Source organism: Tinamus guttatus, unplaced genomic scaffold (assembly GCF_059628265.1).
Source record: "Tinamus guttatus ecotype Peru unplaced genomic scaffold, ASM5962826v1 Tinamus_guttatus_pri_ptg000990l, whole genome shotgun sequence".
NCBI lineage: Eukaryota > Metazoa > Chordata > Aves > Tinamiformes > Tinamidae > Tinamus > Tinamus guttatus.
The window spans coordinates 3,672-577,617 of record NW_028289524.1 but is presented as its reverse complement, the minus strand read 5'-3'; the positions used below and the strand labels follow the sequence as shown (position 1 = coordinate 577,617).

At 51.5% G+C, this 573,946-nt stretch overlaps 7 protein-coding genes and 2 pseudogenes across 7 annotated transcripts; 5 read left to right on the top strand and 4 right to left on the bottom strand.

The window, feature by feature from the left end:
• The first annotated feature begins 154,393 nt into the window (after positions 1 to 154,393).
• On the top strand, positions 154,394 to 530,627 carry LOC148590930 (ATPase family AAA domain-containing protein 2-like; annotated as a pseudogene).
• Positions 162,305 to 166,281, top strand: LOC148590936 (uncharacterized; annotated as a pseudogene).
• LOC148590935 (olfactory receptor 14A16-like) lies at positions 233,851 to 234,603 on the bottom strand. Its single transcript, XM_088538297.1, has one exon. It carries the CDS (start codon positions 234,601 to 234,603, stop codon positions 233,851 to 233,853), a length of 753 nt encoding a protein of 250 aa, XP_088394423.1.
• On the bottom strand, positions 251,790 to 252,686 carry LOC148590934 (olfactory receptor 14C36-like). Its single transcript, XM_088538296.1, has one exon. The coding sequence runs from the start codon at positions 252,579 to 252,581 to the stop codon at positions 251,790 to 251,792; it is 792 nt and encodes a 263-aa protein (XP_088394422.1). The 5' UTR covers positions 252,582 to 252,686.
• On the bottom strand, positions 356,181 to 357,140 carry LOC148590933 (olfactory receptor 14C36-like). The gene has a single exon (XM_088538294.1). The coding sequence runs from the start codon at positions 357,138 to 357,140 to the stop codon at positions 356,181 to 356,183; it is 960 nt and encodes a 319-aa protein (XP_088394420.1).
• LOC148590932 (olfactory receptor 14A16-like) lies at positions 432,457 to 433,248 on the top strand. The gene has a single exon (XM_088538293.1). The coding sequence runs from the start codon at positions 432,457 to 432,459 to the stop codon at positions 433,246 to 433,248; it is 792 nt and encodes a 263-aa protein (XP_088394419.1).
• On the top strand, positions 445,156 to 445,746 carry LOC148590931 (olfactory receptor 14C36-like). Its single transcript, XM_088538300.1, has one exon. The coding sequence runs from the start codon at positions 445,156 to 445,158 to the stop codon at positions 445,744 to 445,746; it is 591 nt and encodes a 196-aa protein (XP_088394426.1).
• A 4,727-nt stretch (positions 530,628 to 535,354) lies between the features above and the next one.
• Positions 535,355 to 537,427, bottom strand: LOC148590929 (ATPase family AAA domain-containing protein 2-like). Its single transcript, XM_088538299.1, has 5 exons — positions 537,410 to 537,427; positions 537,182 to 537,297; positions 536,540 to 536,714; positions 535,972 to 536,060; positions 535,355 to 535,358 (listed from the first exon to the last, which is right to left on the bottom strand). Exons 1-5 carry the CDS (start codon positions 537,425 to 537,427, stop codon positions 535,355 to 535,357), a joined length of 402 nt encoding a protein of 133 aa, XP_088394425.1.
• Positions 537,428 to 567,351: 29,924 nt separating this feature from the next.
• LOC148590928 (olfactory receptor 14A16-like) lies at positions 567,352 to 568,311 on the top strand. The gene has a single exon (XM_088538298.1). The coding sequence runs from the start codon at positions 567,352 to 567,354 to the stop codon at positions 568,309 to 568,311; it is 960 nt and encodes a 319-aa protein (XP_088394424.1).
• The last annotated feature ends 5,635 nt before the right edge of the window (positions 568,312 to 573,946 follow it).

Sequence of the window (573,946 nt, the reverse complement as noted above, 5' to 3'; positions counted from 1 at the left end):
CAAAACACTTCCTTTGGCATGCCCTTTGCAGCCTCACTCCAAACGGGGCTCTCCGCTTCATCCATCCCCTGACTCCATACTAGCACCAACGGGCTGCTAAAGCGTTTCGCAGAAAACACCAAGGAACCTGTTTCTCACTCCAAGCACAAAGCGTGCGCAGCACGAGTCTTGGCACAGCAAAACACTTCCTTTGGCATGCCCTTTGCAGCCTCACTCCAAACGGGGCTCTCCGCTTCATCCATCCCCTGACTCCATACTAGCACCAACGGGCTGCTAAAGCGTTTCGCAGAAAACACCAAGGAACCTGTTTCTCACTCCAAGCACAAAGCGTGCGCAGCACGAGTCTTGGCACAGCAAAACACTTCCTTTGGCATGCCCTTTGCAGCCTCACTCCAAACGGGGCTCTCCGCTTCATCCATCCCCTGACTCCATACTAGCACCAACGGGCTGCTAAAGCGTTTCGCAGAAAACACCAAGGAACCTGTTTCTCACTCCAAGCACAAAGCGTGCGCAGCACGAGTCTTGGCACAGCAAAACACTTCCTTTGGCATGCCCTTTGCAGCCTCACTCCAAACGGGGCTCTCCGCTTCATCCATCCCCTGACTCCATACTAGCACCAACGGGCTGCTAAAGCGTTTCGCAGAAAACACCAAGGAACCTGTTTCTCACTCCAAGCACAAAGCGTGCGCAGCACGAGTCTTGGCACAGCAAAACACTTCCTTTGGCATGCCCTTTGCAGCCTCACTCCAAACGGGGCTCTCCGCTTCATCCATCCCCTGACTCCATACTAGCACCAACGGGCTGCTAAAGCGTTTCGCAGAAAACACCAAGGAACCTGTTTCTCACTCCAAGCACAAAGCGTGCGCAGCACGAGTCTTGGCACAGCAAAACACTTCCTTTGGCATGCCCTTTGCAGCCTCACTCCAAACGGGGCTCTCCGCTTCATCCATCCCCTGACTCCATACTAGCACCAACGGGCTGCTAAAGCGTTTCGCAGAAAACACCAAGGAACCTGTTTCTCACTCCAAGCACAAAGCGTGCGCAGCACGAGTCTTGGCACAGCAAAACACTTCCTTTGGCATGCCCTTTGCAGCCTCACTCCAAACGGGGCTCTCCGCTTCATCCATCCCCTGACTCCATACTAGCACCAACGGGCTGCTAAAGCGTTTCGCAGAAAACACCAAGGAACCTGTTTCTCACTCCAAGCACAAAGCGTGCGCAGCACGAGTCTTGGCACAGCAAAACACTTCCTTTGGCATGCCCTTTGCAGCCTCACTCCAAACGGGGCTCTCCGCTTCATCCATCCCCTGACTCCATACTAGCACCAACGGGCTGCTAAAGCGTTTCGCAGAAAACACCAAGGAACCTGTTTCTCACTCCAAGCACAAAGCGTGCGCAGCACGAGTCTTGGCACAGCAAAACACTTCCTTTGGCATGCCCTTTGCAGCCTCACTCCAAACGGGGCTCTCCGCTTCATCCATCCCCTGACTCCATACTAGCACCAACGGGCTGCTAAAGCGTTTCGCAGAAAACACCAAGGAACCTGTTTCTCACTCCAAGCACAAAGCGTGCGCAGCACGAGTCTTGGCACAGCAAAACACTTCCTTTGGCATGCCCTTTGCAGCCTCACTCCAAACGGGGCTCTCCGCTTCATCCATCCCCTGACTCCATACTAGCACCAACGGGCTGCTAAAGCGTTTCGCAGAAAACACCAAGGAACCTGTTTCTCACTCCAAGCACAAAGCGTGCGCAGCACGAGTCTTGGCACAGCAAAACACTTCCTTTGGCATGCCCTTTGCAGCCTCACTCCAAACGGGGCTCTCCGCTTCATCCATCCCCTGACTCCATACTAGCACCAACGGGCTGCTAAAGCGTTTCGCAGAAAAAACCAAGGAACCTGTTTCTCACTCCAACCACAAAGCGTGCGCAGCACGAGTCTTGGCACAGCAAAACACTTCCTTTGGCATGCCCTTTGCAGCCTCACTCCAAACGGGGCTCTCCGCTTCATCCATCCCCTGACTCCATACTAGCACCAACGGGCTGCTAAAGCGTTTCGCAGAAAACACCAAGGAACCTGTTTCTCACTCCAAGCACAAAGCGTGCGCAGCACGAGTCTTGGCACAGCAAAACACTTCCTTTGGCATGCCCTTTGCAGCCTCACTCCAAACGGGGCTCTCCGCTTCATCCATCCCCTGACTCCATACTAGCACCAACGGGCTGCTAAAGCGTTTCGCAGAAAACACCAAGGAACCTGTTTCTCACTCCAAGCACAAAGCTGTGCGCAGCACGAGTCTTGGCACAGCAAAACACTTCCTTTGGCATGCCCTTTGCAGCCTCACTCCAAACGGGGCTCTCCGCTTCATCCATCCCCTGACTCCACACTAGCACCAACGGCTGCTAAAGCGTTTCGCAGAAAACACCAAGGAACCTGTTTCTCACTCCAATCCACAAAGCAGTGCGCAGCACGAGTCTTGGCACAGCAAAACACTTCTCTTGGCATGCCTTTGCAGCCTCACTCCAAACGGGGCTCTCCGCTTCATCCATCCCCTGACTCCATACTAGCACCAACGGGCTGCTAAAGCATTTCGCAGAAACACCAAGGAACCTGTTTCTCACTCCAAGCACAAAGCGTGCGCAGCACGAGTCTTGGCACAGCAAAACACTTCTCTTGGCATGCCCTTTGCAGCCTCACTCCAAACGGGGCTCTCCGCTTCATCCATCCCCTGACTCCATACTAGCACCAACGGGCTGCTAAAGCGTTTCGCAGAAAACACCAAGGAACCTGTTTTCTCACTCCAAGCACAAAGCGTGCGCAGCACGAGTCTTGGCACAGCAAAACACTTCTCTTGGCATGCCCTTTGCAGCCTCACTCCAAACGGGGCTCTCCGCTTCATCCATCCCCTGACTCCATACTAGCACCAACGGGCTGCTAAAGCGTTTCGCAGAAAACACCAAGGAACCTGTTTCTCACTCCAACCACAAAGCGTGCGCAGCACGAGTCTTGGCACAGCAAAACACTTCTCATGGCATGCCCTTTGCAGCCTCACTCCAAACGGGGCTCTCTCGCTTCATCCATCCCCTGACTCCATACTAGCACCCAACGGGCTGCTAAAGCGTTTCGCAGAAACACCAAGAACCTGTTTCTCACTCCAAGCACAAAGCGTGCGCAGCACGAGTCTTGGCACAGCAAAACACTTCCTTTGGCATGCCCTTTGCAGCCTCACTCCAAACGGGGCTCTCCGCTTCATCCATCCCCTGACTCATACTAGCACCAACGGGCTGCTAAAGCGTTTCGCAGAAAACACCAAGGAACCTGTTTCTCACTCCAAGCACAAAGCGTGCGCAGCACGAGTCTTGGCACAGCAAAACACTTCCTTTGGCATGCCCTTTGCAGCCTCACTCCAAACGGGGCTCTCCGCTTCATCCATCCCCTGACTCCATACTAGCACCAACGGGCTGCTAAAGCGTTTCGCAGAAAACACCAAGGAACCTGTTTCTCACTCCAAGCACAAAGCGTGCGCAGCACGAGTCTTGGCACAGCAAAACACTTCTCTTGGCATGCCCTTTGCAGCCTCACTCCAAACGGGGCTCTCCGCTTCATCCATCCCCTGACTCCATACTAGCACCAACTGGGCTGCTAAAGCGTTTCGCAGAAACACCAAGGAACCTGTTTCTCACTCCAAGCACAAAGCGTGCGCAGCACGAGTCTTGGCACAGCAAAACACTTCCTTTGGCATGCCCTTTGCAGCCTCACTCCAAACGGGGCTCTCCGCTTCATCCATCCCCTGACTCCATACTAGCACCAACGGGCTGCTAAAGCGTTTCGCAGAAAACACCAAGGAACCTGTTTCTCACTCCAAGCACAAAGCGTGCGCAGCACGAGTCTTGGCACAGCAAAACACTTCCTTTGGCATGCCCTTTGCAGCCTCACTCCAAACGGGGCTCTCCGCTTCATCCATCCCCTGACTCCATACTAGCACCAACGGGCTGCTAAAGCGTTTCGCAGAAAACACCAAGGAACCTGTTTCTCACTCCAAGCACAAAGCGTGCGCAGCACGAGTCTTGGCACAGCAAAACACTTCCTTTGGCATGCCCTTTGCAGCCTCACTCCAAACGGGGCTCTCCGCTTCATCCATCCCCTGACTCCATACTAGCACCAACGGGCTGCTAAAGCGTTTCGCAGAAAACACCAAGGAACCTGTTTCTCACTCCAAGCACAAAGCGTGCGCAGCACGAGTCTTGGCACAGCAAAACACTTCCTTTGGCATGCCCTTTGCAGCCTCACTCCAAACGGGGCTCTCCGCTTCATCCATCCCCTGACTCCATACTAGCACCAACGGGCTGCTAAAGCGTTTCGCAGAAAACACCAAGGAACCTGTTTCTCACTCCAAGCACAAAGCGTGCGCAGCACGAGTCTTGGCACAGCAAAACACTTCCTTTGGCATGCCCTTTGCAGCCTCACTCCAAACGGGGCTCTCCGCTTCATCCATCCCCTGACTCCATACTAGCACCAACGGGCTGCTAAAGCGTTTCGCAGAAAACACCAAGGAACCTGTTTCTCACTCCAAGCACAAAGCGTGCGCAGCACGAGTCTTGGCACAGCAAAACACTTCCTTTGGCATGCCCTTTGCAGCCTCACTCCAAACGGGGCTCTCCGCTTCATCCATCCCCTGACTCCATACTAGCACCAACGGGCTGCTAAAGCGTTTCGCAGAAAACACCAAGGAACCTGTTTCTCACTCCAAGCACAAAGCGTGCGCAGCACGAGTCTTGGCACAGCAAAACACTTCTCTTGGCATGCCCTTTGCAGCCTCACTCCAAACGGGGCTCTCCGCTTCATCCATCCCCTGACTCCATACTAGCACCAACGGGCTGCTAAAGCGTTTCGCAGAAAACACCAAGGAACCTGTTTCTCACTCCAAGCACAAAGCGTGCGCAGCACGAGTCTTGGCACAGCAAAACACTTCTCTTGGCATGCCCTTTGCAGCCTCACTCCAAACGGGGCTCTCCGCTTCATCCATCCCCTGACTCCATACTAGCACCAACGGGCTGCTAAAGCGTTTCGCAGAAAACACCAAGGAACCTGTTTCTCACTCCAAGCACAAAGCGTGCGCAGCACGAGTCTTGGCACAGCAAAACACTTCCTTTGGCATGCCCTTTGCAGCCTCACTCCAAACGGGGCTCTCCGCTTCATCCATCCCCTGACTCCATACTAGCACCAACGGGCTGCTAAAGCGTTTCGCAGAAAACACCAAGGAACCTGTTTCTCACTCCAAGCACAAAGCGTGCGCAGCACGAGTCTTGGCACAGCAAAACACTTCCTTTGGCATGCCCTTTGCAGCCTCACTCCAAACGGGGCTCTCCGCTTCATCCATCCCCTGACTCCACACTAGCACCAACGGGCTGCTAAAGCGTTTCGCAGAAAACACCAAGGAACCTGTTTCTCACTCCAACCACAAAGCGTGCGCAGCACGAGTCTTGGCACAGCAAAACACTTCTCTTGGCATGCCCTTTGCAGCCTCACTCCAAACGGGGCTCTCCGCTTCATCCATCCCCTGACTCCATACTAGCACCAACGGGCTGCTAAAGCGTTTCGCAGAAAACACCAAGGAACCTGTTTCTCACTCCAAGCACAAAGCGTGCGCAGCACGAGTCTTGGCACAGCAAAACACTTCCTTTGGCATGCCCTTTGCAGCCTCACTCCAAACGGGGCTCTCCGCTTCATCCATCCCCTGACTCCATACTAGCACCAACGGGCTGCTAAAGCGTTTCGCAGAAAACACCAAGGAACCTGTTTCTCACTCCAAGCACAAAGCGTGCGCAGCACGAGTCTTGGCACAGCAAAACACTTCCTTTGGCATGCCCTTTGCAGCCTCACTCCAAACGGGGCTCTCCGCTTCATCCATCCCCTGACTCCATACTAGCACCAACGGGCTGCTAAAGCGTTTCGCAGAAAACACCAAGGAACCTGTTTCTCACTCCAAGCACAAAGCGTGCGCAGCACGAGTCTTGGCACAGCAAAACACTTCCTTTGGCATGCCCTTTGCAGCCTCACTCCAAACGGGGCTCTCCGCTTCATCCATCCCCTGACTCCATACTAGCACCAACGGGCTGCTAAAGCGTTTCGCAGAAAACACCAAGGAACCTGTTTCTCACTCCAAGCACAAAGCGTGCGCAGCACGAGTCTTGGCACAGCAAAACACTTCCTTTGGCATGCCCTTTGCAGCCTCACTCCAAACGGGGCTCTCCGCTTCATCCATCCCCTGACTCCATACTAGCACCAACGGGCTGCTAAAGCGTTTCGCAGAAAACACCAAGGAACCTGTTTCTCACTCCAAGCACAAAGCGTGCGCAGCACGAGTCTTGGCACAGCAAAACACTTCCTTTGGCATGCCCTTTGCAGCCTCACTCCAAACGGGGCTCTCCGCTTCATCCATCCCCTGACTCCATACTAGCACCAACGGGCTGCTAAAGCGTTTCGCAGAAAACACCAAGGAACCTGTTTCTCACTCCAAGCACAAAGCGTGCGCAGCACGAGTCTTGGCACAGCAAAACACTTCCTTTGGCATGCCCTTTGCAGCCTCACTCCAAACGGGGCTCTCCGCTTCATCCATCCCCTGACTCCATACTAGCACCAACGGGCTGCTAAAGCGTTTCGCAGAAAACACCAAGGAACCTGTTTCTCACTCCAAGCACAAAGCGTGCGCAGCACGAGTCTTGGCACAGCAAAACACTTCCTTTGGCATGCCCTTTGCAGCCTCACTCCAAACGGGGCTCTCCGCTTCATCCATCCCCTGACTCCATACTAGCACCAACGGGCTGCTAAAGCGTTTCGCAGAAAACACCAAGGAACCTGTTTCTCACTCCAAGCACAAAGCGTGCGCAGCACGAGTCTTGGCACAGCAAAACACTTCCTTTGGCATGCCCTTTGCAGCCTCACTCCAAACGGGGCTCTCCGCTTCATCCATCCCCTGACTCCATACTAGCACCAACGGGCTGCTAAAGCGTTTCGCAGAAAACACCAAGGAACCTGTTTCTCACTCCAAGCACAAAGCGTGCGCAGCACGAGTCTTGGCACAGCAAAACACTTCCTTTGGCATGCCCTTTGCAGCCTCACTCCAAACGGGGCTCTCCGCTTCATCCATCCCCTGACTCCATACTAGCACCAACGGGCTGCTAAAGCGTTTCGCAGAAAACACCAAGGAACCTGTTTCTCACTCCAAGCACAAAGCGTGCGCAGCACGAGTCTTGGCACAGCAAAACACTTCCTTTGGCATGCCCTTTGCAGCCTCACTCCAAACGGGGCTCTCCGCTTCATCCATCCCCTGACTCCATACTAGCACCAACGGGCTGCTAAAGCGTTTCGCAGAAAACACCAAGGAACCTGTTTCTCACTCCAAGCACAAAGCGTGCGCAGCACGAGTCTTGGCACAGCAAAACACTTCCTTTGGCATGCCCTTTGCAGCCTCACTCCAAACGGGGCTCTCCGCTTCATCCATCCCCTGACTCCATACTAGCACCAACGGGCTGCTAAAGCGTTTCGCAGAAAACACCAAGGAACCTGTTTCTCACTCCAAGCACAAAGCGTGCGCAGCACGAGTCTTGGCACAGCAAAACACTTCCTTTGGCATGCCCTTTGCAGCCTCACTCCAAACGGGGCTCTCCGCTTCATCCATCCCCTGACTCCATACTAGCACCAACGGGCTGCTAAAGCGTTTCGCAGAAAACACCAAGGAACCTGTTTCTCACTCCAAGCACAAAGCGTGCGCAGCACGAGTCTTGGCACAGCAAAACACTTCCTTTGGCATGCCCTTTGCAGCCTCACTCCAAACGGGGCTCTCCGCTTCATCCATCCCCTGACTCCATACTAGCACCAACGGGCTGCTAAAGCGTTTCGCAGAAAACACCAAGGAACCTGTTTCTCACTCCAAGCACAAAGCGTGCGCAGCACGAGTCTTGGCACAGCAAAACACTTCCTTTGGCATGCCCTTTGCAGCCTCACTCCAAACGGGGCTCTCCGCTTCATCCATCCCCTGACTCCATACTAGCACCAACGGGCTGCTAAAGCGTTTCGCAGAAAACACCAAGGAACCTGTTTCTCACTCCAAGCACAAAGCGTGCGCAGCACGAGTCTTGGCACAGCAAAACACTTCCTTTGGCATGCCCTTTGCAGCCTCACTCCAAACGGGGCTCTCCGCTTCATCCATCCCCTGACTCCATACTAGCACCAACGGGCTGCTAAAGCGTTTCGCAGAAAACACCAAGGAACCTGTTTCTCACTCCAAGCACAAAGCGTGCGCAGTACGAGTCTTGGCACAGCAAAACACTTCCTTTGGCATGCCCTTTGCAGCCTCACTCCAAACGGGGCTCTCCGCTTCATCCATCCCCTGACTCCATACTAGCACCAACGGGCTGCTAAAGCGTTTCGCAGAAAACACCAAGGAACCTGTTTCTCACTCCAAGCACAAAGCGTGCGCAGCACGAGTCTTGGCACAGCAAAACACTTCCTTTGGCATGCCCTTTGCAGCCTCACTCCAAACGGGGCTCTCCGCTTCATCCATCCCCTGACTCCATACTAGCACCAACGGGCTGCTAAAGCGTTTCGCAGAAAACACCAAGGAACCTGTTTCTCACTCCAAGCACAAAGCGTGCGCAGCACGAGTCTTGGCACAGCAAAACACTTCCTTTGGCATGCCCTTTGCAGCCTCACTCCAAACGGGGCTCTCCGCTTCATCCATCCCCTGACTCCATACTAGCACCAACGGGCTGCTAAAGCGTTTCGCAGAAAACACCAAGGAACCTGTTTCTCACTCCAAGCACAAAGCGTGCGCAGCACGAGTCTTGGCACAGCAAAACACTTCCTTTGGCATGCCCTTTGCAGCCTCACTCCAAACGGGGCTCTCCGCTTCATCCATCCCCTGACTCCATACTAGCACCAACGGGCTGCTAAAGCGTTTCGCAGAAAACACCAAGGAACCTGTTTCTCACTCCAAGCACAAAGCGTGCGCAGCACGAGTCTTGGCACAGCAAAACACTTCCTTTGGCATGCCCTTTGCAGCCTCACTCCAAACGGGGCTCTCCGCTTCATCCATCCCCTGACTCCATACTAGCACCAACGGGCTGCTAAAGCGTTTCGCAGAAAACACCAAGGAACCTGTTTCTCACTCCAAGCACAAAGCGTGCGCAGCACGAGTCTTGGCACAGCAAAACACTTCCTTTGGCATGCCCTTTGCAGCCTCACTCCAAACGGGGCTCTCCGCTTCATCCATCCCCTGACTCCATACTAGCACCAACGGGCTGCTAAAGCGTTTCGCAGAAAACACCAAGGAACCTGTTTCTCACTCCAAGCACAAAGCGTGCGCAGCACGAGTCTTGGCACAGCAAAACACTTCCTTTGGCATGCCCTTTGCAGCCTCACTCCAAACGGGGCTCTCCGCTTCATCCATCCCCTGACTCCATACTAGCACCAACGGGCTGCTAAAGCGTTTCGCAGAAAACACCAAGGAACCTGTTTCTCACTCCAAGCACAAAGCGTGCGCAGCACGAGTCTTGGCACAGCAAAACACTTCCTTTGGCATGCCCTTTGCAGCCTCACTCCAAACGGGGCTCTCCGCTTCATCCATCCCCTGACTCCATACTAGCACCAACGGGCTGCTAAAGCGTTTCGCAGAAAACACCAAGGAACCTGTTTCTCACTCCAAGCACAAAGCGTGCGCAGCACGAGTCTTGGCACAGCAAAACACTTCCTTTGGCATGCCCTTTGCAGCCTCACTCCAAACGGGGCTCTCCGCTTCATCCATCCCCTGACTCCATACTAGCACCAACGGGCTGCTAAAGCGTTTCGCAGAAAACACCAAGGAACCTGTTTCTCACTCCAAGCACAAAGCGTGCGCAGCACGAGTCTTGGCACAGCAAAACACTTCCTTTGGCATGCCCTTTGCAGCCTCACTCCAAACGGGGCTCTCCGCTTCATCCATCCCCTGACTCCATACTAGCACCAACGGGCTGCTAAAGCGTTTCGCAGAAAACACCAAGGAACCTGTTTCTCACTCCAAGCACAAAGCGTGCGCAGCACGAGTCTTGGCACAGCAAAACACTTCCTTTGGCATGCCCTTTGCAGCCTCACTCCAAACGGGGCTCTCCGCTTCATCCATCCCCTGACTCCATACTAGCACCAACGGGCTGCTAAAGCGTTTCGCAGAAAACACCAAGGAACCTGTTTCTCACTCCAAGCACAAAGCGTGCGCAGCACGAGTCTTGGCACAGCAAAACACTTCCTTTGGCATGCCCTTTGCAGCCTCACTCCAAACGGGGCTCTCCGCTTCATCCATCCCCTGACTCCATACTAGCACCAACGGGCTGCTAAAGCGTTTCGCAGAAAACACCAAGGAACCTGTTTCTCACTCCAAGCACAAAGCGTGCGCAGCACGAGTCTTGGCACAGCAAAACACTTCCTTTGGCATGCCCTTTGCAGCCTCACTCCAAACGGGGCTCTCCGCTTCATCCATCCCCTGACTCCATACTAGCACCAACGGGCTGCTAAAGCGTTTCGCAGAAAACACCAAGGAACCTGTTTCTCACTCCAAGCACAAAGCGTGCGCAGCACGAGTCTTGGCACAGCAAAACACTTCCTTTGGCATGCCCTTTGCAGCCTCACTCCAAACGGGGCTCTCCGCTTCATCCATCCCCTGACTCCATACTAGCACCAACGGGCTGCTAAAGCGTTTCGCAGAAAACACCAAGGAACCTGTTTCTCACTCCAAGCACAAAGCGTGCGCAGCACGAGTCTTGGCACAGCAAAACACTTCCTTTGGCATGCCCTTTGCAGCCTCACTCCAAACGGGGCTCTCCGCTTCATCCATCCCCTGACTCCATACTAGCACCAACGGGCTGCTAAAGCGTTTCGCAGAAAACACCAAGGAACCTGTTTCTCACTCCAAGCACAAAGCGTGCGCAGCACGAGTCTTGGCACAGCAAAACACTTCCTTTGGCATGCCCTTTGCAGCCTCACTCCAAACGGGGCTCTCCGCTTCATCCATCCCCTGACTCCATACTAGCACCAACGGGCTGCTAAAGCGTTTCGCAGAAAACACCAAGGAACCTGTTTCTCACTCCAAGCACAAAGCGTGCGCAGCACGAGTCTTGGCACAGCAAAACACTTCCTTTGGCATGCCCTTTGCAGCCTCACTCCAAACGGGGCTCTCCGCTTCATCCATCCCCTGACTCCATACTAGCACCAACGGGCTGCTAAAGCGTTTCGCAGAAAACACCAAGGAACCTGTTTCTCACTCCAAGCACAAAGCGTGCGCAGCACGAGTCTTGGCACAGCAAAACACTTCCTTTGGCATGCCCTTTGCAGCCTCACTCCAAACGGGGCTCTCCGCTTCATCCATCCCCTGACTCCATACTAGCACCAACGGGCTGCTAAAGCGTTTCGCAGAAAACACCAAGGAACCTGTTTCTCACTCCAAGCACAAAGCGTGCGCAGCACGAGTCTTGGCACAGCAAAACACTTCCTTTGGCATGCCCTTTGCAGCCTCACTCCAAACGGGGCTCTCCGCTTCATCCATCCCCTGACTCCATACTAGCACCAACGGGCTGCTAAAGCGTTTCGCAGAAAACACCAAGGAACCTGTTTCTCACTCCAAGCACAAAGCGTGCGCAGCACGAGTCTTGGCACAGCAAAACACTTCCTTTGGCATGCCCTTTGCAGCCTCACTCCAAACGGGGCTCTCCGCTTCATCCATCCCCTGACTCCATACTAGCACCAACGGGCTGCTAAAGCGTTTCGCAGAAAACACCAAGGAACCTGTTTCTCACTCCAAGCACAAAGCGTGCGCAGCACGAGTCTTGGCACAGCAAAACACTTCCTTTGGCATGCCCTTTGCAGCCTCACTCCAAACGGGGCTCTCCGCTTCATCCATCCCCTGACTCCATACTAGCACCAACGGGCTGCTAAAGCGTTTCGCAGAAAACACCAAGGAACCTGTTTCTCACTCCAAGCACAAAGCGTGCGCAGCACGAGTCTTGGCACAGCAAAACACTTCCTTTGGCATGCCCTTTGCAGCCTCACTCCAAACGGGGCTCTCCGCTTCATCCATCCCCTGACTCCATACTAGCACCAACGGGCTGCTAAAGCGTTTCGCAGAAAACACCAAGGAACCTGTTTCTCACTCCAAGCACAAAGCGTGCGCAGCACGAGTCTTGGCACAGCAAAACACTTCCTTTGGCATGCCCTTTGCAGCCTCACTCCAAACGGGGCTCTCCGCTTCATCCATCCCCTGACTCCATACTAGCACCAACGGGCTGCTAAAGCGTTTCGCAGAAAACACCAAGGAACCTGTTTCTCACTCCAAGCACAAAGCGTGCGCAGCACGAGTCTTGGCACAGCAAAACACTTCCTTTGGCATGCCCTTTGCAGCCTCACTCCAAACGGGGCTCTCCGCTTCATCCATCCCCTGACTCCATACTAGCACCAACGGGCTGCTAAAGCGTTTCGCAGAAAACACCAAGGAACCTGTTTCTCACTCCAAGCACAAAGCGTGCGCAGCACGAGTCTTGGCACAGCAAAACACTTCCTTTGGCATGCCCTTTGCAGCCTCACTCCAAACGGGGCTCTCCGCTTCATCCATCCCCTGACTCCATACTAGCACCAACGGGCTGCTAAAGCGTTTCGCAGAAAACACCAAGGAACCTGTTTCTCACTCCAAGCACAAAGCGTGCGCAGCACGAGTCTTGGCACAGCAAAACACTTCCTTTGGCATGCCCTTTGCAGCCTCACTCCAAACGGGGCTCTCCGCTTCATCCATCCCCTGACTCCATACTAGCACCAACGGGCTGCTAAAGCGTTTCGCAGAAAACACCAAGGAACCTGTTTCTCACTCCAAGCACAAAGCGTGCGCAGCACGAGTCTTGGCACAGCAAAACACTTCCTTTGGCATGCCCTTTGCAGCCTCACTCCAAACGGGGCTCTCCGCTTCATCCATCCCCTGACTCCATACTAGCACCAACGGGCTGCTAAAGCGTTTCGCAGAAAACACCAAGGAACCTGTTTCTCACTCCAAGCACAAAGCGTGCGCAGCACGAGTCTTGGCACAGCAAAACACTTCCTTTGGCATGCCCTTTGCAGCCTCACTCCAAACGGGGCTCTCCGCTTCATCCATCCCCTGACTCCATACTAGCACCAACGGGCTGCTAAAGCGTTTCGCAGAAAACACCAAGGAACCTGTTTCTCACTCCAAGCACAAAGCGTGCGCAGCACGAGTCTTGGCACAGCAAAACACTTCCTTTGGCATGCCCTTTGCAGCCTCACTCCAAACGGGGCTCTCCGCTTCATCCATCCCCTGACTCCATACTAGCACCAACGGGCTGCTAAAGCGTTTCGCAGAAAACACCAAGGAACCTGTTTCTCACTCCAAGCACAAAGCGTGCGCAGCACGAGTCTTGGCACAGCAAAACACTTCCTTTGGCATGCCCTTTGCAGCCTCACTCCAAACGGGGCTCTCCGCTTCATCCATCCCCTGACTCCATACTAGCACCAACGGGCTGCTAAAGCGTTTCGCAGAAAACACCAAGGAACCTGTTTCTCACTCCAAGCACAAAGCGTGCGCAGCACGAGTCTTGGCACAGCAAAACACTTCCTTTGGCATGCCCTTTGCAGCCTCACTCCAAACGGGGCTCTCCGCTTCATCCATCCCCTGACTCCATACTAGCACCAACGGGCTGCTAAAGCGTTTCGCAGAAAACACCAAGGAACCTGTTTCTCACTCCAAGCACAAAGCGTGCGCAGCACGAGTCTTGGCACAGCAAAACACTTCCTTTGGCATGCCCTTTGCAGCCTCACTCCAAACGGGGCTCTCCGCTTCATCCATCCCCTGACTCCATACTAGCACCAACGGGCTGCTAAAGCGTTTCGCAGAAAACACCAAGGAACCTGTTTCTCACTCCAAGCACAAAGCGTGCGCAGCACGAGTCTTGGCACAGCAAAACACTTCCTTTGGCATGCCCTTTGCAGCCTCACTCCAAACGGGGCTCTCCGCTTCATCCATCCCCTGACTCCATACTAGCACCAACGGGCTGCTAAAGCGTTTCGCAGAAAACACCAAGGAACCTGTTTCTCACTCCAAGCACAAAGCGTGCGCAGCACGAGTCTTGGCACAGCAAAACACTTCCTTTGGCATGCCCTTTGCAGCCTCACTCCAAACGGGGCTCTCCGCTTCATCCATCCCCTGACTCCATACTAGCACCAACGGGCTGCTAAAGCGTTTCGCAGAAAACACCAAGGAACCTGTTTCTCACTCCAAGCACAAAGCGTGCGCAGCACGAGTCTTGGCACAGCAAAACACTTCCTTTGGCATGCCCTTTGCAGCCTCACTCCAAACGGGGCTCTCCGCTTCATCCATCCCCTGACTCCATACTAGCACCAACGGGCTGCTAAAGCGTTTCGCAGAAAACACCAAGGAACCTGTTTCTCACTCCAAGCACAAAGCGTGCGCAGCACGAGTCTTGGCACAGCAAAACACTTCCTTTGGCATGCCCTTTGCAGCCTCACTCCAAACGGGGCTCTCCGCTTCATCCATCCCCTGACTCCATACTAGCACCAACGGGCTGCTAAAGCGTTTCGCAGAAAACACCAAGGAACCTGTTTCTCACTCCAAGCACAAAGCGTGCGCAGCACGAGTCTTGGCACAGCAAAACACTTCCTTTGGCATGCCCTTTGCAGCCTCACTCCAAACGGGGCTCTCCGCTTCATCCATCCCCTGACTCCATACTAGCACCAACGGGCTGCTAAAGCGTTTCGCAGAAAACACCAAGGAACCTGTTTCTCACTCCAAGCACAAAGCGTGCGCAGCACGAGTCTTGGCACAGCAAAACACTTCCTTTGGCATGCCCTTTGCAGCCTCACTCCAAACGGGGCTCTCCGCTTCATCCATCCCCTGACTCCATACTAGCACCAACGGGCTGCTAAAGCGTTTCGCAGAAAACACCAAGGAACCTGTTTCTCACTCCAAGCACAAAGCGTGCGCAGCACGAGTCTTGGCACAGCAAAACACTTCCTTTGGCATGCCCTTTGCAGCCTCACTCCAAACGGGGCTCTCCGCTTCATCCATCCCCTGACTCCATACTAGCACCAACGGGCTGCTAAAGCGTTTCGCAGAAAACACCAAGGAACCTGTTTCTCACTCCAAGCACAAAGCGTGCGCAGCACGAGTCTTGGCACAGCAAAACACTTCCTTTGGCATGCCCTTTGCAGCCTCACTCCAAACGGGGCTCTCCGCTTCATCCATCCCCTGACTCCATACTAGCACCAACGGGCTGCTAAAGCGTTTCGCAGAAAACACCAAGGAACCTGTTTCTCACTCCAAGCACAAAGCGTGCGCAGCACGAGTCTTGGCACAGCAAAACACTTCCTTTGGCATGCCCTTTGCAGCCTCACTCCAAACGGGGCTCTCCGCTTCATCCATCCCCTGACTCCATACTAGCACCAACGGGCTGCTAAAGCGTTTCGCAGAAAACACCAAGGAACCTGTTTCTCACTCCAAGCACAAAGCGTGCGCAGCACGAGTCTTGGCACAGCAAAACACTTCCTTTGGCATGCCCTTTGCAGCCTCACTCCAAACGGGGCTCTCCGCTTCATCCATCCCCTGACTCCATACTAGCACCAACGGGCTGCTAAAGCGTTTCGCAGAAAACACCAAGGAACCTGTTTCTCACTCCAAGCACAAAGCGTGCGCAGCACGAGTCTTGGCACAGCAAAACACTTCCTTTGGCATGCCCTTTGCAGCCTCACTCCAAACGGGGCTCTCCGCTTCATCCATCCCCTGACTCCATACTAGCACCAACGGGCTGCTAAAGCGTTTCGCAGAAAACACCAAGGAACCTGTTTCTCACTCCAAGCACAAAGCGTGCGCAGCACGAGTCTTGGCACAGCAAAACACTTCCTTTGGCATGCCCTTTGCAGCCTCACTCCAAACGGGGCTCTCCGCTTCATCCATCCCCTGACTCCATACTAGCACCAACGGGCTGCTAAAGCGTTTCGCAGAAAACACCAAGGAACCTGTTTCTCACTCCAAGCACAAAGCGTGCGCAGCACGAGTCTTGGCACAGCAAAACACTTCCTTTGGCATGCCCTTTGCAGCCTCACTCCAAACGGGGCTCTCCGCTTCATCCATCCCCTGACTCCATACTAGCACCAACGGGCTGCTAAAGCGTTTCGCAGAAAACACCAAGGAACCTGTTTCTCACTCCAAGCACAAAGCGTGCGCAGCACGAGTCTTGGCACAGCAAAACACTTCCTTTGGCATGCCCTTTGCAGCCTCACTCCAAACGGGGCTCTCCGCTTCATCCATCCCCTGACTCCATACTAGCACCAACGGGCTGCTAAAGCGTTTCGCAGAAAACACCAAGGAACCTGTTTCTCACTCCAAGCACAAAGCGTGCGCAGCACGAGTCTTGGCACAGCAAAACACTTCCTTTGGCATGCCCTTTGCAGCCTCACTCCAAACGGGGCTCTCCGCTTCATCCATCCCCTGACTCCATACTAGCACCAACGGGCTGCTAAAGCGTTTCGCAGAAAACACCAAGGAACCTGTTTCTCACTCCAAGCACAAAGCGTGCGCAGCACGAGTCTTGGCACAGCAAAACACTTCCTTTGGCATGCCCTTTGCAGCCTCACTCCAAACGGGGCTCTCCGCTTCATCCATCCCCTGACTCCATACTAGCACCAACGGGCTGCTAAAGCGTTTCGCAGAAAACACCAAGGAACCTGTTTCTCACTCCAAGCACAAAGCGTGCGCAGCACGAGTCTTGGCACAGCAAAACACTTCCTTTGGCATGCCCTTTGCAGCCTCACTCCAAACGGGGCTCTCCGCTTCATCCATCCCCTGACTCCATACTAGCACCAACGGGCTGCTAAAGCGTTTCGCAGAAAACACCAAGGAACCTGTTTCTCACTCCAAGCACAAAGCGTGCGCAGCACGAGTCTTGGCACAGCAAAACACTTCCTTTGGCATGCCCTTTGCAGCCTCACTCCAAACGGGGCTCTCCGCTTCATCCATCCCCTGACTCCATACTAGCACCAACGGGCTGCTAAAGCGTTTCGCAGAAAACACCAAGGAACCTGTTTCTCACTCCAAGCACAAAGCGTGCGCAGCACGAGTCTTGGCACAGCAAAACACTTCCTTTGGCATGCCCTTTGCAGCCTCACTCCAAACGGGGCTCTCCGCTTCATCCATCCCCTGACTCCATACTAGCACCAACGGGCTGCTAAAGCGTTTCGCAGAAAACACCAAGGAACCTGTTTCTCACTCCAAGCACAAAGCGTGCGCAGCACGAGTCTTGGCACAGCAAAACACTTCCTTTGGCATGCCCTTTGCAGCCTCACTCCAAACGGGGCTCTCCGCTTCATCCATCCCCTGACTCCATACTAGCACCAACGGGCTGCTAAAGCGTTTCGCAGAAAACACCAAGGAACCTGTTTCTCACTCCAAGCACAAAGCGTGCGCAGCACGAGTCTTGGCACAGCAAAACACTTCCTTTGGCATGCCCTTTGCAGCCTCACTCCAAACGGGGCTCTCCGCTTCATCCATCCCCTGACTCCATACTAGCACCAACGGGCTGCTAAAGCGTTTCGCAGAAAACACCAAGGAACCTGTTTCTCACTCCAAGCACAAAGCGTGCGCAGCACGAGTCTTGGCACAGCAAAACACTTCCTTTGGCATGCCCTTTGCAGCCTCACTCCAAACGGGGCTCTCCGCTTCATCCATCCCCTGACTCCATACTAGCACCAACGGGCTGCTAAAGCGTTTCGCAGAAAACACCAAGGAACCTGTTTCTCACTCCAAGCACAAAGCGTGCGCAGCACGAGTCTTGGCACAGCAAAACACTTCCTTTGGCATGCCCTTTGCAGCCTCACTCCAAACGGGGCTCTCCGCTTCATCCATCCCCTGACTCCATACTAGCACCAACGGGCTGCTAAAGCGTTTCGCAGAAAACACCAAGGAACCTGTTTCTCACTCCAAGCACAAAGCGTGCGCAGCACGAGTCTTGGCACAGCAAAACACTTCCTTTGGCATGCCCTTTGCAGCCTCACTCCAAACGGGGCTCTCCGCTTCATCCATCCCCTGACTCCATACTAGCACCAACGGGCTGCTAAAGCGTTTCGCAGAAAACACCAAGGAACCTGTTTCTCACTCCAAGCACAAAGCGTGCGCAGCACGAGTCTTGGCACAGCAAAACACTTCCTTTGGCATGCCCTTTGCAGCCTCACTCCAAACGGGGCTCTCCGCTTCATCCATCCCCTGACTCCATACTAGCACCAACGGGCTGCTAAAGCGTTTCGCAGAAAACACCAAGGAACCTGTTTCTCACTCCAAGCACAAAGCGTGCGCAGCACGAGTCTTGGCACAGCAAAACACTTCCTTTGGCATGCCCTTTGCAGCCTCACTCCAAACGGGGCTCTCCGCTTCATCCATCCCCTGACTCCATACTAGCACCAACGGGCTGCTAAAGCGTTTCGCAGAAAACACCAAGGAACCTGTTTCTCACTCCAAGCACAAAGCGTGCGCAGCACGAGTCTTGGCACAGCAAAACACTTCCTTTGGCATGCCCTTTGCAGCCTCACTCCAATCGGGGCTCTCCGCTTCATCCATCCCCTGACTCCATACTAGCACCAACGGGCTGCTAAAGCGTTTCGCAGAAAACACCAAGGAACCTGTTTCTCACTCCAAGCACAAAGCGTGCGCAGCACGAGTCTTGGCACAGCAAAACACTTCCTTTGGCATGCCCTTTGCAGCCTCACTCCAAACGGGGCTCTCCGCTTCATCCATCCCCTGACTCCATACTAGCACCAACGGGCTGCTAAAGCGTTTCGCAGAAAACACCAAGGAACCTGTTTCTCACTCCAAGCACAAAGCGTGCGCAGCACGAGTCTTGGCACAGCAAAACACTTCCTTTGGCATGCCCTTTGCAGCCTCACTCCAAACGGGGCTCTCCGCTTCATCCATCCCCTGACTCCATACTAGCACCAACGGGCTGCTAAAGCGTTTCGCAGAAAACACCAAGGAACCTGTTTCTCACTCCAAGCACAAAGCGTGCGCAGCACGAGTCTTGGCACAGCAAAACACTTCCTTTGGCATGCCCTTTGCAGCCTCACTCCAAACGGGGCTCTCCGCTTCATCCATCCCCTGACTCCATACTAGCACCAACGGGCTGCTAAAGCGTTTCGCAGAAAACACCAAGGAACCTGTTTCTCACTCCAAGCACAAAGCGTGCGCAGCACGAGTCTTGGCACAGCAAAACACTTCCTTTGGCATGCCCTTTGCAGCCTCACTCCAAACGGGGCTCTCCGCTTCATCCATCCCCTGACTCCATACTAGCACCAACGGGCTGCTAAAGCGTTTCGCAGAAAACACCAAGGAACCTGTTTCTCACTCCAAGCACAAAGCGTGCGCAGCACGAGTCTTGGCACAGCAAAACACTTCCTTTGGCATGCCCTTTGCAGCCTCACTCCAAACGGGGCTCTCCGCTTCATCCATCCCCTGACTCCATACTAGCACCAACGGGCTGCTAAAGCGTTTCGCAGAAAACACCAAGGAACCTGTTTCTCACTCCAAGCACAAAGCGTGCGCAGCACGAGTCTTGGCACAGCAAAACACTTCCTTTGGCATGCCCTTTGCAGCCTCACTCCAAACGGGGCTCTCCGCTTCATCCATCCCCTGACTCCATACTAGCACCAACGGGCTGCTAAAGCGTTTCGCAGAAAACACCAAGGAACCTGTTTCTCACTCCAAGCACAAAGCGTGCGCAGCACGAGTCTTGGCACAGCAAAACACTTCCTTTGGCATGCCCTTTGCAGCCTCACTCCAAACGGGGCTCTCCGCTTCATCCATCCCCTGACTCCATACTAGCACCAACGGGCTGCTAAAGCGTTTCGCAGAAAACACCAAGGAACCTGTTTCTCACTCCAAGCACAAAGCGTGCGCAGCACGAGTCTTGGCACAGCAAAACACTTCCTTTGGCATGCCCTTTGCAGCCTCACTCCAAACGGGGCTCTCCGCTTCATCCATCCCCTGACTCCATACTAGCACCAACGGGCTGCTAAAGCGTTTCGCAGAAAACACCAAGGAACCTGTTTCTCACTCCAAGCACAAAGCGTGCGCAGCACGAGTCTTGGCACAGCAAAACACTTCCTTTGGCATGCCCTTTGCAGCCTCACTCCAAACGGGGCTCTCCGCTTCATCCATCCCCTGACTCCATACTAGCACCAACGGGCTGCTAAAGCGTTTCGCAGAAAACACCAAGGAACCTGTTTCTCACTCCAAGCACAAAGCGTGCGCAGCACGAGTCTTGGCACAGCAAAACACTTCCTTTGGCATGCCCTTTGCAGCCTCACTCCAAACGGGGCTCTCCGCTTCATCCATCCCCTGACTCCATACTAGCACCAACGGGCTGCTAAAGCGTTTCGCAGAAAACACCAAGGAACCTGTTTCTCACTCCAAGCACAAAGCGTGCGCAGCACGAGTCTTGGCACAGCAAAACACTTCCTTTGGCATGCCCTTTGCAGCCTCACTCCAAACGGGGCTCTCCGCTTCATCCATCCCCTGACTCCATACTAGCACCAACGGGCTGCTAAAGCGTTTCGCAGAAAACACCAAGGAACCTGTTTCTCACTCCAAGCACAAAGCGTGCGCAGCACGAGTCTTGGCACAGCAAAACACTTCCTTTGGCATGCCCTTTGCAGCCTCACTCCAAACGGGGCTCTCCGCTTCATCCATCCCCTGACTCCATACTAGCACCAACGGGCTGCTAAAGCGTTTCGCAGAAAACACCAAGGAACCTGTTTCTCACTCCAAGCACAAAGCGTGCGCAGCACGAGTCTTGGCACAGCAAAACACTTCCTTTGGCATGCCCTTTGCAGCCTCACTCCAAACGGGGCTCTCCGCTTCATCCATCCCCTGACTCCATACTAGCACCAACGGGCTGCTAAAGCGTTTCGCAGAAAACACCAAGGAACCTGTTTCTCACTCCAAGCACAAAGCGTGCGCAGCACGAGTCTTGGCACAGCAAAACACTTCCTTTGGCATGCCCTTTGCAGCCTCACTCCAAACGGGGCTCTCCGCTTCATCCATCCCCTGACTCCATACTAGCACCAACGGGCTGCTAAAGCGTTTCGCAGAAAACACCAAGGAACCTGTTTCTCACTCCAAGCACAAAGCGTGCGCAGCACGAGTCTTGGCACAGCAAAACACTTCCTTTGGCATGCCCTTTGCAGCCTCACTCCAAACGGGGCTCTCCGCTTCATCCATCCCCTGACTCCATACTAGCACCAACGGGCTGCTAAAGCGTTTCGCAGAAAACACCAAGGAACCTGTTTCTCACTCCAAGCACAAAGCGTGCGCAGCACGAGTCTTGGCACAGCAAAACACTTCCTTTGGCATGCCCTTTGCAGCCTCACTCCAAACGGGGCTCTCCGCTTCATCCATCCCCTGACTCCATACTAGCACCAACGGGCTGCTAAAGCGTTTCGCAGAAAACACCAAGGAACCTGTTTCTCACTCCAAGCACAAAGCGTGCGCAGCACGAGTCTTGGCACAGCAAAACACTTCCTTTGGCATGCCCTTTGCAGCCTCACTCCAAACGGGGCTCTCCGCTTCATCCATCCCCTGACTCCATACTAGCACCAACGGGCTGCTAAAGCGTTTCGCAGAAAACACCAAGGAACCTGTTTCTCACTCCAAGCACAAAGCGTGCGCAGCACGAGTCTTGGCACAGCAAAACACTTCCTTTGGCATGCCCTTTGCAGCCTCACTCCAAACGGGGCTCTCCGCTTCATCCATCCCCTGACTCCATACTAGCACCAACGGGCTGCTAAAGCGTTTCGCAGAAAACACCAAGGAACCTGTTTCTCACTCCAAGCACAAAGCGTGCGCAGCACGAGTCTTGGCACAGCAAAACACTTCCTTTGGCATGCCCTTTGCAGCCTCACTCCAAACGGGGCTCTCCGCTTCATCCATCCCCTGACTCCATACTAGCACCAACGGGCTGCTAAAGCGTTTCGCAGAAAACACCAAGGAACCTGTTTCTCACTCCAAGCACAAAGCGTGCGCAGCACGAGTCTTGGCACAGCAAAACACTTCCTTTGGCATGCCCTTTGCAGCCTCACTCCAAACGGGGCTCTCCGCTTCATCCATCCCCTGACTCCATACTAGCACCAACGGGCTGCTAAAGCGTTTCGCAGAAAACACCAAGGAACCTGTTTCTCACTCCAAGCACAAAGCGTGCGCAGCACGAGTCTTGGCACAGCAAAACACTTCCTTTGGCATGCCCTTTGCAGCCTCACTCCAAACGGGGCTCTCCGCTTCATCCATCCCCTGACTCCATACTAGCACCAACGGGCTGCTAAAGCGTTTCGCAGAAAACACCAAGGAACCTGTTTCTCACTCCAAGCACAAAGCGTGCGCAGCACGAGTCTTGGCACAGCAAAACACTTCCTTTGGCATGCCCTTTGCAGCCTCACTCCAAACGGGGCTCTCCGCTTCATCCATCCCCTGACTCCATACTAGCACCAACGGGCTGCTAAAGCGTTTCGCAGAAAACACCAAGGAACCTGTTTCTCACTCCAAGCACAAAGCGTGCGCAGCACGAGTCTTGGCACAGCAAAACACTTCCTTTGGCATGCCCTTTGCAGCCTCACTCCAAACGGGGCTCTCCGCTTCATCCATCCCCTGACTCCATACTAGCACCAACGGGCTGCTAAAGCGTTTCGCAGAAAACACCAAGGAACCTGTTTCTCACTCCAAGCACAAAGCGTGCGCAGCACGAGTCTTGGCACAGCAAAACACTTCCTTTGGCATGCCCTTTGCAGCCTCACTCCAAACGGGGCTCTCCGCTTCATCCATCCCCTGACTCCATACTAGCACCAACGGGCTGCTAAAGCGTTTCGCAGAAAACACCAAGGAACCTGTTTCTCACTCCAAGCACAAAGCGTGCGCAGCACGAGTCTTGGCACAGCAAAACACTTCCTTTGGCATGCCCTTTGCAGCCTCACTCCAAACGGGGCTCTCCGCTTCATCCATCCCCTGACTCCATACTAGCACCAACGGGCTGCTAAAGCGTTTCGCAGAAAACACCAAGGAACCTGTTTCTCACTCCAAGCACAAAGCGTGCGCAGCACGAGTCTTGGCACAGCAAAACACTTCCTTTGGCATGCCCTTTGCAGCCTCACTCCAAACGGGGCTCTCCGCTTCATCCATCCCCTGACTCCATACTAGCACCAACGGGCTGCTAAAGCGTTTCGCAGAAAACACCAAGGAACCTGTTTCTCACTCCAAGCACAAAGCGTGCGCAGCACGAGTCTTGGCACAGCAAAACACTTCCTTTGGCATGCCCTTTGCAGCCTCACTCCAAACGGGGCTCTCCGCTTCATCCATCCCCTGACTCCATACTAGCACCAACGGGCTGCTAAAGCGTTTCGCAGAAAACACCAAGGAACCTGTTTCTCACTCCAAGCACAAAGCGTGCGCAGCACGAGTCTTGGCACAGCAAAACACTTCCTTTGGCATGCCCTTTGCAGCCTCACTCCAAACGGGGCTCTCCGCTTCATCCATCCCCTGACTCCATACTAGCACCAACGGGCTGCTAAAGCGTTTCGCAGAAAACACCAAGGAACCTGTTTCTCACTCCAAGCACAAAGCGTGCGCAGCACGAGTCTTGGCACAGCAAAACACTTCCTTTGGCATGCCCTTTGCAGCCTCACTCCAAACGGGGCTCTCCGCTTCATCCATCCCCTGACTCCATACTAGCACCAACGGGCTGCTAAAGCGTTTCGCAGAAAACACCAAGGAACCTGTTTCTCACTCCAAGCACAAAGCGTGCGCAGCACGAGTCTTGGCACAGCAAAACACTTCCTTTGGCATGCCCTTTGCAGCCTCACTCCAAACGGGGCTCTCCGCTTCATCCATCCCCTGACTCCATACTAGCACCAACGGGCTGCTAAAGCGTTTCGCAGAAAACACCAAGGAACCTGTTTCTCACTCCAAGCACAAAGCGTGCGCAGCACGAGTCTTGGCACAGCAAAACACTTCCTTTGGCATGCCCTTTGCAGCCTCACTCCAAACGGGGCTCTCCGCTTCATCCATCCCCTGACTCCATACTAGCACCAACGGGCTGCTAAAGCGTTTCGCAGAAAACACCAAGGAACCTGTTTCTCACTCCAAGCACAAAGCGTGCGCAGCACGAGTCTTGGCACAGCAAAACACTTCCTTTGGCATGCCCTTTGCAGCCTCACTCCAAACGGGGCTCTCCGCTTCATCCATCCCCTGACTCCATACTAGCACCAACGGGCTGCTAAAGCGTTTCGCAGAAAACACCAAGGAACCTGTTTCTCACTCCAAGCACAAAGCGTGCGCAGCACGAGTCTTGGCACAGCAAAACACTTCCTTTGGCATGCCCTTTGCAGCCTCACTCCAAACGGGGCTCTCCGCTTCATCCATCCCCTGACTCCATACTAGCACCAACGGGCTGCTAAAGCGTTTCGCAGAAAACACCAAGGAACCTGTTTCTCACTCCAAGCACAAAGCGTGCGCAGCACGAGTCTTGGCACAGCAAAACACTTCCTTTGGCATGCCCTTTGCAGCCTCACTCCAAACGGGGCTCTCCGCTTCATCCATCCCCTGACTCCATACTAGCACCAACGGGCTGCTAAAGCGTTTCGCAGAAAACACCAAGGAACCTGTTTCTCACTCCAAGCACAAAGCGTGCGCAGCACGAGTCTTGGCACAGCAAAACACTTCCTTTGGCATGCCCTTTGCAGCCTCACTCCAAACGGGGCTCTCCGCTTCATCCATCCCCTGACTCCATACTAGCACCAACGGGCTGCTAAAGCGTTTCGCAGAAAACACCAAGGAACCTGTTTCTCACTCCAAGCACAAAGCGTGCGCAGCACGAGTCTTGGCACAGCAAAACACTTCCTTTGGCATGCCCTTTGCAGCCTCACTCCAAACGGGGCTCTCCGCTTCATCCATCCCCTGACTCCATACTAGCACCAACGGGCTGCTAAAGCGTTTCGCAGAAAACACCAAGGAACCTGTTTCTCACTCCAAGCACAAAGCGTGCGCAGCACGAGTCTTGGCACAGCAAAACACTTCCTTTGGCATGCCCTTTGCAGCCTCACTCCAAACGGGGCTCTCCGCTTCATCCATCCCCTGACTCCATACTAGCACCAACGGGCTGCTAAAGCGTTTCGCAGAAAACACCAAGGAACCTGTTTCTCACTCCAAGCACAAAGCGTGCGCAGCACGAGTCTTGGCACAGCAAAACACTTCCTTTGGCATGCCCTTTGCAGCCTCACTCCAAACGGGGCTCTCCGCTTCATCCATCCCCTGACTCCATACTAGCACCAACGGGCTGCTAAGAGCGTTTCGCAGAAAACACCAAGGAACCTGTTTCTCACTCCAAGCACAAAGCGTGCGCAGCACGAGTCTTGGCACAGCAAAACACTTCCTTTGGCATGCCCTTTGCAGCCTCACTCCAAACGGGGCTCTCCGCTTCATCCATCCCCTGACTCCATACTAGCACCAACGGGCTGCTAAAGCGTTTCGCAGAAAACACCAAGGAACCTGTTTCTCACTCCAAGCACAAAGCGTGCGCAGCACGAGTCTTGGCACAGCAAAACACTTCCTTTGGCATGCCCTTTGCAGCCTCACTCCAAACGGGGCTCTCCGCTTCATCCATCCCCTGACTCCATACTAGCACCAACGGGCTGCTAAAGCGTTTCGCAGAAAACACCAAGGAACCTGTTTCTCACTCCAAGCACAAAGCGTGCGCAGCACGAGTCTTGGCACAGCAAAACACTTCCTTTGGCATGCCCTTTGCAGCCTCACTCCAAACGGGGCTCTCCGCTTCATCCATCCCCTGACTCCATACTAGCACCAACGGGCTGCTAAAGCGTTTCGCAGAAAACACCAAGGAACCTGTTTCTCACTCCAAGCACAAAGCGTGCGCAGCACGAGTCTTGGCACAGCAAAACACTTCCTTTGGCATGCCCTTTGCAGCCTCACTCCAAACGGGGCTCTCCGCTTCATCCATCCCCTGACTCCATACTAGCACCAACGGGCTGCTAAAGCGTTTCGCAGAAAACACCAAGGAACCTGTTTCTCACTCCAAGCACAAAGCGTGCGCAGCACGAGTCTTGGCACAGCAAAACACTTCCTTTGGCATGCCCTTTGCAGCCTCACTCCAAACGGGGCTCTCCGCTTCATCCATCCCCTGACTCCATACTAGCACCAACGGGCTGCTAAAGCGTTTCGCAGAAAACACCAAGGAACCTGTTTCTCACTCCAAGCACAAAGCGTGCGCAGCACGAGTCTTGGCACAGCAAAACACTTCCTTTGGCATGCCCTTTGCAGCCTCACTCCAAACGGGGCTCTCCGCTTCATCCATCCCCTGACTCCATACTAGCACCAACGGGCTGCTAAAGCGTTTCGCAGAAAACACCAAGGAACCTGTTTCTCACTCCAAGCACAAAGCGTGCGCAGCACGAGTCTTGGCACAGCAAAACACTTCCTTTGGCATGCCCTTTGCAGCCTCACTCCAAACGGGGCTCTCCGCTTCATCCATCCCCTGACTCCATACTAGCACCAACGGGCTGCTAAAGCGTTTCGCAGAAAACACCAAGGAACCTGTTTCTCACTCCAAGCACAAAGCGTGCGCAGCACGAGTCTTGGCACAGCAAAACACTTCCTTTGGCATGCCCTTTGCAGCCTCACTCCAAACGGGGCTCTCCGCTTCATCCATCCCCTGACTCCATACTAGCACCAACGGGCTGCTAAAGCGTTTCGCAGAAAACACCAAGGAACCTGTTTCTCACTCCAAGCACAAAGCGTGCGCAGCACGAGTCTTGGCACAGCAAAACACTTCCTTTGGCATGCCCTTTGCAGCCTCACTCCAAACGGGGCTCTCCGCTTCATCCATCCCCTGACTCCATACTAGCACCAACGGGCTGCTAAAGCGTTTCGCAGAAAACACCAAGGAACCTGTTTCTCACTCCAAGCACAAAGCGTGCGCAGCACGAGTCTTGGCACAGCAAAACACTTCCTTTGGCATGCCCTTTGCAGCCTCACTCCAAACGGGGCTCTCCGCTTCATCCATCCCCTGACTCCATACTAGCACCAACGGGCTGCTAAAGCGTTTCGCAGAAAACACCAAGGAACCTGTTTCTCACTCCAAGCACAAAGCGTGCGCAGCACGAGTCTTGGCACAGCAAAACACTTCCTTTGGCATGCCCTTTGCAGCCTCACTCCAAACGGGGCTCTCCGCTTCATCCATCCCCTGACTCCATACTAGCACCAACGGGCTGCTAAAGCGTTTCGCAGAAAACACCAAGGAACCTGTTTCTCACTCCAAGCACAAAGCGTGCGCAGCACGAGTCTTGGCACAGCAAAACACTTCCTTTGGCATGCCCTTTGCAGCCTCACTCCAAACGGGGCTCTCCGCTTCATCCATCCCCTGACTCCATACTAGCACCAACGGGCTGCTAAAGCGTTTCGCAGAAAACACCAAGGAACCTGTTTCTCACTCCAAGCACAAAGCGTGCGCAGCACGAGTCTTGGCACAGCAAAACACTTCCTTTGGCATGCCCTTTGCAGCCTCACTCCAAACGGGGCTCTCCGCTTCATCCATCCCCTGACTCCATACTAGCACCAACGGGCTGCTAAAGCGTTTCGCAGAAAACACCAAGGAACCTGTTTCTCACTCCAAGCACAAAGCGTGCGCAGCACGAGTCTTGGCACAGCAAAACACTTCCTTTGGCATGCCCTTTGCAGCCTCACTCCAAACGGGGCTCTCCGCTTCATCCATCCCCTGACTCCATACTAGCACCAACGGGCTGCTAAAGCGTTTCGCAGAAAACACCAAGGAACCTGTTTCTCACTCCAAGCACAAAGCGTGCGCAGCACGAGTCTTGGCACAGCAAAACACTTCCTTTGGCATGCCCTTTGCAGCCTCACTCCAAACGGGGCTCTCCGCTTCATCCATCCCCTGACTCCATACTAGCACCAACGGGCTGCTAAAGCGTTTCGCAGAAAACACCAAGGAACCTGTTTCTCACTCCAAGCACAAAGCGTGCGCAGCACGAGTCTTGGCACAGCAAAACACTTCCTTTGGCATGCCCTTTGCAGCCTCACTCCAAACGGGGCTCTCCGCTTCATCCATCCCCTGACTCCATACTAGCACCAACGGGCTGCTAAAGCGTTTCGCAGAAAACACCAAGGAACCTGTTTCTCACTCCAAGCACAAAGCGTGCGCAGCACGAGTCTTGGCACAGCAAAACACTTCCTTTGGCATGCCCTTTGCAGCCTCACTCCAAACGGGGCTCTCCGCTTCATCCATCCCCTGACTCCATACTAGCACCAACGGGCTGCTAAAGCGTTTCGCAGAAAACACCAAGGAACCTGTTTCTCACTCCAAGCACAAAGCGTGCGCAGCACGAGTCTTGGCACAGCAAAACACTTCCTTTGGCATGCCCTTTGCAGCCTCACTCCAAACGGGGCTCTCCGCTTCATCCATCCCCTGACTCCATACTAGCACCAACGGGCTGCTAAAGCGTTTCGCAGAAAACACCAAGGAACCTGTTTCTCACTCCAAGCACAAAGCGTGCGCAGCACGAGTCTTGGCACAGCAAAACACTTCCTTTGGCATGCCCTTTGCAGCCTCACTCCAAACGGGGCTCTCCGCTTCATCCATCCCCTGACTCCATACTAGCACCAACGGGCTGCTAAAGCGTTTCGCAGAAAACACCAAGGAACCTGTTTCTCACTCCAAGCACAAAGCGTGCGCAGCACGAGTCTTGGCACAGCAAAACACTTCCTTTGGCATGCCCTTTGCAGCCTCACTCCAAACGGGGCTCTCCGCTTCATCCATCCCCTGACTCCATACTAGCACCAACGGGCTGCTAAAGCGTTTCGCAGAAAACACCAAGGAACCTGTTTCTCACTCCAAGCACAAAGCGTGCGCAGCACGAGTCTTGGCACAGCAAAACACTTCCTTTGGCATGCCCTTTGCAGCCTCACTCCAAACGGGGCTCTCCGCTTCATCCATCCCCTGACTCCATACTAGCACCAACGGGCTGCTAAAGCGTTTCGCAGAAAACACCAAGGAACCTGTTTCTCACTCCAAGCACAAAGCGTGCGCAGCACGAGTCTTGGCACAGCAAAACACTTCCTTTGGCATGCCCTTTGCAGCCTCACTCCAAACTGGGGCTCTCCGCTTCATCCATCCCCTGACTCCATACTAGCACCAACGGGCTGCTAAAGCGTTTCGCAGAAAACACCAAGGAACCTGTTTCTCACTCCAAGCACAAAGCGTGCGCAGCACGAGTCTTGGCACAGCAAAACACTTCCTTTGGCATGCCCTTTGCAGCCTCACTCCAAACGGGGCTCTCCGCTTCATCCATCCCCTGACTCCATACTAGCACCAACGGGCTGCTAAAGCGTTTCGCAGAAAACACCAAGGAACCTGTTTCTCACTCCAAGCACAAAGCGTGCGCAGCACGAGTCTTGGCACAGCAAAACACTTCCTTTGGCATGCCCTTTGCAGCCTCACTCCAAACGGGGCTCTCCGCTTCATCCATCCCCTGACTCCATACTAGCACCAACGGGCTGCTAAAGCGTTTCGCAGAAAACACCAAGGAACCTGTTTCTCACTCCAAGCACAAAGCGTGCGCAGCACGAGTCTTGGCACAGCAAAACACTTCCTTTGGCATGCCCTTTGCAGCCTCACTCCAAACGGGGCTCTCCGCTTCATCCATCCCCTGACTCCATACTAGCACCAACGGGCTGCTAAAGCGTTTCGCAGAAAACACCAAGGAACCTGTTTCTCACTCCAAGCACAAAGCGTGCGCAGCACGAGTCTTGGCACAGCAAAACACTTCCTTTGGCATGCCCTTTGCAGCCTCACTCCAAACGGGGCTCTCCGCTTCATCCATCCCCTGACTCCATACTAGCACCAACGGGCTGCTAAAGCGTTTCGCAGAAAACACCAAGGAACCTGTTTCTCACTCCAAGCACAAAGCGTGCGCAGCACGAGTCTTGGCACAGCAAAACACTTCCTTTGGCATGCCCTTTGCAGCCTCACTCCAAACGGGGCTCTCCGCTTCATCCATCCCCTGACTCCATACTAGCACCAACGGGCTGCTAAAGCGTTTCGCAGAAAACACCAAGGAACCTGTTTCTCACTCCAAGCACAAAGCGTGCGCAGCACGAGTCTTGGCACAGCAAAACACTTCCTTTGGCATGCCCTTTGCAGCCTCACTCCAAACGGGGCTCTCCGCTTCATCCATCCCCTGACTCCATACTAGCACCAACGGGCTGCTAAAGCGTTTCGCAGAAAACACCAAGGAACCTGTTTCTCACTCCAAGCACAAAGCGTGCGCAGCACGAGTCTTGGCACAGCAAAACACTTCCTTTGGCATGCCCTTTGCAGCCTCACTCCAAACGGGGCTCTCCGCTTCATCCATCCCCTGACTCCATACTAGCACCAACGGGCTGCTAAAGCGTTTCGCAGAAAACACCAAGGAACCTGTTTCTCACTCCAAGCACAAAGCGTGCGCAGCACGAGTCTTGGCACAGCAAAACACTTCCTTTGGCATGCCCTTTGCAGCCTCACTCCAAACGGGGCTCTCCGCTTCATCCATCCCCTGACTCCATACTAGCACCAACGGGCTGCTAAAGCGTTTCGCAGAAAACACCAAGGAACCTGTTTCTCACTCCAAGCACAAAGCGTGCGCAGCACGAGTCTTGGCACAGCAAAACACTTCCTTTGGCATGCCCTTTGCAGCCTCACTCCAAACGGGGCTCTCCGCTTCATCCATCCCCTGACTCCATACTAGCACCAACGGGCTGCTAAAGCGTTTCGCAGAAAACACCAAGGAACCTGTTTCTCACTCCAAGCACAAAGCGTGCGCAGCACGAGTCTTGGCACAGCAAAACACTTCCTTTGGCATGCCCTTTGCAGCCTCACTCCAAACGGGGCTCTCCGCTTCATCCATCCCCTGACTCCATACTAGCACCAACGGGCTGCTAAAGCGTTTCGCAGAAAACACCAAGGAACCTGTTTCTCACTCCAAGCACAAAGCGTGCGCAGCACGAGTCTTGGCACAGCAAAACACTTCCTTTGGCATGCCCTTTGCAGCCTCACTCCAAACGGGGCTCTCCGCTTCATCCATCCCCTGACTCCATACTAGCACCAACGGGCTGCTAAAGCGTTTCGCAGAAAACACCAAGGAACCTGTTTCTCACTCCAAGCACAAAGCGTGCGCAGCACGAGTCTTGGCACAGCAAAACACTTCCTTTGGCATGCCCTTTGCAGCCTCACTCCAAACGGGGCTCTCCGCTTCATCCATCCCCTGACTCCATACTAGCACCAACGGGCTGCTAAAGCGTTTCGCAGAAAACACCAAGGAACCTGTTTCTCACTCCAAGCACAAAGCGTGCGCAGCACGAGTCTTGGCACAGCAAAACACTTCCTTTGGCATGCCCTTTGCAGCCTCACTCCAAACGGGGCTCTCCGCTTCATCCATCCCCTGACTCCATACTAGCACCAACGGGCTGCTAAAGCGTTTCGCAGAAAACACCAAGGAACCTGTTTCTCACTCCAAGCACAAAGCGTGCGCAGCACGAGTCTTGGCACAGCAAAACACTTCCTTTGGCATGCCCTTTGCAGCCTCACTCCAAACGGGGCTCTCCGCTTCATCCATCCCCTGACTCCATACTAGCACCAACGGGCTGCTAAAGCGTTTCGCAGAAAACACCAAGGAACCTGTTTCTCACTCCAAGCACAAAGCGTGCGCAGCACGAGTCTTGGCACAGCAAAACACTTCCTTTGGCATGCCCTTTGCAGCCTCACTCCAAACGGGGCTCTCCGCTTCATCCATCCCCTGACTCCATACTAGCACCAACGGGCTGCTAAAGCGTTTCGCAGAAAACACCAAGGAACCTGTTTCTCACTCCAAGCACAAAGCGTGCGCAGCACGAGTCTTGGCACAGCAAAACACTTCCTTTGGCATGCCCTTTGCAGCCTCACTCCAAACGGGGCTCTCCGCTTCATCCATCCCCTGACTCCATACTAGCACCAACGGGCTGCTAAAGCGTTTCGCAGAAAACACCAAGGAACCTGTTTCTCACTCCAAGCACAAAGCGTGCGCAGCACGAGTCTTGGCACAGCAAAACACTTCCTTTGGCATGCCCTTTGCAGCCTCACTCCAAACGGGGCTCTCCGCTTCATCCATCCCCTGACTCCATACTAGCACCAACGGGCTGCTAAAGCGTTTCGCAGAAAACACCAAGGAACCTGTTTCTCACTCCAAGCACAAAGCGTGCGCAGCACGAGTCTTGGCACAGCAAAACACTTCCTTTGGCATGCCCTTTGCAGCCTCACTCCAAACGGGGCTCTCCGCTTCATCCATCCCCTGACTCCATACTAGCACCAACGGGCTGCTAAAGCGTTTCGCAGAAAACACCAAGGAACCTGTTTCTCACTCCAAGCACAAAGCGTGCGCAGCACGAGTCTTGGCACAGCAAAACACTTCCTTTGGCATGCCCTTTGCAGCCTCACTCCAAACGGGGCTCTCCGCTTCATCCATCCCCTGACTCCATACTAGCACCAACGGGCTGCTAAAGCGTTTCGCAGAAAACACCAAGGAACCTGTTTCTCACTCCAAGCACAAAGCGTGCGCAGCACGAGTCTTGGCACAGCAAAACACTTCCTTTGGCATGCCCTTTGCAGCCTCACTCCAAACGGGGCTCTCCGCTTCATCCATCCCCTGACTCCATACTAGCACCAACGGGCTGCTAAAGCGTTTCGCAGAAAACACCAAGGAACCTGTTTCTCACTCCAAGCACAAAGCGTGCGCAGCACGAGTCTTGGCACAGCAAAACACTTCCTTTGGCATGCCCTTTGCAGCCTCACTCCAAACGGGGCTCTCCGCTTCATCCATCCCCTGACTCCATACTAGCACCAACGGGCTGCTAAAGCGTTTCGCAGAAAACACCAAGGAACCTGTTTCTCACTCCAAGCACAAAGCGTGCGCAGCACGAGTCTTGGCACAGCAAAACACTTCCTTTGGCATGCCCTTTGCAGCCTCACTCCAAACGGGGCTCTCCGCTTCATCCATCCCCTGACTCCATACTAGCACCAACGGGCTGCTAAAGCGTTTCGCAGAAAACACCAAGGAACCTGTTTCTCACTCCAAGCACAAAGCGTGCGCAGCACGAGTCTTGGCACAGCAAAACACTTCCTTTGGCATGCCCTTTGCAGCCTCACTCCAAACGGGGCTCTCCGCTTCATCCATCCCCTGACTCCATACTAGCACCAACGGGCTGCTAAAGCGTTTCGCAGAAAACACCAAGGAACCTGTTTCTCACTCCAAGCACAAAGCGTGCGCAGCACGAGTCTTGGCACAGCAAAACACTTCCTTTGGCATGCCCTTTGCAGCCTCACTCCAAACGGGGCTCTCCGCTTCATCCATCCCCTGACTCCATACTAGCACCAACGGGCTGCTAAAGCGTTTCGCAGAAAACACCAAGGAACCTGTTTCTCACTCCAAGCACAAAGCGTGCGCAGCACGAGTCTTGGCACAGCAAAACACTTCCTTTGGCATGCCCTTTGCAGCCTCACTCCAAACGGGGCTCTCCGCTTCATCCATCCCCTGACTCCATACTAGCACCAACGGGCTGCTAAAGCGTTTCGCAGAAAACACCAAGGAACCTGTTTCTCACTCCAAGCACAAAGCGTGCGCAGCACGAGTCTTGGCACAGCAAAACACTTCCTTTGGCATGCCCTTTGCAGCCTCACTCCAAACGGGGCTCTCCGCTTCATCCATCCCCTGACTCCATACTAGCACCAACGGGCTGCTAAAGCGTTTCGCAGAAAACACCAAGGAACCTGTTTCTCACTCCAAGCACAAAGCGTGCGCAGCACGAGTCTTGGCACAGCAAAACACTTCCTTTGGCATGCCCTTTGCAGCCTCACTCCAAACGGGGCTCTCCGCTTCATCCATCCCCTGACTCCATACTAGCACCAACGGGCTGCTAAAGCGTTTCGCAGAAAACACCAAGGAACCTGTTTCTCACTCCAAGCACAAAGCGTGCGCAGCACGAGTCTTGGCACAGCAAAACACTTCCTTTGGCATGCCCTTTGCAGCCTCACTCCAAACGGGGCTCTCCGCTTCATCCATCCCCTGACTCCATACTAGCACCAACGGGCTGCTAAAGCGTTTCGCAGAAAACACCAAGGAACCTGTTTCTCACTCCAAGCACAAAGCGTGCGCAGCACGAGTCTTGGCACAGCAAAACACTTCCTTTGGCATGCCCTTTGCAGCCTCACTCCAAACGGGGCTCTCCGCTTCATCCATCCCCTGACTCCATACTAGCACCAACGGGCTGCTAAAGCGTTTCGCAGAAAACACCAAGGAACCTGTTTCTCACTCCAAGCACAAAGCGTGCGCAGCACGAGTCTTGGCACAGCAAAACACTTCCTTTGGCATGCCCTTTGCAGCCTCACTCCAAACGGGGCTCTCCGCTTCATCCATCCCCTGACTCCATACTAGCACCAACGGGCTGCTAAAGCGTTTCGCAGAAAACACCAAGGAACCTGTTTCTCACTCCAAGCACAAAGCGTGCGCAGCACGAGTCTTGGCACAGCAAAACACTTCCTTTGGCATGCCCTTTGCAGCCTCACTCCAAACGGGGCTCTCCGCTTCATCCATCCCCTGACTCCATACTAGCACCAACGGGCTGCTAAAGCGTTTCGCAGAAAACACCAAGGAACCTGTTTCTCACTCCAAGCACAAAGCGTGCGCAGCACGAGTCTTGGCACAGCAAAACACTTCCTTTGGCATGCCCTTTGCAGCCTCACTCCAAACGGGGCTCTCCGCTTCATCCATCCCCTGACTCCATACTAGCACCAACGGGCTGCTAAAGCGTTTCGCAGAAAACACCAAGGAACCTGTTTCTCACTCCAAGCACAAAGCGTGCGCAGCACGAGTCTTGGCACAGCAAAACACTTCCTTTGGCATGCCCTTTGCAGCCTCACTCCAAACGGGGCTCTCCGCTTCATCCATCCCCTGACTCCATACTAGCACCAACGGGCTGCTAAAGCGTTTCGCAGAAAACACCAAGGAACCTGTTTCTCACTCCAAGCACAAAGCGTGCGCAGCACGAGTCTTGGCACAGCAAAACACTTCCTTTGGCATGCCCTTTGCAGCCTCACTCCAAACGGGGCTCTCCGCTTCATCCATCCCCTGACTCCATACTAGCACCAACGGGCTGCTAAAGCGTTTCGCAGAAAACACCAAGGAACCTGTTTCTCACTCCAAGCACAAAGCGTGCGCAGCACGAGTCTTGGCACAGCAAAACACTTCCTTTGGCATGCCCTTTGCAGCCTCACTCCAAACGGGGCTCTCCGCTTCATCCATCCCCTGACTCCATACTAGCACCAACGGGCTGCTAAAGCGTTTCGCAGAAAACACCAAGGAACCTGTTTCTCACTCCAAGCACAAAGCGTGCGCAGCACGAGTCTTGGCACAGCAAAACACTTCCTTTGGCATGCCCTTTGCAGCCTCACTCCAAACGGGGCTCTCCGCTTCATCCATCCCCTGACTCCATACTAGCACCAACGGGCTGCTTAAGCGTTTCGCAGAAAACACCAAGGAACCTGTTTCTCACTCCAAGCACAAAGCGTGCGCAGCACGAGTCTTGGCACAGCAAAACACTTCCTTTGGCATGCCCTTTGCAGCCTCACTCCAAACGGGGCTCTCCGCTTCATCCATCCCCTGACTCCATACTAGCACCAACGGGCTGCTAAAGCGTTTCGCAGAAAACACCAAGGAACCTGTTTCTCACTCCAAGCACAAAGCGTGCGCAGCACGAGTCTTGGCACAGCAAAACACTTCCTTTGGCATGCCCTTTGCAGCCTCACTCCAAACGGGGCTCTCCGCTTCATCCATCCCCTGACTCCATACTAGCACCAACGGGCTGCTTCTGCGTTTCGCAGAAAACACCAAGGAACCTGTTTCTCACTCCAAGCACAAAGCGTGCGCAGCACGAGTCTTGGCACAGCAAAACACTTCCTTTGGCATGCCCTTTGCAGCCTCACTCCAAACGGGGCTCTCCGCTTCATCCATCCCCTGACTCCATACTAGCACCAACGGGCTGCTAAAGCGTTTCGCAGAAAACACCAAGGAACCTGTTTCTCACTCCAAGCACAAAGCGTGCGCAGCACGAGTCTTGGCACAGCAAAACACTTCCTTTGGCATGCCCTTTGCAGCCTCACTCCAAACGGGGCTCTCCGCTTCATCCATCCCCTGACTCCATACTAGCACCAACGGGCTGCTAAAGCGTTTCGCAGAAAACACCAAGGAACCTGTTTCTCACTCCAAGCACAAAGCGTGCGCAGCACGAGTCTTGGCACAGCAAAACACTTCCTTTGGCATGCCCTTTGCAGCCTCACTCCAAACGGGGCTCTCCGCTTCATCCATCCCCTGACTCCATACTAGCACCAACGGGCTGCTAAAGCGTTTCGCAGAAAACACCAAGGAACCTGTTTCTCACTCCAAGCACAAAGCGTGCGCAGCACGAGTCTTGGCACAGCAAAACACTTCCTTTGGCATGCCCTTTGCAGCCTCACTCCAAACGGGGCTCTCCGCTTCATCCATCCCCTGACTCCATACTAGCACCAACGGGCTGCTAAAGCGTTTCGCAGAAAACACCAAGGAACCTGTTTCTCACTCCAAGCACAAAGCGTGCGCAGCACGAGTCTTGGCACAGCAAAACACTTCCTTTGGCATGCCCTTTGCAGCCTCACTCCAAACGGGGCTCTCCGCTTCATCCATCCCCTGACTCCATACTAGCACCAACGGGCTGCTAAAGCGTTTCGCAGAAAACACCAAGGAACCTGTTTCTCACTCCAAGCACAAAGCGTGCGCAGCACGAGTCTTGGCACAGCAAAACACTTCCTTTGGCATGCCCTTTGCAGCCTCACTCCAAACGGGGCTCTCCGCTTCATCCATCCCCTGACTCCATACTAGCACCAACGGGCTGCGTAAAGCGTTTCGCAGAAAACACCAAGGAACCTGTTTCTCACTCCAAGCACAAAGCGTGCGCAGCACGAGTCTTGGCACAGCAAAACACTTCCTTTGGCATGCCCTTTGCAGCCTCACTCCAAACGGGGCTCTCCGCTTCATCCATCCCCTGACTCCATACTAGCACCAACGGGCTGCTAAAGCGTTTCGCAGAAAACACCAAGGAACCTGTTTCTCACTCCAAGCACAAAGCGTGCGCAGCACGAGTCTTGGCACAGCAAAACACTTCCTTTGGCATGCCCTTTGCAGCCTCACTCCAAACGGGGCTCTCCGCTTCATCCATCCCCTGACTCCATACTAGCACCAACGGGCTGCTAAAGCGTTTCGCAGAAAACACCAAGGAACCTGTTTCTCACTCCAAGCACAAAGCGTGCGCAGCACGAGTCTTGGCACAGCAAAACACTTCCTTTGGCATGCCCTTTGCAGCCTCACTCCAAACGGGGCTCTCCGCTTCATCCATCCCCTGACTCCATACTAGCACCAACGGGCTGCTAAAGCGTTTCGCAGAAAACACCAAGGAACCTGTTTCTCACTCCAAGCACAAAGCGTGCGCAGCACGAGTCTTGGCACAGCAAAACACTTCCTTTGGCATGCCCTTTGCAGCCTCACTCCAAACGGGGCTCTCCGCTTCATCCATCCCCTGACTCCATACTAGCACCAACGGGCTGCTAAAGCGTTTCGCAGAAAACACCAAGGAACCTGTTTCTCACTCCAAGCACAAAGCGTGCGCAGCACGAGTCTTGGCACAGCAAAACACTTCCTTTGGCATGCCCTTTGCAGCCTCACTCCAAACGGGGCTCTCCGCTTCATCCATCCCCTGACTCCATACTAGCACCAACGGGCTGCTAAAGCGTTTCGCAGAAAACACCAAGGAACCTGTTTCTCACTCCAAGCACAAAGCGTGCGCAGCACGAGTCTTGGCACAGCAAAACACTTCCTTTGGCATGCCCTTTGCAGCCTCACTCCAAACGGGGCTCTCCGCTTCATCCATCCCCTGACTCCATACTAGCACCAACGGGCTGCTTAAGCGTTTCGCAGAAAACACCAAGGAACCTGTTTCTCACTCCAAGCACAAAGCGTGCGCAGCACGAGTCTTGGCACAGCAAAACACTTCCTTTGGCATGCCCTTTGCAGCCTCACTCCAAACGGGGCTCTCCGCTTCATCCATCCCCTGACTCCATACTAGCACCAACGGGCTGCTAAAGCGTTTCGCAGAAAACACCAAGGAACCTGTTTCTCACTCCAAGCACAAAGCGTGCGCAGCACGAGTCTTGGCACAGCAAAACACTTCCTTTGGCATGCCCTTTGCAGCCTCACTCCAAACGGGGCTCTCCGCTTCATCCATCCCCTGACTCCATACTAGCACCAACGGGCTGCTTCTGCGTTTCGCAGAAAACACCAAGGAACCTGTTTCTCACTCCAAGCACAAAGCGTGCGCAGCACGAGTCTTGGCACAGCAAAACACTTCCTTTGGCATGCCCTTTGCAGCCTCACTCCAAACGGGGCTCTCCGCTTCATCCATCCCCTGACTCCATACTAGCACCAACGGGCTGCTAAAGCGTTTCGCAGAAAACACCAAGGAACCTGTTTCTCACTCCAAGCACAAAGCGTGCGCAGCACGAGTCTTGGCACAGCAAAACACTTCCTTTGGCATGCCCTTTGCAGCCTCACTCCAAACGGGGCTCTCCGCTTCATCCATCCCCTGACTCCATACTAGCACCAACGGGCTGCTAAAGCGTTTCGCAGAAAACACCAAGGAACCTGTTTCTCACTCCAAGCACAAAGCGTGCGCAGCACGAGTCTTGGCACAGCAAAACACTTCCTTTGGCATGCCCTTTGCAGCCTCACTCCAAACGGGGCTCTCCGCTTCATCCATCCCCTGACTCCATACTAGCACCAACGGGCTGCTAAAGCGTTTCGCAGAAAACACCAAGGAACCTGTTTCTCACTCCAAGCACAAAGCGTGCGCAGCACGAGTCTTGGCACAGCAAAACACTTCCTTTGGCATGCCCTTTGCAGCCTCACTCCAAACGGGGCTCTCCGCTTCATCCATCCCCTGACTCCATACTAGCACCAACGGGCTGCTGTTCTGCGTTTCGCAGAAAACACCAAGGAACCTGTTTCTCACTCCAAGCACAAAGCGTGCGCAGCACGAGTCTTGGCACAGCAAAACACTTCCTTTGGCATGCCCTTTGCAGCCTCACTCCAAACGGGGCTCTCCGCTTCATCCATCCCCTGACTCCATACTAGCACCAACGGGCTGCGTTTCTGCGTTTCGCAGAAAACACCAAGGAACCTGTTTCTCACTCCAAGCACAAAGCGTGCGCAGCACGAGTCTTGGCACAGCAAAACACTTCCTTTGGCATGCCCTTTGCAGCCTCACTCCAAACGGGGCTCTCCGCTTCATCCATCCCCTGACTCCATACTAGCACCAACGGGCTGCGTTAATGCGTTTCGCAGAAAACACCAAGGAACCTGTTTCTCACTCCAAGCACAAAGCGTGCGCAGCACGAGTCTTGGCACAGCAAAACACTTCCTTTGGCATGCCCTTTGCAGCCTCACTCCAAACGGGGCTCTCCGCTTCATCCATCCCCTGACTCCATACTAGCACCAACGGGCTGCGTACTGCGTTTCGCAGAAAACACCAAGGAACCTGTTTCTCACTCCAAGCACAAAGCGTGCGCAGCACGAGTCTTGGCACAGCAAAACACTTCCTTTGGCATGCCCTTTGCAGCCTCACTCCAAACGGGGCTCTCCGCTTCATCCATCCCCTGACTCCATACTAGCACCAACGGGCTGCGTAAAGCGTTTCGCAGAAAACACCAAGGAACCTGTTTCTCACTCCAAGCACAAAGCGTGCGCAGCACGAGTCTTGGCACAGCAAAACACTTCCTTTGGCATGCCCTTTGCAGCCTCACTCCAAACGGGGCTCTCCGCTTCATCCATCCCCTGACTCCATACTAGCACCAACGGGCTGCGTTTCTGCGTTTCGCAGAAAACACCAAGGAACCTGTTTCTCACTCCAAGCACAAAGCGTGCGCAGCACGAGTCTTGGCACAGCAAAACACTTCCTTTGGCATGCCCTTTGCAGCCTCACTCCAAACGGGGCTCTCCGCTTCATCCATCCCCTGACTCCATACTAGCACCAACGGGCTGCGTACAGCGTTTCGCAGAAAACACCAAGGAACCTGTTTCTCACTCCAAGCACACACGAGTCTTGGCACAGCAAAACACTTCCTTTGGCATGCCCTTTGCAGCCTCACTCCAAACGGGGCTCTCCGCTTCATCCATCCCCTGACTCCATACTAGCACCAACGGGCTGCTAAAGCGTTTCGCAGAAAACACCAAGGAACCTGTTTCTCACTCCAAGCACAAAGCGTGCGCAGCACGAGTCTTGGCACAGCAAAACACTTCCTTTGGCATGCCCTTTGCAGCCTCACTCCAAACGGGGCTCTCCGCTTCATCCATCCCCTGACTCCATACTAGCACCAACGGGCTGCTAAAGCGTTTCGCAGAAAACACCAAGGAACCTGTTTCTCACTCCAAGCACAAAGCGTGCGCAGCACGAGTCTTGGCACAGCAAAACACTTCCTTTGGCATGCCCTTTGCAGCCTCACTCCAAACGGGGCTCTCCGCTTCATCCATCCCCTGACTCCATACTAGCACCAACGGGCTGCTAAAGCGTTTCGCAGAAAACACCAAGGAACCTGTTTCTCACTCCAAGCACAAAGCGTGCGCAGCACGAGTCTTGGCACAGCAAAACACTTCCTTTGGCATGCCCTTTGCAGCCTCACTCCAAACGGGGCTCTCCGCTTCATCCATCCCCTGACTCCATACTAGCACCAACGGGCTGCTAAAGCGTTTCGCAGAAAACACCAAGGAACCTGTTTCTCACTCCAAGCACAAAGCGTGCGCAGCACGAGTCTTGGCACAGCAAAACACTTCCTTTGGCATGCCCTTTGCAGCCTCACTCCAAACGGGGCTCTCCGCTTCATCCATCCCCTGACTCCATACTAGCACCAACGGGCTGCTAAAGCGTTTCGCAGAAAACACCAAGGAACCTGTTTCTCACTCCAAGCACAAAGCGTGCGCAGCACGAGTCTTGGCACAGCAAAACACTTCCTTTGGCATGCCCTTTGCAGCCTCACTCCAAACGGGGCTCTCCGCTTCATCCATCCCCTGACTCCATACTAGCACCAACGGGCTGCTAAAGCGTTTCGCAGAAAACACCAAGGAACCTGTTTCTCACTCCAAGCACAAAGCGTGCGCAGCACGAGTCTTGGCACAGCAAAACACTTCCTTTGGCATGCCCTTTGCAGCCTCACTCCAAACGGGGCTCTCCGCTTCATCCATCCCCTGACTCCATACTAGCACCAACGGGCTGCTAAAGCGTTTCGCAGAAAACACCAAGGAACCTGTTTCTCACTCCAAGCACAAAGCGTGCGCAGCACGAGTCTTGGCACAGCAAAACACTTCCTTTGGCATGCCCTTTGCAGCCTCACTCCAAACGGGGCTCTCCGCTTCATCCATCCCCTGACTCCATACTAGCACCAACGGGCTGCTAAAGCGTTTCGCAGAAAACACCAAGGAACCTGTTTCTCACTCCAAGCACAAAGCGCGCGCAGCACGAGTCTTGGCACAGCAAAACACTTCCTTTGGCATGCCCTTTGCAGCCTCACTCCAAACGGGGCTCTCCGCTTCATCCATCCCCTGACTCCATACTAGCACCAACGGGCTGCTAAAGCGTTTCGCAGAAAACACCAAGGAACCTGTTTCTCACTCCAAGCACAAAGCGTGCGCAGCACGAGTCTTGGCACAGCAAAACACTTCCTTTGGCATGCCCTTTGCAGCCTCACTCCAAACGGGGCTCTCCGCTTCATCCATCCCCTGACTCCATACTAGCACCAACGGGCTGCTAAAGCGTTTCGCAGAAAACACCAAGGAACCTGTTTCTCACTCCAAGCACAAAGCGTGCGCAGCACGAGTCTTGGCACAGCAAAACACTTCCTTTGGCATGCCCTTTGCAGCCTCACTCCAAACGGGGCTCTCCGCTTCATCCATCCCCTGACTCCATACTAGCACCAACGGGCTGCTAAAGCGTTTCGCAGAAAACACCAAGGAACCTGTTTCTCACTCCAAGCACAAAGCGTGCGCAGCACGAGTCTTGGCACAGCAAAACACTTCCTTTGGCATGCCCTTTGCAGCCTCACTCCAAACGGGGCTCTCCGCTTCATCCATCCCCTGACTCCATACTAGCACCAACGGGCTGCTAAAGCGTTTCGCAGAAAACACCAAGGAACCTGTTTCTCACTCCAAGCACAAAGCGTGCGCAGCACGAGTCTTGGCACAGCAAAACACTTCCTTTGGCATGCCCTTTGCAGCCTCACTCCAAACGGGGCTCTCCGCTTCATCCATCCCCTGACTCCATACTAGCACCAACGGGCTGCTAAAGCGTTTCGCAGAAAACACCAAGGAACCTGTTTCTCACTCCAAGCACAAAGCGTGCGCAGCACGAGTCTTGGCACAGCAAAACACTTCCTTTGGCATGCCCTTTGCAGCCTCACTCCAAACGGGGCTCTCCGCTTCATCCATCCCCTGACTCCATACTAGCACCAACGGGCTGCTAAAGCGTTTCGCAGAAAACACCAAGGAACCTGTTTCTCACTCCAAGCACAAAGCGTGCGCAGCACGAGTCTTGGCACAGCAAAACACTTCCTTTGGCATGCCCTTTGCAGCCTCACTCCAAACGGGGCTCTCCGCTTCATCCATCCCCTGACTCCATACTAGCACCAACGGGCTGCTAAAGCGTTTCGCAGAAAACACCAAGGAACCTGTTTCTCACTCCAAGCACAAAGCGTGCGCAGCACGAGTCTTGGCACAGCAAAACACTTCCTTTGGCATGCCCTTTGCAGCCTCACTCCAAACGGGGCTCTCCGCTTCATCCATCCCCTGACTCCATACTAGCACCAACGGGCTGCTAAAGCGTTTCGCAGAAAACACCAAGGAACCTGTTTCTCACTCCAAGCACAAAGCGTGCGCAGCACGAGTCTTGGCACAGCAAAACACTTCCTTTGGCATGCCCTTTGCAGCCTCACTCCAAACGGGGCTCTCCGCTTCATCCATCCCCTGACTCCATACTAGCACCAACGGGCTGCTAAAGCGTTTCGCAGAAAACACCAAGGAACCTGTTTCTCACTCCAAGCACAAAGCGTGCGCAGCACGAGTCTTGGCACAGCAAAACACTTCCTTTGGCATGCCCTTTGCAGCCTCACTCCAAACGGGGCTCTCCGCTTCATCCATCCCCTGACTCCATACTAGCACCAACGGGCTGCTAAAGCGTTTCGCAGAAAACACCAAGGAACCTGTTTCTCACTCCAAGCACAAAGCGTGCGCAGCACGAGTCTTGGCACAGCAAAACACTTCCTTTGGCATGCCCTTTGCAGCCTCACTCCAAACGGGGCTCTCCGCTTCATCCATCCCCTGACTCCATACTAGCACCAACGGGCTGCTAAAGCGTTTCGCAGAAAACACCAAGGAACCTGTTTCTCACTCCAAGCACAAAGCGTGCGCAGCACGAGTCTTGGCACAGCAAAACACTTCCTTTGGCATGCCCTTTGCAGCCTCACTCCAAACGGGGCTCTCCGCTTCATCCATCCCCTGACTCCATACTAGCACCAACGGGCTGCTAAAGCGTTTCGCAGAAAACACCAAGGAACCTGTTTCTCACTCCAAGCACAAAGCGTGCGCAGCACGAGTCTTGGCACAGCAAAACACTTCCTTTGGCATGCCCTTTGCAGCCTCACTCCAAACGGGGCTCTCCGCTTCATCCATCCCCTGACTCCATACTAGCACCAACGGGCTGCTAAAGCGTTTCGCAGAAAACACCAAGGAACCTGTTTCTCACTCCAAGCACAAAGCGTGCGCAGCACGAGTCTTGGCACAGCAAAACACTTCCTTTGGCATGCCCTTTGCAGCCTCACTCCAAACGGGGCTCTCCGCTTCATCCATCCCCTGACTCCATACTAGCACCAACGGGCTGCTAAAGCGTTTCGCAGAAAACACCAAGGAACCTGTTTCTCACTCCAAGCACAAAGCGTGCGCAGCACGAGTCTTGGCACAGCAAAACACTTCCTTTGGCATGCCCTTTGCAGCCTCACTCCAAACGGGGCTCTCCGCTTCATCCATCCCCTGACTCCATACTAGCACCAACGGGCTGCTAAAGCGTTTCGCAGAAAACACCAAGGAACCTGTTTCTCACTCCAAGCACAAAGCGTGCGCAGCACGAGTCTTGGCACAGCAAAACACTTCCTTTGGCATGCCCTTTGCAGCCTCACTCCAAACGGGGCTCTCCGCTTCATCCATCCCCTGACTCCATACTAGCACCAACGGGCTGCTAAAGCGTTTCGCAGAAAACACCAAGGAACCTGTTTCTCACTCCAAGCACAAAGCGTGCGCAGCACGAGTCTTGGCACAGCAAAACACTTCCTTTGGCATGCCCTTTGCAGCCTCACTCCAAACGGGGCTCTCCGCTTCATCCATCCCCTGACTCCATACTAGCACCAACGGGCTGCTAAAGCGTTTCGCAGAAAACACCAAGGAACCTGTTTCTCACTCCAAGCACAAAGCGTGCGCAGCACGAGTCTTGGCACAGCAAAACACTTCCTTTGGCATGCCCTTTGCAGCCTCACTCCAAACGGGGCTCTCCGCTTCATCCATCCCCTGACTCCATACTAGCACCAACGGGCTGCTAAAGCGTTTCGCAGAAAACACCAAGGAACCTGTTTCTCACTCCAAGCACAAAGCGTGCGCAGCACGAGTCTTGGCACAGCAAAACACTTCCTTTGGCATGCCCTTTGCAGCCTCACTCCAAACGGGGCTCTCCGCTTCATCCATCCCCTGACTCCATACTAGCACCAACGGGCTGCTAAAGCGTTTCGCAGAAAACACCAAGGAACCTGTTTCTCACTCCAAGCACAAAGCGTGCGCAGCACGAGTCTTGGCACAGCAAAACACTTCCTTTGGCATGCCCTTTGCAGCCTCACTCCAAACGGGGCTCTCCGCTTCATCCATCCCCTGACTCCATACTAGCACCAACGGGCTGCTAAAGCGTTTCGCAGAAAACACCAAGGAACCTGTTTCTCACTCCAAGCACAAAGCGTGCGCAGCACGAGTCTTGGCACAGCAAAACACTTCCTTTGGCATGCCCTTTGCAGCCTCACTCCAAACGGGGCTCTCCGCTTCATCCATCCCCTGACTCCATACTAGCACCAACGGGCTGCTAAAGCGTTTCGCAGAAAACACCAAGGAACCTGTTTCTCACTCCAAGCACAAAGCGTGCGCAGCACGAGTCTTGGCACAGCAAAACACTTCCTTTGGCATGCCCTTTGCAGCCTCACTCCAAACGGGGCTCTCCGCTTCATCCATCCCCTGACTCCATACTAGCACCAACGGGCTGCTAAAGCGTTTCGCAGAAAACACCAAGGAACCTGTTTCTCACTCCAAGCACAAAGCGTGCGCAGCACGAGTCTTGGCACAGCAAAACACTTCCTTTGGCATGCCCTTTGCAGCCTCACTCCAAACGGGGCTCTCCGCTTCATCCATCCCCTGACTCCATACTAGCACCAACGGGCTGCTAAAGCGTTTCGCAGAAAACACCAAGGAACCTGTTTCTCACTCCAAGCACAAAGCGTGCGCAGCACGAGTCTTGGCACAGCAAAACACTTCCTTTGGCATGCCCTTTGCAGCCTCACTCCAAACGGGGCTCTCCGCTTCATCCATCCCCTGACTCCATACTAGCACCAACGGGCTGCTAAAGCGTTTCGCAGAAAACACCAAGGAACCTGTTTCTCACTCCAAGCACAAAGCGTGCGCAGCACGAGTCTTGGCACAGCAAAACACTTCCTTTGGCATGCCCTTTGCAGCCTCACTCCAAACGGGGCTCTCCGCTTCATCCATCCCCTGACTCCATACTAGCACCAACGGGCTGCTAAAGCGTTTCGCAGAAAACACCAAGGAACCTGTTTCTCACTCCAAGCACAAAGCGTGCGCAGCACGAGTCTTGGCACAGCAAAACACTTCCTTTGGCATGCCCTTTGCAGCCTCACTCCAAACGGGGCTCTCCGCTTCATCCATCCCCTGACTCCATACTAGCACCAACGGGCTGCTAAAGCGTTTCGCAGAAAACACCAAGGAACCTGTTTCTCACTCCAAGCACAAAGCGTGCGCAGCACGAGTCTTGGCACAGCAAAACACTTCCTTTGGCATGCCCTTTGCAGCCTCACTCCAAACGGGGCTCTCCGCTTCATCCATCCCCTGACTCCATACTAGCACCAACGGGCTGCTAAAGCGTTTCGCAGAAAACACCAAGGAACCTGTTTCTCACTCCAAGCACAAAGCGTGCGCAGCACGAGTCTTGGCACAGCAAAACACTTCCTTTGGCATGCCCTTTGCAGCCTCACTCCAAACGGGGCTCTCCGCTTCATCCATCCCCTGACTCCATACTAGCACCAACGGGCTGCTAAAGCGTTTCGCAGAAAACACCAAGGAACCTGTTTCTCACTCCAAGCACAAAGCGTGCGCAGCACGAGTCTTGGCACAGCAAAACACTTCCTTTGGCATGCCCTTTGCAGCCTCACTCCAAACGGGGCTCTCCGCTTCATCCATCCCCTGACTCCATACTAGCACCAACGGGCTGCTAAAGCGTTTCGCAGAAAACACCAAGGAACCTGTTTCTCACTCCAAGCACAAAGCGTGCGCAGCACGAGTCTTGGCACAGCAAAACACTTCCTTTGGCATGCCCTTTGCAGCCTCACTCCAAACGGGGCTCTCCGCTTCATCCATCCCCTGACTCCATACTAGCACCAACGGGCTGCTAAAGCGTTTCGCAGAAAACACCAAGGAACCTGTTTCTCACTCCAAGCACAAAGCGTGCGCAGCACGAGTCTTGGCACAGCAAAACACTTCCTTTGGCATGCCCTTTGCAGCCTCACTCCAAACGGGGCTCTCCGCTTCATCCATCCCCTGACTCCATACTAGCACCAACGGGCTGCTAAAGCGTTTCGCAGAAAACACCAAGGAACCTGTTTCTCACTCCAAGCACAAAGCGTGCGCAGCACGAGTCTTGGCACAGCAAAACACTTCCTTTGGCATGCCCTTTGCAGCCTCACTCCAAACGGGGCTCTCCGCTTCATCCATCCCCTGACTCCATACTAGCACCAACGGGCTGCTAAAGCGTTTCGCAGAAAACACCAAGGAACCTGTTTCTCACTCCAAGCACAAAGCGTGCGCAGCACGAGTCTTGGCACAGCAAAACACTTCCTTTGGCATGCCCTTTGCAGCCTCACTCCAAACGGGGCTCTCCGCTTCATCCATCCCCTGACTCCATACTAGCACCAACGGGCTGCTAAAGCGTTTCGCAGAAAACACCAAGGAACCTGTTTCTCACTCCAAGCACAAAGCGTGCGCAGCACGAGTCTTGGCACAGCAAAACACTTCCTTTGGCATGCCCTTTGCAGCCTCACTCCAAACGGGGCTCTCCGCTTCATCCATCCCCTGACTCCATACTAGCACCAACGGGCTGCTAAAGCGTTTCGCAGAAAACACCAAGGAACCTGTTTCTCACTCCAAGCACAAAGCGTGCGCAGCACGAGTCTTGGCACAGCAAAACACTTCCTTTGGCATGCCCTTTGCAGCCTCACTCCAAACGGGGCTCTCCGCTTCATCCATCCCCTGACTCCATACTAGCACCAACGGGCTGCTAAAGCGTTTCGCAGAAAACACCAAGGAACCTGTTTCTCACTCCAAGCACAAAGCGTGCGCAGCACGAGTCTTGGCACAGCAAAACACTTCCTTTGGCATGCCCTTTGCAGCCTCACTCCAAACGGGGCTCTCCGCTTCATCCATCCCCTGACTCCATACTAGCACCAACGGGCTGCTAAAGCGTTTCGCAGAAAACACCAAGGAACCTGTTTCTCACTCCAAGCACAAAGCGTGCGCAGCACGAGTCTTGGCACAGCAAAACACTTCCTTTGGCATGCCCTTTGCAGCCTCACTCCAAACGGGGCTCTCCGCTTCATCCATCCCCTGACTCCATACTAGCACCAACGGGCTGCTAAAGCGTTTCGCAGAAAACACCAAGGAACCTGTTTCTCACTCCAAGCACAAAGCGTGCGCAGCACGAGTCTTGGCACAGCAAAACACTTCCTTTGGCATGCCCTTTGCAGCCTCACTCCAAACGGGGCTCTCCGCTTCATCCATCCCCTGACTCCATACTAGCACCAACGGGCTGCTAAAGCGTTTCGCAGAAAACACCAAGGAACCTGTTTCTCACTCCAAGCACAAAGCGTGCGCAGCACGAGTCTTGGCACAGCAAAACACTTCCTTTGGCATGCCCTTTGCAGCCTCACTCCAAACGGGGCTCTCCGCTTCATCCATCCCCTGACTCCATACTAGCACCAACGGGCTGCTAAAGCGTTTCGCAGAAAACACCAAGGAACCTGTTTCTCACTCCAAGCACAAAGCGTGCGCAGCACGAGTCTTGGCACAGCAAAACACTTCCTTTGGCATGCCCTTTGCAGCCTCACTCCAAACGGGGCTCTCCGCTTCATCCATCCCCTGACTCCATACTAGCACCAACGGGCTGCTAAAGCGTTTCGCAGAAAACACCAAGGAACCTGTTTCTCACTCCAAGCACAAAGCGTGCGCAGCACGAGTCTTGGCACAGCAAAACACTTCCTTTGGCATGCCCTTTGCAGCCTCACTCCAAACGGGGCTCTCCGCTTCATCCATCCCCTGACTCCATACTAGCACCAACGGGCTGCTAAAGCGTTTCGCAGAAAACACCAAGGAACCTGTTTCTCACTCCAAGCACAAAGCGTGCGCAGCACGAGTCTTGGCACAGCAAAACACTTCCTTTGGCATGCCCTTTGCAGCCTCACTCCAAACGGGGCTCTCCGCTTCATCCATCCCCTGACTCCATACTAGCACCAACGGGCTGCTAAAGCGTTTCGCAGAAAACACCAAGGAACCTGTTTCTCACTCCAAGCACAAAGCGTGCGCAGCACGAGTCTTGGCACAGCAAAACACTTCCTTTGGCATGCCCTTTGCAGCCTCACTCCAAACGGGGCTCTCCGCTTCATCCATCCCCTGACTCCATACTAGCACCAACGGGCTGCTAAAGCGTTTCGCAGAAAACACCAAGGAACCTGTTTCTCACTCCAAGCACAAAGCGTGCGCAGCACGAGTCTTGGCACAGCAAAACACTTCCTTTGGCATGCCCTTTGCAGCCTCACTCCAAACGGGGCTCTCCGCTTCATCCATCCCCTGACTCCATACTAGCACCAACGGGCTGCTAAAGCGTTTCGCAGAAAACACCAAGGAACCTGTTTCTCACTCCAAGCACAAAGCGTGCGCAGCACGAGTCTTGGCACAGCAAAACACTTCCTTTGGCATGCCCTTTGCAGCCTCACTCCAAACGGGGCTCTCCGCTTCATCCATCCCCTGACTCCATACTAGCACCAACGGGCTGCTAAAGCGTTTCGCAGAAAACACCAAGGAACCTGTTTCTCACTCCAAGCACAAAGCGTGCGCAGCACGAGTCTTGGCACAGCAAAACACTTCCTTTGGCATGCCCTTTGCAGCCTCACTCCAAACGGGGCTCTCCGCTTCATCCATCCCCTGACTCCATACTAGCACCAACGGGCTGCTAAAGCGTTTCGCAGAAAACACCAAGGAACCTGTTTCTCACTCCAAGCACAAAGCGTGCGCAGCACGAGTCTTGGCACAGCAAAACACTTCCTTTGGCATGCCCTTTGCAGCCTCACTCCAAACGGGGCTCTCCGCTTCATCCATCCCCTGACTCCATACTAGCACCAACGGGCTGCTAAAGCGTTTCGCAGAAAACACCAAGGAACCTGTTTCTCACTCCAAGCACAAAGCGTGCGCAGCACGAGTCTTGGCACAGCAAAACACTTCCTTTGGCATGCCCTTTGCAGCCTCACTCCAAACGGGGCTCTCCGCTTCATCCATCCCCTGACTCCATACTAGCACCAACGGGCTGCTAAAGCGTTTCGCAGAAAACACCAAGGAACCTGTTTCTCACTCCAAGCACAAAGCGTGCGCAGCACGAGTCTTGGCACAGCAAAACACTTCCTTTGGCATGCCCTTTGCAGCCTCACTCCAAACGGGGCTCTCCGCTTCATCCATCCCCTGACTCCATACTAGCACCAACGGGCTGCTAAAGCGTTTCGCAGAAAACACCAAGGAACCTGTTTCTCACTCCAAGCACAAAGCGTGCGCAGCACGAGTCTTGGCACAGCAAAACACTTCCTTTGGCATGCCCTTTGCAGCCTCACTCCAAACGGGGCTCTCCGCTTCATCCATCCCCTGACTCCATACTAGCACCAACGGGCTGCTAAAGCGTTTCGCAGAAAACACCAAGGAACCTGTTTCTCACTCCAAGCACAAAGCGTGCGCAGCACGAGTCTTGGCACAGCAAAACACTTCCTTTGGCATGCCCTTTGCAGCCTCACTCCAAACGGGGCTCTCCGCTTCATCCATCCCCTGACTCCATACTAGCACCAACGGGCTGCTAAAGCGTTTCGCAGAAAACACCAAGGAACCTGTTTCTCACTCCAAGCACAAAGCGTGCGCAGCACGAGTCTTGGCACAGCAAAACACTTCCTTTGGCATGCCCTTTGCAGCCTCACTCCAAACGGGGCTCTCCGCTTCATCCATCCCCTGACTCCATACTAGCACCAACGGGCTGCTAAAGCGTTTCGCAGAAAACACCAAGGAACCTGTTTCTCACTCCAAGCACAAAGCGTGCGCAGCACGAGTCTTGGCACAGCAAAACACTTCCTTTGGCATGCCCTTTGCAGCCTCACTCCAAACGGGGCTCTCCGCTTCATCCATCCCCTGACTCCATACTAGCACCAACGGGCTGCTAAAGCGTTTCGCAGAAAACACCAAGGAACCTGTTTCTCACTCCAAGCACAAAGCGTGCGCAGCACGAGTCTTGGCACAGCAAAACACTTCCTTTGGCATGCCCTTTGCAGCCTCACTCCAAACGGGGCTCTCCGCTTCATCCATCCCCTGACTCCATACTAGCACCAACGGGCTGCTAAAGCGTTTCGCAGAAAACACCAAGGAACCTGTTTCTCACTCCAAGCACAAAGCGTGCGCAGCACGAGTCTTGGCACAGCAAAACACTTCCTTTGGCATGCCCTTTGCAGCCTCACTCCAAACGGGGCTCTCCGCTTCATCCATCCCCTGACTCCATACTAGCACCAACGGGCTGCTAAAGCGTTTCGCAGAAAACACCAAGGAACCTGTTTCTCACTCCAAGCACAAAGCGTGCGCAGCACGAGTCTTGGCACAGCAAAACACTTCCTTTGGCATGCCCTTTGCAGCCTCACTCCAAACGGGGCTCTCCGCTTCATCCATCCCCTGACTCCATACTAGCACCAACGGGCTGCTAAAGCGTTTCGCAGAAAACACCAAGGAACCTGTTTCTCACTCCAAGCACAAAGCGTGCGCAGCACGAGTCTTGGCACAGCAAAACACTTCCTTTGGCATGCCCTTTGCAGCCTCACTCCAAACGGGGCTCTCCGCTTCATCCATCCCCTGACTCCATACTAGCACCAACGGGCTGCTAAAGCGTTTCGCAGAAAACACCAAGGAACCTGTTTCTCACTCCAAGCACAAAGCGTGCGCAGCACGAGTCTTGGCACAGCAAAACACTTCCTTTGGCATGCCCTTTGCAGCCTCACTCCAAACGGGGCTCTCCGCTTCATCCATCCCCTGACTCCATACTAGCACCAACGGGCTGCTAAAGCGTTTCGCAGAAAACACCAAGGAACCTGTTTCTCACTCCAAGCACAAAGCGTGCGCAGCACGAGTCTTGGCACAGCAAAACACTTCCTTTGGCATGCCCTTTGCAGCCTCACTCCAAACGGGGCTCTCCGCTTCATCCATCCCCTGACTCCATACTAGCACCAACGGGCTGCTAAAGCGTTTCGCAGAAAACACCAAGGAACCTGTTTCTCACTCCAAGCACAAAGCGTGCGCAGCACGAGTCTTGGCACAGCAAAACACTTCCTTTGGCATGCCCTTTGCAGCCTCACTCCAAACGGGGCTCTCCGCTTCATCCATCCCCTGACTCCATACTAGCACCAACGGGCTGCTAAAGCGTTTCGCAGAAAACACCAAGGAACCTGTTTCTCACTCCAAGCACAAAGCGTGCGCAGCACGAGTCTTGGCACAGCAAAACACTTCCTTTGGCATGCCCTTTGCAGCCTCACTCCAAACGGGGCTCTCCGCTTCATCCATCCCCTGACTCCATACTAGCACCAACGGGCTGCTAAAGCGTTTCGCAGAAAACACCAAGGAACCTGTTTCTCACTCCAAGCACAAAGCGTGCGCAGCACGAGTCTTGGCACAGCAAAACACTTCCTTTGGCATGCCCTTTGCAGCCTCACTCCAAACGGGGCTCTCCGCTTCATCCATCCCCTGACTCCATACTAGCACCAACGGGCTGCTAAAGCGTTTCGCAGAAAACACCAAGGAACCTGTTTCTCACTCCAAGCACAAAGCGTGCGCAGCACGAGTCTTGGCACAGCAAAACACTTCCTTTGGCATGCCCTTTGCAGCCTCACTCCAAACGGGGCTCTCCGCTTCATCCATCCCCTGACTCCATACTAGCACCAACGGGCTGCTAAAGCGTTTCGCAGAAAACACCAAGGAACCTGTTTCTCACTCCAAGCACAAAGCGTGCGCAGCACGAGTCTTGGCACAGCAAAACACTTCCTTTGGCATGCCCTTTGCAGCCTCACTCCAAACGGGGCTCTCCGCTTCATCCATCCCCTGACTCCATACTAGCACCAACGGGCTGCTAAAGCGTTTCGCAGAAAACACCAAGGAACCTGTTTCTCACTCCAAGCACAAAGCGTGCGCAGCACGAGTCTTGGCACAGCAAAACACTTCCTTTGGCATGCCCTTTGCAGCCTCACTCCAAACGGGGCTCTCCGCTTCATCCATCCCCTGACTCCATACTAGCACCAACGGGCTGCTAAAGCGTTTCGCAGAAAACACCAAGGAACCTGTTTCTCACTCCAAGCACAAAGCGTGCGCAGCACGAGTCTTGGCACAGCAAAACACTTCCTTTGGCATGCCCTTTGCAGCCTCACTCCAAACGGGGCTCTCCGCTTCATCCATCCCCTGACTCCATACTAGCACCAACGGGCTGCTAAAGCGTTTCGCAGAAAACACCAAGGAACCTGTTTCTCACTCCAAGCACAAAGCGTGCGCAGCACGAGTCTTGGCACAGCAAAACACTTCCTTTGGCATGCCCTTTGCAGCCTCACTCCAAACGGGGCTCTCCGCTTCATCCATCCCCTGACTCCATACTAGCACCAACGGGCTGCTAAAGCGTTTCGCAGAAAACACCAAGGAACCTGTTTCTCACTCCAAGCACAAAGCGTGCGCAGCACGAGTCTTGGCACAGCAAAACACTTCCTTTGGCATGCCCTTTGCAGCCTCACTCCAAACGGGGCTCTCCGCTTCATCCATCCCCTGACTCCATACTAGCACCAACGGGCTGCTAAAGCGTTTCGCAGAAAACACCAAGGAACCTGTTTCTCACTCCAAGCACAAAGCGTGCGCAGCACGAGTCTTGGCACAGCAAAACACTTCCTTTGGCATGCCCTTTGCAGCCTCACTCCAAACGGGGCTCTCCGCTTCATCCATCCCCTGACTCCATACTAGCACCAACGGGCTGCTAAAGCGTTTCGCAGAAAACACCAAGGAACCTGTTTCTCACTCCAAGCACAAAGCGTGCGCAGCACGAGTCTTGGCACAGCAAAACACTTCCTTTGGCATGCCCTTTGCAGCCTCACTCCAAACGGGGCTCTCCGCTTCATCCATCCCCTGACTCCATACTAGCACCAACGGGCTGCTAAAGCGTTTCGCAGAAAACACCAAGGAATCTGTTTCTCACTCCAAGCACAAAGCGTGCGCAGCACGAGTCTTGGCACAGCAAAACACTTCCTTTGGCATGCCCTTTGCAGCCTCACTCCAAACGGGGCTCTCCGCTTCATCCATCCCCTGACTCCATACTAGCACCAACGGGCTGCTAAAGCGTTTCGCAGAAAACACCAAGGAACCTGTTTCTCACTCCAAGCACAAAGCGTGCGCAGCACGAGTCTTGGCACAGCAAAACACTTCCTTTGGCATGCCCTTTGCAGCCTCACTCCAAACGGGGCTCTCCGCTTCATCCATCCCCTGACTCCATACTAGCACCAACGGGCTGCTAAAGCGTTTCGCAGAAAACACCAAGGAACCTGTTTCTCACTCCAAGCACAAAGCGTGCGCAGCACGAGTCTTGGCACAGCAAAACACTTCCTTTGGCATGCCCTTTGCAGCCTCACTCCAAACGGGGCTCTCCGCTTCATCCATCCCCTGACTCCATACTAGCACCAACGGGCTGCTAAAGCGTTTCGCAGAAAACACCAAGGAACCTGTTTCTCACTCCAAGCACAAAGCGTGCGCAGCACGAGTCTTGGCACAGCAAAACACTTCCTTTGGCATGCCCTTTGCAGCCTCACTCCAAACGGGGCTCTCCGCTTCATCCATCCCCTGACTCCATACTAGCACCAACGGGCTGCTAAAGCGTTTCGCAGAAAACACCAAGGAACCTGTTTCTCACTCCAAGCACAAAGCGTGCGCAGCACGAGTCTTGGCACAGCAAAACACTTCCTTTGGCATGCCCTTTGCAGCCTCACTCCAAACGGGGCTCTCCGCTTCATCCATCCCCTGACTCCATACTAGCACCAACGGGCTGCTAAAGCGTTTCGCAGAAAACACCAAGGAACCTGTTTCTCACTCCAAGCACAAAGCGTGCGCAGCACGAGTCTTGGCACAGCAAAACACTTCCTTTGGCATGCCCTTTGCAGCCTCACTCCAAACGGGGCTCTCCGCTTCATCCATCCCCTGACTCCATACTAGCACCAACGGGCTGCTAAAGCGTTTCGCAGAAAACACCAAGGAACCTGTTTCTCACTCCAAGCACAAAGCGTGCGCAGCACGAGTCTTGGCACAGCAAAACACTTCCTTTGGCATGCCCTTTGCAGCCTCACTCCAAACGGGGCTCTCCGCTTCATCCATCCCCTGACTCCATACTAGCACCAACGGGCTGCTAAAGCGTTTCGCAGAAAACACCAAGGAACCTGTTTCTCACTCCAAGCACAAAGCGTGCGCAGCACGAGTCTTGGCACAGCAAAACACTTCCTTTGGCATGCCCTTTGCAGCCTCACTCCAAACGGGGCTCTCCGCTTCATCCATCCCCTGACTCCATACTAGCACCAACGGGCTGCTAAAGCGTTTCGCAGAAAACACCAAGGAACCTGTTTCTCACTCCAAGCACAAAGCGTGCGCAGCACGAGTCTTGGCACAGCAAAACACTTCCTTTGGCATGCCCTTTGCAGCCTCACTCCAAACGGGGCTCTCCGCTTCATCCATCCCCTGACTCCATACTAGCACCAACGGGCTGCTAAAGCGTTTCGCAGAAAACACCAAGGAACCTGTTTCTCACTCCAAGCACAAAGCGTGCGCAGCACGAGTCTTGGCACAGCAAAACACTTCCTTTGGCATGCCCTTTGCAGCCTCACTCCAAACGGGGCTCTCCGCTTCATCCATCCCCTGACTCCATACTAGCACCAACGGGCTGCTAAAGCGTTTCGCAGAAAACACCAAGGAACCTGTTTCTCACTCCAAGCACAAAGCGTGCGCAGCACGAGTCTTGGCACAGCAAAACACTTCCTTTGGCATGCCCTTTGCAGCCTCACTCCAAACGGGGCTCTCCGCTTCATCCATCCCCTGACTCCATACTAGCACCAACGGGCTGCTAAAGCGTTTCGCAGAAAACACCAAGGAACCTGTTTCTCACTCCAAGCACAAAGCGTGCGCAGCACGAGTCTTGGCACAGCAAAACACTTCCTTTGGCATGCCCTTTGCAGCCTCACTCCAAACGGGGCTCTCCGCTTCATCCATCCCCTGACTCCATACTAGCACCAACGGGCTGCTAAAGCGTTTCGCAGAAAACACCAAGGAACCTGTTTCTCACTCCAAGCACAAAGCGTGCGCAGCACGAGTCTTGGCACAGCAAAACACTTCCTTTGGCATGCCCTTTGCAGCCTCACTCCAAACGGGGCTCTCCGCTTCATCCATCCCCTGACTCCATACTAGCACCAACGGGCTGCTAAAGCGTTTCGCAGAAAACACCAAGGAACCTGTTTCTCACTCCAAGCACAAAGCGTGCGCAGCACGAGTCTTGGCACAGCAAAACACTTCCTTTGGCATGCCCTTTGCAGCCTCACTCCAAACGGGGCTCTCCGCTTCATCCATCCCCTGACTCCATACTAGCACCAACGGGCTGCTAAAGCGTTTCGCAGAAAACACCAAGGAACCTGTTTCTCACTCCAAGCACAAAGCGTGCGCAGCACGAGTCTTGGCACAGCAAAACACTTCCTTTGGCATGCCCTTTGCAGCCTCACTCCAAACGGGGCTCTCCGCTTCATCCATCCCCTGACTCCATACTAGCACCAACGGGCTGCTAAAGCGTTTCGCAGAAAACACCAAGGAACCTGTTTCTCACTCCAAGCACAAAGCGTGCGCAGCACGAGTCTTGGCACAGCAAAACACTTCCTTTGGCATGCCCTTTGCAGCCTCACTCCAAACGGGGCTCTCCGCTTCATCCATCCCCTGACTCCATACTAGCACCAACGGCCTGCTAAAGCGTTTCGCAGAAAACACCAAGGAACCTGTTTCTCACTCCAACCACAAAGCGTGCGCAGCACGAGTCTTGGCACATCAAAACACTTCCTTTGGCATGCCCTTTGCAGCCTCACTCCAAACGGGGCTCTCCGCTTCATCCATCCCTTGACTCCATACTAGCACCAACGGGCTGCTAAAGCGTTTCGCAGAAAACACCAAGGAACCTGTTTCTCACTCCAAGCACAAAGCGTGCGCAGCACGAGTCTTGGCACAGCAAAACACTTCCTTTGGCATGCCCTTTGCAGCCTCACTCCAAACGGGGCTCTCCGCTTCATCCATCCCCTGACTCCATACTAGCACCAACGGGCTGCTAAAGCGTTTCACAGAAAACACCAAGGAACCTGTTTCTCACTCCAAGCACAAAGCGTGCGCAGCACGAGTCTTGGCACAGCAAAACACTTCCTTTGGCATGCCCTTTGCAGCCTCACTCCAAACGGGGCTCTCCGCTTCATCCATCCCCTGACTCCATACTAGCACCAACGGGCTGCTAAAGCGTTTCGCAGAAAACACCAAGGAACCTGTTTCTCACTCCAAGCACAAAGCGTGCGCAGCACGAGTCTTGGCACAGCAAAACACTTCCTTTGGCATGCCCTTTGCAGCCTCACTCCAAACGGGGCTCTCCGCTTCATCCATCCCTGACTCCATACTAGCACCAACGGGCTGCTAAAGCGTTTCGCAGAAAACACCAAGGAACCTGTTTCTCACTCCAAGCACAAAGCGTGCGCAGCACGAGTCTTGGCACAGCAAAACACTTCCTTTGGCATGCCCTTTGCAGCCTCACTCCAAACGGGGCTCTCCGCTTCATCCATCCCCTGACTCCATACTAGCACCAACGGCTGCTAAAGCGTTTCGCAGAAAACACCAAGGAACCTGTTTCTCACTCCAAGCACAAAGCGTGCGCAGCACGAGTCTTGGCACAGCAAAACACTTCCTTTGGCATGCCCTTTGCAGCCTCACTCCAAACGGGGCTCTCCGCTTCATCCATCCCCTGACTCCATACTAGCACCAACGGGCTGCTAAAGCGTTTCGCAGAAAACACCAAGGAACCTGTTTCTCACTCCAAGCACAAAGCGTGCGCAGCACGAGTCTTGGCACAGCAAAACACTTCCTTTGGCATGCCCTTTGCAGCCTCACTCCAAACGGGGCTCTCCGCTTCATCCATCCCCTGACTCCATACTAGCACCAACGGGCTGCTAAAGCGTTTCGCAGAAAACACCAAGGAACCTGTTTCTCACTCCAAGCACAAAGCGTGCGCAGCACGAGTCTTGGCACAGCAAAACACTTCCTTTGGCATGCCCTTTGCAGCCTCACTCCAAACGGGGCTCTCCGCTTCATCCATCCCCTGACTCCATACTAGCACCAACGGGCTGCTAAAGCGTTTCGCAGAAAACACCAAGGAACCTGTTTCTCACTCCAAGCACAAAGCGTGCGCAGCACGAGTCTTGGCACAGCAAAACACTTCCTTTGGCATGCCCTTTGCAGCCTCACTCCAAACGGGGCTCTCCGCTTCATCCATCCCCTGACTCCATACTAGCACCAACGGGCTGCTAAAGCGTTTCGCAGAAAACACCAAGGAACCTGTTTCTCACTCCAAGCACAAAGCGTGCGCAGCACGAGTCTTGGCACAGCAAAACACTTCCTTTGGCATGCCCTTTGCAGCCTCACTCCAAACGGGGCTCTCCGCTTCATCCATCCCCTGACTCCATACTAGCACCAACGGGCTGCTAAAGCGTTTCGCAGAAAACACCAAGGAACCTGTTTCTCACTCCAAGCACAAAGCGTGCGCAGCACGAGTCTTGGCACAGCAAAACACTTCCTTTGGCATGCCCTTTGCAGCCTCACTCCAAACGGGGCTCTCCGCTTCATCCATCCCCTGACTCCATACTAGCACCAACGGGCTGCTAAAGCGTTTCGCAGAAAACACCAAGGAACCTGTTTCTCACTCCAAGCACAAAGCGTGCGCAGCACGAGTCTTGGCACAGCAAAACACTTCCTTTGGCATGCCCTTTGCAGCCTCACTCCAAACGGGGCTCTCCGCTTCATCCATCCCCTGACTCCATACTAGCACCAACGGGCTGCTAAAGCGTTTCGCAGAAAACACCAAGGAACCTGTTTCTCACTCCAAGCACAAAGCGTGCGCAGCACGAGTCTTGGCACAGCAAAACACTTCCTTTGGCATGCCCTTTGCAGCCTCACTCCAAACGGGGCTCTCCGCTTCATCCATCCCCTGACTCCATACTAGCACCAACGGGCTGCTAAAGCGTTTCGCAGAAAACACCAAGGAACCTGTTTCTCACTCCAAGCACAAAGCGTGCGCAGCACGAGTCTTGGCACAGCAAAACACTTCCTTTGGCATGCCCTTTGCAGCCTCACTCCAAACGGGGCTCTCCGCTTCATCCATCCCCTGACTCCATACTAGCACCAACGGGCTGCTAAAGCGTTTCGCAGAAAACACCAAGGAACCTGTTTCTCACTCCAAGCACAAAGCGTGCGCAGCACGAGTCTTGGCACAGCAAAACACTTCCTTTGGCATGCCCTTTGCAGCCTCACTCCAAACGGGGCTCTCCGCTTCATCCATCCCCTGACTCCATACTAGCACCAACGGGCTGCTAAAGCGTTTCGCAGAAAACACCAAGGAACCTGTTTCTCACTCCAAGCACAAAGCGTGCGCAGCACGAGTCTTGGCACAGCAAAACACTTCCTTTGGCATGCCCTTTGCAGCCTCACTCCAAACGGGGCTCTCCGCTTCATCCATCCCCTGACTCCATACTAGCACCAACGGGCTGCTAAAGCGTTTCGCAGAAAACACCAAGGAACCTGTTTCTCACTCCAAGCACAAAGCGTGCGCAGCACGAGTCTTGGCACAGCAAAACACTTCCTTTGGCATGCCCTTTGCAGCCTCACTCCAAACGGGGCTCTCCGCTTCATCCATCCCCTGACTCCATACTAGCACCAACGGGCTGCTAAAGCGTTTCGCAGAAAACACCAAGGAACCTGTTTCTCACTCCAAGCACAAAGCGTGCGCAGCACGAGTCTTGGCACAGCAAAACACTTCCTTTGGCATGCCCTTTGCAGCCTCACTCCAAACGGGGCTCTCCGCTTCATCCATCCCCTGACTCCATACTAGCACCAACGGGCTGCTAAAGCGTTCGCAGAAAACACCAAGGAACCTGTTTCTCACTCCAAGCACAAAGCGTGCGCAGCACGAGTCTTGGCACAGCAAAACACTTCCTTTGGCATGCCCTTTGCAGCCTCACTCCAAACGGGGCTCTCCGCTTCATCCATCCCCTGACTCCATACTAGCACCAACGGGCTGCTAAAGCGTTTCGCAGAAAACACCAAGGAACCTGTTTCTCACTCCAAGCACAAAGCGTGCGCAGCACGAGTCTTGGCACAGCAAAACACTTCCTTTGGCATGCCCTTTGCAGCCTCACTCCAAACGGGGCTCTCCGCTTCATCCATCCCCTGACTCCATACTAGCACCAACGGGCTGCTAAAGCGTTTCGCAGAAAACACCAAGGAACCTGTTTCTCACTCCAAGCACAAAGCGTGCGCAGCACGAGTCTTGGCACAGCAAAACACTTCCTTTGGCATGCCCTTTGCAGCCTCACTCCAAACGGGGCTCTCCGCTTCATCCATCCCCTGACTCCATACTAGCACCAACGGGCTGCTAAAGCGTTTCGCAGAAAACACCAAGGAACCTGTTTCTCACTCCAAGCACAAAGCGTGCGCAGCACGAGTCTTGGCACAGCAAAACACTTCCTTTGGCATGCCCTTTGCAGCCTCACTCCAAACGGGGCTCTCCGCTTCATCCATCCCCTGACTCCATACTAGCACCAACGGGCTGCTAAAGCGTTTCGCCGCAGAAAACACCAAGGAACCTGTTTCTCACTCCAAGCACAAAGCGTGCGCAGCACGAGTCTTGGCACAGCAAAACACTTCCTTTGGCATGCCCTTTGCAGCCTCACTCCAAACGGGGCTCTCCGCTTCATCCATCCCCTGACTCCATACTAGCACCAACGGGCTGCTAAAGCGTTTCGCAGAAAACACCAAGGAACCTGTTTCTCACTCCAAGCACAAAGCGTGCGCAGCACGAGTCTTGGCACAGCAAAACACTTCCTTTGGCATGCCCTTTGCAGCCTCACTCCAAACGGGGCTCTCCGCTTCATCCATCCCCTGACTCCATACTAGCACCAACGGGCTGCTAAAGCGTTTCGCAGAAAACACCAAGGAACCTGTTTCTCACTCCAAGCACAAAGCGTGCGCAGCACGAGTCTTGGCACAGCAAAACACTTCCTTTGGCATGCCCTTTGCAGCCTCACTCCAAACGGGGCTCTCCGCTTCATCCATCCCCTGACTCCATACTAGCACCAACGGGCTGCTAAAGCGTTTCGCAGAAAACACCAAGGAACCTGTTTCTCACTCCAAGCACAAAGCGTGCGCAGCACGAGTCTTGGCACAGCAAAACACTTCCTTTGGCATGCCCTTTGCAGCCTCACTCCAAACGGGGCTCTCCGCTTCATCCATCCCCTGACTCCATACTAGCACCAACGGGCTGCTAAAGCGTTTCGCAGAAAACACCAAGGAACCTGTTTCTCACTCCAAGCACAAAGCGTGCGCAGCACGAGTCTTGGCACAGCAAAACACTTCCTTTGGCATGCCCTTTGCAGCCTCACTCCAAACGGGGCTCTCCGCTTCATCCATCCCCTGACTCCATACTAGCACCAACGGGCTGCTAAAGCGTTTCGCAGAAAACACCAAGGAACCTGTTTCTCACTCCAAGCACAAAGCGTGCGCAGCACGAGTCTTGGCACAGCAAAACACTTCCTTTGGCATGCCCTTTGCAGCCTCACTCCAAACGGGGCTCTCCGCTTCATCCATCCCCTGACTCCATACTAGCACCAACGGGCTGCTAAAGCGTTTCGCAGAAAACACCAAGGAACCTGTTTCTCACTCCAAGCACAAAGCGTGCGCAGCACGAGTCTTGGCACAGCAAAACACTTCCTTTGGCATGCCCTTTGCAGCCTCACTCCAAACGGGGCTCTCCGCTTCATCCATCCCCTGACTCCATACTAGCACCAACGGGCTGCTAAAGCGTTTCGCAGAAAACACCAAGGAACCTGTTTCTCACTCCAAGCACAAAGCGTGCGCAGCACGAGTCTTGGCACAGCAAAACACTTCCTTTGGCATGCCCTTTGCAGCCTCACTCCAAACGGGGCTCTCCGCTTCATCCATCCCCTGACTCCATACTAGCACCAACGGGCTGCTAAAGCGTTTCGCAGAAAACACCAAGGAACCTGTTTCTCACTCCAAGCACAAAGCGTGCGCAGCACGAGTCTTGGCACAGCAAAACACTTCCTTTGGCATGCCCTTTGCAGCCTCACTCCAAACGGGGCTCTCCGCTTCATCCATCCCCTGACTCCATACTAGCACCAACGGGCTGCTAAAGCGTTTCGCAGAAAACACCAAGGAACCTGTTTCTCACTCCAAGCACAAAGCGTGCGCAGCACGAGTCTTGGCACAGCAAAACACTTCCTTTGGCATGCCCTTTGCAGCCTCACTCCAAACGGGGCTCTCCGCTTCATCCATCCCCTGACTCCATACTAGCACCAACGGCCTGCTAAAGCGTTTCGCAGAAAACACCAAGGAACCTGTTTCTCACTCCAACACAAAGCGTGCGCAGCACGAGTCTTGGCACAGCAAAACACTTCCTTTGGCATGCCCTTTGCAGCCTCACTCCAAACGGGGCTCTCCGCTTCATCCATCCCCTGACTCCATACTAGCACCAACGGGCTGCTAAAGCGTTTCGCAGAAAACACCAAGGAACCTGTTTCTCACTCCAAGCACAAAGCGTGCGCAGCACGAGTCTTGGCACAGCAAAACACTTCCTTTGGCATGCCCTTTGCAGCCTCACTCCAAACGGGGCTCTCCGCTTCATCCATCCCCTGACTCCATACTAGCACCAACGGGCTGCTAAAGCGTTTCACAGAAAACACCAAGGAACCTGTTTCTCACTCCAAGCACAAAGCGTGCGCAGCACGAGTCTTGGCACAGCAAAACACTTCCTTTGGCATGCCCTTTGCAGCCTCACTCCAAACGGGGCTCTCCGCTTCATCCATCCCCTGACTCCATACTAGCACCAACGGGCTGCTAAAGCGTTTCGCAGAAAACACCAAGGAACCTGTTTCTCACTCCAAGCACAAAGCGTGCGCAGCACGAGTCTTGGCACAGCAAAACACTTCCTTTGGCATGCCCTTTGCAGCCTCACTCCAAACGGGGCTCTCCGCTTCATCCATCCCCTGACTCCATACTAGCACCAACGGGCTGCTAAAGCGTTTCACAGAAAACACCAAGGAACCTGTTTCTCACTCCAAGCACAAAGCGTGCGCAGCACGAGTCTTGGCACAGCAAAACACTTCCTTTGGCATGCCCTTTGCAGCCTCACTCCAAACGGGGCTCTCCGCTTCATCCATCCCCTGACTCCATACTTAGCACCAACGGGCTGCTAAAGCGTTTCGCAGAAAACACCAAGGAACCTGTTTCTCACTCCAAGCACAAAGCGTGCGCAGCACGAGTCTTGGCACAGCAAAACACTTCCTTTGGCATGCCCTTTGCAGCCTCACTCCAAACGGGGCTCTCCGCTTCATCCATCCCCTGACTCCATACTAGCACCAACGGGCTGCTAAAGCGTTTCGCAGAAAACACCAAGGAACCTGTTTCTCACTCCAAGCACAAAGCGTGCGCAGCACGAGTCTTGGCACAGCAAAACACTTCCTTTGGCATGCCCTTTGCAGCCTCACTCCAAACGGGGCTCTCCGCTTCATCCATCCCCTGACTCCATACTAGCACCAACGGGCTGCTAAAGCGTTTCGCAGAAAACACCAAGGAACCTGTTTCTCACTCCAAGCACAAAGCGTGCGCAGCACGAGTCTTGGCACAGCAAAACACTTCCTTTGGCATGCCCTTTGCAGCCTCACTCCAAACGGGGCTCTCCGCTTCATCCATCCCCTGACTCCATACTAGCACCAACGGGCTGCTAAAGCGTTTCGCAGAAAACACCAAGGAACCTGTTTCTCACTCCAAGCACAAAGCGTGCGCAGCACGAGTCTTGGCACAGCAAAACACTTCCTTTGGCATGCCCTTTGCAGCCTCACTCCAAACGGGGCTCTCCGCTTCATCCATCCCCTGACTCCATACTAGCACCAACGGGCTGCTAAAGCGTTTCGCAGAAAACACCAAGGAACCTGTTTCTCACTCCAAGCACAAAGCGTGCGCAGCACGAGTCTTGGCACAGCAAAACACTTCCTTTGGCATGCCCTTTGCAGCCTCACTCCAAACGGGGCTCTCCGCTTCATCCATCCCCTGACTCCATACTAGCACCAACGGGCTGCTAAAGCGTTTCGCAGAAAACACCAAGGAACCTGTTTCTCACTCCAAGCACAAAGCGTGCGCAGCACGAGTCTTGGCACAGCAAAACACTTCCTTTGGCATGCCCTTTGCAGCCTCACTCCAAACGGGGCTCTCCGCTTCATCCATCCCCTGACTCCATACTAGCACCAACGGGCTGCTAAAGCGTTTCGCAGAAAACACCAAGGAACCTGTTTCTCACTCCAAGCACAAAGCGTGCGCAGCACGAGTCTTGGCACAGCAAAACACTTCCTTTGGCATGCCCTTTGCAGCCTCACTCCAAACGGGGCTCTCCGCTTCATCCATCCCCTGACTCCATACTAGCACCAACGGGCTGCTAAAGCGTTTCGCAGAAAACACCAAGGAACCTGTTTCTCACTCCAAGCACAAAGCGTGCGCAGCACGAGTCTTGGCACAGCAAAACACTTCCTTTGGCATGCCCTTTGCAGCCTCACTCCAAACGGGGCTCTCCGCTTCATCCATCCCCTGACTCCATACTAGCACCAACGGGCTGCTAAAGCGTTTCGCAGAAAACACCAAGGAACCTGTTTCTCACTCCAAGCACAAAGCGTGCGCAGCACGAGTCTTGGCACAGCAAAACACTTCCTTTGGCATGCCCTTTGCAGCCTCACTCCAAACGGGGCTCTCCGCTTCATCCATCCCCTGACTCCATACTAGCACCAACGGGCTGCTAAAGCGTTTCGCAGAAAACACCAAGGAACCTGTTTCTCACTCCAAGCACAAAGCGTGCGCAGCACGAGTCTTGGCACAGCAAAACACTTCCTTTGGCATGCCCTTTGCAGCCTCACTCCAAACGGGGCTCTCCGCTTCATCCATCCCCTGACTCCATACTAGCACCAACGGGCTGCTAAAGCGTTTCGCAGAAAACACCAAGGAACCTGTTTCTCACTCCAAGCACAAAGCGTGCGCAGCACGAGTCTTGGCACAGCAAAACACTTCCTTTGGCATGCCCTTTGCAGCCTCACTCCAAACGGGGCTCTCCGCTTCATCCATCCCCTGACTCCATACTAGCACCAACGGGCTGCTAAAGCGTTTCGCAGAAAACACCAAGGAACCTGTTTCTCACTCCAAGCACAAAGCGTGCGCAGCACGAGTCTTGGCACAGCAAAACACTTCCTTTGGCATGCCCTTTGCAGCCTCACTCCAAACGGGGCTCTCCGCTTCATCCATCCCCTGACTCCATACTAGCACCAACGGGCTGCTAAAGCGTTTCGCAGAAAACACCAAGGAACCTGTTTCTCACTCCAAGCACAAAGCGTGCGCAGCACGAGTCTTGGCACAGCAAAACACTTCCTTTGGCATGCCCTTTGCAGCCTCACTCCAAACGGGGCTCTCCGCTTCATCCATCCCCTGACTCCATACTAGCACCAACGGGCTGCTAAAGCGTTTCGCAGAAAACACCAAGGAACCTGTTTCTCACTCCAAGCACAAAGCGTGCGCAGCACGAGTCTTGGCACAGCAAAACACTTCCTTTGGCATGCCCTTTGCAGCCTCACTCCAAACGGGGCTCTCCGCTTCATCCATCCCCTGACTCCATACTAGCACCAACGGGCTGCTAAAGCGTTTCGCAGAAAACACCAAGGAACCTGTTTCTCACTCCAAGCACAAAGCGTGCGCAGCACGAGTCTTGGCACAGCAAAACACTTCCTTTGGCATGCCCTTTGCAGCCTCACTCCAAACGGGGCTCTCCGCTTCATCCATCCCCTGACTCCATACTAGCACCAACGGGCTGCTAAAGCGTTTCGCAGAAAACACCAAGGAACCTGTTTCTCACTCCAAGCACAAAGCGTGCGCAGCACGAGTCTTGGCACAGCAAAACACTTCCTTTGGCATGCCCTTTGCAGCCTCACTCCAAACGGGGCTCTCCGCTTCATCCATCCCCTGACTCCATACTAGCACCAACGGGCTGCTAAAGCGTTTCGCAGAAAACACCAAGGAACCTGTTTCTCACTCCAAGCACAAAGCGTGCGCAGCACGAGTCTTGGCACAGCAAAACACTTCCTTTGGCATGCCCTTTGCAGCCTCACTCCAAACGGGGCTCTCCGCTTCATCCATCCCCTGACTCCATACTAGCACCAACGGGCTGCTAAAGCGTTTCGCAGAAAACACCAAGGAACCTGTTTCTCACTCCAAGCACAAAGCGTGCGCAGCACGAGTCTTGGCACAGCAAAACACTTCCTTTGGCATGCCCTTTGCAGCCTCACTCCAAACGGGGCTCTCCGCTTCATCCATCCCCTGACTCCATACTAGCACCAACGGGCTGCTAAAGCGTTTCGCAGAAAACACCAAGGAACCTGTTTCTCACTCCAAGCACAAAGCGTGCGCAGCACGAGTCTTGGCACAGCAAAACACTTCCTTTGGCATGCCCTTTGCAGCCTCACTCCAAACGGGGCTCTCCGCTTCATCCATCCCCTGACTCCATACTAGCACCAACGGGCTGCTAAAGCGTTTCGCAGAAAACACCAAGGAACCTGTTTCTCACTCCAAGCACAAAGCGTGCGCAGCACGAGTCTTGGCACAGCAAAACACTTCCTTTGGCATGCCCTTTGCAGCCTCACTCCAAACGGGGCTCTCCGCTTCATCCATCCCCTGACTCCATACTAGCACCAACGGGCTGCTAAAGCGTTTCGCAGAAAACACCAAGGAACCTGTTTCTCACTCCAAGCACAAAGCGTGCGCAGCACGAGTCTTGGCACAGCAAAACACTTCCTTTGGCATGCCCTTTGCAGCCTCACTCCAAACGGGGCTCTCCGCTTCATCCATCCCCTGACTCCATACTAGCACCAACGGGCTGCTAAAGCGTTTCGCAGAAAACACCAAGGAACCTGTTTCTCACTCCAAGCACAAAGCGTGCGCAGCACGAGTCTTGGCACAGCAAAACACTTCCTTTGGCATGCCCTTTGCAGCCTCACTCCAAACGGGGCTCTCCGCTTCATCCATCCCCTGACTCCATACTAGCACCAACGGGCTGCTAAAGCGTTTCGCAGAAAACACCAAGGAACCTGTTTCTCACTCCAAGCACAAAGCGTGCGCAGCACGAGTCTTGGCACAGCAAAACACTTCCTTTGGCATGCCCTTTGCAGCCTCACTCCAAACGGGGCTCTCCGCTTCATCCATCCCCTGACTCCATACTAGCACCAACGGGCTGCTAAAGCGTTTCGCAGAAAACACCAAGGAACCTGTTTCTCACTCCAAGCACAAAGCGTGCGCAGCACGAGTCTTGGCACAGCAAAACACTTCCTTTGGCATGCCCTTTGCAGCCTCACTCCAAACGGGGCTCTCCGCTTCATCCATCCCCTGACTCCATACTAGCACCAACGGGCTGCTAAAGCGTTTCGCAGAAAACACCAAGGAACCTGTTTCTCACTCCAAGCACAAAGCGTGCGCAGCACGAGTCTTGGCACAGCAAAACACTTCCTTTGGCATGCCCTTTGCAGCCTCACTCCAAACGGGGCTCTCCGCTTCATCCATCCCCTGACTCCATACTAGCACCAACGGGCTGCTAAAGCGTTTCGCAGAAAACACCAAGGAACCTGTTTCTCACTCCAAGCACAAAGCGTGCGCAGCACGAGTCTTGGCACAGCAAAACACTTCCTTTGGCATGCCCTTTGCAGCCTCACTCCAAACGGGGCTCTCCGCTTCATCCATCCCCTGACTCCATACTAGCACCAACGGGCTGCTAAAGCGTTTCGCAGAAAACACCAAGGAACCTGTTTCTCACTCCAAGCACAAAGCGTGCGCAGCACGAGTCTTGGCACAGCAAAACACTTCCTTTGGCATGCCCTTTGCAGCCTCACTCCAAACGGGGCTCTCCGCTTCATCCATCCCCTGACTCCATACTAGCACCAACGGGCTGCTAAAGCGTTTCGCAGAAAACACCAAGGAACCTGTTTCTCACTCCAAGCACAAAGCGTGCGCAGCACGAGTCTTGGCACAGCAAAACACTTCCTTTGGCATGCCCTTTGCAGCCTCACTCCAAACGGGGCTCTCCGCTTCATCCATCCCCTGACTCCATACTAGCACCAACGGGCTGCTAAAGCGTTTCGCAGAAAACACCAAGGAACCTGTTTCTCACTCCAAGCACAAAGCGTGCGCAGCACGAGTCTTGGCACAGCAAAACACTTCCTTTGGCATGCCCTTTGCAGCCTCACTCCAAACGGGGCTCTCCGCTTCATCCATCCCCTGACTCCATACTAGCACCAACGGGCTGCTAAAGCGTTTCGCAGAAAACACCAAGGAACCTGTTTCTCACTCCAAGCACAAAGCGTGCGCAGCACGAGTCTTGGCACAGCAAAACACTTCCTTTGGCATGCCCTTTGCAGCCTCACTCCAAACGGGGCTCTCCGCTTCATCCATCCCCTGACTCCATACTAGCACCAACGGGCTGCTAAAGCGTTTCGCAGAAAACACCAAGGAACCTGTTTCTCACTCCAAGCACAAAGCGTGCTGCAGCACGAGTCTTGGCACAGCAAAACACTTCCTTTGGCATGCCCTTTGCAGCCTCACTCCAAACGGGGCTCTCCGCTTCATCCATCCCCTGACTCCATACTAGCACCAACGGGCTGCTAAAGCGTTTCGCAGAAAACACCAAGGAACCTGTTTCTCACTCCAAGCACAAAGCGTGCGCAGCACGAGTCTTGGCACAGCAAAACACTTCCTTTGGCATGCCCTTTGCAGCCTCACTCCAAACGGGGCTCTCCGCTTCATCCATCCCCTGACTCCATACTAGCACCAACGGGCTGCTAAAGCGTTTCGCAGAAAACACCAAGGAACCTGTTTCTCACTCCAAGCACAAAGCGTGCGCAGCACGAGTCTTGGCACAGCAAAACACTTCCTTTGGCATGCCCTTTGCAGCCTCACTCCAAACGGGGCTCTCCGCTTCATCCATCCCCTGACTCCATACTAGCACCAACGGGCTGCTAAAGCGTTTCGCAGAAAACACCAAGGAACCTGTTTCTCACTCCAAGCACAAAGCGTGCGCAGCACGAGTCTTGGCACAGCAAAACACTTCCTTTGGCATGCCCTTTGCAGCCTCACTCCAAACGGGGCTCTCCGCTTCATCCATCCCCTGACTCCATACTAGCACCAACGGGCTGCTAAAGCGTTTCGCAGAAAACACCAAGGAACCTGTTTCTCACTCCAAGCACAAAGCGTGCGCAGCACGAGTCTTGGCACAGCAAAACACTTCCTTTGGCATGCCCTTTGCAGCCTCACTCCAAACGGGGCTCTCCGCTTCATCCATCCCCTGACTCCATACTAGCACCAACGGGCTGCTAAAGCGTTTCGCAGAAAACACCAAGGAACCTGTTTCTCACTCCAAGCACAAAGCGTGCGCAGCACGAGTCTTGGCACAGCAAAACACTTCCTTTGGCATGCCCTTTGCAGCCTCACTCCAAACGGGGCTCTCCGCTTCATCCATCCCCTGACTCCATACTAGCACCAACGGGCTGCTAAAGCGTTTCGCAGAAAACACCAAGGAACCTGTTTCTCACTCCAAGCACAAAGCGTGCGCAGCACGAGTCTTGGCACAGCAAAACACTTCCTTTGGCATGCCCTTTGCAGCCTCACTCCAAACGGGGCTCTCCGCTTCATCCATCCCCTGACTCCATACTAGCACCAACGGGCTGCTAAAGCGTTTCGCAGAAAACACCAAGGAACCTGTTTCTCACTCCAAGCACAAAGCGTGCGCAGCACGAGTCTTGGCACAGCAAAACACTTCCTTTGGCATGCCCTTTGCAGCCTCACTCCAAACGGGGCTCTCCGCTTCATCCATCCCCTGACTCCATACTAGCACCAACGGGCTGCTAAAGCGTTTCGCAGAAAACACCAAGGAACCTGTTTCTCACTCCAAGCACAAAGCGTGCGCAGCACGAGTCTTGGCACAGCAAAACACTTCCTTTGGCATGCCCTTTGCAGCCTCACTCCAAACGGGGCTCTCCGCTTCATCCATCCCCTGACTCCATACTAGCACCAACGGGCTGCTAAAGCGTTTCGCAGAAAACACCAAGGAACCTGTTTCTCACTCCAAGCACAAAGCGTGCGCAGCACGAGTCTTGGCACAGCAAAACACTTCCTTTGGCATGCCCTTTGCAGCCTCACTCCAAACGGGGCTCTCCGCTTCATCCATCCCCTGACTCCATACTAGCACCAACGGGCTGCTAAAGCGTTTCGCAGAAAACACCAAGGAACCTGTTTCTCACTCCAAGCACAAAGCGTGCGCAGCACGAGTCTTGGCACAGCAAAACACTTCCTTTGGCATGCCCTTTGCAGCCTCACTCCAAACGGGGCTCTCCGCTTCATCCATCCCCTGACTCCATACTAGCACCAACGGGCTGCTTAAGCGTTTCGCAGAAAACACCAAGGAACCTGTTTCTCACTCCAAGCACAAAGCGTGCGCAGCACGAGTCTTGGCACAGCAAAACACTTCCTTTGGCATGCCCTTTGCAGCCTCACTCCAAACGGGGCTCTCCGCTTCATCCAGCCCCTGACTCCATACTAGCACCAACGGGCTGCTAAAGCGTTTCGCAGAAAACACCAAGGAACCTGTTTCTCACTCCAAGCACAAAGCGTGCGCAGCACGAGTCTTGGCACAGCAAAACACTTCCTTTGGCATGCCCTTTGCAGCCTCACTCCAAACGGGGCTCTCCGCTTCATCCATCCCCTGACTCCATACTAGCACCAACGGGCTGCTAAAGCGTTTCGCAGAAAACACCAAGGAACCTGTTTCTCACTCCAACCACAAAGCGTGCGCAGCACGAGTCTTGGCACAGCAAAACACTTCCTTTGGCATGCCCTTTGCAGCCTCACTCCAAACGGGGCTCTCCGCTTCATCCATCCCCTGACTCCATACTAGCACCAACGGGCTGCTAAAGCGTTTCGCAGAAAACACCAAGGAACCTGTTTCTCACTCCAAGCACAAAGCGTGCGCAGCACGAGTCCTGGCACAGCAAAACACTTCCTTTGGCATGCCCTTTGCAGCCTCACTCCAAACGGGGCTCTCCGCTTCATCCATCCCCTGACTCCATACTAGCACCAACGGCCTGCTAAAGCGTTTCGCAGAAAACACCAAGGAACCTGTTTCTCACTCCAAGCACAAAGCTGTGCGCAGCACGAGTCCTGGCACAGCAAAACACTTCCTTTGGCATGCCCTTTGCAGCCTCACTCCAAACGGGGCTCTCCGCTTCATCCATCCCCTGACTCCATACTAGCACCAACGGGCTGCTAAAGCGTTTCGCAGAAAACACCAAGGAACCTGTTTCTCACTCCAAGCACAAAGCGTGCGCAGCACGAGTCTTGGCACAGCAAAACACTTCCTTTGGCATGCCCTTTGCAGCCTCACTCCAAACGGGGCTCTCCGCTTCATCCATCCCCTGACTCCATACTAGCACCAACGGGCTGCTAAAGCGTTTCGCAGAAAACACCAAGGAACCTGTTTCTCACTCCAAGCACAAAGCGTGCGCAGCACGAGTCTTGGCACAGCAAAACACTTCCTTTGGCATGCCCTTTGCAGCCTCACTCCAAATGGGGCTCTCCGCTTCATCCATCCCCTGACTCCATAAGAGCACCAAAGGGCTGCTAAAGCGTTTCGCAGAAAACACCAAGGAACCTGTTTCTCACTCCAAGCACAAAGCGTGCGCAGCACCAGTCTTGGCACAGCAAAACACTTCCTTTGGCATGCCCTTTGCAGCCTCACTCCAAATGGGGCTCTCCGCTTCATCCATCCCCTGACTCCATACTAGCACCAACGGGCTGCTAAAGCGTTTCGCAGAAAACACCAAGGAACCTGTTTCTCACTCCAACCGCAAAGCGTGCGCAGCACGAGTCTTGGCACAGCAAAACACTTCCTTTGGCATGCCCTTTGCAGCCTCACTCCAAACGGGGCTCTCCGCTTCATCCATCCCCTGACTCCATACTAGCACCAACGGCCTGCTAAAGCGTTTCGCAGAAAACACCAAGGAACCTGTTTCTCACTCCAACCGCAAAGCGTGCGCAGCACGAGTCTTGGCACAGCAAAACACTTCCTTTGGCATGCCCTTTGCAGCCTCACTCCAAACGGGGCTCTCCGCTTCATCCATCCCCTGACTCCATACTAGCACCAACGGGCTGCTAAAGCGTTTCGCAGAAAACACCAAGGAACCTGTTTCTCACTCCAAGCACAAAGTGTGCGCAGCACGAGTCTTGGCACAGCAGAACACTTCCTTTGGCATGCCCTTTGCAGCCTCACTCCAAACGGGGCTCTCCGCTTCATCCATCCCCTGACTCCATACTAGCACCAACGGGCTGCTAAAGCGTTTCGCAGAAAACACCAAGGAACCTGTTTCTCACTCCAAGCACAAAGCGTGCGCAGCACGAGTCTTGGCACAGCAAAACACTTCCTTTGGCATGCCCTTTGCAGCCTCACTCCAAACGGGGCTCTCCGCTTCATCCATCCCCTGACTCCATACTAGCACCAACGGCCTGCTAAAGCGTTTCGCAGAAAACACCAAGGAACCTGTTTCTCACTCCAAGCACAAAGCGTGCGCAGCACGAGTCTTGGCACAGCAAAACACTTCCTTTGGCATGCCCTTTGCAGCCTCACTCCAAACGGGGCTCTCCGCTTCATCCATCCCCTAACTCCATACTAGCACCAACGGGCTGCTAAAGCGTTTCGCAGAAAACACCAAGGAACCTGTTTCTCACTCCAAGCACAAAGCGTGCGCAGCACGAGTCTTGGCACAGCAAAACATTTCCTTTGGCATGCCCTTTGCAGCCTCACTCCAAACGGGGCTCTCCGCTTCATCCATCCCCTGACTCCATACTAGCACCAACGGGCTGCTAAAGCGTTTCGCAGAAAACACCAAGGAACCTGTTTCTCACTCCAAGCACAAAGCGTGCGCAGCACGAGTCTTGGCACAGCAAAACACTTCCTTTGGCATGCCCTTTGCAGCCTCACTCCAAACGGGCTCTCCGCTTCATCCATCCCCTGACTCCATACTAGCACCAACGGGCTGCTAAAGCGTTTCGCAGAAAACACCAAGGAACCTGTTTCTCACTCCAAGCACAAAGCGTGCGCAGCACGAGTCTTGGCACAGCAAAACACTTCCTTTGGCATGCCCTTTGCAGCCTCACTCCAAATGGGGCTCTCCGCTTCATCCATCCCCTGACTCCATAAGAGCACCAACGGGCTGCTAAAGCGTTTCGCAGAAAACACCAAGGAACCTGTTTCTCACTCCAAGCACAAAGCGTGCGCAGCACCAGTCTTGGCACAGCAAAACACTTCCTTTGGCATGCCCTTTGCAGCCTCACTCCAAATGGGGCTCTCCGCTTCATCCATCCCCTGACTCCATACTAGCACCAACGGGCTGCTAAAGCGTTTCGCAGAAAACACCAACGAACCTGTTTCTCACTCCAACCACAAAGCGTGCGCAGCACGAGTCTTGGCACAGCAAAACACTTCCTTTGGCATGCCCTTTGCAGCCTCACTCCAAACGGGGCTCTCCGCTTCATCCATCCCCTGACTCCATACTAGCACCAACGGGCTGCTAAAGCGTTTCGCAGAAAACACCAAGGAACCTGTTTCTCACTCCAAGCACAAAGCGTGCGCAGCACGAGTCTTGGCACAGCAAAACACTTCCTTTGGCATGCCCTTTGCAGCCTCACTCCAAACGGGGCTCTCCGCTTCATCCATCCCCTGACTCCATACTAGCACCAACGGGCTGCTAAAGCGTTTCGCAGAAAACACCAAGGAACCTGTTTCTCACTCCAAGCACAAAGCGTGCGCAGCACGAGTCTTGGCACAGCAAAACACTTCCTTTGGCATGCCCTTTGCAGCCTCACTCCAAACGGGGCTCTCCGCTTCATCCATCCCCTGACTCCATACTAGCACCAACGGCCTGCTAAAGCGTTTCGCAGAAAACACCAAGGAACCTGTTTCTCACTCCAAGCACAAAGCGTGCGCAGCACGAGTCTTGGCACAGCAAAACACTTCCTTTGGCATGCCCTTTGCAGCCTCACTCCAAACGGGGCTCTCCGCTTCATCCATCCCCTGACTCCATACTAGCACCAACGGGCTGCTAAAGCGTTTCGCAGAAAACACCAAGGAACCTGTTTCTCACTCCAAGCACAAAGCGTGCGCAGCACGAGTCTTGGCACAGCAAAACACTTCCTTTGGCATGCCCTTTGCAGCCTCACTCCAAATGGGGCTCTCCGCTTCATCCATCCCCTGACTCCATACTAGCACCAACGGCCTGCTAAAGCGTTTCGCAGAAAACACCAAGGAACCTGTTTCTCACTCCAAGCACAAAGCGTGCGCAGCACGAGTCTTGGCACAGCAAAACACTTCCTTTGGTATGCCCTTTGCAGCCTCACTCCAAATGGGGTTCTCCGCTTCATCCATCCCCTGACTCCATACTAGCACCAACGGGCTGCTAAAGCGTTTCGCAGAAAACACCAAGGAACCTGTTTCTCACTCCAACCACAAAGCGTGCGCAGCACGAGTCTTGGCACAGCAAAACACTTCTCTTGGCATGCCCTTTGCAGCCTCACTCCAAACGGGGCTCTCCGCTTCATCCATCCCCTGACTCCATACTAGCACCAACGGGCTGCTAAAGCGTTTCGCAGAAAACACCAAGGAACCTGTTTCTCACTCCAAGCACAAAGCGTGCGCAGCACGAGTCTTGGCACAGCAAAACACTTCCTTTGGCATGCCCTTTGCAGCCTCACTCCAAACGGGGCTCTCCGCTTCATCCATCCCCTGACTCCATACTAGCACCAACGGGCTGCTAAAGCGTTTCGCAGAAAACACCAAGGAACCTGTTTCTCACTCCAACCACAAAGCGTGCGCAGCACGAGTCTTGGCACAGAAAAACACTTCCTTTGGCATGCCCTTTGCAGCCTCACTCCAAACGGGGCTCTCCGCTTCATCCATCCCCTGACTCCATACTAGCACCAACGGGCTGCTAAAGCGTTTCGCAGAAAACACCAAGGAACCTGTTTCTCACTCCAACCACAAAGCGTGCGCAGCACGAGTCTTGGCACAGCAGAACACTTCTCTTGGCATACCCTTTGCAGCCTCACTCCAAACGGGGCTCTCCGCTTCATCCATCCCCTGACTCCATACTAGCACCAACGGGCTGCTAAAGCGTTTCGCAGAAAACACCAAGGAAGCTGTTTCTCACTCCAACCACAAAGCGTGCGCAGCACGAGTCTTGGCACAGCAAAACACTTCCTTTGGCATGCCCTTTGCAGCCTCACTCCAAACGGGGCTCTCCGCTTCATCCATCCCCTGACTCCATACTAGCACCAACGGGCTGCTAAAGCGTTTCGCAGAAAGCACCAAGGAACCTGTTTCTCACTCCAACCACAAAGCGTGCGCAGCACGAGTCTTGGCACAGCAAAACACTTCCTTTGGCATGCCCTTTGCAGCCTCACTCCAAACGGGGCTCTCCGCTTCATCCATCCCCTGACTCCATACTAGCACCAACGGGCTGCTAAAGCGTTTCGCAGAAAGCACCAAGGAACCTGTTTCTCACTCCAACCACAAAGCGTGCGCAGCACGAGTCTTGGCACAGCAAAACACTTCCTTTGGCATGCCCTTTGCAGCCTCACTCCAAACGGGGCTCTCCGCTTCATCCATCCCCTGACTCCATACTAGCACCAACGGGCTGCTAAAGCGTTTCGCAGAAAACACCAAGGAACCTGTTTCTCACTCCAAGCACAAAGCGTGCGCAGCACCAGTCTTGGCACAGCAAAACACTTCCTTTGGCATGCCCTTTGCAGCCTCACTCCAAATGGGGCTCTCCGCTTCATCCATCCCCTGACTCCATACTAGCACCAACGGGCTGCTAAAGCGTTTCGCAGAAAACACCAAGGAACCTGTTTCTCACTCCAAGCACAAAGCGTGCGCAGCACCAGTCTTGGCACAGCAAAACACTTCCTTTGGCATGCCCTTTGCAGCCTCACTCCAAACGGGTCTCTCCGCTTCATCCATCCCCTGACTCCATACTAGCACCAACGGGCTGCTAAAGCGTTTCGCAGAAAACACCAAGGAACCTGTTTCTCACTCCAAGCACAAAGCGTGCGCAGCACGAGTCTTGGCACAGCAAAACACTTCCTTTGGCATGCCCTTTGCAGCCTCACTCCAAACGGGCTCTCCGCTTCATCCATCCCCTGACTCCATACTAGCACCAACGGGCTGCTAAAGCGTTTCGCAGAAAACACCAAGGAACCTGTTTCTCACTCCAAGCACAAAGCGTGCGCAGCACGAGTCTTGGCACAGCAAAACACTTCCTTTGGCATGCCCTTTGCAGCCTCACTCCAAATGGGGCTCTCCGCTTCATCCATCCCCTGACTCCATACTAGCACCAACGGGCTGCTAAAGCGTTTCGCAGAAAACACCAAGGAACCTGTTTCTCACTCCAAGCACAAAGCTTGCGCAGCACCAGTCTTGGCACAGCAAAACACTTCCTTTGGCATGCCCTTTGCAGCCTCACTCCAAACGGGGCTCTCCGCTTCATCCATCCCCTGACTCCATACTAGCACCAACGGGCTGCTAAAGCGTTTCGCAGAAAACACCAAGGAACCTGTTTCTCACTCCAACCACAAAGCGTGCGCAGCACGAGTCTTGGCACAGCAAAACACTTCCTTTGGCATGCCCTTTGCAGCCTCACTCCAAACGGGGCTCTCCGCTTCATCCATCCCCTGACTCCATACTAGCACCAACGGCCTGCTAAAGCGTTTCGCAGAAAACACCAAGGAACCTGTTTCTCACTCCAACCACAAAGCGTGCGCAGCACGAGTCTTGGCACAGCAAAACACTTCTCTTGGCATGCCCTTTGCAGCCTCACTCCAAACGGGGCTCTCCGCTTCATCCATCCCCTGACTCCATACTAGCACCAACGGGCTGCTAAAGCGTTTCGCAGAAAACACCAAGGAACCTGTTTCTCACTCCAACCACAAAGCGTGCGCAGCACGAGTCTTGGCACAGCAAAACACTTCCTTTGGCATGCCCTTTGCAGCCTCACTCCAAACGGGGCTCTCCGCTTCATCCATCCCCTGACTCCATACTAGCACCAACGGGCTGCTAAAGCGTTTCGCAGAAAACACCAAGGAACCTGTTTCTCACTCCAACCACAAAGCGTGCGCAGCACGAGTCTTGGCACAGCAGAACACTTCTCTTGGCATACCCTTTGCAGCCTCACTCCAAACGGGGCTCTCCGCTTCATCCATCCCCTGACTCCATACTAGCACCAACGGGCTGCTAAAGCGTTTCGCAGAAAACACCAAGGAACCTGTTTCTCACTCCAACCACAAAGCGTGCGCAGCACCAGTCTTGGCACAGCAAAACACTTCCTTTGGTATGCCCTTTGCAGCCTCACTCCAAACGGTGCTCTCCGCTTCATCCATCCCCTGACTCCATACTAGCACCAACGGCCTGCTAAAGCGTTTCGCAGAAAACACCAAGGAACCTGTTTCTCACTCCAACCACAAAGCGTGCGCAGCACGAGTCTTGGCACAGCAAAACACTTCCTTTGGCATGCCCTTGCAGCCTCACTCCAAACGGGGCTCTCCGCTTCATCCATCCCCTGACTCCATACTAGCACCAACGGGCTGCTAAAGCGTTTCGCAGAAAACACCAAGGAACCTGTTTCTCACTCCAACCACAAAGCGTGCGCAGCACGAGTCTTGGCACAGCAAAACACTTCCCTTGGCATGCCCTTTGCAGCCTCACTCCAAACGGGGCTCTCCGCTTCATCCATCCCCTGACTCCATACTAGCACCAACGGGCTGCTAAAGCGTTTCGCAGAAAACACCAAGGAACCTGTTTCTCACTCCAAGCACAAAGCGTGCGCAGCACGAGTCTTGGCACAGCAGAACACTTCCCTTGGCATGCTCTTTGCAGCCTCACTCCAAACGGGGCTCTCCGCTTCATCCATCCCCTGACTCCATACTAGCACCAACGGGCTGCTAAAGCGTTTCGCAGAAAACACCAAGGAACCTGTTTCTCACTCCAACCACAAAGCGTGCGCAGCACGAGTCTTGGCACAGCAAAACACTTCCCTTGGCATGCCCTTTGCAGCCTCACTCCAAACGGGGCTCTCCGCTTCATCCATCCCCTGACTCCATACTAGCACCAACGGGCTGCTAAAGCGTTTCGCAGAAAACACCAAGGAACCTGTTTCTCACTCCAAGCACAAAGCGTGCGCAGCACGAGTCTTGGCACAGCAGAACACTTCCCTTGGCATGCTCTTTGCAGCCTCACTCCAAACGGGGCTCTCCGCTTCATCCATCCCCTGACTCCATACTAGCACCAACGGGCTGCTAAAGCATTTCGCAGAAAACACCAAGGAAGCTGTTTCTCACTCCAACCACAAAGCGTGCGCAGCACGAGTCTTGGCACAGCAAAACACTTCCTTTGGCATGCCCTTTGCAGCCTCACTCCAAACGGGGCTCTCCGCTTCATCCATCCCCTGACTCCATACTAGCACCAACGGGCTGCTAAAGCGTTTCGCAGAAAACACCAAGGAAGCTGTTTCTCACTCCAACCACAAAGCGTGCGCAGCACGAGTCTTGGCACAGCAAAACACTTCTCTTGGCATGCCCTTTGCAGCCTCACTCCAAACGGGGCTCTCCGCTTCATCCATCCCCTGACTCCATACTAGCACCAACGGGCTGCTAAAGCGTTTCGCAGAAAACACCAAGGAACCTGTTTCTCACTCCAACCACAAAGCGTGCGCAGCACGAGTCTTGGCACAGCAAAACACTTCTCTTGGCATGCCCTTTGCAGCGTCACTCCAAACGGGGCTCTCCGCTTCATCCATCCCCTGACTCCATACTAGCACCAACGGGCTGCTAAAGCGTTTCGCAGAAAACACCAAGGAACCTGTTTCTCACTCCAACCACAAAGCGTGCGCAGCACGAGTCTTGGCACAGAAAAACACTTCCTTTGGCATGCCCTTTGCAGCCTCACTCCAAACGGGGCTCTCCGCTTCATCCATCCCCTGACTCCATACTAGCACCAACGGGCTGCTAAAGCGTTTCGCAGAAAACACCAAGGAACCTGTTTCTCACTCCAACCACAAAGCGTGCGCAGCACGAGTCTTGGCACAGCAGAACACTTCTCTTGGCATACCCTTTGCAGCCTCACTCCAAAGGGGGCTCTCCGCTTCATCCATCCCCTGACTCCATACTAGCACCAACGGGCTGCTAAAGCGTTTCGCAGAAAACACCAAGGAACCTGTTTCTCACTCCAACCACAAAGCGTGCGCAGCACGAGTCTTGGCACAGCAAAACACTTCTCTTGGCATGCCCTTTGCAGCCTCACTCCAAACGGGGCTCTCCGCTTCATCCATCCCCTGACTCCATACTAGCACCAACGGGCTGCTAAAGCGTTTCGCAGAAAACACCAAGGAACCTGTTTCTCACTCCAACCACAAAGCGTGCGCAGCACGAGTCTTGGCACAGCAGAACACTTCCCTTGGCATGCTCTTTGCAGCCTCACTCCAAACGGGGCTCTCCGCTTCATCCATCCCCTGACTCCATACTAGCACCAACGGGCTGCTAAAGCATTTCGCAGAAAACACCAAGGAAGCTGTTTCTCACTCCAACCACAAAGCGTGCGCAGCACGAGTCTTGGCACAGCAAAACACTTCCTTTGGCATGCCCTTTGCAGCCTCACTCCAAACGGGGCTCTCCGCTTCATCCATCCCCTGACTCCATACTAGCACCAACGGGCTGCTAAAGCGTTTCGCAGAAAACACCAAGGAAGCTGTTTCTCACTCCAACCACAAAGCGTGCGCAGCACGAGTCTTGGCACAGCAAAACACTTCTCTTGGCATGCCCTTTGCAGCCTCACTCCAAACGGGGCTCTCCGCTTCATCCATCCCCTGACTCCATACTAGCACCAACGGGCTGCTAAAGCGTTTCGCAGAAAACACCAAGGAACCTGTTTCTCACTCCAAGCACAAAGCGTGCGCAGCACGAGTCTTGGCACAGCAAAACACTTCCTTTGGCATGCCCTTTGCAGCCTCACTCCAAACGGGGCTCTCCGCTTCATCCATCCCCTGGCTCCATACTAGCACCAACGGGCTGCTAAAGCGTTTCGCAGAAAACACCAAGGAACCTGTTTCTCACTCCAACCACAAAGCGTGCGCAGCATGAGTCTTGGCACAGCAAAACACTTCCTTTGGCATGCCCTTTGCAGCCTCACTCCAAACGGGGCTCTCCGCTTCATCCATCCCCTGACTCCATACTAGCACCAACGGGCTGCTAAAGCGTTTCGCAGAAAGCACCAACGAACCTGTTTCTCACTCCAACCACAATGCGTGCGCAGCACGAGTCTTGGCACAGCAAAACACTTCCTTTGGCATGCCCTTTGCAGCCTCACTCCAAACGGGGCTCTCCGCTTCATCCATCCCCTGGCTCCATACTAGCACCAACGGGCTGCTAAAGCGTTTCGCAGAAAACACCAAGGAACCTGTTTCTCACTCCAAGCACAAAGCGTGCGCAGCACGAGTCTTGGCACAGCAAAACACTTCTCTTGGCATGCCCTTTGCAGCCTCACTCCAAAGGGGGCTCTCCGCTTCATCCATCCCCTGACTCCATACTAGCACCAACGGGCTGCTAAAGCGTTTCGCAGAAAACACCAAGGAACCTGTTTCTCACTCCAACCACAAAGCGTGCGCAGCACGAGTCTTGGCACAGCAAAACACTTCCTTTGGCATGCCCTTTGCAACCTCACTCCAAACGGGGCTCTCCGCTTCATCCATCCCCTGACTCCATACTAGCACCAACGGGCTGCTAAAGCGTTTCGCAGAAAACACCAACGAACCTGTTTCTCACTCCAAGCACAAAGCGTGCGCAGCACGAGTCTTGGCACAGCAGAACACTTCCCTTGGCATGCCCTTTGCAGCCTCACTCCAAACGGGGCTCTCCGCTTCATCCATCCCCTGACTCCATACTAGCACCAACGGGCTGCTAAAGCGTTTCGCAGAAAACACCAAGGAACCTGTTTCTCACTCCAACCACAAAGCGTGCGCAGCACGAGTCTTGGCACAGCAAAACACTTCCTTTGGCATGCCCTTTGCAGCCTCACTCCAAACGGGGCTCTCCGCTTCATCCATCCCCTGACTCCATACTAGCACCAACGGGCTGCTAAAGCGTTTCGCAGAAAACACCAAGGAAGCTGTTTCTCACTCCAACCACAAAGCGTGCGCAGCACGAGTCTTGGCACAGCAAAACACTTCCTTTGGCATGCCCTTTGCAGCCTCACTCCAAACGGGGCTCTCCGCTTCATCCATCCCCTGGCTCCATACTAGCACCAACGGGCTGCTAAAGCGTTTCGCAGAAAACACCAAGGAACCTGTTTCTCACTCCAACCACAAAGCGTGCGCAGCACGAGTCTTGGCACAGCAAAACACTTCTCTTGGCATGCCCTTTGCAGCCTCACTCCAAATGGGGCTCTCCGCTTCATCCATCCCCTGACTCCATACTAGCACCAACGGGCTGCTAAAGCGTTTCGCAGAAAACACCAAGGAACCTGTTTCTCACTCCAACCACAAAGCGTGCGCAGCACGAGTCTTGGCACAGCAAAACACTTCCTTTGGCATGCCCTTTGCAGCCTCACTCCAAACGGGGCTCTCCGCTTCATCCATCCCCTGGCTCCATACTAGCACCAACGGGCTGCTAAAGCGTTTCGCAGAAAACACCAAGGAACCTGTTTCTCACTCCAACCACAAAGCGTGCGCAGCACGAGTCTTGGCACAGCAAAACACTTCTCTTGGCATGCCCTTTGCAGCCTCACTCCAAATGGGGCTCTCTGCTTCATCCATCCCCTGACTCCATACTAGCACCAACGGGCTGCTAAAGCGTTTCGCAGAAAACACCAAGGAACCTGTTTCTCACTCCAACCACAAAGCGTGCGCAGCACGAGTCTTGGCACAGCAAAACACTTCCTTTGGCATGCCCTTTGCAGCCTCACTCCAAACGGGGCTCTCCGCTTCATCCATCCCCTGACTCCATACTAGCACCAACGGGCTGCTAAAGCGTTTCGCAGAAAACACCAAGGAAGCTGTTTCTCACTCCAACCACAAAGCGTGCGCAGCACGAGTCTTGGCACAGCAAAACACTTCCTTTGGCATGCCCTTTGCAGCCTCACTCCAAACGGGGCTCTCCGCTTCATCCATCCCCTGGCTCCATACTAGCACCAACGGGCTGCTAAAGCGTTTCGCAGAAAACACCAAGGAACCTGTTTCTCACTCCAACCACAAAGCGTGCGCAGCACGAGTCTTGGCACAGCAAAACACTTCTCTTGGCATGCCCTTTGCAGCCTCACTCCAAATGGGGCTCTCCGCTTCATCCATCCCCTGACTCCATACTAGCACCAACGGGCTGCTAAAGCGTTTCGCAGAAAACACCAAGGAACCTGTTTCTCACTCCAACCACAAAGCGTGCGCAGCACGAGTCTTGGCACAGCAAAACACTTCCTTTGGCATGCCCTTTGCAGCCTCACTCCAAACGGGGCTCTCCGCTTCATCCATCCCCTGGCTCCATACTAGCACCAACGGGCTGCTAAAGCGTTTCGCAGAAAACACCAAGGAACCTGTTTCTCACTCCAACCACAAAGCGTGCGCAGCACGAGTCTTGGCACAGCAAAACACTTCTCTTGGCATGCCCTTTGCAGCCTCACTCCAAATGGGGCTCTCTGCTTCATCCATCCCCTGACTCCATACTAGCACCAACGGGCTGCTAAAGCGTTTCGCAGAAAACACGAAGGAACCTGTTTCTCACTCCAACCACAAAGCGTGCGCAGCACGAGTCCTGGCACAGCAAAACACTTCCTTTGGCATGCCCTTTGCAGCCTCACTCCAAACGGGGCTCTCCGCTTCATCCATCCCCTGACTCCATACTAGCACCAACGGGCTGCTAAAGCGTTTCGCAGAAAACACCAAGGAACCTGTTTCTCACTCCAACCACAAAGCGTGCGCAGCACGAGTCTTGGCACAGCAAAACACTTCCTTTGGCATGCCCTTTGCAGCCTCACTCCAAACGGGGCTCTCCGCTTCATCCATCCCCTGACTCCATACTAGCACCAAAGGGCTGCTAAAGCGTTTCGCAGAAAACACCAAGGAACCTGTTTCTCACTCCAACCACAAAGCGTGCGCAGCACGAGTCTTGGCACAGCAAAACACTTCTCTTGGCATGCCCTTTGCAGCCTCACTCCAAATGGGGCTCTCCGCTTCATCCATCCCCTGACTCCATACTAGCACCAACGGCCTGCTAAAGCGTTTCGCAGAAAACACCAAGGAACCTGTTTCTCACTCCAAGCACAAAGCGTGCGCAGCACGAGTCTTGGCACAGCAAAACACTTCTCTTGGCATACCCTTTGCAGCCTCACTCCAAATGGGGCTCTCCGCTTCATCCATCCCCTGACTCCATACTAGCACCAACGGGCTGCTAAAGCGTTTCGCAGAAAACACCAAGGAACCTGTTTCTCACTCCAAGCACAAAGCGTGCGCAGCACGAGTCCTGGCACAGCAAAACACTTCCTTTGGCATGCCCTTTGCAGCCTCACTCCAAACGGGGCTCTCCGCTTCATCCATCCCCTGACTCCATACTAGCTGCTAAAGCGTTTCGCAGAAAACACCAAGGAACCTGTTTCTCACTCCAAGCACAAAGCGTGCGCAGCACGAGTCCTGGCACAGCAAAACACTTCCTTTGGCATGCCCTTTGCAGCCTCACTCCAAACGGGGCTCTCCGCTTCATCCATCCCCTGACTCCATACTAGCACCAACGGGCTGCTAAAGCGTTTCGCAGAAAACACCAACGAACCTGTTTCTCACTCCAACCACAAAGCGTGCGCAGCACCAGTCTTGGCACAGCAAAACACTTCCTTTGGCATGCCCTTTGCAGCCTCACTCCAAACGGGGCTCTCCGCTTCATCCATCCCCTGACTCCATACTAGCACCAACGGGCTGCTAAAGCGTTTCGCAGAAAACACCAAGGAACCTGTTTCTCACTCCAACCACAAAGCGTGCGCAGCACGAGTCTTGGCACAGCAAAACACTTCCTTTGGCATGCCCTTTGCAGCCTCAATCCAAACGGGGCTCTCCGCTTCATCCATCCCCTGACTCCATACTAGCACCAACGGGCTGCTAAAGCGTTTCGCAGAAAACACCAACGAACCTGTTTCTCACTCCAAGCACAAAGCGTGCGCAGCACGAGTCTTGGCACAGCAAAACACTTCTCTTGGCATGCCCTTTGCAGCCTCACTCCAAATGGGGCTCTCCGCTTCATCCATCCCCTGACTCCATACTAGCACCAACGGGCTGCTAAAGCGTTTCGCAGAAAACACCAAGGAACCTGTTTCTCACTCCAACCACAAAGCGTGCGCAGCACGAGTCTTGGCACAGCAAAACACTTCCTTTGGCATGCCCTTTGCAGCCTCACTCCAAACGGGGCTCTCCGCTTCATCCATCCCCTGACTCCATACTAGCACCAACGGGCTGCTAAAGCGTTTCGCAGAAAACACCAAGGAACCTGTTTCTCACTCCAAGCACAAAGCGTGCGCAGCACGAGTCTTGGCACAGCAAAACACTTCCTTTGGCATGCCCTTTGCAGCCTCACTCCAAACGGGGCTCTCCGCTTCATCCATCCCCTGACTCCATACTAGCACCAACGGCCTGCTAAAGCGTTTCGCAGAAAACACCAACGAACCTGTTTCTCACTCCAACCACAAAGCGTGCGCAGCACGAGTCTTGGCACAGAAAAACACTTCCATTGGCATGCCCTTTGCAGCCTCACTCCAAACGGAGCTCTCCGCTTCATCCATCCCCTGACTCCATACTAGCACCAACGGGCTGCTAAAGCGTTTCGCAGAAAACACCAAGGAACCTGTTTCTCACTCCAAGCACAGAGCGTGCGCAGCACGAGTCTTGGCACAGCAGGACACTTCCCTGGGCATGCCCTTTGCAGCCTCACTCCAAACGGGTCTCTCCGCTTCATCCATCCCCTAACTCCATACTAGCACCAACGGGCTGCTAAAGCGTTTCGCAGAAAACACCAAGGAACCTGTTCCTCACTCCAAGCACAAAGTGTGCGCAGCACGAGTCTTGGAACAGCAAAACACTTCCCTTGGCATGCCCTTTGCAGCCTCACTCCAAACGGGGCTCTCCGCTTCATCCATCCCCTGACTCCATACTAGCACCAACGGGCTGCTAAAGCGTTTCGCAGAAAACACCAACGAACCTGTTTCTCACTCCAACCACAAAGCGTGCGCAGCACGAGTCTTGGCACAGCAAAACACTTCCTTTGGCATGCCCTTTGCAGCCACACTCCAAACGGGGCTCTCCGCTTCATCCATCCCCTGACTCCATACTAGCACCAACGGGCTGCTAAAGCGTTTCGCAGAAAACACCAAGGAACCTGTTTCTCACTCCAACCACAAAGCGTGCGCAGCACGAGTCTTGGCACAGAAAAACACTTCCATTGGCATGCCCTTTGCAGCCTCACTCCAAACGGAGCTCTCCGCTTCATCCATCCCCTGACTCCATACTAGCACCAACGGGCTGCTAAAGCGTTTCGCAGAAAACACCAAGGAACCTGTTTCTCACTCCAACCGCAAAGCGTGCGCAGCACGAGTCTTGGCACAGCAGAACATTTCCTTTGGCATGCCCTTTGCAGCCTCACTCCAAACGGGGCTCTCCGCTTCATCCATCCCCTAACTCAATACTAGCACCAACGGGCTGCTAAAGCGTTTCGCAGAAAACACCAAGGAACCTGTTTCTCACTCCAAGCACAAAGTGTGCGCAGCACGAGTCTTGGCACAGCAGAACACTTCCCTTGGCATGCCCTTTGCAGCCTCACTCCAAACGGGGCTCTCCGCTTCATCCATCTCCTGACTCCATACTAGCACCAACGGCCTGCTAAAGCGTTTCGCAGAAAACACCAACGAACCTGTTTCTCACTCCAAGCACAAAGTGTGCGCAGCACGAGTCTTGGCACAGCAGAACACTTCCCTTGGCATGCCCTTTGCAGCCTCACTCCAAACGGGGCTCTCCGCTTCATCCATCCCCTAACTCCATACTAGCACCAACGGCCTGCTAAAGCGTTTCGCAGAAAACACCAACGAACCTGTTTCTCACTCCAAGCACAAAGTGTGCGCAGCACGAGTCTTGGCACAGCAGAACACTTCCCTTGGCATGCCCTTTGCAGCCTCACTCCAAACGGGGCTCTCCGCTTCATCCATCCCCTGACTCCATACTAGCACCAACGGGCTGCTAAAGTGTTTCGCAGAAAACACCAAGGAACCTGTTTCTCACTCCAAGCACAACGTGTGCGCAGCACGAGTCTTGGCACAGCAAAACACTTCCTTTGGCATGCCCTTTGCAGCCTCGCTCCAAACGGGGCTCTCCGCTTCATCCATCCCCTGACTCCACACTAGCACCAACGGGCTGCTAAAGCGTTTCGCAGAAAACACCAAGGAACCTGTTTCTCACTCCAAGCACAAAGCGTGCGCAGCACGAGTCTTGGCACAGCAAAACACTTCCTTTGGCATGCCCTTTGCAGCCTCACTCCAAACGGGGCTCTCCGCTTCATCCATCCCCTGACTCCATACTAGCACCAACGGGCTGCTAAAGCGTTTCGCAGAAAACACCAAGGAACCTGTTTCTCACTCCAACCGCAAAGTGTGCGCAGCACGAGTCTTGGCACAGCAGAACACTTCCCTTGGCATGCCCTTTGCAGCCTCACTCCAAACGGGGCTCTCCGCTTCATCCATCCCCTAACTCCATACTAGCACCATCGGCCTGCTAAAGCGTTTCGCAGAAAACACCAACGAACCTGTTTCTCACTCCAAGCACAAAGCGTGCGCAGCACGAGTCTTGGCACAGCAGAAAACTTCCCTTGGCATGCCCTTTGCAGCCTCACTCCAAACGGGGCTCTCCGCTTCATCCATCCCCTAACTCCATACTAGCACCAACGGCCTGCTAAAGCGTTTCGCAGAAAACACCAAGGAACCTGTTTCTCACTCCAAGCACAAAGTGTGCGCAGCACGAGTCTTGGCACAGCAGAACACTTCCCTTGGCATGCCCTTTGCAGCCTCACTCCAAACGGGGCTCTCCGCTTCATCCATCCCCTGACTCCATACTAGCACCAACGGGCTGCTAAAGCGTTTCGCAGAAAACACCAAGGAACCTGTTTCTCACTCCAAGCACAAAGTGTGCGCAGCACGAGTCTTGGCACAGCAGAACACTTCCCTTGGCATGCCCTTTGCAGCCTCACTCCAAACGGGGCTCTCCGCTTCATCCATCCCCTGACTCCATACTAGCACCAACGCCTGTTAAAGCGTTTCGCAGAAAACACCAACAAACCTGTTTCTCACTCCAAGCACAAAGTGTGCGCAGCAGGAGTCTTGGCACAGCAAAACACTTCCCTTGGCATGCCCTTTGCAGCCTCGCTCCAAACGGGGCTCTCCGCTTCATCCATCCCCTGACTCCATACTAGCACCAACGGGCTGCTAAAGCGTTTCGCAGAAAACACCAAGGAACCTGTTTCTCACTCCAACCACAAAGCGTGCGCAGCACGAGTCTTGGCACAGCAAAACACTTCTCCTGGCATGCCCTTTGCAGCCTCACTCCAAACGGGGCTCTCCGCTTCATCCATCCCCTGACTCCATACTAGCACCATCGGCCTGCTAAAGCGTTTCGCAGAAAACACCAACAAACCTGTTTCTCACTCCAAGCACAAAGTGTGCGCAGCACGAGTCTTGGCACAGCAGAACACTTCCTTTGGCATGCCCTTTGCAGCCTCACTCCAAACGGGGCTCTCCGCTTCGTCCATCCCCTGACTCCATACTAGCACCAACGGGCTGCTAAAGCGTTTCGCAGAAAACACCAAGGAACCTGTTTCTCACTCCAAGCACAAAGCGTGCGCACCACGAGTCTTGGCACAGCAGAACACTTCCATTGGCATGCCCTTTGCAGCCTCACTCCAAACGGGGCTCTCCGCTTCATCCATCCCCTGACTCCATACTAGCACCAACGGGCTGCTAAAGCGTTTCGCAGAAAACACCAAGGAACCTGTTTCTCACTCCAACCACAAAGCGTGCGCAGCACGAGTCTTGGCACAGCAAAACACTTCTCCTGGCATGCCCTTTGCAGCCTCACTCCAAACGGGGCTCTCCGCTTCATCCATCCCCTGACTCCATACTAGCACCAACGGGCTGCTAAAGCGTTTCGCAGAAAACACCAAGGAACCTGTTTCTCACTCCAAGCACAAAGCGTGCGCAGCACGAGTCTTGGCACAGCAAAACACTTCCTTTGGCATGCCCTTTGCAGCCTCACTCCAAACGGGGCTCTCCGCTTCATCCATCCCCTGACTCCATACTAGCACCAACGGGCTGCTAAAGCGTTTCGCAGAAAACACCAACGAACCTGTTTCTCACTCCAACCACAAAGCGTGCGCAGCACGAGTCTTGGCACAGCAAAACACTTCCTTTGGCATGCCCTTTGCAGCCTCACTCCAAACGGGGCTCTCCGCTTCATCCATCCCCTGACTCCATACTAGCACCAACGGGCTGCTAAAGCGTTTCGCAGAAAACACCAAGGAACCTGTTTCTCACTCCAAGCACAAAGCGTGTGCAGCACGAGTCTTGGCACAGCAAAACACTTCCTTTGGCATGCCCTTTGCAGCCTCACTCCAAACGGGGCTCTCCGCTTCATCCATCCCCTGACTCCATACTAGCACCAACGGGCTGCTAAAGCGTTTCGCAGAAAACACCAAGGAACCTGTTTCTCACTCCAAGCACAAAGCGTGCGCAGCACGAGTCTTGGCACAGCAAAACACTTCTCTTGGCATGCCCTTTGCAGCCTCACTCCAAACGGGGCTCTCCGCTTCATCCATCCCCTGACTCCATACTAGCACCAACGGCCTGCTAAAGCGTTTCGCAGAAAACACCAACGAACCTGTTTCTCACTCCAAGCACAAAGCGTGCGCAGCACGAGTCTTGGCACAGCAAAACACTTCTCTTGGCATGCCCTTTGCAGCCTCACTCCAAACGGGGCTCTCCGCTTCATCCATCCCCTGACTCCATACTAGCACCAACGGGCTGCTAAAGCGTTTCGCAGAAAACACCAAGGAACCTGTTTCTCACTCCAAGCACAAAGCGTGCGCAGCATGAGTCTTGGCACAGCAGATCACTTCCCTTGGCATGCCCTTTGCAGCCTCACTCCAAACGGGGCTCTCCGCTTCATCCATCCCCTAACTCCATACTAGCACCAAAGGCCTGCTAAAGCGTTTCGCAGAAAACACCAAGGAACCTGTTTCTCACTCCAAGCACAAAGCGTGCGCACCACGAGTCTTGGCACAGCAGAACACTTCCATTGGCATGCCCTTTGCAGCCTCACTCCAAACGGGGCTCTCCGCTTCATCCATCCCCTGACTCCATACTAGCACCAACGGGCTGCTAAAGCGTTTCGCAGAAAACACCAAGGAACCTGTTTCTAACTCCAACCACAAAGCGTGCGCAGCACGAGTCTTGGCACAGCAAAACACTTCTCTTGGCATGCCCTTTGCAGCCTCACTCCAAACGGGGCTCTCCGCTTCATCCATCCCCTGACTCCATACTAGCACCAACGGGCTGCTAAAGCGTTTCGCAGAAAACACCAACGAACCTGTTTCTCACTCCAACCACAAAGCGTGCGCAGCACGAGTCTTGGCACAGCAAAACACTTCCTTTGGCATGCCCTTTGCAGCCTCACTCCAAACGGGGCTCTCCGCTTCATCCATCCCCTGACTCCATACTAGCACCAACGGGCTGCTAAAGCGTTTCGCAGAAAACACCAAGGAACCTGTTTCTCACTCCAAGCACAAAGCGTGTGCAGCACGAGTCTTGGCACAGCAAAACACTTCCTTTGGCATGCCCTTTGCAGCCTCACTCCAAACGGGGCTCTCCGCTTCATCCATCCCCTGACTCCATACTAGCACCAACGGGCTGCTAAAGCGTTTCGCAGAAAACACCAAGGAACCTGTTTCTAACTCCAACCACAAAGCGTGCGCAGCACGAGTCTTGGCACAGCAAAACACTTCTCTTGGCATGCCCTTTGCAGCCTCACTCCAAACGGGGCTCTCCGCTTCATCCATCCCCTGACTCCATACTAGCACCAACGGGCTGCTAAAGCGTTTCGCAGAAAACACCAACGAACCTGTTTCTCACTCCAACCACAAAGCGTGCGCAGCACGAGTCTTGGCACAGCAAAACACTTCCTTTGGCATGCCCTTTGCAGCCTCACTCCAAACGGGGCTCTCCGCTTCATCCATCCCCTGACTCCATACTAGCACCAACGGGCTGCTAAAGCGTTTCGCAGAAAACACCAAGGAACCTGTTTCTCACTCCAAGCACAAAGCGTGTGCAGCACGAGTCTTGGCACAGCAAAACACTTCCTTTGGCATGCCCTTTGCAGCCTCACTCCAAACGGGGCTCTCCGCTTCATCCATCCCCTGACTCCATACTAGCACCAACGGGCTGCTAAAGCGTTTCGCAGAAAACACCAAGGAACCTGTTTCTCACTCCAAGCACAAAGCGTGCGCAGCACGAGTCTTGGCACAGCAAAACACTTCTCTTGGCATGCCCTTTGCAGCCTCACTCCAAACGGGGCTCTCCGCTTCATCCATCCCCTGACTCCATACTAGCACCAACGGCCTGCTAAAGCGTTTCGCAGAAAACACCAACGAACCTGTTTCTCACTCCAAGCACAAAGCGTGCGCAGCACGAGTCTTGGCACAGCAAAACACTTCTCTTGGCATGCCCTTTGCAGCCTCACTCCAAACGGGGCTCTCCGCTTCATCCATCCCCTGACTCCATACTAGCACCAACGGGCTGCTAAAGCGTTTCGCAGAAAACACCAAGGAACCTGTTTCTCACTCCAAGCACAAAGCGTGCGCAGCATGAGTCTTGGCACAGCAGATCACTTCCCTTGGCATGCCCTTTGCAGCCTCACTCCAAACGGGGCTCTCCGCTTCATCCATCCCCTAACTCCATACTAGCACCAAAGGCCTGCTAAAGCGTTTCGCAGAAAACACCAAGGAACCTGTTTCTCACTCCAACCACAAAGCGTGCGCAGCTCGAGTCTTGGCACAGCAGAACACTTCCCTTGGCATGCCCTTTGCAGTCTCACTCCAAACGGGGCTCTCCGCTTCATCCATCCCCTAACTCCATACTAGCACCAACGGGCTGCTAAAGCGTTTCGCAGAAAACACCAAGGAACCTGTTCCTCACTCCAAGCACAAAGTGTGCGCAGCACGAGTCTTGGAACAGCAAAACACTTCCCTTGGCATGCCCTTTGCAGCCTCACTCCAAACGCGGCTCTCCGCTTCATCCATCCCCTGACTTCATACTAGCACCAACGGGCTGCTAGAGCGTTTCGCAGAAAACACCAAGGAACCTGTTTCTCACTCCAACCACAAAGCGTGCGCAGCACGAGTCTTGGCACAGCAAAACACTTCCTTTGGCATGCCCTTTGCAGCCTCACTCCAAACGGGGCTCTCCGCTTCATCCATCCCCTGACTCCATACTAGCACCAACGGGCTGCTAAAGCGTTTCGCAGAAAACACCAAGGAACCTGTTTCTCATTCCAACCACAAAGCGTGCGCAGCACGAGTCTTGGCACAGCAAAACACTTCCTTTGGCATGCCCTTTGCAGCCTCACTCCAAACGGGGCTCTCCGCTTCATCCATCCCCTGACTCCATACTAGCAGCAACGGGCTGCTAAAGCGTTTCGCAGAAAACACCAAGGAACCTGTTTCTCACTCCAAGCACAAAGCGTGCGCAGCACGAGTCTTAGCACAGCAAAACACTTCCTTTGGCATGCCCTTTGCAGCCTCACTCCAAACGGGGCTCTCCGCCTCATCCATCCCCTAACTCCATACTAGCACCAACGGCCTGCTAAAGCGTTTCGCAGAAAACACCAAGGAACCTGTTTCTCACTCCAAGCACAAGGCGTGCGCAGCACGAGTCTTGGCACAGCAGAACACTTCCCTTGGCATGCCCTTTGCAGCCTCACTCCAAACGGGGCTCTCCGCTTCATCCATCCCCTAACTCCATACTAGCACCAACGGGCTGCTAAAGCGTTTCGCAGAAAACACCAAGGAACCTGTTCCTCATTCCAAGCACAAAGCGTGCGCAGCACGAGTCTTGGCACAGCAAAACACTTCCTTTGGCATGCCCTTTGCAGCCTCACTCCAAACGGGGCTCTCCGCTTCATCCATCCCCTGACTCCATACTAGCACCAACGGGCTGCTAAAGCGTTTCGCAGAAAACACCAAGGAACCTGTTTCTCACTCCAAGCACAAAGTGTGCGCAGCACGAGTCTTGGCACAGCAGAACACTTCCCTTGGCATGCCCTTTGCAGCCTCACTCCAAACGGGGCTCTCCGCTTCATCCATCCCCTGACTCCATACTAGCACCAACGGCCTGCTAAAGCGTTTCGCAGAAAACACCAACGAACCTGTTTCTCACTCCAAGCACAAAGTGTGCGCAGCACGAGTCTTGGCACAGCAGAACACTTCCCTTGGCATGCCCTTTGCAGCCTCACTCCAAACGGGGCTTTCCGCTTCATCCATCCCCTAACTCCATACTAGCACCAACGGCCTGCTAAAGCGTTTCGCAGAAAACACCAAGGAACCTGTTTCTCACTCCAAGCACAAAGTGTGCGCAGCACGAGTCTTGGCACAGCAGAACACTTCCCTTGGCATGCCCTTTGCAGCCTCACTCCAAACGGGGCTCTCCGCTTCATCCATCCCCTAACTGCATACTAGCACCAACGGCCTGCTAAAGCGTTTCGCAGAAAACACCAACGAACCTGTTTCTCACTCCAAGCACAAAGTGTGCGCAGCACGAGTCTTGGCACAGCAGAACACTTCCCTTGGCATGCCCTTTGCAGCCTCACTCCAAACGGGGCTCTCCGCTTCATCCATCCCCTGACTCCATACTAGCACCAACGGGCTGCTAAAGCGTTTCGCAGAAAACACCAAGGAACCTGTTTCTCACTCCAAGCACAAAGCGTGCGCAGCACGAGTCTTGGCACAGCAGAACACTTCCCTTGGCATGCCCTTTGCAGCCTCACTCCAAACGGGGCTCTCCGCTTCATCCATCCCCTGACTCCATACTAGCACCAACGGGCTGCTAAAGCGTTTCGCAGAAAACACCAAGGAACCTGTTTCTCACTCCAACCACAAAGCATGCGCAGCACGAGTCTTGGCACAGCAGAACACTTCCCTTGGCATGCCCTTTGCAGCCTCACTCCAAACGGGGCTCTCCGCTTCGTCCATCCCCTGACTCCATACTAGCACCAACGGGCTGCTAAAGCGTTTCGCAGAAAACACCAAGGAACCTGTTTCTCACTCCAAGCACAAAGCGTGCGCACCACGAGTCTTGGCACAGCAGAACACTTCCCTTGGCATGCCCTTTGCAGCCTCACTCCAAACGGGTCTCTCCGCTTCATCCATCCCCTAACTCCATACTAGCACCAACGGGCTGCTAAAGCGTTTCGCAGAAAACACCAAGGAACCTGTTTCTCACTCCAAGCACAAAGTGTGCGCAGCACGAGTCTTGGCACAGCAGAACACTTCCCTTGGCATGCCCTTTGCAGCCTCACTCCAAACGGGGCTCTCCGCTTCATCCATCCCCTGACTCCATACTAGCACCAACGGGCTGCTAAAGCGTTTCGCAGAAAACACCAAGGAACCTGTTTCTCACTCCAAGCACAAAGCGTGCGCAGCACGAGTCTTGGCACAGCAAAACACTTCCTTTGGCATGCCCTTTGCAGCCTCACTCCAAACGGGGCTCTCCGCTTCATCCATCCCCTGACTCCATACTAGCACCAACGGGCTGCTAAAGCGTTTCGCAGAAAACACCAAGGAACCTGTTTCTCACTCCAAGCACAAAGCGTGCGCAGCACGAGTCTTGGCACAGCAAAACACTTCCTTTGGCATGCCCTTTGCAGCCTCACTCCAAACGGGGCTCTCCGCTTCATCCATCCCCTGACTCCATACTAGCACCAACGGGCTGCTAAAGCGTTTCGCAGAAAACACCAAGGAACCTGTTTCTCACTCCAACCACAAAGCGTGCGCAGCACGAGTCTTGGCACAGCAAAACACTTCCTTTGGCATGCCCTTTGCAGCCTCACTCCAAACGGGGCTCTCCGCTTCATCCATCCCCTGACTCCATACTAGCACCAACGGGCTGCTAAAGCGTTTCGCAGAAAACACCAAGGAACCTGTTTCTCACTCCAAGCACAAAGCGTGCGCAGCATGAGTCTTGGCACAGCAGATCACTTCCCTTGGCATGCCCTTTGCAGCCTCACTCCAAACGGGGCTCTCCGCTTCATCCATCCCCTAACTCCATACTAGCACCAAAGGCCTGCTAAAGCATTTCGCAGAAAACACCAAGGAACCTGTTTCTCACTCCAACCACAAAGCGTGCGCAGCACGAGTCTTGGCACAGCAGAACACTTCCCTTGGCATGCCCTTTGCAGTCTCACTCCAAACGGGGCTCTCCGCTTCATCCATCCCCTAACTCCATACTAGCACCAACGGGCTGCTAAAGCGTTTCGCAGAAAACACCAAGGAACCTGTTCCTCACTCCAAGCACAAAGTGTGCGCAGCACGAGTCTTGGAACAGCAAAACACTTCCCTTGGCATGCCCTTTGCAGCCTCACTCCAAACGCGGCTCTCCGCTTCATCCATCCCCTGACTTCATACTAGCACCAACGGGCTGCTAGAGCGTTTCGCAGAAAACACCAAGGAACCTGTTTCTCACTCCAAGCACAAAGCGTGCGCAGCACGAGTCTTGGCACAGCAAAACACTTCCTTTGGCATGCCCTTTGCAGCCTCACTCCAAACGGGGCTCTCCGCTTCATCCATCCCCTGACTCCATACTAGCACCAACGGGCTGCTAAAGCGTTTCGCAGAAAACACCAAGGAACCTGTTTCTCACTCCAAGCACAAAGCGTGCGCAGCACGAGTCTTGGCACAGCAAAACACTTCCTTTGGCATGCCCTTTGCAGCCTCACTCCAAACGGGGCTCTCCGCTTCATCCATCCCCTGACTCCATACTAGCAGCAACGGGCTGCTAAAGCGTTTCGCAGAAAACACCAAGGAACCTGTTTCTCACTCCAAGCACAGAGCGTGCGCAGCACGAGTCTTGGCACAGCAGAACACTTCCCTTGGCATGCCCTTTGCAGCCTCACTCCAAACGGGGCTCTCCGCTTCATCCATCCCCTAACTCCATACTAGCACCAACGGCCTGCTAAAGCGTTTCGCAGAAAACACCAAGGAACCTGTTTCTCACTCCAAGCACAAGGCGTGCGCAGCACGAGTCTTGGCACAGCAGAACACTTCCCTTGGCATGCCCTTTGCAGCCTCACTCCAAACGGGGCTCTCCGCTTCATCCATCCCCTAACTCCATACTAGCACCAACGGGCTGCTAAAGCGTTTCGCAGAAAACACCAAGGAACCTGTTCCTCATTCCAAGCACAAAGCGTGCGCAGCACGAGTCTTGGCACAGCAAAACACTTCCTTTGGCATGCCCTTTGCAGCCTCACTCCAAACGGGGCTCTCCGCTTCATCCATCCCCTGACTCCATACTAGCACCAACGGGCTGCTAAAGCGTTTCGCAGAAAACACCAAGGAACCTGTTTCTCACTCCAAGCACAAAGCGTGCGCAGCACGAGTCTTGGCACAGCAGAACAGTTCTCTTGGCATGCCCTTTGCAGCCTCACTCCAAACGGGGCTCTCCGCTTCATCCATCCCCTAACTCCATACTAGCACCAACGGCCTGCTAAAGCGTTTCGCAGAAAACACCAAGGAACCTGTTTCTCACTCCAAGCACAAAGTGTGCGCAGCACGAGTCTTGGCACAGCAGAACACTTCCCTTGGCATGCCCTTTGCAGCCTCACTCCAAACGGGGCTCTCCGCTTCATCCATCCCCTGACTCCATACTAGCACCAACGGCCTGCTAAAGCGTTTCGCAGAAAACACCAACGAACCTGTTTCTCACTCCAACCACAAAGTGTGCGCAGCACGAGTCTTGGCACAGCAGAACACTTCCCTTGGCATGCCCTTTGCAGCCTCACTCCAAACGGGGCTTTCCGCTTCATCCATCCCCTAACTCCATACTAGCACCAACGGGCTGCTAAAGCGTTTCGCAGAAAACACCAAGGAACCTGTTTCTCACTCCAAGCACAAAGTGTGCGCAGCACGAGTCTTGGCACAGCAGAACACTTCCCTTGGCATGCCCTTTGCAGCCTCACTCCAAACGGGGCTCTCCGCTTCATCCATCCCCTAACTCCATACTAGCACCAACGGGCTGCTAAAGCGTTTCGCAGAAAACACCAAGGAACCTGTTTCTCACTCCAACCACAAAGTGTGCGCAGCACGAGTCTTGGCACAGCAGAACACTTCCCTTGGCATGCCCTTTGCAGCCTCACTCCAAACGGGGCTCTCCGCTTCATCCATCCCCTGACTCCATACTAGCACCAACGGGCTGCTAAAGCGTTTCGCAGAAAACACCAAGGAACCTGTTTCTCACTCCAAGCACAAAGCGTGCGCAGCACGAGTCTTGGCACAGCAGAACACTTCCCTTGGCATGCCCTTTGCAGCCTCACTCCAAACGGGGCTCTCCGCTTCATCCATCCCCTGACTCCATACTAGCACCAACGGGCTGCTAAAGCGTTTCGCAGAAAACACCAAGGAACCTGTTTCTCACTCCAACCACAAAGCGTGCGCAGCACGAGTCTTGGCACAGCAAAACACTTCCTTTGGCATGCCCTTTGCAGCCTCACTCCAAACGGGGCTCTCCGCTTCATCCATCCCCTGACTCCATACTAGCACCAACGGGCTGCTAAAGCGTTTCGCAGAAAACACCAAGGAACCTGTTTCTCACTCCAACCACAAAGCGTGCGCAGCACGAGTCTTGGCACAGCAAAACACTTCCTTTGGCATGCCCTTTGCAGCCTCACTCCAAACGGGGCTCTCCGCTTCATCCATCCCCTGACTCCATACTAGCACCAACGGCCTGCTAAAGCGTTTCGCAGAAAACACCAAGGAACCTGTTTCTCACTCCAACCACAAAGCGTGCGCAGCACGAGTCTTGGCACAGCAGAACACTTCCATTGGCATGCCCTTTGCAGCCTCACTCCAAACGGGGCTCTCCGCTTCATCCATCCCCTAACTCCATACTAGCACCAACGGGCTGCTAAAGCGTTTCGCAGAAAACACCAAGGAACCTGTTTCTCACTCCAAGCACAGAGCGTGCGCAGCACGAGTCTTGGCACAGCAGAACACTTCCCTTGGCATGCCCTTTGCAGCCTCACTCCAAACGGGGCTCTCTGCTTCATCCATCCCCTAACTCCATACTAGCACCAACGGCCTGCTAAAGCGTTTCGCAGAAAACACCAACGAACCTGTTTCTCACTCCAAGCACAAGGCGTGCGCAGCACGAGTCTTGGCACAGCAAAACACTTCCCTTGGCATGCCCTTTGCAGCCTCACTCCAAACGGGGCTCTCCGCTTCATCCATCCCCTAACTCCATACTAGCACCAACGGGCTGCTAAAGCGTTTCGCAGAAAACACCAAGGAACCTGTTTCTCACTCCAACCACAAAGCGTGCGCAGCACGAGTCTTGGCACAGCAAAACACTTCTCTTGGCATGCCCTTTGCAGCCTCACTCCAAACGGGGGTCTCCGCTTCATCCATCCCCTAACTCCATACTAGCACCAACGGGCTGCTAAAGCGTTTCGCAGAAAACACCAAGGAACCTGTTTCTCACTCCAAGCACAAAGCGTGCGCAGCACGAGTCTTGGCACAGCAGAACACTTCCCTTGGCATGCCCTTTGCAGCCTCACTCCAAACGGGGCTCTCCGCTTCATCCATCCCCTGACTCCATACTAGCACCAACGGGCTGCTAAAGCGTTTCGCAGAAAACACCAAGGAACCTGTTTCTCACTCCAACCACAAAGTGTGCGCAGCACGAGTCTTGGCACAGCAGAACACTTCCCTTGGCATGCCCTTTGCAGCCTCACTCCAAACGGGGCTCTCCGCTTCATCCATCCCCTGACTCCATACTAGCACCAACGGGCTGCTAAAGCGTTTCGCAGAAAACACCAAGGAACCTGTTCCTCATTCCAAGCACAAAGTGTGCGCAGCACGAGTCTTGGCACAGCAAAACACTTCCTTTGGCATGCCCTTTGCAGCCTCACTCCAAACGGGGCTCTCCGCTTCATCCATCCCCTGACTCCACACTAGCACCAACGGGCTGCTAAAGCGTTTCGCAGAAAACACCAAGGAACCTGTTTCTCACTCCAAGCACAAAGCGTGCGCAGCACGAGTCTTGGCACAGCAAAACACTTCCTTTGGCATGCCCTTTGCAGCCTCACTCCAAACGGGGCTCTCCGCTTCATCCATCCCCTGACTCCATACTAGCACCAACGGGCTGCTAAAGCGTTTCGCAGAAAACACCAAGGAACCTGTTTCTCACTCCAACCGCAAAGTGTGCGCAGCACGAGTCTTGGCACAGCAGAACACTTCCCTTGGCATGCCCTTTGCAGCCTCACTCCAAACGGGGCTCTCCGCTTCATCCATCCCCTAACTCCATACTAGCACCATCGGCCTGCTAAAGCGTTTCGCAGAAAACACCAACGAACCTGTTTCTCACTCCAAGCACAAAGCGTGCGCAGCACGAGTCTTGGCACAGCAGAAAACTTCCCTTGGCATGCCCTTTGCAGCCTCACTCCAAACGGGGCTCTCCGCTTCATCCATCCCCTAACTCCATACTAGCACCAACGGCCTGCTAAAGCGTTTCGCAGAAAACACCAACGAACCTGTTTCTCACTCCAAGCACAAAGTGTGCGCAGCACGAGTCTTGGCACAGCAGAACACTTCCCTTGGCATGCCCTTTGCAGCCTCACTCCAAACGGGGCTCTCCGCTTCATCCATCCCCTGACTCCATACTAGCACCAACGGCCTGTTAAAGCGTTTCGCAGAAAACACCAACAAACCTGTTTCTCACTCCAAGCACAAAGTGTGCGCAGCAGGAGTCTTGGCACAGCAGAACACTTCCCTTGGCATGCCCTTTGCAGCCTCGCTCCAAACGGGGCTCTCCGCTTCATCCATCCCCTGACTCCATACTAGCACCAACGGGCTGCTAAAGCGTTTCGCAGAAAACACCAAGGAACCTGTTTCTCACTCCAACCACAAAGCGTGCGCAGCACGAGTCTTGGCACAGCAAAACACTTCCTTTGGCATGCCCTTTGCAGCCTCACTCCAAACGGGGCTCTCCGCTTCATCCATCCCCTGACTCCATACTAGCACCAACGGGCTGCTAAAGCGTTTCGCAGAAAACAACAACGAACCTGTTTCTCACTCCAACCGCAAAGCCTGCGCAGCACGAGTCTTGGCACAGCAGAACACTTCCCTTGGCATGCCCTTTGCAGCCTCACTCCAAACGGGGCTCTCCGCTTCATCCATCCCCTGACTCCATACTAGCACCATCGGCCTGCTAAAGCGTTTCGCAGAAAACACCAACGAACCTGTTTCTCACTCCAAGCACAAAGCGTGCGCAGCACGAGTCTTGGCACAGCAGAACACTTCCCTTGGCATGCCCTTTGCAGCCTCACTCCAAACGGGGCTCTCCGCTTCATCCATCCCCTAACTCCATACTAGCACCAACGGGCTGCTAAAGCGTTTCGCAGAAAACACCAAGGAACCTGTTTCTCACTCCAAGCACAAAGCGTGCGCAGCACGAGTCTTGGCACAGCAAAACACTTCCTTTGGCATGCCCTTTGCAGCCTCACTCCAAACGGGGCTCTCCGCTTCATCCATCCCCTAACTCCATACTAGCACCAACGGCCTGCTAAAGCGTTTCGCAGAAAACACCAACGAACCTGTTTCTCACTCCAAGCACAAAGCGTGCGCAGCACGAGTCTTGGCACAGCAGAACACTTCCCTTGGCATGCCCTTTGCAGCCTCACTCCAAACGGGGCTCTCCGCTTCATCCATCCCCTAACTCCATACTAGCACCATCGGCCTGCTAAAGCGTTTCGCAGAAAACACCAAGGAACCTGTTTCTCACTCCAAGCACAAAGCGTGCGCAGCACGAGTCTTGGCACAGCAAAACACTTCCTTTGGCATGCCCTTTGCAACCTCACTCCAAACGGGGCTCTCCGCTTCATCCATCCCCTGACTCCATACTAGCACCAACGGGCTGCTAAAGCGTTTCGCAGAAAACACCAAGGAACCTGTTTCTCACTCCAAGCACAAAGTGTGCGCAGCACGAGTCTTGGCACAGCAGAACACTTCCCTTGGCATGCCCTTTGCAGCCTCACTCCAAACGGGGCTCTCCGCTTCATCCATCCCCTAACTCCATACTAGCACCAACGGCCTGCTAAAGCGTTTCGCAGAAAACACCAACGAACCTGTTTCTCACTCCAAGCACAAAGTGTGCGCAGCACGAGTCTTGGCACAGCAGAACACTTCCCTTGGCATGCCCTTTGCAGCCTCGCTCCAAACGGGGCTCTCCGCTTCATCCATCCCCTGACTCCATACTAGCACCAACGGGCTGCTAAAGCGTTTCGCAGAAAACACCAAGGAACCTGTTTCTCACTCCAACCACAAAGCGTGCGCAGCACGAGTCTTGGCACAGCAAAACACTTCTCCTGGCATGCCCTTTGCAGCCTCACTCCAAACGGGGCTCTCCGCTTCATCCATCCCCTGACTCCATACTAGCACCATCGGCCTGCTAAAGCGTTTCGCAGAAAACACCAAGGAACCTGTTTCTCACTCCAACCACAAAGCGTGCGCAGCACGAGTCTTGGCACAGCAGAACACTTCCCTTGGCATGCCCTTTGCAGCCTCACTCCAAACGGGGCTCTCCGCTTCATCCATCCCCTAACTCCATACTAGCAGCAACGGCCTGCTAAAGCGTTTCGCAGAAAACACCAACGAACCTGTTTCTCACTCCAAGCACAAAGTGTGCGCAGCACGAGTCTTGGCACAGCAGAACACTTCCCTTGGCATGCCCTTTGCAGCCTCACTCCAAACGGGGCTCTCCGCTTCATCCATCCCCTAACTCCATACTAGCACCATCGGCCTGCTAAAGTGTTTCGCAGAAAACACCAAGGAACCTGTTTCTCACTCCAAGCACAAAGCGTGCGCAGCACGAGTCTTGGCACAGCAAAACACTTCCTTTGGCATGCCCTTTGCAGCCTCACTCCAAACGGGGCTCTCCGCTTCATCCATCCCCTGACTCCATACTAGCACCAAGGGGCTGCTAAAGCGTTTCGCAGAAAACACCAAGGAACCTGTTTCTCACTCCAACCACAAAGCGTGCGCAGCACGAGTCTTGGCACAGCAAAACACTTCCTTTGGCATGCCCTTTGCAGCCTCACTCCAAACGGGGCTCTCCGCTTCATCCATCCCCTGACTCCATACTAGCACCAAGGGGCTGCTAAAGCGTTTCGCAGAAAACACCAAGGAACCTGTTTCTCACTCCAACCACAAAGCGTGCGCAGCACGAGTCTTGGCACAGCAAAACACTTCCATTGGCATGCCCTTTGCAGCCTCACTCCAAACGGGGCTCTCCGCTTCATCCATCCCCTGACTCCATACTAGCACCAACGGGCTGCTAAAGCGTTTCGCAGAAAACACCAAGGAACCTGTTTCTCACTCCAAGCACAGAGCGTGCGCAGCACGAGTCTTGGCACAGCAGAACACTTCCCTTGGCATGCCCTTTGCAGCCTCACTCCAAACGGGGCTCTCCGCTTCATCCATCCCCTAACTCCATACTAGCACCAACGGGCTGCTAAAGCGTTTCGCAGAAAACACCAACGAACCTGTTTCTCACTCCAAGCACAAGGCGTGCGCAGCACGAGTCTTGGCACAGCAGAACACTTCCCTTGGCATGCCCTTTGCAGCCTCACTCCAAACGGGGCTCTCCGCTTCATCCATCCCCTAACTCCATACTAGCACCAACGGGCTGCTAAAGCGTTTCGCAGAAAACACCAAGGAACCTGTTCCTCATTCCAAGCACAAAGTGTGCGCAGCACGAGTCTTGGAACAGCAAAACACTTCCCTTGGCATGCCCTTTGCAGCCTCACTCCAAACGGGGCTCTCCGCTTCATCCATCCCCTGACTCCATACTAGCACCAACGGGCTGCTAAAGCGTTTCGCAGAAAACACCAAGGAACCTGTTTCTCACTCCAACCACAAAGCGTGCGCAGCACGAGTCTTGGCACAGCAAAACACTTCCTTTGGCATGCCCTTTGCAGCCTCACTCCAAACGGGGCTCTCCGCTTCATCCATCCCCTGACTCCATACTAGCACCAACGGGCTGCTAAAGCGTTTCGCAGAAAACACCAAGGAACCTGTTTCTCACTCCAACCACAAAGCGTGCGCAGCACGAGTCTTGGCACAGCAAAACACTTCCTTTGGCATGCCCTTTGCAGCCTCACTCCAAATGGGGCTCTCCGCTTCATCCATCCCCTGACTCCATACTAGCACCATCGGACTGCTAAAGCGTTTCGCAGAAAACACCAAGGAAGCTGTTTCTCACTCCAAGCACAAAGCGTGCGCAGCACGAGTCTTGGCACAGCAAAACACTTCCTTTGGCATGCCCTTTGCAGCCTCACTCCAAACGGGGCTCTCCGCTTCATCCATCCCCTGACTCCATACTAGCACCAACGGGCTGCTAAAGCGTTTCGCAGAAAACACCAAGGAACCTGTTTCTCACTCCAAGCACAAAGTGTGCGCAGCACGAGTCTTGGCACAGCAGAACACTTCCCTTGGCATGCCCTTTGCAGCCTCACTCCAAACGGGGCTCTCCGCTTCATCCATCCCCTAACTCTATACTAGCACCAACGGGCTGCTAAAGCGTTTCGCAGAAAACACCAAGGAAGCTGTTTCTCACTCCAACCACAAAGCGTGCGCAGCACGAGTCTTGGCACAGCAAAACACTTCTCTTGGCATGCCCTTTGCAGCCTCACTCCAAACGGGGCTCTCCGCTTCATCCATCCCCTAACTCCATACTAGCACCAACGGGCTGCTAAAGCGTTTCGCAGAAAACACCAAGGAACCTGTTTCTCACTCCAAGCACAAAGTGTGCGCAGCACGAGTCTTGGCACAGCAGAACACTTCCCTTGGCATGCCCTTTGCAGCCTCACTCCAAACGGGGCTCTCCGCTTCATCCATCCCCTGACTCCATACTAGCACCAACGGGCTGCTAAAGCGTTTCGCAGAAAACACCAAGGAACCTGTTTCTCACTCCAAGCACAAAGCGTGCGCAGCACGAGTCTTGGCACAGCAAAACACTTCCTTTGGCATGCCCTTTGCAGCCTCACTCCAAACGGGGCTCTCCGCTTCATCCATCCCCTGACTCCATACTAGCACCAACGGGCTGCTAAAGCGTTTCGCAGAAAACACCAAGGAACCTGTTTCTCACTCCAAGCACAAAGCGTGCGCAGCACGAGTCTTGGCACAGCAGAACATTTCCTTTGGCATGCCCTTTGCAGCCTCATTCCAAACGGGGCTCTCCACTTCATCCATCCCCTGACTCCATACTAGCACCATCGGACTGCTAAAGCGTTTCGCAGAAAACACCAAGGAAGCTGTTTCTCACTCCAAGCACAAAGCGTGCGCAGCACGAGTCTTGGCACAGCAAAACACTTCCTTTGGCATGCCCTTTGCAGCCTCACTCCAAACGGGGCTCTCCGCTTCATCCATCCCCTGACTCCATACTAGCACCAACGGGCTGCTAAAGCGTTTCGCAGAAAACACCAAGGAACCTGTTTCTCACTCCAACCGCAAAGTGTGCGCAGCACGAGTCTTGGCACAGCAGAACACTTCCCTTGGCATGCCCTTTGCAGCCTCACTCCAAACGGGGCTCTCCGCTTCATCCATCCCCTGACTCCATACTAGCACCATCGGCCTGCTAAAGCGTTTCGCAGAAAACACCAACGAACCTGTTTCTCACTCCAAGCACAAAGTGTGCGCAGCACGAGTCTTGGCACAGCAGAACACTTCCCTTGGCATGCCCTTTGCAGCCTCACTCCAAACGGGGCTCTCCGCTTCATCCATCCCCTGACTCCATACTAGCACCAACGGCCTGTTAAAGCGTTTCGCAGAAAACACCAACAAACCTGTTTCTCACTCCAAGCACAAAGTGTGCGCAGCACGAGTCTTGGCACAGCAGAACACTTCCCTTGGCATGCCCTTTGCAGCCTCGCTCCAAACGGGGCTCTCCGCTTCATCCATCCCCTGACTCCATACTAGCACCAACGGGCTGCTAAAGCGTTTCGCAGAAAACACCAAGGAACCTGTTTCTCACTCCAAGCACAAAGTGTGCGCAGCACGAGTCTTGGCACAGCAAAACACTTCTCCTGGCATGCCCTTTGCAGCCTCACTCCAAACGGGGCTCTCCGCTTCATCCATCCCCTGACTCCATACTAGCACCAACGGGCTGCTAAAGCGTTTCGCAGAAAACACCAAGGAACCTGTTTCTCACTCCAACCGCAAAGCCTGCGCAGCACGAGTCTTGGCACAGCAGAACACTTCCCTTGGCATGCCCTTTGCAGCCTCACTCCAAACGGGGCTCTCCGCTTCATCCATCCCCTGACTCCATACTAGCACCAACGGGCTGCTAAAGCGTTTCGCAGAAAACACCAAGGAACCTGTTTCTCACTCCAACCACAAAGCGTGCGCAGCACGAGTCTTGGCACAGCAAAACACTTCCTTTGGCATGCCCTTTGCAGCCTCACTCCAAACGGGGCTCTCCGCTTCATCCATCCCCTGACTCCATACTAGCACCAACGGGCTGCTAAAGCGTTTCGCAGAAAACACCAAGGAACCTGTTTCTCACTCCAAGCACAAAGCGTGCGCAGCACGAGTCTTGGCACAGCAAAACACTTCCTTTGGCATGCCCTTTGCAGCCTCACTCCAAACGGGGCTCTCCGCTTCATCCATCCCCTGACTCCATACTAGCACCAACGGGCTGCTAAAGCGTTTCGCAGAAAACACGAAGGAACCTGTTTCTCACTCCAACCACAAAGCGTGCGCAGCACGAGTCTTGGCACAGCAAAACACTTCCTTTGGCATGCCCTTTGCAGCCTCACTCCAAACGGGGCTCTCCGCTTCATCCATCCCCTGACTCCATACTAGCACCAACGGGCTGCTAAAGCGTTTCGCAGAAAACACCAAGGAACCTGTTTCTCACTCCAACCACAAAGCGTGCGCAGCACGAGTCTTGGCACAGCAAAACACTTCCCTTGGCATGCCCTTTGCAGCCTCACTCCAAACGGGGCTCTCCGCTTCATCCATCCCCTGGCTCCATACTAGCACCAACGGGCTGCTAAAGCGTTTCGCAGAAAACACCAAGGAACCTGTTTCTCACTCCAAGCACAAAGTGTGCGCAACACGAGTCTTGGCACAGCAGAACACTTCCCTTGGCATGCCCTTTGCAGCCTCACTCCAAACGGGGCTCTCCGCTTCATCCATCCCCTGACTCCATACTAGCACCAACGGGCTGCTAAAGCGTTTCGCAGAAAACACCAAGGAACCTGTTTCTCACTCCAACCACAAAGCGTGCGCAGCACGAGTCTTGGCACAGCAAAACACTTCTCTTGGCATGCCCTTTGCAGCCTCACTCCAAACGGGGCTCTCCACTTCATCCATCCCCTAACTCCATACTAGCATCAATGGGCTGCTAAAGCGTTTCGCAGAAAACACCAAGGAACCTGTTTCTCACTCCAAGCACAAAGTGTGCGCAGCACGAGTCTTGGCACAGCAGAACACTTCCCTTGGCATGCCCTTTGCAGCCTCACTCCAAACGGGGCTCTCCGCTTCATCCATCCCCTAACTCCATACTAGCACCAACGGGCTGCTAAAGCGTTTCGCAGAAAACACCAAGGAACCTGTTTCTCACTCCAAGCACAAAGTGTGCGCAACACGAGTCTTGGCACAGCAGAACACTTCCCTTGGCATGCCCTTTGCAGCCTCACTCCAAACGGGGCTCTCCGCTTCATCCATCCCCTGACTCCATACTAGCACCAACGGGCTGCTAAAGCGTTTCGCAGAAAACACCAAGGAACCTGTTTCTCACTCCAAGCACAAAGCGTGCGCAGCACGAGTCTTGGCACAGCAAAACACTTCCTTTGGCATGCCCTTTGCAGCCTCACTCCAAACGGGGCTCTCCGCTTCATCCATCCCCTGACTCCATACTAGCACCAACGGGCTGCTAAAGCGTTTCGCAGAAAACACCAAGGAACCTGTTTCTCACTCCAAGCACAAAGCGTGCGCAGCACGAGTCTTGGCACAGCAGAACACTTCCCTTGGCATGCCCTTTGCAGCCTCACTCCAAACGGGGCTCTCCGCTTCATCCATCCCCTAACTCCATACTAGCACCAACGGGCTGCTAAAGTGTTTCGCAGAAAACACCAAGGAACCTGTTTCTCACTCCAAGCACAAAGCGTGCGCAGCACGAGTCTTGGCACAGCAGAACACTTCCTTTGGCATGCCCTTTGCAGCCTCACTCCAAACGGGGCTCTCCGCTTCATCCATCCCCTGACTCCATACTAGCACCAACGGGCTGCTAAAGCGTTTCGCAGAAAACACCAAGGAACCTGTTTCTCACTCCAAGCACAAAGCGTGCGCAGCACGAGTCTTGGCACAGCAGAACACTTCCCTTGGCATGCCCTTTGCAGCCTCACTCCAAACGGGGCTCTCCGCTTCATCCATCCCCTAACTCCATACTAGCACCAACGGGCTGCTAAAGCGTTTCGCAGAAAACACCAACGAACCTGTTTCTCACTCCAAGCACAAAGTGTGCGCAGCACGAGTCTTGGCACAGCAGAACACTTCCCTTGGCATGCCCTTTGCAGCCTCACTCCAAACGGGGCTCTCCGCTTCATCCATCCCCTGACTCCATACTAGCACCAACGGCCTGTTAAAGCGTTTCGCAGAAAACACCAACAAACCTGTTTCTCACTCCAAGCACAAAGTGTGCGCAGCACGAGTCTTGGCACAGCAGAACACTTCCCTTGGCATGCCCTTTGCAGCCTCGCTCCAAACGGGGCTCTCCGCTTCATCCATCCCCTGACTCCATACTAGCACCAACGGGCTGCTAAAGCGTTTCGCAGAAAACACCAAGGAACCTGTTTCTCACTCCAACCACAAAGCGTGCGCAGCACGAGTCTTGGCACAGCAGAACACTTCCCTTGGCATGCCCTTTGCAGCCTCACTCCAAACGGGGCTCTCCGCTTCATCCATCCCCTGACTCCATACTAGCACCATCGGCCTGCTAAAGCGTTTCGCAGAAAACACCAAGGAACCTGTTTCTCACTCCAAGCACAGAGCGTGCGCAGCACGAGTCTTGGCACAGCAGAACACTTCCCTTGGCATGCCCTTTGCAGCCTCACTCCAAACGGGGCTCTCCGCTTCATCCATCCCCTAACTCCATACTAGCACCAACGGCCTGCTAAAGCGTTTCGCAGAAAACACCAACGAACCTGTTTCTCACTCCAAGCACAAGGCGTGCGCAGCACGAGTCTTGGCACAGCAGAACACTTCCCTTGGCATGCCCTTTGCAGCCTCACTCCAAACGGGGCTCTCCGCTTCATCCATCCCCTAACTCCATACTAGCACCAACGGGCTGCTAAAGCGTTTCGCAGAAAACACCAAGGAACCTGTTCCTCATTCCAAGCACAAAGTGTGCGCAGCACGAGTCTTGGAACAGCAAAACACTTCCCTTGGCATGCCCTTTGCAGCCTCACTCCAAACGGGGCTCTCCGCTTCATCCATCCCCTGACTCCATACTAGCACCAACGGGCTGCTAAAGCGTTTCGCAGAAAACACCAAGGAACCTGTTTCTCACTCCAACCACAAAGCGTGCGCAGCACGAGTCTTGGCACAGCAAAACACTTCCTTTGGCATGCCCTTTGCAGCCTCACTCCAAACGGGGCTCTCCGCTTCATCCATCCCCTGACTCCATACTAGCACCAACGGGCTGCTAAAGCGTTTCGCAGAAAACACCAAGGAACCTGTTTCTCACTCCAACCACAAAGCGTGCGCAGCACGAGTCTTGGCACAGCAAAACACTTCCTTTGGCATGCCCTTTGCAGCCTCACTCCAAATGGGGCTCTCCGCTTCATCCATCCCCTGACTCCATACTAGCACCATCGGACTGCTAAAGCGTTTCGCAGAAAACACCAAGGAAGCTGTTTCTCACTCCAAGCACAAAGCGTGCGCAGCACGAGTCTTGGCACAGCAAAACACTTCCTTTGGCATGCCCTTTGCAGCCTCACTCCAAACGGGGCTCTCCGCTTCATCCATCCCCTGACTCCATACTAGCACCAACGGGCTGCTAAAGCGTTTCGCAGAAAACACCAAGGAACCTGTTTCTCACTCCAAGCACAAAGTGTGCGCAGCACGAGTCTTGGCACAGCAGAACACTTCCCTTGGCATGCCCTTTGCAGCCTCACTCCAAACGGGGCTCTCCGCTTCATCCATCCCCTGACTCCATACTAGCACCAACGGGCTGCTAAAGCGTTTCGCAGAAAACACCAAGGAACCTGTTTCTCACTCCAACCACAAAGCGTGCGCAGCACGAGTCTTGGCACAGCAAAACACTTCCATTGGCATGCCCTTTGCAGCCTCACTCCAAACGGGGCTCTCCGCTTCATCCATCCCCTGACTCCATACTAGCACCAACGGGCTGCTAAAGCGTTTCGCAGAAAACACCAAGGAACCTGTTTCTCACTCCAAGCACAGAGCGTGCGCAGCACGAGTCTTGGCACAGCAGAACACTTCCCTTGGCATGCCCTTTGCAGCCTCACTCCAAACGGGGCTCTCCGCTTCATCCATCCCCTAACTCCATACTAGCACCAACGGGCTGCTAAAGCGTTTCGCAGAAAACACCAACGAACCTGTTTCTCACTCCAAGCACAAGGCGTGCGCAGCACGAGTCTTGGCACAGCAGAACACTTCCCTTGGCATGCCCTTTGCAGCCTCACTCCAAACGGGGCTCTCCGCTTCATCCATCCCCTAACTCCATACTAGCACCAACGGGCTGCTAAAGCGTTTCGCAGAAAACACCAAGGAACCTGTTCCTCATTCCAAGCACAAAGTGTGCGCAGCACGAGTCTTGGAACAGCAAAACACTTCCCTTGACATGCCCTTTGCAGCCTCACTCCAAACGGGGCTCTCCGCTTCATCCATCCCCTGACTCCATACTAGCACCAACGGGCTGCTAAAGCGTTTCGCAGAAAACACCAAGGAACCTGTTTCTCACTCCAACCACAAAGCGTGCGCAGCACGAGTCTTGGCACAGCAAAACACTTCCTTTGGCATGCCCTTTGCAGCCTCACTCCAAACGGGGCTCTCCGCTTCATCCATCCCCTGACTCCATACTAGCACCAACGGGCTGCTAAAGCGTTTCGCAGAAAACACCAAGGAACCTGTTTCTCACTCCAACCACAAAGCGTGCGCAGCACGAGTCTTGGCACAGCAAAACACTTCCTTTGGCATGCCCTTTGCAGCCTCACTCCAAATGGGGCTCTCCGCTTCATCCATCCCCTGACTCCATACTAGCACCATCGGACTGCTAAAGCGTTTCGCAGAAAACACCAAGGAAGCTGTTTCTCACTCCAAGCACAAAGCGTGCGCAGCACGAGTCTTGGCACAGCAAAACACTTCCTTTGGCATGCCCTTTGCAGCCTCACTCCAAACGGGGCTCTCCGCTTCATCCATCCCCTGACTCCATACTAGCACCAACGGGCTGCTAAAGCGTTTCGCAGAAAACACCAAGGAACCTGTTTCTCACTCCAAGCACAAAGTGTGCGCAGCACGAGTCTTGGCACAGCAGAACACTTCCCTTGGCATGCCCTTTGCAGCCTCACTCCAAACGGGGCTCTCCGCTTCATCCATCCCTTAACTCTATACTAGCACCAACGGGCTGCTAAAGCGTTTCGCAGAAAACACCAAGGAAGCTGTTTCTCACTCCAACCACAAAGCGTGCGCAGCACGAGTCTTGGCACAGCAAAACACTTCTCTTGGCATGCCCTTTGCAGCCTCACTCCAAACGGGGCTCTCCGCTTCATCCATCCCCTGACTCCATACTAGCACCAACGGGCTGCTAAAGCGTTTCGCAGAAAACACCAAGGAACCTGTTTCTCACTCCAAGCACAAAGTGTGCGCAGCACGACTCTTGGCACAGCAGAACACTTCCCTTGGCATGCCCTTTGCAGCCTCACTCCAAACGGGGCTCTCCGCTTCATCCATCCCCTGACTCCATACTAGCACCAACGGGCTGCTAAAGCGTTTCGCAGAAAACACCAAGGAACCTGTTTCTCACTCCAAGCACAAAGCGTGCGCAGCACGAGTCTTGGCACAGCAAAACACTTCCTTTGGCATGCCCTTTGCAGCCTCACTCCAAACGGGGCTCTCCGCTTCATCCATCCCCTGACTCCATACTAGCACCAACGGGCTGCTAAAGCGTTTCGCAGAAAACACCAAGGAACCTGTTTCTCACTCCAAGCACAAAGCGTGCGCAGCACGAGTCTTGGCACAGCAGAACATTTCCTTTGGCATGCCCTTTGCAGCCTCATTCCAAACGGGGCTCTCCGCTTCATCCATCCCCTGACTCCATACTAGCACCATCGGACTGCTAAAGCGTTTCGCAGAAAACACCAAGGAACCTGTTTCTCACTCCAAGCACAAAGCGTGCGCAGCACGAGTCTTGGCACAGCAAAACACTTCCTTTGGCATGCCCTTTGCAGCCTCACTCCAAACGGGGCTCTCCGCTTCATCCATCCCCTGACTCCATACTAGCACCAACGGGCTGCTAAAGCGTTTCGCAGAAAACACCAAGGAACCTGTTTCTCACTCCAACCGCAAAGTGTGCGCAGCACGAGTCTTGGCACAGCAGAACACTTCCCTTGGCATGCCCTTTGCAGCCTCACTCCAAACGGGGCTCTCCGCTTCATCCATCCCCTGACTCCATACTAGCACCATCGGCCTGCTAAAGCGTTTCGCAGAAAACACCAACGAACCTGTTTCTCACTCCAAGCACAAAGCGTGCGCAGCACGAGTCTTGGCACAGCAGAAAACTTCCCTTGGCATGCCCTTTGCAGCCTCACTCCAAACGGGGCTCTCCGCTTCATCCATCCCCTAACTCCATACTAGCACCAACGGCCTGCTAAAGCGTTTCGCAGAAAACACCAACGAACCTGTTTCTCACTCCAAGCACAAAGTGTGCGCAGCACGAGTCTTGGCACAGCAGAACACTTCCCTTGGCATGCCCTTTGCAGCCTCACTCCAAACGGGGCTCTCCGCTTCATCCATCCCCTGACTCCATACTAGCACCAACGGCCTGTTAAAGCGTTTCGCAGAAAACACCAACAAACCTGTTTCTCACTCCAAGCACAAAGTGTGCGCAGCACGAGTCTTGGCACAGCAGAACACTTCCCTTGGCATGCCCTTTGCAGCCTCGCTCCAAACGGGGCTCTCCGCTTCATCCATCCCCTGACTCCATACTAGCACCAACGGGCTGCTAAAGCGTTTCGCAGAAAACACCAAGGAACCTGTTTCTCACTCCAACCACAAAGCGTGCGCAGCACGAGTCTTGGCACAGCAAAACACTTCTCCTGGCATGCCCTTTGCAGCCTCACTCCAAACGGGGCTCTCCGCTTCATCCATCCCCTGACTCCATACTAGCACCATCGGCCTGCTAAAGCGTTTCGCAGAAAACACCAAGGAACCTGTTTCTCACTCCAAGCACAAAGCGTGCGCAGCACGAGTCTTGGCACAGCAGAACACTTCCCTTGGCATGCCCTTTGCAGCCTCACTCCAAACGGGGCTCTCCGCTTCGTCCATCCCCTGACTCCATACTAGCACCAACGGGCTGCTAAAGCGTTTCGCAGAAAACACCAAGGAACCTGTTTCTCACTCCAAGCACAAAGCGTGCGCAGCACGAGTCTTGGCACAGCAAAACACTTCTCCTGGCATGCCCTTTGCAGCCTCACTCCAAACGGGGCTCTCCGCTTCATCCATCCCCTGACTCCATACTAGCACCAACGGGCTGCTAAAGCGTTTCGCAGAAAACACCAAGGAACCTGTTTCTCACTCCAACCGCAAAGCCTGCGCAGCACGAGTCTTGGCACAGCAGAACACTTCCCTTGGCATGCCCTTTGCAGCCTCACTCCAAACGGGGCTCTCCGCTTCATCCATCCCCTAACTCCATACTAGCACCAACGGGCTGCTAAAGCGTTTCGCAGAAAACACCAAGGAACCTGTTTCTCACTCCAACCACAAAGCGTGCGCAGCACGAGTCTTGGCACAGCAGAACACTTCCCTTGGCATGCCCTTTGCAGCCTCACTCCAAACGGGGCTCTCCGCTTCATCCATCCCCTAACTCCATACTAGCACCATCGGCCTGCTAAAGCGTTTCGCAGAAAACACCAAGGAACCTGTTTCTCACTCCAAGCACAAAGCGTGCGCAGCACGAGTCTTGGCACAGCAAAACACTTCCTTTGGCATGCCCTTTGCAGCCTCACTCCAAACGGGGCTCTCCGCTTCATCCATCCCCTGACTCCATACTAGCACCAAGGGGCTGCTAAAGCGTTTCGCAGAAAACACCAAGGAACCTGTTTCTCACTCCAAGCACAAAGCGTGCGCAGCACGAGTCTTGGCACAGCAGAACACTTCCCTTGGCATGCCCTTTGCAGCCTCACTCCAAACGGGGCTCTCCGCTTCATCCATCCCCTAACTCCATACTAGCACCAACGGGCTGCTAAAGCGTTTCGCAGAAAACACCAACGAACCTGTTCCTCATTCCAAGCACAAAGTGTGCGCAGCACGAGTCTTGGAACAGCAAAACACTTCCCTTGGCATGCCCTTTGCAGCCTCACTCCAAACGGGGCTCTCCGCTTCATCCATCCCCTGACTCCATACTAGCACCAACGGGCTGCTAAAGCGTTTCGCAGAAAACACCAAGGAACCTGTTTCTCACTCCAACCACAAAGCGTGCGCAGCACGAGTCTTGGCACAGCAAAACACTTCCTTTGGCATGCCCTTTGCAGCCTCACTCCAAACGGGGCTCTCCGCTTCATCCATCCCCTGACTCCATACTAGCACCAACGGGCTGCTAAAGCGTTTCGCAGAAAACACCAAGGAACCTGTTTCTCACTCCAACCACAAAGCGTGCGCAGCACGAGTCTTGGCACAGCAAAACACTTCCTTTGGCATGCCCTTTGCAGCCTCACTCCAAACGGGGCTCTCCGCTTCATCCATCCCCTGACTCCATACTAGCACCAACGGGCTGCTAAAGCGTTTCGCAGAAAACACCAAGGAACCTGTTTCTCACTCCAAGCACAAAGTGTGCGCAGCACGAGTCTTGGCACAGCAGAACACTTCCCTTGGCATGCCCTTTGCAGCCTCACTCCAAACGGGGCTCTCCGCTTCATCCATCCCCTAACTCCATACTAGCACCAACGTGCTGCTAAAGCGTTTCGCAGAAAACACCAAGGAACCTGTTTCTCACTCCAAGCACAAAGTGTGCGCAACACGAGTCTTGGCACAGCAGAACACTTCCCTTGGCATGCCCTTTGCAGCCTCACTCCAAACGGGGCTCTCCGCTTCATCCATCCCCTGACTCCATACTAGCACCAACGGGCTGCTAAAGCGTTTCGCAGAAAACACCAAGGAACCTGTTTCTCACTCCAAGCACAAAGTGTGCGCAACACGAGTCTTGGCACAGCAGAACACTTCCCTTGGCATGCCCTTTGCAGCCTCACTCCAAACGGGGCTCTCCGCTTCATCCATCCCCTAACTCCATACTAGCACCAACGGCCTGCTAAAGCGTTTCGCAGAAAACACCAACGAACCTGTTTCTCACTCCAAGCACAAAGTGTGCGCAGCACGAGTCTTGGCACAGCAGAACACTTCCCTTGGCATGCCCTTTGCAGCCTCACTCCAAACGGGGCTCTCCGCTTCATCCATCCCCTAACTCCATACTAGCACCAAAGGGCTGCTAAAGCGTTTCGCAGAAAACACCAAGGAACCTGTTTCTCACTCCAACCGCAAAGCGTGCGCAGCACGAGTCTTGGCACAGCAGAACATTTCCTTTCGCATGCCCTTTGCAGCCTCACTCCAAACGGGGCTCTCCGCTTCATCCATCCCCTAACTCCATACTAGCACCAACGGCCTGCTAAAGCGTTTCGCAGAAAACACCAAGGAACCTGTTTCTCACTCCAAGCACAAAGTGTGCGCAGCACGAGTCTTGGCACAGCAGAACACTTCCCTTGGCATGCCCTTTGCAGCCTCACTCCAAACGGGGCTCTCCGCTTCATCCATCCCCTGACTCCATACTAGCACCAACGGCCTGCTAAAGCGTTTCGCAGAAAACACCAAGGAACCTGTTTCTCACTCCAAGCACAAAGTGTGCGCAGCACGAGTCTTGGCACAGCAGAACACTTCCCTTGGCATGCCCTTTGCAGCCTCACTCCAAACGGGGCTCTCCGCTTCATCCATCCCCTAACTCCATACTAGCACCAACGGCCTGCTAAAGCGTTTCGCAGAAAACACCAAGGAACCTGTTTCTCACTCCAAGCACAAAGTGTGCGCAGCACGAGTCTTGGCACAGCAGAACACTTCCCTTGGCATGCCCTTTGCAGCCTCACTCCAAACGGGGCTCTCCGCTTCATCCATCCCCTAACTCCATACTAGCACCAACGGGCTGCTAAAGCGTTTCGCAGAAAACACCAAGGAACCTGTTTCTCACTCCAAGCACAAAGTGTGCGCAACACGAGTCTTGGCACAGCAGAACACTTCCCTTGGCATGCCCTTTGCAGCCTCACTCCAAACGGGGCTCTCCGCTTCATCCATCCCCTAACTCCATACTAGCACCAACGGCCTGCTAAAGCGTTTCGCAGAAAACACCAACGAACCTGTTTCTCACTCCAAGCACAAAGTGTGCGCAGCACGAGTCTTGGCACAGCAGAACACTTCCCTTGGCATGCCCTTTGCAGCCTCACTCCAAACGGGGCTCTCCGCTTCATCCATCCCCTGACTCCATACTAGCACCAACGGGCTGCTAAAGCGTTTCGCAGAAAACACCAAGGAACCTGTTTCTCACTCCAAGCACAAAGCGTGCGCAGCACGAGTCTTGGCACAGCAGAACACTTCCCTTGGCATGCCCTTTGCAGCCTCACTCCAAACGGGGCTCTCTGCTTCATCCATCCCCTGACTCCATACTAGCACCAACGGGCTGCTAAAGCGTTTCGCAGAAAACACCAAGGAACCTGTTTCTCACTCCAAGCACAAAGCGTGCGCAGCACGAGTCTTGGCACAGCAAAACACTTCCTTTGGCATGCCCTTTGCAGCCTCACTCCAAACGGGGCTCTCCGCTTCATCCATCCCCTGACTCCATACTAGCACCAACGGGCTGCTAAAGCGTTTCGCAGAAAACACCAAGGAACCTGTTTCTCACTCCAAGCACAAAGCGTGCGCAGCACGAGTCTTGGCACAGCAGAACATTTCCTTTGGCATGCCCTTTGCAGCCTCACTCCAAACGGGGCTCTCCGCTTCATCCATCTGCCGATGCCGACTCCACGAGACGGAATGAACGACACTTCAATGTGAAGCAGGTTCAATTCGCTTTACTATTGTCTACTATGTAGCTTTATACAATTCTATCACCCGTAAGCGTACACACGTGCTAAGCAACAGCATTCCCATTGGTTAGGCTATAGTGTCCATGCATAGCTAGCTTGCAGCTGACTGGTGTTCTTCCCGATGCTCCGTTGCTGGGCCTCCCGGACGCTTATCTGGCTATGGCTGGCCTAATTCATTAAAAAGTTGCTAACAGGCGTTATCTTCTCCGGGTGGCCTTGGTTCCCATCGCTTCAGCTCCTCGGTTCTCACCGCCTCAGCTCCTTGGTTCTCATTACTTCAGCTCCTCATATTCTTGCAAAAGCACTAAGGCCCCAACATTTCCCCCTCTTTTTTCAAAAACAGAATTAGCGATATTATGCATCAAGTGTTGCAAGCATTGGCAAAAGCAAGGTAACATAATCAGAAGCACAAGTATAACCATCCCGATCACGCACAAGTGGTACAACATTTCTGTAACCCATGGTCCTAAGCCTAACTATCTGAGCCAATCTTCCAATCCCCAACTTTCTTCCTTTAACTTGTGCAGCCCTTCCCTCAAGAGCACAATCTTTTTATGGATGGACTCTGAATGATCGGATAAGTTTAAACAACACATACCTTCAAAATCCTCACACCCATGCCCATGTGCTAATAGCAGAAAATCTACTGCGGCTCTATTCTGCAGTACTGCATGATTTACGCTAGCTACATCTTGCGATAGCTGGTCTAAAATGTCCTTGATCGGTAAGAGCACATAGTAGTATTTAATAAGGTATCATTAAGCACAGCAAAATTAGCTACGTACCCATTGAATTCTTGAGGTTGCCAAACAGGGACTCCTATCAAACAAGTGCGGAAAGGGTCTCCTGGACGTTGCAAGCTAAGACAGAAGGCATTTTGGCCTGTCTGATTAGCTATGGTGACCCAAATGTTCTTCCTCTGCTGAATTTCATTTCGACGGTTAAGCCAATTTAAGATATAGCATGCTTTGCTGATTAATTCGTAGGGACCCTTCTCCCCCTCTTTTTTTCAAAGCAAACAATAATTGTTTTAAATTTCGATGGTGACACTCGATCATGGCCTGACCACCGGAATTATAAGGGATACCCGTCTGATGGATTATATCTGCTGTCCCACAAAGGCAAAAACTCTTAATTTGGGTATAATTAACAATATGCCTAAGAAGCATGACATATCCATTAAAAGCAGTATCAGCTCCTATAATAGCATTAAAAGCAACACTACCTCCTAAAAGCCACAATATACAACTAATAATAACAGTAACATTTCTTCCTCCCATGTTGTTCTGCAGGCTCACACTTGCACCAGCTGCTTGCCTGCTTCATCTGATGTATGCGAGTTTGCTTCCAGCCAAGGTCTCACCCATTTCGCTGGCACCCATCTGGTTCCAGCATCTGCAACAACACAAGCATACCCTTTCCCCCAGGTTATCAAGTCCAAAGGTCCCATCCAGTTTCTGCTTTCAAACAATTCTTCCACAAACACTTCTTCCACATTATCCACCCTGTGACCATAGTCACTCAAGCTTCACATGGAATTGTTTAGGTGTTAATATTACATGCCCTAAACATGATGCAGGTAGGCGAGTGATTGCACATTGGTACATTAGACGGAGGAAGTTACAGAAAAGGAAGGGAGTCTAGTTCTACAAGAATATATATACAGAAAATATTGCAGTTACAATAGTAAGTAATTGAGTATAACAAACTTTGTATCCACCCTGTGACTCCAGTTACCATTGTATATTGAAATTTAGTCTCAAATTAGAGTCGTAGTACCTGGGACATCAATTGGGTCATCCACCTGTAAAGGGGTATAAGTGGTGAACTGAATCATCTTTACATTAATAGCTTTCATTATAGTAGATTTTATACAGGATATTGTTATACTTAGGATAATTATCATCACAATGAACATCACCACATATTCTATCAAACTGAATCCAACCAGTGACACCAAATCCAAACCAACTAAACACCTTCGCCAGCCAGCTAGTGTTCATTGATTCTCAGAGTTCATGGGTGTCTTTTGCCACCTGTCGTATCTTCTCTAATTGGATATCCAGGTCCTGTGTAACATTAGGGATATAAATGCAGCAGTCGGTACTGGAGAGGTTTAGGTAGCCACAAAGTCCATTTTAGCATAACAGCATCAAGTCCAGTGCCATCCAGTTCTGAAGAGTCATTGTTGATGTGGCTTGTAATTGTCAATCGAGCAACTGTATACTAGTATCGGTGGCATTAGCTAATTTTTCTACTTGATAGGCTAGCTTACTTAACCATAATCACGTTTGCACAGTAGCACAACCAAATCCAAAAAAAAAAAAAATAAATCCTTCCATCTAAGACAGATCCTGGGAAGAGTCTCAAAACTAAGCTGTGGTTTCTTCTTTCTTATGTTCCACAGAGCCCCCCCCTTTTTTTTTTTTCAAACTCAAACCTTGTTCTTTTCTCTTTAATCCCAATACCTCTCCCCCCAAACATCTTTTAACATGCGCATACCTTCTCCAACATTCTGTAACACATCTAACCATACCTGTGCTAAATATTTAGCCCTCTCTGCTGATATATATTACACAATAAAGATCTAAAAATCGCAGATACAAACAGCACAAACACAGTTTCTGTCCAGTGGCACGACCTCACGTAGCTGTGCACTCCGCTAGTGAGTTCCACTGGTTGTCGGCAGGACACTGAGACTGAACATTCTCTCGAGTTGGCAGATTAGAGGGTTGCCGACAGGCTCCTAACTCGGCGGGCGTCCCCGCAGAGACAACGTGGGTCTCAGTGTTAGGAGTTTCACCCCTCCTCTCTCTGCACCATCTTGTTTACGCCCGGTGCATCCTGCCACGTAGGGCCAGTACGTGCCAGCAGGCAGACCAGGGGGCGGACAAACTCCACCTTCAGTCACATAACCTTCCCTTCTGGTCACGCAGGTGCGCATACCAGTAAGTGGTCCCAGATGTCAGTCTGAGGGTCCTGCCTTTCTCAACTCCCTCCCTCTTGGGTGTTTGACCTTCAAATTAGTTTAGAGGATGTTTGCAGTTAAGTTGGCTACAAGCCCGGTCGAGCAGCCGCCTTCAACTGCTTTCGGAGGAGGTCGGCTCTGAGCCTGGCTGGGCAGCCGCCTCCACACTCCTTATCGCTCAGCCTGGGCAGGCAAACATCTTTCTCAGGGTCTTGGATTCTATTTTGCACAATAGTTTTATGACTCTACGGATCATACAAATTTCCACCTTTCAACCATACCTCGTGTCGGCATCAATATACAAAGGATACAACACATAATAGAGATGAACATAGCAAATAGAAATAATAGCCCTAATAACGGTTTCCGTCCTCACTTAAAGCATTACAGTTCTTCAACCCCACTTTTAAAGACAGATCAAATTCCTCTGCACCTCCCCCTTGGCTGTTGTCAAGCCCTCAGCAACATAAGTTTCCTTGATCTCATTCGCCTTCTCTTCCCCGGCCCCCCTTCTCCTTTTTTCAAGGCGATCTAACAAGCGGAAGCGGGGGCACAGACAGTGTAGGCGCCGCAGGTGCAGGCACAGAGGCAGGCACGGGCGGGGGGGTTAGCGATGGATCTCCAAACACCAGCGGTTTTCAGTGGCGTGGCGGTCCCGGTCCTGAAGTGCTTGCAAAGGCTGCCGTGGCTCCGATGGCCACTTTGCTTTTGGCTTTCACATCGGATTTGAATACTAGGTGGGGCTCAGCTTTGAACCCATTCTCTCTGCACCAGATCGAAAGCTTGCAGAGGGTCTGTTCATCAGTAGCTTGCTCCAGGGATTGCACGAGCCTATTCACCAAATTTCCGTAGGACTCCCGCAATCCCTGCTTCACCATCGTAAATGATGGGGTCTTTCGTTCTGACGGCACTAAAAACAGCGCCTGCTTCACAGCATCCACGGCTGCGTTACGCTCACTGCCTCTCTTCTCCAACTTCCCTGAACTTTCTGCCGACTTTCTCGCCACTCTGGCCCTTTCCTCAGCCCCCGTCGGTGGTCCTGTCTCCTCCCCTTTCCCTCCGCGGATTGCTTTCCGCAGAGCGGCAGCGACTTGGGCCTCCCCGTGCAATTGTTCAAGCATTAGCTGCACGGGACGATATATTTTCGCAAGTCGACAAGCTTCCTTTGAGCCTACTTGCACACCATCCCACAGTTCCTTTCCTGCTCGCTCCCAGGGCTCGAGTTTATATACCTGAGAGGCTTCCTCCATGAGCCTTTTCTGCTTACAAAACAGCAGTAAGTCAATTAAATTGTCTTTTGAGATCACAGTCTCAGTCTTTTGAGCGAGCTTTAACAAACTTTCCACAGTAGCACGCTCCGTTGCTGATGCAGCAATTTCCATACTAGTTGCTGATGCAGCAATTCCCATCCTGCTCCCTGACTCACCAGGTCAGTCCTGACTCACTAGGTCAGCCGTGGCCACGATCCGCCTTTCTTCGGGCGCCCAGCTACTTCTCCGCTGGCTGCAGGATCCCTCGCGTTCTCGGCTCCACTCTACCCACGATCACATCACGTCAGGGTCACCAGATGCCGATGCCGACTCCACGAGACGGAATGAACGACACTTCAATGTGAAGCAGGTTCAATTCGCTTTACTATTGTCTACTATGTAGCTTTATACAATTCTATCACCCGTAAGCGTACACACGTGCTAAGCAACAGCATTCCCATTGGTTAGGCTATAGTGTCCATGCATAGCTAGCTTGCAGCTGACTGGTGTTCTTCCCGATGCTCCGTTGCTGGGCCTCCCGGACGCTTATCTGGCTATGGCTGGCCTAATTCATTAAAAAGTTGCTAACAGGCGTTATCTTCTCCGGGTGGCCTTGGTTCCCATCGCTTCAGCTCCTCGGTTCTCACCGCCTCAGCTCCTTGGTTCTCATTACTTCAGCTCCTCATATTCTTGCAAAAGCACTAAGGCCCCAACATCCATCCCCTAACTCCATACTAGCACCAACGGCCTGCTAAAGCGTTTCGCAGAAAACACCAAGGAACCTGTTTCTCACTCCAAGCACAAAGTGTGCGCAGCACGAGTCTTGGCACAGCAGAACACTTCCCTTGGCATGCCCTTTGCAGCCTCACTCCAAACGGGGCTCTCCGCTTCATCCATCCCCTAACTCCATACTAGCACCAACGGCCTGCTAAAGCGTTTCGCAGAAAACACCAACGAACCTGTTTCTCACTCCAAGCACAAAGTGTGCGCAGCACGAGTCTTGGCACAGCAGAACACTTCCCTTGGCATGCCCTTTGCAGCCTCACTCCAAACGGGGCTCTCCGCTTCATCCATCCCCTGACTCCATACTAGCACCAACGGGCTGCTAAAGCGTTTCGCAGAAAACACCAAGGAACCTGTTTCTCACTCCCACCACAAAGCGTGCGCAGCACGAGTCTTGGCACAGCAAAACACTTCTCCTGGCATGCCCTTTGCAGCCTCACTCCAAACGGGGCTCTCCGCTTCATCCATCCCCTGACTCCATACTAGCACCAACGGGCTGCTAAAGCGTTTCGCAGAAAACACCAAGGAACCTGTTTCTCACTCCAACCACAAAGCGTGCGCAGCACGAGTCTTGGCACAGCAAAACACTTCTCTTGGCATGCCCTTTGCAGCCTCACTCCAAACGGGGCTCTCCGCTTCATCCATCCCCTGACTCCATACTAGCACCAACGGCCTGCTAAAGCGTTTCGCAGAAAACACCAAGGAACCTGTTTCTCACTCCAACCACAAAGCGTGCGCAGCACGAGTCTTGGCACAGCAAAACACTTCCTTTGGCATGCCCTTTGCAGCCTCACTCCAAACGGGGCTCTCCGCTTCATCCATCCCCTGACTCCATACTAGCACCAACGGGCTGCTAAAGCGTTTCGCAGAAAACACCAAGGAACCTGTTTCTCACTCCAAGCACAAAGCGTGCGCAGCACGAGTCTTGGCACAGCAAAACACTTCTCCTGGCATGCCCTTTGCAGCCTCACTCCAAACGGGGCTCTCCGCTTCATCCATCCCCTGACTCCATACTAGCACCAACGGGCTGCTAAAGCGTTTCGCAGAAAACACCAAGGAACCTGTTTCTCACTCCAACCACAAAGCGTGCGCAGCACGAGTCTTGGCACAGCAAAACACTTCTCCTGGCATGCCCTTTGCAGCCTCACTCCAAACGGGGCTCTCCGCTTCATCCATCCCCTGACTCCATACTAGCACCAACGGGCTGCTAAAGCGTTTCGCAGAAAACACCAAGGAACCTGTTTCTCACTCCAACCACAAAGCGTGCGCAGCACGAGTCTTGGCACAGCAAAACACTTCTCTTGGCATGCCCTTTGCAGCCTCACTCCAAACGGGGCTCTCCGCTTCATCCATCCCCTGACTCCATACTAGCACCAACGGGCTGCTAAAGCGTTTCGCAGAAAACACCAAGGAACCTGTTTCTCACTCCAACCACAAAGCGTGCGCAGCACGAGTCTTGGCACAGCAAAACACTTCCCTTGGCATGCCCTTTGCAGCCTCACTCCAAACGGGGCTCTCCGCTTCATCCATCCCCTGACTCCATACTAGCACCAACGGGCTGCTAAAGCGTTTCGCAGAAAACACCAAGGAACCTGTTTCTCACTCCAAGCACAAAGCGTGCGCAGCACGAGTCTTGGCACAGCAAAACACTTCTCCTGGCATGCCCTTTGCAGCCTCACTCCAAACGGGGCTCTCCGCTTCATCCATCCCCTGACTCCATACTAGCACCAACGGGCTGCTAAAGCGTTTCGCAGAAAACACCAAGGAACCTGTTTCTCACTCCAACCACAAAGCGTGCGCAGCACGAGTCTTGGCACAGCAAAACACTTCCTTTGGCATGCCCTTTGCAGCCTCACTCCAAACGGGGCTCTCCGCTTCATCCATCCCCTGACTCCATACTAGCACCAACGGGCTGCTAAAGCGTTTCGCAGAAAACACCAAGGAACCTGTTTCTCACTCCAAGCACAAAGCGTGCGCAGCACGAGTCTTGGCACAGCAAAACACTTCCTTTGGCATGCCCTTTGCAGCCTCACTCCAAACGGGGCTCTCCGCTTCATCCATCCCCTGACTCCATGCTAGCACCAACGGCCTGCTAAAGCGTTTCGCAGAAAACACCAGGAACCTGTTTCTCACTCCAAGCACAAAGTGTGCGCAGCACGAGTCTTGGCACAGCAGAACACTTCCCTTGGCATGCCCTTTGCAGCCTCACTCCAAACGGGGCTCTCCGCTTCATCCATCCCCTGACTCCATACTAGCACCAACGGCCTGCTAAAGCGTTTCGCAGAAAACACCAAGGAACCTGTTTCTCACTCCAAGCACAAAGTGTGCGCAGCACGAGTCTTGGCACAGCAGAGCACTTCCCTTTGCAGCCTCACTCCAAACGGGGCTCTCCGCTTCATCCATCCCCTGACTCCATGCTAGCACCAACGGGCTGCTAAAGCGTTTCGCAGAAAACACCAAGGAACCTGTTTCTCACTCCAAGCACAAAGCGTGCGCAGCACGAGTCTTGGCACAGCAAAACACTTCCTTTGGCATGCCCTTTGCAGCCTCACTCCAAACGGGGCTCTCCGCTTCATCCATCCCCTGACTCCATACTAGCACCAACGGGCTGCTAAAGCGTTTCGCAGAAAACACCAAGGAACCTGTTTCTCACTCCCACCACAAAGCGTGCGCAGCACGAGTCTTGGCACAGCAAAACACTTCTCCTGGCATGCCCTTTGCAGCCTCACTCCAAACGGGGCTCTCCGCTTCATCCATCCCCTGACTCCATACTAGCACCAACGGGCTGCTAAAGCGTTTCGCAGAAAACACCAAGGAACCTGTTTCTCACTCCAACCACAAAGCGTGCGCAGCACGAGTCTTGGCACAGCAAAACACTTCTCTTGGCATGCCCTTTGCAGCCTCACTCCAAACGGGGCTCTCCGCTTCATCCATCCCCTGACTCCATACTAGCACCAACGGCCTGCTAAAGCGTTTCGCAGAAAACACCAAGGAACCTGTTTCTCACTCCAACCACAAAGCGTGCGCAGCACGAGTCTTGGCACAGCAAAACACTTCCTTTGGCATGCCCTTTGCAGCCTCACTCCAAACGGGGCTCTCCGCTTCATCCATCCCCTGACTCCATACTAGCACCAACGGGCTGCTAAAGCGTTTCGCAGAAAACACCAAGGAACCTGTTTCTCACTCCAAGCACAAAGCGTGCGCAGCACGAGTCTTGGCACAGCAAAACACTTCTCCTGGCATGCCCTTTGCAGCCTCACTCCAAACGGGGCTCTCCGCTTCATCCATCCCCTGACTCCATACTAGCACCAACGGGCTGCTAAAGCGTTTCGCAGAAAACACCAAGGAACCTGTTTCTCACTCCAACCACAAAGCGTGCGCAGCACGAGTCTTGGCACAGCAAAACACTTCTCCTGGCATGCCCTTTGCAGCCTCACTCCAAACGGGGCTCTCCGCTTCATCCATCCCCTGACTCCATACTAGCACCAACGGGCTGCTAAAGCGTTTCGCAGAAAACACCAAGGAACCTGTTTCTCACTCCAACCACAAAGCGTGCGCAGCACGAGTCTTGGCACAGCAAAACACTTCTCTTGGCATGCCCTTTGCAGCCTCACTCCAAACGGGGCTCTCCGCTTCATCCATCCCCTGACTCCATACTAGCACCAACGGGCTGCTAAAGCGTTTCGCAGAAAACACCAAGGAACCTGTTTCTCACTCCAACCACAAAGCGTGCGCAGCACGAGTCTTGGCACAGCAAAACACTTCCCTTGGCATGCCCTTTGCAGCCTCACTCCAAACGGGGCTCTCCGCTTCATCCATCCCCTGACTCCATACTAGCACCAACGGGCTGCTAAAGCGTTTCGCAGAAAACACCAAGGAACCTGTTTCTCACTCCAACCACAAAGCGTGCGCAGCACGAGTCTTGGCACAGCAAAACACTTCTCCTGGCATGCCCTTTGCAGCCTCACTCCAAACGGGGCTCTCCGCTTCATCCATCCCCTGACTCCATACTAGCACCAACGGGCTGCTAAAGCGTTTCGCAGAAAACACCAAGGAACCTGTTTCTCACTCCAAGCACAAAGCGTGCGCAGCACGAGTCTTGGCACAGCAAAACACTTCCTTTGGCATGCCCTTTGCAGCCTCACTCCAAACGGGGCTCTCCGCTTCATCCATCCCCTGACTCCATACTAGCACCAACGGGCTGCTAAAGCGTTTCGCAGAAAACACCAAGGAACCTGTTTCTCACTCCAAGCACAAAGCGTGCGCAGCACGAGTCTTGGCACAGCAAAACACTTCCTTTGGCATGCCCTTTGCAGCCTCACTCCAAACGGGGCTCTCCGCTTCATCCATCCCCTGACTCCATGCTAGCACCAACGGCCTGCTAAAGCGTTTCGCAGAAAACACCAGGAACCTGTTTCTCACTCCAAGCACAAAGTGTGCGCAGCACGAGTCTTGGCACAGCAGAACACTTCCCTTGGCATGCCCTTTGCAGCCTCACTCCAAACGGGGCTCTCCGCTTCATCCATCCCCTGACTCCATACTAGCACCAACGGCCTGCTAAAGCGTTTCGCAGAAAACACCAAGGAACCTGTTTCTCACTCCAAGCACAAAGTGTGCGCAGCACGAGTCTTGGCACAGCAGAGCACTTCCCTTTGCAGCCTCACTCCAAACGGGGCTCTCCGCTTCATCCATCCCCTGACTCCATGCTAGCACCAACGGGCTGCTAAAGCGTTTCGCAGAAAACACCAAGGAACCTGTTTCTCACTCCAAGCACAAAGCGTGCGCAGCACGAGTCTTGGCACAGCAAAACACTTCCTTTGGCATGCCCTTTGCAGCCTCACTCCAAACGGGGCTCTCCGCTTCATCCATCCCCTGACTCCATACTAGCACCAACGGGCTGCTAAAGCGTTTCGCAGAAAACACCAAGGAACCTGTTTCTCACTCCAACCACAAAGCGTGCGCAGCACGAATCTTGGCACAGCAAAACACTTCCTTTGGCATGCCCTTTGCAGCCTCACTCCAAACGGGGCTCTCCGCTTCATCCATCCCCTAACTCCATACTAGCACCAACGGGCTGCTAAAGCGTTTCGCAGAAAACACCAACAAACCTGTTTCTCACTCCAAGCACAAAGTGTGCTGTTGAAAATGTTGCAGTTTGAAAGCTGTAGTGGTAGTGGTGGGGGGCAGGGGAAGGAGATATCAAGAAAAAGTATCGGATTCACAAACAGTCTGTGGACTGTAGGTCCGATCACCCAAATAGTGTGATCCACTATAAGCTCGACTCTGGCAGTATCGAATTCACCAACAGCCCGTGGACCGTTTGTGAATCCGATACTTTTTTTTGATACCTCCTTCTATCCTATCTCCCAAGCAGTCTACACAGTAAATAACAGATGGGGAACTTATGGAAGCCCCAAAATACAAGCTTTCTGTCCCACAGGACCACCTGCTCCCACCTTATCAGAGCCCTCAGAGTCACAAAAGCATACACCTATTCAAATGCAGGTGGGACAGCCTGTGATGGCAAAATTGCCCTCTATTTGTGGTGTTCCTTTAATTGTGGCTAAACCTCGAGGACTATGTGCCTGGGAAGCCACTGATGCTAGTGGGAAGATACACCGCATAAGCAGTCGGTGGATCATTCCCGACTTCTGACCAAATATAATTGCTTGTTTATGCTTGCAAAATCAATAACAAGCCAATTTGTGCCGGTCAAGGCAGAGACCGAGCATTCTTTCTTTTGTTTTCCAGGATGTCGAAAACCCGGAATGCTGGACAATTGTTCCTGGAACCTGGAACCATAATCACAGCATAAAATATAAATCAGTAAGTGAAGACTTTGCGCCTCGTAATGACTGCCGTATAGCTTCTGGTGACGCTCTGGCTGGTTTGATCTGGGCCTGCAGTGATGGCAATATGTATACCTCCTTATGGGCTGGATTACCTGAGCGCCAGTGTACCTTGGGCCTTCCAACATTGTGCCCCATGTGGAGGAGAACTCCTCTCCGACCCCACTGGATGGCTCGAGCAAAACGGGCAAAAATAGAACTGTCAGGACATGTAGAAGGGTGGCAGGACCCAGGAGCAGCCATCCGCATAGCCTGGGGAATGGAAGGATTTTTTGGATTTGGTCGTGCTACTGTGCAAACGCGATTATGGTTAAGTAAGATACCCTATCAAGTAGAAAAATTAGCTAATGCCACCGATACTGATACTAGTATACAGTTTCTCAGTCAACAATTACAAGCCACATCAAAAATGACTCTTCACAACCGGATGGCACTGGACTTGATGCTGTTACACCAAAATGGACTTTGTGGTTACCTAAACCTCTCCAGTACCGACCGCTGCATTTATATCCCTAATGTTACACAGGACCTCGATATCCAATTAGAGAAGATATGACAGGTGGTGAAAGACACCCATGAACTCCGGGAATCAATGAACACTACCTGGCTGGCGAAGGTGTTCATTTTGTTTGGATTTGGTGTCACTGGTTGGATCCAAAGTTTGATAGAATATGTGGTGATGTTCATTGTGATGATAATAATCCTAAGTATAGCAATATCCTGTGTAATATCTACTATAATGAAAGCTATTAACGTAAAGATGATTCAGTTCACGGCTTATACCCCTTTACAGGTGCATGACCCTATTGATGTCCCAAGTACTAAGACTCTAATTTGAGACTAAATTTCAATATACAATGGTAACTGGAGTCACGGGGTGGATACAAAGTTTGTTATAAGCATTACTTACTATTGTAACTGCAATATTTTCTGTACATATATATATTCTTGTAAAACTAGACTCCCTGCCTTTCCTGTAACTTCCCCCGTCTAATGTACCAATGCGCAATCACTCGCTTAAGTGCATCATCTTTAGGGCATGTAATATTAACACCTAAACAACTTCATGTGAAGCTTGAGTGACTATAGTCACGGGGTGGATAGTGTGGAAGAAGTGTTTGTGGAAGAATTGCTTGAAAGCAGGAACTGAGAAGAAAACTAGGGCCTAACACAGCTCTGGCATTACAGAGGCCTGCTTGGGGTGCTACACAGTTGCCACTTCCAGGATGGTTAGTATGCACGGACCCTGCTCCTCCACGGTTCCCTGGGCAACGCAATCTGCCCTCCTCGCAGCTGCAAAGGGGAGTAACGGAGGATGGAGCGGAGTGAAGGCACCGCGGCCAAACTCTGTTGCACTCCCTGTGCTGGGCTGCTGATAAGCTGCACAGTGGCTGTCTAATGAGAGATATACGATAACAAGTCCGGTGCTGAGCCAGCAAAGGTGGCAAATGATGAACTTTGCTTGAACTTTGCTCATTATAATGTGAAAACCATACCTCCATCCCAAAAGTTACCCGCCTCCGAGGTACGACCACCCCTCACCAAGCATGCGCTCTAGATTTTTGATTGACTGTACCTTTAAATGAAAGCGAGAAACTTTTTCACCAATCAATAACAATATTCAGTATGGCTCTAGTCACTCAAGCTCCACCTGAATGTAAAGAAAAGTATAAAAGGTGAACTAAGGATGAAAAGTCTGGAGGGAAGAAACCATCGTAACTCCTGGGTCAGTCGACACGCTGATCCCCCTTCCCTCCCCTCGCGTCAGGATGCCGCCTGAGGAGACTCGAGACTGAGAGCCCTCTCCCATCTTCCGGAATGAGTGATGATTGCACATTTGTACATCAGAGCTAGCTAAAAACCCCACGCTCTAGCAGAGAATTTCCTGTACTGTCACCCGAAACCTGCTTTGTAAATGTTGCATTTGAAAAAATCATACTGTTTGTGAACTCGACTACTTGTTTGGGGGGAGGCGATCGGACCTACAGTTGACAGACTGTTCGTGAATCCGATACTGCCAGGGTCGAGCTTATAGTTGATCACACTATTTGGGAACTCGATTCGCGCCTAGGAAGGTGATCGGACCTACGGTCCACAGACTGTTTGTGAATCCGATACTGCCGGGGTCGAGCTTATAGTTGATCACACTATTTGGGAACTCGATTCGTGCCTAGGAAGGTGATCGGACCTACGGTCCACGGACTGTTCGTGAATCCGATAATGCCAGAGTCGAGCTTATAGTGGATCACGCTATTTGGGAACTCGATTCGCGCCTAGGAAGGTGATCGGACCTACGGTCCACGAACTGTTCGTGAATCCGATACTGCCAGGGTCGAGCTTATAGTGGATCACGCTATTTGGGAACTCGATTCGCTCCTAGGAAGGCGATCGGACCTATGGTCCGCAGACTGTTTGTGAATCCGATACTTTTTTTGATATCTCCTTCCCCCCCCACCACCACTACCACTACAGCTTTCAAACTGCAACATTTTCAATACATGTGCGCAGCACGAGTCTTGGCACAGCAGAACACTTCCCTTGGCATGCCCTTTGCAGCCTCACTCCAAACAGGGCTCTCCGCTTCATCCATCCCCTAACGCCGTACTGGCAGTAGGAGGCACTCCAGCATTTCGGCAGAAAAACACTAGGGACCATGTTTCTCACTCCAACCACAAAGTGTGGTGCTGAAAATTATGGCTGTCTGTGCCATAATCACAGCATAAAGTATAAATCAGTAAGTGAAGACTTTGTGCCTCGTAATGATTGCCGTATAGCTTCTGGTGACGCTCCGGCTGGTTTGATCTGGGCCTGCAGTGATGGCAATATGTATACCTCCTTATGGGCTGGATTACCTGAACGCCAGTGTACCTTGGGCCTTCCAACATTGTGCCCCATGTGGAGGAGGACTCCTCTCTGATCTCACTGGATGGCTTAAGCAAAACCAGTAAAAATAGAACTGTCAGGACATGTAGAGGGATGGCAGGACTGAGAAGAAACCAGGGTCTTCCCATCATGACTAGGGTCCTGGGAGCTCCAGTTTGCACACAGTAAATAATAAATGAGGGTTAAATATTTAGCACAAGTATGGTTAGATGTGTTACAGAATGTTGGAGAAGGTATGTGCATGTTAAAAGATGTTTGGGGGGAGATGTATTGCGATCAAAGAGAAAAGAACAAGGTTTGGGTTTGAGAAAAAAAAAAAAAAGGGCTCTGTGGAACATAAGAAAGAAGAAAATACAGTTTAGTCTTGAGGCTCTTCCCAGGATCTGTCTTAGATAGAAGGACTTTCTTTTTTTTTGGATTTGGTCTTACAAATGCGATTATGGTTAAGAAAGCTAGCCTATCAAGTAGAAAAATTAGCTAATGACACTGATACTAGTATACAGTTTCTCAATCATCAATTACAAGCCACATCAAAAATGACTCTTTAGAACTGGATGGCACTAGACTTGATGCTGTTACACCAAAATGGACTTTGTGGCTACCTAAACCTCTCCAGTTCCGACTGCTGCATTTACATCCCTAACGTTACACAGGACCTCGATATCCAATTAAAGAAGATACGACAGGTGGTGAAAGACACCCATGAACTCCGGGAATCAATGAACACTAGCTGGCTGGCGAACGTGTTTAGTTGGTTTAGGTTTGGTGTCACTGGTTGGATCCAAAGTTTAATAGAATATGTGGTGATGTTCACTGAGAAAGATGATTCAGTTCACCGCTTATCCCCCTTTTCAGGTGGATGACCCAATTGATGTCCCAAGTACTAAGACTCTAATTTGAGACTAAATTTCAATATACTATGGTAACTGGAGTCACGGGGTGGATACAAAGTTTGTTATAAGCATTACTTACTATTGTAACTGCAATATTTTCTGTATATATATATATTCTTGTAGAACTAGACCCCCTGCCTTTCCTGTAACTTCCCCCGTCTAATGTACCAATGCGCAATCACTCGCTTAACTGCATCATCTTTAGGGCATGTAATATTAACACCTAAACAACTTCATGTGAAGCTTGAGTGACTATAGTCACGGGGTGGATAGTGTGGAAGAAGTGTTTGTCGAAGAATTTTTTGAAAGCAGGAACTGAGAAGAAAACTAGGGCCTAACACAGCTCTGGCATTACAGAGGCCTGCTTGGGGTGCTACACAGTTGCCACTTCCAGGATGGTTAGTATGCACGGACCCTGCTCCTCCACGGTTCCCTGGGCAACGCAATCTGCCCTCCTCGCAGCTGCAAAGGGGAGTAACGGAGGATGGAGCGGAGTGAAGGCACCGCGGCCAAACTCTGTTGCACTCCCTGTGCTGGGCTGCTGATAAGCCGCACAGTGGCTGTCTAATGAGAGATATACGATAACAAGTCCGGTGCTGAGCCAGCAAAGGTGGCAAATGATGAACTTTGCTTGAACTTTGCTCATTATAATGTGAAAACCATACCTCCATCCCAAAAGTTACCCGCCTCCGAGGTACGACCACCCCTCACTGAGCATGCGCTCTAGATTTTCGGTTGACTGTACCTTTAAATGAAAGCGAGAAACTTTTTCACCAATCAATAACAATATTCAGTATGGCTCTAGTCACTCAAGCTCCACCTGAATGTAAAGAAAAGTATAAAAGGTGAACTAAGGATGAAAAGTCCGGAGGGAAGAAACCATCGTAACTCCTGGGTCAGTCGACACGCTGATCCCCCTTCCCTCCCCTCGCGTCAGGATGCCACCTGAGGAGACTCGAGACTGAGAGCCCTCTCCCATCTTCTGGGGTGAGTGATGATTGCACATTTGTACATCAGAGCTAGCTAAAAACCCCACGCTCTAGTAGAGAATTTCCTGTACTGACACCCGAAACCTGCTTTGTAAATGTTGCATTTGAATAAATCATACTGTTTGTGAACTCGACTACTTGTTTGGGGGGAGGCGATCGGACCTACAGTTGACAGACTGTTCGTGAATCCGATACTGCCAGGGTCGAGCTTATAGTTGATCACACTATTTGGGAACTCGATTCGCGCCTAGGAAGGTGATCGGACCTACGGTCCACAGACTGTTTGTGAATCCGTTACTTTTTTTGATATCTCCTTCCCCCCCGCCCCCACCACCACTACCACTATGGCTTTCAAACTGCAACATTTTCAATACATGTGCGCAGCACAAGTCTTGGCACAGCAGAACACTTCCCTTGGCATGCCCTTTGCAGCCTCACTCCAAACGGGGCTCTCCATCCACCCCCTAACGCCATACTAGCACTAATGGGCCACTCCAGCATTTCGGCAGAAAAACACCACCCACCCTGTTTCCTGCTCTGTGCCATCTAGAAACATCAAACGCCCTCTCCCTTTTTGAATAACCATTGCAATCATATCAATAGTGGTGGTGACAGTTTTGCCAAAATTATGAGGCAGAAACACCCACTCTAAGATTATTAATGGACATGCGTCCTGTGGTATCCATTGTGCTAATAGGCCATAAGGTTGGAAGCTAGAATAAAAAAAAAACAAAAAGACTCACAGGATAATTCCGCTTTTGTCTGTGAACAGTCTGAGTGGTTAATTTGTCCACAACTTTGCCAAGCGCAGCTTGCGTGGGAGGAGTAAGCTTTCTTGAGGACGTCAAGCTCGTGCCTCCTTCTAAAAGCTTAGAGCATGTAATTCTTTTGTGGAAATCCCTAAGGAGGGACGGATCCAATTAATAGTTCCCAAAAGTTTCTGAAGATCATTCAAAGTCCTTATGTCTGTCTTTAGGGTCAATGATTGTGGTCGAACTTGATGATCAGAAATTCTCCATTCTAAATATCGCCAAGGCGGAGTTTCCTGTACTTTATCTTCTGCATTTTTTAATCCTGCAGCTGATGCTGCTCGCATAATCTGATGCAGAGCCTCTTCCGCTGTTTAAATTCCTTGTACATTAAACTTTATCAGTCCTGCTTGTAACGTACAGGATATCTGCAGGTGATTCATAGTTATCTCTTGAGTCCAGAAAATCTCATGCCCTGTGGACCCAAAAGAGCCTGTGCCAGGTTTAGTATTTGCAGTGTCTGGTGTCTGTGGTAAAAAGTATACTAATTGTGCTATTCGGCTTCCCATTGGCACAGTACAGGGTGGTATCGGAGTCCATACCATTATCTTAATTTCTCCTTTGAAATCTGCATTGACAACTCCAGGTAACACACAAACAGCCCTTGTCTCGTGGTTGAAGATCACCCAATTAACAGTGCTGCCATTCCTCGCCCCAGGGGGCCGTGGACACCAGTTAGCACAACTAGATGTATCAGTAATTAGCACTTCTATTGTGGTGGCCAGGTCCACCCCCGCGCTGCCGCTTGTGCTGGCGCACAGGCTGCGGCTGCTTCCCGGTGGGGGCCACTCGAGGGGTGATTTGTTGTCATGGCGCGAACCCTCGCCGCGCTGCGCTTGAAGTTTCCCAAAGGGGCTAGCAGTCGACCTTCCTTATCAAATTTTGATCGACACTGATTAGCATAGTGTTGTCCTTTGTGGCAGCACGGACATATTCCAGGCGCTCCTCCTTTGTTTGCTTGCGTTTTTGGACAGTATTTACGAATATGCCCAAATTGGCCACAAGCAAAACACGGCTTTTTCATAGACATTGTTGCAAATGTTTTGGCCATCAGTGAATATTCATACTGTTTGGTACCGACATTAATACATGCTTTTAGCATGTCATCAATAGTAGGATCCTTTAGTGGCCGCAAAACTCTCTGGCAATCGGGGTTAGCATTCTCAACTGCTAGTTGCTTAAAAATGCAGCTTCGTGCTTGTTCATTATCAATTTGTTTCGCCTTAACGGCGCGGAGAGCAAGTGCCTTAACCTGTTGCAGGCCCTCAGGGGGGATTTCTGCTTGTGCTGTTGTAGCACTGTGATCGCCCTCCCCCATTAGCACGTCCACAGTAACAGCCCTTAAAGGACCTTTTTTCGACAGCCGCTGGTTTTCCTCCCCTGAGCTCGAGCAAGCTCTCTCATTTTCGATTCCCACATCGTATATTGCATATCAGTCATAATGAGGCGAAACAAAGTTTTAAAATCATGGGGAGTAAAAACCGAAGAATCACAAAGAGATTGTATAAGGTGGGTGGTATATGGGCACCAAGGCTATGATCTGTTACCGTGCGTCGCACGTCCTTAATAAGATTATACGACAAACCTTCCCAACGCGGATTCTGGTCTGATGCACAGATAATGGGGAAGGCTTTCAGCATGCCCACATCCCCCGCCTGTTTTGCTCCTCGTTTTACTGAGGCTCATTTATCGTGAGGATCCGGGGGGGTATAGGTCTGGCTCCTTTCCAGGGTCAATAGGACCCGGACCAAAAGGATCATCGTCCTGGTCATCAGGTGGCAGTAACGCAAAGGCTTTTGCAGCACATTTTCTTTTCTGATTCTCATCAGGACACGATTGAGGTAAAGGAGGCGCGGAGGGGATGGCAGGGGCCCCGATCCCGTCATTTATGTTCGACTGCAACCCACTATGAGATTTCAATATTTCAAATACAACTCGCCATTGTGGCAACAGGTTAGCAGCAGCCTTATCACCGCGTGTGGCACTATCCCACAGTCGGACCCAAATTTGGTCCCATCTTTCCAGATTAAAAGCATTCTTACTACTCACCGAAGGATCGTCTTTAGAAGCCCACGCAAGAACCTTTTGCAGCTCTTCTTCACCTAAGTTTTTTCTTTGCGGTTTCAAGTTTTTAGGAGAAGCTTCTAAATCATCCTTCTGTTCCTTCATTAGGTAGGAACCCATAGTTTCCAGCCGCTTACCTCTTTCCTTTCAAGAGGCTTTTAGTGTGCACACAAAGTAAGCTTCCTTTCAGCTTGATCCTTATGCTTCCTTTCAGCGTGATTCCCGGGAGTTCAGCTGGGCGGTGCAACCGGAGAGACACCTAGTCTTCGAGCCCCACGTTGGGCACCATTTGTTGCACCTTGTGAAGAAACGGACTCAGTCTGGAGTGCAGGGTGAGACAACTTTATTTCCAAACCAACTTCTTTTCATACTTTCTTAACACAGGTGTTGAAAAGCTCACAACCAATCAGCATCTGGCTACCTGCGCGATTGTCTGGCTTTGTTTCTTTTCTTCTGACAAGACATGTCTCACACGGAGCAGGGGGAGGTGTTCCTCAGTCCTCCTCTTTCTCGGCTCTGTCCCCCATCTGCTGCAAAGACTGACATCCTTGTGGTTAACTATCTGCTAACAAGGTACTATTGTCTTTGAACAAGCCTCCACATCACTCCAAACGGGGCTCTCCGCTTCATCCATCCCCTAACTCCATACTAGCACTAAAGGGCCGCTCCAGCATTTCGGAAGAAAAATGACAGCAACCCTGTTTCTCACCCGAACCACAAAGAGTGCGCAGCATCAGTCTTGGCACAGCATAACACTTCCCTTTGCATGTACTTTCCAGCCTGACTGCAAATGGGGCTCTGCGCTTCATCCATCCCCAACTCCATACTGTCACTAATGGGCAACTCCAGCATTTCGGCAGAAAAACACCACCGACCCTGTTTCTCATCCGAACCACAAAGTGTGCGCAGCACGAGTCTTGGCACAGCATAACACTTCCCTTTTTCACTCCAACCACAAAAGTTGCCAGGCATGACTACTGGCGCTGCTTCACACTTCCCTTAGGCATGCCCTTTGCATGGGGCTCTTGCTTCTGCATGCCAAGGGAAGTTTGAAACTGTGCCAAGACTTTTGCCTCGCAAAATTTGTGGTTGGGACGAGAACCAGGGTTGTTGGTGTTTTCCTGCCGAAAGAAATGCTGGAAGTGTGCTTTAGTGATAGCATGGAGTTCGGAGATCTCTGGAAGAAGCTTCGGAAGAAGCGCAGGGCCCCATTTGGAGTGAGGCTGCAAAGAGCATGCCAAGGGAAGTGTGAAGCAGTGCCAAGACTCTTGCTGGGCACAGTTTGTGGTTAGGGTGACCAATAGGGTTTTTCGTGTTTTGCTGAAGGAGATCAACCCGGATTACAAGATACAGACTCAATGTGAGTTTTCCATCTTGCTCTGTTTATTAACCGAGGTATGCAAACATTTATACCCTACAGGTATCCAGAGGCTCTCCCAAGCTCACAGGATTGGATGCTGGCCGTTGCTTAGCAGATTGCTAGACTGCATTTGCATGGTCCAGTCACAAGCTCCTTTCCTCAACTGGTACGGGCAAGTTTCCGTAAGTTGCTTGCTTAGAAACAGCAGCTTCCTTATTCCATCTTGGTCAAGGACAGGTCATTGCCACCTCCCTGTACATTACTTGACAAGCTGCGGGTTGTGCATCCCAAGATGTCCCCGATCAGCCAGCCACTCTTCCACAATTCCCCTTTTTTTTTCTTTTGCAGCAACCAAGCCTTGTTAGTGAGCGAAAACATCAGGCATTTGATACAAGAAAACGCGCAGCTAAGGATTCATAACACAAATAGCAATACAAGCAAGAATGTTAAACCCGTCTTTAGTAATGAGCGTGGCCAGCCTCCAAGCCCAAGCCAGTCTGATAGCCCATTGAGACCAAAGAGGCTGATGTCCTTCTGGGTCTTCTGGGTGTGCTCCGTCAACTGTTGGATCTGCTGGTGGATTACCTTAGAATGGTCTTGTGGATCCATGCAGCACATCCCGTCGAAGTCTTCACATCCGTGCCCGTGGGCCAGTAGCAGGAAATCTATGGCTGCTCTATTCATCCAGTATCATTTTTGCAACACTGCCTAGCTACATGCGTAGTTACATTGTTATTGGTTACACACAGCTGTCCTCGTGCAATGTGACACATGGGATTGGTTGTTGCTAGCCGATCACGCATTTATTTGATTAGCCCGTACATAAGCCGCACCTCCATCCTGCTCCGCATGGCCAAACTTGCTTTCAGTTTCATTCCTTCCTACTTCACCTTTTCTGCAGCTCATGACCTACAGTACCCCTGTCCCCTTTTTGTTCTTCAGCCAGCCAACCCTTCCCTAAGGCCTTTCAATCATATTAGACATACATTTCAACAAGCAAGGTACAATTAACACAACATCAACAAAACACAATATCAACACCACCATCCCTGCACTTCGGATTAAGAATTGTAACCATCCCGAAATTCCCCATCCACTTAACAAGTTGTCACATTGGTCTGCTGTTCCACAAAGCCAACAACTCTTAACTTGGGTATAACTAACAATCTGCTTTAAGAGCATGACATATCCATTACATCAATAAAGCCTCCCTTGCCTCAGGTGTCATGGAGGCACACACCAAGGCTTCCTTTAAGCGATCAGGGAATGACATGTATGACTCCCCACTCACTTGTTTCTCCTACGTCAAGGCAAGTTTCCTTTACCATATCCGCTCCTCCTCTGCCCTGAGTCCCCTTTTCAAGCTTCTCAAGATGATCCAGTAAGCCTTTGGCCCAGCCAGGCCATTCTTCATTCTCGGGTGGAAGGTTCGGCAATGGAGGCGCAGATGGAGCAGGCGCAAGTTGCTTCTCAAACACCAGCGTCTTCCGACGCCACGGTGGCCCTGTTCCTGAAGTGCTCGATAGGGTAGACAAGACTGACTTCCACGTAGTCGCCAGGTCTCTCACATTTTTATCCTCGCTGGCGATGCGATCCCAAAGCAGCCACCCCATGTCTTCCCATGTCGAATACTAATCGTGGCTCAGCTTTGAACCCATTCACTCTGCACCAGATCGAAAGCTTGCAGAGGGTCTGTTCATTGTGCTTGATTCCTCTCACAGAATATGTTGGAGGAGCTTGGCATTTTGCAAGTGTCCCTTGCCTCGTGCCCATTTGCACAGCTCATAGAGCTTCTTCATACTCATAGCCGCCTCTCGCTTGGCGAGAATTTGCAATAGCAGCTGCGTTGCCGCCTCCCTATCCATGGTTAAGGCGGTCTTCGCGGAGGGGCCCTGTGACTTCTACCCCTGGACCTGTGCCCTTGCACCCAGTCCCAGTGTGCCAATGCACTCACCGCCACATGTCGATCCCCCGGTCTCCGCTCACCACTCAGCGTGATGTTCCAAGACCGACCATTCCCGTACCGTTGTGCCAGCTCCAACGAATACCCGCACCATTGTGCCAGGTCCCTGTTCGCCAGATGAAGGAGATCGACCCGGATTACAAGATACAGACTCAATGTGAGTTTTCCATCTTGCTCTGTTTATTAACCGAGGTATGCAAACGTTTATATCCTGCAGGTATCCAGGAGCTCTCCCAAGCTCACAGGATTGGCTCTTGGCCATTGCTTAGCAGATTGCTAGACTGCATTTGCATGGCCCAATCACAAGCCCCCTTCCTTAAGCGGTATGGGCAAGATTCCGCAAGTTGCTTGCTTAGAAACAGCAGCTTCCTTATTCCATCTTGGTCAAGGACAGGTCATTGCCACCCCCCTGTACATTACTTGACAAGGCGCGGGTTGTGCATCCCAAGATGTCCCCGATCAGCCAGCCACTCTTCCACATTTTGCTGCCGAAAGGAATGCTGGAAGTGTGCTTTAGTGATAGCATGGAGTTAGGAGATGGAAGAAGCACAGAGCCCCATTTGGAGTGAGGCTGCAAAGAGCATGCCAAGGGAAGTGTGAAGCAGTGCCAAGACCCATACCTGGCACAATTTGTGGTTGGGATGAGAACCGGGGTTGTTGGTGTTTTCCTGCCGAAAGAAATGCTGGTAGTGTGCTTTAGTGATAGCATGGATTTAGGAGATGGAAGAAGCACAGAGTCCCATTCGGATTTAGGCTGTAAAGAAGATGCCAAGGGAAGTGTGAAGCAGTGCCAAGACTCTTGCTGGGAACAGTTTGTGGTTGGGGTGAAAACCAGGGTTTTTGGTGTTCTCCTGACGAAGTAAACGCTGGAAGGGTGCTTTAGTGATAGCATGGAGTTCGGAGATGGAAGAATCGCAGAGCGCCTTTTGGAGTGAGGCTGTAAAGAGCATGCCAAGGGAACACTGAGCCGTGTCCAGCTTTCACCTGCTCTCTCCTGCTCTTTGCAAGACCGTCCCTACCAAATTGGCAGCACTCCACCCACACGACTTCTTTTTGCATCATCGTGAGAAGTGACTCCAATTGGGACATGCGAAAATGAAAGCGCTGCTAGTGAAGGACCCAGCTGCTTTCTGGCACTTAGCGGGCCACAACGGCGCATTCCTCCCATTCCTAAAGTAGTCTTCCCTGATCCTTTCTGTAGGAAATCTCCTGGATGGATCCTACCAGCAGAATCGACCGGTGGCTCTAGGAGTTCTGCAAAGGCCAAACAAAGTGACTCGAGGCACTACAAGGACTAACACCCTGAACATTGCTATTTAAATGCTGCAGTTGTGCCAGCTTTGCAAGAGGAAGCATTGGTATATTTTCGACTTTCTCTTTCAAATAGTATCTGGACTATCTCCTAAAGGAAACACTGAAAGTACGCTGAACGATATCCAAACTTAAAAGGTCTTAGTGACCTTTTTCTTAATGAGAATTTCTGAGACATGGGATTTAGCAATTCAAGGACAAGGATAGGGAACTTTTTCCAGCAACTTTTCAGTCTTTCAAGTTTTAGTCAAGCACCACATCATTGCTTTAATGGTAGGCCAACTGAAATGAAAGCTGTAGCGTGAACCATCTCATTGCTCTCTGAAGAATTTTGAAAATACGTATAATCCTTTTCCATGAACTTCCGAAATGAGATAGCTTCTTCAGCAAAGTGATGAATGCCTTTGGTTTCATTTTCTTCCCAGCCTAATTGCCAGCATTTACCCTTGCCTAATCCTTTTCTGGAGACTTCTTCTCCCGCTGTTCTTCTGAAATGAATTCAACCACACCTAAGGTTTGCTGTCCAGTGATGTGCAACCAAGTTGTTCCTTGCCTGTCTCACCCTCTTCTTTCTAATCTGCCACCGTTGTTTGAAATTTGCAGTTTTCCACTGGATTTAGATAAGGAACAACAGTATACAGGGGTCATTTGCAGCACGTGGAGAGTTGTAGTAGTTGGTGAAAGATTCTGGGGTTGATCCCTGGCTGTCCGAGAAGGGCACGTTGCCTCGTTTTCAAGATCGAGCATTTGCGATGCATAAAATACACCAAATCCATCAGGCAGAAACTTAGGGTTAATCGTCTTAATCTTCAACTTAAGAATTCTCATTTGTTATGGGTGATGCTGTAGATCCGGGCTCCTCAAACTACGGCCCGCGGGCTGGATACGGCCCCCCTGAGGTCCTCAATCCGGCCTGCCGGTATTTACAGAACCCCCCCGACCCCCACCAGGGGTTGGGGGGAAACCAAGCAGCCGCAGATGACTTCCTGCTGCTTAATCTGCGCGCCCGCCTCCGCAGCCCACAAGCACCTGCCGGGCCTGGGCTGAAACCGGCGCCTCGTCCTCGACCTGCCCCCCCAGGAGCGCCTGTCGGCTACAAACCGCGTCGCCACCGCCCCGTCCTCCTCCTCCTCCTCCTCCACGATGCACGGCAGGCGAGAGACGCGGGCATCTCCTCTGCCGGGCAAGCTCCCTCGGCAGCCTCTGGACTGTGAGGTCCAGCCAACTCGGGCGGATCGCCAGAGCCCCAGCGTGCCAAAGTTCCTTCGGTCCCTTCTGGCCACCTTGGGCTGAGGAGGGGGGCGACAGCATCAGCGAGGGGGGCGACTGCCCCGTCTCTCCCTCCCTCCCTCCAGCTTCCAGGCAGGACAAGCAGCCAGCACCGGTGGGAAGCACGTGCACCATCGTGTCAAAAAAAAGAAAAATGGACTCCGAGCGCAGGGTATTCCCAGAAAAGTGGACTTCTGATTATTAGTTTTTCACAGAGGACCGAGTAAGATCTGTTTGTCTGATAGGCCAGAATTCAGCGTCTGCGTTCAAGGAATACAATTCATGTCGACACTACGAAACTCAACATAAAGATAAACAGGATTCTTTGGTTGGACAAGTGAAGTCCAAGTTCAAATGAGAACAAGTTCTTGTCCGGACAAGGTCGGACAAGAATGAACTACAACCGCACTAAACCCCAACTGAGAACATTGACCCTGAACCCTTAACCCTAACCCTAAAACCCCTACCCTTAACCCCTACCCTTAACCCTACCCCTAACCCCTAACCCTAACCCCTAACCCCTAACCCTAACCCCAAACCCCAACCCCTAACCCCAACCCCTAACCGTAACCCAAACCCTAAACCCAAACCCTAACCCAAACCCCAATCCAAACCCTAATCCTAACCCTAACCCTAAAACCCTAACCCTAAACCCTAACCCTCTAACCCTAACGTCTAACCCTAAACCCTAACCTCTAACCCTAAACCCTAACCCCTAACCCTAACCCCTAACCCTAACCCCTAAGCCCTCTAAACCCTAAACTCTCTAAACCCTAAACCCTCTAAACCCTAACCCCTAACCCTAACCCCTAACCCTAACCCCTAACCCTAACCCTAACCCCTATCCCTTCGGAGGAGGAGGAGGAGGATAAGGAGGAAGAGGAGGAGGATTTGGAGGAGGATTTGGAGGAGGATTTGGAGGATTCGGAGGATTCGGATTTGGAGGATTCGGAGAAGGAGGATTCAGAGGAGGAGGAGGAGGAGGAGGAGGAGGAGGACATACAACTCCACTAAATCCAAGTTGAGCTCTTAACCGTAAGTACAACAAAATTAAACCCGAACATCTATCACAAACCCAGATCCTACCCCTAACCTTAACTGTTAACTCTATCCCTTATCCCTATCCCCAACCCCTAACCTTAACTGTTAACTCTATCCCTTATCCTTAACCCTTATCCATTATCTGTAACCCCTAACCCAAACCCCTAACCCTAACCCCTAAGCCCGAACCCCTAACCCCAACCCCTAACCCTACCCCTAACCCTACCCCCTAACACTACCCCCTAACCCTACGCACTACCCCCCACCCCCTACCCCCTACCCCCAAACCCTAACTCCTATCCCCAAACCCTAACCCCAAACCCCGAACCCCTAACCCCGAACCCTAACCCATAACCCTAACCCGTAACCCCAACCCCTAACCCCAAACCCTAACCCCGAACCCAAATAACCCCAACCCTAACCCCAAACCCAAATAACCCCAACCCCAACACCGAACCCTAAATAACCCCAACGCCAACCCCAAGCCTGATCCCTAAATAACCCCAAGCCCAAACCCTAAATAACCCCAGCCCCAACCCCAAGCCCGAACTCTAAATACCCACAACCCTGAACCCTGAATAACCCCAAACCCAACTCCGAACCCTAAGTAACCCCAACCCCGAACCCTAAATAATCCCAACCCCAACCCCAACCCCAAACCCTAAATAACCCCAACCCCAACCCCTAAAACTAACCCTAACCCCAACCCCTAAACCTAACCCTAACCCCTAACCCCAACCCTAACCCCAAACCCAAACCCCAAACCCAACCCCACCCCTAACCCCTAACCCTGAATAACCCTAACCACTAACCCTAACCCCCTAATACCACCCCCAACCCCCCTCAGCCCCTCTACCCCTACCCCCTCACCCCCACTCCTCACCCCTAACCCCTACCCCTAAATAACCCTAACCCTAACCCCTAAACGTAAATAACCCTGTTCCTAACCCTCTAACCCTAACCCTCTAACCCTAACCCCGGACCCTAACCCCGAACCCGAACCCTAACCCCAACCTTAACCCCTACCCCAACCCCTAACCCTAAACCTAAACCCTCATCCTAATCCTAACACCCTAACCCAACCCTAACCCATGTGCATGTGGGATGGTGCACATATTTGGCAAACCGTGCGAAGAGAGACATGTGTTAACCCTGGCCTGTGCGCCCATTCCAATTGGAATTGTCCAACACCTGACAACAGACAGGTTCAGCACAAAGCCATGAAGAAGAGACGACCTGAAGCAACATTCGGTTTTAATAAACAGGAAAGCCAAGGAAATGCAGATTTTGAAAACAATTGTGAAATATAATGCCAGGAATAGTTGGAATTGTCCCACAGTTGAGAACGGCAAGCTTCAGCACAAAGCCCCGAAGAAACTCAACGCACTGAAGACGAGATTAACTGAGGCAACATACAGATTTACTAGAGAAGAAATGCGTAGAAATAGAGAATTTGAAAACGATTGTGATATACAATGTCAGGAAGGGTTGGAATTGTCCAACACCTGACAACAGACAGGTTCAGCACAAAGCCACGAAGAAAGTGAACGGAATGAAGAAGAGATTAGCTGATGAAACATTCAGATTTACTGAAGAAGAAAGCAGAAGAAATAGAGAATGTGAAAACAATTGTGATATACAATACCAGGAAGGGTTGGAATTGTCCAACACCTAAAAATGGGGAGGTTCAGCACAAAGCCACGTAGAAGAAATGAACTGAAACAACATTCTGATTTACTAAAAAAGGAAGCAGAAGAAATGGAAAATATTAAAGCTATTGGGAAATACAATACCAGTAATAGTTGGAATTGTCCAACACCTGACAACAGGGAGGTTCCGCACAAAACCACGAAGAAACTCATTGGAGTGAAGAAGCGATTAACTGAGGCAACATTCCGATTTACTAGAGAAGAAAACAGAAGAAATGCAGAATTTGAAAACAATGTCAAATACAATAGTAGTAAAGGTTGGAATTGTCCAACACCTAACAACAGACAGGTTCAGCAAAAAACCACGAAGAAAGTGAACGGAATGAAGAAGAGATTAGCCGATGAAACAGTCAGATTTACTGAAGAAGAAAACAGAAGAAATAGTGACTTTGAAAACAATTGTGATATACAATACCAGGAAGGGTTGGAATTGTCCAACACCTGACAACAGAGAGGTTCAGCACAAAGGCACGAAGAAGAGACGACCTGAAGCAACATTCAGTTTAAATAAACAGGAAAGCCAAGGAAATGCAGATTTTGAAAACAATTTTGAAATACAATGCCAGGAATAGTTGGAATTGTCCAACAATTGAGAATGGGGAGGTTCAGCACAAAGCCACGAAGAAACTCATTGGGGTGAAGAAGAGATTAACTGAGGCAACATTCCGATTTACTAGAGAAGAAAACAGAAGAAATGCAGATTTTGAAAACAATTTTCAAATCCAATAGTAGTAAAGGTTGTAATAGTCCAACACCTGACAACAGATAGGTTCAGCACAAAAGCACGAAGAAACTCATTGGAGTGAAGAAGAGATTAACTGAAGCAACATTCTGATTTACTAGAGAAGAATACAGAAGAAATGCAGAATTTGAAAATAATTGTGAAATACAATACCAGGAATAATTGGAATTGTCTAACACCTGACAACAGAGTTGTTCATCACAAAGCCACGAAGAAGAGGTGACCTGAAGCAACATTCAGTTTTAATAAACAGGTAAGCCAAGGAAATGCAGATTTTGAAAACGCTTGTGAATTACAATGCCAGGAATGGTTGGAATTGTCCAACAGTTGAGAACGGCGAGGTTCAGCACAAAACCACAAAGAAACTCATTGGAGTGAAGAAGAGATTAACTGAAGCAACATACAGATTTACTAGAGAAGATAACAGAAGAAATGCGGAATTTGAAAATAATTGTCAAATTATTGTCAAATTGTCAATAGCAGTAAGGGTTGGAATTGTCCAACACCTGACAACAGAGAGGTTCAGCACAAAGCCATGAAGAAGAGATGAACTGAAGCAGCATTTAGATTTACTAAAGAGGAGAGCAGAGTAAATGCAGAATTGGAACATGATATTTTCTATGTTTTCTTTCAAGGTAGCATGCTGACCTACTAAAGGAAATTCTTAAAGAACCCTGAAAGAGGTCCAATCTTAAAATGTCTTCATTACCTTTTTCTTAATTACAGTTGCGGAGACAGGGGCTTTAGTAATTAGAGGACAAGGATAGGGAACTTCTTTCAGTAACTCCTGAATTTGAAAATATCATCTACTTACCTACTGTAGCAATTCTGCCACACAGTCCTCATTTCAGTTTATCACACATTTGAGTCTCTTCCTCAATGTCACTGCCTTGACACTCATTCCCACTGGGATTTTAGCAAGAACATCATGCTACTTTACTACGGCAAGAAAGAATCACAGTCAGGTTTTTTTTTTTCCCCCTTTCATCTGGGCCAGAAGAAGAAGAACAGAAGTTACTGGTTTCTCTTCCACAAATTTGATGTCAAAGGGAAAGAAGAAAATCCACAAATTCAGATATTTCTCTAGTACATACCAACAACTTTTAAGGAGAGTTATGTATTTCTCCAAAATTATTTTGCTACATTCACTTAAGTGGAGCCTGCTTTAGATGCTGGGAATACCAGGTAGCCAAAGAAAATATAATCTCTAAAAGAATAATTTCTTTTAAGAACAACTTATTATTCATATAGCTTATATTATTTATATTGCCTATATACAGACAATCATCAGGAGGTTTTTTCTTAAACCTAATTCTCAAAAGAAAAAAAAATCCCCACCAAAATTCTTCCCTCAAATAACTTCCCCCTCAAAATAATTCCCTTTCAACACCCCCCAAGAAAATTCCTAACAAATAATTTTCCATAAAGAAACACTAAAAAAAAATCTGTTCCAAAAAACTATGCCTGACCAAATGTTTCCTTCTGATTTTTTTTCCCATCCAGATCATTTTATCCTCTGAAAAAATCACACAAAACACACACACAACTTTTATTTTTCGACAAAACCCTTTCCCTTCCAATAAGGTTTTCCCCTCCAAAGGCTGTTGCAGATGGCTCGGGATTGGGCAATAATCACGCAAAATCAGGTGGCTACGTCAAGCATTTATTCAGGTGAAAGCACATAAACAGAGGAGCAAAATACGGATAGCTGCTCACGACTTAGTACTTGCTAGCAGGATACTGAGCCTGAACATCCTCTCGAGCTGGTGGATTGGAGGGTTGCTGACAGGTTCCCAACTTGGCGGGCGTCCCTGCGGAGACAACGTAGACCTTGGTGTTCGGTGTCTCCCCGTTCCCCTCCCCGCACTGTCTTTTTACGCACGGTGCCTCCTGCCCCGTAGGGCCAGTACGTGCCAGGAGGCAGGCCGGGGGGCGGACAAACTCCACCCTCAGCCACAAAACCTTCCCTCCCGGGTGCGCAAGCGCGCATACTGGTAGGGGGTCCCAGCCCTCAGTCTGAGGGTCCTGCCTTCCTCATCTTCCTCCTCCTCCTGGTGCGGCTGACCTTCAAACTGGGTTAGAGGACGTCTGCGGTTAAGCTGGCTACAAGTCCGGTTGAGCAGCCGCTTTCAACTGGTTCTGGACGGAGTCGGCTGTGAATGCGGCTGAGCAGCCGCCTCTGTGTTCCTTATGTTCCGCCCAAGTGGGCAAACATCTGATTTCTCAAAGTCTGGATTCTGTTTCGCACAATACTCTTATGACCTTACAGAGCATAAATAATCATAAAAATATCTACCTCCTATACATGCCGCCCCGTGATCTGTAGAGGTCAATCTATTGTAGCGAAGCAGAGAGAAGGCTGAGAGGGGATGTCATCAGTGTCTAGAAGTACCTCAAGGGAGGGAGTGAGGAGGATGGTGCTGGCCTCTTTTCAGTAGTGGCCACCGACAGAACTAGAGGTAATGGCCACAAACTGAAGCACCAAAAGTTCCACAGGAACTTAAGGACAAATTTTTTACCTCGTGTCAGCATCATTACACAAGGGATACAGTACATAACACAGACAAATACAGCAAATAGAAATAATAGCACCAATAGCAGTTTCTGTAGCCATGGCCAACCCCACTTCCACTGTCCGAATGCATTCCAGTCATCAGCATCTCTCAGTTGATGAGTCAGATCCTGTAAGGCCTGGATCTGGCAATGTATAGACTTGGAGTGGTCGCTTGGTCATACAGCACATGCCTCCTACCTCTTCACACCCATGGCCATGCTTAAGCAATAACATATCTATGGCAGTGTGGTCTTGTACAGTTGCGTGCTGCATCGAGTCCACTTCTACTTACAATGAGGACAAAGCTGTCGTTGTAGCATTGCTGGACTTTGCTAGCCAGCATCCCAGTCTGCACAACGTGGTCAATGCTTGCTTGGCAGCGATCCCCGGAGCCAATGGTGACGCTATAATATCTTTCTCTGCTGTCCCAAAGTCACCTCGGCGCAGGTGCCGTTCAGGGGAAGAAGCCGCACACCAGGGGAGGAATACAAGTCCCTTCATGTCCCCGTTCTCGAAGAGTCCACCCGCTTTCTGGTGCATGGTGTTTGTGTCGTACATGCCGCATGCTCTGGGGCTCCTGTGCAGCCGACTCGAGTGGTAGTGCCGTTCCGCAGCCTCTGCTGAGCACTGTCTGAGTCTCGTGCTGATCTCACCATCTTCCCAGAGACAGGACGCTGAGGTAAACGGTGCAACAACAGTGTTGAGACAAACACAATCCACAACTGTCTCTTACAGCAGGTCAAGGCATTACTAACTGCAAGGGCTTCCACATGGATGACGAGATTGAAAATTAAGAAGCGGGGGAGGGTTTAACTCAGCTGCTAGCCTGGCTGGCCCCGAGGGAAAAGCATCGAAGGTACCAGATCTCCAGACTCGGGCTGGGGAAAATCTGAGAAGAGCACTTTGGCCAGATGGGGACAATGCATTCATTAATGGTTCTTCAAAAGTAATAGAAGGGAAATGGGCCACAGGATATGCCATCATTAAGGGAAGGGAGCTGCCAGAGGAAGGAAAGCTGCCGTCTCCCTGCTCAGCCCAAACCACAGAATTGTATTCTCTAATAAGAGCCTGTGAATTATATCAAGGCAACGTAACAAATATCTTTACAGATTCTAAATATGCATGTGGGATGGTGCATATGTTTGGAAAACTGTGCCAAGAGAGAGGTGTGTTAACTTGCTGGGGAAAGGCATTGGTACAAAGGATGTGATTACCTGCCTCCTGGAGGTAGCAAACCTCTCCTCCTCCTCTCCTCCCGGTAGTCCAGCCATTACCAGAAAAGATATCTTTTCCTCCAGAAGCATTAGAGATAATTAAAAATAGTGGGGCAGAAGAAAGAAGGAAGCCATTGGGGCTCCCGAGGACTGGCAGGGGCCTTCCTCAAAACCTGCGCTGCCCTTGGTCTTATTTTTGTTCTGGGGAAATGGGCTATTGAGGGCTGTAAGGCAAACAGCTGAGCCACAAGGGAAGCTGCAAGGGGAGGACGACCCTGGGCTGTGCGCCCATTCCAATGATCCAAGTAGACTCTAGTGAGAGGCCCCGTATAGGGAGCCTTAAGCATCTTCTGGTAATGGTAACAGGATGGCTCAAGGCATTTCTGACTGCCAACTACCTCAGCAACAACTGGCTCTGTAATTAAGGTGTTTTTAGAACAAAGAACTCCAATATACGGGTTGGTAGAGGCGATAGACACAAACAGATGCAATCTTCTTACGGGAATGTTCCTTCAAGGTGTCGTGATTGCCCTGGGGATTCAAGGGGACTTGCATACCCCTTGGCATCTCCAGAGCTCTGGTACAGTGCGAAGGATGAATGGGAACATTAAAAGGCATCTTCTAAAATTGGTGTTAGAAGCTAAGATGCCATGGAGACAACTTCTACCATTCAAGAATGAGAGCAAAACCTAGGGGAGACATTCAACTGTTCTCTTTTGAAAGAATATTCAAGATTTCCCCACCCTACTTACACCCAAGCTGGCGGGAAGGTAGAGATGAGTGATCAATATGTGGGCAGAATACTTTCCCGTGTAAAGTCTCTCCAACGGGAAGTCCAGCTCGCACAGACCCTGCCCTTGGATTTTGCAGTACCAGGAGATCGGGTCTTGGTCAAAAAGCGGAAAAAGCACCACTGGCAGCAAAGTGGAGTGGACCTTAGAACCACAGAAACATCAGTCAAGACAGCTGAGCATGGATGGCCATGATGCCTGAAATCTGGACTTCTCAGTTGAAGGAAAAGGATGGAAAGCCCCGGATAACTCTCCTTAGAGCTGTAATGCTGTCTGGGGTTGGGTCAGGAGAATAAATGCTGGGTCTGTGGGAGTCCAGGAGGATATGAAGACTAGCCATGGGTGCCAGCCCTATGGAACCCAGGTGCTTAGTTAATAACTTATGCAGAGTTCACTATGCTTCTAAAGATGGGTGTAGAGGTTTGTAAAAACAAATATTGAAAAAAAAAAAGATAGGGAGGGATTGAGCGGAATACACAAGTTTGTGTATTCACAAATAAGGGGACTCCCCCACAGTCTTTGGCTGATGAGTGGGACAAAGGAATATATGCAGGAGAGGAGACTGAGCGGAGCCATGAGTGAGTGGGACAGGAGAGCATAGGCCAAAAGGAGGTTGCTCGCCCTTCTTTGGCAGGCGCGATGGGGAGTTGGGTGACCTCAGGTGAGAGCAGATGGAAGGAGGCAGGAGTTTGGTGTAGGCGGCCGGGAAGGATGTAACTTCTGAGCTCCTTGGCCAACGGGGAAAAGGAGAGGGCGTCCCTCACTCGAGAAATTAGGATAAAAGGGGGCTGCATCCTCCAGCAGTTGGAGAGATCCCACAGGGATATGCCTGGTGGACTCTTCCTTTATTCAAATAAAGTTTTAAGATTCCTCTGTCTCCTTTTTGGACATGCAGCTCTTGACAGTGAGATTTTCCGCACACAAGTTACTTACACTGTTGTTTTGCAGAATTAAATTAGCCTGTTAGTAACCACTGTTAATAAAGGAAACATTAAATCCACTCACATTCTCAATATTGAACAAAGCTGACCATAATGGAAAGGGAATGTAAAAGATCTTTGTGCAAGTATTCTGAGAGACCAAATTATCAAGTGGATATAGAACTGTATGTAACAACCATACTTAGAAAAGCTTTTATAGAGTCTAGTGAAAAATGAGCTTCAAGCTGAACAAATTCTGTAAGGCATTGCAATATCAAAGAAAAAGACAGCTTTCAAGCCATGAATTTGAAGGAAAACTAACATTTTGCAGAGGCCTTTTCTGATACTTCTATTCCTCTTTTTCATCATAGATCTTCTTGATAACATTCAGATCTATTTTTAAAATAAACTCTTTTTTTCTTTTTTTTTCTTGATAATGCGCCAATATTTTGTGAGAGAATTAATTATTCCTGAAGTGATTTAAAAGACTCAAATACTTTGTCATCTTTTTCCCCCCAAAATCCTTCCCATTCTGGCATGATGCATGTCACGTGCCTAAAAGTGTGAAGAACTACAGCATAAATCCAAAATTAATCTTCATTTCCTGATATACAGAAATAACATCAAGCTAGAAGAACGCTTCTGCATTAACAAGATAACTGAACACTGTAATGATATCCATTTAAAAGGAATTCTAGAACAGCAGTTACTGAATTCCATTCATTACAAATAACACTATAAAGCCACCAGTTGGAATCAATTTACACGCTGACACCTGAGAAATGTATTGTTTGTATTTTTCCATCCTGTGCCAAGTGCATAGAGGTATTTTCTTTTATTCCTCAAAAATACAAACATCTCTTCCTTGAAATTCTGCAAATTTGATGGCTTCACAAGTATACACAAAATAATTTTCACAAGCTTGTTATGCACTGTAATCAATGTTCTTCATGTGTAGATTTTATTGAGTATTTCCTTGTTAAATTCCTTCAAGCAGTAAAAAAGAGACCTGATTTACAGTGTTTCCGTATCTGTTGCAGAAGAACAAATACTGGCATTGTGTCATTAATACAGAACTTCAATGCAGAACTGCTACTTGTTAAAAAAATGCCCTATATAAATTGCCCTATATAAACAACAAAATACATAAAAAAATACATGAAGAACAAAATACCCAGACAACAGGTTCATTTCTGTGTCCACATTTCTGCTTCCATAGGGGAATCTGAAAGTCATAAGCAATTTTAAATAAAGATTAACACAAGTGGTTCTTTGCCAGGCGACACATCGCACCCGCTTATACCTGTGCTGCAGAAAAACAAAACAAAACAAAAATCCCCACAAAACCACAGCATCAGTTTTGACATTTCCAGAGCACTCAGCAGCCAACAGCACCCTCTAAATACACCATTCTGCTACACTGGCAGGTTACTGGAAAGATGTGTTGTCTTACAAGCAGCTCCGAAAGCATGAGATAAGTAGGGATCATAAATATGGATCTGTACGGGGTGATCCATAGGCCTCCTATCTGGGCCAGCTGCCAGGCCCCAGAAGCCCAGGCACCCCAAGGCCTTTGAGGCAGCCCCAAGTGCTTCTAGGGCTGCCTTTAACCACAACCCACCGGCCTCCTCTCACTGGAGGTGAAAACTGCACAGAATTCCTCCAGGGGGTACTGATCCCAGCTTCGGGTGTAGCCACACAGCTTCCAAACACCTTCCTCACCCCGCCGCCCCATTTCATGACCTCGCTGCCATTTCATGTCCCCGCCGCTCTGCGCAGGGGCAGATGCTCCTGAAGTTGTCTTCATGTGAAAATCTTTTATTCTGAGGAGAAAACAGGAGCTAAAAATGTTTTCATATCTGAAAGCCTGTTGTCATCTCGGGACTCACTGATTTAGAAAGAAAATACATGGGTGCATCACAGGGTAAATGAATAGAAGAAATTACTTGCTGGGAGGCTGCTTGAACACTGGCTCGTGTTGCCAGGAAACACTGTGGTGGGGTCTCAGTCCCTGGATATCTGAGAATGGCTGAGGTCGGCAGGGACCTCTAGGGATCGTCTAATCCAACCCCGCTGCTCAAGCAGGGTCAAAGCTGACAGGACCCGGTCCCGGTGACCTGGGCAGGGGGCTCCAGCCCTGTTTAATACTTGCCTTGTGTCCTTTTTTTTTTTTCAATAGAGAGAGGAAAGCAAAATGGTGTTTTCCCCATTAAGGGCAACTTTTGCATTGGCGGTGTGCGGAAGATCTCGCTGTCAAGAACTGAATGTCCAAAAGGAGACAGAGGAGTCCTAAAACTTTATTCGAATAAAGGGAGGGTCCACCGGGCATATCCCTGTGGGGTCTCTCAGATTGCTGGGGGACGCAGCCCCCGTTTTATCCTGATTTCCCGACCGAGGGATGCCCTCTCCTTTTCCCCCTTGGCCAAGGTACTCAGAAGTTACAGCCTTCCCGGCCGCCTACACCGAACTCCGGCCTCCCGCCATCTGTTCTCACCTGAGCTCAGCAACTCCTTTGTCCCCCTTGCTGAAGAATGTGGGGGAATTGCCCTATTTCCCTCCTTTGTAAAGGCCCCCATCTCCTTGCAGATGGCTCTTTTTGTCCCACTCGGCTCATGGCTCCACTCAGTCTCCCCTCCCTTTGTCCTGCTCTTCAGCCAAACTGTGGAGAAACCCCCTTATTGATGAATACAGAAACTTGAGCATTCCGCTCAGCGGTGTGGAATAGCACTGTTTCTGGGTATGGGGCAGGCCGCATAGTGCTGGCCCATCCCATTTACAACCCGTCTCCGCGGGTGCTCAAGGCCGGAGCTCTCCATACCGGGAAGCTGCAGCCATCCCATGGCTATTCCAGGGAACCGCGAAGGACCCGGGACACCGAGCGCAGGGGCGGCGCCTTTAAGGGGTGGTTCTGGCAGAGCCCCGCCTCCCAGCAAAAAAGGGCAGGGTCGGGGCCCCCCTCAGCCAATCAGGCGCCGGCAAAGCAGGCGGCCCCAATTTGGAGGCGCGCTAAGCTGTGAGTGTGGCGCTGCGCTGTGTCCCTCCGCCCGCGGGCCGGGACTAGCGGCCGCAGAGAAAAGAGTCCGCGGGGGGAGGCGGCCGGCGGCGCTCGGCGGGGGCAGGCGGGAGCCGCGCGGGCTGGCGGCGCGGCGGGGAGCGGCGGGGAGCGGCGGGGAGCGGCGGGCAGGAGGCGGCGCGGCCGCGAGTGGAGCGGCGCGGAGCGGAGCGGGGCACGGCGCGGCGGAGGGATCCGTGGGGAGGGCCACGGCTGCGGCGGAGCGGAGAGCACCGCACCAGAACTCGCGGTGTCGCCGCGTGCTGCCCTGCGCCATGGCGGTGCCGCCGTCCCGCCGGGCAGGGACGGCAGTGACCAGTTTACCCCGCTGCGCGGTGGCCCTCGCGCCCGGGCCCGCCGCCGCTGCGGATGGCGCCAGGGATGCGGCTGCAGCGGAGGAACCAGAGCCGAGAGCGCAGGAGCAGGGGGTGAGCGCGGCGGGAGGGCGCAGGCGGCTGCAGGAGGGCGGCCCGGAGCGCGGGAAGGGGCCGGCAGCAGCCCCAGGGCAGCCCCTCGCCCCCCGCCTCCAGCTGTGGGACCCCTGGGACAGGGCCGCCCGCAAGGGAAACCTGTGACACAGTCCAGGGAAATGTGTAGAGTTACCCCCTGGGGTGCTTTTAAAACAAAGCAGTGTTTAGAAATCATCTTTACTTTGTACTTAATTATGTCAGTCATTTGCATAGCGAAAATAGTTAATGTTATTTTTTTTTAAACAGCCTAAGGGTAAAACCTTGGAAACCACCAGCTTGCATGGTTCTCAAGGGGGTTACATATCTGTGCTGTCTACATCCCAGTGTTGTTACCACTTGTAAGCGAACAATTTCAGGTGGAAAAGATCATTGTGTTTTAATGCATCTTTCAAAATCTTCCCATTAATTTTCAGAAAGACAACTTAAAGGGGATTGACACGGATCCAGTGAACATGAGCGCGACTGTGGCTGGCATCAGCGCAATGCAGATAGATAGTGCGGTAAGTGATTTAAGTTGTTGTGTTAGAGGGATTTTTCCAGGGTTTCTGATGGAACCTTTTGTAGGCTGCAGCTTTCTTTAATGTGTGAAATTATTCTGTTGAATTGATCTTTAGGTGCGATTTGATGGGGTGGGTGGTCTTTCCGACCACATTGCAGCCCTAAAAGAGATGGTGATTTTTCTAATGCTTTACCCAAAAGTCTTTGGGAAACTCCAAATTCAGCCGCCAAGGTAACACAGCTTTACAAAATGCTAATTCCGCTGTTTTGGGGAGGATATTACACTGAGGCATCAATATATTTGTTTGTGCTTCAAACATTTGGGCATTATTTTTAGTAGTGAAAATAATTTATTTAAAATATATAAAATCTTGAGCATGTGCAGGTTCAAAATGTAAGCAAAGGCCTTGGCATGATTGAAGACCTGGTGTATGGTGCTTGAAAAAGGGAGTATATTAGACAACTCGAACTGAAGAACAAACTAGTGTTATAAAACTTGGAGCCGCAGAAGTTGGCTCTTGTTTGTCTCCCTTCTGCCGTGGTCCCTTGTGGTGCCTGGGGGCCGTTTTGGACGTGTCCTGCTGGACACTGCCCTCTCTCCAGAGGAGAGCGGGGGTCTGAGTTTGTTAATGCCCTTGGTTAATTTTGCTTATTGGCATGTGACATCCCTTAGAAACACAAAACTTGCTCCTGCTCTGACTGTTCTCACAATTTGGCTGTTACTGCAGTTCTGGATATAAAGTATTTTGGTTCGGAGGAGGGGGTTGATCATCTTAGGGATGGGGCTTCAAATGGGCGTTTTTTGGTAATTTTGTCCTATGTGAATCTCTCTTTATTACAGAGGCTGCTTATTCTACGGCCCTCCAGGGACTGGAAAGACCCTGGTTGCCTGGGCCCTTACCAACGAGTGCAGCCAAGGTGGCAGGAAAATATCCTTTTTCATGCGAAAAGGTGCTGACTGCCTCAGTAAGTGGGCAGGGGAGTCGGAGCACCAACTTCGTTTGCTCTTTGAGCAGGTAAGGTTGCAGTGTGCTCTCGCAGAGCTGGGACTGTAATTTTTTGTGATGAAGATTTTGGAGGAAGACTTGTCTTTTTTTACTTTTATTTTATTTATTTATTTATACTGTCCATTTCTAAGACTGAAATGGGAACACTGGTGTTCTCTTTCCCAGTGCCTCTGTACTTTGGATTGGAGAGTTGAAATCTTGGAGATGTGTTGGGGAAGATTTAAAAAAACAAACGAACAAAACCCCCAAAATCCTCAAACCACAATTTTTTTCCCCCACCAAAACCACAGAGGAGGTTGCACAAGATAATGGCTCAGGTTCAGAGGGAAACAGATGCAGGCTGAGAACACGTCACTCCATGAGCTCAGCTGTTAGAGATCTCTGTTGCTCTAAAAATCTGCTCCAGTGATGTTGCAACCACAGCGCATTTCACGTGTTTCCTCTTAGGGTAGCACCATTTTACTTACGTCATATTCCTGCATCCCTGTTCTATTCCAGGCCCATAAATTTCGTCCTTCCATCATTTTCTACACATAATGTGCTTTATCTTTGTGGAAAGAAGAACAAAACCTGTTTATATATGAAATATTATCCTGCAAACTTGTAGCTCAATTATACTAAATTTTATGTGACTTTAAGCCATAGTTTAAAAGCATTCACTAAGCTTGATATCAGCATAACGTTTAAGTGACCTTCTCTATTTTTGAGAGCCTTAAAATGAGCCCTCTCGCTCATCAGCATCTTAATGAGCAAAAGCTTTGTCCTTTCTCAGGGATCACTAGAGAAAATAATGCATAATTTAACAAAATTTACTAGTGCAGCAAAATAGTTTTTTTTTTTTTTTTTTTTTTTTTTTTTTGCCTGCTAGCTGAGTTGTATCAACACTGCTGGCCCTTATGGATGGGTTGGATACCAGAGGAGAAGTCGTCGTCATTGGAGCCACCAACAGGCTGGATTGGATAGATCCTGCGCTAGGCAGAGCCAGGCGCTTTGAGCGAGAATTCCTTTTTAAACTGCCAGATAAAGAGGTAGGAACTTGTATTCAATCCTGGTGCTCATCCAGCAAATCCTTCTTGCTGACAAAGCCGTGTCACAACACGGTGTCGTGGAGCAGGTAAGCGGGAATGCAGCCCCGTGCAGCTCACACACAGGAGCAATATCCTGAGAGACCGTCCTGGTGCGGAGGGTGGACACGGTACGAAAGAAGAGGGACAAGCCCTAGGGAACTCATTATCCCAAATAAAACCGAGTAAGTTTAAAAGCATCTTTTCAACGAAATCACCGTTTCTAAGCAATGAAAAAATGGGTATATAGCAAACCAAAGTATTAAAAAAAAGGAAAATTCCATGTGAAGCTGATTTTTTTTTCTGGCTTTTGCTAGTTAGCCAGAATATCTCGACTATTGTTAGGTTTTTGTTTGTTTGTTTTAATTAGCACTTCTGGGGAAAAGGATAAAGTGGAGTATGACTGGAAGCAAGTAAAAATGCCCCAAGCATTTATTTATTTAACGAAACAGTGTATTTAACATAAGCATTTGCCTCCTGTTTCCATCCAGTTTCTGGATCGGTGCTACTAGCTTGAATCACAGTTGCTCTTTGTAGCAATTGCAGCAATTGGAACTGGTGCTAGGACTATTTTGCTTGAATGAACTGACAGAAGAGCAAACTAGTGAGTCTGTCGTCATGATATCTTGCTACATTTGAGATAAGTTTTCTTTGAGGAAAACCTATTCTTTCCAGTTTTCTAATGTTTCTTTCCCCAAATCAATAGGTCTCCTACTTGTCAAAACTTAACTTTTATAGAAGCTTTACTTGCCTTTTGGCCTTAGGTCTGCAGAAAGAGTTTAATGGAACAAACAGAAATATTAAGCTTTGAAAAGAAGGGAGTGAATTCACTACACTTTAACAGATTAAGGCAAGTGATTATTTTAAACTTGTAGGAATTTTAATGTGAGGGGTTCTGCCTCTGCCATTTGACTCAAGACAAGCTATAATGCAAACACTTTGCTTCTAGGCTAGAAAAGAGATTTTCAAGCTTCACACATGAAACTGGACCCCTAAACCATGTGACACGTTCCTTGATGAGCTGGCTGAAAAAGCTGCTGGTAAGTTCATAAATGAAGCGAGTTCCTGCATGTGACTGAGTCTGCAGGAGTTTCAGCTCGTGGCGCACGGCAGGGGGGAACCAGGCTCTTGCACCTTGCTGCACAACTAGCCAGGGAGCCAGCTGCGTGTCCTCAAAGCCATCAGAGTGAGACACTTCCATCCACTTATTGCTTTACTTTCTGTCTCTCCAAACAGCGAGTGGCTTTTGGGGCAACTTCCTCAGGAGAAAAGTTTTGCTTAGAAGGTTCAGGAGAAAAGTCTGGCTGGTTTGTAAGTGTGCAGGGTGGCTAACAAAACCTCTGTAGTGCAGCAACACTTTTCACATTTCCTATTAGACTGTTTTTAACCTGCATGCAAAGTCTTTGCATGTTGCACTTTGGCATCTTGACCTTTCTGTGTTGCCACAGCCTGACATAATGCTCCGTTTGATGTTCTGTTTTATTAGGATACTGTGGTGCTGATATCAAGTCCGCATATGCTGAAGCCGCCCTCCGTGCTTTGCGACTATTATTAAAAGCACAAAATATCGATGGTGCTTGCCTCTTTCTCTGTTGATTCGAAAACCGGACCTAACATTTGGGGGCTCGTCCGGGATTCGAATACGAGAAAGAAGAAAAAAATGGAGAAAGATAATAAGTTAAGGGAGGCCTCAGGGTGTGGTGGTGAGCCGACGGTAATCCAGGTGGACGCACCAAAGGATTGTCGGCTGGAGCCCGAAGGGAGACGTCCCTCGGACTCCCAGAAAAAGGAAGGGTGGTTGGTCGGGAATACCGTTTCTCCTTGACGAGGGGAGACCGGTCTGGGAAGGGCGAATTCTGTTAATAATCGCCCTTACTGGTTTACTGGCAATTGTATTAATTTTGGTTTTAAGCGACGAGCTTGATACAATGGGACAAAGGAAATCCACCCCTTTGTCATTTATGTTAAATCATTTTGGATATGTTAAGCATCGGGTACATGATTTATCTGTAGAGGTGTATGAAAACTGATGGGAGATATTTTGTAAAAGTGAGTGGCCAAGTTTTGACGTAGGCTGGCCGAGAGAGGGAAGTTCAGATTTAGAATTAGTAAGGAAAGTAAAAGAGATTATAATGAGACCTGGGTCGGAAGGACACCCAGATCAATTTACTTAATGAAAAAGGAAGGGAAAAAGGCGGCATTATCAGATTTGACTTTATATCCAGAAATATTGGATGAAGAAAGTGGGCACAATCCCCCCTTTACGCACCTCCGCCTGAGGCACGAAGGGAGGTGAATAGTAGTGATCAAAGGAGGGAGGGAGGGGAAGATGGGGGCCCAGCGTTTGGGACTCGATCGCACCAAAGGGGAGGCGAGGGAGGTGTCGAGCACCTCTCAAGCTTTCCCAGTTAGAACAATTGGAACAACAGGGCCTCAGGGACAGCGTACGTATCAATACTGGCCATTCTCTTCTAGTGACTTGTGTAATTGGAAAAGTCAAAACCCCTCTTTTTCCGAGAAGCCAGGGGCGTTGATTGATTTATTAGAATCCATCTTGTTTACATATAACCCTACCTGGGATGACTGTCAGCAGCTTTTAAAAGTATTGTTTACGACCGAAGAGCGTGAGAGGATCCTGACCGAGGCACAAAAGTTGGTGCCGGGAGAGGACGGGAGACCCACCGGGCAGCAGAACCTTATCGATGAGGGATTCCCATTGGTAAAACCGCCGTGGGATTTTGAACAACCTGAAGGTAGGGAGCGTCTCCGAACATACCGGCAAACGCTGATGGCAGGGTTGCGGGCGGCGGCGCGTGACTTAACTAAAGTAATTGCTGTCAGGCAGGAAGCCGAAGAAAGCCCTGCCGCTTTCTTAGAAAGAATATTAGAGGCGTTTAGACAATTCACTCCTTTAGATCCTATAAAGGAGGGGTATCGGGCAGCTGTCATCTTGGCATTTGCAAATCAAGCTGCACCAGATATAAGAAGGAAATTACAAAAGATTGATATATTGGGGGAACAAGCTTTACAGGATCTTTTAAAGGTAGCAGAAAGGGTGTATAACAACAGGGAGACTCCAGAAGAAAGACAGGAAAGAATAAGAATGGAAGATCGAAGATACCAAAGGGAAATGGCTAGAGTATTTTTTGAAGCAGGGGAAAAATCTGAGAGGCAGAGAAGGGGACCGCCACCTCCTAGAGAAGTTGGGGTACGGTTAGGAAGGGATCAGTGTGCAGTTTGCAAAAAGAAAGGACATTGGAAAAATGAGTGTTCGGAAAAAGGAGAAAGGGGGTCACCTAGCGTACTGGTGGCAAATGAAGATAGCGACTGAAGGGGCCGGGACTCGGAACCCTTCCCCGAGTCTTAGATAGAATTAGAAATGGAAGGGAAAAGTGTAAAATTTCTGGTAGACACAGGGGCTGAATACTCAGTAATAAATAAAGCAGCGGGGAAACTATCGACAAAGAAAACTCGAGTACAAGGGGTAAATGGGAGTAAGGTATATCGGTGGACATAAGAAAGGAAAGTAGATGCAACTAATAGACAGATCACGCACTCTTTCTTGTATATACTGGAGAGTCCGGTACCCTTAATGGGCCGGGATCTCTTAACTAAATTAGGGGTAAGGATATATTTTGAGGATGATGGAATAAAGATCAATGACCGGGAAGGACGACCGATACAGGTCCTGACCGCTAGATTAGAGGACGAATATAGACTGTATAAAGAGAGGAAGGAAGAAATTGGACCAGAAACTCAAAAATGGATGAGGGAAATCCCAGAAGTATGGGCAGAGAATTCGGGAGTAGGAAGAGTTAAAAGGAAAATTCCTCTGGTCGTGGAATTGAAACCAAGAGCTCACCCGATTAGGGTTAAACAGTACTCAATGACCCCTGAAGCTCGACAAGGAATAGCAAAGCATATTAAAAGGCTACTGAAAGCTGGCATTCTGCGTAAATGCAAATCTCCGTGGAATACTCCTCTGTTGCCAGTAAAAAAAGCCCGGAGGAGATTTCAGGCCAGTTCAAGATGTGAGAGAAGTTAATAAAAGAGTGGAGGATGTGCATCCTACAGTCCCAAATCCATATACTCTGTTAAGTACGATGCCACCAGATATGGGATGGTATACAGCTTTAGACTTAAAGGATGCTTTCTTTACCATCCCCCTGACAAAACAGAGCCAGGAAATGTTTGCTTTTGAATGGGAAGATCCCGAGAGTGGATACAAGGGTCAGTTAACTTGGACCCGATTACAACAAGGGTTCAAAAATTCACCAACTTCATTTAATGAAATACTGCAGGAAGATCTGAGGGAATTCAGGAGACAGAATCCTAGTGTGAAATTGCTTCAGTATGTGGATGATCTGCTGCTAGCGGCAAGAACGAAAGAGGAGTGTGAGGAAGGAACAAGGAAGTTGTTGCAAGAATTAAACAAACTGGGCTACTGAGTTAACTGCTAAGAAAGCTCAGCTATGTAGTCCCAAAGTAACATATCTGGGATATAAGATACGAGATGGTAGGAGATGGCTAACTGATGCCATGAAAGAGACTGTTCTTCGGATTCAGGAGCCCAGATCTCCAAGGGAGGTTCGAGAATTCTTGGGGACAGTAGGATACTGCCGTTTGTGGATACCTGGATTTGCAGAAAAAGCGAAACCTCTGTATGAGGCGAGTCGAGAGAAACCGGACTGGCAGTGGACAGAAACTATGAGAAAATCCTTTGAGGAATTGAGATTAGCCCTGCTAGAGGCCCCTGCACTTGCACTCCCGGACCCAGCCAAGGATTTCCATTTGTATGTGAGTGAAAAAGCAGGAATTGCTAAAGGAGTGCTAACGCAGAAGCAGGGACCTTGGAAAAGGATAGTGGCGTACTTATCAAAGAAATTAGACCCAGTCGCCGCAGGGTGGCCCTCGTGCCTTAGAATTATTGCAGCCGTGGCAATGATGGTTAAGGACGCGGACAAACTCACATTCGGGCAAAAACTGTATGTAACAGCTCCCCATTACATAGAGGCATTACTCAAACAACCACCTGAAAGATGGATAACAAATGCTAGGCTGACTCATTACCAAGCCTTGCTTTTAAACCCAGAAAGGATTATGTATAAGTCCCAAATGACTTTAAATCCAGCCACTCTCCTACCTAACCCAGAGTATGAAACACCTGTGCATAATTGTCAGGAGGTGTTAGCTGAAACTGCGACAGTGCGGGAAGATTTAAAGGACGAGCCGCTGCAAGGGGGAAAAGTGTGGTTTACAGATGGAAGTAGCTTGGTCGAGCAAGGAAAAAGAAGGGCGGGAGCTGCAGTGGTAAATCAGAAGGGAGAAATAGTTTGGAGCCAGCGTTTACCAGACAGCACTTCGGCTCAAAGAGCGGAACTGATAGCCTTGGCTAAGGCACTAGAAATGGCAGAAGGAGAGCGAGTGACGATTTATACAGATAGTTGCTACGCATATGGGACAGTGCATATACATGGAGCAACATACAGAGAAAGGGGATTTCTTACCTCCGCAGGAAAAGAAATCCGAAACAAAGAAGAGGTTTTGCATTTGCTGTCAGCTCTGCAGAAACCAAAAGCAGTAGCAATTGTGCATACCTTAGGACATCAAAGGAAAACTGATACAATAAGCAAAGGAAATGCAGCTGCAGATATTGCAGCTCGGCGAGCTGCGTTAGAAGGACAAATACAGAAGGTACTAGTCCTGACTGACAACACTTTGAGAGAAGGTGAGGAAATTGGGGAGGATGAATATAGCCCGGAGGAGAGGGAGTGGATTCAAAAGGTCGCAGAAAAGCAAAGCGCAGAAGGATATTACGATACAGATGGAAGAATGTTAATTCCTAAACAAATGGGACAGAAGATGGCGCAACAGTTACACAGAACCACACACTTGGGGGAAAGAAAAACGGGACTGTTAATAGAAAAGTTCGGGTTGAGATTCCAAGATCAGAGGAAAATATTAAGAGGGATAGTAGAGGGGTGTCAAGCGTGTCAGGAAATGAAGCCATCAAGGGTCAGAAAAGCGCATGAAGGTATAAGGGAAGGGGGTGGTGAACCTGGAAGGCATTGGGAAGTAGATTTTACGGAAATAAAACCAGGTAAATATGGGTATAGATATCTGTTGGTATTAGTAGACACTTTTTCGGGGTGGGTAGAGGCCTTTCCCACTAAACAAGAAACAGCCCAGGTGGTGGCGAAAGTACTTTTGGAAGAAATAATCCCCAGATATGGGATACCGGTGAGCATGGGGTCTGATAATGGACCAGCTTTTGTGGCAAGGATTACACAGGAATTAGCCCGAGCACTGGGAACCAACTGGAAATTACATTGTGCATATAATCCTCAAAGTTCGGGTCAGGTGGAAAGGATGAACAGAACTTTAAAGGAAACCCTTGCTAAGTTAGTAAAAGAAACTGCAGAGAACTGGGTAACAATGCTACCTTTTGCCCTTTATCGGGTCCGGATAACTCCATACGTATTAGAATTCACACCATTTGAAATAATGTATGGGACCCTGCCCCTGGTATATCCCTTAGAAATAAGGAAGGGAATAACTAAAAACTCAGGAATGAGAAAAGAGATGCAAATCTTAAAAGAAATACAAGATGAGTTATTCCCGTTACTAAAAGATTGGTATAAAAGAAATCAGAAGGGGTCAGAAGTCGATATCGAACCTGGAGATTGGGTGTGGGTAAAAAGGCATAACCCAAAAACATTAGAAAGCAGATGGAAAGGACCTTACGTCGTAATTTTAGTAACACCTACCGCCGTTAAGGTCGATGGCGTAGGACATTGGATTCACCATTCCCATGTCCGGAAGCTGAATAAAGAAGAGCAGAAGAAAGCAGAGGAGTGGGAGGTCCGACGGAATAGCAACAATCCTCTGAAATTGAAATTAATTAGGAGAAATGTACAGTAACACAATTTGGGTAATTGTGATCCTGGCAATTACGATTCTGAAGTGTTCTAATGGGATATACAACATAGAAGAGAGAAGTAATATGTGGGTGACTTGGGCAAATAACATGGGGAATCAAGAGTTCTGCCTGTCACTCGCCTCCGCTAGTAATCCATTCAGAACCTGCTTGTTTGGGAAGCCGGGATTTGATGACAACAGTTTTAAAAAGGTATCTACGGGAAACTGTTTAGGGGTAGTAAATGCCTCGGAATGTGCTGTAAGGCTGATTAAGGGACTAAATACCTCATTGCCTTGGGACCCCCAAGAGCTCAATTTGATGGGGGCACAAGCAATTGGAAATAGTTCTGATAATTGGACCGAAACGTGTTTTATGTTTGGGGACAAGTTTTTTGGAGAAAAGGGAGGAGTGAGACTCCTGGCACAATGGAACATTATAATTGAAGGAGGCCCTAGGCCTCAATGGTGGAATGTTTTGGGTTGGACTGATGTATCTCCCGACCCAATATTTGACTGGCATAAGACCATAGGAGGAGATGGAGTCTTCGGTCCCATATATACAAACGGGACATTCTGTGGGATAAATGGGACAGTCAATGGGTTACAAGAACGGTTCCCTGCGGGACTACCCTTAGGAGCGTATGGGGGGATCCATCAGGACAGTTACATAAAAGGACAGATTTACTATGGAATAATGATACCGCTAAGACCTTGCCAGATGGAGTGTTTTTCATTTGTGGGGATAGAGCGTGGCAGGGAATACCTAAGAATGCCTATGGGGGACCGTGTTATTTAGGGCAACTGGCAATGATAGCCCCGTCTAGAGCTAAGTTGTTAACTATGAAGCAGGAACAAAGGAGGCAAAAGCGTTCCCTTGGTTTAACACTGGAATGTAATGATAATGTACAGTTAATATCTGTAACCGCGCGGGTCGCCTTAGCTATCTTTGTACCAGGAGCCGCAGCAGGAAATGCATTAAGGGAACTTTCGAAGTTAGCCTGTTGGAGTGAGAAGCAAGCAAATGTGACAACCGAGGTATTGGAACAACTGCTGCTCGATCAGAACAGCCTGCGACACGCACTACTACAGGACAGAGCGGCTATAGACTTCTTGCTCCTCGCACATGGGTGTGGATGTGAAGAGTTTGAAGGACTTTGTTGTTTTAACCTGTCTTATCATAACCAATCGATTCACCAACAGTTACGCTAGCTCAAGGAACATTCTCAGAATATAACACGGGAAGAAGGACTGATGGACGGATGGCTGAAGTCGTTGTTTGGGGAACTACCTGGATGGATATCAGGACTGATAAAAGAAGGATTGTGCATATTTGTGATTCTGTTATTACTGTTACTGAGTATCTGTATAATGTGGAAATGTGTAATGGGGTTAATGGAAAGAGCTACAAATCGAGTTAATTCTATGCATATAATGTTCATGCGACAAACTCAGAAGGATCGAGAAAGGATTCTCTGACATTAGCAAAAGAAAAAGGGGGGAATGTAGGGAATGTAGAGTGTACTAATGGGGATTAAATAGTTAATGTAGAGTGTACTAATAAGCTAGTCAATACTTAGTCTCAAAATGCAAGGACTCTTGATAAATGGCATGACAGATGGCTCTGCATGGAGGGGTTGCCTATCTACAAGGACGACTCCTGAAAAATGGCAAGTCAGGAGGTTCCGCATGGAGGGGTTGCCTGTCCAGATGTCCTGGTTAGCAATAAAATATAGATAACATTAACATGAAAGTAGAACAAAGAAACGGGAGGGGGGAACATTTTTGGGGTGAAACTGGTAAAAAAAGAGGGACGACCGAAGTAGTTGGGGTCCGTGGTATGACCCCTGCGTGGGAAAGCCCGGACCCCAGCTAGCTGGTAATACTTATTTTCTCCTATTATTAAAAGCACAGTATAGACCAATGGTGTTTGCCTTTTTCTCCGTCAATTCGAAAACCGGACCCAACAACACATCGCACAGTGTGATCCACAAATACTTCAATTCATATGAGGTGAAATGATGATAGCTAAAACAACAAGTAGTTTTAACCAGCTGTACATGTTATGGTCCTGCCTTGCTGCTGGTCCTTCTTTAGGACAAGTTCTGCGTGGGGAAATACTCTCTGCAGGACTTGTAAAATTCTCTGAAAAGTCTTATTAAGCAGTGGTTTAAAAATGGGTGATGTTTGTCCGGGCAAAGCCGCAGACCTCTGTGAAGCTGGTACAATTCTTTCCATAGCCATGAAAAAATCTTTTTAAAAAACAGGTTAAAAACAGTCTAATAGGAAATGTGAAAAGTGTTGCTGCACTACAGAGGTTTTGTTAGCCACTCTGCACACTTACAAACCAGCCAGACTTTTCTCCTGAACCTTCTAAGCAAAACTTTTCTCCCGAGGAAGTTGCCCCAAAAGCCACTCGCTGTTTGGAGAGACAGAAAGTAAAGCAATAAGTCGATGGAAGTGTCTCACTTACGGCTTTGAGGACACGCAGCTGGCTCCCTGGCTAGTTGTGCAGCAAGGTGCAAGAGCCTGGTTCCCCCCTGCTGTGCGCCACGAGCTGAAACTCCTGCAGACTCAGTCACATGCAGGAACTCGCTTCATTTTTGAACTTACCAGCAGCTTTTTCAGCCAGCTCATCAAGGAACGTGTCACATGGTTTAGGGGTCCAGTTTCATGTGCGAAGCTTGAAAATCTCTTTTCTAGCCTAGAAACAAAGTGTTTGCATTATAGCTTGTCTTGAGTCAAAAGGCAGAGGCAGAACCCCTCACACTAATAGATTAAAGCAAATGATTATTTTAAACTTGGATGAATTTTGAAGTGAAGTGAATTCACTCCCTTCTTTTCAAAGCTTAATATTTCTGTTTGTTCCATTAAACTCTTTCTGCAGACCTAAGGTCAAAAGGCAAGTAAAGCTTCTATAAAAATTAAGTTTTGACAAGTAGAAGACCTAATGATTTTGGGAAAGATACATTAGAAAACTGGAAAGAATAGGTTTTTCCTCAAAGAAAACTTATCTCAAATGTAGCAAGATATCATGACGACAGACTCACTAGTTTGCTCTTCTGTCAGTTCATTCAAGCAAAATAGTCCTAGCACTGGTTCCAATTGCTGCAATTGCTACAAAGAGCAACTGTGATTCAAGCTAGTAGCACCGATCCAGAAACTGAATGGAAACAGGAGGCAAATGCTTATGGAAAATACACTGTTTCGTTAAATACACTGCTTGGTGCATTTTTACTTGCTTCCAGTCATAATCCACTTTATCCTTTTCCCAAGAAGTGCTAATTAAAACAAACAAACAAACAAACAAAACCTAACAATATTTGAGATATTCTGGCTAACTAGTGAAAGCCAGAACAAAAATCAGCTTCACGTGGAGTTTTCCTTTTTTTAATACTTTGGGTTGCTATATACCCATTTTTTCATTGCTTAGAAACAGTGATTTTAGTGAAAAGCTACTTTTAAACCAGCTCATTTTTATTTGGGACAATGGAGTTCCCTAGGGCTTGTACCTCTTCTTTCGTACCGTGTCCACCCTCCGCACCAGGACGGTCTCTCAGGATACTGCTCCTGTGTGTGAGCTGCACGGGGCTGCATTCCCGCTTACCTGCTCCACGACACCGTGTTGTGACACGGCTTTGTCAGCAAGAAGGATTTGCTGGATGAGCACCAGGATTGAATACAAGTTCCTACCTCTTTATCTGGCAGTTTAAAAAGGAATTCTCGCTCAAAGCGCCCGGCTCTGCGTTGCGCAGGATCTATCCAATCCAGCCTGTTGGTGGCTCCAATGACGACGACTTCTCCTCTGGTATCCAACCCATCCATAAGGGCCAGCAGTGTTGATACAACTGAGCTAGCAGAAAAAAAAAAAAAAAAGAAAGAAACACATTATTTTGCTTCACTGGATTAGTAAATTTTGTTAAATTATGCATTATTTTCTCTAATGATACCTGAAAAAGGACAAGCTTTTGCTCATTAAGATGCTGATGAGCGAGAGGGCTCATTTTAAGGCCCTCAAAAATAGAGAAGGTCACTTAAACGTTATGCTGATATCAAGCTTAGTGAATGCTTTTAAACTATGGCTTAAAGTCACATAAAATTTAGTATAATTGAGCTACAAGTTTGCAGGATAATATTTCATATATAAACAGGTTTTGTTCTTCTTTCCACAAAGATAAAGCACATTATGTGTAGAAAATGATGGAAGGACGAAATTTATGGGCCTGGAATAGAACAGGGATGCAGGAATATGACGTAAGTAAAATGGTGCTACCCTAAGAGGAAACACGTGAAATGCGCTGTGGTTGCAACATCACTGGAGCAGATTTTTAGAGCACAGAGATCTCTAACAGCTGAGCTCATGGAGTGACGTGTTCTCAGCCTGCATCTGAACCTGAGCCATTATCTAATATTTTGGTGGTGGGGAAAAAAAATTGTGGTTTGAGGATTTTGGGGGTTTTGTTCCCTGTTTTTTTTAAATCTTCCCCCAACACATCTCCAAGATTTCAACTCTCCAATCCAAAGTACAGAGGCACTGGGAAAGAGAACACCAGTGTTCCCATTTCAGTCTTAGAAATGGACAGTATAAATAAATAAATAAAATAAAAGTAAAAAAAGACAAGTCTTCCTCCAAAATCTTCATCACAAAAAATTACAGTCCCAGCTCTGCGAGAGCACACTGCAACCTTACCTGCTCAAAGAGCAAACGAAGTTGGTGCTCCGACTCCCCTGTCCACTTACTGAGGCAGTCAGCACCTTTTCGCATGAAAAAGGATATTTTCCTGCCACCTTGGCTGCACTCGTTGGTAAGGGCCCAGGCAACCAGGGTCTTTCCAGTCCCTGGAGGGCCGTAGAATAAGCAGCCTCTGTAATAAAGAGAGATTCACATAGGACAAAATTACCAAAAAACGCCCATTTGAAGCCCCATCCCTAAGATGATCAACCCCCTCCTCCGAACCAAAATACTTTATATCCAGAACTGCAGTAACAGCCAAATTGTGAGAACAGTCAGAGCAGGAGCAAGTTTTGTGTTTCTAAGGGATGTCACATGCCAATAAGCAAAATTAACCAAGGGCATTAACAAACTCAGATCCCCTGCTCTGCTCTGGAGAGAGGGCAGTGTCCAGCAGGACACGTCCAAAACGGCCCCCAGGCACCACAAGGGACCACGGCAGAAGGGAGACAAACAAGAGCCAACTTCTGCGGCTCCAAGTTTTATAACACTAGTTTGTTCTTCAGTTCGAGTTGTCTAATATACTCCCTTTTTCAAGCACCATACACCAGGTCTTCAATCATGCCAAGGCCTTTGCTTACATTTTGAACCTGCACATGCTCAAGATTTTATACATTTTTAAAAAAATATTTTCACTACTAAAAAAAAATGCCCAAATGTTTGAAGCACAAACAAATACATTGATGCCTCAGTGTAATATCCTCCCCAAAACAGCGGAATTAGCATTTTGTAAAGCTGTGTTACCTTGGCGGCTGAATTTGGAGTTTCCCAAAGACTTTTGAGTAAAGCATTGGAAAAAACACCATCTCTTTTAGGGCTGCAATGTGGTCGGAAAGACCACCCACCCCATCAAATCGCACCTAAAGATCAATTCAACAGAATAATTTCACACATTAAAGAAAGCTGCAGCCTACAAAAGGTTCCATCAGAAACCCTGGAAAAATCCCTCTAACACAACAACTTAAATCACTTACCGCACTATCTATCTGCATTGCGCTGATGCCAGCCACAGTCGCGCTCATGTTCACTGGATCCGTGTCAATCCCCTTTAAGTTGTCTTTCTGAAAATTAATGGGAAGATTTTGAAAGATGCATTAAAACACAATGATCTTTTCCACCTGAAATTGTTCGCTTACAAGTGGTAACAACACTGGGATGTAGACAGCACAGATATGTAACCCCCTTGAGAACCATGCAAGCTGGTGGTTTCCAAGGTTTTACCCTTAGGCTGTTTAAAAAAAAATAACATTAACTATTTTCGCTATGCAAATGACTGACATAATTAAGTACAAAGTAAAGATGATTTCTAAACACTGCTTTGTTTTAAAAGCACCCCAGGGGGTAACTCTACACATTTCCCTGGACTGTGTCACAGGTTTCCCTTGCGGGCGGCCCTGTCCCAGGGGTCCCACAGCTGGAGGCGGGGGGCGAGGGGTTGCCCTGGGGCTGCTGCCGGCCCCTTCCCGCGCTCCGGGCCGCCCTCCTGCAGCCGCCTGCGCCCTCCCGCCGCGCTCACCCCCTGCTCCTGCGCTCTCGGCTCTGGTTCCTCCGCTGCAGCCGCATCCCTGGCGCCATCCGCAGCGGCGGCGGGCCCGGGCGCGAGGGCCACCGCGCAGCGGGGTAAACTGGTCACTGCCGTCCCTGCCCGGCGGGACGGCGGCACCGCCATGGCGCAGGGCAGCACGCGGCGACACCGCGAGTTCTGGTGCGGTGCTCTCCGCTCCGCCGCAGCCGTGGCCCTCCCCACGGATCCCTCCGCCGCGCCGTGCCCCGCTCCGCTCCGCGCCGCTCCACTCGCGGCCGCGCCGCCTCCTGCCCGCCGCTCCCCGCCGCTCCCCGCCGCTCCCCGCCGCGCCGCCAGCCCGCGCGGCTCCCGCCTGCCCCCGCCGAGCGCCGCCGGCCGCCTCCCCCCGCGGACTCTTTTCTCTGCGGCCGCTAGTCCCGGCCCGCGGGCGGAGGGACACAGCGCAGCGCCACACTCACAGCTTAGCGCGCCTCCAAATTGGGGCCGCCTGCTTTGCCGGCGCCTGATTGGCTGAGGGGGGCCCCGACCCTGCCCTTTTTTGCTGGGAGGCGGGGCTCTGCCAGAACCACCCCTTAAAGGCGCCGCCCCTGCGCTCGGTGTCCCGGGTCCTTCGCGGTTCCCTGGAATAGCCATGGGATGGCTGCAGCTTCCCGGTATGGAGAGCTCCGGCCTTGAGCACCCGCGGAGATGGGTTGTAAATGGGATGGGCCAGCACTATGCGGCCTGCCCCATACCCAGAAACAGTGCTATTCCACACTGCCAATGGAAAAGTTGCCCTTAATGGGGAAAACACCATTTTGCTTTCCTCTCTCTATTGAAAAAAAAAACAAAAAAAAAAGGGACACAAGGCAAGTATTAAACAGGGCTGGAGCCCCCTGCCCAGGTCACCGGGGCCAGGTCCTGTCAGCTTTGACCCTGCTTGAGCAGCGGGGTTGGACTAGACGATCCCTAGAGGTCCCTGCCGACCTCAGCCATTCTCAGATATCCAGGGACTGAGACCCCACCACAGGCTTTCCTGGCAACACGAGCCAGTGTTCAAGCAGCCTCCCAGCAAGTAATTTCTTCTATTCATTTACCCTGTGATGCACCCATGTATTTTCTTTCTAAATCAGTGAGTCCCGAGATGACAACAGGCTTTCAGATATGAAAACATTTTTAGCTCCTGTTTTCTCCTCAAAATAAAAGATTTTCACATGAAGACAACTTCAGGAGCATCTGCCCCTGCGCAGAGCGGCGGGGACATGAAATGGCAGCGAGGTCATGAAATAGGGCGGCGGGGTGAGGAAGGTGTTTGGAAGCTGTGTGGCTACACCCGAAGCTGGGATCAGTACCCCCTGGAGGAATTCTGTGCAGTTTTCACCTCCAGTGAGAGGAGGCCGGTGGGTTGTGGTTAAAGGCAGCCCTAGAAGCACTTGGGGCTGCCTCAAAGGCCTTGGGGTGCCTGGGCTTCTGGGGCCTGGCAGCTGGCCCTGATAGGAGGCCTATGGATCACCCCGTACAGATCCATATTTATGATCCCTACTTATCTCATGCTTTCGGAGCTGCTTGTAAGACAACACATCTTTCCAGTAACCTGCCAGTGTAGCAGAATGGTGTATTTAGACGGTGCTGTTCACTGCTGAGTGCTCTGGAAATGTCAAAACTGATGCTGTAGTTTTGTGGGTTTTGTTTTGTTTTGTTTTTCTGCAGCACAGGTATAAGCGGGTGCAATGTGTCACCTGGCAAAGAACCACTTGTGTTAATCTTTATTTAAAATTACTTATGACTTTCAGATTCCCCTATGGAAGCAGAAATGCAGACACAGAAATGAACCTGTTGTCTGGGTATTTTGTTCTTCATGTATTTTTTATGTATTTTGTTATTTATATAGGGCAATGTTAGTTTTTTTTTTAACAAGTAGCAGTTCTGCATTGAAGTTCTGTATTAATGACACAATGCCAGTATTTGTTCTTCTGCAACAGATACGGAAACACTGTAAATCAGGTCTCTTTTTTACTGCTTGAAGGAATTTAACAAGGAAATACTCAATAAAATCTACACATGAAGAACATTGATTACAGTGCATAACAAGCTTGTGAAAATTATTTTGCGTATACTTGTGAAGCCATCAAATTTGCAGAATTTCAAGGAAGAGATGTTTGTATTTTTGAGGAATAAAAGAAAATACCTCTATGCACTTGGCACAGGATGGAAAAATACAAACAATACATTTCTCAGGTGTCAGCGTGTAAATTGATTCCAATTGGTGGCTTTATAGTGTTATTTGTAATGAATGGAATTCAGTAACTGCTGTTCTAGAATTCCTTTTAAATGGATATCATTACAGTGTTCAGTTATCCTGTTAATGCAGAAGCGTTCTTTTAGCTTGATGTTATTTCTGTATATCACGAAATGAAGATTAATTTTGGATTTATGCTGTAGTTCTTCACACTTTTAGGCACGTGACATGCATCATGCCAGAATGGGAAGGATTTTGGGGGGAAAAAGATGACAAAGTATTTGAGTCTTTTAAATCACTTCAGGAATAATTAATTCTCTCACAAAATATTGGCGCATTATCAAGAAAAAAAAAGAAAAAAAGAGTTTATTTTAAAAATAGATCTGAATGTTATCAAGAAGACCTATGATGAAAAAGAGGAATAGAAGTATCAGAAAAGGCCTCTGCAAAATGTTAGTTTTCCTTCAAATTCATGGCTTGAAAGCTGTCTTTTTCTTTGATATTGCAATGCCTTACAGAATTTGTTCAGCTTGAAGCTCATTTTTCACTAGACTCTATAAAAGCTTTTCTAAGTATGGTTGTTACATACAGTTCTATATCCACTTGATAATTTGGTCTCTCAGAATACTTGCACAAAGATCTTTTACATTCCCTTTCCATTTTGGTCAGCTTTGTTCAATATTGAGAATGTGAGTGGATTTAATGTTTCCTTTATTAACAGTGGTTACTAACAGGCGAATTTAATTCTGCAAAACAACAGTGTAAGTAACTTGTGTGCGGAAAATCTCACTGTCAAGAGCTGCATGTCCAAAAAGGAGACAGAGGAATCTAAAACTTTATTTGAATAAAGGAAGAGTCCACCGGGCATATTCCTGTGGGATCTCTCCAACTGCTGGAGGATGCAGCCCCCTTTTATCCTAATTTCTCGAGTGAGGGACGCCCTCTCCTTTTCCCCGTTGGCCAAGGGGCTCAGAAGTTACATCCTTCCCGGCCGCCTACACCAAACTCCTGCCTCCTTCCATCTGCTCTCACCTGAGGTCACCCAACTCCCCATCGCGCCTGCCAAAGAAGGGCGAGCAACCTCCTTTTGGCCTATGCTCTCCTGTCCCACTCACTCATGGCTCCGCTCAGTCTCCTCTCCTGCATATATTCCTTTGTCCCACTCATCAGCCAAAGACTGTGGGGGAGTCCCCTTATTTGTGAATACACAAACTTGTGTATTCCGCTCAATCCCTCCCTATCTTTTTTTTTTTCAATATTTGTTTTTACAAACCTCTACACCCATCTTTAGAAGCATAGTGAACTCTGCATAAGTTATTAACTAAGCACCTGGGTTCCATAGGGCTGGCACCCATGGCTAGTCTTCATATCCTCCTGGACTCCCACAGACCCAGCATTTATTCTCCTGACCCAACCCCAGACAGCATTACAGCTCTAAGGAGAGTTATCCGGGGCTTTCCATCCTTTTCCTTCAACTGAGAAGTCCAGATTTCAGGCATCATGGCCATCCATGCTCAGCTGTCTTGACTGATGTTTCTGTGGTTCTAAGGTCCACTCCACTTTGCTGCCAGTCGTGCCAAGACCAAGGGCAGCGCACGTTTTGAGGAAGGCCCCTGCCAGTCCTCGGGAGCCCCAATGGCTTCCTTCTTTCTTCTGCCCCACTATTTTTAATTATCTCTAATGCTTCTGGAGGAAAAGATATCTTTTCTGGTAATGGCTGGACTACCAGGAGCAGAGGAAGGATGGTGCCTACCGCCTCCCCTGAGTGTCCTGTCTGATGTGCCTTGATGCGAATTATCGAGACTCTCCTGGGTAGGTTAACAGGTTTGCTACCTCCAGGAGGCAGGTAATCACATCCTTTGTACCAATGCCTTTCCCCGGCAAGTTAACACACCTCTCTCTTGGCACAGTTTTCCAAACATTTGCACCATCCCACATGCATATTTAGAATCTGTAAAGATATTTGTTACGTTGCCTTGGTATAATTCACAGGCTCTTATTAGAGAATACAATTCTGTGGTTTGGGCTGAGCAGGGAGACGGCAGCTTTCCTTCCTCTGGCAGCTCCCTTCCCTTAATGATGGCATATCCTGTGGCCCATTTCCCTTCTATTACTTTTGAAGAACCATTAATGAATGCATTGTCCCCATCTGGCCAAAGTGCTCTTCTCAGATTTTCCCCAGCCCGAGTCTGGAGATCTGGTACCTTCGATGCTTTTCCCTCGGGGCCAGCCAGGCTAGCAGCTGAGTTAAACCCTCCCCCGCTTCTTAATTTCCAATCTCGTCATCCATGTGGAAGCCCTTGCAGTTAGTAATGCCTTGACCTACTGTAAGAGACAGTTGTGGATTGTGTTTGTCTCAACACTGTTGTTGCACCGTTTACCTCAGCGTCCTGTCTCTGGGAAGATGGTGAGATCAGCACGAGACTCAGACAGTGCTCAGCAGAGGCTGCGGAACGGCACTACCACTCGAGTCGGCTGCACAGGAGCCCCAGAGCACGCGGCATGTACGACACAAACACCATGCACCAGAAAGCGGGTGGACTCTTCGAGAACGGGGACATGAAGGGACTTGTATCACTCCCCTGGTGTGCGGCTTCTTCCCCTGAACGGCACCTGCGCCGAGGTGACTTTGGGACAGCAGAGAAAGATATTATAGCGTCACCATTGGCTCTGGGGATCGCTGCCGAGCAAGCATTGACCACGTTGTGCAGACTGGGATGCTGGCTAGCAAAGTCCAGCAATGCTACAACGACAGCTTTGTCCTCATTGTGAGTAGAAGTGGACTCGATTCAGCACACAACTGTACAAGACCATACTGCCATAGATATGTTATTGCTTAAGCATGGCCATGGGTGTGAAGAGGTAGGAGGCATGTGCTGTATGAATCCAAGCGACCACTCCAAGTCTATACATTGCCAGATCCAGGCCTTACAGGATCTGACTCATCAACTGAGAGATGCTGATGACTGGAATGCATTTGGACAGTGGAAGTGGGGTTGGCCATGGCTACAGAAACTGCTATTGGTGCTATTATTTCTATTTGCTGTATTTGTCTGTGTTATGTACTGTATCCCTTGTGTAATGATGCTGACACGAGGTATGGTTGAAACTGCTATGAAAATGTTATCTCTTCGGGTGCTTCGCTACAATAGATTGACCTCTACAGATCACGGGGCGGCATGTATAGGAGGTAGATATTTTTATGATTATTTATGCTCTGTACGGTCATAAGACTATTGTGCGAAACAGAATCCAGACTTTGAGAAATCAGATGTTTGCCCATTTGGGCGGAACATAAAGAACACGGAGGCGGCTGCTCAGCCACGTTCACAACCAACTCCGTCCAGAACCAGTTGAAAGCGGCTGCTCAACCGGACTTGTAGCCAGCTTAACCGCTGACATCCTCTAACCCAGTTTGAAGGTCAGCCGCACCAGGAGGAGGAGGAAGATGAGGAAGGCAGGACCCTCAGACTGAGGGCTGGGACCCCCTACCGGTATGCGCGCTTGCGCACCCGGGAGGGAAGGTTATGTGGCTGAGGGTGGAGTTTGTCCGCCCCCCCGCCTGCTTCCTGGCACGTACTGGCCCTACGGGGCAGGAGGCACCGTGCGTAAAAAGACAGTGCGGGGAGGGGAACGGGGAGACACCGAACACCGAGGTCTACGTTGTCTCCGCAGGGACGCCCGCCAAGTTGGGAGCCTGTCAGCAACCCTCCAATCCACCAGCTCGAGAGGATGTTCAGGCTCAGTATCCTGCTAGCAAGTACTAAGTTGTGAGCAGCTATCCGTATTTTGCTCCTCTGTTTATGTGCTTTCACCTGAATAAATGCTTGACGTAGCCACCTGATTTTGCGTGATTATTGCCCAATCCCGAGCCATCTGCAACAGCCTTTGGAGGGGAAAACCTTATTGGAAGGGAAAGGGTTTTGTCGAAAAATAAAAGTTGTGTGTGTGTTTTGTGTGATTTTTTCAGAGGATAAAATGATCTGGATGGGAAAAAAATCAGGAGGAAACATTTGGTCAGGCATAGTTTTTTGGAACAGATTTTTTTTAGTGTTTCTTTATGGAAAATTATTTGTTAGGAATTTTCTTGGGGGGTGTTGAAAGGGAATTATTTTGAGGGGGAAGTTATTTGAGGGAAGAATTTTGGTGGGGATTTTTTTTTCTTTTGAGAATTAGGTTTAAGAAAAAACCTCCTGATGATTGTCTGTATATAGGCAATATAAATAATATAAGCTATATGAATAATAAGTTGTTCTTAAAAGAAATTATTCTTTTAGAGATTATATTTTCTTTGGCTACCTGGTATTCCCAGCATCTAAAGCAGGCTCCACTTAAGTGAATGTAGCAAAATAATTTTGGAGAAATACATAACTCTCCTTAAAAGTTGTTGGTATGTACTAGAGAAATATCTGAATTTGTGGATTTTCTTTTTTCCCTTTGACATCAAATTTGTGGAAGAGAAACCAGTAACTTCTGTTCTTCTTCTTCTGGCCCAGATGAAAGGGGAAAAAAAAAAAAAAACTTACTGTGATTCTTTCTTGCCGTAGTAAAGTAGCATGATGTTCTTGCTAAAATCCCAGTGGGAATGAGTGTCAAGGCAGTGACATTAAGGAGGAGACTCAAATGTGTGATCTACTGAAATGAGGACTGTGTGGCAGAATTGCTACAGTAGGTAAGTAGATGGTATTTTCAAATTCAGGAGTTACTGAAAGAAGTTCCCTATCCTTGTCCTCTAAATACTAAAGCCCCTGTCTCAGCAACTGTAATTAAGAAAAAGGTAATGAAGACATTTTAAGATTGGACCTCTTTCAGGGTTCTTTAAGAGTTTCCTTTAGTAGGTCAGCATACTACCTTGAAAGAAAACATAGAAAATAACATGTTCAAATTCTGCATTTACTCTGCTCTCCTCTTTAGTAAATCTAAATGCTGCTTCAGTTCATCTCTTCTTCATGGCTTTGTGCTGAACATCCCTGTGGCAGGTGTTGGACAATTCCAACCCTTCCTGATATTGTATTTGACAATTGTTTTCAAAATCTGCATTTCTTCTGTTTTCTTCTCTAGTAAATCGGAATGTTGCCTCAGTTAATCTCTTCTTCACTCCAATGAGTTTCTTTGTGGCTTTGTGCTGAACCTCCCTATTCTCAATTCCTGGACAATTCCAACTATTCCTGGCATTGTATTTCACAATCGTTTTCAAAATCTGCATTTCCTTGGCTTTCCTGTTTATTAAAACTGAATGTTGCTTCAGGTCGTCTCTTCTTCGTGCCTTTGTGCTGAACCTCTCTCTTGTCAGGTGTTGGACAATTCCAACCCTTACTGGTATTGACAATTTGACAATAATTTGACAATTATTTTCAAATTCCACATTTCTTCTGTTATCTTCTCTAGTAAATCTGTATGTTGCTTCAGTTAATCTCTTCTTCACTCCAGTGAGTTTCTTCGTGGCTTTGTGCTGAACCTGTCTGTTGTCAGGTGTTGGACAATTTCAAACCCTCCTGGTATTGTATTTGACAATTGTTTTCAAAATCTGCATTTCTTCTGTTTTCTTCCCTAGTAAATCGGAATGTTGCCTCAGTTAATCTCTTCTTCACTCCAATGAGTTTCTTCGTGGCTTTGTGCTGAACCTCCCCATTCTCAACTGTTGGACAATTCCAACTATTCCTGGCATTGTAATTCACAAGCATTTTCAAAATCTGCATTTCCTTGGCTTACCTGTTTATTAAAACTGAATGTTGCTTCAGGTCGTCTCTTCTTCGTGGCTTTGTGCTGAACCTCTCTGTTGTCAGGTGTTGGACAATTCCAACCATTCCTGGTATTGTATTTCACAATCATTTTCAAATTCTGCATTTCTTCTGTTTTCTTCTCTAGTAAATCGTAATGTTGCCTCAGTTAATCTCTTCTTCACTCCAATGAGTTTCTTCGTGGTTTTGTGCTGAACCTCCCTGTTGTCAGATGTTGGACAATTCCAACTATTACTGGTAGTGTATTTCCCAATAGCTTTAATATTTTCCGTTTCTTCTGCTTCCTTGTTTAGTAAATCAGAATGTTGTTTCAGTTCATCTCTTCCTCGTGGCTTTGTGCTGAACCTCCCCATTTTTAGGTGTTGGAAAATTCCAACCATTCCTGGTATTGTATATCAGAATTGTTTTCACATTCTCTATTTCTTCTGCTTTCTTCTTCAGTAAATCTGAATGTTTCATCAGCTAATCTCTTCTTCATTCCGTTCACTTTCTTCGTGGTTTTCTGCTGAACCTGTCTGTTGTCAGGTGTTGAACAATTCCAACCCTTCCTGGTATTGTATATCGCAATTGTCAAATTCTCTATTTCTACTCTTTTCTTCCCTAGTAAATTTGTATGTTGCCTCAGTTAATCTCTTCTTCATTCTGTTGAGTTTCTTCGGGGCTTTGTGCTGAACCTCCCCATTCTGAATTGTTGGACAATTCCAACCCTTACTGGTATTGTATTTGACAATCGTTTTCAAATTCTGCATTTCCTTGGCTTTCCTGTTTATTAAAACTGAATGTTGCTTCAGGTCGTCTCTTCTTCATGGCTTTGTGCTGAACCTGTCTGTTGTCAGGTGTTGGACAATTGCAACCCTTCCTCGTATTGTATTTCACAATCGTTTTCAAATTCTCTATTTCTTCTCTTTTCTTCTCTAGTAAATCTGTATATTGCCTCAGTTAATCTCTTCTTCATTCCGTTGAGTTTCTTCGTGGCTTTGTGCTGAAACTTGCCGTTCTCAACTGTGGGACAATTCCAACTATTCCTGGCATTGCATTTCACAATCGTTTTCAAATTCTGCATTTCTTCTGTTTTCTTCTCTAGTAAATCTGTATGTTGCTTCACTTCATTTCTTCTTCATTCCCTTAAGTTTCTTCGTGGTTTTGTGCTGAACCTCCCCATTCTCAATGTCGAACAATTCCAGCCATTTCCGATATTTTATTTCACCATCATTTTCAGCTCATGGATTTCTCCTGCTTTGAAGCTCTTCCTTGCCTGAAGCTTGCAGGAAATTTCCAAGCTCTACTGGCCCATGTCAGTTTAAACCCTCTCGTGCACTTCTAAGAAGGCACAAAAGAAAAGCTGCAAAGAATTCAAAAACTGGCAAAGATTCTCAGTCCAAGACTTCTAGTCCATAACGAACAGCTATGGACTTTACCTTACAGTTGCTGTTTAGCAGCCCTCTTATGCAAAACCCTGTGCCGTTCTCAGTGCTCTTGTCTCCTGTTTTGTAACGAGCTAAATGTGAGAGAATCAGTTGGCCATAGAGTCTGTAAATACCACCCAAAGTCTAAGGGCTAAAGAAATGCAATATTCCCTATCAATTCTGTGACGAGAGCTGCATTTAGAAGTGAATGTTTGGCAGCTGAGAAAAAAGGAAGGAAGGGAGGAAGCAAGGAAGGAAGGAAGGAAGGAAGGAAATACAAAATCCCAAGCGCTCCCTGAAGTACAAAGTGGTGCTGCCTGCTTGGAATTTGTAATCCCAGCGAGAGCCTCCGGGGTGCTGAGCAGCGGGCGCAGGACAGGGTCTCCAGGCCGTGGCGAGCAGGACTGTGGCTTGCACGTGCTGCGAGTGCAGAGGAGGTGCCGGCGCTCAGAGCTGCTGAGGATGCTGGAGGAGCCCTTTAGGGGCTCGGCGCTGCAGCAAGTCTTTGGTCGGGAGCTGCCACTGTGCCGGCTTGCTAGAGCTGCCACATTGCAGAGAGCCTCCTCGCTCTGAGCTGAGAAACTTGCTGCTAGGGTCTCTGTCCTATCAATTTTGTTTTGCAGGGGAAGAATCACTTGATATTTGGGCCAAAAGGGCTGCAATATAGTCTAGCTTTAGAAATGGAAATTCTTTACAATCTTAGCGCGGGGGGTGAAATTTGTTGAATTTACATATTTATGTCTGAGAAGAAGTAGCTTCTCTGCAGTTTTGGCTGTGCACAAAGATCAGCTTGGAGCATGTCAGCCCTTTGTGCTACGTACTTGACCTGAGCTCTTTCTGGCTCCAAGTTGAGATTAATTCAAGGCATGAAAGGTGGCTCCTTCCAGTTGAGTTCATTTCAGAGAGACCTGTAACTCCAACCAGGAAAAACTAAGTACTTTCCCTGAAGAGAGCTCATCATACGCGACGAGTTTCAGATCCAATGGAACCTGATGTGACACCATGATTTTCCTTTGGGCCCTTCTCAATGGCGTCCTGTCCGTTCCAACTTGAACAGCCGTAGCGTCGCAGCAGCAGCGCTAGCAACAACCAGAAGCATGTTACTATCTCAGCGATGTAGGTTGACCCCCACGCAAGATTCTCCCACTGGTGCTGACCAGCTCTATGAAAGGAAGAGGTCAGCAAAAGAAGCACAAAGGGAAATTCTCTTTGCCTGTAAGTCACAGGGTTGTAACAATCAGCAGGTGGTGCCTTCCACTCGTTCCAAGGACTTTTGACAGCGTGAAGCCCAGCCTCACCTAGCCTAAGCCTACCTATCATAGAATCATAGAATCCTTAAGGTTGGAAGGGTCCTCTAGAGATCATCCAGTCCAACCCCCCTGCATACGCAGGGTCATGCAGAGCATGTGGCACGGGATTGCGTCCAAGTTGGTTTTGAAGATCTCCGAGGAAGGAGACGCCAAAATGTCTCTTGGCAACCTGTTCCAGTGCTCTGTCACCCTCAATGTCAAGAAAATTTTCCTTAAGTTCCTGTGGAACTTCTCATGTTTCAGTTTGTGGCCCTTTCCTCTAGTTCTGCCAGTGGCCACCACTGAAAAGAGGCCGCCCGTTCCTCCTCACTGCCTCTCTTGAGGTATTTCTATACAGTGATCAGTTCCCCTCTCAGCCTTCTCTTCTTCAGGCTGAACAGGCCCAGCTCTCTCAGTCTCTCCTCATAGGGCAGATGCTCCAGGCCCCTCATCATCCTTGTAGCTCTGTGCTGGACTCTCTCCAGTAGCTCCACATCCCTCTGCAGAGGGAGTTCTGGACTGCGGAGCCCAGAACTGGACACGGTTCTCCAGATACGGCCTCCCCAGGCCTGAGTAGAGGGGCAGAATCACCTCCCTGGACCTACTGGAGATGCTCTTCTTAACGCACCCCAGAGTCCCATTGGCCTTCTTGGCCACGGACACATTGCTGCCTCATGGTCGACTTGTCACTCAGGTCCTTCTCTGCAGAGCTGCTCTCCAGAAGGTCAGTCCCCAGCCTGTACTGGTGACTGGGGTTAATCCTCCCCAGGTGCAGGACCTTGCACTTGCCCTTGCTGAATTTCCTAAGTTTTCTCACCACCTAGTCTGTCCAGGTCCCTCTGCATGGCAGCGCAGCCCTGTGGGGTATCAGCTACTCCTCCCAGTTTGGTAGCATCAGCAAACTTGCTGAAGGAGCACTCCATCCCTTCCTCCAGGACATTAGCCCTGGGCCGATGATGCCCTGCTCCTGCCCTCACCGAAGCCTGCCCGGAGCTTCCTCCCCCAGCCCGGCCCTCCACCCGCTGCTCTGCTCTGCCCTCTCTACCAGCGTGCCGGCCTGCGCTGGGCTCCCCTCTGGCCTCCTCTCCGCCGGCCCCTCAGCCCAGCCCCAGCCTCTAGCCTGGTACGTAGACAGCCCAGTCCACTGTGTCATTCCCATTGGCGACCACCCTGCCATGTAATTCCCATTGTGACCTCCCCCCCGACATGTCATTCCCATGGCAACCCCTGCACCGTGTCATTCCCTTTGCGACCACCCTGCCATGTAATTCCCATTGTGATCTGCCCCCGACATGTCATTCCCATTGTGATCCCCCTGTCATGTCATTCCCATGGCGACCCCTGCACCGTGTCATTCCCACTGGCGACCCGCAAAGTCGTGTCATTCTCATTTCATCTGCAAGACTATTTCTTGCAGAAGACTTATAACTTTAAAATGCTGAAGTAGAAATATGTCAGAATAACAATGTGGCAATCCCTCTGCCAATAACTTGGTGCATGGATGCACACTGTGCGTGTGCATGGCAGTGTTTGGCCGTGCCTTTTATTGCAGAATTGCAGAATCTGACTTCTGCAGTTTCATAGAAGCATAGAATCATAGAATGCTTAAGGTTGGAAGGGACCTCTGGAGGTCATCTAGTCAAACCCCCCTGCACACGCAGGGTCACCTAGAGCACGTGGCACAGGACTGCGTCCAAGCGGGTTTTGAAGATCTCCAGAGAAGGAGACTCCACAACCTCTCTGGGCGGTCTGTTCCAGCGCTCTGTCACCCTCACTGTTAAAAAATTTGTCCTTAAGTTCCTGTGGAACTTTTGGTGCTTCACTTTGTGGCCATTACCTCTCGTTCTGTCGGTGGCCATTACTGAAAAGAGGCCAGCACCATCCTCCTCACTGCCTCCCTTGAGGTACTTCTAGACACTGATGACATCCCCTCTCAGCCTTCTCTTCTCCAGCTGAACAGGCCCAGCTCCCTCAGCCTCTCCTCATAGGGCAGATGTTCCAGGCCCCTGATCATCCTCGTAGCCCTGCGCTGGACTCTCTCCAGCAGCTCCACATCCCTCTTGTCCTGTGGGGCCCAGAACTGGACACAATACTCCAGATGCGGCCTCACCAGGGCTGAGTAGAGGGACAGGATCCCCTCCCTTGACCTGCTGGAGACACTCTTCTTAATGCACCCCAGGATCCCATTGGCCTTCTTGGCCACGAGGGCACACTGCTGCCTCATGGTCAACTTGTCGCCCAGCATGACACCCGGGTCTTTCTCTGCGGATTTGTTTACAATATTGAGCTGCCTGTGAAGAGCCCTGCTCCTGCAGAGCAAGGTTGTGTGCAGGGGCGGTCCCCCAGCCCCAGTGTTGCAAGGCTGCATTTAATGGAATACAATATGTTAAGGTCCTGTGTGCTGCCAGAAGCTTTCCTAGACAGAGCAGATTGCCCTGAGCTTCTCATGGCTCTCAGAAGCCTGAGGGCTTCTAAGTTCTGTATGCATGTATGTGTGCGTGCACGCATATTCTTTTCCATTCTGTGCTTTTCATGTTGCTGCTCTTTTAATCCCAGTAGCCAATACTGGTAGGGACATGTGTCCTCATGGAGAGAAGTGTGGAGTTTCTCTTCTTTGGAGGGGAGACAACTTTAAATTGGCTCTATGTCTTGCTTCTACTCTCTACTTACATGTTGCGCTCCTCTCTAACTTCAGCTAGGGAAATTAATCTTGAAAGAAAGTCTTGCTTCTTTCCCTTTTCCTGTATGATAGTAGGTAGATGATAAGCAAATAGAAAACATTTGCCCAACAAATAATAACATTTAGGGCAAGGGTGGGGGGAAAGAGTGAAAGCCTTTGAGGCTACATGAATCTGTTTAATTTCCTTTTCAATGTCTTCCTCTCCTTGCTTTCTCACAGGGCATCTGTTCACTAACAACCTGAGAAGATGGAGAAGCCTGTTCAGATATGAGAAGTGACGTAGGAGAAATGATAGAGGGTAAATGTGAGGGCGCACACATCCCAGGCATTCAAATGTATAGTTCCACACTCAAAGGCAGCGTTTGTCCAGTGTCTAATTCCTCTGTGCAGTGGAGAAGCCACTGTGCCCAGCTGCCAGTCGCTGCCAAAGGTTATTTGTGAGATTCATAACTCCTTCAACTGGTGACTGCAAGTCTTGCCCCTTTAGACACAATTTCAGAACGAGGACCTGCTGCATTAGTAGCTAAGCTAACTTCATCCCTTGGCAGGAAAGCTAGCGCTTTACCTGTGCAGTGGTTGAGAGCAGTAGTTTCTAGGCCAGAGCAGTTCTGCCGTAGCTTTCTTTGAGCTGCACTACACCCTTGTGTCCAACTTCTGGGAGGATAAAGTACACAGACCTGCAGAAGGGGCGCCTTGAAATAGCGCCCTCCCTCTCTTTTTTTTCAATATTTGTTTTTACAAACCTCTACACCCATCTTTAGAAGCATAGTGAACTCTGCATAAGTTATTAACTAAGCACCTGGGTTCCATAGGGCTGGCACCCATGGCTAGTCTTCATATCCTCCTGGACTCCCACAGACCCAGCATTTATTCTCCTGATCCAACCCCAGACAGCGTTACAGCTCTAAGGAGAGTTATCCGGGGCTTTCCATCCTTTTCCTTCAACTGAGAAGTCCAGATTTCAGGCATCATGGCCATCCATGCTCAGCTGTCTTGACTGATGTTTCTGTGGTTCTAAGGCCCACTCCACTTTGCTGCCAGTCGTGCTTTTTCCGCTTCTTGACCAAGACCCTATCTCCTGGTACTGCAAAATCCAAGGGCAGGATCTGTGCGAGCTGGACTTCCCGTTGGAGAGACTTTACACGGGAAAGTATTCTGCCCACATATTGATCACTCATCTCTACCTTCCCACCAGCTTGGGTGTTAGTAGGGTGGGGAATCTTTCAAAGGAGAACAGTTGAATGTCTCCCCTAGGTTTTGTTCTCATTCTTGAATGGTAGAAGTTGTCTCCATGGCGTCTTAGCTTCTAACACCAATTTTAGAAGATGCCTTTTAATGTTCCCATTCATCCTTCGCACTGTACCAGAGCTCTGGAGATGCCAAGGGGTATGCAAGTCCCCTTGAATCCCCAGGGCAATCACGACACCTTGAAGGAACTTTCCCGTAAGAAGATTTCATCTGTTTGTGTCTATCGCCTCTACCAACCCATATATTGGAGTTCTTTGTTCTAAAAACACCTTAATTACAGAGCCAGTTGTTGCTGAGGTAGTTGGCAGTCAGAAATGCCTTGGGCCATCCTGTTACCGTTACCAGAAGATGCTTAAGGCTCCCTATACGGGGCCTCTCACTAGAGTCTACTTGGATCATTGGAATGGGCGCACAGCCCAGGGTCGTCCTCCCTTTGCAGCTTCCCTTGTGGCTCAGCTGTTTGCCTTACAGCCCTCAATAGCCCATTTCCCCAGAACAAAAATAAGACCAAGGGCAGCGCAGGTTTTGAGGAAGGCCCCTGCCAGTCCTCGGGAGCCCCAATGGCTTCCTTCTTTCTTCTGCCCCACTATTTTTAATTATCTCTAATGCTTCTGGAGGAAAAGATATCTTTTCTGGTAATGGCTGGACTACCAGGAGCAGAGGAAGGATGCTGCCTACTGCCTCCTCCAAGTGTCCTGTCTGATGTGCCCTGATGTGAATTATCGAGACTCTCCTGGGTAGGTTAACAGGTTTGCTACCTCCAGGAGGCAGGTAATCACATCCTTTGTACCAATGCCTTTCCCCGACTTCCTGGCACAGTTTTCCAAACATATGCACCATCCCACATGCATATTTAGAATCTGTAAAGATATTTGTTACGTTGCCTTGGTATAATTCACAGGCTCTTATTAGAGAATACAATTCTGTGGTTTGGGCTGAGCAGGGAGACGGCAGCTTTCCTTCCTCTAGCAGATCTGTTCCCTTAATGATGGCATATCCTGTGGCCCATTTCCCTTCTATTACTTTTGAAGAACCATTAATGAATGCATTGTCCCCATCTGGCCAAAGTGCTCTTCTCAGATTTTCCCTAGCCTGAGTCTGGAGATCTGGTACCTTTGATGCTTTTCCCTCGGGGCCAGCCAGGCTAGCAGCTGAGTTAAACCCTCCCCCGCTTCTTAATTTCCAATCTCGTCATCCATGTGGAAGCCCTTGCAGTTAGTAATGCCTTGACCTGCTGTAAGAGACAGTTGTGGATTGTGTTTGTCTCAACACTGTTGTTGCACCGTTTACCTCAGCGTCCTGTCTCTGGGAAGATGGTGAGATCAGCACGAGACTCAGACAGTGCTCAGCAGAGGCTGCGGAACGGCACTACCACTCGAGTTGGCTGCACAGGAGCCCCAGAGCACGCGGCATGTACGACACAAACACCATGCACCAGAAAGCGGGTGGACTCTTCGAGAACGGGGACATGAAGGGACTTGTATCACTCCCCTGGTGTGCGGCTTCTTCCCCTGAACGGCACCTGCGCTGAGGTGACTTTGGGACAGCAGAGAAAGATATTATAGCGTCACCATTGGCTCCGGGGATCGCTGCCGAGCAAGCATTGACCACGTTGTGCAGACTGGGATGCTGGCTAGCAAAGTCCAGCAATGCTACAACGACAGCTTTGTCCTCATTGTGAGTAGAAGTGGACTCGATTCAGCACGCAACTGTACAAGACCATACTGCCATAGATATGTTATTGCTTAAGCATGGCCATGGGTGTGAAGAGGTAGGAGGCATGTGCTGTATGAATCCAAGCGACCACTCCAAGTCTATACATTGCCAGATCCAGGCCTTACAGGATCTGACTCATCAACTGAGAGATGCTGATGACTGGAATGCATTTGGACAGTGGAAGTGGGGTTGGCCATGGCTACAGAAACTGCTATTGGTGCTATTATTTCTATTTGCTGTATTTGTCTGTGTTATGTACTGTATCCCTTGTGTAATGATGCTGACACGAGGTAAAAAATTTGTCCTTAAGTTCCTGTGGAACTTTTGGTGCTTCAGTTTGTGGCCATTACCTCTAGTTCTGTCGGTGGCCACTACTGAAAAGAGGCCAGCACCATCCTCCTCACTCCCTCCCTTGAGGTACTTCTAGACACTGATGACATCCCCTCTCAGCCTTCTCTTCTCCAGGCTGAACAGGTCCAGGGCTTCTCATGGCTCTCAGAAGCCTGAGGGCTTCTAAGTTCTGTATGCATGTATGTGTGCGTGCACGCATATTCTTTTCCATTCTGTGCTTTTCATGTTGCTGCTCTTTTAATCCCAGTAGCCAATACTGGTAGGGACGTGTGTCCTCATGGAGAGAAGTGTGGAGTTTCTCCTCTTTGGAGGGGAGACAACTTTAAATTGGCTCTATGTCTTGCTTCTACTCTCTACTTACATGTTGCGCTCCTCTCTAACTTCAGCCAGGGAAATTAATCTTGAAAGAAAGTCTTGCTTCTTTCCCTTTTCCTGTATGATAGCAGGCAGATGATAAGCAAATAGAAAACATTTGCCCAACAAATAATAACATTTAGGGCAAGGGTGGGGGGAAAGAGTGAAAGCCTTTGAGGCTACATGAATCTGTTTAATTTCCTTTTCAATGTCTTCCTCTCCTTGCTTTCTCACAGGGCATCTGTCCACTAACAATCCGAGAAGATGGAGAAGCCTGTTCAGATATGAGAAGTGACGTAGGAGAAATGATAGAGGGTAAATGTGAGGGCGCACACATCCCAGGCATTCAAATGTATAGTTCCACACTCAAAGGCAGCGTTTGTCCAGTGTCTAATTCCTCTGTGCAGTGGAGAAGCCACTGTGCCCAGCTGCCAATCGCTGCCAAAGGTTATTTGTGAGAATCACAACTCCTTCAACTGGTGACTGCAAGACTTGCCCCTTTAGACACAATTTCAGAACGAGGACCTGCTGCATTAGTAGCTAAGCTAACTTCATCCCTTGGCAGGAAAGCTAGCGCTTTATCTGTGCAGTGGTTGAGAGCAGTAGTTTCTAGGCCAGAGCAGTTCTGCCGTAGCTTTCTTTGAGCTGCACTACACCCTTGTGTCCAACTTCTGGGAGGATAAAGTACACAGACCTGCAGAAGGGGCACCTTGAAATAGCACTAACTGCAGAAGTGTGTCTGGCTTGCAGAGGGCTCGTGACTTCCTGTTTGTCTTCAACGGGTACGTTTTCTTCCCCTCTTCTTGCAGGCTCTGACATGGGCTTCATTGCTGGAAATGCTTCGGATAAATCCTGTAGTCTCCTAAATCTTTCACGATGTCCTTGCTGGTGTCGGATACCATCATGGCAGGGAGAGGCAGCCTCCTCTGCCATATATGCAGGGGACAACGTGGCACAGAGAGATGCTGCCTCTTTGGCCAAAACTACTACCACCCCGTTGTTCTGAATGGGCTTGGGATTCGGCAATAATCACACCAGAACGCATATATTGCTTTGTCCCAGTCATCAGCCAAAGACTGTGGGGGAGTCCCCTTATTTGTGAATACACAAACTTGTGTATTCCGCTCAATCCCTCCCTCTCTTTTTTTTTTCAATATTTGTTTTTACAAACCTCTACACCCATCTTTAGAAGCATAGTGAACTCTGCATAAGTTATTAACTAAGCACCTGGGTTCCATAGGGCTGGCACCCATGGCTAGTCTTCATATCCTCCTGGACTCCCACAGACCCAGCATTTATTCTCCTGACCCAACCCCAGACAGCGTTACAGCTCTAAGGAGAGTTATCCGGGGCTTTCCATCCTTTTCCTTCAACTGAGAAGTCCAGATTTCAGGCATCATGGCCATCCATGCTCAGCTGTCTTGACTGATGTTTCTGTGGTTCTAAGGTCCACTGCACTTTGCTGCCAGTCATGCTTTTTCCGCTTTTTGACCAAGACCCGATCTCCTGGTCCTGCAAAATCCAAGGACAGGATCTGTGCGAGCTGGACTTCCTGTTGGAGAGACTTTACACGGGAAAGTATTCTGCCCACATATTGATCACTCATCTCTACCTTCCCACCAGCTTGGGTGTTAGTAGGGTGGGGAATCTTTCAAAGGAGAACAGTTGAATGTCTCCCCTAGGTTTTGTTCTCATTCTTGAATGGTAGAAGTTGTCTCCATGGCGTCTTAGCTTCTAACACCAATTTTAGAAGATGCCTTTTAATGTTCCCATTCATCCTTCGCACTGTACCAGAGCTCTGGAGATGCCAAGGGGTATGCAAGTCCCCTTGAATCCCCAGGGCAATCACGACACCTTGAAGGAACTTTCCCGTAAGAAGATTTCATCTGTTTGTGTCTATCGCCTCTACCAACCCATATATTGGAGTTCTTTGTTCTAAAAACACCTTAATTACAGAGCCAGTTGTTGCTGAGGTAGTTGGCAGTCAGAAATGCCTTGGGCCATCCTGTTACCGTTACCAGAAGATGCTTAAGGCTCCCTATATGGGGCCTCTCACTAGAGTCTACTTGGATCATTGGAATGGGCGCACAGCCCAGGGTCGTCCTCCCTTTGCAGCTTCCCTTGTGGCTCAGCTGTTTGCCTTACAGCCCTCAATAGCCCATTTCCCCAGAACAAAAATAAGACCAAGGGCAGCGCAGGTTTTGAGGAAGGCCCCTGCCAGTCCTCGGGAGCCCCAATGGCTTCCTTCTTTCTTCTGCCCCACTATTTTTAATTATCTCTAATGCTTCTGGAGGAAAAGATATCTTTTCTGGTAATGGCTGGACTACCAGGAGCAGAGGAAGGATGCTGCCTACTGCCTCCTCCAAGTGTCCTGTCTGATGTGCCCTGATGTGAATTATCGAGACTCTCCTGGGTAGGTTAACAGGTTTGCTACCTCCAGGAGGCAGGTAATCACATCCTTTGTACCAATGCCTTTCCCTGACTTCCTGGCACAGTTTTCCAAACATATGCACCATCCCACATGCATATTTAGAATCTGTAAAGATATTTGTTACGTTGCCTTGGTATAATTCACAGGCTCTTATTAGAGAATACAATTCTGTGGTTTGGGCTGAGCAGGGAGACGGCAGCTTTCCTTCCTCTAGCAGATCTGTTCCCTTAATGATGGCATATCCTGTGGCCCATTTCCCTTCTATTACTTTTGAAGAACCATTAATGAATGCATTGTCCCCATCTGGCCAAAGTGCTCTTCTCAGATTTTCCCTAGCCTGAGTCTGGAGATCTGGTACCTTTGATGCTTTTCCCTCGGGGCCAGCCAGGCTAGCAGCTGAGTTAAACCCTCCCCCGCTTCTTAATTTCCAATCTCGTCATCCATGTGGAAGCCCTTGCAGTTAGTAATGCCTTGACCTGCTGTAAGAGACAGTTGTGGATTGTGTTTGTCTCAACACTGTTGTTGCACCGTTTACCTCAGCGTCCTGTCTCTGGGAAGATGGTGAGATCAGCACGAGACTCAGACAGTGCTCAGCAGAGGCTGCGGAACGGCACTACCACTCGAGTCGGCTGCACAGGAGCCCCAGAGCACGCGGCATGTACGACACAAACACCATGCACCAGAAAGCGGGTGGACTCTTCGAGAACGGGGACATGAAGGGACTTGTATCACTCCCCTGGTGTGCGGCTTCTTCCCCTGAACGGCACCTGCGCTGAGGTGACTTTGGGACAGCAGAGAAAGATATTATAGCGTCACCATTGGCTCCGGGGATCGCTGCCGAGCAAGCATTGACCACGTTGTGCAGACTGGGATGCTGGCTAGCAAAGTCCAGCAATGCTACAACGACAGCTTTGTCCTCATTGTGAGTAGAAGTGGACTCGATTCAGCACGCAACTGTACAAGACCATACTGCCATAGATATGTTATTGCTTAAGCATGGCCATGGGTGTGAAGAGGTAGGAGGCATGTGCTGTATGAATCCAAGCGACCACTCCAAGTCTATACATTGCCAGATCCAGGCCTTACAGGATCTGACTCATCAACTGAGAGATGCTGATGACTGGAATGCATTTGGACAGTGGAAGTGGGGTTGGCCATGGCTACAGAAACTGCTATTGGTGCTATTATTTCTATTTGCTGTATTTGTCTGTGTTATGTACTGTATCCCTTGTGTAATGATGCTGACACGAGGTAAAAAATTTGTCCTTAAGTTCCTGTGGAACTTTTGGTGCTTCAGTTTGTGGCCATTACCTCTAGTTCTGTCGGTGGCCACTACTGAAAAGAGGCCAGCACCATCCTCCTCACTCCCTCCCTTGAGGTACTTCTAGACACTGATGACATCCCCTCTCAGCCTTCTCTTCTCCAGGCTGAACAGGTCCAGGGCTTCTCATGGCTCTCAGAAGCCTGAGGGCTTCTAAGTTCTGTATGCATGTATGTGTGCGTGCACGCATATTCTTTTCCATTCTGTGCTTTTCATGTTGCTGCTCTTTTAATCCCAGTAGCCAATACTGGTAGGGACGTGTGTCCTCATGGAGAGAAGTGTGGAGTTTCTCCTCTTTGGAGGGGAGACAACTTTAAATTGGCTCTATGTCTTGCTTCTACTCTCTACTTACATGTTGCGCTCCTCTCTAACTTCAGCCAGGGAAATTAATCTTGAAAGAAAGTCTTGCTTCTTTCCCTTTTCCTGTATGATAGCAGGCAGATGATAAGCAAATAGAAAACATTTGCCCAACAAATAATAACATTTAGGGCAAGGGTGGGGGGAAAGAGTGAAAGCCTTTGAGGCTACATGAATCTGTTTAATTTCCTTTTCAATGTCTTCCTCTCCTTGCTTTCTCACAGGGCATCTGTCCACTAACAATCCGAGAAGATGGAGAAGCCTGTTCAGATATGAGAAGTGACGTAGGAGAAATGATAGAGGGTAAATGTGAGGGCGCACACATCCCAGGCATTCAAATGTATAGTTCCACACTCAAAGGCAGCGTTTGTCCAGTGTCTAATTCCTCTGTGCAGTGGAGAAGCCACTGTGCCCAGCTGCCAATCGCTGCCAAAGGTTATTTGTGAGAATCACAACTCCTTCAACTGGTGACTGCAAGACTTGCCCCTTTAGACACAATTTCAGAACGAGGACCTGCTGCATTAGTAGCTAAGCTAACTTCATCCCTTGGCAGGAAAGCTAGCGCTTTATCTGTGCAGTTGTTGAGAGCAGTAGTTTCTAGGCCAGAGCAGTTCTGCCGTAGCTTTCTTTGAGCTGCACTACACCCTTGTGTCCAACTTCTGGGAGGATAAAGTACACAGACCTGCAGAAGGGGCACCTTGAAATAGCACTAACTGCAGAAGTGTGTCTGGCTTGCAGAGGGCTCGTGACTTCCTGTTTGTCTTCAACGGGTACGTTTTCTTCCCCTCTTCTTGCAGGCTCTGACATGGGCTTCATTGCTGGAAATGCTTCGGATAAATCCTGTAGTCTCCTAAATCTTTCACGATGTCCTTGCTGGTGTCGGATACCATCATGGCAGGGAGAGGCAGCCTCCTCTGCCATATATGCAGGGGACAACGTGGCACAGAGAGATGCTGCCTCTTTGGCCAAAACTACTACCACCCCGTTGTTCTGAATGGGCTTGGGATTCGGCAATAATCACACCAGAACGCATATATTGCTTTGTCCCAGTCATCAGCCAAAGACTGTGGGGGAGTCCCCTTATTTGTGAATACACAAACTTGTGTATTCCGCTCAATCCCTCCCTCTCTTTTTTTTTTCAATATTTGTTTTTACAAACCTCTACACCCATCTTTAGAAGCATAGTGAACTCTGCATAAGTTATTAACTAAGCACCTGGGTTCCATAGGGCTGGCACCCATGGCTAGTCTTCATATCCTCCTGGACTCCCACAGACCCAGCATTTATTCTCCTGACCCAACCCCAGACAGCGTTACAGCTCTAAGGAGAGTTATCCGGGGCTTTCCATCCTTTTCCTTCAACTGAGAAGTCCAGATTTCAGGCATCATGGCCATCCATGCTCAGCTGTCTTGACTGATGTTTCTGTGGTTCTAAGGTCCACTGCACTTTGCTGCCAGTCATGCTTTTTCCGCTTTTTGACCAAGACCCGATCTCCTGGTCCTGCAAAATCCAAGGACAGGATCTGTGCGAGCTGGACTATTATTTCTATTTGCTGTATTTGTCTGTGTTATGTACTGTATCCCTTGTGTAATGATGCTGACACGAGGTATGGTTGAAACTGCTATGAAAATGTTATCTCTTCGGGTGCTTCGCTACAATAGATTGACCTCTACAGATCACGGGGCGGCATGTATAGGAGGTAGATATTTTTATGATTATTTATGCTCTGTAAGGTCATAAGACTATTGTGCGAAACAGAATCCAGACTTTGAGAAATCAGATGTTTGCCCATTTGGGCGGAACATAAAGAACACGGAGGCGGCTGCTCAGCCGCGTTCACAGCCGACTCCGTCCAAAACCAGTTGAAGGTGGCTGCTCAACCGGACTTGTAGCCAGCTTAACCGCAGACGTCCTCTAACCCAGTTTGAAGGTCAGCCGCACCAGGAGGAGGAGGAAGATGAGGAAGGCAGGACCCTCAGACTGAGGGCTGGGACCCCCTACCGGTATGCGCGCTTGCGCACCCGGGAGGGAAGGTTATGTGGCTGAGGGTGGAGTTTGTCCGCCCCCCGGCCTGCCTCCTGGCACGTACTGGCCCTACGGGGCAGGAGGCACCGTGCGTAAAAAGACAGTGCGGGGAGGGGAACGGGGAGACACCGAACACCGAGGTCTACGTTGTCTCCGCAGGGACGCCCGCCAAGTTGGGAACCTGTCAGCAACCCTCCAATCCACCAGCTCGAGAGGATGTTCAGGCTCAGTATCCTGCTAGCAAGTACTAAGTTGTGAGCAGCTATCCGTATTTTGCTCCTCTGTTTATGTGCTTTCACCTGAATAAATGCTTGACGTAGCCACCTGATTTTGCGTGATTATTGCCCAATCCCGAGCCATCTGCAACAGCCTTTGGAGGGGAAAACCTTATTGGAAGGGAAAGGGTTTTGTCGAAAAATAAAAGTTGTGTGTGTGTTTTGTGTGATTTTTTCAGAGGATAAAATGATCTGGATGGGAAAAAAATCAGGAGGAAACATTTGGTCAGGCATAGTTTTTTGGAACAGATTTTTTTTAGTGTTTCTTTATGGAAAATTATTTGTTAGGAATTTTCTTGGGGGGTGTTGAAAGGGAATTATTTTGAGGGGGAAGTTATTTGAGGGAAGAATTTTGGTGGGGATTTTTTTTTCTTTTGAGAATTAGGTTTAAGAAAAAACCTCCTGATGATTGTCTGTATATAGGCAATATAAATAATATAAGCTATATGAATAATAAGTTGTTCTTAAAAGAAATTATTCTTTTAGAGATTATATTTTCTTTGGCTACCTGGTATTCCCAGCATCTAAAGCAGGCTCCACTTAAGTGAATGTAGCAAAATAATTTTGGAGAAATACATAACTCTCCTTAAAAGTTGTTGGTATGTACTAGAGAAATATCTGAATTTGTGGATTTTCTTCTTTCCCTTTGACATCAAATTTGTGGAAGAGAAACCAGTAACTTCTGTTCTTCTTCTTCTGGCCCAGATGAAAGGGAAAAAAAAAAAAAAAAAAAAGAAAAACTTACTGTGATTCTTTCTTGCCGTAGTAAAGTAGCATGATGTTCTTGCTAAAATCCCAGTGGGAATGAGTGTCAAGGCAGTGACATTAAGGAGGAGACTCAAATGTGTGATCTACTGAAATGAGGACTGTGGGGCAGAATTGCTACAGTAGGTAAGTAGATGATATTTTCAAATTCAGGAGTTACTGAAAGAAGTTCCCTATCCTTGTCCTCTAATTACTAAAGCCCCTGTCTCAGCAACTGTAATTAAGAAAAAGGTAATGAAGACATTTTAAGATTGGACCTCTTTCAGGGTTCTTTAAGAGTTTCCTTTAGTAGGTCAGCATACTACCTTGAAAGAAAACATAGAAAATAACATGTTCAAATTCTGCATTTAGTCTGCTCTCCTCTTTAGTAAATCTAAATGCTGCTTCAGTTCACCTCTTCTTCATGGCTTTGTGCTGAACATCCCTGTGGCAGGTGTTGGACAATTCCAACCCTTCCTGGTATTGTATTTGACAATTGTTTTCAAATTCTGCATTTCTTCTGTTTTCTTCTCTAGTAAATCGGAATGTTGCCTCAGTTAATCTCTTCTTCACTCCAATGAGTTTCTTCGTGGCTTTGTGCTGAACCTCCCTATTCTCAATTCCTGGACAATTCCAACTATTCCTGGCATTGTATTTCACAATCGTTTTCAAAATCTGCATTTCCTTGGCTTTCCTGTTTATTAAAACTGAACGTTGCTTCAGGTCGTCTCTTCTTCGTGCCTTTGTGCTGAACCTCTCTCTTGTCAGGTGTTGGACAATTCCAACCCTTCCTGGTATTGACAATTTGACAATAATTTGACAATTATTTTCAAATTCCACATTTCTTCTGTTATCTTCTCTAGTAAATCTGTATGTTGCTTCAGTTAATCTCTTCTTCACTCCAGTGAGTTTCTTCGTGGCTTTGTGCTGAACCTGTCTGTTGTCAGGTGTTGGACAATTTCAAACCCTCCTGGTATTGTATTTGACAATTGTTTTCAAAATCTGCATTTCTTCTGTTTTCTTCCCTAGTAAATCGGAATGTTGCCTCAGTTAATCTCTTCTTCACTCCAATGAGTTTCTCCGTGGTTTTGTGCTGAACCTCCCCATTCTCAACTGTTGGACAATTCCAACTATTCCTGGCATTGTAATTCACAAGCATTTTCAAAATCTGCATTTCCTTGGCTTACCTGTTTATTAAAACTGAATGTTGCTTCAGGTCATCTCTTCTTCGTGGCTTTGTGCTGAACCTCTCTGTTGTCAGGTGTTGGACAATTCCAACCATTCCTGGTATTGTATTTCACAATCATTTTCAAATTCTGAATTTCTTCTGTTTTCTTCTCTAGTAAATCGGAATGTTGCCTCAGTTAACCTCTTCTTCACTCCAATGAGTTTCTTCGTGGCTTTGTGCTGAACCTCCCCATTCTCAATTGTTGGACCATTCCAACTATTCCTGGCATTGTATTTCAAAATTGTTTTCAAAATCTGCATTTCCTTGGCTTACCTGTTTATTAAAACTGAATGTTGCTTTAGGTCGTCTCTTTTTCGTGGCTTTGTGCTGAACCTCTCTGTTGTCAGGTGTTGGACAATTCCAACCCTTCCTGGTATTGTATATCACAATTGTTTTCCAAGTCACTATTTCTTCTGCTTTCTTCTTCAGTAAATCTGACTGTTTCATCAGCTAATCTCTTCTTCATTCCGTTCACTTTCTTCGTGGTTTTTTGCTGAACCTGTCTGTTGTTAGGTGTTGGACAATTCCAACCTTTACTACTATTGTATTTGACATTGTTTTCAAATTCTGCATTTCTTCTGTTTTCTTCTCTAGTAAATCGTAATGTTGCCTCAGTTAATCTCTTCTTCACTCCAATGAGTTTCTGTGAGGAATGAGTCTGTTGTCAGATGTTGGACAATTCCAACTATTACTGGTAGTGTATTTCCCAATAGCTTTAATATTTTCCGTTTCTTCTGCTTCCTTGTTTAGTAAATCAGAATGTTGTTTCAGTTCACCTCTTCCTCGTGGCTTTGTGCTGAACCTCCCCATTTTTAGGTGTTGGAAAATTCCAACCATTCCTGGTATTGTATATCAGAATTGTTTTCACATTCTCTATTTCTTCTGCTTTCTTCTTCAGTAAATCTGAATGTTTCATCAGCTAATCTCTTCTTCATTCCGTTCACTTTCTTCGTGGTTTTCTGCTGAACCTGTCTGTTGTCAGGTGTTGAACAATTCCAACCCTTCCTGGTATTGTATATCGCAATTGTCAAATTCTCTATTTCTACTCTTTTCTTCCCTAGTAAATTTGTATGTTGCCTCAGTTAATCTCTTCTTCATTCTGTTGAGTTTCTTCGGGGCTTTGTGCTGAACCTCCCCATTCTGAATTGTTGGACAATTCCAACCCTTAGTGGTATTGTATTTCACAATCGTTTTCAAATTCTGCATTTCCTTGGCTTTCCTGTTTATTAAAACTGAATGTTGCTTCAGGTCGTCTCTTCTTCATGGCTTTGTGCTGAACCTGTCTGTTGTCAGGTGTTGGACAATTGCAACCCTTCCTCGTATTGTATTTCACAATCGTTTTCAAATTCTCTATTTCTTCTCTTTTCTTCTCTAGTAAATCTGTATATTGCCTCAGTTAATCTCTTCTTCATTCCGTTGAGTTTCTTCGTGGCTTTGTGCTGAAACTTGCCGTTCTCAACTGTGGGACAATTCCAACTATTCCTGGCATTGCATTTCACAATCGTTTTCAAATTCTGCATTTCTTCTGTTTTCTTCTCTAGTAAATCTGTATGTTGCTTCACTTCATTTCTTCTTCATTCCCTTAAGTTTCTTCGTGGTTTTGTGCTGAACCTCCCCATTCTCAATGTCGAACAATTCCAGCCATTTCCGATATTTTATTTCACCATCATTTTCAGCTCATGGATTTCTCCTGCTTTGAAGCTCTTCCTTGCCTGAAGCTTGCAGGAAATTTCCAAGCTCTACTGGCCCATGTCAGTTTAAACCCTCTCGTGCACTTCTAAGAAGGCACAAAAGAAAAGCTGCAAAGAATTCAAAAACTGGCAAAGATTCTCAGTCCAAGACTTCTAGTCCATAACGAACAGCTATGGACTTTACCTTATAGTTGCTGTTTAGCAGCCCTCTTATGCAAAACCCTGTGCCGTTCTCAGTGCTCTTGTCTCCTGTTTTGTAACGAGCTAAATGTGAGAGAATCAGTTGGCCATAGAGTCTGTAAATACCACCCAAAGTCTAAGGGCTAAAGAAATGCAATATTCCCTATCAATTCTGTGACGAGAGCTGCATTTAGAAGTGAATGTTTGGCAGCTGAGAAAAAAGGAAGGAAGGGAGGAAGCAAGGAAGGAAGGAAGGAAGGAAGGAAATACAAAATCCCAAGCGCTCCCTGAAGTACAAAGTGGTGCTGCCTGCTTGGAATTTGTAATCCCAGCGAGAGCCTCCGGGGAGCTGAGCAGCGGGCGCAGGACAGGGTCTCCAGGCCGTGGCGAGCAGGACTGTGGCTTGCACGTGCTGCGAGTGCAGAGGAGGTGCCGGCGCTCAGAGCTGCTGAGGATGCTGGAGGAGCCCTTTAGGGGCTCGGCGCTGCAGCAAGTCTTTGGTCGGGAGCTGCCACTGTGCCGGCTTGCTAGAGCTGCCACATTGCAGAGAGCCTCCTCGCTCTGAGCTGAGAAACTTGCTGCTAGGGTCTCTGTCCTATCAATTTTGTTTTGCAGGGGAAGAATCACTTGATATTTGGGCCAAAAGGGCTGCAATATAGTCTAGCTTTAGAAATGGAAATTCTTTACAATCTTAGCGCGGGGGGTGAAATTTGTTGAATTTACATATTTATGTCTGAGAAGAAGTAGCTTCTCTGCAGTTTTGGCTGTGCACAAAGATCAGCTTGGAACATGTCAGCCCTTTGTGCTATGTACTTGACCTGAGCTCTTTCTGGCTCCAAGTTGAGATTAATTCAAGGCATGAAAGGTGGCTCCTTCCAGTTGAGTTCATTTCAGAGAGACCTGTAACTCTAACCTAGAAAAACTAAGTACTTTTCCTGAAGAGAGCTCATCATACACGACGAGTTTCAGATCCAATGGAACCTGATGTGACACCATGATTTTCCTTTGGGCCCTTCTAAATGGCGTCCTGTCCGTTCCAACTTGAACAGCCGCATGATTGAAACTAGCGTCGCAGCAGCAGCGCTAGCAACAACCAGAAGCATGTTACTATCTCAGCGATGTAGGTTGACCCCCACGCAAGATTCTCCCACTGGTGCTGACCAGCTCTATGAAAGGAAGAGGTCAGCAAAAGAAGCACAAAGGGAAATTCTCTTTGCCTGTAAGTCACAGGGTTGTAACAATCAGCAGGTGGTGCCTTCCACTCGTTCCAAGGACTTTTGACAGCGTGAAGCCCAGCCTCACCTAGCCTAAGCCTACCTATCATAGAATCATAGAATCCTTAAGGTTGGAAGGGTCCTCTAGGGATCATCCAGTCCAACCCCCCTGCACACGCAGGGTCATGCAGAGCATGTGGCACGGGATTGCGTCCAAGTTGGTTTTGAAGATCTCCGAGGAAGGAGACTCCAAAATGTCTCTTGGCAACCTGTTCCAGTGCTCTGTCACCCTCACTGTCAAGAAAATTTTCCTTAAGTTCCTGTGGAACTTCTCATGTTTCAGTTTGTGGCCCTTTCCTCTAGTTCTGCCAGTGGCCACCACGGAAAAGAGGCCGCCTGTTCCTCCTCACTGCCTCTCTTGAGGTATTTCTATACAGTGATCAGTTCCCCTCTCAGCCTTCTCTTCTTCAGGCTGAACAGGCCCAGCTCTCTCAGTCTCTCCTCATAGGGCAGATGCTCCAGGCCCCTCATCATCCTTGTAGCTCTGTGCTGGACTCTCTCCAGTAGCTCCACATCCCTCTGCAGAGGGAGTTCTGGACTGCGGAGCCCAGAACTGGACACGGTTCTCCAGATACGGCCTCCCCAGGCCTGAGTAGAGGGGCAGAATCACCTCCCTCGACCTGCTGGAGATGCTCTTCTTTACGCACCCCAGGGTCCCATTGGCCTTCTTGGCCACGGACACATTGCTGCCTCATGGTCGACTTGTCACTCAGGTCCTTCTCTGCAGAGCTGCTCTCCAGAAGGTCAGTCCCCAGCCTGTACTGGTGACTGGGGTTAATCCTCCCCAGGTGCAGGACCTTGCACTTGCCCTTGCTGAATTTCCTAAGTTTTCTCACCACCTAGTCTGTCCAGGTCCCTCTGCATGGCAGCGCAGCCCTGTGGGGTATCAGCTACTCCTCCCAGTTTGGTAGCATCAGCAAACTTGCTGAGGGAGCACTCCATCCCTTCCTCCAGGACATTAGCCCTGGGCCAATGATGCCCTGCTCCTGCCCTCACCGAAGCCTGCCCGGAGCTTCCTCCCCCAGCCCGGCCCTCCACCCGCTGCTCTGCTCTGCCCTCTATACCAGCGTGCCGGCCTGCGCTGGGCTCCCCTCTGGCCTCCTCTCCGCCGGCCCCTCAGCCCAGCCCCAGCCTCTAGCCTGGTACGTAGACAGCCCAGTCCACTGTGTCATTCCCATTGGCGACCACCCTGCCATGTAATTCCCATTGTGACCTCCCCCCCGACATGTCATTCCCATGGCAACCCCTGCACCGTGTCATTCCCTTTGCGACCACCCTGCCATGTAATTCCCATTGTGATCTGCCCCTGACATGTCATTCCCATTGTGATCCCCCTGTCATGTCATTCCCATGGCGACCCCTGCCCCGTGTCATTCCCATGGCGACCCGCAAAGTCGTGTCATTCTCATTTCATCTGCAAGACTATTTCTTGCAGAAGACTTATAACTTTAAAATGCTGAAGTAGAAATATGTCAGAATAACAATGTGGCAATCCCTCTGCCATCAACTTGGTGCATGGATGCACACTGTGCGTGTGCATGGCAGTGTTTGGCCGTGCCTTTTATTGCAGAATTGCAGAATCTGACTTCTGCAGTTTCATAGAAGCATAGAATCATAGAATGCTAAAGGTTGGAAGGGACCTCTGGAGGTCATCTAGTCAAACCCCCCTGCACACGCAGGGTCACCTAGAGCACGTGGCACAGGACTGCGTCCCAGCGGGTTTTGAAGATCTCCAGAGAAGGAGACTCCACAACCTCTCTGGGCGGTCTGTTCCAGCGCTCTGTCACCCTCACTGTTAAAAAATTTGTCCTTAAGTTCCTGTGGAACTTTTGGTGCTTCAGTTTGTGGCCATTACCTCTAGTTCTGTCGGTGGCCACTACTGAAAAGAGGCCAGCACCATCCTCCTCACTCCCTCCCTTGAGGTACTTCTAGACACTGATGACATCCCCTCTCAGCCTTCTCTTCTCCAGGCTGAACAGGTCCAGGGCTTCTCATGGCTCTCAGAAGCCTGAGGGCTTCTAAGTTCTGTATGCATGTATGTGTGCGTGCACGCATATTCTTTTCCATTCTGTGCTTTTCATGTTGCTGCTCTTTTAATCCCAGTAGCCAATACTGGTAGGGACGTGTGTCCTCATGAAGAGAAGTGTGGAGTTTCTCCTCTTTGGAGGGGAGACAACTTTAAATTGGCTCTATGTCTTGCTTCTACTCTCTACTTACATGTTGCGCTCCTCTCTAACTTCAGCCAGGGAAATTAATCTTGAAAGAAAGTCTTGCTTCTTTCCCTTTTCCTGTATGATAGCAGGCAGATGATAAGCAAATAGAAAACATTTGCCCAACAAATAATAACATTTAGGGCAAGGGTGGGGGGAAAGAGTGAAAGCCTTTGAGGCTACATGAATCTGTTTAATTTCCTTTTCAATGTCTTCCTCTCCTTGCTTTCTCACAGGGCATCTGTCCACTAACAACCCGAGAAGATGGAGAAGCCTGTTCAGATATGAGAAGTGACGTAGGAGAAATGATAGAGGGTAAATGTGATGGTGCACACATCCCAGGCATTCAAATGTATAGTTCCACACTCAAAGGCAGCGTTTGTCCAGTGTCTAATTCCTCTGTGCAGTGGAGAAGCCACTGTGCCCAGCTGCCAATCGCTGCCAAAGGTTATTTGTGAGAATCACAACTCCTTCAACTGGTGACTGCAAGACTTGCCCCTTTAGACACAATTTCAGAACGAGGACCTGCTGCATTAGTAGCTAAGCTAACTTCATCCCTTGGCAGGAAAGCTAGCGCTTTATCTGTGCAGTGGTTGAGAGCAGTAGTTTCTAGGCCAGAGCAGTTCTGCCGTAGCTTTCTTTGAGCTGCACTACACCCTTGTGTCCAACTTCTGGGAGGATAAAGTACACAGACCTGCAGAAGGGGCACCTTGAAATAGCACTAACTGCAGAAGTGTGTCTGGCTTGCAGAGGGCTCGTGACTTCCTGTTTGTCTTCAACGGGTACGTTTTCTTCCCCTCTTCTTGCAGGCTCTGACATGGGCTTCATTGCTGGAAATGCTTCGGATAAATCCTGTAGTCTCCTAAATCTTTCACGATGTCCTTGCTGGTGTCGGATACCATCATGGCAGGGAGAGGCAGCCTCCTCTGCCATATATGCAGGGGACAACGTGGCACAGAGAGATGCTGCCTCTTTGGCCAAAACTACTACCACCCCGTTGTTCTGAATGGGCTTGGGATTCGGCAATAATCACACCAGAACGCATATATTGCTTTGTCCCAGTCATCAGCCAAAGACTGTGGGGGAGTCCCCTTATTTGTGAATACACAAACTTGTGTATTCCGCTCAATCCCTCCCTCTCTTTTTTTTTTTCAATATTTGTTTTTACAAACCTCTACACCCATCTTTAGAAGCATAGTGAACTCTGCATAAGTTATTAACTAAGCACCTGGGTTCCATAGGGCTGGCACCCATGGCTAGTCTTCATATCCTCCTGGACTCCCACAGACCCAGCATTTATTCTCCTGACCCAACCCCAGACAGCATTACAGCTCTAAGGAGAGTTATCCGGGGCTTTCCATCCGTTTCCTTCAACGGAGTTATCCGGGGCTTTCCCATATCTTGGAGTTCTTTGTTCTAAAAACACCTTAATTACAGAGCCAGTTGTTGCTGAGGTAGTTGGCAGTCAGAAATGCCTTGGGCCATCCTGTTACCGTTACCAGAAGATGCTTAAGGCTCCCTATATGGGGCCTCTCACTAGAGTCTACTTGGATCATTGGAATGGGCGCACAGCCCAGGGTCGTCCTCCCCTTGCAGCTTCCCTTGTGGCTCAGCTGTTTGCCTTACAGCCCTCAATAGCCCATTTCCCCAGAACAAAAAAACGACCAAGGGCAGCGCAGGTTTTGAGGAAGGCCCCTGCCAGTCCTCGGGAGCCCCAATGGCTTCCTTCTTTCTTCTGCCTCACTATTTTTAATTATCTCTAATGCTTCTGGAGGAAAAGATATCTTTTCTGGTAATGGCTGGACTACCAGGAGGAGAGGAAGGATGCTGCCTACTGCCTCCTCCAAGTGTCCTGTCTGATGTGCCCTGATGCGAATTATCGAGACTCTCCTGGGTAGGTTAACAGGTTTGCTACCTCCAGAAGGCAGGTAATCACATCCTTTGTACCAATGCCTTTCCCTGGCAAGTTAACACACCTATCTCTTGGCACAATTTTCCAAACATATGCACCATCCCACATGCATATTTAGAATCTGTAAAGATATTTGTTACGTTGCCTTGGTATAATTCACAGGCTCTTATTAGAGAATACAATTCTGTGGTTTGGGCTGAGCAGGGAGACGGCAGCTTTCCTTCCTCTAGCAGATCCGTTCCCTTAACGATGGCATATCCTGTGGCCCATTTCCCTTCTATTACTTTTGAAGAACCATTAATGAATGCATTGCCCCCATCTGGCCAAAGTGCTCTTCTCAGATTTTCCCTAGCCCGAGTCTGGAGATCTGGTACCTTTGATGCTTTTCCCTCGGGGCCAGCCAGGCTAGCAGCTGAGTTAAACCCTCCCCCGCTTCTTAATTTTCAATCTCGTCATCCATGTGGAAGCCCTTGCAGTTAGTAATGCCTTGACCTGCTGTAAGAGACAGTTGTGGATTGTGTTTGTCTCAACACTGTTGTTGCACCGTTTACCTCAGCGTCCTGTCTCTGAGAAGATGGTGAGATCAGCACGAGACTCAGACAGTGCTCAGCAGAGGCTGCGGAACGGCACTACCACTCGAGTTGGCTGCACAGGAGCCCCAGAGCATGCGGCATGTACGACACAAACACCATGCACCAGAAAGCGGGTGGACTCTTCGAGAACGGGGACATGAAGGGACTTGTATTCCTCCCCTGGTGTGTGGCTTCTTCCCTTGAATGGCACTTGTGCTGAGGTGACTTTGGGACAGCAGAGAAAAATATTATAGCGTCGCCATTGGCTCTGGGGATCGCTGCAAGCAAGCATTGACCACGTTGTGCAGACTGGGATGCTGGCTAGCAAAGTCCAGCAATGCTACAACGACAGCTTTGTCCTCATTGTGAGTAGAAGTGGACTCGATTCAGCACGCAACTGTACAAGACCATACTGCCATAGATATGTTATTGCTTAAGCATGGCCATGGGTGTGAAGAGGTAGGAGGCATGTGCTGTATGAATCCAAGCGACCACTCCAAGTCTATACATTGCCAGATCCAGGCCTTACAGGATCTGACTCATCAACTGAGAGATGCTGATGACTGGAATGCATTCGGACAGTGGAAGTGGGGTTGGCCATGGCTACAGAAACTGCTATTGGGGCTATTATTTCTATTTGCTGTATTTGTCTGTGTTATGTACTGTATCCCTTGTGTAATGATGCTGACACGAGGTATGGTTGAAACTGCTATGAAAATGTTATCTCTTCGGGTGCTTCGCTACAACAGATTGACCTCTACAGATCATGGGGCGGCATGTATAGGAGGTAGATATTTTTAGATTATTTATGCTCTGTAAGGTCATAAGACTATTGTGCGAAACAGAATCCAGACCTTGAGAAATAAGATGTTTGCCCATTTGGGCGGAACGATAAGGAACATGGAGGCGGCTGCTCAGCCGCATTCACAGCCGACTCCGTCCAAAACCAGTTGAAGGTGGCTGCTCGACTGGGCTGTCAGCCAGCTTAATCGCAGATGTCCTCTAACCCAGTTTGAAGGTCTGCTGCAGCAGAAGGAGGAGGAAGATGAGGAAGGCAGGACCCTCAGACTGAGGGCTGGGACCCCCTACCGGTACGCGCGCTTGCGCACCCGGGAGGGAAGGTTTTGTGGCTGAGGGTGGAGTTTGTCCGCCCCCCGGCCTGCCTCCTGGCACGTACTGGCCCTACGGGGCAGGAGGCACCGTGCGTAAAAAGACAGTGCGGGGAGGGGAACGGGGAGACACCGAACACCGAGGTCTACGTTGTCTCCGCAGGGACGCCCACCAAGTTGGGAACCTGTCAGCAACCCTCCAATCCACCAGCTCGAGAGGATGTTCGGGCTCAGTATCCTGCTAGCAAGTACTAAGTCGTGAGCAACTATCCGTATTTTGCTCCTCTGTTTATGTGCTTTCACCTGAATAAATGCTTGACGTAGCCACCTGATTTTGCGTGATTATTGCCCAATCCCGAGCCATCTGCAACAGCCTTTGGAGGGGAAAACCTTATTGGAAGGGAAAGGGTTTTGTCGAAAAATAAAAGTTGTGTGTGTGTTTTGTGTGATTTTTTCAGAGGATAAAATGATCAGGATGGGAAAAAAAATCAGAAGGAAACATTTGGTCAGGCATAGTTTTTTGGAACGGATTTTTTTTTAGTGTTTCTTTATGGAAAATTATTTGTTAGGAATTTTCTTGAGGGGTGTTGAAAGGGAATTATTTTGAGGTTTCTGACTGTTTCTCACTCCAACCACAAAGTGTGCGCAAACCTGTTTCTCACTCCAACCACAAAGTGTGCGCAGCACGAGTCTTGGCACAGCAGAACACTTCCCTTGGCATGCCCTTTGCAGCCTCACTCCAAACGGGGCTTTCCGCTTCATCCATCCCCTGACTCGATACTAGCACCAACGGGCTGCTAAAGCGTTTCGCAGAAAACACCAACGAACCTGTTTCTCACTCCAACCACAAAGCGTGCGCAGCACGACTCTTGGCACAGCAGAACACTTCCCTTGGCATGCCCTTTGAAGCCTCACTCCAAACGGGGCTCTCCGCTTCATCCATCCCCTGGCTCCATACTAGCACCAACGGGCTGCTAAAGCGTTTCGCAGAAAACACCAACAAACCTGTTTCTCACTCCAACCACAAAGTGTGCGCAGCACGAGTCTTGGCACAGCAGAACACTTCCCTTGGCATGCCCTTTGCAGTCTCACTCCAAACGGGGCTCTCCGCTTCATCCAGCCCCTAACTCCATACTAGCACCAACGGGCTGCTAAAGCGTTTCGCAGAAAACACCAACGAACCTCTTTCTCACTCCAAGCACAAAGTGTGCGCAGCACGAGTCTTGGCACAGCAAAACACTTCCTTTGGCATGCCCTTTGCAGCCTCACTCCAAACGGGGCTCTCCGCTTCATCCAGCCCCTAACTCCATACTAGCACCAACGGGCTGCTAAAGCGTTTCGCAGAAAACACCAAGGAACCTGTTTCTCACTCCAACCACAAAGTGTGCGCAGCACGAGTCTTGGCACAGCAGAACACTTCCCTTGGCATGCCCTTTGCAGCCTCGCTCCAAACGGGGCTCTCCGCTTCATCCATCCCCTAACTCCATACTAGCACCAACGGCCTGCTAAAGCGTTTCGCAGACAACACCACAAACCTGTTTCTCACTCCAAGCACAAAGTGTGCGCAGCACGAGTCTTGGCACAGCAAAACACTTCCTTTGGCATGCCCTTTGCAGCCTCACTCCAAACGGGGCTCTCCGCTTCATCCATCCCCTAACTCCATGAGGGACGTCAAGCAAGACTTCAGAGCCCTAGGGATGGCCATCAAAGGTACAGGTGCCCAGGTAGTGTTATCCACTATGCTGTCAACGAGGGGAATGGACTCAAGGAGGAGAAGGCGGATATGGCAGCTTAACAACTGGCTGCGCCGCTGGGCTTGGCAACAGGGTTTTGGCTTCTATGACCATGGGACTTTGTGTGTGATGACCACCAGCTAGTGGGGAATGATGGGACCCATCTTAGCAAGAGGGGCACACGTCTCTTTGCCAAAAGACTGGCCAACCTGGTTAGGAGGGCTTTAAACTAGGCAAGAAGGGGGAAGGGGAGTGGCACACTGACACGGCAAGCAGTACCGCACAGCCCAGGTCAGATGGCGTCCAGCGGGAGTATGCTAGTGTGGAAGTGAGGATAGGAAATGATCACGGAGGGTCCTCTTTCACCACTCCTGGGAAACCTGTGGCCTCTGTTGCTTCCCTGAAATGCCTGTATACCAATGCGCGAAGCATGGGGAATAAGCAGGATGAACTGGAGATCTGTGTGCGGTCCCAGCATCATGATCTCATTGGAATCACAGAGACGTGGTGGGATAGCTCGCATGACTGGAGCGCTGCCATGGAAGGCTATGTGCCCTTTAGGAAGGACAGGCTGGGAAGGCGAGGTGGTGGAGTTGCTCTTTATGTGAGAGAGCAACTGGAATGCATGGAGCTCAATCTGGGAGTGGAGGATGAGCGAGTTGAGAGCTTGTGGGTAAGGATTAGAGGGCAGGCTAATGTGGGAGACACTGTGGTGGGTGTCTGCTACAGGCCACCTGACCAAGACAAGGAGGTTGATGAGGCCTTCTGTAGGCAGCTGGATATTGCCTCACGGTCACAGGCCCTGGTTCTCATGGGGGACTTCAGCTACCCCGACATCAACTGGAAGGACAACACAGCCAGGCACAAACAGTCCTGGAGGTTCCTGCAGAGCGTCGACGATAACTTTTTGACGCAGGTTGTGGAGAAGCCGACGAGGAGAGGTGGGCTACTGGACCTCGTGCTATCAAATAAGGAGGGCCTAGAAGGAGATGTGAAGGTGGGGGGTAGCCTCGGCTGCAGTGACCATGAGTTGGTGGAGTTCAGGATTCAACGAGGAGGAGGCAGGGCTGTAAGTAGCCTTGCGACGATGGACTTCAGGAGGGCCAAATTTAGCCTCTTCAGAGACCTCCTCGGTAGAATCCCATGGGCTAGTGCTCTAGAAGGCAGGGGGGCCCAAGAGAGCTGGTTAGTTTTCAAGCAGCACTTCCTCCACGCCCAGCAGCAGTGCATCCCTGTGTGTAGGAAGGCAGGCAGAGGGGGCAGGCGACCTGCGTGGATGAGCCGGGAGCTTGTGGCAATGCTCAAGCAGAAGGCAGCAGTATACAAAAGGTGGAAAAAAGGACAGGTCCCCTGGGAGAAATACAGGAACGTAGTCAGGGAATGCAGAGATGCGACAAGGAAAGCTAAGGCACGTCTGGAAGGCAAGCTGGCAAGGGACGTTAAAAATAACAAAAAAAAATTCTTCAAATACATTAACAGCAAAAGAAGATCAGGGAAAACGTCGGTCCGCTGGCGGACAGGATGGGCACCTTGGTTACAAATAACACAGAAAAAGCAGAGTTGCTCAATGCCTTCTTTGTTTCGGTGTTTACCAAGGGCAGCCCTTTAGAGCCCCAGGCCCTAGAGGCAAGAGAAGAAGCGGGTGGAGAGGAAGACTTGCCCTGGGTAGAGGAAGATTGGGTCAGAGAGCACCTAAGGAAACTTGATACCCAAAAATCCATGGGCCCTGATGGGATGCACCCCAGAGTGCTGCGGGAGCTGGCAGATGCCATAGCTAAGCCGCTCTCCATCATCTTTGAAAGATCCTGGAGAACAGGGGAGGTGCCGGAAGACTGGAAGAAGGCCAATGTCACGCCAGTCTTCAAAAAAGGCAAGAAGGAGGACCCAGGCAACTACAGGCCAGTCAGCCTCACCTCCGTCCCCGGAAAAGTGATGGAACGGCTCATACTGGCCGTTGTCTCCAAGCACATGGAGGACAAGAAGGTGCTCAAGAGTAGTCAGCATGGATTCACCAAGGGGAAATCTTGCCTGACTAACCTGATAGCCTTCTATGATGAAATGACCGGCTGGATAGACGAGGGGAGAGCGGTGGATGTCGTCTATCTCGACTTCACCAAGGCTTTTGACGCCGTCCCTCACAACATCCTCCTGGGCAAGCTCCGGAAGTGTGGGATAGATGAGTGGACAGTGAGGTGGATTAGGAACTGTCTGGATGGCAGGGCCCAGAGAGTGGTGATCAGCGGTGCAGAGTCTAGTTGGAGGCCTGTAGTTAGCGGGGTCCCCCACGGGTCAGTCCTTGGTCCAGTCCTGTTCAATTTATTCATCAATGACCTGGATGAAGGCACAGAGTGCTCCCTCAGCAAGCTTGCTGATGACACGAAACTGGGAGGAGTAGCCGATACCCCAGAGGGCTGCGCTGCCATCCAGAGGGACCTGGACAGACTGGACAACTGGGCGGTGAAAAACCTCATGCAATTCAACAAGGCCAAGTGCAAGGTCCTGCACCTGGGGAGGAATAACCCCAGACACCAGTACAGGCTGGGGACCGACCTTCTGGAGAGCAGCTCTGCAGAGAAAGACCTGGGTGTCATGGTGGATGACAAGTTGACCATGAGGCAGCAGCGTGCCCTCGTGGCCAAGAAGGCCAATGGAATCCTGGGCTGCATTAAGAAGAGCATCTCCAGCAGGTCGAGGGAGGTGATCCTGCCCCTCTACTCAGCCCTGGTGAGGCCGCATCTGGAGTATTGTGTCCAGTTCTGGGCTCCACAGTACAAGAGGGATGTGGAGGTGCTGGAGAGAGTCCAGCGCAGGGCCACAAGGATGATCAGGGGCCTGGAACATCTGCCCTATGAGGAGAGGCTGAGGGAGCTGGGCCTGTTCAGCCTGGAGAAGAGAAGGCTGAGAGGGGATCTAATCAGTGTCTATAAGTACCTCAAGGGAGGGAGTGCAGAGGACGGTGATGGTCTCTTTTCAGTGGTGGCCACTGATAGGACTAGAGGAAATGGCCGAAAACTGAAACACCAAAAATTCCATAGGAACTTAAGGAAAAATTTCTTAACAGTGAGGGTGACAGAGCACTGGAACAGGCTGCCCAGAGAGGTTGTGGAGTCTCCTTCTCTGGAGATCTTCAAAACCCGCTTGGACGCAGTCCTGTGCCACGTGCTCTAGGTGTCCCTGCGTATGCAGGGGGGTTGGACTAGATGATCTCTAGAGGTCCCTTCCAACCCTAAGCATTCTATGATTCTATGATCACAATGGATAACGGGATTCATCACAATGGACTGCATCACAATACATAATGGGACGCAACACAATGGGGCGCATCACAATGGATAATGGGCCACATCACAATGGGCAGCATCACAATGGACTGCATCACAATGGGACGCAACACAATGGGGCGCATCACAATGGATAATGGGCCACATCACAATGGGCAGCATCACAATGAACCAAATCACAATTCATAATGGGCCGCATCACAATGGGTGGTATCGCAAAGGGAAGCATCAAAATGGACTGCATCACAATGGATAATGGGCCGCATCACATTGTGCCACATCACAATGGGCGGTATCTCAATGGATAATGGGCCGCATCACAATGGGCCGCATCACAATGGATAATGCATCGCATCACAATGGGCGGCATCACAATGGGCAGCATCAGAATGGATAATGCATCTCATCACAATGGGACACAACACAATGGATAATGGGCCGCATCACAATGGGCCGCACCACAGTAGGCTGCGTCACAGTGGATAATGGCCCACATCACAATGAATAATGGACTGCATCACAAAGGGTGCATCACAATGGCCTGCATGACAATGGGCCGCATCACAATGGATAATGGGAAGCATCACAATGGGCCACATCACAACGGGCCGCATCGCAATGGATAATGGGCCGCATCACAATGGGCCGCACCACAGTAGGCTGCATCACAGTGGATAATGGCCCACATCACAATGAATAATGGACTGCATCACAAAGGGTGCATCACAATGGCCTGCATGACAATGGGCCGCATCACAATGGATAATGGGAAACATCACAATGGGCCACATCACAACGGGCCGCATCGCAATGGATAATGGGCCATATCATAATGGGCTGCATCACAATGGGCCTCATCAGAATGGAAAATGGGTCCCCTCACAATGGACAGCATCACAGTGTGCAGCATCACCGTGGATAATGGGTAGCATCACAAAGGGTGCATCACAATTGGCTGCATCAAAATGGGCCGAATCACAATGAATAATGGGTAGCATCACAATGGCCGCGTCACAATGGGACGCAACACAATGGATAACGGGATTCATCACAATGGACTGCATCACAATACATAATGGGACGCATTGCAATGGAGCGCATCACAATGGATAATGGGCCGCATCACAAAGGGCCGCATCACAATGGGCTGCATCACAATTGATAATGGGCCGCATCACAATGGGCTGCATCACAATGGATAAAGGACAGCATTGCAAAGGGTGCATCACAATGGGCCGCATCACAATTGATGATTGGCTGCATCACAATGTGCAGCATCACAATGAACCGAATCACAATTGATAATGGGCCGCATCACAATGGGCGGCATCACAGAGGGACACATCAAAATGGACTGCATCACAATGGATAATGGGCCGCATCACATTGGGCCACATCACAATGGATAATGCGTCGCATCACAATGGGCGGCATCACAATGGGCAGCATCAGAATGGATAATGGGCCGCATCACAATGGGACGCAACACAATGGGACGCAACACAATGGATAGTGGGCCGCATCACAATGGACAGCATCACAATGGCCTCATCCCAATGGATAATGGGCCATATCATAATGGGCTGCATCACAATGGGCCTCATCAGAATGGATAATGGGTCGCATCACAATGGACAGCATCACAGTGTGCAGCATCACTGTGGATAATGGGTAGCATCACAAAGGGTGCATCACAATTGGCTGCATCACAATGGGCCAAATCACAATGAATAATGGGTCGCATCACAATGGCCGCATCACAATGGGACGCAACAGAATGGATAACGGGATTCATCACAGTGGACGGCATCACAATACATAATGGGTCGCATCACAATGTGCCGCATGACAATGGGCTGCATCACAATGGATAATGGGCCGCATGAGAATCGTCCACATCAATGGATAATGGGTCACATCACAATCGTGCGCCTCACAATGGATTAAGGGGAGCATCACAGTGGTACACATCACAATGGCACGCATCACAATGGATAATGGGTGGCATCACAAAGGGCAGTATCACAATGGGCCACATCACAATGGATAATGGGCCACATTGGAATGGACCATGTCACAATGGATCTTGGGCCGCAAGACAATGGGGCGCATCACAATGGGTTGCATCACAATGGGCTGCATCACAATGGATAATGGGATGGATCACAATGGATAATGGGCCTCATTGCAATGCGCGGCCTCACAATGGGGCGCATGACAATGGAGAATGGGCACATCACAATGGGCAGCCTTGCAATGGATAATGGTCCGCATCACAATGGTCTGCCTCACAGTGGATAATGCGCTGCACCACAATGGGCCGCATCACAATGGATAATGGTACGCATCACAAGGGACAGCATCACAATGTGCAGCATCACAATGGTCCGCATCACAATGGATAATGGGCCATATCATAATGGGCTGCATCACAATGGGCTGCATCAGAATGGATAATGGGTCGCATCACAATGGACAGCATCACAATGTGCAGCATAACAGTGGATAATGGGTAGCATCACAAAGGTTGCATCACAATTGGCTGCATCACAATGGGCCGAATCACAATAAATAATGGGTAGCATCACAATGGCCGCATCACAATGGGACGCAACACAATGGATAATGGGATTCATCACAATAGACTGCATCACAATGGGCTGCATCACAGTGGGTAAAGGACAGCATTGCAAAGGGTGCATCACAATGGGCCGCATCACAATTGATAATCAGCTGCATCACAATGGACCGCATCACAATGAACCGAATCACAATTGATAATGGGCCGCATAACAATGGGCGGCATCACAAAGGGACGCATCAAAATGGACTGCATCACAATGGATAATGGGCCGCATCACACTGGGCTGCATCACAATAGATAATGCACCGCATCACAATGGGGCACTTCACAATGGGGCGCATCACAAAGGATAAAGGTCCACATCACGATGGGTCGCATCACAGGGGGCCGCAACACAGTAGATAATGGGCTTCATCACAATGGATAAAGGGCCGCTTTACAATGGGCCATATCACAATGGGAAGCATCACAATTGATAATGGGCTGCATCACAATGGGACCCATCACAATGGGATGCAACACAAAGGATAACGGGATTCATCACAATGGACGGCATCACAATATAAATAATGGGAAGCATCACAACGGGGTGCATCACAATGGACTGCATCACAGTGGATAAACTGTCTCATTACAAAGGGTGTATCACAATGGGGTGCATCACAATGGATAATGGGCCGCATGACAATCCGCTGCTTCACAATGGGCAATATCACAATGGATAATGGACCGCATCAGAATGCGCCGCATCACAATGGATAATGAGATGCATCACATTCAGCCGCATCACAATGGGCTGCTTCACAAAGGATAATGGGCTGCATCACAATGGGCCACATCACAATGGTCCATATCACGATGTTTAATGGACCGCATCACAATGGGACCCATCACAATGGTCCGCATCACAATGGATAATGGGGCGCATCACAATGGGGCGCATCACAATGGATAATGGGCTGTATCACAATGGGCAGCAACCCAATGGATGATGGGTCGCATCACAATGTGCTGCATCACAATGGATAATGGGCCGCATGAGAATCGGCCGCCTCACAATAGATAATGGGTCACATCACAATGGTGCGCCTCACAATGGATAATGGGCCGCATCACAATGGATTAAGGGGAGCATCACAATGGCAGCATCACAACGGCACGCATCACAATGGCACGCATCACAATGGATAATGGGCGGCATCACAAAGGGCAGTATCACAATGGGCCGCATCGCAATGGATAATGGGCCACATCGGAATGGACCATGTCACAATGGATCTTGGGCCGCAAGACAACGGGGTGCATCACAATGGGTTGCATCACAATGGGCTGCATCACAATGGATAATTAGACTTTTCCTCAGACTCGCAATATGGCCGTAGGCTCCCAGCCCTATTGTCAGCCAGAAGAAAGCCTCCTGTTTCATTCTATCTAAAGGAGATGGGAAGAAGGCCCTCCTCTCCTGGAACGAGGCCTTGCCTTGAGTTTCACAAAGGCAAGTGACTTGGAAGCACAAATAGCAGAAAAGAAAGCTAGCCTGAGTGTCTGCAAGGACTTGCTCTGGGCTGTCCATCCAGCAAGGATCCCTAGTTCTTGTGGCATGGGATAAAAGGCATTCAGAGTTATATGGGCAGGTCCCACTTTTCTTTGCTCCAAGCCTCTCACCTGGTGTGGAGCTCCATGTCCTCAGCTTTATCCTCCTTCCCTTCTTCCACATTCTGAGGCACTAGTATGGGTGGCAGGTGCCTCTCCCAGAGCCGGAGGTGCTCAGCACGAAGCTCTTCTGTAAGCACGAGGCAAGAAAACACATCAGAGCAGAATCCCCGGGGCCCCTGGAACAGGAGTGATGTGTGGATCTGCTCCAGCCTGAGAACGAACTGCGAGGCCTCAAATGGAGTCCTTTAAAGACAGCTCTCCCAGGCACTCTACAGCCTGTCCTCACATGGGCTGCTCTCCAACTATTTGTTTTTTATCTGCAACATCATTTCTTGCCATGGTGCTTTGCTCCTGCTCTGTCATGTCCACACTAAGATACAGGATTTGTTTGTGACTGAAGAGAGTCTCTTTGGGGCAATAACTTCTTCCCATGAGAGGAACAGGTCCTGGGATCCTTCTACAGATCTCACTGGCCTTTAGTGCCTCTGGTGACATAGTCACCCCATAGGCAGTGGTTTGGGAATGGGTATGCAAAACTCACAGGCAAAGTGTAGAGCTGCCTGCTTTGAAAATCCAGTGAAGTCTTGGCACCTGCTCCACACTCCTAGCCATCTTCTCTGGGTTACTTTGATTCCAGGAGAAAGGTCATGAGATAGGACAATCTTTCCATTATCATTCTTCTCCAAAAAGAATGTGTTTTTCCTGAAGATTGTCCTTCAGCTTTGACTCTCTATCTTCCAGACTCCACAAATAGGAGAGCCTATTTGCAGTGCACAATAGGGCACAAGAGCACAGTGGGAAAGCTTAACTCAGAGGAATCAAGTGCAGCTGGGAGCGCTGGGCTGCCCTGATGTGTTGCTCCCTCAGGGTCACTTTCGATTTCTCATGTGGGCTAAACAGCAGCACATCGAGCGCAGACTGACAGCCTTGGCTCCAAAACCCAACACAGTGGAGAAGAGAAGGAGAAGGCATAACTCTCCCACCTGAAATGATCTACTCCATTACCTTTCTCAACACTAGAGTCATCTTCCCCAGTCTCCTCTCCCACTGCAGCCTTCACACCTTGCAGAGTAGACATTCTCACCCGTCTGAGTCTCACTGATGGACCTCTTATGGGTGGAGATCTCACAGGGGGAGGCCTCACAAGTAACTTACTGGGAGAGGTCTCCAGCTCATTCCTAGAAAGAGCAAAATGGCACCACTGTGAAGAAGGGGCTGCACATTTCCTTTGCTGCTTATTTTAGCTATGGGGACACGGGCACAAGTCAGAGCCACTATGAAGCCTTTCCATTCCAGATCAGAATATGAAGAATAGGTCCAATCCTCAAGAACTGTCTTAGGAAGTGGAGTGTTCCGATGCAGACCTCCAGTGCCTGCACGGGCAGCAACTTCTTCCCCAGGCTGCCGCAGGGCTTTCCCAGCCTTCCTGTTACAAGGCATCTTCTAAGCTTTCTAAGCAGTCCCTTCCATGCTTATGTCAGTGCACTTGGAAAGAACAGTCTCCAGGCCATTAAGAGAACAAACCCCTTGCAAGATGGGAGGCGCACAGAGCTCTGCAGAAGCCCACAAAGAGAACCTGAACAAAGGCTGAGCAAAACTGGAGTTCTCTGGGAATCACCCATTGGAAATAGTCCCAAATCACTTCTAGAGAGCCTTCACAAGCCCTGGCAATGCAACACTACTGAACACGTGGTGAGAAGGTGCTTGCTTGGTCAGGTAGGCACTAAGAAGCAAGGAATCCTACTCACATTGGGAAAACTATGACAGAGTCAGAAATGGTCAGAGAAGCTGCTGTTTCAGTATGTGAGATGACCGACTCCCACATCTCTGGCATCTGCAAAGGTGAGGGACACATACGAAATGGTGCCAACAGCAGGCATTGCTTCCTCTGTTGGGAGAAGCTGCTGCCTTTCAGAAAGTCTGACACAATCTTTGCTGTTTCTCACAGCAGCCCCATCCGTTGTACAGAATAGCAGCTGCAGGGGAACACAGGAGAACGGGTAGTAACACTGCCAGGCTTTGGGCAAGGGCAAAGATCGTGGGCCTGACAGGAAACCACATCTTGCCTAATGAACAAGTCAATGGAGGAGAGCCCAGGCCTTTCACTAGTCTGCATTTCTGGCTATTGCATTTTTTCTGATGGTTTCTGTTGCTTTCTCCTTAGCTAGGAAGGTGTTCAGATGTGAGCTTAACAACCTCAGAGTCTCTCCTGAGATTCAAATGGCTGTTCCTGCAGAATGCAGGGACAGGGACTCACTGGTCTGCTTTTCCCCTGCACAGTGGGTACAACTATGAGTGCCAAACTTCCAGTGTGTTTTCAGGGAGCAGCTGGTGGCTCCAGAGTAGGAGCCACTTCCAAAAGAAAAGTGGCTCCTCTCTTTTTGTTGGAGAAAAAGCTCTGGCCTAGAGAAAGGACTGAAAGGGCACCAAGGACTAGGACACAAGGAAAAGGCAGAGGTGGGAACCCAGGCTGGGCTGCAGGCTGCTTCTATCTCTGGTTTAGCCCTCGAGGGGCTCAGCTCAGACTGCTTTCAGCCCTCCTCTTTCCATCTGCACTTGAAAGTCCAGGCTGAAGGACAGGGAGGTGCTAAAGAGCCGGGGAAGGACACTGGCTGGAATGAGTGTTTCTGGAACACAGTGTGGCCACCACTAGCAGTGTACAGGTACACATATTATGGCACAGAAGTCCTTCATGCCCTGGGAGTGCAGAGACACACAAAAGCACTGGTCAGAACTTTTTGGCCAATATGGGAAGAACAACTAAGGTGGTCTGGTCCCATCTGGCCCTTGTTCTGCTTTTCTCTCTGCATTCCAGCTCAGAGGGAGGGTAATCAACAAGCCCTGCCACCTGCTGTGCTCCCAGCACCACTGAAGATGCTGTGCTGACGACACCACGGTACTGCTGGGCAGCTCATCCACAAGCTGCAGTTCCTTGTTATCATAGCAGAAGGACAGGGAATTGGAGCAACCCGCTCCTTTCATCATCTCCAAGAGGCAGAGCAACCAGAAGACAGAGCTACACAGTCACAGAACTAGAAATGCTACAGAGCAAGGGGACAAGGGCAATCAAAGGTACTATGATCAGCTGACGTACAGGAGTGGTGGAAGATATTACAGTCTTCCAGCATCAGAGAGGACTGAGATCACCAGAAGGTTGTCAGAGATGTCTGATGCCCTCAGCAGCCCAGGAGGGATTGTTGTGCAGGGACCTGGCGTTACTCTAGACCAGGAGGGCATGCCCAGACAGGCTGTGGCAGGCTAGGAGGAACCCAGGCACTTGGCTAGGGCTTCAAAACAGTGAGAAATAACACTGAAGAAATGGAAAACTTACCCCGAGAAGAGCTTCTTCCAGCATTTCAGACCCATTCAGCCTATGCAGAAGGCTTTTGTAAAAGCTCATTTTCACCACACCTCCTTCAATGACAAGTATGCCAATGTCCTTCAGAACAAGGACAACCTTCTTCCCACGCTCCAGGCAGTGGGAGAAAAGACGCATGATCTCTTCTATGCAAACCTCCACTGCTTTCTGAGGAACAGTGGTGTCTGAGGCAATGCGATCATACTTCAGGGGCTCAGCTTGCTTGTGACCTAGGTAGCAACAAAACAGCCACACAGTCACTAAGAGAGCCCTTCAGCAAGCTAAAAGAGAGTATCAGCAGCTGGAAGGTCTTCCAGCAGGGCCGTGCTACAGAGCTGTCTTCTTTAACCCTTGGAGAAAGCCCATAAGTAAGACTGATGTCATCACTCCCTTGGGAGAAATTCAGAGCACGCCACAACTGTACTCCAAGAGCACAGCAAAGCTTCCTTCCCTGCAGAAGCAGAAAGGAAGGGTCCTGGCTATCTCATATGAGAATGAGGCAGGATGGCGACTCAAGGAGAAGAAAAAGGGGGAGGCTCCCTGAAGAAGGGACTGCTCGCAGTTACTGTGCCTGCACCCGGGACATGCCAGGCTTGAAGAGACCTAGCTGTGCCACGTCACAGAGACTGCAATGCAGGAGGAAAATACAAGCAGTGCACAACAGCCCTTCATCTTACAGGCTGAATGTTCATTCATCTTCCTTAGTAAAGGATATGAGTTAACCATCTTTTTTTTTTTTTTTTTTGAATTGCTGCTTGTGAAGCCCAAGGCCTGTCCCTGAGGGATGCCAGACTGATGTCCATAGCACCATCAAATGGAGTCATTTTGAAAGGAAAGGCCCAGTCTGAACACAGCTCAGAGCTCTTGCTGCTCCACAGACATCACCCACACCACACTGCAGCTGTACTGCTCCCAGCACTGCCCAGCAGTCACAGCACAGCCGGCTTTGCAGGGCTTTTCCTACACACTGGTCCTCCCATCTCAGTTTCACTCTGCCAGTCGGGACTGCAGGTGGCTTCAGCCCCCTCCGAAGTAGAAGCAGCTTGGAAGAGCCAGCATCAATGCTGTTGCTCAACATTGCAAGCTTTGTTGTGGTATCAACAGGGAATGGGAGTTTTAACTGCATTACATTAGAATTAGCAACCCCAAAACACTTGGTTGAAGCCAGCTGTAAAAGCAAGTTTAAGAGGGAGAGAGAACTCCACTTGATTCTGCATTATGATGTTATGATAATAATAATAATAATAATTAAAGAAAAAAAAAAGCCCTGAAGGTTTTCTCAGGACCTAGCAAAGGAATTCTGGATTTCTAACAGCCATGGCTGAACAGCAGTTATCCATATCCCACAGATGTGTCAAGGCAAAGCAAAAGTTTCATTCTGTCTTCTTACCAGGACCAAGAGCCTTTTCATGTGTGAGACCATGATGCTTTGCAAGCTTCTTTGCAAGGCAAAACATGGGTCTGTGAACAATCAGAAGACCATTCTTGCCACCAAGGACTTGCTGCCTCACAACCCTGAAGACTCCAAGAGGAATAATTCTCACGTCCTGCACATAGAAGAGAAGAATTCTAAGCATGTGATGTGGAGAAACAGACTGAGGGCTTGCTTGTCAGATCATGTCCACGTTGTGATGGACTCTGCTCACTCCTGGCACACAAAGGGATGTCCCTTTCCCTCTGGAAAGCTTGGAAGAAGCTTTGGAGAGGTTCTTTGGAAGAATGTTCTAGCTCTTTTCCTCCCTCTCTGCCTCCCTCTCTGCCTTTCCCTATCAAAATTACATGCAAATCACCTCTCAATCCATAGGAAGGGTTTCCAAGAAGAGATATAATCTCTTAGGGCAGACCTACCTTGTTCAGCATCAGCTGCTCTATAATGCAGAGTGACACACTGTCCCAGATAAGCACAGCCACTGGAAAAGCAAGGGAACGTCATGTCATGCTCTGGGTTGGCCAGCTCACAGCCATTCAGCACATGTCTAACCAAGGAGATGTCAAGAGCAGGTGTCACCAAACAGCACCCCCTCCCCAACATAGCCCCGTTCCTGACAGGGCCTGTAGAGTTGAGGTGGGCACTGCCTTCCAGCTAGAGCCTGTCCCCTGTGCCCAGCAGCAGTCTGGAGCTGAAACAGGCATTAGATGGTGGAGATCCTGCCCCATGACATCCACGCAATGTCTCCCAGCTCAGAGCCTGCACTGATGGCCTGGAGGAACAAGGCAGTGCAGTGGGAAGGCAGCGGCTGGGGTGCCAGACAGAAATCCCTGATGAGCTGAGGAATGGTGAAAGGGCTTGTTTGCAGCGCATGGGCTTCCAGGAGCCTCTCCAGAGCCCAGCAGAGGCTGTGGGACCCCTTTGCTTTCTTCAGACAGATCTCCTTTCCCTCCAGACACAGCTCTCATAGGGTGGACTTCTCTCTAGGGATATTGGCAGTGGATTTCCACCCAGCAAGGGGATGGTGCTGTGTCAATGGCAGTTTGAGGGCTCAATTAATCCCTGAGGGTCTCCCCTGCAGGACCAAACTCCTCATGCAGGATCCCTGCACACACACGGCCACCAGAGCAGCTCCAACACCTTCCCCCAGTAGGAGCTCAGATGGGCCATCCCTGTTGCAAGGCCAGGAGTGACCCTTGGGGCGGGAATTTATTCCAAGAGTGCCCCAGGAGGGAAGGGGCTGTGTCAGGGTTGGGAGCCAGGAGTCCTGGCAGCCACATTGGCACCTGAGCCAGAGGGGACCATGAGCCTGGCCTATGGCTGCAGCCCCAGCCACATCCAGGCTCCCTCCAGCACCAGCGCTTCAACAGTCATATTCACGGTTCATGATCTCTGCGACAGCTCATGGGATAGAGCTTCAGCAGGTCTTACATTGTGGCAGCCATGCTGGCACTTGCTGCCCCTGGGACCTGCCATTGCCAGTGTCCCAGAGCTCCATCCTAGTTTCTTTGCTCTGAATAATGAGCAAACAGGAGGTGATGAGGAAACAGCTCCTCTCCTGCTCCTCCTGCACACGTCACCGCAGCCCTGCGCTATTCCAGACACCCCTCGCTGGGTCCCGCTCGGGGTCATGGGCTCCTCGCAGCACAGCAGAGCTGAGAGCAGTCCCAGTGCATGGGTTCTCCCGGGCTCGTCGCGACACGTGAGGAAAGGTCGCAGTGCGCTCTGAGTGCTGTGCCTGTGACACGGGATGTCCCCTATGAGCACAGCCCATGTCACAGAGGGGCCCAGCCCTCCTCACGGCGGGCCTGGCCAGAGCCGGCCCTGCAGTGGGCAGAGGCAGCACGGGGCTTTCAGGGGCTGTCCCTGCCCCACACAGACTGTGCAACATGGATTAACCCTCTTCCCACCGCGGGTCCAGGCCTCGCAGGGCACTGGGGCTGTGCTCACATGGTCACGGCTGCGCAGGCAAAACCTGGCTGCCAGGAAGGGCAGTGGGCATCACACTGTGCTCACCCCACGGCCGCGCAGCGCCGGTGACTGCTGCCACCGCGGGAGGAAGCGCTCACCACTGAGCCCACCAAAACATCCAGCAGCTCCCTGGCAGCCACCACAACGCTCTTCTCGCTGCCCCAACCAACAGCTCCTTCCCTTGACAGTTCCTCAGCCACAAAACCTGCAGGAACCTCTGTTCAGCTATGGCCAGTCTGCAGACGGCTTTTAGACCTTGTGACTGCAGCACTCCGGGGTCTCAGTTGAATGGGAACTGAGCAGGACAAGAGGCCGCAGGCTCGGTCCCCAGCCTGTACTGGTGTCTGGGGTTATTCCTCCCCAGGTGCAGGACCTTGCACTTGGCCTTGTTGAATTGCATGAGGTTTTTCACCGCCCAGTTGTCCAGTCTGTCCAGGTCCCTCTGGATGGCAGCACAGCCCTCTGGGGTATCGGCTACTCCTCCCAGTTTGGTATCATCAGCAAACTTGCTGAGGGAGCACTCTGTGCCTTCATCCAGGTCATTGATGAATAAATTGAACAGGACTGGACCAAGGACTGACCCCTGGGGGACCCCACTAGCCACAGGCCTCTGCACCGCTGATCACCACTCTCTGGGCCCTGCCATCCAGCCAGTTCCTAATCCATCTCACTGTCCACTCATCTATCCCACACTTCCGGAGCTTGCCCAGGAGGATGTTGTGAGGGACGGTGTCAAAAGCCTTGGTGAAGTCGAGATAGACGACATCCACCGCTCTCCCCTCGTCTATCCAGCCAGTCATTTCATCATAGAAGGCTATCAGGTTAGTCAGGCAAGATTTTCCCTTGGTGAATCCATGCTGACTACTCTTGAGCACCTTCTTGTCCTCCATGTGCCTGGAGACAACAGCCAGTATGAGCCGTTCCATCACTTTTCCGGGGACGGAGGTGAGGCTGACTGGCCTGTAGTTGCCTGGGTCCTCCTTCTTGCCTTTTTTGAAGACTGGCGTGACATTGGCCTTCTTCCAGTCTTCCGGCACCTCCCCCGTTCTCCAGGATCTTTCAAAGATGATGGAGAGCGGCTTAGCTATGGCATCTGCCAGCTCCCGCAGCACTCTGGGGTGCATCCCATCAGGGCCCATGGATTTGTGGGTATCGAGGTTCCTTAGGTGCTCTCTGACCCAATCTTCCTCTACCCAGGGCAAGTCTTCCTCTCCACCAGCTTCTTCTCTTGCCTCTAGGGCCTGGGGCTCTAAAGGGCTGCCCTTGGTAAACACCGAAGCAAAGAAGGCATTGAGCAACTCTGCTTTTTCTGTGTTATTTGTAACCAAGGTGCCCATCCCGTCCTCCAGCGGACCCACGTTTTCCCTGATCTTCCTTTTGCTGTTAATGTATTTGAAGAATTTTTTTTTGTTATTTTTAACGTCCCTTGCCAGCTTGCCTTCCAGACGTGCCTTAGCTTTCCTTGTCGCATCCCTGCACTCCCTGACTACGTTCCTGTATTTCTCCCAGGGGGCCTGTCCTTTTTTCCACATTCTGTATACCGCTGCCTTCTGCTTGAGCATTGCCACAAGCTCCCGGCTCATCCACGCAGGTCGCCTGCCCCCTCTGCCTCCCTTCCTACACACAGGGATGCACTGTTGCTGGACGTGGAGAAAGTGCCGCTTGAAAACTAACCAGCTCTCTTGGGCCCCCCTGCCTTCTAGAGCACTAGCCCATGGGATTCTACCGAGGAGGTCTCTGAAGAGGCTAAAGTTGGCCCTCCTGAAGTCCATCGTCGCAAGGCTACTTACAGCCCTGCCTCCTCCTCGTTGAATCCTGAACTCCACCAACTCATGGTCACTGCAGCCGAGGCTACCCCCCACCTTCACATCTCCTACTAGGCCCTCCCTATTTGATAGCACGAGGTCCAGTAGCCCACCTCTCCTCGTCGGCTCCTCCACAACCTGCGTCAAAAAGTTATCGTCGACGCTCTGCAGGAACCTCCAGGACTGCTTATGCCTGGCTGTGTTGTCCTCCCAGTTGATGTCGGGGTAGTTGAAGTCCCCCATGAGAACCAGGGCCTGTGACCGTGAGGCAACATCCAGCTGCCTATAGAAGGCCTCATCAACCTCCTTGTCTTGGTCAGGTGGCCGGTAGCAGACACCCACCACAGTGTCTCCCACATTAGCCTGCCCTCTAATCCTTACCCACAAGCTCTCAACTCGCTCATCCTCGACTCCCAGGTTGAGCTCCATGCATTCCAGTTGCTCTCTCACATAAAGAGCAACTGCACCACCTCGCCTTCCCAGCCTGTCCTTCCTAAAGAGCACATAGCCTTCCATGGCAGCGCTCCAGTCGTGCGAGCTATCCCACCACGTCTCTGTGATTCCGATGATATCATGACACTGGGACCGCACACAGATCTCCAGTTCATCCTGCTTATTCCCCATGCTTCGCGCATTGGTGTACAGGCATTTCAGGGAAGCAACAGAGGCCACAGGTTTCCCAGGAGGGGTGAAAGAGGACCCTCTGTGATCATTTCCTATCCTCACTTCCCCACTACCATACTCCCGCTGGACGCCATCTGACTTTGGCTGTGCGGTACTGCTTGCCGCGTCAGTGTGCCACTCCCCTTCCCCCTTCTTGCCTATTTTAAAGCCCTCCTAACCAGGTTGGCCAGCCTTTTTGCAAAGAGACGTGTGCCCCTCTTGCTAAGATGAGTACCATCGTTCCCCACTAGCTGTTGGTCATCAAACAGAGACCCATGGTCGTAGAAGCCGAAACCCTGTTGCCAGGTCCAGCGGCGCAGCCAGTTGTTAAGCTGCCATATCCGCCTTCTCCTCCTTGAGTCCATTCCCCTCGTTGGCAGAATGGAGGAGAACACCACCTGGGCACCTGTACCTTTGATGGCTATCCCTAGGGCTCTGAAGTCTTGCTTGACGTCCCTCATTTTCCCCATGGCATCATTAGCACCCACATGAATCAATAGTAGAGGATAATAGTCTGACTCCTGAACAATTCTTGGGAGCCTTTCTGTGATATCCTTTATTTTGGCCCCAGGTAAGCAGCAGACCTCTCTGGATGAGGGGTCCGGTCTACATATCGGTGCCTCCGTGCCCTGCAGCGTGGAGTCACCCACGACGATCACCCGCCGCTTCTTCCGGGTGCTCCTTTTCACTTTAGGGGGAGCAGCCTTGCTGCATGGATTAGACTGCCCCTGTGTAGAGATCCCCTTAGACGGGCCTTGGTTCAAGGCCTCCTCTATCTGATTCACATGTTCCAGGGCCTCGTACCTGTTGAACGTGGTAGGTTTTCTGACCCGCTTCATGACCTCACAGTGCCTGCCTGCTGACCAATTCAATTGCTGCAACAGAGGTGAAAGAGACAGAGCCTGACCCTGCCAGCCCCTCGGAAACCCCCTCTCGCTGCCACCACTCCAACCAGGAGGCTCACGTTGGAGCAGAGACCTCCAGAACCTCTTTCTCACTCCAGCTGCTCTGTGACTCAGTGACTGGTTGAACTGGATCCCCAGACACAGCTCACCATGTGGCTCCCTTTGATGCTGGGGACAGCTGATGTGCTGCTTGCTCACCTGGTGAGGAGGGCCTGCAGACAAGAGAAGCATCGCTGCTCTTATTTCTGCAGGCAGTAGTTTTTTCAGAGGCAAGCTCATGATCTCAGTCCAAGAGCCTCCAGTAGAGAAAGAAGATGCTGAGGTTAGTTCCTCTAGCTGAATTCTTGTACTGGCAGATGTAGGGAAAGACTCGCTGTCCTCTGCATCCTGAAAGCCACCAGCCAAAGGAGGTGCCACAGGCTTGGCTGCTGTGTGCACTGAGCACATTCTGGTGGCATGTCTGCGTGTTGGCCACGCGGCTCCTGAGGCTAGGTCTGACCCAGAGTAAGGAGGGGCCCCCTTGCACAAGCTCTTCATCAGGAGCCTCTTCCTCAGTGCTCTGCTCTGCTTGCTCATCCTGCAGCACTCCCAACCCTCTCCTGCCTCTTTTCATCTCCCACTTTTCCTTGGGGGCATGAGCATGCAGCTGCTCCAGCACCTCGCACTTGGTATCCTTCAGGAGCTCCACTCCTGTGATCCCAGGTTTGCACAAGTTGTGGAACCAATTTCTGGTGAGGAGCTGAGAGAAGAGAGGGAAATTTGTGAAAGGAGTTGCTTTTCCCACCAGGAAAGGCCTCCTGGGGCTCCACCAGCACTGGGACAACCAGGTTGTAGCAGCGTGGCACAACTGCTGGCCCCAGCACCAGGAAGGTTAACACCTGCCCCAGCCCATCCTTTGCATTCACCTGCTTGAGTTTCACATTGAGTGACCCTGATGCTGTCAGGGAGAAATGTTGCCCAGCTGCTCTTGGCCTTCCAGGTTGCAAAGGCACCCTCATGACTCCTCTTCAGCTGAGAATCATTGAATCATTAGGGTTGGAAAGGACTTTCAAGATCAAGTCAACTGTAAGCCCTTTAACACCCTGCCTGCTAAAACCATGTCCCTAAGAACCTCATCCGCGTGTTCTTTTGGGCACTGCTAGGGACGGTGACTTGGTACCAATCGCCAGCACAGCCAGTTCCAATGCTTCACCACTCTTTCCATGTAGATTTTTTTCCTAATATCTGTGATTCCTAACCTGAACCTCCCCTGGTGCAATGTGAGGCTGTTTCCTGTTGTCCTGTTGGTAGGTATTTTGGAGAAGAAACCAACCTTTGCCTCGTTACAACTTTCTGGTAGTTGTAGGGAGCGATAAGGTCTCCCCTGAGTCTTCTCCAGACAAAATAATCCCAGCTCCCTCAGCCGCTCCTCATAAAGTCTGGCTCCGGCCCCTTCACAGTGTCTTTGGACACGCTCCAGCACCTCTGTAGTGAGGAGCCCAAAACTGAACACTGTATTTGAGATGCGGCCTTATCAGCTCCGAGTACAGGAGGATGATCACTTCTCTGGTCCTGCTGGCTACACTGTTCCTGTTACAAGCCAGGATGCAGCCGGCTGCCTTGGCCATGTGGGCACACTGCTGGATCACGTTAATCCCACTGTCAGCTGACACCCCCAAATCCTTTTCTGCCACACATCTCTCCTGTCACTCTGCCCCAGGTCTGTAGCACTGCATGGGGTTGATGTGACCAAAGTGCAGGTCCTGGCACTTACCCTTGTTGAACCTCAGACTGTTGGCTTCAACCCATCGATCCAGCCTGTCCTACCTACTCTCTAGCAGATCAGCTCTTCCTCCCATGTGCCAGGGCAGGGGGACACGGGCACAGATGGGTTCCTGCTCTAAGGCAGACACCTCTGTACTTCAGCCCCTTCTCTGCAGCAATCTTGCCCTCCACCAGGCATCCTCATACACCTCTTCTTCCCTCGGGCTCTGTGCACACTGAGCTCTGGCCAAGACTGAGATGGACCCCGCAGGGCCATAGCGCAGTGTGAGCAAGTGCCATATCCTGCTCCTTCCCCTCGGTGCTCCCAGACAAGCACCAGTTTCCTGTGGGGATGGGTTTTTTTTTTTGTTTGCAGCCCTCATGTGCATGACCCATGTCCATGGGGTCTCACGCTGTGAATGCTCTTCTCCCATGGGCTCTCCACAGTCTGTATGGACATAAGCGGTGGTGGCTCTGCTCAGACCAAAGGGCCCTCCACCATGGGGCGAGCACTCACTGAGCCAGCCCTGGGGCTCTGTCAGTCCCGGCCCTACCCCACCACAAGATGTGGGGCTGAGCTCAGCCCTCCCCTGAAGGATATACTCTCCCAAAGCTCTGGCACAGAGAACCCTCTTCCGAGCTGCAAATACATCACTACACTCACAGACAGGAACATGAGTTAGAGAGGGACAGAGAGAGATAAAATAAAAACAGGCTCAGTCCATCCTTGGGAAGATGTTTGTGATGGAAGATGTTTTCATGGAGATCTTCAGACAGCTGTAGCTGTGCTGAACATGGTCCTGTACCTCTTTGCAAACACCTTCATCTAAAGTCTCAGAAAAAAAAAAAATGGCCCTGAAGGAAGCCATTGGCCACGCAAACTTTTGGCTTTTCATAATAGCCATTCTAAATATGCATGATTTATATCACACATATATATATGTAGCTATTTAATAGAGGTGCCTCAGCAGATTTGTGTTCTCTTTGGATTGCAATGGTGACAGGGGAGAGCGTAAATTGTGCTATGGTTACAAGGGACTGTTATAAATAAAATCTAAAATATGTTCACTAAATGTAACCCCCCCTTATTCAGACTGCAACACAGGCTAACAGTACATGTTGACACAAGGAACTTTCATAAATCATCTCAGGAAATTTATCTGAAAACTTTGGGAACAATGACCAAGGGCTGTTGAGGAAAGCTCAAAACACCTTCTTTCCCTGAAGAACAGAAAATGCTAAGTTTAAGATGCTAAGAAGATGCCAAGAAAATTAAGCTGAGACATTACAATAAGTTAAAATTCATTGGATTCAAATACATAAATAAATCTCAGTTTCACTGTTGTGATGAAGACAGCTTCACTCTTTAGCCAGTGATGGCATGTGGACAATAGCTTTATTATTCACCTTGGAGGGATATTTCTTAAAAATGTGTATATTTATAACATGCTGTCAGCATGTGCATTATTAGAAGCCCCGTTTTATATCCGCTGATGACTCTAGGATGCATTTTTGTTAAAAAAAAATAAAAAAAGTGTTTTCTCTTGGATACATAAGCACGTCCTACCGTCTTTTTCTTTGCTGAAGAAGTACTCCATGTTTGAGAATGTTTTCAAATAAACTATTTTTTCTAATAAACTAATCTTCTATCATCCATATCCTTTCATGGCAGAGTGATGGGCAGAAGCATGTAGTGTTGATGAAATCTTTTTGTGTGTGTGTGTGTGTGTTGCACCAGGGATAACAAAAAAAGTGCAGAGGAATGGAAAGCACTCCTTTGCATTCATATTTCATTTTGTTAGGGCCTCAGAGGGGCAGAATTACTGTTAATAGCTTTCATAAATTGTGTGAGTATGCATCCCATTTCTGAAGGGAATTCTACAAGTGGGAGCTCTTTAAAACAAAATCCATCTGCTCATGTGGAACCCCAGTGAAGCTGTGGCATTTTGATTAGAGCCTAACAGAGCCCTTGGGTGTTCCTGGGCAGCTCGGTCTTCTTGCTCTGGGCTGAGCCCTTCTGCACCACTGAGGACTCTAGGATGCATTCCTGTGAAGGAAAGGAAAATGTATTTCCTCTTGGATACATAGTCATTGCCTACCATCTTTTCCTTTGCTGATGGAGTACTTCATGATTGAGATTTTTTTTCAGATAAACAATGTATGCTGCTAGGGCATATTTTTCTTCTTGTCAATCATGGACATTTAGATATACCCCCTTATTCCTCTTTATTTTGCACTTTTTTTCTCCATCCAGATATTTACAGGGCAAACTGATGCATGGAAACATATAGTGTTGGTAAAGGAAAACAATTTCTACCAGGAATTTAAAAAAAAATCATAGAGGAATGTAAAGCGCTCCTTTGCTTGTGTTTCTAGTCAGCGTTTCATTTTGTTAGAGCCTCTGAGGGGCAGAATTGCTGTTAACAGCTTTTATAATGGTATGTGAGCATCCCATTTCTGAAGGGAAGTGTGAACTCTTTGAAGCAAACTCCGTATCCTCACACTGGGCCCCAGGGAAGTTACAGCACTTTGGGTGACCAAAGCCTGACCGAGTACTTAGCTGCTCTTGGGCAGCTCGGTTGTCTTGCTCCGAAATGGGCCCTTTTGCACCACAGTGAAGGATGTGGTGGCCGTGGATCTTCCCTCCAGGCCCACAGCTCCCCCAGCCAAGTAGTGTTAAGGTGTGCAGGCAGATGCCTCAACTCTGGCTCAGTGTGGACTTAGCTGAACAGGACGTGAAGAACTAGAGGGTAAAAGAAATCACCGGACACTGCAGCTAACAGAATGAGGCAGAGGGAGTAAAAAGGGGCAGTGGTGTGTAAGCAAGACCCTGACCACTGCACTTGTGTGGCCAAGCCGTGTGCCTGGTCACTTCAGTCTATTCCACTTGTATACCCCGTTCATGTTGATGAGCACATGTCTGTCCCTGCCCAGCGGGGAACATGGGAATGGCAGTGTGGGGTGCTGTGTTCATGGAAATCTCAGATTTGTTGAGTTACCTTCTCTTTCCTCCTCTATCACCAGAGCTCAGGCTGAAGGCCAACAGCCAGCAGGGTGGCAAAATTCAGCCAGAGTCCTGTTTGTGAACTAGAGCACTTCTTCTGCCAAACAGAAAAGCCACCTCTTCCCTCTGCTCCCCACCTGCCCCGGCCATGACAACACATGCCCTGCATGGAGTGGTTGGCTGCTTTTGGAGAAGAAGCCCCACCGGGCAAAAGCCTGGGCATGTACTGGAGACAAGGGGTAGGAAGCAAAAGCGTCCTAGGCAGTCACAAGCGCCCAGGCAGCAAGGGCAGGTTAAAGCGCTCCTTTGCACAGCGGCATTAGTGGTACAGCTGGCTTGTGCTGGCTGCAGGGAGAAAAAGCCTCATTGTCCAGAAAGTCATCCCTCCTCTGTCATTACCTCCTCTAGGAAAGAAGTTGGATAGCTCACGACAGTGGCTGGGAGCAGGCCAAGAGCTGGGCTGCACTGCCAGTGATCCATGCAAACCTCCCGTCTGCCTTGCCAGATTCCCTTCTTTTGACCCCCACCAGATCCCTCCCTTTGCAAAGAGAGCCTGCCAGGGTCCTCTGCATGGCTTTGAGTGCCCCTCCCAAGGCCTCCATGTCCCTTTGACGTGCTCCCTGTTCTGGCAGTGCCCCTCTGGACTCCCACTCTTTGGTGTTCTAGGGCACCCCAGGGCCCTCCATGTGCTGTTCACAGCTCTCCACAGTGTCTCCATGTGTGTTTTAGTGTTCCTGCAGCTCCTCACTGCCTTCTGGGGGACAACTGCTCTGCTGGAGTGTCTTTCAGTGTGCCCCAGGTGCCTCCAAGCACCTTTTAGGGCTCCCTGGAAGCCTCTGAGCACATTTTGGGGTGCTCCCTTGGCCTCTGTGTTTCTTTTAGTTTGCTCCAGGGACCTCTGCACACTTCCCAGGGGGCTCAGTGTGTCTATCAGGCGCTCCTAGGAACCTCTGTCTTGGGGCTTCGTGTGCCTTGTGGGCCCTTGTAGGGTGTTCAGAGCACTACTTGGAGCCTCTCAGAGGCCTCTGATTGCCTTTGGTTTCATCACAGTGCCCACACTTGATTTTTGGTGCATCTCATGAATGTCTGTCTGCTTCTTGGGGCATGGTAGGAGGACCCAAGCACCATTCAGTGTGCCCGAGCAGCCTCTGAGTGCCTTTCAGTGAGTTTTGTTTTTTGGTCCATTCCTGGGGCCTCAGGTGCCATTTGGTGTGTGCCAGAGATTTCTGTCTGATGATTCTGTCTGACAGTGGAGGGGAGGGGACTGAGCAGCTTGTGAGAACAGACTCTGTGCTTGAGAGTATCACCCACACATTCTCACAGCAGGCATTTCCTATGGGGGCTGCAGTTTTCCTGGAGACACATCCCGGCAGAGCAGGACTTTTTCTTTTTAGAGTTGTTCACTTCCATCCTGTGCTTCTATGCTCTGTTTTGTGGATATTGCCCAGGAGTTCTCATAACCTGGTGATGACAGGGTAGTGTTTCCATGTGAACATGTCCTGGAAGCACAGGCAGGACCAGGCACTGGGCACCCTTCTGTCAGCCCTTGTCTCCAGAACAACATTTCCTATGATAAAAGGGCACCTCCTCCATGATATGGCTGAAACTTGCCATTTCTTCATGGCATGATTACAAAAGTATGTGCAAGGGGGGGGGGCAGGTGTCGGAGATTGCGGCTGGTCTGCCGGTGGGCCCGGGGGCCGGCGCCACCGGAGGCGGCCATGACCTCTGCGGGGCGGTGCGGATGCCCGGAGCCCTGCGCCCCGCCCCTTCTCCGGTCTGGTGCACAAGATGGCGGCAGGCAGGCGGCGGCAGCAGCCCCTGCCCGGATGGCAGCGGCAGAACAGCCTGCAGCACCGGCCGGGCCTCCCCCCACGGCAGCCCGGCGGTACCGGCGGCAGAGGCAGGGGCTGGCCAGGGGCAGGGGCTGGCCAGGGCAGCAACCATCTACTGCATGACCGAGGCAGAGCTGGTGGACGTGGCACTGGGGGTTCTGGCCGAGGTCAGAAGCTGCAGCGCGAGGAAGCGCAGGAGAAGACCTGCAGCGCAGCCAGCATGGAGGAGCGCAGCAACTACGACAGGCAGGGGCAGGTGCAACCACAAAAGGGCCTACTCTTCTTCTTGTAAGATCCCTGTGTTCTGGAGATGAGCTCAGAGTCCCCAGATGATTAGAGATTGGACTGGATTCATGGTTCATCTCTCAGTGACAAGCAAAGATGGGGAATGGTCCCTCGACCTGCTGGCAACGCTCCCCCTAATGCAGGCCACGATTCCCTTGGACTTCTTGGCCATGAGGGCACACTGCTGATTCACGGTTAACTTGTCAACGAGGACTCCCAAATCCCTCTCTGCAGAGCTGCTTTCCAGCAGGTCAACCCCTAAATTTATACTGGTGTCTGGGGTTATTCCTGTCCAGGTGCAGCACCATGCACTTTTCCTTGCTGAACTTCATGAGGTTCTTCTGTGCTCAACTCTCCATCCTGTCTAGGTCCCTCTGAATGGCAGCACAGCCCCCAGGAGTGTTGGCCACTCCTCCCAGTTTAGCATCATCTGCAAACTTGCTCAGGGTGCACTCTGTGCCCTCATTTAAGTCATTGATGAGCAAGTTGAACTGCACCTCTGTCACAGGCCTCAAAGTGCTACAAATCTGCTCGGGCAACAAAGCCTTCTCTTGCCATTCCCGCACAGTCCAGCTCTGTTTCTCCCTGGCCTTGGGCACTGCAGGCTTTGCTCTCACAGTAGGAACCTCCTCTCACCATTTACATTGCCACCTGCTCTCAGCATGTCAACATGTCAGCATGGTTCTTCTCTCAAGTGGGGCCATTGCACACAGTGTCTTTGGCTCTTGGTAACAGGTTTCACTGTGAGAAATCCTCTGTGCCACACCTGATGTTTTGCAGCCCAAATATATGCAAATGCCTAGAGCCTGGCATAAAGAGCATAAACTGTCACAGGAACTCTACGTCATTGGAATAATTGAGATGCATTAGGACCACTCACACAACTGGAGGTCTGTGCTGCTGCAGTAAAAGCTCTTCAGGGGAGACTGTCAGTGAAGATGAGGAGGGTTCAGGTGCTTTATGTGGAGGGGCAGCTCAGAGTTTTGCAGTGCTTCCATGGGATTGATGAGGGTTTGAGCTCTTGCTTGTGGGTGAGCATCAGAGTAAGGGTGACATCATGATGGGAGCTACAGACCATGCAGTCAGAGTGAGGAGGTGGATGACAGCTCCTTTTAAGCAATGTGAGAAAGTCTGTAGATCACAGGTCCTAGCTCTTATGTGGGGATGGGAGTGTGAGGAGGGAAAAACACCAAGGAAAGCATCAGCCATGGGATATTCACTGTCATCCTTTCCTTAAGTGACTGTAAGAAGAGCAGATTTCCAGGTCCAGCAGAGGAAGGACAGGAGTGGAGCACAGACCCTGGACTTCAGAGGAACAGGTCTGACCTGTTCAGGGGACTCCCCAGGCAACAGGTGGGAGATTCCATAGAAGGCAGCTCTGAAGGGCCCAGGAGTTCAGGAAAGCCAACAGGTCTTTAAGGAAAACACGTGCCAAGCACAAAGATGGTCTACGCAGTAAAACTCGTTCAACTTTCTGGAGATTGGGATGTACCCAAGAGTGCTGCAGTAGCTGATGGATGTTATTGCTAAGTCACTCTGCCTCATCTCAGAATGCTCATGGAGAGTTGCCTGGGGTGTGTTAGGAAGTGTCGCCAGCAAATGGAGGGAGGTGACCCTGGCCCTCTACTTAGCCGTGCTGAGGCCACATGAGGAGTCCCGTGTCCAGTTCTGGGCTCTCCACTACAAAAGGGACATGGAACTACCAGAGAGGGTCCAGTGTGGGACTACAAAAATGATCAAGGGACTGGAGGATCTCTCCTGTGAGGAGATGCTGAGAAAGCTCGGGGCAGCAGCTCTCTGAAAGAGACCTGAGCATCCTGGGGGACAGAGGAAAAACATGAGACAGCAGCATTCCCTGGCAGCAACGGAGGCCGTAAGAATCATGGTGCTATGAGCAGCAGCACAGCCAGGAGGTCAAATGGTGATTGCCTTTAATCAGTGTTCATTAGACCACATGGAGAACCCTGCATCCAAGTGTGGTTTCCTGGAACAAGAAAGATGTTGATAACTGGGAGAAAATTAGGCCAAGGACCCTCACTAGAGTTGGGGAGCTGGAGCACTTACCCTGTGATGAAACACTGGAACTGGTTGTCCAGAGAGATTGTGTAGTTTCCTCCCTCAGAGGTTTCCAAGACCAGAGTGCATGAAAACAGAGCAAGCTGGTGTGACACCAGGGCTGACCAGGCCGCGAGCAAGGAGATTGGGATAGAGATCTCCTGAGGCCCCATCCACCCTCTGTGCAAGGAGTCCATGATTCTTCCTGGAACTGGCTGGATGGCAGAGCTCTGAAGGTTGTGATAAATGGAGCCGAGTCTAAGTGGAGGCCTGTGGCTAGTGGTGTCCCCCAGGGGTGAGTACTGTTTCCAGTGCTGTTCAACTTTATTCATCAATGATTTGGATGAGGGGACAGAGTGCACTCTCAGCAAGTTCGTGGACAATACCAAACTGGGTGGAGGGGCCAACACTCCAGAGGGCTGTGTTACCATTCAGAGGAACTTGGACAGGATGGAGAGTTGGGCAGAGAGGAACCTCATAGGGTTCAACAAGGACAAGTTAAGGGTCCTGCACCTGGACAGGAATAACTCTGTACAGATAAGGGGTGACCTGCTGGAAAGCAGCTCCACAGAGAGGGATTTGGGAGTCCATGTTGACAACAAGTTAACCAGTTGCAAACAATGTGCCAGGAAGGCCAATGGGATCCTGGCCTGCATTAGGAGGAGTGTTGCCAGCAGGTTGAGGGAGGAGATCCTGCCCCTCTCCTCACCTCTGGTGAGGCCGCACCTGGAGTACTGTGTGCAGTTCTGGGCTCCCTGGTTCAAGAGGGATGTGGAACTTCTAGAAAGGGTCAAGTGTAGAGCAACGAAGAGGATTAAGAGACTGGAGCATGTCTTTTATGAGAAAACACTAAGTGAGCTGGACCTGTTTACTCTGGAGAAGAGAAAATTGAGAAGGGATCTTATCAACATGTACAAATACCTGAGGGGAGAATGTAAAGAGGTTGGGGCCAAACTCTTTTCGGTAGTGGCCAATGACAGGACAAGTGGTAATGGATATAAGCTAAAACACAGGAAGTTCCACTGCCATGTGAGAAAGAACTTCTTTACTGTGAGGGTGGCAGAGCCCTGGAACAGGGTGCCCAGAGAGGTTGTGGAGTCTCCTCCTCTGGAGATACTCAAAACCCGCCTGGATACGACCCTGTGCAATGTGTTCTAGGCGTCTCTCCTTGTGCAGGAGTGTTGAACTAGATGATCTCCATTAGTCTCTTCCAAACTCAACCATTCTGTGATTCTGTGATACGTACACCTGGATTTAGTGCTCTACCTTCTGCTTACCCCACTGTCGATCGTCCCTCATTTTGTGAAGCTCCACTCATTGCCCATGCCTAGGCACACGCTCTCCCTTGAAATCCCCTGAGATCTCCTGGGGGCCCCTCCAGAAGCATCTATCATCCACATGGTCTCCTCTGGGAAAGCCCCAGGTAGACACTTCAGAGACCATTCCCTATCATCTCCACTGGTCACTGAGAGATGAACCATAAACCCAGTCTAATCCCTAATCATCTGGGGACTCTGAGTTCATCGCTGGAACCCATAGATCTTACAATCAGAAAATCAGGCCCTTTTGCGGTTGCACCCCACCTTGGACATATTGCAACCATCCTGTGAATAAATGCCTGGTTTCAGACATATCACAGAGGAGATGCCCTTTAGTTATAGGAAATATTAGTCTGCAAGCCAGGGCTGACAGAAGGGTTCCCAGTGCCTGGTCCTGCCTGTGCTTCCAGGACATGTTTACATGGCAACACAACAGAGCATCACCAGGTTATGAGAACTGGGCCATATCCACACAACAGAGCATAGAAGCACAGCATGGAAATGAAGAGAACAACTCTAAAAAGAGAAAGTCCTGCTCTGCCGGGATGTATCTCCAGAAAGCTGCAGATCCCATGAGAAGGCTGCAGTGAGGAAATGCCTGCTGTGGGAGTGTGGGGGTGACATTGTCAAGCAGAGGGTCTGTCCCCACAGGCTGCTGCCTGAGTCTCCTCCCCTCCACTGTCCCTCCACTTGTAATGTTACAGCACTGGAGACAGAAGGGAAGAGCCCACAGTGACATCTGGCTGCCACCATCACAGGAGAGGGGTGTGAGATGACACCCTGACAGTGCCTGGGGCAGCTGAGCGCTCCTAATGGACATGGGGCCCATGGTCTCACCCCGTCTGTACTCATCTGAGCCTAACCCTGTCCCCCTGAGGTCCCTTGGTGCCAGTTCTGGAAGAGACACTGCACAAGGAAACTCTCCTCACTGCACTAGGGGCATGCGAGGGAGCTCTCTGCTGGAGAAGGGGGAAGAAGCCTGGCTTCCCGCTTCAACACAGGATGTGGGTCCAATTCAAAGGAGAGGTTCCCAAGGAGACATGCAATGAAGTGGATATACTTATTTATTTACTTATTATAGTTGTCTGAGATGGATGTACAAGAGAAAACTAAAAAGGAAATAAATGCATAACACACATCCCTGTTGAGGGATATTCTGATGAGGGAATGAACGTAGGGCAGGTATTGGCAATGACCTCATATCCATTGAACCATCTTTTCTAGTGTGTCCCTGAGCTCCTTGTTCCTCATGCTGTACATGAGGGGGTTCACTGCTGGAGGCACCACTGAGTACAGAATAGACAGCACCAGATCCAGAGCTGGGGAGGAGACAGATGAGGGCTTCAGATAGACAAGCATGTCAGTGCTGGCAAAGAGAGAGACCACGGCCAGGTGTGGGAGGCACATGGAAAAGGCTTTGTGCCGGCCCTGCTCAGAGGGGATCCTCAGCACAGCTCTGAAGATCTGCACGTAGGACACCATAATGAAAGTGAAACATCCAGTGCATAAACAGGCACTAACCCCAAGAAGCCCAACTTCCCTGAGGTAGAACTCTGAGCAGGAGAGCTTGAGGATCTGCGGGATCTCACAGAAGAACTGCTCCACCACATTGCCTTGGCAGAGGGGTAGGGAAAATGTGTTCGCAGTGTGCAGGAGAGCATTCAGAAAGCCACTGCCCCAGGCAGCTGCTGCCATTTTGACACAGGCTTTGCTGTCCATGAGGGCCCAATAGTGCAGGGGTCTGCAGATGGCAACGTAGCGGTCATAGGCCATGACTGTGAGGAGAGAATACTCTGCTGACACAAAAAAGACAAACAGAAAGATTTGGGCAGCGCATCCCAGGTATGAGATGGCCCTGGTGTCCCACAGGGAATTGTGCATGGATTTGGGGAGAGTGGTGGAGATGGAGCCAAGGTCGAGGAGGGAGAGGTTGAGGAGGAAGAAGTACATGGGGGTGTGGAGGCGGTGGTCGCAGGCTACGGCTGTGATGATGAGGCCGTTGGCCAGGAGGGCAGCCAGGTAGATGCCCAGGAAGAGCGAGAAGTGCAAGAGCTGCAACTCCCGCCTGTCTGAGAATCCCAGGAGGAGGAAATCATTGAGGGAGCTTCTGTTGGACATTTAATCTTGATTCAGTGTACTCTCCAATGAGGAAAAAGCATCAACAAGTTAAAGTTAGAACAAGCTTCTCTGAATAAAATCCATTCCACTCCTCATGGTACCCCCACATGGGTTCTTTCCTTTACCTTGTTCCGCTCCCTTTCTTGACCTCTGGTTTGTGCTGGGTGAGTGTGCTCTGCCTCTCTGCCTGCCTCCAGGGCAGTCAGTCCTGCTCTACTGGGGGTGTAAATGGAGGTGTCAAATTGACTCATGCATTTGCAGAGGACACCTGGGGAGGGGTGCTGTGACCTGAGTGAAGGGGATTTGGTGAAGTGTGGAGTGAAGGGAAGTGGGAATATTCTCCACTTACTATTGTGACAGAGAGAGAGAGGGAGAGGGAGAGAGGCCACACTCATGACAGCTCTGTTTGAGAGGGAAGATCACTGGGAGGGGTTAATCTAACCCCCCTTCCAGTTTGCTCTCTTCAACAGAGGTGTCTGGACCTGAATCAGTTACCACAGTTCCCACTCCAGCAAGGGAGAGGAATGGTGCAGTGAAGGCAGGGGCTGAACTGACCCTTTCTGGGTATCTCATTTCCACTACGACGGACCCCATCCTCACATCACCTAAATGTCTTCACTGTTCCTTGAGGGAATGCAGTGGGAAAGGGAAGTTACTGCCTGAACTGCAGCTGAATTCCCCTCCTTAGCTCCAGAGAGCAAAACCAGATCAGCACAGACAGGTGAAAGAATAAAGAGCAACAGTATGAACCTTCTGGCAAGGGAAAGTAAGGAGCAGCAGACAGAGGAGCACTGAGGAAAGCCTTCACCTCCCCCAGCTGTGCACGCCACCCCCCAGACAGTGACATCTGAGGACAGTCCCTCTCAGTCCCTTTGTCCTGCACTGGGAAAGGACCAGGCTGCAGGAGAGACACAGCCGCTCTTCTACCAAGGAGGGGGCTCATGGCCAGGACTCCATGGCCTTGAGGGGTAGGAGAGGAGACACGGGGCTTTGCTTAGAGGAAGACATCTCCGTTGCAGGGACTGACTGGGTTGATCCAAATCCCACCTCTCACAGCAATTATAGTTCCCTCCCATTTGCTGATTGTATCTCCACTGCTGGAGCTTTTCCTGCTGGCAGCACTTCCTCTGCCCCATGTCTTCTCCCTGTCAGTGTCACAGACACTGTCCCATCCTCTGGACACTCACTCTGCTCTGCAGCAGTCCAGGGACATCCCTCTGTTTGCAGATGGGGAGGAGAAGGTCAGCCAGACCCTGGTGAGGCCAGAGAAGGTGATGCTGGTGCTGTCTGCAGTCAGGGAGGGGTAAGGGACTTGCTGAGGTTCCCCACAGATCTCTCCATTTAAGGGATTGGGAGTCTTAGTCTCCTGGCGTCTCCTTTCCATACACCCCTGGCCCTTAACAAACAAGACAAAACTGAAAACAGACTCCTGAAAGCTCCTTGTCTTTAACATTAATACTGCCTTGACTGTCCTCTTAGAAAGGCTCCTTCAGAAAATGAGCCTGTCCTGATGGGGGTCTCTCCTCCCACCCAGAGCATCTCCCTGCAGCACCGTGGGGCTTTCCTGGGGCAGGCTGAGTGCCGACCCTCGCAGGGGCAGAGTCACTGCCCCGGGCACACAGCACCCTGGGACACAGGGACACTGCTCTGTATTACAGCCCGTGAGCACCTGGGTGCACTCACAGCCTGCACTGTCCCTGGAAGAAGGCAGTTGTGATGCCCTGTCCCTCTGAACATGTGGGTGGGAATCCCTGCTCTAAAGCAACCCCCTAATTCAAACAGGAGAGGCTGGGAGAGACACCCTGACACATCCTATTGATCTGAAGGTGCTGTGCCAGGTTCAGAAGATCCCGCCAGGACTCACAGCACTGTTGCCCCGCAGACACAGACTTACCGTGTCAAGGGCTCGGAAGAGTTCTCCCTGCACTGAGATTCTCGGGTCTCCTCCCATTCCCTATTGCCTTTCACTTATGAGCGACTCGTCCCAGCCTGGTGCCTGTGGGCAGTGCCCTGAGTCTTGGTGCTCCTTTATGAGGAGCTGCTCCTGGGCAGAGCTGTCTCTCTGCAGTACCTGCCAGGTTGCCATGGGCTCCCGCAGTCCCAGGAGCCAGGCCCAGCTCAGGAGCAGGGACCTAGCTGGAGATGGGACATTTTCTGTCCCCTGTGCATTTCCGAGATGATCACAGGCCTCCAGGGCTGATGGTTCCTGAAAGGTACTGAAAGGTCACCCCTGGCAAATGTCCACTCACGTCCACAAAATGGTCACCAATGGTCTCTCTGTTAGCCGTGGAGAGAGACTGAGACATTGTAGTTGGTCTCATCAGAGGATGATTATCTAAGAGAGGTGGACGTGTCCTGCTCTACAAGACCCTGCTCCCATCTCATAAGCAGACAGAACACGTGCATAGGGACAGAGAACAGTGCAAGTTAATTTCCTTATGCTTCAAGACCTCATTTGGAGGAGTACAGCAGGACATCTAATGCCTGCACATCTAACACTCCACAATCGCAGAAGAGGATTCTATCTACCGAACTTTTGGGGTCCAGAAAACAGCTATGTGCATGGGAGCTTCTTGTCCAAGCTCCCATTGCAGTCAGTGGAGATGGTGGCAGGGAGTCAGCTATACACACACGCTCACCCCTTTGGACTTCAGAAGGGACAAAGGTTGGTCCAAGACTTGTGCAAGTGTCTACTTGCTCTGAGAGGGCAGTGAGGAGACCCATGTCCATCTCCTGCATCAGCCGGGTGGAGAATCTTCTTGGCCATCTGACATCTCAGTGCTTATTACCCTCTAGAGCTCCATTCTCTCAGACTTCTGCAGAACCAGACATTGCAAAGACCTTGCATAATTCACTGCAGACCGTTGGTTTAATGAAATGACAACAGGCCTACTCACCATGTCAGATGCATGGGGTGTCCAGCACAGCCACCATGCTCCTAGCACATTCAAAAGGGAAACAAGAGAAAAACCAGGCCTTTCAGAAATGGTTGGTAGGCAAGCACCCTAGGACACCTCAGTTTTCACACCTGTTCCCCAAAACTGATTCCCACCACTGCCTTCATGCAAAGACCCCCTTAGAGAGGGATAACAGCTCCCCTCCTCTAGGTAGCCATGCTACTACTAATGCAGCTCCATAGGTGTCTGGCCTTATTCACGTGAACGTGCACCACTGGCTCGTATGGTCTCCCTTGTAACATGCAGGTCCTTCTCTTCAGGTCAGTCCTCAGTTTCTCATGTTCCACTCTGTTTTGATACACAAGGTTATATTCTTCCCCACACTATGGGGCTGCCAGGAGATTTCCTTGGCAGTGGGAAGCAGCATGAAAAGATGAAATATCCTGAAATATCCCCAGCTTGGGAATTTCTGATCAGGCTTTAGGATGAGGTAATGTCACTTGAAAGGCTAATGCTGTAGTGCAACAGGCCACCCAGCCCGAGGCAAGGATCATCCCTTGGCTTTGTGTTACAAGGAACAGCCAGTGGGGATGGAGAGACATCAGTGAAGGGAAGGAGATCCCGTGTGAGACCAAAGTGGGGAAGCAGGCTGGGTGTTTATAGGCTGCATGGACACAGCCACATGGGTATGAGCCAGCATAGGACAGCCTCTGCTGGAGACAGCCTAAGGCACTGCCAAAGCTCAAGGACCCCAAAGGAGGTCGGCATCCTCTTGGCTATGGCTGTTGTCTCTGCCACCAAGGCCTACCAGGAGACCCTGGGACCTCCTTGTCCTCCTTGCCAACACCCTGAAAGGTGTCGTATCATTGCCCTGCACTGAACACTGCACACCCCCACCCATGCACTGTGTCCCCAGGATGACCTCCAAAAACATGTGGGGAAAGGATTTCCCTACCCAGAAGCTCAGTGACTGAGCTTGGACATTCTACCTGATAAAACACATCAAGGGTTAATGTGGCATCAGAACCACCTTGCACATTTCCTCTGCCTACCTGTTACCAGTGATTATGATTTTCTGCTCTAATCAGCTGGGGAGTCTTTGCAGCTAACGACTCTCAGTGGGACCCATTAATGCTCTACAGAACTTTGGAGGTTGCTTCTGACTTGGAATTCTTCAATGTTTTGTTCAGCCTCCTCTCAGTAACTGAAGTTCATAGGCTCAGCACCAAACACACCATGGGACTCATTAAAAAGCAAAAAGTTCTGACCAACTATGTCTTTCCCTGTAATTTTCTTCAAGTCTTGCATGGCTAATTGCGGGAGGCCAGACACGACTCCTGAAGGCTTCGATATGAGTCTAACAGAAATCACTTTATTTGCGTTACAGCACTCTATTTATCTACTACATTTCTGTTAAGTCATCTAGCCACGCGTACACTTATATTGCGATTGGCTGCATACTACTGTCCACACATCTTCTACTGTACTAGGTTGGCTGTAGATATCGGGGGCACACGTTTACATGATTGGCCCGCACACAGTCCTCTATCCTGCACCGATAAGCTTGTTTACAGGTTCTTCCTCTCCTACTTCTTTGTTCTTGCAGCTGGTGGTTTTCCCATGATCTTTTCGCCTTGCTCTTACTCCGGTTCATCGTATTCGTCTTCTATCAGGAAGCCTCTGTTACTTAGATATGCTCCCACAATTACCCCTTTTTGTTCTTGAACCAGCCAAACCTTCTTACAGCATTCTCAATCATATTGGATACACATTTCAATAAACAAGGCACAACTAGCAGAATGCAACATAGAATCAACAACACCATTCCAGCACTTCTAAATAATGAGTGAAACCATCTCAAAATTTCCCATCCATTTAATGAATTGTCCAACCATGACAGACCCTCATCCTCTGTGACTTTATGCAAAATCTTTGCATGATCCCAAATGTCTTGGACATCCGTGTGTATTTTTCCAGACTGATCAATATTAGATAGGTATTCGTGGTGGCTCTTCCAGTGTTGGTCTCCTACTCCCACAGAATAGCTACTTGCAGAATTTATATCCTTGCTATGGTTCAGTTTAAGCTTTATTGTCGTCCAATGGCCTGTTTTGTTTTGAAAGGTGCCTAGATTCGGGCCTGATAAGTTATAGTATATATAAGGCACCGTGTTGCTAACCAATTGAAGTATAAAGGGCGTTCCTTCCATTTCAACATTCTCCTCTGTACACTGATATGATGTACTGAGTAGGCTATACGGATTCAGGTCTGTCCAGTTGCTTAGAGGAATACCTAACACCAGTGCATCAAATTGATCTGCTATCCCAAAAAGTCAACAACTCTTAATTTGGGTATAATTAACAATCTGCCTAAGAAGCATAACATATCCATTAGCGTTAAAAGCAGCATCAGCTCCTATAATAGAGTTAAAAGCAACATTACCTCCTAAAAGCCACAATATACAGCTAATAACAACAGTAACACCTCTTCTTCCCATGTTTTCCTTCTTCAGGCTCACACTTTCCACAGCTAGGGTACCGGCTGCTTGCCTGCTATGTCTGATGTATGCGAGTTTTCTTCCAGCCAAGGTCTCACCCATTTCACTGACACCCATCTGGTTCCAGTATCTGTAACGACACAAGCATACCCTTTTCCCCAGGTTATCAAGTCCAAAGGTCCCGTCCATTTCCCTGTGTTCCAGTCTCTCAGCATCACCTTACACAGCCCGATTTTACTTCTGTCAGGGCTCCCTTTAGCCCAGCCCCGTGTTTGACCATCGGAGGGACTAGGCTGTCCCAGGGTAGCCTCAAAAAATTTAAAACATATACTGCTTTTGTCAATCTCTCTGCAGGCATAATTCCCAATTCTCCCCCTTTTTGTTTTTGAAGCTGACGTTTCAGCGTTTGGTTCATACGTTCCACTATGGCCTGCCCAGTAGGGGAGTGTGCAATGCCCGTAATGTGCTCTATGCCCCAAAGATGGAAAAACTCCTGTGTTCCTCATGTGATATAGCCAGATCTATTACCAGTTTTTACCCTTTATGGGACTCCCAATGCTGCCATAGCCACCCACATGTGGCATTGAATATATTTGCTGGATTCACCCATCTGTGCTGTGGCCCAGACAGCCATAGAAAAGCAGTCGACCGACACATGGACATATTTTAGTCTGCCAAACTCCAGTATATGGGTAACGTCCATTTGCCACAGTTCCAATGGACCGGTGCCTCTGGGATTCACCCTAGTCGGGCGGCCACCCCTGAATTGCTGACAATCAGGGCAGGCTTGTATAATCCCTCCTGCCACAGCATCTGTCAGGTTAAAATGTCGTCGTAGCACCTTGGCAGACTGATGGAAAAATTGATGGGAACGCTGAGCCTGTTGAAATTTATCCGGTGTGGGGCCTGTCCATGCTGGAGTGACCAGCTGATCTGCCCGTTGGTTTCCCTCGGACAACTCACCTGGTAAATTCGTGTGACTCTGAATTTTTAATAAAATATGGTGCCTCGCGTATGTCGAGCATGAGCCAGAGTGTTTTAAAGAGGGCAAACAGAGCTGCATTGCTAACTTCTTTCAGAATTGTGCGTTCCATGTGTTGAACAATACCTACTACATACAGGGAGTCACAGACCACATTCAGGGCCTGATCCTGCCAGCGCTGAAAAGCCATGGCGACGGCACGTAATTCTAGTTGTTGAGTGGAACCACTAAAGTCCGATAACACCACCTCCTTCCAGATGTTTCCCTCTTTCCAGGTTAATGCTGACTTCTGTCATCTCCCTCTGGCGTCTGTAAGCACAGTCACTCCCTTAACCAGCGTTGGGGATCGCCGAGGAGGGCGCTCTTCGAACTGTCCAAGTTTGACTGCGGTCATAAAACGATGGGGTGGCAGGTGGCCTCTAACCTGCACTGGATAGTCCAAGAGGGCAACTTGAAGTGACACAAAGTTCTGTAAAGCCCACTGTAGGTATTCTGCAGCCAACGGCACAACGATAAAACTGGGTTCAAATCCTGCTATTTCCACTGCCCGAGATCGTCTTTTCATTATCAGCTGTGCAAAAGCTTCTAAACGAGTTGTCACCATACGCTTGCGTTGAATAGGCAAAAAAAATCCGCTTGAGTATATGAAGGGAATCTTAAGAGCAGCAGTGGGTAGTCGTTGTGGTTTAGCAAGAGCAAACCCACCGGTTTATCAGGGTCCCGGTGGCTGGCATATGCGGTTGATACCCTTTCGGATACCCTTTGTAGTGCTAGTTTTGCTTTGGGGGAAAGCTCACGTGGGGCATCAACTCCGCCTCCCCCACCGAAGGAGTTGTATGAGGGGTTCTATATCCACGCTGGAAATACTGCACACCGAGCGTACTCAATTAATATCGCCCAGGAGCTTCTGTACATCATTTAGGGTAGTGACTTCTGTTCGCAGAAAGAGCTTTTGTGGCCTAACAGCTGTTCTAGCAATCTCCTAGCCCAGGTAGCACCAAACTGGCTGCCGTTGTACTTTCTCTGGCACTATCTGTAGACCTCCCACTCCTAGGATCTTTTCCATCTCCGTCAGCAGACTTTCTGCCTCCAGATGCTTTCTGGCTACTAAGATATCATCCATATAATGGTAGATCAGTAGTTCAGGGTGTATCTCACGGATGGGAGTTAATGCCCACGAGACATAGAGCTGGTACAGGGTGGGCGAATTTTTCATACCCTGGGGAAGCACTACCCAATGATATCGCTGCACAGGGGCTTGTTTGTTAGCTGAGGGTACAGAGAACGTGAGTATTTCATGATCCTCAGGATGCAATGGTATGGTAAGGAATCAGTCTTTTAAATCGATCATTAAGATGTCCTAGTCTTTTGGGGAGGTTCTCTATTTCCATTTCTATTTATGTTTGCACAGCTTCAATTTGGTTTCCTCCCCAAAAATTGCTTGGGATTTCCATATATTAAGGAGGCCTCCGCTCCAGTAGCAACTGGGGCATTTACAATTTGTAAGGACTGTTGCCGGTCCTTCCGTGTCAGTCACACTGGAGCTTGGCCGTCACTTCATTCTTGTTTCCTATGCTGAAGTATTTCCCTAGTCTCTTTCCAAGGATACAAGTCAGAGTACGGCTCCCAGTGCTCCACTGGTGGGGGGCGGTGCACGGGGCGGGTGGTGGGGGGCGCTGCAGTCTGAGTTATTCCTGGCTTTCCTGCTTTCAAATTCTGCACTTTCTTGTTGTGTTTATTCAGCCCTCTCTGCTGATATATATTACACAATAAAGATCTAAAGACCACACACACAAACAGCACAAACAGTTTCTATCCAGTGGCATGACCTCACATAGCTGTGCACTTCACTAGTGAGTTCCACTGTCTCAATTACCAAATCCCATCCTTGTTGCCAATTAGGTTGCGAATGGGCTTGGGATTCGGCAATAATCATAGAATCATAGAATCATAGAATGCTTAGGGTTGGAAGGGACCTCTAGAGATCATCTAGTCCAACCCCCCTGCATACGCAGGGACACCTAAAGCACGTGGCACAGGACTGCATCCAAGCGGGTTTTGAAGATCTCCAGAGAAGGAGACTCCACAACCTCTCTGGGCAGCCTGTTCCAGTGCTCTGTCACCCTCACTGTTAAGAAATTTTTCCTTAAGTTCCTATGGAATTTTTGATGTTTCAGTTTCCGGCCATTTCCTCTAGTCCTATCAGTGGCCACCACTGAAAAGAGACCATCCCCGTCCTCTGCACTCCCTCCCTTGAGGTATTTATATACACTGATTAGATCCCCTCTCAGCCTTCTCTTCTCCAGGCTGAACAGGCCCAGCTCACTCAGCCTCTCCTCATAGGGCAGATGTTCCAGGCCCCTGATCATCCTTGTAGCCCTGCGCTGGACTCTCTCCAGCAGCTCCACATCCCTCTTGTACTGTGGAGCCCAGAACTGGACACAGTACTCCAGATGTGGCCTCACCAGGGCAGAGTAGAGGGGCAGAATCACCTCCCTCGACCTGCTGGAGACGCTCTTCTTAATGCAGCCCAGGATCCCATTGGCCTTCTTGGCCACGAGGGCACACTGCTGCCTCATGGTCAACTGGTCGTCCACCATGACACCCAGGTCTTTCTCTGCAGAGCTGCTCTCCAGAAGGTCGGTCCCCAGCCTGTACTGGTGTCTGGGGTTATTCCTCCCCAGGTGCAGGACCTTGCACTTGGCCTTGTTGAATTGCATGAGGTTTTTCACCGCCCAGTTGTCCAGTCTGTCCAGGTCCCTCTGGATGGCAGCACAGCCCTCTGGGGTATCGGCTACTCCTCCCAGTTTGGTATCATCAGCAAACTTGCTGAGGGAGCACTCTGTGCCTTCATCCAGGTCATTGATGAATAAATTGAACAGGACTGGACCAAGGACTGACCCCTGGGGGACCCCACTAGCCACAGGCCTCCAACTAGACTCTGCACTGCTGGTCACCACTCTCTGGGCCCTGCCATCCAGCCAGTTCCTAATCCATCTCACTGTCCACTCATCTATCCCACACTTCCGGAGCTTGCCCAGGAGGATGTTGTGAGGGACGGTGTCAAAAGCCTTGGTGAAGTCGAGATAGACGACATCCACCGCTCTCCCCTCGTCTATCCAGCCGGTCATTTCATCATAGAAGGCTATCAGGTTAGTCAGGCAAGATTTTCCCTTGGTGAATCCATGCTGACTACTCTTGAGCACCTTCTTGTCCTCCATGTGCCTGGAGACAACAGCCAGTATGAGCCGTTCCATCACTTTTCCGGGGACGGAGGTGAGGCTGACTGGCCTGTAGTTGCCTGGGTCCTCCTTCTTGCCTTTTTTGAAGACTGGCGTGACATTGGCCTTCTTCCAGTCTTCCGGCACCTCCCCCGTTCTCCAGGATCTTTCAAAGATGATGGAGAGCGGCTTAGCTATGGCATCTGCCAGCTCCCGCAGCACTCTGGGGTGCATCCCATCAGGGCCCATGGATTTGTGGGTATCGAGGTTCCTTAGGTGCTCTCTGACCCAATCTTCCTCTACCCAGGGCAAGTCTTCCTCTCCACCAGCTTCTTCTCTTGCCTCTAGGGCCTGGGGCTCTAAAGGGCTGCCCTTGGTAAACACCGAAGCAAAGAAGGCATTGAGCAACTCTGCTTTTTCTGTGTTATTTGTAACCAAGGTGCCCATCCCGTCCTCCAGCGGACCCACGTTTTCCCTGATCTTCCTTTTGCTGTTAATGTATTTGAATAATTTTTTTTTGTTATTTTTAACGTCTCTTGCCAGCTTGCCTTCCAGACGTGCCTTAGCTTTCCTTGTCACATCTCTGCACTCCCTGACTATGTTCCTGTATTTCTCCCAGGGGGCCTGTCCTTTTTTCCACATTCTGTATACCGCTGCCTTCTGCTTGAGCATTGCCACAAGCTCCCGGCTCATCCACGCAGGTCGCCTGCCCCCTCTGCCTCCCTTCCTACACACAGGGATGCACTGTTGCTGGACGTGGAGGAAGTGCCGCTTGAAAACTAACCAGCTCTCTTGGGCCTCCCTGCCTTCTAGAGCACTAGCCCATGGGATTCTTCTGAGGAGGTCTCTGAAGAGGCTAAAGTTGGCCCTCCTGAAGTCCATTAATAATCACACAAAACAAGGTAGCTACGGTGAGTCTTTATTCAGGTGAACGCACATTAAAGAAGAAAAGTATGAATAATTACTCTTGAGGCAATACTTGTCGGCAGGATACTGAGACTGAACATTCTCTCAAGTTGGCAGATTAGAGGGTTGCTGACAGGCTCCTAACTCAGCAGGCATCCCCACGGAGACAACGTAGGCCTCGGTGTTAGGAGTCTCACCCCTCCTCTCTCCACACTGTCTGTTTATGCCTGGTGCATCCTGCCACGTAGGGCCAGTACGTGTCAGCAGGCAGACCGGGGGGCGGACAAACTCCGCCTTCAGTCACATAACCTTCCCTCCTGGGTGCGCAGGTGCGCATACCAGTAAGGGGTCTCAGCCATCAGTCTGAGGGTCCTGCCTTTCTCATCTCCCTCCCTCTTGGGTGTTTGACCTTCAGACTAGTTTAGAGGATGTTTGCAGTTAAGTTGGCTACAAGCCCGGTCGAGCAGCCGCCTTCAAGTGCTTTTGGAGGAGGTCGGCTGTGAACCTGGCTGAGCAACTGCCTCTGTGCTCCTTATCGCTCAGCCCGGGCAGGCAAACATCTTCTTTCTCAAGATCTGGGTTCTATTTCGCACAATAGTTTTATGACTCTACAGATCATACAAATTTCCGCCTCCAATACATGCCACCCTGTGATCTGTAGAGGACCCGAACAGATAACATTTTCATAGAAGTTTCAACCATACCTCGTGTCAGCATCATTATACAAAGGATACAACATATAATACAGATGAGCATAGCAAATAGAAATAATAGCCCTAATAAGGGTTTCTGTCCTCACTTAAAGCATTACAGTTCTCCAACCCCCACTTTAAAAGATGGATCAAATCCCCGGGCTGGATATCTTTACCCCTCCTGGATTTCACTTGGATGCTCACACATCCATCTATGGGTCCAGGTGGCATCCACCCAAAGATTCTGAGGGAGCTGGCAGAAGTGCTCGTCAAGCCACTCTCCATCATCTATCAGCAGTCCTGGTCAACAGGGGAGGTCCCAGATGGCTAGAGACTTGCCAGTGTTGGCAAGATGGAGGATCCAGGGAAACTACAGGCCTGTCAGTGTGACCACAGTATTGGGGAAAGTTATGGAGCAGATCATATTGAGGGCAATCATACAGCATGTGCTTGATAAGCAGGGAATTAGGCTGGAACAATATGGGTTCATGAAAAGCAGATCCTGCCTGACCAGCTTGATCTCCTCAGACCAGGTGACCTGCCTAAGGGATGAGGGAAAGGCTGTGGACATGGTCTCAGTAGACTTTAGGAAGGTTCTTGACACAGTCTTCCACTACATTGTCCTGGAGAAGCTGGCAGCTCAAGGCTTAGACAGGTGTACTCTTTGCTGGGAGAAAAATGGAGAAGATGGCTAGGCCCAGAGAGTGGTGGTGAATGGTGTTAAATCCAGCTGGTGACTGGTCACGAGCGGTGTTCCCCCAGGGTCAGTGTTGGGTCGAGTCCTCTTTAATATCTTTGTCAATGATCTGAATAAGGGATAAGGGGATTGAGTGCACCTTCAGCAAGTTTGCAGACAACACCAAGCTCAAAGGAACATTTGATCAGCTTGAGGGCAGAAAGGCTCTAGGGGAGGATCTGGACAGTCTGGATCAATACGCTGAGGCCAACTGTATGGGTTTCAACAAGGCCAAGTGCTGGAACCTGCACCTCAGTCACAAGAACCCCATGCAGCTACAGGCTTGAGGCTGAGTGGCTGGAGAGCTGCGTGGCAGAAAAGGATCTGCAGGTGTTGGTCGACAGCCATCTGACCATGAGCCAGCAGTGTGCCCAGATGGTCAAGAAGGCCAAAGGCATCCTGACTTGTGTCAGAAACAGTGTAGCCAGCAGGACCAGGGAAGCGATCATCCCCCTGTACTCAGCATTGGTGAGGCTGCACCTCGAATCCTGTGTTCTGTTTGGGGCTCCTCACTACAAGAAAGACATGGAGGTGCTGGAGTGAGTCCAAAGAAGAGGAACAAAGCTGGTAAAGGGACTGGAGCACAGACCTTATGAGGAGCGGCTGAGGGAGTTGAAGTTACTTAGTGTGGAGAAGAGGAAGGTCAGGGATGACCTCGCTCTTTACATCTGCCTTAAAGGAGGTTGTAGTGAGGCAGGGTTGAACTCCTCCCCCATATGTGAAAATAGGACAAGAGGAGAAGACCTTAAGTTGTGCCAGGGGAGGTTCATGATAGATTTTAGGAGAAAATTCTACACAGGAAGAGTAATCAAGCATTGGAACAGGCTGCCTGAAGAAGTGGTGGGGCAGTATTTAAGAAATGTGTAGATGAGGCACTTAGGGACATGGTTTAACAGATATGGTGTTGAAGGTTTCATGATTGGACATAATGATCTTGAAGGTGTTTTCCAACAATAATTATTCTATGATTCTATGATTTCTCATTATTGTTCAGATACCTCTCAACTCTCCAGTTGCTCCTTTGAGCAAGTGGAGAATTTCAATCTTGCCTTGCCTTTCAGGAGTGCAGTTGCTTCTTCAGCTAGCTGTTTTAGAGTGTTTCTATGCAGGCTGTTATATCTATTTGTCAAAAACATCTCAAGGAAGGTTATTCCTTGTGGACTGGGAACCTCCCTGGAGGCAACTTGGACTCAACATAGTGATCAGGATTGCATTGTGTTTCTTAGGACAGAGGATGAAGCTTATGCTTGTCATACAGGTGATTAGTTTTTTTTTTTTTATCTCATAGGACCCTGGATGAACTGCAACAGCTGTAACATTCAGCTCCTGCCTGGAGCAGAAAAAGGCTAGATTTGAACCAGAGCTATCCAAGTCCCCAGTGGCTGAGGAGAGAAATGTCAGGGCTGGGGATCTGAACAGGAAGGTTGTCCATACAGGTCTCCTCTCAAAAACACTGCTTTTCCCACATGTGCAGACTTCGTTGGGAGACACTGTAGGAACTGGAGAATGTGGTCAGATTCTGAAAACAGAATGAAAAAAGAAAGCTGAAAAGCAGCCATCCTTCTTTTTCAGGTGCAAATTGAAATCTGCCTCATTTCAATACATTGCTTTCCAATTAGCCACACAAGAAAAATATGACATATCCTTAGATATGTTTTTTTTTTTTCATTTTAATGAGCCCTGGGAGTATTTGGTGCTGAGTCTATGAACCTCCAGGAGCCTGAGAACCTCCAAGAGGAGATTGAGGAAGTCTCTCCAGCAGTTACACTCAGAAGCAAATGGCCAACTTTCTTGGAGAGTTAATTGGTCCTCTTGAGGACCATTAGCAGCAAAGTCTCCCCAGGGGCTGAGTAGAGCAGAAAGTTGGAGGCCCTGATTGCAGATAAGCAAAGACGAAGCGCAGGTTGCTCTGATGCCAGGTTAACACTTCATGTGTTTTTCAAGTACATTGGCCAAGCACAGGTGTCCAGACTCTGAATAATGGGGTCCTTTCCACCATGCTTTGCCCGGGTCTCCTGGTGGGTCAGTGCGTGGGTGGGGGTGTTCAAGGCCAAGGGCAGCACACCTTGTGTCCCTGGGGGAAAGCAGGCAAGGAGACCCTGTCCCCATCCTCAAAATCAGAGACACCAGCCATAGCACAGGTGACATAGACCTAGTTCTTTTGGAGGCTTTTGGCCATGGCAGTGCCCTTGGCCCTCTCCCCCTTGGGCTCTGCTACACATTGCTATTTCTGTGCCTGTTTGCCTGCAGCCTGTAGACATCCAAACTGCTTCCCACCTTGCTCTCGCCCCAGGATCTCTCCATCTCATATGATGTCTCTCGGTCTTGTTCACTGTTCTTTGAAACAGAGGCATGGGATGATCCTAGATACCTTCTGCATGATCTCTTACGTCACAGAACTACCCTTGAAGTGAAATTTCTTGTTTTCCTGAAGTGCAGTCTGTACATTTCAAGCTGCTGTTGGTGACTCTTTCAACTTCTCATGCTCTTTCCCATTGTCAGAGTAGGCTCCATCATCTATGAAACCACCCTTCTAGCAGTCACTGGCCAGTGTTATATTCGCCTTAGCTGTAACACCTCACCAGGCTGAAGAAACCCAGGTCCCTCAGCTTCTCCACACAGGCCATGTGCTTTAGGTCTCCAACTGCATCTCTGCAGACCCCCTCTGGAGCCTCTCCTGTTCCTCCTCATTGCTGCAGCACTGGGTGTACCACAGTGGGACACACAATTCCACATGTGGCCACAACAGGGCTGAGTCATGGGGGCTTAGAACTGCTCTTGCCTGAGTGTCCAGGCACTTCCTAACGCAGCCCTGTGTGCAGCAGGCCCAGCTGTGGTGAGCATGCACCACAGGCTTGTGTATCATAAAAGGTAATGCAAAAGAAAAATCAAGGCTGTATGGGAATCCCTGCCCAGCAGTCCTGAACCTGAATACCTTAAAGTGAAGGGGGACAAGGAATCATAGAATCATAGAATGCTTAAGGTTGGAAGGGACCTCTAGAGGTCATCTAGTTCAACCCCCCCTGCACACACAGGGTCACCTAGAGCACGTGGTACAGCACTGTGTCCAAGCGGGTTTCGAAGATCTCCAGAGAAGGAGACTCCACAACCTCTCTGGGCAGCCTGTTCCAGTGCTCTATCACCATCACTGTTAAAAACTTTTCCTTAAGTTCATGTGGAACTTTTGGTGTTTCAGTTTGTGGCCATTACCTCTAGTTCTGTTGGTGGCCACCAGTGAAAAGAGACCAGCACCTTCCTCCTCACTCCCTCCCTTGAAGTACTTATAGACACTGATTAGATCCCCTCTCAGCCTTCTCTTCTTCAGGCTGAACAGGCCCAGCTCCCTCAGCCTCTCCTCATAGGGCAGATGTTCCAGGCCCCTGATCATCCTTGTGGCCCTTCGCTGGACTCTCTCCAGCAGCTCCACATCCCTCTTGTACAGTGGGACCCAGAACTGGTTGCAATACTCCATATGTGGCCTCACCAGGGCTGAGTAGAGGGGCAGGATCACCTCCCTCGATCTGCTGGAGACACTCTTCTTAACACACCCCAGGATCCCACTGGCCTTCTTGGCCATGAGGGCACACTGCTGCCTCATGGTCAATTTGTCCACCATGACACCCAGGTCCCTCTCTGCAGAGCTTCATCTGGTCCTGCATATTTCTGACATTTGTCCATGGTCACCCACAACTGTGCCAGGGTACTGTGGATTTCCTTGGCCATCTCAGGTGACCCTGGATGCCTTTTCCTCCTACACAAGTACCAGTCACTATAAGGATGAGGCACGGGCAGATCCTTACAGTGCAGAATGCTGATATATTTCGGTGCAGGCATTTCAAATATTAGAGAATGGTTGAAGTTGGAAGGGACTTGTGAAGATCATCTTGTCCAGAGCCCTGCACAAGCAGGCTTACTTACTGCACATTGCACAGGATCATGTCCAGGCAGCTTTGGAATATCTCCAGAGAAGGAGACTCTTCCTTGATGTATTTCTACACAGTTATGGGATCCCCCCTCATCCCTCTCCTATCCTGGCTGAACAGGTGCAGCTCTCTCAGCCTCTCCTCAGAGGAGAGGTGTTCCTATCCCCTAATCATCTCTCTAGTCCTCCACAGGATTCTCTCCAGTAGTTCCATGTCCCTCTTGTACTGAAGAACACAGAAGTGGACACAGGACTCCAGATTGGACCTCACCAAGGCCAAGTGTAGAGAGAGGCTCTCCTCCCTTGGCCTGCTGGCAACAGTCTTCCTAAAGCACCCCAGGAGGCCACCATCCTTCTTGGCCACAAGGAGCCATTGCTGGCTCGTGGTCAGCTGGCAGTCCACCAGGATGCCCAGGTCCTTCTCTGCAGAGCTGCCCTCCAGCAGGTCAACCCCAGTCTGTACCAGTGCATGCAGTAATTCTTCCCTAGGTGTAGGACCCTGAACTTCATGAGGCCCAACTCTCCAGCCTGTTCATTTCCCTCAGAATGACTGCACAGAGGTGTGGAGTATCAGACACTGCTCCCAGCTTGGGACCATAAGGACACTTGCTAAGTGTGCACTCATCCCCTTCATCCAGGTGATCAATAAAGTAGCTGGACGAGACTGAACCCAATATTGATATCTGGGGAACACCAATAGCTACAGGCCTCCTGCTAGAGACAGCTTCCCTGATGAGTTGCTTCTTCAGTTTTACTGAAAGGTTCATCCCTTCCACAGTCACTGGTCACCAATGAGCGAGTCCTAAATGCAGAGCTCATTACGCATTTCTGAGCTGTTTTCTCCTGAACCCATGGAGAACTCTGTGAAGTAAGGCCTTTGGGGTACAATTCCTTGAGCCTATTCTTAAAAGCAGCTTCCTCTAAAGAGCAGCCTTCAGGCACTGCACTGGTGGAACTTTCTGCTTTTAATGACAGAGTGAGGGAGTCAGCTCTGACCCAGACTTAGACACCAATTTATTTGGAAACCATATGAGACAAAGTAGTCTGATTCAAGGAGGAACAAATCCAACCATTTGTGTAGCAGCATGTTAACAAATGCTAGTAATAGTAAATCTAATAAATGTAAAGAAATATTGCTCAGTCCTGGTACAGGATACAGTGGGATTCACATGTGGAGAGCAACACCAATATTACCATTTCTGAATAATGTCCATGAAATTACTTTCCTCAGGGCATCCTTGAGCTCCTTGTTCCTCAGGCTGTAGATGAGGGGGTTCACTGTTGGAGTCACCACCCCATACAGAACAGCCAGCACCAGATCCAGAGCTGGGGAGGAGATGGAGGGAGGCTTCAGGTAGGCAAACGTGGCTGTGCTGATGAACAGGGAGACCACGGCCAGGTGTGGGAGGCACATGGAAAAGGCTTTGTGCCGGCCCTGCTCAGAGGGGATCCTCAGTACAGCTCTGAAGATCTGCACATAGGACACCACAATGAAAATTAAACACTCAGAGTGTACACAAAAAGCAATCACAAGGACTCCAACTTCCCTGAGGTAGGAATTAGAGCAGGAGAGCCTGAGGATCTGGGGGATTTCGCAGAAGAACTGCTCCACCTCATTACCTTGGCAGAGTGGTAAGGAAAATGTGTTCCCAGTGTGCAGGAGAGCATTGACAAAACTGCTACTCCAGGCAGCTGCTGCCATTTTGACACAAGCTCTGCTGTTCATGAGGGTCCCATAATACAGAGGTCTGCAGATGGCAACATAGCGGTCATAGGCCATGACTGTGAGAAGGAAATACTCTCCTACCATCAAGAAAAGAAACATAAAGAACTGTGCAGAACATCCTGAGTAGGTAATGGCCCTGTTGTCCCACAAGGAATTGTGCATGGATTTGGGGACCGTGGTGGAGATGGAGCCAAGGTCGAGGAGGGAGAGATTGAGGAGGAAGAAGTACATGGGGGTGTGGAGGTGGTGGTCGCAGGCTACGGCTGTGATGATGAGGCCATTGGCCAGGAGGGCAGCCAGGTAGATGGCCAGGAAGAGCGAGAAGTGCAAGAGCTGCAGCTCCCTCCTGTCTGTGAATGGCAGGAGGAGGAAAACACTGAAGGAGCTGCTGTTGGACATTTGCTATCTCAGGGCATAGTGCACTGTCCTGGGAGAAAAAAAAAAAAAAAAAAGATGTGGCATTTTAGCAAGAGACATTTCAAGAAAGGAAAACCAGTAAATTAAAAAGCATTCAATTTCTCAATAAAAAAAATCACACTGATTTTCTCTTTATTAGAGGGCGGGGACAGGGAAGGGGCATCTGCACACTTACCTGGCTTGAACCCCGTTTTGTGCTGACTGGGTGTGTTGTAAGGATTTGGGACCTCTACCCATGGAATGTGGAGGGAATTGAAGTGAGTAATTCTGACACTCACAATAAAATCACTTTTCACATAACAGGGCTGTTCAGCATCTTCACACCCATTTCTAAAGGATGTGGACTGTAGAAGAAAGATTTTTTTTTTTGACATTATTTTCTTTGAGATGCCCCTCTCCCACTGGACAGCGCTCTTTGAAGATAGCAATCATTGTCCTTTCTGCTGCGAGTGCTGAGAGGAAAGGCTTCCCTATCACTTGGGGCAGCGTGGCAAGAGCATTTCTATTACCCCAGGTTCCAGCTGTCCTGCACTCACACTGCTTTGAGCTGGAGGATGATCACACTTGCATGTTACCCTAAAAACCACACTCCCGTGCAGACCCCTGTTTCACATAACTTGCAGCATTGATATCTGAACTGCAGCTGAAATCCTCTCCACCCAAGTGAGCCTAAGAGAAGACCAGGAGCAGCATGGACAGGAGGGAAGCAAGGAGCAACCCTGAGGCACAGGGACACTGCTCTGGCTTAGAGCCCATGCAGACCTGGGTGCACACCCAGCTTCACAGCCCTGCAGCATCCCCGGGAGAAGGAAGCAGGATGCCCTGTCCCTCTGAAGCAGCCTCTGCATTGGAGATGGGAGGAGAGCGATTGCCCCAAACCCTATCAAGTGATGGCGTTGACTGGGTGCAGAAGACCCCTCTGTAAACTCAGTAGCATTGCCCTGCAGCCAGAGACTTACCATGCAAGGGGCTGGGAGCTCACTTCCACAGTGAGCTCTGCTCTGTCCTCCCGCTCCACACTGCTGTTCCCCTCTCCTCTCCTCTCCTGTCCGCAGCAGCAGGCAGTGCCCGCAGCCCTGCTGCTCTTGGCACAGGAGCTGCTCCTGCACTCAGCTGTCTCTGGGCAGTGCTGCCTGGTTGCCACGATCTGCCTCCGTCCCAGGAGCCTGGCCCCACTCAGGAGCAGAGGCCCAGCTGAACTCACCAATTTCTCTGTCTCTTGTGCTCCCTTCTCCTGGGAAATGTATACTAAATAACCTGCTGTCCTTTTCTTAGCAGTTCAGACAGACGGATTCCAACACTGCAATTTCTTTAATCAGAGGATGACTTTCTATGAAAGGTAGAAATGTTCCCCTCTGGAAGCTCCGTTTTGCATCTCTCAATTAGCCAGGACACCTAGGTGTGACAAGAACAGAGATCATTGACACATGGTTCACATGTTGATTCACATGAGCCAATCTGGGCATCTTGTGCTGGTTTAGAGGCCCCTGGCATGGAGTGGGATTCAAGTTCCTCCTGTGAACTCCACAAATATGAGATTCCCCTTGCCAAAAGCAAGGCAAACACAGTGTAGTGGTCTACATGAAAACTCCTTGTCCAAGCTCACATTTTAATCATTTGAGATGGAGGATGAGAGGCAGTTGCTCACAGCAATACTTGGTGACAGTGGAGGAGACTGAGCTGATCTAAGGCATATGCCTGTGTTCGCTTGCTCTGATGGAGCAACTGGGAGAGATGTATCATCCTAGGGGATCAGGTGGGGACCAGATGTGGAATTGCCTTGGCCGTCTGAAATGACCCCAGATGCCAACTGCGACTAGTGCCCCACTTCTTATGAAGCCGAGGTAACGTGCTGGAAGGACCATGTCAATGAATTTGGTGTCCAGCACAGCCACAGGCATGTTTCTGGCAGATACAGTACAGAAGGTAAAGGAAAACCATGCCCCTTTGCAGTGATTGCTCGGCAAGAGCCCCAGGGCATTTGGCATTTCCTTCCTCTACCCAAGCAAATGAATCTCACATTGTCTTTTGGAGTGGTGGAGTCACCTTCCAGGGCAATGTTCAGAAAACGTGTGGGTGAGGCACTAAGGGCCATGGTTTAAACAGGCATGGTGCTGAGGGATTACGGTTGGACTCAATGATCCTGAAGGTCTTTCCCAATCATAGTGATTCTGTCATTCCATGAATGTGTCTGGGAGGACTTACTTACTGCATGAGTCACTCCTCACCAAAGTGAGGCTGCTCTACCTGCAGTTCCCCAGATGGCCCTGTTGGCCTTTTCTGGAGAGGGATGGAATATGGAATAACTTTCTACACTCCATGGAACTTCAACTCCTCTCCACAAGCTTTTAAAAATGACAGTGAGTGGTCTTGCAGTGGCAGCAGTCAGCTCTCACAACATCCTCGGCTGCAGTACCCCCATTCCCATTGACTAGTGTAGTTTGAGCTCTAACAGGTAACCCCTTACTAAGATCATCCAGTATTGGCTGTTTGTCTCCTCTGGAATCCTGACTCAATGCACAACCACCTGGGAGACCTTGCCTTTGCAAAGGGAAGGTAACAAGGAGTTTAGTTCCTCAGACCTATCTGCATCTGCTGCTATAAGGTTCCCTGTGCCATTTAGCAATGAGGACGTATTTTCCTTTTTATTCTGGGATTCTTACTGAAGCCGCAGCATCCCACCTTCATGCTCTCGATCTGCCCTTCAAGTTTCAGTCCTGTGGGAGATTTTTCTTCCCTAACAGTTTGCTATGATTTTGGACAATATTTTTAAATTTTCCTTTTGCCTTTCCCTTCTTCCTCCTTCTCTACGTTGTCCTAATCCCCTGGCACTAAGGTGCGAGGTCCCTGTTTGGCCAAGTTGCTGCCCTGAGGTGTCTGCTACTTTTAGTATCAGGATGGCCCATCCTTGTGCTTGGCAGGTCTGTCCTTAAAGACTTGCTGGGCTTTTCCTGAGCTTCTGGGCCCTTGAGAGCTGCCTCCACTGCTATCCCCCACCAATGCCCTGAACAGGCCAGGAAGTCTGCTCCTCTGTAGTCCAAGGTCTATGCTGCTACCGTCCTTCCTCATTCTTCTCAGGATTCGGAACTCCACATGTTCATGTTCACAATAGGCAAGGCTGATACTTCCCCATCCCTGATCAGCTTGTGTTTGTTTGAAATTTCCAGATACAAGAAAGCATCTCCCTTATCAGCTCATCTGGCAGTTGTGCAAAGAAGTTGTCCTTGATGCCCCCCAGAAACCTCTTAGACTGCTTGTGCTCTGCTGTTTGCCCTTCCAGGTCTTGGCATGAGGATTAAAGTCCCCTAGACAAGAACCAGGGCCTGTGATCAACAGGCTTTCTTAGGCTGCATGCTGTAGGCATTTCCTTGATCTGCTGAGGTGGTCTGTACTTCCATCATAGTATCATCCCTACTGTGATGAGCACCCACAAGCACCCTCCCAAAACCTTGCCTTCACACAAAGCAACCCCTCCCCTCAAGAGATTATACCCTACAAACATTGTTTCCAGTCATGTGAGTGATCTCACCACATCTCAGTCATTCCAATGACATTTCATTCCTGTGACGACTTGGACAAACCCATCTGCTCCTGCCTCTACCACAGGCTGCATATATTTACATGTATCTGGGCTGCAAAGCCTCAGTTGTATCACAGAGAACAGATTAGTCACAGAAAAACCTGTTACCAAGAGCTATTGCACACTGTGTGTACAATGACCCCACTGCAGGGCAGAGCCATGTTGCCATGGATATCAGGTGGCAACGTAAGGGTGAGAGGAGGTTCCCACTAAGAGAGCACACCCTGCAGTGTCAAGGCCAGGGAGAAGCAGAGCTGGGCTGTCAAAATGGCAGGAGAGGAGATGGGTGCTGAGATGATCTGTAGCGCCTTGGGGCCTGTGACGGAAGTGAATGCCTCTCCAGGCAGCACTAGGTGCTCCTCAAGCCTGGGCAACCTGTGATCCAGCCCCTCAAGGCTATCGTTAGCCCAGTCCTCGTTTATATTATCTGGAGGGATGAGAAGATGGTCATGGGGAAGGGAGCAAGAAGGGTTTGAAAATGCAGACACAAGAGCAGAGACCTTGGTGTTAGGGGCCTTCCATTTATGCCACAGATATAGGAAAACCCGGGAGGATGTGGAGAGTTTGCCCAGTGGTTCTGCCAGAAGGGCATAAGTTACCCATGAACTTGTGCTAGAAACATCAAGCATGTGACATGGCATTGCAGACATACTTGGATGTCACTGAATCAAGTGCCTGCAGTGAATCACCTTAGCAGTTTGAACTGTTGGCATCTCCATGTGTCCTAGCTTCACAGTATTTGGTGCTTTACCAGTAATGGGCCTCTAGGGCCATTTCAGGAGACCAAGGAAGTTCCCCTCCTGGCCACCACCTGATTTTCTAGAAAGATTTGGCTGTCACACTTGTTCCATCAGAGCAAGAGCTCCCCACAGCGTTGTGGGGAGAGGCTCTGTGTGACAGGAGACCACCCGGCAGGGCAGGTTCCTTCTTCCATTGAGAGCTGCTGCTCGGGTGGAGGGTGCTCACAGCTCTAGCTCGTGCACAGGGCACATCTGAGGGGTCCTTTCAGGAGGAGGATGAAGAGAAGGGCTGCTTGAAAGGCAAGGAACTTTCCTTTGGGTCTCCACACTTTCTGATTCCTAATTTGGACAGGGGGATTGAAGGAAGAGGTTTTCTGTTTTGACAAGGAGCTGGGAGTCCTAAACCTTCACTCTGAAAGATTGATAGGTCTGTGAGAAATCTCAGCAAGCCGCTTCATCCCCGTCTTAGCCTACAGGGCCTTTGTGGCCCTGTAAGATTTATATAACCTGCCCCTTAGGACTTGCAACCACAGAGCTGCCCCTGGATAGTGCCCAGTCCTGGGGGTTTCTGGAGGCAGAACTAAGCACACAGTGGGTGATATGGGATCTGCGAGCAGTGGCAGGGACAAGACGCTGGGAGAAAGATCTGCCAGCAAGGACAGCTGTGGGCAGGGATGGAGAAGTAACTGCAGGCCATGAGCTGCCTCCTCTGCAGCCGGAGCTCCAGCACAGGACAGGGACATGGCGCCAGTTAGAGGCACGTTTCCTGCGGCCCCATCCAGGGACTGAAGGTGACTGCCCTGTAATGTCACCCTCTGTGAGGTGGCATACCCAGATGGGTAAGAGGCTTTACAGAATGCCTCTCTGTCCCTCTCCTTGCACCCCTTGGCAGCAGGGTTATGCTGTTGCTCCTTGTTTCCTCTTGTCCATGCTGCTCCTCTTCTTTCTCTCGGCTTTCTGCAGCTGGATGTTTTCAGCTGTGGTTCAAACACTGATGCTTCAAGCTGTGGAACAGAGGGATCTGCATGGCACTGTGGTTTCCCCAGACCCCTTCTGTCCTGTGGAGCTCCAGGAACTGCAATCCATAGGTCTGGAAACTGTTCTGAGTCTTGCTTAAGGACAACCCATCTTCAGTGCTAATGGTCCTTTGGCTTTTTCCCTTTATTGTCCTGCCACGTTGCCACTTGCCCTCCAGAAAGGCTCTGCTGTTTCATGGCACAGCTGTGACATCTCAGAGACCCATGAGGATTTAGAAGAGATGGGTCCTGCAGGTTGGGGCAGACGAGTTGTGGGGCCTCTGGTCTGGGGGCAACGGAGGATGGTTACTGGAGACAAGCGCCCACAGTGAAGGGTCCAGGGCACCGGGGCCCATGGGTGATGGGTTCCATAGGTGGGGGTTGACGGATAAAGGGATGTGGAGGTGGGGGTCCATGGGGGAAGGATCCAGGTGATGGGACCCTATGGAGGAAGAGCGAAGGGGGCCAGGGCCCATGGGGAACGTGCTCAGGAGGTGGGGGTCCATGGGTGAAGGCTTCAGGGAAACGAGGCCTACAGGTGAAGTATTTAGGAGGTGGGGGCCCATGGGGTAAGGGACCTGGAGGTGGGAAACCCTTAGTGAAGGGTTTGGGAGTTTTGTACCCATGGAAAATGGATCCTGCAGGTTGGGGCCCATGAGTTGTGGGGCCTGCGGTCTGGAGAGAGCTATTATAAGTGATATCTGAAGAGACATTAATAAGATGTTGAACACACAGTTCTTTGGACTGGTACAGATGGATGAGGCACTTAGGGACTTGCTTTAGCAGGCATGGTGGTGATGAGTTTATGATTGGACTTAATTATCTTCAACATCTTTTCCAACCGTAATGATTCTAAGATTCTATGATATACTGCTAGTGCACGCTGACTCAAGGCAGTTTTCATGCATCGTCTCAGGAAATTCAGATGAAAATTCCAGGGATCATGTCCAAGGGTTGTTGAGGAAAGCTCCAAACACCTCCTCACCCTGAATAACAGAAGATTCTAAGCACAAAAATTTACCTCGGACATTAAAACGGATCCAGATTCATCAGGTTCAAATCCATAAAGCACTTGTCAGTTTCAATGTTGTGATAAAGACAAGATAAGCATGTTCACAGTCAGAAACCCTGCTTTGTCTGTGGCAATCCCGTTTGGTGGCTCTAGGATGCATTTCTGAGAAAGAAAAGAAAAGAAAATGTATTTCTTGTTGGATAACTGGCCTTTTCTACAATCTTGTTCTTTGCTGAAGGAGTTTGTCATGAGTGGGAATTATTTCAAATCATCTCAAATGCTATCACTAGAACTCATTACATTTTAGTTCTTGTCCATCAATAAAATTATATATCTCCCATCCATATCTTGATTGGAAAGTACCTTTTTTTTTTTTTAAATTACATGGAAGTAGAAGGAAAGCACCCCTTAGTTGCTTTTATAAATTGTGTGTGGGAATGGCATTTCTGGAAGGAATTCTACAAGTGTGCACTCTTTACAGCAGATGTATTTCTCCCCTGTGATTGAACCCTAGAAATACACCGCTCAGTGATCTTCATGGTGTAGGAACAGTCTGTGAGGAGTCATGCTGGGTCTCTATGGTCATCAGGACCATGTGGGAAACCCTCTCCCCATCTCTGTGGCCAGTGGCTCCTCTGGGCCAGCCTCCAGCACTTCTGCCTGGCCTCTTGGCAGAGAGATGTATGGGGATCCCCAGATTTTTAAAATCAACACTACCCTCATTTTTTCCTGCTCAGATAGTCACATAGTGATGGTACCCACTGGGATTTAGAGCTTCAGAGAGGAAAATATATATATTAAGGTAAGAGGATCCTGTTCCTGAAGTTGATGTTTTCACAAGACTTCCCCTTTACCTTAGCTGATCTAATACTTTGACCCTTGCCATCTATTTAGTGGGGAAGTGCATAGCTGGGAAGTTTTGAAAACCTTGTTCTTGAGTCCTGCTTCAGCACTAGGTTATTTACGTGTGGGTACGAGTTGCTTTCCCTTCTTTCATTTCCTTGTCCTCTTAGGCATCCCCATGCTACATCTGAATGTATTCAAAACAGAAGTCTACAGACCAATTTTGAGTGTCTCTTGTTTCTTACAGATGGGCCTTGCAGATCCTTTTAAAAGCTGGACCCACTGCCAGATCCCTGCAGCTGTTCCCTATGAGGCCCCTGTGTTCAGTGATCTGGGGCCTGCAGCTCTGCAGGAATTGGCAGGGGAAGGACCCGCTGGTTGGAGCACCCAGGAGAACATTCGGGCGGCTGCCAAGGAGCTGCTGGAGGTTTTGTGGTCTCAGTGGGCAGCGCTCCCTGCCCCGGGGCAGCAGCCGCCCGCGCTGTGTGGCCATGGGGCGAGCGCGCTGCGGTGCCGCTGCCCTCCCTGGCAGGCAGGTTCCCCACGCGGGGCCGTGGCCGGATGAGCACAGGCTCAGTGTGCAGCCCGGCCGGACCCCGTCGGGGGGATATCCCTGTGACAGAGCCTGCGTGGGGCAGGGGCAGCCCCAGCGCCCCTCGCAGCCCCTGCCCGCTGCAGGGCCAGGCCTGGCCAGGCCCTGGGCACAAGGGGCCCGGTCCCCTCTGTGACACGGGCTGCGGTCACAGGGGACGTCCCGTGTCACAGCCACAGCTGCCCTGTCCCGCGCGGCCTGGCCTCTCCCCACACGTCGCGGCGGAGCTGGGAGAGCGCAGGCGCTGGGGCTGCTCTTGGCTCTGCTCTGCTCCAAAGAGCTGCTGGTTCCGAGCAGGAGCCGGCGAGGGGCAGCGTGGGCAGCCTAGTGCTGAGCGACGTGTGCGGAGGAAGAGGAGGAGAGGAGCTCTGTCCTCATCACCTCCCTCTGCAGGGCGACCCAGAGCGAGGAGGAGAAGGATGGCGCTCTGGAAGGGTGGCCACGGGAAACGACGTGGCAAGGTGGTTCCAGAAGTACCCCCAGAAGGTGAGGCCTTCAGGAGATCTTTTCCAGGAGCTGTCACAGAGATCATGAGCTGTGAACACGGCTGGGGAAACCCCAGGCTGAGGGGGCTGGAGGGGCTGGGGGCAGCAGGCAGAGCCCAGGCTGATGGTCCCCTCTAGCTGTGGTGCCAGTGCGACCGCCAGGACTCCTGGCTCCAGTCCTGATGCTGCCCCTGCAGCCCTGGGGTCCCCAGGTAGAAGTCCCTGTCCCGAGGGTCCCTGCTGGCCTCACAGTGGGGATCACCCACCCGAGCTCCTGGCAGGGGAAGGAGCTGGAGCATCTCTGGTGGCTGTGTGTGTCCCGGGGCAGCAGCGCCGGCTCCTCCCACCCGTGCCAGGTGCCGAGCGCTGCCGGGCTCAGGGCACAGGTTCCAGCCTGACGGCAGTGCCCACCTCAGCACTGCGGCCCCTCTCAGCAGGGGGGTCATTTTGGGGAGGGGGTGCTGTTTGTTGGTGCCTGCTCCTGACATCTCCTTGGTGGGACGTGTGCTGGATGGCTGTGAGTTGCCCAGCCTGGAGCCTGACAGGCAGCCCTTTCCCTTGCTTTTCCAGCGGCTGTGCTCATCTGGGAAGGTGCTTCAGACTATATAGTGGAGAAGCTGGTGCAGAACACGGTGGGTCTGCCCTCCTGTCCCTCCCCTCCATCCCTCCCTGATGGTTTCAGCAATCCTGGCATCTCTGTGCCTTTGGATGCAATGGTTCTGCCCCTCCTTGAAACCGAAAGTAAATCCCTTGGAGAAGGATGCTCCAAAACGCAGCAGTGCAATGGATAATGTCTCCCCAAAGTGAGATGTCAAATCTCCAGTCCAATTTCATTCTGGGGAGTGGTTGGAGACTTTCTTTTCCTTCTCTAGACTCCACTGGCATAGCGAAATAACAAAGAGAGAGCCTGCCCCCCCCAGCCCGCTTTCTTTTTTTCCCCTTTTTGTGGGAGGATGGGTGGAGGAGGATTATCTCCCTCTTGCAAACCCTTCCTATGGATCTCCTAGATGTGAGAGATGATTAACAGGCAATTTTGAGAGGGGTTGAGGAGGGGGAGAAAACCACCTGGAATGTTCTTCCAAAGGACTTCCCTAAGACTCCTTCCATGCTTTCCAGAGGGCTCCATCTTGTCCCTTTGTATGCCAGGAGGGAGCAGGGCCCATGGACATGCTCTGACAAGATCTGGGTCTCTGTTTCCCTCACCTGCTTAGAATTCTTCTCTTCTGTTCTGTTTGCAGGGTGTGAGAATTCGTGAACTTGGGGCCTTCAGGGTTGTTAGAGAAAAAGTCTCCGTTAGAGAAAAAGACGGCAAGACTTCTCCTGTGACGGCCTACAGACCCGTGTTTTGCATCTCTGAGGAACTTGCAGAGAGTCATGATCTAGACATAGGGAAGGTTGATGATGCTGGTAAGAAGACAGGTTGAAATGTTTGCTTTGCCTTGCGACATCTGTGGGGTGTGGATAACTGCTGTTCCATAGGGGCTGTTTGAAATCTCTAATAATTCCTTCATTGGGTGCAAAGGAGAGCTTCAGGTCTTTTTTATTTTATTTTTTTAATTAAATTGTTATGACATCATAATGCACAATCAAATGGCTCTCTCTCTCTCTCCCTCTTGAACTTGCTTTTACAGCTGTCTCCAATGAAATGTTTTGGAGCAGCTGCTTCCAATGCAATGTAGTTAAAACTGCTGCTCCTTTTTGCTGCCTCAGCAGACTGTGCAAGGATGAAGAGCAGCATTGCTGCTGGCTCTTCCAAGCTGCTTCTGCTTCAAAGCAGATTGAAGACACTCTGGCAGAGTGAAACAGTGATGGGAACACTAGTGTGCAGGAAAACCCCTCCGAGGCCAGCTGTGCCGTGATTGCTGGGCAGTGCTGGCAGCAGTGTAGCTGCAGTGTGATGGGGGTGGTGGCCGTGGGCAGCAGGAGCTCTGGGCTGTGTTTCCAGGGGGCCGTTCCTTTCCAGTGACTCTGCCTTTGTGGGGCTATAGTGCTATAACTTCAGTGAGTCATATCTTGGGAATGGGCCTTGGTCACCCAAAGCAGAGCTGTGTACTGAGCAGTTCTGAGGGCCTGGGGGTGTCCAGAAGGAGTGAGGAAAAAATGACAATTACTTAACATTCCTTACTAGCGAACATGAATGAAGATTCAGCAATGCCTTCTCTTGGGAACTGGCTCCCTTTCTCCTCTCCCTGTACTGCCATCCTGCCTTACAGTCATGCAAAATAGCCAGGAGCCTTTCTTTGGTTTCTGCAGGAAGGAAGCGCTGCTGTGTTCTTGGCCCATGAAGCTGTGGAGTGCTAGGAATTTCTCCCACAGGAGGAAGGACATTGGTGTCCTTTATGGGTTTCCCTGAGGGTTTAAGAGGACAGCTCTGTAGCACTGTCTTGCTGGAAGACCTTCCAGCCGCAGACACTCTCTCTTTCTTTCTGTTTTTCTTAGCCTGCTGAAGAGCTCTGTTAGTGACTGTGTTGCTTTTCTGTTGCTGCCTAGGTTTTAAGGGATGCGTGCGCCTGCGCTACGATCGCGTAGAATATTACAGCTACTTTCCTGCAAAAGTAGCGCGGAATTGCATCCAACAGACCATGAAGCAGTTCTCTGACTGTCTTCGGAATGGGACTGACGTGGCCCTTGTCCTGAGGGATGTTGGCATCCTCGTGATTGAAGACAAGGTTGTGAGAATGAGATTTTACAAAAGCCTTCTCGAAAGGATGAATGACTCTGATCTGGTGCTAAGAGCTCTTCTTCGGGTAAGTTCTGCAGTGCTAGCTCTTGCTCTTATGAAGCTGTAACCAAGCCCAAGGGAATGGATTTCTCCTGGGCTGCCACAACGTGTCTGGGCATGGGGTCACTCCTGAACTAGAGGAATGGCAGGTCCCTGCACAGTGACCCCTCCTGCCCTTCCCTGCACTGCTGGGGATATCAGACATCTCTGCCAGCTATCTGCTGATCTCAGCCCTCTTTTTCTGAGGCTAGAAGTTGTCAGTGTTTTTCATCCCTCCTGTGTGGCAGGGGGTCATGGTACCTTTGATTGCCCTTGGTGCTGTTGGACAGAGTGGTTTTCTGTAATTCCCTGTCCTTCTGCTGTAAGACTAGGCAACTGCAGCTTGTGGATGAGCTGCCAGCATCCCCGAGGTAGCCTCAGCACATCCTCTTCAGTGGTGTTAGAGCCACAGCAGGTGGCAGGGCTTGTTGCTCACCCCACTCTCTGAGCTGGAATGCAGAGATCCAAGCAGAGTAAGACGCACATGGAGCCAGAGCACCTCAGCCATTGCCCCGGGATTCCCTGCAGTTCCTGTTCTGTCAAAACAACAAGAGCGTTTTCTTGGCAGCATCTCACATGTGTCCCTCTCCATTGCAGATGCCACAGATGAGGGGTACAGTCATTCCAGACAGTGCAAGAGCTGTTTCACTGACCCTTGCTGGATGTGTGATGGTCTTTCCAAAGTGAGTGATGTTCTACAAAGAGTCCTGCAGGATTGGGCCAGTTCTGCATATTCTGCTGTGGGAAGGGATGGGCTTGAGAGTGGCTCTGACGTGTGTCTCTGTCCCCATTGTTACCATGTTCTACAAAGGAATGTGGATTCCTTGCTACAGAACACTGTCCTTTTGCCGTTTGCAGGCAGGAGTTGGAGACCTTTACCAGGAAACCATATGTGAGACTTCCACCTTGGAGACCTCCCCCTGGAGTGGGTCCTTTTCTTCTAATTCCAAGGCTGGGAGTTCCACCTGTGCGTAAAGGAAAACGTGCTTTGAAGAAAGACAAGGGAAAGGCTGTTAAGAAAGGTAATGGAGCAGTTGAATCCTGGTGGGGAGTTTGTGTCTTCTCCTTCTCTCCTCCTTGCTGTCAGGTGTTGGTTTCAAGGCTCCAATGCGATGTGTCAGATGGCATGAGGTGGTGAATGTGGTGCGCAGTGGTGACTGTGATTCTGCTCTGAAGTGTTTTCTTGCCTGCTCCTTGCAGAAGAGCTTCCCGCCAAGAACTCCCTCCTACCGGAGTCCCAAGCTCCCCTAATAGCACCATCGAGGGATGTGGGAGAAGGAAAGGAGGAGAAAAAAGAGAGTAAGGAGCCTCTGGAAAGGTGAGTAGCTTGGGACAGTGGCCATAGGGGACTGTCCATAGGGCTGGGTTCCTAAGGTCCTTTTGTGAGGCTGAGGAAACTCTGTGTTGTTGCAAGGCCTCTGAAGGAGGAGCTGTGTTTGTCTGGGGCTTGCCCCACCATGGGAGCTATTTTCGAGAGGCCAGTGAGTCTGTAGTGAGACAGGATTAAACACTGAGGAGCTCTTTCTTTGCCTTAGCAGTGGCTAAAGCACTTGGCAGGACAGGGGCTAACAGTGTGTCTTGGAGTGTGTCCTTGTAAAAGACCCTGCTACATAGAGATGAAGCCTCAAAGTGGGCACCTCGAGCTTTCCTCTGGGCATGTGATGCACCCCTGGGTGTTTTGGTGCAGAGGGATTGCTCTCTCCATTGATGACACTGCATCCAGGCAAGCCTGGAGCTTTCCCTGCAGAGGTGGCTCCTGCTGCAGAAGCAGGTGACCAGCATGTGAGCAAGGGCTGCAGATCCAGCTCCCTCTGTGCTCATGCAACTCCTTGTGTTGTGTATTTGCAGTGTACTCCCACCTATCGCAAGGCCCTGCACTCAGGAGTCCGCACACAGTGCGAAGACATCAACAGCTGAAAGCCAACCAGCAGCTGCAGGGCCAGGGAATGAAGGCCCTCGGGAGGCAGAAGAGGTAGGTGCTCCTGATGTATGAGGTGCTTCTTGTGCCAGGCTGAATTATGCCAAAGCATCAGCCGATGGGTAGTAGCTGTACAAGACCCTCCAGTGCATTCACTTGAGCTCTCACTGCCTCTTCCATGAGCTTGCTTTCAAAGACACGGCTTGTGCTCTACTTTTTTCATGCATCTGTTCCTGCTGTGTTCTCCATATACACCTCAGAAGTCCCTCCTAAGGCCTTTATCTGACGGAAATATCATTGCTGGTTCTTCTGCAGGTTGAGGACAAAGATGTTCTGTTCATCTCTGTGATCATTTAGATGACTGATGGGAATAGAAAAGGGAGGTTCAATCTAGGATTCACTGAGGGGCATAATGGTGCTGGCAGGCAGCCTCCTAAGTATGGTCAGAGGAAAGTGTGAGTGGTGGTGTTCACTGCATGGAATAAGAGACCTGCTGTCCCTGTCCTTCCCCTCCCTCCCTAGCAGAACTGCCTTGCCCATTCCCTACATTTTGGGGGAACGCCTTCACCTGTGCTCTCCTGCAGGGACTTGTCCATTAGGCAAGAATTGCTCTCCTGCCCAGGGAGGCTCTTGATCCTTGCCCTTGCGGAAAGCCCTGCAGTGTTACTACCCATTCTGCTGTGTTCCCCTGCAGCTCCTCTTCTGTGACAAGGAGGGGCTGCCATGCAGAACTGCAACGACTGTTTCACAACTTCTAAAAGGCAGTGGCTTCTCTGAAGAGTGGAAGCATTTGCGGCCCTTGTGAGCAACAAGGCAGCATCTCACATGTGTCCCTCTCCTTTGCAGATGTCAGCGAGGAAATATTCGGTGCTGTCAGGCACCCAGAGAGCTGGCTCTGCCGTCCATCTTCCAAAGTGAGTATGTTTGCTTGCTGGCTGACCATGTGAGCATCCTCTCAGCACGTGTTTGGTAGTGTTGCATTGTCAGGGCTTGTGAAGGTGCTCTCTGGAAGTGGTTTGGGAGTAACTCTTTTGGGTGGTTGAAAACCCATGAACTCCAGGCTTTTCTGGCTTTGTTCAGGCTCTGCTGTGGAGCTCTGTGCAGGGTCATCTGGAGAGCTCTGTGTTGGCTCCCAGCTTGTGGAGGCTTTGTTCCCTTAGCGACCTGGAGGCTGGAGGCTGTTCTTTCCAGGTGCAGCGGTGCATGCGTAGGAGGGACTGCCAGGGATGTGAAGGGCAAGACTGAGATTTGAAATGGTGGTGGAAAATGGGAGGAAAGGAAAGGAGGCCCATCTGTCCTGCCAGGACAGGAGTGTGGAGAGCAGTTGCGAACTGACCTCCCGAGGCAGCTTGGGGGATATGGCTGGGGAAACTTCAAGAAAGCTTTCTTGTAGGATGGGGATTGGAATCCCTGGAGCAGGTTGGGGAGGAATTTTGTGCAGTGGAGCTCTGTACTGGGTCACTCCACTTCCCAGGACAGTCCTGCAGAATTGGGTCTATTCTGCATATTCTGCTGTAGGCAAGGATGGGCATCAGAGTAGCTCTAAGATGTGTCCACAAAGTTAGCAAATGCTGCGAAGGAAATGTGGAATCCTCCTGCCAGAATGCTCTCCATTTGCTGCTTGCAGGCAGGAGCTGGAGACTTCTCCCAGTCTACCACTGGTGAGACCTCCAACTGGGAGACCTCCCACTGGGAGAGGCCCAGCTCTTCGACATCGGCGGCTGAGAGGTTTCCCCGCAGATGAAGGAAAGCCTGCTTTGGAAAAGGAGGAGAAGACGACTGTTGAGAAAGGTGATGTAGCACTTAATCCTGCTGGGTCCTGTGTCTTCTCCTTTTATCCTCCTTGCTGTCATGTGTTCGAGCCATATCTCCACTGCGGTGTGTCAGAATCCGTGAGGCAGTAGTTGTGCTGCCTCTAAGCACTGAAGGTAAATGTCAAGTGTCTCCCAAGGGAGGAAGAGCTCAGGGCAGCCCAGCACTCCCACATGCAGTTGGTCCCTCTGAGTTAAGCTTTCCCACCTGACTCTGTGCACCAGTGTCCCAGCAGTCAAACTGCGCTTCCATTTGAGGAGGTTGTGTGGGAGAGAGACAGATTTGAGGACAAATCCTGGGAATCATCCATTATGCGTGGAGCAGAATGATAATGGGAAGAGTGCCCTATCTCCTGACCTATCTCCTGGAACCAAAGTAACCTGATTAGGATGGTCAGGAGGATACTCATGGGTGCCAAGACTTCACTGGATTTTCAAAGAAAGCAGCTCAGCTCTTTCCTTGTGAGTTTCTCCTATATATTCCCTAAACACTGCCTTTGAGTTGACTGTGTCACCAGAGGCAGCTCAGGCCTGTGAGACCTGTAGAAGGCTCCCAGGACCTTTTCCCCTCTTATGGAGAAGTTACTGAAGTTACTGTCCCAAAGAGACTCCCTTAGGACACCAACACAGCACTGCAAGCCCTCCTTTTCATAGTGTGCACATGAAAGAGCAGGAGCAAAGCCCCATGTCAAGAAATGGTGTTGTGGAGAAAAGAGGGATGTGGAACTTCTAGAGAGGGTCCATCATAGAGCTACCAACATGATTAAGGGACTGCAGCATCTATCTTACAAGGAAAGACTAGGCCAACTAGGCCTGTTTGGCCTGGAGAAGACGGATATGAGATCTTATCTACATGTACAAATACCTGAGGGGAGAATGTAAAGAGGATAGGAGCAAACTCTTCCCAGTGGTATCCAGTGATAGGATAAGGGATAATAAGAACAACTTGGAACTTGGAACTTCTGGACAGATGTTTCCTGTCAAGATGAGGAAATACTTCTTCACTGAGAGGGTGAAAAAGCACTGGAGTAGGCTGCCCAGAGAGGTTGTGGAGTCTCCTTCTCTGGAGATCTTCAAAACCAACTTGGATGCAATCCTGTGGCATGTGCTCCAGTTGTCCCTGCAGGAGCAGAGGGTTTGGGCTAGGTGGTCTCTAGAGGTGTCTTCCTACCTCAAGCATTGTGTGATGCTGTGAAAAGCAAAGAGTTGGACAGGAGTCGGTATGAGGACAGGTGACAGACTGCCTAGGTGACCTGGCTGTAAAGGTCTCCAGTTGAGGCTTTGCAGTTCCATCCCAGCTTGGAGTAGATCTCTACGTCACTCCTGTCCCAGTGGTGACTGTGATTCTGCTCTGAAGTGTTTTCTTGTCTCCTCCTTGCAGAAGAGCTTCATGACAAGCACTCCCTCCTACCGGAGCTCCAAGCACCCCTCCAAGTACCATCGAGGGATGTTGGAGGAGGGAAGGAGGAGAAAACAGAGAGGAAGAAGCGTCCGGAAAGGTGAGTAGCTTGGGACACTGGACACAGGGGACTGTCCATAGGGCTGGGTTCTCAAGGTCCTTCTGTGAGGCTGAGGAAACTCTGTGTTGTTGCAAGGCCTCTGAAGGAGGAGCTGTGTTTGTCTGGGGCTTGCCCCACCATGGGAGCTATTTTTGAGAGGCCAGTGAGTCTGTAGTGAGACAGGATTAAACACTGAGGAGCTCTTTCTTTGCCTTAGCAGTGGCTAAAGCACTTGGCAGGACAGGGGCTAAAAGTGTGTCTTGAAGCGTGTCCTTGTAAAAGACCCTGCTACATAGAGAGGAAGCCTCAAAGTGGGCACCTGGAGCTTTCCTCTGGGCATGTGGTGCACCCCTGGGTGTTTTGGTGCAGAGGGATTGCTCTCTCCATTGATGACACTGCATCCAGGCAAGCCTGGAGCTTTCCCTGCAGAGGTGGCTCCTGCTGCAGAAGCAGGTAGCCAGCATGTGAGCAAGGGCTGGAGATCCAGCTCCCCTTGTGCTCATGCAACTCCTTGTGTTGTGTATTTGCAGTGTGCTCCCACCTATCCCAAGGCCTTGCGCTCAGGAGTCCGCACAAAGTGCAAAGAAATCAACAGCTGAAACCCGACCAGCAGCTGCAGGGCCAGGGAATGAAGGCCCTTGGGAGGTAGAAGAGGTAGGTGCTCCTGATGTATGAGGCTATTCTTGTGCCAGGCTGAATTATGCCAAAGCATCAGCCAATGGGTAGTAGCTGTACAAGACCCCTCCAGTGTGTTCACTTGAGCTCTCACTGCCTCTTCCATGAGCTTGCTTTCAAAGACACGGCTTGTGCTCTACTTTTTTAATGCATCTGTTCCTGCTGTGTTCTCCATGTACACCTCAGAAGTCCCTCCTAAGGCCTGTTTCTGACAGAAATATCATTGCTGGTTCTTCTGTGGCTTGAGGACAGAGATGTTCTGTTCATCTCTGTATTCATATAGAGGTCATGTGAGAACAGAAAAGGGAGGTTCAATCTTGCTAGGATTCACTGAGGGGCACAATGGTGCTGGCAGGCACCTCACAAGCATGGTCAGAGGAAAGTGTGAGGAATGGTGTTCACTGCATGGAATAAGAGACCTGTTGTCCCTGTCCTTCCCCTCCCTCCCTAGCAGAACTGCCTTGCCCATTCCCTACATTTTGGGGGAACGCCTTCACCTGTGCTCTCCTGCAGGGACTTGTCCATTAGGCAAGAATTGCTCTCCTGCCCAGGGAGGCTCTTGATCCTTGCCCTTGCGGAAAGCCCTGCAGTGTTACTACCCATTCTGCTGTGTTCCCCTTGCAGCTCCTCTTCTGTGACAAGGAGGGGCTGCCGTGCAGAACAGCAAAGACTGTTTCAGAACTTCTAAAAGGCAGTGGCTTCTCTGAAGAGTGGAAGCATTGGCGGCCCTTGCGAGCAACAAGTGCGTTTTCTTGGCAGCACCTCACATGTGTCCCTCTCCTTTGCAGATGTCAGTGAGGAAAGATTCGGTGCTGTCAGGCAGCCAGAGAGCTGGCTCTGCCGTCCATCTTCCAAAGTGAGTATGTTTGCTTGCTGGCTGACCGTGTGAGCATCCTCTCAGCACGTGTTTGGTAGTGTTGCATTGTCAGGGCTTGTGAAGGCGCTCTGGAGGTGGTTTGGGAGTAACTCTTTTGAGTGGTTGGAAACCCATGAACTCCAGGCTTTTCTGGCTTTGTTCAGGCTCTGCTGTGGAGCTCTGTGTAGGGTCTCCTGGAGAGCTCTGTGGTGGCTCCCAGCTTGTGGAGGCTTTGTTCCCTTAGCGGCCTGGAGGCTGGAGGCTGTTCTTTCCATGTGCAGCGGTGCATGCATAGGAGGGACTGCCAGGGATGTGCAGGGCAAGACTGAGATTTGAAATGGTGCTGGAAAATGGGAGGAAAGGAAAGGAGGCCAGTCTGTCCTGCCAGGACAGGATTTGGAGAGCAGTTGGGTGCTGACCTCCTGAGGCAGCTTGGGGGATATGGCTGGGGAAACTTCAAGAAAGCTTTTTTCTAGGAAGGGGATTGGAAGCCCTGGAGCAGGCTGGGGAGGAATTTTGTGCAGTGGAGCTCTGTACTGGGTCACTCCACTTCCCAGGACAGTCCTGCAGAATTGGGCCTATTCTGCTGTAGGCAAGGATGGGCATCAGAGTAGCTCTAAGATGTGTCCTCGTAGTTAGCAAAAGCTGCAAAGGTAATGTAGAATCCTCCTGCCAGAACGCTGTCCATTTGCTGCTTGCAGGCAGGAGCTGGAGACTTCTCCCAGTCTACCACTGGTGAGACCTCCAACTGGGAGACCTCCCACTGGGAGAGGCCCAGCTCTTCGACATCGGCGGCTGAGAGGTTTCCCCGCAGGTGCGGGAAAGCCTGCTTTGGAAAAGGAGGAGAAGATGACTGTTCAGAAAGGTAATGGAGCACTTAATCCTGCTGGGGCTTTTGTCTTCTCGTTTTATCCTCCTTGCTGTCATGTGTTGGAGCCATATCTCCACTGCGGTGTGTCAGAATCCATGAGGCATTAGTTGTGCTGCCTCTAAGCACTGAAGGCAAATGTCAAGTGTCTCCCAAGGGAGGAAGAGCTCAGGGCAGCCCAGCACTCCCACATGCAGTTGGTCCCTCTGAGTTAAGCTTTCCCACCAGACTCTGTGCACCAGTGTCCCAGCAGTCAAACTGCGCTTCCATTTGAGGAGGTTGTGCGGGAGAGAGACAAAGTCGAGGGTAATTCCTGGGAATCATCCATTATGCGTAGAGCAGAATGATAATGGGAAGAGTGCCCTATCTCCTGACCTATCTCCTGGAACTAAAGTAACCTGCTCAAGAAGGTCAGAAGGGTAGTAATAATTGCCAAGACTTCACTGGATTTTCAAAGCAAGTGGCTCTGCCCTTTCCTATACATTCCCTAAGCACTGCCTTTGGGTTGACAGTATCGCCAGAGGCATCTCAGGCCTGTGAGATCTGTAGAAGGATTCCAGGATCTGTTCCTCTCTTGTGGAGAAATTATTGCTCCAAACAGACTCACTTAGGCTACTGACAAGTGCTTGTGAGCCCTTCTTTTAATAGCATGGATGTGGGAGAGCAGGAGCAACATGAGAGCATGCTAGAGCAGGAGCCCCACATCAGGAAATGATGTTGCACAGAAAAAAAAAGAAGATGAGCGAATGTGAGAAGATGTCACAGACTAACCAGGAGCCCTGGTTTTAAAGGTCTTCAGTTGAGGCCTCACAGTTCCATCCCAGCATGGAGGGGACCTGTATGTCACTCCTGTGCCAGTGGTGACTGTGATTCTGCTCTGAGATGTTTTCTTGTCTCCTGCTTGCAGAAGAGCTTCCTGCCAGGCATTGCATCTTACGGACACCCCATCCACCCTTTAAAGTATTATCTGGGAAAGTGGGACAATCCAAGGAGGAGAAAGTGGTGAGGAAGGCCCCTCCTAGCAGGTGAGTAGCTTGGGTCAGTGGATTTTGGGACTGTCCATGGGGCTGAGGGTCTAGAGGTCCATCTGTGAGGCTGAGGAAAATCCTGTGTTCTTGCAAGGCCTCTGAAGGAGAAGGGTTTTGTGTCTGAGGCTTGCCTCACCATAGGGACTATTTTCAAGAGGCCAGTGAGTCTGTAGTGAGGCAGGATTAAACACAGAGAAGCTCCTCCTTTTGCCTATCCAGGGCCTAATAGTTTGGCAGAATAGGGGCTAATGGTGTGTCCTTGTGTCCTGCTGCTCTCCAAGCTGCATGGAGAGAAAGCCTCAAAGCGGACACCTGCATCTTTCCTCTGGGCATGTGGTGCATCCCTGGGTGTTTTGGTGAAGGGGATTGCCCTCTTCATTGATACCACGACCACCAGGGGAGCCTGGGTCTTTCCCTGCAGAGCTGCCTCCTGCTGCAGAAGCAGGTGCCCAGTGTGCGAGCAAGGCCCAATTCACCCTGTGCTCATGCAGATCCTCACGTTGTGTATTTGCAGTGTGCTCCCACGTATCCCAAGGCCCTGCACACAGGTGGCAGAACGACATGGGAGGAGAACTTACTTTGCAACCCGACCACCATCTGCAGGGTCATGGAATGAAGGGCCTCAGGAGGCCAAAGAGGTAGGTGCTCCCGATGTATGAGGTGCTTCTTGTGCCAGCCTATGTTATGCAAAAGCATCAGTCGATGGCTAGTAGCTGTACAAGACCCCTCCAATGTGTTCATGTGAGTTCTCACTGCCTTTGCAATGAGCTTGCTTTCAAAGACATGGCTTGTGCCCTGCTTTTGTAATGCATCTGTAGCTTCTGCATGCTGAGAGCAGCTGAGTGGACTTGTAAGCAGGGCACAGACCTGTTGGGTATTTTTTGCAGGTCCAGAAAGAAGTACCAGTTCTTCCAGCAGTGTCCGTATGCTACCTGGGAAAAAATAAGGGTGTGTCCGTGACCTACTCCTTATCCGGGATAACGGAGGAGGTGAAAACTGAGGCCCAGCAACAGGGGACTCAACGGAAAAGGTACGTATGTGCCAGCTTCAGGAAAATCCTGGGACCACTGGGTAGCAGAGACCCACAGAGGGGTAAGACTCCCAAACCTAGAGGCACTGGGTTGGACAGAGCACCCTGAGAGTTCTCACAACATGGGATCGATCTGGGTTCCACCTAGACACTAAGCGCCTCTGTCCAGCCCCAAGCAAATGCCAAGCGCTCTTTTGGAGGGTATAAATGGGACCAGGGTGGAGGAGCTGGGGAAGGACAAAAGCAGGAGGGGTCTCGGAGTGAGAGATGTCAGTGCTGCTGCATCCTCTTCACACTGGCCTAGGAAGAGACTTCCCTTCCACCCAAGGGGTAGCTCTTGACTGCTCAACACAGGCTGCCGCTTTGGGACCTACAAGTCCTGAAGAGCTGAGTACAAAGGGGCCCCTCCAGCGTTTGCCTGCACCTTCTCCTACAGCTCCCCAAAGGCAGATCCCAGAGCCAGGATCACCCCCAGTGTGGGCCCCAACAGGCCCAGCCCCAGACTGATGTGCTGCATGGGTACCTTGTTTGGACACAGGGGCCTGTGTTACATGATGGTGAGCGGGGAGACGCTATCAGAAGCACATCCAAGCATACATGTCCTGAGCTAGTGTGTGGTATTTCTCTGCCTTTGTCCCTGTGCATCACGCAGCCTCTTCCTTTCTCTCTCCTCAGTACTGGCAAGACGGGCAAGAAGAACAAGCAGTGACCGTCCGTGATGCCTGGACACAGGAAGCTTTATTCTTTTGAATTAAAACATATCCCTCAACTGGTGTGTCCCCTTTCTGAGTGGGTTTGGAGGAGAATAACAATGATCCTAAGGGCCAGAAGAAGAATGTCACAAGCAGGAGAGTTGGGGCCAGGAGGGTCCATGGCAACAAATCCTGGCTGAGTCCTGATGTGTGACCTCTGTGCTGATAAAGGTGACCTGGCAGTCTGCCTGGGCCCTGTGGGCACTGATAGGTCTTGGTGGCCCTGAGCAGCCTCCCTTGGGGCCTGCGCTCATCCCTGCCCATGGGCCCAGTTCCCACCAGCTCTCAACATGGGGCCCACAGTCTCTGCCACAGCAAGGTGGCAGAGGGGCCAGTCTCCAGCCCCAGCCTGGGCTCTTTGCCTCTCTCCAGGACCGCCTGGCACAAGCAGCCCCTTCCCAGGGCTGGGGCTCTCTGCAGGGCTCCATGGGGCGTAGAGGGACTGTGAGAGGGCAGGGATGGAGCCGTGTCCCCCGCAGGTAACACAGGCACTGCTGGCAGTGCCTGCCCTGGGCTGGCACTCGGCGCGGCCAGGCCCAGGGCTGGAGGCAGCTGCAGCCGGGCGTCCTGGAGGGGAGGCAGGAGGAGCTGCCCCACGGCTTCAGAAACAGCAGCCTGGAGCCAGCGCCCAGGGCACTGAAGCCCCACGAGCTCCCGAATGGCACCACGAGCTCCCATAGCGGGAGAGTGCAGAGCCCCCAGGGCCGCGAAGGCGGCTGCTCCCGGCGCTGCTGCCAGGCCAGGAGCTCCCGGGTGACCGTGACGAGGGCATCGCGGCCCTGCTCTGGCCCCGGGGCCTGGTGCCAGGTGCCTGCCGCAGGGCAGGGAGGGTCGGTTCGAGGGACGGTGACGGGAGGTGCCAGGTGCAGGCTGGGACTGCGGGAGAGCAGGTGCCACCCGCGGACTGTGCCAGGGAGGCTGCGGGCTGAGACGTGGATCCCGCCTGCCCCAGCACAGGGGCCAGTCCCGAGTTCCCAAGCAGACATGCAAGGAAGTGGATGTACTTATTTACTTATTGTATTTGTCTGAGATGGATGTACAAGAGAAAAATAAGAAAGAAAGAAATGCATAAAAAACATCCTTGATGTCAGATTTTCGGGTGAGTGAATGAGCATGGGTCAGTTAGTGGCAGTGACCTCATATCCATTGAATCATCTTTTTCAATGCATTCCTGAGCTCCTTGTTCCTCACGCTGTAGATGAGGGGGTTCGCTGCTGGAGGCATCACTGAGTACAGAATGGCCACCATCAGATCCAGAGCTGGGGAGGAGACACACAGGATCTTTCAAAGATGATGGAGAGTGGCTTAGCTATGACATCCGCCAGCTCCACAGCACTCTGGGGTGCATCCCATCAGGGCCCATGGATTTGTGGGTATTGAGTTTCCTTAGGTGCTCTCTGGCCCAATCTTCCTCTACCCAAGGCAAGTTTTCCTCTCCCCCGGCTTCTTCTCTTGTCCCTAGTGCCTGGGGCTCTAAAGGGCTGCCCTTGGTAAACACCAAAGCAAAGAAGGCATTCAGCAACTCTGCTTTTTCTGTTATTTGGAACCAGGGTGCCCATCCCGTTCACCAGCGGACCCACGTTTTCCCTGATCTTCCTTTTGCTGTTAATATATTTGAAGAAGTTTTTCTTGTTATTTTTAACGTCCCTTGCCAGATTGCGTTCCAACCGCGCCTTAGCTTTCCTAGTCGCATCTCTGCATTCCCTGACTACGTTCCTGTATTTCTCCCAGGGGGCCTGTCCCTTTTTCCACATTCTGTATACCGCCGCCTTCTGCTTGAGCATTGCCACAAGCTCCTTGCTCATCCACGCAGGTCTCCTGCCCGCTCTGCCTGCCTTCCTACACACAGGGATGCATTGTTGCTGGGCATGGAGGAAGTTCTGCTTGAAAACTAACCAGCTCTCTTGGGCCCCCTACCTTCGAGAGGTCTAGCCCATGGGATTCTTCTGAGGAGGTCTCTGAAGAGGCTAAAGTTGGCCCTCTTGAAGTCCATCGTCGCAAGGCTACTTACAGCCCCGCCACCTCCTCGTTGGATCCTGAACTCCACCAACTCATGGTCACTGCAGCCAAGGCTACCCCCCACCTTCACATCTCCTACAAGTCCCTCCCTATTTGATAGCACGATGTCCAGGAGCCTAGCTCTCCTCATTGGCTCCTCCACAACCTGTGTCAAATAGTTATCGTCGACGCTCTGCAGGAACCTCCAGGACTGTTTGTGCCTGGCTGTGTCGTCCTTCCAGTTGATGTCGGGGTAGTTGAAGTCCCCCATGAGAACCAGGGCCTGTGACCGTGAGGCAATATCCAGCTGACTATAAAAGACCTCATCAACCTCCTCGTCTCAGTCAGGTGGCCTGTAGCAGACACCCACCACAGTGTCTCCCACATTAGCCTGCCCTCTAATCCTTACCCACAAGCTCTCAACTCGCTCATCATCCACCGCCAGGTTGAGCTCCATGCATTCCAGTTGCTCTCTCACATAAAGAGCAACTACACCACCTCACCTTCTCAGCCTGTCCTTCCTAAAGAGCACATAGCCTTCCATGGCAGCGCTCCAGTCGTGCGAGCTATCCCACCATGTCTCTGTGATTCTAATGAGATCATAATGCTGGGACCACACACAGATCTCCAGTTCATCCTGCTTATTCCCCATGCTTCGCGCATTGGTGTACAGGCATTTCAGGGAAGTAACCAAGCCCACAGGTTTCCCAGGAGTGGTGAAAGAGGATGCTCTGTGATCATTTCCTATCCTCACTTCCCCACTAGCATACTCCCGCTGGACTCCATCTGACCCAGGCCGCACGGTACTGTTCGCTGTGTCTGTGTGACGCTCCCCTTCCCCCTTCTTGTCTAGTGTAAAGCCCTCCTAACCAGGTTGGCCAGCCTTTGGGCAAAGAGATGTGTGCCCCTCTTGCTGAGATGGACCCCATCATTTCCCACTAGCTGGTGGTCATAAAAAAGAGCCCCATAGTCATAGAAGCCAAAACCCTGTTGCCAAGCCCAGCGGCGCAGCCAGTTGTTAATCTGCCATATCCGCCTTCTCCTCCTTGAATCCATTCCCCTCGTTGACAGCATAGTGGATAACACTACCTGGGCTCCCATACCTTTGATGGCTATCTCGTAGATACACTCTAATCTTTTTAAGGTTAATGTTCTCTGTTAAAGGAGCCAGAGATTTCACAGACCAGCTGCAATCCCTGACAATTGCATGCAGTAGGGATGAGGATGGGGATCACAAAGGATGAGGCTAAGTCTGAGGAACTTAATGCCTAGTTTGTGTCAGTCTTTAACAAGAAGGTCAGTTCTCCCCAAGGTGCTTGCCCCCTGAGCTAGAAGACACCTGTGTAGAGCAGAACAACTCCCCCATAAATCAGGAGGAAACAGTCAGTGACCTGGTACTCCACTTGGACACTCACACGTCCATCTATGGGTCCAGGTGGCATCCACCCAAAGATTCTGAGGGAGCTGGCAGAAGTGCTCGTCAAGCCACGCTCCATCATCTATCAGCAGTCCTGGTCAACAGGGGAGGTCTCAGATGGCTAGAGACTTGCCAGTGTTGGCAAGATGGAGGATCCAGGGAAACTACAGGCCTTTCAGCGTGACCTCAGTATTGGGGAAAGTTATGGAGCAGATCATATTGAGGGGGATCATACAGCATGTCCTACAGGCTTGAGGCTGAGTGGCTGGAGAGCTGCGTGGCAGAAAAGGATCTGCAAGTGTTGGTCGAGAGCCATCTGACCATGAGCCAGCAGTGTGCCCAGATGGTCAAGAAGGCCAAAGGCATTCTGGCTTGTATCAGGAACAGTGTAGCCAGCATGACCAGGGAAGCGATCATCCCCCTGTACTCAGCATTGGTGAGGCTGCACCTCGAATCCTGTGTTCTGTTTGGGGCCCCTCACTACAAGAAAGACATGGAGGTGCTGGAGCGAGTCCAAAGAAGAGGAACAAAGCTGGTAAAGGGAGTGGAGCACAGACCTCATGAGGAGCGGCTGAGGGAGTTGAAGTTATTTAGTGTGGAGAAGAGGAAGGTCAGAGGTGACCTTGCTCTTTACATCTGCCTTAAAGGAGGTTGTAGTGAGGCAGGATTGAACTCCTCCCCCATATGTGAAAATAGGACAAGAGGAGAAGGCCTTAAGTTGTGCCAGGGGAGGTTCAGGATAGATTTTAGGAGAAAATTCTACACAGGAAGAGTAATCAAGCATTGGAACAGGCTGCCTGAAGAAGTGGTGGGGCAGTATTTAAGAAATGTGTAGATGAGGCACTTAGGGACCTGGTTTAACAGGTGTGGTGTTGAAGGTTTTACGATTGGACTCAATGATCTTGAAGGTGTTTTCCAACTATAATCATTCTATGATTCTATGATATCTCTTTATTGTTCAGATACCTCTCAACTCTCCAGTTACTCCATTGATCAAGTGGAGAATTTCAATCTTGCCTTGCCTTTCAGGAGTGCAGTTGCTTCTTCAGCTAGCTGTTTTAGAGTTTTTCTATGCAGGCTGTTCAATCTATCTGTCAAAAATATTCCTTGTGGACTGGGAACCTCCCTGGAGGCAATTTGGACTCAACATAGTGATCAGGACTGCATTCTGTTTCTTAGGACAGAGGATAAAGCTTATGCTTGTCATACAGGTGATTAGTTTTTTTTTATCTCATAGGACCCTGGATGAACTGCAACAGCTGTAACATTCAGCTCCTGCCTGGAGCAGAAAAAGGCTAGATTTGAACCAGAGCTATCCAAGTCCCCAGTGGCTGAGGAGAGAAATGTCAGGGCTGGGAATGTGAACAAGAAGGTTGTCCATACAGGTCTCCTCTCAAAAACACTGCTTTTCCCACATGTGCAGACTTCATTGGGAGACACTGTAGGAACTGGAGAATGTGGTCAGATTTCTTCTGAAAACAGAATGAAAAAAGAAAGCTGAAAAGCAGCCATCCTTCTTTTTTAGGTGCTCATTGAAATCTGCCTCATTTCAATACATTGCTTTCCAATTAGCCACACAAGAAAAATATGACATATCCTTAGATATGGTTTTTTTTTTTTCATTTTAATGAGCCCTGGGAGTATTTGGTGCTGAGTCTATGAACCTTCAGGAGGTTGAGATCCTCCAGGAGGAGATTGAGGAAATCTCTCCAACAGTTACAGTCAGAAGCAAATGGCCAACTTTCTTGGAGAGTTAATTGGTCCTCTTGAGGACCATTAGCAGCAAAGTCTCCCCAGGGGCTGAGTAGAGCAGAAAGTTGGAGGCCCTGATTGCAGATAAGCAAACACAAAGTGCAGGTTGCTCTCATGCCAGGTTAACACTTCATGTGTTTTTCAAGTACATTGGCCAAGCACAGGTGTCCAGACTCTGAGTAGGGGGGTCCTTACCACCATGCTTTGCCCCGGTCTCCTGCTGGGTCAGGACGTGGGTGGGGGTGTTCAAGGCCAAGGGCAGCACACCTTGTGTCCCTGGGGGAAAGCAGGCAAGGAGACCCTGTGGCCATGAGCAAGAAGTTTCCTCTCCCAATCCTCAATATCAGAGACACCAACCATAGCACAGGTGACATAGACCTAGTTCTTTTGGAGGCTTTTGGCCATGGCAATGCCCTTGGCCATCTCCCCCTTGGGCTCTGCTACACTTTGCTATTTCTGTGCCTATTTGCCTGCAGCCTGTAGACATCCAAACTGCTTCCCACCTTGCTCTCACCCCAGGATCTCTCCATCTCAAATGATGTCTCTAGGTCTTGTTAACTGTTCTTTGAAACAGAGTCATGGGATGATCCTAGATACCTTCTGCATGATCTCTTATGCCACAGAACTACCCTTGAAGTGAAATTTCTTGTTTTCCTGAAGTGCAGTCTGTACATTTCAAGCTGCTCTTGGTGGCTCTTCAACTTCTCATGCTCTTTCCCATTGTCAGAGTAGGCTCCGTCATCTCTGAAACCACCCTTCTAGCAGTCACTGGCCAGTGTTATATTTGCCTTAGCTGTAACACCTCACCAGGCTGAAGAAACCCAGGTCCCTCAGCTTCTCCACACAGGCCATGTGCTTTAGGTCTCCAACCGCATCTCTGCAGACCCCCTCTGGAGCCTCTCCTGTTCCTCCTCATTGCTGCAGCACTGGGTGTACCACAGTGGGACACACAATTCCACATGTGGCCACAACAGGGCTGAGTTATGAGGGCTTAGAACTGCTCTTGCCTGAGTGTCCAGGCACTTCCTAACGCAGCCCTGTGTGCAGCAGGCCCAGCTGTGGTGAGCATGCACCACAGGCTTGTGTATCATAAAAGGTAATGCAAAAGAAAAATCAAGGCTATATGGGAATCCCTGCCTAGCAGTCCTGAACCTGAATACCTTAAAGTGAAGGGGGACAAGGAATCATAGAAACATAGAATCATAGAATGCTTAAGGTTGGAAGGGTCCTCTAGAGGTCATCTAGTCCAACCCCCCTGCACACGCAGGGTCACCTAGAGCACGTGGCACAGGACTGCATCCAAGCAGGTTTCGAAGATCTCCAGAGAAGGAGACTCCACAGCCTCTCTGGGCAGCCTGTTCCAGTGCTCCATCACCCTCAAAGTTAAAATTTTTTTCCTTAAGTTCATGTGGAACTTTTGGTGCTTCAGTTTGTGGCCATTACCTCTAGTTCTGTTGGCGGCCACCAGTGAAGAGAGGCCAGCACCATCCTCTGCACTCCCTCCCTTGAAGTACTTACAGACACTGATTAGATCCCCTCTCAGCCTTCTCTTCTCCAGGCTGAACAGGCCCAGCTCCCTCAGCCTCTCCTAATAGGGCAGATGTTCCAGGCCCCCCATCATCCTTGTAGCCCTGTGCTGGACTCTCTCCAGCAGCTCCACATCCCTCTTGTACAGTGGGGCCCAGAAGTGGTCACAATACTCCAGATGTGGCCCCACCAGGGCTGAGTAGAGGGGCAGGATCCCCTCCCTCGACCTGCTGGAGACACTCTTCTTAATGCACCCCAGGATCCCATTGGCCTTCTTGGCCACGAGGGCACACTGCTGCCTCATGGTCAATTTGTCCACCATGACACCCAGGTCTTTCTTTGCAGAGCTGCATCTGGTCCTGCATGTTTCTGACATTTGTCCATGGTCACCCACAACTGTGCCAGGGCACTGTGGATTTCCTTGGCCATCTCAGGTGACCCTGGATGCTTTTTCCTCCTGGCTGCACAGAGGTGTGGAGTATCAGACACTGCTCCCAGCTTGGGACCATAAGGACACTTGCTAAGTATGCACTCATCCCCTTCATCCAGGTAATCAGTAAAGTAGCTGGACAGGACTGAACTCAATATTGATATCTGGGGAATACCAATAGCTACAGGCCTCCTGCTAGAGACAGCATCCCTCATGAGTTGCTTCTTCAGTTTTACTGAAAGGTTCATCCCTTCCACAGTCACTGATCACCAATGAGTGAGTCCTAAATGCAGAGCTCATTACACATTTCTGAGCTATTTTCTCCTGAACCCATGGAGAACCCTGTGAAGCAAGGCCTTTGGGGTACAATTCCTTGAGCCTATTCTTAAAAGCAGCTTCCTCTAAAGAGCAGCCTTCAGGCACTGCACTGACTGGAACTTTCTGCTCTTAATAACAGAGTGAGGGGGTCAGCTCTGACCCAGACATAGACACCAATTTATTTGGAAACCATATGAGAAAAAGTAGTCTAATTCAAGAAGGAACAAATCCAACCATTTGTGTAGCAGCATGTTAACAAATGCTAGTAAAAGTAAATCTAATAAGCATAAAGAAATATTGCTCAGTCCTGGTACAGGATACAGTGGGATTCACATGTGGAGAGCAACACCAATATTGCCATTTCTGAATAATGTCCATGAAATTACTTTCCTCAGGGCATCCTTGAGCTCCCTGTTCCTCAGGCTGTAGATGAGGGGGTTCACTGTTGGAGTCACCACCCCATACAGAACAGCCAGCACCAGATCCAGAGCTGGGGAGGAGATGGAGGGAGGCTTCAGGTAGGCAAACATGGCTGTGCTGATGAACAGGGAGACCACAATCAGGTGTGGGAGGCACATGGAAAAGGCTTTGTGCTGGCCCTGCTCAGAGGGGATCCTCAGCACTGCTCTGAAGATCTGCACGTAGGACACCACAATGAAAATGAAACACCCAGAGTGTACACAAAAAGCAATCACAAGGACTCCAACTTCCCTGAGATAGGAATTAGAGCAGGAGAGCCTGAGGATCTGGGGGATTTCACAGAAGAACTGCTCCACCTCATTACCTTGGCAGAGTGATAAGGAAAATGTGTTCCCAGTGTGCAGGAGAGCATTGACAAAACTGCTACTCCAGGCAGCTGCTGCCATTTTGACACAAGCTCTGCTGTCCATGAGGGTCCCATAATACAGAGGTCTGCAGATGGCAACATAGCGGTCATAGGCCATGACTGTGAGAAGGAAATACTCTCCTACTACGAAGATAAGAAACATAAAGACCTGTGCAGAACATCCTGAGTAGGTAATGGCCCTGGTGTCCCACAGGGAATTGGCCATGGATTTGGGGACAGTGGTGGAGATGAAACCAAGGTCGAGGAGGGAGAGGTTGAGGAGGAAGAAGTACATGGGGGTGTGGAGGTGGTGGTCGCAGACTACAGCTGTGATGATGAGGCCATTGGCCAAGAGGGCAGTCAGGTAGATGGCCAGGAAGAGCGAGAAGTGCAAGAGCTGCAGCTCCCTGCTGTCTGAGAATGGCAGGAGGAGGAACTCACTGAAGGAGCTGCTGTTGGACATTTGCTATTTCAGGGCATAGTGCACTGTCCTGGGAGAAAAAAAAAAAAAAAAAAAAAAAAGATGTGGCATTTTAGCAAGAGACATTACAAGAAAGAAAAACCTGTAAATCAAAAAAAAATGAATTTCTCATTAAAAACACATCACACTCATTTTCTCTTTATTAGGGGGAGGGGACGGGGAAGGGGCATCTGCACACTTAGCTGGCTTGAACCCCGTTTTGTGCTGACTGGGTGTGTTGTAAGGATTTGGGACATCTGCCCATGGAATGTTGAGGGAATTGCAGAGAGTAATTCTGACACTCACAATAAAATCACTTTTTTACATAACCGGGCTGTTCAGCATCTTCACACCCATTTCTAAAGGATGCGGATTGTAGAAGAAAGATTTTTTTTTTGACATTATTTATTTTCTTTGAGATGCCCCTCTCCCACCTGGGCAGCACTCCTTGAAGACAGCAATCATTGTCCTTTCTGCTGCGAGTGCTGAGAGGAAAGACTTCCCTATCACTTGGGGCAGCGTGACAAGAGATTCTCTATTACCCCAGGTTCCAGCTGTCCTGTACTCACACTGCTTTGAGCTGGAGGATGATCACACTTACATGTTACCCTAAAAACCACACTCCCGTGCAGACCCCTGTTTCACATAACTTGCAGCATTGATATCTGAACTGCAGCTGAAATCCTCTCCACCCAAGTGAGCCTAAGCGAAGACCAGGAGCAGCATGGACAGGAGGGAAGCAAGGAGCAACCCTGAGGCACAGGGACACTGCTCTGGATTAGAGCCCATGCAGACCTGGGTGCACACCCAGCTTCACAGCCCTGCAGCATCCCCGGGAGAAGGAAGCAGGATGCCCTGTCCCTGTGACGCTGAGGCAGGGAATCCTGCTCTGAAGCAGCCTCTGCATTGGAGATGGTGGGAAAGCGATTGCCCCAAACCCTATCAAGTGATGGTGTTGACTGGGTGCAGAAGACCCTGAAGGTCTATGCTGCTACCGTCCTTCCTCACTCCTCTCAGGATTGGGAACTCCACATTTTCATGTTCACAATAGGCAAGGCTGATACTATCCTATCCCTGATCAGCTTGTGATTGTTTGAAATTTCCAGATACAAGAAAGCATCTCCCTTATCAGCTCACCTGGCAGTTGTGCAAAGAAGTTGTCCTTGATGCCGCCCAGAAACCTCTTGGCCAAGTTGCTGCCCTGAGGAATCTGCTACTTTTAGTATCAGGATGGCCCATCCTTGTGCTTGGCAGGTCTGTCCTTAAAGACCTGCTGGATTTTTCCTGAGCTTCTGGGCCCTTAAGAGCTGCCTCCACCGCTATCCCCCACCAATGCCCTGAACAGGCCAGGAAGTCTGCTCCTCTGGAGTCCAAGGTCTATGCACCCACAAGCACCCTCCCAAAACCTAGCCTTCACAGAAAGCAACCCCTCCCCTCAAGAGATTATACCCTACAAATATTGTTTCCAGTCATGTGAGTGATCTCACCACATCTCAGTCATTCCAATGACATTTCATTCCTGTGACAACTTCGACAAGCCCATCTGCTCCTGCCTCTACCACAGGCTGCATATATTTACATGTATCTGGGCTGCAAAGCCTCAGTTGTATCACAGAGAACAGATTAGTCACAGAAAAACCTGTTACCAAGAGCTATTGCACACTGTGTGTGCAATGACCCCACTTCAGGGCAGAGCCAGGCTGCCATAGATATCAGGTGGCAACGTAACGGTGAGAGGAGGTTCCCACTAAGAGAGCACACCCTGCAGTGTCAAGGCCAGGGAGAAGCAGAGCTGGGCTGTCAAAATGGCAGGAGAGGAGATGGGTGCTGAGATGATCTGTAGCGCCTTGGGGCCTGTGACGGAAGTGAATGCCTCTCCAGGCAGCACTAGGTGCTCCTCGAGCCTGGGCAACCTGTGATCCAGCCCCTCAAGGCTATCGTTAGCCCAGTCCTCGTTTATATTATCTGGAGGGATGAGAAGATGGTCATGGGGAAGGGAGCAAGAAGGGTTTGAAATTGCAGACACAAGAGCAGAGACCTTGGTGTTAGGGGCCATCCATTTATGCCACAGATATAGGAAAACCCGGGAGGACCTGGGGAGTTTGCCCAGTGGTTCTGCCAGAAGGGTATAAGTTACCCATGAAGTTGTGCTAAAAACACCAAGCATGTGACATGGCATTGCAGACATACTTGGATGTCACTGAATCAAGTGCCTGCAGTGAATCACATTAGCAGTTTGCACTGTTGGCATCTCCGTGTGTCCTAGCTTCACAGTGTTTGGTGCTTTACCAGTAATGGGCCTCTAGGGCCATTTCAGGAGACCAAGGAAGTTCCCCTCCTGGCGACCATCTGATTTTCTAGAAGGATTTGGCTATCACACTTGTTCCATTAGAGCAATAGAATCTGTCCCGTGCCAGGGCTGTGATTCAGAGCAGTGTCCCTGCACCCCAGGGTCTGGAAAAGGTTGGGGGAAACCAAACACTGTGGGGGTGAAGGGGTGGATTCACCCCAATACCAGGGGTGTCTGGGAGAGGTTGGGGACACCTCGATATTGGGAGTAGAGGGAGTTGGGGGGTGTTTGGGACCATGTGCAGAGCCCCATTTTCCGCAGGGAGCCTGAGGGCCCAGGGCCACCCATGGGTGCCTGGGGGGGGCACCCTACTTCACGCAACACTTTGAAGTGTCTTAGCAAGGCCACCAATTTCTGCTTGAGGTTGGGCTGCTGTTGCAGGGAGGCGGGAGGTCAGGACAGAGGCAGAGGCACCCCAGGGACCCAGCACCGCTGGGGACGCCCTGCGGACAACTCTACGACCTGGCACCCTGGCACAAGGGGGAGCATCCTGGGTACTGCCCCCAGCTCCTCCTGGGGCACCCACAGCACCCATGGGTGCAGCAGGACCCTCAGGGCACCCTGTCACCTCCACCCTGGAGAGGCACCCGCTCACCTGGGTCCAAGCAGAGCCTGGGAGCATCCTCCTCCTCTTCTTCACTTTCTGCAACTCCTCTTTCTTGTAGAAAAGGTCCTGGGGGACAGTGTGACAGGGTGGCACCATCAGAGGCACCTGTGGGTGCCGCGCAGGCAGTGGGACACCCGTCGAGCACCCACCTGGACATGCAGAGCGTTGTCGCTGCCCTCCTGCTCCAAGGAGACGCTCCAAGGATGGCTCATAGGGCCTATGGATGAACTGTGCTAGAGGGGGGACCACAGGGGATGGGCACTGAGGACAAGGACCCCCAGGTGAACTGTTCTGCAGGTAGGAGCCCATGGGTAGTAGCTCCGAGAGGGAGGGAACAGAGCAGATGGGGACCCCCTGGCTGAAGTGTTCAGGGGATCGGGGCCCTACCGAATAAGGGTGCAGGGAGCCGGGACCCACGGGGAAAGTGCTCAGGAGTTGGGAGCTCATGGGGGAAGGGGCTGGGAGGTGGGGGCCCACGGGTAAAGGGTCTAGGGATGTGGGGCCCACAGATCAAGGGTCTAGGGAAGCAGGGCCCACAGATCAAGGGTCTGGGGAAGCAGGGCCCCCAGGCAAAGCGTTCAGGATGTGGAGGCCCACGGATGAAGGGCCCAGGGTATGGGGACCTATGCATGAAGGATCCAGGGTACAAGGGCCTACAGGAAAAGTATCCTAGAGGTGGGGGCCGATGGGTGAAGGACCGGGGGATAGGGGCCTATGGATGAAGGGTCTGGGGACTCAGGACCCCCGTACAAAGTCTTCAGGAGGTGAAGGCCCACGGGGAAAGGATCCAGGGGATGGGGGCCCATGGATGAAGTGCTCAGGGCCTGGGGCCCTACGGATAAAAGGTGGAGGGGGCCTGGGGTCTTCAGGTGCCGTATCCAGGAGGTGGGAGCCCATGAGGGAGGAGTCCAGAGGTATGGGTCCGACGAAAGGGGCCTGGGAACCAGTACCAACAAGTTAGGTGTTTAGGAGCCAGGGGTCCATGAATGACAGGTTCAGGGAACCAGGGCCCATGGGTGACAGGTTCCATAGGTGGGGGTTGACGGATAAAGGGTCCTGGAGGTGGGGGTCCATGGGGGAAGGGTCCAGCTGATGGAGCACTATGGAAGAAGGGTGCAGGGGACCGGGGCCCACAGGGAAGGTTTTCAGCTGATGGAAGGGTGCAGGAAGAAGGGTGCAGGGGACCGGGGCCCACAGGGAAGGTTTTCACATGGTGGGGGTCCTCAAGTGAAGTGCTCATGGGATGGGGCCCTACGGAAGAAGGGTCCACAGTACCAGTGCCCATGGGTGAAGGAATCTGGAGGTGGGGGCCCACGGATAAAATGTTCAGGGAAGGAGGTCCTACGGATGACAGGCCCAGGGAAGCAGGGCCCACGGGTGACAGGTTTGAGAGTTGGGGGTCCACGGGGGAAAGGGTCGGGAGGCGGAGGTCCACGAAAGAAGGGTGCAGGGTACCAGGGCCCATGGGTGAAGTATGCAGGGGGTGGGGACCCACCGGTTAGGGGTGCTGGAGGTGGGGAACCCTTGGGGATGGGTGCTGCAGTTTTGCGCCCAGGGGAGATGGGTCCTGCAGGTTGGGGCAGACGAGTTGTGGGGCCTCTGGTCTGGGGTCCACGGGGGATGGTTACTGGAGACAAGCGCCCACAGTGAAGGGTCCATGGTACCAGGGCCCATGGGTGATGGGTTCCATAGGTGGGGGTTGATGGATAACGGGATTGGGAGGTGGGGGTCCATGGGAGAAGGATCCAGGTGATGGGGCCCTATGGAGGAAGAGTGAAGGGGGCCAGGGCCCATGGGGAAAGTGCTCAGGAGGTGGGGGTCCATGTGTGAAGGCTTCGGGGAAACGAGGCCTACAGGTAAAGTATTTAGGAGGTGGGGGCCCACGGGGTAAGGGACCTGGAGGTGGGAAACCCTTAGTGAAGGGTTTGGGAGTTTTGTACCCATGGAAAATGGGTCCTGCAGGTTGGGGCCCATGAGTTGTGGGGCCTGCGGTCTGGAGTCCACAGGAAATGGGTTCTTCAGACTGGGGCCTACTGATGATGGTTCCTGGGGATGGGGGCCCACGGATCATGGGTCCTGGGGATGGGGGTCCATGGGTGAAGTGGTCCTGAGGGGCTGGTCCCATGGATGAAGGGTCCTCTGGGCCTAGCACTGGGATTGAAGCAGCCTGATGGTCAGAAGCTTCCAACAACCAACATTCCTCTTTCTGTAGTGTTTGAACAGTCCTGGAGCAAATCTTGAAGAAGGGAGACTGCATCCCTCTTGAAGCTTCCAGATATGTGGCATTCCAGACACTGAAAAGCAAAGCACGCCTTTCCTCCTTTCTTTTGATTGCCTATTCAGCCTCTAACAGCCTGTCTTGGAACAGCGAGGCGCAATCTGCACCCTGGGGTCTTTCTGCATTCTCTCTCCTGTCTCCTCTGTGTCTGCTCACTCTGCTCGATGCACTAGGGTCATGGGAAGTATTGGTTTAGGGAGCTCCCCTGAAGCAATGAGAAGCTGTAGAGCTGAAGGCCTGATGGAGGAAGTCTGGGACGTGGCTGTTTCCCCTGCCCGCTCCTGCTCCCATCTTAAAGGTCCAGGAGGGTCCAGTGCTTTTGGTGTTGGGGGATTGAGTTTCCTTTGACATCCCCAAGACCTTCTTTGGGTTGCTCCGAGCAGCCAGGAAAATCCCTCTTCTCTAGGGTCTTGCATCAGGGCCTTTTCCCTACTTTTGTAGAGAAGCGCAGGCAGGTCTGGGATCTCCAAAAGCAGCATGGCCCACATCATGACCCGGGACCCCCAGGAGCTTTATGGCTCTCCCATTCCCACATGTCCTGCTTATACTGACAATTTCTAACACCATCTTCACAGGACACGAGCTGGCCATTGTAGAAGCCCTGTTACTCTTTGTTCATTCTGGGACCCAGCTGCTGGTTTGCACTTCAAGGAGTTTAAAGGTTGCTCTGTCTTTCAGGAGGGCTGTTCCTTGTAGCAAGGGAACCTCACTGTTGACATGCTGGACTTAGGCTACACTCAAAGAGCACAATTATTATTTATGAGTATTTTTCATGCTTTATTTCTGTTTCTTTGCAGTTTAGAAACATCCTGTGTTTATTTGCAGCTAGATCTCTAAGGAACTCTCTAAGAAAAGCAGTTGGGAGTTGCAGCGGATGAGCTCTAACTTTCAGCTGCTGATTTCAGTAGAACAGAGAATCTTCTAACAAGAGTGATGGAAGTCCCAAGTGGCTGATGTGAGAAATGGCAGGTTGGGGAGGGGATGAAGAGTGTCCATACAGTGCTTGAGATCTGGGACACTGGTTTTCCTGCATATCCAGACATCATTAGGAGTCATTCTGTATTGATTCCAATTCCAGAATATTGCTGTCAGTTACTTGGAAAGCTGAATATTAATAGTAACAATAAAAGCCTTTAAAATCAGAAATGCTTCTATATTATTGATGTCTCCACCTTTCAGCTAAACTCCCCAAACCTCTTCAATTCGTCATGCAAGACTTGGCAAAAGTTACAAGGACAAACATGGTTTGTGAGAGCTTTTTGCGTTTTAATGAACTCCATGGTGAATTTGGTGCTGAGTCCATGAGCCTCGGTTAGTGAGAGGAGAGCTCAAAGTCAACATCAACCCTCAACATTTTGTTGAGTTTTAATGGGTCCCACTGACAAATTGTCATCATTGGTAACATGTAGGCAGAGGAAATGTGCAGGTGGCTCTGATGCCACATTAAGCCTTCGTGTGCTTTCTCAGTCATAATCTCCAAGCTCAGCCCCTGTGCTTCTGGGAAGGGACATCCTTTCACCCACATGTTTTCCAGGTCCTCCTGTGGACAGCGTGTGGGTGGGAATGTTCAATGCTCAGTGCTGGACAATGATACGACACCTTTCAGGGTATCAGCAAGAGGGACACTGAGGCCACAGTGTCTCCTGGCAGGCCTTGGTGGCAGAGACAACAGCCATAACCAAGAGGATGAAGACCTCCTCTGGTGTCTGTGAGCCCAGGCAGAGCCTTTGTCTGTCTCCACCTGAGCCTGTCCCATGCTGGTTCATACCTGCAGCTGTGTCTGTGCATCCTGCAGACACCCGGTCTGCTTCCCCTGTCACAGCCCTGAAGCCCCAGAAATGCCTGAAGGCTGCAGAGGAGGCAGAAATTATTCCGTCTTAAGTTCGGTCCCTGCTCCTGAGCTGAGCCTGGCTCCTGGGACTGGAGGAGCTCGTGGCAACTTGGCAGGCGCTGCAGAGAGACAGCTCTGCCCAGGAGCAGCTCCTCGTAAAGGAGCAGCAAGACTCAGGGCACTGCCCGCAGGCACCAGGCTGGGACGAGTTGCTCATAAGTGAGGGACAGGTGAGGGACAGTTGGGAATGGGAGGATGATTGAGAACTCGCTGCAGGGAGAAATCTTACCAGCCCGAGACACGGAAAGCGTTTGTCTGCAGGACAACACTGCTGTGCTTACTGGAAGGATCTTTTGAATGCAGCACCTTCCCCAGCTGGGGTGCCTCTCCCAGCTTCTCCTGCATGGAGCTGGTGGTGCTTTGGAGTAGGGATTCCCAGCCAGACCATCAAAGGGACCGGGCAGCACGGCTGCCTTCTCCTCGGGATGGTGCAGGGGTGTGAAGCCAATGAGTGCAGCCAGGTCTGCATGGGCTGTAATTCAGAGCAGTGTCCCTGTGCCGCAGGGTGCTGTGTCCCCGGGGCAGTGACTGCCACCTGCCTGGGACTACAGCATTAACCCTGCCTGGGATATCCCCATGGTGCTGTGGGGCGAAGCTCTGGGTGTGGGGAGAGACTCCCATAAGGACAGGTTCATTTTCTGAAAGAGCCTTTTCAAGAGGACAGTGAAGGCAGTGGTAATGTCTAAGATCAGGAGATTTCTTGTGTCCTCTTTGAGAAGAGCTGGGGGTGTATGGAAAGGAAATGCCAGGTTAGAGCAGGGACCTGATACTCTAGTCCTTTAAATGGAGAGGTCTGTGAGGAACCTCAGAAAGGCCCTGCCCCACTCCCCTGACTGCATACAGCAACAGCTTCACCTTCTCTGGCCTCAACAGGGTTTGTCTGACCTTCTCCTCCCCACCCGTGCAAACACGGAGATCTCCCTGCAGAGCGCCCTGCTGCTGGATATTGCTGCAGGGCAGAGTGAGTGCCCAGGGGATGGGATGGGGTGTGTGGCACTGACAGGGGAAGACACGGGGGAGAGGAGCAGCTGCCAGCAGGACAAGCTCCACCAGTGGAACCAGGATCAGCAAGTGGGAAGGAAATGGAAACATAATTGCTGTGGAAGGGAGGATTTGGATCACCCCCCTGGTCAGTCCCTGCAATGCAGACTTCTTCCTCTAAGCAAAGCCCCGTGTCTCCTCTCCCACCCCTCAAGGCCATGGGGTCCTGGTCATAAGCCCCCTCCTTGGTAGAAGAGCGGCTGCGTCGGTCCTGCAGCCTGGTCCTTTCCCACTGCAGGAGAAGGGGACTGAGAGGGACTGTCCTGAGATGTTGCTGTCTGGGTGGTGATGTGCCTAGCTGGGGGAGGTGAAGGCTTTCCTCAGTGCTCCTTCTCTGTCTGCTACTCCTTACTTTCCCTTGGCAGATGGTTCATAGCATTTCTCTGCATTTCTTCACCTCTCCGTGCTTGGCCCTAAGAAGATGTTTCTCTGGAAACCAGCAGAACTGTAATTTTGCTGAACACATTCTTAAACCCCTTCATTTACAGTCTCAGAAATAGGACTGTTAAGATTGCCCTGAAGGAAGCCATTGGCCCTGCAAAGGTTTGTTTTTTCCCCACTCATGATGCTTTCTATGACAGCTCTTCTAATCATGTCCCATATATTACACCATGCACATCATATATGTAGCGACTAAATACAGATACCTCGAGAGATTTATATTCTCATTGGATTGTAGTGATAAGGGGAGGGAATGTGACTTGTGCATCATGCTTATAGAGAGCTATTATAAGTGATATCTGAAGAGACATTAATAAGATGTTGACCACACAGTTCTTTGGACTGGTACAGATGGATGAGGCACTTAGGGACATGCTTTAGCAGGCATGGTGGTGATGAGTTTATGATTGGACTTGATTATCTTCAACATCTTCTCCAACCGTAATGATTCTAAGATTCTATGATATACTGCTAGTGCACGCTGACTCAAGGCAGTTTTCATGCATCGTCTCAGGAAATTCAGATGAAAATTCCAGGGATCATGTCCAAGAGTTTTTGAGGAAAGCTCCAAACACCTCCTCAAACTGAATAACAGAAGATTCTAAGCACAAAAATTTACCTCGGACATTAAAACGGATCCAGATTCATCAAGTTCAAATCGATAAAGCACTTGTCAGTTTCAATGTTGTGATAAAGACAAGATAAGCATGTTCACAGTCAGAAACCCTGCTTTGTCTGTGGCAATCCCGTTTGGTGGCTCTAGCATGCATTTCTGAGAAAGAAAAGAAAATGTATTTCTTGTTGGATAACTGGCCTTTTCTACAATCTTGTTCTTTGCTGAAGGAGTTTGTCATGAGTGGGAATTATTTCAAATCATCTCAAATACTATCACTAGAACTCATTACATTTTAGTTCTTGTCCATCAATAAAATTATATATCTCCCATCCATATCTTGATTTGAAAGTAACTTTTTTTTTTTTTTAAATTACATGGAAGTAGAAGGAAAGCACCCCTTAGCCGCTTTTTTAAATTGTGTGTGGGAATGGCATTTCTGGAAGGAATTCTACAAGTGTGCACTCTTTACAGCAGATGTATTTCTCCCCTGTGATTGAACCCTAGAAATACCCGCTCAGTGATCTTCACGGTGTAGGAACAGTCTGTGAGGAGTCATGCTGGGTCCCTGTGGTCATCAGGACCATGTGGGAAACCCTCTCCCCATCTCTGTGGCCAGTGGCTCCTCTGGGCCAGCCTCCAGCACTTCTGCCTGGCCTCTTGGCAGAGGGATGTATGGGGATCCCCAGATTTTTAAAATCAAAACTACCCTCATTTTTTCTGCTCAGATAGTCACATAGTGATGGTACCCACTGGGATTTAGAGCTTCAGAGAGGATAATATATTTATTAAGGTAAGAGGATCCTGTTCCTGAAGTTGATGTTTTCCCAAGATTTCCTCTTTACCTTAGCTGACCTAATACTTTGACCCTTGCCATCTATTTAGTGGGGAAGTGCATAGTTGGGAAGTTTTGAAAACCTTGTTCTTGAGTCCTGCTTCAGCACTAGGTTATTTACGTGTGGGTACGAGTTGCTTTCGCTTCTTTCATTTCCTTGTCCTCTTAGGCATCCCCATGCCACATCTGAGTGTATTCAAAGCACAGGTCTACAGACCTCTTTTGAGTGTCTCTTGTTTCTTACAGATGGGCCTTGCAGATCCTTTTAAAAGCTGGACTCACTGCCAGGTCCCTGCAGCTGTTCCCTATGAGGCCCCTGTGTTCAGTGATCTGGGGCCTGCAGCTCTGCAGGAACTGGCAAGGGAAGGACCCGCTGGTTGGAGCACCCAGGAGAACATTTGGGTGGCTGCAAGGAGCTGCTGGAGGTTTTGTGGTCTCAGTGGGCAGCGCTCCCTGCCCCGGCGGCAGCAGCCGCCCGCGCTGTGTGGCCATGGGGCGAGCGCGCTGCGGTGCCGCTGCCCTCCCTGGCAGGCAGGTTCCCCACGCGGGGCCGTGGCTGGATGAGCACAGGCTCAGTGTGCAGCCCGGCCGGACCCCGTCGGGGGGATATCCCTGCGACAGAGCCTGCGTGGGGCAGGGGCAGCCCCAGCGCCCCTCGCAGCCCCTGCCCGCTGCAGGGCCAGCCCTGGCCAGGCCCTGGGGGCGAGGGGCCCAGTCCCCTCTGTGACACGGGCTGCGGTCACAGGGGACGTCCCGTGTCACAGCCACAGCTGCCCTGTCCCGCGCGGCCCGGCCTCTCCCCACACGTCGCGGCGGAGCTGGGAGAGCGCAGGCGCTGGGGCTGCTCTTGGCTCTGCTCTGCTCCAAAGAGCTGCTGGTTCCGAGCGGGAGCCGGCGAGGGGCAGCGTGGGCAGCCTAGTGCTGTGCGACGTGTGCGGAGGAAGAGGAGGAGAGGAGCTCTGTCCTCATCACCTCCCTCTGCAGGGTGACCCAGAGCGAGGAGGAGAAGGATGGCGCTCTGGAAGGGTGGCCACGGGAAACGACGTGGCAAGGTGGTTCCAGAAGTACCCCCAGAAGGTGAGGCCTTCAGGAGATCTTTTCAGGAGCTGTCACAGAGATGAGGAGCTGTGAACTTGGCTGTGGAAACCCCAGCCTGAGGGGGCTGAAGGGGCTGGTGGCAGCAGGCAGAGCCCAGGCTGATGGTCCCCTCTAGCTGTGGTGCCAGTGCGACCGCCAGGACTCCTGGCTCCAGTCCTGATGCTGCCCCTGCAGTCCCGGGGTCCCCAGGCAGAAGTCCCTGTCCCGAGGGTCCCTGCTGGCCTCACAGTGGGGATCACCCACCTCACCTGTGAGCTCCTGGCAGGGGAAGGAGCTGGAGCAGCTCTGGTGGCCGTGTGTGTCCCGGGGCAGCAGCGCCGGCTCCTCCCGCCCGTGCACACAGGTTCCAGCCTGACGGCAATGCCCACCTCAGCACTGCGGCCCCTCGCAGCAGGGGGGTCATTTTGGGGAGGGGTTGCTGTTTGTTGGTGCCTGCTCCTGACATCTCCTTGGTGGGACGTGTGCTGGATGGCTGTGAGTTGCCCAGCCTGGAGCCTGACAGGCAGCCCTTTCCCTTGCTTTTCCAGCGGCTGTGCTCATCTGGGAAGGTGCTTCAGACTATATAGTGGAGAAGCTGGTGCAGAACACGGTGGGTCTGGCCTCCTGTCCCTCCCCTCCATCCCTCCCTGATGGTTTCAGCAATCCTGGCATCTCTGTGCCTTTGGATGCAATGGTTCTGCCCCTCCTTGAAACCAAAAGTAAATCCCTTGGAGAAGGATGCTCCAAAACGCAGCAGTGCAATGGATAATGTCTCCCCAAAGTGAGATGTCAAATCTCCAGTCCAATTTCATTCTGGGGAGTGGTTGGAGACTTTCTTTTCGTTCTCTAGACCCCACTGGCAGAGCGAAATAACAAAGAGAGAGCCTGCCCCCCCCGCTTGTTTTTTTCCCCTTTTTGTGGGGGGATGGGTGGAGGAGGATTATCTCCCTCTTGGAAACCCTTCCTATGGATCTCCTAGATGTGAGAGATGATTAACAGGCAATTTTGAGAGGGGTTGAGGAGGGAGAGGAAACCACCTGGAATGTTCTTCCAAAGGACTTCCCTAAGACTCCTTCCATGCTTTCCAGAGGGCTCCATCTTGTCCCTTTGTATGCCAGGAGGGAGCAGGGCCCATGGACATGCTCTGACAAGATCTGGGTCTCTGTTTCCCTCACCTGATTAGAATTCTTCTCTTCTGTTCTGTTTGCAGGGTGTGAGAATTCGTGAACTTGGGGCCTTCAGGGTTGTTAGAGAAAAAGTCTCCGTTAGAGAAAAAGACGGCAAGACTTCTCCTGTCACGGCCTACAGACCCGTGTTTCACATCTCTGAGGAACTTGCAGAGAGTCATGATCTAGACATAGGGAAGGTTGATGATGCTGGTAAGAAGACAGGTTGAAACGTTTGCTTTTCCTTGCGACATCTGTGGGGTGTGGATAACTGCTTTTCCACAGGGGCTGTTTGAAATCTCTAATAATTCTTTCATTGGGTGCTAAGGAGAGCTTAAAGTCTTTTTTATTTTATTTTTTTTTAATTATATTGTTATGACATCATAATGCACAATCAAATGGCTCTCTCTCTCTCCCTCTTGAACTTGCTTTTACAGCTGTCTCCAATGAAATTTTTCGGAGCAGCTGCTTCCAATGCAATGTAGTTAAAACTCCTGCTCCTTTTTGCTGCCTCAGCAGACTGTGCAAGGATGAAGAGCAGCATTGCTGCTGGCTCTTCCAAGCTGCTTCTGCTTCAAAGCAGATTGAAGACACTCTGGCGGAGTGAAACAGTGATGGGAACACTAGTGTGCAGGAAAACCCCTCTGAGGCCAGCTGTGCCGTGATTGCTGGGCAGTGCTGGCAGCAGTGCAGCTGCAGTGTGATGGGGGTGATGGCCGTGGGCAGCAGGAGCTCTGGGCTGTGTTTCCAGGGGGCCGTTCCTTTCCAGTGACTCTGCCTTGCTGGGGCTATAGTGCTATAACTTCAGTGTGTCATCTTTTGGGAAAGGGCCTTGGTCACCCAAAGCAGGGCTGTGTACTGAGCAGTTCTGAGGGCCTGGGGGTGTCCAGAAGGAGTGAGGTAAAAATGACAATTACTTAACATTCCTTAATAGCGAACATGAATGAAGATTCAGCAATGCTTTCTCTTGGGAACTGGCTCCCTTTCTCCTCTCTCTGTACTGCCATCCTGCCTCACAGTCATGCAAAATAGCCAGGAGCCTTTCTTTGGTTTCTGCAGGAAGGAAGCGCTGCTGTGTTCTTGGCCCATGAAGCTGTGGAGTGCTAGGAATTTCTCCCACAGGAGGAAGGACATTGGTGTCCTTTATGGGTTTCCCTGAGGGTTTAAGAGGACAGCTCTGTAGCACTGTCTTGCTCTGGAAGACCTTCCAGCTGCAGACACTCTCTCTTTCTTTCTGTTTTTCTTAGCCTGCTGAAGAGCTCTGTTAGTGACTGTGTTGCTTTTCTGTTGCTGCCTAGGTTTTAAGGGATGCGTGCGCCTGCGCTACGATCGCGTAGAATATTACAGCTACTTTCCTGCAAAAGTAGCACGGAATTGCATCCAACAGACCATGAAGCAGTTCTCTGACTGTCTTCGGAATGGGACTGACGTGGCCCTTGTTCTGAGGGACGTTGGCATCCTGGTGATTGAAGACAAGGTTGTGAGAATGAGATTTTACAAAAGCCTTCTCGAAAGGATGAATGACTCTGATCTGGTGCTAAGAGCTCTTCTTCGGGTAAGTTCTGCAGTGCTAGCTCTTGCTCTTATGAAGCCGTAACCAAGCCCAAGGGAATGGATTTCTCCTGGGCTGCCACAACATGTCTGGGCATGGGGTCACTCCTGAACTAGAGGAATGGCAGGTCCCTGCACAGTGACCCCTCCTGCCCTTCCCTGCACTGCTGGGGATATCAGACATCTCTGCCAGCTATCTGCTGATCTCAGCCCTCTTTTTCTGAGGCTAGAAGTTGTCAGTGTTTTTCATCCCTCCTGTGTGGCAGGGGGTCATGGTACCTTTGATTGCCCTTGGTGCTGTTGGACGGAGTGGTTTTCTGTAATTCCCTGTCCTTCTGCTGTAAGACTAGGCAACTGCAGCTTGTGGATGAGCTGCCAGCATCCCCGAGGTAGCCTCAGCACATCCTCTTCAGTGGTGTTAGAGCCACAGCAGGTGGCAGGGCTTGTTTCTCCCCCCACTCTCTGAGCTGGAATGCAGAGATCCAAGCAGAGTAAGACGCACATGGAGCCAGAGCACCTCAGCCATTGCCCCGGGATTCCCTGCAGTTCCTGTTCTGTCAAAACAACAAGAGCGTTTTCTTGGCAGCATCTCACATGTGTCCCTCTCCATTGCAGATGCCACAGATGAGGGGTACAGTCATTCCAGACAGTGCAAGAGCTGTTTCACTGACCCTTGCTGGATGTGTGATGGTCTTTCCAAAGTGAGTAATGTTCTACAAAGAGTCCTGCAGGATTGGTCCAGTTCTGTATATTCTGCTGTGGGAAGGGATGGGCTTGAGAGTGGCTCTGACATGTGTCTCCGTCCCCATTGTTACCATGTTCTACAAAGGAATGTGGATTCCTTGCTACAGAACACTGTCCTTTTGCCGTTTGCAGGCAGGAGTTGGAGACCTTTACCAGGAAACCATATGTGAGACTTCCACCTTGGAGACCTCCCCCTGGAGTGGGTCCTTTTCTTCTAATTCCAAGGCTGAGAGTTCCCACTGTGCGTAAAGGAAAACGTGCTTTGAAAAAACACAAGGGAAAGGCTGTTAAGAAAGGTAATGGAGCAGTTGAATCCTGGTGGGGAGTTTGTGTCTTCTCCTTCTCTCCTCCTTGCTGTCAGGTGTTGGTTCCAAGGCTCCAATGCGATGTGTCAGATGCCGTGAGGTGGTGAATGTGGTGCGCAGTGGCGACTGTGATTCTGCTCTGAAGTGTTTTCTTGCCTGCTCCTTGCAGAAGAGCTTCCTGCCAAGAACTCCCTCCTACCGGACTCCCAAGCACCCCTCACAGTACCATCGAGGGATGTGGGAGAAGGAAAGGAGGAGAAAAAAGAGAGTAAGGAGCCTCCGGAAAGGTGAGTAGCTGGGACAGTGGCCATAGGGGACTGTCCATAGGGCTAAGTTCTTAAGGTCCTTTTGTGAGGCTGAGGAAACTCTGTGTTGTTGCAAGGCCTCTGAAGGAGGAGCTGTGTTTGTCTGGGGCTTGCCCCACCATGGGAGCTATTTTCAAGAGGCCAGTGAGTCTGTAGTGAGACAGGATTAAACACCGAGGAGCTCTTTCTTTGTCTTAGCAGTGACTAAAGCACTTGGCAGGACAGGGGCTAACAGTGTGTCTTGGAGTGTGTCCTTGTAAAAGACCCTGCTACATAGAGAGGAAGCCTCAAAGTGGGCACCTGGAGCTTTCCTCTGGGCATGTGGTGCACCCCTGGGTGTTTTGGTGCAGAGGGATTGCTCTCTCCATTGATGACACTGCATCCAGGCAAGCCTGGAGCTTTCCCTGCAGAGGTGGCTCCTGCTGGCAGAAGCAGGTGGCCAGCATGTGAGCAAGGGCTGCAGATCCAGCTCCCCTTGTGCTCATGCAACTCCTTGTGTTGTGTATTTGCAGTGTGCTCCCACCTATCCCAAGGCCCTGCACTCAGGAGTCCGCACACAGTGCGAAGACCTCAACAGCTGAAAGCCAGCCAGCAGCTGCAGGGCCAGGGAATGAAGGCCCTCGGGAGGCAGAAGAGGTAGGTGCTCCTGATGTATGAGGCACTTCTTGTGCCAGGCTGAATTATGCCAAAGCATCAGCCGATGGGTAGTAGCTGTACAAGACCCCTCCAGTGCATTCACTTGAGCTCTCACTGCCTCTTCCATGAGCTTGCTTTCAAAGACACGGCCTGTGCTCTACATTTTTAATGCATCTGTTCCTGCTGTGTTCTCCATGTACACCTCAGAAGTCCCTCCTAATGCCTGTTTCTGACAGAAATATCATTGCTGGTTCTTCTGTGGGTTGAAGACAGAGATGTTCTGTTCATCTCTGTGGTCATTTAGAGGACTGATGAGAACAGAAAAGGGAGGTTCAATCTTGCTAGGATTCACTGAGGGGCACAATGGTGCTGGCAGGCAGCCTCACAAGCATGGTCAGAGGAAAATGTGAGGAATGGTGTTCACTGCATGGAATAAGAGACCTGTTGTCCCTGTCCTTCCCCTCCCTCCCTAGCAGAACTGCCTTGCCCATTCCCTACATTTTGGGGGAACGCCTTCACCTGTGCTCTCCGGCAGGGACTTGTCCATTAGGCAAGAATCGCTCTCCTGCCCAGGGAGGCTCTTGATCGTTGCCCTTGCGGAAAGCCCTGCAGTGTTACTACCCATTCTGCTGTGTTCCCCTGCAGCTCCTCTTCTGTGCAAAGGAGGGGCTGCCGTGCAGAACAGCAAAGACTGTTTCAGAACTTCTAAAAGGCAGTGGCTTCTCTGAAGAGTGGAAGCATTGGCGACCCTTGTGAGGAACAAGGCAGCATCTCACATGTGTCGTCTCCTTTGCAGATGTCAGTGAGGAAAGATTTGGTGCTGTCAGGCACCCAGAGAGCTGGCTCTGCCATCGATCTTCCAAAGTGAGTATGTTTGCTTACTGGCTGACCATGTGAGCATCCTCTCAGCACGTGTTTGGTAGTGTTGCATTGTCAGGGCTTGTGAAGGTGCTCTCTGGAAGTGGTTTGGGAGTAACTCTTTCAAGTGGTTGGAAACCAGTGAACTCCAGGCTTTTCTGGCTTTGTTCAGGCTCTGCTGTGGAGCTCTGTGCAGGGTCTCCTGGAGAGCTCTGTGGTGGCTCCCAGCTTGTTGAGGCTTTGTTCGCTTAGCGACCTGGAGGCTGGAGGCTGTTCTTTCCAGGTGAAGCGGTGCATGCGTAGGAGGGACTGACAGAGATGTGCAGGGCAAGACTGGGATTTGAAATGGTGGCGGAAAATGGGAAGAAAGGAAAGGAGGCCAATCTGTCCTGCCAGGACAGGAGTGTGGAGAGCAGTTGGGTGCTCACCTCCCGAGGCAGCTTGGGGGATATGGCTGGGGAGACTTCAAGAAAGCTTTTTTGTAGGAAGGGGATTGGAAGCCTTGGAGCAGGCTGGGGAGGAAGTTTATGCAGTGGAGCTCTGTACTGGGTCACTCCACTTCCCATGACAGTCCTGCAGAATTGGGTCTATTCTGCATATTCTGCTCTAGGCAAGGATGGGCATCAGAGTAGCTCTAAGATGTGTCCTCTTAGTTAGCAAATGCTGCAAAGGAAATGTGGAATCCTCATGTAAGTACGCTGTCCATTTGCTGCTTGCAGGCAGGAGCTGGAGACTTCTCCCAGTCTACCACTGGTGAGACCTCCAACTGGGAGACCTCCCACTGGGAGAGGTTCAGCTCTTCCACATCGACGGCTGAGAGGTTTCACTGTGGATGAAGGAAAGCCTGGTGTGGAAAAGGAGGAGAAGAAGACTGTTGAGAAAGGTAATGGAACAATTGAATCCTGGTGGGGAGTTTGTGTCTTCTCTCCTCCTTGCTGTCAGGTGTTGGTTCCAATGTTCCAAACCGATGTGTCAGATGCCGTGAAGCACTAGTTGTGCTGCCTCTGAGCCCTGAAGGCAAATGTCATGTGACTCCCAAGGGAGGAAGAGCTCAGGGCAGCCCAGCACTCCCACATGCAGTTGGTCCCTCTGAGTTAAGCTTTCCCACCAGACTCTGTGCACCAGTGTACCAGCAGTCAAACTACGCTTCCATTTGAGGAGGTTGTGCGGGAGAGAGACAAAGTTGAGGGTAACTCCTGGGAATCATCCTTTATGCGTGGAGCAGAATGATAATGGGAAGAGTGCCCTATCTCCTGACCTATCTCCTGGAACCAAAGGAACCTGTTCAGGATGGTCAGGAGGATAGTCCTGGGTGCCAAGACTTCACTGGATTTTCAAAGAAAGCAGCTCGCCTCTTTCCTTGTGAGCTACTCCTATGCATTCCCTAAACACTTCTTTTGGGTTGACTGTGTCACCAGAGGCAGCTCAGGCCTGTGAGACCTGTAGAAGGCTCCCACGACCTTTTCCACTCTTATGGAGAAGTTACTGTCCCAAAGAGACTCCCTTAGAACACCAACACAGCACTGCAAGCCCTCCTTTTCATAGTGTGCACATGAAAGAGCAGGAGCAAAGCCCCATGTCAAGAAATGGTGTTGTGGAGAAAAGAGGGATGTGGAACTTCTAGAGAGGGTCCATCATAGAGCTACCAACATGATTAAGGGACTGCAGCATCTATCTTACAAGGAAAGACTAAGCCAACCACGCCTGTTTGGCCTGGCGAAGATGGAGATGGGATCTTATCAACATATACAAATACCTGAGGGGAGAATGTAAAGAGGATAGGACCAAACTCTTCCCAGTGGTAGCCAGTGATAGGATAAGGGATAATAGGAGCAACTTGGAACTTGGAACTTCTGGACAGACATTTCCTGTCCAGATGAGGAAATACTTCTTCACTGAGAGGGTGAAAAAGCACTGGAGTAGGCTGCCCAGAGAGGTTGTGGAGTCTCCTTCTCTGGAGATCTTCAAAACCCACCTGGATGGAATCCTGTGGCATGTGCTCCAGTTGTCCCTGCAGGAGCAGAGGGTTTGGGCTAGGTGATCTCTAGAGGTGTCTTCCTACCTCAAGCATTGTGTGATGCTGCGAAAAGCAAAGAGTTGGACAGGAGTCGGTATGAGGACAGGTGACAGACTGCCTAGGTGACCTGGCTGTAAAGGTCTCCAGTTGAGGCTTTGCAGTTCCATCCCAGGTTGAAGTAGATCTCTACGTCACTCCTGTCCCAGTGGTGACTGTGATTCTGCTCTGAAGTGTTTTCTTGTCTCCTCCTTGCAGAAGAGCTTCATGCCAAGCACTCCCTCCTACCGGAGTCCCAAGCACCCCTCAAAGCACCATCAAGGGATGTTGGAGAAGGAAAGGAGGAGAAAACAGAGAGGAAGAAGCGTCCTGAAAGGTGAGTAGCTTGGGACAGTGGACATAGGGGACTGTCCATAGGGCTGGGTTCCTAAGGTCCTTTTGTGAGGCTGAGGAAACTCTGTGTTGTTGCAAGGCCTCTGAAGGAGGAGCTGTGTTTGTCTGGGGCTTGCCCCACCACGGGAGCTATTTTCGAGAGGCCAGTGAGTCTGTAGTGAGACAGGATTAAACACTGAGGAGCTCTTTCTTTGTCTTAGCAGTGACTAAAGCACTTGGCAGGACAGGGGCTAACAGTGTGTCTTGGAGTGTGTCCTTGTAAATGACCCTGCTACATAGAGAGGAAGCCTCAAAGTGGGCACCTGGAGCTTTCCTCTGGGCATGTGGTGCACCCCTGGGTGTTTTGGTGCAGAGGGATTGCTCTCTCCATTGATGACACTGCATCCAGGCAAGCCTGGAGCTTTCCCTGCAGAGGTGGCTCCTGCTGCAGAAGCAGGTGACCAGCATGTGAGCAAGGGCTGCAGATCCAGCTCCCCTTGTGCTCATGCAACTCCTTGTGTTGTGTATTTGCAGTGTGCTCCCACCTATCCCAAGGCCTTGCGCTCAGGAATCCGCAAAAAGTGCAAAGAAATCAACAGCTGAAACCCGACCAGCAGCTGCAGGGCCAGGGAATGAAGGCCCTCGGGAGGCACAAGAGGTAGGTGCTCCTGATGTATGAGGCTATTCTTGTGCCAGGCTGAATTATGCCAAAGCATCTGCCAATGGGTAGTAGCTGTACAAGACCCCTCCAGTGCGTTCACTTGAGCTCTCACTGCCTCTTCCATGAGCTTGCTTTCAAAGACATGGCTTGTGCTCTACTTTTTTAATGCATCTGTTCCTGCTGTGTTCTCCATGTACACCTCAGAAGTCCCTCCTAATGCCTGTTTCTGACAGAAATATCATTGCTGGTTCTTCTGCGGGTTGAAGACAGAGATGTTCTGTTCATCTCTGTGGTCATTTAGAGGACTGATGAGAACAGAAAAGGGAGGTTCAATCTTGCTAGGATTCACTGAGGGGCACAATGGTGCTGGCAGGCACCTCACAAGCATGGTCAGAGGAAAGTGTGAGGAGTGGTGTTCACTGCATGGAATAAGAGACCTGTTGTCCCTGTCCTTCCCCTCCCTCCCTAGCAGAACTTCCTTGCCCATTCCCTACATTTTGGGGGAACGCCTTCACCTGTGCTCTCCTGCAGGGACTTGTCCATTAGGCAAGAATTGCTCTCCTGCCCAGGGAGGCTCTTGATCGTTGCCCTTGCGGAAAGCCCTGCAGTGTTACTACCCATTCTGCTGTGTTCCCCTGCAGCTCCTCTTCTGTGACAAGGAGGGGCTGCCGTGCAGAACAGCAAAGACTGTTTCAGAACTTCTCAAAGGCAATGGCTTCTCTGAAGAGTGGAAGCATTGGCGGCCCTTGTGAGCAACAAGATCGTTTTCTTGGCAGCACCTCACATGTGTCCCTCTCCTTTGCAGATGTCAGCGAGGAAAGATTCGGTGCTGTCAGGCACCCAGAGAGCGGGCTCTGCCGTCCATCTTCCAAAGTGAGTATGTTTGCTTGCTGGCTGACCATGTGAGCATCCTCTCAGCACGTGTTTGGTAGTGTTGCATTGTCAGGGCTTGTGAAGGCGCTCTGGAGGTGGTTTGGGAGTAACTCTTTTGAGTGGTTGGAAACCCATGAACTCCAGGCTTTTCTGGCTTTGTTCAGGCTCTGCTGTGGAGCTCTGTGCAGGGGCTTCTGGAGAGCTCTGTGGTGGCTCCCAGCTTGTGGAGACTTTGTTCCCTTAGCGACCTGGAGGCTGGAGGCTGTTCTTTCCAGGTGCAGTGGTGCATGCGTAGGAGGGACTGCCAGGGATGTGCAGGGCAAGACTGGGATTTGAAATGGTGGTGGAAAATGGGAGGAAAGGAAAGGAGGCCAGTCTGTCCTGCCAGGACAGGATTTGGAGAGCAGTTGGGTGCTCACCTCCCGAGGCAGCTTGGGGAATATGGCTGGGGAAACTTCAAGAAAGCTTTTTTGTAGGAAGGGGATTGGAAGCCTTGGAGCAGGCTGGGGAGGAAGTTTATGCAGTGGAGCTCTGTACTGGGTCACTCCACTTCCCAGGACAGTCCTGCAGAACTGGGTCTATTCTGCTGTAGGCAAGGATGGGCATCAGAGTAGCTCTAAGATGTGTCCTCGTAGTTAGCAAAAGCTGCAAAGGTAATGTGGAATCCTCATGTAAGTACGCTGTCCATTTGCTGCTTGCAGGCAAGAGCTGGAGACTTCTCCCAGTCTACCACTGGTGAGACCTCCAACTGGGAGACCTCCCACTGGGAGAGGCCCAGCTCTTCGACATCGGCGGCTGAGAGGTTTCCCCGCAGATGAAGGAAAGCCTGCTGTGGAAAAGGAGGAGAAGACGACTGTTGAGAAAGGTAATGGAGCACGTAATCCTGCTGGGGCTTTTGTCTTCTCCTTTTATCCTCCTTGCTGTCATGTGTTGGAGCCATATCTCCACTGTGGTGTGTCAGAATCCATGAGGCATTAGTTGTGCTGCCTCTAAGCACTGAAGGCAAATGTCAAGTGTCTCCCAAGGGAGGAAGAGCTCAGGGCAGCCCAGCACTCCCACATGCAGTTGGTCCCTCTGAGTTAAGCTTTCCCACCAGACTCTGTGCACCAGTGTGCCAGCAGTCAAACTGCGCTTCCATTTGAGGAGGTTGTGCGGGAGAGAGACAAAATCGAGGGTAATTCCTGGGAATCATCCATTATGCGTGGAGCAGAATGATAATGGGAAGAGTGCCCTACCTCCTGACCTATCTCCTGGAACCAAAGTAACCTGCTCAAGAAGGTCAGAAGGGTAGTAATAATTGCCAAGACTTCACTGGATTTTCAAAGCAAGTGGCTCTGCCCTTTCCTATACATTCCCTAAGCACTGCCTTTGGGTTGACAGTATTGCCAGAGGCATCTCAGGCCTGTGAGATCTGTAGAAGGATTCCAGGATCTGTTCCTCTCTTGTGGAGAAATTATTGCTCCAAAGAGACTCACTTAGGCTACTGACAAGTGCTTGTGAGCCCTTCTTTTAATAGCATGGATGTGGGAGAGCAGGAGCAACATGAGAGCATGCTAGAGCAGGAGCCCCACATCAGGAAATGATGTTGCACAGAAAAAAAAAAGATGAGCGAATGTTAGAAGATGTCACAGACTAACCAGGAGCCCTGGTTTTAAAGGTCTTCAGTTGAGGCCTCACAGTTCCATCCCAGCATGGAGGGGACCTGTATGTCACTCCTGTCCCAGTGGTGACTGTGATTCTGCTCTGAGATGTTTTCTTGTCTCCTGCTTGCAGAAGAGCTTCCTGCCAGGCATTGCATCTTACGGACACCCCATCCACCCTTCAAAGTATCATCTGGGAAAGTGGGACAATCCAAGGAGGAGAAAGTGGTGAGGAAGGCCCCTCCTAGCAGGTGAGTAGCTTGGGTCAGTGGATTTTGGGACTGTCCATGGGGCTGGGGGTCTAGAGGTCCTTCTGTGAGGCTGAGGAAAATCCTGTGTTCTTGCAAGGCCTCTGAAGGAGAAGGGTTTTATGTCTGAGGCTTGCCTCACCATAGGGACTATTTTCAAGAGGCCAGTGAGTCTGTAGTGAGGCAGGATTAAACATAGAGAAGCTCCTTCTTTTGCCTTTCCAGGGCCTTATAGTTTGGCAGAATAGGGGCTAATGGTGTGTGCTTGTGTCCTGCTGCTCTCCAAGCTGCATGGAGAGAAAGCCTCAAAGCGGACACCTGGATCTTTCCTCTGGGCATGTGGTGCATCCCTGGGTGTTTTGGTGAAGGGGATTGCCCTCTTCATTGATAACACAACCACCAGGGGAGCCTGGGTCTTTCCCTGCAGAGCTGCCTTCTGCTGCAGAAGCAGGTGCCCAGTGTGTGAGCAAGGCCAAATTGACCCTGTGCTCATGCGGATCCTCATGTTGTGTATTTGCAGTGTGCTCCCACGTATCCCAAGGCCCTGCACACAGGTGGCAGAACGACATGGGAGGAGAACTTCCTTTGCAACCCGACCACCATCTGCAGGGTCATGGAATGAAGGGCCTCAGGAGGCCGAAGAGGTAGGTGCTCCTGATGTATGAGGTTCTTCTTGTGCCAGCCTATGTTATGCAAAAGCATCAGTCGATGGCTAGTAGCTGTACAAGACCCCTCCAATGTGTTCATTTAAGCTCTCAGCCTTTGCCATGAGCTTGCTTTCACAGACATGGCTTGTGCTCTGCTTTTGTAATGCATCTGTAGCTTCTGCATGCTGAGAGCAGCTGAGTGGACTGGTAAGCAGGGCAAAGACCTGTTGGGTATTTTCTTGCAGGTCCAGAAAGAAGTACCAGTTCTTCCAGCAGTGTCCGTATGCTACCTGGGAAAAAATAAGGGTGTGTCCGTGACCTACTCCTTATCTGGGTTAACGGAGGAGGTGAAAACTGAGGCCCAGCAACAGGGGACTCAACGGAAAGGGTACGTATGTGCCAGCTTCAGGAAAATCCTGGGACCACTGGGTAGCAGAGACCCCCAGAGGGGTAAGACTCCCAAACCTAGAGGCACTGGGTTGGACAGAGCACCCTGAGAGTTCTCACAACATGGGATCGATCTGGGTTCCACCTAGACACTAAGCGCCTCTGTCCAGCCCCAAGCAAATGCCAAGCGCTCTTTTGGAGGGTATAAATGGGACCAGGGTGGAGGAGCTGGGGAAGGACAAAAGCAGGAGGGGTCTCGGAGTGAGAGATGTCAGTGCTGCTGCATCCTCTTCACACTGGCCTAGGAAGAGACTTCCCTTCCACCCAAGGGGTAGCTCTTGACCACTCAGCACAGGCTGCCACTTTGGGACCTACAAGTCCTGAACAGCTGAGCACAAAGGGGCCCCTCCAGCGTTTGCCTGCACCTTTTCCTACTGCTCCCCAAAGGCAGATCCCAGAGCCAGGGTCACCCCCAGTCTGGACCCCAGCAGGCCCAGCCCCAGACTGATGTGCTGCATGGGGACCTTGTTTGGACACAGGGGCCTGTGTTACATGATGGGGAGTGGGGAGACGCTATCAGAAGCACATCCAAGCATACATGTCCTGAGCTAGTGTGTGGTATTTCTCTGCCTTTGTCCCTGTGCATCACGCAGCCTCTTCCTTTCTCTCTCCTCAGTACTGGCAAGACGGGCAAGAAGAACAAGCAGTGACCGTCCGTGATGCCTGGACACAGGAAGCTTTATTTTGAATTAAAACATATCCCTCAACTGGTGTGTCCCGTTTCTGAGTGGGATTGGAGGAGAATAACAATGATCCTAAGGGCCAGAAGAAGAATGTCACAAGCAGGAGAGTTGGGGCCAGGAGGGTCCATGGCGACAAATCCTGGCTGAGTCCTGATGTGTCCCCTCTGTGCTGATAAAGGTGACCTGGCAGTCTGTCTGGGCCCTGTGGGCACTGATAGGTCTTGGTGGCCCTGAGCAGCCTCCCTTGGGGCCTGCGCTCATCCCTGCCCATGGGCCCAGTTCCCACCAGCTCTGAACATGGGGCCCACAGTCTCTGCCAGAGGGGCCAGTCTCCAGCCCCAGCCTGGGCTCTTTGCCTCTCTCCAGGACCGCCTGGCACAAGCAGCCCCTTCCCAGGGCTGGGGCTCTCTGCAGGGCTCCATGGGGCATAGAGGGACTGTGGGAGGGCAGGGATGGAGCCGTGTCCCCCACAGGTCACACAGCCACTGCTGGCAGCGCCTGCCCCGGGCTGGCACTCGGCATGGCCAGGCCCAGGGCTGGAGGCAGCTGCAGCCGGGCGTCCGGGAGGGGAGGCAGGAGGAGCTGCCCCACGGCCTCAGAAACAGCAGCCTGGAGCCAGCGCCCAGGGCACTGAAGTCCCACGAGCTCCCGAATGGCACCACGAGCTCCCACAGCGGGAGAGTGCAGAGCCCCCAGGGCCGCGAAGGCGGCTGCTCCCGGCGCTGCTGCCAGGCCAGGAGGTCCTGGGTGACCGTGACGAGGGCATCGCGGCCCTCCTCTGGCCCCGGGGCCTGGTGCCAGGTGCCTGCCCCAGGGCAGGGAGGGTCGGTTCGAGGGACGGTGACGGGGAGGTGCCAGGTGCTGGCTGGGCTGGGACTGCGGGAGAGCAGGTGCCACCTGCGGACTGTGCCAGGGAGGCTGCGGGCTGAGACGTGGATCCCGCCTGCCCCAGCACAGGGGCCAGCCCCGAGTTCCCAAGCAGACATGCAAGGAAGTGGATGTACTTATTTACTTATTGTATTTGTCTGAGATGGATGTACAAGAGAAAAATAAGAAAGAAAGAAATGCATAAAAAACATCCTTGATGTCAGATTTTCGGGTGAGTGAATGAGCATGGGTCAGTTATTGGCAGTGACCTCATATCCATTGAATCATCTTTTTCAATGCATTCCTGAGCTCCTTGTCCTCACGCTGTAGATAAGGGGGTTCACGGCTGGAGGCATCACTGAGTACAGAACGGCCACCATCAGATCCAGAGCTGGGGAGGAGACACACAGGATCTTTCGAAGATGATGGAGAGTGGCTTAGCTATGACATCCACCAGCTCCCACAGCACTCTGGGGTGCATCCCATCAGGGCCCATGGATTTGTGGGTATCCAGTTTCCTTAGGTGCTCTCTGGCCCAATCTTCATCTACCCAGGGCAGGTCTTCCTCTTCCCCGGCTTCTTCTCTTGTCCCTAGCACCTGGGGCTCTAAAGGGCTGCCCTTGGTAAACACCGAAGCAAAGAAGGCATTGAGCAACTCTGCTTTTTCTGTGTTATTTGGAACCAGAGCGCCCATCCCGTTCACCAGCGGACCTACGTTTTCCCTGATCTTCCTTTTGCTGTTAATATATTTGAAGAAGTTTTTCTTGTTATTTTTAACATCCCTTGCCAGATTGCGTTCCAACCGCGCCTTAGCTTTCCTAGTCGCATCTCTGCATTCCCTGGCTACGTTCCTGTATTTCTCCCAGGGAGCCTGTCCTTTTTTCCACATTCTATATACTGCTGCCTTCTGCTTGAGCATTGCCACAAGCTCCTTGCTCATCCACGCAGGTCTCCTGCCCCCTCTGCCTGCCTGACTTCTTACACACAGGGATGCATTGTTGCTGGACGTGGAGGAAGTGCTGCTTGAAAACTAACCAGCTCTCTTGGGCCCCCTACCTTCGAGAGCTCTAGCCCATGGGATTCTTCTGAGGAAGTCTCTGAAGAGGCTAAAGTTGGCCCTCTTGAAGTCCATCGTTGCAAGGCTACTTACAGCCCTGCCACCTCCTCGTGGGATCCTGAACTCCACCAACTCATGGTCACTGCAGCCGAGGCTACCCCCCACCTTAACATCTCCTACAAGTGCCTCCCTATTGATAGCACGAGGTCCAGGAGCCTAGCTCTCCTCGTCGGCTCTTCCACAACCTGCGTCAAAATGTTAGCGTCGATGCTCTGCAGGAACCTCCAGGACTGTTTGTGCCTGGCTGTGTCATCCTTCCAGTTGATGTCGGGGTAGTTGAAGTCTCCCCCATGAGAACCAGGGCCTGTGACTGTGAGACAATATCCAGCTGACTATAAAAGGCCTCATCAACCTCCTCGTCTCGGTCAGGTGGCCTGTAGCAGACACCCACCACAGTGTCTCCCACATTAGCCTGCCCTCTAATCCTTACCCACAAGCTCTCAACTCGCTCATCCTCCACTCCCAGGTTGAGCTCCATGCATTCCAGTTGCTCTCTCACATAAAGAGCAACTCCACTACCTCGCCTTCTCAGCCTGTCCTTCCTAAAGAGCACATAGCCTTCCATGGCAGCGCTCCAGTCGTGCGAGCTATCCCACCACGTCTCTGTGATTCCAATGAGATCATGTAGGTGGGATCGCACACAGATCTCCAGTTCATCCTGCTTATTCCCCACGCTTCGCGCATTGGTGTACAGGCATTTCAGGGAAGTAACCGAGCCCGCAGGTTTCCCAGGAGTGGTGAAAGAGGATGCTCCGTGATCATTTCCTATCCTCACTTCCCCACTAGCATACTTCTGCTGGACTCCATCTGAGCTAGGCTGCACGGTACTGTTCGCTGTGTCTGTGTGACGCTCCCCTTCCCCCTTCTTGTCTAGTTTAAAGCCCTCCTAACCAGGTTGGCCAGCCTTTTGGCAAAGAGATGTGTGCCCCTCTTGCTGAGATGGGTCCCATCATTTCCCACTAGCTGGTTGTCATTAAACAGAGCCCCATGGTCATAGAAGGCAAAACCCTGTTGCCAAGCCCAGCGGCGCAGCCAGTTGTTAATCTGCCATATCCGACTTCTCCTCCTTGAATCCCTTCCCCTGGTTGACAGCATAGAGGAGAACACTACCTGGGCTCCCATACCTTTGATGGCTATCTCATAGATACACTCTAATCTTTTCAAAGTTAATGTTCTCTGCTAAGGGAGCCGGGGATTTCACAGACCAGCTGCAATCCCTGACAATTGCATGCAATAGGGATGAGGATGGGGATCACAAAGGATGAGGCTAAGTCTGAGGAACTTAATGCCTAGTTTGTCTCAGTTTTTAACAACAAGACCAGTTCTCCTCAAGGTGCTTGCCCCCTGAGCTAGAAGACACCTGTGTAGAGCAGAACAACTCCCCCATAAATCAGGAGGAAACAGTCACTGACCTGGTACTCCACTTGGACATGCACACGTCCATCTATGGGTCCAGGTGACATCCACCTAAAGATTCTGAGGGAGCTGGCAGAAGTGCTCGTCAAGCCACGCTCCATCATCTATCAGCAGTCCTGGTCAACAGGGGAGCTCCCCGATGGCTAGAGACTTGCCAATGTCGGCAAGATGGAGGATCCAGGGAAACTACAGGCCTGTCAAGCATGACCTCAGTATTGGGGAAAGTTATGGAGCAGATCATATTGAGGGCAATCATACAGCATGTCCTTGATAAGCAGGGAATCAGGCTGGAGCAATATGGGTTCATGAAAAGCAGGTCCTGCCTGACCAGCTTGATCTCCTCAGACCAGGTGACCTGCCTAATGGATGTGGGAAAGGCTGTGGACATGGTCTCAGTAGACTTTAGGAAGGTTCTTGACACAGTCTTCCACTGCATTCTCCTGGAGAAACCGGCAGCCCATGGCTTAGACAGGTGTACTCTTTGCTGGGAGAAAAACGGAGAAGATGGCCAGGCCCAGAGAGTGGTGGTGAATGGTGTTAAATCCAGCTGGTGACTGGTCACAAGCGGTGTTCCCCCAGGGTCAGTGTTGGGTCGAGTCCTCTTTAATATCTTTGTCAATGATCTGGGGGGGATTGAGTGCACCTTCAGCAAGTTTGCAGACAACACCAAGCTCAAAGGAACATTTGATCAACTTGAGGGCAGGAAGGCTCTAGGGCAGGATCTGGACAGTCTGGATCAATACACTGAGGCCAACTGTGTGAGTTTCAACAAGGCCAAGTGCTGGATCCTGCACCTCAGTCACAAGAACCCCATGCAGCTACAGGCCTGAGGCTGAGTGGTTGGAGGGCTGCGTGGCAGAAAAGGATCTGCGAGTGTTGGTTGACAACCATCTGACCATGAGCCAGCAGTGTGCCCAGATGGTCAAGAAGGCCAAAGGCATTCTGGCTTGTATCAGGAACAGTGTAGCCAGCAGGACCAGGGAAGCGATCATCCCCCTGTACTCAGCATTGGTGAGGCTGCACCTCGAATCCTGTGTTCTGTTTGGGGTCCCTCACTACAAGAAAGACATGGAGGTGCTGGAGTGACTCCAAAGAAGAGGAACAAAGCTGGTAAAGGGACTGGAGCACAGACCTTATGAGGAGCGGCTGGGGGAGTTGAAGTTATTTAGTGTGGAGAAGAGGAAGTTCAGGGGTGACCTTATCACTCTTTATAACTGCCTTAGAGGAGGTTGTAGTGAGGCAGGGTTATCTCTTCTCCAATATATGAAAATAGGACAAGAGGAGAAGGCCTCAAGTTGTGCCAGGGGAGGTTCAGGATAGATTTTAGGAGAAAATTCTACACAGAAAGAGTAATCAAGCATTGGAACAGGCTGCCTGAAGAAGTGGTGGGGCAGTATTTAAGAAACGTGTAGATGAGGCACTCATCTGAGGCTGTTCTATCTGTCAAAAACATCTCAAGGAAGGTTAGTCCTTGTAGACTGGGAACCTCCCTGGAGGCAATTTGGACTCAACATAGTGATCAGGATTGCATTCTGTTTCTTAGGACAGAGGATAAAGCTTATGCTTGTCATACAGGTGATTAGTTTTTTTATCTCATAGGACCCTGGATGAACTGCAACAGCTGTAACATTCAGCTCCTGCCTGGAGCAGAAAAAGGCTAGATTTGAACCAGAGCTATCCAAGTCCCCAGTGGCTGAGGAGAGAAATGTCAGGGCTGGGAATGTGAACAGGAAGGTTGTCCATACAGGTCTTCTCTCAAAAACACTGCTTTTCCCACATGTGCAGACCTCATTGGGAAACACTGCAGGAATGGGAGAATGTGGTCAGATTTCTTCTGAAAACAGAATGAAAAAAAAAAAAGCTGAAAAGCAGCCATCCTTCTTTTTCAGGTGCTCATTGAAATCTGGCTCATTTCAATACATTGCTTTCCAATTAGCCACACAAGAATTGAAGATTGAAGAAAAATATGACATATCCTTAGATATATATATATATTTTTTCATTTTAATGAGCCCTGGGAGTATTTGGTGCTGAGTCTATGAACCTCCAGGAGGAGATTGAGGAAATCTCTCCAGCAGTTACAGTCAGAAGCAAATGGCCAACTTTCTTGGAGAGTTAATTGGTCCTCTTGAGGACCATTAGCAGCAAAGTCTCCCCAGGGGCTGAGTAGAGCAGAAAGTTGGAGGCCCTGATTGCAGATAAGCAAAGACAAAGTGCAGGTTGCTCTGATGCCAGGTTAACACTTCATGTGTTTTTCAAGTACCTTGGCTGAGCGCAGGTGTCCAGACTCTGAGTAGGGGGGTCCTTTCCACCATGCTTTGCCCCGGTCTCCTGCTGGGTCAGTGCGTGGGTGGGGGTGTTCAAGGCCAAGGGCAGCACACCTTGTGTCCCTGGGGGAAAGCAGGCAAGGAGACCCTGTGGCCATGAGCAAGAATTTTCCTCTCCCAATCCTCAATATCAGAGACACCAGCCGTAGCACAGGTGACATAGACCTAGTTCTTTTGGAGGCTTTTCGCCATGGCAGTGAACCTTGGCCACCTCCCCCTCGGGCTCTGCTACACTTTGCTATTTCTGTGCCTGTTTGCCTGCAGCCTGTAGACACACTTTGCTATTTCTGTGCCTGTTTGCCTGCAGCCTGTAGACATCCAAACTGCTTCCCACCTTGCTCTCACCCCAGGATCTCTCTATCTCAAATGATGTCTCTCGGTCTTGTTCATTGTTCTTTGAAACAGAGGCATGGGATGATCCTAGATACCTTCTGCATGATCTCTTACGCCACAGAAATACCCTTGAAGTGAAATTTCTTGTTTTCCTGAAGTGCAGTCTGTACATTTCAATCTGCTGTTGGTGGCTCTTCAACTTCTCATGCTCTTTCCCATTGTCAGAGTAGGCTCCATCATCTCTGAAGCCACCCTTCTAGCAGTCACTGGCCAGTGTTATATTCACCTTAGCTGTAACACCTCACCAGGCTGAAGAAACCCAGGTCCCTCAGCTTCTCCACACAGGTCATGTGCTTTAGGTCTCCAACCGCATCTCTGCAGACCCCCTCTAGAGCCTCTCCTGTTCCTCCTCGTTGCTGCAGCACTGGGTGTACCACAGTGGGACACACAATTCCACATGTGGCCACAACAGGGCTGAGTCATGGGGGCTTAGAACTGCTCTTGCCTGAGTGTCCAGGCACTTCCTAACGCAGCCATGTGTGCAGCAGGCCCAGCTGTGGTGAGCATGCATCACAGGCTTGCGTATCATAAAAGGTAATGCAAAAGAAAAATCAAGGCTATATGGGAGTCCCTGCCTAGCAGTCCTGAACCTGAATACCTTGAAGTAAAGGGGGACAAGGAATCATAGAATCATAGAATGCTTAAGGTTGGAAGGGACCTCTAGAGGTCATCTAGTCCAACCCCCCTGCACACGCAGGGTCACCTAGAGCACATGGTACAGGACTGCATCCAAGCGGGTTTTGGAGATCTCCAGAGAAGGAGACTCCACAACTTCTCTGTGCCGCTTGTGCCAGCACTCTGTCACCCTCACTGTTAAAATTTTTTTCCTTAAGTTCATGTGGAACTTTTGGTGCTTCAGTTTGTGGCCATTACCTCTAGTTCTGTTGGTGGCCACCAGTGAAAAGAGACCAGCACCTTCCTCCTCACTCCCTCCCTTGAAGTACTTACAGACACTGATTAGATCCCCTCTCAGCATTCTCTTCTCCAGGCTGAACAGGCCCAGCTCCCTCAGCCTCTCCTCACAGGGCAGATGTTCCAGGCCCCTGATCATACTTGTGGCCCTGCTCTGGACTCTCTCCAGCAGCTCCACATTCCTCTTGTCCTGTGGAGCCCAGAACTGGTTGCAATACTCCAGATGTGGCCTCACCAGGGCTGAGTAGAGGGGCAGGATCACCTCTCGATCTGCTGGCGACACTCTTCTTAACACACCCCAGGATCCCATTGGCCTTCTTGGCCATGAGGACACACTGCTGCCTCATGGTCAATTTGTCCACCCTGACACCCAGGTCCCTCTCTGCAGAGCTGCATCTGGTCCTGCATGTTTCTTACATTTGTCCATGGTCACCCACAACTGTGCCAGGGCACTGTGGATTTTCTTGGCCATCTCAGGTGACTCTGGATGCCTTTTCCTCCTACATGATTGCCAGTCACTATAATGATGAGGCACGGGCAGATCCTTACAGTGCAGAATGCTGATATATTTCAGTGCAGGCATTTCAAATATTAGAGAATGGTTGAAGTTGGAAGGGACTTGTGAAGATTATCTTGTCCAGAGCCCTGCACAAGCAGGCTCACTCACTTCACATTGCACAGGATCATGTCCAGGCAGGTTTGGAATATCTCCAGAGAAGGAGACTCTTCCTTGATGTATTTGTACACAGTGATGGGATCCCCCCCTCAGCCCTCTCCTATCCTGGCTGAACAGGTGCAGTGCTCTCAGCCTCTCCTCAGAGGAGAGGTGTTCCAATCCCCTAATCATCTCTCTAGTCCTCCACAGGACTCTCTCCAGTAGTTCCATGTCCCTCTTGTACTGAGGAACACAGAAGTGGACGGGGGACTCCAGATTGGACCTCACCAAGGCCAAGTATAGAGAGAGGCTCTCCTCCCTTGGCCTGCTGGCAACACTCTTCCTAATGCGCCCCAGGAGGCCACCATCCTTCTTGGCCACAAGGAGCCATTGCTGGCTCGTGGTCAGCTGGCAGTCCACCAGGATGCCCAGGTCCTTCTCTGCAGAGCTGCCCTCCAGCAGGTCAACCCCAGTCTGTACCAGTGCATTCAGTAATTCTTCCCTAGGTGTAGGACCCTGAACTTCATGAGGCCCAACTCTCCAGCCTGTTCATTTCCGTCAGAATGACTGCACAGAGGTGTGGAGTATCAGACACTGCTCCCAGCTTGGGACCATAAGGACACTTGCTAAGTGTGCACTCATCCCCTTCATCCAGGTCATTAATCAAGTAGCTGGTCAAGACTGAACCCAATATTGACATCTGGGGAACACCAATAGCTACAGGCCTCCAGCTAGAGACAGCATCCCTGATGAGTTGCTTCTTCACTTTTCCAGAAAGGTTCATCCCTTCCACAGTCACTGGTCACCAATGAGTGAGTCCTAAATGCAGAGCTCATTACACATTTCTGAGCTATTTTCTCCTGAACACATGGCGAACCCTGTGAAGCAAGGCCTTTGGGGTACAATTCCTTGAGCCTATTCTTAAAAGCAGCTTCCTCTAAAGAGCAGCCTTCAGGCACTGCACTGGGTGGAACTTTCTGCTTTTAATGACAGAGTGAGGGAGTCAGCTCTGACCCAGACTTAGACACTAATTTATTTGGAAACCATATGAGACAAAGTAGTCTAATTCAAGGAGGAACAAATCCAACCATTTGTGTAGCAGCATGTTAACAAATGCTAGTAATAGTAAATCTAATAAACATAAAGAAATATAGCTCAGTCCTGGTACAGGATGCAGTGGGATTCACATGTGGAGAGCAACACCAATATTGCCATTTCTGAATAATGTCCATGAAATTACTTTCCTCAGGGCATCCTTGAGCTCCCTGTTCCTCAGGCTGTAGATGAGGGGGTTCACTGTTGGAGTCACCACCCCATACAGAACAGCCAGCACCAGATCCAGAGCTGGGGAGGAGATGGAGGGAGGCTTCAGGTAGGCAAACATGGCTGTGCTGATGAACACGGAGACCACAATCAGGTGCGGGAGGCACATGGAAAAGGCTTTGTGCTGGCCCTGCTCAGAGGGGATTCTCAGCACTGCTCTGAAGATCTGCACATAGGACAACACAATGAAAATGAAACACCCAGAGTGTACACAAAGAGTAATCACAAGGACTCCAACTTCCCTGAGGTAGGAATTAGAGCAGGAGAGCCTGAGGATCTGGGGGATTTCGCAGAAGAACTGCTCCACCTCATTACCTTGGCAGAGTGGTAAGGAAAATGTGTTCCCAGTGTGCAGGAGAGCATTGACAAAACTGCTACTCCAGGCAGCTGCTGCCATTTTGACACAAGCTCTGCTGTCCATGAGGGTCCCATAATACAGGGGTCTGCAGATGGCAACATAGCGGTCATAGGCCATGACTGTGAGAAGGAAATACTCTCCTACCATCAAGAAAAGAAACATAAAGAACTGTGCAGAACATCCTGAGTAGGTAATGGCCCTGGTGTCCCACAGGGAATTGGCCATGGATTTGGGGACAGTGGTGGAGATGGAGTCAAGGTCGAGGAGGGAGAGGTTGAGGAGGAAGAAGTACATGAGGGTGTGGAGGTGGTGGTCGCAGGCTACAGCTGTGATGATGAGGCCGTTGGCCAGGAGGGCAGCCAGGTAGATGGCCAGGAAGAGCGAGAAGTGCAAGAGCTGCAGCTCCCTCCTGCCTGTGAATGGCAAGAGGAGGAACTCACTGAAGGAGCTGCTGTTGGACATTTGCTATCTCAGGGCATAGTGCACTGTCCTGGGAGAAAAAAAAAAAAAAAAAAAAGAGGTGGCATTTTAGCAAGAGACATTTCAAGAAAGGAAAACCAGTGAATAAAAAAATATTCAATTTCTCAATAAAAAAATCACACTGATTTTCTCTTTATTAGGGGGAGGGGACGGGGAAGGAGCATCTGCACACTTACCTGGCTTGAACCCCGTTTTGTGCTAATGGGGTGTGTTGTAAGGATTTGGGACCTCTGCCCATGGAATGTGGAGGGAATTGAACTGAGTAATTCTGACACTCACAATAAAATCACTTTTTCACATAACAGGGCTGTTCAGCATCTTCACACCCATTTCTAAAGGATGTGGGTTTTAGAAGAAAGATTTTTTTTTTGACATTATTTATTTTCTTTGAGATGCCCCTCTCCCACCTGGGCAGCACTCCTTGAAGACGGCAATCATTGTCCTTTCTGCTGGGAGTGCTGAGAGGAAAGGCTTCCCTATCACTTGGGGCAGCGTGACGAGAGCTTCTCTATTATCCCAGGTTCCAGCTGTCCTGCACTCACACTGCTTTGAGCTGGAGGATGATCACACTTACATGTTACCCTAAAAACCACACTCCCGTGCAGACCCCTGTTTCACATAGCTTGCAGCATTGATATCTGAACTGCAGCTGAAATCCTCTCCACCCAAGTGAGCCTAAGAGGAGACCAGGAGCAGCTTGGACAGGAGGGAAGCAAGGAGCAACCCTGAGGCACAGGGACACTGCTCTGGATTAGAGCCCATGCAGACCTGGGTGCACACCCAGCTTCACAGCCCTGCAGCATCCCTGGGAGAAGGAAGCAGGATGCCCTGTCCCTGTGACGCTGAGGCAGGGAATCCTGCTCTGAAGCAGCCTCTGCATTGGAGATGGTGGGAAAGCGATTGCCCCAAAACCTATCAAGTGATGGCGTTGACTGGGTGCAGAAGACCCCTCTGTAAACTCAGTAGCATTGCCCTGCAGCCAGAGACTTACCATGCAAGGGGCTGGGAGCTCACTTCCACAGTGAGCTCTGCTCTGTCCTCCCGCTCCACACTGCTGTTCCCCTCTCGCTGCCTTCTCTCCTCCCCTGTTCGCAGCAGCAGGCAGTGCTCGCAGCCCTGCTGCTCTTGGCACAGGAGCTGCTCCTGCACACGCTGTCTCTGGGCAGTGCTGCCTGGTTGCCATGAGCTGCCTCCGTCCCTGGAGCCTGGCCCCGCTCAGGAGCAGAGGCCCAGCTGAACTCACCAATTTCTCTGTCTCTTGTGCTCCCTTCTCCTGGGAAATGTACACTAAATAACCTGCTGTCCTTTTCTTAGGAGTTCAGACAGATTCCAACATTGCAATTTCTTCAATGAGAGGATGACTTTCTATGAAAGGTAGAAATGTTCCCCTCTGGAAGCTCTGTTTTGCATCTCTCAATTAGCCAGGACACCTAGGTATGACAAGAACAGAGATCATTGACACACGGTTCACATGTTGATTCAGATGAGCCAATCTGGGCATCTTGTGCTGGTTTAGAGGCCCCTGGCATGGAGTGGGATTCAAGTTCCTCCTGTGAACCCCAAGCCAAAACCGAGGCAAACACAGTGTAGTGGTCTACATGAAAACTCCTTGTCCAAGCTCACATTTTAATCATTTGAGATGGAGGATGAGAGGCAGTTGCTCACAGCAATACTTGGTGACAGTGGAGGAGACTGAGCTGATCTAAGGCATATGCCTGTGTTCGCTTGCTCTGATGGAGCAACTGGGAGAGATGCATCCTCCTAGGGGATCAGGTGGGGACCAGATGTGGAATTGCCTTGGCCGTCTGAAATGACCCCAGATGCCAACTGCGACTAGTGCCCCACTTCTTATGAAGCCGAGGTAATGTGCTGGAAGGACCATGTCAATGAATTTGGTGTCCAGCACAGCCACAGGCAGGTTTCTGGCAGATACAGTACAGAAGGCAAAGGAAAACCATGCCCCTTTGGAGTGATTGCTTGGGAAGAACCCCAGGGCATTTGGCATTTCCTTTCTCTACCCAAGTAAATGAATCTCACATTGTCTTTCAGAAAAGTCAATCCCATCTCACTCATGTGTGCTGCATAAAGGGGAATAAGATCACACCAAGGTTGCTGCTCTAGTCTCTGCACTCTCAAACCATTGTAGCTCTCATCTCCTTGGCTTCTGCTCACCCCTCCAGATGAGATGATCAGGGATTGGGATAGCAATGATCTCATGGTGGCTGCCTGAGGAAGTGGTGGAGTCACCTTCCAGGGCAGTGTTCAGAAAACATGTGGGTGAGGCACTAAGGGCCATGGTTTAAATAGGCATGGTGCTGAGGGATTACGGTTGGACTCAATGATCCTGAAGGTCTTTTCCAATCATAGTCATTCTATGATTCCATGAATGTGTCTGGGAGGACTTACTTACTGCATGAGTCACTCCTCACCAAAGTGAGGCTGCTCTATCTGCAGCTCCCCAGATGGCCCTGTTGGCCTTTTCTGGAGAGGGATGGAATATGGAATAACTTTCTACACTCCATGGAACTTCAACTCCTCTCCACAAGCTTTTAAAAATGACAGTGAGTGGTCTTGCAGTGGCAGCAGTCAGCTCTCACAACATCCTCGGCTGCAGTACCCCCATTCCCATTGACTAGTGTAGTTTGAGCTCTAACAGGTAACCCCTTACTAAGATCATCCAGTGTTTGCTGTTTGTCTCCTCTGGAATCCTGACTCAATGCACAACCACCTGGGAGACCTTGCCTTTGGAAAGGGTAGGTAACAAGGAGTTTAGTTCCTCAGACCTATCTGCATCTGCTACTATAAGGTTCCCTGTGCCATTTAGCAATGAGGACGCATTTTCCTTTTTAGTCTTGGATTCTTACTGAAGCCGCAGCATCCCACCTTCATGCTCTCGATCTGCCCTTCAAGTTTCAATCCTGTGGGAGATTTTTCTTCCCTAACAGTTTGCTATGATTTTGGACAATATTTTTTAAATTTTCCTTTTGCCTTTCCCTTCTTCCTCCTTCTCAACATTGTCCTAATCCCCTGGCACTACGGTGCGAGGTCCCTGTTTGGCCAAGTTGCTGCCCTGAGGAATCTGCTACTTTTAGTATCAGGATGGCCCATCCTTGTGCTTGGCAGGTCTGTCCTTAAAGACCTGCTGGGTTTTTCCTGAGCTTCGGGGCCCTTAAGAGCTGCCTCCACCGCTATCCCCCACCAATGCCCTGAACAGGCCAGGAAGTCTGCTGCTCTGGAGTCCAAGGTCTATGCTGCTACCGTCCTTCCTCACTCCTCTCAGGATTGGGAACTCCACATTTTCATGTTCACAATAGGCAAGGCTGATACTATCCTATCCCTGATCAGCTTGTGATTGTTTGAAATTTCCAGATACAAGAAAGCATCTCCCTTATCAGCTCACCTGGCAGTTGTGCAAAGAAGTTGTCCTTGATGCCGCCCAGAAACCTCTTAGACTGCTTGTGCTCTGCTGTTTGCCCTTCCAGGTCTTGGCATGAGGATTAAAGTCCCCTAGACAAGAACCAGGGCCTGTGATCAACAGGCTTTCTTAGGCTGCATGCTGTAGGCATTTCCTTGATCTGCTGAGTCGTTTGAGCCTCCATCATAGTATCATCCCTACTGTGATGAGCACCCACAAGCACCCTCCCAAAACCTAGCCTTCACAGAAAGCCCTCCCCTGAAGAGATTATACCCTACAAATATTGTTTCCAGTCATGTGAGTGATCTCACCACATCTCAGTCATTCCAATGATATTTCATTCCTGTGACAACTTCAACAAGCCCATCTGCTCCTGCCTCTACCACAGGCTGCATATATTTACATGTATCTGGGCTGCAAAGCCTCAGTTGTGTCACAGAGAACAGATTAGTCACAGAGAAACCTCTTACCAAGAGCTATTGCACACTGTGTGTGCAATGACCCCACTTCAGGGCAGAGCCAGGCTGCCATAGATATCAGGTGGCAACGTAACGGTGAGAGGAGGTTCCCACTAAGAGAGCACACCTTGCAGTGTCAAGGCCAGGGAGAAGCAGAGCTGGGCTCTGTCAGAATGGCAGGAGAGGAGATGGGTGCTGAGATGATCTGTAGCGCTTTGGGCCCTATGACGGAAGTGAATGCCTCTCCAGGCAGGACTAGGTGCTCCTTGGGCCTGAACAGCCTGTGATCCAGCCCCCTAAACCCATCGTTAGCCCAATCCTCATTTGTAATATCTGGAGGGATGAGAAGATGGTCATGGGGAAAGGAGCAAGAAGGGTTTGAAATTGCAGACACAAGAGCAGAGACCTTGGTGTTAGGGGCCTTCCATTTATGCCACAGATATAGGAAAACCCGGGAGGACCTGGGGAGTTTGCCCAGTGATTCTGCCAGAAGGGTATAAGTTACCCATGAAGTTGTGCTAAAAACACCAAGCATGTGACATGGCATTGCAGACATACTTGGATGTCACTGAATCAAGTGCCTGCAGTGAATCACATTAGCAGTTTGCACTGTTGGCATCTCCGTGTGTCCTAGCTTCACAGTGTTTGGTGCTTTACCAGTAATGGGCCTCTAGGGCCATTTCAGGAGACCAAGGAAGTTCCCATCCTGGCGACCACCTGATTTTCTAGAAGGATTTGGCTATCACACTTGTTCCATTAGAGCAATAGAATCTGTCCCGTGCCAGGGCTGTGATTCAGAGCAGTGTCCCTGCACCCCAGGGTGCTGTGTGCCCAGAGCAGTGACTGCCGCCTCTGAGGGTCAGCACTCAGCCTGCCTGGGAGCTCCCCACAGCGCTGTGGGGAGAGGCTCTGTGTGACAGGAGACCACCCGGCAGGGCAGGTTCCTGCTTCCATTGAGAGCTGCTGCTCGGGTGCAGGGTGCTCATAGCTCTAGCTCGTGCACAGGGCACATGTGAGGGGTCCTATCAGGAGGAAGATGAAGAGAAGGGCTGCTTGAAAGGCAAGGAACTTTCCTTTGGGTCTCCACACTTTCTGTTGCCTAATTTGGACAGGGGAATTGAAGGAAGAGGTTTTCTGTTTTGACAAGGAGCTGGGAGTCCTAAACCTTCACTCTAAAAGATTGATAGGTCTGTGAGAAATCTCAGCAAACTGCTTCATCCCCATCTTAGCCTACAGGGCCTTTGTGGCCTTGTAAGATTTATATAACCTGCCCCTTAGGACTTGCAACCACAGAGCTGCCCCTGGACAGTGCCCAGTCCTGGGGGTTTCTGGAGGGCAGAACTAAACACAGAGTGGGTGATACGGGATCTGCGAGCAGTGGCAGGGACAAGACGCTGGGAGAAAGATCTGCCAGCAAGGACAGCTGTAGGCAGCAGAGATGGGCAGGGATGGAGAAGGAACTGCAGGGCATGAGCTGCCTCCTCTGCAGCCAGAGCTCCAGCACAGGACAGGACATGGCTCCAGTTACAGGCACGTTTCCTGCGGCCCCATCCATGGACTGAAGGTGACTGCCCTGTGATGTGAGGTGGCATACCCAGATGGGTAAGAGGCTTTCCAGGAGGCCTCTCTGTCCCTCTCCTTGCACCCCTTGGCAGCAGGGTCATGCTGTTGTTCCTCATGCTGTTTCCTCTTGTCCATGCTGCTCCTGTTCTTTCTCTCGGCTTTCTGCAGTTGGATGTTTTCAACTATGGTTCAGACACTGATGCTTCAAGCTGTGGAGCAGAGGGATCTGCATGGCACTGTGGTTTCCCCAGACCCCTTCTGTCCTGTGGAGCTCCAGGAACTGCAATCCATAGGTCTGGAAACTGATCTGAGTCTTGCTTAAGAACAGTCCAACTTCAGTGCTAATGATCCTTTGGCTTTTTCCCTTTATTGTCCTGCCAGGTTGCCACTTGCCCTCCAGAAAGGTTCTGCTGTCTCATGGCACAGCTGTGACATCTCAGAGACCCATGAGGATTTAGCAGAGATGCTGAGGGTATGGAGATGGTGTTGGAGGGCTGCAAAAGGATTCAGCAGGAGCTGGTCTCTTTTGAGAGTATCATCGTCCTCCAGCTCAAAAATGCAAAAAAAAAAAAAAAAAAAATCCAGCTCAAAAAGGCTCAGGGACCCGAGAATGAGACGAATAGATGATTTTATTAATTTTCCTTTCACAGCATCTCCTAACTGTATGAACTGATGCTTCTTGGCCCATGCAAAACCCAGGCACAGTCAGAGGGGCTTTTTGGGTGATGGAGAGATGGATGTCTTGTTGCTGCTGAAACATCAACTGAAAAAGTTTCCTCAGTGCCTCCTCGAGCTCCTTGTTCCTTATGTTGTAGATGAGGGAGTTCAGTATTGGAGCCACCTTCCAATCCAGAGCTATGGGGGAGATGGAGGGAGGCTTCAGGTGGCCAAATATTGCAGTGCTGACAAACAGGGGGACCACAGTCAGGTACAGGAAGCACATGGAAAGGGTTTTGTGATGGCCCTGCTCAGAGGGGAACCTCAGCACAACCACAAAGATCTGCATCTAGGACAGTGCAGTGAAAACAAAGCATCCAAAGCCTAGAGAAGCACTAGCTACGATAACCCCATCTTCCCTGAGGTAGGAGTCTGAGCAGCAGAGCTTGAGGATCTGGGGAATCCCACAGAACTGCTCCACCACATTGCCTTGGCAGAGTGGAATGGACAATGTGTTCCCAGTGTGGATAAGGCCACAGCCCCAAACAGCTCCCGCACTCCGAATCCCTCATCCACGGGGGGACCCCAAATCCCACCCCAGTGACCCCAAATTCCTCCTGCAACCCCTATGTCCCTGCATCCCAGGAGCCAAGGACCCCAACTCAACCCATATCCCTGCTTCTACCCCAAACCCCAGCCTCGAATGCCTGGCACCATCCACCCCAGCTTGCCCCTCACCTGGCTGATGTCAGCTCCTCTTGGCTGCTTTTCACTTAGATCTCCAGCTTTTTGGGGGTGCCTCCAGAATCCATGAGCTTTTTATTGTTCTCCTCCTGCAGCCTGTGCAAGGAAAGGTCATTTGGTGGGATTAGGGCAGTCAGTTGGGGCACCCCAATACGGGGGGAAATCATGCATCCCCATCTGGGGAGAAAAGGGAGCTGGGGGCACCCAAACCTGGGGTGGTGAGTCCAGAATATCCCAACATTAGGGATGAAATTCTCTAGGGCACCCCAGTACTGTTTGTTTGTTTTGAGAGAGAAAGATTGGGTAGGGTCTCAAAAAACTAGGGCTGACTCCAATATGGGGGATGGGGGAATTTGGGGCACCCGCATACTTGGCAGAAGGGTCAGGGCACCAAGTATTTGAGTGAAGGGAGCTGGGGGCATCCCAGCTGGGGATTTCAGGGGACCCCAATACTGGCAGCCAAGGGTGTTTTGGGCACCCCAATGTTCGGGGGATCTGGGGTACACCAGTATTTTGTGTGAAGGGAGCTGGGGGCACCTGCACTACAGGGAGGGGTCTGGGAGATGTCTGGGGCACCTCAGTATCGGCCGTGCAAATGGGGCCAAGAGCTGGGGCCCAACGATACCTGGGGTGAAGTGAGTCTGGGGCACCCCCAACACTGGGGAGGGCTCTGGGACACCCCAATATCCAGTGTAAATGGAGCAGGGGGCAGACCCATATTTGGAGAAGTCTGGCAGAAGTTGAAGAGACCCTAAGATTGGGGGTGTACGGAGCGGGGGGTATCACCAATGTGTGTGTGTGGGGGGGTGTCTGTGGCACCCCACAACTGAGGGGAAAGGGAGATGGGGGCACCCTCAAAGCTGGAGGGCTCTGGGGTACCCCAGGACAGGGGTGAAAAGAGTTGAGGGAAACACCACTACTGGGGGGGGGGGGCGGGTCTGGCAACAATATTAGGGTCCCTGGGGACTCCTAATATTAGGGAAGAAGGTTGCTGGTGGCATCCCATTACAAAAGTGGTCCAGGGTACCCCAGAATTATGGATGAAGGGATTTGGGAGCAACCCAAACCTAAGGGGGAAGTGGGGAAATTCCCCCAATATCCGGAGATGGAAACTGGGGAACCCCATTATGGGAGCGTCTCACCCTTCTATTGGGAGTAAAGGGAGCTGGAAGAACCCCAACACTGGGGGAGTCTGAGGTACCCCAGGATGGGAGGAAGGCATTAGAGGGCAGCCCAGCACCTAGAAGATCCTGGGGCACCCCAGTATTGGGGGGAGAGGCAGGTGGGAGGCACCTCAATATTGAGGGGAGTCTGGGGTACCCCAGAATGTTGCATAAAGATTCATACTGGGGGGGAGACGAGCATCCCAATATCCATATTAAAAGTTGCTGGAGGGTCCTAGGGCACCCAATATCAGCTATGAAGGGATCTGGGGCTCCTCAGTGTTGGGAGCGAAGGGATCTGGGTGCACCGCAATCCTGGAAAGGAAATGGGACACCCCAATATTGAGTGAAAATGTAGCTTGGGGCACCCCAATCCTGGGCAGGGTGTGGAAAAGGTTGGGGGAAACCAAACACTGTGGGGGTGAAGGGGTGGATTCACCCCAATACCAGGGGTGTCTGGGAGAGGTTGGGGACACCTCGATATTGGGAGTAGAGGGAGTTGGGGGGTGTTTGGGACCATGTGCAGAGCCCAATTTTCCGCAGGGAGCCTGGGGGCCCAGGGCCACCCATGGGTGCCTGGGGGGGGCACCCTACTTCACGCAACACTTTGAAGTGTCTCAGCAAGGCCACCAATTTCTGCTTGAGGTTGGGCTGCTGTTGCAGGGAGGCGGGAGGTCAGGACAGAGGCAGAGGCACCCCAGGGACCCAGCACCGCTGGGGACGCCCTGCGGACAACTCTACGACCTGGCACCCTGGCACAAGGGGGAGCATCCTGGGTACTGCCCCCAGCTCCTCCTGGGGCACCCACAGCACCCATGGGTGCAGCAGGACCCTCAGGGCACCCTGTCACCTCCACCCTGGAGAGGCACCCGCTCACCTGGGTCCAAGCAGAGCCTGGGAGCATCCTCCTCCTCTTCTTCACTTTCTGCAACTCCTCTTTCTTGTAGAAAAGGTCCTGGGGGACAGTGTGACAGGGTGGCACCATCAGAGGCACCTGTGGGTGCCGCGCAGGCAGTGGGACACCCGTCGAGCACCCACCTGGACATGCAGAGCGTTGTCGCTGCCCTCCTGCTCCAAGGAGACGCTCCAAGGATGGCTCATAGGGCCTATGGATGAACTGTGCTAGAGGGGGGACCACAGGGGATGGGCACTGAGGACAAGGACCCCCAGGTGAACTGTTCTGCAGGTAGGAGCCCATGGGTAGTAGCTCCGAGAGGGAGGGAACAGAGCAGATGGGGACCCCCTGGCTGAAGTGTTCAGGGGATCGGGGCCCTACCGAATAAGGGTGCAGGGAGCCGGGACCCACGGGGAAAGTGCTCAGGAGTTGGGAGCTCATGGGGGAAGGGGCTGGGAGGTGGGGGCCCACGGGTAAAGGGTCTAGGGATGTGGGGCCCACAGATCAAGGGTCTAGGGAAGCAGGGCCCACAGATCAAGGGTCTGGGGAAGCAGGGCCCCCAGGCAAAGCGTTCAGGATGTGGAGGCCCACGGATGAAGGGCCCAGGGTATGGGGACCTATGCATGAAGGATCCAGGGTACAAGGGCCTACAGGAAAAGTATCCTAGAGGTGGGGGCCGATGGGTGAAGGACCGGGGGATAGGGGCCTATGGATGAAGGGTCTGGGGACTCAGGACCCCCGTACAAAGTCTTCAGGAGGTGAAGGCCCACGGGGAAAGGATCCAGGGGATGGGGGCCCATGGATGAAGTGCTCAGGGCCTGGGGCCCTACGGATAAAAGGTGGAGGGGGCCTGGGGTCTTCAGGTGCCGTATCCAGGAGGTGGGAGCCCATGAGGGAGGAGTCCAGAGGTATGGGTCCGACGAAAGGGGCCTGGGAACCAGTACCAACAAGTTAGGTGTTTAGGAGCCAGGGGTCCATGAATGACAGGTTCAGGGAACCAGGGCCCATGGGTGACAGGTTCCATAGGTGGGGGTTGACGGATAAAGGGTCCTGGAGGTGGGGGTCCATGGGGGAAGGGTCCAGCTGATGGAGCACTATGGAAGAAGGGTGCAGGGGACCGGGGCCCACAGGGAAGGTTTTCAGCTGATGGAAGGGTGCAGGAAGAAGGGTGCAGGGGACCGGGGCCCACAGGGAAGGTTTTCACATGGTGGGGGTCCTCAAGTGAAGTGCTCATGGGATGGGGCCCTACGGAAGAAGGGTCCACAGTACCAGTGCCCATGGGTGAAGGAATCTGGAGGTGGGGGCCCACGGATAAAATGTTCAGGGAAGGAGGTCCTACGGATGACAGGCCCAGGGAAGCAGGGCCCACGGGTGACAGGTTTGAGAGTTGGGGGTCCACGGGGGAAAGGGTCGGGAGGCGGAGGTCCACGAAAGAAGGGTGCAGGGTACCAGGGCCCATGGGTGAAGTATGCAGGGGGTGGGGACCCACCGGTTAGGGGTGCTGGAGGTGGGGAACCCTTGGGGATGGGTGCTGCAGTTTTGCGCCCAGGGGAGATGGGTCCTGCAGGTTGGGGCAGACGAGTTGTGGGGCCTCTGGTCTGGGGTCCACGGGGGATGGTTACTGGAGACAAGCGCCCACAGTGAAGGGTCCATGGAACCAGGGCCCATGGGTGATGGGTTCCATAGGTGGGGGTTGATGGATAACGGGATTGGGAGGTGGGGGTCCATGGGAGAAGGATCCAGGTGATGGGGCCCTATGGAGGAAGAGTGAAGGGGGCCAGGGCCCATGGGGAAAGTGCTCAGGAGGTGGGGGTCCATGTGTGAAGGCTTCAGGGAAACGAGGCCTACAGGTGAAGTATTTAGGAGGTGGGGGCCCACAGGGTAAGGGACCTGGAGGTGGGAAACCCTTAGTGAAGGGTTTGGGAGTTTGGTACCCACGGAAGATGGGTCCTGCAGGTTGGGGCCCATGAGTTGTGGGGCCTGCAGTCTGGAGTCCACAGGGAATGGGTTCTGCAGACTGGGGCCTACTGATGATGGTTCCTGGGGATGGGGGCCCACGGATCATGGGTCCTGGGGATGGGGGTCCATGGGTGAAGTGGTCCTGAGGGGCTGGTCCCATGGATGAAGGGTCCTCTGGGCCTAGCACTGGGATTGAAGCAGCCTGATGGTCAGAAGCTTCCAACAACCAACATTCCTCTTTCTGTAGTGTTTGAACAGTCCTGGAGCAAATCTTGAAGAAGGGAGACTGCATCCCTCTTGAAGCTTCCAGGTATGTGGCATTCCAGACACTGAAAAGCAAAGCACACCTTTCCTCCTTTCTTTTGATTGCCTATTCAGCCTCTAACATCCTGTCTTGGAACAGGGAGGCGCAATCTGCCCCCTGGGGTCTTTCTGCATTCTCTCTCCTGTCTCCTCTGTGTCTGCTCACTCCGCTCGATGCACTAGGGTCATGGGAAGTATTGGTTTAGGGAGCTCCCCTGAAGCCATGAGAAGCTGTAGAGCTGAAGGCCTGATGGAGGAAGTCTGGGACGTGGCTGTTTCCCCTGCCCGCTCCTGCTCCCATCTTAAAGGTCCAAGAGGGTCCAGTGCTTTTGGTGTTGGGGGATTGAGTTTCCTTTGACATCCCCAAGTCCTTCTTTGGGTTGCTCTGAGCAGCCAGGAAAATCCCTCTTCTCTAGGGTCTTGCATCAGGGCCTTTTCCCTACTTTTGTAGAGAAGCGCAGGCAGGTCTGGGATCTCCAAAAACAGCATGGCCCACATCATGACCCGGGAGCTTTATGGCTCTCCCATTCCCACATGTCCTGCTTATACTGACAATTTCTAACACCATCTTCACAGGACACGAGCTGGCCATTGTAGAAGCCCTGTTATTCTTTGTTCTTTCTTGGACCCAGCTGCTGGTTTGCACTTCAAGGAGTTTAAAGGTTGCTCTGTCTTTCAGGAGGGCTGTTCCTTGTAGCAAGGGAACCTCGCTGTTGACATGCTGGACTTAGGCTACACTCAAAGAGCACAATTATTATTTATGAGTATTTTTCATGCTTTATTTCTGTTTCTTTGCAGTTAAGAAACATCCTGTGTTTATTTGCAGCTAGATCTCTAAGGAACTCTCTAAGAAAAGCAGTTGGGAGTTGCAGCGGATGAGCTCTAACTTTCAGCTGCTGATTTCAGTAGAACAGAGAATCTTCTAACAAGAGTGATGGAAGTCCCAAGTGGCTGATGTGAGAAATGGCAGGTTGGGGAGGGGATGAAGAGTGTTCATACAGTGCTTGAGATCTGGGACACTGGTTTTCCTGCATATCCAGACATCATTAGGAGTAATTCTGTGTTGATTCCAATTCCAGAATATTGCTGTCAGTTACTTGGAAAGCTGAATATTAATAGTAACAATAAAAGCCTTTAAAATCAGAAATGCTTCTATATTATTGATGTCTCCACCTTTCAGCTAAACTCCCCAAACCTCTTCAATTCGTCATGCAAGACATGGCAAAAGTTACAAGGACAGACATGGTTTGTGAGAGCTTTTTGCATTTTAATGAGCTCCATGGTGAATTTGGTGCTGAGTCCATGAACCTCGGTTACTGAGAGGAGAGCTCAAAGTCAACATCAACCCACAACATTTTGTTGAGTTTTAATGGGTCCCACTGACAGTCGTTAGCAGCAAAGACTCTCCAGGGGTTGTTTAGAGCAGAAAATTGTCATCATTGGTAACATGTAGGCAGAGGAAATGTGCAGGTGGCTCTGATGCCACATTAAGCCTTCGTGTGCTTTCTCAGTCATAATCTCCAAGCTCAGCCCCTGTGCTTCTGGGAAGGGACATCCTTTCACCCACATGTTTTCCAGGTCCTCCTGTGGACAGCGTGTGGGTGGGAATGTTCAATGCTCAGTGCTGGACAATGATACAACACCTTTCAGGGTATCAGCAAGAGGGCAGTGAGGCCACAGTGTCTCCTGGCAGGCCTTGGTGGCAGAGACAACAGCCATAACCAAGAGGATGAAGACCTCCTCTGGTGTCTGTGAGCCCAGGCAGAGCCTTTGCCTGTCTCCACCTGAGCCTGTCCCATGCTGGTTCATACCTGCAGCTGTGTCTGTGCATCCTGCAGACACCCGGTCTGCTTCCCCTGTCACAGCCCTGAAGCCCCAGAAATGCCTGAAGGCTGCAGAGGAGGCAGAAATTATTCCGTCTTAAGCTAGGTGCCTGCTCCTGAGCTGAGCCTGGCTCCTGGGACTGCAGGAGCTCGTGGCAACTTGGCAGGCACTGCAGAGAGACAGCTCTGCCCAGGAGCAGCTCCTCGTAAAGGAGCACCAAGACTCAGGGCACTGCCGCAGGCACCAGGCTGGGATGAGTTGCTCATAAGTGAGGGACAGGTGAGGGACAGTTGGGAATGGGAGGACGATTGAGAACTCACTGCAGGGAGAAATCTTACCAGTCCAAGACACGGAAAGCGTTTGTCTGCAGGACAACACTGCTGTGCTTACTGGAAGGATCTTTTGAATGTAGCACCTTCCCGAGTAGGGGTGGCTCTCCCAGCTTCTCCTGCATGGAGCTGGTGGTGCTTTGGAGTAGGGATTCCCAGCCAGACCATCAAAGGGACCGGGCATCACGGCTGCCTTCTCCTCGGGATGGTGCAGGGGTGTGAAGCCAATGAGTGCACCCAGGTCTGCATGGGCTGTAATTCAGAGCAGTGTCCCTGTGCCGCAGGGTGCTGTGTCCCTGGGACAGTGACTGCCACCTGCCTGGGACTACAGCACTAACCCTGCCTGGGATATCCCCATGGTGCTGTGGGGAGAAGCTCTGGGTGTGAGGAGAGACTCCCATAAGGACAGGTTCATTTTCTGAAAGAGCCTTTTCAAGAGGACAGTGAAGGCAGTGGTAATGTCTAAGATCAGGAGATTTCTTGTGTCCTCTTTGAGAAGAGCTGGGGGTGTATGGAAAGGAAATGCCAGGTTAGAGCAGGGACCTGACACTCTAGTCCTTTAAATGGAGAGGTCTGTGAGGAACCTCAGAAAGGCCCTGCCCCACTCCCCTGACTGCAGACAGCACCAGCTTCACCTTCTCTGGCCTCAACAGGGTTTGTCTGACCTTCTCCTCCCCACCCGTGCAAACACGGAGATCTCCCTGCAGAGCGCCCTGCTGCTGGATATTGCTGCAGGGCAGAGTGAGTGCCCAGGGGGTGGGATGGGGTGTGTGGCACTGACAGGGGAAGACATGGGGGAGAGGAGCAGCTGCCAGCAGGACAAGCTCCACCAGTGGAACCAGGATCAGCAAGTAGGAAGGAAATGGAAACATAATTGCTGTGGAAGGGAGGATTTGGATCACCCCCCTGGTCAGTCCCTGCAATGCAGACTTCTTCCTCTAAGCAAAGCCCCATGTCTCCTCTCCCACCCCTCAAGGCCATGGGATCCTGGTCATAAGCCCCCTCCTTGGTAGAAGAGCGGCTGCGTCGGTCCTGCAGCCTGGTCCTTTCCCACTGCAGGAGAAGGGGACTGAGAGGGACTGTCCTGAGATGTTGCTGTCTGGGTGGTGATGTGCCTAGCTGGGGGAGGTGAAGGCTTTCCTCAGTGCTCCTTCTCTGTCTGCTACTCCTTACTTTCCCTTGGCAGATGGTTCATAGCATTTCTCTGCATTTCTACACCTCTCCGTGCTTGGCCCTAAGAAGATGTTTCTCTGGAAACCAGCAGAACTGTAATTTTGCTGAACACATTCTTAAACCCCTTCATTTGCAGTCTCAGAAATAGGACTGTTAAGATTGCCCTGAAGGAAGCCATTGGCCCTGCAAAGGTTTGGTTTTTCCCCACTCATGATGCTTTCTATGACAGCTCTTCTAATCATGTCCCATATATTACACCATGCACATCATATATGTAGCGACTAAATACAGATACCTCGAGAGATTTATATTCTCATTGGATTGTAGTGATAAGGGGAGGGAATGTGACTTGTGCATCATGCTTATAGAGAGTTATTATAAGTGATATCTGAAGAGACATTAATAAGATGTTGACCACACAGTTCTTTGGACTGGTACAGATGGATGAGGCACTTAGGGACATGCTTTAGCAGGTATGGTGGTGATGAGTTTATGATTGGACTTGATTATCTTCAACATCTTCTCCAACCGTAATGATTCTAAGATTCTATGATATACTGCTAGTGCACGCTGACTCAAGGCAGTTTTCATGCATCGTCTCAGGAAATTCAGATGAAAATTCCAGGGATCATGTCCAAGAGTTTTTGAGGAAAGCTCCAAACACCTCCTCACCCTGAATAACAGAAGATTCTAAGCACAAAAATTTACCTCGGACATTAAAACGGATCCAGATTCATCAAGTTCAAATCGATAAAGCACTTGTCAGTTTCAATGTTGTGATAAAGACAAGATAAGCATGTTCACAGTCAGAAACCCTGCTTTGTCTGTGGCAATCCCGTTTGGTGGCTCTAGCATGCATTTCTGAGAAAGAAAAGAAAATGTATTTCTTGTTGGATAACTGGCCTTTTCTACAATCTTGTTCTTTGCTGAAGGAGTTTGTCATGAGTGGGAATTATTTCAAATCATCTCAAATACTATCACTAGAACTCATTACATTTTAGTTCTTGTCCATCAATAAAATTATATATCTCCCATCCATATCTTGATTGGAAAGTAACTTTTTTTTTTTTTTTTAAATTACATGGAAGTAGAAGGAAAGCACCCCTTAGCCACTTTTTTAAATTGTGTGTGGGCATGGCATTTTTGGAAGGAATTCTACAAGTGTGCACTCTTTACAGCAGATGTATTTCTCCCCTGTGATTGAACCCTAGAAATACCCGCTCAGTGATCTTCATTGTGTAGGAACATTCTGTGAGGAGTCATGCTGGGTCTCTATGGTCATCAGGACCATGTGGGAAATCCTCTCCCCATCTCTGTGGCCAGTGGCTCCTCTGGGCCAGCCTCCAGCACTTCTGCCTGGCCTCTTGGCAGAGGGATGTATGGGGATCCCCAGATTTTTAAAATCAAAACTACCCTCATTTTTTCTGCTCAGATAGTCACATAGTGATGGTACCCACTGGGATTTAGAGTTTCAGAGAGGAAAATATATTTATTAAGGTAAGAGGATCCTGTTCCTGAAGTTGATGTTTTCCCAAGATTTCCTCTTTACCTTAGCTGACCTAATACTTTGACCCTTGCCATCTATTTAGTGGGGAAGTGCATAGTTGGGAAGTTTTGAAAACCTTGTTCTTGAGTCCTGCTTCAGCACTAGGTTATTTACGTGTGGGTACGAGTTGCTTTCGCTTCTTTCATTTCCTTGTCCTCTTAGGCATCCCCATGCCACATCTGAGTGTATTCAAAGCACAGGTCTACAGACCTCTTTTGAGTGTCTCTTGTTTCTTACAGATGGGCCTTGCAGATCCTTTTAAAAGCTGGACCCACTGCCAGGTCCCTGCAGCTGTTCCCTATGAGGACCCTGTGTTCAGTGATCTGGGGCCTGCAGCTCTGCAGGAACTGGCAAGGGAAGGACCCGCTGGTTGGAGCACCCAGGAGAACATTTGGGTGGCTGCAAGGAGCTGCTGGAGGTTTTGTGGTCTCAGTGGGCAGCGCTTCCTGCCCCGGCGGCAGCAGCCGCCCGCGCTGTGTGGCCATGGGGCGAGTGCGCTGCGGTGCTGCTGCCCTCCCTGGCAGGCAGGTTCCCCATGCAGGGCCGTGGCCGGATGAGCACAGGCTCAGTGTGCAGCCCGGCCGGACCCCGTCGGGGGGACATCCCTGCGACAGAGCCTGCGTGGGGCAGGGGCAGCCCCAGCGCCCCTCGCAGCCCCTGCCCGCTGCAGGGCCAGGCCTGGCCAGGCCCTGGGGGCGAGGGGCCCGGTCCCCTCTGTGACACGGGCTGCGGTCACAGGGGACGTCCCGTGTCACAGCCACAGCTGCCCTGTCCCGCGCGGCCCGGCCTCTCCCCACACGTCGCGGCGGAGCTGGGAGAGCGCAGGCGCTGGGGCTGCTCTTGGCTCTGCTCTGCTCCAAAGAGCTGCTGGTTCCGAGCGGGAGCCGGCGAGGGGCAGCGTGGGCAGCCTAGTGCTGTGCGACGTGTGCGGAGGAAGAGGAGGAGAGGAGCTCTGTCCTCATCACCTCCCTCTGCAGGGCGACCCAGAGCGAGGAGGAGAAGGATGGCGCTCTGGAAGGGTGGCCACGGGAAACGACGTGGCAAGGTGGTTCCAGAAGTACCCCCTGAAGGTGAGGCCTTCAGGAGATCTTCTCCAGGAGCTGTCACAGAGATGAGGAGCTGTGAACTTGGCTGTGGAAACCCCAGGCTGAGGGGGCTGGAGGGGCTGGGGGCAGCAGGCAGAGCCCAGGCTGATGGTCCCCTCTAGCTGTGGTGCCAGTGCGACCGCCAGGACTCCTGGCTCCAGTCCTGATGCTGCCCCTGCAGTCCCGGGGTCCCCAGGCAGAAGTCCCTGTCCCGAGAGTCCCTGCTGGCCTCACAGTGGGGATCACCCACCCGAGCTCCTGGCAGGGGAAGGAGCTGGAGCAGCTCTGGTGGCCGTGTGTGTCCCGGGGCAGCAGCGCCGGCTCCTCCCGCCCGTGCACACAGGTTCCAGCCTGACGGCAGTGCCCACCTCAGCGCTGCGGCCCCTCGCAGCAGGGGGGTCATTTTGGGGAGGGGGTGCTGTTTGTTGGTGCCTGCTCCTGACATCTCCTTGGTGGGACGTGTGCTGGATGGCTGTGAGTTGCCCAGCCTGGAGCCTGACAGGCAGCCCTTTCCCTTGCTTTTCCAGCGGCTGTGCTCATCTGGGAAGGTGCTTCAGACTATATAGTGGAGAAGCTGGTGCAGAACACGGTGGGTCTGGCCTCCTGTCCCTCCCCTCCATCCCTCCCTGATGGTTTCAGCAATCCTGGCATCTCTGTGCCTTTGGATGCAATGGTTCTGCCCCTCCTTGAAACCAAAAGTAAATCCCTTGGAGAAGGATGCTCCAAAACGCAGCAGTGCAATGGATAATGTCTCCCCAAAGTGAGATGTCAAATCTCCAGTCCAATTTCATTCTGGGGAGTGGTTGGAGACTTTCTTTTCGTTCTCTAGACCCCACTGGCAGAGTGAAATAACAAAGAGAGAGCCTGCCCCCCCCGCTTGTTTTTTTCCCCTTTTTGTGGGGGGATGGGTGGAGGAGGATTATCTCCCTCTTGGAAACCCTTCCTATGGATCTCCTAGATGTGAGAGATGATTAACAGGCAATTTTGAGAGGGGTTGAGGAGGGAGAGGAAACCACCTGGAATGTTCTTCCAAAGGACTTCCCTAAGACTCCTTCCATGCTTTCCAGAGGGCTCCATCTTGTCCCTTTGTATGCCAGGAGGGAGCAGGGCCCATGGACATGCTCTGACAAGATCTGGGTCTCTGTTTCCCTCACCTGATTAGAATTCTTCTCTTCTGTTCTGTTTGCAGGGTGTGAGAATTCGTGAACTTGGGGCCTTCAGGGTTGTTAGAGAAAAAGTCTCCGTTAGAGAAAAAGACGGCAAGACTTCTCCTGTCACGGCCTACAGACCCGTGTTTCACATCTCTGAGGAACTTGCAGAGAGTCATGATCTAGACATAGGGAAGGTTGATGATGCTGGTAAGAAGACAGGTTGAAATGTTTGCTTTTCCTTGCGACATCTGTGGGGTGTGGATAACTGCTTTTCCACAGGGGCTGTTTGAAATCTCTAATAATTCTTTCATTGGGTGCTAAGGAGAGCTTAAAGTCTTTTTTATTTTATTTTTTTTTAATTATATTGTTATGACATCATAATGCACAATCAAATGGCTCTCTCTCTCTCCCTCTTGAACTTGCTTTTACAGCTGTCTCCAATGAAATTTTTCGGAGCAGCTGCTTCCAATGCAATGTAGTTAAAACTCCTGCTCCTTTTTGCTGCCTCAGCAGACTGTGCAAGGATGAAGAGCAGCATTGCTGCTGGCTCTTCCAAGCTGCTTCTGCTTCAAAGCAGATTGAAGACACTCTGGCGGAGTGAAACAGTGATGGGAACACTAGTATGCAGGAAAACCCCTCTGAGGCCAGCTGTGCCGTGATTGCTGGGCAGTGCTGGCAGCAGTGCAGCTGCAGTGTGATGGGGGTGATGGCCGTGGGCAGCAGGAGCTCTGGGCTGTGTTTCCAGGGGGCCGTTCCTTTCCAGTGACTCTGCCTTGCTGGGGCTATAGTGCTATAACTTCAGTGTGTCATCCTTTGGGAAAGGGCCTTGGTCACCCAAAGCAGAGCTGTGTACTGAGCAGTTCTGAGGGCCTGGGGGTGTCCAGAAGGAGTGAGGTAAAAATGACGATTACTTAACATTCCTTAATAGCGAACATGAATGAAGATTCAGCAATGCTTTCTCTTGGGAACTGGCTCCCTTTCTCCTCTCCCTGTACTGCCATCCTGCCTCACAGTCATGCAAAATAGCCAGGAGCCTTTCTTTGGTTTCTGCAGGAAGGAAGCGCTGCTGTGTTCTTGGCCCATGAAGCTGTGGAGTGCTAGGAATTTCTCCCACAGGAGGAAGGACATTGGTGTCCTTTATGGGTTTCCCTGAGGGTTTAAGAGGACAGCTCTGTAGCACTGTCTTGCTCTGGAAGACCTTCCAGCTGCAGACACTCTCTCTTTCTTTCTGTTTTTCTTAGCCTGCTGAAGAGCTCTGTTAGTGACTGTGTTGCTTTTCTGTTGCTGCCTAGGTTTTAAGGGATGCGTGCGCCTGCGCTACGATCGCGTAGAATATTACAGCTACTTTCCTGCAAAAGTAGCGCGGAATTGCATCCAACAGACCATGAAGCAGTTCTCTGACTGTCTTCGGAATGGGACTGACGTGGCCCTTGTTCTGAGGGATGTTGGCATCCTGGTGATTGAAGACAAGGTTGTGAGAATGAGATTTTACAAAAGCCTTCTCGAAAGGATGAATGACTCTGATCTGGTGCTAAGAGCTCTTCTTCGGGTAAGTTCTGCAGTGCTAGCTCTTGCTCTTATGAAGCCGTAACCAAGCCCAAGGGAATGGATTTCTCCTGGGCTGCCACAACATGTCTGGGCATGGGGTCACTCCTGAACTAGAGGAATGGCAGGTCCCTGCACAGTGACCCCTCCTGCCCTTCCCTGCACTGCTGGGGATATCAGACATCTCTGCCAGCTATCTGCTGATCTCAGCCCTCTTTTTCTGAGGCTAGAAGTTGTCAGTGTTTTTCATCCCTCCTGTGTGGCAGGGGGTCATGGTACCTTTGATTGCCCTTGGTGCTGTTGGACGGAGTGGTTTTCTGTAATTCCCTGTCCTTCTGCTGTAAGACTAGGCAACTGCAGCTTGTGGATGAGCTGCCAGCATCCCCGAGGTAGCCTCAGCACATCCTCTTCAGTGGTGTTAGAGCCACAGCAGGTGGCAGGGCTTGTTTCTCCCCCCACTCTCTGAGCTGGAATGCAGAGATCCAAGCAGAGTAAGACGCACATGGAGCCAGAGCACCTCAGCCATTGCCCCGGGATTCCCTGCAGTTCCTGTTCTGTCAAAACAACAAGAGCGTTTTCTTGGCAGCATCTCACATGTGTCCCTCTCCATTGCAGATGCCACAGATGAGGGGTACAGTCATTCCAGACAGTGCAAGAGCTGTTTCACTGACCCTTGCTGGATGTGTGATGGTCTTTCCAAAGTGAGTAATGTTCTACAAAGAGTCCTGCAGGATTGGTCCAGTTCTGTATATTCTGCTGTGGGAAGGGATGGGCTTGAGAGTGGCTCTGACATGTGTCTCCGTCCCCATTGTTACCATGTTCTACAAAGGAATGTGGATTCCTTGCTACAGAACACTGTCCTTTTGCCGTTTGCAGGCAGGAGTTGGAGACCTTTACCAGGAAACCATATGTGAGACTTCCACCTTGGAGACCTCCCCCTGGAGTGGGTCCTTTTCTTCTAATTCCAAGGCTGAGAGTTCCCACTGTGCGTAAAGGAAAACGTGCTTTGAAAAAACACAAGGGAAAGGCTGTTAAGAAAGGTAATGGAGCAGTTGAATCCTGGTGGGGAGTTTGTGTCTTCTCCTTCTCTCCTCCTTGCTGTCAGGTGTTGGTTCCAAGGCTCCAATGCGATGTGTCAGATGCCGTGAGGTGGTGAATGTGGTGCGCAGTGGCGACTGTGATTCTGCTCTGAAGTGTTTTCTTGCCTGCTCCTTGCAGAAGAGCTTCCTGCCAAGAACTCCCTCCTACCGGACTCCCAAGCAACCCTCACAGTACCATCGAGGGATGTGGGAGAAGGAAAGGAGGAGAAAAAAGAGAGTAAGGAGCCTCCGGAAAGGTGAGTAGCTGGGACAGTGGCCATAGGGGACTGTCCATAGGGCTAAGTTCTTAAGGTCCTTTTGTGAGGCTGAGGAAACTCTGTGTTGTTGCAAGGCCTCTGAAGGAGGAGCTGTGTTTGTCTGGGGCTTGCCCCACCATGGGAGCTATTTTCAAGAGGCCAGTGAGTCTGTAGTGAGACAGGATTAAACACCGAGGAGCTCTTTCTTTGTCTTAGCAGTGACTAAAGCACTTGGCAGGACAGGGGCTAACAGTGTGTCTTGGAGTGTGTCCTTGTAAAAGACCCTGCTACATAGAGAGGAAGCCTCAAAGTGGGCACCTGGAGCTTTCCTCTGGGCATATGGTGCACCCCTGGGTGTTTTGGTGCAGAGGGATTGCTCTCTCCATTGATGACACTGCATCCAGGCAAGCCTGGAGCTTTCCCTGCAGAGGTGGCTCCTGCTGCAGAAGCAGGTGGCCAGCATGTGAGCAAGGGCTGCAGATCCAGCTCCCCTTGTGCTCATGCAACTCCTTGTGTTGTGTATTTGCAGTGTGCTCCCACCTATCCCAAGGCCCTGCACTCAGGAGTCCGCACACAGTGCGAAGACCTCAACAACTGAAAGCCAACCAGCAGCTGCAGGGCCAGGGAATGAAGGCCCTCGGGAGGCAGAAGAGGTAGGTGCTCCTGATGTATGAGGCACTTCTTGTGCCAGGCTGAATTATGCCAAAGCATCAGCCGATGGGTAGTAGCTGTACAAGACCCCTCCAGTGCATTCACTTGAGCTCTCACTGCCTCTTCCATGAGCTTGCTTTCAAAGACACGGCCTGTGCTCTACATTTTTAATGCATCTGTTCCTGCTGTGTTCTCCATGTACACCTCAGAAGTCCCTCCTAAATCCTGTTTCTGACAGAAATATCATTGCTGGTTCTTCTGCGGGTTGAAGACAGAGATGTTCTGTTCATCTCTGTGGTCATTTAGAGGACTGATGAGAACAGAAAAGGGAGGTTCAATCTTGCTAGGATTCACTGAGGGGCACAATGGTGCTGACAGGCAGCCTCACAAGTGTGGTCAGAGGAAAATGTGAGGAGTGGTGTTCACTGCATGGAATAAGAGACCTGTTGTCCCTGTCCTTCCCCTCCCTCCCTAGCAGAACTGCCTTGCCCATTCCCTACATTTTGGGGGAACGCCTTCACCTGTGCTCTCCTGCAGGGACTTGTCCATTAGGCAAGAATTGCTCTCCTGCCCAGGGAGGCTCTTGATCCTTGCCCTTGCGGAAAGCCCTGCAGTGTTACTACCCATTCTGCTGTGTTCCCCTGCAGCTCCTCTTCTGTGACAAGGAGGGGCTGCCGTGCAGAACAGCAAAGACTGTTTCAGAACTTCTAAAAGGCAGTGGCTTCTCTGAAGAGTGGAAGCATTGGCGACCCTTGTGAGGAACAAGGCAGCATCTCACATGTGTCGTCTCCTTTGCAGATGTCAGTGAGGAAAGATTTGGTGCTGTCAGGCACCCAGAGAGCTGGCTCCGCCATCGATCTTCCAAAGTGAGTATGTTTGCTTGCTGGCTGACCATGTGAGCATCCTCTCAGCACGTGTTTGGTAGTGTTGCATTGTCAGGGCTTGTGAAGGTGCTCTCTGGAAGTGGTTTGAGAGTAACTCTTTTGAGTGGTTGGAAACCAGTGAACTCCAGGCTTTTCTGGCTTTGTTCAGGCTCTGCTGTGGAGCTCTGTGCAGGGTCTCCAGGAGAGCTCTGTGGTGGCTCCCAGCTTGTGGAGGCTTTGTTCCCTTAGCGACCTGGAGGCTGTTCTTTCCAGGTGAAGCGGTGCATGCGTAGGAGGGACTGACAGAGATGTGCAGGGCAAGACTGGGATTTGAAATGGTGGCGGAAAATGGGAAGAAAGGAAGGGAGGCCAATCTGTCCTGCCAGGACAGGAGTGTGGAGAGCAGTTGGGTGCTCACCTCCCGAGGCAGCTTGGGGGATATGGCTGGGGAGACTTCAAGAAAGCTTTTTTGTAGGAAGGGGATTGGAAGCCTTGGAGCAGGCTGGGGAGGAAGTTTATGCAGTGGAGCTCTGTACTGGGTCACTCCACTTCCCAGGACAGTCCTGTAGAATTGGGTCTATTCTGCATATTCTGCTCTAGGCAAGGATGGGCATCAGAGTAGCTCTAAGATGTGTCCTCTTAGTTAGCAAATGCTGCAAAGGAAATGTGGAATCCTCATGTAAGTACGCTGTCCATTTGCTGCTTGCAGGCAGGAGCTGGAGACTTCTCCCAGTCTACCACTGGTGAGACCTCCAACTGGGAGACCTCCCACTGGGAGAGGTTCAGCTCTTCCACATCGACGGCTGAGAGGTTTCACTGTGGATGAAGGAAAGCCTGGTGTGGAAAAGGAGGAGAAGAAGACTGTTGAGAAAGGTAATGGAACAATTGAATCCTGGTGGGGAGTTTGTGTCTTCTCTCCTCCTTGCTGTCAGGTGTTGGTTCCAATGTTCCAAACCGATGTGTCAGATGCCGTGAAGCACTAGTTGTGCTGCCTCTGAGCCCTGAAGGCAAATGTCATGTGACTCCCAAGGGAGGAAGAGCTCAGGGCAGCCCAGCACTCCCACATGCAGTTGGTCCCTCTGAGTTAAGCTTTCCCACCAGACTCTGTGCACCAGTGTACCAGCAGTCAAACTACGCTTCCATTTGAGGAGGTTGTGCGGGAGAGAGACAAAGTTGAGGGTAACTCCTGGGAATCATCCTTTATGCGTGGAGCAGAATGATAATGGGAAGAGTGCCCTATCTCCTGACCTATCTCCTGGAACCAAAGGAACCTGTTCAGGATGGTCAGGAGGATAGTCCTGGGTGCCAAGACTTCACTGGATTTTCAAAGAAAGCAGCTCGCCTCTTTCCTTGTGAGCTACTCCTATGCATTCCCTAAACACTTCTTTTGGGTTGACTGTGTCACCAGAGGCAGCTCAGGCCTGTGAGACCTGTAGAAGGCTCCCACGACCTTTTCCACTCTTATGGAGAAGTTACTGTCCCAAAGAGACTCCCTTAGAACACCAACACAGCACTGCAAGCCCTCCTTTTCATAGTGTGCACATGAAAGAGCAGGAGCAAAGCCCCATGTCAAGAAATGGTGTTGTGGAGAAAAGAGGGATGTGGAACTTCTAGAGAGGGTCCATCATAGAGCTACCAACATGATTAAGGGACTGCAGCATCTATCTTACAAGGAAAGACTAAGCCAACCACGCCTGTTTGGCCTGGCGAAGATGGAGATGGGATCTTATCAACATATACAAATACCTGAGGGGAGAATGTAAAGAGGATAGGACCAAACTCTTCCCAGTGGTAGCCAGTGATAGGATAAGGGATAATAGGAGCAACTTGGAACTTGGAACTTCTGGACAGACATTTCCTGTCCAGATGAGGAAATACTTCTTCACTGAGAGGGTGAAAAAGCACTGGAGTAGGCTGCCCAGAGAGGTTGTGGAGTCTCCTTCTCTGGAGATCTTCAAAACCCACCTGGATGGAATCCTGTGGCATGTGCTCCAGTTGTCCCTGCAGGAGCAGAGGGTTTGGGCTAGGTGATCTCTAGAGGTGTCTTCCTACCTCAAGCATTGTGTGATGCTGCGAAAAGCAAAGAGTTGGACAGGAGTCGGTATGAGGACAGGTGACAGACTGCCTAGGTGACCTGGCTGTAAAGGTCTCCAGTTGAGGCTTTGCAGTTCCATCCCAGGTTGAAGTAGATCTCTACGTCACTCCTGTCCCAGTGGTGACTGTGATTCTGCTCTGAAGTGTTTTCTTGTCTCCTCCTTGCAGAAGAGCTTCATGCCAAGCACTCCCTCCTACCGGAGTCCCAAGCACCCCTCAAAGCACCATCAAGGGATGTTGGAGAAGGAAAGGAGGAGAAAACAGAGAGGAAGAAGCGTCCTGAAAGGTGAGTAGCTTGGGACAGTGGACATAGGGGACTGTCCATAGGGCTGGGTTCCTAAGGTCCTTTTGTGAGGCTGAGGAAACTCTGTGTTGTTGCAAGGCCTCTGAAGGAGGAGCTGTGTTTGTCTGGGGCTTGCCCCACCATGGGAGCTATTTTCGAGAGGCCAGTGAGTCTGTAGTGAGACAGGATTAAACACTGAGGAGCTCTTTCTTTGTCTTAGCAGTGACTAAAGCACTTGGCAGGACAGGGGCTAACAGTGTGTCTTGGAGTGTGTCCTTGTAAATGACCCTGCTACATAGAGAGGAAGCCTCAAAGTGGGCACCTGGAGCTTTCCTCTGGGTATGTGGTGCACCCCTGGGTGTTTTGGTGCAGAGGGATTGCTCTCTCCATTGATGACACTGCATCCAGGCAAGCCTGGAGCTTTCCCTGCAGAGGTGGCTCCTGCTGCAGAAGCAGGTGACCAGCATGTGAGCAAGGGCTGCAGATCCAGCTCCCCTTGTGCTCATGCAACTCCTTGTGTTGTGTATTTGCAGTGTGCTCCCACCTATCCCAAGGCCTTGCGCTCAGGAATCCGCAAAAAGTGCAAAGAAATCAACAGCTGAAACCCGACCAGCAGCTGCAGGGCCAGGGAATGAAGGCCCTCGGGAGGCACAAGAGGTAGGTGCTCCTGATGTATGAGGCACTTCTTGTGCCAGGCTGAATTATGCCAAGGCATCTGCCAATGGGTAGTAGCTGTACAAGACCCCTCCAGTGCGTTCACTTGAGCTCTCACTGCCTCTTCCATGAGCTTGCTTTCAAAGACACGGCTTGTGCTCTACTTTTTTAATGCATCTGTTCCTGCTGTGTTCTCCATGTACACCTCAGAAGTCCCTCCTAAATCCTGTTTCTGACAGAAATATCATTGCTGGTTCTTCTGCGGGTTGAAGACAGAGATGTTCTGTTCATCTCTGTGGTCATTTAGAGGACTGATGAGAACAGAAAAGGGAGGTTCAATCTTGCTAGGATTCACTGAGGGGCACAATGGTGCTGGCAGGCACCTCACAAGCATGGTCAGAGGAAAGTGTGAGGAGTGGTGTTCACTGCATGGAATAAGAGACCTGTTGTCCCTGTCCTTCCCCTCCCTCCCTAGCAGAACTTCCTTGCCCATTCCCTACATTTTGGGGGAACGCCTTCACCTGTGCTCTCCTGCAGGGACTTGTCCATTAGGCAAGAATTGCTCTCCTGCCCAGGGAGGCTCTTGATCCTTGCCCTTGCGGAAAGCCCTGCAGTGTTACTACCCATTCTGCTGTGTTCCCCTGCAGCTCCTCTTCTGTGACAAGGAGGGGCTGCCGTGCAGAACAGCAAAGACTGTTTCAGAACTTCTCAAAGGCAATGGCTTTTCTGAAGAGTGGAAGCATTGGCGGCCCTTGTGAGCAACAAGATCGTTTTCTTGGCAGCACCTCACATGTGTCCCTCTCCTTTGCAGATGTCAGCGAGGAAATATTCAGTGCTGTCAGGCACCCAGAGAGCTGGCTCTGCCGTCCATCCTCCAAAGTGAGTATGTTTGCTTGCTGGCTGACCATGTGAGCATTCCTCTCAGCACGTGTTTGGTAGTGTTGCATTGTCAGGGCTTGTGAAGACGCTCTGGAGGTGGTTTGGGAGTAACTCTTTTGAGTGGTTGGAAACCCATGAACTCCAGGCTTTTCTGGCTTTGTTCAGGCTCTGCTGTGGAGCTCTGTGCAGGGTCTCCTGGAGAGCTCTGTGGTGGCTCCCAGCTTGTGGAGGCTTTGTTCCCTTAGCGACCTGGAGGCTGGAGGCTGTTCTTTCCAGGTGCAGCGGTGCATGCGTAGGAGGGACTGACAGAGATGTGCAGGGCAAGACTGGGATTTGAAATGGTGGTGGAAAATGGGAGGAAAGGAAAGGAGGCCAGTCTGTCCTGCCAGGACAGGATTTGGAGAGCAGTTGGGTGCTCACCTCCCGAGGCAGCTTGGGGAATATGGCTGGGGAAACTTCAAGAAAGCTTTTTTGTAGGAAGGGGATTGGAAGCCCTGGAGCAGGCTGGGGAGGAAGTTTATGCAGTGGAGCTCTGTACTGGGTCTCTCCACTTCCCAGGACAGTCCTGCAGAACTGGGTCTATTCTGCTCTAGGCAAGGATGGGCATCAGAGTAGCTCTAAGATGTGTCCTCGTAGTTAGCAAAAGCTGCAAAGGTAATGTGGAATCCTCCTGCCAGAACGCTCTCCATTTGCTGCTTGCAGGCAGGAGCTGGAGACTTCTCCCAGTCTACCACTGGTGAGACCTCCAACTGGGAGACCTCCCACTGGGAGAGGCCCAGCTCTTCGACATCGGCGGCTGAGAGGTTTCCCCGCAGATGAAGGAAAGCCTGCTTTGGAAAAGGAGGAGAAGACGACTGTTGAGAAAGGTAATGGAGCACGTAATCCTGCTGGGGCTTTTGTCTTCTCCTTTTATCCTCCTTGCTGTCATGTGTTGGAGCCATATCTCCACTGTGGTGTGTCAGAATCCATGAGGCAGTAGTTGTGCTGCCTCTAAGCACTGAAGGCAAATGTCAAGTGTCTCCCAAGGGAGGAAGAGCTCAGGGCAGCCCAGCACTCCCACATGCAGTTGGTCCCTCTGAGTTAAGCTTTCCCACCAGACTCTGTGCACCAGTGTACCAGCAGTCAAACTACGCTTCCATTTGAGGAGGTTGTGCGGGAGAGAGACAAAGTTGAGGGTAACTCCTGGGAATCATCCTTTATGCGTGGAGCAGAATGATAATGGGAAGAGTGTCCTATCTCCTGACCTATCTCCTGGAACCAAAGTAACCTGCTCAAGAAGGTCAGAAGGGTAGTAATAATTGCCAAGACTTCACTGGATTTTCAAAGCAAGTGGCTCTGCCCTTTCCTATACATTCCCTAAGCATTGCCTTTGGGTTGACAGTATCGCCAGAGGCATCTCAGGCCTGTGAGATCTGTAGAAGGATTCCAGGATCTGTTCCTCTCTTGTGGAGAAATTATTGCTCCAAAGAGACTCACTTAGGCTACTGACAAGTGCTTGTGAGCCCTTCTTTTAATAGCATGGATGTGGGAGAGCAGGAGCAACATGAGAGCATGCTAGAGCAGGAGCCCCACATCAGGAAATGATGTTGCACAGAAAAAAAAAAGATGAGCGAATGTGAGAAGATGTCACAGACTAACCAGGAGCCCTGGTTTTAAAGGTCTTCAGTTGAGGCCTCACAGTTCCATCCCAGCATGGAGGGGACCTGTATGTCACTCCTGTGCCAGTGGTGACTGTGATTCTGCTCTGAGATGTTTTCTTGTCTCCTGCTTGCAGAAGAGCTTCCTGCCAGGCATTGCATCTTACGGACACCCCATCCACCCTTCAAAGTATCATCTGGGAAAGTGGGACAATCCAAGGAGGAGAAAGTGGTGGGGAAGGCCCCTCCTAGCAGGTGAGTAGCTTGGGTCAGTGGATTTTGGGACTGTCCATGGGGCAGGGGGTCTAGAGGTCCTTCTGTGAGGCTGAGGAAAATCCTGTGTTCTTGCAAGGCCTCTGAAGGAGAAGGGTTTTATGTCTGAGGCTTGCCTCACCATAGGGACTATTTTCAAGAGGCCAGTGAGTCTGTAGTGAGGCAGGATTAAACATAGAGAAGCTCCTTCTTTTGCCTTTCCAGGGCCTAATAGTTTGGCAGAATAGGGGCTAATGGTGTGTGCTTGTGTCCTGCTGCTCTCCAAGCTGCATGGAGAGAAAGCCTCAAAGCGGACACCTGGATCTTTCCTCTGGGCATGTGGTGCATCCCTGGGTGTTTTGGTGAAGGGGATTGCCCTCTTCATTGATAACACAACCACCAGGGGAGCCTGGGTCTTTCCCTGCAGAGCTGCCTTCTGCTGCAGAAGCAGGTGCCCAGTGTGTGAGCAAGGCCAAATTGACCCTGTGCTCATGCGGATCCTCACGTTGTGTATTTGCAGTGTGCTCCCACGTATCCCAAGGCCCTGCACACAGGTGGCAGAACGACGTGGGAGGAGAACTTCCTTTGCAACCCGACCACCATCTGCAGGGTCATGGAATGAAGGGCCTCAGGAGGCCGAAGAGGTAGGTGCTCCTGATGTATGAGGTTCTTCTTGTGCCAGCCTATGTTATGCAAAAGCATCAGTCGATGGCTAGTAGCTGTACAAGACCCCTCCAATGTGTTCATTTAAGCTCTCAGCCTTTGCCATGAGCTTGCTTTCACAGACATGGCTTGTGCTCTGCTTTTGTAATGCATCTGTAGCTTCTGCATGCTGAGAGCAGCTGAGTGGACTTGTAAGCAGGGCACAGACCTGTTGGGTATTTTCTTGCAGGTCCAGAAAGAAGTACCAGTTCTTCCAGCAGTGTCCGTATGCTACCTGGGAAAAAATAAGGGTGTGTCCGTGACCTACTCCTTATCTGGGTTAACGGAGGAGGTGAAAACTGAGGCCCAGCAACAGGGGACTCAACGGAAAGGGTACGTATGTGCCAGCTTCAGGAAAATCCTGGGACCACTGGGTAGCAGAGACCCACAGAGGGGTAAGACTCCCAAACCTAGAGGCACTGGGTTGGACAGAGCACCCTGAGAGTTCTCACAACATGGGATCGATCTGGGTTCCACCTAGACACTAAGCGCCTCTGTCCAGCCCCAAGCAAATGCCAAGCGCTCTTTTGGAGGGTATAAATGGGACCAGGGTGGAGGAGCTGGGGAAGGACAAAAGCAGGAGGGGTCTCGGAGTGAGAGATGTCAGTGCTGCTGCATCCTCTTCACACTGGCCTAGGAAGAGACTTCCCTTCCACCCAAGGGGTAGCTCTTGACCACTCAGCACAGGCTGCCACTTTGGGACCTACAAGTCCTGAACAGCTGAGCACAAAGGGGCCCCTCCAGCGTTTGCCTGCACCTTTTCCTACTGCTCCCCAAAGGCAGATCCCAGAGCCAGGGTCACCCCCAGTCTGGACCCCAGCAGGCCCAGCCCCAGACTGATGTGCTGCATGGGGACCTTGTTTGGACACAGGGGCCTGTGTTACATGATGGGGAGTGGGGAGACGCTATCAGAAGCACATCCAAGCATACATGTCCTGAGCTAGTGTGTGGTATTTCTCTGCCTTTGTCCCTGTGCATCACGCAGCCTCTTCCTTTCTCTCTCCTCAGTACTGGCAAGACGGGCAAGAAGAACAAGCAGTGACCGTCCGTGATGCCTGGACACAGGAAGCTTTATTCTTTTGAATTAAAACATATCCCTCAACTGGTGTGTCCCGTTTCTGAGTGGGATTGGAGGAGAATAACAATGATCCCAAGGGCCAGAAGAAGAATGTCACAAGCAGGAGAGTTGGGGCCAGGAGGGTCCATGGTGACAAATCCTGGCTGAGTCCTGATGTGTGACCTCTGTGCTGATAAAGGTGACCTGGCAGTCTGTCTGGGCCCTGTGGGCACTGATAGGTCTTGGTGGCCCTTAGCAGCCTCCCTTGGGGCCTGCGCTCATCCCTGCCCATGGGCCCAGTTCCCACCAGCTCTCAACATGGGGCCCACAGTCTCTGCCAGAGCAAGGTGGCAGAGGGGCCAGTCTCCAGCCCCAGCCTGGGCTCTTTGCCTCTCTCCAGGACCGCCTGGCACAAGCAGCCCCTTCCCAGGGCTGGGGCTCTCTGCAGGGCTCCATGGGGCGTAGAGGGACTGTGGGAGGGCAGGGATGGAGCCGTGTCCCCCACAGGTCACACAGCCACTGCTGGCAGCGCCTGCCCCGGGCTGGCACTCGGCGCGGCCAGGCCCAGGGCTGGAGGCAGCTGCAGCCGGGCATCCTGGAGGGGAGGCAGGAGGAGCTGCCCCGCGGCCTCAGAAACAGCAGCCTGGAGCCAGCGCCCAGGGCACTGAAGCCCCACGAGCTCCCAAATGGCACCACGAGCTCCCACAGTGGGAGCGTGCAGAGCCCCCAGGGCCGCGAAGGCGGCTGCTCCCGGCACTGCTGCCCAGCCAGGAGCTCCTGGGTGACCGTGACGAGGGCATCGCGGCCCTCCTCTGGCCCCGGGGCCTGGTGCCAGGTGCCTGCCCCAGGGCAGGGAGGGTCGGTTCGAGGGACGGTGACGGGGAGGTGCCAGGTGCAGGCTGGCCTGGGACTGCGGGAGAGCAGGTGCCACCTGCGGACTGTGCCAGGGAGGCTGCGGGCTGAGACGTGGATCCCGCCTGCCCCAGCACAGGGGCCAGCCCCGAGTTCCCAAGGAGACATGCAAGGAAGTGGATGTACTTATTTACTTATTGTATTTGTCTGAGATGGATGTACAAGAGAAAAATAAGAAAGAAAGAAATGCATAAAAAACATCCTTGATGTCAGATTTTCGGGTGAGTGAATGAGCATGGGTCAGTTATTGGCAGTGACCTCATATCCATTGAATCATCTTTTTCAATGCATTCCTGAGCTCCTTGTCCTCACGCTGTAGATAAGGGGGTTCACGGCTGGAGGCATCACTGAGTACAGAATGGCCACCATCAGATCCAGAGCTGGGGAGGAGACACACAGGATCTTTCAAAGATGATGGAGAGTGGCTTAGCTATGACATCCACCAGCTCCCACAGCACTCTGGGGTGCATCCCATCAGGGCCCATGGATTTGTGGGTATCCAGTTTCCTTAGGTGCTCTCTGGCCCAATCTTCATCTACCCAGGGCAAGTCTTCCTCTCCCCGGCTTCTTCTCTTGTCCCTAGCACCTGGGGCTCTAAAGGGCTGCCCTTGGTAAACACCGAAGCAAAGAAGGCATTGAGCAACTCTGCTTTTTCTGTGTTATTTGGAACCAGGGTGCCCATCCCGTTCACCAGCGGACCCACGTTTTCCCTGATCTTCCTTTTGCTGTTAATATATTTGAAGAAGTTTTTCTTGTTATTTTTAACATCCCTTGCCAGATTGCGTTCCAACCGCGCCTTAGCTTTCCTAGTCGCATCTCTGCATTCCCTGGCTACGTTCCTGTATTTCTCCCAGGGGGCCTGTCCTTTTTTCCACATTCTATATACTGCCGCCTTCTGCTTGAGCATTGCCACAAGCTCCTTGCTCATCCACGCAGGTCTCCTGCCCCCTCTGCCTGCCTGACTTCTTACACACAGGGATGCATTGTTGCTGGACGTGGAGGAAGTGCTGCTTGAAAACTAACCAGCTCTCTTGGGCCCCCTACCTTCGAGAGCTCTAGCCCATGGGATTCTTCTGAGGAAGTCTCTGAAGAGGCTAAAGCTGGCTCTTCTGAAGTCCATCGTTGCAAGGCTACTTACAGCCCTGCCACCTCCTCGTGGGATCCTGAACTCTACCAACTCATGGTCACTGCAGCCGAGGCTACCCCCCACCTTAACATCTCCTACAAGTGCCTCCCTATTGATAGCACGAGGTCCAGGAGCCTAGCTCTCCTCGTCGGCTCTTCCACAACCTGCGTCAAAATGTTAGCGTCGATGCTCTGCAGGAACCTCCAGGACTGTTTGTGCCTGGCTGTGTCATCCTTCCAGTTGATGTCGGGGTAGTTGAAGTCTCCCCCATGAGAACCAGGGCCTGTGACTGTGAGGCAATATCCAGCTGACTATAAAAGGCCTCATCAACCTCCTCGTCTCGGTCAGGTGGCCTGTAGCAGACACCCACCACAGTGTTTCCCACATTAGCCTGCCCTCTAATCCTTACCCACAAGCTCTCAAGCATCCTCCACTCCCAGGTTGAGCTCCATGCATTCCAGTTGCTCTCTCACATAAAGAGCAACTCCACTACCTCGCCTTCTCAGCCTGTCCTTCCTAAAGAGCACATAGCCTTCCATGGCAGCGCTCCAGTCGTGCGAGCTATCCCACCACGTCTCTGTGATTCCAATGAGATCATGTAGGTGGGATCGCACACAGATCTCCAGTTCATCCTGCTTATTCCCCACGCTTCGCGCATTGGTGTACAGGCATTTCAGGGAAGTAACCGAGCCCGCAGGTTTCCCAGGAGTGGTGAAAGAGGATGCTCCGTGATCATTTCCTATCCTCACTTCCCCACTAGCATACTTCTGCTGGACTCCATCTGAGCTAGGCTGCACGGTACTGTTCGCTGTGTCTGTGTGACGCTCCCCTTCCCCCTTCTTGTCTAGTTTAAAGCCCTCCTAACCAGGTTGGCCAGCCTTTTGGCAAAGAGATGTGTGCCCCTCTTGCTGAGATGGGTCCCATCATTTCCCACTAGCTGGTTGTCATTAAACAGAGCCCCATGGTCATAGAAGGCAAAACCCTGTTGCCAAGCCCAGCGGCGCAGCCAGTTGTTAATCTGCCATATCCGACTTCTCCTCCTTGAATCCCTTCCCCTGGTTGACAGCATAGAGGAGAACACTACCTGGGCTCCCATACCTTTGATGGCTATCTCATAGATACACTCTAATCTTTTCAAAGTTAATGTTCTCTGCTAAGGGAGCCGGGGATTTCACAGACCAGCTGCAATCCCTGACAATTGCATGCAATAGGGATGAGGATGGGGATCACAAAGGATGAGGCTAAGTCTGAGGAACTTAATGCCTAGTTTGTCTCAGTTTTTAACAACAAGACCAGTTCTCCTCAAGGTGCTTGCCCCCTGAGCTAGAAGACACCTGTGTAGAGCAGAACAACTCCCCCATAAATCAGGAGGAAACAGTCACTGACCTGGTACTCCACTTGGACATGCACACGTCCATCTATGGGTCCAGGTGACATCCACCTAAAGATTCTGAGGGAGCTGGCAGAAGTGCTCGTCAAGCCACGCTCCATCATCTATCAGCAGTCCTGGTCAACAGGGGAGCTCCCCGATGGCTAGAGACTTGCCAATGTCGGCAAGATGGAGGATCCAGGGAAACGACAGGCCTGTCAAGCATGACCTCAGTATTGGGGAAAGTTATGGAGCAGATCATATTGAGGGCAATCATACAGCATGTCCTTGATAAGCAGGGAATCAGGCTGGAGCAATATGGGTTCATGAAAAGCAGGTCCTGCCTGACCAGCTTGATCTCCTCAGACCAGGTGACCTGCCTAATGGATGTGGGAAAGGCTGTGGACATGGTCTCAGTAGACTTTAGGAAGGTTCTTGACACAGTCTTCCACTGCATTCTCCTGGAGAAACCGGCAGCCCATGGCTTAGACAGGTGTACTCTTTGCTGGGAGAAAAACGGAGAAGATGGCCAGGCCCAGAGAGTGGTGGTGAATGGTGTTAAATCCAGCTGGTGACTGGTCACAAGCGGTGTTCCCCCAGGGTCAGTGTTGGGTCGAGTCCTCTTTAATATCTTTGTCAATGATCTGGGGGGGATTGAGTGCACCTTCAGCAAGTTTGCAGACAACACCAAGCTCAAAGGAACATTTGATCAACTTGAGGGCAGGAAGGCTCTAGGGCAGGATCTGGACAGTCTGGATCAATACACTGAGGCCAACTGTGTGAGTTTCAACAAGGCCAAGTGCTGGATCCTGCACCTCAGTCACAAGAACCCCATGCAGCTACAGGCCTGAGGCTGAGTGGTTGGAGGGCTGCGTGGCAGAGAAGGATCTGCGAGTGTTGGTTGACAACCATCTGACCATGAGCCAGCAGTGTGCCCAGATGGTCAAGAAGGCCAAAGGCATTCTGGCTTGTATCAGGAACAGTGTAGCCAGCAGGACCAGGGAAGCGATCATCCCCCTGTACTCAGCATTGGTGAGGCTGCACCTCGAATCCTGTGTTCTGTTTGGGGTCCCTCACTACAAGAAAGACATGGAGGTGCTGGAGTGACTCCAAAGAAGAGGAACAAAGCTGGTAAAGGGACTGGAGCACAGACCTTATGAGGAGCGGCTGAGGGAGTTGAAGTTATTTAGTGTGGAGAAGAGGAAGTTCAGGGGTGACCTTATCACTCTTTATAACTGCCTTAGAGGAGGTTGTAGTGAGGCAGGGTTATCTCTTCTCCAATATATGAAAATAGGACAAGAGGAGAAGGCCTCAAGTTGTTCCAGGGGAGGTTCAGGATAGATTTTAGGAGAAAATTCTACACAGAAAGAGTAATCAAGCATTGGAACAGGCTGCCTGAAGAAGTGGTGGGGCAGTATTTAAGAAACGTGTAGATGAGGCAATCATCTGAGGCTGTTCTATCTGTCAAAAACATCTCAAGGAAGGTTAGTCCTTGTAGACTAGGAACCTCCCTGGAGGCAATTTGGACTCAACATAGTGATCAGGATTGCATTCTGTTTCTTAGGATAGAGGATAAAGCTTATGCTTGTCATACAGGTGATTAGTTTTTTTATCTCATAGGACCCTGGATGAACTGCAACAGCTGTAACATTCAGCTCCTGCCTGGAGCAGAAAAAGGCTAGATTTGAACCAGAGCTATCCAAGTCCCCAGTGGCTGAGGAGAGAAATGTCAGGGCTGGGAATGTGAACAGGAAGGTTGTCCATACAGGTCTTCTCTCAAAAACACTGCTTTTCCCACATGTGCAGACCTCATTGGGAAACACTGCAGGAATGGGAGAATGTGGTCAGATTTCTTCTGAAAACAGAATGAAAAAAAAAAAGCTGAAAAGCAGCCATCCTTCTTTTTCAGGTGCTCATTGAAATCTGGCTCATTTCAATACATTGCTTTCCAATTAGCCACACAAGAATTAAGATTGAACAAAAATATGACATATCCTTAGATATATATATTTTTTTTCATTTTAATGAGCCCTGGGAGTATTTGGTGCTGAGTCTATGAACCTCCAGGAGGAGATTGAGGAAATCTCTCCAGCAGTTACACTCAGAAGCAAATGGCCAACTTTCTTGGAGAGTTAATAGGTCCTCTTGAGGACCATTAGCAGCAAAGTCTCCCCAGGGGCTGAGTAGAGCAGAAAGTTGGAGGCCCTGATTGCAGATAAGCAAAGACAAAGTGCAGGTTGCTCTGATGCCAGGTTAACACTTCATGTGTTTTTCAAGTACCTTGGCTGAGCGCAGGTGTCCAGACTCTGAGTAGGGGGGTCCTTTCCACCATGCTTTGCCCCGGTCTCCTGCTGGGTCAGTGCGTGGGTGGGGGTGTTCAAGGCCAAGGGCAGCACACCTTGTGTCCCTGGGGGAAAGCAGGCAAGGAGACCCTGTGGCCATGAGCAAGAATTTTCCTCTCCCAATCCTCAATATCAGAGACACCAGCCGTAGCACAGGTGACATAGACCTAGTTCTTTTGGAGGCTTTTCGCCATGGCAGTGAACCTTGGCCATCTCCCCCTCGGGCTCTGCTACACTTTGCTATTTCTGTGCCTGTTTGCCTGCAGCCTGTAGACACACTTTGCTATTTCTGTGCCTGTTTGCCTGCAGCCTGTAGACATCCAAACTGCTTCCCACCTTGCTCTCGCCCCAGGATCTCTCTATCTCAAATGATGTCTCTCGGTCTTGTTCATTGTTCTTTGAAACAGAGGCATGGGATGATCCTAGATACCTTCTGCATGATCTCTTACGCCACAGAAATACCCTTGAAGTGAAATTTCTTGTTTTCCTGAAGTGCAGTCTGTACATTTCAAGCTGCTATTGGTGGCTCTTCAACTTCTCATGCTCTTTCCCATTGTCAGAGTAGGCTCCATCATCTCTGAAGCCACCCTTCTAGCAGTCACTGGCCAGTGTTATATTCACCTTAGCTGTAACACCTCACCAGGCTGAAGAAACCCAGGTCCCTCAGCTTCTCCACACAGGCCATGTGCTTTAGGTCTCCAACCGCATCTCTGCAGACCCCCTCTAGAGCCTCTCCTGTTCCTCCTCGTTGCTGCAGCACTGGGTGTACCACAGTGGGACACACAATTCCACATGTGGCCACAACAGGGCTGAGTCATGGGGGCTTAGAACTGCTCTTGCCTGAGTGTCCAGGCACTTCCTAACGCAGCCATGTGTGCAGCAGGCCCAGCTGTGGTGAGCATGCATCACAGGCTTGCGTATCATAAAAGGTAATGCAAAAGAAAAATCAAGGCTATATGGGAGTCCCTGCCTAGCAGTCCTGAACCTGAATACCTTGAAGTGAAGGGGGACAAGGAATCATAGAATCATAGAATGCTTAAGGTTGGAAGGGACCTCTAGAGGTCATCTAGTCCAACCCCCCTGCACACGCAGGGTCACCTAGAGCACATGGTACAGGACTGCATCCAAGCGGGTTTTGGAGATCTCCAGAGAAGGAGACTCCACAACCTCTCTGTGCCGCTTGTGCCAGCACTCTGTCACCCTCACTGTTAAAATTTTTTTCCTTAAGTGGTGCTTCAGTTTGTGGCCATTACCTCTAGTTCAGCACCACTGAAAAGAGACCAGCACCTTCCTCCTCACTCCCTCCCTTGAAGTACTTACAGACACTGATTAGATCCCCTCTCAGCATTCTCTTCTCCAGGCTGAACAGGCCCAGCTCCCTCAGCCTCTCCTCACAGGGCAGATGTTCCAGGCCCCTGATCATACTTGTGGCCCTGCTCTGGACTCTCTCCAGCAGCTCCACATTCCTCTTGTCCTGTGGAGCCCAGAACTGGTCGCAATACTCCAGATGTGGCCTCACCAGGGCTGAGTAGAGGGGCAGGATCACCTCTCGATCTGCTGGCGACACTCTTCTTAACACACCCCAGGATCCCATTGGCCTTCTTGGCCATGAGGACACACTGCTGCCTCATGGTCAATTTGTCCACCCTGACACCCAGGTCCCTCTCTGCAGAGCTGCATCTGGTCCTGCATGTTTCTGACATTTGTCCATGGTCACCCACAACTGTGCCAGGGCACTGTGGATTTTCTTGGCCATCTCAGGTGACTCTGGATGCCTTTTCCTCCTACATGATTGCCAGTCACTATAATGATGAGGCACGGGCAGATCCTTACAGTGCAGAATGCTGATATATTTCAGTGCAGGCATTTCAAATATTAGAGAATGGTTGAAGTTGGAAGGGACTTGTGAAGATTATCTTGTCCAGAGCCCTGCACAAGCAGGCTCACTCACTTCACATTGCACAGGATCATGTCCAGGCAGGTTTGGAATATCTCCAGAGAAGGAGACTCTTCCTTGATGTATTTGTACACAGTGATGGGATCCCCCCTCAGCCCTCTCCTATCCTGGCTGAACAGGTGCAGTGCTCTCAGCCTCTCCTCAGAGGAGAGGTGTTCCAATCCCCTAATCATCTCTCTAGTCCTCCACAGGACTCTCTCCAGTAGTTCCATGTCCCTCTTGTACTGAGGAACACAGAAGTGGACGGGGGACTCCAGATTGGACCTCACCAAGGCCAAGTATAGAGAGAGGCTCTCCTCCCTTGGCCTGCTGGCAACACTCTTCCTAATGCGCCCCAGGAGGCCACCATCCTTCTTGGCCACAAGGAGCCATTGCTGGCTCGTGGTCAGCTGGCAGTCCACCAGGATGCCCAGGTCCTTCTCTGCAGAGCTGCCCTCCAGCAGGTCAACCCCAGTCTGTACCAGTGCATTCAGTAATTCTTCCCTAGGTGTAGGACCCTGAACTTCATGAGGCCCAACTCTCCAGCCTGTTCATTTCCGTCAGAATGACTGCACAGAGGTGTGGAGTATCAGACACTGCTCCCAGCTTGGGACCATAAGGACACTTGCTAAGTGTGCACTCATCCCCTTCATCCAGGTCATTAATCAAGTAGCTGGTCAAGACTGAACCCAATATTGACATCTGGGGAACACCAATAGCTACAGGCCTCCAGCTAGAGACAGCATCCCTGATGAGTTGCTTCTTCACTTTTCCAGAAAGGTTCATCCCTTCCACAGTCACTGGTCACCAATGAGTGAGTCCTAAATGCAGAGCTCATGACACATTTCTGAGCTATTTTCTCCTGAACACATGGCGAACCCTGTGAAGCAAGGCCTTTGGGGTACAATTCCTTGAGCCTATTCTTAAAAGCAGCTTCCTCTAAAGAGCAGCCTTCAGGCACTGCACTAGGTGGAACTTTCTGCTTTTAATGACAGAGTGAGGGAGTCAGCTCTGACCCAGACTTAGACACTAATTTATTTGGAAACCATATGAGACAAAGTAGTCTAATTCAAGGAGGAACAAATCCAACCATTTGTGTAGCAGCATGTTAACAAATGCTAGTAATAGTAAATCTAATAAACATAAAGAAATATAGCTCAGTCCTGGTACAGGATGCAGTGGGATTCACATGTGGAGAGCAACACCAATATTGCCATTTCTGAATAATGTCCATGAAATTACTTTCCTCAGGGCATCCTTGAGCTCCCTGTTCCTCAGGCTGTAGATGAGGGGGTTCACTGTTGGAGTCACCACCCCATACAGAACAGCCAGCACCAGATCCAGAGCTGGGGAGGAGATGGAGGGAGGCTTCAGGTAGGCAAACATGGCTGTGCTGATGAACACGGAGACCACAATCAGGTGCGGGAGGCACATGGAAAAGGCTTTGTGCTGGCCCTGCTCAGAGGGGATTCTCAGCACTGCTCTGAAGATCTGCACATAGGACAACACAATGAAAATGAAACACCCAGAGTGTACACAAAGAGTAATCACAAGGACTCCAACTTCCCTGAGGTAGGAATTAGAGCAGGAGAGCCTGAGGATCTGGGGGATTTCGCAGAAGAACTGCTCCACCTCATTACCTTGGCATAATGGTAAGGAAAATGTGTTCCCAGTGTGCAGGAGAGCATTGACAAAACTGCTACTCCAGGCAGCTGCTGCCATTTTGACACAAGCTCTGCTGTCCATGAGGGTCCCATAATACAGGGGTCTGCAGATGGCAACATAGCGGTCATAGGCCATGACTATGAGAAGGAAATACTCTCCTACCATCAAGAAAAGAAACATAAAGAACTGTGCAGAACATCCTGAGTAGGTAATGGCCCTGGTGTCCCACAGGGAATTGTGCATGGATTTGGGGACAGTGGTGGAGATGGAGCCAAGGTCGAGGAGGGAGAGGTTGAGGAGGAAGAAGTACATGGGGGTGTGGAGGTGGTGGTCGCAGGCTACGGCTGTGATGATGAGGCCATTGGCCAGGAGGGCAGCCAGGTAGATGGCCAGGAAGAGCGAGAAGTGCAAGAGCTGCAGCTCCCTCCTGTCTGAGAATGGCAGGAGGAGGAACTCACTGAAGGAGCTGCTGTTGGACATTTACTATCTCAGGGCATAGTGCACTGTCCTGGGAGAAAAAAAAAAAAAAAAAAAAAAGAGGTGGCATTTTAGCAAGAGACATTTCAAGAAAGGAAAACCAGTGAATAAAAAAAATATTCAATTTCTCAATAAAAAAAATCACACTGATTTTCTCTTTATTAGGGGGAGGGGACGGGGAAGGAGCATCTGCACACTTACCTGGCTTGAACCTCGTTTTGTGCTAATGGGGTGTGTTGTAAGGATTTGGGACCTCTGCCCATGGAATGTGGAGGGAATTGAACTGAGTAATTCTGACACTCACAATAAAATCACTTTTTCACATAACAGGGCTGTTCAGCATCTTCACACCCATTTCTAAAGGATGTGGGTTTTAGAAGAAAGATTTTTTTTTTGACATTATTTATTTTCTTTGAGATGCCCCTCTCCCACCTGGGCAGCACTCCTTGAAGACGGCAATCATTGTCCTTTCTGCTGGGAGTGCTGAGAGGAAAGGCTTCCCTATCACTTGGGGCAGCGTGACGAGAGCTTCTCTATTATCCCAGGTTCCAGCTGTCCTGCACTCACACTGCTTTGAGCTGGAGGATGATCACACTTACATGTTACCCTAAAAACCACACTCCCGTGCAGACCCCTGTTTCACATAGCTTGCAGCATTGATATCTGAACTGCAGCTGAAATCCTCTCCACCCAAGTGAGCCTAAGAGGAGACCAGGAGCAGCTTGGACAGGAGGGAAGCAAGGAGCAACCCTGAGGCACAGGGACACTGCTCTGGATTAGAGCCCATGCAGACCTGGGTGCACACCCAGCTTCACAGCCCTGCAGCATCCCTGGGAGAAGGAAGCAGGATGCCCTGTCCCTGTGACGCTGAGGCAGGGAATCCTGCTCTGAAGCAGCCTCTGCATTGGAGATGGTGGGAAAGCGATTGCCCCAAAACCTATCAAGTGATGGCGTTGACTGGGTGCAGAACACCCCTCTGGAAAGTCAGTAGCATTGCCCTGCAGCCAGAGACTTACCATGCAAGGGGCTGGGAGCTCACTTCCACAGTGAGCTCTGCTCTGTCCTCCCGCTCAACACTGCCGTTCCCATCTCGCTGCCTTCTCTCCTCTGCTGTTCGCAGCAGCAGGCAGTGCCCGCAGCCCTGCTGCTCTTGGCACAGGAGCTGCTCCTGCACACGCTGTCTCTGGGCAGTGCTGCCAGGCTGCCATGAGCTGCCTCCGTCCCTGGAGCCTGGCCCCGCTCAGGAGCAGAGGCCCAGCTGAACTCACCAATTTCTCTGTCTCTTGTGCTCCCTTCTCCTGGGAAATGTACACTAAATAACCTGCTGTCCTTTTCTTAGGAGTTCAGACAGATTCCAACATTGCAATTTCTTCAATGAGAGGATGACTTTCTATGAAAGGTAGAAATGTTCCCCTCTGGAAGCTCTGTTTTGCATCTCTCAATTAGCCAGGACACCTAGGTGTGACAAGAACAGAGATCATTGACACATGGTTCACATGTTGATTCAGATGAGCCAATCTGGGCATCTTGTGCTGGTTTAGAGGCCCCTGGCATGGAGTGGGATTCAAGTTCCGCCTGTGAACCCCAAGCCAAAACTGAGGCAAACACAGTGTAGTGGTCTACATGAAAACTCCTTGTCCAAGCTCACATTTTAATCATTTGAGATGGAGGATGAGAGGCAGTTGCTCACAGCAATACTTGGTGACAGTGGAGGAGACTGAGCTGATCTAAGGCATATGCCTGTGTTCGCTTGCTCTGATGGAGCAACTGGGAGAGATGCATCCTCCTAGGGGATCAGGTGGGGACCAGATGTGGAATTGCCTTGGCCGTCTGAAATGACCCCAGATGCCAACTGCGACTAGTGCCCCACTTCTTATGAAGCCGAGGTAATGTGCTGGAAGGACCATGTCAATGAATTTGGTGTCCAGCACAGCCACAGGCAGGTTTCTGGCAGATACAGTACAGAAGGCAAAGGACAACCATGCCCCTTTGGAGTGATTGCTTGGGAAGAACCCCAGGGCATTTGGCATTTCCTTTCTCTACCCAAGTAAATGAATCTCACATTGTCTTTCAGAAAAGTCAATCCCATCTCACTCATGTGTGCTGCATAAAGGGGAATAAGATCACACCAAGGTTGCTGCTCTAGTCTCTGCACTCTCAAACCATTGTAGCTCTCATCTCCTTGGCTTCTGCTCACCCCTCCAGATGAGATGATCAGGGATTGGGATAGCAATGATCTCATGGTGGCTGCCCAAAGAAGTGGTGGAGTCACATTCCAGGGCAGTGTTCAGAAAACATGTGGGTGAGGCACTAAGGGCCATGGTTTAAATAGGCATGGTGCTGAGGGATTACGGTTGGACTCAATGATCCTGAAGGTCTTTTCCAATCATAGTCATTCTATGATTCCATGAATGTGTCTGGGAGGACTTACTTACTGCATGAGTCACTCCTCACCAAAGTGAGGCTGCTCTATCTGCAGTTCCCCAGATGGCCCTGTTGGCCTTTTCTGGAGAGGGATGGAATATGGAATAACTTTCTACACTCCATGGAACTTCAACTCCTCTCCACAAGCTTTTAAAAATGACAGTGAGTGGTCTTGCAGTGGCAGCAGTCAGCTCTCACAACATCCTCGGCTGCAGTACCCCCATTCCCATTGACTAGTGTAGTTTGAGCTCTAACAGGTAACCCCTTACTAAGATCATCCAGTGTTTGCTGTTTGTCTCCTCTGGAATCCTGACTCAATGCACAACCACCTGGGAGACCTTGCCTTTGGAAAGGGAAGGTAACAAGGAGTTTAGTTCCTCAGACCTATCTGCATCTGCTACTATAAGGTTCCCTGTGCCATTTAGCAATGAGGACGCATTTTCCTTTTTATTCTGGGATTCTTACTGAAGCCGCAGCATCCCACCTTCATGCTCTCGATCTGCCCTTCAAGTTTCAATCCTGTGGGAGATTTTTCTTCCCTAACAGTTTGCTATGATTTTGGACAATATTTTTAAATTTTCCTTTTGCCTTTCCCTTCTTCCTCCTTCTCTACGTTGTCCTAATCCCCTGGCACTAAGGTGCGAGGTCCCTGTTTGGCCAAGTTGCTTCTCGGAGGTGTCTGCTACTTTTAGTATCAGGATGGCCCATCCTTGTGCTTGGCAGGTCTGTCCTTAAAGACTTGCTGGGCTTTTCCTGAGCTTCGGGGCCCTTGAGAGCTGCCTCCACTGCTATCCCCCACCAATGCCCTGAACAGGCCAGGAAGTCTGCTCCTCTGGAGTCCAAGGTCTATGCTGCTACCGTCCTTCCTCATTCTTCTCAGGATTCGGAACTCCACATGTTCATGTTCACAATAGGCAAGGCTGATACTTCCCCATCCCTGATCAGCTTGTGTTTGTTTGAAATTTCCAGATACAAGAAAGCATCTCCCTTATCAGCTCATCTGGCAGTTGTGCAAAGAAGTTGTCCTTGATGCCCCCCAGAAACCTCTTAGACTGCTTGTGCTCTGCTGTTTGCCCTTCCAGGTCTTGCCATGAGGATTAAAGTCCCCTAGACAAGAACCAGGGCCTGTGATCAACAGGCTTTCTTAGGTTCCGCAGAGGATTTCCTTGATCTGCTGAGGTGGTCTGTGCTTCCATCATAGTATCATCCCTACTGTGATGAGCACCCACAAGCACCCTCCCAAAACCTTGCCCTCACACAAAGCAACCCCTCCGCTCAAGAGATTATACCCTACAAACATTGTTTCCAGTCATGTGAGTGATCTCACCACATCTCAGTCATTCCAATGACATTTCATTCCTGTGACAACTTCGACAAGCCCATCTGCTCCTGCCTCTACTACAGGCTGCATATATTTACATGTATCTGGGCTGCAAAGCCTCAGTTGTATCACAGAGAACAGATTAGTCACAGAAAAACCTGTTACCAAGAGCTATTGCACACTGTGTGTACAATGACCCCACTGCAGGGCAGAGCCATGTTGCCATGGATATCAGGTGGCAACGTAACGGTGAGAGGAGGTTCCCACTAAGAGAGCACACCCTGCAGTGTCAAGGTCAGGGAGAAGCAGAGCTGGGCTGTCAAAATGGCAGGAGAGGAGATGGGTGCTGAGATGATCTGTAGCGCCTTGGGGCCTGTGACGGAAGTGAATGCCTCTCCAGGCAGCACTAGGTGCTCCTCGAGCCTGGGCAACCTGTGATCCAGTCCCTCAAGGCTATCGTTAGCCCAGTCCTCGTTTATATTATCTGGAGGGATGAGAAGATGGTCATGGGGAAGGGAGCAAGAAGGGTTTGAAAATGCACACACAAGAGCAGAGACCTTGGTGTTAGGGGCCTTCCATTTATGCCACAGATATAGGAAAACCCAGGAGGACGTGGAGAGTTTGCCCAGTGGTTCTGCCAGAAGGGCATAAGTTACCCATGAAGTTGTGCTAGAAACATCAAGCATGTGACATGGCATTGCAGACATACTTGGATGTCACTGAATCAAGTGCCTGCAGTGAATCACCTTAGCAGTTTGAACTGTTGGCATCTCCATGTGTCCTAGCTTCACAGTATTTGGTGCTTTACCAGTAATGGGCCTCTAGGGCCATTTCAGGAGACCAAGGAAGTTCCCCTCCTGGCCACCACCTGATTTTCTAGAAGGATTTGGCTGTCACACTTGTTCCATCAGAGCAAGAGCTCCCCACAGCGTTGTGGGGAGAGGCTCTGTGTGACAGGAGACCACCCGGCAGGGCAGGTTCCTTCTTCCATTGAGAGCTGCTGCTCGGGTGGCGGGTGCTCACAGCTCTAGCTCGTGCACAGGGCACATCTGAGGGGTCCTTTCAGGAGGAGGATGAAGAGAAGGGCTGCTTGAAAGGCAAGGAACTTTCCTTTGGGTCTCCACACTTTCTGATTCCTAATTTGGACAGGGGGATTGAAGGAAGAGGTTTTCTGTTTTGACAAGGAGCTGGGAGTCCTAAAACTTCACTCTGAAAGATTGATAGGTCTGTGAGAAATCTCAGCAAACCGCTTCATCCCCGTCTTAGCCTACAGGGCCTTTGTGGCCCTGTAAGATTTATATAACCTGCCCCTTAGGACTTGCAACCACAGAGCTGCCCCTGGATAGTGCCCAGTCCTGGGGGTTTCTGGAGGGCAGAACTAAGCACACAGTGGGTGATATGGGATCTGCGAGCAGTGGCAGGGACAAGACGCTGGGAGAAAGATCTGCCAGCAAGGACAGCTGTGGGCAGGGATGGAGAAGGAACTGCAGGGCATGAGCTGCCTCCTCTGCAGCCAGAGCTCCAGCACAGGACAGGGACATGGCGCCAGTTAGAGGCACGTTTCCTGCGGCCCCATCCAGGGACTGAAGGTGACTGCCCTGTAATGTCACCCTCTCTGAGGTGGCATACCCAGATGGGTAAGAGGCTTTACAGAATGCCTCTCTGTCCCTCTCCTTGCACCCCTTGGCAGCAGGGTCATGCTGTTGCTCCTTGTTTCCTCTTGTCCATGCTGCTCCTGTTCTTTCTCTCGGCTTTCTGCAGTTGGATGTTTTCAGCTGTGGTTCAAACACTGATGCTTCAAGCTGTGGAACAGAGGGATCTGCATGGCACTGTGGTTTCCCCAGACCCCTTCTGTCCTGTGGAGCTCCAGGAACTGCAATCCATAGGTCTGGAAACTGATCTGAGTCTTGCTTAAGGACAACCCATCTTCAGTGCTAATGGTCCTTTGGCTTTTTCCCTTTATTGTCCTGCCAGGTTGCCACTTGCCCTCCAGAAAGGCTCTGCTGTCTCGTGGCACAGCTGTGACATCTCAGAGACCCATGAGGATTTAGCAGAGATGGGTCCTGCAGGTTGGGGCAGACGAGTTGTGGGGCCTCTGGTCTGGGGGCAACGGAGGATGGTTACTGGAGACAAGCGCCCACAGTGAAGGGTCCAGGGCACCGGGGCCCATGGGTGATGGGTTCCATAGGTGGGGGTTGACGGATAAAGGGATGTGGAGGTGGGGGTCCATGGGGGAAGGATCCAGGTGATGGGACCCTATGGAGGAAGAGCGAAGGGGGCCAGGGCCCATGGGGAAAGTGCTCAGGAGGTGGGGGTCCATGGGTGAAGGCTTCAGGGAAACGAGGCCTACAGGTGAAGTATTTAGGAGGTGGGGGCCCACAGGGTAAGGGACCTGGAGGTGGGAAACCCTTAGTGAAGGGTTTGGGAGTTTTGTACCCATGGAAAATGGGTCCTGCAGGTTGAGGCCCATGAGTTGTGGAGCCTGCAGTCTGGAGTCCACAGGGAATGGGTTCTTCAGACTGGGGCCTACTGATGATGGTTCCTGGGGATGGGGGCCCACGGATCATGGGTCCTGGGGATGGGGGTCCATGAGTGAAGTGGTCCTGAGGGGCTGGTCCCATGGATGAAGGGTCTTCTGGGCCTAGCACTGGGACTGAAGCAGCCTGATGGTCAGAAGCTTCCAACAACCAACGTTCCTCTTCCTGTAGTGTTTGAACAGTACTGGAGCAAATCTTGAAGAAGGGAGACTGCATCCCTCTTGAAGCTTCCAGATATGTGGCATTCCAGACACTGAAAAGCAAAGCACGCCTTTCCTCCTTTCTTTTGATTGCCTATTCAGCCTCTAACAGCCTGTCTTGGAACAGGGAGGCGCAATCTGCCCCCTGGGGTCTTTCTGCATTCTCTCTCTTGTCTCCTCTGTGTCTGCTCACTCTGCTTGATGCACTAGGGTCATGGGAAGTATTGGTTTAGGGAGCTCCCCTGAAGCCATGAGAAGCTGTAGAGCTGAAGGCCTGATGGAGGAAGTCTGGGACGTGGCTGTTTCCCCTGCCCGCTCCTACTCCCATCTTAAAGGTCCAAGAGGGTCCAGTGCTTTTGGTGTTGGGGGATTGAGTTTCCTTTGACATCCCCAAGTCCTTCTTTGGGTTGCTCTGAGCAGCCAGGAAAATCCCTCTTCTCTAGGGTCTTGCATCAGGGCCTTTTCCCTACTTTTGTAGAGAAGCGCAGGCAGGTCTGGGATCTCCAAAAGCAGCATGGCCCACATCATGACCCGGGACCCCCAGGAGCTTTATGGCTCTCCCATTCCCACATGTCCTGCTTATACTGACAATTTCTAACACCATCTTCACAGGACACGAGCTGGCCATTGTAGAAGCCCTGTTACTCTTTGTTCATTCTGGGACCCAGCTGCTGGTTTGCACTTCAAGGAGTTTAAAGGTTGCTCTGTCTTTCAGGAGGGCTGTTCCTTGTAGCAAGGGAACCTCGCTGTTGACATGCTGGACTTAGGCTACACTCAAAGAGCACAATTATTATTTATGAGTATTTTTCATGCTTTATTTCTGTTTCTTTGCAGTTAAGAAACATCCTGTGTTTATTTGCAGCTAGATCTCTAAGGAACTCTCTAAGGAAAGCAGTTGGGAGTTGCAGCAGATGAGCTCTAACTTTCAGCTGCTGATTTCAGTAGAACAGAGAAGCTTCTAACAAGAGTGATGGAAGTCCCAGGTGGCTGATGTGAGAAATGGCAGGTTGGGGAGGGGATGAAGGGTGTCCATACAGTGCTTGAGCTCTGGGACACTGGTTTTCCTGCATATCCAGACATCATTAGGAGTCATTCTGTATTGATTCCAATTCCAGAATATTGCTGTCAGTTACTTGGAAAGCTGAATATTAATAGTAACAATAAAAGCCTTTAAAATCAGAAATGCTTCTTATTGATGTCTCCACCTTTCAGCTAAACTCCCCAAACCTCTTCAATTCATCATGCAAGACTTGCCAAAAGTTACAAGGACAGACATGGTTTGTGAGAGCTTTTTGCGTTTTAATGAACTCCATGGTGAATTTGGTGCTGAGTCCATGAACCTCGGTTACTGAGAGGAGAGCTCAAAGTCAACATCAACCCACAACATTTTGTTGAGTTTTAATGGGTCCCACTGACAGTCGTAAGCAGCAAAGACTCTCCAGGGGTTGTTTAGAGCAGAAAATTGTCATCATTGGTAACATGTAGGCAGAGGAAATGTGCAGGTGGCTCTGATGCCACATTAAGCCTTCGTGTGCTTTCTCAGTCATAATCTCCAAGCTCAGCCCCTGTGCTTCTGGGAAGGGAGATCCTTTCACCCACATGTTTTCCAGGTCTTCCTGGGAACGGTGTGTGGATGGGAATGTTCAATGCTCAGTGCCGGACAATGATACGACACCTTTCAGGGTATCAGCAAGAGGGCAGTGAGGCCCCAGTGTCTCCTGGCAGGCCTTGGTGGCAGAGACAACAGCCATAACCAAGAGGATGAAGACCTCCTCTGGTGTCTGTGAGCCCAGGCAGAGCCTTTGCCTGTCTCCACCTGAGCCTGTCCCATGCTGGTTCATACCTGCAGCTGTGTCCATGCATCCTGCAGACACCCGGTCTGCTTCCCCTGTCACAGCCCTGAAGCCCCAGAAATGCCTGAAGGCTGCAGAGGAGGCAGAAATTATTCCGTCTTAAGCTAGGTGCCTGCTCCTGAGCTGAGCCTGGCTCCTGGGACTGCAGGAGCTCGTGGCAACTTGGCAGGCACTGCAGAGAGACAGCTCTGCCCAGGAGCAGCTCCTCGTAAAGGAGCAGCAAGACTCAGGGCACTGCCCGCAGGCACCAGGCTGGGACGAGTTGCTCATAAGTGAGGGACAGGTGAGGGACAGTTGGGAATGGGAGGACGATTGAGAACTCGCTGCAGGGAGAAATCTTACCAGCCCGAGACACGGAAAGCGTTTGTCTGCAGGACAACACTGCTGTGCTTACTGGAAGGATCTTTTGAATGTAGCACCTTCCCCAGCTGGGGTGGCTCTCCCAGCTTCTCCTGCATGGAGCTGGTGGTGCTTTGGAGTAGGGATTCCCAGCCAGACCATCAAAGGGACCGGGCATCATGGTTGCCTTCTCCTCGGGATGGTGCAGGGGTGTGAAGCCAATGAGTGCAGCCAGGTCTGCATGGGCTGTAATTCAGAGCAGTGTCCCTGTGCCGCAGGGTGCTGTGTCCCCGGGGCAGTGACTGCCACCTGCCTGGGACTTCAGCACCAGCCCTGCCTGGGATATCCCCATGGTGCTGCAGGGAGAAGCTCTGGGTGTCAGGAGAGACTCCCATAAGGACAGGTTCATTTTCTGAAAGAGCCTTTTCAAGAGGACAGTGAAGGCAGTGGTAATGTCTAAGATCAGGAGATTTCTTGTGTCCTCTTTGAGAAGAGCTGGGGGTGTATGGAAAGGAAATGCCAGGTTAGAGCAGGGACCTGATACTCTAGTCCTTTAAATGGAGAGGTCTGTGAGGAACCTCAGAGAGCCCCTGCCCCACTCCCCTGACTGCAGACAGCACCAGCTTCACCTTCTCTGGCCTCACCAGGGTTTGTCTGACCTTCTCCTCTTGGTAGAAGAGCGGCTGCGTCAGTCCTGCAGCCTGGTCCTTTCCCACTGCAGGAGAAGGGGACTGAGAGGGACTGTCCTGAGATGTTGCTGTCTGGGTGGTGATGTGCCTAGCTGGGGGAGGTGAAGGCTTTCCTCAGTGCTCCTTCTCCGTCTGCTACTCCTTACTTTCCCTTGGCAGATGGTTCATAGCGTTTCTCTGCATTTCTACACCTCTCCGTGCTTGGCCCTAAGAAGATGTTTCTCTGGAAACCAGCAGAACTGTAGCTTTGCTGAACACAGTCTTGTACCCATTCTTAAACCCCTTCATTTACAGTCTCAGAAATAGGAGTGTTAAGATTGCCCTGAAGGAAGCCATTGGCCCTGCAAAGGTTTGGTTTTTCCCCACTCATGATGCCTTCCATGACAGCTGTTCTAATCATGTCCCATATATTATACCACGCACATCATATATGTAGCGACTAAATACAGATACCTCGAGAGATTTATATTCTCATTGGATTGTAGTGGTGAGGGGAATGTGACTTGTGCATCATGCTTATAGAGAGCTATTATAAGTGATATCTGAAGAGACATTAATAAGATGTTGAACACACAGTTCTTTGGACTGGTTCAGATGGATGAGGCACTTAGGGACATGCTTTAGCAGGCATGGTGGTGATGAGTTTATGATTGGACTTGATTATCTTCAACATCTTTTCCAACCATAATGATTCTAAGATTCTATGATATACTGCTGGTGCACGCTGACTCAAGGCAGTTTTCATATATCGTCTCAGGAAATTCAGATGAAATTTCCAGGGATCATGTCCAAGAGTTGTTGAGGAAAGCTCCAAACACCTCCTCACCCTGAATAACAGAAGATTCTAAGCACAAAAATTTACCTCGGACATTAAAACGGATCCAGATTCATCAGGTTCAAATCCATAAAGCACTTGTCAGTTTCAATGTTGTGATAAAGACAAGATAAGCATGTTCACAGTCAGAAACCCTGCTTTGTCTGTGGCAATCCCGTTTGGTGGCTCTAGGATGCATTTCTGAGAAAGAAAAGAAAATATATTTCTTGTTGGATAACTGGCCTTTTCTACAATCTTGTTTTTTGCTGAAGGAGTTTGTCATGAGTGGGAATTATTTCAAATCATCTCAAATGCTATCACTAGAACTCATTACATTTTAGTTCTTGTCCATCAATAAAATTATATATCTCCCATCCATATCTTGATTGGAAAGTACCTTTTTTTTTTTTTTTTTAAATTACATGGAAGTAGAAGGAAACCACCCCTTAGCTGCTTTTACAAATTGTGTGTGGGCATGGCATTTCTGGAAGGAATTCTACAAGTGGGCACTCTTTACAGCAGATGTATTTCTCCCCTGTGATTGAACCCTAGAAATACCCGCTCAGTGATCTTCATGGTGTAGGAACATTCTGTGAGGAGTCATGCTGGGTCTCTATGGTCATCAGGACCATGTGGGAAACCCTCTCCCCATCTCTGTGGCCAGTGGCTCCTCTGGGCCAGCCTCCAGCACTTCTGCCTGGCCTCTTGGCAGAGAGATGTATGGGGATCCCCAGATTTTTAAAATCAACACTACCCTCATTTTTTCCTGCTCAGATAGTCACATAGTGATGCTACCCACTGGGATTTAGAGCTTCAGAGAGGAAAATATATATATTAAGGTAAGAGGATCCTGTTCCTGAAGTTGATGTTTTCATAAGACTTCCTCTTTACCTTAGCTGATCTAATACTTTGACCCTTGCCATCTATTTAGTGGGGAAGTGCATAGTTGGGAAGTTTTGAAAACCTTGTTCTTGAGTCCTGCTTCAGCACTAGGTTATTTACGTGTGGGTATGAGCTGCTTTCCCTTCTTTCATTTCCTTGTCATCTTAGGCATCCCCATGCCACATCTGAGTGTATTCAAAGCACAGGTCTACAGACCACTTTTGAGTGTCTCTTGTTTCTTACAGATGGGCCTTGCAGATCGTTTTAAAAGCTGAACCCACTGCCAGGTCCCTGCAGCTGTTCCCTATGAGGCCCCTGTGTTCAGCGATCTGGGGCCTGCAGCTCTGCAGGAGCTGGCAAGGGAAGGACCCACTGTTTAGAGCACCCAGGAGAACATTTGGGCGGCTGCAAGGAGCTGCTGGAGGTTTTGTGGTCTCAGTGGGCAGCGCTCCCTGCCCCGGCGGCAGCAGCCGCCCGCGCTGTGTGGCCATAGGGCGAGCGTGCTGCGGTGCCGCTGCCCTCTCTGGCAGGCAGGTTCCCCACGCGGGGCCGTGGCTGGATGAGCACAGGCTCAGTGTGCAGCCCGGCCGGACCCCGTCGGGGGGATATCCCTGCGACAGAGCCTGCGTGGGGCAGGGGCAGCCCCAGCGCCCCTCGCAGCCCCTGCCCGCTGCAGGGCCAGGCCTGGCCAGGCCCTGGGGGCGAGGGGCCCGGTCCCCTCTGTGACACGGGCTGCGGTCACAGGGGACGTCCCGTGTCACAGCCACAGCTGCCCTGTCCCGCGCGGCCCGGCCTCTCCCCACACGTCGCGGCGGAGCTGGGAGAGCGCAGGCGCTGGGGCTGCTCTTGGCTCTGCTCTGCTCCAAAGAGCTGCTGGTTCCGAGCGGGAGCCGGCGAGGGGCAGCGTGGGCAGCCTAGTGCTGTGCGACGTGTGCGGAGGAAGAGGAGGAGAGGAGCTCTGTCCTCATCACCTCCCTCTGCAGGGCGACCCAGAGCGAGGAGGAGAAGGATGGCGCTCAGGAAGGGTGGCCACGGGAAACGACGTGGCAAGGTGGTTCCAGAAGTACCCCCAGAAGGTGAGGCCTTCAGGAGATCTTTTCCAGGAGCTGTCACAGAGATGAGGAGCTGTGAACGTGGCTGGGGAAACCCCAGCCTGAGGGGGCTGGAGGGGCTGGTGGCAGCAGGCAGAGCCCAGGCTGATGGTCCCCTCTAGCTGTGGTGCCAGTGCGACCGCCAGGACTCCTGGCTCCAGTCCTGATGCTGCCCCTGCAGCCCTGGGGTCCCCAGGCAGAAGTCCCTGTCCCGAGAGTCCCTGCTGGCCTCACAGTGGGGATCACCCACCCGAGCTCCTGGAAGGGGAAGGAGCTGGAGCAGCTCTGGTGGCCGTGTGTGTCCCGGGGCAGCAGCGCCGGCTCCTCCCGCCCGTGCACACAGGTTCCAGCCTGACGGCAGTGCCCACCTCAGCGCTGCGGCCCCTCACAGCAGGGGGGTCATTTTGGGGAGGGGGTGCTGTTTGTTGGTGCCTGCTCCTGACATCTCCTTGGTGGGACGTGTGCTGGATGGCTGTGAGTTGCCCAGCCTGGAGCCTGACAGGCAGCCCTTTCCCTTGCTTTTCCAGCGGCTGTGCTCATCTGGGAAGGTGCTTCAGACTATATAGTGGAGAAGCTGGTGCAGAACACGGTGGGTCTGGCCTCCTGTCCCTCCCCTCCATCCCTCCCTGATGGTTTCAGCAATCCTGGCATCTCTGTGCCTTTGGATGCAATGGTTCTGCCCCTCCTTGAAACCAAAAGTAAATCCCTTGGAGAAGGATGCTCCAAAACGCAGCAGTGCAATGGATAATGTCTCCCCAAAGTGAGATGTCAAATCTCCAGTCCAATTTCATTCTCGGGAGTGGTTGGAGACTTTCTTTTCGTTCTCTAGACCCCACTGGCAGAGCAAAATAACAAAGAGAGAGCCTGCCCCCCCCGCTTTTTTTTTCCCCCTTTTTGTGGGGGGATGGGTGGAGGAGGATTATCTCCCTCTTGGAAACCCTTCCTATGGATCTCCTAGATGTGAGAGATGATTAACAGGCAATTTTGAGAGGGGTTGAGGAGGGGGAGGAAACCACCTGGAATGTTCTTCCAAAGGACTTCTCCAAGACTCCTTCCAAGCTTTCCAGAGGGCTCCATCTTGTCCCTTTGTATGCCAGGAGGGAGCAGGGCCCATGGACATGCTCTGACAAGATCTGGGTCTCTGTTTCCCTCACCTGATTAGAATTCTTCTCTTCTGTTCTGTTTGCAGGGTGTGAGAATTCGTGAACTTGGGGCCTTCAGGGTTGTTAGAGAAAAAGTCTCCGTTAGAGAAAAAGACGGCAAGACTTCTCCTGTCACGGCCTACAGACCCGTGTTTCGCATCTCTGAGGAACTTGCAGAGAGTCATGATCTAGACATAGGGAAGGTTGATGATGCTGGTAAGAAGACAGGTTGAAACGTTTGCTTTGCCTTGCGACATCTGTGGGGTGTGGATAACTGCTGTTCCATAGGGGCTGTTTGAAATCTCTAATAATTCCTTCATTGGGTGCTAAGGAGAGCTTAAAGTCTTTTTTATTTTATTTTTTTATTATATTGTTATGACATCATAATGCACAATCAAATGGCTCTCTCTCTCTCCCTCTTGAACTTGCTCTTACAGCTGTCTCCAATGAAATGTTTTGGAGCAGCTGCTTCCAATGCAATGTAGTTAAAACTCCTGCTCCTTTTTGCTGCTTCTGCTTCAAAGTAGATTGAAGACACTCTGGCAGAGTGAAACAGTGATGGGAACACTAGTGTGCAGGAAAACCCCTCCGAGGCCAGCTGTGCCGTGATTGCTGGGCAGTGCTGGCAGCAGTGCAGCTGCAGTGTGATGGGGGTGGTGGCCGTGGGCAGCAGGAGCTCTGGGCTGTGTTTCCAGGGGGCCTTTCCTTTCTGGTGACTCTGTCTTTGTGGGGCTGTAGTGCTATAACTTCAGTGTGTCATCGTTTGGGAAAGGGCCTTGGTCACCCAAAGCAGAGCTGTGTACTGAGCAGTTCTGAGGGCCTGGGGGTGTCCAGAAGGAGTGAGGTAAAAATGACAATTAACTTAACATTCCTTAATAGCGAACATGAATGAAGATTCAGCAATGCCTTCTCTTGGGAACTGGCTCCCTTTCTCCTCTCCCTGTACTGCCATCCTGCCTCACAGTCATGCAAAATAGCCAGGAGCCTTTCTTTGGTTTCTGCAGGAAGGAGGCGCTGCTGTGTTCTTGGCCCATGAAGCTGTGGAGTGCTAGGAATTTCTCCCACAGGAGGAAGGACATTGGTGTCCTTTATGGGTTTCCCTGAGGGTTTAAGAGGACAGCTCTGTAGCACTGTCTTGCTGGAAGACTTTCCAGCCGCAGACACTCTCTCTTTCTTTCTGTTTTTCTTAGCCTGATGAAGAGCTCTGTTAGTGACTGTGTTGCTTTTCTGTTGCTGCCTAGGTTTTAAGGGATGCGTGCGCCTGCGCTACGATCGCGTAGAATATTACAGCTACTTTCCTGCAAAAGTAGCGCGGAATTGCATCCAACAGACCATGAAGCAGTTCTCTGACTGTCTTCGGAATGGGACTGACGTGGCCCTTGTCCTGAGGGATGTTGGCATCCTCGTGATTGAAGACAAGGTTGTGAGAATGAGATTTTACAAAAGCCTTCTCGAAAGGATGAATGACTCTGATCTGGTGCTAAGAGCTCTTCTTCGGGTAAGTTCTGCAGTGCTAGCTCTCGCTCTTATGAAGCCGTAACCAAGCCCAAGGGAATGGATTTCTCCTGGGCTGCCACAACATGTCTGGGCATGGGGTCACTCCTGAACTAGAGGAATGGCAGGTCCCTGCACAGTGACCCCTCCTGCCCTTCCCTGCACTGCTGGGGATATCAGACATCTCTGCCAGCTATCTGCTGATCTCAGCCCTCTTTTTCTGAGGCTAGAAGTTGTCAGTGTTTTTCATCCCTCCTGTGTGGCAGGGGGTCATGGTACCTTTGATTGCCCTTGGTGCTGTTGGACGGAGTGGTTTGCTGTAATTCCCTGTCCTTCTGCTGTAAGACTAGGCAACTGCAGCTTGTGGATGAGCTGCCAGCATCCCCGAGGTAGCCTCAGCACATCCTCTTCAGTGGTGTTAGAGCCACAGCAGGTGGCAGGGCTTGTTTCTCACCCCACTCTCTGAGCTGGAATGCAGAGATCCAAGCAGAGTAAGACGCACATGGAGCCAGAGCACCTCAGCCATTGCCTCGGGATTCCCTGCAGTTCCTGTTCTGTCAAAACAACAAGAGCGTTTTCTTGGCAGCATCTCACATGTGTCCCTCTCCATTGCAGATGCCACAGATGAGGGGTACAGTCATTCCAGACAGTGCAAGAGCTGTTTCACTGACCCTTGCTGGATGTGTGATGGTCTTTCCAAAGTGAGTGATGTTCTACAAAGAGTCCTGCAGGATTGGGCCAGTTCTGCATATTCTGCTGTGGGAAGGGATGGGCTTGAGAGTGGCTCTGACGTGTGTCACTGTCCCCATTGTTACCATGTTCTACAAAGGAATGTGGATTCCTTGCTACAGAACACTGTCCTTTTGCCGTTTGCAGGCAGGAGTTGGAGACTGTTACCAGGAAACCATATGTGAGACTTCCACCTTGGAGACCTCCCCCTGGAGTGGGTCCTTTTCTTCTAATTCCAAGGCTGAGAGTTCCACCTGTGCGTAAAGGAAAACGTGCTTTGAAGAAAGACAAGGGAAAGGCTGTTAAGAAAGGTAATGGAGCAGTTGAATCCTGGTGGGGAGTTTGTGTCTTCTCCTTCTCTCCTCCTTGCTGTCAGGTGTTGGTTTCAAGGCTCCAATGCGATGTGTCAGATGGCATGAGGTGGTGAATGTGGTGCGCAGTGGTGACTGTGATTCTGCTCTGAAGTGTTTTCTTGCCTGCTCCTTGCAGAAGAGCTTCCCGCCAAGAACTCCCTCCTACCGGAGTCCCAAGCACCCCTCATAGCACCATCGAGGGATGTGGGAGAAGGAAAGGAGGAGAAAAAAGAGAGTAAGGAGCCTCTGGAAAGGTGAGTAGCTTGGGACAGTGGCCATAGGGGACTGTCCATAGGGCTGGGTTCTTAAGGTCCTTTTGTGAGGCTGAGGAAACTCTGTGTTGTTGCAAGGCCTCTGAAGGAGGAGCTGTGTTTGTCTGGGGCTTGCCCCACCATGGGAGCTATTTTCGAGAGGCCAGTGAGTCTGTAGTGAGACAGGATTAAACACTGAGGAGCTCTTTCTTTGCCTTAGCAGTGACTAAAGCACTTGGCAGGACAGGGGCTAACAGTGTGTCTTGGAGTGTGTCCTTGTAAAAGACCCTGCTACATAGAGAGGAAGCCTCAAAGTGGGCACCTGGAGCTTTCCTCTGGGCATGTGATGCACCCCTGGGTGTTTTGGTGCAGAGGGATTGCTCTCTCCATTGATGACACTGCATCCAGGCAAGCCTGGAGCTTTCCCTGCAGAGGTGGCTCCTGCTGCAGAAGCAGGTGACCAGCATGTGAGCAAGGGCTGCAGATCCAGCTCCCCTTGTGCTCATGCAACTCCTTGTGTTGTGTATTTGCAGTGTGCTCCCACCTATCCCAAGGCCCTGCACTCAGGAGTCCGCACACAGTGCGAAGACCTCAACAGCTGAAAGCCAGCCAGCAGCTGCAGGGCCAGGGAATGAAGGCCCTCGGGAGGCAGAAGAGGTAGGTGCTCCTGATGTATGAGGCGCTTCTTGTGCCAGGCTGAATTATGCCAAAGCATCAGCCGATGGGTAGTAGCTGTACAAGACCCTCCAGTGCATTCACTTGAGCTCTCACTGCCTCTTCCATGAGCTTGCTTTCAAAGACACGGCTTGTGCTCTACATTTTTAATGCATCTGTTCCTGCTGTGTTCTCCATGTACACCTCAGAAGTCCCTCCTAAGGCCTTTATCTGACGGAAATATCATTGCTGGTTCTTCTGCAGGTTGAGGACAAAGATGTTCTGTTCATCTCTGTGATCATTTAGATGACTGATGAGAATAGAAAAGGGAGGTTCAATCTAGGATTCACTGAGGGGCATAATGGTGCTGGCAGGCAGCCTCCTAAGTATGGTCAGAGGAAAGTGTGAGGAGTGGTGTTCACTGCATGGAATAAGAGACCTGTTGTCCCTGTCCTTCCCCTCCCTCCCTAGCAGAACTGCCTTGCCCATTCCCTACATTTTGGGGGAACGCCTTCACCTGTGCTCTCCTGCAGGGACTTCTCCATTAGGCAAGAATTGCTCTCTTGCCCAGGGAGGCTCTTGATCCTTGCCCTTGCGGAAAGCCCTGCAGTGTTACTACCCATTCTGCTGTGTTCCCCTGCAGCTCCTCTTCTGTGACAAGGAGGGGCTGCCATGCAGAACTGCAACGACTGTTTCAAAATTTCTAAAAGGAAGTGGCTTCTCTGAAGAGTGGAAGCATTTGCGGCCCTTGTGAGCAACAAGGCAGCATCTCACATGTGTCCCTCTCCTTTGCAGATGTCAGCGAGGAAATATTCGGTGCTGTCAGGCACCCAGAGAGCTGGCTCTGCCGTCCATCTTCCAAAGTGAGTATGTTTGCTTGCTGGCTGACCATGTGAGCATCCTCTCAGCATGTGTTTGGTAGTGTTGCATTGTCAGGGCTTGTGAAGGTGCTCTGGAAGTGGTTTGGGAGTAACTCTTTTGGGTGGTTGAAAACCCATGAACTCCAGGCTTTTCTGGCTTTGTTCAGGCTCTGCTGTGGAGCTCTATGCAGGGTCATCTGGAGAGCTCTGTGGTGGCTCCCAGCTTGTGGAGGCTTTGTTCCCTTAGCGACCTGGAGGCTGGAGGCTGTTCTTTCCAGGTGCAGCGGTGCATGCGTAGGAGGGACTGCCAGGGATGTGAAGGGCAAGACTGAGATTTGAAATGGTGGTGGAAAATGGGAGGAAAGGAAAGGAGGCCCATCTGTCCTGCCAGGACAGGAGTGTGGAGAGCAGTTGCGAACTGACCTCCCGAGGCAGCTTGGGGGATATGGCTGGGGAAACTTGAAGAAAGCTTTCTTGTAGGATGGGGATTGGAATCCCTGGAGCAGGTTGGGGAGAAGTTTGTGCAGTGGAGCTCTGTACTGGGTCACTCCACTTCCCAGGACAGTCCTGCAGAATTGGGTCTATTCTGCATATTCTGCTGTAGGCAAGGATGGGCATCAGAGTAGCTCTAAGATGTGTCCACAAAGTTAGCAAATCCTGCGAAGGAAATGTGGAATCCTCCTGCCAGAATGCTCTCCATTTGCTGCTTGCAGGCAGGAGCTGGAGACTTCTCCCAGTCTACCACTGGTGAGACCTCCAACTGGGAGACCTCCCACTGGGAGAGGCCCAGCTCTTCGACATCGGTGGCTGAGAGGTTTCCCCGCAGATGAAGGAAAGCCTGCTTTGGAAAAGGAGGAGAAAACGACTGTTGAGAAAGGTGATGTAGCACTTAATCCTGCTGGGTCCTGTGTCTTCTCCTTTTATCCTCCTTGCTGTCATGTGTTCGAGCCATATCTCCACTGCGGTGTGTCAGAATCCGTGAGGCAGTAGTTGTGCTGCCTCTAAGCACTGAAGGCAAATGTCAAGTGTCTCCCAAGGGAGGAAGAGCTCAGGGCAGCCCAGCACTCCCACATGCAGTTGGTCCCTCTGAGTTAAGCTTTCCCACCAGACTCTGTGCACCAGTGTCCCAGCAGTCAAACTGAGCTTCCATTTGAGGAGGTTGTGTGGGAGAGAGACAGATTTGAGGACAAATCCTGGGAATCATCCATTATGCGTGGAGCAGAATGATAATGGGAAGAGTGCCCTATCTCCTGACCTATCTCCTGGAACCAAAGTAACCTGATTAGGATGGTCAGAAGGATACTCATGGGTGCCAAGACTTCACTGGATTTTCAAAGAAAGCAGCTCAGCTCTTTCCTTGTGAGTTTCTCCTATATATTCCCTAAACACTGCCTTTGAGTTGACTGTGTCACCAGAGGCAGCTCAGGCCTGTGAGACCTGTAGAAGGCTCCCAGGACCTTTTCCCCTCTTATGGAGAAGTTACTGAAGTTACTGTCCCAAAGAGACTCCCTTAGGACACCAACACAGCACTGCAAGCCCTCCTTTTCATAGTGTGCACATGAAAGAGCAGGAGCAAAGCCCCATGTCAAGAAATGGTGTTGTGGAGAAAAGAGGGATGTGGAACTTCTAGAGAGGGTCCATCATAGAGCTACAAACATGATTAAGGGACTGCAGCATCTATCTTACAAGGAAAGACTAAGCCAACTAGGCCTGTTTGGCCTGGAGAAGACGGATATGAGATCTTATCTACATGTACAAATACCTGAGGGGAGAATGTAAAGAGGATAGGAGCAAACTCTTCCCAGTGGTATCCAGTGATAGATAAGGGATAATAAGAAGAACTTGGAACTTCTGGACAGATGTTTCCTGTCCAGATGAGGAAATACTTCTTCACTGAGAGGGTGAAAAAGCACTGGAGTAGGCTGCCCAGTGAGGTTGTGGAGTCTCCTTCTCTGGAGATCTTCAAAACCAACTTGGATGCAATCCTGTGGCACGTGCTCCAGTTGTCCCTGCAGGAGCAGAGGGTTTGGGCTAGGTGATCTCTAGAGGCGTCTTCCTACCTCAAGCATTGTGTGATGCTGCGAAAAGCAAAGAGTTGGACAGGAGTCGGTATGAGGACAGGTGACAGACTGCCTAGGTGACCTGGCTGTAAAGGTCTCCAGTTGAGGCTTTGCAGTTCCATCCCAGCTTGGAGTAGATCTCTACGTCACTCCTGTCCCAGTGGTGACTGTGATTCTGCTCTGAAGTGTTTTCTTGTCTCCTCCTTGCAGAAGAGCTTCATGACAAGCACTCCATCCTACCGGAGCTCCAAGCACCCCTCCAAGTACCATCGAGGGATGTTGGAGGAGGGAAGGAGGAGAAAACAGAGAGGAAGAAGCGTCCGGAAAGGTGAGTAGCTTGGGACACTGGACACAGGGGACTGTCCATAGGGCTAGGTTCTTAAGGTCCTTCTGTGAGGCTGAGGAAACTCTGTGTTGTTGCAAGGCCTCTGAAGGAGGAGCTGTGTTTGTCTGGGGCTTGCCCCACCATGGGAGCTATTTTTGAGAGGCCAGTGAGTCTGTAGTGAGACAGGATTAAACACTGAGGAGCTCTTTCTTTGCCTTAGCAGTGACTAAAGCACTTGGCAGGACAGGGGCTAAAAGTGTGTCTTGAAGCGTGTCCTTGTAAAAGACCCTGCTACATAGAGAGGAAGCCTCAAAGTGGGCACCTGGAGCTTTCCTCTGGGCATGTGGTGCACCCCTGGGTGTTTTGGTGCAGAGGGATTGCTCTCTCCATTGATGACACTGCATCCAGGCAAGCCTGGAGCTTTCCCTGCAGAGGTGGCTCCTGCTGCAGAAGCAGGTGACCAGCATGTGAGCAAGGGCTGCAGATCCAGCTCCCCTTGTGCTCATGCAACTCCTTGTGTTGTGTATTTGCAGTGTGCTCCCACCTATCCCAAGGCCCTGCACTCAGGAGTCCGCACACAGTGCGAAGACCTCAACAGCTGAAAGCCAGCCAGCAGCTGCAGGGCCAGGGAATGAAGGCCCTCGGGAGGCAGAAGAGGTAGGTGCTCCTGATGCATGAGGCGCTTCTTGTGCCAGGCTGAATTATGCCAAAGCATCAGCCAATGGGTAGTAGCTGTACAAGACCCCTCCAGTGTGTTCACTTGAGCTCTCACTGCCTCTTCCATGAGCTTGCTTTCAAAGACACGGCTTGTGCTCTACTTTTTTAATGCATCTGTTCCTGCTGTGTTCTCCATGTACACCTCAGAAGTCCCTCCTAAGGCCTGTTTCTGACAGAAATATCATTGCTGGTTCTTCTGTGGGTTGAGGACAGAGATGTTCTGTTCATCTCTGTATTCATATAGAGATCATGTGAGAACAGAAAAGGGAGGTTCAATCTTGCTAGGATTCACTGAGGGGCACAATGGTGCTGGCAGGCACCTCACAAGCATGGTCAGAGGAAAGTGTGAGGAATGGTGTTCACTGCATGGAATAAGAGACCTGTTGTCCCTGTCCTTCCCCTCCCTCCCTAGCAGAACCGCCTTGCCCATTCCCTACATTTTGGGGGAACGCCTTCACCTGTGCTCTCCTGCAGGCACTTGTCCATTAGGCAAGAATTGCTCTCCTGCCCAGGGAGGCTCTTGATCCTTGCCCTTGCGGAAAGCCCTGCAGTGTTACTACCCATTCTGCTGTGTTCCCCTGCAGCTCCTCTTCTGTGACAAGGAGGGGCTGCCATGCAGAACAGCAACGACTGTTTCAAAATTTCTAAAAGGAAGTGGCTTCTCTGAAGAGTGGAAGCATTGGCGGCCCTTGCGAGCAACAAGTGCGTTTTCTTGGCAGCACCTCACATGTGTCCCTCTCCTTTGCAGATGTCAGTGAGGAAAGATTCGGTGCTGTCAGGCAGCCAGAGAGCTGGCTCTGCCGTCCATCTTCCAAAGTGAGTATGTTTGCTTGCTGGCTGACCGTGTGAGCATCCTCTCAGCACGTGTTTGGTAGTGTTGCATTGTCAGGGCTTGTGAAGGCGCTCTGGAGGTGGTTTGGGAGTAACTCTTTTGAGTGGTTGGAAACCCATGAACTCCAGGCTTTTCTGGCTTTGTTCAGGCTCTGCTGTGGAGCTCTGTGCAGGGTCTCCTGGAGAGCTCTGTGGTGGCTCCCAGCTTGTGGAGGCTTTGTTCCCTTAGCGGCCTGGAGGCTGGAGGCTGTTCTTTCCAGGTGCAGCGGTACATGCATAGGAGGGACTGCCAGGGATGTGCAGGGCAAGACTGAGATTTGAAATGGTGCTGGAAAATGGGAGGAAAGGAAAGGAGGCCAGTCTGTCTTGCCAGGACAGGATTTGGAGAGCAGTTGGGTGCTGACCTCCTGAGGCAGCTTGGGGGATATGGCTGGGGAAACTTCAAGAAAGCTTTTTTCTAGGAAGGGGATTGGAAGCCCTGGAGCAGGCTGGGGAGGAATTTTGTGCAGTGGAGCTCTGTACTGGGTCACTCCACTTCCCAGGACAGTCCTGCAGAATTGGGCCTATTCTGCTGTAGGCAAGGATGGGCATCAGAGTAGCTCTAAGATGTGTCTTCGTAGTTAGCAAAAGCTGCAAAGGTAATGTGGAATCCTCCTGCCAGAACGCTGTCCATTTGTTGCTTGCAGGCAGGAGCTGGAGACTTCTCCCAGTCTACCACTGGTGAGACCTCCAACTGGGAGACCTCCCACTGGGAGAGGCCCAGCTCTTCGACATCGGCGGCTGAGAGGTTTCCCCGCAGGTGCGGGAAAACCTGCTTTGGAAAAGGAGGAGAAGACGACTGTTGAGAAAGGTAATGGAGCACTTAATCCTGCTGGGGCTTTTGTCTTCTCCTTTTATCCTCCTTGCTGTCATGTGTTGGAGCCATATCTCCACTGCGGTGTGTCAGAATCCATGAGGCAGTAGTTGTGCTGCCTCTAAGCACTGAAGGCAAATGTCAAGTGTCTCCCAAGAGAGGAAGATCTTAGGGCAGCCCAGCACTCCCACATGCAGTTGGTCCCTCTGAGTTAAGCTTTCCCACCAGACTCTGTGCACCAGTGTGCCAGCAGTCAAACTGCGCTTCCATTTGAGGAGGTTGTGCGGGAGAGAGACAAAGTCGAGGGTAATTCCTGGGAATCATCCATTATGCGTAGAGCAGAATGATAATGGGAAGAGTGCCCTATCTCCTGACCTATCTCCTGGAACTAAAGTAACCTGCTCAAGAAGGTCAGAAGGGTAGTAATAATTGCCAAGACTTCACTGGATTTTCAAAGCAAGTGGCTCTGCCCTTTCCTATACATTCCCTAAGCACTGCCTTTGGGTTGACAGTATCGCCAGAGGCATCTCAGGCCTGTGAGATCTGTAGAAGGATTCCAGGATCTGTTCCTCTCTTGTGGAGAAATTATTGATCCAAAGAGACTCACTTAGGCTACTGGCAAGTGCTTGTGAGCCCTTCTTTTAATAGCATGGATGTGGGAGAGCAGGAGCAACATGAGAGCATGCTAGAGCAGGAGCCCCACATCAGGAAATGATGTTGCACAGAAAAAAAAAGAAGATGAGCGAATGTGAGAAGATGTCACAGACTAACCAGGAGCCCTGGTTTTAAAGGTCTTCAGTTGAGGCCTCACAGTTCCATCCCAGCATGGAGGGGACCTGTATGTCACTCCTGTGCCAGTGGTGACTGTGATTCTGCTCTGAGATGTTTTCTTGTCTCCTGCTTGCAGAAGAGCTTCCTGCCAGGCATTGCATCTTACGGACACCCCATCCACCCATCAAAGTATCATCTGGGAAAGTGGGACAATCCAAGGAGGAGAAAGTGGTGAGGAAGGCCCCTCCTAGCAGGTGAGTAGCTTGGGTCAGTGGATTTTGGGACTGTCCATGGGGCTGAGGGTCTAGAGGTCCATCTGTGAGGCTGAGGAAAATCCTGTGTTCTTGCAAGGCCTCTGAAGGAGAAGGGTTTTGTGTCTGAGGCTTGCCTCACCATAGGGACTATTTTCAAGAGGCCAGTGAGTCTGTAGTGAGGCAGGATTAAACACAGAGAAGCTCCTCCTTTTGCCTATCCAGGGCCTAATAGTTTGGCAGAATAGGGGCTAATGGTGTGTGCTTGTGTCCTGCTGCTCTCCAAGCTGCATGGAGAGAAAGCCTCAAAGCGGACACCTGCATCTTTCCTCTGGGCATGTGGTGCATCCCTGGGTGTTTTGGTGAAGGGGATTGCCCTCTTCATTGATACCACGACCACCAGGGGAGCCTGGGTCTTTCCCTGCAGAGCTGCCTTCTGCTGCAGAAGCAGGTGCCCAGTGTGTGAGCAAGGCCAAATTCACCCTGTGCTCATGCGGATCCTCACGTTGTGTATTTGCAGTGTGCTCCCACGTATCCCAAGGCCCTGCACACAGGTGGCAGAACGACATGGGAGGAGAACTTACTTTGCAACCCGACCACCATCTGCAGGGTCATGGAATGAAGGGCCTCAGGAGGCCGAAGAGGTAGGTGCTCCCAATGTATGAGGTGCTTCTTGTGCCAGCCTATGTTATGCAAAAGCATCAGTCGATGGCTAGTAGCTGTACAAGACCCCTCCAATGTGTTCATGTGAGTTCTCACTGCCTTTGCCATGAGCTTGCTTTCAAAGACATGGCTTGTGCTCTGCTTTTGTAATGCATCTGTAGCTTCTGCATGCTGAGAGCAGCTGAGTGGACTTGTAAGCAGGGCACAGACCTGTTGGGTATTTTTTGCAGGTCCAGAAAGAAGTACCAGTTCTTCCAGCAGTGTCCGTATGCTACCTGGGAAAAAATAAGGGTGTGTCCGTGACCTACTCCTTATCCGGGATAACGGAGGAGGTGAAAACTGAGGCCCAGCAACAGGGGACTCAACGGAAAGGGTACGTATGTGCCAGCTTCAGGAAAATCCTGGGACCACTGGGTAGCAGAGACCCACAGAGGGGTAAGACTTCCAAACCTAGAGGCACTGGGTTGGACAGAGCACCCTGAGAGTTCTCACAACATGGGATCGATCTGGGTTCCACCTAGACACTAAGCGCCTCTGTCCAGCCCCAAGCAAATGCCAAGCGCTCTTTTGGAGGGTATAAATGGGACCAGGGTGGAGGAGCTGGGGAAGGACAAAAGCAGGAGGGGTCTCGGAGTGAGAGATGTCAGTGCTGCTGCATCCTCTTCACACCGGCCTAGGAAGAGACTTCCCTTCCACCCAAGGGGTAGCTCTTGACCGTTCAACACAGGCTGCTGCTTTGGGACCTACAAGTCCTGAACAGCTGAGCACAAAGGGGCCCCTCCAGCGTTTGCCTGCACCTTCTCCTACAGCTCCCCAAAGGCAGATCCCAGAGCCAGGATCACCCCCAGTGTGGGCCCCAACAGGCCCAGCCCCAGACTGATGTGCTGCATGGGTACCTTGTTTGGACCTGTGTTACCCGAGGGGCCTGTGTTACATGATGGTGAGCGGGGAGACGCTATCAGAAGCACATCCAAGCATACATGTCCTGAGCTAGTGTGTGGTATTTCTCTGCCTTTGTCCCTGTGCATCACGCAGCCTCTTCCTTTCTCTCTCCTCAGTACTGGCAAGACGGGCAAGAAGAACAAGCAGTGACCGTCCGTGATGCCTGGACACAGGAAGCTTTATTCTTTTGAATTAAAACATATCCCTCAACTGGTGTGTCCCCTTTCTGAGTGGGTTTGGAGGAGAATAACAATGATCCTAAGGGCCAGAAGAAGAATGTCACAAGCAGGAGAGTTGGGGCCAGGAGGGTCCATGGCAACAAATCCTGGCTGAGTCCTGATGTGTCCCCTCTGTGCTGATAAAGGTGACCTGGCAGTCTGTCTGGGCCCTGTGGGCACTGATAGGTCTTGGTGGCCCTGAGCAGCCTCCCTTGGGGCCTGCGCTCATCCCTGCCCATGGGCCCAGTTCCCACCAGCTCTCAACATGGGGCCCACAGTCTCTGCCAGAGCAAGGTGGCAGAGGGGCCAGTCTCCAGCCCCAGCTTGGGCTCTTTGCCTCTCTCCAGGACCGCCTGGCACAAGCAGCCCCTTCCCAGGGCTGGGGCTCTCTGCAGGGCTCCATGGGGCGTAGAGGGACTGTGAGAGGGCAGGGATGGAGCCGTGTCCCCCACAGGTCACACAGCCACTGCTGGCAGTGCCTGCCCTGGGCTGGCACTCGGCGCGGCCAGGCCCAGGGCTGGAGGCAGCTGCAGCCGGGCATCCTGGAGGGGAGGCAGGAGGAGCTGCCCCGCGGCCTCAGAAACAGCAGCCTGGAGCCAGCGCCCAGGGCACTGAAGTCCCACGAGCTCCCGAATGGCACCACGAGCTCCCACAGCGGGAGAGTGCAGAGCCCCCAGGGCCGCGAAGGCGGCTGCTCCCAGCGCTGCTGCCAGGCCAGGAGCTCCTGGGTGACCGTGACGATGGCATCGCAGCCATGGTGCCAGGTGCCTGTCCCAGGGCAGGGAGGGTCGGTTCGAGGGACAGTGATGGGAGGTTCCAGGTGCAGGTTGGGCTGGGAATGCGGGAGAGCAGGTGCCACCCGCGGGCTGTGCCAGGGAGCTGCGTGCCGAGACGTGGATCCCTCCTGCCCCAGCACAGGGGCCATCCCCGAGTTCCCAAGGAGACATGCAAGGAAGTGGATGTACTTATTTACTTATTGTATTTGTCTGAGATGGATGTACAAGAGAAAAATAGGAAAGAAAGAAATGCATAAAAAACATCCTTGATGTCAGATTTTCAGGTGAGTGAATGAGCATGGGTCAGTTATTGGCAGTGACCTCATATCCATTGAATCATCTTTTTCAAAGCATTCCTGAGCTCCTTGTTCCTCACGCTGTAGATGAGGGGGTTCGCTGCTGGAGGCATCACTGAGTACAGAACGGCCACCATCAGATCCAGAGCTGGGGAGGAGACACACAGGATCTTTCGAAGATGATGGAGAGTGGCTTAGCTATGACATCCACCAGCTCCCACAGCACTCTGGGGTGCATCCCATCAGGACCCATGGATTTGTGGGTATCGAGGTTCCTTAGGTGCTCTCTGGCCCAATCTTCCTCTACCCAGGGCAAGTCTTCCTCTCCCCCGGCTTCTTCTCTTGTCCCTAGCGCCTGGGGCTCTAAAGGGCTGCCCTTGGTAAACACCGAAACAAAGAAGGCATTGAGCAACTCTGCTTTTTCTGTGTTATTTGGAACCAGGGTGCCCATCCCGTTCACCAGCGGACCCACGTTTTCCCTGATCTTCCTTTTGCTGTTAATATATTTGAAGAAGTTTTTCTTGTTATTTTTAACATCTCTTGCCAGATTGCATTCCAACCGCGCCTTAGCTTTCCTTGTCTCATCTCTGCATTCCCTGGCTACGTTCCTGTATTTCTCCCAGGGGGGCTTGTCCTTTTTCCCACATTCTGTATACCGCCGCCTTCTGCTTGAGCATTGCCACAAGCTCCTGGCTCATCCACGCAGGTCTCCTGCCCCCTCTGCCTGACTTCTTACACACAGGGATGCACTGTTGCTGGGCGTGGAGGAAGTGCTGCTTGAAAACTAACCAGCTCTCTTGGCCCCTCCTGCCTTCTAGAGCACTAGCCCATGGGATTCTTCCGAGGAGGTCCCTGAAGAGGCTAAAGCTGGCTCTTCTGAAGTCCATCGTTGCAAGGCTACTTACAGCCCTGCCACCTCCTCGTTGAATCCTGAACTCCACCAACTCATGGTCACTGCAGCCGAGGCTACCCCCCACCTTCACATCTCCTACTAGGCCCTCCCTATTTGATAGCACGAGGTCCAGGAGCCCACCTCTCCTCGTCAGCTCCTCCACAACCTGCGTCAAAAAGTTACCATCGACGCTCTGCAGGAACCTCCAGGACTGTTTGTGCCTGGCTGTGTCGTCCTTCCAGTTGATGTCAGGGTAGTTGAAGTCCCCCAATGAGAACCAGGGCCTGTGACCGTGAGGCAATATCCAGCTGACTATAAAAGGCCTCATCAACCTCCTCGTCTCGGTCAGGTGGCCTGTAGCAGACACCCACCACAGTGTTTCCCACATTAGCCTGCCCTCTAATCCTTACCCACAAGCTCTCAACTCGCTCATCCTCCACTCCCAGGTTGAGCTCCATGCATTCCAGTTGCTCTCTCACATAAAGAGCAACTCCACCACCTCGCCTTCTCAGCCTGTCCTTCCTAAAGAGCACATAGCCTTCCATGGCAGCGCTCCAGTCGTGTGAGCTATCCCACCATGTCTCTGTGATTCCAATGAGATCATGTAGCTGGGACCGCACACAGATCTCCAGTTCATCCTGCTTATTCCCCATGCTTCGCGCATTGGTGTACAGGCATTTCAGGGAAGTAACCAAGCCCGCAGGTTTCTCAGGAGTGGTGAAAGAGGATGCTCCGTGATCATTTCCTATCCTCACTTCCCCACTAGCATACTTCCGCTGGACTCCATCTGACCTAGGCTGCACGGTACTGTTCGCCGTGTCTGTGTGACGCTCCCCTTCCCCCTTCTTGTCTAGTGTAAAGCCCTCTTAACCAGGTTGGCCAGCCTTTTGGCAAAGAGATGTGTGCCCCTCTTGCTGAGATGGACCCCATCATTTCCCACTAGCTGGTGGTCATAAAAAAGAGCCCCATAGTCATAGAAGCCAAAACCCTGTTGCCAAGCCCAGCGGCGCAGCCAGTTGTTAAGCTGCCATATCTGCCTTCTCCTCCTTGAATCCATTCCCCTCGTTGACAGCATAGTGGATAACACTACCTGGGCTCCCATACCTTTGATGGCTATCTCGTAGATACACTCTAATCTTTTCAAGGTTAATGTTCTCTGCTAAAGGAGCCAGGGATTGGCAGAGACCAGCTGCAATCCCTGACAATTGCATTGAATAGGGATGAGGATGGGGATCACAAAGGATGAGGCTAAGTCTGAGGAACTTAATGCCTAGTTTGTCTCAGTTTTTAACAACAAGATCAGTTCTCCTCAAGGTGCTTGCCCCCTGAGCTAGAAGACACCTGTGTAGAGCAGAACAACTCCCCCATAAATCAGGAGGAAACAGTCACTGACCTGGTACTCCACTTGGACATGCACACGTCCATCTATGGGTCCAGGTGGCATCCACCTAAAGATTCTGAGGGAGCTGGCAGAAGTGCTCGTCAAGCCACTCTCCATCATCTATCAGCAGTCCTGGTCAACAGGGGAGGTCCCAGATGGCTAGAGACCTGCCAGTGTTGGCAAGATGGAGGATCCAGGGAAACTACAGGCCTGTCAAGCATGACCTCAGTATTGGGGAAAGTTATGGAGCAGATCATATTGAGGGCGATCATACAGCATGTCCTACAGGCTTGAGGCTGAGTGGCTGGAGAGCTACATGGCAGAAAAGGTTCTGCAGGTGTTGGTCGACAGCCATCTGACCATGAGCCAGCAGTGGGCCCAGATGGTCAAGAAGGCCAAAGGCATCCTGACTTGTATCAGGAACAGTGTAGCCAGCAGGACCAGGGAAGCGATCATCCCCCTGTACTCAGCATTGGTGAGGCCGCACCTCGAATCTTGTGTTCTATTTGGGGCCCCTCACTACAAGAAAGACATGGAGGTGCTGGAGTGAGTCTAAAGAATAGAAACAAAGCTGGTAAAGGGACTGGAGCACAGACCTTATGAGGAGCGGCTGGGGGAGTTGAAGTTATTTAGTGTGGAGAAGAGGAAGGCAGAGGTGACCTTGCTCTTCACATCTGCCTTAAAGGAGGTTGTAGTGAGGCAGGGTTGAACTCCTCCCCCATATGTGAAAATAGGACAAGAGGAGAAGGCCTTAAGTTGTGCCAGGGGAGGTTCAGGATAGATTTTAGGAGAAAATTCTACACAGGAAGAGTAATCAAGCATTGGAACAGGCTGCCTGAAGAAGTGGTGGGGCAGTATTTAAGAAATGTGTAGATGAGGCACTTAGGGACCTGGTTTAACAGGTATGGTGTTGAAGGTTTTACGATTGGACTCAATGATCTTGAAGGTGTTTTCCAACTATAATCATTCTATGATTCTATGATTTCTCTTTATTGTTCAGATACCTCTCAACTCTCCAGTTACTCCATTGATCAAGTGGAGAATTTCAATCTTGCCTTGCCTTTCAGGAGTGCAGTTGCTTCTTCAGCTAGCTGTTTTAGAGTGTTTCTATGCAGGCTGTTCTATCTATCTGTCAAAAACATCTCAAGGAAGGTTATTCCTTGTGGACTGGGAACCTCCCTGGAGGCAACTTGGACTCAACATAGTGATCCGGACTGCATTCTGTTTCTTAGGACAGAGGATGAAGCTTATGCTTGTCATACAGGTGATTAGTTTTTCTATCTCATAGGACCCTGGATGAACTGCAACAGCTGTAACATTCAGTTACAGCCTGGAGCAGAGAAAGGTTAGATTTGAACCAGAGCTATCCAAGTCCCCAGTGGCTGAGGAGAGAAATGTCAGGGCTGGGGATCTGAACAGGAAGGTTGTCCATACAGGTCTCCTCTCAAAAACACTGCTTTTCCCACATGTGCAGACTTCATTGGGAGACACTGTAGGAACTGGAGAATGTGGTCAGATTTCTTCTGAAAACAGAATGAAAAAAGAAAGCTGAAAAGCAGCCATCCTTCTTTTTTAGGTGCTCATTGAAATCTGGCTCATTTCAATACATTGCTTTCCAATTAGCCACACAAGAAAAATATGACATATCCTTAGATATGGGTTTTTTTTTTTTTTCATTTTAATGAGCCCTGGGAGTATTTGGTGCTGAGTCTATGAACCTTCAGGAGGTTGAGATCCTCCAGGAGGAGATTGAGGAAATCTTCCAACAGTTACAGTCAGAAGCAAATGGCCAACTTTCTTGGAGAGTTAATTGGTCCTCTTGAGGACCATTAGCAGCAAAGTCTCCCCAAGGGCTGAGTAGAGCAGAAAGTTGGAGTCCCTGATTGCAGATAAGCAAAGACAAAGTGCAGGTTGCTCTGATGCCAGGTTAACACTTCATGTGTTTTTCAGGTACATTGGCCAAGCACAGGTGTCCAGACTCTGAATAAGGGAGTCCTTTCCACCATGCTTTGCCCAGGTCTCCTGCTGGGTCAGGACGTGGGTGGGGGTGTTCAAGGCCAAGGGCAGCACACCTTGTGTCCCTGGGGGAAAGCAGGCAAGGAGACCCTGTGGCCATGAGCAAGAAGTTTCCTCTCCCAATCCTCAATATCAGAGACACCAGCCATAGCACAGGTGACACAGACCTAGTTCTTTTGGAGGTTTTGGCCATGGCAATGCCCTTGGCCATCTCCCCCTCGGGCTCTGCTACACTTTGCTATTTCTGTGCCTGTTTGCCTGCAGCCTGTAGACATGCAAACTGCTTCCCACCTTGCTCTCACCCCAGGATCTCTCCATCTCATATGATGTCTCTAGGTCTTGTTCACTGTTCTTTGAAACAGAGGCATGGGATGATCCTAGATACCTTCTGCATGATCTCTTACGCCACAGAAATACCATTGAAGTGAAATTTCTTGTTTTCCTGAAGTGCAGTCTGTACATTTCAAGCTGCTGTTGGTGGCTCTTCAACTTCTCATGCTCTTTCCCATTGTCAGAGTAGGCTCCATCATCTCTGAAGCCACCCTTCTAGCAGTCACTGGCCAGTGTTATATTCACCTTAGCTGTAACAACTCACCAGGCTGAAGAAACCCAGGTCCCTCAGCTTCTCCACACAGGCCATGTGCTTTAGGTCTCCAACCGCATCTCTGCAGACCCTCTCTGGAGCCTCTCCTGTTCCTCCTCATTGCTGCAGCACTGGGTGTACCACAGTGGGACACACAATTCCACATGTGGCCACAACAGGGCTGAGTTATGAGGGCTTAGAACTTCTCTTGCCTGAGTGTCCAGGCACTTCCTAATGCAGCCCTGTGTGCAGCAGGCCCAGCTGTGGTGAGCATGCACCACAGGCTTGTGTATCATAAAAGGTAATGCAAAAGAAAAATCAAGGCTGTATGGGAATCCCTGCCTAGCAGTCCTGAACCTGAATACCTTAAAGTGAAGGGGGACAAGGAATCATAGAAACATAGAATCATAGAATACTTAAGATTGGAAGGGACCTCTAGAGGTCATCTAGTCCAACCCCCCTGCACACACAGGGTCACTTAGAGCACGTGGCACAGGACTGCATCCAAGCGGGTTTCGAAGATCTCCAGAGAAGGAGACTCCAGAGCCTCTCTGGGCAGCCTGTTCCAGTGCTCTATCACCATCACTGTTAAAATTTTTTTCCTTAAGTTCATGTGGAACTTTTGGTGCTTCACTTTGTGGCCATTACCTCTAGTTCTGTTGGTGGCCACCAATGGAGAGAGGCCAGCACCATCCTCCTCACTCGCTCCCTTGAAGTACTTACAGACACTGATTAGATCCCCTCTCAGCCTTCTCTTCTCCAGGCTGAACAGGCCCAGCTCCCTCAGCCTCTCCTCATAAGGCAAATGTTCCAGGTCCCTCATCATCCTTGTAGCACTGCGCTGGACTCTCTCCAGCAGCTCCACATCCCTCTTGTACAGTGGGGCCCAGAACTGGACACAATACTCCATATGTGGCCCCACCAGGGCTGAGTAGAGGGGCAGGATCACCTCCCTCGACCTGCTGGAAACACTCTTCTTAATGCACCCCAGGATCCCATTGGCCTTCCTGGCCATAAGGGCACACTGCTGCCTCATGGTCAATTTCTCCACCATGACACCCAGGTCTTTCTTTGCAGAGCTGCATCTGGTCCTGCATGTTTCTGACATTTGTCCATGGTCACCCACAACTGTGCCAGGGCACTGTGGATTTCCTTGGCCATCTCAGGTGACCCTGGATGCTTTTTCCTCCTGACTGCACAGAGGTGTGGAGTATCAGACACTGCTCCCAGCTTGGGACCATAAGGACACTTGCTAAGTATGCACTCATCCCTTTCATCCAGGTAATCAGTAAAGTAGCTGGACAGGACTGAACTCAATATTGATATCTGGGGAACACCAATAGCTACAGGCCTCCTGCTAGAGACAGCATCCCTCATGAGTTGCTTCTTCAGTTTTCCAGAAAGTTTTATCCCTTCCACAGTCACTGATCACCAATGAGCGAGTCCTAAATGCAGAGCTCATTACACATTTCTGAGCTATTTTCTCCGGAACACATGGAGAACCCTGTGAAGCAAGGCCTTTGGGGTACAATTCCTTGAGCCTATTCTTAAAAGCAGCTTGCTCTAAAGAGCAGCCTTCAGGCACTGCACTGGGTGGAACTTTCTGCTTTTAATGACAGAGCGAGGGGGTCAGCTCTGACCCAGACTTAGACACCAATTTATTTGGAAACCATATGAGACAAAGTAGTCTAATTCAAGTTCTAATTCAACTGTGCCAGGGCACTGTGGATTTTCTTGGCCATCTCAGGTGACTCTGGATGCCTTTTCCTCCTACATGAGTGCCAGTCACTATAATGATGAGGCACGGGCAGATCCTTACAGTGCAGAATGCTGATATATTTCAGTGCAGGCATTTCAAATATTAGAGAATGGTTGAAGTTGGAAGGGACTTGTGGAGATCATCTTGTCCAGAGCCCTGCACAAGCAGGCTCACTCACTTCACATTGCACAGGATCATGTCCAGGCAGCTTTGGAATATCTCCAGAGAAGGAGACTCTTCCTTGATGTAGTTGTACACAGTGATGGGATCCCCCCTCAGCCCTCTCCTATCCTGGCTGAACAGGTGCAGTGCTCTCAGCCTCTCCTCAGAGGAGAGGTGTTCCAATCCCCTAATCATCTCTCTAGTCCTCCACAGGACTCTCTCCAGTAGTTCCATGTCCCTCTTGTACTGAGGAACACAGAAGTGGACAGGGGACTCCAGATTGGACCTCACCAAGGCCAAGTATAGAGAGAGGATCTCCTCCCTTGGCCTGCTGGCAACACTCTTCCTAATGCGCCCCAGGAGGCCACCATCCTTCTTGGCCACAAGGAGCCATTGCTGGCTCGTGGTCAGCTGGCAGTCCACCAGGATGCCCAGGTCCTTCTCTGCAGAGCTGCCCTCCAGCAGGTCAACCCCAGTCTGTACCAGTGCATTCAGTAATTCTTCCCTAGGTGTAGGACCCTGAACTTCATGAGGCCCAACTCTCCAGCCTGTTCATTTCCCTCAGAAGGACTGCACAGAGGTGTGGAGTATCAGACACTGCTCCCAGCTTGGGACCATAAGGACACTCGCTAAGTGTGCACTCATCCCCTTCATCCAGGTCATTAATCAAGTAACTGGTCAAGACTGAACCCAATATTGACATCTGGGGAACACCAATAGCTACAGGCCTCCAGCTAGAGACAGCATCCCTGAGGAGTTGCTTCTTCACTTTTCCAGAAAGGTTCATCCCTTCCACAGTCACTGGTCACCAATGAGTGAGTCCTAAATGCAGAGCTCATGACACATTTCTGAGCTATTTTCTCCTGAACACATGGCGAACCCTGTGAAGTAAGGCCTTTGGGGTACAATTCCTTGAGCCTATTCTTAAAAGCAGCTTCCTCTAAAGAGCAGCCTTCAGGCACTGCACTGGGTGGAACTTTCTGCTTTTAATGACAGAGTGAGGGAGTCAGCTCTGACCCAGACTTAGACACTAATTTATTTGGAAACCATATGAGACAAAGTAGTCTAATTCAAGGAGGAACAAATCCAACCATTTGTGTAGCAGCATGTTAACAAATACTAGTAAAAGTAAATCTAATAAACATAAAGAAATATTGCTCAGTCCTGGTACAGGATGCAGTGGGATTCACATGTGGAGAGCAACACCAATATTACCATTTCTGAATAATGTCCATGAAATTACTTTCCTCAGGGCATCCTTGAGCTCCCTGTTCCTCAGGCTGTAGATGAGGGGGTTCACTGTTGGAGTCACCACTGCATACAGAACAGCCAGCACCAGATCCAGAGCTGGGGAGGAGATGGAGGGAGGCTTCAGGTAGGCAAACATGGCTGTGCTGATGAACACGGAGACCACAATCAGGTGCGGGAGGCACATGGAAAAGGCTTTGTGCCGGCCCTGCTCAGAGGGGATCCTCAGCACTGCTCTGAAGATCTGCACGTAGGACACCACAATGAAAATGAAACACCCAGAGTGTACACAAAAAGCAATCACAAGGGCTCCAACTTCCTTGAGGTAGGAATTAGAGCAGGAGAGCCTGAGGATCTGGGGGATTTCGCAGAAGAACTGCTCCACCTCATTACCTTGGCATAATGGTAAGGAAAATGTGTTCCCAGTGTGCAGGAGAGCATTGACAAAACTGCCACTCCAGGCAGCTGCTGCCATTTTGACACAAGCTCTGCTGTCCATGAGGGTCCCATAATACAGGGGTCTGCAGATGGCAACATAGCGGTCATAGGCCATGACTGTGAGAAGGAAATACTCTCCTACTATGAAGATAAGAAACATAAAGACCTGTGCAGAACATCCTGAGTAGGTAATGGCCCTGGTGTTCCACAGGGAATTGGCCATGGATTTGGGGACAGTGGTGGAGATGAAACCAAGGTCGAGAAGGGAGAGGTTGAGGAGGAAGAAGTACATGGGGGTGTGGAGGTGGTGGTCGCAGGCTACAGCTGTGATGATGAGGCCGTTGGCCAGGAGGGCAGCCAGGTAGATGGCCAGGAAGAGCAAGAAGTGCAAGAGCTGCAGCTCCCTCCTGTCTGAGAATGGCAGGAGGAGGAACTCACTGAAGGAGCTGCTGTTGGACATTTGCTATTTCAGAGCATAGTGCACTGTCCTGGGAGAAAAAAAAAAAAAAAAAAAAAAGATGTGGCATTTTAGCAAGAGACATTACAAGAAAGAAAAACCTGTAAATCAAAAAAAAAAAAAGAATTTCTCATTAAGAACACATCACACTGATTTTCTCTTTATTAGGGGGAGGGGGACGGGGAAGGGGCATCTGCACACTTAGCTGGCTTGAACCCCGTTTTGTGCTAATGGGGTATGTTGTAAGGATTTGGGACATCTGCCCATGGAATGTGGAGGGAATTGCAGAGAGTAATTCTGACACTCACAATAAAATCACTTTTTCACATAACAGGGCTGTTCAGCATCTTCACACCCATTTCTAAAGGATGTGGACTGTAGAAGAAAGATTTTTCTTTTTGACATTATTTATTTTCTTTGAGATGACCCTCTCCCACCTGGGCAGCACTCTTTGAAGATAGCAATCATTGTCTTTTCTGCTGCGAGTGCTGAGAGGAAAGGCTTCCCTATCACATGGGGCAGCGTGATGAGAGCTTCTCTATTACCCCAGGTTCCAGCTGTCCTGCACTCACACTGCTTTGAGCTGGAAGATGATCACACTTACATGTTACCCTAAAAACCACACTCCCGTGCAGACCCCTGTTTCACATAACTTGCAGCATTGATATCTGAACTGCAGCTGAAATCCTCTCCACCCAAGTGAGCCTTAGAGAAGACCAGGAGCAGCATGGACAGGAGGGAAGCAAGGAGCAACCCTGAGGCACAGGGACACTGCTCTGGCTTAGAGCCCATGCAGACCTGGGTGCACACCCAGCATCACAGCCCTGCAGCATCCCCGGGAGAAGGAAGCAGGATGCCCTGTCCCTGTGACGCTGAGGCAGGGAATCCTGCTCTGAAGCAGCCTCTGCGTTGGAGATGGTGGGAAAGAGATTGTCCCAAACCCTATCAAGTGATGGAATTGCCTGGATGCAGAAGACCCCTCTGGAAACTCAGTAGCATTGCCCTGCAGCCAGAGACTTACCATGCAAGAGGCTGGGAGCTCACTTCCACAGTGAGCTCTGCTCTGTCCTCCCGCTCAACACTGCCGTTCCCATCTCGCTGCCTTCTCTCCTCTCCTGTCCGCAGCAGCAGGCAGTGCCCGCAGCCCTGCTGCTCTTGGCACAGGAGCTGCTCCTGCACACGCTGTCTCTGGGCAGTGCTGCCAGGCTGCCACAAGCTGCCTCCATCCCAGGAGCCTGGTCCCGCTCAGGAGCAGAGGAACAGCTGAACTCACCAATTTCTCTGTCCCTTTTGCTCCCTCCTTCTGGGAAATGTTCATTTCAATAATCTAAAATAATCACCTGTTGTCCTTTGCTAATGATTGGAGAGAGATTATTCCAACACGGCAATTTATTTCATCAAAGGATGACTCTCTATGAAAGTTGGAAATGTCTCACTCTGGAAGCCTTATCTCACATCCCTTAACTAGACAGGAGACTGAGGAGTGGACAAGTGGGAGTTCACTGACACAAGGTTCAGGTGCTGATTCAGAAATATCCATCTGGCAGTACCTGCCTAGATCTGAGTGTGAAGACGTATTCAGATCCCTCCTGTAAACTCCACAAACACACGAGTGGTGGCATTCCCCTTGCCAAACGGAAGTGAGCGGAGCACAGAGATCTGCACACAAGCTCCTTGTCAAAGCTCCACTACAATCCCTGGAGATGAAGGCTGAGAGTCAGTTGCTCCCACAGAAGCACCTGGTGACAGTGGGTGACTGGTGACAGACTGAGGAGATGCAAGGCAGGTGCCAGTGCCTGCTTGCTCTGATGGAGCTACTGGGAGACCTGCATCATCCTAGAGCACGAGCTGGGGTCCAGGTGGGGAATTGCCTTGACTTTCTGAAATGACCCCAGATGCCAACCATGATGACAGCCCCACTCGCTATGAAGCATGGGAAGATTGCAGGATTAACCAGCAGCTCTTGTAATTCAGTGCAGAGCCTTGATTTGAAGGCACAGAAAAGTGCTGGCAGGGCCTTGTCAGATTCCCAGAGTGTCCAGCACAACCACATGTCTCTAGCAGATACAGCTGGGGACCTACAGGAAAACCGTGTCCCCTTGCAGTGACTGCTGGGAAAGTGTCCCAGAGCATCCTGCATTTCTGTCCTGTACCCAAAAGCAGACATTCCAGCACTGGCTGTAGGGAAAGCCCATCCCGTCTACACCCAGTGTGCTGCATAAATGGGAGGCACCCCCACCCCGCCACGTCTCTGCTCCAGGCTCTACAGTCTCAAACCCTTCTAGCTCTCCTCCCCTGAACTTCTCTTCATCCCACCATATGATATGAACAGGCAATGGGCTAATGAGGACCTCTGGGTGGCTGCATCAAAGGCTTTCAAGGCCCTTGGACATCTTCAGTGGCACCTTTTTCTTCCTGAAGCAGTGTCAGGTACATGGAGAGAGTGCCCGTTGGTCTGCTTTGTGTGAGAGGAAATGCCCATGGCCAGGAACACGTGTCCCCTCACCGGAGAAGCTCCTGCCTGCCCATATTGGCCTGATCTCCTTCCCTACCATCCTCGTGCTCTCTGTGCAGATCCCATTCCTGCCGCCCGCCTCTCCCTGCAATCCCACTGCTCACCTCCCTCGTGCGCTCCTGCGCCCCAGGGATCCCATCCATGGACAAGGAGCAGCCATTCACCTGATGCTCCTTCTCCATCTCCAGGACTCGCTCTGGGGACAGCCCTGCACGGCCAGCGCGTTTCCGGCCTGTCCTCTGCACAGACAGACGGGTCCTCACAGTCTATGTCACAGCCCTGTCCTCTGATCAGCTGCTCACACTGAGGGGACCTCACAGGCCCTTGGCTGGTACTGGTCCTGCTGCCTGCCAATCCCGCGCGGGGCAGCAGTGACCTCACAATGTGCCCTGGAACCTTCAGCTGGCTCTGGCCTATCATCATCAGGGACAGAGGTGACATCACAAGAAACCTCAGCATCCCAGAGCCTGCTGATGGCCTCGGGTCTACAGAGAAGGATGTGACCTCACAATCACCATTAGAGCCATGTCTCTGCTTTCAGCCTATCAGGGACAGGCACAGTAGTGACCTCACAACCAATGTCCAGGTCATGTGCCTGCTACTGGCCTACCAGGTCCTGAGTCAGAAATGCCAACACAACCAACACCCAAACCATGAGCCTTTTTCTGGCTTGTCACCACCAGGCACTGAGCTGATATCACAACAGCCTATGAGAGGTAAGAGCCCCCGTTGGCGTATCAACTCGAGAGTAGTAAGTGTCCTCAGAGTCAGAAGTTTTGGGGCTATCAGGTACTCAGGCAGAAATGACCTCAGTACGAATGGCAGCCATGGCCCTGCTGCTGGCGTGTCACATTCTCACATAGAAGGGATCCTGTCATTGGCCTTAGGAACATGGGCAAGGCTGTTCTCCGGGGTATGCCTGGAGTGCTCCTGCACTGATTTCCTAGGAGAAGGTCTAGGAGAGAGCAGTGCCCTGACCCCAGATACATGACACCACCTTCACCCCATGAGCCCTGAGCTCTGTCCCTCTTCTTCCACAGGCCTCTGAGCGGACAGCTGCTTTCCACTGGTGTGACAAGAGCATGAAGTCCCCCTGCCCACCCAGAGGGGAAGTTCCTCACCCATCCCATAATCACTGCCCGTCACTTGTCTCCAAGCACCTGGCTTGGGAAGCATTTGCAGGAGGGGGACCATCAGTTACCCCAGCCACAGGCATTGCCGTACCATGAGGATGCCTCCAGGCCTGTGCTTCCTGTGCTTCCTCAAATGACATGCTTGGAAGGGACATGTCCCACCTTTGTCCATTCAGACAGTTGCAGGGAGCACTCTGGGACTGGCTTAGGTCAACAGAGTGAAGCTCTGAGTGCAGCAGTGGGGCTGGGTGCCCATGGAGCCTTCTCTGTCCCAGGAGCTGAGTCTTCATCCCAATGCTGAGAAGCTAAGAAGAAAGTTTAGGTACAGGGGAATAAAAGCAGAGAAATACTGTAGGTCTTGTTGAGGTCAGATGTGATGGGATCAGCTTCTGGGGGCATTTCCATGGTTGAAGAGATGTGACTTGTGACAAAGCCTGGTTCAAAGAAGTCCCATGTGCAGCTAATGAGCCCTGCGCTGAGTCTTCCAGGGCTGAAACATGAAGGTCCCAGACTGAAATCTTTGTTTGAGTGCCCAGAAAATCCTCCTGGGCTGGAAGGAGCCTCTCCAATGCAGCTGCCCTCCACCCCACCAGAGGCATCTCTTCCCAGCTGCTGCAGATCACTGCAGAAAGGGGCTTGCCAGAGAGGGTCTAAAATGCACCTGTATTTGGAGGCGTTACTGATAGGACTCCTGGCCTGCATTTCCCCTCTTTTGATTCCTTCCTACTTTCTTCCTCCACCTCTCCCACAGAAATTCATTTGACCCAGTGGTGTGTGTCATCAGCCTTTACCGTGAGCAATCAGAGGAGAGCGTGTGCAGCCTGGGCGCTGGGACCCTTTCACCTCAGGAGGGTCACTGCCACGCAGCTTGCCCAGACCTCTGCTGTGGGTTTAGGTCACATACACTTAATATTTCGGTGGGCTCCCCAGGCTGTCCAGATTATCAGCAGGTTGTTTTTGTGAACTCATTTCCTTCTTCAAAGTTCTGATCTATTATGCAGGGAAAAAATTAGACTTCATTGTAGACACAGGAGGGACCAGAAGAAGTATTGCTGGAAAGCAGAAGACGAGGTAGTTTATAGTTACCTGCAGGCCATTCAGTCCTAGTCTTTCCTCCTTCAGACTAAACTCAGGCTTCCTCCCACAGCCAATGGGAAGGCTTTTAGCTGTGTTGTTTCTTGGGTGGATGATTTTTTTCTCCTTTCTGGTGTGCTTGAACATGAGTTCTAGTACTTTAACTGAAAACTTGCTAAACATGCAAGACTTTAGACTTGCAAAAGCATGTTCTGTCATTTAAGAAGCAGTCACGTTGGGGAGGCCTTGAGGCCTTCATGCTGGGCTATTCTCAAGCCCTTCTTGTGGCTGGAACGAGCTCACAGAATGATACTTCCCACAGCCTGAGGTGACACTGAGAAGCCCATAACTCCCCTGATCCTCTTTCCTGTCCTGCTGGAAGGTGGTTGTAATGTCTGGGTGGAAAGGACTGGGGGTCGGGCAGTGACTGCAGGGCTGTGCCAGCTCCCGCAGCACTGCTGCTCCTAATGGGGTGGGGACATGGGACAGAAGACAGGGCAATGTAGGGGTGGTGGAAGGTCTGCTCCCCTGGCAGTTTCTCTGTTGCAGGAGAGCACCAAGGAGCCCTGTGCCTCCCATCCCCGGTGCCCTGCACACAGCTCCATGGCTCTGCTGGGCAGGCACCACACGGGACATGGTGTGTTCTGGCATGGGGAAAGGTCTCCTCAGTAGGGACTCCATAACAGCCCTTGGTGTCTCAGCCCCCTACAGCCCTCCTGCTTGGGCAGCCTCCCCCAGCACCTGCCCCTGCCAAGTCCTGGCCATGTCCAGCACTGGGCTAATGCTCAAAATGGCCGAAGTGAGAGACCACTCTGTGACAAATGCCCTGGGGCTCCTTTACAGTCAGTCCATGCAACTAAGGACACCCAGCTCAGCAAATGTTGTTTTCCTCTCCTGGGCCCTCTCCAGCCCAGCCCGGCCCCTTCCCAGCTCTCCCACCTCCCCTGCCCTCTCCCCAGAGCAACCAGCAGAGCAGACCAGGCTGGGGGTGGCCCCGCAGCAGTGCCCACCACAGGGGCCTGCAGAGCTGGAGGCACTCACCCCACAGCCCAAGCACCACTGTGGGCACAGCAGCTCTGGGGAACAGGGCTCTGTGTGTGTCAGGTGCCCCATCAGGCTCCAAGCTGCGACTGGCCACAGTGGCCCAAGGACACGGAGGACACTGACATTCTGAGTCCCTTTTTCCTGTGTCCCGGAGATTCCCTACTCCAGGCTCCCTGCGGCCCCCATGCCAGCCCCTGTCTCCAGCACAGCACAAGGGGCCCTGCCCTGGGGCTCCTCTGGCAGTTCCTGCTGCCCCAGGAACACAGCAGCCTGCCTTTAGTTGACACACAAACACATTTCTTTTTCCTACTTTTTCCTCCTTCCCAGCCCACAACTGCTGCTTTCCTCTTCCCCAGGGTTGTCTCTGCTCCCTGCAGAGCCTTTCCCCAGATGAGTGCCTGGGCACTGGCCTGCCTGGCCATTCCTGGGCTCTCTCCTGTGCCCCCATAGAGCCTCCAGCTGCCGGGGCTGCGCTGCAGATCGAGCGGGGGCTCCAGGGCCATGGGGTGACTCTGCACTGGCTGTAGTGGTTGGATCAGGAAGCAGACCCAGCTGGATGGGTATCACTGCACTTAACAACCCCTGGCCAATGGGTCTGCAGCTGTGGATGACTCCCTGAGCCATCACAGGGCATTTCGAATGGCTCACGCTGTGTTTAGGTGTGTCCCTAGATCCACACCAGGGTTTGATGTATAAGGTGTCCTGAGCTGCTCCAGCACCTCCCTTCCCTGTGACTGCAAGGTGCCACTGAGGCATCTGCCACCACCCTTATCCTACAGGCGACAGCTCCACGCAGATACTGCTTGATCAGTCAACACTATCAGAAGCACTGCACACCCACAAAGGAGAGCTGAATCCAGCCCTCATCCAGCTCCAGGGAAGGAGCACCGGGGCTTTCATGGGCTCCCAGTGCAGCCATGACTGTGGTAGGGGCAAGTGGGCAGAGCCCGGCACAGGGGACTGCAAAGACGGGGGCTGGGAAGGGGCGGTGAAGGCCCCCATTCCCATGGGAAAGGGAGTCCCCAGGCGATGCTGGACTCGCTTTGGCAGAGGGGAGGGGGCCCAGGGCAGGGGGAAAAGGGGCAGCAGTGACACAAGGAAATGGAGGCCGCTCACTCCACATCCCCACAGCACAACTGTGAAGATCTGAACGTAGGACACCACAATGAAAACAAAACACCCAAAGACTAAAGAAAGACTAAGCATGAGAACCCCATTTTCTATAAAGGACGGAATCTGAAGGTAGGAATCTGAGCAGGAGAGCTTGAGAATCTGGGGGATTTCACAGAAGAACTGCTCCACCACATTGCCTTGGCGGAATGGTATGGAAAATGTGTTCCCAGTGTGCAGGAGAGCAGTGACAAAACCAGTGCCCGAGGCAGCTGCTGCCATTTTGACACAAGCTCTGCTGTCCAGGAGAGTCCTGTAGTGCAGGGGTCTGCAAATGGCAATGTAGCGGTCATAGGCCATGACAGTGAGGAGAGAAAATTCTGCTGACATAAAGAAAACAAAGAAAAAGACCTGGGCAACACATCCGTAGTAGGAAATGGTCCTGGTGTTCCAGAGGGAATTGACCATGGATTTGGGGACAGTGGTGGATATGGAACCAAGGTCGAGAAGGGAGAGGTTGAGGAGGAGGAAGTACATGGGGGTGTGGAGGTGGTGGTCGCAGGCTACGGCTGTGATGATGAGGCCGTTGGCCAGGAGGGCAGCCAGGTAGATGCCCAGGAAGAGCGAGAAGTGCAAGAGCTGCAGCTCCCGCCTGTCTGAGAATGGCAGGAGGAGGAACTCATTGAGGGAGCTGCTGTTGTACATTTGATCTCCCTTGGTTCATAGCACTGTCCAAGGAGGAAAAGGCATCGACAAGCTAGAATAGGTTTTTCTAAAGACAACCTTCTCCATTCCTCATAGCTTCCCCAGCCTTGCGTCCTTTGTCTTGTTCAGTTCCCTTTCCTCAGCCCTGGTTTGTGCTGTCTGTGCCATGTTGTGCAGGGGCCTCTGCTCATTTTCTACACGGGTGTCAGCTCTGCTCAGTCAGAGGGTGTAAAATGGAGGTGTTCGACTGCTGCGCTTATGAGGGATTCACAGGCCCAACCTTGCTCTTTTGAACAGGGGTGTCTGTTTGAATCAATTGCACTGCTCCCACTCCAGCCAGGGAGAGAAACAGTGCAGCAAAGGCAGGGGCAGACCCAGAGCCTTCTAAATGTCTCTGTCCCAGTGAGACAGACCTCGTCCTCAGGTCATCGTGCCATCTTCACTCTTTCTCCAGACACTGTAGTGGCAGTGGGAAGTGATTAGCTCTGAGGCAAGTATCCTGCAGTGGATTACATCCACCTGTTTTGTGGCCATTTAAACACTGATTTTCTCCAGAAAATGGGGTGCAGTGGAGGGGTCTCTTTCTGTATTTCTTTTTCTTTTCAGATGCCTCCATCGCATATTATTTGGTGGTTATAAATATGTGGCATTTTGGTTGCTCGCATTATCTTAGGCATCCCAAGAGTTAAAGTGGCTCATGGTGACTTTGTACAGAGTCAGAGGACCAGCTCTGTCCAGGATCCTTGTTCCCTGCTGCCCTGTGTTTGCACCTCTCCCAGCTAAAGGACTGTCGCCCTCACAGATGACTCTAAAAAAGGGTCAGGATGAAGCTGAGAGCGCAGGAGTTCAGTTTCAAAGAGAAGCTTTCCAAATTCTCTCTCCCTCCACATAGGCATTGAGTACTTTGGAGAGCTCTTCAGAGCATTTGATGATGTTTCTGACTCACATGAAGAGCATGAGGACTCGCAGCGCCCACAAATATTGATATGGAAGGGCTGTGGTTGCCTGTAGAATGGCTTGCAGCCTGGCAGGACACCCCAGAGAGACAGATCTATCCCTCTCCGGATAAATCTGTTGCTGAGGAACTTGGAAGGGAAGAACTGCACATGCCATCGCCATGAAGACAACTCTACCAAGGACCCAGAGGGTTCATGCCATAAGCACATGTGAATCCCCCTTCTCCTCTGGTCCAGAGAGCAGGAGAGCAAGCACCAGACCCAGAGAGGTGAGGCAATGAGGAACAACACTGTTAACCTCGTGGCAAAGGGAAAGCAAGGAGCAAGAGACAGGCGCTGAGGAAATTGTCGGCGTCACTGGGTTGTACACACCACCTCGCAGATGGCAACATCGCAGGACGGTTGCTCTCAGGCTCTTTGTCACATAGCGGGAAATAGGCACCTCACAGGAGAATTGTTCCTCTCCTCTGCTGAGCTCGGACTGCTGAGGAAGGGCATCACGTCCTGGACCCCATGGCCTGGGGGACAGGACTTGGCTGCCTGGGTGAGCAGACACAGGGGTCTTGCTTGGAGGAACACGTCTGCATGGAAGGGATGACAGGGTGGTCTCCAACATCCCCAGCTCGTAGCAGTTGTAGTTTCTGCTCATTCACTGATCATACCTGCACTGCTCGGAACTTTTCCTACCAGAAGCTCCTTCTCTCTCCCTTGTCCTTTCCCTGTCAGCACTACGCAAACAGTAGCAAAATTAAAGCACTGACTCAGGATAACTGCCTGTCTTTAAGGTAAACCCTGCTCCTGCTGTGACTGTCCTCTAGAAAAGGTCCCTGAGAAATATGCTGGGGGTGATGTGGAGCTGAGGGCAGCTCTGAAAAACACAGCAGCGTCTTGATGAGAGGCTGAACCTGCTCTGCTGGGAGTCTCCTGTCTCATCCAGAGCTTCTCCCCACAGTAAGGTGGGCAGTTCCACGGGCAGGCTGAGTGCTGACCCTCGCAGGTGGCAGATTCACTGCCCTGGGCACAGGGACCCTGCTCTGAATGGCTGCCCATGCACACCTGCCTTCACACCACTGCCATCACCCCTGGGAGAACAGAACAGGACACCCTGTCCATGGGTGGGAGGGAATCCCTGCCCTGAAGCATTTCCTCCTGCTATGCAAAGGAAAAACCATGAGAACCATCCTTGAAAAATGCCATCGAGTGACAAGACCTTTCCAGGAAGCTCAGCAGCATTGCCCTGCATCCAGAGACTCACCGTCTCCAGGGCTGGGAAGACTTCTCTCATTATGAGCTCTCCTCTGGCCTCGCCTTCCACTTCCACACTGCCTTTTACTTCTCACTGTCTTTTCTCATCTTCTGGCAGCCTCAGCAGGAGTGCCTAGAGCGCTGCTGCTCCTGGCACTGGAGCTGTTCCTGAACAAAGCTCTCTCTCAGCAGCATCAACAGGTTGCCATGAGCTCCCTCCATCCCAGGAGCCTGATCCCGCTCAGGAGCAGAGGCCCAGCTGTACTCATGAATTTCTCCATCCCTCATGCTCCTTCCTCCTGGGGAATGTTCAGTGGAATAGACTGAAATAATCAACAGTGATCCCTGTCTAAGCACTGAAGGAAGATTGATGCCAGCATTGCAGTTGTTCTCATCAGAGAATGGTTATTTGCAAGAGGCAGAAATGTCCCACTCTGGAAGACTTGATTGCCATCGCTTAGCTGGGCAGGACACCTAGATGGGGACAAGAAGAGAGCTCATTTTCCCAGAGTTCAGGTGTTGACTCAGATGAGCCAGGTCAGGCTTCTCAGGCTGGCCTAGGAGGCCCTGGACTGGAGGGGAATTCAGATCCTTCCCATGTGCTCTACAAAAGCACCCAGGAGGTGGGATTCCCCTTGTGCAGGCAGAAGGGAGCACAGCAAGGCTGTGTGCAAGCAAGATCCTGCTCTATGCCCCCTTTAAAATCACTGGGGATGGAGGGGGAAAGCCAGCAGCTCACACACAAGCACATGGTGACACTGAAAGCGAGCGAGATGCTTGAAGGCATGCACCTACTTCCGTCAAGAGTGTGAGTTGGGGACCAGGTAGGGAGTTGGTGACCTGAAAGGACACCAGATGCCCACTTCCACCAGAGCTCCTCGACTAGGCAGCTGAGGCACATGCAGACACTGCAAGCACTTGATGTCGATCAGTGCAGGCACCTGAATCAGTGACACCAAAACAGGCCTGCAGGAACAGGTGGGCTGCCTGGGGTGTCCAGCACAACCCCATGTCTCTAGCAGACACAGCAGGGCACCTATAGGAAAACCAGGACCCTTTGGAATGGTTTCCTGACAGTGCCCAAACAAATGGATGCCACCACTGCCTTAGGCCTAGTCCTCCTTATCTACAGTCAAGCCTGCTTCAAAAATGGGAGAGGCACATCACCCCAAGGTCTCTGCTCTAGTCACTGCACCCTTAACACCTTCTATCACTCCCTCTCCAGAAACTCTTCACACCCCTAGAGGATATGAAGAGGAAATGGGCTAAGGGTGACCTCAGGCTGCCAAATCACAGGCTGCCCACATCCAGGGACTTCTTCAGTAACTTGATGTTATGATGTTATGCTGAAGCAGTCCTGTCCCACATGCTGATCACTGAGGGATGCCACTAATAGCCAGCTGCCGCTTGGCAGCGCTGTACTGCTGATCACTGTTCTCAGTGAGCCTGATGCTCCATCCACCTACCTTATGGTCCACTGATCCTCTGCAGATCAGTTCACAATTTGACTAGGAGACTGTGAGAAACCTTTTCAATGCCCTTGCTAAAGTGAGGGTTCACAAAATCCCCTGCTTTGTCCTTTTGCACACAGGCTTTCCTCTTGAGGCAGGCTGCAACCAGGTTGCTCTGGGAAGGCCTAACTTTACTCTTATATCAGGTTGGTAGGTGGTTTCGCCAGGAAGATCTCCTGACTCCTGTCCCAGTGCTGCACAGCTACAAAAATTATTATTAGTTTGTCCTTAAACTCTCTTGAAATTCCCTTTGCTGCTGCTTGTCCTTGTTGTCTCTTGTCCTTTCCTGACCTTGGCCCCAATCAGACTTTCACTGAGGACAGTCACACCTTCACCTCTAAGCGCAGCCTTGCTGGGGTCTCCAGGCACCGCGCGGGCAGGCCTGCTCCATGGTAGGAGAGGGGTCTGCAGAGATTGGGGCTGCCTTGGGGACCCTCAGCAACAGGCAGCAGAGCAGGGGCACATTGCAGGCACCTGGCGGTGACAAGAAGGCAAGAGCGTCCCTCCTCCCTGGGGGCAGACGCCTTCTGAGGGCAAGGGCACGCTGGAGATGTGGGGGACCCTGGACCCTTCCACAAGGCTTCACACACAGTCTGTTTTTCTCCTGCTTTGGATGTTTTCCCCACAGATTCATTTTTACTAGTATTCTTACACTTTGCCACTTCTTCCCACATTTTTTCCCACATTTTCCTCTACTTTTATAATTTTCCCATGCTTCGACTTTTTTTTCCTTTGCTTTCACAAATATTTCCTCCTATGCTTGTGACCATATTCCTACACTATCGTTCCTTACCATTTTTTTCCCTGTTTTCCATGATCTGGACACTTCTCCAATGCTTTTGCAATTCTTCCTGCCATTTCATTTTTTTTTCCCAATGCTTACATTTGCCATCTATTATTTTCCAACTCTTGCACTCATTTGCCACACTTCTGCACTTTTCCCTATGCTTTTAGTAATTTTCCCATGCTTTCCCTTCTTTCCCTTCCTTTAACTGTTCTCCTACACTTGCCATATTCTTTCCACTCATTTCCGCTTCTAGAACCTTGTTAAAAACCCTGTACATATCAACAAAACCAATAACAATTTCTTACATATTAAGACGATAGCTAGTGTCTCTTAGCTAGGCAAGGCACCTAGATGGGGACAAGAACAATTTCTTTACATATTGATTGCAATTAATAAATGGTATTAAACTCCCTTTTCCACTCTTGCCACTCAATGCTGCACCCACAGGGCAGGAATTTTGGGGGTGGTAAATGAGTGTGGGCAGAAAAAAGCCCATGTTGGGAACCTAAGCGCGGGAGTCCCCAGTATTTTGTCTTTTTGTGGTGGCCGACTGGGGGGTTGGCGTCACATGGAGCTGAGGGGGTGTAAAATGCATCTGTTCCCATGTGCTGACCTGATGGTCAGGTGGCCATGCTGGTGAGGAGAGCCTCAAAGTGGGAGCAACTCGGGGAGGAGTGAGGAAGTGATGGCCTGGGATGGCAAGGAATAGCCATGGGGTGATGTGGGAAAGAGAAGCGCAGGGAGGGAGCAGCGGGATGCCGGGAGCTCTGCCTTGGGGTGAACCAAGAGGCAATCGAGAGCACAGGGGCGAGGACGGGGGTGGCCTCATGGTAGCTTTCTGCTATGGAGCGCCTGGTGAGGAGCAGCCTCTGCAAGGCCCGAGGAGCGCAGAGCTGTGGAGAGGACAACTCGTCCTGCACCCCAGGGACGTGCTCAGGAGTGGGGAGAGGAGGAAACCACGCGGTGCCTGGTGTCCCCATGGCAAATCCCAGGGCTTTGCGATGGAGGTGGCATCATGCCCACAGGCCACTGTGATGGGGCAGTCCCTAAGGTGACCATGTCCCTGCTGGGGTCTTCACTCTGAGGAGTGCGGCGCAGCCAGCAGGGAGCAAGTGCCCTTGGTGCCCGTGCGAGAGACCCTCAGAGTGGTTCCAAGAGTTGGAGAAGGAGCAGCAGGGTAATGCCTGCTCCTCATCCACAGACGGAATCCCTGGAGTGCAAGAGTGCACGAGTGAGGTGAGTGGTGGGACTGGAGGGAGAGGTGGGAGGCAGGGACAGGACCCGCATGGAGAGCACGAGAATGGCGAGGAAGGAGCCCTGGGTAAAGATAGTGGGGCAGGAGCTCCTCCAGTGAGGGGACATGTATTCCTGGGCATGGGAAAAAGCAGCCCAGCCTGCACTCTCCTCCTGTACTCAGTGCTGGTGAGGATGCACCTCGAATACTGTATTCAGATTTGGGCATGGGAAAACATTGAGATGCTGGAGTATTTCCAAAGAAGGGCAATGAAGCTGGTGAAGGGTCTGGAACACAGACCTTATGAGGAGCAGCTGAGGGAGCTGGGGTTATTTAGTGTGGAGAAGAGGAGGCTCAGGGGTGACCGTATTGCTCTGCACAACAACCTGAAAGAGGTTGTACGAGGCAAGGCTAATCTCTAAAATACTGATAGGAAAAGAGGAAATGGCTTCAGGTTGCACCAGGAGAGGAACTGGTTAGATATTAGGAAAACTTTCCACATGGAAAGAATTGTAAAGCATTGGCAGAGGCTTCCCAGGGAAGTGGTGGAGTCACTGGTAATGGCAGTGTTCCAGAAACGTGTAGATGAGGCACTTTGGGATATGTTTAGCAGGCATGGTGCTGGAAGGGTTTAGAGTTGGCCTTGATGGTTTTGAAGATATTTCCCAAGCATAATGATTCTATGATTTCCATGATCTTGGTGCTCCAAGGCCCACATGAACCCCCTGAACTCTGTGCTGAGGGCAGAGAGCAGGTCCAGGCCAAGCGCAGCCGCATTGTGCTCAGACAGGAGGTTGCCTTCGACACGAGGCTGGGGTTTCCTGTGCTTAGGAGCTGCTCGCACCAACACAACCAATCTCATCACGGGCCTTCTTCTCCCCACAGGTGGGCCAGCAGGAGCTGCCCGCAGCGGTGCAGCGCAGACAGACCCCAGCTTCGTCCCACCAAAGGGACCGGCTGCCGCCACTGCCCGGCCCTCAGGGCTCACACTGCTCCCAACACGGCATCGCACAGGTACAGAGCTGAGCGGCGGTGACAGCCATCTGGGAAGCATGGAGGGAGGGAAAAGGACACCAGTAACCTGGCCTTTGTGGTGGTCTTCGATTGCAGGTGGTGGAGGACACGGCCAGCGATGTCTCCTGCACAGTGCAAGATCTGCATCCCTCCTCCAGCCTTGCAAAGAAGGCTGCCTTGGGACACAGCAGGATACTGACTGGCAGGACAAGATCCGGGACATCAGATGTGCCCAGCTTCCCATCTCTCCCATCCAAGGCAGCTTGGCAGACACAGGGAGGCCTGGAGGACTCTGCAGTAAAACCAGCAGGATCTGCAAGTCACACCAAGCTGCCTGCTCTGGAAACGTCCTGCGGGTCTTCTCTCAAAGTCAGGGCCTTTGCCCTGGATAAGGAAGGGGTGGCCAGGAGAGTCCTGGAGAGAATGAACAAGGCATTGGAGAGGGTGGCTGCAAATTCCAGCAAAGCTGCTGCCAGGGAACGCTTCTCACCTGTTCCTGCTGCTGGGATGATTCTGAACTCAGGGAAGAGAAGGGAAGAGCAGAAGCTCAAGCCATCGCGTCTTGCCCTGCCTCCACTTCAAAGACCCCAGCAAGAAACGAGCGCTCTCATGCAGGTAAATCAAGAGCATGTGCAGTTCCTGCCTCCATCCAGGCCTGAGTCTTCAACATCATCAGTGGGAGAAGGCAGGATATTTCAAAGGGATGATGAGAGGATGAGTCTATCCCTGAAAAGCCAGCAGCTCTTGGGAAGCTCCTCCTTTCTCCTGAGAGCACAGACCATTCCTCCTGAAGGGCAAGTGCCTGCGATGGAGAATCCTCAAGAAGCAGCGGCCTCTTCTGCCCCGGATGATCCCGAGCAGGGTGCGATGGCAGCTGAAGGTGTTTTGGAGGAGGCTGGACTCAGCAGCTCCTCCATTGCAGTGGTGCCACCCAGCTCTGCACAAGACGTCACTGCCGGGTGCTGCAGTGAAATGGCCCCACTGGAATCCCCATCGCCCTTCTCACCTGAGCCTGTCAGCCTCGTTCAGAGCGTTGATGGAGAAACTGGCACGGAACTGAGATCTGAGAGCCAGGAATCTGTCCCACATGGCCCCACACCTCCTGCTGTGGGTCTGGAGGATGCAGGCGTGGGGCTGGGGTCTGCCCCCTTGAGCCGTCCTGATGACGCGAGCCCTGGAGCAAGCCAGCAGCCAGCACAGCCTGATGCCTTGGCACACACCGTCGATCAGGGCACACAGGCAAGCTCGTGGCTGCTCCAGACCATGGAGTGTGACCAAAGCAGAGCCCCTGCAGCTGAGGAAGGGCTGGATCCCTGCGCTTGTGGGGGAGAAAGGGCGGTGAGCAGGGCTGGGACACCAGCTTCCCCAGGCAAGGATGGTGGGACAGGGACACCACGAGGAGCACCGGCAGGGCAGGACCCAAAACAACAGCCTGTGGGCATCACCTGCCACGTGCAAGGAAGGCCGCTGCGTGTGCACGAAGACAACACCGCGCGGTACCTGGGGGTGCTCAGCTTCAAGACAGAGGCACTGGAGGAGCTCGACAGGAGCTGCCTGGCCCGCACGGGACAGGGCTTGGCTCAGATCCAGGAAGTCACTTTCCTGAGGAAGGAGCAGAGCCTGAAGGAGAGTCAGGGCGAGGAAGAGGAGGGCCATGGGGAGCATTTCTCCCTGTCAGCGTCAGGATCCCTCAATGTGAGACCCAAGGAGGTGAGTGCAAGGGAGGGCTGGGCCAGGTGGGCCCCCTCCTGGTGCTGGGGCCGGCCCCGGTGCCACGCTGTGACAGCCGGGTTGTCCCAGCACTGGCAGAAGGAGCCCCAGGAGACCTTTCCTGTTGGGAAAAGAAGTCCCCTTCACAAATTCTGCCTCTCTTCTCCTAGCTCCTTGCCAGAAACTCCTTCCACAACCTGTGGAAACCAGAGATCACGCAAGTGGAGCTCCTTAAGGATGCCAAGGGCAAGTGGGAGGGGCTGGAGTGCCTCTATGCCCCAGGCAGAACGTTGAAACGTGGAGGAGAGACCTGGATGAAATAGCAGAGCAGAGCGATGATGAGGAGGATGCTGATGAAGAGCTTCTTCAAAGGGAGGAGGTAGAGGAAAGCAGCTCCTTGCCATGGATCAGACCCAGTCTGCGCAGCCTGTTTGCGGAAAGGGAGATGGACCTCAGGAAGGTGCCCTGCTTGCCCAACATCAAAGAAGCAGAGGCTACCAGTGAGGGACCTGGTGAGGTGGATAGCCCCTCTGTTGAGCCAGCAATGCCCAGAGGAGCTGAGGAATCTCTGCTGCAGGAAGCAAAAGCAGCAGCTTCTCCCCTGGCTGCAGGCCCTGCTCCCCAGGTAAGCATGGAGCATGTCACCTGTCCCCACGACCCAAGTGAGTTGCTATGTGAACTGTGTGGGCGGGTGTGCAGAGGGGGTGCCAGGAGCTGCCCTGTCCTATTGATCCCTCTTGTCCATGGTACCCAGATTTCCCCTCCAGCCATTTACCCTTGGTGATGTCTGGTGTGGAAGAGATGCTGGGTCCTCTCTGTTTCCAAGTGCCAAAGGTGCAGGGCTGATGTCCCCTCCACCCCTGCTCCACGTTCAGCCCTGGGGCCTGGATGCCCAGCGAGGAGGGAAGGGGCAGCCCCAGCAGCAGCCCCCTCCTCACCCAGTGCACAAGCCCCCTTGTGCCACGCACTGGCTGCCTCCATTCCCCTGTGCATCACGGCGCCAGCCCAGCCCTGCTGCTACGGCCCCACAACGAGCCGTGTCCCATTTCCATGCCAGCCGCAGGTCCCTTCCCTTGGGACGTGCAGTCATGGGCAGCCTCCCCCAGCCCCAAACCCTTTCCCCTGTGCACCCTGGACACCGGTATCCTGATCAGCAGCAGCTCATGGCCGACAGGTGCATGTTCTTGCTCTAACCATGCAGGAGGCCTCGGAGCCCCAAGAGGAGAAGTCCTCATCCTCCTGCAGCCCCACGGCAGATGTTGAGCCAGGTACGTGCCCGAGTGGAGAGCTCTGCTGGGGGCGGCGGTTCTGTCTGGGACAGCAAGCGGCACCGAGGCCGACAGCAGGAAGCCCTTGGGGGCTGCTGTGCTGAGGCCACAGCCCCTTGGGAAGCCCTTGGCGGCAGGGACAGGCAGGTGCAGCCCTGCGCCCGTGCAGCCCATTGCTCACAGCTCTGCTTCCCACCGCAGGCATCGCTGCCCTCCCGGACATCGCGGCTCCCCGGCGATGGCGCTCGCGGCTCAGGACGGTGCTTCGGGCTCTGCGCAGAGCGTTCTGCTGCCGCTGCGTCGCGGGGCAGCGAGAGGAGCAGTGCAGGTGAAAGAGCCCAGCAGGATCCCGAGAGCGGGGCTGACGCAGAGCGACAGACACTGTGTCCTGGGGGCTACAGAGATGCTGCTGCATCGTGTCCCAGAGCACCCGTGTGCCCACATGAGCGCTAGGTGGAAACAGCCATTGCTGGCTCCAAATAAACCCCTCAAAAGGGTTTTCTCCCCTTGTCAGTTGTTTTCAGAAAATCTCCATGGAAAGACTAGTGGGGCTGTGGGGCTCTAAGGCCATGGGTGACTCCTGACTCCGCACTGGCCTTGGTGGCTGGGATGGGAAGCAGATCTAGCCAAACAGGGCTGCTCACGACTGGCACGGCTGGCACGTGTCCAGGCTCTTGAATGGTTCTCAGAGTGACCCCAGGGCTCTTGCAAGAGCAGGAGATGTTTTCAGGGGTGCACTAGCTCCGGCCTGTGCTGCTTCACTGTGAGTGCATGAATCACTCTCCAGTTCTTCTTCCCTGAGCCTCCTGGGTCCCCACTGCTTCTCCAGGGACTGCCGAGCCCTCCTTTCCCCAGGCATGCCTGCATTTGCTGTGCGGTCTTTGGGGGACTCTACCATGGGCTGCCTCATGTTTGGTGAGACTGCACTCACTGCCACCCCTAGGCATCCCCGGGGTTCCCCTGAGCTCTCCTGGAGCCTCGGGTTCCCTTCCACAAGGATGGGCATCTGTCACCAGCACTGTCACCTGTGCGACAGCCCCAGGCATGCAATTCAGTGACCATTCTGCACCTCCACGGGCAGTGCTCCCAGGGACAGGAACCCCGAATGCAGCCCTTGGTCCCTGAAAGACCACGCTGGGACTCTGACCTCCTCCCCTGGAGCCCACAGAGTGCACAGGCAGAGCAGAGGCCCTTTCCTGCTGCAAGCCCTTGGGTGCATTGGTGTACTGTTGACCCCAGCTTCAGAAGAAAGACACAAATTTCATGAGGACATTTCTTTTTATTTAACCATTTTTTGAGTTGTTTTCTTAGTTGCATTTTCATTCTGGGCATGTACTTGTTTATGCATTTCATTTTCTTCTGCCTTTTTTTTTGATTTTTTTTAAAGAATTCTGTCATATAATGTTATTTCCAGCCATTTTTCTCCACTGTTTTTTGTTTTCTGTATTTCTCATGTTTCCTGCTATTTCCTATGGTCCCTCTGGTCCTGCCAGGCCATCACGGGCTGCTGGGGGCTGGCCCCTGTGCTGGGGGTGGCACCTGCTCTCCCGCAGTCCCAGCCCAGCCTGCACCTGGCACCTCCCGTCACCTCCCTCGAACCGACCCTCCCTGCCCTGGGACAGGCACCTGGAACCATGGCTGCGATGCCCTCGTCAAGGTCACCCTGGAGCTCCTGGCCTGGCAGCAGCGCTGGGAGCAGCCGCCTTCGCGGCCCTGGGGGCTCTGCACTCTCCCGCTATGGGAGCTCGTGGTGCCATTCGGGAGCTCGTGGGGCTTCAGTGTCCTGGGCGCTGGCTCCAGGCTGCTGTTTCTGAGGCCGCGGGGCAGCTCCTCCTGCCTCCCCTCCAGGACGCCCGGCTGCAGCTGCCTCCAGCCCTGGGCCTGGCCGCGCCGAGTGCCAGCCCGGGGCAGGCGCTGCCAGCAGTGGCTGTGTGACCTGTGGGGAACACGGCTCCATCCCTGCCCTCCCACAGTCCCTCTACGCCCCATGGAGCCCTGCAGAGAGCCCCAGCCCTGGGAAGGGGCTGCTTGTGTCAGCCGGTCCTGGAGAGAGGCAAAGAGCCCAGGCTGGGGCTGGAGACTGGCCCCTCTGCCACCTTGCTCTGGCAGAGACTGTGGGCCCCATGTTGAGAGCTGGTGGGAACTGGGCCCATGGGCAGGGATGAGCGCAGGCCCCAAGGGAGGCTGCTCAGGGCCACCAAGACCTATCAGTGCCCACAGGGCCCAGACAGACTGCCAGGTCACCTTTATCAGCACAGAGGGGACACATCAGGACTCAGCCAGTATTTGTTGCCATGGACCCTCCTGGCCCCAACTCTCCTGCTTGTGACATTCTTCTTCTGGCCCTTGGGATCATTGTTATTCTCCTCCAATCCCACTCAGAAAGGGGACACACCAGTTGAGGGATATGTTTTAATTGAAGAGAACAAAGCTTCCTGTGTCCAGGCATCACGGACGGTCACTGCTTGTTCTTCTTGCCCGTCTTGCCAGTACTGAGGAGAGAGAAAGGAAGAGGCTGCATGATGCACAGGGACAAAGACAGAGAAATACTGCACACTAGCTCAGGACATGTATGCTTGGATGTGCTTCTGATAGCGTCTCCCCACTCACCATCATGTAACACAGGCCCCTGTGTCCAAGCAAGGTCCCCATGCAGCACATCAGTCTGGGGCTGGGCCTGTGGGGCCCACACTTGGGGTGATCCTGGATGTGGGATCCATCTTTGGGGAGCAGTTGGAAAAGGTGCAGGTAAACCTTGGAGGGGCCCCTTTGTGCTCAGCTGTTCCGGACTTGTAGGTCTCAAAGCTGCAGCCTGTGCTGAGCAGTCAAGAGCTACCCCTTGGGTGGAAGGGAAGTCGCTTCCTAGGCCAGTGTGAAGAGGATGCAGCAGCACTGACATCTCTCACTCGATCTGAGACCCCTCCTGCTTTTGTCCTTCCCCAGCTCCCTGGTCCCATTTATACCCTCCAAAAGAGCGCTTGGCATTTGCTTGGGGCTGGACAGAGGTGCTTAGTATCTAGGTGGAACCCAGATCGATCCCATGTTGTGAGAACTCTCAGGGTGCTCTGTCCAACCCAGTGCCTCTAGGTTTGGGAGTCTTACCCCTCTGGGGTTCTCTGCCACCCAGTGGTCCCAGGCTTTTCCTGAAGCTGGCACATACGTACCCTTTCCGTTGAGTCCCCTGTTGCTGGGCCTCAGTTTTCACCTTCTCCGTTATCCCGGATAAGGAGTAGGTCACGGACACACCCTTATTTTTTCCCAGGTAGCATACAGACACTGCTGGAAGAACTGGTATTTCTTTCTGGACCTGCAAGAAAATACCCAACAGGTCTGTGCCCTGCTTACAAGTCCACTCAGCTGCTCTCGGCATGCAGAACCTACAGATGTATTATAAAAGCTGAGCACAAGCCGTGTCTTTGAAAGCAAGCTCATGGCAAAGGCAGTGAGAACTCACATGAACGCATTGGAGGGGTCTTGTACAGCTACTAGCCATCGACTGATACTTTTGCATAACATAGGCTGGCACAAGAAGCATCTCATACATCAGGAGCACCTACCTCTTCTGCCTCCTGAGGCCCTTCATTCCATGACCCTGCAGATGGTGGTCGGGTTGCAAAGAAAGTTCTCCTCCCATGTCGTTCTGCCGCCTGTGTGCAGAGCCTTGGGATACGTGGGTGCCCACTGCAAATACACAACGTGAGGATCCGCATGAGCACAGGGTGAATTGGGCCTTGCTCGCACACTGGGCACCTGCTTCTGCAGCCGGAGGCAGGTCTGCAGGAAAAGACCCAGGCTTCCCTGGCGGTGGTTGCATCCATGAAGAGAGCAATCCCCTTCATCAAAACACCCAGGGGTGCACCACATGCCCAGAGCAAAGATCCAGGTGCCCGATTTGAGGCTTTCTCTCCATGCAGCTTGGAGAGCAGCACGGTCATAGACAAGGACACACCATTAGCCTCTATTCTGCCAAAGTATTAGGCCCTGGAAAGGGAAAGAAAGAGCTTCTCTGTGTTTAATCCTGCCTCACTACAGACTCACTGGCTTCTTGGAAATAGTCTCCGTGGTGAGGCAAGCCTCAGACACAAACCTCTTCTCCTTCAGAGGCCTTGCAAGAACACAGAATTTTCCTCAGCCTCACAGATGGACCTTAGACCTCCAGCCCTATGGGCAGTCCCGAAATCCACTGACCCGAGCTACTCACCTGCTAAGAGGCGCCTTCCCCACCACTTTCTCCTCCTTGGATTGTCCCACTTTCCCAGATGATACTTTGATGGGTGGATGGGGTGTCCGTAAGATGCAATGCCTGGCAGGAAGCTCTTCTGCAAGCAGGAGACAAGAAAACATCTCAGAGCAGAATCACAGTCACCACTGGGACAGGATCTCCTCCATGCTGGGATGGATCTGTGAGGCCTCAACTGAAGACCTTTAAAACCAGGGTTCCTGGTTGGTCTGTGACCTCTTCTCGCTTTGCCTCATCTTCATTTTTTTCTGTGCAACATCATTTCCTGATATGGGGCTCCTGCTCTAGCATGCTCTACATGTTGCTCCTGCTCTTCCATGTCCATCCTATTAAAAGGAGGGCTCACAAGCACTTGTCAGTAGCCTAAGTGAGTCTCTTTGGATCAATAATTTCTCCACAAGAGAGGAACAGATCCTGGAATCCTTCTACAGATCTCATAGGCCTGAGATGCCTCTGGCGATACTGTCAACTCAAAGACAGTGCTTAGGGAATGTATAGGTGAAACTCACAAGGAAAGGGCAGAACTGCTTGCTTTGAAAATCCAGTGAACTGTTGGCACCTATTACTACCATCCTGACCATCCTGAGCAGGTTCCTTTCCTTCCATGAGATAGGTCAGGAGATAGGGCACTCTACACATTCCTATTCTGCTCCAGGAAAAAGGGATGATTCCCAGAATTTGTCCTCAAATCTGTCTCTCTCCCACACAACCTCCTCAAATGGAAGCACAGTTTGACTGCTGGTACACTGGTGCACAGAGTCTGGAGGGAAAACTTAACTCAGAGAGACCAACTGCATGTGGGAGTGCTGGGCTGCCCTGAGCTCTTCCTCCCTTCGAAGTCACTTGACATTTGCCTTCAGGGCTCAGAGGCAGCACAACTAGTGCCTCATGGATTTTGACACACCGCAGTAGAGATATGGCTCCAACACATGACAGCAAGGAGGCTAAAAGAAGACACAAGCTCCAGCAGGATTAAGTGCTCCATTACCTTTCTCAACACTCTTCTTCTCCTCCTTTACCAAAGCAGGCTTTCCTTCGTCACTGGCAAAACCTCTCAGGCGTCGATGTCGAAGAGCTGAAGCTCTCCCAGTGGGAGGTCTCCCAGTTGGAGGTCTCACCAGTGGTAGACTGGGAGAAGTCTCCAGCTCCTGCCTGCAAACACCAAATGGACAGCGTTCTGACAGGAGTATTTCACATTTCCTTTGCAGCATTTGCTAATTATGAGGACACATCTTGGAGCTACTCTCTCTCACTTCAGACTCACTGGCCTCTCAAAAATAGCTCCCATGGTGGGGCAAGCCCCAGACAAACACAGCTCCTCCTTCAGAGGCCTTGCAGGAACAAAGAGTTTCCTCAGCCTCAAAAAAAGACCTTAGGAACCCAGCCCTATGGACAGTCCCCTATGTCCATTGTCCCAAGCTACTCACCTTTCAGGGTGCTTCTTCGTCTCTGTTTTCTCCTCCTTTCCTTCTCCCACATCCCTCGATGGTACTTTGAGGGGTGCTTGGAGCTCCGGTAGGAGGGAGTGCTTGGCAGGAAGCTCTTCTGCAATGAGGAGACAAGAAAACACTTCAGAGCAGAATTGAAGTCACCACTGGGACAGGAGTGACGTAGAGATCTACTCCAAGCTGGGATGGCTCCTCCTTCAGAGGCCTTGCAGCAACACAGTTTCCTCAGCCTCAAAAAAGGACCTTAGGAACCCAGCCCTATGGACAGTCCCCTATATCCATTGTCCTGTTCTGCTCCCTGCATAATGGATGATTCCCAGGAATTATCCTAAACTTTGTCTCTCTCCCGCACAACTTCCTCAAATGGAAGTGCAGTTTGACTGCTGGTACACTGGTGCACAGAGTCTGGTGGGAAAGCTTAACTCAGAGGGACCAACTGCACGTGGGAGTGCTGGGCTGCCCTGAGCTCTTCCTCCCTTGGGAGTCACTTGACATTTGCCTTCAGGGCACAGAGGCAGCACAACTAGTGCCTCATGGCAGCTGACACATTGATTTGGAACTTTGGAACCAACACCTGACAGCAAGGAGGAGAGAAGACACAAACTCCCCACCAGGATTCAATTGTTCCATTACCTTTCTCAATGGTCTTCTTCTCCTTTTCCACACCAGGCTTTCCTTCATCCACGGTGAAACCTCTCAGCCGTCGATGTGGAAGAGCTGAACCTCTCCCAGTGGGAGGCCTCCCAGTTGGAGGTCTCACCAGTGGTAGACTGGGAGAAGTCTCCAGCTCCTGCCTGCAAGCAGCAAATGGAGAGCGTTCTGATGGGAGGATTCCACATTTCCTTTGCAGCATTTGCTAACTAAGAGGATACATCTTAGAGCTACTCTGATGCCCATCCTTGCCTAGAGCAGAATATGCAGAATAGGCCCAATTCTGCAGGACTGTCCTGGGAAGTGGAGTGACCCAGTACAGAGCTCCACTGCATAAAATTCCTCCCCAGCCTGCTCCAGGGCTTCCAATCCCCATCCTACAAGAAGGCTTTCTTGAAGTTTCCCCAGCCATATCCCCCAAGCTGCCTCGGGAGGTGAGCACCCAACTGCTCTCCACACTCCTGTCCTGGCAGAACAGACTGGCCTCCTTTCCTTTCCTCCCATTTTCCACCACCATTTCAAATCCCAGTCTTGCCCTGCACATCCCTGGCAGTCCCTCCTACGCATGCACCGCTGCACGTGGAAAGAACAGCCTCCAGCCTCCAGGTCGCTAAGGGAACAAAGCCTCCACAAGCTGGGAGCCGCCACAGAGCTCTCCAGGAGACCCTGCACAGAGCTCCACAGCAGAGCCTGAACAAAGCCAGAAAAGCCTGGAGTTCACGGGTTTCCAACCACCCAAAAGAGTTACTCCCAAACCACTTCCAGAGAGCACCTTCACAAGCCCTGACAATGCAAAACTGCCAAACACGTGCTGAGAGGATGCTCACATGGTCAGCCAGCAAGCAAACATACTCACTTTGGAAGGTCGATGGCAGAGCCAGCTCTCTGGGTGCCTGACAGCACCGAATCTTTCCTCGCTGACATCTGCAAAGGAGAGGCACACATGTGAGGTGCTGCCAAGAAAACGCACTTGTTGCTCACAAGGGCCGCCAATGCTTCCGCTCTTCAGAGAAGCCACTGCCTTTTAGAAGTTCTGAAACAGTCTTTGCTGTTCTGCATGGCACTCCCTCCTTGTCACAGAAGAGGAGCTGCAGGGGAACACAGCAGAATGGGTAGTAACACTGCAGGGCTTTCCGCAAGGGCAAGGATCAAGAGCCTCCCTGGGCAGGAGAGCAATTCTTGCCTAATGGACAAGTCCCTGCAGGAGAGCACAGGTGAAGGCGTTCCCCCAAAATGTAGGGAATGGGCAAGGCAGTTCTGCTAGGGAGGGAGGGGAAGGACAGGGACAGCAGGTCTCTTATTCCATGCAGTGAACACCATTCCTCACACTTTCCTCTGACCACACTCGTGAGGCTGCCTGCCAGTACCATTGTGTCCCTCAGTGAATCCTAGCAAGATTGAACCTCCCTTTTCTGTTCTCACATGATCTCTATATGATCACAGAGATAAACGGAACATCTCTGTCCTCAACCCGCAGAAGAACCAGCAATGATATTTTCATTAGAAATAGGCCTAGGAGGGGCTTCTGAGGTGTACATTGAGAACACAGAAGGAACAGATGCATTAAAAAAGTAGAGCACAAGCCATGTCTTTGAAAGCAAGCTCATGGCAAAGGCAGTGAGAGCTCAAGTGAACGCACTGGAGGGGTCTTGTACAGCTACTACCCATTGGCTGATGCTTTGGCATAATTCAGCCTGGCACAAGAAGTGCCTCATACATCAGGAGCACCTACCTCTTCTGCCTCCCAAGGGCCTTCATTCCCTGGCCCTGCAGCTGCTGGTTGGCTTTCAGCTGTTGATTTCTTTGCACTTTGTGCGGACTCCTGAGTGGAAGGCCTTGGGATAGGTGGGAGCACACTGCAAATACACAACACAAGGAGTTGCATGAGCACTGGAGGAGCTGGATCTGCAGTCCTTGCTCACATGCTGGCCACCTGCTTCTGCAGCAGGAGCCACCTCTGCAGGGAAAGCTCCAGGCTTGCCTGGATGCAGTGTCATCAATGGAGAGAGCAATCCCTCTGCACCAAAACACCCAGGGGTGCACCACATGCCCAGAGGAAAGCTCCAGGTGCCCACTTTGAGGCTTCATCTCTATGTAGCAGGGTCTTTTACAAGGAAACACTCCAAGACACACTGTTAGCCCCTGTCCTGCCAAGTGCTTTAGTCACTGCTAAGACAAAGAAAGAGCTCCTCGGTGTTTAATCCTGTCTCACTACAGACTCACTGGCCTCTCGAAAATAGCTCCCATGGTGGGGCAAGTCCCAGACAAACACAGCTCCTCCTTCAGAGGCCTTTCAACAACACAGATTTTCCTCAGCCTCACAAAAGGATCTTAAGAACCCAGCCCTATGGACAGTCCCCTATGGCCACTGTCCCAAGCTACTCACCTTTCCGGACACTTCTTACTGTCTTTTTTCTCCTCCTTTCCATCTCCCACATCCCTCGATGGTACTGTGAGGGGTGCTTGGAGCTCCGGTAGGAGGGAGTTCTTGGCAGGAAGCTCTTCTGCAAGGAGCAGGCAAGAAAACACTTCAGAGCAGAATCACAGTCGCCACTGCGCACCACATTCACCACCTCACGGCATCTGACACATCGCATTGGAGCCTTGAAACCAACACCTGACAGCAAGGAGGAGAGAAGGAGAAGACACAAACTCCCCACCAGGATTCAACTGCTCCATTACCTTTCTTAACAGCCTTTCCCTTGTCTTTCTTCAAAGCACGTTTTCCTTTACGCACATTGGGAACTCTCAGCCTTGGAATTAGAAGAAAAGGACCCACTCCAGGGGGAGGTCTCCAAGGTGGAAGTCTCACATATGGTTTCCTGGTAACAGTCTCCAGCTCTTGCCTGCAAACGGCAAAAGGACAGTATTAAGTAGCAAGGACTCCACATTCCTTTGTAGAACATGGTAACAATGTGGACGGAGACACACGTCAGAGCCACTCTCGAGCCCATCCCTTCCCACAGCAGAATATGCAGAACTGGCCCAGTCCTGCAGGACTCTTTGTAGAACATCACTCACTTTGGAAAGACCATCACACATCCAGCAAGGGTCAGTGAAACAGCTCTTGCACTGTCTGGAATGACTGTACCCCTCATCTGTGGCATCTGCAAAGGAGAGGGACACATGTGAGATGCTGCCAAGAAAACGCTCTTGTTGTTTTGACAGAACAGGAACTGCAGGGAATCCCGGGGCAATGGCTGAGGTGCTCTGGCTCCATGTGCGTCTTACTCTGCTTGGATCTCTGCATTCCAGCTCAGAGAGTGGGGGGAGCAACAAGCCCTGCCACCTGCTGTGGCTCTAACACCACTGAAGAGGATGTGCTGAGGCATTGTGGCAGCCCAGGAGAAATCCATTCCCTTGGGCTTGGTTAGGGCTTCAGAAGAGCAAGAGCTAGCACTGCAGAACTTACCCGAAGAAGAGCTCTTAGCACCAGATCAGAGTCATTCATCCTTTCGAGAAGGCTTTTGTAAAATCTCATTCTCACAACCTTGTCTTCAATCACCAGGATGCCAACGTCCCTCAGAACAAGGGCCACGTCAGTCCCATTCCGAAGACAGTCAGAGAACTGCTTCATGGTCTGTTGGATGCAATTCCGCGCTACTTTTGCAGGAAAGTAGCTGTAATATTCTACGCGATCATAGCGCAGGCGCACGCATCCCTTAAAACCTAGGCAGCAACAGAAAAGCAACACAGTCACTAACAGAGCTCTTCAGCAGGCTAAGAAAAATAGAAAGAAAGAGAGAGTGTCTGCAGCTGGAAAGTCTTCCAGCAAGACAGTGCTACAGAGCTGTCCTCTTAAACCCTCAGGGAAACCCATAAAGGACACCAATGTCCTTCCTCCTGTGGGAGAAATTCCTAGCACTCCACAGCTTCATGGGCCAAGAACACAGCAGCGCTTCCTTCCTGCAGGAACCAAAGAAAGGCTCCTGGCTATTTTGCATGACTGTGAGGCAGGATGGCAGTACAGGGAGAGGAGAAAGGGAGCCAGTTCCCAAGAGAAGGCTTTACTGAATCTTCATTCATGTTCGCTAGTAAGGAATGTTAAGTAATTGTCATTTTTAACTCACTCCTTCTGGACACCCCCAGGCCCTCAGAACTGCTCAGTACACAGCCCTGCTTTGGGTGACCAAGGCCCTTTCCCAAAGGATGACACACTGAAGTTATAGCACTATAGCCCCAGCAAGGCAGAGTCACTGGAAAGGAAAGGCCCCCTGGAAACACAGCCCAGAGCTCCTGCTGCCCACGGCCACCACCCCCATCACACTGCAGCTGCACTGCTGCCAGCACTGCCCAGCAATCACGGCACAGCTGGAGGGGTTTTCCTGCACACCAGTGTTCCCATCACTGTTTCACTCTGCCAGAGTGTCTTCAATCTGCTTTGAAGCAGAAGCAGCTTGGAAGAGCCAGCAGCAATGCTGCTCTTCATCCTTGCACAGTCTGCTGAGGCAGCAAAAAGGAGCAGGAGTTTTAACTACATTGCATTGGAAGCAGCTGCTCCGAAAAATTTCATTGGAGACAGCTGTAAAAGCAAGTCCAAGAGGGAGAGAGAGAGAGCCATTTGATTGTGCATTATGATGTCATAACAATATAATTAAAAAAATAAAATAAAAAAGACCTGAAGCTCTCCTTAGCACCCAATGAAGGAATTATTAGAGATTTCAAACAGCCCCTATGGAACAGCAGTTATCCACACCCCACAGATGTCGCAAGGCAAAGCAAACGTTTCAACCTGTCTTCTTACCAGCATCATCAACCTTCCCTATGTCTAGATCATGACTCTCTGCAAGTTCCTCAGAGATGTGAAACACGGGTCTGTAGGCCGTGACAGGAGAAGTCTTGCCGTCTTTTTCTCTAACGGAGACTTTTTCTCTAACAACCCTGAAGGCCCCAAGTTCACGAATTCTCACACCCTGCAAACAGAACAGAAGAGAAGAATTCTAAGCAGGCGAGGGGAACAGAGACCCAGACCTGGTCAGAGCATGTCCATGGGCCCTGCTCCCTCCTGGCATACAAAGGGACAAGATGGAGCCCTCTGGAAAGCTTGGAAGAAGTCTTGGAGAAGTCCTTTGGAAGAACATTCCAGGTGGTTTCCTCACCCTCCTCAACCCCTCTCAAAATTTCCTGTTAATCATCTCTCACATCTAAGAGATCCATAGGAAGGGGTTCCAAGAAGGGAGATTATCCTACTCCACCCATCCCCCCATAAAAAGGGGGGAGAAAAAAAAAAAGAAGGCCAGGCTCTCTCTTTGATATTTCACTCTGCCAGTGGGGTCTAGAGAAGGAAAAGAAAGTCTCCAACCACTCCCCAGAATGAGATTGGACTGGAAATTTGCCATCTCACTTTAGGGAAACATTATCCATTGCACTGCTGCGTTTTGGAGCATCCTTCTCCAAGGGATTTACTTTTGGTTTCAAGGAGGGGCAGAACCATTGCATCCAAAGGCACAGAGATGCCAGGACTGCTGAAACCATCAGGGAGGGATGGAGGGGAGGGACAGGAGGCCAGACCCACCGTGTTCTGCACCAGCTTCTCCACTATGTAGTCTGAAGCACCTTCCCAGATGAGCACAGCCGCTGGAAAAGCAAGGGAAAGGGCTGCCTGTCAGGCTCAAGGATGGGCAACTCACAGCCATCCAGCACACACCTCACCAAGGAGATGGCAGGAGCAGGCACCAACAAACAGCACCCCCTCCCCAAAATGACCCCCCTGCTGCGAGGGGCCGCAGTGCTGAGGTGGGCACTGCCGTCAGGCTGGAACCTGTGCCCTGAGCCCGGCAGCGCTCGGCACCTGGCACGGGCGGGAGGAGCCAGCGCTGCTGCCCCAGGACACACACGGCCACCAGAGCTGCTCCAGCTCCTTCCCCTGCCAGGAGCTCGGGTGGGTGATCCCCACTGTGAGGCCAGCAGGGACCCTCGGGACAGGGACTTCTGCCTGGGGACCCCGGGACTGCAGGGGCAGCATCAGGACTGGAGCCAGGAGTCCTGGTGGTCGCACTGGCACCACAGCTAGAGGGGACCATCAGCCTGGGCTCTGCCTGCTGCCACCAGCCCCTTCAGCCCCCTCAGGCTGGGGTTTCCCCAGCCGTGTTCACAGCTCATGATCTCTGTGACAGCTCCTGGAAAAGATCTCCTGAAGGCCTCACCTTCTGGGGGTACTTCTGGAACCACCTTGCCACGTCTTTTCCCGTGGCCACCCTTCCTGAGCGCCATCCTTCTCCTCCTCGCTCTGGGTCACCCTGCAGAGGGAGGTGATGAGGACAGAGCTCCTCTCCTCTTCCTCCACACACGTCGCACAGCACTAGGCTGCCCACGCTGCCCCTCGCCGGCTCCCGCTCGGAACCAGCAGCTCTTTGGAGCAGAGCAGAGCCAAGAGCAGCCCCAGTGCCTGCGCTCTCCCAGCTCTGCCGCGACGTGTGGGGAGAGGCCGGGCCGCGCGGGACAGGGCAGCTGTGGCTGTGACACGGGACGTCCCCTGTGACCTCAGCCCGTGTCACAGAGGGGAGCGGGCCCCTTGTGCCCAGGGCCTGGCCAGGGCTGGCCCTGCAGCGGGCAGGGGCTGCGAGGGGCGCTGGGGTTGCCCCTGCCCCACGCAGGCTCTGTCGCAGGGATGTCCCCCCGACGGGGCCCGGCCGGGCTGCACACTGAGCCTGTGCTCACCCGGCCACGGCCCCGCGTGGGGAACCTGCCTGCCAGGGAGGGCAGCGGCACCGCAGCGCGCTCGCCCCATGGCCACACAGCGCGGGCGGCTGCTGCCCCGGGGCAGGGAGCGCTGCCCACTGAGACCACAAAACCTCCAGCAGCTCCTTGCAGCCGCCCGAATGTTCTCCTGGGTGCTCCAACCAGCGGGTCCTTCCCTTGCCAGCTCCTGCAGAGCTGCAGGCCCCAGATCACTGAACACAGGGGCCTCATAGGGAACAGCTGCAGGGACCTGGCAGTGGGTCCAGCTTTTAAAAGGATCTGCAAGGCCCATCTGTAAGAAACAAGAGACATTCAAAGGTGGTCTGTAGACTTCTGTTTTGAATACACTCAGGTGTAGCGTGGGGCTGCCTAAGAGGACAAGGAAATGAAAGAAGGGAAAGCAACTCGTACCCACACGTAAATAACCTAGTGCTGAAGCAGGACTCAAGAACAAGGTTTTCAAAACTTCCCAGCTGTGCACTTCCCCACTAAATAGATGGCAAGGGTCAAAGTATTAGATCAGCTAAGGCAAAGAGGAAGTCTTTTGAAACATCAACTTCAGGAACAGGATCCTCTTACCTTAAAAAAAAAAAAAAAAAACCCTATGTGGGGCCCTCAGGGGGTTACGGAGGCTCCTAGGAGTAGGATTAACAAGGGGTCCTCAAGGGTGGGGGGGCACACTGGGGCTATGGGACAATTCTCGGGGCCGTTGGGGAGCACCGAGGAGTGGGGGAGCTCCACAGCTGAGGGTCCATCAGGCCCTATGCAGGGCTCCAAGGAGGCACCCATAGGGTAGCACGGGGACCCCTAAGAGTGGAGGCCAGCCCTGAGGGGGCACTTGGTCTCTATTGTGGGGTTATGGGGGCTCCCAGTGGTGGCAGTGAGATGTTATGGGGGACACCTGTGTGTGAGGGTCATCCAAGAGGGACAGCAGGGCCCTATGGGCAGTCTCACAGGGTTCTGGGATTTTCCCTTGGGATTATGTGGGGCTCAGGGCAGCGGGAGAGTTATGGGGGTGCAGAGGTTGGGGGTACCCAAGGGTGGGAGTTCCAGGACTCCAGGGACTTCCAGGGCCTGGGGGTACCCAGAGTGCAGGAGGGGGCTAGGGGGCCACCAGGAGCCCTTGGGGCGCTGACTCGGATGCTGCCGACAGTGGCTGTCATCAGAGGGGAGTGGGACCATGTCAGGTCCCTGCAGGCAGCTGCCCAGCGGCCCCTGCATGTCCTGGCCCTGCCCGTGGAGCTCTCTGGGGACCAGCCCCTCTGCAGGCACCCATAGATGTCCCCCACCCATGCGCCCGCTGTGGGCGCCTTGCCCACGCTGCCGGCCATGCGGGCATCCCCAACGCCCAGGGACAGCCCTGGGCCCGCAGGGGCAGCGCCAGCACCTGCGGAACACCCTGCACCCATGGGAGCACTGCCAGCACCCACGGGTGACGCTCCCGCCGCAGGCGCCACCGCCAGCTCCGTGGCTCCCCCTTGTCCCTGCCATGAGCCCTCGCCAGCACCCACATGCACAGTGTGGAGTGGGGGCGACCCCTCTCCAGGCACCCACGGGTGCTGCAGAGGTGCAGGTCCCGTGGATCCCTGCCACCACCCGTGGGTGTCCCCACCCGCCCCATCCCAGCCTGGCCCCCGCTACAGGCCATGGCAGCCAATAAACTCTTGGTGGGTCGCACGCGAAGCCTGGATGGTGATTTTGGGGGAGTGCTGGAGGGGCAGATGCCTGGGCCCCCCGTTGGGCTGCAGAGCACCCTCTGGGTGCTGTGGCATGGGGTGGGGTGGGCACGGAGCCCGGTCACGCAGCCCAGGCTGGAGCCGGCGACACCGCCGCATCGTGCGGCACCGCGCAGGGCTGCGCCTGCCCTCGCGGGCGCTGCACACACGGGCCTTGCAGCGGGGCTGCGTGTGCGGCGCACGCGCATCCGGCATGCACTGCGCGTGTGCTGCGTGCGCCTCTTGCAGGTGTGCTGTGTGCGCCGTGCATCCGCTGCAGTGTCTAACACACACATTTTGCATGGGTTGCACACACGTTGCACACGCGTTGCACACACGTTGCCCATGGGTTTTGCACACATCGCACGTGCATTTTCCTTGCGTTCTGTGTGTGTTGCCCGTGCATTGCCCACCATTTTGCATGTGTTGTGCGTGTTGCACAGTGCACCAAGCAGCATAGAGCCCATCTCTGTGTCTGTCTCTTTAATGTTCATGCTTGCAGTGGCAAAAACATCTGTCCCTGTGAAGAACCCTCACCAGATGTGATAGAGCAGAATCTAAACCCGCCAAACAGAGTAAAAATATTTGTAAAAAAATAGGAAATGATGTCCTGTAGCATCAGTTGTGCCCTAGCACAGGTTTAGGGTGGAGAGGCCCTGGTTGCTCCCAGAACAGCCAGCTGGAGCTGAGGCTGAGGAGCTGAACAAAGGTCGTCCTGAGAGGAAGAAAATAAGTTTGTCTGTATTGTTGGTGGACTGGGGCCATGGCCAGTTCCCTGTGGGACACCAGGGGTATTTCTTACTCGGGATGTGCTGCCCAGGTCTTTTTCACTCTTTTCTTGTTTTCAGCATAATTAAAACTCTGCAGCATCATAGCATGTGCTCATTACATTGCCATCTGCAGACCCCTGCACTGGGGGACCCTCCTGGACAGCAGAGTGTGTGCCACAATGACATCAGTGGTTTGGGGCTGTGGCTTTCTCCACACTGGGAACACATTCTACATTCCACTCTGCCAAGGCAATGTGGGATTCCCCAGATCCTCAAGCTCTGCTGCTCAGACTCCTACCTCAGGGAAGATGGGGTTATCGTAGCTAGTGCTTCTCTAGGCTTTGGATGCTTCGTTTTCACTGAGCTGTCCTAGATGCAGATGTTTGTGGTTGTGCTGAGGATCCCCTCTGAGCAGGGCCGGCACAAAACCCTTTCCATGTGCCTCCTGTACCTGACTGTGCTCTCCCTGTTTGTTAGCACTACAATATTTGGCCACCTGAAGCCTCCCGCCATCTCCCCCATAGCTCTGGATTGGAAGGTGGATCCAGTACTGAACTCCCTCATCTACAACATAAGGAAAAAGGAGCTCGAGGAGGCACTGAGGAAACTTTTTCAGTTGATGTTTCAGCAGCAGCAAGACATCCATCTCTCTTTGCAAGTGATCTCCCTGCTCTTTCAGGTAACATTTGTGGTTTGGCTGTGCCATGTGTGATAAGCGTGTTTGTACACAAATACATGAATTCTTCTCTGTCCTTCAGAGGCCTGAATCTCTTCTGTCTGTCTCAGAGGCCTTCTGTCCATCTGCTTCTCACTGTGTCAGAACTGGCTTCCCAAGTAGCATCTTTGTAATAAAAGGGGTTTTTCTTAGCACTGTGCCTGAAGGTTGGGCTCTTCCTCCCAAACTGGAGTCAAGAGTGGACTTGGGGAACTGCACCCAAAAAGCCCCTCTGGCTGTGCCTGGGTTTTGCATGGGCCAAGGAGCATCAGCTCATACAGTTAGGAGATGCTGTGAAAGGAAAATTGATAAAATCATCTATTCGTCTCATTCTCAGGTCCCTGAGGCTTTTTGAGCGGGATTTTTTTTTTTTTTTTTGCATTTTTGAGCTGGAGGATGATGTTACTCTCAATAGAGATCAAATCCTGCTGAATCCTTTGCAGCCCTCCAACACCATCTCCATACCCTCAGCATCTCTGCTAATTCCTCTTGCATCTCTGAGATGTCATAGCTGTGCCATGAGACAGCAGAGCCTTTCCGGAGGGCAGGTGGCAACCTGGCAGGACAATAAAGGGAAAAAGCCAAAGGACCATTAGCACTAAAGATGGGTTGTCCTTAAGCAAGACTCAGATCAGTTTCCAGACCTATGGATTGCAGTTCCTAGAGCTCCACAGGACAGAAGGAGTCTGGGGAAACCACAGTGCCATGCAGATCCCTCTGTTCCACAGCTTGAAGCATCAGTGTCTGAACCACAGCTGAAAACATCCAGCTGCAGAAAGCCGAGAGAAAGAACAGGAGCAGCATGGACAAGAGGAAACAAGGAGCAACAGCATGACCCTGCTGCCAAGGGGTGCAAGGAGAGGGACAGCGAGGCCTCCTGGAAAGCCTCTTACCCATCTGGGTATGCCACCTCACATCACAGGGCAGTCACCTTCAGTCCATGGATGGGGCCGCAGGAAACGTGCCTGTAACTGGAGCCATGTCCCTGTCCTGTGCTGGAGCTCTGGCTGCAGAGGAGGCAGCTCATGCCCTGCAGTTTCTTCTCCATCCCTGCCCACAGCTGTCCTTGCTGGCAGATCTTTCTCCCAGCGTCTTGTCCCTGCCACTGCTCGCAGATCCCATATCACCCACTCTGTGTTTAGTTCTGCCCTCCAGAAACCCCCAGGACTGGGCAGTGTCCAGGGGCAGCTCTGTGGTTGCAAGTCCTAAGGGGCAGGTTATGTAAATCTTACGGGGCCACAAAGGCCCTGTAGGCTAAGATGGGGGTGAAGTGGCTTGCTGAGATTTCTCACAAACCTATCAATCTTTCAGAGTGAAGGTTTAGGACTCCCAGCTCGTCAAAACAGAAAACCTCTTCCTTCAATCCCCCTGTCCAAATTAGGAAACAGAAAGTGTGGAGACCCAAAGGAAAGTTCCTTGCCTTTCAAGCAGCCCTTCTCTTCATCCTCCTCCTGAAAGGACCCCTCAGATGTGCCCTGTGCACGAGCTAGAGCTGTGAGCACCCTGCACTCGAGCAGCAGCTCTCAATGGAAGAAGGAACCTGCCCTGCTGGGTGGTCTCCTGTCACACAGAGCCTCTCCCCACAGCGCTGTGGGGAGCTCCCAGGCAGGCTGAGTGCTGACCCTCAGAGGTGGCAGTCACTGCTCTGGGCACACAGCACCCTGCGGTGCAGGGACACTGCTCTGAATCACAGCCCTGGCACGGGACAGATGCTATTGCTCTGATGGAGCAAGTGCGATAGCCAAATCCTTCTAGAAAACCAGGTGGTGGCCAGCAGGGGAACTTCCTTGGTCTCCTGAAATGGCCCTAGAGGCCCATTACTGGTAAAGCACCAAACACTGTGAAGCTAGGACACACGGAGATGCCAACAGTGCAAACTGCTAATGTGATTCACTGCAGGCATTTGATTCAGTGACATCCAAGTATGTCTGCAATGCCATGTCACATGCTTGATGTTTCTAGCACAACTTCATGGGTAACTTATGCCCTTCTGGCAGAACCACTGGCAAACTCCCCGCAGCCTCCTGGGCTTTCCTATATGTGTGGCATAAATAGAAGGCCCCTAACACCAAGGTCTCTGCTCTTGTGTCTGCAATTTCAAACCCTTCTTACTCCTTTCCCCATGACCATCTTCTCATCCTTCCAGATAATATAAACGAGGATTGGGCTAACGATGGCCTTGGAGGGCTGGATCACAGGCTGCCCAGACCGGAGGAGCACCTAGTCCTGCCTGGAGAGGCATTCACTTCCGTCACAGGCCCCAAGGCGCTACAGATCATCTCAGCACCCATCTCCTCTCCTGCCATTCTGACAGCCCAGCTCTGCTTCTCCCTGGCCTTGACACTGCAGGGTGTGCTCTCTTAGTGGGAACCTCCTCTCACCGTTACATTGCCACCTGATATCCATGGCAGCATGGCTCTGCCCTGAAGTGGGGTCTTTGCACACACAGTTTGCAATAGCTCTTGGTAAGAGGTTTCTCTGTGACTAATCTGTTCTCTGTGACACAACTGAGGCTTTGCAGCCCAGATACATGTAAATATATGCAGCCTGTGGTAGAGGCAGGAGCAGATGGGCTTGTCCAAGTTGTCACAGGAATGAAATGTCATTGGAATGACTGAGATGTGGTGAGATCACTCACATGACTGGAAACAATGTTTGTAGGGTATAATCTCTTGAGCAGAGGGGTTGCTTTGTGTGAAGGCAAGGTTTTGGGAGGGTGCTTGTGGGTGCTCATCACAGTAGGGATGATACTATGATGGAAGCACAGACCACCTCAGCAGATCAAGGAAATCCTCTGCGGAACCTAAGAAAGCCTGTTGATCACAGGCCCTGGTTCTTGTCTAGGGGACTTTAATTCTCATGGCAAGACCTGGAAGGGCAAACAGCAGAGCACAGACAGTCTAAGAGGTTTCTGGGGGGCATCAAGGACAACTTCTTTGCATAACTGCCAGATGAGCTGATAAGGGAGATGCTTTCTTGTATGTGGAAATTTCAAACAAACACAAGCTGATCAGGGATGGGGAAGTATCAGCCTTGCCTATTGTGAACATGAACATGTGGAGTTCCGAATCCTGAGAAGAGTGAGGAAGGATGGTAGCAGCATAGACCTTGGACTCCAGAGGAGCAGACTTCCTGGCCTGTTCAGGGCATTGGTGGGGGATAGCGGTGGAGGCAGCTCTCAAGGGCCCAGAAGCTCAGGAAAAACCCAGCAGGTCTTTAAGGACAGTCTTGCCAAGCACAAGGATGGGCCATCCTGATACTAAAACTAGCAGACACCTCAGGGCAGCAACTTGGCCAAACAGGAACCTCGCACCTTAGCGCCAGGGGATTATGACAATGTAGAGAAGGAGGAAGAAGGGAAAGGCAAAGGCAAACTGTTAGGGAAGAAAAATCTCCCACAGGATTGAAACTTGAAGGGCAGGTCAAGAGCATGAAGATGAGCTGCTACGCCTTAAGAATCTTAAGAGTCTTAAGTAAGAATCCAAGACTAAAAAGGAAAATGCGTCCTCATTGCTAAATGGCACAGGGAACCTTATAGCAGCAGATGCAGATAGGTCTGAGGAACTCAACTCCTTGTTACCTTCCCTTTCCAAAGGCAAGGTCTCCCAGGTTGTTGTGCATTGAGTCAGGATTCCAGAGGAGACAAACAGCCAATACTGGATGATCTTAGTAAGGGGTTACCTGTTAGAGCTCAAACTACACTAGTCAATGGGAATGGGGGTACTGCAGCTGAGGATGTTGTGAGAGCTGACTGCTGCCACCGCAAGGCCACTCACTGTCATTTTTAAAAGCTTGTGGAGAGGAGGTGAAGTTCCAAGGAGTGTAGAAAGACAGTTATTCCGTATTCCATCCCTCTCCAGAAAAGGCCAACAGGGCCATCTGGGGAGCTGCAGGTAGAGCAGCCTCGCTTTGGTGAGGAGTGACTCATGCAGTAAGTAAGTCCTCCCAGACACACCTATGGAATGACAGAATCACTATGATTGTGAAAGACCTTCAGGATCATTGAGTCCAACCATAACCCCTCAGCACCATGCCTGTTTAAACTATGTCCCTTAGTCCCTCATCTACAGGTTTACTGAACACTGATCATTGCTATCTGATCATTGCTATCCCAGTCCCTGTTCATCTCATCTGGAGGGGTGAGCAGAAGCCAAGGAGATGAGAGTTACAATGGTTTGAGAGTGCAGAGACTAGAGCAGCAACCTTGGTGTGATCTTACTCCCCTTTATGCAGCACACATGAGTTAGATGAGATTGACTTTTCCAAAAGACAATGTGAGATTCATTTGCTTAGCCAGAGGAAGGAAATCCAAAATGCCTGGGGCTCTTGCCAAGCAATCACTCCAAAGCAGCATGGTTTTCCTTTACCTTCTGTACTGTATCTGCCAGAAACATTCCTGTGGCTGTGCTGGACACCAAATTCATTGACATGGTCCTTCCAGCATGTTACCTTGGCTTCATAAGGAATGGGGCACTAGTCACAGTTGGCATCTGGGGTCATTTCAGACGGCCAAGGCAATTCCACATCTGGTCCCCACCTGATCCCCTAGGATGATGCATCTCTCCCAGTTGCTCCATCAGAGCAAGCGAACACAGGCATATGCCTTAGATCAGCTCAGTCTCCTCCCTGTCACCAGGTATTTCTGTGAGCAACTGCCTCTCATCCTCCATCTCAAATGATTAAAATGTGAGCTTGGACAAGGAGTTTTCATGTAGACCACTACACTGTGTTTGCCTCGGTTTTGGCAAGGGGAATCTCATATTTGTGGAGTTCACAGTAGGAACTTGAATCCCACTCCATGCCAGGGGCCTCTAAACCAGCATAAGATGCCCAGATTGGCTCATCTGAATCAACATGTGAACCGTGTGTCAATGATCTCTGCTCTTGTCACACCTAGGTGTCCTGGCTAATTGAGAGATGCAAAACAGAGCTTCCAGAGGGGAACATTTCTACCTTTCATAGACAGTCATCATCTGATTAAAGAAATTGTAATGTTGGAATCCATCTGTCTGAACTGCTAAGAAAAGGATTGCAGGTTATTTAGTGTACATTTCCCAGGAGAAGGGAGCACAAGAGACAGAGAAATTGGTGAGTTCAGCTGGGCCTCTGCTCCTGAGCGGAGCCAGGCTCCAGGGACGGAGGCAGTTCGTGGCAGCCTGGCAGCACTGCCCAGAGACAGCCGAGTGCAGGAGCAGCTCCTGTGCCAAAAGCAGCAGGGCTGCGGGCACTGCCTGCTGCTGCGGACAGGAGAGGAGGGAAGGCAGCGAGAGGGGAACGGCAGTGTGGAGCGGGAGGACAGCGCAGAGCTCATTGTGGAAGTGAGCTCCCAGCCCCTTGCATGGTAAGTCTCTGGCTGCAGGGCAATGCTACTGAGCTTCCAGAGGGGTCTTCTGCACCCAGTCAACGCCATCACTTGATAGGTTTTGGGGCAATCGCTTTCCCACCATCTCCAATGCAGAGGCTGCTTCAGAGCAGGATTCCCTGCCTCAGCGTCACAGGGACAGGGCATCCTGCTTCCTTCTCCCGGGGATGCTGCAGGGCTGTGAAGCTGGGTGTGCACCCAGGTCTGCATGGGCTCTAATCCAGAGCAGTGTCCCTGTGCCTCAGGGTTGCTCCTTGCTTCCCTCCTGTCCATGCTGCTCCTGGTCTTCTCTTAGGCTCACTTGGGTGGAGAGGATTTCAGCTGCAGTTCAGATATCAATGCTGCAAGTTATGTGAAACAGGGGTCTGCACGGGAGTGTGGTTTTTAGGGTAACATGTAAGTGTGATCATCCTCCAGCTCAAAGCAGTGTGAGTGCAGGTCAGCTGGAACCTGGGGTAATAGAGATGCTCTTGCCACGCTGCCCCAAGTGATAGGGAAGCCTTTCCTCTCAGCACTCGCAGCAGAAAGGACAATGATTGCCGTCTTCAAGGAGTGCTGCCCAGGTGGTAGAGGGACATCTCAAAGAAAATAAATAATGTCAAAAAAAAAAAAAACTTTCTTCTACAATCCACATCCTTTAGAAATGGGTGTGAAGATGCTGAACAGCCCTGTTATGTGAAAAGTGATTTTACTGTGAGTGTCAGAATTACTCACTCCAATTCCCTCCACATTCCATGGGCAGTGGCCCCAAATCCTTACAACACACCCCTTCAGAACAAAACGAGGTTCAAGCCAGGTAAGTGTGCAGATGTCCCTTCCCCGTCCCCACCCCCTAATAAAGAGAGAATCAGTGTGATGTGTTTTTAATGAGAAATAGAATATTTTTAAAATTTACTGTTTTTTCTTTCTTTAAATATCTTTTCCTAAAATGCCACATCTTTTTTTTTTTTTTTTTCCTCCCAGGACAGTGCACTATGCCCTGAGATAGCAAATGTCCAACAGCAGCTCCTTCAGTGAGTTTCTCCTCCTGCCATTCTCAGACAGGAGGGAGCTGCAGCTCTTGCACTTCTCGCTCTTCCTGGCCATCTACCTGGCTGCCCTCCTGGCCAATGGCCTCATCATCACAGCTGTAGTCTGTGACCACCACCTCCACACCCCCATGTACTTCTTCCTCCTCAATCTCTCACTCCTCGACCTTGGTTTCATCTCCACCACTGTCCCCAAATCCATGGCCAATTCCCTGTGGAACACCAGGGCCATTACCTACTCAGGATGTTCTGCACAGTTCTTTATGTTTCTTATCTTCATAGTAGGAGAGTATTTCCTTCTCACAGTCATGGCCTATGACCGCTATGTTGCCATCTGCAGACCTCTGTATTATGGGACCCTCATGGACAGCAGAGCTTGTGTCAAAATGGCAGCAGCTGCCTGGAGTAGCAGTTTTGTCAATGCTGTCCTGCACACTGGGAACACATTTTCCTTATCACTCTGCCAAGGTAATGAGGTGGAGCAGTTCTTCTGTGAAATCCCCCAGCTCCTCAGGCTCTCCTGCTCTAATTCCTACCTCAGGGAAGTTGGAGTCCTTGTGATTGCTTTTTGTGTACACTCTGGGTGTTTCATTTTCATTGTGTTGTCCTACGTGCAGATCTTCAGAGCAGTGCTGAGGATCCCCTCTGAGCAGGGCCAGCACAAAGCCTTTTCCATGTGCCTCCCGCACCTGATTGTGGTCTCCCTGTTCATCAGCACAGGCATCTTTGCCTACCTAAAGCCTCCCTCCTTCTCCTCCCCAGCCGTGGATCTGGTGCTGGCTGTTCTGTATGCGGTGGTGACTCCAACAGAGAACCCCCTCATCTACAGCCTGAGGAACAGGGAGCTCAAGGATGCCCTGAGGAAAGTAATTTCATGGACATTATTTCGAAATGGTAATATTGGTGTTGCTCTCCACGTGTGAATCCCACTGTATCCTGTACCAGGACTGAGCAATATTTCTTTATGTTTATTAGATTTACTATTACTAGTATTTGTTAACATGCTGCTACACAAATGGTTGGATTTGTTCCTCCTTGAATTAGACTACTTTGTCTCATATGGTTTCCAAATAAATTGGTTTCTAAGTCTGCATCAGAGCTGGCCCCCTCACTCTGTCATTAAAAGCAGAAAGTTCCACCCAGTGCAGTGCCTGAAGGCTTCTCTTTAGAGGAAGCTGCTTTTAAGAATAGGCTCAAGGAATTTTACCCCAAAGGCCTTGCTTCACAGGGTTCTCCATGTGTTAAGGAGAAAATAGCTCAGAAATGTGTCATGAGCTCTGCATTTAGGACTCGCTCATTGGTGACCAGTGACTGTGGAAGGGATGAACCTTTCTGGAAAGGTGAAGAAGCAGCTCATGAGAGATGTTGTCTCTAAGCCTGTGGAGGAAAGGATGGGCATCAGCAGTGGTCAGCATGAATTAACCGAGGGAAAATCAAGCTGAATCAGTCTGAGAGTCTTCTAGGATGGAAGAACTAGCTGGATAGATGAGGGGAAATTGGTGCATGCTGTCTGCCTTGACTTCAGGAAAGTCTTGAACACTGTCTCCCATCATGGGCAAGGTCAAGAAGTGTGCATTTAGATGAGTGGACAGCAGCTGAATGGCAGAGCTCCATGGGTTGTGATCGGTGGTGCAGAGTCTAGCTGGAGGCCTGTAGCTCTTGGTGTTCCCCAGATGTCAATATTGGGTTCAGTCTTGTCCAGCTACTTGATTGATCACCTGGATGAAGGGGATGAGTGCACACTTAGCAAGTGTCCTTATGGTCCCAAGCTGGGAGCAGTGTCTGATACCCCACACCTCCGTGCAGCCATTCCGAGGGAAATGAACAGGCTGGAGAGTTGGGCCTCATGAAATTCAGGGTCCTACACCTAGGGAAGAATTACTGAATGCACTGGTACAGACTGGGGTTGACCTGCTGGAGGGCAGCTCTGCAGAGAAGGACCTGTGCCTCATCCTTATAGTGACTGGTACTCGTGTAGGATGAAAAGGCATCCAGGGTCAACTGAGATGTCCAAGGAAATCCATAGTGCCCTGGCACAGTTGTGGTGACCATGGACAAATGTTAGAAACAGGCAGGACCAGATGCAGCTCTGCAGAGAGGGACCTGGGTGTCATGTTGGATGACAAGTTGACCATGAGGCAGCAGTGTGCCCTCGTGGCCGAGAAGGCCAATGGGAGCCTGGGGTGCATTAAGAAGAGCGTCTCCAGCAGGTCGAGGGAGGGGATCCTGCCCCTCTACTCAGCCCTGGTGAGGCCACATCTGGAGTATTGTGTCCAGTTCTGGACCCCACAGGACAAGAGGGATGTGGAGCTGCTGCAGAGAGTCCAGAGCAGGGCCACAAGGATGATCAGGGGCCTGGAACATCTGCCCTATGAGGAGAGACTGAGGGAGCTGGACCTGTTCAGCCTGGAGAAGAGAAGGCTGAGAGGGGACCTGAGCAGTATCTAGAAGTACCTCAAGGGAGGCAATGAGGAGGACGGTGCTGGCCTCTTTTCAGTGGTGGCCACCAACAGAACTAGAGGTAATAGCCACAAACTGAAACACCAAAAGATCCACATGAACTTAAGGAAAAATTTTTTAACAGTGAGGGTGATGGAGCACTGGAACAGGCTGCCCAGAGAGGCTGTGGAGTCTCCTTCTCTGGAGATCTTCAAAACCCACTTGGATGCAGTCCTGTGCCACGTGCTCTAGGTGACCCTGTGTGTGCAGGGTGGTTGGACTAGATGACCTCTAGAGGTGCCTTCCAATCTTAAGTATTCTATGATTCTATGATTCTATGACTCTGAGTAGGGGTGTCCTTTCCTCCATGCTTTGCCCCGGTCTCCTGCTGCGTCAGTGTGTGGGCGGGGGGTGTTCAAGGCCAAGGGCAGCACACCTTGTGTCCCTGGGGGAAAGCAGGCAAGGAGACCCTGTGGCCATGAGCAAGAAGTTTCCTCTCCCAATCTTCAATATCAGAGACACCAGCCATAGCACAGGTGACATAGACCTAGTTCTTTTGGAGGCTTTTGGCCATGGCAATGAACCTTGGCCATCTCCCCCTTGGGCTCTGCTACACTTTGCTATTTCTGTGCCTGTTTGCCTGCAGCCTGTAGACATCCAAACTGCTTCCCACCTTGCTCTCTGGGCAGCCTGTTCCAGTGCTCTGTCACCCTCACTGTTAAGAAATTTTTCCTTAAGTTCCTATGGAATTTTTGGTGCTTCAGTTTCCGGCCATTTCCTCTAGTCCTATCAGTGGCCACCACTGAAAAGAGACCAGCACCGTCCTCTGCACTCCCTCCCTTGAGGTATTTATATACACTGATTAGATCCCCTCTCAGCCTTCTCTTCTCCAGGCTGAACAGGCCCAACTCCCTCAGCCTCTCCTCATAGGGCAGATGTTCCAGGCCCCTGATCATCCTTGTAGCCCTGCGCTGGACTCTCTCCAGCAGCTCCACATCCCTCTTGTACTGTGGAGCCCAGAACTGGACACAGTACTCCAGATGCGGCCTCACTAGGGCTGAGTAGAGGGGCAGGATCACCTCCCTCGACCTGCTGGAGATGCTCTTCTTAATGCAGCCCAGGATTCCATTGGCCTTCTTGGTCACAAGAGCACACTGCTGCCTCATGGTCAACTAATCATCCACCATGACACCCAGGTCTTTCTCTGCAGAGCTGCTCTCCAGAAGGTCGGTCCACAGCCTGTACTGGTGTCTGGGGTTATTCCTCCCCAGGTGCAGAACCTTGCACTTGGCCTTGTTGAATTGCATGAGGTTTTTCACCGCCCAGTTGTCCAGTCTGTCCAGGTCCCTCTGGATGGCAGCGCAGCCCTCTGGGGTATCGGCTACTCCTCCCAGTTTCGTGTCATCAGCAAACTTCCTGAGGGAGCACTCTGAGCCTTCATCCAGGTCATTGATGAATAAATTGAACAGGACTGGACCAAGGACTGACCCCTGGGGGACCCCGCTAGCTACAGGCCTCTAACTAGACTCTGCACCGCTGATCACCACTCTCTGAGCTCTGCCATCCAGCCAGTTCCTAATCCACTTCACTGTGCACTCATCTATCCCACACTTCCGGAGCTTGCCCAGGAGGATGTTGTGAGGGACGGCGTCAAAAGCCTTGGTGAAGTCGAGATAGACGACATCCACCACTCTCCCCTCGTCTATCCAGCCGGTCATTTCATCATAGAAGGCTATCAGGTTAGTCAGGCAAGATTTCCCCTTGGTGAATCCATGCTGACTACTCTTGAGCACCTTCTTGTCCTCCATGTGCCTGGAGACAACGGCCAGTATGAGCCGTTCCATCACTTTCCTGGGGACGGAGGTGAGGCTCACTGGCATGTAGTTCCTGGGTCCTCCTTCTTGCCTTTTTTGAAGACTGGGGTGACACTGGCCTTCTTCCAGTCTTCCGGCACCTCCCCTGTTCTCCAGGATCTTTCAAAGATGATGGAGAGCGGCTTAGCTATGGCATCTGCCAGCTCACGCAGCACTCTGGGGTGCATCCCATCAGGGCCCATGGATTTGTGGGTATCAAGGTTCCTTAGGTGCTCTCTGGCCCAATCTTCTTCTACCCAGGGCAAGTCTTCCTCTACACCAGCTTCTTCTCTTGTACCTAGGGCCTGGGGCTCTAATGGGCTGCCCTTGGTAAACACCGAAGCAAAGAAGGCATTGAGCAAATCTGCTTTTTCTGTGTTATTTGTAACCAGGGTGCCCATCCCGTCCGCCAGCGGACCCACGTTTTCCCTGATTTTCCTTTTGCTGTTAATGTATTTGAAGATTTTTTTTTTGTTATTTTTAACGTCCTTGCCAGATTGCCTTCCAGCAGTGCCTTAGCTTTCCTTGTGGCACCAAGTCTGGACTCCTGTGCTTGGCCAATGTACTTGAAAAACACATGAAGTGTTAACCTGGCATCAGAGCAACCTGCACTTCGTCTTTGCTTATCTGCAATCAGGGACTCCCACTTTCTGCTCTACTCAGCCCCTGGGGAGACTTTGCTGCTAATGGTCCTCAAGAGGACCAATTAACTCTCCAAGAAAGTTGGCCATTTGCTTCTGACTGTAACTGCTGGAGAGATTTCCTCAATCTCCCCCAGGTTCTCAACCTCCTGGAGGTTCATAGACTCAGCACCAAATACTCCCAGGACTCATTAAAATGAATATATATATATATATCTAAGGATATGTCATATTTTTCTTCAATCTTCAATTCTTGGGTGGCTAATTGGAAAGCAATGTATTGAAATGAGCCAGATTTCAATGAGCACCTGAAAAAGAAGGATGGCTGCTTTTCAGCTTTCTTTTTCATTCTGTTTTCAGAAGAAAACCGACCATATTCTCCCATTCCTACAGTGTCTCCCAATGAAGTATGCACATGTGGGAAAAGCAGTGTTTTTGAGAGGAGACCTGTATGGACAACCTTCCTGTTCACATCCCCAACCCTGACATTTCTCTCCTCAGCCACTGGGGACTTGGATAGCTCTGGTTCAAATCTAGTCTTTTTCTGCTCCAGGCTGGAGCTGAATGTTACAGCTGTTGCAGTTCATCCGGTGTCCTATGAGATAGAAAAACTAATCACCTGTATGACAAGCATAAGCTTCATCCTCTGTCCTAAGAAACGGAATGCAATCCTGATCACTATGTTGAGTCCAAATTGCCTCCAGGGAGGTTCCCAGTCTACAAGGAATAACCTTCCTTGAGATGTTTTAGACAGATAGATAGAACAGCCTGCATAGAAACACTCTAAAACAGCTAGCTGAAGAAGTAACTGCACTCCTGAAAGGCAAGGCAAGATTGAAATTCTCCACTTGCTCAAAGGAGCAACTGGAGAGGTATCTGAATAATAAAGAGAAATCACAGAATCATAGAATGATTATAGTTGGAAAACACCTTCAAGATCATTGAGTCCAATCGTAAAACCTTCAACACCATATCTGTTAAACCATGTCTCTAAGTGCCTCATCTACACATTTCTTAAATACTGCCCCACCACTTCTTCAGGCAGCCTGTTCCAATGCTTGATTACTTTTTCTGTGTAGAATTTTCTCCTAAAATCTATACTGAACCTCCCCTGGCACAACTTGAGGCCTTCTCCTCTTGTCCTATTTTCATATATGGGGGAGGAGTTCAATCCTGCCTCACTACAACCTCCTTTAAGGCAGTTGTAAAGAGCGAGGTCATCCCTGACCTTCCTCTTCTCCACACTAAATAACTCCAACTCCCTCAGCCACACCTCATAAGGTCTGTGCTCCAGTCCCTTTACCAGCTTTGTTCCTCCTCTTTGGAGTCACTCCAGCACCTCCATGTCTTCCTCGTAGTGAGGGGCCCCAAATAGAACACGGGATTCAAGGTGTGGCCTCATTAATGCTGAGTACAGGGGGATGATCGCTTCCCTGGTCCTGCTGGCTACACTGTTTCTGATACAAGTCAGGATGCCTTTGGCCTTCTTGACCATCTGGGCACACTGTTGGCTCATGGTCAGATGGCTGTCGATCAACACCTGCAGATCCTTTCCTGCCACGCAGCTCTCCAGCCACTCAGCCTCAAGCCTGTAGCTGCATGGGGTTCTTGTGAGTGAGGTGCAGGATCCAGCACTTGGCCTTGTTGAAACCCATACAGTTGGCCTCAGCCTATCGATCCAGACTGTCCAGATCCTCCCCTAGAGCCTTCCTGCCCTCAAGTTGATCAAATGTTCCTTTGAGCTTGGTGTTGTCTGCAAACTTGCTGAAGGTGCACTCAATCCCCTTATCCCTTATTCAGATCATTGACAAAGATATTAAAGAGGACTCAACCCAACACTGACCCTGGGGGAACACCGCTCGTGATGAGCCACCAGCTGGATTTAACCATTCACCACCACTCTCTGGGCCTGGCCATCTTCTCCGTTTTATTCCCAGCAAAGAGTACACCTTTCTAAGCCCTGAGCTGCCAGCTTCTCCAGGACAATGTAGTGGAAGACTGTGTCAAGAACCTTCCTAAAGTGTACTGAGACCATGTCCACAGCCTTTCCCTCATCCATTAGGCAGGTCACCTGGTCTGAGGAGATCAAGCTGGTCAGGCAGGACCTGCTTTTCATGAACCCATATTGCTCCAGCCTGATTCCCTGCTTATCAAGGACATGCTGTATGATCGCCCTCAATATGATCTGCTCCATAACTTTCCCCAATACTGAGGTCACGCTGACAGGCCTGTAGTTTCCCTGGATCCTCCATCTTGCCAACATTGGCAAGTCTCTAGCCATCTGGGACCTCCCCTGTTGGCCAGGACTGCTGATAGATGATGGAGAGTGGCTTGACGAGCACTTCCGCCAGCTCCCTCAGAACCTTTGGGTGGATGCCATCTGGACCCATAGATGGACATGTGAGTGTCCAAGTGGAGTACCAGGTCATTGATTGTTTCCTCCTGATTTATGGGGGAGTTGTTCTGCTCTACACAGGTGTCTTCTAGCTCAGGAGGCAAGCACCTTGAGGAGAACTGATCTTGTTGTTAAAGACTGAGACAAACTAGGCATTAAGTTCCTCAGACTTGGCCTCGTCCTTTGGGATCCCCATCCTCATCCCTATTCAATGCAATTGTCAGGGATTGCAGCTGGTCTCTGCTCTTAGCAGAGAATGTTAACCTTGAAAAGATTAGAGTGTATCTATGAGATAGGGAGTTCACACGGAGACAGGAGAAAGTTATTAACAAGTTTTAAGGAGGTTTTGGCCATGGAGCAGAAACTGGCCAAGCTAAGAATCATCCAATCATAACTCTGTCACTAGCTACTGACCTTTGTAGTCCTCACCAATAAGCAGCAGCCACGACGAGGAAACCTCGGTATAAATAATGTACCTAGAAAACAATAAAGCGTAGTTTGCGTTGCATCTACCCCAGTTATTTGTGCTTTTGGCTGCCACGACTGAGACATGCAATAAAGGATGGAGATTCTTCTTGGCCCTTCTCTTCTTATTAATGTATTTGTAGAAACATTTTTGTTGTCTTTTACAGTGACGGCCAGATTGAGTTCTATCTGAGCTTTCACCTTTCTGATTTCCTCCCTAGATACTCTAGTGATGCCCTTGTACTCTTCCAAGTTGTCTGCCTCTTCTTCCAAAGGTGGTAAACTCTGTTTTTTTTTTGTTTCTTGGAGTCTCTGTGACAGCTGCCTATTCAGCCAAGCTGGTCTTCTTCCCCTCCGACTCATCTTACAGCACACAGGGATGGCCCGTTCCTGCATCTTTAACATTTCCTTTTTGAGAAAAGTCCAGCTTTCTTGGACCCCTTTGCTCTTCAGGACCATCCCTGCCGCTGCTGGTGGCCCCTCAGCAGCGACCTCAGTGCCAGCACCCGCCGTGAGCCTCCTGCTGGCCCAGCAGCTCCTCGGGCAGGGGGACCTCGCTCGCGCACAGCCCAGCGTGGGCTGCTGCCGCCGCGGGCTGCAGGGACACCAGGTTCCTCGGCAGAGCCGCCCCGGCCAGGAAGGGGCTGCTGACGTCACAACCGGCTGCACGGCCTGGCCTATCAGGGGCTGCGGCAGCAGTGACGTCACCAGCCGACGCCCACGCGTCAGCACAGAGCCAGCCCTGCAGAGAGCAGGGGCCTCCCGGCAGCGTCCCCGCAATGGCCTCCGTGTCCCTGCCCGCTGCTGAGACACCCCTGGCCTCACAGGCAGCGCCTGCTGCTGCCCCGGCAGCTCCGCGCACACAAGGGACCTCCCCGCGTGTCTGCACCAGACCCCGCTGCCGGCCGCGCTGCTGCTGGGACAGGGGCAGCTCCAGAGTCCAAGTGACCTCCCAGTCAGCAGCAGTGCCATGCGCCTTCCACCGGCCTACTAGGTGCTTGCAAGCATTCACTTGACCATGCTGACTTTCTGGCAGAGCTCTTGTGGACCAACAAAGCAGATGGGCTGCAAACCGTTCCTGTCCCTGCAGCTGCTCCGATGCAGGAGAGCTGCCACATGGTGACCTGCATTTTCATCCCCACAAAGGTGCCTTTTGTCTTGGAGGGCTACTCTGACTCACACACGCCCTCATCAAGCCTGACTACCACAGGCAGACTGCTGTCAGAACATCCCCTGAGGGCAAAAGTTGCTGCTAAGCAGAACATGCCCTGAAGATCACAAGGGTGCAAAGCAGCTCTGCAGAGAAGGACCTTGGAATCCTGATGGATTACAGACTGACCAAGAGCCAGCAATGTGACCTTTGGCCAAAACGGCCTATGGGACCCTGGCCTGCATTAGGAAGAGCTTTTCCAGCAGGTTGAGGAAGGTCATCCTGCCTCTCTACTCAGCCTTGGTGAAGCCACAAGTGGAATATGGTCTGCAGTTCTGGGCTCCCCAGTACAAGAGGGACAAGGAGCTACTGGAGAGAGTCCAGTGTGCGGCCACAAAGTTGATCAAGGGACTGAAGCATCTCAGCCATGAGGACAGGCTGAGAGAGCTGGGCCAGCTTAGTCTGGAGAAGAAAAGGCTGAGAGGGGATCTTATCAACATGTACAAATACCTGAAGGGAAGGTGTCAAGAAGAGAAGGGAAAGGGGGGAATAGACTCTTTTCAGTGGTGCCCAGCAATAGAATAAGTGACAATGGACACAAAGTGAAGCACAGGAAGTTCTGCCTGAATTTGAGGAAAAACGTTTTGACTGTGAGGGTGACAGAGCACTGGCATGGGCTGTCCAGAAACCTTGTGGAATCTCCTTCTGTGGAGATATTCCAAACCTGCCTGGGCACGATCCTCTGCAATGTGCTGTAGGTGGCACTGTTTGATTGCGGGAGTTGGAGGGTGGACTAGATCACCTGCAAAGGTCCATTCCAACCTGAACCATTCTGTAATTCTGTAAAATGCCTGCAGCGAAATATATTAACCTTTTGAGTAGTAGGGATCTGCCTGTCCCTCAGCTTGAGAGTGAGTGGTGCTCTAGTAGGAGTAGAAGGCATGCAGGCCATTTGAGAGGGCCAGGGAAATTCCCGGTCTGGCATGCAGCTGAAGCTCCAGAAGGATGCGGGTTATCACACTTCCTCCACCAGAGCAAGCACACTACATGCCTTGAGCCACCCCTGTCTCTTCCAATGTCACCAGATGCTTTTGTGTGAACAAGTGAATCCATATCCAGTGATTCCCTTAAGAACGTAGACAAGGGGCTCTCAAGTAGATGTCTGTGTTGTGCACACTTAGCTTGGCAAGGGGAATGCCACCTTCTATGTATTTCTGCAGTTCATGGAATTTAGTTGAACCTCCTCCAAGCCAGGGTCTTCTAAATAGGCATCGTGGTGCCTCGAACAAGTCTTCTGAATCCACACCTGCATCATGGGCCAATGAGCTCCCTTCTTATCGCTGTCTGGATGTCCTGCCTATTTAAGAGATTTGAATTGGGGCTTTCAGAGTGGGATATTTCCAACTTTCATAGTCATCCTGTGATGAAAGAGCTTGCAATGTTGAAATCAGTCTCCCTGTGCTCTTTACCGAAGCAAAATAGCTGATTACTTCAGGGACATTTTCCCCGGAGGAGGGAGCACAAGGGACGGAAAAATTGGTGAGTTCAGCTGTTCCTCTGCTCCTGAGCAGGGCCAGGCTCCTGGGATGGAGGCAGATCGTGGCAACCAGGCATCACTGCCCAGAGACAGCATGTGCAGGAGCAGCTCCTATGCCAAGAGCAGCAGGGCTGCGGTCACTGCCTGCTGCTGCAGACAGGAGCGAAGTCAGAGGAGTGAAAGGCAGCGTGGAGTGGGAGGACAGAGGAGAGCTTGTTGTGGGAGAAGTCTTCACAACCTCTTGACACAGTAAGTCTCTGGCTGCAGGGCAATTCTGCAGAGTTTCTGGAGGGGTCTTCAGCACGCAGTCCATGCCCTTACTGAAAGTGTTCTTAGCATTTCTCTCCTGGCTTCTCTAGTGCAGAGCAGGGATTCCCTGCCGCAGCATCACAGGGACAGGGCATCCTGCTCCCTCCTCCCAGGGAAGCTGCAGGGATGTGAAGCTGGGTGTGCACACCAATCTGTGCAGGGCTGTACTTGAGAGCAGTGTCGTTGCACCCCAGGGTGCCGTGTGCCCAGGGCAGTGATTCAGCCGACTAGGAGGTCAGCACTCAGCCTGACAGGGCGCTGCAGGGAGAAGCTCTGCATGAGAGGAGAGATCCCACCTGGGCAGGTTCATTCTCCAGCTCAGAGGCTGCTGCGTGGGGTCAGGGCTGCTCACAGCTCAGCCTCACCCACACAACATATCTGGAAGGGGCTTTTCAAGAGGACACTCCTGGCGAGCTTCTATGAAAGGGAAGGCAATCTCCAGAGGGCCAGATTTTGTTTTCTATCTTTGGAAAGTCATCAATCAAAGGGGAAGTTTTAGGTTTAAATGTCTGAAGGAGAGTTCTGCAAGTTCTGCTCCGAGGGATCAATAGGTCTGCAAGGATCCCTGAACATTCCTTCCTGAACATGCCTTTTCACCTGTGGGCAGCAGCAATATCCCCTTTTCAGCTCCCATCATTCTCATTGTGCTTAGTCTCACTCCGCTCTCGAGGGGAAGGGCTCTAGGGCATCTTTCACCTCTTCTGCAGTCAGATTTCCAGAACAGCAGAGCTGCCTCTCTCCTGCCACATGTCTGTTTCTCACTGCAAGGCACAGGGGCTGAGAACCGCTGTCCTGGGAGGACACACTGTCTAGGAGGTGCAACCTGGGGATGGTGCTGCTCTGTCCCGCTGTCCTCCCTTGGCAGCAGAGTCACAGTGTCTCTCCTCATTTCTCTATCTCTCCTTTCTGCCCTTGTTCTTGCACTCAGCTGGGGCTTCACAGGCAAATACAGACAGCCACCCTGAGTGCCATGGAGGTGTTTGATTAGGGGTGAGGTGTCCAGGGCCTGTTCTCATCCCAGGGTGCTGGGCGATGTGGCTGGAGGGACTGAGGAAAGTGTTGGCTTTTTGGTGTGATTATGCAAGTCAGGAGCAGTGTCCTGTTCTCTCCATCATGTCTCCATCTCGGGCTAAGAGGGAGAGCAGAGTTAGATCAGTGATTTGAAACCAGCAGATAGCAGATGGACTTAACAGCACACCTCGCTCTGCACTAAGCAGCAGAGAGCCCGTTTCCCTCTCTGCTCTGTTTAATGTTCATGCTTGCAGCAATAAAAGCATATGTGCCTCTAAAGAACCCACACCAGATGTAATGGCAGAATTGAAAATTACCAAACAAAATAACTGTAAAAAAAATCAATGCTAAGCCTCTCTTCTTCAGCAGAACAACGTTAGAATTATATGCAGGGATACTAAGGGATCTTTCCTGTTAAAGGTGGATGTCCTCTCACACCCATTGTGACATACCATGGGCTTAGAGTGGGACAGGCCCCTGTTCCTCACAGAAGAGTCAGCAGTAGCTGAGGCTCAGGAGCTGAAAAAGGTCATTCCGAGAAGGACAAAACAATTTTCTCTTCACTGCTAGGGGCTGGTGGTTGGGGGCAGGTGAAGCATTTCTATAAAGCTTTCTCGGAGAAAATTCTTCTAAGTTGTCACTGTCTTTTTTTCTTTGGACAGTTTTCCTGTACCCCATGGAGCAGATATCCAATAGCAGCTCCCTCAAAGAGTTCCTCCTGCTGCTGTCCTCAGACAGGCGGGAGCTGCAGCTCTTGCACTTCTCACTCTTCCTGGACATCTACCTGGCTGCCCTCCTGGCCAACGGCCTCATCATCACAGCCGTAGCCTGCGACCACCACCTCCACACCCCCATGTACTTCTTCCTCCTCAACCTCTCCCTCCTCAACCTTGGCTCCATCTCCACCACTGTCCCCAAATCCATGGCCAATTCCCTGATGGACATCAGGGCCATTTCCTATGTGGGATGTGTTGGGCAGGTCTTAAGTTGTACTGTTTTCATATCAGCTGAGTATTCTCTTCTCACAGTCATGGCCTATGACCGCTCCGTTGCCATCTGCAGACCCCTGCACTATGGGACCCTCCTGGACAGCAGAGCCTGTGTGAAAATGACAGCAGCTGCCTGGGCCAGTGGCTTTCTCCATGCTCTCCTGCACACAGGGAACACATTTTCCCTACCCCTCTGCCAAGGCAATGTGGTGGAGCAGTTCTTCTGTGAGATCCCCCAGATCCTCAAGCTCTCCTGCTCAGACTCCTACCTCAGAGAAGTTGGGTTTCTTGGTGTAAGTGCCTTTCTATGCATGGGATGTTTCATTTTCATTGTGGTATCCTACGTTCAGATCTTCACAGTTGTGCTGAGGATCCCCTCTGAGCAGGGCCGGCACAAAGCCTTTTCCATGTGCCTCCCGCACCTGGCCGTGATCAACCTGTTTCTCAGCACTTCATTTTTTGCCTACCTGAAGCCCCCCTCCATCTCCTCCTCAGCTCTGGATCTGGTGGTGGCTCTTCTATATGCGGTGGTGCCTCCAACTCTGAACCCCCTCATCTACAGCCTGAGGAACAAGGAGCTCAAGGACGCAGTGAGGAAACTTGTTACAAGGGTCCAGTGTCAGCAACAATAACCGCCTCTTGTGCAAACACTCCCCAGTTATAGGCTGTCTGGCATCAAGGCTTTATACTTTTCCTTCCTCCCTCCCTCCCTCCCTCCCTCCCTCCCTCCCTTCCTTCCTTCCTTCCTTCCTTCCTTCCTTCCTTCCTTCCTTCCTTCCTTCCTTCCTTCCTTCCTTCCTCCCTTTCTTCCTTCCTTCGCTTTTCTCTCTTCTACTCTTTCTCCTTTTCTCTCTTTCTCTTTTTTTTTCTTCTGATGCATTCACATAAAAAATAAATAAGTGAATATTTGTATCTTCTCCAGAGACAGTGTGCAGCAGGAAGCAGCTCTCCCTTCACAGCAGCTGAGGGGACATACACCTGGAGCTCTGCTGGTCAGAGCTCCCCCAGGTGTCATGTCCCTCAGTGCAGTGAGGAGAGTTTCCCTGTGCAATGTCTCTTCCTGCTCTGGCACCAAGGGAGCTCCAGGGCACAGAGTTTGGCTCAGACGAGTACAGATGGGGTGAGACCATGGGTCCCCTGTCCATTGGGAGAGCTCAGCTGCTCCAGGCACAGTCAGCATGTCATCTCACAACCCTCTCCTGCAAGGGTGTCAGCCATGTGTCACCGTGGGCTCATCCTTTCCCTCTACAGAGCTCCAACTTGTGGGAGAGGGGGAACATTGGAGAGGAGGGGACTCAGGCAGCCGTTTGTGAGGACAGACCCCGTACTTGACAGCATCATCCCCACAGTGACAGCAGCCTTTCTGTGGGGGTGGCAGCTTTCCTGGAGACACCTCCCAGCAGAGCAACAGGACTCTTTTTTTAAGAGTCGCTCTCTTCATTTCCATGCTGTCCTTCCATGTTCTATTCTGTGGATATGGTCCAGCATCTCCCATACCCTGAGGGTCACAGGGTTGTGTTTCCATGTGCATGTGTCCTAGAACAACAGGCAGGACGAGTCCTTGGGCTCCCTTACACCACAGCTGGACTCCAAAATAACATTTCCATAATAAAGGGGGATCTGCCCTGTCATCAGCTTAAATCTGGCCCTCCTTCAGAAACTGAAGTCAAAAAATATGCCCAAGGGTGTGCAACCCCAAAAGGGCCTGCTCTTCTGCTTGTGAACTCCAGGAGATCCAAGTGATGAGCTCAGTGTTCCCGGGTGCTCTGTTAGCCGGAATCCAGGGTTCATCGCTCAGTGACCAGTGGACATGGGCAATGGGCTCTGCATTGCCTGTGCCAGGCTGCCCCACATGTGACCGTGTTAGTGAGAGATGCTTCTGGAGGGGCATCCAAACCCCCAGGGGAGCTCCAGGGGCAGCGCGTGCAGCTTTACTGAGCCAGGGGGATTCACAGTGCAGTGACCAGAAGGGAGAGCACTAAATCCAGGTGCACACAGGGAAAGGAGAGCTCTGCAATCCCGAAACAGAGACCCGGGAGGCCCAGGGAAGGGGCACTGGAGGGTACTGTCCATCAGCACACACCTGAGCCAGCAGAATCAGCAGTGCTGATCCCTGTCCAGCTGGCTCTGCTTCACACACTGGCCAGCGTGGCCCTTAGCCCCACATCAGGGCTGCTCCACGTGGGAGCTGGGAGCTGAGAGTGCTGGCAGGGCAGGCAGGGGAGGTACCCCCTGAGAAGAGGTGACATCCCACGGTGCCAGTACAAGAGGAGCAGAGCAGCTTTGGGGATGTTAACGGGCGTCAGGCACAGTCTAGTGATGGCCACACAGGACCAGAAGCCACCAAGCAGTGCAGGTTTGTGGGGGACATGGACTGGAGACCTCCAGAGGTCGCTCCTCACCACAACTGCTCTGCAACTCAATGACTTCTTTTGCCTCATCCCCTGATCCAGAAGCATTGGAAGTTCATTCTGCATGAAGATCCTGGTGCTCCTATCTTCGAGCTGGCATCCCCGAAGCCTGGAGACCGGTCCCCACAAAGACATCTCCTGCCCAGAGCCAAAGTTGTGCAGCTGAGGGCAACGGTCTTTGCCCCAATTCCCCTGCTCTCCTCCTGCTTCCACCACCACAAATGCTGTGCCCATGTCAAACCCTTCAGGCTCCAGACTGCCCCGGGGCCTGAGGCAGCTCCAGCTCCTCCAGGGCTGCGCTGCAGCCGTTCAGGATTGGGCTAAGGTGCATCTGGCACCACAAGGGTGGGTAGGAGAGGGCAACCCTCTCTGCCATGCTGGGGCTGGTGCTGGGCACAGCTTTTCCCTGGGAGCTCCCTGCAGAGTCGCTCCAGGGGATTCTCCACCTCTGCTCTGGCAGCAGCACCAGTGCTCAGGGTGCCGGTGTGGGAGTGCACAGAGGACAGGAGGGGATGGGCTGCTCCAGGGGAGCGTTGAGACCTGCTCTGTGCATGCAGGAATGAAGAGAGGAAATGCAGAGCTCGGCTGGAGCTGGAAAGAGAGAGGGGAGGGGAGGGCAACACAGAGGCCTCCTGCCAGCACATCCAGAGCACAAGGAAGGAGGGAGGGAAATGGGGGCTGCTGCTCAGCGGGGTCAGGTCTGGGGCAGCCGAGGAGCAGGTCCCTGCCCACCCCAGGCTGTGCCCCACACAGGGCTCCGCACGCAGCTGGGCTGCAGGACCTGCTGGGCTCTGCTGCACAAGAGAGGTCGTGTAAGCCTGGCCTGTTCCTCTCCCTTGGGATATGGGGACCTGCAGAAGGATGGAGCTGGCCAGGGACCGCCCCACAGCTGGATGGGAACTCAGGTGTATGACAGTACAAATGGGATTCCCATTAACCTGTCTTTACAAAGTTCTCGTTGCCACCACACTGAGCATCCCCAGCTGCCAGAAAGGAATACGATGAAAACAGCTCCAGACCCCTTTTTTATTTCTTTGCTACATTTTGTTTTTTATACCCTGCGTTGAGCTGAGCCTTGTCCACACTCCCCCTACCCAACTCATGCTGGTCTGTCTCACTCAGGGAGACATTCGCTCTCTTTTGATTAACATGGTCAAAGGCATTTGCACAACCACTTGATCCGCTCAGCTGCAAGATGGTCAATTGCTTCACTCAAGTCTTGCAGCTTATCTAAAACAAGGGCCACCCTGCCGTCCCACCCTTCTGCTTTCCTTGCAAGAACTGTGGTCCATCAAACGCTATGTTCTTCCCACAACCTCCTTCCATTGCAGGAATTTATTGGTCAGTTGTGAAGGAAATTTATATTATACTCTAGTTATGCAGGAAACAACATGCAAGCCTGTGTGCCCTGTGAGCAGAACATCTCAGCTGACCTTCCACAGCCCCGCTCTTCTAATAAAACTGAAGTGCTGCAAAGAAAGCTGGCTAATCCAGCCAGAGGTACAAAGGGTTACACTAGAAGTGCAAAATCAGCCCCAATGGCCCATTTCAGGTCTGCACAGAACTAACTCACACTATAACATGGCAAAGGGATTGGCGGAACTAAGAGTTGTGGATGGATCTGATTCATCATGTAAAATAATGTATATGTAAAAATTTAGCCCTGCTTAAAAGTTAGACAGAAAAATGTTCAGGATCCTTCTGGTGCTCCTAGCCAAGAGGCACCTTCTTCCTAGTAATCATATGCAGCAACTAAGAAATATCATTTCTTCTGCTTAAAAAGGGCTCTGGTGCCTAAAGAAGGAAACTTCTGCCCTGTCCCATATTGTCCTTCATCTGACTTGGACCAAAAGAGCAACCCCCAGGAGAAATCTGTACTGAGGCTCAACAAAGCATCTTGTCCTATGGCCATGCTTTGCACTGTTTCATCCCACATGCCTTGGATCCTGGCTTTGAAAAATGCCTAGCCTGAAGGTAGCCCTGAAGTCCTGGTTTCCTCACCAAACACCAAACCTCTAAACAACCCCAAAGTCGTGCCTTCTTGCACAGCTCTGCCCAGTGCAGAGGCCTCTTAGTGCAGGGGAGTAGAGGGGACTTCTCCAGTGCCCCACTGGAAATACTTCACATCCTTTGGTACTATCTGGAGACATTCCTGAAGGATTTATCAGCAAGTCCTGGATAACAACAGGGGTGAGTGGAGGGTACTGCTTTCCAGGATTGTTGTCTGCCTCGCTGGGCCATCTCCATGGCAGTGGCCTACAGAGCCCCTGATGACACGAGCTGTCCCCCTCCTTTGAACATCCTCTCTTAAGGTATTTATAAGCACTGATAAGATCCCCTCTCCAACGAGGACACCATTGGCCTTCTCCGCCACAGGCCTTCATTGCTGGCTCATGGACAACTACTTGGCCACCAGGATGCACAGGTCCTTTTTTGCGCAGCTGCTCTCCAGCAGATCAACCCCCACCTGTCCTGGTGCAGGGAGTTATTTCTCCCCATGTGCTGGTCTTGACTGTGTTGAACTTCATGAGGTTCATCTACCCCCAACTCTCCAGCCTGTCCAGGTCCCCCTGAACAGCTGCACAGCCCTCCAAAGCACCACCGCTCCTCCCAGGTTTATATCCTCAGCAAACCTGCTGCACTCTGTCCCTTCATGCAGGTCACAAATGAATAAACTGAACAGGACTGGACCTCTGGGGGACACTGCTAGCTACAGGCCTCCAACAAGGCTCTGCGCCACTGAATCACAACCCTAAAACATAGAACCAGCTGCCCAGATGGAGGTGACCTCACAGGTACAAACCCACCACATCCCTGCTGCTGCCTGTGGCCTTCAGAGACAGCAGCTTCCTTAAACCCCTTCCCCACACAGGAACCACTGCTGCCCTCTCAGCTCCTCTCACCACAGAGACCCCCCACCCACCGCCCACGCCTGCCTGCCTGCTGCCGGCCAATCAGGCACTCACAAAGACATGACGTCACAGCACCGTCCCGCCCAGCTCTCTGGCCCTGCCCTCCAGGGCAGCAATGGCCTCCCCAGCCCTTCCCCGCCAGGAGCCCAGCCCAGGCTCAGCAGCTGCTCCGCGGAGATGATCTCAGCAGCGCAGAGCCCCGCAGGGCCCGGCTGCTGCCCAATGAGGCGCTGCGGGAGCGGTGACCTCACAGTCACCAGGCAGAGCCAGCCCTGCTGCTGCCCAATCAGCTCTGCCCACAGCGGGGACCTCCCAAGCAGCAGCCACGCCCTCTCCCTGCAGCTGGCCTATCAGGGGCTGCGGCAGCAGTGACCTCCTCGTGCACAGTGCAGCCATTGGCTGTGAGGCCCCGCGGGGCTCCTGGCTGTGCTGGGGTCTGTGTGGGGCTGGGGCAGGGAGGGGAGTCCAGCTTGGGGCTGCGGGTGCTGGGGGTGCTGGTGTGGGGGCCTGGGGGGCTGTGTGAGCTGCTGTGTTGGGCTCAGCCAGCACTGCCCACCCCGGCGTGGGGGAGAAGAGGGGCAGCCAGTGCCAGGGAAACCTGCCCCGGATTCTCTCCTTCTGCCCCCAGCACCCACACAAGGGTTGGAGCTGCCCCACGGGAGCCCTGGGGCTGGGCCCCAGCCCCAGGGGTCCTGGCTGCCACATTGTCCCCTGAGCAAGGTGGGACCCTCAGGCAGGACTCTTGTGGCAGCCTCCAGCCCTGAGCAGCTGCTGTCACAGCCCGGGATCCACAGGGGTCTTTGCAGTGATAGTTTCTGTGTGACACCTCGGGAAGGAGCTCCCGAAGCTGGGAGTCTTGGTGGAGAGCAGCAGGATCACTGGGAACAAGAACTGAGGTCCAGGATGTGGGTGTTGATCCAGCAGTCCCCATCTCAGTCGTCAGTCCCCCTCTCATTTGACTCAATCAGCAGTTTGTGAGATGACCAGCTCCCTGCTCTGCAGCTGATGAAGCTGGTGAATATCCCTGCAACCTCCCTTCATGCTCTTCCTCATCTCTGCATCGTCCTGGGGACCATCATAAAGAAGAGAAATCCCATCTCCCTGGAATCCTGTCAGAGAGGTGGCTTTCCAAGTCACTGCCAAAGGAAGGACTTCTTTGGGTTGCTTATTCAGTCTGTGGCAGCTCATCGGTGATGCTGTGAGCCCAGATCTTCATGCTCTGGGTCTTGGCCCATTCCCTCCCATGCCTCCTGTGCATCTACGTAAGTCTCCCATTCCTACATGTCCTGTTTAAAGTGGCAATTTCTAACATTCTCTTTAGGGCACTATCTGGACACATTGTGACTCCTCCCGATAACTCTGTTCACTCAGGGACCCAGCGGCTGGTTTGCCCTTTAGGGAGGTTAAAGCTTGCTCTGTCTTTCTGCAGTCTGCCCCATTAGCTGAGTCCTTACTATATGTACGGATTGTATGGACCTAGCATACATTCAAAGAGTGTCATTATTTTCCATGAAACTATACTCTGCTTTATTTTTTCGTTTCTTTGTAACTAAAAGAAGATCACCCTGTGCCTGTTGGCAGACAGTTGTCTAAGTAAAGCAGGTGAGAATTGGGGCAGGTGAGCTATAACATTGAGTGCAGACTTAGGTGGACAAAGGCTAGCTTTCAACATGAGTGATTTAAATTCCCAAGAGGCTGATGAGGGAACTGGTAGGGCTGGGAAGATGGGGGAGGAAGATTATGCATACAGTGCCTGATCTCTGGGACACTGCTTTTCCTACATATGCTGACTTCATTAGGAGTCACTCTGGATGGCTGTGAATGGGATGGTGTACTGTCAGCTCTTCTTTAGAATAATAATTGAAAACTTTAAAGAGATGAAATACTTGTATATGATTGTTGTCTTCAGCTTTCAGCTAGATTCCCCAGACCTCTCCAATTAGCCATGGACACTTGAAGGAAATAGCAGGGAGAGTCCGGGTTTATCAGGACATTTTGCTTTTTAATGAGCTTCATGCAGTACTTGGAGCTGAGTCCATGAATTGCAGCTATTGAAAGGAGATTAAAGAAATCCGTGAAGAAGTCAAAGTCAGAAGGAAACCCTAAAGATTTGTAGAGCACTAATGGATCCCACTGGGGCCATTAACTACAACAACTCACCAGGGGCTGATTAAAGCTAAAAAATTTAATCATCAATAATAGGTAGAGAAAATACTCAGGTGACCCTCATGCTGAATACACCCTTGATGTGTTTTATCAAGGGAAATGGCCAAGCATAGGCAGAGGAACCCTGGGAAGGGAGATCCTTTCCTCCATGTGTTGCCCATGTCTCTTCCTGGCATCAGTGTTTCGGTGAGGGTGTGCAATGCTGAGCGCAGGACAAACACATGACACCTTTGCCCCCTTTATCCTTCTGGGGACCCTGGGAGAAGTCCTAGTGATTCCTGGTAGGCCTCGGTAACAGACACAACAGCCATAGTCAAGAGGATAAAGACCTCCATTCTGTTGGGGCCTTGGCAGCGCCCTTGGCCATCTCTACCACAGGTCATCGTAGACCTGCTCCTGTGTCCCTGCAGACTATAGACACCCAATCTGCTTCCCCAGCAAGGTCTCACAAGAGGTTCTCCTTCCCTTCCTTGATGGCTTTTCCATCCTCAGTGGCTGTTTCTTGAAACACAAAGCCACTGGTGGTGACAGACTTGCTCTGGGTGCCCTGTAGCATCATTGCTCTACCCTTCAAGTGATATTTCTTTATCCTATTGACCAATCTGAGCTTCCCAAGCTGTATTTTGGTCCTGTTTCCTCTTTTCATGCTGCTTCCCACTACCATGGAAAACTCTTGGCAGCCCCACAATGTGGGGACGAATATAACCTGGTGTGTCACAACAGAGTGGAACGTGAGGAACTGAAGTGCCAAAGCCTGATCGACAGGCCCGAGTTGGGGTTGACTTAGAGATGAATACGGCCCTGCCTTTGCAGTACACAACACTCGCCTGTAAAATTGTTCATGCCAGCTTGCATGGAGGCTTATTAAACTGTAGCTTTTTTAAGCTCTCATGCAGCTGTTTTTGACCTTGAAGGGAACGCTCCCATCCAAGGCCTGGACTCTGACCAGATCCCCATCCCACATGATAGGGAAAGTATGCCACATCAGATGTTACCACTCACAAACAAAATGCAAGTTATCATGATTTGCTGATTTGGCTCAATAAAAGATGGACACTCTTGCCGTGATTTTGGAGACCTCATGGGTGGATGCACCACGTAAGACTTCCCAGTTGCCAGGAAGGTTCTCCAAATCCTCACCATAACAGGTACTCCCCAGCGAATGCGGATCTGTATGACAGTAACATATTTAGGCAATTGGTGATGTATCTTTTAATCACTATTCTCTTTCTCGTATAGTAATGGTTAGGTGCATTACCTTGCTTATTTTGTCTGTTGCTAAAACCGAGTGTGCAATAAGCTATTTTGTTAAATGTATCATTCTGTACTGCCTTAATATTAATAGTGAAATAAGACCATTCTTTCCAGTGGTGTCTGATTCTTTCTGTCGCCCTGTCTCCCCAGTCAATTGGCAAAATACCGTGTTCTCTGCAGCTCTCAGGATGCAAGGTTGGCCTCTGATTTTCAACCTTGCAGGCCACAGTATTTCTGAAGGCAGCTGTACTTCTGGTCTGGTGCTGCTTCCTGCAGGTGGTACCCTCAAATCAAGATCGGTTGGAGGGGGCCACAAGTGTTTCCAGCCAGCTCTGAAGAGGTAACCAAGGACTCAAGTTGTATGTGGAGTTCTCTCAGGCAGCAGTTGCCTGCTCCAGGGTAGTGAACAGGCAAGTGTTAGTGTACTCTTCATTTGGTAAACGGGTGTCCTGGTTTTCATGCGATGTTTCTTAGTTGAGTCACAAATTCCTCCTGCCTGGATCCTGTGGTGTAAAGAAAGAAGGACAACTCTCCAGAGCTCCATGCTTTCTGTCCTTTCTTTTGTCCAAACCTGATTTCTGGGCTCTGCATAGCAGTCAGCAGATGGTCTGGAGGTGTGGATCTTGTCACCTCGGGTCCTGCCTTAGAGCACGTTCACTTAAAATGCAGTGGGTATTGTTGGTAGGTAAAACTGTCTTTCGTTTTGCCAGGGTCAAGGAGGACAAAGAGCAGGAGCAGTCCTTGTGGTTTTGTTCTGATTGCAGGTCAAGTTTGTTCAGTGTCTCGTGCCTCAGCTGTGCTTTAGTAACATCCACGAGCTGCTGTAGGTTCAGACAAGCCCTGGAAGCAGCAGTCCTCTTCCCCTGTGACCCTCTTCATCCTGCCGGGGCTCATTTTCAGCCAGAAACCCCTCTCAGCACACACCTCCCCATACGGTGAAAGGCAGGAGTACAGGACTGTAGAGGAAGGGCCACATGCCGTGTGTGACAACATGGCTTTCCATCCGCATGGGTGACTGTGACACCACCCGCTAATCTCCCCTCCTGACCACCTTCCAAGGGGAAGAAGAGCTTAGTTCCAGTGCAGGTGCTATTCTTTCTCATCGTGCTCCTTTCCGTGCCACAAGCCCCCTGCCCTTACGGCCCTGAGTAGCAAGTGTGTGTTACAAGCAGGATGCAAAGTATTGCCTGATGACTTTTAAAAGAAGGGAAGGATGCCTCTTCTCTTGCTGCCCTCTAAAAAAAGCAGCCCAGCCTGAACCAGGCAACGCCTGTAACAAGACCAAGCAAGGTAGAGCAAGGTCCTTCCTTGCGCTCAGCTTCTTCTATTCCCAGTTGTCACTTTGACCATGCAGGTGGCAGGTGAAGTTGTCTGAGGTGTGAAACACAGGAATAACACCGGAGGAGAAATTGCCACTTGTGCACTTTGAGATGTGATCATGACACATAAAATGGTGCAGTGTGACAAACAGAGAAGAGGTAAAGGGAAGCAAGCTAACCATCAGGAGGCATGAAAGCAGTGCGAGATGCAGTGTCATAAATGCAGCATTCCAATGTGAGCCCCTTTTTGCATCTATCAGATGGTGCTCAGAGAGTCTCTAATGTGTGAAGGTCACTTGCCAAGGGCCAGAGGTAAAAGCAGTATAACTGGAGGGACTCGATTTCTTCCAGTTCATGGAGCTCTGTCAGACGTGGGCACTGAACAGTGCAAGAGAGGCCCCTCAAACCCCATGGTCTTGTGAGTGTCCAGTTTGCTGAAGTGAGCGCTACTCAGATCCTCCTCCAGCAAGGGAAAGTCTTCCTTTCTCCATTTCTCCATGGTCTCCAGGGCCTAGGATTCCTGAGGGTCACTCTTAGTACTAAAGCCTGCGGCAAAGGTGGCCTTTTCTGTGTACTCTCTCAGCAGGGCTCTTGGCCCATTTAGCAGCAGGCCCATATTTTCCCTAGTCCGCCTACAGTTCCTGCTGTATTGCTGTATTGTATTTTAAATAATTATTTATTATTATTTTATCAGGAAGGTAAGAGTAAACATTGAGAAAGAAAGAGATGAAGAGCACATGTTTCATGCCAAGTACATGGGAATGACAAGTGACTGCACACAGGACAGTTTTTGGCACTGACATTGTACCCCTTGAGGAAGTTTCCTCAGTGCCTCCTTGAGCTCCTTGTTCCTCATGCTGTAGACAAGGGGGTTCAGTGCTGGAGGCACCACTGAGTACAGAATGGCCAGTACAGAGAGATCCAGAGCTGGGAAGGGTATGGAGTGGGGAGGGAGAGGAGATAAAGTGGCTAAGGGTGACATTTCAGTGCCTCTGTGACCAGGGGTAGGAGTCAGACCCAACCAAATGGGTATCACAACCTCTAATCCCTCTGGGGGACTGCAGATGACCACACAGTCCACGGCATCTGGACTACAGAGCATTTCTGAGGGTGCTCGTTGTGTCCAGTTGCCCCTGTGTCCATCCTGCCCCTGGTATTTGATAGATGGTGACCCAGAGGGCTCTCCGTTCTCCCTTCTTCCTGACAGCTGAGTCCTCACTGCCTCTCCTGACACTGCAGAGTCCTTTTTGCCTGCGAATACCCAGTGCTTTACCTTGAAGAAACTCCATCTTTGAGGACCTCTCCCTTTATGAGGCTCTACTCACAGTCCATCCCACGCATATGCTGTACCAGGAGGATCTCTGTGCTCTCCTGACACCTCCAGCTTCCCCTTCATGAGAACAGCCGTCTGACACTGTGCCTTAATACGTAGGAGAGCTGTGCATGTGTAAATCCATGTCCATTCAGCCTCTCCACTATCCTTGGACTCTGATAGGTGAATTCTCAAACCAGCCCTTGGTCTAGAAAAGATCATTACATGATTCTGAGCTCTGTGTTGCTGAACCCATGGAGAATCCCGTGCAGCAGACCCTTGAGGGATGCAAGTCCTTGGGCCTATTCTTGACACCAGCTTTGGAGGAAAAGCCCAGCTTTCACGCACTGTACTGATAGAAATTACTTTATTACAGTGACACTGTCAGGGAGCCGTTCCTTGTCCAGCATTCAAAACAATTTAGGGTATCAGGTGAGACAGAGCAGACACCGTAAAAAGGGGAATGAATACAAATAGTTGTGTAGCAACACCATAACAATTATTATCACTAGTAAAAGTCATAATAAAAATAACATGAAGAAACAATGCTCAATCCAGTTACGGGATAGAGAAAGAGTAATTTGTGGAGAGATGTGGAAAAATAACCACTGCTTAAAAAGGTCCATGAAATCACTTTCCTAATGGCATCCTTGAGCTCCTTGTTCCTCATGCTGTAGATGATGGGGTTCCCTGCTGGAGGCACCACTGAGTACAGAACAGCCAGTACCAGATCCAGAGATGGGGAGGAGATGGAGGGGGGCTGCAGATAGGCACACATACCAGTGCTGACAAAGAGGGAGACCACGACCAGGTGCGGGAGGCACATGGAAAAGGCTTTGAACCGGCGCTGCTCAGAGGGGATCCTCAGCACAGCTCTGAAGATGTGCACGTAGGACACCACAATAAAAGTGAAACACCCAAAGGCTAAACAGGCACTAACCACCAGAAGTCCAGCTTCCCTGAGGTAGGAGTCATTCCTGCACCCTTCTCCTGTCCTTCCTCCAGCATCCTGGGCTGACAGTGCTGCTCTGCAGGGTGAGCAGCTGTGGGCACACAGGGTGACTCCACACTGGCCATGGTGCTCAGGGCAGAGCCAGCTGGACCACAATCACTGCAACTGACCAGGTCCTCCCCAGGGTGTGCGGCTGTAAAGGATGCTTGGAGCAATCCCAGGGTACTGCACATTGCTCAGGATGTGTTTGGAGGTATCATTAGACCCAGGCTGCTGCCACTCCTGAGAGCCCTGGTTTGGGGCACTGCTCGGTTTGGTCCTTTACTCTTGGGTGACTCCACATGGTTTTGTTAGTTTCCACTCAAAACCCGTCCCACACACGTGCTGCCCCTGGAGATCCCTTCTGCTCTCCAGGTGGCTCCATATCCCTTCTGGAAGAATGGACATCTGTCACCAGTCTGTTACTATTTGGGACAGTCCCTGGGAGATGCTTCTTGAGCACTCATCCTCTCCAGGACACTGGGCAGCCACAAGTGGCATCTGAATCCAGCCCTCATTCCCATCACTGTACGAGCTGATGCCCATTGGCCCATGCACACCCAGGCATGGCAAGAGGGTCTTTATGGGTGCAATTCCCTGAGCACATTCTTGACTCCAGCTTGGGAAGAAGAGCCCAGCCTTCAGGCACAGTGCAGAGAAAATCCGCCTTTATTGCAGAGATGTCACTTGGGAGAGCAGCTGTGACACAGTGAGGGCAGATTGAAGGATGGCCTCTAGATCAGACAGACTGAGTTTGTGCCTCAGAAGAAAGGGGATGAATACAAATGTTTGTGCATAATCATATAACACCGAAAACAAAAGGGTTGCCTGAGAAACATTGAAAATCATTTATGAAGAGAGACGGACAACTCATTGCTACTGAACCTGTAACCCTTGAAGTAGTTCTGTCAGTGTCTCCTTGAGTGCCTTGTTCCTCATGCTATATTTGAGGATGTTCGCTGTTGGAGGCACCAGCCAGCACCAGATCCAGTACTGGGGAAAAGATGGAGGGGGTTTCACACAAACAAATATTGCAGTGCTGATAAGCAGGGAGACCATGGCCAGGTTTGGCAGGCAAATGGAAAAAGCTTTGTGTCTTTTCCATTTGGATTTGACATGGGCACAGTAGCAGCAGTGCTAGGATCAGGGCAAGGAGCAGGGGAATAGCAGTGAAGAGCCCTTCCCCCAGCTGCAAAGCCAGATCATGGGCCAGGCAATGCCTCTGCAGCCAGCCAGGCTCCAGGTGCTTCTATGATGCCAGCTCTATGCTAGGAACGGTGGGGTTTCATGCTTAGCAGGGCGCAGCAGTCCCTTTTGTGCTACAATCCCTTAGGAACATTTTTGACTCCATCTTCTCCACCTTTGAAGAAAGACCAGCCTTTGGGCACAAAACAAAGAAGATCTCCTCTTATTAGAGAAATACCATTCTGGAGGCCAGGTGGTGGATAAGGGTGCCCAGTGCCTGGTCCTGCCTGTGCTCCAGGAATGCACACGAAGCACAACCCTAGCAGCACTGTGTTGGGAGAGCGCTTAGGCCCTCTACATGGATCCAAGCAGAACAGGACAGTTTGGAAGGACCAAGAGCTGCTCTGGAAAGAGAATGTGCTGCTGCTGGGGTTGCACATGTCACTAGGAGGGCTGAAGCCCCCATGAGATGGTTGTAGCAACTAAACATCTGCTGTGGTAGAGCCAAAGGGAACTGTGCCCAAACCGAACTGTCCTCATTGCACTTGGGGCATCTTAGTCAACTCAGGCGAGCAGGCTCTGAGGATGTAACATTCCTTCCGATTTAGAAGGAAGCCTGGCTTCCTGCTTCAACATGGTCTCCAGGTCAGAAACAGAAGAGAGATATCAGAAGAGAAATAGCATGAAATTTATTATTTTATTATTATTACTATTACTATTATTATTATTATTATTATTTGTTTTATCAAGAATGTGAGAGAAACATGAGAAATAAAGGAAGGAAGGGAGGAAGAAAGGAAGGAAGGCAGGAACAATCCAGCCTGCATGCCAAGTATATGGGAATGATGAGAAGATACACATGGAGAAGTTATTGGTTGGGATATTGTACAGACTGAACAATTTTCCACAGTGCCTCCTTGAGCTCCTTGTTCCTCATGCTGTAGATGACGGGATTCACTGTTGGAGGCACCACCGAGTACAGAACGGCCAAGGTCAGATCCAGAGCTGGGGAGGAGATGGAGGGGGGCTTCAGGTAGGCAAACACTTCAGTGCTGCTGAACAAGAAGACCACGGCCAGGTGCGGGAGGCACATGGAAAAGGCTTTGTGCCGACCCTGCTCAGAGGGGATCCTCAGCACAGCTCTGAAGATCTGCACATAGGACACCACAATAAAAGTGAAACACCCAAAGGCTAAACAGCAACTAACCACAAGAAGTCCAACTTCCCTGAGGTAGGAGTCTGAGCAGGAGAGCTTGAGGATCTGAGGGATCTCACAGAAGAACTGCTCCACCACATTGCCTTGGCAGAGGGGCAGGGAAAATGTGTTCCCGGTGTGCAGGAGGGCATTGAGAAAGCCACTGGCCCAGGCAGCTGCTGCCATTCTGACACAAGCTCTGCTGCCCAGCAGGGTCCCATATTGCAGGGGTCTGCAGATGGCAACGTAGCGGTCATAGGCCATGACTGTGAGGAGACAATACTCTGCTGATATGAAAATACTAATACTTAAGACCTGGGCAACACATCCCAAGTAGGAAATGGCTCTGGTGTCCATCAGGGAATTGTGCATGGATCTGGGGATAGTTGTGGAGATGAAGCCAAAGTCGAGGAGGGAGAGGTTGAGGAGGAAGAAGTACATGGGGGTGTGGAGGCGGTGGTCGCAGGCTACGGCTGTGATGATGAGGCCATTGGCCAGGAGGGCAGCCAGGTAGATGGCCAGGAAGAGCGAGAAGTGCAAGAGCTGCAGCTCCCGTGTGTCTGAGAATGGCAGGAGCAGGAATTCTTTGAGGGAGCTGCTGTTGGACATTTCCTCCCCATACACATGGGAAATTCACCAAGGAACAAAACACACAGAGACAAGTTAGGAAACACTTTTAAAAGGAAAATAAACAAATTAATAAAGTTTTCTTATCTATCTATTTGTCTCATTCTCAAATCTCAGAAACTCCTGCCTCTTCTATCTAGAGGATGATGTTACTCTAAAAATACAGCAGCCCCTGCTGAGAGCAGAGTCTGGTTTCAGAGTGCCCATCTCTGACCTTCTGACCCTCTCTACATGCACCTGAGGGAGGTCTCCACACTCCCCTTCCAGCAAACAACACACAAGAGCCTATTCTGCTGCCCATTTACAGCCTCCCACCATCACTTCCATACTATCAGTATTTCCATAGGTTCCGCATGGGTCGCTGAGGTACCACAGATATGCCATGAGATAGTAGAGGCTTTGTGGAGGGCAGGTGGCAGCCTGCAGGACGCCACAGGGTAACAGCCAAATGACCGTGAGGATTTAAGATGGACTTTCCTTAAGGGACAGTCAACTCATTTTCCTGTACTGCATTTCCTGGAGCTCCACAGGACAGAATGGGGCTGTGGAGACCTCACTCCCTTGGAAATCCCTCTTTTCCACTACTTGTAGCTTTGGTGCCTGAACTGCAGCTGAATACTCCCAACCACAGGAAGCAGAGAGCAAGAACAGGAGCAGCATGGACAGGAGAAGGATTAACCATGACCCTGTTGCCAAGGGAGGCAAGGAGAGGGACAGAGAGGCATTCTGGAAAACCTGCACTTTACCCGCGGAGTATGGCACCTTGCAGAGGGGGACATTGCAGCACTGCCCCTCTCAGCCCTTTGGTGGGGAGGCACCAAAGAGATGCCCTTCTCCTCTGTCACAGCTCTGGGTGCAGAGTTCAGCCAGAGTCCCATGCCCTGCAGTTCCTTCTCCTTCCCTGCCCATCGCTGCTGCCCGGAGCTGTCCCTGCTGGCAGCTCTTTCTCTGTCCCAGTGTCTTGTCCCTGTCACTGCTCAAAGATCCCATGTCACCCTCTGCTCAATTTTGCCCTACAGAAACCTCTGAGCAATGTCCAGGGGCAGCTCTGCAGTTGCAGGTTGGAATGGAGCAGGTCACATAAAGTCCTGGGATGCTGCAAAGAAGATGCTGATGCTGCCTTTAGACTAAATTGGGGGTGGAGCAGCTCGCTGATGTTTCTCACAGACCTACTAATCTCTCAGAGTAAAGGTTTACGACTCCCGGCGCATTGCCAAAACTGAAAAGTTGTTCCTTCATTCTCCCCTTCAAAATGAGGAAAGTGAAAGTGCAGAGTTCTGAAGGAAAGCTCTTTCTCCTTCAAGCAACTCTTCTCTTGATTTTCCTCTTGGAAGGGCCCCTCAGACATGTCCTGCAAACATGTTGGAGCTGTGAGCAGAAAATGACCCCTGCAGCACCTCTCAAAGGCAGGAAGAACCTGCCCTGTCAGGGATCTCTCTTCCCACCCAAAGCTTCTCCCCACAGCACCACAGGGAGCTCCCTGGAGAGGCTGTGTGCTGACCCTCACAGGTGGCAGAGTCACTGCCCTGGGCAAACAGCACCAGGAGGTACAGGGACACTGCTCTGAATCACAGCCCCAGGCAGACCTTGGTGCACTCCCTGCCTTCACAGCCCTACAGCCCTGTGTTCAAGTGGCATACCCAAGAGAAGCATACCTGATCCTCTCACCATGTGTCTGGGAATCCCTGCCCTGAAGCATCTCCTCCTCCTGCTATGTCCTGTTTACTCCAGGAAAGAGACCATTAAAAATCCTTTGAGTTATGGTTTGTCTGGGATGCAGACACTCCCTCCAGGAACATCAGCAGCATTGCCCTGCAGAGAGAGACTCACTGTTTCAAGGGCTGTGAAGATATCCCCCACAATGAGCTCTGCTCCCGCTCCACACTGCCGTTCCCCTCTCGCTGCCTTCTCTCCTCTGCTGTCCGCAGCAGCAGGCAGTGCCCGCAGCCCTGCTGCTCTTGGCACAGGAGCTGCTCCTGCACTTGGCTGTCTCTGGGCAGTGCTGCCAGGCTGCCACGAGCCCCCTCCATCCCAGGAGCCTGGCCCCGCTCAGGAGCAGAGGCCCAGCTGAACTCACCAATTTCTCTGTCCCTTGTGCTCCCTCCTCCTGGGGAATGTTCCCTCAAGCAAACTAAAATAATCATCTGTTTTCCTTTTCTCGTGAGTGGAGAGAGGTTCCAACATCGCAATTTATTTTTTCAGAGGATGAGGAGCTATGAAAGTTGTGAATGTCCCACTCTGGAAGAATGATTTTCATCTTTCAATCAGACAAGTATGCCTAGATGGGACAAAAGTGAACTCACTGAGATGTGGTTCAGGTTTTGATGAGGATTAATCAGTCTGGGCATTACAGAATTCAGACCCCCAGCCCTGGGTCTGAAATAATATTCAGATTATTCCTGTAAATTCCACAGACGCCATCGGTGGGATTCCCCTTGCCAAAAACAAAGTGAGCACAACACAGAGGTCTGCATGTATGCTCTGTCTAAGCTCCCACTACAGTCATTGGAGATGGAAGAGTCAGTTACTAACACACAGATATCTGGTAACAGTTGAAGAGAGAGATGTGGTCCAAAGCACAGGCCAGTGTCTGCTTGCTCTGATGCAGGAACTGGGGGACCTGCATCATCCTAGAGGATGAGGTGGGGAATTGTCTTGGCTATCTGAAATGACCTTCTTGTGCCAAATACAACTGGAGCCCCACTCACTCCAGCTGAGGCATAGGAAGATTCCAGTATTAACCATCAGCTCTTGTAATTCAGTGTGGACATTTCATTTGATGGCATTGAATAGTGCTGGAAGAGCCTTGTCAGATGCCTGGGTTGTCCAGCTCAACCATATGTCCCTAGCAGATGGGACCTACAGGGAAACTATTCCTTTCAAGAGGGAGCGTTTGCTGGGCAAGTGCTCCAGGGAAACCTAGTGTTCCGTCCTGAACCCAATCAAATGTAATCCAGCACTGTCTGTAGGGAAAGTCCATCCTGTCTACATCCATGTGTGCTGCATAAATGAGACACACATCACACCAAGGTATCTTGAGATTCTTTGCACTCTCAACCCCTTCTTGCTCTCTCCCCTCAACTTCTGCTCACTCCATCATATTATATGAACAGGGGCTGGCATAATGAGGACATCTGCATGTCTGGATCCCAGGCTGTCAAGGTCCATGGACATCTTCAGGGCACCTTGTCCTTCCTGGAGATTTGTGCAAGAAGTCTGTCATAGGTCCAGTATAGCCACAGAGTCACCTCAGGCAGACACCCCCTTTCCTGCTGTTTCTCAATGGCCCAGATCTGTGTCTTCCTGGCCTCAGACACTGCTGAATTCACTTTCTTAGTAGGAAGCTGCTTCCACCATTGCATTGTTCCTGCTATATATGATGGCATGGCTCTGCTCTGAACTGGACAATTGTACACCCAGCGTGTTTGCCCCTTGGTAGCTGGTTTCTCTGTGACCATTCTGTTCTCTGTGCCACAGTTGAAGCTCTACAGCCCAAATATATGCAGGTGTAGGTAGCCTGAAGTAGAGGCAGGAGCACATGAAGATGTGCAAGCTGTCACAGGCCAGAAATATCATTGTAATGATGATCAATGGAAGATGAGGGAGGATGCCTTTTGTGTGAAGGAGCAGATTGGATGTGTGGAGCTCTTCCTTGGAAGAGGCAAGGTTTGAAGTGAGAGCTTGTGGGTGAGCATCTCAGGAGGGAGCTCTCCTATTTCTTGGCAGTATAAAAAAGCCTGTGGATCGCTGGACCTGGTTCTTGTTGGACAAAATTTATTTCCCCTACCAAGACCTGTAAAGGCACACTGCATGGTGCAAGCAGTCTGGGAGGCTTCTGGAGGACATCAAGGAGAACTTTTTTGCACAGCTGCCAGATGGGCTGATAAGGATGATGCTTTCTGGTATCTGGACATTTCAAACAAGGACAAACTGATCAGGGATGGGATAGTCAGTGTCTGCCTTGCCTACTGTGACCATGAGAATGTGGAGTGTCTAATGCTGAGGGGAGTGCAGGAGACAGTAGCAGAATGGAGACTGGGCTTGAGAAGAGCTGACTTCCTGGCCTGTTCAGGGGATTGGTAGGGGATCCCAGGGGAGGCAGCTCTCAGGGACATCAGAGCTCAGGAAAGCCAGAAGGTCTTTAAGGACAGACATACCAAGCATAAGGATGGGCCATTCCAATACTCACTAAATCCATGAGATACCTCAGGGCACTCAAACCAGCAGATACCCCTTGGGTAGACTGGGATCTCGTTACTTAGCTCCAGGCTAATAGGGCGATGTAAAATAGAAAATAGGCAGAGGCAAAGGCAGAGGCATTTAGAAATATTGTCCAGCATCACATTACAAGGACAAGTGCAGGGTCCTGCACCTGGGGAGGAATAACCCCAGAAACCAGTATAGATTAGAGGTTGACCTGCTAGAAAGCAGCTGCGCTGAGAGGGATTTGGGAATCGTTGTTGACAAGTAGTTAACCATGAGTCAGCAGTGTGCCCATTGCCCTCAAGAAGGCCAATGGGATCCTGGCCTGCATCAGTATGAGTGATGCCAGCAGGTCAAGGGAGGTGATCCTCCCCCTCTTCTCAGCTCTGGTGAGGCCTCACCTGGAGTATTGTGTGCAGTTCTGGGCTCTGCACTACAAGAGGGACATTGAGCTTCTAGAGAGGGTGCAGCATAAAGCGACCAAGATGATTAAGGGACTGGAGCATCTACTGTATGAGGAAAGAGTAAGCAAGCTGGGCCTGTTTAGTCTGGAGAAGAGAAGACTGAGAGGAGACCTGATCAACATGTAGAAGTAACTTCCTTAGGGGTGAATGTAGGGAGGATGGGGCCAAACTCTTCTTGGTGGTGGCCAGTGACAGGACAAGGGGTAATGGGTGCAAGTTGAAACACAGGAAGTTCCATCTCCATGTGAGGAAGAACTTTCCTGTGCGGGTGACAGAGCCCTGGAACAGAAAACCCCAGAGAGGTGTGGAGTCTCCTTCTCTGGAGATCTTCAAAACTTACCTGGATGCCACCCTGTGCCACATGCTCTAGGTGGCCCTCCTTGAGCAGGGGCGTTGGACTAGATGATCTCTAGAGGTCCTTTCCAATGTTAACCACTCTTTGATTCTGTGAGCTTGCTGCTGGGGACAGTGCCCATCGTTTCCCTTACCATGTCTTCAGAGTGCAATTCAGCTGAGTCTACATTAACTCACCCATCAGACAGGGAAGGGAATTACTGCAGCGCAAACAGCCTGGCAATCATAAATTGCTAATGCCAGTGCTCTTGTTATGGCATGGTCATTTGGGCACTGGATTCATTTAGCAGCCTGAAAGATCTTGCTGGACAACCTGGTCCACTGCTCCACTGGTAGCTTGTTTAAAGTCTCTACTCCTTTTCCACGTTAGACAGAGAAGATCTTACTCACACAAGGACACACAGTGTGCACAAATTCATGATGATAAACGCTCCATCTCCCTCCTCTTGATTATAAACTGCCTTTCTCCGGGGCTGCAGGGCTGCGCAGGTGTCAGCCTCTCCACGGGGCACCCTCAGCAAACCCTCTCGTCCCCGTCGCTGCTGCTGGCCCCTCACTGCTCTGGAAGCAGCGACCTCAGCGCCAGCACCCGCCGTGAGCCTCCTGCTGGCCCAGCAGCTCCTCGGGCAGGGGGACCTCGCTCGCGCACAGCCCAGCGTGGGCTGCTGCCGCCGCGGGCTGCAGGGACAGCAGGTTCCTCGGCAGAGCCGCCCCGGCCAGGAAGGGGCTGATGACGTCACAACCAGCTGCGCGACCTGGCCTATCAGGGGATGCGGCAGCAGTGACGTCACCAGCCGACGCCCATGCGTCAGCACAGAGCCAGCCCTGCAGAGAGCAGGGGCCTCCCGGCAGCGTCCCCGCAATGGCCTCCGTGTCCCTGCCCGCTGCTGAGACACCCCTGGCCTCACAGGCAGCGCCTGCTGCTGCCCCGGCAGCTCCGCGCACACAAGGGACCTCCCCGCGTGTCTGCACCAGACCCCACTGCTGGCTGTGCTACTGCTGGGACAGGAGCGGCCTCAGAGCCCGTCCCCAGCCATGGGCCAGCGCTGGCCTCGCAGCTGCTCTGCCAGCAGGGACCTCCCAAGGAACTGCCCAGCCAGGCACCTCTTGCTGGCCTGCCCGGGACTCAGCAAAGAGCAGAGCTCACGGTCACCCTCACAGCCCTGTGCCTGTTAATGCCTGCTCCTGTCCCATCAGGTGTGCAGACAACGTGACCTCCCAATGAACATCAGTGCCACGTGTCTGCTGCTGGTCTACCAGGTGCTTAGAAACATTGACTTGACTTGTTTGATTTTATGGTAGGACTGTTGTAGAGCAACCAGCCAGCTGGGCTGCAGGACCAGGTCTCTCACGACCAGGAGATCCGTTACCCTGACTGCCTGCAGCCCCTCAGGGCAGCCCCTCTCCCCAGCATAGCACAGGGGTCCTGGCCCTGGGGCTCCTCAGGCGTCTCCAGTGACAGAGCGGCCTGCCCAAGCTGAAACCCCTGGGAACAGTTTTGTATTTATTGTCCCCACAAGCTCATCACTGCTTCTTTGCTTTGCTCTGGAGATGTCTCTGCTACACAGAGAGCCTTTTCCCAGGTCCATGAGCCCTGTGCTGGGCCAGGCCTGTGGCCTGACCATTCCTGCACCCCTCTCCTGTCCTCCCTGCAGCATCCTGGGCTGGCAGTGCTGCTCTGCAGAGTGGGCAGCTGTGGGAACACAGGGTGACTCCACACTGGCCATGGTGTTCAGGGCAGAGCCAGCTGGGCCACGACCACTGCAACTGACCACCTCCTCCCCAGGGTGGGCAGCTGTGGAGGATGCTTGGAGCAATCCCAGGGTCTTTCACACTGCTCAGGATGTGTTTGGAGGTGTCATTAAACCCAGGCTGCTGCCACTCCTGAGAGCCCTGATTTGGGGCACTGCTCGGCTTGGCCCTTTACTCTTGGGGGACTCCACGTGGTTTCTGAGTTTCCACTCAAAACCCGTCCAACACATGTGCTGCCCCTGGAGATCCCTTCTGCTCTCCAGGTGGCTCCATATCCCTTCTGGAAGCATGGACATATGTCACCACTCTGCTACTATTTGGGACAGTCCCTGAGAGATACTTCTTGAGCACTCATCCTCTCCAGGGCACTGGGCAGCCACAAATGGCATCTGAATCCAGCCCTCATTCCCATCACTGTATGAGCTGATGCCCATTGGCCCATGCACACCCAGGCATGGCAAGAGGGTCTTTATGGGTGCAATTCCCTGAGCACATTCTTGACTCCAGCTTGGGAAGAAGAGCCCAGCCTTCAGGCACAGTGCAGAGAAAATCCCCCTTTATTGCAGAGGTGTTACTTGGGAGACCAGCTGTGACACAGTGAGGGCAGATTCAAGGACGGCCTCTAGATCAGACAGACTGAGTTTGTGCCTCAGGGGAAGGGGGATGAATACAAATGTTTGTGCATAATCACGAGTATCACAGATATAACACCCAAAACAAAAGGGTTGCCTGAGAAACATTGAAAATCATTTGTGAAGAGAGATGGACAGCTCATTGCTACTGAACCTGTAACCTTTGAAGTAGTTTTGTCAGTGTCTCCCTGAGTGCCTTGTTCCTCATGCTGTAGATGAGGAGGTTCGCTGTTAGAGGGACCAGCCAGCACCAAATCCAGAACTGGAGAAAAGATGGAGGGGGTTTCACACAGACAAATATTGCAGTGCTGATAAGCAGGGAGACCATGGCCATGTTTGGCAGGCAAATGGAAAAAGCTTTGTGTCTTTTCCATTTGGATTTGACATGGGCACAGTAGCAGTGCTAGGATCAGGGCAAGGAGCAGGGGAATAGGAGTGAGCCTGTCCGCCAGCTGCAAAGCCAGATCATGGGCCAGGCAATGCCTCTGCAGCCAGTCAGGCTCCAGGTGCTGCTTTCATGCCAGCTCCATGCTAGGAATGGTGCGGTTTCATGCTTGGCAAGGAGCAGCAGTCCCTCTTGTGCTACAATCCCTTAGGAACATTTTTGACTCCATCTTCTCCACCTTTGAAGAAAGATCAGCCTTTGGGCATAAAACAAAGGAGATCTCCTTTTATTAGAGAAATACCATTCTGGAGGCCAGGTCAGGCACAAGGGTGCCCAGTGCCTGGTCCTGCCAGTGCTCCAGGAATGCACACAAAGCACAACCCTAGCAGCACTGTGTTGGGAGAGCGCTTAGGCCCTCTACATGCATCCAAGCAGAACAAGGCAGTTTGGAAGGATGGAGAGCTGCTCTGGAAAGAGAATGTGCTGCTGCTGTGGTTGCACATGTCACCAGGAGGGCTGAAGCCCCTATGCGATGGTTGTAGCGACTAAATATCTGCTGTGGTAGAGCCAGAGGACACTGTGCCAAAACCAAACTGTCCTCATTGCACTTGGGGCATCTGAGTCATCTCAGGCGAGCAGGCTCTGAAGGTGCCACATTCCTGCTGATTTAGAAGGAAGCCTGGCTTCCTGCTTCAACATGGTCTCCAGGTCAGAATCAGAAGAGAGATATCAGAAGACAAATAGCATGAACTTTATTATTATTATTTATTTTATCAAGAATGTGAGAGAAACATGAGAAATAAAGTAAGGAAAGGAGGAAGGAAGGAAGGGAGGAACAATCCAGCCTGCATACCAGGTATATGGGAATGATGGGAAGATACACATGGAGAAGTTATTGGTTGGGATATTGTACAGACTGAACAATTTTCCAAAGTGCCTCTTTGAGCTCCTTGTTCCTCATGCTGTAGATGAGGGGATTCACTGTTGGAGGCACCACCGAGTACAGAACGGCCAAGGTCAGATCCAGAGCTGGGGAGGAGATGGAGGGGGGCTTCAGATAGGCAAACACTTCAGTGCTGCTGAACAAGAAGACCACGGCCAGGTGCGGGAGGCACATGGAAAAGGCTTTGTGCCGACCCTGCTTTGATGGAATCCTCAGCACAGCTCTGAAGATCTGCATGTAGGACACCATAATGAAAATGAAACACCCAAAGACTAAACAGGCACTGACCACAATAATCCCAGCTTCCCTGAGGTAGGAATCTGAGCAGGAGAGCTTGAGGATCTGAGGGATCTCACAGAAGAACTGCTCCACCACATTGCCTTGGCAGAGGGGTAGGGAAAATGTGTTCCCAGTGTGCAGGAGAGCATTGAGAAAGCCACTGGCCCAGGCAGCTGCTGCCATTCTGACACAAGCTCTGCTGCCCAGCAGGGTCCCATAGTGCAGGGGTCTGCAGATGGCAACGTAGCGGTCATAGGCCATGACTGTGAGGAGGCAATACTCCACTGATATGAAAACAGTAATACTTAAGACCTGGGCAACACATCCCAAGTAGGAAATGGCTCTGGAGTCCATCAGGGAATTGTGCATGGATCTGGGGATAGTTGTGGAGATGAAGCCAAAGTCGAGGAGGGAGAGGTTGAGGAAGAAGAAGTACATGGGGGTGTGGAGGTGGTGGTCGCAGGCTATGGCTGTGATGATGAGGCCATTGGCTAGGAGGGCAGCCAGGTAGATGGCCAGGAAGAGCGAGAAGTGCAAGAGCTGCAGCTCCCATGTGTCTGAGAATGGCAGAAGCAGGAATTCTCTGAGGGAGCTGCTGTTGGACATTTCCTCCCCATATACATGGGGAATTCACCAAGGAACAAAACAGACAGAGACAAGTTAGGAGACACTCTTAAAAGGAAAATAAATTAATAAAGTTTTCTTTTCTATCTGTTTGTCTCATTCTCAAATCTCTGAAGCTCCTGCCTCTTCTAGCTAGAGGATGACGTTACTCTAAAAAGAGAGCAGCCCCTGCTGAGAGCAGAGTCTGGTTTCAGAGTGCCCATCTCTCACCTTCTCACGCTTTCTACATGCACCTGAGAGAGGTCTCCAGGCTCCCCTTCCAGCAAATAACACACAAAACCCTTTTCGGATGCCCATTTACAGCCTCCCACCATCACTTCCATACTATGAATATTTCCATAGGTTCCCCATGGGTCGCTGAGATGCCACAGATATGCTATGAGACAGCAGAGGCTTCCTGGAGGGCAGGTGGCAGCCTGCAGGACACCACAGGGTAACAGCCAAATGATTGTCAGGATTTAAGATGGACTTTCCTTAAGGGACAGTCAACTCATTTTCCTGTACTGCATTTCCTGGAGCTCCACAGGACAGAATGGGGCTGCGGAGACCTCACTCCCTTGGAAATCCCTCTTTTCCACTACTTGTAGCTTTGGTGCCTGAACTGCAGCTGAATACTCCCAACCACAGGAAGCAGAGAGCAAGAACAGGAGCAGCATGGACAGGAGAAGAATTAAGGAGCAGCACCATGACCCTGTTGCCAAGGGAGGCAAGGAGAGGGACAGAGAGGCATTCTGGAAAACCTGCACGTTTCCTACAGGGTATGCCACCTTGCAGAGGGGGACATTGCAGCACTGCTCCTCTCAGCCCTTTGGTGGGCAGGCACCAAAGAGATGCCCTTCTCCTCTGTCACTGCTCTGGGTGCAGAGTTCAGCCAGAGTCCCATGCCCTGCAGTTCCTTCTCCTTCCCTGTCCATCTCTGCTGCCTGGAGCTGTCCCTGCTGGCAGCTCTTTCTCTGTCCCAGTGTCTTGTCCCTGCCATGGCTCAAAGATCCCATGTCACCCTCTGGGTGCTCAATTTTGCCCTACAGAATTGTCTGGGCAATGTCCAGGGGCAGCTCTGCAGTTGCAGGTTGGAATGGAGCAGGTCACATAAAGTCCTGGGATGCTGCAAAGAAGATGCTGATGCTGCCTTTAGACTAAAGTGGGGATGGAGCAGCTCACTGACATTTCTCACAGACATACTAATTTCTCAGAGTAAAGGTTTACAACTCCCAGCTCATTGCCAAAACAGAAAACTTGTTTCTTCATTCCCCCTGTCAAAATGAGGAAAGTGAAAGTGCAGAGACCTGAAGGAAAGCTCCTTCTCCTTCAAGCAGCTCTTCTCTTGACTTTCCTCTTGAAAGGACCCCTCCAACATGTCCTGCGCATGTGCTGGAGCTGTGAGCAGAACCTGACCCCTGCAGCACCTCTCAAAGGCAGAAAGAACCTGCCCTGCCAGGGATCTCTCTTCCCACCCAAAGCTTCTCCCCACAGCACCACAGGGAGCTCCCTGGAGAGGCTGTGTGCTGACCCTCACAGGTGGCAGAGTCACTGCCCTGGGCAAACAGCACCAGGAGGTACAGGGACAGTGCTCTGAATCACAGCCTCAGGCAGACCTTGGTGCACTCCCTGTATTACAGTCCTACAGCCATGTGTGCAAGTGACATACCCAAGAGAAGCATAACTGATCCTCTGAGTAGGGAACTGATCCTCAGAGTAGGGAATCCCTACTCTGAAGCATCTCCTCCTACTACTATGTCCTGCTTATTCCAGGAGAGAGAGCATTAAAAATCCTATGAGCCATGTTTTGGCTGGGATGCAGACACCCCCTCCAAGAACCGCAGCAGCATTGCCCTGCAGACAGAGACTCACTGTTTCAACGGCTGTGAAGATTTCCCCCACAATGAGCTCTGCTCCTGCTCCACACTGCCGTTCCCCTCTCGCTGCCTTCTCTCCTCTGCTGTCCGCAGCAGCAGGCAGTGCCCGCAGCCCTGCTGCTCTTGGCACAGGAGCTGCTCCTGCACTTGGCTGTCTCTGGGCAGTGCTGCCTGGTTGCCATGAGCTGCCTCCATCCCAGGGGCCTGGCCCTGCTCAGGAGCAGAGGAACAGCTGAACTCACCAATTTCTCTGTCCCTTGTGCCCCCTCGTCCTGGGGAACGTTCCCTCAAGCAAACTAAAATAATCATCTGTTTTCCTTTTCTCGTGAGTGGAGAGAGATTCGAACATTGCAATTTATTGTGTCAGAGGATGAGGATCTATGAAAGTTGTGAATGTCCCACTCTGGAAGAATGATTTTCATCTTTCAACTAGACAGGGACGCCTGGATGGGACAAAAGTGAACTCACTGAGACATGGTTCAGGTTTTGATTAGGATTAATCAGCCTGGGCATTACAGAATTCAGACCACCAGGCCTGGGTCTGAAGTGATATTCAGATTATTCCTGTAAATTCCACAGACGCCATCAGTGGGATTCCCCTTGCTAAAAATAAAGTGAGCACAACACAGAGGTCTGCATGTATGCTCTGTCTAAGCTCCCACTACAGTCATTGGAGATGGAAGAGTCACTTGCTAACACACAGATATCTGGTGACAGTTGAAGAGAGAGATGTGGTCCAAAGCACAGGCCAGTGTCTGCTTGCTCTGATGCAGGAACTGGGGGACCTGCATCATCCTAGAGGATGAGGTGAGGATGAGGTGGGGAATTGTCTTGGCTATCTGAAATGACCTCCTGGTGCCAAATACAACTGGAGCTCCACTCACTCAAGCTGGGGCATAGCAAGATTCCAGTATTAACCATCAGCTCTTGTAATGCAGTGCAGACACTTGATTTTATGGCGTTGACAAGTGCTGGAAGAGCCTTGCCAGATGCCTGGGTTGTCCAGCTCAACCATATGGCCCTAGCAGATTGGACCTACAGGGAAACTATCCCTTCCAAAAGGGACTGCTTCCTGGGCAAGTGCTTCAGGGAATCCTAGGATTCTTTCCTGAACCAAATCAAATGTAATCCAGCACTGCCCATAGGGAAAGTCCATCCCATCTACATCTATGTGTGCTGCATAAATGAGACACACATCACACCAAGGTATCTTGAGATTCTTTGCACTCTCAACCCCTTCTTGCTCTCCTCCCCTCCACTTCTGCTCACTGCATCATATTATATGAATAGGGACTGGGGTAATGAGGACCTCAGCATGGCTGGATCACAGGCTGTCAAGGTCCATGGACATCTCCAGGGGCACCTTGCCCTTCCTGGATATTTGTTCAAGAAGTCTGTCATAGGTCCAGTATATCCACAGAGTCACCTCAGGCAGACACCCCCTTTCCTGCTTTTTCTCAATGGCCCAGATCTGTGTCTTCCTGGCCTCAGACACTGCTGAATTCACTTTCTTAGTAGGAAGCTGCTTCCACCATTGCATTGTTCCTGCTATATATGATGGCATGGCTCTGCTCTGAACTGGGCCATTGCACACCCAGTGTCTTTGCCCCTTGGTAACAGGTTTATTTGTGACCATTCTGTTCTCTGTGCCACAGCTGAAGCTCTATAGCCCAAATATATGCAAGGGTAGGCAGCCTGAAGTAAAGGCAGGCGCACAGGGAGATATGCAAACTGTCACAGGCCTGAAATATCATTGTAATGATGATCAATGGAAGATGAGGGAGGATGCCTTTTGTGTGAAGGAGCAGATTGGATGTGTGGAGCTCTTCCTTGGAAGAGGCAAGGTTTGAAGTGAGAGCTTGTGAGTACGCATCTCAGGAGGGAGCTCTCCTATTTCTTGGCAGTATAAAAAAAGTCTGTGAATCACTGGCCCTGGTTCTTGTTGGGGCAGACTTTATTCCCCCTACCATGACCTGTAAAGGCAAACTGCAGGGTGCAAGCAGTCTGGGAGGCTTCTGGAGGACATCAAGGAGAACTTTTTTGCACAGCTGCCAGATGAGCTGATAAGGATGATGCTTTCTGGTATCTGGAAATTTCAAACAAGGACAAACTGATCAGGAATGGGATAGCCAGTGTTTGCCTTGCCTACTGTGACCATGAGAATGTGGAGTGTCTAATGCAGAGGGAAGTGCAGGAGGCAGGAGCAGAATGGAGACTGGGCTTGAGAAGAGCCAACTTCCTGGCCTGTTCAGGGGACTGGTAGGGGATCCTAGGGGAGGCAGCTCTCAAGGACATAAGAGCTCAGGAAAGCCAGCAGGTCTTTAAGGACAGATCTGCCAAGGATAAGGATGGGTCATTCCGATACCCACTAAAACTATCAGATACCTAGGGCACTCAAACCAGCAGATACCCCTTGGGTAGGCTGGGGTCTCATTACTTATCTCCAGGCTAATAGGGCAATGTAGAGGAGAAAAAAGGCAGAGGCAAATGCAGAGGCATTTAGAAATATTGCCCAGCATCACATTACAAGGACAAGTGCAGGGTCCTGTACCTGGGGAGGAATAACCCCAGACACCAGTATAGACTAGAGGTTGAGCTGCTAGAAAGCAGCTCTGCAGAGAGGGATTTGAGAATCCTTGTTGACAAGTAGTTAACCATGAGTCAGCAATGTGCCCTTGCAGCCAAGAAGGCCAATGGCATCCCGGCCTGCATCAGTATGAGTGTTGCCAGCAGTTCAAGGGAGGTGATCCTCCCCCTCTCCTCAGCTCTGATGAGTCCTCACCTGGAGTATTGTGTGCAGTTCTGGGCTCTGCACTACAAGAGGGACATTGAGCTTCTAGAGAGGGTGCAGCATAAAGCGACCAAGATGATTAAGGGACTGGAGCATCTATTGTATAAGAAAAGACTAAGCAAGCTGGCCGTCTTTAGTCTGGAGTAGAGAAGACTGAGAGGAGATCTGATGAACATGAGAAGTAAGTACCTTAGGGGTGAATGTAGGGAGACGAATGGGGCCAAACTCTTCTTGGTGGTGGCCAGTGACAGGACAAGGGGTAATGGGTGCAAGTTGAAACACAGGAAGTTCCATCTCCATGTGAGGAAGAACTTTACTGTGAGGGTGACAGAGCCCTGGGACAGGCTGCTCAGAGAGGTTGTGGAGTCTCTTTCGCTGGAGATCTTCAAAACCTTCCTGGATGCCACCCTGTGCCACATGCTCTAGGTGTCCCTCCTTGAGCAGGGGGGTTGGACTAGATGATCTCTAGAGGTCCCTTAGAGGGGGACCTCGCTTGCACACAGCCCAGCGTGGGCTGCTGCCGCCGCGGGCTGCAGGGACACCAGGTTCGCAGGCAGAGCCGCCCCGGCCAGGAAGGGGCTGATGACGTCACAACCACCTGCGCGGCCTGGCCTATCAGGGGCTGTGGCAGCAGTGACGTCACCAGCCGACGCCCACGCGTCAGCACAGAGCCAGCCTTGCAGAGAGCAGGGGCCTCCCGGCAGCGTCCCCGCAATGGCCTCCATGTCCCTGCCCGCTGCTGAGACACCCCTGGCCTCACAGGCAGCGCCTGCTGCTGCCCCGGCAGCTCCGCGCACACAAGGGACCTCCCCGCGTGTCTGCACCAGACCCCGCTGCCGGCCGCGCTGCTGCTGGGACAGGAGCGGCCTCAGAGCCCGTCCCCAGCCATGGGCCAGCGCTGGCCTCGCAGCTGCTCTGCCAGCAGGAACCTCCCAAGGAACTGCCCAGCCAGGCACCTCTTGCTGACCTGCCAGGGACTCAGCAAAGAGCTGAGCTCACGGTCACCCTCACAGCCCTGTGCCTGTTAATGCCTGCTCCTGTCCCATCAGGTGTGCAGACAACGTGACCTCCCAATGAACATCACTGCCATGTGTCTGCTGCTGCTCTACCAGGTGCTTAGAAACATTGACTTGACAAGGCTGATTTTATGGTAGGACTGTTGTAGAGCAGCCAGCCAGCTGGGCTGCAGGACCAGGTCTCTCACGACCAGGAGATCCGTTACCCTGACGGCCTGCAGCCCCTCAGGGCAGCCCCTCTCCCCAGCATAGCACAGGGGTCCTGGCCCTGGGGCTCCTCAGGAGTCTCCAGTGACAGAGCGGCCTGCCCAAGCTGAAAGCCCTGGGAGCAGTTTTGTATTTATTGTCCCCACAAGCTCATCACTGCTTCTTTGCTTTGCTCTGGAGATGTCTCTGCTACACAGAGAGCCTTTTCCCAGGTCCGTGAGCCCGTGCTGCCCTGGCCATTCCTGCAGCCCTTTCCTGTACTCCCTGCAGCATCCTGGGCTGGCAGTGCTGCTCTGCAGAGTGGGCAGCTGTGGGAACACAGGGTGACTCCACACTGGCCATGGTGTTCAGGGCAGAGCCAGCTGGGCCATGACCACTGCAACTGACCACCTCCTCCCCAGGGTGTGCGGCTGTGGAGGATGCTTGGAGCAATCCCAGGGTATTGCACATTGCTCAGGATGTGTTTGGAGGTGTCATTAGACCCAGGCTGCTGCCACTCCTGAGAGCCCTGATTTGGGGCACTGCTCGGTTTGGCCCTTTACTCTTGGGTTACTCCACATGGTTTTGTTAGTTTCCACTCAAAACCCGTCCCAGACACGTGCTGCCCCTGGAGAGCACTTCTGCTCTCCAGGTGGCTCCATATCCCTTCTGGAAGCATGGACATATGTCACCACTCTGCTACTATTTGGGACAGTCCCTGGGAGATACTTCTTGAGCACTCATCCTCTCCAGGGCACTGGGCAGCCACAAGGGGCATCTGAATCCAGCCCTCATTCCCATCACTATACGAGCTGATGCCCATTGGCCCATGCACACCCAGGCACGGCAAGAGGCTCTTTCTGGGTGCAATTCCCTGAGCACATTCTTGACTCCAGCTTGGGAAGAAGAGCCCAGCCTTCAGGCACAGTGCAGAGAAAATCCCCCTTTATTGCAGAGATGTCACTTGGGAGACCAGCTGTGACACAGTGAGGGCAGATTGAAGGACGGCCTCTAGATCAGACAGACTGAGTTTGTGCCTCAGGGGAAGGGGGATGAATACAAATGTTTGTGCATAATCATGAGTATCACAGCTAAAACATCCAAAACAAAAGGGTTGCCCGAGAAACATTGAAAATCATTTGTGAAGAGAGATGGAAAGCTCTTTGCTACTGAACCTGTAACCCTTGAAGTAGTTTTGTCAGTGTCTCCTTGAGTGCCTTGTTCCTCATGCTGTAGATGAGGAGGTTTGCTGTTGGAGGCAGCAGCCAGCACCAAATCCAGAACTGGGGAAAACATGGAGGGGGTTTCACACAGACAAATATTGCAGTGCTGATAAGCAGGGAGACCATGGCCATGTTTGGCAGGCAAATGGAAAAATCTTTGTGCTTTTTCCATTTGGATTTGACATGGGCACAGCAGCAGCAGTGCTAGGATCAGGGCAAGGAGCAGGGGAATAGCAGTGAAGAGCCTGTCCCTCAGCTGCAAAGCCAGATCATGGGCCAGGCAATGCCTCTGCAGCCAGTCAGGCTCCAGGTGCTGCTTTGATGCCAGCTCCATCCTACGAATGGTGGGGTTTCATGCTTGGCAAGGAGCAGCAGTCCCTTTTGTCCTACAATCCCTTAGGAACATTTTTGACTCCATCTTCTCCACCTTTGAAGAAAGACCAGCCTTTGGGCACAAAACAGAGGAGATCTCCTCTTATTAGAGAAATACCATTCTGGAGGCCAGGTCAGGCATAAGGGTGTCCAGTGCCCAGACCTGCCTGTGCTCCAGGAAGACACAAGAAGCACTGCCCTAGCAGCACTGTGTTGGGAGAGCGCTTAGGCCCTCTACAGGCATTCAAGCAGAACAGGACAGTTTGGAAGAAGGGAGAGTTGCCCTGGAAAGAGAATGTGCTGCTGCTGTGGTTGCACATGTCACCAGGAGGGCTGAAGCCCCCATGCGATTGTTGTAGCGACTAAATATCTGCTGTGGTAGAGCCAAAGGGAACTGTGCCCAAACCAAACTGTCCTCATTGCACTTGGGGCATCAGAGTCATCTCAGGCGAGCAGGCCCTGAGGATGCCACATTCCTGCCGATTTAGAAGGAAGCCTGGCTTCCTGCTTCAACATGGTCTCCAGGTCAGAATCAGAAGAGAGATATCAAAAGAGAAATAGCATGAACTTTATTATTTTATTATTATTATTGTTATTGTTATTATTATTATTATTTATTTTATCAAGAATGTGAGACAAACACGAGAAATAAAGGAAGGAAGGGAGGAAGAAAGGAAGGCAGGAACAATCCAGCCTGCATGTCAAGTATATGGAAATGATGAGAATCATAGAATCATAGAATCATAGAATCATAGACAGAGCACTGTCACATAGACAGTGACAGAGCACTGGAACAGGCTGCCCAGAGAGGTTGTAGAGTCTCCTTCTCTGGAGATCTTCAAAACCCGCTTGGATGCAGTCCTGTGCCACGTGCTCTAGGTGTCCCTGCGTATGCAGGGGGGTTGGACTAGATGATCTCTAGAGGTCCCTTCCAACCCTAAGCATTCTATGATTCTATGATTCTATATGGAAATGATGAGAGGATGCATATGGAGAACTTATCGGCTGGGATATTGTACAGACTGAACAACTTTCCTCAGTGCCTCCTTGAGCTCCCTGTTCCTCAGGCTGTAGATGAGGGGATTCACTGTTGGAGGCACCACCGAGTACAGAACGGCCAAGGTCAGATCCAGAGCTGGAGAGGAGATGGAGGGGGGCTTCAGGTAGGCAAACAATACAGTAACGACAAACAAGGACACCACAGCCAGGTGCGGGAGGCACATGGAAAAGGCTTTGTGCCGACCCTGCTCAGAGGGGATCCTCAGCACAGCTCTGAAGATCTGCACATAGGACACCACAATGAAAGTGAAACACCCAAAGGCTAAAGAGGCACTAAGCACCAGAAGTCCAGCTTCCCTGGGGTAGGAATCTGAGCAGGAGAGCTTGAGGATCTGCGGGATCTCACAGAAGAACTGCTCCACCACATTGCCTTGGCAGAGGGGTAGGGAAAATGTGTTCCCAGTGTGCAGGAGAGCATTGAGAAAGCCACTGGCCCAGGCAGCTGCTGCCATTCTGGCACAAGCTCGGCTGCCCAGCAGGGTCCCGTAGTGCAGGGGTCTGCAGATGGCAGCGTAGCGGTCATAGGCCATGACAGTGAGGAGACAATACTCTGCTGATATGAAAATACTAATACTTAAGACCTGGGCAGCACATCCCAAGTAGGAAATGGCTCTGGTGTCCATCAGGGAATTGTGCATGGATCTGGGGATAGTTGTGGAGATGAAGCCAAAGTCGAGGAGGGAGAGGTTGAGGAGGAAGAAGTACATGGGGGTGTGGAGGTGGTGGTCACAGGCTACGGCTGTGATGATGAGGCCGTTGGCCAGGAGGGCAGCCAGGTAGATGGCCAGGAAGAGCGAGAAGTGTAAGAGCTGCAGCTCCCTCCTGTCTGAGAATGGCAGGAGCAGGAATTCTTTGAGGGAGCTGCTGTTGGACATTTCCTCCCCATACACATGGGGAATTCAGCAAGGAACAAAACAGACAGAGACAAGTTAGGAGACACTCTTAAAAGGAAAATAAACAAATTAATAAAGTTATCTTATCTATCTATTTGTGGCATTCTCAAATCTCTGAAGCTCCTGCCTCTTCTAGCTAGAGGATGATATTACTCTAAAAGGAGAGCAGCCCCTGCTGAGAGCAGAGTCTGGTTTCAGAGTGCCCATCTCTCACCTTCTCACGCTTTCTACATGCACCTGAGAGAGGTCTCCAGGCTCCCCTTCCAGCAAACAACACACAAGAGCCTATTCTGCTGCCCATTTACAGCCTCCCACCATCACTTCCATAATATCAATATTTCCATAGGTTCCCCATGGGTCACTGAGATACCACAGATATGCCATGAGACAGCAGAGGCTTCCTGAAGGGCAGGTGGCAGCCTGCAGGACACCACAGGGTAACAGCCAAATGATTGTCAGGATTTAAGATGGACTTTCCTTAAGGGACAGTCAACCCATTTCCCTGTACTGCATTTCCTGGAGCTCCACAGGACAGAATGGGGCTGCGGAGACCTCACTCCCTTGGAAATCCCTCTTTTCCATTACTTGTAGCTTTGGTGCCTGAACTGCAGCTGAATACTCCCAACCACAGGAAGCAGAGAGCAAGAACAGGAGCAGCATGGACAGGAGAAGGATTAAGGAGCAACACCATGACCCTGTTGCCAAGGGAGGCAAGGAGAGGGACAGAGAGGCATTCTGGAACACCTGCACTTTACCCGCGGGGTATGGCACCTTGCAGAGGGGGACATTGCAGCACTGCCCCTCTCAGCCCCTTGGTGGGCAGGCACCAAAGAGATGCCCCTCTCCTCTGTCACAGCTGTGGGTGCAGAGTTCAGCCAGAGTCCCATGCCCTGCAGTTCCTTCTCCTTCCCTGTCCATCTCTGCTGCCTCGGGCTGTCCCTACTGGCAGCTCTTTCTTGTCCCTGCCACTGCTCAAAGATCCCATGTCACCCTCTGGGTGCTCGGTTCTGCCCTACAGAAACCTCTGGGCAATGTCCAGGGGCAGCTCTGCAGTTGCAGGTTGGAATGGAGCAGGTCACATAAAGTCCTGGGATGCTGCAAAGAAGATGCCAATGCTGCCTTTAGACTAAATTGGGGATGGAGCAGCTCACTGACGTTTCTCACAGACCTACTAATCTCTCAGAGTAAAGGTTTACAACTCCCAGCTCATTGCCAAAACAGAAAACTTGTCCCTTCATTCTCCCTGTCAAAATGAGGAAAGTGAAAGTGCAGAGACCTGAAGGAAAGCTCCTTCTCCTTCAAGCAGCTCTTCTCTTGACTTTCCTCTTGAAAGGACCCCTCAGACATGTCCTGCGCATGTGCTGGAGCTGTGAGCAGAACCTGACCCCTGCAGCACCTCTCAAAGGCAGAAAGAACCTGCCCTGCCAGGGATCTCTCTTCCCACCCAAAGCTTCTCCCCACAGCACCACAGGGAGCTCCCTGGAGAGGCTGTGTGCTGACCCTCACAGGTGGCAGAGTCACTGCCCTGGGCAAACAGCACCATGAGGTACAGGGACACTGCTCTGAATCACAGCCCCAGGCAGACCTTGGTGCACTCCCTGTATTACAGTCCTACAGCCATGTGTGCAAGTGACATACCCAAGAGAAGCATAACTGATCCTCTGAGTAGGGAACTGATCCTCAGAGTAGGGAATCCCTACTCTGAAGCATCTCCTCCTACTACTATGTCCTGCTCATTCCAGGAGAGAGAGCATTAAAAATCCTATGAGCCATGTTTTGGCTGGGATGCAGACACCCCCTCCAAGAACCGCAGCAGCATTGCCCTGCAGACAGAGACTCACTGTTTCAACGGTTGTGAAGATTTTCCCCACAATGAGCTCTGCTCCCGCTCCACACTGCCGTTCCCCTCTCGCTGCCTTCCCTCCTCTGCTGTCCGCAGCAGCAGGCAGTGCCCGCAGCCCTGCTGCTCTTGGCACAGGAGCTGCTCCTGTACACGGTGTCTCTGGGCAGTGCTGCCAGGCTGCCATGAGCTGCCTCCATCCCAGGGGCCTGGCCCTGCTCAGGAGCAGAGGAACAGTTGAACTCACCAATTTCTCTGTCCCTTGTGCCCCCTCCTCCTGGGAAATGTTCCCTCAAGCAAACTAAAATAATCATCTGTTTTCCTTTTCTCGTGAGTGGAGAGAGATTCAAACATTGCAATTTATTGTGTCAGAGGATGAGGATCTATGAAAGTTGTGAATGTCCCACTCTGGAAGAATGATTTTCATCTTTCAACTAGACAGGGACGCCTGGATGGGACAAAAGTGAACTCACTGAGACATGGTTCAGGTTTTGATTAGAATTAATCAGCCTGGGCATTACAGAATTCAGACCACCAGACCTGGGTCTGAAGTGATATTCAGATTATTCCTGTAAATTCCACAGACGCCATCAGTGGGATTCCCCTTGCTAAAAATAAAGTGAGCACAACACAGAGGTCTGCATGTATGCTCTGTCTAAGCTCCCACTACAGTCATTGGAGATGGAAGAGTCACTTGCTAACACACAGATGTCTGGTCACAGTTGAAGAGAGAGATGTGGTCCAAAGCACAGGCCAGTGTCTGCTTGCTCTGATGCAGGAACTGGGGGACCTGCATCATCCTAGAGGATGAGGTGAGGATGAGGTGGGGAATTGTCTTGGCTATCTGAAATGACCTCCTGGTGCCAAATACAACTGGAGCCCCACTCACTCAAGCTGGGGCATAGCAAGATTCCAGTATTAACCATCAGCTCTTGTAATGCAGTGCAGACACTTGATTTTATGGCGTTGACAAGTGCTGGAAGAGCCTTGCCAGATGCCTGGGTTGTCCAGCTCAACCATATGGCCCTAGCAGATTGGACCTACAGGGAAACTATCCCTTCCAAAAGGGACTGCTTCCTGGGCAAGTGCTTCAGGGAATCCTAGGATTCTTTCCTGAACCAAATCAAATGTAATCCAGCACTGCCCATAGGGAAAGTCCATCCCATCTACATCTATGTGTGCTGCATAAATGAGACACACATCACACCAAGGTATCTTGAGATTCTTTGCACTCTCAACCCCTTCTTGCTCTCTCCCCTATACTTCTGCTCACTCCATCATATTATATGAATAGGGACTGGGGTAATGAGGACCTCAGCATGGCTGGATCACAGGCTGTCAAGGTCCATGGACATCTTCAGGGGCACCTTGCCCTTCCTGGATATTTGTTCAAGAAGTCTGTCATAGGTTCAGTATAGCCACAGAGTCACCTCAGGCAGACACCCCCTTTCCTGCTTTTTCTCAATGGCCCAGATCTGTGTATTCCTGGCCTCAGACACTGCTGAATTCACTTTCTTAGTAGGAAGCTGCTTCCAGCATTGCATTGTTCCTGCTATATATGATGGCATGGCTCTGCTCTGAACTGGGCCATTGCACACCCAGTGTCTTTGCCCCTTGGTAACAGCTTTATTTGTGACCATTCTGTTCTCTGTGCCACAGCTGAAGCTCTATAGCCCAGGGGACTGGTAGGGGATCCCAGGGGAGGCAGCTCTCAAGGACATCAGAGCTCAAGAAAGCCAGCAGGTCTTTAAGGACAGACCTGCCAGGCATAAGGATGGGTCATTCCGATACTCATTAAAACTATCAGATACCGCAGGACACTCAAAGCAGGAGATACCCCTTGGGTAGGCTGGGGTCTCATTACTTATCTCCAGGCTAATAGGGCAATGTAGAGGAGAAAAAAGGCAGAGGCAAAGGCAGAGGCATTTAGAAATATTGTCCAGCATCACATTACAAGGACAAGTGCAGGGTCCTGTACCTGGGGAGGAATAACCCCAGACACCAGTATAGACTAGAGGTTGAGCTGCTAGAAAGCAGCTCTGCAGAGAGGGATTTGAGAATCCTTGTTGACAATTAGTTAACCATGAGTCAGCAATGTGCCCTCATGGCCAAGAAGGCCAATGGCATCCTGGCCTGCATCAGTATGAGTGTTGCCAGCAGGTCAAGGGAGGTCATCCTCCCCCTCTCCTCAGCTCTGGTGAGGCCTCACCTGGAGTAGTGTGTGCAGTTCTGGGCTCTGCAGTACAAGAGGGACATTGAGCTTCTAGAGAGGGTGCAGCATAAAGCGACCAAGATGATTAAGGGAGTGGAAAATCTATTGTATACGGAAAGACTAAGCGAGCTGGCCGTCTTTAGTCTGGAGTAGAGAAGACTGAGAGGAGATCTGATGAACATGTAGAAGTAAGTACCTTAGGGGTGAATGCAGGGAGACGAATGGGGCCAAACTCTTCTTGGTGGTGGCCAGTGAGAGGACAAGGGGTTATGGGTGCAAGTTGAAACACAGGAATTCCATCTCCATGTGAGGAAGAACATTACTGTGAGGGTGACAGAGCCCTGGGACAGGCTGCCCGAAGAGGTTGTGGAGTCTCCTTTTCTGGAGATCTTTAAAACTTACCCGGATGCCGCCCTGTGCCACATGCTCTAGGTGTCCCTCCTTGAGCAGGGGGGTTGGACTAGATGATCTCTAGAGTCCCTTAGAGGGGGACCTCGCTTGCACACAGCCCAGCGTGGGCTGCTGCCGACGCGGTCTGCAGGGACACCAGGTTCCTCGGCAGAGCTGTCCCGGCCAGGAAGGGGCTGCTGACGTCACAACCACCTGCGCGGCCTGGCCTATCAGGGGCTGCGGCAGCAGTGACGTCACCAGCCGACGCCCACACGTCAGCACAGAGCCAGCCCTGCAGAGAGCAGGGGCCTCCCGGCAGCGTCCCCGCAATGGCCTCCGTGTCCCTGCCCACTGCTGAGACACCCCTGGCCTCACAGGCAGCGCCTGCTGCTGCCCTGGCAGCTCCGCGCACACAAGGGACCTCCCCGCGTGTCTGCACCAGACCCCGCTGCCGGCCGCGTTGCTGCTGGGACAGGAGCGGCCTCAGAGCCCGTCCCCAGCCATGGGCCAGCGCTGGCCTCGCAGCTGCTCTGCCAGCAGGGACCTCCCAAGGAACTTCCCAAGCAGGCACCTCTTGCAGGCCTGCCAGGGACTCAGCAAAGAGCAGAGCTCACGGTCACCCTCACAGCCCTGTGCCTGTTAATGCCTGCTCCTGTCCCATCAGGTGTGCAGACAACGTGACCTCCCAATGAACATCAGTACCGTGTGTCTGCTGCTGCTCTACCAGGTGCTTAGAAACATTGACTTGACAAGGCTGATTTTATGGCAGGACTGTTGTAGAGCAGCCAGCCTGCTGGGCTGCAGGGACAGGTCTCTCACGACCAGGAGATCCGTTACCCTGACTGCCTGCAGCCCCTCAGGGCAGCCCCTCTCCCCAGCACAGCACAGGGGTCCTGGCCCTGGGGCTCCTCAGGCGTCTCCAGGGACAGAGCAGCCTGCCCAAGCTGAAACCCCTGGGAAGAGTTTTGCATTTATTGTCCCCACAAGCTCATCACTGCTTCTTTGCTTTGCTCTGGAGATGTCTCTGCTACATGTCTCTGTCTATATGTCTAGATGTCTCTGTCTTCTGCCCTGACCATTCCTGCACTCCTCTCCTGTCCTCCCTGCAGCATCCTGGGCTGGCAGTGCTGCTCTGCAGGGTGAGCAGCTGTGGGGACACAGGGTGACTCCACACTGGCCATGATGGTCATGGCAGAGCCAGCTGGACCACAGTCACTGCAACTGACCACCTCCTCCCCAGGGTGTGTGGCTGTGGAGGATGCTTGGAGCAATCCCAGGGTATTTCACACTGCTCAGGATGTGTTTGGAGGTGTCATTAGACCCAGGCTGCTGCCACTCCTGAGAGCCCTCATTTGGGGCACTGCTCGGTTTGGCCCTTTACTCTTGAGTGACTCCACATGGTTTTGTGAGTTTCCACTCAAAACCCGTCCCAGACACTTGCTGCCCCTGGAGATCCCTTCTGCTCTCCTGGTGGCTCCATATCCCTTCTGGAAGGGACATCTGTTGTAGGAGAAAGGGAGACTGCTGACACCAGTTGGTCATCAACAAGACTCGTTTATTAGTCGTTTTAGCTTGCTTTTTATACATTTCTTAATTAGCCTCATGCATATTACAAAACTTGAGCTCATGATTGGTTGCTAACGGTATTTGGTTGTTTATTCGAAAGATAACTTCTGTCTGGCCAGCCCAGATTACGATTGATAAGCAAGCAGCTTCTTCATTCTTCCTGCCTTATCCCCTCAGGGTTGTTTACGAAACTCGCCAAGGACGGAGTGTCCTTGCCTTACCAGCACGTAGTCAGCACTTCTCTCCTGAGGCCTAATCTCCCAGAAGCCCCTGCTTGCTCAGTTGCAGGCCTGAACCAAAGTCAGTGGATCCATACTCATGTCCACGCTCTCGTAGCCAATTCCCAACAATTCCCCCTTTTTCTTTTTGCGCGAGCAGGACATCCCCCATGCTCTTATTTATCATGCGTTTTACATAGGATAGCTTAAACATAACAATACAATTATAGCTACTACTAAAAACATTAGCAAGCTCTGCAAAATATTGCGGAGCCATCCAGTAACTCCCATTACAGCAAAGCAGGCCGTCAGGTGACAGATTACATGGACTGCCTTTTTTCCCGCCTGGGGAGTTGCCCATATAAAGTGGCTGAATGTGTCAATAGTGACATGAAGGTACTTCAAGTGGCCAAACTCTGGAACATGGGTAACATCCATTTGTCAGAGCTCACAAGGGCCTTGACCACGCGGATTTACCCCCATCCCGGTCCCGCCTACATTCGGGGCAGGCGTGCACGATTCCCCTGGCCTCTTCCATGGTTATATTAAACTGACTTTTAAGGCCTTTAGCATTCTGGTGGAACATGTGATGGGCTTCCCTAGCCTTAATGAAGTCATTGAGAGGTACGGCCGTGGCCACCAATTGATCAGCCCTGTGATTACCCTCGCCCAGACCCTGAGTCCACATGTGACTCAGGATGTGTATCACAGCATACGGGCACAACCGTTGTTGCAAAGCGGTTTGCAACCTGCGTAAGAGCTCATTCAACCGCGGATTTTTAACATCCTGGACCCTCGCCCCCTCTATGCGCGTAACAATTCCAGCAACATATAAAGAGTCCGTGACCAGATTGAGCCGCTCATTTTGCCATCTAAGTACCGCCCAAAACACCTCAGCCAGTTCCAGCGTTTGTAGTGAGTCCCCTGCGTCTGCTTCTAGCAGGTGGTGATGCCATTCCACTCCTTCCATCCAGGTGATAGCTGCTCGTCGTGATTTCTTCCCTGCATCCGTGAAGGCGGTGACTGCGTCCACTAACGGTACTTCACTTCTTTTATGTGGCATAATCCACTCATTTCGGCTCACCCATTGTAGTTCCGGTGACTTTATAGAGTCTACTTTGATATCAGCAGCTGTTGATAATAGACTCGTTTGTAATTCTCCAGAATGCTGCAGGTACCATTCAAGCAGGTCTCTTTTTATAGGAATTCTAATTACACCTGGTTCCATTCCCGTGATCTGCACCACTCGTGTTCTCCCTTTCATAATCAGTTCCGCCAAGTTTTCTACTTTCTGCTGAATAGTTGTGTGTGGTTGCAGTGATGTATACAACCATTCGAGATGGCATTTCAGCGTTTGGTTCTTCATTCTTACTTCCTGTGTATTTCCCTAGTCTCTTTCCAGGGATACAAGTCAGAGTACAACTCCCAGGCCTCCACTGGTGGGGGTGGGGTGGAGTACACCATAGTCTGAGTTACTCCTGGCTTTCCCGCTTTCAAATTCTGCACTTTCTTGTTGTACTTAGTCAGCCCTCTCTGCTGATATATGTTATACAATAAAGATCTAAAGACTACACACACAAACAGCAAAAACATAGTTTCTATCTAGTGGCACGACCTCACGTAGCCGTGCACTTCACTAGTGAGTTCCACTGTCTCAATTGCCAAAGCCCATCCTTGTCGCCAATTAGGTGCGAATGGGCTTGGGATTTGGCAATAATCACCCAAAACAATGTGGCTACTGCGAGCCTCTATTCAGGTGAAAGCACCTTTAATAAGCAATGTATGAATAGCTACTCTTGAGGTAATACTTGTCGGCAGGATACTGAGACTGATCATCTTCTCGAGTTGGCAGATTGGAGGGTTGATGACAGGCTCCTAACTCGGCGGGCGTCCCCGCAGAGACAACGTGGGCCTCAGTATTAGGAGTCTCCCCCCCCCCTTTTCTCTGCACTGTCTGTTTAAGCCCGGTGCATCCTGCCACGTAGGGCCAGTACGTGCCAGCAGGCAGACCGGGGGGCGGACAAACTCCACCTCCAGTCACATAACCTTCCATCCTGGGTGCACAAGTGCGCATATCAGAAAGCGGTCCCAGCCGTCAGTCTGAGGGTCCTGCCTTTCTCATCTTCCTCTCGGGTGTTTGACCTTCAAACTAGTTTAGAGGATGTTTGCAGTTCCCGGGCAGGCAAATATCTTCTTTCGCAAGATCCCATTATGACTCTACAGATCATACAAATTTCCTCCTTTCAACCATACCTCGTGTCAGCATCATTATACAAAGGACACAACACATAATACAGACAAACATAGCAAACAGAAATAATAGCCCTAATAACGGTTTCTGTCCTCACTTAACGCATTACAATTCTTCAACCCCCACTTTAAAAGACAGATCAAATTCCCCTGCACCTCCCCCCTGGCTGTTGTCAAGCCCTCAGCAACGTAAGTTTCCTTGATCTCATTCGCCTTCTCTTCCCCGGCCCCCCTTTCTCCTTTTTTTTTTTCAAGGCGATCTAACAAGTCCTGGACGTAGCCGGGCCGTTCTTCAGGTGCCAGGGGGCGGGGTCCGGAAGCGGGGGCGCAGATGTTGTAGGCGCCGCAGGTGCAGGCACAGAGGCAGGCACGGGCGGGGGGGTTAGCGATGGATCTCCAAACACCAGCCGTTGTCGGTGGCGTGGCGGTCCCGGTCCTGAAGTGCTTGCAAAGGCTGCCGTGACTCCGGCGGCCACTTTACTTTTTGCTTTCACATCGGATTTGAATACTAGGTGGGGCTCGGCTTCGAACCCATTCTCTCTGCACCAGATCAAAAGCTTGCAGAGGGCCTGTTCATCAGTAGCTTGCTCCAGGGATTGCACGAGCCTATTCACCAAATTTCCGTAGGACTTCCACAATCCCTGCTTCACCATGGTAAATGATGGGGCCTTTCGTTCTGACAGCACTAAAAACAGCGCCTGCTGCGCGACATTTTGCCACGCGTCCTTTCTCTCCCTTACTCTTTCTTTGATCAAATCCCCGTCACTGCCCTCCCAAGGGTCCGTTATTGAGGCTGAAGACTGGGGGTCCCCCGATTGCTCCTTTTGCTGCGGCTCTTCTGGAGGGGCAGCGCTAGTTTCAGGTGGCGGTGGTGCCGTAGGTAGCATTACTCTAGTCACGGAAGGAGCTTGTGGCTGATAGCCCCCCTCCGGGTACTGCAAATTTTTCTTATGAGCTTCAATCGCCTGATCTGCGGCCTTTTTCTCTGCCACCCGTTGTAGCAGAGTATTGTGTACCACCCTCCACAGCTTCCCCTTCTTCCTAGCTGTCTTATCATCATCTATAGTTGCTTCCCATAACTTATCACCCAGTTTCCGCCATTCTGATAACTCATGCACTGTATGTGGGACAATAAAGCAACCTTTTGCATACCCCCAGGCTAATAATCCCGGTAATTCTTTCTTTAAGTCAATTCCCTGCACGTTATACTGCTGTAGGGTACGAGTAAATAATTCATATGCCACTTGCCTATCCATTCATATCGTCGGCGCCATTGCAGCTCTCCAGGCTCCGGTGGCACGTATGGCCCGAAATCACCTATATGATCTTCGGGGGTGCCGTCTTTCCAGCGTTTGCTCGGCGGACTTCGCACCGTCCCGGCTGCAGGGGACCCAACTCCTACTTTCTCCACCGTGGTGCATCCTCCCCCGTTTTCTTTTCAGTCCGGGAGGATTTCAGTCCTTTGCTGTATCACGTCGGGGTCACCATTTGTAGGAGAAAGGGAGACTGCTGACACCAGTTGGTCATCAACAAGACTCGTTTATTAGTCGTTTTAGCTTGCTTTTTATACATTTCTTAATTAGCTTCATGCATATTACAAAACTTGAGCTCATGATTGGTTGCTAACGGTATTTGGTTGTTTATTCGAAAGATAACTTCTGTCTGGCCAGCCAAGATTACGATTGATAAGCAAGCAGCTTCTTCATTCTTCCTGCCTTATCCCCTCAGGGTTGTTTAAGAAACTCGCCAAGGACAGAGTGTCCTTGCCTTACCAGCACGTAGTCAGCACTTCTCTCCTGAGGCCTAATCTCCCAGAAGCCCCTGCTTGCTCAGTTGCAGGCCTGAACCAAAGTCAGTGGATCCATACTCATGTCCACGCTCTCGTAGCCAATTCCCAACAATCTGTCACCTGTCTGCTACTATTTGGGACAGTCCCTGGGAGATACTTCTTGAGCACTCATCCTCTCCAGGGCACTGGGCAGCCACAAAGGGCATCTCAATCCAGCCCTCATTCCCATCACTGTACGGGCTGATGCCCACTGGCCCATGCACACCCAGGCATGGCAAGAGGGTCTTTATGGGTGCAATTCCCTGGGCACATTCGTGACTCCAGCTTGGAAAGAAGAGCCCAGCCTTCAGGCACAGTGCAGAGAAAATCCCCTTTTATTAAAGAGATGTCACTTGGGAGACCAGCTGTGACACAGTGAGGGCAGATTGAAGGATGGCCTCTAGATCAGACAGACTGGGTTGGTGCCTCAGAGGAAAGGGGATGAATACAAATGTTTGTGCATAATCAGGAGTATAACAGATATAACACCCAAAACAAAAGGGTTGCCTGAGAAACATTGAAAATCATTTGTGAAGAGAGATGGACAGCTCATTGCTACTGAACCTGTAACCCTTGAAGTAGTTTTGTCAGTGTCTCCATGAGTGCCTTTTTCCTCATGCTGTAGATGGGGAGGTTCGCTGTTGGAGGCACCAGCCAGCACCAGATCCAGAACTGGGGAAAACATGGAGGGGAGCTTCACACAGCCAAATATTGCAGTGCTGATGAGCAGGGAGACCGTGGCCATGTTTGTCAGGCAAATGGAAAAAACTTGTGCCTTTTCTATTTGGATTTGACATGGGCACAGTAGCAGCAGTGCTAGGATCAGGGCAAGGAGCAGGGGAATAGCAGTGAAGAGCCCATCCCTCAGCTGCAAAGCCAGATCATGGGCCAGGCAATGCCTCTGCAGTCAGTCAGGCTCCAGATGCTGCTTTGATGCCAGCTCCATGCTTGGAATGGTGGGGTTTCATGCTTGGCAGGGAGCAGCAGTCCCTTTTGTGCTACAATCCCTTAGGAACATTTTTGACTCCATCTTCTCCACCTTTGAAGAAAGACCAGCCTTTGGGCACAAAACAGAGGAGATCTCCTGTTATTAGAGAAATACCATTCTGGAGGCCAGGTCAGGCATAAGGGTGCCCAGTGCCTGGTCCTGCCTGTGCTCCAGGAATGCACACGAAGCACAACCCTAGCAGCACTGTGTTGGGAGAGCGCTTAGGCCCTCTACAGGCATCCAAGCAGAACAGGACAGTTTGGAAGGAGGGAGAGTTGCCCTGGAAACAGAATGTGCTGCTGCTGTGGTTGCACATGTCACCAGGAGGGCTGAAGCCCCCATGCAATGGTTGTAGTGACTAAATATCTGCTGTGGTAGAGCCAAAGGGAACTGTGCCGAAAAACAAACTGTCCTCATTGCACTTGGGGCATCTGAGTCATCTCAGGCGAGCAGGCTCTGAAGGTGCCACATCCCTGCTGAGGTAGGAGGAAGCCTGTCTTCCTGCTTCAACATGGTCTCCAGGTCAGAATCAGAAGAGAGATATCAGAAGAGAAATAGCATGAACTTTATTATTATTATTATTATTATTATTTATTTTATCAAGAATGTGAGAGAAACATGATTAATAAAGGAAGGAATGGAGGAAGGAAGGAAGGGAGGAACAATCCAGCCTGCATGCCAAGTATATGGAAATGATGAGAAGATGCACATGGAGAAGTTATTGGTTGGGATATTGTACAGACTGAACAATTTTCCTCAGTGCCTCCTTGAGCTCCTTGTTCCTCATGCTGTAGATGAGGGGATTCACTGTTGGAGGCACCACTGAGTACAGAACGGCCAAGGTCAGATCCAGAGCTGGGGAGGAGATGGAGGGGGGCTTCAGGTAGGTAAACACTTCAGTGCTGCTGAACAAGAAGACCACGGCCAGGTGTGGGAGGCACATGGAAAAGGCTTTGTGCCGACCCTGCTCAGAGGGGATCCTCAGCACAGCTCTGAAAATCTGCACGTAGGACACCACAATGAAAGTGAAACACCCAAAGGCTAAAAAGAAACTAACCACAAGAAGTCCAACTTCCCTGAAGTAGGAGTCTGAGCAGGAGAGCTTGAGGATCTGGGGGATCTCATAGAAGAACTGCTCCACCACATTGCCTTGGCAGAGGGGCAGGGAAAATGTGTTCCCAGTGTGCAGGAGAGCATTGAGAAAGCCACTGGCCCAGGCAGCTGCTGCCATTCTGACACAAGCTCTGCTGCCCGGCAGGGTCCCATAGTGCAGGGGTCTGCAGATGGCAACGTAGCGGTCATAGGCCATGACTGTGAGGAGACAATACTCTGCTGATATGAAAATACTAATACTTAAGACCTGGGCAACACATCCCAAGTAGGAAATGGCTCTGGTGTCCATCAGGGAATTGTGCATGGATCTGGGGATAGTTGTGGAGATGAAGCCAAAGTCGAGGAGGGAGAGGTTGAGGAGGAAGAAGTACATGGGGGTGTGGAGGCGGTGGTCGCAGGCTACGGCTGTGATGATGAGGCCATTGGCCAGGAGGGCAGCCAGGTAGATGGCCAGGAAGAGCGAGAAGTGCAAGAGCTGCAGCTCCTGCCTGTCTGAGAACGGCAGGAGCAGGAATTCTTTGAGGGAGCTGCTGTTGGACATTTCCTCCCCATTCACATGGGGAATTCAGCAAGGAACAAAACAGACAGAGAGAAGTTAGGAGACACTCTTAAAAGGAAAAAAATTAATAAAGTTTTCTTACCTATCTATTTGTGTCATTCTCAAACCTCTGAAGCTCCTGCCTCTTCTAGCTAGAGGATGCTATTACTCTAAAAAGAGAGCAGCCCCTGCTGAGAGCAGAGTCTGATTTCAGAGTGCCCATCTCTGACCTTCTCACCCTTTCTACATGCACCTGAGAGAGGTCTCCAGGCTCCCCTTCCAGCAAACAACACACAAGAGCCTATTCTGCTGCCCATTTACAGCCTCCCACTATCACTTCCATACTATGAATATTTCCATAGGTTCCCCATGGGTCGCTGAGATGCCACAGATATGCCATGAGACAGCAGAGGCTTCCTGGAGGGCAGGTGGCAGCCTGCAGGACACCACAGGGTAACAGCCAAATGATTGTCAGGATTTAAGATGGACTTTCCTTAAGGGACAGTCAACTCATTTCCCTGTACTGCATTTCCTGGAGCTCCACAGGACAGAATGGGGCTGTGGAGACCTCACTCCCTTGGAAATCCCTCTTTTCCACTACTTGTAGCTTTGGTGCCTGAACTGCAGCTGAATACTCCCAACCACAGGAAGCAGAGAGCAAGAACAGGAGCAGCATGGACAGGAGAAGGATTAAGGAGCAACACCATGACTCTGTTGCCAAGGGAGGCAAGGAGAGGGACAGAGAGGCATTCTGTAAAACCTGCACGTTTCCTACAGGGTATGCCACCTTGCAGAGGGGGACATTGCAGCACTGCCCCTCTCAGCCCCTTGGTGGGGAGGCACCAAAGAGATGCGCCTCTCTTCTGCCACAGCTCTGGCTGCAGAGTTCAGCCAGAGTCCCATGCCCTGCAGTTCCTTCTCCTTCCCTGCCCATCTCTGCTGCCTGGAGCTGTCCCTGCTGGCAGCTCTTTCTCTGTCCCATTGTCTTGTTCCTGCCACTGCTCAAAGATCCCATGTCACCCTCTGGGTGCTCAATTTTGCCCTACAGAAACCTCTAGCAATGTCCAGGGCCAGCTCTGCAGTTGCAGGTTGGAATGGAGCAGGTCACATAAAGTCCTGGGATGCTGCAAAGAAGATGCCAATGCTGCCTTTAGACTAAAGTGGGGATGGAGCAGCTCACTGACATTTCTCACAGACCTCCTAATCTCTTAGAGTAAAGGTTTACAACTCCCAGCTCATTGCCAAAACAGAAAACTTGTTCCTTCATTCCCCCTGTCAAAATGAGGAAAGTGAAAGTGCAGAGACCTGAAGGAAAGCTCCTTCTCCTTCAAGCAGCTCTTCTCTTGACTTTCCTCTTGAAAGGACCCCTCAGACATGTCCTGCGCATGTGCTGGAGCTGTGAGCAGAACCTGACCCCTGCAGCACCTCTCAAAGGCAGAAAGAACCTGCCCTGCCAGGGATCTCTCTTCCCACCCAAAGCTTCTCCCCACAGCACCACAGGGAGCTCCCTGGAGAGGCTGTGTGCTGACCCTCACAGGTGGCAGAGTCACTGCCCTGGGCAAACAGCACCAGGAGGTACAGGGACACTGCTCTGAATCACAGCCCCAGGCAGACCTTGGTGCACTCCCTGCCTTCACAGCCCTACAGCCCTGTGTTCAAGTGGCATACCCAAGAGAAGCATACCTGATCCTCTCACCATGTGTCTGGGAATCCCTGCCCTGAAGCATCTCCTCCTCCTGCTATGTCCTGCTTACTCCAGGAGAGAGACCATTAAAAATCCTTTGAGCCATGGTTTGGCTGGGATGCAGACACCCCCTCCAGGAACTTCAGCATTTTCCTGCAGACAGAGACTCACTGTTTCAAGGGTTGTGAAGATTTCCCCCATAATGAGCTCTGCTCCCGCTCCACACTGCCGTTCACCTCTCGCTGCGTTCTCTCCTCTCCTGTCCGCAGCAGCAGGCAGTGCCCGCAGCCCTGCTGCTCTTGGCACAGGAGCTGCTCCTGCACTCCGCTGTCTCTGGGCAGTGCTGCCAGGCTGCCACGAGCTGCCTCCGTCCCAGGAGCCTGGCCCTGCTCAGGAGCAGAGGCCCAGCTGAACTCACCAATTTCTCTGTCCCTTGTGCCCCCTCCTCCTGGGGAATGTTCCCTCAAGCAAACTAAAATAATCATCTGTTTTCCTTTTCTCGTGAGTGGAGAGAGGTTCCAACATTGCAATTTATTTCATCAGAGGATGAGGAGCTATGAAAGTCGTGAATGTCCCACTCTGGAAGAATGATTTTCATCTTTCAATCAGACAAGGATGCCTAGATGGGACAAAAGTGAACTCACTGAGACGTGGTTCAGGTTTTGATGAGGATTAATCAGTCTGGGCATTACAGAATTCAGACCCCCAGCCTTGGGTCTGAAGGGATATTCAGATTATTTTTGTAAATTTCAAAGACACGCCATCAGTGGGATTCCCCTTGCCAAAAACAAAGTGAGCACAACACAGAGGTCTGCATGTATGCTCTGCCTAAGGTCCTGCTATAATCATTGGAGATGGAAGAGTCAGTTACTAACACACAGATATCTGGTGACAGGCGAAGAGACAGATTTGGTCCAAAGCACAGGCCAGTGTCTGCTTGCTCTGATGCAGGAACTGGGGGACCTGGCCAGGGACTGGGACTGGGCTAATGAGGACCTCAGCGTGGCTGGATCCCAGCCTGTCAAGGTCCATGGACATGTTCAGGGCACCTTGTCCTTCCTGGAGATTTGTGCAAGAAGTCTGTCATAGGTCCAGTATAGCCACAGAGTCACTTCAGGCAGACACCCACTTCCCTGCTGTTTCTCAATGGCCCAGCTCTGTGTCTTCCTGGCCTCAGACACTGCTGAATTCACTTTCTTAGTAGGAAGCTGCTTCCACCGTTGCATTGTTCCTGCTATATATGACGTCATGGCTCTGCTCTGAACTGGGCCATTGCACGCCCAGTGTCTTTGCCCCTTGGCAACAGGTTTCTCTGTGAACCTTCTGTTCTCTGTGCCACAGCTGAAGCTCTATAGTCCAAATATATGCAGGTGTAGGCAGCCTGAAGTAGAGGCAGGCGCACATGAAGATGTGCAAGCTGTCACAGGCCTGAAATATCATTGTAATGATGATCAATGGAAGATGAGGGAGGATGCCTTTTGTGTGAAGGAGCAGATTGCATGTGTGGAGCTCTTCCTTGGAAGAGGCAAGGTTTGAAGTGAGAGCTTGTGGGTAAGCATCTCAGGAGGGAGCTCTCCTATTTCTTGGCAGTATAAAAAAGTCTGTGGATCACTGGCCCTGGTTTTTGTTGGGCAGACTTTATTCCCCCTAACATGACCTGTAAAGGCAAAACTGCAGGGTGCAAGCAGTCTGGGAAGCTTCTGGAGGACATCAAGGAGAACTTTTTTGCACAGCTGCCAGATGGGCTGATAAAGATGATGCTTTCTGGTATCTGGACATTTCAAACAAGGACAAACTGATCAGGAATGGGATAGCCAGTGTTTGCCTTGCCTACTGTGTCCATGAGAATGTGGAGTGTCTAATGCAGAGGGAAGTGCAGGAGGCAGGAGCAGAATGGAGACTGGGCTTGAGAAGAGCCAACTTCCTGGCCTGTTCAGGGGACTGGTAGGGGATCCCAGGGGAGGCAGCTCTCAAGGACATAAGAGCTCAGGAAAGCCAGCAGGTCTTTAAGGACAGATCTGCCAAGGATAAGGATGGGTCATTCCGATACCCACTAAAACTATCAGATACCTAGGGCACTCAAACCAGCAGGTACCCCTTGGGTAGGCTGGGGTCTAATAGGGCGATGTAAAATAGAAAATAGGCAGAGGCAAAGGCAGAGGCATTTAGAAATATTGCCCAGCATCACATTACAAGGACAAGTGCAGGGTCCTGCACCTGGGGAGGAATAACCCCAGACACCAGTATAGACTAGAGGTTGAGCTGCTAGAAAGCAGCTCTGCAGAGAGGGATTTGAGAATCCTTGTTGACAATTAGTTAACCATGAGTCAGCAATGTGCCCTCATGGCCAAGAAGGCCAATGGCATCCTGGCCTGCATCAGTATGAGTGTTGCCAGCAGGTCAAGGGAGGTCATCCTCCCCCTCTCCTCAGCTCTGGTGAGGCCTCACCTGGAGTAGTGTGTGCAGTTCTGGGCTCTGCAGTACAAGAGGGACATTGAGCTTCTAGAGAGGGTGCAGCATAAAGCGACCAAGATGATTAAGGGAGTGGAAAATCTATTGTATACGGAAAGACTAAGCGAGCTGGCCGTCTTTAGTCTGGAGTAGAGAAGACTGAGAGGAGATCTGATGAACATGTAGACGTAAGTACCTTAGGGGTGAATGTAGGGAGACGAATGGGGCCAAACTCTTCTTGGTGGTGGCCAGTGAGAGGGCAAGGGGTAATGGGTGCAAGTTGAAACACAGGAAGTTCCACCTCCATGTGAGGAAGAACATAACTGTGAGGGTGACAGAGCCCTGGGACAGGCTGCTCAGAGAGGTTGTGGAGTCTCCTTCGCTGGAGATCTTCAAAACCTTCCTGGATGCCACGCTGTGCCATGTTGCAGCTTGGAGCGGGTCAGGAATGCCAGACAACAACTTCATAGAAGCTGGAACTGACTTCGTTCATTAGCTTTTCATGCAGTACATTTATATGATTCTTAACAATTAATGATGTAATTACACAGGCTCCTAATTGGTAGACAATGATCTAACTCAGACCCTTACAGCCCCCCTTACTTGTTTAGCTCATCCTTTTAGTTCAACAGCTCTTTTATTCCCTCTGACCTTGGTCTACTTTCTTATCTCCTAGTTAGCACTCCCTTTGTTCTTTCACTGAAACCTGAAGGCTGGAATTGAGCAGGCCTGCTGGGCAGCCATGTACGCGGCTCTCTAGCCATCCCTCTACAATTCCCCCTTTTTCTTTTGTACCAGCAAGGCCTGCTTAGTAGTACAGGACACTTCTTCCTCTCATGATGTTCTGCAGGCTCACACTTCCCACCGCTAGGGTACCAGCTGTTTGCCTGCTACATCTGATGTATGTGAGGTTGCTTCCAGCTAAGGCCTCTCCCATTTTCTCTGTCACCCATCCGATTTCAGAAACCAAGCATAGATAATTACTCTTGAGGTAATACTCGTCGGCAGGATACTGAGACTGAGTATTCTCTTGAGTTAGCAGATTAGAGGGTTGCTGACAGACTCCCAACTAGGCAGGCGTCCCCGTAGAGACAACGTGGGTCTCAGTGTTAGGAGTCTCACCGCCCCCCCCCTTTACGCTCTGCTTTATCTGTTTAAGCCCGGTGCATCCTGTCACGTAGGGCCAGTACGTGCCAGCAGGCAGACCGGGGCGGGTGGACAAACTCCACCTTCAGTCACATAACCTTCCCTCCTGGTCGTGCAGGTGCGCATACCAGTAAGTGGTCGCAACCGTCAGTCTGAGGGTCTTGCCTTTCTCATCTCCTCCCTCTCGGGTGTTTGACCTTCAAACTAATTTAGAGGATGTTTGCAGTTAAGTTGGCTACAAGCCCGGTTGAGCAGCCGCCTTCAGCTGCTTTTGGAGGAGGTCGGCTCTGAGCCTGGCTGAGCAGCCGCCTCTATGCTCCTTATCACTCAGCCTGGGCAGGCAAACATCTTCTTTCTCAAGGTCTTGGATTCTACTTCGCACAACAATTTTATGACTCTACAGATCATACAAATTTCCACCTTTCAACCATACCTCGTGTCGGCATCAATATACAAAGGATACAACACATAATAGAGATGAACATAGCAAACAGAAACAATAGCCCTAATAACGGTTTCTGTCCTCAGTTAAAGAATTACAATTCTTCAACCCCCACTTTAAAAGACAAATCAAATCCCCTGCACCTCCCTCCTGGCTGTTGTCAAGCCCTCAGCAACGTAAGTCTCCTTGATCTCATTCGCCTTTTCTTCCCTGGCCCCCCTTCTCCTTTTTTTCAAGGTGATCTAACAAGTCCTGGACCCAGCCGGGCCGTTCTTAGGCACGATGGGGCGGTCCGGGAGTGGGGGCACAGACAGTGCAGGCACCACAGGCACAAATGAGGACGCATGTGGCGGGGGGCTTGGCAATGGATCTCCAGACACCAGCGGTTTTCAGTGGCGTGGCGGTCCCGTTCCTGAAGTGCTCGCAAAGGCTTTTACAGGTACACTGCTCGCAGCTTCGGGAGGCTCACAATCCAGCGGTGGCCCTGTGATGTCCTTTGGGCGATGGTGGGTCTCAGAACCCCCTTGCTTCAGCTTGGGTCTTTGCAAGTGTCCCTTGTCTCTAGCCCATTTATACAGCTCATACAGCTTCTTTATGCTCACTGCTGCCTCCCTCTTTGCTAATAAGTCCAGCAGCAATTGTACAGCAGCTTCTCGCTCCATTTTGTACGTACACCGGGGTCTCTGCTTCTAGCCCTTCCCTGACGACGTCTTTCCGTCACGGGCCCCAGCTTCTTGCCCCCCAACGCCGTCTTTTCCGTGTGCGCAATCACGGCCGGCTTACCCGCTCCGGTCCCCGTCTTGGTCGGATCACTCGGCTGCACCCGTACGTCGTCCTCCGGAATCCCGCACCGTTGTGCCAGGTCCCTGTTCGGAATCTTGTCCCTGCTCGGGCGCCACTTGTTGCAGCTTGGAGCGGGTCAGGAATGCCAGACAACAACTTCATAGAAGCTGGAACTGACTTCGTTCATTAGCTTTTCATGCAGTACATTTATATGATTCTTAACAATTAGTGATGTAATTACACAGGCTCCTAATTGGTAGACAATGATCTAACTCAGACCCTTACAGCCCCCCTTACTTGTTTAGCTCATCCTTTTAGTTCAACAGCTCTTTTATTCCCTCTGACCTTGGTCTACTTTTTTATCTCCTAATTAGCACTCCCTTTGTTCTTTCACTGAAACCTGAAGGCTGGAATTGAGCAGGCCTGCTGGGCAGCCATGTACGCGGCTCTCTAGCCATCCCTCTACAGTGCCACATGCTCTAGGTGTCCCTCCTTGAGCAGGGGGGTTGGACTAGATGATCTCTAGAGGTCCCTTAGAGGGGGACCTCGCTTGCACACAGCCCAGCGTGGGCTGCTGCCGCCGCGGGCTGCAGGGACACCAGGTTCCTCGGCAGAGCCACCCCGGCCAGGAAGGGGCTGCTGACGTCACAACCGGCTGCGCGGCCTGGCCTATCAGGGGCTGCGGCAGCAGTGACGTCACCAGACGACGCCCACGCGTCAGCACAGAGCCAGCCCTGCAGAGAGCAGGGGCCTCCCGGCAGCGTCCCCGCAATGGCCTCTGTGTCCCTGCCCGCTGCTGAGACACCCCTGGCCTCACAGGCAGCGCCTGCTGCTGCCCCGGCAGCTCCGCGCACACAAGGGACCTCCCCGCGTGTCTGCACCAGACCCCGCTGCCAGCCGCGCTGCTGCTGGGACAGGAGCGGCCTCAGAGCCCGTCCCCAGCCATGGGCCAGCGCTGGCCTCGCAGCTGTTCTGCCAGCAGGGACCTCCCAAGGAACTGCCCAGCCAGGCACCTCTTGCTGGCCTGCCCGGGACTCAGCAAAGAGCTGAGCTCACGGTCACCCTCACAGCCATGTGCCTGTTAATGCCTGCTCCTGTCCCATAAGGTGGGCAGACAACGTGACCTCCCAATGAACATCAGTACCGTGTGTCTGCTGCTGCTCTACCAGGTGCTTAGAAACATTGACTTGACCTGGCTGATTTTATGGCAGGACTGTTGTAGAGCAGCCAGCCAGCTGGGCTGCAGGACCAGGTCTCTCACGACCAGGAGATCCGTCACCCTGACTGCCTGCAGCCCCTCAGGGCAGCCCCTCTCCCCAGCATAGCACAGGGGTCCTGGCTCTGGGGCTCCTCAGGCGTCTCCAGTGGCAGAGCAGCCTGCCCAAGCTGAAACCCCTGGGAACAGTTTTGTATTTATTGTCCCCACAAGCTCATCACTGCTTCTTTGCTTTGCTCTGGAGATGTCTCTGCTACACAGAGAGCCTTTTCCCAGGTCCGTGAGCCCGTGCTGCCCTGGTCATTCCTGCAACCCTTTCCTGTCCTCCCTGCAGCATCCTGGGCTGGCAGTGCTGCTCTGCAGGGTGAGCAGCTGTGGGGACACAGGGTGACTCCACACTGGCCATGATGTTCAGGGCAGAGCCAGCTGGGCCACAATCACTGCAACTGACCAGCCCCTCCCCAGGGTGTGCGGCTGTAAAGGATGCTTGGAGCAATCCCAGCGTATTTCACATTGCTCAGGATGCGTTTGGAGGTGTCATTAGACCCAGGCTGCTGCCACTCCTGAGAGCCCTCATTTGGGGCACTGCTCGGTTTGGCCCTTTACTCTTGGGTTACTCCACATGGTTTTGTTAGTTTCCACTCAAAACCCGTCCCAGACACGTGCTGCCCCTGGAGAGCACTTCTGCTCTCCAGGTGGCTCCATATCCCTTCTGGAAGCATGGACATATGTCACCACTCTGCTACTATTTGGGACAGTCCCTGGGAGATACTTCTTGAGCACTCATCCTCTCCAGGGCACTGGGCAGCCACAAGGGGCATCTGAATCCAGCCCTCATTCCCATCACTAAACGAGCTGATGCCCATTGGCCCATGCACACCCAGGCATGGCAAGAGGCTCTTTCTGGGTGCAATTCCCTGAGCACATTCTTGACTCCAGCTTGGGAAGAAGAGCCCAGCCTTCAGGCACAGTGCAGAGAAAAACCCCTTTTATTTCAGAGATGTCACTTGGGAGACCAGTTGTGACACAGTGAGGGCAGATTCAAGGATGGCCTCTAGACCAGACAGACTGAGTTTGTGCCTCAGGGGAAGGGGGGACAAATGTTTGTGCGTAATCATGAGTATCACAGATATAACACCCAAAACAAAAGGGTTGCCTGAGAAACATTGAAAATCATTTGTGAAGAGAGATGGACAGCTCATTACTACTGAACCTGTAACCCTTGAAGTAGTTTTGTCAGTGTCTCCTTGAGTGCCTTGTTCCTCATGCTGTAGATGAGGAGGTTTGCTGTTGGAGGCACCAGCCAGCAACAGACCCAGAACTGGGGAAAAGATGGAGGGCGGCTTCACACAGGCAAATATTGCAGTGCTGATAAGCAGGGAAACCATGGCCATGTTTGGCAGGCAAATAGAAAAATCTTTGTGTCTTTTCCATTTGGATTTGACATGGGCACAGCAGCAGCAGTGCTAGGATCAGGGCAAGGAGCAGGGGAATAGCAGTGAAGAGCCTGTAACCCAGCTGCACAGCCAGATCATGGGCAAGGCAATGCCTCTGCAGCCAGTCAGGCTCCAGGTGCTGCTTTGATGCCAGCTCTATGCTAGGAATGGTGGGGTTTCATGCTTGGCAGGGAGCAGCAGTCCCTTTTGTGCTACAATCCCTTAGGAACATTTTTGACTCCATCTTCTCCACCTTTGAAGAAAGACCAGCCTTTGGGCACAAAACAGAGGAGATCTCCTCTTATTAGAGAAATACCATTCTGGAGGCCAGGTCAGGCATAAGGGTGTCCAGTGACCGGCCTGCCTGTGCTCCAGGAAGACACAAGAAGCACAGCCCTAGCAGCACTGTGTTGGGAGAGCGCTTAGGCCCTCTACAGGCATCCAAGCAGAACAGGACAGTTTGGAAGAAGGGAGAGTTGCCCTGGAAAGAGAATGTGCTGCTGCTGTGGTTGCACATGTCACCAGGAGGGCTGAAGCCCCCATGCGATTGTTGTAGCGACTAAATATCTGCTGTGGTAGAGCCAAAGGGAACTGTGCCCAAACCAAACTGTCCTCATTGCACTTGGGGCATCAGAGTCATCTCAGGCGAGCAGGCCCTGAGGATGCCACATTCCTGCCGATTTAGAAGGAAGCCTGGCTTCCTGCTTCAACATGGTCTCCAGGTCAGAATCAGAAGAGAGATATCAGAAGAGAAATAGCATGAACTTTATTATTTTATTATTATTATTGTTATTGTTATTATTATTATTATTTATTTTATCAAGAATGTGAGAGAAACACGAGAAATAAAGGAAGGAAGGGAGGAAGAAAGGAAGGCAGGAACAATCCAGCCTGCATGTCAAGTATATGGAAATGATGAGAAGATACACATGGAGAAGTTATTGGCTGGGATATTGTACAGACTGAACAATTTTCCAAAGTGCCTCTTTGAGCTCCTTGTTCCTCATGCTGTAGATGAGGGGATTCACTGTTGGAGGCACCACCGAGTACAGAATGGCCAAGGTCAGATCCAGAGCTGGGGAGGAGATGGAGGGGGGCTTCAGGTAGGCAAACACTTCAGTGCTGCTGAACAAGATGACCACAGCCAGGTGCGGGAGGCACATGGAAAAGGCTTTGTGCCGACCCTGCTCAGAGGGGATCCTCAGCACAGCTCTGAAGATCTGCACATAGGACACCACAATAAAAGTGAAACACCCAAAGGCTAAACAGCAACTAACCACAAGAAGTCCAACTTCCCTGAGGTAGGAGTCTGAGCAGGAGAGCTTGAGGATCTGGGGGATCTCACAGAAGAACTGCTCCACCACATTGCCTTGGCAGAGGGGTAGGGAAAATGTGTTCCCAGTGTGCAGGAGAGCATTGAGAAAGCCACTGGCCCAGGCAGCTGCTGCCATTCTGGCACAAGCTCTGCTGTCCAGCAGGGTCCCATAGTGCAGGGGTCTGCAGATGGCAACGTAGCGGTCATAGGCCATGACAGTGAGGAGACAATACTCTGCTGATATGAAAATACTAATACTTAAGACCTGGGCAACACATCCCAAGTAGGAAATGGCTCTGGTGTCCATCAGGGAATGGTGCATGGATCTGGGGATAGTTGTGGAGATGAAGCCAAAGTCGAGGAGGGAGAGGTTGAGGAGGAAGAAGTACATGGGGGTGTGGAGGTGGTGGTCGCAGGCTACGGCTGTGATGATGAGGCCATTGGTCAGGAGGGCAGCCAGGTAGATGGCCAGGAAGAGCGAGAAGTGCAAGAGCTGCAGCTCCCGCCTGTCTGAGAATGGCAGGAGCAGGAATTCTTTGAGGGAGCTGCTGTTGGACATTTCCTCCCCATACACATGGGAAATTCAGCACGGAACAAAACAGACAGAGACAAGTTAGAATACACTCTTAAAAGGAAAATAAACAAATTAATAAAGTTATCTATCTATTTGTGTCATTCTCATATCGCTGAAGCTCCAGCCTCTTCTAGCTAGAGGATGATGTTACTCTAAAAAGAGAGCAGCCCCTGCTGAGAGCAGAGTCTGGTTTCAGAGTGCCCATCTCTCACCTTCTCACGCTTTCTACATGCACCTGAGAGAGTTCTCCAGGCTCCCCTTCCAGCAAACAACACACAAGACCCTTTTCTGCTGCCCATTTACAGCCTCCCACCATCACTTCCATACTATCAGTATTTCCACAGGTTCCCCATAGGTAGCTGAGATACCACAGATATGCCATGGGACAGCAGAGGCTTTGTGGAGGGCAGGCGGCAGGCTGCAGGACACCACAGGGTATCAGCCAAAAGATGGTCAGGATTTAAGATGGACTTTCCTTAAGGGACAGTCAACTCATTTCCTTGTACTGCATTTCCTGGAGCTCCACAGGACAGAATGGGGCTGCGGAGACCTCACTCCCTTGGAAATCCCTCTTTTCCACTACTTGTAGCTTTGGTGCCTGAACTGCAGCTGAATACTCCCAACCACAGGAAGCAGAGAGCAAGAACAGGAGCAGCATGGACAGGAGAAGAATTAAGGAGCAGCACCATGACCCTGTTGCCAAGGGAGGCAAGGAGAGGGACAGAGAGGCATTCTGGAAAACCTGCACTTTACCCGCGGGGTATGGCACCTTTCAGAGGGGGACATTGCAGCACTGCCCCTCTCAGCCCTTTGGTGGGCAGGCACCAAAGAGATGCCCTTCTACTCTGCCACAGCTCTGGCTGCAGAGTTCAGCCGGAGTCCCATGCCCTGCGGTTCCTTCTCCTTCCCTGTCCATCTCTGCTGCCTCGGGCTGTCCCTACTGGCAGCTCTTTCTCTGTCCCATTGTCTTGTCCCTGCCACTGCTCAAAGATCCTATGTCACCCTCTGGGTGCTCAGTTCTGCCCTACAGAAACCTCTGGCAATGTCCAGGATCAGCTCTGTGGTTGCAGGTTGAAATGAGCAGGTCACATAAAGCCCTGGGATGCTGCAAAGAAGATGCTGCTGCTTCCTTTAGACTAAAGTGGGGATGGAGCAGCTCACTGACGTTTCTCACAGACCTCCTAATCTCTCAGAGTAAAAGTTTACGACTCCCAGCTCACTGCCAAAACAGAAAATTTGTCCCTTCATTCTCCCTGTCAAAATGAGGAAAGTGAAAGTGCAGAGACCTGAAGGAAAGCTCCTTCTCCTTCAAGTAGCTCTTCTCTTGACTTTCCTCTTGAAAGGACCCCTCCAACATGTCCTGCGCATGTGCTGGAGCTGTGAGCAGAACCTGACCCCTGCAGCACCTCTCAAAGGCAGAAAGAACCTGCCCTGCCAGGGATCTCTCTTCCCACCCAAAGCTTCTCCCCACAGCACCACAGGGAGCTCCCTGGAGAGGCTGTGTGCTGACCCTCACAGGTGGCAGAGTCACTGCCCTGGGCAAACAGCACCAGGAGGTACAGGGACACTGCTCTGAATCACAGCCCCAGGCAGACCTTGGTGCACTCCCTGTATTACAGTCCTACAGCCGTGTGTGCAAGTGGCATACCCAAGAGAAGCATACCTGATCCTCTGACCATGTGTCAGAGAATCCCTGCTCTGAAGCATCTCCTCCTCCTGCTATGTCCTGCTTACTCCAGGAGAGAGACCATTAAAAATCCTTTGAGCCATGGTTTGGCTGGGATGCAGACACCCCCTCCAGGAACCTCAGCAGCATTGTCCTGCAGACAGAGACTCACTGTTTCAAGGGCTGTGAAGGTTTCCCCCACAATGAGCTCTGCTCCTGCTCCACACTGCCATTCCCCTCTCGCTGCCTTCTCTCCTCCCCTGTCCGCAGCAGCAGGCAGTGCCCGCAGCCCTGCTGCTCTTGGCACAGGAGCTACTCCTGCACTTGGCTGTCTCTGGGCAGTGCTGCCTGGTTGCCATGAGCTGCCTCCGTCCCAGGGGCCTGGCCCTGCGCAGGAGCAGAGGCCCAGCTGAACTCACCAATTTCTCTGTCCCTTGTGCCCCCTCGTCCTGGGGAATGTTCCCTCAAGCAAACTAAAATAATCGTCTGTTTTCCTTTTCTCGTGAGTGGAGAAAGGTTCCAACATTGCAATTTATTTCATCAGAGGATGAGGAGCTATGAAAGTTGTGAATGTCCCACTCTGGAAGAATGATTTTCATCTTTCAATCAGACAAGGATGCCTAGATGGGATAAAGGTGAACGCACTGAGACGTGGTTCAGGTTTTGATTAGGATTAATCAGCCTGGGCATTACAGAATTCAGACCACCAGGCCTGGGTCTGAAGTGATATTCAGATTATTCCTGTAAATTCCACAGACGCCATCAGTGGGATTCCCCTTGCTAAAAATAAAGTGAGCACAACACAGAGGTCTGCATGTATGCTCTGTCTAAGCTCCCACTACAGTCATTGGAGATGGAAGAGTCAGTTACTAACACACAGATATCTGGTGACAGCTGAAGAGACAGATGTGGTCCAAAGCACAGGCCAGTGTCTGCTTGCTCTGATGCAGGAACTGGGGGACCTGCATCATCCTAGAGCATGAGGTGGGGAATTGTCTTGGCTATCTGAAATGACCTCCCGGTGCCAAATACATCTGGAGCCCCACTCACTCCAGCTGAGGCATAGGAAGATTCCAGTATTAACCATCAGCTCTTCTAATTCAGTGCAGACACATGATTAGATGGCATTGAAAACTGCTGGAAGAGTCTTGTCAGATGCCTGGGTTGTCCAGCTCAACCATATGTCCCTAGCAGATTGGACCTACAGGGAAACTATCCCTTCCAAGAGGGAGTGCTTTCTGGGCAAGCGCTCAAGGGAATCCTAGGGTTCTGTCCTGAACCCAATCAAATGTAATCCAGCACTGTCTGTAGGGAAAGTCCATCCCGTCTACATCCATGTGTGCTGCACAAATGAGACACACATCACATCAAGGTATCTTGAGATTCTTTGCACTCTCAAACCCTTCTTTCTCTCCTCCCCTCAACTTCTGCTCACTGCATCATATTATATGAACAGGGACTGGGCTAATGAGGACCTCAGCGTGGCTGGATCACAGGCTGTCAAGGTCCATGGACATCTTCAGGGGTACCTTGTCCTTCCTGGAGATTTGTGCAAGAAGTCTGTCATAGGTCCAGTATAGCCACAGAGTCACCTCAGGCAGACACCCCCTTTCCTGCTGTTTCTCAATGGCCCACCTCTGTGTCTTCCTGGCCTTGGACATTGCTGGATTCACTTTCTTAGTAGGAAGCTGCTTCCACCATTGCATTGTGTGGAAGAATTGTTTGTGGAAGAATTGTTTGAAAGCAGGAACTGAGAGGAAAACTTGGGCCTAACCGAAGTTTTGGAATTACAAAGCTTGCTTGGGGTGATACACAGTTGCCACTTCCAGGATAGTTGGTGCACAGGAACTCTGCTCCTCCACAGTTCCCTAGGCAACACAATCTGCCCTCCTCACAGCTGCAAAGGGGAGTAACGGAGGAGTTACGTGAAGAGCGGAGTGAAGACACCGCAGCCGAACTCTGTTGCGCTCCCTGTGCTGGGCCGCTGATAAGCCGCACAGTGGCTGTCTAATGGGAGATATACAATAACATGTCCAGTGCTGAGCTAGCAAAGGTGGTAAATGACTCATTTCAGATGAACGTGGCTTGAACTTTGCTCATTATAGTGTGAAAACCACACCTCCATCCCAAAAGTTACCCGCTTCTGAGGTACGACCATGTCTCACCGAGCATGCGCTCTAGATTTTCGATTGACTGTACCTTTAAATGAAAGCGAGAAACTTTTTCACCAATCGATAACAATATTAAGTATGACTCTAGTCACTCAAGCTCCACCTGAATGTAACGAAAAGTATAAAAGGTGAACTAAGGATGAAAAGTTTGGGGGGAAGAAACCATCGTAACTCCTGGGTCAGTCGACAGGCTGAGCCCCTTCCCTCCCCTCGCGCTGGGACGCTGCCTGAGGAGACTAAGAAGTGAGAGGGAAGAATCCATCATAAATTCTGGATCAGTTGATGCGCTGATCCCCCTTTCCTCCCCTTGCGTCGGGACGCTGCCTGAGGAGACTCGAGACTGAGAGCCCTCTCCCATCTTCCGGAATGAGTGACGATTGCACCTTTGTACATCAGAGCTAGCTAAAACCCCACGCTCTTGTAGAGAATTTCCTGTACTGATATCCGAAACCTGCTTTGTAAATGTTGCATTTGAAAAAATCATACTGTTTGTGAACTCGGCTACTTGTCTGGGGGGAGGCGATCGGACCGACAGTTGACAGACTGTTCATGAATCCGATAACTGCCAGAGTCGAGCTTATAGTTGATCACACTATTTGGGAACTTGATTCGCTCCTAGGAAGGCGATCGGACCTACGGTCCATGGACTGTTTGTGAATCCGATACTGTTCTGATATCTCCTTTTGATATCTCCTTTCCCCCCCACCGCCACTACCACTACAACTTTCAAACTGCAACATTGTCACACATTTTTCCTGCTATATATGATGGCATGGCTCTGCTCTGAACTGGGCCGTTGCACACCCAGTGTCTTTCGCTCCATGGCAACAGGTTTCTCTGTGAACCTTCTGTTCTCTGTGCCACAGCTGAAGCTCTATAGCCCAAATATATGCAGGTGTAGGCAGCCTGAAGTAGAGGCAGGCGCACATGAAGATGTGCAAGGTGTCACAGGCCTGAAATATCACTGGAATGATGATCAATGGAAGATGAGGGAGGATGCTTTTTGTGTGAAGGAGCAGATTGCATGTGTGGAGCTCTTCCTTGGAAGAGGCAAGGTTTGAAGTGAGAGATTGTGGGTGAGTGTCTCAGGAGGGAGCTCTCCTATTTCTTGGTAGTATAAAAAAGTCTGTGGATCACTGGCCCTGGTTCTTGTTGGGCAGACTTTAATCCCCCTGTAAAGGTAAACTGGTATCCGGACATTTCAAACAAGGACAAACTGATCAGGAATGGGATAGCCAATGTCTGCCTTGCCTACTGTGACCATGAGAATCTGGAGTGCCTAATCCTGGGGGAGTGCAGGAGGACAGTAGCAAAACGGAGACTGGACTTGAGAAGAGCCGACTTCCTGGCCAGTTCAGGGGACTGGTAGGGGTTCCCAGGGGAGGCAGCTCTCAAGGACATCAGAGCTCAGGAAAGCCAGCAGGTCTTTAAGGACAGACCTACCAAGCATAAGGATGGGCCATTCCAATGCTCACTAAATCTATCAGATACCTCAGGACACTCAAAGCAGGAGATATCCCTTGAGTAGACTGGGAGCTTGTTACTCATCTCCAGGCTTATAGGGCAATGTAGAGCAGAAAAAAAGGCAGAGGCAAAGGCAGAGGCATCTAGAAATATTGTCCAGCATCACATTACAAGGACAAGTGCAGGGTCATGCACCTGGGGAGGAATAACCCCAGACACCAGTATAGACTAGAGGTTGAGCTGCTGGAAAGCAGCTCCGCAGAGACGGATTTGGGAATCCTTGTTGACAAGTAGTTAACCATGAGTCAGCAATGTGCCCTTGCAGCCAAGAAGGCTAATGGGATCCAGGCCTGCATCAGTATGAGTGTTGCCAGCAGGTCAAGGGAGGTGATCCTCCCCCTCTCCTCAGCTCTGGTGAGGGCTCACCTGGAGTATTGTGTACAGTTCTAGGCTCTGCAGTACAAGACGGACATTGAGCTTCTAGAGAGGGTGCAGCATGAAGTGACCAAGATGATTAAGGGAGTGGAGCATCTACTGTATGAGGAAAGACTAAGCAAGCTGGGCCTGTTTAGTCTGGAGAAGAGAAGACTGAGAGGAGATCTGATCAACATGTAGAAGTAAGTAACTTAGGGGTGAATGTAGGGAGGGGTGGTGGCCAGTGAGAGGACAAGGTGTAATGGGTGCAAGCTGAAACACAGGAAATTCCATCTCCATGTGAGGAAGAACTTCCCTGTGAGGGTGACAGAGCCCTGAAACAGAAAATCCCAGAGAGGTTGTGGAGTCTCCTTCTCTGGAGATCTTCAAAACCCTCCTGGATGCCACCCTGTGCCACATGCTCTAGGTGGCCCTGCTTGAGCAGGGGCGTTGGACTAGATGATCTCTAGAGGTCCCTTCCAATGTTAACCGCTCTGTGATTCTGTGAACTTGCTGCTGGGGACAGTGCCCATCGTTTCCCTTACCATGTCTTCAGAGTGCAATTCAGCCGAGTCTGCATTACACTCCGTCTCCCTCCTCTTGATTAAGGAGCTACCTTTCTCCAGGGCTGCAGAGCTCTGCAGGTGTCAGCCCCTCCACGGGGCACCCTCAGCAAACCCTCTCGTCCCCGTCGCTGCTGCTGGCCCCTCACTGCTCTGGAAGCAGCGACCTCAGCGCCAGCACCCGCCGTGAGCCTCCTGCTGGCCCAGCAGCTCCTCGGGCAGGGGGACCTCGCTCGCGCACAGCCCAGCGTGGGCTGCTGCCGCCGCGGGCTGCAGGGACAGCAGGTTCGCAGGCAGAGCCGCCCCGGCCAGGAAGGGGCTGCTGACGTCACAACCACCTGCGCGGCCTGGCCTATCAGGGGCTGTGGCAGCAGTGACGTCACCAGCCGACGCCCACGCGTCAGCACAGAGCCAGCCTTGCAGAGAGCAGGGGCCTCCCGGCAGCGTCCCCGCAATGGCCTCCGTGTCCCTGCCCGCTGCTGAGACACCCCTGGCCTCACAGGCAGCGCCTGCTGCTGCCCCGGCAGCTCCGCGCACACAAGGGACCTCCCCGCGTGTCTGCACCAGACCCCGCTGCCGGCCGCGCTGCTGCTGGGACAGGAGCGGCCACAGAACCTGTCCCCAGCCATGGGCCAGCGCTGGCCTCGCAGCTGCTCTGCCAGCAGGGACCTCCCAAGGAACTGCCCAGCCAGGCACCTCTTGCTGGCCTGCCAGGGACTCAGAAAAGAGCTGAGCTCACGGCCACCCTCACAGCCCTGTGCCTGTTAATGCCTGCTCCTGTCCCATCAGGTGTGCAGACAATGTGACCTCCCAGTGAACATCGCTGCCATGTGTCTCCTGCTGGTCTACCAGGTGCTTAGAAACATTGACTTGACAAGGCGGATTTTATGGTAGGACTGTTGTAGAGCAGCCAGCCAGCTGGGCTGCAGTTACAGGTCTCTCACAATCAGGAGATCCGTTACCCTGACTGCCTGCAGCCCCTCAGGGCAGCCCCTCTCCCCAGCACAGCACAGGGGTCCTGGCTCTGGGGCTCCTCAGGCGTCTCCAGTGGCAGAGCAGCCTGCCCAAGCTGAAACCCCTGGGAACAGTTTTGTATTTATTGTCCCCACAAGCTCATCACTGCTTCTTTGCTTTGCTCTGGAGATGTCTCTGCTACACAGAGAGCCTTTTCCCAGGTCCGTGAGCCCGTGCTGCCCTGGCCATTCCTGCACCCCTCTCCTGTCCTCCCTCCAGCATCCTGGGCTGGCAGTGCTGCTCTGCAGGGTGAGCAGCTGTGGGGACACAGGGTGACTCCACACTGGCCATGGTGTTCAGGGCAGAGCCAGCTGGGCCACGACCACTGCAACTGACCACCTCCTCCCCAGGGTGGGCGGCTGTGGAGGATGCTTGGAGCAATCCCAGGGTATTTCACACTGCTCAGGATGTGTTTGGAGGTGTCATTAGACCCAGGCTGCTGCCACTCCTGAGAGCCCTGATTTGGGGCACTGCTCGGTTTGACCCTTTACTCTTGGGTGACTCCACATGGTTTTGTGAGTTTCCACTCAAAACCTGTCCCAGACATGTGCTACCCCTGGAGAGCACTTCTGCTCTCCAGGTGGCTCCATATCCCTTCTGGAAGCATGGACATCTGTCACCAGTCTGCTACTATTTGGGACAGTCCCTGGGGAGATACTTCTTGAGCACTCATCCTCTCCAGGGCACGGGGCAGCCACAAGTGGCATCTGAATCCAGCCCTCATTCCCATCACTGTACGAGCTGATGCCAATTGGCCCATGCACACACAGGCATGGCAAGAGGGTCTTTATGGGTGCAATTCCCTGAGCACATTCTTGACTCCAGCTTGGGAAGAAGACCCCAGCCTTCAGGCACAGTGCAGAGAGAATCCCCCTTTATTGCAGAGATGTCACTTGGGAGACCAGCTGTGACACAGTGAGGGCAGATTCAAGGACGGCCTCTAGATCAGACAGACTGAGTTTGTGCCTCAGGGGAAGGGGGATGAATACAAATGTTTGTGCATAATCAGGAGTATCACAGATATAACACCCAAAACAAAAGGGTTGCCTGGGAAAAATTGAAAATCATTTGTGAAGAGAGATGGACAGCTCCTTGCTACTAAACCTGTAACCCTTGAAGTAGTTTTGTCAGTGTCTCCTTGAGTGCCTTGTTCCTCATGCTGTTCCTCATGCCAAAACAGAAAACTTGTTCCTTCATTCCCCCTGTCAAAATGAGGAAAGTGAAAGTGCAGAGACCTGAAGGAAAGCTCCTTCTCCTTCAAGCAGCTCTTCTCTTGACTTTCCTCTTGAAAGGACCCCTCCAACATGTCCTGCGCATGTGCTGGAGCTGTGAGCAGAACCTGACCCCTGCAGCACCTCTCAAAGGCAGAAAGAACCTGCCCTGCCAGGGATCTCTCTTCCCACCCAAAGCTTCTCCCCACAGCACCACAGGGAGCTCCCTGGAGAGGCTGTGTGCTGACCCTCACAGGTGGCAGAGTCACTGCCCTGGGCAAACAGCACCAGGAGGTACAGGGACACTGCTCTGAATCACAGTCCCAGGCAGACCTTGGTGCACTCCCTGCCTTCACAGCCCTACAGCCATGTGTTCAAGTGCCATACCCAAGAGAAGCATACCCTGATCCTCTCACCATGTGTCAGGGAAACCCTGCCCTGAAGCATCTCCTCCTCCTGCTATGTCCTGCTTACTCCAGGAGAGAGACCATTAAAAATCCTTTGAGTCATGGTTTGGCTGGGATGCAGACACCCCCTCCAGGAACCTCAGCAGCATTGTCCTGCAGACAGAGACTCACTGTTTCAACGGCTGTGAAGATTTCCCCCACAATGAGCTCTGCTCCTGCTCCACACTGCCATTCCCCTCTTGCTGCGTTCTCTCCTCCCCTATCCGCAGCAGCAGGCAGTGCCCGCAACCCTGCTGCTCTTGGCACAGGAGCTGCTCCTGCACTCGGCTGTCTCTGGGCATTGCTGCCTGGTTGCCATGAGCTGCCTCCGTCCCAGGAGCCTGGCACCGCTCAGGAGCAGAGGCTAAGCTGAACTCACCGATTTCTCTGTCCCTTGTGCCCCCTCCTCCTGGGCAATGTTCCCTCAAGCAAACTAAAATAATCATCTGTTTTCCTTTTCTCGTGAGTGGAGAGTGATTCCAACATTGCAATTTATTTCATCAGAGGATGAGGAGCTAGGAAAGTTGTGAATGTACCACTCTGGAAGAATGATTTTCATCTTTCTGTCAGACAAGGATGCCTGGGTGGGACAAAGGTGAACTCACTGAGACGTGGTTCAAGTTTTGATGAGGATTAATCAGTCTGGGCATTACAGAATTCAGACCCCCAGGCCTGGGTCTGAAGGGATATTCAGATTATTCCTGTAAATTTCACAGACACGCCATCAGTGGGATTCCCCTTGCTAAAAACAAAGTGAGCACAACACAGAGGTCTGCATGTTTGCTCTGTCTAAGCTCCCACTACAGTCATTGGAGATGGAAGAGTCAGTTCCTAACACACAGATGTCTGGTGACAGTTGAAGAGACAGATGTGGTCCAAAGCACAGGCCAGTGTCTGCTTGCTCTGATGCAGGAACTGGGGGACCTGCATCATCCTAGAGGATGAGGTGAGGATGACGTGGGGAATTGTCTTGGCTATCTGAAATGACCTCCTGGTGCCAAATACAACTGGAGCTCCACTCACTCAAGCTGAGGCATGGGAAGATTCCAGTATTAACCATCAGCTCTTGTAATTCAGTGCAGTAATTCAGTACTTTAAAAACAGAGCAGCACCTGCTGAGAGCAGAGTCTGGTTTCACACAAGACCCCTTTCGGCTGCCCATTTACAGCCTCCCACCATCACTTCTGTACTATCAGTATTTCCATAGGTTCCCCATGGGTCGCTGAGATACCAAAGATACGCCATGAGACAGCAGAAGCTTGGTGGAGGGCAGGTGGCAGTCTGCAAGACACCCCAGGTTAACAGTCAAATGACCGTGAGGATTTGACGGACTTTCCTTAAGGGACAGTCAACTCATTTCCCTGTACTGCATTTCCTGGAGCTCCACAGGACGGAATGGGGCAGTGGAGACCTCACTCCCTTGGAAATCCCTCTTTTCCACTACTTGTAGTTTTGGTGCCTGAACTGCAGCTGAATACTCTCAACCACAGGAAGCAGAGAGCAAGAACAGGAGCAGCATGGACAGGAGAGGAATTAAGGAGCAACACCATGACTCTGTTGCCAAGGGAGGCAAGGAGAGGGACAGAGAGGCATTCTGGATAAACCTTCAGTTTACCAGCAGGGTATGCACCTTGCAGAGGGGGACATTGCAGCACTGCCCCTCTCAGCCCCTTGGTGGGCAGGCACCAAAGAGATGCCCCTCTCCTCTGCCACAGCTCTGGCTGCAGAGTTCAGCCAGAGTCTCATGCCCTGCAGTTCCTTCTCCTTCCCTGCCCCTCTCCGCTGCCCACGGCTGTCCCTACTGGCAACTCTTTCTCTGTCCCAGTGTCTTGTCCCTGCCTGACAAAGGGGACAGGCAAAAGGGTTGCCTGACAAACACTGAAAATCATTTGTGAAGAGAGATGGACAGCTCATTGCTACTGAACCTGTAACCCTTGAAGTAGTTTTGTCAGTGTCTCCATGAGTGCCTTTTCCTCATGCTGTAGATGAGGAGGTTCGCTGTTGGAGGCACCAGCCAGCACCAGACCCAGAACTGGGGAAAAGATGGAGGGCAGCTTCACACAGGCAAATATTGCAGTGCTGATAAGCAGGGAGACCATGGCCATGTGGGGCATGCAAATGGAAAAAGCTTTGTGCCTTTTCCATTTGGATTTGACATGGGCACAGTAGCAGCAGTGCTAGGAACAGGGGAGAAGCAGGGGAATAGCAGTGGAGAGCCCATCCCTCAGCTGCAAAGCCAGATCATGGGCCAGGCAATGCCTCTGCAGCCAGACAGGCTCCAGGTGCTGCTTTGATGCCAGCTCCATGCTAGGAATGGTGGGGTTTCATGCTTGGCAGGGAGCAGCAGTCCCTTTTGTGCTACAATCCCTTGGGAACATTTTTGACTCCATCTTCTCCACCTTTGAAGAAAGACCAGCCTTTGGGCACAAAACAGAGGAGATCTCCTCTTATTAGAGAAATACCATTCTGGAGGACAGGTCGGGCATGAGGGTGCCCAGTGCCTGGTCTTGCCTGTGCTCCAGGAGTCATCTCAGGCGAGCAGGCTCTGAGGATGACACATTCCTGCTGAGGTAGGAGGAAGCCTGGCTTCCTGCTTCAACATGGTCTCCAGGTCAGAATCAGAAGAGGGATATCAGAAGAGAAATAGCATGAACTTTATTATTTTATTATTATTATTATTATTTATTTTATCAAGAATGTGAGAGAAATGTGAGAAATAAAGGAAGGAAGGGAGGAAGAAAGGAAGGAAGGCAGGAACAATCCAGCCTGCATGCCAAGTATATGGGAATGATGAGAGGATACACATGGAGAAGTTATTGGCTGGGATATCGTACAAACTGAACAATTTTCCTCAGTGCCTCCTTGAGCTCCTTGTTCCTCATGCTGTAGATGAGGGGATTCACTGTTGGAGGCACCACCGAGTACAGAATGGCCAAGGTCAGATCCAGAGCTGGGGAGGAGATGGAGGGGGGCTTCAGGTAGGCAAACACTTCACTGCTGCTGAAAAAGAAGACCACGGCCAGGTGCGGGAGGCACATGGAAAAGGCTTTGTGCCGGCCCTGCTTTGATGGGATCCTCAGTACAGCTCTGAAGATCTGCACGTAGGATACCACAGTGAAAATGAAACACCCAAAGGCTAAACAGGCACCAACCACCAGAAGCCCACCTTCCCTGAGGTAGGAGTCTGAGCAGGAGAGCTTGAGGATCTGGGGGATCTCACAGAAGAACTGCTCCACCACATTGCCTTGGCAGAGGGGTAGGGAAAATGTGTTCCCAGTGTGCAGGAGAGCATTGAGAAAGCCACTGGCCCAGGCAGCTGCTGCCATTCTGGCACAAGCTCTGCTGCCCAGCAGGGTCCCATAATGCAGAGGTCTGCAGATAGCAACGTAGCGGTCATAGGCCATGACAGTGAGGAGGCAATACTCTGCTGATATGAAAATACTAATACTTAAGACCTGGGCAACACATCCCAAGTAGGAAATGGCTCTGGTGTCCATCAGGGAATTGTGCATGGATCTGGGGATAGTTGTGGAGATGAAGCCAAAGTCGAGGAGGGAGAGGTTGAGGAGGAAGAAGTACATGGGGGTGTGGAGGTGGTGGTCGCAGGCTACGGCTGTGATGATGAGGCCATTGGTCAGGAGGGCAGCCAGGTAGATGGCCAGGAAGAGCGAGAAGTGTAAGAGCTGCAGCTCCCGCCTGTCTGAGAATGGCAGGAGCAGGAATTCTTTGAGGGAGCTGCTGTTGGACATTTCCTCCCCATATACATGGAGAATTCACCAAGGAACAAAACAGACAGAGACAAGTTAGAATACACTCTTAAAAGGAAAATAAACAAATTAATAAAGTTTTCTTATCTATCTATTTGTGTCATTCTCAAATCTCTGAAGCTCCTGCCTCTTCTAGCTAGAGGATGATGTTACTCTAAACAGAGAGCAGCCCCTGCTGAGAGCAGAGTCTGGTTTCAGAGTGCCCATCTCTGACCTTCTCATCCTCTCCACATGCACCTGAGAGAGGTCTCCAGGCTCCCCTTCTAGCAAACAACACATAAGAGCCTATTCTGCTGCCCATTTACAGCCTCCCACCATCACTTCCATACTATCAATATTTCCATAGGTTCCCCATGGGTCACTGAGATACCACAGATATGGCATGAGACAGCAGAGGCTTTGTGGAGGGCAGGTGGCAGCCTGAAGGACACCACAGGGTAACAGCCAAATGACCGTGAGGATGTAAGATGGACTTTCCTTAAGGGACAGTCAACTCATTTCCCTGTACTGCATTTCCTGGAGCTCCACAGGACAGAATTGGGCTGCGGAGACCTCACTCCCTTGGAAATCCCTCTTTTCCACTACTTGTAGCTTTGGTGCCTGAACTGCAGCTGAATACTCCCAACCACAGGAAACAGAGAGCAAGAACAGGAGCAGCATGGACAGGAGAAGAATTAAGGAGCAACACCATGACCCTGTCCCTACACAGACCCCTTCCCACTCACTCAGCACTCAGCTCAGTCCCACAGAATCCTCCAAGTAGCAGGAAACTGCCTAGGGACATCTCCCTCTCTGCAGTGCTGCAGAGTTGATGAAAGAATCTCTGGTGAGCTGGGAAAGGGGACACTGGTGCTGTCTGCAGGCTGAGGAGTGGTGAGGTCATTTCCAAAGCTACTCATCCTTCAGGCTGGTGGTGAAGGTGCTGAGCCCTTGTTTAAACACGTCTGCAGCATTTCCATTTCCACCATGCAGACAAATGTCCTCTGGAAAAATCTACTCTCAAAATGTCCTCATGATGAGCTGCAGCTACAGGTGGCCCTGACCTTTCAGCCTTTCAGCAGGAGAATGAACCTGCCCTGCCGAAGGTTCTCCTCTCACTCAGAACTTCTCCCCACAGCCCAGTGGGGAGCTCCCCGGGCAGGCTGAGCGCTGACCCTTGCAGGTGGCAAGGCTCACTGTCCAGGGAACAGAACAGCCCTGGACACAGGGACACTGCTCTGAATTACAGCGCTGGGCAGATCTGGGCGCACACCCTGGCTTCACACCCCTGCAGCCACCCCTGGCAGAAGAGAGCAGCATGCCCTGTCCTGCTGTTGGGGTGACAGGAATGCTGCTCGGAAGCATCTCCCCCTGCTCTGCACAGGAGAAGGCAGGAGAACGAGCCTTAAAACCCTATTAGTAATGGCCTGGGCTGGCTTCAGAAGCCCCTCCAGGAACCTTAGTAACATTGCCCTGCAGACAGAGACTCACCATGACAAGGGCTGTGAAGGTTGCTCCCACAATAAGCTCTGCTCTGTCCTCCCACTCCACACTGCCGTTCACCTCTCGCTGCCTTCTCTCCTCCCCTGTCCGCAGCAGCAGGCAGTGCCCGCAGCCCTGCTGCTCTTGGCACAGGAGCTGCTCCTGCACTCCGCTGTCTCTGGGCAGTGCTGCCAGGCTGCCACGAGCTGCCTCCGTCCCAGGAGCCTGGCCCTGCTCAGGAGCAGAGGCCCAGCTGAACTCACCAATTTCTCTGTCCCTTGTGCTCCCTCCTCCTGGGAAATGTTCACTTCAATCAACTAAAATAATCATCTGCTTTCTTTAACTAAAGAGTTCAGTGAAATGGATCCCAACATTACAAATTCTTTCATCAGACAATAACTATGACATTTGGAAATGTCCCACTATGGAAGCCCCGAATCACATCTCTTAGCTAGACAGGACACTGAGACCGGGACAAGAACGGAGTTGATTTCACCATGTTTTAGATATTGGTTCAAATGAGTCAATCTGGGCATCTTATACTGATTTAGAAGCCCGTGAACTGCAGAAGGATTCAGTTCCTTTCCCAAAACTCCACAAACATGGAAGTCACAAGATTCCCCTTGCTCAAGCTGAAGGTTGAACTACACCAATGTCTGCATGGGAGCTTGCTGTCTAAGCACCTGCTGTTACCACCTCAGCTGGACAGCGGGAGTCAGTTGCCTGGTGACACTTGGACAGAAGTGGTCCAAGGCATGAGTTAGTGTCTATTGCTCTGATGGAGCAAGTGTCATACCCAAATTCTTTTAGAGCATCAGATGGGGGCCAGATGCGGAACTTCCTTGGTTATCTGAAATGGCACTAGGTGCCCACTACTGGTAGAGTACCACTCACAGTGAAGCTGGGACACATGCAGATGTTGAGAGTGCACACTGCTAATGTAATTCAGCATAGGCACCTGATTCAGAGATATTGAAGCAGGACTGTGTCAGATGCCTGGAGTTTCTAGCACAACTGCAAAGGAGGATCTATAGGAAAACTTTGTCTTTTTGGATGGACAGAGATCCTAGCTTTTGTCAGGTTTTCCTCTGTGAGATTAGACAGCTGAATTCCACCATTGCCTTTAGGGAAACTCCAAACAGTCTGCATTCAGGCGTCCTCCTTGGTGACCTCCAACAGTGAGTGGCCTCATCTACAGCATGAGGAACAAGGAGCTCCAACCATGTTAAAGCCAGGCTTCTTCCCCCTTCTCCAACAGAGAGGGTGGGAACCTCAGAGCCCACTGCTCGAGCTCCCCGGGATGCTCCCTGTGCCATGAGGAGAGTTTCCCCTTGCAGTGCTTCTTCTAGCACTGACATCTAGGGAGCTCAGGGGCCCAGAGTCAGGCTCAGAGGAGCACAGATGAGGTAGGATCCCAGTTCCTGTAAGGAGAGTCATTAGGAGAGCTCAGCTCCCTTGTATGCAGTCAGGGTGTCATCTCCCACTGCTCTCCTGCGAGGGTGACTGCCAGGTGTCATCATGGGCTTGTCCCTTCCCCCTACAGAGCTCCCACACTACAAGTATAGGGGAAGGGACTCAGGCAGCAGCTTGTGGGGACAGACCCCATGCTTGACAGTATCATCCCCCCAGCATCGCAGCAGGCATTTCCCCACTGCAGCTTTCCCATGAAGGCTGCAGCTTTCCTGGAGACATGTCTCCACAGAGCAGTAGGACTTTCTCTTTTTGGAGTTGTTCTCTTCCTTCCTATGCTGTGCTTCTGTGCTCTATTGTGTGAATATGGCCCAGGAGTTCTCATAACCTGATGGTGAAAGTGTTGTGTTTCCAAGTGCTTGTGTCCTGGAAGCACAGGCAGGAGCAGGCACTGGGCACCCTTATTGCAGTCCTGGCCTCCAGAATAACATTTCCTATAAGAAAAGCAGATCACCTCTGTGATGTGCCTAAAGTCTGACACTTTTTCAGAAGATGGATTCAAAAGTGTGTCCAAGGGCATGGAACCTGGAAAGAGCCTGCTCTTCTGCTTATAAATGCCATGGGCCTCCCCCACGGGCTAGTGTCCACCCAAACACATCTCCTGCCATTGCAAAGCCCTTGGGCTCACAGAATCAGCTCCAGCTCCTTCCAGGGCTCTTCTTCCGCTACTTCCTCAAATGACATGCTTGGGAGGAAGACACACATTTACCTGTTGTAGAAAATGTTCCTTTCTCTACCAGATATTTGATAACTCATCTTCAAAGCCTGAAGATCATTCTCCATCACCATCCTCCATCTCCTCCACTATAGTGGCTACTTGTTTAGCCACTATATGGCTAAGCAAAAGGCTGTTCAGTTTGTCGCATCTACGCTCATGGTTTCTCGGTTATCAGGCCTTGCTCGCTGGACCAGGGTCTATGCAGTATCAGGCTTAAGAGATGGGCCACTTCAGTGTCTTCTCCCATATCCTTCCCTTTTTTGTTTTGCACTGGTTGCTTCAGAGCATGTTTAACAACGGATTGCATTCACTTTAACAAGCATGGGACACAAAGCATAATCCCAAAAATGATTAAGAATAGCATTGCGGCAACAACCAACAGACTTTTTAGCCAAGGGCCCAAATCAGGGAAGAGTCCCTCAAAGGGGTTCCACCCGTCCATTATTCTGAGCCTCTTCCTTAGCTGTTGCAGCTCTTGGATGCTTTTGTGGATTGCCTTTGAATGATCAGATAGGTTCATACAGCACAGGCCGTCAAAATCCTCACACCCATGTCCTTGAGCTAAACGCAGAAAGTCGATAGCTGCCCTGTTTTTGCAGAGTGGCACGTGGGACTGAGTCCACGTCCCTCAATAGGCTGGAGAGAGCCAGCAATGCTGTGTTATTTTGTTTAGCAAGCCAGCATCCAAGCTGAGTGAGGTGATTATGAGCGGCCGCAGCGGCAACACCTGGCACAAAAACAGATGCAGTGATTATTTCACCAGGGTTCCAGGATGTTACTTTGTCACTACACTGGTCATTAAATGCATGTGCCCATCTCTTTGCCCTGTGGTAGTGATGCATCTTTGTTCGATTTAATATCATGGCTATGTCTGGCGTCAGGATCGTCAAGCACCCCAGACTACAAGGCCCTCCATGCAAGTGGGAGGGGAGAGTACCCCATGCTCTATCACCAAAGATAAGAAATACCCCAGGCAGCAAGGCTATCTGGGCGTTAGTTGATTCTGATGCATTTTCACTTGCATGATTACACTACATAGTGTTGTTTTGATAGGTAGGCAGTGGCGAATTAACATTCTGGACTTGAGATTGTTTTTTACCAGCATAGTTGAAATATACACAGGAATCCATTCGCGAGGACCCCAGCAGACTGATCTCCTGGGGTTCCAGAGGACTTGGGGTAAGGTGTGTCCTACCGTGCAGGGTGGCATAAGCAGTCTGGCAGGCCTGTGCGCCAGTTAGCATAAGCCTACAAAGGCAGAGCCGTATTCAGCTGTAAGTCAACTCCTACCTGGGCCTGGGGTTCAGGCTCTAGCACTGCATTTGGTCCTTTGACTTACAGGTTAATCATGGCTGTTTTACGAGTGGGGTATATATTGTTGGTGTATCCGTTTCTTCAGATGTGACTGCCACCCGCATTCCTTGTATTGCACTCTTAATTCATTGTCCACCACAAGGAACTAAACAAGGAATAACAATCATAAGGATTATTAGGATCTTTTAAGCCTCTGCCTTAGCGCTTTTTAACAGCTGTTGTAACTTTGCATGCTCTAACATCTCTTTTACAAGCAACAAATCCATACTGATTGGGGTCGCGTTTATGCCATGATATAGGGTATAGTTTCTAATTAACAATTGACTGGTAAACACAGGTGGCTTATACACAAAATCTCAGCCTCTAATAATAACTACATCGCAAGCACATGTATTAGAGTCAATAAACATGGTCCGGTTATAAATTCCATTAATTAGCACGTATTTACACATTGTTCTAAAACATACACATCCTTTCCCTACATAAACTAATGCAGTTTTATTATTACTCTGCAGATTGATCCCAAAATGGCACACACCCTCTTTGGTATCAAAGCAAACGCTGCTCGCCTTAAGGGCATCATCTTTGCATACGAACCCCAGTTCCCATTCTAACATGCAGGCTTCTAGATCTACCGATTGCCATTTTTTATCGACACCCTTGCCCACATTGGTTGGTCAGGAGGCAGGTAGAGTACAGATTCATTGATGTTAATTCACAGGGCTGCAATGGGATAAACCTTCTCAATGGTGGCATCTGCCACAATCAGTACGTAGACGATAACTGCATTGAGGACCTGGTCATGGGTGAAGTTCACAGGTCTCCAGCACGCCTGAAGCTGTCACTCTTTCTTCATGTCCACGTCCCACACAATTTGTCGGATCTTGATGGGGAGGGCTCTGTTCTCTCCGTCTCTCAGTATACCTGCAATGACACTGTGCACCCACATCTGGGCCTGGGTGCAACTAGGAGCGAGGGATACATTATTTTGTTCAATTCCCAGTGCTTGCAGCAATACCTGATGGTCTTTCTCACTTATCTGTTCCCAAGAAAGCAACACATCTGATGCGAGCCATTTCCCCATTCTAATTCATATTTCTTCCTTGTTACTTTATACAGTGCGGTTAAGATTTGTCCAGCGTGGTTAAGACTTGTCCTAACTGTGAGATATGTTGTCTCCAAAAACCAAATAATCCGATGAATGTTTGTGCCTCTTTTTTGGTTTTGTGGCACTGCAAAATCTAAAATTTTCTGTCAAGCTTTGTGTAGTATCTCTCGATGCCCACAATGCCATTGAATTGCTAAAAATTTCACTGTCTGGGACGGTCCTTGAATTTTGGTAGGATTAATTCCCAGCCTTTCTCTTTCTTGTGATCCACAGTTAACAACCACCCCTACGGCAACTTGGTAAATGTATATTGTCGCCCCTGCCAAGTAAAGGCAAACTGATCCAAATGGGTATGGTAAAGAAGGCATTAGCCAAATCAATTACTGCATACCGAGCTCCCAATGCTTCTGAATTTTTTCTATCAAGGTGAGAAAATCTGGTACAGCTCCTGTAAGAGCTGAGGTGTGTTTGTTTAATTCTCTGAAATCCACAGTCATTCTCCATGACCATCACTCCTTTTGATGGGCCACACAGGGTTATTCCAAGCTGTGGTAGTGAGTTTTAAGAGTCCTGCATCCACTAGGTCTCTAACGGTCTATGAAATGTCTTCATGCCACCCCCAGAATCTTGGACTGTTTCACAGCCACCGATTTAGTTGTGGCACAAATCTGCGCAGGGGGCATTTTTACTTTTCTGAAGCTCTTCATGGGTTGCCAGTCCTTCCGTGCCCCTCACATTGGAGCTTGGCTGTCACTTTGTTCTTGTTTCCTATGCTGAACTATTTCCCTACCCTCTTTCCATGGATACAAGTCAGAGTACGGCTCCCAATCCTCCTTCTCCCCAGGAATCTGGTCCTCAAGGGGATCTGAAGCCCCATCGAGGCTCCAGGGCGGGGGGCCATAGGCTGAGTTGTTCCTGGTTTTCCTGCTTTAGGATTCTGCACTTTCTTGTTGGGCTTATTCAGCCCTCTCTGTTTATACATCTTCTATAAATCGGGGGTTGAGATATCATCAATCTTACCACAAGACGCTCCATCTCTTAATAAAGCGGTAAACCTTTCATTTTGAGAAATTCTGTTTTCGTCGCCTTGGGGATTATTTCAATTCTCAGCCCCTCCTCCTTGGGGGCCCCATTCCCCAAGGTCGCCCAGCTGCTGTATTTTCTCGATTACCTAATCTAAAGGATTCCCTGTCTCATTAATAAGAATGGTCATAATCGTACTTTTATATGCTGGTGGGGCAGTTCTATGGCAGTGCTGTGGTCCCCCTGGGCACCGGATGGCGACGCGGCGCCCCGCAGGGACCCCCCGCCTTTGGACTCTGACGAGGAGGCCGCCGCCGAGTTCGGGCGGCTGCGGGAGGGCGGCCCGGAGCGCGCGGAGGGGACGGGGGCGGCCCCAGGGCTGCCCCTCGCCCGCCCCCTCCAGCTGTGGGGCCCCGGGACAGGGCCGCCCGCAAGGGAAAACGGAGCCTTGAAAGGAAGTTTCCACAGGGCTGGAGCGGCTGCGGCTGGAAAAGCCCCTGCTCCGCATCCGCCCAGAGCAAAGGGCATCAGCATCACCCAAACGGATGCATTTTTGCTGCGCAAGGAGGGCAGCTCCAGGCAGCCTGAACTGATCCCTGCTAACAGACAGTCCCTGAGCTGCCTGCAGCGCCAGGAAATGCTCCATTTCTGATCGCAGCTTGCTTTGGTTAGCTCCATTCCTGAAAAAAAAAAGTCATACTAGAAAGACTCTAGAAACTTTTTAAGACAACCAAGGTGACACTTACATGGAGAGTTTGTATCATTTTAATGGCATACGTACATCAAAAATATTGTTTGACATGGGCTGTTTTATCTGTAACTGCTTTCCAGCTGGGCAATGGGAGTTACCTGTGGCACACGCTCCAGGGAAATGTGGAGAGTTACCACTTGGGGTGCTTTTAAACAAAGCAGCATTTAGAAATAGCATTTAGAAAAAATGGTTACAATTCTTTTTTTTTTTTTTTAAACAAGAATTTCCATTGGAAAAGCTCGTTGATTTTAATACATCTTTCCAAATGTGGCAGCCCGCCGCGTTCTTCCCAGGCAGGGCTCTTCCCAATGGGATGTTCCACGCCGCCATGGCGATGGAGGGCCCAGCGGATACAAACCCAAATTCTGCTCTTGCGGGGAGCCCTGCCCTGGAGCCCTGCTTGTTGTGCAGCCCAGTTTCCACACGGCAGAGCTAGAGGGGTTTTAGTTGCTTAGGTTGGTTGTGTGTTGATAAATAAACCCCTCCTTTGAATGGTGCTCCTCGTTTGGAAGTTTGTCAGGAGTGGTTGAACCTGGTGGCCCTGTGGAGGTGCTGAAGTTTTTTCCCTAGCTCTATATTATGGCTGAACAGGTTTTCATGCTTACTTCATCTGTAAGATGGGGAAATGTTAGCTTTGATATATATATATTGACATATTTTTAATGTGTTTTTTAACGTGTTTTTTTTTTTTTTTTCTTGTGGGTGCCACTTGTGGGTGCAGAAGTGGATCAGGATTTACCAGCTGTTAGTTTCCCCTCCACAAGTCAGGAGAGTTTTAGAACCAAAGTGCCTCAGTCAGGCAGAATTTCCTTCTTTGTTGACTGTACATGATTCACATAAATATATTTGAATTTCCTTCTTTTCTTAGGAACTTTCATTAACACAATAACGCAATAAAAATACTTCAGGTTCAATGGAAGAAATGCTTCCAGCACTTTCAGATACGTTATCGTCCTCAGACTTACTTTCACCCTTTTCCTTTGTGATGGAATATGACTTCACCAGGTAATACATTCCTATGTTTCCTATGTCTGGTCAGTTAATAGCTTTAAAGAGGAAGTATAATAGCATATACAGTGAAGGGTGCTATGCTAAATCTGCAGCTGAAATGCTACAAAGGAACTGTGATTACATTAACCTTAATGTGAGCACCCCAGAAGTGGAGTGACTTTTCCAGAGAAGCTATCCGCTCCTATAAAAAATCTACCTCTTTTGCGACCTCTCCTGGGATCTCTCTTTCACTTGATTGCTGATTAGTCATGTCACTAAACTGACTAGTTTAATGACTGCTGATTAGTCAGGTCACTAAAGGGTGATTTAAGGACTTTTCAGATCGGTGGGAATTAGAGAATAAGCATGACTATTCCTGTGATGGACTGAGGGCATTAAGGAAACTTTCTGTTAGCCACTAGTTGTTTACAGAGCAATAGTCAGGGATTGATGACCATGCAGATATTGGCTGACATTCAGGCACTAGAATTCTCAAGCTTTGGATTTGAAGGCAGAGCCCCCTTCCAAAAATCTCAGACTAGTTAATTGTGAGGAGTAGAAATCATTTGCTTAAAACATAGAATTAACTTATTAAAAAGGAGAGTCTGCCTGGTCATTTAAGTGGATTTTTAGTCTCCTATGTCCCATGATTAAAATAAATAATTAAAAACTGTTTAACTTGACATTTGGGTGAAACAAAGTCCTTGTTTATATGCAAAATTCAAAAAAAATGCTTTGTAATTAGTGCATATAAAGAAGCCAATAGCATTCTTAGCTAGAAGACTCCACTATCATCTCAGTATTTAAATATGACACATGGCGTTTATAAAAAAACATACCTAATTTTATATAACATCTATTTTGTAGTCTGTAGTGATTCTAAAGGACCCTGAGAATTTGAACTTTTTAAAATATATTTGTTTCAATATTCACAGGCAGGAATGGACACCTCACGACAGAGATTCCTCATCTTCCCCATCCTCCTCCTCTGACGAATCTGGGGAGCGTTTTGAGACACGGAGGAAAGGCAACGGCAACGGCAATTCCAGATTAATGGAATGAGATGATAGGGAGAGGAGGAATCTGCTAAAGAGGAGGAGCATCTCCCTAGCTGCAAAGTGTTATTCTCTGAATCTTGTATGGATTCTAAATTGTAGCAATATTTAATCATATCGAAGGAAATGGTGATTGTCACTCAACACTCTTGAGCAGTATTTCTAGAGTGATTCTTTTTCAGCCATGGCATTTGGGGGAGCTCACCTAAACTTTTTAATGTAAAATTCTACCTTTCTTTTCCTTTACAGTATCTTGTTTAGAAAGAAACCCACTCTAGCATGAAGTTTAAAATAGAGGAAAAGCGTTTTTGCTACTTAATATCTTTTCATATCCTTTGTTGTATTAAGTATGTATCAAATATGTTTTAGGTAGATGTTTCTGAAATGTCTGTCTTTTGTTACACACATTTGCTTTCCAACACTTAAAAATAAAAGTCTTCCAGCTTTCCCTTCAGTTAGAAGGAGTCTTTCTCTTTCTTCTTAATTCCAAGCAGGTGTCTTCCCATTAACATTTGGAAAGAAGACTAAAAGGGGATTCGTGAGGATCAAAGGAACATGAGAGCAAGCCTGGCTGATGCCAGTGCAATGCAAATAGATAGTGCCGTAAGTGAATTTAACTCATTGTGTTAGGAGCATGTTTCCAGGGTTTCTGATGGAACCTTTTGTAGGCTGCAGCTTTCTTTAATGCGTGAACTTATTCTGTTGACTTGATCTTTAGGTCTGATTTGATGGTGTGGGTGGTCTTTGTGAGCACATTGCAGTGTTAAAAGAGATGGGGATTTTGCCACTGCTTTATCCAGAAGTCTTTGAGAAATTCAAAATTCAGCCCCCAAGGCAACACACTTTCACAAAACGCTAATTCAGCTGTTTGGGGGAAGATATACAAACAACAAAAGAACCCCAAATAATCCTTAAACCAAGATTGTTTTCCCCACCAAAACCACAGAAGATGTTGCAAGAAATAATGGCTCAGATTCAGAGGGAAACAGGTGCAGGCTGAGAACATGTCACTCCATTAGCTCAGTTATTAGAGATCTCTGCTGCTCTAAAAATCTCGTTCCAATGATGTTACAACCAGAGTGCATTGCATGCATTTCCTCTTAGAGCAGCACCATTTTACTTGGGTCATATTCCTGTATCCCTGCTTTGTTGCAGGCCCATCAATTTTGTCTTTCCATCATCGATTGATGGTCTTGCTCCCGTGCGCTTGAGCAGGCAAGACCAAACCCACAGGCACAACCTTTTTTTTTTTTTTTTCCACATCTACATATAATGTGCCTTATCTTTGAGGAAAGAAGACCGAAACCTGTTTGTACATAAATTATATATGTGTATATATATATATATTTTTTTCTGCTAGCTCAATTCAAGCAACTCACTCAAGCAGATCAACTCACTCCAGCAACTCAAGTAACTCAAGTCACTGGACTCATTTAACTCACTCAAGCAATTCAGCTCACTTAACTCACTGAAGCAACTCAACTCACTCAAGCAATTCAGCTCACTCAACTCACTGAAGCAACTCAACTCACTCAAGGAACTCCGGCAGCTCAACTCACTTGACACGCTTGACTCACTCGAGCAACTCAACTCACTTGATTCACTTAAGCAGCTCGACTCACTCGACTCACACAATTCATTCAACTCGCTCGACTCACTTCACTCACTCGAGACACTCAACTCACTTGACACACTCGACTCATTCCACTCACTGGACTCACTCAAGCAACTCAACCCACTCGAGTCACTAAACTCACTCAAGCAACTCAACTCACTGAAGCAACTCAGGCAACTCAACTCAATCTACTCACCCAAGGAACTCAACCCACTCAACCCACCCGACTCACTCAAGCAACTCGACTCACTCAACTCACTTGACTCACTGAAGCAACTTGACCTACTCCACTCACTCAAGCAACTCGACTCACACAAGCAACTCAACTCACTCAAGCAACTCAACTCACTCAGGAAACTCAGCTCACTCAACTCACTCAAGCAACTCAACTCACTCAACTCAGTGAAGCAACTCAAATCACTCAAGCAACTCAACTCACTCAACTCACTCAAGCATCTCGACTCCCTCGACTCACTCCAGTCACTCAAGCAACTCATTTCACACAACTCACTCGACACACTCGACTCACTCAAGCAACTCAACGCACTCAACTCACTCAACTAACTAAAGCAACAGAACTCACTCAACTCACTCAAGTAAGTCAACTCACATAACTCACTCAAGGAACTCAATACACTCAAGTAATTCAACTCACTCAGGCAACTCAACCCACTCAAAAAACCCAACTCACTCAACTCACTGAAGTAATTTAACTCACTCCATCAACTCACCTCAGGCAACTCACTCAAGCAACTCAACACAATCAAGTAACTCAGCTCACTCAACTCACTGAACCCACTCAACTCACTCAAGCAACATAACTCACTCAAGCAACTCACCCAAGGAAGTCAAACACAACTCACTCAAGCAACTCAACTGACTGAACTCACTCAAGCAACTTTACACACTCAACTCACTGAACTCATTTAACTCACTTAAGCAACTCAACTCACTCAACACCCTCAAGCAACTCAACTCACTCAAACGACGCAATTCACTTAGGCAACTCAGCTCCCTCAACCCACTCAAGCAACTCAACACACTCAACTCACTTGACTCACTCAAGCAACTCAACTCACTCACGGTGATACTAGCTTGAATCACAGCTGCTCTTTGTAGTGATTCCAGCAATTTGAATCAGTGCTAGGACTATTTTGCTTGAATGAACTGACAGAAAAGCAAACTACTGAGTCTGTCATCATGATATCTTCCTACATTTGAGATAATTTTCTTTGAGGAAAAAACCTTTTCTTTCCAGTTTTCTATTTTTTTCCCCTAGATTATTAGGTCTCATACTTGTCAAAACTAACTTTTTATAGAAGCTTTCCTTACCTTTTGGCCTTAGGTCCCCAGAAAGAGTTTAATGGAACAAACAGAAATATTAAGCTTTGAAAAGGAGGGAGTGAATTCACTACACTTTAAAATTTCTACAAGTTTAAAATAATGTCTTGCCTTAATCTATTAGTGTGAGGGGTTCTGCCTCTGCCTTTTGACTCAAGACAAGCTATAATGCAAGCACTTTGTTTCTAGGCTAGAAAAGAGATTTTCGAGATTCCACACGAAACTGGACCCCCTAAACCACGTGACACGTTCCTTCACGAGCTGGCTGAAAAAGCTGCTGGTAAGTTCAAAAATCAAGTGAGTTCCTGCATGTGACTGAGTCTGCAGGAGTTAGAGCTCGTGGCGCACGGCAGGGGGGAACCAGGCTCTTGCACCTTGCTGCACAACTAGCCAGGGAGCCAGCTGCGTGTCCTCCAGGCCATCAGAGTGAGACACTTCCATCCACTTACTGTTTTATTTTCTGTCTCTCCAAACAATGTGTGGCTTTTGGGGCATCTTCCTCGGGAGAAAAGTTTTGCTTAGAAGGTTCAGGAGAAAAGTCTGGCTGTTTTGTAAGCATGCAGGGTGGCTAACAAAACCTCTGTAGTGCAACAGCACTTTCACATTTCCTATTAGATTGTGTGTTTGCAAACTGCATGCAAAGTCTTCACATGTTGCACTTTGGCAGCTTGACCATTCTGTGTTGCCTGAGCCCGACATAATGCTCCATTTGATGTTTTGTTTTATTAGGATACTGTGGTGCTGATATCAAGTCTGCATGTGCTGAAGCCGCCCTCTGTGCTTTGCGGTGCTGCTACCCTCAGGTATACAGAAGCCCTGAGAAACTGCAGCTAGATGTCTCTTCAGTTAAAATAACAGCAAAAGAGTTTTTCATGGCTATGGAAAAAAATGTACCAGCTTCACAGAGGTCTGCAGCTTTGCCCGGACAAGCATTATCCCCCATTTTCAAACCACTGCTTAATAAGATTTTTAAGAGAATTTTACGAGTCCTGCAGAGAGTATTTCCCCACACAGAACTTGTCCTTAAGAAGGACCAACAGCAAGGTAGGACCATAACATGTACAGCTGGTTAAAACCAAATGTTGTTTTAGCTATCATCATTTTACCTCATATTAATTTAAGTATTTGTGGATCACGTTGTGCGATGTACCCTCAGATATACAGAAGCCCTGAGAGACTGCAGCAAGACGTCTCTTCAATTAAAATTGAAGCAAAAGAGAGAGCTTTAAGAAAGCTTTGTAGAGTCTTGTGCAATCTCTTTAGATCTGCAGTAGGATCAAGTCTTCAAAAGTAGGATTTAGTGTGAGCCCATCCAAGGGAGAAATAGAAGATAAGTGGGTTTCAGCGCTGCTTGGGGAGCTGTATTAGAGTGAGAGACATGCAGACTATCCAGGCAAGTTAACAAACCCTTCTTGTCTTCCAGTTGATATGAACACTATTTTAGCAAGCGATTTCATTTGGAGTGATGAGGAGTCACTTTCAGCCTTTGAAGATAAGGAGACTTTTCCTAAAAAGTCTTGTCAAAAGAAGAAAAAATTCCTCGACTTCAAGAGGTAAATGCCTATCCCCTTTTAGGTTCAAAATCTTCAGCTTGCTGTGTCCTTGGAAACAGATTATGTTGCTTATGTCTTCTCTGAAGAGAAACTTGAAACAGCGCAAATTAACATTTATATCTTTATTCATCACTATGTGTTTTAAACTTGCTATTTTCTAATTTTGTTCTAGAAATGCTTCTCACCAGCCAACATGCCACAGGCCAAGGCTCTTGCTCTCTGGAGACCCAGACCGTGGCCAAAGCTCCCACCTGGCACCCGCAGTCACACACACTCTGGAAAAGTTTCCAGTTTACACCCTGGACCTGCCAGTTCTGTTTGCTAGTGCCTCATCATCAGAGGAAATATGTGCACAGGTATCTTTCCTTCTTCCTTTAATCTTATGAGATTCATTGACTGTCAGTAAACTGCTCAAGTGAGGTAAGTGAAACTGTTAATGGAGGTGGTCTGCTTTTAATGTACTTTGTTACTATATTATAACATTTTGACCTCTTATGAGAGATGGACATGTAAGCACAGATGTTCTATCGTGTCGTGAGGCTCTTTAGAAGAAAATTACATGTAAGCAGTCTTGCAATCAGGCAGCAATCTGGATCTCTGTCTGTGTAGCTCTATCAAATATTGAGTCAAAGCAGAAATTTTACTCTGCTACTAATAATTTTTTCATGGTGAGTTTTTTTTTCTTTTTGGTACTTTTTCTTCACGCACTTCTATTTTGTTAGGTCAGTTTGATGCATAGTTATTTATTAGCAGCCTGTGCTCCCTGGTTCATTGCTCTAACCAAAGCTTTCATTTTACTAGTTTATCTGAGAAGCTCAGAGGACAGCACCGAGTATAATTTATATTCCACGGATCGATGTATGGTGGGAAACAGCTGGCGTTGCATTGAAAACTACTTTTACAACGTTACTAGAGAACATTCCAGCATTTGGTTCAGTTTTGTTGCTTGCAACAGCAGGCATATCGTACATGGATCTCCGAGAGGAGGTATTTCTATCAACACTTTTCCCAATTCTTTTATTCAGTTTCATTTTATGAATCCTTTAAGTATATGAACACTGTCCTCCCTCAAGCAAATGGATCCTTTTATTACAAGGGCACCCTTCTAAATCCTTTAATTTTGCTTAGCCACAAAGCAGTACTGAAAACGTTTGTCTCAGTTATTTTGTGAGTCAAAGGACTTGCTTCCACTTCAGCAGGAAACCTCAAAGGTGGGGGATGTCATCACTTTGCCAGTGCATCCAATGAACAAGAGTCCTTTTTTGAGGACTTAATTTTAAATCAAGCTGCTCCAACCTCCTGCATCTAGAAAGAAAGCAGGTGAGCCTATTCTGTAGATAAAAATTTGCTAACTGTATGTTAACAGTCTTAGAGTATTTGTTTTGGTCGTGGGTTTCCTATCAGTAACTGTGTGCTCCTATTTGAGCGCTGCCGATGCAATAAACTGTTCTGGTTCCCTAAGCTCGGCAGGCCCTGGAAGTGCTGCCGGCGGCGCCGCCGCCTGAACCTCGGGAACCACCACAGGGAGAAACGCAAGGGGCAGAGGAGCAGGAGGAGGAGTCCCTTGGTGCACTTAGCATTTTCTTAAGGGATGTTACTCTCAGACCTGCTACTGACAGACGTTTCAAGGCCTTCACAAACCCTGTTGATGCAGATGAGGTAAACTGCTCTGGGTCTGTAATACTGTACTGTCTGGGTGTATTTTTAACTGCCCAGTGTTGGTGTGCTCTAGCAAAAGGCTTATCTTTAGCATTGCACTAAAAGGATTTCTTTTTGGAGGAGCAAAAAGTGTTTTGTATTTCAATTTGCTAACTCCCTGAGGTTTTTCAATATCCTTTTTTGAATATCACTGAAAGTCCTGGTTTCCTCCTAGAAAGTCAGACCAGATACCACCACAGTTTACCTGGGGAAAGACTTTGATATGTAGATATGCTACAGTTGTGAAAAAAACAGTCAGATTTCTTTGGGGTTGTTTGAATAAAGCCTAAAGCTTCTGCTACATGTTTGTTGGCTGTCAGTGGTTCCTCTGGGAACAGGAGAACAGCAGATGTTTGCAAAAACAGTTCAAGATTCCGCCCGCCCTTTTGTCTCTGGCTCCCCAGGATAGGATCAGCCATAAATGACATGTGGTTTCATCTTTCCCCCAAAACCTCCAAGTCCCTCTTTTTCTCATTTAATTTACTGAAGAAGTCTGTTAAAATGGGGGCATATACTTCAGACTTAGTTGTAATTTTAATACAGCTGTGTATCAGCAAGGGCCCTGTTCTTCCAGGCATTCCTCGTCTTTCCCTTCCAGGCTCCTGACATGAATAGTCTAAACAGAGGTATCCTCATCTAAACTAGTCTTGAGGCTTCTCTCACACTCCGAGTAAAGACAAAATTAGCTCTGCTGCAGATATCTCCTCCTAAAGGAGATGCCTAGAGCAGATACTTGCAAAGGGCAATTCCGGCAGTCAAATTCCTGCTGCCCAGAGCAGAGCCTGTCTTGGGTGGCTCAATCCAATGTATTTATTGGGATGTTCTGAAGCTAAATGAAGCAAATCCTGCTCTGCATGCCTGTTCCCTTCGCTGTCCCACACATGCTTCCCACCTTCCTGCTGCTTTTCTTCTCTCTTCCAGTGTGTCTCTTCAAAGCCCTTTGAAAGAGCCCCTTGAGCAGATTGAGAAGAGTTGTCTCTTTACAGTGGACTTGGGATTAGCTCACTTGAAAAAGCCACAGAGAGCATTTCCTGCCACTTTAAAAATTAGTGTAGCGTTAAATTATTTAGAGATGAAATTATGTGCAATCGGGACTAATTAAGATGTAGTGCCTCTGCCTTGATTATTAACTTTTATGTTATTCTGCCAAAACTATTCACTGAAATAACTTGAACTCTTTTCCCAAAGCGCTTTTGCATCTTTTCCGTATGATCCAAATCAAGTATTTCACTTAGCTAGTTGCAAACACTCAGTTCTGACTGTCAAATTTCAGATTGTCTCATTAGAGACAAAGCTTGTGCTCTGAGAGGTGTTGCCCATGCTATAGTGAAGGAAGAAATGGATAAAGACTTGGGACAACTTTGTGAAGAAATTAAAGAGTCTTATTTCTCCCTGGGATGGGCTCATATTAAATGCTGTTTTTGAAGACTTCATCCTACCGCAGATCTAAAGAGATTGCACAAGACTCTACAACGCTCTCCTAAAGCTCTCTCTTTTGCTGTTATTTTAATTTAAGAGATGTCTAGCTGCAGTCTCTCAGGGCTTCTGTATATCTGAGGGTACATCGCACAACGTGATCCACAAATACTTAAATTAATATGAGGTAAAATGATGATAGCTAAAACAACATTTGGTTTTAACCAGCTGTACATGTTATGGTCCTACCTTGCTGTTGGTCCTAACAAACAGCAAACAAACAGTCTAATAGGAAATGTGAAAAGTGCTGCTGCATTACAGAGGCTTTTTTAGCCGGCCTGCATGCTTACAAATCAGCCAAACTTTTCTCCTGAACCTTCTAAGCAAAACTTTTCTCCCAGGAAGATGCCCCAAAAGCCACACATTGTTTGGAGAGACAGAAAGGAAAGCAATAAGTTGATGGAAGTGTCTCACTCTGATGGCTTGGAGGACACGCAGCTGGCTCCCTGGCTAGTTGTGCAGCAAGGTGCAAGAGCCTGGTTCCCCCCTGCTGTGCGCCACGAGCTCTAACTCCTGCAGACTCAGTCACATGCAGGAACTCACTTGATTTTTGAACTTACCAGCAGGTTTTTCAGCCAGCTCGTGAAGGAACGTGTCACATGGTTTAGGGGTCAGTTTCATATGTGAATCTTGAAAATCTCTTTTCTAGCCTAGAAACAAAGTGCTTGCATTATAGCTTGTCTTGAGTCAAAAGGCAGAGGCAGAACCCCTCACATTAATAGATTAAGGCAAGACACTATTTTCAATTTCTGGGATTTTTAAACTGTAGTGAATTCCCTCCTTCTTTTCAAAGCTTAATATTTCTGTTTGTTTCGTTAAACTCTTTCTGGGGACCTAAGGCCAAAAGGCAAGGAAAGCTTCTACAAAAATTAAGTTCTGACAAGTAGGAGCCCTAATGATCTTGGGAAAAACAAACATTAGAAAACTGGAAAGAAAAGTTTTTTTCCTCAAAGAAAATTATCTCAAATGTAGCAAGATATCACGATGACAGACTCACTAGTTTGCTCTTCTGGCAGTTCATTCAAGCAAAATAGTCCTAGCCCTGGTTCAAATTACTGCAATTGCTACAAAAAGCAACTGTGATTCAAGCTAGTATCACTGATCCAGAAACTGGACGGAAACAGAAGGCAAATGCTTATGTTAAATACACTGTTTCGTTAAATACACTGCTTGGTGCATTTTTACTTGCTTCCAGTCATACTCCACTTTATCCTTTTCCCAAGAAGTGCTAATTAACACCAACAAACAAACGAAAAAAAAAACTAATAATAGTCAAGATAGTCTGGCTAACTAGCAACAGCCAGAACAAAAGAAGCAGCTTCACGTGGAGCTTCTTTTTCTTTTTTTAATACTTTGGTTTGCTATATACCCATTTTTTCATTGCTTAGAAACAGTGATTTCAGTGAAAAGCTGCTTTTAAACTTTCTCAGTTTTATTTGGGATAATGAGTTCCCTAGGGCTTGTCCCTCTTCTTTCGTACCGTGTCCACCCTCCGCACCAGGACGGTCTCTCAGGATACTGCTCCTGTGTGTGAGCTGCACGGGGCTGCATTCCCGCTTACCTGCTCCACGACACCGTGTTGTGACACGGCTTTGTCAGCAAGAAAGATTTGCTGGATGAGCACCAGGATTGAGTGCAAGTTCCTACCTCTTTATCTGGCAGTTTAAAAAGGAATTCTCGCTCAAAGCGCCCGGCTGTGCGTAGTGCAGGATCTATCCAATCCAGCCTGTTGGTGGTTCCAATGATGACGACTTCTCCTCTGCTGTCCAACCCATCCATAAGTGCCAGCAGTGTTGATACAATTGAGCTAGCAGAAAAAATATATATATATTATTTTGCTTCACTGGGTTAGCAAATTTTGTTCAATTATGCATTATATTCTCTAGTGATCCCTGAAAAAGGACAAGCTTTTGCTCATGAAGATGCTGGTGAGCGAGAGGACTTATCTGAAGGCTCTCAAAAATAGATAAGGTCACTTAAATGTTATGCTGGTATCAAGCTTAGGGAATGCTTTTAAACTGTTGCTTAAAGTGACATGAAATTGAGTATAATGAGCTACAGGTTTGCAGGACATTATTTCATATATAAACAGGTTTTGGTCTTCTTTCCTCAAAGATAAGGCACATTATTTGTAGATGTAAAAATAAATAAATAAATAAAATAAAATGTTGTACCTGTGGTTTTGGTCTTGCCTGCTCGAGCGCGCGGGAGCAAGACCATCAATTTCATCGAAGAAAATGATGGAAGGACGAAATTGATGGGCCTGGAACAAAACAGGGATACAGGAATATGACCCAAGTAAAATGGTGCTGCTCTAAGAGGAAATGCATGCAATGCACTGTGGTTGCAACTTCATTGGAATTAGATTTTTAGAGCAGCAGAGATCTCTAATAACTGAGCTAATGGAGTGACGTGTTCTCAGCCTGCACCTGTTTGAATCTGAGCCATTATCTCTTCCAACCTCTTCTGTGGTTTTGGTGGGGAAAAAAGACTTGGTTTGAGGATTTTTGGGAGTTCTCTCTTGTTTGTTTTTTAAATCTTTCCCAGCACATCTCCAAGATTTCAACTCCCCGATCCAAAGTACAGAGGCATTGAGAAAGAGAACACCAATGTTTCCATTTCAGTGTTAGAAATGGGCAGAATAAATAAATAAAATACAAGGAAAAAAGGCAAGTCTTCCTCCAAAATGTTCATCACAAAAAATGACAGTCCCAGCTCTGCCAGAGCACACAGCAACCTTACCTGCTCAAAGAGCAAACGAAGTTGGCGCTCCGACTCCCCTGTCCACTTACTGAGGCAGTCAGCACCTTTTCGCATGAAAAAGGAGATTCTCCTGCCACCTTGGCTGCACTCATTGGCAAAGGCCGAGGCAACCAGGGTCTTTCCAGTCCCTGGGGGGCTGTAGAATAAGCAGCCTCTGTAATAGAGAGAGATTCACATAACACAAAATTGTCAAAAACGCCCATTTCTACCCCCATCCCTAAGATGATCAACTCCCTCCTCCGAACCAAACCCCTTCATATCCAGAACAGCAGGAACAGCTAAACTGTGAGAAAAGCCAGTACAGGAGGAAGTTTTGTGTTTCTAAAGAATTTCACATGCCGATAAGCAAAACTAGCCAAGGGGATTAACAAACTCACACCCCCACTCTCTTCTGGAGAGAGGGCAGTGTCCAGCAGGACACGTCCAAAGGCTTTTGCTTACATTTTGAACCTGCACTTACTCAAAATTTTATACACTTTAAATAATTTATTTTTACTACTAAAAAAACTCCACAAAAAACTCAATGACGCCCAAACGTTTGAAGCACAAAAAATATATTGATACCTCGGTTTAACATCCTCCCCCAAACAGCTGAATTAGCGTTTTGTAAAGGTGTGTTACTTTGGGGGCTGAATTTGGAGTTTCTCAAAGACTTCTGGATAAAGCAGTGGCAAAATCACCATCTCTTTTAACACTGCAATGTGCTCACAAAGACCACCCACACCATCAAATCGGACCTAAAGATCAAGTCAACAGAAGTTCACACATTAAAGAAAGCTGCAGCCTACAGAAGGTTCCATCAGAAACCCTGGAAACATGCTCCTAACACAATGAGTTAAATTCACTTACGGCACTATCTATTTGCATTGCACTGGCATCAGCCAGACTTGCTCTCATGTTCCTTTGATCCTCACGAATCCCCTTTTAGTCTTCTTTCCAAATGTTAATGGGAAGACACCTGCTTGGAATTAAGAGGAAAGAGAAAGGCTCCTTGGAACTGAAAGGAAAGCTGGAAGACTTTTAAGTGTTGGAAAGCGAGTGTGTGTAACAAAAGACAGACATTTCAGAAACATCTACCTGAAAACATATTTGCTAAATACTTAATACAACAAATGATATGAAAAGATATTAAGTAGCAAAAACACTTTTTCTCTATTTTAAACTTCATGCTAGAGTGGGTTTCTTTCTAAATAAGCTACTGTAAAGGAAAAGAAAGGTAGAATTTTACATTAAAAAATTTGGGTGAGCTCCCCCAAATGCCATGCCTGAAAAAGAATCACTCTAGAAATACAACTCGAGAGTGCTGAGTGACAATCCCCAGTTCCTTCGATACGATTAAATATTGCTACAATTTAGAATCTGTACAAGATTCAGAGAATAACACTTTACAGTTAGGGAGATGCTCCTCCTCTTTACCAGATTCCTCCTCTCCCCATGCTCTAATTCCATTAACCTGGGATTTCCGTTGCGTTTCCTCCGTGTCTCAAAACGCTCCCCAGATTCGTCAGAGGAGGAGGATGGGGAGGACGAGGAGGACAAGGAATCTCTGTCGTGAGGTGTCTGTTTCTGCCTGTGAATATTGGAACAAATATTTTTTACATAGATTAAATTCTCAGAGTTCTTTAAAATCACTACAGACTACAAAATAGATGGTATACCAAATTAAGTATATATATTGTAAACACCATGTATCATATTTAAATACTGAGATCACAGTGGATTCTAGTGGATTCCTGAGATCACAGTGGATTTTAGTGGATAGCTAAGAATGCTGTCAGCTTCTTTATATGCACTAATTACAAGCCATTTTTTTGAATTTTGCATATAAACAAGGACTTTGTTTCACCCAAATATCAAGTTAAATAACTAAAAACTGTTTAATCATGGGACACAGGAGACTAAAAAACCACTAAAATGACCAGGCAGAGTCTCCTTTCAAATAAATTATCTCTATGTTTTAAGTAAATGATTTCTACTCCACACAATTAAATAGTCTGAGATGTTTGGAGGGGGGCTCTGCCTTCAAATCCAAAGCTAGAGAATTTCAGTGGCTGAATGTCAGCCAATATCTGCACGGTCATCTCGGCACTAATCCCCAACTATTGCTCTGCAAAAAAAACTAGTGGCCAACAGAAAGTTTTCTTAATGCCCTCAGACCACCACAGGAATAGTCGTGATTATTCTCTAATTCCCACCGATCTGAAAAGTCCTTAAGGACCCTGAAGCACCCTTCAGTGACATGACTAATCAGCAATCAAGTGAAAGAGAGATCCCAAGAGAGGTCGCAAAAGAGGTAGGATTTTTATAGGAGCGGATGACCTTCTCTGGAAAAGTCACTCCACTTCTGGGGTGCTCACATTAAGGTTAATGTAATCATGCTTCCTTGGTAGCATTTCAGCTGCAAATTTAGCATAGCACCCTTCACTGTATATGCTATTACACTTCGTTTTTAAAGGTATTAACTGACCAGACATAGGAAACATAGAATCATAGAATCATAGAATCATAGAATCATAGAATCATAGAATGCTTAGGGTTGGAAGGGACCTCTAGAGATCATCTAGTCCAACCCCCCTGCATACGCAGGGACACCTAGAGCACGTGGCACAGGACTGCATCCAAGCGGGTTTTGAAGATCTCCAGAGAAGGAGACTCCACAACCTCTCTGGGCAGCCTGTTCCAGTGCTCTGTCACCCTCACTGTTAAGAAATTTTTCCTTAAGTTCCTATGGAATTTTTGATGTTTCAGTTTCCGGCCATTTCCTCTAGTCCTATCAGTGGCCACCACTGAAAAGAGACCATCCCCGTCCTCTGCACTCCCTCCCTTGAGGTATTTATATACACTGATTAGATCCCCTCTCAGCCTTCTCTTCTCCAGGCTGAACAGGCCCAGCTCCCTCAGCCTCTCCTCATAGGGCAGATGTTCCAGGCCCCTGATCATCCTTGTAGCCCTGCGCTGGACTCTCTCCAGCAGCTCCACATCCCTCTTGTACTGTGGAGCCCAGAACTGGACACAGTACTCCAGATGCGGCCTCACCAGGGCTGAGTAGAGGGGCAGGATCACCTCCCTCGACCTGCTAGAGATGCTCTTCTTAATGCAGCCCAGGATCCCATTGGCCTTCTTGGCCACGAGGGCACACTGCTGCCTCATGGTCAACTTGTCGTCCACCATGACACCCAGGTCTTTCTCCGCAGAGCTGCTCTCCAGAAGGTCGGTTCCCAGCCTGTACTGGTGTCTGGGGTTATTCCTCCCCAGGTGCAGGACCTTGCACTTGGCCTTGTTGAATTGCATGAGGTTTTTCACCGCCCAGTTGTCCAGTCTGTCCGGGTCCCTCTGGATGGCAGCACAGCCCTCTGGGGTATCGGCTACTCCTCCCAGTTTGGTATCATCAGCAAACTTGCTGAGGGAGCACTCTGTGCCTTCATCCAGGTCATTGATGAATAAATTGAACAGGACTGGACCAAGGACTGACCCCTGGGGGACCCCACTAGCCACAGGCCTCCAACTAGACTCTGCACCGCTGATCACCACTCTCTGGGCCCTGCCATCCAGCCAGTTCCTAATCCATCTCACTGTCCACTCATCTATCCCACACTTCCGGAGCTTGCCCAGGAGGATGTTGTGAGGGACGGTGTCAAAAGCCTTGGTGAAGTCGAGATAGACAACATCCACCGCTCTCCCCTCGTCTATCCAGCCGGTCATTTCATCATAGAAGGCTATCAGGTTAGTCAGGCAAGATTTTCCCTTGGTGAATCCATGCTGACTACTCTTGAGCACCTTCTTGTCCTCCATGTGCCTGGAGACAACAGCCAGTATGAGCCGTTCCATCACTTTTCCGGGGACGGAGGTGAGGCTGACTGGCCTGTAGTTGCCTGGGTCCTCCTTCTTGCCTTTTTTGAAGACTGGCGTGACATTGGCCTTCTTCCAGTCTTCCGGCACCTCCCCCGTTCTCCAGGATCTTTCAAAGATGATGGAGAGCGGCTTAGCTATGGCATCTGCCAGCTCCCGCAGCACTCTGGGGTGCATCCCATCAGGGCCCATGGATTTGTGGGTATCGAGGTTCCTTAGGTGCTCTCTGACCCAATCTTCCTCTACCCAGGGCAAGTCTTCCTCTCCACCAGCTTCTTCTCTTGCCTCTAGGGCCTGGGGCTCTAAAGGGCTGCCCTTGGTAAACACCGAAGCAAAGAAGGCATTGAGCAACTCTGCTTTTTCTGTGTTATTTGTAACCAAGGTGCCCATCCCGTCCTGCAGCGGACCCACGTTTTCCCTGATCTTCCTTTTGCTGTTAATGTATTTGAAGATTTTTTTTTTGTTATTTTTAACGTCCCTTGCCAGCTTGCCTTCCAGACGTGCCTTAGCTTTCCTTGTCGCATCTCTGCACTCCCTGACTACGTTCCTGTATTTCTCCCAGGGGGCCTGTCCTTTTTTCCACATTCTGTATACCGCTGCCTTCTGCTTGAGCATAGCCACAAGCTCCCGGCTCATCCACGCAGGTCGCCTGCCCCCTCTGCCTCCCTTCCTACACACAGGGATGCACTGTTGCTGGACGTGGAGAAAGTGCCGCTTGAAAACTAACCAGCTCTCTTGGGCCCCCCTGCCTTCTAGAGCACTAGCCCACGGGATTCTACCGAGGAGGTCTCTGAAGAGGCTAAAGTTGGCCCTCCTGAAGTCCATCGTCGCAAGGCTACTTACAGCCCTGCCTCCTCCTCGTTGAATCCTGAACTCCACCAACTCATGGTCACTGCAGCCGAGGGTACCCCCCACCTTCACATCTCCTACTAGGCCCTCCCTATTTGATAGCACGAGGTCCAGTAGCCCACCTCTCCTCGTCGGCTCCTCCACAACCTGCGTCAAAAAGTTATCGTCGACGCTCTGCAGGAACCTCCAGGACTGCTTATGCCTGGCTGTGTTGTCCTCCCAGTTGATGTCGGGGTAGTTGAAGTCCCCCATGAGAACCAGGGCCTGTGACCGTGAGGCAACATCCAGCTGCCTATAGAAGGCCTCATCAACCTCCTCGTCTTGGTCAGGTGGCCGGTAGCAGACACCCACCACAGTGTCTCCCACATTAGCCTGCCCTCTAATCCTTACCCACAAGCTCTCAACTCGCTCATCCTCGACTCCCAGGTTGAGCTCCATGCATTCCAGTTGCTCTCTCACATAAAGAGCAACTCCACCACCTCGCCTTCCCAGCCTGTCCTTCCTAAAGAGCACATAGCCTTCCATGGCAGCGCTCCAGTCGTGCGAGCTATCCCACCACGTCTCTGTGATTCCGATGAGATCATGACGCTGGGACCGCACACAGATCTCCAGTTCATCCTGCTTATTCCCCATGCTTCGCGCATTGGTATACAGGCATTTCAGGGAAGCAACAGAGGCCACAGGTTTCCCAGGAGGGGTGAAAGAGGACCCTCTGTGATCATTTCCTATCCTCACTTCCCCACTACCATACTCCTGCTGGACGCCATCTGACCTGGGCTGTGCGGTACTGCTTGCCGCGTCAGTGTGCCACTCCCCTTCCCCCTTCTTGCCTAGTTTAAAGCCCTCCTAACCAGGTTGGCCAGCCTTTTTGCAAAGAGACGTGTGCCCCTCTTGCTAAGATGAGTACCATCGTTCCCCACTAGCTGTTGGTCATCAAACAGAGACCCATGGTCGTAGAAGCCGAAACATAGAAATATATTACCTGGTAAAGTTATATTCCATTGCAAAGGAAAAGGGGGCAAGCAAGTCTGAGGACGAAGTTTCTGAAAGGGACGGAAGCATTTCCTCCATTGAAGATGAAGTATTTTTGTTGTGATATTTTCTTAATGAAGGTTCCTAAGAAAAGAAGGAAATTCAAATATATTTATGTGAATCATGTATAGTCAGCGAAGAAGGAAGTTCTGACTGACTGAGGCACTTTGGTTCTAAAACTCTCCTGACTTGTAGAGGGGCAACTAACAGCTGGTAAATCCTGATCCACTTCTGCACCCATAAGTAGCTTTCAGAAAAATAACACATTAAAAATATGTCAATATATTTATATATATCAAAGCTAACATTTCCCCCTCAGCTTTTCTTGTAGATGAAGTAAGCATGAAAACCTGTTCGGCTTCAATACAGAGCCAGGGAAAAAACATCAGCACCTCCACAGGGCCACCAGGTTCAACCACTCCTGAAACATTCAAACGAGGAGCAGCGTTCAAAGGAAGGGTTTATTTATCAACACACAACCAACCTAAGCAACTAAAACCCCTCTAGCTCTGCCGTGTGGAAACTGGGCTGCACAACAAGCAGGGCTCCAGGGCAGGGCTCCCCGCAAGAGCAGAGTTTGGGTTTGTATCCGCTGGGCCCTCCGTCGCCACGGCGGCACGGAACATCCCATTGGGAAGAGCCCTGCCTGGGAAGAACGTGGGGGGCTGCCACATTTGGAAAGATGTATTAAAATCAACGAGCTTTTCCAATGGAAATTGTTTGCTTAGGAGTGGTAACAACACCGGGATGTAGACAGCACGGACACGTAACCCCCTTTGGAAACGCGATTTCTAAGGTTTTGCCCTTAGGTTGTTTAAAAAAGAAGAAGAATTTAAACCATTTTGGGCTATTTCTAAGTGCTGCTTTGTTTAAAAGCACCCCAAGTGGTAACTCTCCACATTTCCCTGGAGCGTGTGTCACAGGTAACTCCCATTGCCCAGCTGGAAAGCAGTTACAGATAAAACAGCCCATGTCAAACAATATTTTTGATGTACGTATGCCATTAAAATGATACAAACTCTCCATGTATGTGTCACCTTGGTTGTCTTAAAAAGTTTCTAGGGTCTTTCTAGTACGACTTTTCTTTTTCAGGAATGGAGCTAACCAAAGCAAGCTGAGATCAGGAAGCAAACTGGGCTGAATTGTGGTACTCAAACCCACTTTGGAGCGTTTCCCGGCGCTGCAGGCAGCTCAGGGACTGTCTGTTAGCAGGGATCAGTTCAGGCTGCCTGGAGCTGCCCTCCTTGTGCAGCAAAAACGCATCCGTTTGGGTGATGCTGATGCCCTTTGCTATGGGCGGATGCGGAGCAGGGGCTTTTCCAGCCGCAGCCGCTCCAGCCCTGTGGAAACTTCCTTTCAAGGCTCCGTTTTCCCTCGCAGGCGGCCCTGTCCCAGGGTCCCACGGCTGGAGGGGGCGGGCGAGGGGCTGCCGTGGGACTGCCCCCGACCCCTCCGCGCGCTCCGGGCCGCCCTCCCACAGCCGCCTGCACCCTTTCCCCACGCTCATCCCCTGCTCCTGCGCTCTCCGCGCCGCCTCCTCCTCTTCCGTGGAGGACACGTCCCCGGTGCCATCCAAGACGGCGGCAGCTGCAGGCCCGGGGCGGGGGGAACTCAGCAGCGGCCTCCTCGTCAGAGTCCAAAGGCCGGGGGTCCCCGCGGGGCGTCGCGTTGCCATCCAGCGTGCAGTGGGACCGCAGCACCGACATGGCTCCGAACCACAAACCGTCACAACAGCCCGAAGCGACGCGCGAGGACACTGCCAATTCTGGCGCCCGTTCCACGCGCCGCCGCCGCTGCGGCGCTCTCTGTGGATCCCTCCGCCCCGCCCCGCCCCTCTCGTGGCCGCGCCGCCTCCTGCCCGCTGCCCCCCGCTGCTCCCGCTGCTCCCCGCCGCGCCGCCAGCCCGCGCGGCTCCCGCCTGCCCCCGCCGAGCGCCGCCGGCCGCCTCCCCGCGCGGACTCTTTTCTCTGCGGCCGCTAGTCCCGGCCCGCGGGGGCGGAGGGACACAGCGCAGCACCACACACACCGCTTGGCGCGCCTCAACATTGGAGCCGCCTGTTTTGACGGCGTCTGATTGGCTGAGGGGAGTGTTGGCCCCGCCCCTTGCCCTTTTTTGGTGGAAAGTGGTGCTCTCCCAGCACCGCCCCTTAAAGGCGCCGCCTCCGCTCTCGGTGTCCCGGGTCCTTTGCAGCTCCCTGGAAAAGCCGCGGGGTGGCTGCAGTTTCCCGGTATGGAGAGCTCCGGCCTCGAGCGCCCGGGGAGACGGGTTATAAATGGGATGGGCCAGCACGACGCGGCCTGTCCCATACCCAGAAACAGTGCTATTCCACACCGCCAATGCCAAAGTTGTCTTTAGTGGGGAAAACACCATTTTGCTTTCCTCTATTGGGAAAAAAAAAGAAATAGCACATAAGGCAAGTATTCAACACCAAAACACATATCATGCTACAGCCAGGCTGGAGCCCCCTGCCCAGGTCACTGGGGCTGCATCCTGTCAGCTTTGACCCTGCTTGAGCTGCAGGGTTGGACTAGAAGTTCCCTAGAGGTCCCTTCCGACCTCAGCCATTCTCAGATATCCTGGGACTGAGACCCCACCACTGTCTTTACTGACAACACGAGCCAGTGTTAAAGCAGCCTCCCAGCAAGTAATTTCTTCTGTTCATATTTTCTTTCCAAATAAGTGGGTCCCAAGATGACAGCAGACGTAACAGATACTATAACACACTTAGCTAGCGTTTTCTCCTAAAAGATTTTCACACAAAGAGAACTTCAGGATCATTGTGTTTGGAAAGAGAAATGCTAGTTAAATAAACAAATAAACCCTCCAAACCTCAGGCTTTCCCACACCTTCCCCAGAGACAGCAGCACCATCTGCAGCCGCGGCGAGGACCGCAACGCTGGGCTCATCTGCACATGAGTGTGCACAAGTGGAGAGCCAGAGCTGAGTCGCAGCAGCTCACAGAGAGCAGAAAGCGGCGCTTCTTTGGTCCATGACGAGGCTGACCGTGGGGGCTGGAAGTGCCAAGGGCAGGCCCAGAAAGCGGACATTTAATTATTTATAAATTATTATTATGATCATTGACAATAACATTATTGTTTTACTGCCCTGGGGGCGAGGAGAGTGCGTTTGCGAGGCGCAGAGTGATGAGGGCAGCGGGCACAGGACAGACAGACTCGAGGACGCGAGGCAGCCGCCACCTCCCCGCTGCCCCTTGTCCAAGCCCTTCCGCTGGCCCCCAGGAGGGGACGGGGACCACGGCGAGCGCCCGCGCTCTGCGTTAACCCTCCTCTGCCCGTGCAGAGGCCGCCGGCCCCAGGACGATGCCCCCGCGTTTGGAGCTGCTTGTAAGACAACACATCTTCCTGTAACCTGCCAGAGTAGGAGGATGATGTATTTATATGGTCCAGAATACTGCTGGCAGCTGAGTGCTCTGGAAAGGCCCAAACTAGTGCTATGTTTTTGTTGTGGTTTGGTTGTTTTTTTGTTTTCTTTTGTTTTGTTTCTTTACAGCACAGTTATAAGCACATGAGAGATGTCGGCTGGCAAAGAACCATTTGTGTTATTTTTTATTCAAAATTACTTATGACTTCCAGATTCCCCTATAGAAGCAGAAATGTGGACACAGAGATGAACCTGTTGTCTGGGTAAAGCATGTTGTTCTTTAGGTATTTTTAATGTACTTTTCATGTATTTTATTATTTATATGGGGTTTTCAGGAGTTTTGTTAGTGTGTGCTTCCTTAACTGGCATCTGCAAAATCAAGCATGGGTAAAGTTAGCCATATTTCTTAACAAGTTACAGTTCTGTTTTAAAGTTCTGTATTAATGACACAATGTCAGTATTGGTTCTTCTGCAACAGATATGGAAACATTGTAAATCGGGTCTCCTTTTTACTGCTTGTAGTAATTTAACAATGAGATATTCAGTAAAATCTGCACATGAAGAACATTGGTAAAAATGCATAACAAGCTTGTGAAAATCATTCTGTGTATACTTGTAAAGCAATAAAATTTGCAGAATTTCAAGAAAGAGACGTCTGCATTTTTAAGAAGTGAATGTAGATACCTCTATGCACTTGGCAGAGAATGGAAAAATACAAACAATACATTTCTTCAGATGTCACGAGGTAAATTGATTAGAAGTGGTGGCTTTATAGTGTTATTTGTAATGAGGCCCCTTTTCCATGCAGCAATGGTGCCTGGCTCTGTTTCCCATTGCTGACCTTCTCCAGTGCTTTAGGAAGCCCTGCTTGTGGCTGGAGCTCTCCAGGGCCCTCCTAAAGCACAGGGCAATCTTTCTGCCTCTCTCCCTTTTCCCCATCTCCACCTCTCCTCCTGCCACACTCTCTCGCTCTTCCCACAGGCTCGTGTCTCCGGGCAAGATGAGGATAGCTGGAAGCAGTCCTGAGGCCACCCAGAGTCCCGCCAGGAGAGAGAAGCCCCGAGCAGCAAAGTGAGCGGGAGGTGCCCAGGACACGGCTGCCCTGCGGCCTCCTGCTCTGCTGCCAGCAGACGCCACCAGTGCCGTCCCTCGGCCTCCTCTGCTCCCAGCGGAGCAGCTGGTGCGGAGCAGCGCGGCGCCCAGAGCCGGCCCAGGGCCTGCACTGCGCGGGCCTTGCTGGGAGCCGTGGGGAGAGGCTGCGCTGGCCGTGGGGAGAGGGGAGCAGCTGCTGGGAGCTGGGACATCCCGCTGGGAGCTCAGCGCGCCTCACACAGGGCTGCACGGACAGCGCACACAGCCCTCCTGGGCAGCCTGTCGTGGCCAGGGCCAGCAGGGGCCCTGCAGCCCCTCTGTGACACGGGCTGGCCTCACAGTGGGCCGCACGCGGCACAGCTGCCCTCTCCCCACGGCGCCCCATGCCCGCCCCACACTTCCCTGCCCGGCCTCGCTCACGCAAGGCACGGGGAGCTGCTCTGGCCTCCGCCTGCTGCACAGCTGCTGCTCTGCAGCCACACCAGCAAGGCCAAGGAGGTGTCACCAGAGCGCGGGAGGTGCCTCCTGGGAGGGCTCTGCGGGAGAAGAGAGCCCGGAGGACCAGCTGCTTCTGGTCAAGGAGGGAAGAGCTTTCTCCCATAGCCGGCATCCACCCGGAGCCATGGGGATGCCCAAGAGGAAGGGCAAGGAGAGCCTGGAGCGGGCCCTTGGCCAAGCCGGCCCCTTGCCCCACGGGACGCTGTGCGGGCGCCAACTGGAGGGTAAGGCCTTGTGGAGCTCTGCCAGGAGGGCTGTCCCAGAGGCTCTTCCCAGCAAAGGCGCTGGGGAAGGCCTGGGCTGTGGGGCACATGGCTGCACAGGGCTGGGGACAGCCCCCAGAGCCCTGCCCGAGGCTGCCTGCGTGTGCAAGGGGACAACGTGGCCCCGCGCAGCCTGGCTGCTCTCGGGCTCTTGAGAGACGCCTGGAGGTGGCCGTGTTGGACAGGAGCCCTTGGACTCTGTTCTCAGGAGATTTCTCTTTTAGCCCGTGCAGAGAAGAGTCCTGCCAGGCTCTCCGGCTCCCAGGGAACGCGGCACCTGCCCAGAATCCCTGAGGGCAATCCCTACAAACCCAGGGAGGAGAGAGTCCTTGAGGAAACACCTCCCGCCAGGTGAGACTCGTGCAGGAGGCTGCTGTTGAGCCACAGCAGGGAGCTCCTGCCTTGCACACAGTGTCTCTGCCAAGGCTTCAGGGGAAGGAGCAGCTCCTCTGCCCTCCGAGCAGGGGCTCATTTCTCCCCTCACCCTCTGCTCCCACCACGCACAGCATCTGGGCAGCCCCTGGCAATGCTCAAGTGGGAAGTGCAGGCTGTCCAACTGCTCGCTCTGTGGAGGAGCATGACGTGTTTGCCTGAGGGAGACAGTGTTCGGAGTGCTTCAAGAGTGCAGCAGGGACAAGGGGTGCCCATGCTCTTCCCCTCTCTTCCCTTGCCAAGGGTGCAAGGCTGCTCGGAGCTTTGCTCACGCTGGGCTCCTGCTGGAGGGGAGTGGGAAGGGACCGAGGGAGGATGGAGCCCTTGGAGGGATGGGTAGGATGGAGGTGAAGATGGCGCATGGCTTGTGAGCGTGAACAGCCAAGTGCTCCTGTGCTGCCACCCACTGCCCATGGTGCTTCTCCCTAGAGCGCACGTGCCGTGTCTGGCGGGCTCCCCCTGGGTGGAGGAGAATGGCAGGAAGAGACTCCTGAATCCTTGGGAAGTCCAGAGGATGGTGCAGGAGTGCCAAAACTGCTGGGGCATTGCAGAGGTAGGAGCTCCGCTTGCACACAATTCCTGTGGCCCCTGTCCCTGCGGAAAGGCCTGCTTGCCTGGCTGTGCCTGTTTGGAAAAGGGCTTTGCTTCACAGAGCGGGAGAGATGGGGAGAGCTGCATAACTCATCTGGGGTGCTCTTGCCTTTCTCTCATCCTGCAGAACACCCGCAAGCTCCTCAATCAGTGGGATATGGACCATTTCTGGGAGGCCTATTCCCACGAAAGTACACGTGAGGCTTGGAGGAACAAGGTATGGCAGCCTTGGAAGCCGTTCAGTTCCGCATGGCTGTCCTGTGCACAGTGAGGGTTCCCCTCTCCATAACCATCATCTCCACTGCTTTCTCTTTTCCATGTCTTGAACGATAGCCTGCTCCCAGAAAAGATAGCATCTCTGCACGAGACTCCTTTCTGGCTAGGAGGGAAAGGCTGCAGAGAAGTGAAGAAACGTGGGACCATCAGGTAAGGCTTTTCTTGGGACAGGATACGCTTGGGGCCACCTTGGGAAGCAGCTTCTCCATCTAAGCTTGGGAGCTGTGCTCCACAAGCTCTGGGGAGAGGAAAGGGAAGTGCAGGCAGCCTTGGTGTGCTCCAGGGAAGAATTTGGAAGGACATGCCGTGGTGTTTGAGGCACAGCATGGGTGCTACGGGATACCCCTATGCAAGCCTGGGAGGAAGGCTCCCTCTGCTCTCACTCATTTCTGTCTTGCTTCCTCAGCAGCAGTTGGGTGCTCCGGCACAGAGGATTCCCCATCCCCCTGATGGGCCCAGGACACAGCCCAAATCAATATTGAAGCAGGGGAATGCGGCTCCTCGTGTCAAAAATGTCATGTTTAAGCTGCCGGAGCCCGAGAAAGCGTAAGTGTGCACAGCTAAGGCAAATGCCTGGCAGAGACAAGTGCCCGAAGCCCCGTGCGTGGAATGTCCCCTTTCCCACTGCCTCTTCCATGGGGTGGGGACCCACTTCCCCTGTCTTCTGCAGGACCCCAAAGGGTCTAGGGGAATCTTCCCTCCAGGAGCCTTCTGCTGCCCTGTCTTCAAGGGCACCAAGGGCCCTAGGGGACCAAAGGGGCACCCAAGCGACACTGTGTCCTCTGCTGCAGGAGGGCAGGGACACGACGGGCACCAGCTGCACAGCAAGAGGGTCTTTGTCACTGCTGTGGCGGGAGAAGTTCAGCGCAGGGACCACAGGCTCTGCCCCCGCTCAGCCCCCGCAGGAGAGCTCTGGAGGAGGAGCTGCAGGAAAGCACCAGGAAGCTCCTGGAGCATTACCGCAGCCTCTACCTGCGTCGGTAAGGACCTGCCGTGATGGCGGGAGCTCCCGTTCCCCTCCAAACCTTTCCTGGCCTGGGCAGCAGCACCTGCCAAGGAGGATCTGCTCCTCAGCCCTGTGCTGGCAGCGCAGCAGCCTTGGCAGCCTGGCGCCTGAGCCGCACAGCCCTGCTGCCCCTGCGCAGCTCTTGGCCACTCAGGAGGCCACAGGAAGCTGCCAGCTTCTCCTCCTCAGCAAGGGCCTGAGCGCGGCCGGCACCATTGCCCTGCTTTTGTGCTCACGCTCAGCCCCTTTCTCTTGAACTCTGCAGCAGTCAGCAGACATCTCGCCTCCTGGACAAGAGGGAGAGATACCGCTGATCTGCAGCAAGACTCCTGCACTCCCAAGCCTCCTCTGCTGTATTAAACTATTTTCAGAATGTTCAAAAATTTGTTGGAGTGGATGTGAAGCACCAATCTGCAGCCTGGGGTCTTTAAAATGGATTTAAGAAAACTTAGGAGACAAGGACTGAGCTACCACTTTGTGCACTCAGATGTGCCCACACATGTGCCAGCACTAGTGTCTTGTGGCGCTTCTTGTCCCCCTGCCTGTGGACGCACCTGTGTGGCAGCAGGACCCTTGGTGACCTCCCTTGCCCTGTTTGGAGGGCATCTGTCCTGCATGTTTCTCCTGCAGAACACTTCTGTCCCACTCCCCTGGCCCAATGGCCCAGTGGTAAAGCCCAGCCTGAGACGTTCTCTGAGAGCAGGACGAGGCAGGCAGAGCTGCATGGGTTACACAAGCACCTCTCCCAGAGACACCTTTACCTCCTCTTCCCTCTCTGGCTGCAGAAGGCTCTCAGTTCATGGGCTTTCCCTTTCACTCTCCTGCCTGTACCTTTGCCCATCCCTTCGCTCTCCCCCATGGCACTGGAGCTGCTCTGTGTGTCTGAAAGCCCCAGCCATGCAGGTCTTCCCTTGGACTTCGAACACTTGGGCTTTTGCCAGGCACAGGGAGGAGCAGAACCGGCCAGGAGTGCCTGGGGGTGGGAAGACGCTGGCCACGGTGCTCCCGGCGGGAAACGTTTGGGAGGATGCGCTGGCGGTCGCGCTGAACGCTTGGGGCCCCTCTGCTACAACAGTGTCCTCAGGCGTCCGGGGCGGGTGTGTGTGGGGACGTCTTCAAGGTCCCTAGTAGAGCCCGGCAGGAGGGACTCGACCCTGCCAACAGGAAAGAAAAACGGTGCTTTTGTGGTTTCCCGGGAAAATCACTGATGCCTGAGGGAAACCTGTCTAGAGGAATCCAAGGCAGGAGTCTCCAGCTGGGATGCACCCCAACACTGTACATTGAATAGACAGCAGCAGAAGAAAAAGCCATCCCCAGGCAGCAGGCTCATGAGCATTTCCCAGAGCCAAAACCTTCCAGGGCTGATGGGAGAGGAGACAATTCCCGCCATGGCAGCTGGAGATGTTTCTCAGCCTTGGTGCGGTATGGAAACATTATTGGCTGCTTGCCTCAAATTGCCTTTTCTCCTCCTTTCTTCCGTTCCTTTTTCCTCGACTTAGCTTTCCTCACTTTATTTTCTTTATTTCTTATTTCCGCTCCAAAACAGTTCTCCCCTTTTGGTGTGTCCTCTCCTCTCCTCTCCTCTCCTCTCCTCTCCTCTCCTCTCCTCTCCTCTCCTCTCCTCTCCTCTCCTCTCCTCTCCTCTCCTCTCCTCTCCTCTCCTCTCCTCTCCTCTCCTCTCCTCTCCTCTCCTCTCCTCTCTTCTCCTCTCCTCTCCTCTCCTCTCCTCTCCTCTCCTCTCCTCTCCTCTCTTCTTCTCTCCTCTGCTCTCCTCTCCTCTCGTCTCCTCTCCTCTGCTTTCCTCTCCTCCCCGTCCTTTTTTCTTTCCTTTCTCCTTTCCTTTTTCCGTCTCTTTCCCCTCTTCTCTCCCTTTCCATTTCTTTTCTTTTCACATACATTTTTTCCCACTTTCAGGCTCTGGAGGCCACAGCCTCCATGTCCTAGAGCCCTCTCGCAGAGGCCACATGGCATCAGCCACCACAGCCACCCCTGACAACTGGCTCTCCACAGGCCACGCCAAACACTGTCCCCCGCAATGTCCCCAGGGCCCCTACAAACAACCCACGGCACCTGAGAAACTCCCTCACTGTCCCCAGTGCACAGACCATCCCTCATGGAGCCCCCGATTCAGCAGAGCTGCCAGGAATTCCCCCAGGACCCTCACAGTGCCCCCCAGAATCCCACAGTGACACAAAGAGGCCTCTCAAACGCAAACTCTTCACCTAGGCACATTGCTTGACTACCAGGGAAGCCCCAACACCCACCAAACACCCCGTGAACCCCAAGGACCAGAAGAGTAATCCCAGGCATCTCCACAGAGGCCCAGGGAGCACCAGAAAAGCCCCAGCGAAAACCAGAACAACCCCGATACCTCTAAGACTTCCCAAGCACAGCCCTGCACATACTCAAATCCCCCAATGACCACCCCAGCTGCCAAAGGGTACCCATTCCAACAGGGATGCTGGTGTGTAGTGCAGCCAGAGATGTGCTGAGGGACACGGCTGGGAAATGTGGCTTCCTCCCACAGCCAGCAGACACCAGCCATTCCCTGCCCACGCAGACACCCTGGGCTCTCTGAGGGGAAAGTAACCCAGGTGTCCTGAGCTCCTCAAGGTCCCTGGTGCTGCCAGACTGCAGGGGCACCTAGTCATCCCCAGAGACCCTAAGGAAAAGATGTGCTGGAGTTTCCAGGAGGAAAAGGCACATGCTGAAGGGAAAGCAGCTCAGAGGAATTCAGGCCAAGATCCCAACCTGACTTTCAGCAAACTGGTTTTGTCCTTCTCCTTCCTTGTGCTTTTCTTCCCTTTCCCTTCTTTTCTCTTCCTTCCCCCACTTTCCCTGCCTTCCTTTTCTTTCTTCACCTCCAGGGCAAAAGACACTCCCCCCAGACACTATTCCACCTCCCACCCCACTGCACGTCCCCATGAGCTGCCAGGCATCCCATGGGAGTTGAGAAGCCCCCTCAGACTCCCCAGTAGACACGATTTCCCCATTGAGTCAAGGACTCTGCACACAGCACACACATTCCCCCAACAGCCCCAGAGCTCCCCACACGCCAAACAGCCCCAAAGACTCCCATCCCTGCATCCAGGCACCCTGCTGGACCTCCCGGGAATGCCCAGCTCATCTCAAACAACCCAGGAAGCTGCCAGGAGAACAAGACTAAAGCCCGGGAGCTCCATAGAGAGTGCCCTGGAACAGTTAAGCCTGGAGAAGAGAGGGCTGGGGCAGGGGGAGCGCATCGTGTCCATGGGCAAACATTAGTGCACTGGGTAGGGGCACTAAAGAAGCTGAAGCTGGACTCTTGTCAGTGGGGCAAGGAGAGCACAGGAGGCGATGGGCACAAACTGCAATACCACAAGATCCTTTGAATGTGAAGCAAAACTTTTTTCATTTGGAGGATTTGCAGTCGCAGCCTGGAGTTAAACACCTCCACAGGATGTGTTCCACCAGTTTCCCAGCTATTGCTGCCTTGTCCCAGGTGTAATTTTAGTGAGACCTGAGTCATGGTTTTCTGCTCTGGGCACTCTGCTGGAAGCCTCTTTTCCATGCAGCAGCTGTGCCTGGCTCTGTTGCCCATTGCTGACCTTCTCCAGGGCTTTAGGAAGCCCTGCTTGCGGCTGGAGATCTCCAGGGCCCTCCTAAAGCACAGGGCAATCTTTCTGCCTCTCACCCTTTTCCCCATCTCCACCTCTCCTCCTGCCACACTCTCTTGCTCTCCCCACAGGCTCGTGTCTCTGGCCAAGATGAGGACAGCTGGAAGCAGTCCTGAGGCCACCCAGAGTCCCGCCAGGAGAGAGAAGCCCCGAGCAGCAAAGTGAGCGGGAGGTGCCCAGGACACGGCTGCCCTGCGGCCTCCTGCTCTGCTGCCAGCAGACGCCACCAGTGCCGTCCCTCGGCCTCCTCTGCTCCCAGCGGAGCAGCCGGTGCGGAGCAGCGCGGCGCCCAGAGCCAGCCCAGGGCCTGCACTGCGCGGGCCTTGCTGGGAGCCGTGGGGAGAGGCTGCGCTGGCCGTGGGGAGAGGGGAGCAGCTGCTGGGAGCTGGGACATCCCGCTGGGAGCTCAGCGCGCCTCACACAGGGCTGCACGGACAGCGCACACAGCCCTCCTGGGCAGCCTGTCGTGGCCAGGGCCAGCAGGGGCCCTGCAGCCCCTCTGTGACACGGGCTGGCCTCACAGTGGGCCGCACGCGCCACAGCTGCCCTCTCCCCACGGCGCCCCATGCCCGCCCCACACTTCCCTGCCCGGCCTCGCTCACGCAAGGCACGGGGAGCTGCTCTGGCCTCCGCCTGCTGCACAGCTGCTGCTCTGCAGCCACACCAGCAAGGCCAAGGAGGTGTCACCAGAGCGCGGGAGGTGCCTCCTGGGAGGGCTCTGCGGGAGAAGAGAGCCCGGAGGACCAGCTGCTTCTGGTCAAGGAGGGAAGACCTTTCTCCCATTGCTGGCATCCGCCTGGAGCCATGGGGATGCCCAAGAGGAAGGGCAAGGAGAGCCTGGAGCGGGCCCTTGGCCAAGCCGGCCCCTTGCCCCATGGGACGCTGCGCGGGCGCCAACTGGAGGGTAAGGCCTTGTGGAGCTCTGCCAGGAGGGCTGTCCCAGAGGCTCTTCCCCAGCAAAGGCGCTGGGGAAGGCCTGGGCTGTGGGGCACATGGCTGCACAGGGCTGGGGACAGCCCCCAGAGCCCTGCCCGAGGCTGCCTGCGTGTGCAAGGGGACAACGTGGCCCCGCGCAGCCTGGCTGCTCTCGGGCTCTTGAGAGACGCCTGGAGGTGGCCGTGTTGGACAGGAGTCCTTGGAGTCTGTTCTCAGGAGATTTCTCTTTTAGCCCGTGCAGAGAAGAGTCCTGCCAGGCTCTCCGGCTCCCAGGGAACGCGGCACCTGCCCAGAATCCCTGAGGGCAATATCTACAAACCCAGGGAGGAGAGAGTCCTTGAGGAAACACCGCCCGCCAGGTGAGACTCGTGCAGGAGGCTGCTGTTGAGCCATGGCAGGGAGCTCCTGCCTTGCACACAGTGTCTCTGCCAAGGCTCCAGGGGAAGGAGCAGCTCCTCTGCCCTCCGAGCAGGGGCTCATTTCTCCCCTCACCCTCTGCTCCCACCACGCACAGCATCTGGGCAGCCCCTGGCAATGCTCAAGTGGGAAGTGCAGGCTGTCCAACTGCTCGCTCTGTGGAGGAGCATGACGTGTTTGCCTGAGGGAGACAGTGTTCGGAGTGCTTCAAGAGTGCAGCAGGGACAAGGGGTGCCCATGCTCTTCCCCTCTCTTCCCTTGCCAAGGGTGCAAGGCTGCTCGGAGCTTTGCTCACGCTGGGCTCCTGCTGGAGGGGAGTGGGAAGGGACCGAGGGAGGATGGAGCCCTTGGAGGGATGGGTAGGATGGAGGTGAAGATGGCGCATGGCTTGTGAGCGTGAACAGCCAAGTGCTCCTGTGCTGCCACCCACTGCCCATGGTGCTTCTCCCTAGAGCGCACGTGCCGTGTCTGGCGGGCTCCCCCTGGGTGGAGGAGAATGGCAGGAAGAGACTCCTGAATCCTTGGGAAGTCCAGAGGATGGTGCAGGAGTGCCAAAACTGCTGGGGCATTGCAGAGGTAGGAGCTCCGCTTGCACACAATTCCTGTGGCCCCTGTCCCTGCAGAAAGGCCTGCTTGCCTGGCTGTGCCTGTTTGGAAAAGGGCTTTGCTTCACAGAGCGGGAGAGATGGGGAGAGCTGCATAACTCATCTGGGGTGCTCTTGCCTTTCTCTCATCCTGCAGAACACCCGCAAGCTCCTCAATCAGTGGGATATGGACCATTTCTGGGAGGCCTATTCCCACGAAAGTACACGTGAGGCTTGGAGGAACAAGGTATGGCAGCCTTGGAAGCCGTTCAGTTCCGCATGGCTGTCCTGTGCACAGTGAGGGTTCCCCTCTCCATAACCATCATCTCCACTGCTTTCTCTTTTCCATGTCTTGAACGATAGCCTGCTCCCAGAAAAGATAGCATCTCTGCACGAGACTCCTTTCTGGCTAGGAGGGAAAGGCTGCAGAGAAGTGAAGAAACGTGGGACCATCAGGTAAGGCTTTTCTTGGGACAGGATACGCTTGGGGCCACCTTGGGAAGCAGCTTCTCCATCTAAGCTTGGGAGCTGTGCTCCACAAGCTCTGGGGAGAGGAAAGGGAAGTGCAGGCAGCCTTGGTGTGCTCCAGGGAAGAATTTGGAAGGACATGCCGTGGTGTTTGAGGCACAGCATGGGTGCTACGGGATACCCCTATGCAAGCCTGGGAGGAAGGCTCCCTCTGCTCTCACTCATTTCTGTCTTGCTTCCTCAGCAGCAGTTGGGTGCTCCGGCACAGAGGATTCCCCATCCCCTTGATGGGCCCAGGACACAGCCCAAATCAATATTGAAGCAGGGGAATGCGGCTCCTCGTGTCAAAAATGTCATGTTTAAGCTGCCGGAGCCCGAGAAAGCGTAAGTGTGCACAGCTAAGGCAAATGCCTGGCAGAGACAAGTGCCCGAAGCCCCGTGCGTGGAATGTCCCCTTTCCCACTGCCTCTTCCATGGGGTGGGGACCCACTTCCCCTGTCTTCTGCAGGACCCCAAAGGGTCTAGGGGAATCTTCCCTCCAGGAGCCTTCTGCTGCCCTGTCTTCAAGGGCACCAAGGGCCCTAGGGGACCAAAGGGGCACCCAAGCGACACTGTGTCCTCTGCTGCAGGAGGGCAGGGACACGACGGGCCCCAGCTGCACAGCAAGAGGGGCTCTGTCACTGCTGCGGCGGGAGAAGTTCAGCGCAGGGACCACAGGCTCTGCCCCCGCTCAGCCCCCGCAGGAGAGCTCTGGAGGAGGAGCTGCAGGAAAGCACCAGGAAGCTCCTGGAGCATTACCGCAGCCTCTACCTGCGTCGGTAAGGACCTGCCGTGATGGCGGGAGCTCCCGTTCCCCTCCAAACCTTTCCTGGCCTGGGCAGCAGCACCTGCCAAGGAGGATCTGCTCCTCAGCCCTGTGCTGGCAGCGCAGCAGCCTTGGCAGCCTGGCGCCTGAGCCGCACAGCCCTGCTGCCCCTGCGCAGTTCTTGGCCACTCAGGAGGCCACGGGAAGCTGCGAGCTTCTCCTCCTCAGCAAGGGCCTGAGCGCGGCCGGCACCATTGCCCTGCTTTTGTGCTCACGCTCAGCCCCTTTCTCTTGAACTCTGCAGCAGTCAGCAGACATCTCGCCTCCTGGACAAGAGGGAGAGATACCGCTGATCTGCAGCAAGACTCCTGCACTCCCAAGCCTCCTCTGCTGTATTAAACTATTTTCAGAATGTTCAAAAATTTGTTGGAGTGGATGTGAAGCACCAATCTGCAGCCTGGGGTCTTTAAAATGGATTTAAGAAAACTTAGGAGACAAGGACTGAGCTACCACTTTGTGCACTCAGATGTGCCCACACATGTGCCAGCACTAGTGTCTTGTGGCGCTTCTTGTCCCCCTGCCTGTGGACGCGCCTGTGTGGCAGCAGGACCCTTGGTGACCTCCCTTGCCCTGTTTGGAGGGCATCTGTCCTGCATGTTTCTCCTGCAGAACACTTCTGTCCCACTCCCCTGGCCCAATGGCCCAGTGGTAAAGCCCAGCCCGAGACGTTCTCTGAGAGCAGGACGAGGCAGGCAGAGCTGCATGGGTTACACAAGCACCTCTCCCAGAGACACCTTTACCTCCTCTTCCCTCTCTGGCTGCAGAAGGTTCTCAGTTCATGGGCTTTCCCTTTCACTCTCCTGCCTGTACCTTTGCCCATCCCTTCGCTCTCCCCCATGGCACTGGAGCTGCTCTGTGTGTCTGAAAGCCCCAGCCATGCAGGTCTTCCCTTGGACTTCGAACACTTGGGCTTTTGCCAGGCACAGGGAGGAGCAGAACCGGCCAGGAGTGCCTGGGGGTGGGAAGACGCTGGCCACGGTGCTCCCGGCGGGAAACGTTTGGGAGGATGCGCTGGCGGTCGCGCTGAACGCTTGGGGCCCCTCTGCTACAACAGTGTCCTCAGGCGTCCGCGGCGGGTGTGTGTGGGGACGTCTTCAAGGTCCCTAGTAGAGCCCGGCAGGAGGGACTCGACCCTGCCAACAGGAAAGAAAAACGGTGCTTTTGTGGTTTCCCGGGAAAATCACTGATGCCTGAGGGAAACCTGTCTAGAGGAATCCAAGGCAGGAGTCTCCAGCTGGGATGCACCCCAACACTGTACATTGAATAGACAGCAGCAGAAGAAAAAGCCATCCCCAGGCAGCAGGCTCATGAGCATTTCCCAGAGCCAAAACCTTCCAGGGCTGATGGGAGAGGAGACAATTCCCGCCATGGCAGCTGGAGATGTTTCTCAGCCTTGGTGCGGTATGGAAACATTATTGGCTGCTTGCCTCAAATTGCCTTTTCTCCTCCTTTCTTCCGTTCCTTTTTCCTCGACTTAGCTTTCCTCACTTTATTTTCTTTATTTCTTATTTCCGCTCCAAAACAGTTCTCCCCTTTTGGTGTGTCCTCTCCTCTCCTCTCCTCTCCTCTCCTCTCCTCTCCTCTCCTCTCCTCTCCTCTCCTCTCCTCTCCTCTCCTCTCCTCTCCTCTCCTCTCCTCTCTTCTTCTCTCCTCTGCTCTCCTCTCCTCTCGTCTCCTCTCTTCTTCTCTCCTCTGCTCTCCTCTCCTCTCGTCTCCTCTCCTCTGCTTTCCTCTCCTCCCCGTCCTTTTTTCTTTCCTTTCTCCTTTCCTTTTTCCGTCTCTTTCCCCTCTTCTCTCCCTTTCCATTTCTTTTCTTTTCACATACATTTTTTCCCACTTTCAGGCTCTGGAGGCCACAGCCTCCATGTCCTAGAGCCCTCTCACAGAGGCCACATGGCATCAGCCACCACAGCCACCCCTGACAACTGGCTCTCCACAGGCCACGCCAAACACTGTCCCCCGCAATGTCCCCAGGGCCCCTACAAACAACCCACGGCACCTGAGAAACTCCCTCTCTGTCCCCAGTGCACAGACCATCCCTCATGGAGCCCCCGATTCAGCAGAGCTGCCAGGAATTCCCCCAGGACCCTCACAGTGCCCCCCAGAATCCCACAGTGACACAAAGAGGCCTCTCAAACGCAAACTCTTCACCTAGGCACATTGCTTGACTACCAGGGAAGCCCCAACACCCACCAAACACCCCGTGAACCCCAAGGACCAGAAGAGTAATCCCAGGCATCTCCACAGAGGCCCAGGGAGCACCAGAAAGGCCCCAGCGAAAACCAGAACAACCCCGATACCTCTAAGACTTCCCAAGCACAGCCCTGCACATACTCAAATCCCCCAATGACCACCCCAGCTGCCAAAGGGTACCCATTCCAACAGGGATGCTGGTGTGTAGTGCAGCCAGAGATGTGCTGAGGGACGCGGCTGGGAAATGTGGCTTCCTCCCAGAGCCAGCAGACACCAGCCATTCCCTGCCCACGCAGACACCCTGGGCTCTCTGAGGGGAAAGTAACCCAGGTGTCCTGAGCTCCTCAAGGTCCCTGGTGCTGCCAGACTGCAGGGGCACCTAGTCATCCCCAGAGACCCTAAGGAAAAGATGTGCTGGAGTTTCCAGGAGGAAAAGGCACATGCTGAAGGGAAAGCAGCTCAGAGGAATTCAGGCCAAGATCCCAACCTGACTTTCAGCAAACTGGTTTTGTCCTTCTCCTTCCTTGTGCTTTTCTTCCCTTTCCCTTCTTTTCTCTTCCTTCCCCCACTTTCCCTGCCTTCCTTTTCTTTCTTCACCTCCAGGGCAAAAGACACTCCCCCCAGACACTATTCCACCTCCCACCCCACTGCACGTCCCCATGAGCTGCCAGGCATCCCATGGGAGTTGAGAAGCCCCCTCAGACTCCCCAGTAGACACGATTTCCCCATTGAGTCAAGGACTCTGCACACAGCACACACATTCCCCCAACAGCCCCAGAGCTCCCCACACGCCAAACAGCCCCAAAGACTCCCATCCCTGCATCCAGGCACCCTGCTGGACCTCCCGGGAATGCCCAGCTCATCTCAAACAACCCAGGAAGCTGCCAGGAGAACAAGACTAAAGCCCGGGAGCTCCATAGAGAGTGCCCTGGAACAGTTAAGCCTGGAGAAGAGAGGGCTGGGGCAGGGGGAGCGCATCGTGTCCATGGGCAAACATTAGTGCACTGGGTAGGGGCACTAAAGAAGCTGAAGCTGGACTCTTGTCAGTGGGGCAAGGAGAGCACAGGAGGCGATGGGCACAAACTGCAATACCACAAGATCCTTTGAATGTGAAGCAAAACTTTTTTCATTTGGAGGATTTGCAGTCGCAGCCTGGAGTTAAACACCTCCACAGGATGTGTTCCACCAGTTTCCCAGCTATTGCTGCCTTGTCCCAGGTGTAATTTTAGTGAGACCTGAATCATGGTTTTCTGCTCTGGGCACTCTGCTGGAGGCCTCTTTTCCATGCAGCAGCTGTGCCTGGCTCTGTTTCCCATTGCTGACCTTCTCCAGGGCTTTAGGAAGCCCTGCTTGCGGCTGGAGATCTCCAGGGCCCTCCTAAAGCACAGGGCAATCTTTCTGCCTCTCACCCTTTTCCCCATCTCCACCTCTCCTCCTGCCACACTCTCTTGCTCTCCCCACAGGCTCGTGTCTCTGGCCAAGATGAGGATAGCTGGAAGCAGTCCTGAGGCCACCCAGAGTCCCGCCAGGAGAGAGAAGCCCCGAGCAGCAAAGTGAGCGGGAGGTGCCCAGGACACGGCTGCCCTGCGGCCTCCTGCTCTGCTGCCAGCAGACGCCACCAGTGCCGTCCCTCGGCCTCCTCTGCTCCCAGCGGAGCAGCTGGTGCGGAGCAGCGCGGCGCCCAGAGCCGGCCCAGGGCCTGCACTGCGCGGGCCTTGCTGGGAGCCGTGGGGAGAGGCTGCGCTGGCCGTGGGGAGAGGGGAGCAGCTGCTGGGAGCTGGGACATCCCGCTGGGAGCTCAGCGCGCCTCACACAGGGCTGCACGGACAGCGCACACAGCCCTCCTGGGCAACCTGTCGTGGCCAGGGCCAGCAGGGGCCCTGCAGCCCCTCTGTGACACGGGCTGGCCTCACAGTGGGCCGCACGCGGCACAGCTGCCCTCTCCCCACGGCACCCCATGCCCGCCCCACACTTCCCTGCCCGGCCTCGCTCACACAAGGCACGGGGAGCTGCTCTGGCCTCCGCCTGCTGCACAGCTGCTGCTCTGCAGCCACACCAGCAAGGCCAAGGAGGTGTCACCAGAGCGCGGGAGGTGCCTCCTGGGAGGGCTCTGCGGGAGAAGAGAGCCCGGAGGACCAGCTGCTTCTGGTCAAGGAGGGAAGAGCTTTCTCCCATTGCTGGCATCCGCCTGGAGCCATGGGGATGCCCAAGAGGAAGGGCAAGGAGAGCCTGGAGCGGGCCCTTGGCCAAGCCGGCCCCTTGCCCCACGGGACGCTGCGCGGGCGCCAACTGGAGGGTAAGGCCTTGTGGAGCTCTGCCAGGAGGGCTGTCCCAGAGGCTCTTCCCCAGCAAAGGCGCTGGGGAAGGCCTGGGCTGTGGGGCACATGGCTGCACAGGGCTGGGGACAGCCCCCAGAGCCCTGCCCGAGGCTGCCTGCGTGTGCAAGGGGACAACGTGGCCCCACGTAGCCTGGCTGCTCTCGGGCTGCTGAGAGACGCCTGGAGGTGGCCGTGTTGGACAGAAGCCCTTGGAGTCTGTTCTCAGGAGATTTCTCTTTTAGCCCGTGCAGAGAAGAGTCCTGCCAGGCTCTCTGGCTCCCAGGGGACACGGCACCTGCCCAGAATCCCTGAGGGCAATATCTACAAACCCAGGGAGGAGAGAGTCCTTGAGGAAACACCGCCCGCCAGGTGAGACTCGTGCAGGAGGCTGCTGTTGAGCCACAGCAGGGAGCTCCTGCCTTGCACGCAGTGTCTCTGCGACGGCTCCAGGGGAAGGAGCAGCTCCTCTGCCCTCTGAGCAGGGGCTCATTTCTCCCCTCACCCTCTGCTCCCAGCACGCACAGCATCTTGGGAGCCTGTTGCAGATAGTTAGGGTCCGGCGGCCGGAAGATATCGCGATGTACGGAAAGATAGGGCCCCTAATAGCCAATAGCGATAAGTTTATGATGTAAGCAGACGGACGTGACGTTGTAAACCTTAGCTATATAACACCTTGTTACCCATGAATAAAGGCCATTTGCCATCCACCACATTGGTGTCAGCGAGCTGATGGCCGAAGCGGCCTGGGGGTGGTCGCCCTGCTGTCCCTGAACCACGTCGCCGCGCCTTTGAAAGGCAACAAGTGTTGCCGAAACCCGGGATCATCGCCTGGACGGGTGAACGGCGGCTGGAGCGAGTGGACCAGCCCGGCGGAGAGGATGCTACCAGAGCAACAAGGAGGATGGAAGCCCTTGTGAAGGTTGTATTGCAATTACATAAGCATTGGGGGTTTGATTGTAAGCCAAAAGATTTTACTCTCGCTGTTGCGAGGCTTTTAAAAATTAAGGTTATAGACCAGCCGGTGGATATTCTGAAGTCCCTGAAGTGTGTCCCTGAAGTGTGGGACAAATGTACTAAAGCGTTAGCCGAGGAGACGATGTCTTCGGGTTGTGGGAAAAACCTTAAGGCTTGGGGAAAAGCTGTACAAGCCTTGCAGAAAGCTATAAAAGAGCAGGAGACCTGGGTGGCGGTAAGGGACTGTTTGTTGGCCACCCTGAAAATGGGAGTCGGGGCAATCACACAGACTTTGCACCCCTCAGATAATGGCGATTCTGCTGAGCTTAAAGATCTGCAAGAGAGCAATACATCCCCTCCATCCCCGAACCCCGTCCCACTTACAGAGGAGCAGAAACAGCCAAAATCTGTTTGGAGCGAGCTAGCCGAGGAAGCTAGGAACATTGAAAAGAAGTCAGAGCTTGGGGACGTCTGGGCCAGGCCACCACCCTATGCCCCTCAAAATGGCGCCGAGCCGCAAGGAGAACGGCGGGGCGAGGGTGCCCGCGGCGGGAACAGGGAGGAACCGTTAGAACTAACAAGCGCGAGTGAGGCGCTGAGAACCAATGGGAGTGACCGGACAGGTGAGGGAGGCCCGAGTGAGGCGCTGAGAACCAATGAGCCTGACCGGACAGGTGAGGGAAGCGCGAGTGAGGCGCTGAGAACCAATGACCCTGACCGGACAGGTGAGGGAGGCCCGAGCGAGGGGCCGAGAACCGATCAGAGCGGCCATTTCAAAAAACGGCCTCTGTGAGTAGAAGGCGGGGCGAGCCAAGAGGCGGGGAACAGCCCGCCCGCAACGGAAGTAGGCGGGACGGAAGTAGGCGGGGCCGGAGCCCAACGAAAAGGTACCGGAGCCCGGAAGTGACCACTCAGTCGAGTTCCGACTCCGGATCAGACACTGGTGAGGACGAGTGGCTCACAACTGAATCAAACTTAAGGAAGGAGGAAATGAAGGTAGACAGAGCTAAGAGCCAAAATATTCCCATCCGAATTAAAGAAAAACTGCGAAGGGGAGAAACCCCTCTCACGGACTGGAAGGAAATAAAGATCGTGTGTGCTGACTGGGCCCCATCAGCCGCGCTAGCATTCCCGGTCCGGGTGACGGAGGCGGGACAGAGGGTCCACTCGCCGATAAAATCTAAGGACGTACAAGCAATTGTTAAAGCAATTGCAGATAAAGGGATTAATTCTGCCATGGTCTTAACCCTCACAGATGGTATCTTCGGGGGGGGACGATATGCTCCCATTCGATATAAAACAAACTTGTAGGCTAATCTTTGGTGGAGCAGAGATGATCGTTTTCAGACAAGAATGGAAGACAACTGTACGAAGTATTTAGCCCAAGTAACTGGGGCAGATCATCCATTACATGGCTCCAGCCTGCAGTGGTTAATGGGTGCAGATCCAACAATGATTACCCCCCAGGCGCAGGACCACAGCCTGCAGGCCCATGAAGTTATGGCAACTACTCGTGCGGCCAGGGAAGCTATTCGCACAGCCTGTAGAGTTGTTGCCAAACCATCGCCATGGTCCACAATAAAGCAAAGTGAAAGTGAGAGCTTTACACAATTTGTAGATCATCTCCAAGCAGCGGTCGACTCTTCATCTCTGCCTGCAGAGGCAAAAAGCCCGGTCGTAGCGGAATGTTTACGCCAACAATGCAATTCGGCAACCAAAGAAATCTTGCGATCATTGCCGGCGGGGGCAGGTATCGCAGACATGATTAAGCACGTTGCAAAAGAAGAGCATCTGACCCCAATTCAGGTGGCTGTTCACACCGCAATAGCCAACGTAATGGCATGTTCTAAATGTGGCCAGGCAGGCCACGTTGCAGTAAACTGCCCTTGGCTAGGGGACTCGCTGGCAGCGCTCCCCCCATGCCAAGATCAACCCAAAGGTCGCTGTCAGGAAAGATGGCAGAGTCAAGTGGTGCCCGCTTAAGTCTATTAAACCAGACCTTCAAAATAAAACTAATGAAAATTGTGAGTTTCTGTTCACAGGACCGGATCATCGGACTCCCCCGTAACCCGTACGCCCCGGTGACAAGCGTCCTGCCTGAGCCTGTGAGTTCCACGCTGACCGAATCCAGAAAACAACAAAACAGCCTCCGCAAGAGGGGGCCGCGATGCCTTTGCGTTATCTTAATTTTGCAGCTTGTCACTATAGGACAGGTAGAGTCACACCAGCCCTTTAAATGGGTACTTGAACAGATCGAACAATCTCGAGCAAGTAGTACAAAAGTAACTACAGGGTCACCAGTTTTCAGTGCCATGCCTTGCCAACCAGCACCCATTGAACCTGTTCCAAATGCAGCTGGTATGAAAATTGGTTCATCGGTTCGCCATGGTTAACTACCCTGATATCTACCTTGATAGGGCCGATAGCAATGATCATGATGACACTAGTCTTTGAACCCTGTATATTGAATAAGCTCATGTCGTTTGTCAAGAGTCGGCTAGAGAAGGTTAACATCATGTTAGTAGAACGCCGACAACTGCTTTAAGAATATATCCACTCAGTTTTATCCCCAAGTTATCCCAAGGTACACCCTATTCCTACACCCCAGTATTACCTGTCATCCTCTACCTTCTACGTGCCTTCTTCTTTGTGCCTTATGTTTTTATGTCAAGTTTATGATACGTAATTTTAAGATTGTTATAAACTATAAGAATAGAATAATATAATAATAAGAAAAAGTAAGAGTAATATAATAATAAGAGTAAGTAATAAGAATAAGGTAATAATGACAATAAGTGATCACAATAAGATAATAATAAGATAGTAATAAGAATAAGATAATCATGAGAATAAGTAATTAGAATAAGATAAGAATAAGTAAGAATAAGATAGTTATATTTTAGCTAGTTTTGTTATGCATAGGGAGGGGGGAAATGTTGCAGATAGTTAGGGTCCGGCGGCCGAAAGATATCGCGCTGTACGGAAAGATAGGGCTCCTAATAGCCAATAGCAGATGGATGTGACGTTGTAAACCTTAGCTATATAACACCAAGTAACCATCAATAAATGCCATTTGCCATCCATCACATTGGTGTTAGCGAGCTGGTGGCCCGAGCGGCCTGGGGGTGGTCGCCGTGCCGTTCCTGAACCAGGTCACCACGCCGTTTGAACGGCAACACAATCACTCCAAAGGGGCGTGATTTTCCTTTACCTTCTGTACTGTATCTGCCAGAAACATGCCTGTGGCTGTGCTGGACACCAAATTCATTGACATGGTCCTTCCAGCACATTACCTTGGCGTCATAAGGAGTGGGGCACAAGTCGCAGTTGGCATCTGGGGTCATTTCAGACGGCCAAGGCAATTCCACGCCTGGTCCCCACCTGATCCCCTAGGAGGATGCATCTCTCCCAGTTGCTCCATCAGAGCAAGCGAACACAGGCATATGCCTTAGATCAGCTCAGTCTCCTCCACTGTCACCAGGTATTGCTGTGAGCAACTGCCTCTCATCCTCCATCTCAAATGATTAAAATGCCAGCTTGGACAAGGAGTTTTCATGTAGAAAACTACACTGTGTTTGCCTTGCTTTTGGCAAGGGGAATCTCATATTTGTGGAGTTCACAGGAGGAACTTGAATCCCACTCCATGCCAGGGGCCTCTAAATCAGCACAAGATGCCCAGATTGGCTCATCTGAATCAACATGTGAACCATGTGTCACTGATCTCTGCACTTGTCACACCTACGTGTCCTGGCTAATTGAGAGATGCAAAACGGAGCTTCCAGAGGGGAACATTTCTACCTTTCATAGAAAGTCATCCTCTGATTAAAGAAATCGCAATGTTGGAATCTGTCTGTCTGAACTGCTAAGAAAAGGATTGCAGGTTATTTAGTGTACATTCCCCAGGAGAAGGGAGCACAAGAGACAGAAAAATTGGTGAGTTCAGAGGGGTCTCTGCTCCTGAGCGGGGCCAGGCTCCTGGGAGCACAGGGCTGCGAGCACTGCCTGCTGCTGTGGACAGCAGAGGAGAGAAGGCAGCGAGAGGGGAACAGCAGTGTGGAGCGGGAGGACAGAGCAGAGCTCACTGTGGAAGTGAGCTCCCAGCCCCTTGCATGGTAAGTCTCTGGCTGCAGGGCAATGCTACTGAGTTTCCAGAGAGGTCTTCTGCACCCAGTCAACGCCATCACTTGATAGGGTTTGGGGACAATCGCTTTCCCACCATCTCCAATGCAGAGGCTGCTTCAGAGCAGGATTCCCTGCCTCAGCGTCACAGGGACAGGGCATCCTGCTTCCTTCTCCCAGGGATGTTGCAGGGCTGTGAAGCTGGGTGTGCACCCAGGTCTGCATGGGCTCTAAGCCAGAGCAGTGTCCCTGTGCCTCAGGGTTGCTCCTTGCTTCCCTCCTGTCAATGCTGCTCCTGGTCTTCGCTTAGGCTCACTTGGGTGGAGAGGATTTCAGCTGCAGTTCAGATATCAATGCTGCAAGTTATGTGAAACAGGGGTCTGCACGGGAGTGTGGTTTTTAGGGCAACATGTAAGTGTGATCATCCTCCAGCTCAAAGCAGTGTGAGTGCAGGACAGCTGGAACCTGGGGTAATAGAAATGCTCTTGCCACGCTGCCCCAAGTGATAGGGAAGCCTTTCCTCTCAGCACTCGCAGCAGAAAGGACAATGATTGCCGTCTTCAAGGAGTGCTGCCCAGGTGGGAGAGGGACATCTCAAAGAAAATAAATAATGTCAAAAAAAAAAAACTTTCTTCTACAATCCACATCCTTTAGAAATGGGTGTGAAGATGCTGAACAGCCCTGTTATGTGAAAAGTGATTTTATTGTGAGTGTCAGAATTACTCACTCCAATTCCCTCCACATTCCATGGGCAGTGGCCCCAAATCCTTACAACACACCCCGTCAGAACAAAACGGGGTTCAAGCCAGGTAAGTGTGCAGATGTCCCTTCCCCGTCCCCGCCCCCTAATAAAGAGAGAATCAGTGTGATGTGTTTTTAATGAGAAATACAATATTTTTAAAATTTACTGTTTTTTCTTTCTTTAAATATCTTTTCCTAAAATGCCACATCTTTTTTTTTTTTTTTTTTTTTTTTCCTGCCAGGACAGTGCACTATGCCCTGAGATAGCAAATGTCCAACAGCAGCTCCTTCAGTGAGTTTCTCCTCCTGCCATTCTCAGACAGGAGGGAGCTGCAGCTCTTGCACTTCTCGCTCTTCCTGGCCATCTACCTGGCTGCCCTCCTGGCCAATGGCCTCATCATCACAGCTGTAGTCTGTGACCACCACCTCCACACCCCCATGTACTTCTTCCTCCTCAATCTCTCACTCCTCGACCTTGGTTTCATCTCCACCACTGTCCCCAAATCCATGGCCAATTCCCTGTGGAACACCAGGGCCATTACCTACTCAGGATGTTCTGCACAGTTCTTTATGTTTCTTATCTTCATAGTAGGAGAGTATTTCCTTCTCACAGTCATGGCCTATGACCGCTATGTTGCCATCTGCAGACCTCTGTATTATGGGACCCTCATGAACAGCAGAGCTTGTGTCAAAATGGCAGCAGCTGCCTGGAGTAGCAGTTTTGTCAATGCTGTCCTGCACACTGGGAACACATTTTCCTTACCACTCTGCCAAGGTAATGAGGTGGAGCAGTTCTTCTGTGAAATCCCCCAGCTCCTCAGGCTCTCCTGCTCTAATTCCTACCTCAGGGAAGTTGGAGTCCTTGTGATTGCTTTTTGTGTACACTCTGGGTGTTTCATTTTCATTTTGTTGTCCTACGTGCAGATCTTCAGAGCAGTGCTGAGGATCCCCTCTGAGCAGGGCCAGCACAAAGCCTTTTCCATGTGCCTCCCGCACCTGATTGTGGTCTCCCTGTTCATCAGCACAGGCATCTTTGCCTACCTAAAGCCTCCCTCCTTCTCCTCCCCAGCCGTGGATCTGGTGCTGGCTGTTCTGTATGCGGTGGTGACTCCAACAGTGAACCCCCTCATCTACAGCCTGAGGAACAGGGAGCTCAAGGATGCCCTGAGGAAAGTAATTTCATGGACATTATTTCGAAATGGTAATATTGGTGTTGCTCTCCACGTGTGAATCCCACTGTATCCTGTACCAGGACTGAGCAATATTTCTTTATGTTTATTAGATTTACTATTACTAGTATTTGTTAACATGCTGCTACACAAATGATTGGATTTGTTTCTCCTTGAATTAGACTACTTTGTCTCATATGGTTTCCAAATAAATTGGTTTCTAAGTCTGCATCAGAGCTGACCCCCTCACTCTGTCATTAAAAGCAGAAAGTTCCACCCAGTGCAGTGCCTGAAGGCTGCTCTTTAGAGGAAGCTGCTTTTAAGAATAGGGTCAAGGAATTGTACCCCAAAGGCCTTGCTTCACAGGGTTCTCCATGTGTTAAGGAGAAAATAGCTCAGAAATGTGTAATGAGCTCTGCATTTAGGACTCGCTCATTGGTGACCAGTGACTGTGGAAGGGATGAACCTTTCTGGAAAGGTGAAGAAGCAGCTCATGAGAGATGTTGTCTCTAAGCCTGTGGAGGAAAGGATGGGCATCAGCAGTGGTCAGCATGAATTAACCGAGGGAAAATCAAGCTGAATCAGTCTGAGAGTCTTCTAGGACGGAAGGACTGGCTGGGTAGATGAGGGGAGATTGGTGCATGCTGTCTGCCTTGACTTCAGGAAAGTCTTGAACACTGTCTCCCATCATGGGCAAGGTCAAGAAGTGTGCATTTAGATGAGTGGACAGCAGCTGAATGGCAGAGCTGCATGGGTTGTGATCAGTGGTGCAGAGTCTAGCTGGAGGCCTGTAGCTCTTGGTGTTCCCCAGATGTCAATATTGGGTTCATTCTTGTCCAGCTACTTGATTAATCACCTGGATGAAGGGGATGAGTGCACACTTAGCAAGTGTCCTTATGGTCCCAAGCTGGGAGCAGTGTCTGATACCCCACACCTCCGTGCAGCCATTCCGAGGGAAATGAACAGGCTGGAGAGTTGGGCCTCATGAAATTCAGGGTCCTACACCTAGGGAAGAATTACTGAATGCACTGGTACAGACTGGGGTTGACCTGCTGGAGGGCAGCTCTGCAGAGAAGGACCTGTGCCTCATCCTTATAGTGACTGGTACTCGTGTAGGATGAAAAGGCATCCAGGGTCAACTGAGATGTCCAAGGAAATCCATAGTGCCCTGGCACAGTTGTGGTGACCATGGACAAATGTTAGAAACATGCAGGACCAGATGCAGCTCTGCAGAGAGGGACCTGGGTGTCTTGTTGGATGACAAGTTGACCATGAGGCAGCAGTGTGCCCTCGTGGCCGAGAAGGCCAATGGGAGCCTGGGGTGCATTAAGAAGAGCGTCTCCAGCAGGTCGAGGGAGGGGATCCTGCCCCTCTACTCAGCCCTGGTGAGGCCACATCTGGAGCATTGTGTCCAGTTCTGGGCCCCACAGGACAAGAGGGATGTGGAGCTGCTGCAGAGAGTCCAGAGCAGGGCCACAAGGATGATCAGGGGCCTGGAACATCTGCCCTATGAGGAGAGACTGAGGGAGCTGGACCTGTTCAGCCTGGAGAAGAGAAGGCTGAGAGGGGACCTGAGCAGTATCTAGAAGTACCTCAAGGGAGGCAATGAGGAGGATGGTGCTGGCCTCTTTTCAGTGGTGGCCACCAACAGAACTAGAGGTAATGGCCACAAACTGAAACACCAAAAGATCCACATGAACTTAAGGAAAAATTTTTTAACAGTGAGGGTGATGGAGCACTGGAACAGGCTGCCCAGAGAGGCTGTGGAGTCTCCTTCTCTGGAGATCTTCCAAAACCACTTGGATGCAGTCCTGTGCCACGTGCTCTAGGTGACCCTGTGTGTGCAGGGAGGTTGGACTAGATGACCTCTTGAGGTCCCTTCCAATCTTAAGTATTCTATGATTCTATGATTCTATGACTCTGAGTAGGGGTGTCCTTTCCTCCATGCTTTGCCCCGGTCTCCTGCTGCGTCAGTGTGTGGGCGGGGGGTGTTCAAGGCCAAGGGCAACACACCTTGTGTCCCTGGGGGAAAGCAGGCAAGGAGACCCTGTGGCCATGAGCAAGAAGTTTCCTCTCCCAATCTTCAATATCAGAGACACCAGCCATAGCACAGGTGACATAGACCTAGTTCTTTTGGAGGCTTTTGGCCATGGCAATGAACCTTGGCCATCTCCCCCTTGGGCTCTGCTACACTTTGCTATTTCTGTGCCTGTTTGCCTGCAGCCTGTAGACATCCAAACTGCTTCCCACCTTGCTCTCTGGGCAGCCTGTTCCAGTGCTCTGTCACCCTCACTGTTAAGAAATTTTTCCTTAAGTTCCTATGGAATTTTTGGTGCTTCAGTTTCCGGCCATTTCCTCTAGTCCTATCAGTGGCCACCACTGAAAAGAGACCAGCACCGTCCTCTGCACTCCCTCCCTTGAGGTATTTATATACACTGATTAGATCCCCTCTCAGCCTTCTCTTCTCCAGGCTGAACAGGCCCAGCTCCCTCAGTCTTTCCTCATAGGGCAGATGTTCCAGGCCCCTGATCATCCTTGTGGCCCTGCTCTGGACTCTCTCCAGCAGCTCCACATCCCTCTTATACTGTGGAGCCCAGAACTGGACACAATACTCCAGATGCGGCCTCACTAGGGCTGAGTAGAGGGGCAGGATCACCTCCCTCGACCTGCTGGAGACGCTCTTCTTAATGCAGCCCAGGATTCCATTGGCCTTCTTGGCCACAAGAGCACACTGCTGCCTCATGGTCAACTAATCATCCACCATGACACCCAGGTCTTTCTCCGCAGAGCTGCTCTCCAGAAGGTCGGTCCCCAGCCTGTACTGGTGTCTGGGGTTACTCCTCCCCAGGTGCAGAACCTTGCACTTGGCCTTGTTGAATTGCATGAGGTTTTTCACCGCCCAGTTGTCCAGTCTGTCCAGGTCCCTCTGGATGGCAGCACAGCCCTCTGGGGTATCGGCTACTCCTCCCAGTTTCGTGTCATCAGCAAACTTCCTGAGGGAGCACTCTGAGCCTTCATCCAGGTCATTGATGAATAAATTGAACAGGACTGGACCAAGGACTGACCCCTGGGGGACCCCGCTAGCTACAGGCCTCTAACTAGACTCTGCACCGCTGATCACCACTCTCTGAGCTCTGCCATCCAGCCAGTTCCTAATCCACTTCACTGTGCACTCATCTACCCCACACTTCCGGAGCTTGCCCAGGAGGATGTTGTGAGGGACGGCGTCAAAAGCCTTGGTGAAGTCGAGATAGACGACATCCACCGCTCTCCCCTCGTCTATCCAGCCGGTCATTTCATCATAGAAGGCTATCAGGTTAGTCAGGCAAGATTTCCCCTTGGTGAATCCATGCTGACTACTCTTGAGCACCTTCTTGTCCTCCATGTGCCTGGAGACAACGGCCAGTATGAGCCGTTCCATCACTTTCCTGGGGACGGAGGTGAGGCTCACTGGCATGTAGTTCCTGGGTCCTCCTTCTTGCCTTTTTTGAAGACTGGGGTGACACTGGCCTTCTTCCAGTCTTCCGGCACCTCCCCTGTTCTCCAGGATCTTTCAAAGATGATGGAGAGCGGCTTAGCTATGGCATCTGCCAGCTCCCGCAGCACTCTGGGGTGCATCCCATCAGGGCCCATGGATTTGTGGGTATCAAGGTTCCTTAGGTGCTCTCTGGCCCAATCTTCTTCTACCCAGGGCAAGTCTTCCTCTACACCAGCTTCTTCTCTTGTACCTAGGGCCTGGGGCTCTAATGGGCTGCCCTTGGTAAACACCGAAGCAAAGAAGGCATTGAGCAAATCTGCTTTTTCTGTGTTATTTGTAACCAGGGTGCCCATCCCGTCCGCCAGCGGACCCACGTTTTCCCTGATTTTCCTTTTGCTGTTAATGTATTTGAAGAATTTTTTTTTGTTATTTTTAACGTCCTTGCCAGATTGCCTTCCAGCAGTGCCTTAGCTTTCCTTGTGGCACCAAGTCTGGACTCCTGTGCTTGGCCAATGTACTTGAAAAACACATGAAGTGTTAACCTGGCATCAGAGCAACCTGCACTTCGTCTTTGCTTATCTGCAATCAGGGACTCCCACTTTCTGCTCTACTCAGCCCCTGGGGAGACTTTGCTGCTAATGGTCCTCAAGAGGAACAATTAACTCTCCAAGAAAGTTGGCCATTTGCTTCTGACTGTAACTGCTGGAGAGATTTCCTCAATCTCCCCCAGGTTCTCAACCTCCTGGAGGTTCATAGACTCAGCACCAAATACTCCCAGGACTCATTAAAATGAATATATATATATATATATCTAAGGATATGTCATATTTTTCTTCAATCTTCAATTCTTGGGTGGCTAATTGGAAAGCAATGTATTGAAATGAGCCAGATTTCAATGAGCACCTGAAAAAGAAGGATGGCTGCTTTTCAGCTTTCTTTTTCATTCTGTTTTCAGAAGAAATCCGACCACATTCTCCCATTCCTACAGTGTCTCCCAATGAAGTCTGCACATGTGGGAAAAGCAGTGTTTTTGAGAGGAGACCTGTATGGGCAACCTTCCTGTTCACATCCCCAACCCTGACATTTCTCTCCTCAGCCACTGGGGACTTGGATAGCTCTGGTTCAAATCTAGTCTTTTTCTGCTCCAGGCTGGAGCTGAATGTTACAGCTGTTGCAGTTCATCCGGTGTCCTATGAGATAGAAAAACTAATCACCTGTATGACAAGCATAAGCTTCATCCTCTGTCCTAAGAAACGGAATGCAATCCTGATCACTATGTTGAGTCCAAATTGCCTCCAGGGAGGTTCCCAGTCTACAAGGAATAAACTTCCTTGAGATGTTTTAGACAGATAGATAGAACAGCCTGCATAGAAACACTCTAAAACAGCTAGCTGAAGAAGTAACTGCACTCCTGAAAGGCAAGGCAAGATTGAAATTCTCCACTTGCTCAAAGGAGCAACTGGAGAGTTGAGAGGTATCTGAATAATAAAGAGAAATCACAGAATCATAGAATCATTATCGTTGGAAAACACCTTCAAGATCATTGAGTCCAATCGTAAAACCTTCAACACCATATCTGTTAAACCATGTCTCTAAGTGCCTCATCTACACATTTCTTAAATACTGCCCCACCACTTCTTCAGGCAGCCTGTTCCAATGCTTGATTACTTTTTCTGTGTAGAATTTTCTCCTAAAATCTATCCTGAACCTCCCCTGGCACAACTTGAGGCCTTCTCCTCTTGTCCTATTTTCATATATGGGGGAGGAGTTCAATCCTGCCTCACTACAACCTCCTTTAAGGCAGTTGTAAAGAGTGAGGTCATCCCTGACCTTCCTCTTCTCCACACTAAATAACTCCAACTCCCTCAGCCGCAACTCAGAAGGTCTGTGCTCCAGTCCCTTTACCAGCTTTGTTCCTCCTCTTTGGAGTCACTCCAGCACCTCCATGTCTTCCTCGTAGTGAGGGGCCCCAAATAGAACACAGGATTCAAGGTGTGGCCTCATTAATGCTGAGTACAGGGGGATGATCGCTTCCCTGGTCCTGCTGGCTACACTGTTTCTGATACAAGTCAGGATGCCTTTGGCCTTCTTGACCATCTGGGCACACTGTTGGCTCATGGTCAGATGGCTGTCGATCAACACCTGCAGATCCTTTTCTGCCACGCAGCTCTCCAGCCACTCAGCCTCAAGCCTGTAGCTGCATGGGGGTCTTGTGAGT

Excerpts from the sequence above, each read along its gene's own strand:
- LOC148590935 (XM_088538297.1), bottom strand. The coding sequence starts at position 234,603 with ATGTACTTCTTCCTCCTCAACCTCTCCCTCCTCGACCTTGGCTCCATC.
- LOC148590934 (XM_088538296.1), bottom strand. The coding sequence starts at position 252,581 with ATGTACTTCTTCCTCCTCAATCTCTCCCTCCTCGACCTTGGCTCCATC.
- LOC148590933 (XM_088538294.1), bottom strand. The coding sequence starts at position 357,140 with ATGTCCAACAGCAGCTCCTTCAGTGAGTTCCTCCTCCTGCCATTCTCA.
- LOC148590932 (XM_088538293.1), top strand. The coding sequence starts at position 432,457 with ATGTACTTCTTCCTCCTCAATCTCTCACTCCTCGACCTTGGTTTCATC.
- LOC148590931 (XM_088538300.1), top strand. The coding sequence starts at position 445,156 with ATGGCCTATGACCGCTCCGTTGCCATCTGCAGACCCCTGCACTATGGG.
- LOC148590929 (XM_088538299.1), bottom strand. Across the intron at positions 536,715-537,181 it reads CTCCAAATTCAGCCCCCAAA|AGGCTGCTTATTCTACAGCC; the intron begins GTAACACACCTT and ends TCTCTATTACAG. Across the intron at positions 536,061-536,539 it reads TTCGTTTGCTCTTTGAGCAG|GCCCATCAATTTCGTCCTTC; the intron begins GTAAGGTTGCTG and ends GTTTTGTTCCAG.
- LOC148590928 (XM_088538298.1), top strand. The coding sequence starts at position 567,352 with ATGTCCAACAGCAGCTCCTTCAGTGAGTTTCTCCTCCTGCCATTCTCA.